General features: G+C 42.5%; 8 protein-coding genes and 2 pseudogenes across 26 annotated transcripts; 5 read left to right on the top strand and 5 right to left on the bottom strand.

Moving 5' to 3' along the window:
• Nucleotides 1-832: 832 nt before the first annotated feature.
• PPIL6 (peptidylprolyl isomerase like 6) lies at nucleotides 833-27,633 on the bottom strand. 8 transcript variants are annotated; one of them, XM_080666720.1, is made up of 9 exons: nucleotides 27,069-27,201; nucleotides 24,998-25,139; nucleotides 24,163-24,258; nucleotides 20,375-20,563; nucleotides 17,101-17,163; nucleotides 16,846-16,993; nucleotides 10,949-11,005; nucleotides 3,747-3,882; nucleotides 833-1,137 (listed from the first exon to the last, which is right to left on the bottom strand). In XM_080666720.1, exons 3-9 carry the CDS (start codon nucleotides 24,214-24,216, stop codon nucleotides 1,026-1,028), a joined length of 759 nt encoding a protein of 252 aa, XP_080522846.1. In that variant the 5' UTR covers nucleotides 24,217-24,258; nucleotides 24,998-25,139; nucleotides 27,069-27,201; the 3' UTR covers nucleotides 833-1,025. The 8 variants fall into 8 exon arrangements, with proteins under 8 accessions (XP_080522846.1, XP_080522849.1, XP_080522847.1 ...); XM_080666723.1 differs by having other exon boundaries at nucleotides 25,084-25,139; nucleotides 27,069-27,192; XM_080666721.1 differs by lacking the exon at nucleotides 27,069-27,201 and adding an exon at nucleotides 26,812-26,887.
• SMPD2 (sphingomyelin phosphodiesterase 2) lies at nucleotides 27,275-30,493 on the top strand. Of its 2 annotated transcripts, XM_080666716.1 has the most exons (10): nucleotides 27,281-27,812; nucleotides 27,950-28,046; nucleotides 28,139-28,215; nucleotides 28,568-28,661; nucleotides 28,791-28,880; nucleotides 29,124-29,206; nucleotides 29,332-29,464; nucleotides 29,555-29,659; nucleotides 29,835-29,988; nucleotides 30,086-30,493. In XM_080666716.1, exons 1-10 carry the CDS (start codon nucleotides 27,763-27,765, stop codon nucleotides 30,472-30,474), a joined length of 1,272 nt encoding a protein of 423 aa, XP_080522842.1. In that variant the 5' UTR covers nucleotides 27,281-27,762; the 3' UTR covers nucleotides 30,475-30,493. The 2 variants fall into 2 exon arrangements, with proteins under 2 accessions (XP_080522843.1, XP_080522842.1); XM_080666717.1 differs by lacking the exon at nucleotides 29,555-29,659 and having other exon boundaries at nucleotides 27,275-27,812; nucleotides 30,086-30,491.
• Nucleotides 30,494-30,625: 132 nt separating this feature from the next.
• MICAL1 (microtubule associated monooxygenase, calponin and LIM domain containing 1) lies at nucleotides 30,626-41,910 on the bottom strand. 2 transcript variants are annotated; one of them, XM_080666710.1, is made up of 25 exons: nucleotides 41,679-41,910; nucleotides 39,907-40,218; nucleotides 39,604-39,811; nucleotides 39,240-39,344; nucleotides 38,803-38,907; nucleotides 38,537-38,692; nucleotides 37,831-37,931; nucleotides 36,920-37,177; nucleotides 36,582-36,697; nucleotides 36,276-36,402; nucleotides 36,045-36,126; nucleotides 35,325-35,472; nucleotides 34,656-34,846; nucleotides 34,378-34,466; nucleotides 34,237-34,278; nucleotides 33,926-34,009; nucleotides 33,662-33,818; nucleotides 33,277-33,353; nucleotides 32,729-33,005; nucleotides 32,501-32,598; nucleotides 32,105-32,218; nucleotides 31,893-31,986; nucleotides 31,649-31,748; nucleotides 31,475-31,548; nucleotides 30,626-30,903 (listed from the first exon to the last, which is right to left on the bottom strand). In XM_080666710.1, exons 2-25 carry the CDS (start codon nucleotides 40,162-40,164, stop codon nucleotides 30,755-30,757), a joined length of 3,210 nt encoding a protein of 1,069 aa, XP_080522836.1. In that variant the 5' UTR covers nucleotides 40,165-40,218; nucleotides 41,679-41,910; the 3' UTR covers nucleotides 30,626-30,754. The 2 variants fall into 2 exon arrangements, with proteins under 2 accessions (XP_080522836.1, XP_080522837.1); XM_080666711.1 differs by lacking the exon at nucleotides 39,240-39,344 and having other exon boundaries at nucleotides 41,679-41,800.
• Nucleotides 41,911-47,921: 6,011 nt separating this feature from the next.
• Nucleotides 47,922-74,607, bottom strand: ZBTB24 (zinc finger and BTB domain containing 24). Of its 8 annotated transcripts, none has more exons than XM_080666712.1 (7): nucleotides 74,457-74,607; nucleotides 72,801-73,783; nucleotides 70,040-70,207; nucleotides 69,465-69,548; nucleotides 67,846-67,929; nucleotides 51,812-51,893; nucleotides 47,922-51,026 (listed from the first exon to the last, which is right to left on the bottom strand). In XM_080666712.1, the coding sequence occupies exons 2-7, from the start codon at nucleotides 73,753-73,755 to the stop codon at nucleotides 50,306-50,308; spliced, it is 2,094 nt and encodes a 697-aa protein (XP_080522838.1). In that variant the 5' UTR covers nucleotides 73,756-73,783; nucleotides 74,457-74,607; the 3' UTR covers nucleotides 47,922-50,305. The 8 variants fall into 8 exon arrangements, 4 of the variants coding, with proteins under 4 accessions (XP_080522838.1, XP_080522841.1, XP_080522840.1 ...); XR_013960511.1 differs by having other exon boundaries at nucleotides 48,719-51,026; nucleotides 67,846-67,990; nucleotides 74,457-74,606; XR_013960512.1 differs by having other exon boundaries at nucleotides 49,594-51,026; nucleotides 67,846-67,993; nucleotides 74,457-74,603.
• LOC308247508 (phosphoglycerate mutase 1-like) lies at nucleotides 56,953-57,689 on the top strand (annotated as a pseudogene). The gene has a single exon. The product of its transcript is annotated as a phosphoglycerate mutase 1-like (transcript).
• Nucleotides 74,608-80,149: 5,542 nt separating the features above from the next.
• AK9 (adenylate kinase 9) lies at nucleotides 80,150-192,296 on the bottom strand (the record flags this gene model as incomplete). The annotated part of the gene is made up of 40 exons (XM_080665093.1): nucleotides 80,150-80,352; nucleotides 80,767-80,881; nucleotides 82,209-82,311; nucleotides 84,503-84,601; nucleotides 84,812-84,981; nucleotides 85,999-86,195; nucleotides 88,198-88,418; nucleotides 88,525-88,671; nucleotides 90,933-91,134; nucleotides 99,338-99,551; nucleotides 106,101-106,319; nucleotides 106,684-106,887; nucleotides 113,782-113,847; nucleotides 116,041-116,260; nucleotides 117,819-117,943; nucleotides 119,934-120,194; nucleotides 121,956-122,168; nucleotides 130,417-130,538; nucleotides 130,927-131,127; nucleotides 131,607-131,687; nucleotides 135,143-135,292; nucleotides 138,724-138,800; nucleotides 143,899-144,013; nucleotides 145,159-145,315; nucleotides 147,028-147,164; nucleotides 148,778-148,858; nucleotides 152,721-152,819; nucleotides 152,910-152,993; nucleotides 159,528-159,672; nucleotides 167,553-167,733; nucleotides 167,815-167,954; nucleotides 172,917-173,015; nucleotides 175,207-175,281; nucleotides 177,262-177,390; nucleotides 178,247-178,435; nucleotides 183,817-183,929; nucleotides 188,076-188,172; nucleotides 188,267-188,319; nucleotides 190,195-190,258; nucleotides 192,180-192,296. The coding sequence occupies 40 exons, from the start codon at nucleotides 192,294-192,296 to the stop codon at nucleotides 80,150-80,152; spliced, it is 5,685 nt and encodes a 1,894-aa protein (XP_080521219.1).
• Nucleotides 93,410-98,099, bottom strand: LOC308245915 (dedicator of cytokinesis protein 8-like; the record flags this gene model as incomplete). Its single annotated transcript, XM_080663837.1, is given in 4 exon segments — nucleotides 93,410-95,965; nucleotides 95,969-96,058; nucleotides 96,299-97,982; nucleotides 98,077-98,099. Coding segments are annotated over 4 exon segments (4,353 nt in total).
• Nucleotides 192,297-198,008: 5,712 nt separating the features above from the next.
• Nucleotides 198,009-308,723, top strand: FIG4 (FIG4 phosphoinositide 5-phosphatase). The gene is made up of 23 exons (XM_080666320.1): nucleotides 198,009-198,313; nucleotides 211,272-211,370; nucleotides 212,887-213,010; nucleotides 217,049-217,205; nucleotides 219,224-219,274; nucleotides 223,266-223,414; nucleotides 226,197-226,325; nucleotides 228,059-228,159; nucleotides 229,627-229,789; nucleotides 230,177-230,274; nucleotides 234,592-234,725; nucleotides 236,245-236,361; nucleotides 238,549-238,594; nucleotides 246,418-246,566; nucleotides 247,541-247,707; nucleotides 254,854-254,992; nucleotides 260,546-260,604; nucleotides 261,847-261,994; nucleotides 264,671-264,754; nucleotides 266,531-266,726; nucleotides 267,805-267,887; nucleotides 271,371-271,457; nucleotides 307,905-308,723. Exons 1-23 carry the CDS (start codon nucleotides 198,248-198,250, stop codon nucleotides 308,080-308,082), a joined length of 2,724 nt encoding a protein of 907 aa, XP_080522446.1. The 5' UTR covers nucleotides 198,009-198,247; the 3' UTR covers nucleotides 308,083-308,723.
• Nucleotides 308,724-328,489: 19,766 nt separating this feature from the next.
• On the top strand, nucleotides 328,490-330,361 carry LOC308246678 (60 kDa heat shock protein, mitochondrial-like; annotated as a pseudogene). The gene is made up of 2 exons: nucleotides 328,490-329,302; nucleotides 329,534-330,361. The product of its transcript is annotated as a 60 kDa heat shock protein, mitochondrial-like (transcript).
• A 76,292-nt stretch (nucleotides 330,362-406,653) lies between these two features.
• Nucleotides 406,654-407,859, top strand: GPR6 (G protein-coupled receptor 6). Its single transcript, XM_080665475.1, has one exon. It carries the CDS (start codon nucleotides 406,657-406,659, stop codon nucleotides 407,761-407,763), a length of 1,107 nt encoding a protein of 368 aa, XP_080521601.1. The 5' UTR covers nucleotides 406,654-406,656; the 3' UTR covers nucleotides 407,764-407,859.
• Nucleotides 407,860-479,660: the final 71,801 nt, after the last annotated feature.

Below are 479,660 nucleotides of genomic sequence, written 5' to 3'. Positions count from 1 at the left end.
TAGTTTTGGGTATTGGTTCCACAGCTCAAGAGTTGGGACTGACATCTCTGCAGTTTTCTTGGCCTTTCATTTATGGCTCTAGCCTCTGCATTCAAGACTGATAAAGGGCAAGGGTCAGGACCACTGGCATTCTACTCCTGGCCAAAATGGTATCCCATGGCCACTCCTGATAGTAAAGGAGGCTGGGAAGTTGAGTTTTGTGCTTTTATAGTCTACTAGAGACCTGGTGCACGAAATTCGTGCATGGGGGTGTGTGTCCCTCAGCCCAGCCTGCACCCTCTCCAATCTGGGACCCCTCGAGGATGTCCGACTGCCCGTTTAGGTCTGATCCCGGTAGGATTGGGCTTAAACGGGCAGTCGGACATCCCTCTCACAATCCAGGACTGCTGGCTCCCAACTGCTCGCCTACCTGCCTTCCTGATTGCCCCTAACCGCTCTGCCTGCCAGCCTGACCACCCCCTAACCACTCCGCTGCCAGCCTGATTGATGCCTAACTGCTCCCCTGCCAGCCTGATTGCCCCTAACTGCCCTCTCCTGCAGGCCTGGTCCCCCCCAACTGCCCTCCCCTGCAGGCCTGGTCCCCCCAACTGCCCTCCCCTGCAGGCCTGGTCCCCCCAACTGCCCTCCCCTGCAGGCTTAATCACCCCAACTGCCCTCCCCTGCAGGCCTGGTCACCCCTAACTGCCCTCCCCTGCAGGCTTGATCGCCCCCAACTGCCCTCCCTTGCCAGCCTGGTCCCTCTCAACTGCCCTCCCCTACTGGCCATCTTGTGGCGGCCATCTTGTGTCCACATGGGGGCAGCCATCTTGTGTGTTGGGGTGATGGTCAATTTGCATATTACTCTTTTATTAGAAAGGATATGGCAGAGGCAAGAAAGGAAAAAGGGGAAATATTGGGTTTGGGGTGAACCAACTGCTACTGCATCTGCGACAGCTTTCAAATTAAATTTTATCAAGCATGGTTTAATTAAATCTAGAAACAGCTGATCAGATACATAATAAACTCGGAAAATATTGATTTGAAAATCAAGCATAAAAATTTCCACTGTTGGTAATTGTACATTGTTGTATTGGTCTTTCATTCTCTGTTGGAACCAATTCTAGTTGTTGAAGAACGTCTGTTCCTTCAATCAACTGCCTAATATAGGAGAAAAAGTGGAAAATTTATTCAGTCATACATTTCCACATTTAGCTTACATTCCTAAATTGAGTCCTACCCAGCTTAGCTAAGGATATTTCCTACAAATTAAAATAATATCAGTGATTAATAAATAGTTCTAAATGTGTCCAGATTGCCATGGTTCCCCCACATCTATCTTCCAATCTGTTATTCTCACTACCTTCAGGGTGAAGTTTGAAAAATGCAAATCTGATCTCACCTCCCTGCTTAAAACACTTCCACAATTTCCCATTATGCTTATGATAAAACCAAAAATCTCTACCATGGCTGGCCTCCCACGCCCCTCCAGGACTGTCTTGCAGAATACTCCCCTTGCTCCCTGCTCCAGACAGACTGGCTTACTTCAGTAGCACCTTGAGCCCTTCCTGTCACTGCTGTCTCCTTTGCTCTTGTCCCCACCACCAGCCCCTCTGTCTGGTCAATTCCTGGCCTTCCTTTAGGTCTTAGCTCAATCATTTCCTTGTGGAAGTTTCCCAGGTCCCTTTATAGGAATAATCAGGGGTAAATCTGATATTTACTTGAATACTTCTTTGATTCATTTCTGATTCTTTCATGACGGCAGAGATCATGCCTTTGCTTAGTGCTCAATGCCTAGCACAATACTTAGCACATAGTAGGCACCTAATCAACATCCATTGAATACATGAATAAAAGATAGCACAAAGCCACCATGCTGGTTTCAGTATCTGTAGACATTCACTGGCCACAAGCTAGAACTCTGAGTGGAGCTAATCTGATGGTTCTCTCAAAAAGAGAGACAGTCCTAAACGTGCTCTCTACCAATGCTTGCACTGAGGCATGGCTCAGGGGAAGGTCAATTTCCATTTTATGAACCTTTATAGGGACATGGTCAGTGCTGACACTGATCATGCTCTAGTCATCTTTGTCTGCCTCTGGGCTCTATTTTTGCCATCCCAATTAGAAACCATGACAGAGCAGGACACAAGGTACATTCTGAAGACGAAGAGCAGGGAAAAAGGGACAGATTCACCTCTGTCCAAAAAGAATGTGAAGCCTCTTCTTGAAACTGGTTTCACAAATACTGAAGGAGCACCTACTATGCTAACCTCTCCATTGTTACAGGTATTAGGGCACAAGATGAGTGAAACCCAGTCCCTACTTTGTGTTGTTCACAGTGTGCCAAAGAGGACAACCAGTTTCATTTTGGTAATCAGGGAGGTTTCTGACGTAAGCCTTGAACGGAATTTTGGCAAACTGAAGGGAGGCAGAATGAACAAATAAGCAAAGGCCCAGAGGTGGTTCTGGGAGTGATGGTACTGTGGTCGAGCTCATAGCTCAGCTGCCATGTCGACAGCTGCCAAATCCACATCTCTAGACCTTGCCCAGCTTGAATACCTATTCCTGGGATTCAGGAGTTACCACCTGTCTGTTGTATCTTAATCCAAATCATAACTTGCCCATCCTGAATTCATGATCTCTCCCATATCCTTTTTGTCTTCTCTAGCTTGGTGAATGGCACCAACCATTTCAATAAATTCCAAAATCCTAGGAGTTTCTCTAGACCAGTGGTTCTCAACCTTTCTAATGCTGCGACCCTTTAATACAGTTCCTCATGTTGTGGTGACACCCAACCATAAAATTATTTTCGTTGCTACTTCATAACTGTAATTTTGCTACTGTTATGAATCGTGATGTAAATATCTGTGTTTTCCGATGGTCTTAGGTTCTACAGCAGCGGTTCTCAACCTGTGGGGTCGCGATCCACAGGTTGAGAACCGCTAGCAGGGTCGCCTAAGACCATCGGAAAACACAGATATTTACATTACGATTCATAACAGTAGCAAAATTACAGTTACAGATTCACTGGGCCTCTAGTATTCTAATAATTACCAGAGATATCTCCATATTTTAAATTGTTCAGTAAAAAAAGGTTACTTGTGCCCTAGCCATTTTTCCTCAGTAGTTAGATCTCGGCGGCCCAAGATCGAAGGGTAGTGGGTTTGTATCCAGGTCAAGGGCACATACCTTGGTTGCAGGTTCCCCAGCCCCAGTAGGGGCATGTGCAGGAGGCAACCAATCGATGTGTCTCTCCCATGCCAAAGTGTCTCTCTCTCTCTCTCTCTTTCTCTTCCTCCTCCCTCTCTTCCACTCTCTAGAAATCAATGGGAAAAATATCCTCAAGTGAGGATTAAAAAAAAGTTACTTGCAATTTGGATAGTTTTTATCTATCTCTTCACAGTATTCACTGACAATTACTTAAATGGTTTCATCTCACTTCTGCATCTAAATATATCTACATTATTAAGTACTATGGTATTATTCAACATAATTTAGAATTGGTAATATCCTTTAGGCTGAACATAAATGGATGAATGGATGGATGGATAAACAGAATATTATAATGGCTGTGCTTCCTAAATGTTTTCTATGTTTTTTATGGATAACAAGTTTTTCACAAAATGTTTCTAAATGTTTGTATTTGTATTACTTTTGCTTTTAAATTCTATTTTAGTTACCCATATACTTCATACAATACTTAATCCAAATTTTTTAACCACATTTTTACATATATGAATATAATATACACAAACTTACAATACACGTACCCAAAAGCCACATATTTTTTATCTAGATAGGGAGCTGATTGTAGTGTGATGTAGAACTGTGAACCATTGCTGTGACGGCCTTTGTTGACCATTCCAAGAACTCCCTTTTTATTATGAGGAATTGAAAAGCTTTCATCTAGAAAAGACAATAAACAGTAGGTCATTAAAATATTTATCACATGTTCTCACTCATATATGGAATCTAATAAACAAAATAAACTGATGAACAAAATAGATCCAGAGACAGAGAAGCATGGAACAGACGGGAATCTCAGAGGGAAGGCGGGGTGGGTTAGGTCACATAACAGGCATGGACTTTCAATAAAGAGTAAAAGAAAGTTACGGAAATGTAAAGGCTATGGTAGAAACTCAGAACCCTTTCATTACCTTGTCTGACTCAGTTCTGCCTGCCTCTGCCACTTCCAGGAAGATAAGGAATAGCCCTTACTGCTCTGTGGTTAAAACTGACATCAGTTGTAACATACGATGTTAAGAGTGAAATGGAACTGCTTGTTTGAAATAGAAATCAGAATTTATGTGAAAAAATCAGTTTCTGAATTTATTTAAAATAAAGCTCATTGTGATAGAGATCAGAAGGTAGAGAGTGTGAGAGCTGAATGGTGTGATCCATACAAGCCTAGGACAAAGAGGGAGAAATGGTATGAAAGGATCCATGGAGAGCAGGCCGGAAGGAATATGGGGTTCTGAAATGTAAAGGTCAATTCAATTTCCAATAGAAACACCATAATTCAGAAAAATAAAGCTCATTCTGATACAACGGAAGCAACTACTTTAACTGTGGGAAACTGCATGGCATTCTCTGGTAAAAGTATAATCAGGCAGTTTGGGACATTTCCGTATCATTTTCTGAGGACTGTTATGTCAAGTAGACAATCTGACCTCAATCCTACAATATCAATTTTTAAAAACTGCTCTAATTTTACAATTAACATTTTAATAAGTTATTCACCAATTTCTTGTTATAGAAAAGTAAATGAAGTGTGATGCCTAGCAAGATGGGTATTTTTTCTATTGATTTTTAGAGACCGTGGAAGGGAAGGAGGGAGGGACAGAGGCAGGAAGGGATATGGAATTATTATTATTTTTTATTTATGGGAGATGGAGTTATTGAGGACAAATGGCAGTTTTTCTTGAAAAAGATGATGATATGAGGGTTTGCTTTATAATTATTTTTGAATATACATTTATACCTTCTATACATAGGATAAATCTCACCAAAAAAAGTTCTTAGATAGCTACCCAGATCATCAGTTCTTTTTATTTAAAATGTTTTTTCTTTATTGATTTTTTTTTTTTAGAGAGAGAGAAAGAGAGAGTCATCAATTTCTTGTTCCACTTATTTATGCATTTGTTGGTTGATTCTTGTATGTGCCCTGACCAGGGATCGAACCTGTAACCTTGGCATAACGGCATGATACTCTAACCAACTGAGCTACCCATCCAGGGCTTCTTCAGTTCTTCCTTCTAATTAAAAAAATACTTTTGTAGCCATAACCGGCTTTGCTCAGTGGATAGAGCACTGATCTGCGGACCAAAGGCTCCTGGATTCAATTCCGGTCAAGGGCATGTACCTTGGTTGCAGGCTCCTCCCCAGCCCAGGTCCTAGTCAGGGCTCATGCAGGAGGGAACCAATCAATGTGTTTCTCTCACATTGATGTTTCTCTCTTTCCCTCTCTCTTCCACACTCCCTAAAAATCAATGGGAAAAATATCCTCGGGTGAGGATTAACAAAAACAAAAACACCTTTTGTATAACTTTCAGTTGCATTATTGAGTAGACAGTACATCAGGCTCTGTGCTTTTTATTAATGTCCAATTTCATTTAAAGACAAGCAGATCTTGGGATTAGACAAATAGATTTTTAAAAATTTTAGAGAGAAATACTGATTTGTTGTTCCACTTATTTATGCATTCACTGGTTGATTCTTGCATGTGCCCTGACCAGGGATTGAACCTGAAACCTTGGTGTACTGGGATGCTGTTCTAACCAACTGAGCTACCCAGCCAGGTTAGATAATTAGATTTTAAGTGATGTGTCTATTAGGGCACAAGCTAATATTAAGAAACTCATCTATTTAATGTACCAAGGATAATTTAGTATTTAAAAATATATGCCTTTTTTTTGGCTTTTCATATAACTGACCATTTCTCTAGTCAACCCAAGCCAATCTAGTCACCAATTCTTCAAGGGTGGGAAGGACTAGGACTACTATACAAAGAATAGAAGAAGAAAAAAAGGGTTAATATTCATTATCTAACATTCAACCTAGGATTTGGGAAGACAAAAAAGCAAAATTCAAAGCAAAACAGATTTTCCTCAAGTTAAAAAAAACTAAAATATTAGCCAATTTATAAAATCATCAAATTAAATGATATGATTTATTCATTCTTTTGAATTCACTATGTTAAACTTAATAAAAGTAAGTTTTGTGGTTGTGGTCGTTTTTAACAAGCTCTGGGTTTTAATTCTGCATCTCATGGAAATAGGGTCCCATGAGAGAAATTGGGAGGAAGGACTGTCAGTCGGATGTATTCACAATCTACAGGGGTGAACGGAGGAAAACCCATGCTGTGGCTTCTCCGAGTACTAGTCCTGGTCTCTCTCCCACAGTCACCTGGAGCATCCCTCTCTTCACGTGATTGGTTACTGGATTTCTAATTCCGCCTTCCACACAAACAAAACAGTAACAGAAACTTCCCTAAACACACTGGGCCTCCCTGGGCACCAGAGGCCAGGCCTCCATCTGGAGACCAAATCCCCACAACGGTCTAAGCATGGGAACAAAAGATAATTGACAGAGGCACAGGGATGTCCAGAGGGGCAGGTGAGGAGATGAGCTAAGAGATCAGTCTCCTCCTGGACAGAAGGCCCGAGTTGTCTGAGACTGTGCCTCTAAGCAGAAAGGGTTTGGGTGATCTGATAACAGCTGTGGGGTGGAGTGGTAGGGTGGATTCTCATCGGGGATTAAGGATGCCAGGAGAGCTTCCAGGAACAGCCGGTCTGCACTAAACTCATAAGCTGCTCTGGGCCACTGCCCTCACTCCCAGGCAGTTAGTTGTTCTTTCTTGTCGCACAGCACTTAGTTCTTCCTTTGGAATAAAAGTCAGCAAAGCACCTGTAGTTTACCTGTTTGAACATCTGTCATCACAAAAACACTACAATCCTCGAGGGTGGAAACTTGGTCATATCATCTTTGTTTCCAAAGGCACTAACTAGCGCCATTGTAGGCACCAAACTAAGCGTTTCCTGATTTATGAGTAAATAAATGAATGGTGTCGCTTGCATGGTTTCATTTGATAAAGCTGTCTCACATGATTTTAAAAGGAAACTAGCTTTTACTTTTCCTTCGCACTTTGGCCACTGATTCAATATTATTTTTTAAAACCTTTTCAGCCTGGCTGATGTGGCTCAGTGGTTGAGCATCAAACTATGAACCAGGAAGTCACAATTCAATTCCCAGCCAGGGCACGTGCCCAGGTTGTGGGCTCAATTCCCAGTAGGGGGCGTGCAGGAGGCAGCCAATCAATGATTCTCTCTTATCATTGATGTTTGTATCTCTCTCTCCCTCTCTGAAATCAATAAATATGTCTTTTTTAAACATTAAAAAATAAAACCTTTTCATTATATTAAAATTCAGACACAAAAAAGCCACAGAAAACGAATATATAGTTATTTATTATTAATTATTATAAGGCAAACACCTTTTTAACCACCACTCAGGCCAAGAGAAAGAATTTTGCCAGCCTCCCCTGAAATCCCTAATTAAGTCCCTCTCCACACCTTCAAAGTCACTATTTCCCTGACTTTTACACAATCAAGTACTTCATGTTTCCTTGTAGTTTTACCATCTAAGTGTACATCCCTAGGTAGTATAGTTTAGTCATTCCCATTTTAAAAGACTTGTTATGCCTTTTAAATCTCTTTTAATCTACAGGTTCTGCCTCTATCCCTTTCTTTTCCTTATACTTTATCTGTTAATGAACCTAACTATTTAACTTCTAGAATTTCTCCCAGCCTAGAGCTTGCTCGTTGCACACACATGGTGCAGTTCAATATACTTACTTCTCTGTTCTCTGTCCTGTCAGTTTGGCTATATTACTTGTGTCAAAAATGCTTATTTGTTTCACTTTGATTGATAAGTTAGGGAAGGAGTTGAGCATAATAAATTTTACCCCACTCAAGTGTGGTTTCCTCCGAGTGTTTCATAACCATAATATATGTGTAAAACTGTTTCTGTTTTTATTAGGTTACTGTCTTATTTTTTTAATGTGTCGCTGAGAACGTTTTGTTTTTAATCTCATTTCTGCCATAAGTCCTGTGGTTTTTATTGCATGATTTTACATGGCACAGAGATCCTTAAGAACACATTATGGCAGAACTGGTCGTATTTCTTGCAAATTGGCAGCTGGATCCAGAAGCTCAATCAGACTCCTGTTCTATCCATTTGGTGGTGTGTTCTCTCAACCGAAGGCTCATAATGTCCTGTTGTCTATTCTGGTTTGGGTACGGTAGCAGAGACTGATGCAGCAAATGCCTAAATCCAAATGCCTACAATGGGGGCAGCAAAATGGTGATATTCTAATTCTATTATTTCCTTTTCACTAATAATTGGAATATTTTTATGATAAGATGGTTCCCCTTATCTACAGTTTAGTTCTCATAGAAAAGGCAAGATAAATGGTTGATTCTTTCTCTATATTTAGCAGTTTTCAAAATAATGAATTCATTACCTACCATTCCAGAGGGGTAGGTGAGGAGAGGAGCTGAGACATCAGTCTTCTATTAGACAGAAGGTCCAAGTTCTAAGCAATTAGGCTTTATTTATAAAATAATATTATGAACTCATGGATTTAATATATGTGTTGGGTTTCAAATCATTGCAACTATTATTCAAATTACTCCATCTTTGGCCAGTGAGAACCTCTTCAAATTGGCTCCTGAGGCCTTTGACGTGATCCTAGTAAATCTTTAATAGCGTTCTTGCTCTCTGACGATAGCTTGACTAAACATGAGGTTCCAGCCTCATTTTGTAATTTCCTGTTCCATAATTGGAGCCTACCATTTCTCCCAAAAGCCCTGGTTTCTTTTTTTTTAAATATATTTTATTGGTATTTTACAGAGAGGAAAGGAGAGGGATAGAAAGCTAGAAACATCAATGAGAGAGAAACATCGATCAGCTGCCTCCTGCACACCTCCCACTGGGGATGTGCCTGCAACCAAGGTACATGCCCTTGACTGGAATCGAACCCGGGACCCTTCAGTCCGCAGGCCGACGCTCCATCCACTGAGCCAAACCGGTTTCAGCAAAAGCCCTGGTTTCTTTAAGTGAGAAATGACATTTCAAAACAACAATCTAAATGCTAGGAATGTATATCATGACTGGATTGGTTGTTGTTTGTAGACCAATTCAGTAGACACAGCTATATACTAGTATATAGATGAGATACTTCTTAAGTTTAAAGTGAAATTTCCAATTCAAATTCAGGACTATGGAATATTTTACTTATTAGCCTCTATCATATTTCATTTGCCCCCATCAGGCCATGTTTGGGGGGTCAACCAATCAATGTTTCTCTCTCACATAAATTTCTCTCTCTCTCTCTCTCTCTCTCTCTCTCTCTCTCTCCCTCTCTCATCAATGAAAAACATGTCCTGGGGTGAGGATTAAAAAAAAACAACATAAACCCAACTTCCTCCTTCTACCTTCTACTTCTTTAAGGTACATATCTGTTGTGTTTATTTGGTCTTATGTTCTGTCTAGTTTGTTTCTGAAATTCTTTTATTATTCTTTCCTCAGTTTAATAACCTCATGCTGAGTTTTCCTAATTCTGATTTATGAGTTCTTTCCTGTCTTGTATCATTTTATTAATGTCTTTTAGCTCATTTTGAAATTGTCACAGTTTTGATCTTGTTGTGAGCATGTCTTTCTAATGTGGCTTTTGTTATCTGTAGTGCTATTACTCTGTTCCTTATTCCCTTTTTTCCTTCTAATAACCATGAAACTTTTTGCTGTTCATTTTTATGTAAAAGTAGTTTTCCTGAACATTTAGAAGCAGGTGTGGCTTTAGAAGGAAAGCAGCTTTTCTAACTTCACAAACCTCCTTTTTGTGCTGTTTTCAATTGGTGGTCAACGATATGCATCTTGCTTTCTGAGATTGCCTAACTGTGTTCCCATTCCCTCTTCCTCACTGTTGTCCCTATATCCTGCATAATCTGATTCCATCCCCAGCAATACCTCCTCAATGTGAGCCTGTCCTGGAAGAGGGCCATTTCAGATCAGGTTCCAGAGTCATAGAGGCTAAACTGAACCTTACCACGAGCCCCTGCACTCACCAGCAATTGGCTATTTTGGGGTTCAGCTGTTCTCAGGTCCCTCCGATGCCCTGCTTTCTCCCACACAGATTTATGGCTCTTGGTCGACAGGCTGTTGGCAGTCTGCCCTCACCTGTTTGTACATTGGAATTTATGTAACTTAGCTTATCAGTTTTGTTATAAATATTATCCATGGGTTTTCAGTTTTTCTATCTAATTCTTTTGCTGGTTTTCAATTTTTCTATCTAATTATGTTGTCTGTTTTTATTTTGGGATTTTAAAAAATTAAAAAACTACACTACCACCACCACTACCCATCTTTCCAGGATCCCAGACAGCCTAAACAGGAGGATAATCAAGGTGCCAATTCTGAGAATGGCAAATTACAAGCTTTAAAAATCAATTCCCTTTGACCCTACAATTGTAATTCTAGGAATTTATCCTAAAGAAATAATATACTTAGGAAAGTGAAAAAAATGTGTGTACAAAACTGTTCTGGACTAGCCTGGGTGCCATTTTTAAAAAAATATATTTTATTGATTTTTTACACAGAGGAAGGGAGAGGGATAGAGAGTTAGAAACATTGATGAGAGAGAAACATCGATCAGCTGCCTCCTGCACACCTCCTACTGGGGATGTGCCTGCAACCAAGGTACATGCCCTTGACCGGAATCGAACCGGGGACCTTTCAGTCCGCAGGCCGACGCTCTATCCACTGAGCCAAACCAGTTAGGGCGTGGGGTGCCATTTTTAACTCCCACTTTTAGTATGTTGCCCCAAACACAAGTATCTTAAGTTGTGAATTGTCCTGTCCTGTTAAATTTGAATAATCAACTAATATATGACTGATAAAATTTAAAGATATATACCTTCAAATGTTGGTCCATAAATTGACTCTCCACCATCTCCTTTCCCAGCCACTATATCTGCAAAATAACAATAAATAAATATTATAATTCTTGAAACTAAAAAGGAAAGCACAACATTGGCAGGGTGAAATATGCTTTAGGAGAAACCAAGATGGCAGCATAGGTAAACACCTAAACTGCTGCCTCGCACAATTTCAAAACTACAACTAAAAGACAAAATGGACATCATCCAGAACCACAGGAAGGCTGGCTGAGTGGAAATTCTACAACTAGAAGGAAAGAGAAAAGCACACTGAGACTCAGAGGAGCTGCAGGAGGCAGAGGTACTGAGACGCATGCATGGAAAGGACTGGCAACTGAGTGTGCCGCTGGCTTTCTCAAGCGGGAGAGAGACAAAAGCTCTGACTGTGCTGAACTCCAGTTCTGGGCGAGACTCTGGGGACCCAGACTCATTCGGGGAGAAACTGGACTGTCTGGCAGCGGGCGAAACTCGAGGGCGGCTTTCTCTCAGAGGTGCTTGCAACGATTACCACGGGACACTGAGACACAGGGGCCTATTAGGGCAGGGGTGACGGGAAACCAATGCTGTCTGCTCCGCCCTGACTCCGCCCCATCCAAGCTGAGCACAGAGGCTTTTGCAGGTCTTGTCTCATAAGGGGGTCTCCAGCACAGAAGTTCTCCCAGTGTAGACACAGCTGATCCTCACAGCCAATTGGCCTGGAGGTCAGTTCCTCCCAGTGATACCAACAACAATCAAGGCTTAACTACAACAAGACTGTGCACACAGCCCACAAAGGGGTGCACCAAGAGTGTCCACCTCAGGTAACTGGGGAGGCTGAGCCACTGGGCCCTATAGGACACCTAGCACACAAAGCCACTCTATTAACTCAGGGAAGCAGCCAAAATGCGGAGACAAAGAAACAGATCACAAATGAAAGAAATGGAGGAAAGCAAACAACTGGATATAGAGTTCAAAACGACGGTTATAAGGTTTTTCAAGAATTTTCTAGAAATGGCCAATAAATTTAGTGAGACCCTCGAGGATATGAAAAAGGACCAACTAGAAATTAAGCATACACTGACTGAAATAAAAAATATTATACAGAGATCTAACAGCAGACTAGAGGATCGCAAGAATCAAGTCAAAGATTTGAATTACAAAGAAGCAAAAAACACTCAACTGGAAAAGCAAAAAGAAAAAAGAATCCAAAAATATGAAGATAGTGTAAGGAGCCTCTGGGACAACTTCAAGCGTACCAACATCAGAATTATGGGGGTGCCAGAAGAAGACAGAGAGCAAGATACTGAAAACCTATTTGAAGAAATGACAGAAAACTTCCCCCACCTGGTGAAAGAAACAGACTTACAGCCGAAACCGGTTTGGCTCAGTGGATAGAGCGTCTGCCTGCAGACTGAAGGGTCCCAGGTTCAATTCCGGTCAAGGGCATGTACCTTGGTTGAAGGCACAACCCTAGTGGGGGGTGTGCAGGAGGCAGCTGATCGATGTTTCTCTCTCATCGATGTTTCTAACTCTCTCTCCCTCTCCCTTCCTCTCTGTAAAAAATCAATAAAATATATTAAAAAAAGAAAAAAGAAACAGACTTACAAGTCCAGGAAGCACTGAGAACCCCAAATAAAAGGAATCCAAAGAGGACCACACCAAGACACATCATAATTAAAATGCCAAGAGCAAAAGACAAAGAGAGGATATTAAAAGCAGCAAGAGAAAAACAGTTAATTACCTACAAGGGAGCACCCATACGACTGTCAGCGGATTTCTCAACAGAAACTATGCAGGCCAGACGGGAGTGCCAAGAAATATTCAAAGTGATTAATAGCAAGAACCTACAACCAAGATTACTCTACCCAGCAAAGCTATCATTCAGAATTGAAGGGCAGATAAAGAGCTTCACAGATAAGAAAAAGCTAAAGTTCATCACCACCAAACCAGTATTATATGAAATGCTGAAAGGTATTCTTTAAGAAGAGGAAGAAGAAGAAGAAGGTAAAGATAAAAATTATGAACAACAAATACATATCTATCAACAAGTGAATCTAAAAATCAAGTGAATAAAAAAATCTGATGAACAGAATAAACTGGTGAATATAATAGAATCAGGGGCATAGAAAGGGAGTGGACTGACAATTCTCGGGGGGAAAGGGGTGTGGGGGTTCAGGAAAAGACTAGACAAAAATCATACACCTATGGATGAGGACAGTGGGGGTTAGGGCAGAGGGTGGGGTGGGAACCAGGTAGAGGGGAGCTATGGGGGAAAAAAGAGAAACAATTGTAATAATCTGAACAATAAAGATTTATTAAATTTAAAAAAATGCTTTAAATTATGATTTCCCTTATACAAATGACTACAGTAAGTTTTATACCATGAAAATATTACTATAATGCATTTTATAAACAATTTTACATTCAAGACACTATTTTTTCCTAATAATTCTTGGAGGTAGGTTAAATTACAATGTTAACTTTAAAATGATGAAGTATCCTATCTAATAAAGAAAGAATATGCTAATTGACCCTCACACTGTCACAAGATGGCGGCGCCCACAGCCAATAAGGAGGGAATATGCTAATGGACTGCCCCGCCCTAAAAGATGGCAGCGCCCACAGCCAATAAGGAGGGAATATGCTAATGGACTGCCACGCCCTCAAAGATGGTGGCACCCACAACCACAAGATAGCGGCGCCCAGTCCCCTCAGCCCTGCTGGGGCAGCAGGCGCATGGCAAGGCCGGGCCCGCCCCATGCATCTGCCTCCAGAGTCCCCCAGTCCCCTCAGCCCTCCAGCCCCCCTGGGCCAGCCTGAGGCACAGGTAACCAGGGCTGGCAGTGGCAGCAGCAGAGGTGTGATCGCTGGGTCGCCGGATCGCCTCCCGCCGGAGGGCTCCCAGACTGTGAGAGGGGGCAGGCTGGGCTGAGGGACCCCTACCTCCAGTGCATGAATTTTCATGCACCAGGTCTCTAGTTATATTATAATTGTGATAATGATTTTTTAAAAGTGTGTTCATATAAATTTTGCTTACTTCACAAGTTATCACATAGTCCATCTTTTAAGAAAAATGGAAAGATTAAACAGAGGATAAAAAAAGAGAAACTGTAAGATATTTGTAGAGCAAGAATAAAAATAGGTGCTTTAAAAAGAATTAATGTTCAAATTTTCATTCCTTGGAACCTTATAGTGATAACTCATTATCTGGTATTTTGGAAATGGAGTTCATTTGTAATATTTTTTTTAAGTCAAAGATTTTTTTTAATATCAATGCAGCTGTAAAATATAATTCTTTACTTCTTTTATATTTTTGTTAATCCTCACCTGAGGATATTTTTTTTCATTGCTTTTCAGAGAGAGTGGGAGGGAGGGAGGAAGGGAGAGAGAAAGCAGAAGAGTGGGGAGGACACTCTCTCATCAGTCTGTTGTGAGAGAGACACATCAACTGGATGCCTTCTGCAAGCACATGCCCCAATAGGGGGCGGGGAGCAAATCGCAACCCAGGTACATGCCCTTGACCTGGAATCAAACCCTGACCCTTCAGTGTGCAAGCCAAGGCTCTAACCATTGAGCACACCAGCCAGGGCTAATTTTTTATATTTTTGATGGAGGAAGGGACACCCAAAGTCCTGGAACCCACAGAAGTGAGGCCTAGAACCCTGGACCCCTACAGAGTAGAAAGAGAAGAATCAACAGTGAGCTGGATGTGGACCATAGCACTGAAGGGAAGGGAAAGTCCAGAGCAAAGGTAAGGAGAGGAACAGCCAGTAAATCTTGAAAAGCAAGCCACCAAACTTGTGAACACTACAGAAAAGCAGCAGAACAGGGCGCTCCATGAAATTTTGAGTTAAATATTTTTAAATATATATTTACTGTGCCCTCTCACAATCCGGGACCCCTTGGGGGATTTCAGACTGCCAGTTTTGGCCCAATCCCCGCAGGCCAGGCTGAGGGACCCCACCAGTGCACAAATGCGTGGACCAGACCTCTAGTCCTATATTATAAAAGGCCTGTGGTCGTGATGCCCTAATGGAGTCACGACCAAACAACCGGTCAGAGCTGCGCAGCGGAGGCAGGGCCCACAGCTCCGTGCGGCAAGGCCTGGGGTCCCGCTGGTGTGGCGGGTCTGGGTCTCACACAATTTCACACGCTGGGCCTCTACTATGCATATAAGATCTTTGGTTAATCTCTTCCTGCCCTCCCCACTTCTCTCTGAGATTCATCAGTCTGTTCCATGTTTCCATGCCTGTGTGTTGAGCATCTGCCCCCTGGTGGTCATTGCGTGTCATAGCTACCGGTTGACCAGTCGGACGGTCACTTAGGCTGTTATATATATAGATTACTGACTAATTTATCCCTATCGGATATTTCCCCAAAAGCCTCCCAAATTTAATTTTGTGCTGTTAACCAGGCTACCTAGTCTGTAAAGCCAAAGGACTGACCTGAAAAGAACCAAAAAGGAAACCAAAATGCTCTAGATCTTACTTTTCAGTTGTAATAATGTAACATCTTTGGTGAAAAATAAGTTGTTTTCCATTTATTCTATTTTCTAATTCCCACCTTTAGTATGTTTCTTAAAAGCTTTGTATTTTCTAAGTATTCTTATTTATTTAGGTGAGCACTTAAAATTACATCTTGATTAAAAATGTTTTCCTTGCCGAAGCCGGTTTGGCTCAGTGGATAGAGCGTCGGCCTGTGGACTGAGGGGTCCCGGGTTTGATTCCGGTCAAGGGCATGTATCTTGGTTGCGGGCACATCCCCAGTGGGGGGTGTGCAGGAGGTGGCTGATCGATGTTTCTCTCTCATCGATGTTTCTCGCTCTCTATCCCTCTCCCTTCCTCTCTGTAAAAAAATCAATAAAATGTATTTTTAAAAAAATGTTTTCCTGCTTTCTTATATGGCTTGTTATTTTAGAATATTCCTGATAACATACTTTAGATTTACTTATTTTAATAATTAGAAAAATTTTAAAGAGTATAAATATCTGAACTCATCATTTGGCCATATGAAAAACATCCTTTAAATATATACAACATTGTTGGAGCACTTACTCCTTGATCCTGCTCAACTATGCCAACTGTGGGGTGTACAGGTCCTCAGATGCTGGGTATCAGAAGGCGAAGATATGAGAAGTCGTAGGCATATAAGAGAGACTTTATTGAAGACCAAGTAGCCATTGCTATTAAGGAGCCATCAGACAAAGCAGTTCTTCAAAGCAGCTGTGCAAAGCAGCCATGCACTGGCTGGTCAGTAACATCCCATATAATCCTATATAATAAAGGCCTAATATGCTAAGTGTCTGACTGTTTGACCATTCGCTATGACGCGCACTAACCACCAGGGGGCAGACGCTCTGACCAGTAGGTTAGCTTGCTGCTGGGGTCCAGCTGATTGGGACTGGGCGAGATGGGCCGGACACGCCCTGGAGCCCTTCTGTGGTCCCTTCCCGGCCCGATCGTGCACCGGTGGAGTCCCTCGGCCTGGCTTGCGCCCTCTCGCAATCCGGGACCCCTCGGGATGTCAGAGAGCCGGTTTTGGCCTGATCCCTGCAGGCCAGGCCAAGGGATCCCACCGGTGCACGAATCTGTGCACCGGGCCTCTAGTATCTTTATACCAACTCAAACGAAAGAGGCTTCTTGCCAAATAGTGACATCAGTGTGTGGGTTATAGAAAGGTACACCTGCGCAACACATACAGTAAAACTGCTGTGTCCTTGCTTCTGTACATGCGTATGGCAAATTGCCTTGAACATCTGGTGTACTCTGATTAGGATTCCCACAAACATCTAATATTAAATATATCTAATCCCATATGCACTTTACAAAAGTAAGTAAAATTTTGGACATTCTGATTTGATGTTGCAATTAAGTTGTACTTAAGTTTGAAAACTCACCACCTCCTTGTATCCAAGCATTCTTTACTATTCGGTGAAAAATCGAACCAACATAATGTAGCTTGATGCCACTTTGAGAAAACCCTGCTTTTCCTGTGCACAAGACCTGAAAATTTTTACATGTCTTGGGACATGTATCACAGTATAGCTACAAAATAAAATTAAAGATTTAAAAGATTAAATATTTAATATTTTGACAGTTACAGATTTCCACTCCTCCCCAACTTACTAAAAAACAACAAAAAAACCTCTTACCTCAAAAACCAATCTTCCAATTGGATAAAGATCAATAGAAACATCCAAGAACACAAAATCATGCTATTAAAATTCAGGAGAAAAAGATAATGCAGGTCAATATCTTGGAAGAAAATTCTAAAAATGACCAAAAACAAAACAATAATGTTTTTATTGATGTTAACAGCATTAACAGTGGAGAATGTAACAACAAAATTAAAAGAATGATTTAAGGAGTTTTGTTTCATTTTATTATATCAAGTCTTTACAACCTAAATAACACAGTTTAAAACTTTTCAGTAACATTAACCCATCACCAAAACCAAGAACACATGGCTTCGGTAGCCACTACATCACAAACTAACTGTGCAAAGGACAGCCAGTCCCTTTGAGAAACGAGACTGGTAATTCTTGTCTTTCCTCAGTAATTTTGGGGGGAAAGCCAATGTGAGCGCCATGGATTAGGTTACCATGCGTTCTGGATTTTCAGAGGCAGCTCAGATTAGCTAACCAAGGCCAGGCCAGCCTTTCTGAGGGGGAAAATAAGGCCCCTAAATCCATAGGAGATGTGATTCTAGGGACTGGACGAGGGGTGCTGTGCTTCTGATGCTGTGTAATCATGTCCTCAAGTTCCCAGAGGCCCCCAGCTCGTTTTCAATTGCCATCCTTTCCAGTAGAGACAACTACCATTTGTGAGCTGCCTAGTCCTACCAAAAGGCATCCAAAATGAAAGCACTAGTCTCCATCACAGTGGCATTCATCTAGGGAGCAGAGCACATCTAATGGAATACATTGTGAATATCAGACACCATTCTCATACATAAAATGCCACCTGATTTAAAAGGTACATAATTTGCCCTGCCCTATTTCTTAAGAATCTGGGAAACATAAATGAAATCACACTTTTAAATGTATCACTATCATTAATTTTATGTCACTCTAACTACTTTTTTAAAAAAATTATTGATTTAAGAAAGGGAGAGAAAGAGATAGAAACATCAATGATGTGAGAATCATTGATCGACCACCCCCCCACATGTCCCCCAGTGGGAATTGAGCCCACAACTGGGCACATGCCCTGACCGGGAATCGAACCAATACCTCCCAGTTCATAGGTCAAAGCTCAACTGCTGAGCCACACCAGCCTTTTAAAAAATATTTTTAATTGAAAGATTGAAATAATGTGTATTCTGGCATCCATACTAATTATAATTAACTAGAGACCTGATGCACAAAAGTCATGCAAGGCCGCTGCTGCCTCTTTCCTCGCAGCCCCGGCTTCGTCGGGATGTTCCTCCGGATGGTCATCCTGCTGATCGGTCTAATTAGCATATTAGCTCTTTATTATATAGGATTATATAGGATTTGTGCCTCTCAGCTTCTGTACTACAATTTCTTGATTATAAAATAATATTACCACTTTAGAATAAGAGGCATAAAAATAAAACAAATTTTAAAAAAAATAGAGTAAGAGGCATAAATAATCAACTTCACAGGCTTAGGAGAGAGAAAAAAGGATCTACTGAAAATCATGATTCCCTGTGCAATAATATCTTATTTTTCTGGGGTTGTCCAGAGCAGATAATTGTGAAAATTCTAATGAAAAGAGAGTAAAAGGAAGGCAATACAAGATAATGTCGCCTAGCAGCCAAACACACAAATATAATTATGCAGCATATCAATCCAACCCAAAGGTAAGCAAGTCCCTGGGTTTTACTCAGCAAGAAAAATCTACCATTTGGGCAAAAAAAACCCTAAGGATTTTCTCTGGAACGTAGGTCCCCTCCCCTCACTGCCACCAGTTAATGGAAACTGTCTTTACCTCTAGCCCCTGCTGCTGTAGCAGCTTTCCAGAAGGCTGCCCTGCCGCCAGGCTTCCTCCCTCACGCCAGCCTGTTTCTGCACAGCCCTAAAAGTTTTTCTAGAAAAGCAAAGGACTGTGTCATACTCTTTATGAAAAGTTTCTTCTTGATTCAGAATGGAGGGGAAGTTCAACCTTTCTTTAGTGGATCAGTTGGGTGTTTTTTGTTTCTTCCTGTTTAACAACTGAACACCTTTCCTATTTGGGGAATTCCCCACAGGGGTCCGGCCACCCTCTACAGACCCTGAAGGGGCCAGATTCTCCCTCTTCCCATCCTGTGAGAGCCAGAATGCAGGGATATCCCAGGGATGCAGGGATACTGGACCCAGGCCAGCGGGCACCCATGGCAGATCTTGGCTGCACATTCCTGAGGGAGAGGAGGGGAGTTGACTCTGGCCATTTTCTCCTGTGGCCAGGCTTCCTTTGGTCCCTACCTGCTTTCCAAAGCAGGTTCTCCAGCTTACCTGTCACTTGTGAGGTTACCAATATCCCTTAAATACATGCCCTTTTTCCTTAATCTAAATTAATCAGAGTAGCTTAGTACAGATGACATCAAGAATCATGACTGATACTCTCCTTCTCTCAGCCTCATTTCCCCAGTAATTCTGGTCTCCTTGCCGTCCCAGTTATTCCCAGAGCACACCATGTACTTCTAAACTCCTATCCCTTTGGGATTTAGCTGCTACAAACATTGAGTGCCGCCTTGCACCCCAGAGTTTCTAGCATTTTCCAAGTGCATTGTTTATTCAACCAAACATTCATGGAGCAGCTACTATGTTTCAGATTCCATTCCACAGGGATTAAACAGGGATGCAAGATACTGGTCTTTGCCTTTGCACAGCTCAGAAAGGCACTGGATCTTTCAGTAGGCCCAGGCCACCAGGAGCATGAAGTAATCTTCAGCATGTGGTATAGTTGTTGCTACAAACTTTGTGAGCAAGATTACAAAGTACTTTTATCTCTATTGCCATCCAATCCTGATGTCTGTCCCTCACTCTCTGGACCTCAGAGTTCATGACTGTCCTCTGCCACAGACACCCCAGTGACATTGCATCCTGCTCTCACCAACTGTGTGTCATGCTTTAAAATGTCACCTTTCTTCCCAAACTTTCCATTCTCTTGATGCAGTAACTGTCACTTAGGTGTTAGTGCTAATTAAAATATTCCACACTAAAGGTGAGTGATAGGTTTGACCTTCTTTGAGGGAGTCTTTATATTTTAACACAAATGATCATGTCTATAAACTTCTAAGGGGAGTGGGAATGTTTGAATGGAGATACTCCTGCCTGCCAAACCCTGCCACATTATAATCCTTTGCAAACCTGGTCTCCTAGTCTTTTATATCCCCTTCATTAGGATATCAGTAATTAATGCTGAGTCAACATAAATCATCAAAGATTCCACTATTTCTCTTTTAAAATCAGTGTAACTTGCCTTGGTGTTGCTTAAGAATTTAGTAGAAAAATCCACAGTAAGTGCCTCATAAAGTGCAGGGGGCTTAAAGTCAATCATATCCCACACCTTGTGGGCCCATTTCTGAAGTTCAAATGCATCACCCAGCAGCTGATCATTAATAAAACACATGACATTGGAAGAATATTCCCAGACTTCATTCTTAAGTTCCTGTAAAGGTAAAAAAATGTAACAAAGAAAGAAAACAATAAGCACGTGCTAAATCCACAAGCCACATCTTGAATTCAGCTCTAGGTCTAAGTCTTTAAAATATATATTTTTTGCCACCTCTCAGAACTTTGCTCTCAGCAAGAATTCAAGGACATTGTTCAAGACTCTGACATCACTTAAAGCAAAGAATGACCTAAAAATAATCTTAAAAATGATATAATCATAGAAAACAGATGGTGACCTGGTAATAAATATCTGTGTGTAGCAAACTTGTTACAGTAACTTGAAACAAAAGGCAATCTGTGGTGTCATTTCTTCTTTTTATTTTTAGTTAATTCTCACCTGAGGATATTTTTTCCATTGCTTTTCAGAGAGAGTGGAAGGGAGAAGGGGGCAACATTGACCACATACACCACGTTGGAAGTGGGGAGCGAACCCACAACCCAGGTGTGAGCCTGGAACCCCGTTGGGAGCCCTTAACCTGGAATGGAATCCGAGACCCTTCGGCCGATGCTCCAACCATTGAACCACCAGGGCTGTGGTGTCATTTCTGAAGCACATCTTACTGTGTATATACATGGAGTGTGCATATATGGGCAGGTCAGGGGTTCTGAGTGAGACATGGTTTTCAGTGCGAAGCATGGAAATAATGCTTTATTCAAGGAGGTGGGGTCAGGGTGAGGGCCAACAGGGACTTCTGGGCACCCGAGGGGCAGTGAGAAAGAGGACTCGCATGCATCAGCACTTTCAAGTACTAAGTCCTTCAAAATGAAGTGTGTTTTCATCCACACGACACTGCCAGTCAACCTTCTAAATCCCAGTGTGTGTCCCCTCCGAGAATACTGGTTTATTATTCCCAGTATTGTGTCACATGTCAAAACCATGGCTAAAAAAGATTAAAAAAAATAATAATAAAATAAATAAATAAATAAATAAATAAATAAAACCATGGCTAATTTGGGACAACTGTTCTCTAATTTTAGCAGTCAATCAAAATTACAACTTCCCGAGGCCCCACCTGAGTTTCTGATTCTGGGGTGGGGCTTGAGAATGTGCATTTCTAAGAACATCCCCGGAGATGCCAATGGGGCTGGTCTGGAGACCGCACTTAGAGAAATGCTGGTTTAGGGAACAGCCTGCCTTCAGTTTGCTAAGTTGCTCCATTTTCAGCTCCTCTCAAGAGATTTATTCAGTTGTCACTTCCCATGCCCTTATCAAAACCTGTTCAAGAAAGAGAATACAGCCCTAACCGGTTTGGCTCAGTGGATAGAGCGTTGGACTGCGGACTGAAGGGTCCCAAGTTCGATTCCAGTCAAGGGCATGTACCTTGGTTGTGGGCACATCCCCAGTGGGGGGTATGCAGGAGGCAGCTGATCGATGTTTCTAACTCTCTATCCCTCTCTAAAAAATCAATAAAATATATTTTTTTAAAAAAATAAAGAAAGAGAATACAGCCCAGCCAGCATGGCTCAGTGGTCGAGCATCAACCTATGAACCAGAAGGTCACTGTTCAACTCCTGGCCAGGGACATGCCCAGGTTTCGGGCTCAATCCCCAGTGTGGGACATGCAGGAGGCAGCCAATCAATGATTCTCTCTCATCACTGATGTTTCTCTCTCTCTCCCCCTCTCCCTTCCTCTCTGAAATCAATAAAAAAAATATTTTTGAAAAAAAGAAAGAGAATACACTGGTTCATGCTGAACTGTAAATCACTGATAGAGCTTACGGGTCAATACTTCCCAGACTGCTTACCTTGACCAATGTTATCACATTTCACAGGACACAAAACTTGGAAAAGGGGAGAAAAGTTTAACTTTGGATATTTTAGTTCGCTTTATGGGAGACATGCAGTAGGAGATACACTTTACTCAGAGGCTGGAGACGTAAGGTACATGAGGAGTCCTTGCCTACCTCAGGATAGTGACTGAACTTGATGGTTTCTGGGGCTTTCCAGTACTATGATGTATGACACTGCCTTTCTGGAGAGGAAAGGCATTTCAAAAGCCCTGAAGCCATCCCTCAGGTGTGCAACACATTCTGCTGAAGATCAGGCCAGCCTGGACCTAATCGCAAATGTGCTAAGCAGCACTACACCTGACACGTGACACAACGCTCACACTGAAGGACAAAATACTGGCCTGAAAAGGAAGAGAAGGTTACAGTGATAATTATCCAGGAGAGAAGGGTTAGAGAAGAAAGGAAGACTAAGGAATAAAGAATAGGAAAGAAGCAGCAATGATTATCTAGAAAGCCTCATTTAGGCCCCATGAGAAAAGCAGGAGGAAGAGAACACAAACATTTCAAGGTCAACAACCCAGGCTGAAAAGGGCAAGAAAATACTCTTTAAAGAGTAGAGTGGGAAAATATCAGAAGAGCAGGTGCAAGTAAAACCTAAGATCGTGGCTCCTGGAGGTGCAGAGTCTGATGATAAAAATTAAGACAAACATTGTTTTACGTTAGGGTGCCCAACGGTCCTGCTTTGCCCAAGACTGACCCAGCTTTGGCATTAAAATTTCTGTATCCCAGGAAACTCCTCTGTCCCAGGTAAACCGGGCCATTGGCCACCCTGGTTGTTGTCAGGATTAGAGTTAATATATGTAGAAGCTATTAGAATAGTGTCTGGCATATAATAAGCACCATTTGTAAATGTTTGCTATGATTCTATGTGAATGCCAATGAAAAGGTATTATGGCTATGAGAATGGCATGAGACTTAATGAGTGATACTCTTGACTCAGTTTTGTACCATTCCTGTGACTGGAGAGTGAAATGGTCTCCGGTAAAGCAACACTATCTGCATGATAATCACAGGGTCACAGGACTTCCTTGTGCAATCAAGCACAGAACAATCGAAACTGGTCTGGTCAGGGGACATGGGATTTCATCAGCCCCTGGCCAGATGGGGTGGGGCAGGGAAACCAGGACTGGGAGTCTCTACGGGACTGGGCCAAGGGTGTCAAGCAAGACGTATACACCATTCCAGCCCCCACCATCGCTCAAAATGAGACACTGCTGAGCTAGGATGCCACCTTAGAATCCCCATCACATCCTCCGGGCAGCACTACCAACACACCAGGGTTGGCACCCAAGAGAAACTATCTGCCCTCTGCTAGCCCTGGGACGCACCAAGGGTACTGTTGGGGAGGAGATGCGGAGAAGGACACTTCAATTAGAACAAGGCGGCCCTGTGGGAACATGGTGCCTGTCATCAGAGCTCCCCTAGGCAACATAAGCCCCTCATTATATCTGTGATCCAAAACCAAAACCTTCCAGAGTGAAGCGTGCCAGGCCATAACACCTGAGCATCAGGGTGTCAGAGGAAGTGTGAGTGAGTGATGTGCAGGGAAAGAGGGGTAAATAGACGCATTGAGAGTTTAAAACTTACCTTTATCACATGCCTTCCTAAAGAAAATCCTGTAAATATTTTACTTTTTCTTAAAATCAGCCTGGTAAAATGAATGAAATAATTTAGGAAAAGTGCATGATTTAGAGAAATAAAATTTAGTTGCACTAAAATTACTACTTCAGTTTTTCCAAAACAATGCATAAAAATACTTCAGGCAAAACTCTGCTCATTTCCCCCACCCCGAATATCCTTTACCCTTTTTTTCTTCTGTAGATATTGATCCCATGCAAATTCTTGAAGAGGAACCATTATAGGATCATCAAATTTGGATGGAAAATTACTCTTCAGACACTAGGTTTCAAAATAGAACAATTAGTTTAGAGTAAGTTCTTTTTTAAAGTAGTCATCATTTCCACAAATTTTTATGAGGTCTCCAAGAAATTTTATACCATGCATATCCAAGCTGCAGTCTGGTTAGATGCCCCTTGCCAGCCATCCAGAACCCTGTGTTTACTTCCATTAAGTCACTCCCTAGTCCATACTGGTGCTCCGTCTTATTTGTTTCTTTGAGGACAAAGACTATGTCTTAGTTTTCCTATATTTCCACTGGCCTCAACATCTGGCATAGAGTAGATCATTTATTTACACACAGCAACTGAATAAACAAACGAACAAATAAACAAGGTTGTGCCAATAGTTTTGTGATCTGCCACGTTCTTTTAGGACCAGTTTTCCTAAATTAAACTCTTACTAACCCTCAGCGGATCTATGGATACTTTTAACTAAAATAAATAGATGCTTATTTATTTAATTATTGCTTTAATACACTGATATATGGGAGAATGACCAAAAGGATATTGTTGTGGTTATACCTCTTGGGAAAAAAGGAAGTAAATACTAAATATGTTTAGGTTTAGATATTGAGCATGTTTTAGTTTAACATATTATTTTGTCTGCTTGATTCAGAGAAAATTCTTACTAGTTAACAATCCCTGTCAAAAATAAAAAGTTTTAGTTCCTAATATGTCATCCTTTCCCTCCTCCTAAAATGCAAGGGAAGGTAGTTGAGGTAATAACAATTCGGCCTCACCTTTCTGAGTGGGTCTGAGGCATAGATGGGCCAACAGGGAGAAGTGACAGCTGGTCTCTCCCACCGTGGTCTAACAGGACACTGACCTGGCACGTTTCACCAACCGTAGACAGCCAGGATGTGAGTGCATCTTGCCTTGGGGCTAGGGATAGCAGAAGAGGGCAACAGCAATCTGGCCATTTCCTTCCTAGACTACTGCCCCCAACCAACAGATGATACGTGCTTTTTTCTCAAGTCCAGTGTCTGCTGAGTCTGAGGCAATTGTGCAGGATGACTGTCTCGAAGTGAGGGACCCCCTGGAATAACTAATAAGTCCAATAGTTTTCAAATTAAGCTTACTTAACCACACTTTCTTCATAATTTAGTGTTTGTTCTAAAATGGACTCCGTCCAAATTAGTATATATGTAATACTTACTCTTTACAAATCTGAATCTTTGTCAGTTACTGAGGCATCTGGGATTGCTCACAAATTATCACATTGGACTTATTTTCACAGATCCTTTATTAAGATAGAACTGAATTTACATTGATGTCTTTATATTCAAATAGAGCTACAGTAGGCAAAAGCTTACGAAAGGGAAATTATCATTACTAACATAATAACGGCATTGTTTTCTTGACTTAGTGGGTGCTCTACAACAGGGAAAGGCATTTTTTTCTTGACTTAGTGTGCGCTCTACTGCAGGCCAAATCAAAAAATCAAAAGAAGAATCATATTTCATGTCATGTGAAATTATATGCAAGTCAAATTGTAGTGTGCACAATAGTTTTATTGGAAAACCACTACTCATTTACATACTGTGGGTGCTTTTGCACCACAAGGACAGAGTAGTAGCCATTGAGAATCTCTGGGCCCGAAGGCCTAATAATCTAATATCTGGACTTTACACAAAAACACTGCCAACACCTTATCTACAGTGTGGAGCAGGCACAGAAAACACGTGCTTTCATAAAAGGAGCTGAGAAAAACAAAGGGATAAAACCCCTCAAACACATGAATTGCAATTTAGGCCATAAAACTAGGTTGATTCCATCAGCCCAACTAACACAATTTCTCCTTGTTTTGATGATCCATATATTGCTACCACAGCCTTCTGATCACTTACTCTCTTCATTTTGATGTAAACTTTACCTATTTCACAAATTAGTTACTATTTCCTGACTTGATATAATTACAAACTTTTCTTTAACTCTGTGGACTTGGAATAGGCAAGATAGGAATTTAAGGTTTTTTTCTGTTTGGGAACATTTTGTGTCAAGTACCCAGCTGAGTACTTTGGAAGATATAAACATGAATAATGTATTGTCCTAGAGAGTCTAGTGGGAAGGAGAGAAGCTTGGCATAATTTTAAATCATCAGTTCTGGAGCAAACCCCAAAGACATGCTGAATTCTGCATTTTAACATTTCTGCATTTCCCCAGCATTGGGGTTATATGTGTGTTGCAACATCACTGACCTGGCCACATCATTCCAATTAAAGTGTTTTTCCATCTAGATCATTCTGTGTGTTTACAATTATCTGTATTCTCCAAAGCACCTGATGGTCTGTCATTTATTAAGAAATCCCCTTAAGCACCTAATTCAATTGGAATGTAGTGACTGCTATAAAAATTTTAAATAATAATAATAAAAAAGTTCCCAAATGGTTTTCAAAAATTACTTGGGAGTGGGAGTTTGTAAAAAATAAAAAAAATCAGCTAATTATATGGTAGCTTTTTCCTAAACATTTTTTCGTGAATTTTTAAAATCTGTAATTCCAGTTAAAAATTAATGTGGAATAAAATGTGTGGCTATGTAGAGGGGAGGAATTACCTTTATTCCCAGCAAGGTTCTGAAGGCTTCCTTCGCTCGGAAGGCCCTTTAAGGGTACCCCTTCTCGAAGTGGAATGCCCGCCCCCCAGAACCCGCACGTTTCCCCTACACGCTCAGATCCAACCAGACTGGCCCCGCTCAGCCGGGACATTCATTGCCTCCCCGGAACATCGACCCCCCCACCCCCGTCGGCCACCACGAGGGCGGGACGAGGACACGAGAAGGGCCGCCCGCACTCGTGGCTTCTTCGCCGTTACCTCTGCGGTGCTCTTCGCAATCTGAAAGCTGGAGCTCTTGAAGACCCCCACCACCTTCACCTGCAGTGGCGACTCGGGCGGCGACGGCGAGCGGCACTGGCGCGCCATCGCGGCGCTCGCGCCCGGCTTCGAGCACAAACACTGCGTGTCACCAGGGCAACCGCGCGGCCCCGCCCCCACGTCCGCAGGGAGGGTGAGGGAGGGGCGGGGCCAAGGGCGGGCGGCGGCGGCGCCCCGGCTAGTTTGCCTGTTGCTGGTGGGCCGGGTGAGAGGCGGGCGAGGGCGCGCGGGCCGCCGAGGCCAAGCACAGCTTCGGGGAAGAGCAACCGGGAGCCCCGCGCCCCTCGTGCCTCAGCCCGGCTCGCCGCCCATCGAGTCCCCCCGCGCGCGGGCCTCGCTCCCGGGTTTCGCCGCAGATCGCCTTTCCGGCTCGGTGGGCAGCCAGCTTGGGCCAGCAGCCCGGTTGCCCCGGTAACGCGGGCGTCTGTCTCGGATCCCGAGGGGGCCCTGGGCCGGAGCGGCAGCGGCTTAGGAGCCACCGCGGCTTCGGGGCCCCGGCCTTCCTGGGAGCGCGGGGGCGGGGCCGACCACCTGTGCGCGCCGCCCCGGGAGGAGGCGCCGTCCGCCCGCTCGGGTCTCGACCGCGCCTGTCGCGGAGGAAGCCGTGTGTCCCTTGTCCTTAGAGCGTCCCGCCATGAAGCCCAACTTCTCACTGAGACTGAGGGTTTTTAACCTCAACTGCTGGTGAGTGCTTTCTGTGGGATCTGGGGCCACAAAGGAGTCCATCCTCACATCCGGGCCACGCTCTACCCTGTCCTACATCTCCGGGGGCTGGGAGAACCCGCACCTCCAAAACCCTCACCTGGCCCTTCTGTCCTTAGGGGCATTCCCTACCTGAGCAAGCACCGAGCAGACCGCATGAAGCGCCTGGGGGACTTTCTGAATTTGGAGAGCTTCGACCTAGCTCTGCTGCAGGAGGTGGGCAGAGGGAAGCCCGGCTGGGAGGAGCGGTGGCTTCAGACTTTCCCCGAGGAAAGAGCCAGGCAGACTGCCTCTCCCCCTCCCCCCAGGTGTGGAGTGAGCAGGACTTCCAGTACCTGAGACAGAAGCTGTTGCCCACCTACCCATCTGCACACTACTTCAGGAGGTGAGAAGCCTACTGGCCTGGAAGCCTGTTCTCAGACTGGAGGCTCTTGGCCCTGCCAGCCCGACCCTGTCCTGCCTGCACCCTCCTTCCTCTTCCCCAGCAACTTCTGTCTGGGTGTGGAAGCAGGAGAGGGTGGAACCAGTAAGATCCTAGCTCTTCAGCTCATCTCAGCCTTATCATCAGGTCACCTTATCATTCATCCCACAAACGCTGGTGCTCTGAGCTGTGTTCTGGGGCTGGTCCCAGCAGGAGACAGAAAGAAGTAGCTGATAAGTGCTGAGGCAAGGGAAGGGAAGAGGACTGGTTTTTCTCTTCCTGCTTTTCTGGCTATTAATCAGGACTTGTCTTTCAGTGGTATCATTGGCAGTGGCCTCTGTGTCTTCTCCAAACACCCAATCCAGGAATTCACCCAGCATGTCTACACTCTCAATGGCTACCCTTACATGGTATGCCTGACCTCTGACCTCTTCCCCACCCCTCACTAACATGATAAAGGAGGCAGCCTTCCTAGGGCTGCAGGGATGGGCAGAAAGAGGGTAGCAGCGCCCTGAGTTCCTGCCCCCTCCTGCCTGCAGATCCATCATGGTGACTGGTTCTGTGGGAAGGCTGTGGGGCTGCTGGTACTCCATCTAAGTGGACTGGTACTCAATGCCTACGTGACCCATGTGAGTGAAGCGGGCTGGCAGTGCTTAGGGCTGGGACAGGTAGCCTGGTCCTGGGAAAGAGAGATGGGACTCCTCTAGCTGGACTGCCTGGGGGTGAGGTGTGAGGACAGGCTCTCCTACAGTCAGTAGGCAAGGTTCACCGGTTTTTACCAAGCACCATGCCAGTGACAGACACAAGCTTAATTTAGACCTTCCCTTGGGACACTCAGTCGGATCTGCTGTAATCTCATCTATCTTGCTCAGCTCCACGCAGAGTACAATCGACAGAAGGACATCTACCTAGCACATCGTGTGGTCCAAGCTTGGGAACTGGCCCATTTCATCCAGTGTGTGAGCCTGGGCTTGATAAGGGAAGTGGGATGGGGTCGGGGTGAGGGGTGGCCAAGGCCTCACCAACAGGGCAGAAGCTGGCTAGGGAAGAATTCTTGGCTTACTCACCTGGTTTCCCCAGCCATACATCCAAGAAGGCTGACGTGGTTCTGTTGTGTGGGGACCTCAACTTGCACCCAAAGGACCTGGGCTGCCGCCTCCTGAAGGAGTGGACAGGGCTGCATGATGCCTATCTTGAGACCCGGGACTTCAAGGTGAGGGACTTGCCTGATTATTTCCCCACCTGGATGCCCAGCTTCTTTCCCACTTCCCTGCATCCTGGCACAAGCCAACTATTCACCTAGGGCTCTGAAGAAGGTTGTACAATGGTACCTGAGAACTGCTACGTCAACCAGAAGGAACTGCAGCCATTTCCATGTGGCATCCGCATCGACTATGTGCTTTATAAGGTCAGGCCTCTCCCCACAATGTGTCTTCACCCACCGTGTCTCTTCTCACACCAACCTGTGTGGATCCTTTGTCCAGTTAGTCTAGTCTTGGTTCACTGATGACTGGAGAATGGGATAGCCAGGAGCTGGTTCTCTGGGAAAACAATGTTTTCTCTCTGGCCTTTGCTTTTCCCAGGCAGTTTCTGGGTTCTGCATCTCCTGTAAGACTCTCAAAACTACTACAGGCCTTGACCCTCACAGTGGCTCCCCACTCTCTGATCATGAGGCCCTGATGGCTACGCTGTGTGTGAGACACAGCCCACCCCAGCACAACCCGAGCTCTACCCACGGTGAGCCACCCCACCCTTTCTTGTGGTCCCTCCCCACCACAGGGCAGCCCTTCCACTCTGATCCTCTCTTCTGTCCCACCGCCCTGCCCCGTTCTAGGACCAGCAGAGAATTCACCATTGGTCATGGTGCTAAGGGAGGCTTTGACAGAGCTGGATCAGGCTGTGGCTCAAGCTCGTTGGTGGGCCACCTTTGCTGGCTACGTGATTGGTCTGGGGCTGCTTCTCTTGGCAGTGCTGTGCACCCTGGCAGCTGGAGGAGGGGTCAGGGAAGTTGCCATACTGCTGTGGACCCCCAGTGTAGGACTGCTGCTGGGGACAGGTGCCATCTACACCTTCCACATGCAGGAGGCCAAGGGCTTATGTAAGGCTCGGGCTGAGCTCCAGCATGTGCTGGGAAGGGCAAGGGAGGCCCAGGACCTGGGTCCAGAGTCTCAGCCAGCCTTGTTCCTGGGTCATCAGGAGGGGAGCAGGGCTGAGGACCAATAAAGCTTGGCACTTTGATGGCTCTGCCTTTTTTTCTTGTAGAGGCAGTGATTGGGGCCAATGGTCACAATCACTGTCACAATGTAGACTTCAGGCTCCTTCCTACACATCTGCTCCCTACACATCCCCCCTCCCCTCTGCAGGCAGCCTAAATCCTGTGGGTGGCAGAAACATTTTTATTGTAAACAGTGAGGCCCTCTCCCAGGCAGCCCAGATGAGCAGGGTGGCACTGTCCTTGGGTGGGATGGTCTTTTAGGGAGGAAGGCAGGTAGCCCACCCTCCTCTAGCCCTGGGCCTCTGGCCCTGATGCCAGCTCGCTGAGCCGGCACTCCTCCTGGAAGCGGATGAGGGCATCTCGCTGGTTCACCACACTCACTAGCTTCTTCAGGATCCACTCCTCAGCCTGCCGATCGGCAGCTGTCTTTAGGCTTTCTGGAGGGAAAAGATGAAGCTTAGAGAACTGGGCAGGGAGGCGAGAGAGGCCCGGCCTCATCCTGGCCTCTGTGATTTCTACAACCTGGCCTTTGTTTCCTAATCTGTAAAATTAGGTCAGCACCAGTGGTTTTCTAGCATTGTTTCACAGTGGCGCCATTTTCAAAGGAAATCCTACACGAAAGCCCAAACGTGCAGCTCTGATTGAACTGAAGGAAGGGTAGGGGCTTGCTGCCCCTTCCTCTGGCTTCCTCGAGTGGCCTTAGAGCAGTCGTGGGCAAACTACGGCCCGCGGGCCGGATCCGGCTGTTCTATCCGGTTCTCTTGCTCTCCCCTCCGCTCCTTTACTTTGAATTTATATTAGTTCACACAAACACTCCATCCATGCTTTTGTTCCGGCCCTCCGGTCCAGTTTAAGAACCCATTGTGGCCCTCGAGTCAAAAAGTTTGCCCACCCCTGCCTTAGAGGAACTCTGACTAGAGGACCATGTTGCTTGGTCAGTATCTGAGATCACAAGGCTCCTGCGAACTCCAGCCCCATGATGTCTGCCTCTCCCCACAGCCTGCATACCTTCCCGGTTCATGTAGCCTCGAAGCTCCTGGTCCAGCTGCCACTGTTTCTCTTCCAGGCTCAGCTCCTGTACCCTGTGGAGGGCAGGGATAGAAGGGACACGGCTGTCCATGGTGCCCAAGGACTTAGCTGGGGCCTGGCTCATAAGCCACTGCCACCTCCCATGTCCCTTACTTGATCATGAGCTCAGCCTCCTCAGCCACTAGGCTGTTCTTCTTCTCAACGAGGTGTAGCAGCTGTTTTAGCCATAGTGCCTTTTGCTCTTCTGGGGAACCTGATGAGAAAGAAGAAGGGGAATGGGTGGTCCGGAGGTCTGCAACCAGGGCCAGAGCCTAGTGGTTGGGGGGATTGCTGGGGGTTGTACACAGTGCCAGAGGCCAAGGGGTAGCCCAGGTTCTCCTTCCCCGGCTTCACTCACTGCTCTGGTTCCTCAAGGCCAGCTCCACCTTCATCCCCTCGGCCTCCAGCTCCCTCAGAGCGGCCTCAATCTCATTTAGGCGCCGCTGGATGCCCTGGGAGAGACGAGAGGAGACCCAGAAGTCTGGATTGTTCAAAAATGGGGCACTGGAGAAGCTCTGGCCCCCAGCCTCACACCTCAGCCCATCAGGACTGGGAAGCCCTAGGTCCCACCTGGGCCTTGCAGAATCTCTTCATCTCTTCCTCCTTAGCACGGCGCAACAGAGTCCGCCGCCAAGTGGGGTACTTGTCCATGGTGCCTGAGTTCTTGGCGAAGGTCAGCAGAGCCTATGGCAGGGTCAGACCAGTCAGGGGCAGGGCCCGGCCTCTTGGTGGATAGGGGTTGGGGAAGATTGGTTTGGAAGGGGCCAAAAGGAACCTGGGCTGGAAGTGGGGTGAGTTCTGGTAGAAAAGATGGAAACTTAGGGCTATGAAAGAGTCAGACTGGGGGGGAAGACCTCCCAAGAACAGGGTTCAGAGGCGTGAACAAGCTGTGGGTTTCTCCTGTGGCAGGGGGGGAGGGGGAGGAATGGCGTGAGCAGAATATGTGGCCAGGTTTCTTCCACTCACCTGTTCCATGTCTGAGTCCAAAGCCACGTCTTCCTCTTCCTCTTCTTCCTCTTCACTGGAGGAGGGGTTCCCTTCCTCCTTCTCCATGGCCATAAGAACTGAGCAGAGAAGTAGACATGAACTGGAGTCCCCAATCTCCCTTTCCATTCCCCAGCATTCCCCTCCAGGAATCCCAGCACCACCTGCCCATCCCCACCCTGGGTCAGCACCTCTGGGCAGAGCAGTTACCTTGAGGGCTCTGGATTGGCACTCCCCATCCCAGGAAGCTGCCCTCTAGGGCCTGGCGGGCCAAGGCAGAGCAGCTGCGGGGGGGCTTGGGTGGAGGCTCCATTTCCGGGTCAGGGGTCAGATTAAGGGAGGACAATCTCTCCCGTTCTGGGCTGGAGAGGCGGATCAGCCGACGGGTGGGCTGGTTGGGGCTTGGGACAGGACTGGCCCCCTCCTGGGGGGCCATGGGAGTCGAGGGGCCGGATGGCATGTTATTCTCACCTGGAATGGGGAGGTCCTAGAAAAGCCACCGTGTGGTCTGGTCAGTGACCTGTCCAGTGCAGGGTGGAGGCTACCCCTTTAGACAAACGTGGGCCCTGGAATTCATCATTTACTGGACAGTGTCAGACAGTGTTCTGGATACTTGGGCTGCAGCAGTAAGTGAAACAACACAGAAATCCCTACCTATATTCTAGTGGAGAACATTCGGTTACCCCCAGCAAAGTCCTCTGGGGTTGGCGAGACGCTGTTCCATGTTCCCGTCCCCAGCACACACTCACAGCTTTTACCTGACTCTTGGGGCCTCTGTCGTTGCCATCCTCTGTGTGACCTGGCTGGGGCAGGTGCTGGAGGCAGTAGAAATGTCCTGGGGAGGGTGGAGAGTGGGGAGAGACATCAGATGGAGGCAGCACAATGCCTAGAGACTCCATTTATTAGGGAAGGTGGAGTGACAGGACTTGATTTGCAGGTGAACTTCTGTTAGCCTCCTGGTTCCTTAGAACCCCACACGTGGGGCTTTGGAGGAGACAGATATGAGCTCAGGGGAAGCAAGGGCCATCTTGAGCCTGTTTCCACCTCATGCCCAGCTCTCCAATTCCCCTCCACCTTCCAACTCCTTGCCTCCGGGCAGGGCCATGCCCAATGTCCCTCTCGGGGCCTCCCGGGCCCACTCACCGTCTTCTGGGTGCTGTCCGTAGCTACCTGGCCACAATGTGGCCTCACAGACATGGCAGCAGAAGCAGCTCCGGTGGTAGAAACGGCCGTCGGCACACAGGCGTTCCAGGATATAGAGGCGTTCCCCACAAAGTGCACACAGATCCTCGCCACCAGCCTGCACCGATCCCCATGCGACAGGGTCAGCTGGAAAGTTCTCCCCTATTCCTGAAACACCCTCCCTGACCTCAAGCCTCTGCCTGCAGGCAGGGCCCCCATTCTCACCTCCTGGTTGTGTGATGGGGGTGTCAGGGGTACACCGGCCTCTGGGACAGGTGGCTCCTCAGTACTGGGGGACTCGGCCTCTACCTAAGGAGGTAAGTGCTCAGGCCCGGAGGTAGAGGTAGAGGCAGGATCAGCGGGGGAGTGGATGTGTGCAGATGAATAGGAAGGGCTGGAAGGGAAGTGAGACTAGGAAGGGAGACCACAGAGGGGTGGGTGGGGAGAGCAATACATGGGGACACAGAACATGGGGAAGTGTCCCGGGAAAGGGACGGGAACGTGGACAAGACTATCCAGCCCTTGCAGGTATTTACCTCCAGGCGTGGCTTCTTGCCACCTGCATCCTCCCCGTTTTCCTGTAACAAGTCCTACACTCAGCATGGGGCTCTGCACCACCAGTCTTCCCCTTCTCCCATCACCCCATGACCCCCACTAGGAACCACAGCCCAGACCACCTGGGCCCGGGTCCGTTGCAGGGTCCTCTGCAGTTTGCCAAGGAACAGTACAGCACTGGAGGTCCCCAGGGCACCTTGGCTGACAGGGCCTGCAGGGAGAGTCGGGGTATAAGGGTAGATGGGGCCATACTGTGCCCCCAGAATAGACCAACCACACTCCAGCCCAAAGGGACACCTCTCCCCAGGCTGTCCCTCAGAAGGCATCCTCTCCTCTCTGTTTCTCTCTCTCTCATACACACACACACACACACCCCTCCTCGTCCCACCCTACAGTTCACCTGGGCTGTGGCTTGTGCTTTTGAAGGCACTGTGAAAGTGGCTGAGGTAGGCGATGAGGCCCAGTGGGTCACTTCCTGCCACCACTGCCTGTGCGGACAACACGGGTGTGATGCCCAGTTCATGTTCTGCCATCTTCAGCGCCCAGCCAGTTGCTTCCAGAGCCCCAACTCCCTGCAGCTCTGAGGGTTCCCTGTGGGTATCAGGGAGAGAAGCCAATGGGAGACCAGAACCTGACCCCATCAGAGGGGGAGATGGTGGGTATAGGGACGGTGGGAAGGGCTGGTGGGAGTGCAAAGGCAGAAGATGGAAGGGTTATTCTTTTCTGTGCTATACCGCCCGCCGCCGCCACCACCACCACCACCACCACGATCCAAGGACAACCTCTGGCTTGGGGATCTCTACCACTCACAGAGCTGCCCCTGTTGAATGCATGAGATTCTTATAAGATTCTCAGGCAGGAAGGCAGGCAGATTCAGGCAGGAATTCTATCCCAAGGGAGGGGAAGTGGCTTGGGCAAGTGGCGGTGCTGGGACTCAGCTGGGTGTGCTAACTCCCACACAGTGATCTCCCCACCATTCCATACTGCCTGAAGTAGAGGGGGGCGGGGGCAGGGGTGTGAAAGAGAGGTGTGGTCTGCCAGGGACCCCTGAGCCTAATTTGCAACTCACAGTAGGCCAGGCCGCAGGCGGTTCACCAAGGCACACAGAGCCAGCCCATCAGCCCAGGAGGAAGAAAGGTTGGTGACATGGACGCCAGGGTAGCCAGCCGTCTGCTCCTGGCACCAGCGTAGCAGTTCCTCCTGTGTGCCCACTGACCCTGGGAGAGGAGGGTGTGCTGTGCCCAAGGCCCCTTGGCTTGCAGAGAGCCTGTTGCTAGGGTGTAGTTGGTAGGAAGATGGAGGCAGGGCCCCACCCCTATTAGGGCACCAACCTAACACCATCAGCAGTACCTTCTTCATCCCAATTTTCCCATTAAAAAAAAACACCCTTTTCTGGAATAAAGTGAGGGAATGCATAAGGGGAAATCACTGCTAGCCAGATGGACGGCAGCAGGCTATGAACTGAGGGGCAAGGGAGGCCCAGAGGCTCAAAAAAGAGGTGGGCTTGGAGTCTGCAAGGCTGGGAGCGGTCAGGCACAGGGCAGCATGGCGGCCATTCAGCTGCTGTGGAAGTGGTGGTCAAAGTTCTGAAATATTTCACACACTGGCCAACAGCTGCTGCTGAGAGCTGCCCTGCCCCCCTCCACTCTCCAGATGCCCCGAACTTGCCCACCATCAATAATGCTCCAGTGCCTGCTCCGGCCTCAAGTGGCAGCTGTTCTGAAAGTTGGTGCTTGAGCCTCGCTGGCTGGGCAAGATTTTGGACATGCCTGGAGGAAAGCCTGCTTACCATGGTCAGGCTTTCCCGAGTCAGGGGTGTCCTTCTTCCTCTGCACGGGCTCCTTGGCCATCACGTCATACAGGTCTCGCACCTAAGGCAGCCATTTCAGGTCTCGAGGCAGGCTGACCCTCCTGGGGTAGGGCTAACTCGAGGGGAGGACTGCGCAGGTCTGGGGGAAAGGCCTGCCTTGGAGGAGGGGGCCCACCTGGGAAGTCTGGTGAGGGTGCCAGGGATGCTGACCTGATGGGAGGATACAGCCCGGAGGTTCAGGTTGGGATAGCGCGTGGCTGGGTCCAGCCCATACTGGGCCAAATTGCGGTGCATGTTTTCCGGGGATGTCTGGGACAGGAGCTGGTACAGGCTCTCGCTGGGGTGGGAGGGGAAAAGGTGGGGGGCAGGAACAAGAGTCAGAGTGCCCCCATCAGCAAGCACCCCTCTCTTTTGTCCAGGCTCCCATCTGTTCACCCAGCACCCCCCTCCCTCCACCAACGCACCCCCATCCTATAGCTAGCCCTTTCTTGCCCCACCCCCTAACTCAGGCCTCACCGCTCTGCCAATACTTCTAGGGGCTCAGCCCCCTCTGCCCACCGCTTCACCATCCAGGCGGCATCAAAGGCTGCCAGGAAGCCCCGGGCCACTCCAGTGCCCAGGGGCCAGAAGGGCTGCAGGGTCAGAAGGATAGGAAGCAGCTCAGAGTCCCACAGGAGTGTCCAAGCCCAGATGCTCCCAAGGTCATAGCAGAGGGGGTTCCTCCCCACAACAGGCAAACTTTCCCCCCCTCCTACTTAACCATGGAACCCCTGTGCCTCCATTAAAGGAGCCCGTTTCTCTAAGCACCATTAAACCCCTCCTCCTCCCCCACTCAGGGACCTCTGACCCCTCACCTCCACCAGGCAGTCCCCCACCAGCCCCAGCAGCAGGCGGGCACCATGCTTCTCCTGCACACGAGCAGAGCTATCTGCCCGCATCATGCTTGTGAAGTCAAAAGCAGAGACATCAGGCCTCCCACGGGCGTCTCGGGCAAACTCCAGCTTCCCGAGCTTGCCATGAGTGGCGAACTCAGCAGCTGCCCGGGCAAAGCGCTGCAGAGCCTCAGGCACCACATTGGCATTGCTCAGCAGCCGCTCGGTCTCTGGCCAGTCCTGCAAGGCCAGCAGATCAGAACCAATGTCAACAGGGCAGCCCTGTCCCCTTGAGTGTAGAAGGTGTACATGCTCAGGGCCCAAGAAGGGGCTTCCCCAGACTGCACAGCAGCTGAAGGCTGAGCTGGGCCTGGAATTGGAGTGTCCTGCCTGCCAGGCGCAAGCCCTTCCTCAGCACTCACTCTGCTCCTGAGCCCAGAACCATGCTGCTGTCATACACTTACTTTGGACAAGTCACTGAATTTCTGAGAGCCTCAGTCTTCCCATCATTTAGAAATAATACGCCTAGCTTCTCCAGATCCTCGTGAGAATTAGGTGAGAAAATGCAATGCTATAAAGCTCTCAGGCACCCAGGCACCATTCTAGGTACTGGGAATAACCAGCAAACAAAAGAGAGAGAGGCAGAACCCCTGCGCTCGTGGCGCTTACTTCTGTAGGCCTGTGGCTGGTATCAGATGTTTAGCCCCGAGTATGGTTCAGACTACCAGCAATCCCAGGGGAGAGGAGCTCGTTAAGGGGGAGGAACGGTCAGGGCAGAGGCAGGGCAGGCTCTCTCCACACCAGGGGTGGAGGGTAGGGCAGACTATGTCCCGGCCTGGCCTCCATCTCCCAGGGCCCACACCTAGCCCCTTCCTACCTGGGCCTGGCCTCACCTGGCGTAGCACCCCCAGACGCAGCAGGCACTGCTTCTTGGCTGTCATCACAAAGTAGTGTGTGTCGTCCTTGTAGTATACGATGTTTTCCAGATCAATGCCTGGGGGGCGGGGCAGGGGGCAGGATATGTGTCTGCTCCTTTTATATGTTGCCTATCCGAACACTGGAGCCATGCCTGACCTCTGTGACTACAGTGGGTGCCCCACACACAGGAGCCCATGAGTTCTGATGGCACAATAGACCATCTGTTCCAGGCCCGGGAGGCCTGAGGGCATGGAGCAAAGAGAGGAACTTGGGTGGGGCAGCAGCTGGGAGACCTGCACCACCTGGCCACTTGCTTCTGGATGACAGCATGGCTTCTTGAACTAGGGTGTGCATGCCCCAAGGGTGTGGCAGTGCAAAACCAACGTAAACATAGGGCATCTTCTGCAAGTGCCAATTTCATTTTGAATTTATATCGCTTATATATTAGAGCATATATGAGACAGTGCAAAGCAAAATCCCACGCATTTTGTGAGAGATTTCCAAGACCGGTCATGCTGGATAGCAAAGTGGGGCTGTGCCTGCTGAATCTCCCAGGGGCACCGGTTCTTTGCTGCCAAGATTCCTTGGGACTGAGGACAAGTCTGGGCGGGCAGGAGAAGCGGGAGCCAGCCCACAGGCAGGCAGGGGGAGGGACCCCCCCATGACAGAGAGGGGCCCTACCTGTGGCTTTGAGTAGGCTCTGGAAGAAGCTCTGGTTGTAGATTCTGGCCACACCGCTGATCTCGGGCACCTGTGTCTCTTCCACGGTGCGCCTGTTCACAAAGTTGACCGTGATGCCAATAGCCAGTTTGCCACGCATTTCTCGTACTGTAAAGCCTAGAGGTGGGGACAGGCAAGCAGTGGTGGGACGATGAGGGGTATAACAGCCTAGAAAGGCCCACGAGAAGCTCAAGATGCTGACGACTTCTAGGAAAGGGCTCACTCACCTTCAGGAACGAATTTACCTCCAGCAGCAGAGATAAGGACATCAAATTCGTAGTTGGCCAGTTGAGCAGGGGGATTGGGCTGGAGCTGGGCACGCCAGCCACTCCCTGAGGCAAAGGGTGTGAGAGGCACAAAGGTGTGGGAGTCTGAAGGGGCCCCTATATTCCCAGGACAAGCCAGTGACATAATTAAATAAATGTGTTACAGGGCCTTATAGTTTAGATAGCAATGATACATTGTCAAATTATACCTGTGGAAAGTAGGGAAGGAAGGGAATATTACTTCCATTTTACAGATGCCCAAAATGAGGTTCCAAGTGGTTGGCACAAGGCCACGCTATTAGAAAGGGAGACTCAGCTGACTCCCCGCCCCACTTTTTCTTCCACATGCCAAGATGTCCTAGGCAGAAGGCGGTTCTCAGCAGCAGAGAAGTACTTACCCACTTTGGGAGGGGGCTGGAGGCCAGTGAAAGTGACACCCCAGTGAATTTCCACTCCCAGTAGCAATGCCACTTTCAACAAAAGCAGCTGAAGCTGCCGGATGCCTAGAAGGGAGAGGACATTAGGAACAGGGACCCAGGACCACAGGGCCTCCCCAAGCAGCAGTCTGCGCTGGTCAGAGCTGGAAGTCTTAGAGATCACTCCATCCGACTGCCCATTTTACAGATAAAGGACCTGAGTCCTGAAGGCCACCCAGATGAACTGAATCTTGCCCACTCTGCCTCTTGGCTGGCCCAGCAGACCCCTGCAGGGCTGTCTCTAACGCAGGCTCACAGCCCATGCAGGCCGCCAGGTGTTACTCACTGATGTGGTCCAGGGTGCCTGTGCAGAAACGCCCATAGAACTTCTTGGCACCGAGTGCCCGAAGGTCATGGATGGTGAACGGCCAGAGGTGGAGCACATTGTGGCGAGAGAACTTGGTGCGCTTTTCCACCAGTACCACACGGGCCCCCAGCAGCGCCAGCTCCACAGCAGCCCGCAGACCACAAGGACCAGCGCCCACCACCAGGCACTGTGAACACACAAGACAGTGTGGGCATGGCATCCCATCTCCCTCCTCTGACTGTCCCCACTCTCCAAGCCCCATCCCAGGCACCACGTATTCACCTTCGTTTTGGTGCAGGCCTGGCCCTGCTGGTAGACAGCCTGGCTTGCTCGCTTGTCCAGCTTGGCCCACAGTGACTTGGCACTCCAGTAGTTGAGCTGAGCCTTGATCTTGTGGTACTGGGGCAGCCCCCCACCAGGCTCCAGCTCCAGGGCCTGGCATAGCCCCTGGAAGCTGCTCAGCACATTCTGACACAGCTGGGCCTGCAGGAAGCTCTCAAAGTGGGCATGTGCTGGGTTGGTGGATGTGGGTGAGGCCATGGAGGCCCCTGGATCCCTCAGGGAAGGGAGGAGCTGGACAGAAGCACGAGGATGCTGGAGAGGAGGGAAGAGAAGGAGGGGAGGCTAGAAAAAGGAGGAAGGGAAAGGGAAGGGGAGGAGAGGAAAGGCCAGGTCCTCCCCTGATTGGCTCTGCTTCTCTCTCCCAGCCCACTCCCAATCTGCTCTATAGACAGCTGCTGTCCCTTCCAAGTGAAATCTGCCAAATTTGGAAATGAAAAACCAGCAGTCCTGTGCACAGACGGCACACAAGAGGCGAAGGAGCCACCAGCTCAGTTTTCCTGACCAGGGATCTCCAAGCCCTGCTCCATCTCTGGGGCCCACAGGGCAGAAAGCGGAGTGTGGGGTAATTTCTCAGACATGGACAGGGCATGGTAGCCAGGAGAGCTCTCCTTGTGGTGCAGACCACATACCTGCCACCCTAGCCACATACGTACTCCCCCTCTTAACCCAACCTCCCCCTGCCTGGTGACCCTGATGGCCTCAGTGCTACGTGGGTGTGGGGTGTGTCTTACACCAGGGGCAATGTTTTTCTCCTTAGCACTGGTGATTTCCTCCTGAGGGAGGGGAGAGACGGTCTGTAACGGTGAAGGTTCCACTTCCCACCACCCAAAATGCCTCAGCAAACAGCGGGAGGATGTTGCATGTTACATCTGACTGGGTGAGGGCGCACTGGGTCAATTTCTGACTCACTGTGGTCAAAAACACTTCCTCTGTGAGACTTGTCTTCTCCAGTGGGCCTCCAGGACGGTCTGGGGGCGACAGCCGCCTGGTTCCCCCTCCCAGCTTCCTCTCATCCCCATCCAAGACCCGCCCCATCCCCTGTGGGCTCAGACGTGCTCTCCTAGGAATTTCCCAAAACAAGGCCTCCCTTTGTCCCCCTCTCCCTAGCTCGGGCCCCCACGCAAATCGAGGAGAGCCGAGGGGCTTTCTCACGCTGGGACCTGGAGGAATGAGGGCACGGAGAACGGGGTTGCCGGGGGGGGGGGGGGGGGGGGGCGTAGGAGAGGTGCGGGGCCTCGATGGGCGCAGTTCCCTGGAATCGATACCCCTCTCACCCTGCCGGCCGCTCCACGGGTCCCAGCCGGAGACCAGCGGGCCGGGCCAGGCCGAGAGGGGGAAGGAGACTCAAGTTGTCCGCTGCAAATCACCAGGGCCAGGGCCCACGGAAGGTCAGGACAGCAAAGGTGTGTCGGGGGTGGGGGAGTGTAAGGCACCGGAGACAGAGTGGCGACCGAGCCCGGAAGCGCCAGGACTCGGGATGGGCGAGGGCTCAAGAAGTCTGGAAGGATGGAGAGGAGCTGGACCGCGGCGGCGGGGTGGAGGGGACTCTCACTCAGGACGGGAAAGTCTGGAGAGGGGCGGAGCGGGGCGGGGGCGACAGGAGGGGTGGTGTCCGAGCGCCCAAGATCCCATTTACCCAGAAGCCACCCCACCTCACACCCCCACCCCACCGGGGGCAGGGGGTGCACAGCTGGCTAAGCTGGACGACTTACCCCGGGGCTCCGGAGCCGGGTGGGGCCGCTTCCTGCCAGCCGGGTGGGAGGGCGGGGGCAGGGGCGGGGGAATGGGAGGTGGAGGAGGCGCGGCGGGGGAGCGCGAAGTGAGAGCGGGGCTGCGGGGCGGCGCGCGGGTCCTCCGGGCCGGGGAGTTCTGCGTGTGGGCTTCCACGGAAGCTTTGTTCGCGCTTCGTTAGCATCTCATTACCCCGCGATCGCCGGCTGGGGGCAGCCCGGGCCCGCCCAGTCTTCTGGGTGGTGCCCGAAGGCGTGGCACCTTAGGTGCGGGGTTCCGCTTGTGGGCCGGAGACCCGGGCCGGGCCTGGCGGGGGACGCGGAGCCCGAAATCCTGGCTTTCTGCCGGGGCCTGGGTCCGCAAAGCTGCTCTTCCCCGGCGGCGAGGCCACGCACCCTACCCGCGGGTCTCTCCGGGCGCTGGGCGGAAAGCGCGCGGGCGCTCGGGCTGGGCGAGAAGTTTGCCGGAGCTGGCGGGTCCCTGGGTGGCGCGGGAAAGGCTGCGCTGTTTCGCCTCTCTTACCGGGACATCCACGGCCCGGGCGCCCCACGTTGGATTCAAGCTCGTGGTCCGCCTCCCCTGCGGCAAGTCCGCGCCTGTGGGCAACCGGCACGAATTAAGCCCCGGGAACTCCGAAATCTGCAGCTTCCCCGGCGACATGAACAGTGAGAGCACAAAGCGGTCTTGGGAGTGGGGGAGGAGTGGTGGTGGTGGTCGCTACTGAGAAAGGAGCAAGTGAAGGGGTGTGGGAGAGAGACAGAGGCCCAGCATTCAAGAATGCCTTGGCGTGAGGACCCTCAGAACTGTCATTGCTGACAAGGGTTTGAGAGACCTATGGGATCAACTTCCTCATATTCCGGATGAAGAAACAGCCTTGCGCGTCAAGGCACTTGTCTAAGGTCATTCATTCAACTAGTTGATATTAATAAAACACCACTTCTCATTTCCTGGGCGCCTACTGTGAGCATTCCCCTAATCTCCATCATCACAACAATCCCATTTTACAGTAAAGGAAACTGAGGCTCATAGAGGTCCTGGGACCTGCAACAAGCTGCACGCAAGTGGCAGAGCTGGTATGGGGCCCAGGTCTATCTGACTCCACTGTATCAGTGTTGATAACAACATGACAAATGAAAGGCTGGCATTATAAGAAGCTGTTTCTTGTTTAGAGCAAGTGACACTGTTACACTAGAAACACCAACAAAACAGAGTTGTAAATGGGAGGTTTGCTCTCTTTGAGATCCAGGGATCAGAAAGAGCTGGGTGCCCTATGGCTCTTTCTCTTTATTCTCACTTTGTATTTCGTCTGGAAACCCTCTGAGACCCAGTCAGACTTGAATACTCACTGCTCCCAGCTTGAGCTTTAAGCCAGCAGGGGAAGGGAGGCTAGGGGCGCCTGCTCTGCCAGGAGAGGCAGGGAACTCAGCCAGGTCATGCTCAGGAAACTAGGGCAGCCTCCCAGCTGGGCCAATCCTAGCTCTTGAGTGTGACTTGTCATTTGGCTTGAAACGAATGTGCCAAACATCAGACACACAAATATTTAAGTACATATTATTAGAAGCATTCTAAAGTGCACTATAAATGAGTTACCAGGCTCTTACAGACACCCATTTCCCTTTCATTAGCTGAGGGTAACAACCAACTGCTTGGACTTAGAGCATTTGCAAAGCCCCAGCAGGGTCTGGCCCTTGACTCATTGGCTTTGGTTGCAGTAAAAAGCAGGGTATGTGGCTCTCTGAAGGGCAAATGGTAAGATTTGTCTTTAAAAAAGATCACAGAACAATAATGACTTCATCAATACTGAAAAACTGCTGACTTGAAGTTTCACTTTATGTTAAAGATACACACGGGAGCCTAAAGCAATGAGGAATATTTTGGTCTGTAATCCAGATTCCGGCTTTGCTTCACCAGGAGATCAGCTTATGACCTTAAGAAAGTCACCAACCACGATGCTTCTGTCTTATCATCTCTAAATGGAGAGTGTATAATTACTCAACCTCCTCAGCCCGTTTGATTCTAAAATCCTATTATTCAATGTTGGTGACTCTAAGAAATGTACAAACTAGAAGATCCAAAGCAAGTTCAATTTAAAGTTTCTTCAAAGAAAAAAAAATGACCTCTATTAAAACAAAAAGAATAAATTTATTATTAATCTATATGTCTCCTTAATTAGAATCTTGAGTCATGATCCGTATTATGTGTCGTATATAAACTAAAAATACTGGCACAATCACATCAGCCAGCAAACAAGTGGCTGATACATGAAAAATCAGTTTTAAAGGAACCTGATTTTAATGTTTTTGCAAATAATACTGCTGGCAATGGCCGTGGTTAAAAACCTAAGCTATTAAGACAGGACCTATTTCTTCCAATTCACACCATGTTCTATCTTCCTTCAATGCCATCCATACCTCACCTCCCAACCTCTCATTTCCTGAGCCTGGAGCCAGAAATTAGGTCCCTGGCAGGGCAGGTGGCATGTCTAAGACACCGTGCACCTATGGTCAGTTCATTCAAACAACACACCCCTATGCCTGGGCTGGGAGCTGTGGCTGCAGTGTGACCAGACAGGCATAGCTCCTGATGTAAAAATAGTTACAAACTAAGCCAAATGTGTAGAGTGCTGCTAACAGATATGACAGGGTGGCTTGACAGAGATTAGAAGGCCAGGGAGGGCCTCCCTGAGGAAGTGACACTTACACTGAATTCTGACAAATGAATAGACATTAATCAGAGAGTATGGGCAGAAACCTTTCAAGGCTGAGAAAATGCCTACCTTAAAGCCCCAAGGGAGGAAATTGTGTGTTTGTGTGTGTGTGTGTGGGTGTGTGTTGTAGGAGGTGGGGGGGTACGGAGGATGGGAGGGAGGGAACAGCAAGGAAGCCAGGGTGGCTAGAAGTTAAAATGGGAAAAGGGCCGCTCTAGCTAGTTTGGCTCAGTGGACAGAGCCTTGGCCTGCAGACTGAAGGGTCCCTGGGTTCAACTGTGGTCATGGGCACAAGTCCAGGTTGCAGGCTTGATCCCCAGTAGGGGGCGTGCAGAGGGCAGCCAATCAGTGATTCTCTCTCATCATTGATGTTTCCATCTCTTTCTCCCTCTCCCTTCCTCTCTGAAATCAATAAAAATGTATTTTTTTTTTAAATGGGAAAGGGGCCAAAGAGGAAGCCAGATTGGAGATTTTAAGTGCAATGGGAAACGGCAGAGAATTTAAAATAGAACAGAGACATGGTCATATTTGCCACTATAACACAATATCCAATCACTAGCTTGTTGCTAACTAAGGGCATAATGGTGAGCCCAAACCACCACTTCCAGTGGAGAAAGGGGATGGGGGAGGGGGAGAAAGGCCTTGGCAGGAGTCCAGGCAAGAGGACGAGGTGCAGCTGTGGGATGGGAGAAGTGGATGGATTCTAAACAGAGTTTGAGGTGCAAGTGATAATTTGGTGATGGATTGGGTGGGTAGGGGGCTGAGGAGGGTTCTATCAAGAATGACCACAGGTTTCTTTCTTGGCTAAGATAAATAAATCACAACAAAATTAAGTTCCTCTTCCTTTCACTCTTCCCTGAAACCTTATCCCTCTTTATGCTGCTTTTTATTCAAGTACCTTCTCCCCAAAGTCAAAGCATAGACTCCAAGATAACACAAGAGCCTCTACCCTCAGCAGCTGCTAAGATTAAAAATACAAATAGGGTCAATTTAAATACTTTTCTGCATGTTTGTCATGAGAATGCTTTTACACATCAAATACTACAATTATAGGAAAAATTTGTCCTCAAGCCACTTAAGCATACTAGAATTGAGATTAATTTTAAAAATGTAGGTTTATTTTTAACTCTACTTTAGCCTAAGGAAGCTATAAGGATAAAAGTATATAAAGGAACTAAAAACAAACAAACAAACAAAAAAAACCAAGAGCCAAACTTTTCTTTTGGAAAATCTCCAAATCCATACTTAAAAGAATCTAATATTATAGATATTAAGAATTCAAAAGAAATAATAAATCCATGCTCTGAAACCAAGGGAGTTCCCCGACTTAACTGCTGCTCAAAATTTCCCCCTTCTACACATCACATTGGACTTGGCAAATGTAGAAAAGTACTTTTCACTTAAAAAAAAAAAAAAAGGGTAAGATCTCTAGCAAATGTTACCTAAATGTGATCAAGTTCCTACATTTTGTACTAAAAATGTGATTGAATGAGCTTTAATTTTAAAGCTCTCTTAATGTTTTAAAAGTGAGAACAATTATACTGTGTGTGTATATATGTATATATATATTCGTCAACAAAAGTGCTGCCTGTATTACGTGTAAAGAACATGAAAGCAAGAAAATTATCACAGTGACATTGCGGCTTCTTTTGGAGGTCATTCTTTGGTATGTGCTGTTTACAAAAGGAAGGCCAGGGAGAATTTTAAAAAGGTTGTTCCTGCAACCCTATCTACAAAAGTAAGACTGTTCTTTCAATTCTTAAAAATTTAGGCTTAATTTGGAAATGGACGAAAATTTACCTTAATACTTACAAATGAGGGCAGCCAAAGTAAAAATCTGCCCTGAATGCAAAATATCCTCAGAAGTTTGACAAAATGGCTCACTTACGGAGGTTCAAGTTAGGTAAGACATTTTCTCTTTAGTAGTAACTTTCACTTAATTGATAAATTTTGATAAAGCTTTAAATTAATGGTAAAATACTAACAAATTAATATGGTAGTTATTGTGTTTTGTAGGAAAAGGACTATATAACTTTTACTAGTTTCATGTAAGAAGTTTGATTATAAGCTAACATTTCAGACAAAACCCCTAAATTTTAGTTAAAACGGTTCTATTACATTAAGCAAATCATATGTAAAGAGAAATCCAGCTGAATGTTTCAGAAGACTGGTGATAGTTGCTATTGGGTGGAAGCAGTGTAGTGGGGTCTCACAGCCCTGAGCCCCAGTTCTGGTTCTGCCACTTATTGTATTCCCTTGGGCACTGGACTTCTTCTGTTTGGGCTTCAGTGTTCTCGTCTGTAAAGCAGTCATAATATTACTTAGCTCACAGGAATGTCATGAAGATTAAGTAAAGTAAGATGTGCTTCTAATGGGTTCCAGGTGAATCCCGGACACTGCTTCCCAACACATTCCAAATGCCCGTGGTTATGTCCTGAATTGTGTCCCCCATACGTTCAATAATGTCCAAACCCCCAGGACCTTAGAATGTGACTATTTGGAGACAGGGTCTTTAAAAAAGTAATTTACTTAAAATGTGGTCACTAGGGTGGGCCTTACTCCAACGTGACTGGTACCCTTATAAGATTAAGACACACACACAGAAGACCATGTGAAGAGAGCGAGGAATGGATGGCCTCAGAAGAAGCCAATTCTGCCAACACCTTCATCTTGGACTTTTGGCCTCCAGAATTATGAGAAATAAATGTTTTTTAAAGTCACCCAGTCTGTAGTATTTGTTATGGTTGCTCTAGCAAGCTAATATGCCAGTCATGGCAAGGGGTGACTCAGTCCTCTAACTGCAGGGTACTGTACAAAGCCTACTTTTTGTGCACCATGGCATGGAAGAAATTTGAGAAGCACTAAGACAAGAGTTAGACTTAATGCAGCTGGTTTTGCTCCTGGCCTGCATATGTGGCAGAAATTATTATTCCAATTTATGAAAATCTAGATGTAAGCATCTAGAATGAGTCTCATATTCCTCAGCATTATTTAACTGGTTGCTCACAAAACTTACAAGAACCAATTGCAGAAATTAGAGGCAAGTAGAAGGTGTTTGGAGAAACACAGGCAAACACAAGAATAACTTGATGGTAAGAGCTCAAGTCTTTCCAGGGATAGCCTACTACTGAGAAAACCAGATTCGTGCACAGGTGGGGTCCCTAGGCCTGGCCGGCAATCAGGCTCTATCAGGGCCGGGCCAGCCAGGGCCTGCTGGCTGCCAAACGGGGCCTACTGGATGGGGCAAGGGACCGCAGGGGGTTTGCCGGCCAGGGGGAGGTTGGCTGTGGGAGCACACTGATCACCAGGGGGCAGCTCCTGTGTTGAGCATATGCCCCCTGGTGGTCAGTGCGCATCATAGCGACTGGTCGTTTGGTCGTAACGGTTGCTTAGGCTTCCATATATATATATATCTCCTAAGAAGTACAATTTGTATTTCTGTACTTGTTAAGTCAATTTAAAAAATTGCACATGTTTTAGTAAAAATGAGTTGTGGAACACTGAGCCAACAATTTCTCATGAATACAATAGCAATGTTTTAATGTACATGATATTTCCGTTGGATACAGTCATTGAACTTTAAAATACTGATTTCACCCTGGCTGGAAGGCTCAGTTGATTGGAGCATGGTCCCTTCCACCAAAAAGCTGCAGGTTCGATCTCCGCTTAGGGTGTCGTATGGGAGACAATTGGTTGATGTTTTTCTCACACATCAATGTTTTTCTCTCTGTCTCATTCCCTTCCCCTCTCTAAAATCAATAACAAAAGTAAAAACATATCCTCAGGTGAGGATTAAAAAAAAAATCAGAATTTAATTCAAAGGGGCAGAATATATATTTGGGACACAGAGGTGAGGCTAGATATATAAAGTTATCGTTTTCTCATTTCCCTTTCACAGATGGTCAAATAACCCAGAACTCTTCCTGAAGATATTTTTATGGCTGAGACTGGCTGTCCAGCTAGAAACAGATTGGCCTGTGCTGTACAAGACAGAGCCACTAGCCACAGGTGGCGAGTGTGACCATGGAACTAGGTTTGAATTTTAATTAATTTTACTATATTTAAAAAACTGATACTCATTCAATTATTGAAAAAATTGTCCACAACTACTTGAATATATATAGTTTCAACTGTAAAATGCATGAATTCTAAATATAGATCAAGCATGTCCAATGAACATTAGCATCCAAAATGAGTGTAAGTATACTATACACACTAGATTTTGAAGACTTAATACACAAGACAGGATATAAAATCTTATTAATCCATTTTTATATTGATTACATGTTGAAATGATACTATTTGGCAAATGTTGGATTAAATAAACTATTTTATTAAACTTGATTTCCCCTCTTTTTGTTTTAATTATGGCTACTAGAAATTTAAAATTACATATGTGGTTCACATTAAATTTCTCATAGCGTAGAGGTAGACTGTCAAATAGCTAGTTAAACATGACTTCACCATATTTCCTGAATAATTACCCAGCTACTGAGTGAGTAGTTAAAAATTCATTTACTTGAATACTATTTATATCCTGGAGAAAATGTGGGCCAGTAGGCTTTGAACAGCTGGGAAAGGCTTTGCATTTTAAGAATAAGGTTTAAGTAAATAGTTTAAATAACTAAGGTGAGAACCTGAAATAATATTTAAGGCATAACTATATTTGCAAAAATACTTTTGCTCTAGTCAGGTCTGAATTAACATTTCCTTTGGATATAGTCATTGAACTTTGATACTTTGGTTGATACATATAAATCATTTTGGAAATTTTGTCAATTATATATAATAAAACGTATTCTGGCAAATATGTTAGAAAAATGCTTTCATTTCCTCTCAAACCCGAACAATTCTGTATTACTTTAACCTCCAAACATAATTTGATTCAGGTGGAAATCACAGGTGTCTAAAATAAGAAAACAGGTAAGTGGCATGATGATCCTGTTAATTTTAGGGTAAATCACCCCTACTCTCCACTAGCATTAACTTACATATATCAGTGCCCACTTCATTTCTCAAAAATTCTCTACTAACTTACTTGAGAGAAAGCAGTCAAAGTATTCAATAAAATAAAATATGCTGGGTTGGGAAAATCTAACCCAGGCATAATTTAATCTTTTGACAATTATCTAAAGTCATATAATAATTACAGATATATGTTGGCTAATTCTCTGAGGCTCAAAGATTTTAAGATAAGAAAATATTTATTTTTAAAAATAATGTGCCCATTTTATGGAATTTAACCTAGTTTGCAATAAAAATAGCTTATAGGTACCTATCTCCAGAAAGTTATCAGACATAACACACAGGTCAACATCTTCGGAGGTCAATTAGAATTCAGTATATTTAACACAAATTATGTCGAATAAAATTATTCCAGGACAATTAAGAAAGCTCTAACTTCATCATGAAGATCAAATATCTTTGCAGGTCTGGGAGTTCGACTTGTCTTGTAGAGGCAATAGTGTTGCCTATGAGAAATAAGGAAGTGGAACCAGCCATTCCACCTAATTCAACACATGACTTATCCTTGTCCTAAAAAATAAAAAATGTAACTGGAAAGGTCAGCAAGACTACAACTTATGGCTGTGAACTTTTAGCACTTATGGAAGTCTAAATTGATACCCCAAAGAAAAATTACCCAAGTCTTAATGAGATGTAGTAGATAAATGAAAACCACTCATCAATAGTAAAATGCTAAATCCCTATCAGTACTAAATATGGGACATGATACACACATCTTGCTGTCTGGGTGGAAAGCATTGTAACTATCAGCTGGCTACCACATCTCTGTAAGGGTCTGTAAGTATGCATTTCAGGAAGCCTGACTTCAAGCCCACAATCCAGGTATAGCTGGCATATGGAGAAGAGAGCAGTAGAGCAGTCAAACGTGTTTCTAGGTCAGCTCTGCTCCTGGCTCAGCGGTGTGGGCTGTGGTGCATGGGGGCTGGGTGGTGGCGGAGCAGACTCCTGCGTCAGCTGCAGGTGCTGAGCCGGATGTGCAGCACTTGCTAAGTGGAGCTCCCCTGTTTGCTCTTGATGGGCGTGCAGATGCTCCAGGGTTTCCTTGGAAAGTGTGATTACGTGCACTGGCTCGCTCTGCGAGGGTTCCATCTGGCTTTCAATCACATTGAGGTTCTGAATGTGTTCTGTTTGCTCCTGTTGAGCTGAAAGTATTAAATTCTGTAATTGTTCTGGCTGCTGTGTGAGCAGCGTGAGATTAGCAGCCTGGTCTGCAGTCATGCTCTGGGAACTCTCTGCAGTGACGATGCTGATTCCTTGGCTAGGACCAGGCATGAAATTGATGTTATGTACAGAATCGGTTACAAGAAGCTGTATCTCCTGCTCTCCGGAGGTAGAGAGTTGATACGGCTGCAGCTGAAGAATATTCCTGACCTCTTCAGTATTATTATTGCCGGAAATGCTGCTGGCATCTGCTACATGTTTCTCTTTGCTATGGATTTTCAAGTGAGCCTTCAGGTTGTCTAAACGAGCAAACTGTAAGTTACACTCAGGGCAGGAGAAAGGCTTTTTGCCCGTGTGTAGAATGCAGTGTCTCCTCTTGGCACTGGAGTCAGAGAAGGATTTGCCACATATGCCACAGGAGTACGGCTTCTCGCCTCTATAAGGAAACACATGTGTTACATTAAAAACAGAAAGATCTATGTATTACTTCCTGATTACTGAGGAAGAAGCAGTCAAGAATAGAGGAAACCAGACTGGGAGCCATAAGTCATGGGTTCTCCTACTCACTTCAGGACCTGGAGTAACTCATAACTTCTATGGGCTTCCGTGTCTAATCTTATTAAAAAGGCGGGCGTGGTGTCTGAGGAAGGGGGGTGCATGGGGTTGGACTAGATGTGATAAAAATTTATGATTCCATAGTATTTATTTTAGATAAGAGAGTAAATATTTATATATTACATATTTAGTTTCTTTTTGTTTTGTTTTAGTTCTCACAGCCATTTTCTTTTTTACTCCGATGGCCAAATAAGTATATATAACTAATTTCAACATTAAAATGAGTAGCCCCTAGTTTTGAAGCTGTTAGAAGATACACTAAATCCAATTTAGAAGTCTTGTGAACAAAAACACTCACTCGGAAAACATTCAATTTAATATTTATTTTGATTGAAAATTTAAGCTTTGGACCAGCCCCCAGGCCAAATCAAAATTCAAGAAATGAAATTAATAGTGAAAACTTTTGCTGGCTAGCATCAGTTTTCCTGATTTTGCCTAAGTGAGGAATTCTTTATTGAAGAGATTTTTAAAAATTATAAAGTACAGAGAAAATTCTACCAGAGTAATAATTTGGGGAAAAGAACTATATATGTAATGAACATCATCCGACTGAACGCTGGGGTTGAATGAGGACTCCACACAAGAGACATATCTGCGTAACTTTACCGATGGATTCGGATGTGGGTCTGAAGAGAACTCTTTGCTGTGAAAGATTTGCCACAGATTTCACACGTAAATGGCCTCTCACCTACAAAAGAAAAAGCATTTAGAAATATACATTCAATGTAAAACAAAGGCAAACATCACCCCATAGTTTCACAATGTAAAAAAGAACCAAGGCAAAACCACTTGAATTCTCAATAAGCACCTACTATGTGCTAGGTGCCAGGAGGATGCAGAGAAAGCCTAGGTATGGTTCTTTCCCTTAAGCTTAAAAACTGAAACAAGGAGGAAAGCAACTATCCGTGGGAAACCCTTGGATAACTTAGACTCTCATACCTTACTGCTTGGTTAAGCAGCCCTCCTGACCTTCATAAGGACACCTGTCACCGGGGCGACTTTCGTATTGTTTACATTTGTATCTACTTTCTAAATCCATCCAGAATCTGACCACTCCTCACCATTTCTACTGCCCCCTCTGGTCCAGGCCACTGGCATCTCTGTTGCAGCAGCAGCCTCATCATGGGTCTCTCCTCCCCACTTCTGTCGCTGCTTCCCAGTCTTAACGCAGTCAGATCATTTCACAGTCCTGTGCAAACACTCTAATGGTGCCTGCTCATCCAGAGAGAAGCCACAGCCCTGGGCCTACAAGGAATCAGGTCTGTCTGACCACCTCCACTTCTCATCCCAAGCCTCCCTGACCTCATCCAGCACTCTCCCCTTGCTCACTGACTCATCCTCTCGGGAGTCCTGGAGAGTCCCTGAATTCACATCCCCTGGCCTGCATGTCTCCCCCAGGGGTCTCCCAGCATGAGCCACTCACCCCATCTCTGCTCAAATGTCACGTTACCCGAGGCTTCCTCACCACTGAAAGCACTGTCTCAGCCCAACACTCCTAGTCCACTTTTCCAAGTCAGTTTTCCCACAATGCTGTCATGTTATTTATTATCTAGTTCCCCCCACCCCCACCCCATTCTTAGGTAAGATAATTTATAGGCCGATTCACTCTTAGCGTCAGGCCTGGCACACTATTCCAGAAATCCTCATTGAGTGAATGAATTTCACAGGATGGTGACTAAGACTCTAAGACTCACACAAGATGAGACTGCTCCAGACTCCACTAAGAATCAATAAAGCGTCGGCAGTGTTGATTCAGCATTAGTTTGTATACTGCTCCTACAGTGACAGACTGTAATACCCTCTAGAAACGACTGAGACAGGTTTAATGAGATAGGATACCATCTATCAGCCCAACATCTGGAATGTGAAACTTGTCAGGAAGTGTCAAAGGTGGGACTGAAGGCGTTCAGAACATTTATAGCCAACCAAACTGCTGCTAACCCTACAAGAAATTATAGCCTAAAATTACAATAGCAATTATGAGGAATGCTTCAATTAGATTAGATCATTTAAAAGTGCACTTAAAAGCAAGGGCTTCCAAATCAAATACACAGAATAAGAGACAGTATTTTTCTTTGTATGCAAGAGCCACCAGAAGGCTTCAAAAATTTTAAAAAGCTTCATTAACACATTTGCTGTAAAAGATTTTTGTTTTAATAGGCTAATAAAAATGAAAGATATAAGAAGAACCTAAAATAAAGGACTGTAAGTCTGATGGTACCCCTTATAAGCGACTGTCCTTGGCTATCTTTCACTCCTTGGTCTAAGGGTCTAAGGCTAATCTGAGGACCATAATTAGAGAATTTCCTAAACCCAAGGAGGATCCCCAAAAGTTCTTGTAGGGTGGCAAACACACAATACAATATACAGATGATGTATTATAGAATTGAAACCTATATAATTTTATTAACCTAATGTCACCCAAATAAATTCAATTAAAAAAAAAAGTTTTTGTAAATAGATTACATGAGCACAGTGAGAAATCATTTCACATCGACCCTTCCTTCTTTCTCAAATCCAGGCCAAATGGCTACTGATCCTTTCCCCCAGGGTAACTATTACCTATGTCCTAAGAGCTGGCTTGGTTTTCTGCCTCACTGTGACATGCAGGCTGCCAGTTCTTTCTGTTGGCTATCACAGGGAATGGCTTGGGAAGGTTATTACCTTTGCACCCTCTTGAGTCCATGGAATACTTTAATACTGTCAGAAATAATTACTATTTATCCAAGCTGAAACATGACATTTGAAAGGATTTATTAACTACAATTAGAAATAAAACTACATAACCAGAGGGAAAAAGCAACTCAGGAATGATGTAGTTGGATGGGTAGCTAACCTATGATGTCATTTAAGTTACAGCCCAGCTCTTTGGGAATTGAGAGCAATTATCCTAATCTTACAAATCTTTGCAAAACCAGAAAGTCAGCTCTAGAGGCAGTTCAAAGCCCACCCAGTTTTATTATTCTCAATTCCTAAGACAGAAGAAAAAAACAAGGAAAAAGAAGTGTTTTATTTTGTTTGTTTGTTTTTTAATACAAATGACTATAGAAGCACCCTGGCCCCAAATCTAGCCTATAGCCTCTATAAGACTGTATTCTCCACAAATTCTAATAAGAAAAATCTTCAGTTTATCTCAGTTGATAAACTTAACTCATTACAAGTCTCCTGGCTAAAAATTTAAAACAAAGCCTAGGAGGCTTCTGTTCGCATCTGTCCATATGTTCATGTGTTCTGAGTATTGTTTTTTATCTCCAGATAGTATTGCTAATTTGTAAAATTATCCTTTAAATATGAAGAAGAAATAAAGACATCCCTAGACATAGAAGCTGAGGAATTTTATCACCAGAAAACCTCCATTGCAGGAAATACTCAAGGGAGTTATTCTACCTGAAACAAAGAACGTTATGGTCACAACCACCAAAAAACAGCACAAACAGGGATTGTTTGTGACAACAGAAACATAAAAGGGGCGGGGGGAAAGGTGTGAAGTGACAAAGGAAGATGAAGATCAGAAACACTCAAAAGGAAAAAATTACAGTATATGTGCAACTTCATTTTTTATAAACCTAATGGTAACCATACACAAAAATCCCCAAACCAGGTCAAATAGCTTAACAAAAGAGGAAACAGAGGAACGAGGTATGGAATACCACCAAACAAAAACAGACAGAAACATAAAGGAAAAGAACCGATGGAGGCACAGAGCTACCAAAAAAAAAAAAAAAAAAAAAAAAAAAAAAAAAAAAAAGATAAAATGACTATAGGAAATCCTCATACATTAAAAATAAACCTAAATGTAAATGGTCTGAATTCGTCAATAAAGAAGCAGAGTAGCACAGTGGATCAAAAAACAGAACCCAACCGTATGCTGCTTACAAGAAACACATCTAAGCTATAAAGACAGAGGTAGATTCAAAGTAAAAGGGTGAAAATGATTCTACAAGAAAATAACATGCATAAAAAAGGAGGTGTAGCCATACTTATATCTGACCAAATAGATTTAAAGATAACAAAGATAACAAGAGACAATGATGGACACTTTATAATGATAACACTTCTTGCCCAGCCGTCGTGCCTCCAGTGGTTGAGTGTTGATTTATGAACCAGGATTCAATTCCTGGTCAGGGCACATATCTGGGTTGCAGGCTCGATCCCCAGTGTGAGACATGCAGGAGGCAGCCAATCTATGATTCTCTCTCATCACTGATGTTTCTACTAGTATTTCTCTCTCTCTCTCCCTTCCTCTGCATATTACTCTTTTATTAGATAGGATAGAGGCCTGGTGCATGGGTGGGGGCCAGCTGGTTTGCCCTGAAGGGTGTCCCGGATCAGGGTGGGGGTTCCCTTGGGGTGTGGGGCGGCCTGGGAGAGGGGCCTTTGGTGGTTTGCAGGCCGGCCATGCCCCCCTCCCCCCCGACCCAAGCAGAGGCCCTGGGATCTGGGGTTTATTTATCTTCTACAATTGAAACTTTGTAGCCTGGAGTGGAGCCAAGCCTTCTGCTTGCTCTGTGGCAGCAGCCATTTCTGTTGGGATTTATGTATCTTCTATAATTGAAACTTTGTAGCCTTAAGTGGAGGCCAAAGCAGGCCAGGGCTGCAGAAGCTTGGCTTCCTTCATTGCCGTGGGCAACCCTAGTCTCCTGCTCTCTCCAGCTCTGTGGCTGCCGCCATTTCTGTTGGGCTTTATGTATCTTCTATAATTGAAACTTTGTAGCATTGAGTGGAGGCCTGGGCCGGCAAGGGCAGGTGGAAAGCTTGGCTTCCTCCATTGCCAGGGAAACCCAAGCCTCCCTCCTGCTCTCTGTGGCTGCAGCCATCTTGGTTGGATTTATTTGCATATTCCCTCCTGATTGGCTGGCGGGCGTGGCTGGTGGGTGTAGCAGAGGTACAGTCAATTTGCATATTATTCTTTTATTAGATAGGATATATATAAATATTGGCCTTACATGAAACACTAGATCAAATGGACAAAATTGACATTACAGAACCTTTCATCCCAGCACATTAGATTATACATTCTTTTCCAGTACACATGGAACATTCTCAAGGACAGACCATATGTTGGGTCACAAAACTAGCATCAACAAATTCAGGAAGATTGAAATTATACCAAGCATATTCTCTGACCACGATGCCTTAAAATTAGAAATCAACTGCAAAAAGGAAGTAAAGAAACTCAAAAATACGTGGAGATTAAACAACATACTACTAAAAAGTGATTGGGTAAAAGAAGAAATAAAAGAGGAAACCAAAAGATATATAGAGACAAATGAGAATGACAATACAACATTTCAAAACTTCTGGGATACAGCGAAAGCAGTAATACGAGGAAAATTTATAGCATTACAGACCTATCTCAAGAAACAAGAGAAATTCCAAGTAAACAACCTAACATCACATCTTAAAGTACTAAAAAAGAACAAAAGCACCCCAAAGTCAGCAGAAGAAAGGATAATAAAAATTAGAGCAAAATGAAATGAAATAGAGAACAAAAAGACTATACAAAAAATTAATAAAACAAAGAGCCAAACCCCTGGCTAGACTCACTAAGAAAAAAAAGGGAAAAGACCCATATAATCAAAATCAGAAATGAAAGAGAAGTAACCACAGACATCACAGATATTCAAGGAATCATACTAGAATATTATGGAAGTCTATAGGCCACCAAATTCAGTAACTAGAAGAAATGAATAAATTTCTAGAAATAGATAGCCTTGCCAGTCTGCACTGTACTCAGAACCACCACTATGGCCGCCTACAAGCTGGTGCTGATCTGGCATGGCGAGAGCGCATGGAACCTGGAGAACTGATTCGCGGTGCTGGTACACCACCACCCAGAGCACAGCAGGGCACGAAGAGGGAAAGCGTGGTGGGCAGGCACTGTGAGATGCGGGCTATGAGTTTGACATGTGCTTTACCCCAGTGCAGAAGACAGCAATTTGGACCCTCTGGACAAGCCTGTAGTGAGGCCTTGGTGTCTCAATGAGCAGCACTATGGGGATCTGACTGCTCTTAACAAAGCAGAAACTGCTGCCAAGCATGCTGAGGCCCAGGTAACAATCTGGAGGCGCTCCTATGTTATCTCCCCACTGCCGATGGAGCCCGACCATCCCTTCTTCAGCAACATCAGTAAGGATCTCAAGGTACGCAGACCTCCCTGAAGATCAGCTACCCTCCTGTGAGAGTCTGAAGACACTAGTGCCAGAGCTCTGCCCTCCGGAACGAAGAAATAGTTCCCCAGATTGAGGAGGGGAAGTGGGTACTGATTGCAGCCCATGGCAACAGCCTTCAGGGCATTGTCAAACATCTGGAGGGTCTTTCTGAAGAGACTATCCTGGAGCTGAATCTGCCAAAGGGTTTTCCCATCGTCTGTGAATTGTATAAGAACTTGAAGCCCATCAAGCCCGCGCAGTTCCTGGGAGATGAAGAGACCGTGTGTAAAGCTGTTGAGGCTGTGGCTGCCCAGGGTGAGGCCAGGAAGTGAAGACAAGCAGGCAGACGACTTTCCCCAGGACACCCTCCCTGCCCATCCCACTCCTCTGCATCTCTCCTGTGCACATGCCACACTGACGACACCTGTTGGCATCCTAGGTTGTAGCTGCAGAGGGGGACTGGTGGCTCCCAATTTTGTGTTAGCCACTTTGTCTCTTGCACTCACTCCCGTCATGCAATCTAGCCAGAACAGCACCTCTGGGGCACGGGTCCTCAGTCTAAGCTGAGGGAAGACTCTTATCTAAGGGAGTCCAGAGGTAGTAACTCTGCTTTTTTGCTAGTGCTTTGTTTATTACTAAGGACCTGTTTGAGTAGGGGGGTAGGGAGGAGCCATGCTAAAGTGTGTTAATGAGGGGAGGCAAGAGAGCCTATCTGTGTTCCCCCAGCAGTCCTGTGCTATTCGGTAGTCAGGTGACTGAGTGGGGGGCTCCAGTCATTCCAGTGGAAGATGAATGCATGGTGATTCAAACGAACATTTCCTTCCTAACCCCAGAAAAGCTGGCTCTAGAAGATTGGGATCAATACTGAATATTTACATGTTGCATTTACTTTTTTTTAAAAAAGCGTACCTATATAAAATAATACAAAACAAATACCCTACTGGGGTTTCTAGTGGCGGGTGAACCATTCCCACACGTGGTCATCACAAAATAAGCCCCTCTTCACACTAAGGTGGGATGAGCTCCTTGACTTGTAAGGAGTAGGAGTGACCCTGCTGTGTGTTTTAGAATCCCTCCCCTGCCTTGTTGTCTCATGGCAGTGAAATGTCTCTTGATCATGACCAGGGGTGTCTTTCACTGTGTCTAAGTTATGAATCGTGTTCCAGTTGCGTGGCCCTGCCACTTGAGCCCAGTAAGCATTTTAAAGCATAACTACTAAATCTTTTTTCCAGATCAGTATAATAAAGGAGTAATGTACAATAAAAAATAAACAAGGGGAGAACACCGGTCCCCAACTGGAGCAAGCACGCGGATTCAGAGGACCGCTACACTCCACCTCGGAAAGGTCAGATTTCGCCTAGGATAAGGTGAGGTCTCTGGTTCCGGCAGGAGAGAGAAACGCACGCAGAAGCTGGAGAACCTGGGGAAGTCTGCCCCTAGAAAAATCCGCGGCCGTTGGGGCTGGTGTGATCCGTGAATGTGGAAGGGGGTCTGCAGAGCTGCTAACAGAAGGGAACTCTAAAAAGCAACCCATTTTGATCTGATGCAAAAGGACAGCCTAAAAATTTTAAAAGTGTGCCGACTGCTTAGACCCAAGGGGAAAAAAAAGACTGCACAGACTTGCGCGCAGCCCTGGAGTTCGCACACTTACGCTGGCTCTCTCTCTCTTACTATTTTTTTCTTTTTTCTTTTTCCTCTTTAAATCCTTGCTTCTGATTATTAAGCCCAGTGGTCGGCAAACTCATTAGTCAACAGAGCCAAATATCAACAGTACAACAATTGAAATTTCTTTTGCGAGCCAAATTTTTTAAACTTAAACTTCTAATGCCACTTCTTCAAAATAAACTCGCCCAGGCCGTGGTATTTTGTGGAAGAGCCAGACTCAAGGGGCCAAAGAGCCACATGTGGCTCGCGAGCCGCAGTTTGCCGACCACTGACTAAGCCCAATACATAGGACCACCCAATTGGGGACACCCTAAGAGACTGCAGGGGAAAGTTGTTTTTCTGGAACCTGGGGATCAGAGCCGGGAATAACCATCAGAGAACCAGCTCTGGGGCAACCCACTCCCATAAACCCCACAAACTGGTATTGAATGCCACAGGGAAAGCAGCAGGATCTAAGCACTGGCTAGAGAGGACCTACAGACCCGGATGTCAATCCAGAAACACTGCCACCCAGTGGCTGAATCACAAATTGACTCTTGTGAAAACAATAAAGGAATACAAGAAATTAAGACGCACTGCCTGCTTAAAAATCAGGACTGGCTTACAACACTGAGAAGCAGTGGAACTCAGGGAACTTCAATACTGCCCTGACTAGGAAACAGGCGTGCCAAACAGAACAGTAGAGGAAGTGAATGATCTTCACTACTGCACATTTTTATTTTTATTTTTTTAATCTTTTACTTAAGAAAACTAATTTTTTTCTTTTTTCCTCACTTCATTTTACCTTTTTAATTATTACATTTTTATTTCCAATCAGTATTATTACTACTAGTATTTTACCTTTTTTTTAAAGTGTCATTTTATTTTCTCTTTATTTTAATTTGGGATTAGTGTTCTATATCTATTTTCATCTTTCCTTTAGCATCATTTTACTCTATCTCAACTTTACCTTTATGCCATCACTCTCTTCCTAACTTTTTCCCTTTTGTTGTCCTGTTTCTCTTACCCTATTCCTGCTTTAGATTTTCCCCATTCCTTCTTTTTACCTCCTGTTAAAATTTCACCCTACTTATATATCTGATTTCCAATCCCCTGCTCCAAGTCCATATACACCTCTCTCTTCTCTTTTTTCACTATTCAAAAAAACTTTTTTCTCTCTGTCCTTTTGTTGTTGTTTGCTTGATTGAGTATATAAATTTTATCTGCTTGTTTGTGAGATTGTTTTGCTTATTCTTTTTTGTTTTGTTTTTGTTTTTTGCTTCTGTTTTTCCTTGCCTTGCTTGATATTAGTTGTTGTTTGTAGTTTGCATTCATCTCCAGGTACTTGTTGCTGGCATTTGTTGGGATTAGTGGCTGTTCTATTGGAGTTTTCTACCCCTATATATAGTTTGTTCCCCTCTTCTTTCTTTTCTCTCTTACATTTTTTTTTCCTTTTCCTAATTTCATTTTTGCACTCCTTTCTTTTCTTTTCTTTTTTTTCTCTTCATCTTTCTCTCCTATCCTCTAATTCACCTTTCTCTGGTGGTCACCTTTATTTGGGGTTATTAATATTATGAATACATTTCTGTTCAGTGCCTTGTTGCGTTGTACCTGGTTGTGTTGTATTTTGTGCCTTTAAATCAATGCAGGAGAGAGAGAACTACATAAACAGACACCCGAAGAAGAGAGACCATGGGGAGACAAAGAAACAGCCTGCATATGAAAGAAAAGCAGGCATCACCAGAAAAGGAAGTAAACAAAATGGAGGCAAGCAACCTGTCAGAAAAAGAATTCAGAGAAATGATCATAAGGTGGATGAAAAGAATGGAAGACAAATTTGACAATATGAGCAAGAACCAAGAGGAAATCAAGAAGAACCAAGAAGAAATGAAAAATGACATCGCTATTGTAAAGAACTCAATAGAAAGCATCAACAGTAGACTAGAAGAAGCAGAGGACCACATCAGTGAGTTAGAAGACAAGGTAGGAAAAAATACCCAAGTAGATCAACTTCTAGAAAAAAAAATTAAAAAGCAGGAGGAGAGCCTAAGGGAACTTTGGGACAACACGAAACAAAACAACATCTGCATAATAGGGGTTCCAGAAGGAAAGGAAGCTGAGCAAGGAATAGAAAACCTCTTTGAAGAAATAATAACAGAAAACTTCCCTGATATAGGGAAGAAAAAACCCACACAAATCCAAGAAGCTCACAGACTCCCAAGCAAAATGAACCCCAAAAGACCGACACCAAGGCACATTATAATTAAATTGGCAAACACCAACAACAAAGTAAGAATCTTAAAAGCGGCCAGAAAGAGACAGAAAGTTACCTACACAAAGGAACCCCCATCAGACTAGCTACTGATTTCTCAACAGAAACTCATCAGGCCAGAAGGGAATGGAATGAAATATACTAAATCATGCAAAAGAAGGGTCTGAATCCAATACTGTACCCAGCAAGGCTATCAATCAAAATTGAAGGTGAAATCAGGTGCTTTACAGACAAAAAAAGACTAAGGGAGTTTATTACCACCAAACCAACAATTCAGGAAATGATAAAGAGTCTGCTGTAAAAAAAAAATAGGAAGGAAAGAAGGAACACGGGGGTAAAGAATAAAAATGGCAACAAATAAGTACCTATCAATAATAACTTTAAATGTAAATGGATTAAATGCCCTAATCAAAAGACATAGGGTAACGGATTGGATAAGAAAACATGACCCATATATCTGCTGTCTACAAGAAACCCACCTCAGAAAAAAAGACGCACACAGACTGAGGGTGAAGGGATGGAAAAAGGTTTTGCAGGCAAATGGAAATGAAAAAAAAGCTGGGGTAGCAATACTTATATCTGACAAATTAGATCTCAAAGTGAAGGACATAACAAGAGATAAGGAAGGCCACTTCATAATACTAAAGGGAGCAATCCAACAAGAAATAACTCTGGTAAACATATACGCACCCAATACAGGAGCACCCAAATACATAAAAAAAACTCCTGGAGGATATCAAGGGAGAGATTGACAGCAATACAATCATAGTAGGAGACTTTAATACCCCACTATCACCATTGGACAAATCCTCTCAACAAAAAATCAGCAAAGAAACATCAATCCTAAATGATTCACTGGACCAGATGGAATTAATTGACATCTTCAGAACATTTCACCCCAAAGCCACAGAATATACATTCTTCTCAAGTGCACATGGGTCATTTTCAAAGATAGACCAAATATTGGGACATAGGCAAAGTCTCTTCAAATTCAAGAAGATAGAAATCATATCAAGCGTCTTCTCAGATCACAGTGGCATAAAACTGGAAATCAACTACAATAAAAACAATCCAAAAAAATCAAACACATGGAGACTAAACTGCATGCTATTAAACAATGACTGGGTTACCAGAGAGATCAAAGAAGAAATAAAAAACATCATGGCAACAAACGACAATGAAAACACAACAACCCAAAATCTATGGGACACAGCGAAAGCAGTCTTGAGAGGGAAGTTCATAGCTCTACAAGCCTACTGCAAAAAACAAGAAACAATGGTAATAAATTACCTAACCCTACAACTCAAAGAGTTAGAAAGAGAGCAACAAGAAAAGCCCAGTGTAAGCAGAAGGAAGGAAATAATAAAGATCAGAGCGGAGATAAATGACATAGAGACAAAAAAACAACAACAACACAACAATACAAAAGATCAACAAAACCAAGAGCTGGTTCTTTGAAAGGATAAACAAGATTGATGAACCTCTAGCCAGGCTCACCAAGAAGCAAAGGGAGAGGACCCAAATAAACAAAATCAGAAATGAAAGAGGAGAAATACAACAGACCCCACCAAAATACAAAGGATTGTTAAAAAAATTCTATGAACAACTGTATTCCAACAAACTGGACAACCTGGAGGAAATGGACGTATTCCTAGAAAAATACAACCTTCCAAAACTCAATCAGGAAGAATCTAAACATCTCAATAGGCCAATAACTATGGAAGAAATTGAAGCAGTCATCAAAAAGCTTCCAGCAAACAAAAGCCCGAGGCCAGACGGCTTCACAGGGAGTTATACCAAACATTCAAGGAAGAACTAAAACCTATCCTCCTCAGACTCTTCCAAAAAATTCAAGAGGAAGGAACACTTCCAAGCTCCTTCTATGAAGCCAGCATCACCCTAATACCAAAACCAGATAAAGACAACACAATGAAAGAGAATTACAGGCCAATATCCCTCATGAACATAGATGCCAAAATCCTCAACAAAATTCTAGCAAATCGGATCCAGCAGTACATCAGAAAGATCACACACCATGACCAACTAGGATTTATCCCAGGAATGCAAGGATGGTACAATATCCGCAAATCAATAAATGTGATACATCACATAAACAAATTGAGAGATAAAAATCACATAGTCATATCAATTGATGCAGAAAAAAGCATTTGACAAAATCCAACACCCTTTCTTGATAAAAACTCTCAACATAGTGGGAATAGAAGGATCATACCTCAACATAATAAAAGCCATATATGATAAACCCACAGCTAACATCATACTCAATGGACAAAAACTAAAACCATTTCCCCTAAGAACAGGAACAAGACAGGGATGCCCACTCTCACCACTCCTATTCGACATAGTACTGGAAGTATTAGCCATTGCTATCAGACAAGAAGAAGAAATAAAAGGCATCCAAATTGGAAAAGAAGAAGTAAAGTTGTCCTTATTTGCAGATGATATGATACTGTACAAAAAATCCGAAAGACTCCATCAAAAAACTATTAGACTTAATAAACGAATTTGGCAATGTAGCAGGATAGAAAATTAATGCCAAGAAATCTATGGCATTTCTATACACCAATAGTGAACTTACAGAAAGAGAGACTAAAAAAGCAATCCCATTTACCATTGTACCAAAAAAAATTAAAATACCTAGGAATAAACTTAACTAAGGAGGTAAAAGACCTATGCGGAAAACTACAGGACACTGAAAAAAGAGATAGAGGAAGACATAAACAGATGGAAGAATATACCATGTTCATGGATTGGGAGAATCAACATCATTAAAATGTCCATACTACCCAAAGCAATCTATAGATTCAATGCACTCCTCATTAAAATACCAATGGCATATTTCACAGACCTATAAAGAAATCTCCAAAAATTCATCTGGAATAAAAAAAGACCCCAAATAGCCACAGCAATCCTGAGAAAGAAGAACAAAGTAGGTGGGATCTCAATACTAGATTTCAAGCTGTATTACAAAGCCACTGTCCTCAAAACAGCCTGGTACTGGCACAAGAACAGGCATATAGACCAATGGAATAGAACAGAGAACCCAGATATCGACCCAAAACACTATGCTCAATTAATATTTGACAAAGGAGGCATGAACATACAATGGAGTCAAGACAGTCTCTTCAATAAATGGTGTTGGGAAAATTGGACATATACATGCAACAAAATGAAACTAGACCACCAACTTACACCATACACAAAAATAAACTCAAAATGGATAAAGGACTTAAATATAAGACAGGAAACCATAAAAATACTAGAGGAATCCACAGGCAGAGAGATCTCAGACATATGCCGAAGCAATTTCTTCACCGATACCGCTCCTAGGGCAATGGAAACTAAAGAGAAAATAAACAAATGGGACTACATCAAAATAAAAAGCTTTTGCACAGCAAAAGAAACCATCAACAAAACAACAAGAAAGCCCACTGTATGGGAGAACATATTTGCAAATGGTATCACTGATAAAGGTTTAATTTCCAACATCTACAGGCAGCTTATACAACTTAATAAAAGGAAGATAAATGATCCAATAAAAAAATGGGCAACGGACCTAAATAGAATCTTTTCGAAAGAAGACAGAAGGAAGGCCAAGAGACACATGAAAACATGCTCAAAGTCACTAATTATCCGAGAGATGCAAATCAAAACGACAATGCGATACCATCTCACACCTGTCAGAATGGCTATCATCAACAAATCAACAAATGACAAGTGTTGGCGAGGATGCGGAGAAAAAGGAACCCTCGTGCACTGCTGGTGGGAATGCAGACTGGTGCAGCCACTGTGGAGAACAGTATGGAGTTTCCTCAAAAAACTGAAAATGGAACTCCCATTTGACCCAGTAATCCCACTCCTAGGAATATATCCTAAGAAACCAGAAACACCAATCAGAAAGGATATATGTACCCCTATGTTCATAGCAGCACAATTCAACATAGGTAAGATTTGGAAACAGCCCAAATGCCCATCAGCAGATGAACAGATTGGAAAACTATGGTACATCTACACAATGGAATACTACGCTGCTATAAAAAAGAAGGAATTCTTACCATTTGCAGCAGCATGGATGGACATGGAGAGCATTATGTTAAGTGAAATAAGCCAGGCAATGAAAGAAAAATACCACATGATCTCACTCATTTATGGAAAATAAAGAACATTATAATCTGGTGAACAAAAAGATAGATACAGAGGCAGTAAAGCACCGAAAAGACTATCAATTTACAGCGGGAAAGCAGGGGAGTGTTGGGGAGGGGGGAAAGAGATCAACCAAAGGACTTGTATGCATGCATATAAGCACAACAAATGGACACAAGACACTGAGGGGGTGGGATAAGGGCATGCGACAGGGGGTAGGGGAGGCTGGGGGAGGTCAATGGGGGAAAAAAAAGGAGATATATGTACTACTATGTGTAATACTTTAAACAATAAAAAATAAATAAATAAACAAGGAAAGACATATATAACCTTCCTACCTAGACTGAATCATGAAGAACTGGAAGATCTAAATATATCAATCAGGAGTAAGTACATTGAAACAACCATCAAAATCTTCCCCAAAAAACAAAAGTCCAGGACCAGATGGCTTCACCAGTGAATTCTACCAAACGGTCAAAGAAGATTTAGAACCTGTCATTGTCAAACTCTTCCAAAAAATTGAAGAATTGGCAATACTTCCTAACACATTCTATAAGGCCAATATAACCCTGATACCAAAACCTGGCAAAGATAAAGCAAAAAAAAAAAGAAAACTGCAGACCAATATCTCTAATGAATACAGATGCAAAAATCCTAAAAATACTGGCAAATCAAATACAATAGTACATCCAAAAAATAATACATCACGATCAAGTGGGGTTCATTCCAGGGTCTCAAGGATGGTTCAACATATGCAAAACAATCAACATAATACATATTAACAAAAGAAAGAATAAATATCATATGACCTTGTCAATAGATGCAGAAAAGTATTTGATAAGATACATCATTTATGATTAAAACATTCAATAAAAAAGGAGTCGAAGGAAAGTACCTCAACATAATAAAGGCCATATACGATAAAACCTCAGCTACTATCATACTCAATGGTGAAAAATTTAAAGCTTTTCCTCTAAGATCAGGAACAAGACAAGAATGTCCACTCTCACCACTCTTAGTCACCATAGTGCTGGAAGTCCTAGCCAGAGCAATAAAGCAAGAGAAAGAAATAAAAAGCATCCAAATAGCGAAGGAAGAAGTCAAACTGTCACTTTTTGACGACGACATGATTCTGTATATAGAAAACCCTAGAGACTCCAACCAAAAACTATTAGAAACAATAATCAAATACAGTCAAGTTGCAGGATACAAAAATCAACGTGCAAAAATCCACTGCCTTCCTGTATACTAACAACAAAACTTCAGAAAAAGAAATGAAAAAAAACAAACACACAAAAAAACCCCCCAACAAACCAATTCCTTTTATAATTGCAACCAAAAGAATAAAGTCCCTAGGAATAAACTTAACAAAGAATGTGAAAGACTTATATATTGAAAATTACAAGACATTATTAAAAGCAATTGAAAAAGACACAACAAAATAGAAAAATATTCTGTGTTCATGGATGGGAAGAATCAACATAAATGGCCATATTACCCAAAGCAATATGCAGATTTAATGCAATCCCCATCAAAATCCCAATGTCATTTTTTAAAGAAGTAGAATGAGAAATCATCAGATTTGTATGGAACCACAAAAGACCCCAAAGAGCCAAAGCAGTCCTGAGAAAAAAGAACAAAGCTGGAGGTAACACGCTACCTGACTTCAAATTATACTACAGAATTACGATAATCAAAACAGCATGGTATTGGCAGAGAAACAGACAGAAATCAATGGAACAGAATAGAGAGCCCAGCTATAAAACCACATGTACATGGACAGATAATTTTTGACAAAGGAGCCAGAAACACACAGTGGAGTAAAGATAGTCTCTTCAATAAATGGTGCTGGGAAAACTTGAGAAGGGCGTCCTAATACAAGGTGACAGGATATTTGACTGGGTGGTGAGCACACGGTGCAATATACAGATCTTGTAACATAGAAACCCACACCTGAAACCTGTATGTTCATGTTAACCAATGTCACCCCAATCAATTTAATAAAAAAAAAGTTATAAATACTGATTCTAGGAAAGTACAAAAAAATCCTCAGTGCCTATGTTACCTTGGTATATTTCATTTTACTTCCTTTTCTTAAAAAAGTATCTTAATAATCTTGAAAGATGAAGTAAATTAAGAGTGAAACATGGAACCAGACTCTGACTTGTACTCTTTTGTGGTATTAGATAAATTTCCCTAGAAAGTGCTCAGTAAGTAATCTGTTTTGCTAATTTACCGAAATGTTACTTCCTCACAAATGCTGACAGCATTCTGCTTGGGCTTATAAATTATAAAATTCCCACCCCATTTACAAAAAACAATCTGGGGAGGGAACTCCAAGTATTTTATTACTAACTGTCCTGAAAATATAAAGTATACTAGAAAGGAAGGATGAGATAGTGTCTTACCTGTGTGTGTTCGTAGATGTTTCTTTAGTTGAGACACATCCATGAATTTGCGATGGCAGTGGTTGCATTCCGGTAATGAGTGGCCTTGTCGCAACAATAAAAAAAGTGTCAGTGCGTCTTTCCGCCATCTTGGAGCCCTGGAGGCCTGCTGGGAACAGGACTTCTATAACAACAAATACGTCTGGAAGGCTGTGGGCCAAGGCCATTTTTGCCGGCTATAAGTGGGGTCTCCAGACCCAGAGGTAACACACAGCTCTTCTTAACACTGAAGGTGTTTGTGCTCCAGATGAAACTGAATTCTCTCTGGGCAAGAGATGTGCTTATGTGTGCAAAACAAAACCCAACAGTGACACCTGCTGGCAAACGGGACAAAACCAGAGTCGCCTGGGGAAGGAAACTCGTGCTCAAGGGGACAGACACATGGTTCGTGCTAAATTCCAAAGCAACCTTCCTGCTAAGGCCAATGGACACAGCATCCGTGTAAGGCTGTACCTCTCGGATTTAAACTTATTGGAAAGTAAATAAATAAAATGGATTTGTTCTCTTTGGAAAAAAAAAGTGTTAGTGCATATATGCTCTCCCTGCATTTCTTCAGAGATTTGTGCTACGACAATTTCCTGAAAAATAACCACTTTAAATATGGTACTTTAATAAAACCACAATAATTTTAAAATAAATTTTGTAACAGTTAATATTTCCTCTGCATTTCAATTTAATGTTTCCTAAGAAAGCTGGGACCCTTCTAATCTCCCTAAGTATAATCTCCTTTTTCCCTTGAAGCAGGGGTCCTCAAACTTTTTAAACAGGGGGCCAGTTCACTGTCCCTCAGACCGCTGGAGGGCCGGACTATAGTTTAAAAAAAAACAAACTATGAACAAATTCCTATGCACACTGCGGGCCCGGGACGAGTCGGCTGCTAAGCAGGACAGGCAGCGGCACCTGGCGGGCCGGATAAATGTCCTTGGCAGGCCGCATGTGGCCTGCGGGCCGTAGTTTGAGGACCCCTAGGAGCATTGGTACGACTGTGGCCAATTAATCTCAAATGACACTCCCAACCTCCCATTCTGTTTTCTGCAAGTTGCCTTTTTTCTTCTTGTTTGGCATCTGTTTCAACTACTGGAGGCCTTCTTTAAATGATGATTTTTTAAAAATCATAGTTTTGAAATAATGGTTTTCTAAATAATGGTTTTCTAAATAATAGTTTTGAAATAATAGTTTTCTAAATAATGGTTTTCATTTCTTACGTGTTGTCAGGAAAGAAAAAAGGCCAGGAGGTGGAGCCAGGTTGGAGAAAGTCTGAACAAGAGCTATGGGGTGGTGACATTTCTCTCCAGGCACCACTAACGATTAATCAATCCACTGGCACCTCATAGTCAAGCTACACTTTGGAAAGATACTAATTTGTAGGCTTTCTGTTTGTGGCACCAAAACTATGGAATAAAAATGAAACACAAACACAAGGTAGTGATAATAAACACAAGAACACATAATTTAGATGGCTTTTAAGGCTTTTTCCTAAATAGTCATTTCTCTTCTATAATATCAACCCAATGTTTCAGAAATAATTTTTATTTGCATTTCTCCCCCACCAATCCAAATTTTCTCTCACTTTATTGTACCTGTATGAACTCGGTAATGGCTCTTTAGTTGTCTTTTCTGGCTGAAATATTTTCCACACTGATCACAGGTAAAAGACTTCTGTCCTGCCAAATAAAACACAGAACACTAAAACATGCAAAAAAAACTATAAAGAACGAGGATGCTCATTAATATGGTAAATACCATAGTGGGCCCAGGTCCCCATTTTCTACAAATGGTACAAGTGACTTTTCTACAAACCCAAATGCCTTCAGAGTATACCACAGTAACATACATGTGCAAAGGCATGGAAGGCAATAGGGTATGGTGGAGACTGGGGTAGAACTGGAGAATTCAAGTGTCCCCCAAAGGCATCTGAAGTAAACTAATTCCAAGTTCTGGTGGTTAAACAAAACACATCTGCAGCCAGTTTACAATAAGTCCTAGCTAAGGCTCGATGCTGTGCAGAACTGGGAACTTCACTCTAACAAAAGCGTAATTGTTGTTCAATGACACCATGCAGGAAATGGCGCCAGCGTGAGAAGAGACTAGTTAGGTCACGGTAATGCCCACCCGGGGAGTGGGAGCTGGTGCCCTCCTGTGCATGCCCGGCTACCTGAGTGCAGGCTCATGTGCTCCAGCAGTGAGTGCTTGGTGGTGAGAGCCTTGCTGCACACAGTGCAGGTGTAGGGCCGCTCGCCTGTGTGAATCCGGCTGTGGACCTGCAGGGAGTGCTTCTGGGTAAAGCCTTTTCCACACTCATTACATTTGAAAGGTCGCTCCCCTAGAATAAGAGCCCCAGAAAATTGGTATAAGCAAGAATCTGCACATCTTTCTGTTCACTTGCAAATTAAATAACAATAAAGGGGTTTCTCTTAAAAGGCACATATCCAGAAGGCCAATGAACTGGAGAAACAATATCAGCAATACAATTTTGCAAGCTGAAACAGATAATCGGATGGCAGCAGTGAGGAATGCTGAGATACAACCTAATTTTTAAGACAGAGCCTCCATAAAACTCAGGAATTGGTGGCATCTGTTCTCTTTGAAAATGGGGTAAGGAGAATAAATGACAGTCTATTTCAAAGGTGGTTAGACCCCTCAGATTCAGTCTCCTATTCCACGGAGCCAGGAGACTGGCCCTCTCCACAAAAGAAGATGGAGACTATTCTCCGTAGAGGGTAAAGTAAAGGGTCTCTGGACTAGGGGAGGGGGTCTCTGGACTAGAGGTCTCCCAGTCCAGGGGAGTGGGATGACCACAAGGAGAGCAGGTCAAAGTTTATGTCTGAGATGATGAGACGCCCCCCAGCCTTCTTCTCCCTCCTGCTCTAGATCCTGGCAGCAAGGAGCCTAGAGCCTCCGGTGGGAAAGTGGAAAGTCTGCCTACAATGTAAGAGCCCAAGGTAAGAGAGCATCAGCAAGGAAGTGGGGGCCAGCCACACCACCCCCAGCAGGGCTGTTTTCTACAGGCCTTCTCCATATTTGCAGAGTTGCCAGTAGCTTTTAGAAAACCATTATTTCAAAACTATGATTTTTAAAAAATCATCATTTAAAGAAGGCCTCCAGTAGTTGAAACAGAGGCCAAACAAGAAGAAAAAAGGCAACTTGCAGAAAACAGAAACTGCCCAAGGTGAAGAAAATGTTAAAACCTAACAAATAAGTAAATGTTATTACTAACATGCTCAGAGGTAAGCTATTACATTGTGAAACAAACAGAAAGAACCCTAATACAAAAAAGCATTTAGAGAAAAATAAGCACCTAGAAGCAAAAAATGTAGCAGAAACACACACACACACACACACACACACACACACACACACACACTATAGGAAGTGGAAATCTCCTAGGTGGGAATAGGAGAAAAAAGATAAGGAAATTAGAGGATGGGTCCAGGAGGTTCAGGAGTTCCAAAAAGGGAGCAGAGACAATAGAGGAGAAATCATCTATGAAATAATTCCAGGCAACTTTAATACTTTAATAACTTTAATAATTCTGGAACTGAAAGATTTGAGTTTACGGAGAGACCCACTCTAACGTGATTCACTGTAAACTTCCTTAATACTGGGCAAAAGGGAAGGTCCTATGTGCTATTTTCCTTAAAAAGTCTTGTTGAACTACTTACTCTTTAAACTATGCTGTATTACAGTTCAACAAGTATTTCTCAAGTGTCGACTTTGTTCAAAGAACTAGAATTCAGAGTTCTCATCCATCTTAAAAACACCAGATCTCCTGCCGAAACCGGTTTGGCTCAGTGGATAGAGCGTCGGCCTGCGGACTGAAAGGTCCCGGGTTCGATTCCGGTCAAGGGCATGTACCTTGGTTGCGGGCACATCCTCAGTGGGAGGTGTGCAGGAGGCAGCTGATCGATGTTTCTCTCTCATCGATGTTTCTAGCTCTCTATCCCTCTCCCTTCCTCTCTGTGAAATATCAATAAAATATATTTAAAAAAAAAACAAAAAAAAAAAACAAAACACCAGATCTCCAGACAATTAAATCAGAATCTCTGGGGTCGGGGCCCAGGCACTGGTAGTTTTAGAAGTTCCCTACGTGATTCTAAGGTGTAGCCAGGTTCAGAACCACAGTGCTGGGTCCTATTGGGTCAGATGACAGCAAGCTGCTGGATGACAGAAGACTTAAGCATCAGTCCCTATACATAAGCTTACAATTAAGTTAAAGGGTATTTAAGTGGTAACTACAATCAAATCCAAAGCAGAAGTGAGTTAGGTGTATGTATAAGAGAGGGTTCAAATGAAGAAGGGATTTCTGGCTAGGGCTACAATGTCCAATACGATGACCATTTAAATTACTTAAAATAAAATTAAAAATTCAGTTCCTTAGTCACACCACATGTTAAGTGCTCAAAATCCACATGTGGCTAGTGGCCACCACTATATCTGATGACGATATTCCCATCATCACAGAAGGGTCTCTTGGCCAGTACTGGGCTAGAGGGACCAAAAAGAAGACATTTACAGCTAAATGGCTGAGTGAGAAAGCTGCCCACACAGACCAAAAGCATAGCTATGGTCGAGATGAGGAATGTTCAAGAGTCAGAAAGCAGGTAAATTTGGCTCGAGTTCAATACCTGAATATTATAGCCTGGAAGCAACAACTATAAATAAGAGTTCAAATCCCAGCTCTGTCACTACATGGATAACATGGGCAAGTTATTTAAGCTTTCTAAGACTTGGTCTTTTCATCTGTATAATGGGGATAATACAACTCTCTCACAGGACTGTTGTGAGAACTAAATGCAATTATACGTATAAAGGCTTTATTACAATGCCCATGACCTAGAAGTTGCACAATAAATGAAAGCTATTATTATCATTACTATTCCAAAACACATTCCAAGAAGCTGTGGAAGTATAATTACCCGTGTGGCTCCTCTGGTGGATTGCTAAAAAGTGATTGTACTTGAAGACTTTGCCACAGTCTTTACAACGGGCCTCGGGGCCAATAGGGCGCTTTCTCCTTCCACAGACCCTCTTGGCTGAACCCCCATCTTCTTCATCCCCAACAAGTTTGTAATCTTTCAGTTTGATGGATCTCTGAATCCTCCGCTTGCTGTACCGAGTCTGGTGGTCCTGCCCGTCTTGGGTCTTAGGATCACAGTTCTCATCTTTTTCAGTGGGTGTTCCCTCCCCTCTACCTGGCTCACAAGCAGGCTCAGAGTCTTCCACTTCTTTTGCTACAGTCTGTTCATTCAGTACACCACTGTCTCCCTCTTTCACCACAGAGTTTTGTCTGTTCTGAACGGAGTTGTTCACTCTCAGCTGTATTTCTTCCTCTGCAGCCAGTTCCGATTTCCCCTCTTGCAAACTGTTGACTTTTCTTGGTCTTCCCCGTTTCCGCTTTGGCGGATCATTTTTCTTATTAGAAATAACGACCACTGGAGCACCGGCTGTGTTCAATGTCGCTGGCTTTGGGGAGCTATGGTTATTTTGAAAGTCTGTGTAAGCCTTTACCAGGTCGTGGACTTTTAAGAACTGAGCAGTAGCCAGGATTTGTTCTGTACTTTTCTCACTGGCCTGGAGATATCCAGTGTAGATAAACTCCAGCAGGATACCGAATGTGTCCGCTACCATGCCTTCCAGCATATAAATGGACTGGCCGATCTCCCCTTCCTCAGCAAACATCATGGAGAAGTATTCACTACTGGCAGCCAGCAAGGCTTTGTGGGCCCGGAAATGCACATTCTCCACGATCAAAGTGATGTCACAGAGAAAGCCCTTCTTCCTCTGGTCCTCAAAACTGGCCAGGACAGTGTCACTGTGAGTGTCCGAGTGCACAACAAGCTGCCCAGGAGGCTCTGATGGTGTTTCTGCCATTTTCTTTGGAAACCAAGAAGAATTAAGCCTGAAATAAGAAAACGATGTTTAAAAAGGAGGAAGCACTAACAAGGTTAATCCCACACCAAATGAACCTACTATTCACTGCACCTTGTTAACTGAAACTTACTACTTACCATTTGTAAGTCTATTTAAAAACTTCGCTTTGGGTTCTCATTCCTGTTGTACCACTATCTAGCTGGGCGAATACATGTTACCTCTCGGGGGTCTGTTTTCTCCTTTGCAAAATGAAGGGATTGGGATCAATCATGCCTAAAAGTCCTTCCCAGCACCCACTTTCCATAGTTGCACAAATATCAGAATGAGAACTACAGTGTCTCGATTTCACATATCATGTGCCATTTTGTTTTGTGGAAACAAGTATGAAAAGGGCGAATAAAAGGTACATGTGCGAAGTGAATTTGGGGGGTAGTTGCAATTAAAGAATAACGTGGGGAGACGGGGCCTCGCTTCGGAAGACTGCGTGGGACGCCCGAGGCTGGCGCCAGGCGGCGCTCGGCGCAGAGGCGGGTGGACCATTCCAGAGTCCGGGGACTGCTGCGCTGCGAGCGGGCGCGGGAGGGGCCCCACCTCCGGGTCGAGCCCCTCGGGCTGGGCCGGGGAGCGGACGGCTGAAGAGGGAGGGGTGGACACGGCCGCGGGTCCCGCACCCACGGACCTTGGGTCCGGGGTGGACCTACCTCTAGGGGCGCCCGGCGAGGTGTGGATCGCGGCCGGCCAACCGGGCGGCCTGGCGGGCGCACCCGCGCCGGGCCCTTCGTGGCCTCCAGCTCCCCGGGCCTGCTCCTCCGGGCTTCAGCTCCAGCGCCGCCACCGCCTCAAATGCTGCCAACCCGGAAGCACCGGCGCCGGGAGCCAGCCGCGCGCCGACAGCGGACCACGTGGCCCGCGGAGACGCCCCCGGCGGGGCGGGGCGGGGCGGGGCCTGAGGTCCCAGGCGGCGCCTCCTGCAGAGCCCGGACAGGTCTAGTGTTTGCAGTGAATTGGGAGAGATGGGTAGGCATGACGTTGTCACTCTGCAAATGTGGAAGTTTTATATCTTATCAGACCGTTAGCTCCTCACCCCAGACGCCAAAGCTCACTTTAAGCTCTCGAATGTGTGACGAATGAATGAAATCGCCTTTATATCCTCGTCCTTCTTCCCTTCCTTTCCCTCTTCTTCCTTCCATCCCTTCCTCCTCCATTATTGGCCTCAAACAGGTTTTTCACATCTGCAACCTCTTCCCCCCTCCACACCCCTCTACTTTCAATGCCTTTGTCCAAGAGAGTGAAGCGAGCTCTCTAGTGAGAGTGATCTGGATACTGAGCGATCTTCAACTTCTTTTAACCTTACCTGTAAATTGGAGATGTTAACACTAGTGCCTACTAGGTTGGGTTGCTTGGGGCAAACAAGATTAAGTATGCAATGAGTTTAGTAAGTGTCTGGTTTAATTCTTGACTACTATGATTAAAATTATTCTTCAGACTTCCATAATTTTTCAATAGACCATTAAAGGTTTCTAACTAGTCTTAGTTGCAGTGTTGTTCCCTATAGTACACAAGAGCAGGGGAGAGCTCTCCAAGTACAAATCACATCCAGAGACTGGAGTCACTCCCCTGCTTAGAATCCATGGTGGCTTCCGTGTATTCTTCTGATAAATCCCAGCTTCTTGATATGGTCTCCAAGTCCCACCCAAGTCCAATCCCCTCCTACTTCTCTCTCCAGCCATTTTAGCATTTTCTCTCAATTTATGCTTCACCAACACCTAATTGCTTATCATTTTTCCACCCCCAACAGACACTTCCAGACCCCCACCATACTATCTATTGCCTCCAAGATCTTCAAACTAGAAGTATAATTACCGGCCTGGTTCCTTTAGAATTTTACTAGTTTTTATTAAAAGTAGCCCCTTCTCTGAGGTTTCCCCTTTGTCTTGAATAGTCTCTAAACACCAGGATTTGGGGGGATCCAAGTCAGAGGGGACTCTGCCTGACTTCTGCACACCAGCAGGAAGTCAGTCCGGGTAGTTGAGGGCCCCATGTGTCTCCCTGCCACAATAAGTCCTCCTCAAAGCCTCAGTCTAACAGCTAAAGATTACAATCCAGAGTTAAACCAGGTATTCCTACCCCCTCATTCCGTCATTGCTCACTAGAGCACAAGCTCTGCAAGGAGATCCCGGGTCTCAAGGATCTTCCAGCATCAGCCACTGACAATAGAAACCAGCCCTTTCTTCAAGGTAATTGTTTAGAAACCACGCTGACTTTTCTTGAAATGTTTGTTGCTGTTGTTTTTTGTTAAGGTCAGCTGGTCTACCTTCAACAGGCCTTCATAACTTCAAATCTTGCAGAGAACAGTTTGGGTTGCCTATCAGTCAGCCAACAAATATTTTACTCAGTGCCCACTAAGTGCCAGGCACTAGGGAACATTGCAACTAACAAGGCCATTATCCTCATGAATCGAATTATATTCTTCTATGGGGGAAAAAGAAAAAATACCAGTAAACAAATAAATAATTTCAGGGAGTGTTAAGTTTTATGAGTAGTGATGATAGAGAATGACAGGAAATAAAGTCAAGATTGGGTTACATTTGAGCTGAAATCTAATGAAGTCAGCTATCTGAAGATCTGGACTAATAATATTCCAGGAAAGGGAAAGGCAAGCATAAAGGCTCTAAGACTGGAAATGAGCTTGGGACTTTCGAGGGACAGAAAGACTGTGTGGCTGCAGCACACACACTGAATGAGAGGGAGAATGGCAGGAGATGGATTGGAGGTATGGTGGCCAGATTTTGAAAATAAAAACAGAGGACATCCAGTAAAATTTGAATTTCAAATAAATAATATCATGGAATATTCTTGTTAGAGAGTGGGAATTTTTGAGCATGCTTACTACTACCATTCCAGAGAGGCCGTGGACTATGCCACAGATGGAGTTGTCAGTGCTGACACCAGGCCAGGCCTTGAGATACGGTCTCATGGCCCCTTCCCAGCACGTAGGCCTTCTTTCATAGAACACTGTCAGCTTTCTGAAGAACAGGATGACCCTGTGAATAACATGGTCGTCAATTGCATGATCCTGACGTTGCTTAGGAAAAACTGTTTTGTCTTGAGTTACTTGCTCTGCAAAAACAGGATGTGGTTAATGTGCATAAAAGTGGTCCTGCACAAAGGGTAGGGGCTGCTCTCTGGACTCCCTGCATGGAGAAAGGTAGAGCAGTCGCCGGCCGGCTGGCCGGCCAGCCAGCTGGCCGGCTAATAAAGGCTCCCTAAATTTTAATTTGGTCTGGGCTCCAGTGGTCATTCACTCGCTCTCGCTCCACAACATTCTTATACTAAAAAAAAAAAAAAATCCATGTGGTTATCTGAAATTTGAATTTCACTCGGTACTGAGCGATCTTCAACATTTTTAAAAATATATTTTTTTTTATTGATTTCAGCGAGGAAGGGAGAGGGAGAAAGAGATAGAAACACCAGTGATGATGATGAGAGAGAATCATTGATTGGCTGCCTCTTGCACACCTCGCACTGGGGATAGAGCCTGCAACCTGGGCATGTGCCCTGACCGGGAACTCAACCGTGACCTCCTGGTTCATAGGTCGAGGTTCAACCACTGAGCCATGCCTGCTGGGCTTCAACTTTTTTTTTTTTTTTAAACCTTACCTGTAAATTGGAGATGTTAACACTAGTGCCTACTAAGTTGGGTTGCTGTGGGGCAAACAAGATTAAGTATGTAATGCGTTTAGTGTCTGGTTTAATTCTTGACTTCTTGACTACTATGATTAAAATTCTTCTTCTTCAGACTTTCAGAATTTTTCTTCAATAGACTATTAAAGGTTTCTAACTAGTCTTAGCTGCAGTGTTCCCTACAGTTCACAGGAGAAGGGAGGTCTCTCAAATTCACCTGAACATCATGTGTTTTATCTGACAACTCTCATTGGAAAAGATGCCTGATTCTGACCATATGGAAAGTTAATATTATGAAAAACCTTGCCACAAGATAGCTAGAAATGACAACAGAAAATGAATACCTGAGCTTCAAGGAAAATAAAGAAAATCCAAGTTAATGTCGAACTCTAAATATTTACTAGGGAAGGAAAATTCTGTTGTCTGGATGTATCACAATTTATTTATCCATTCATCTAATGAAAGACATCTTGGTTGCTTCCAAGTTTAATTATGACTAGACCTACTATAAGCATCTTTGTGTATGTTTTTGTGTAGACAAAAGTTTTCAACTCATTTGGGTAAATACCAAGGAGTGTTTTGATGGTAAGAATATGCTTAGTTTTGTAAGAAACTATCAAAGTCTCTTCCAAAGTGACTGTACCATTTTGCATTTCCACTAGCAGTGAATTAGAATTCCTCTTATTCCACATCCTTGCCAGTGTTTGGTGGTGTTTGTGTTCTGGATTTTGGCAATTCTTTTTTTTTAAGGTATATTTTTATTGATTTCAGAAAGGGAGAGGGAGAGAGAGATAGAAACATCAATGATGAGAGAGAATCATGGATTGGCTGCCTCCTGCACACCCCACACTGGGGATCGAGCTCCCAACCCAGGCATGTGCCCTGATGGGGAATCACACCCGTGACCTTCTAGTTCACAGGTCAAGGCTCAACCACTGAGCCACACCAGCTGGGCGATTTTGGCAATTCTAATAGGTGTGTAGTGGTATCTCATTGTTTTAATTTGCATTTCCCTAATGACATATTTGTATGGAGCATTTTTTTCATATGTTATTTTCCATCTGCATATGTTCTTTAGTGAAGTGTCTGTTCAGGTCTTTTGCCCATTTTTGACTGGATTATTTGACTGAGTTTTAAGAGTTCTTTGTATATTTTGAATAACAGTCCTTTATCAGATACCTTCTGCAAGAATTTTCTCCCAGTCTGTAGTTTGTCTCCTCATTATCTTGACAGTGTCTTTTGTAGACCAGAAGTTTTTCATTTTAATGAAGTCCCGCTTATCAATCATTTCTTTCATGCTTCATGCCTGAGATATCTAAAAAGTCATTGCCATAATCAAAGTTATCTAGATTTTCTCCTGTATTATCCTCCAGGAATTTTATAGTTTTGCATTTTATATTTTGATCTGTGACCCATTTTGAGTTAATTTTTGTGAAAGGTAAAATGTCTGTGTCTAGTTTCATTGTTTTGCATGTGGATGTTCAGTTTGCTCCTTTCTTAAAGATCAATTGACTATATTTACCTGAGTATATTTCTGGTGGCTTCTCTGTTAACATTGATTTGTCTATTTGTTCACCAACACCATACTGACTCAATTACAGTGTTGACTATAGTTAACAGTACTGTACTGCATACTTGAAATTTGGTTCTTAAGTGTACTAACTGCGTGCACGCGTGCACACACGCGTGCGCGCGCGCACACATACACACACACACCCACAAAGTAACTATGTGAGGTGATGGATGTGTTAATTAACTTGATTGTGGTAAATATTTCACAATGTATACCCACATCAAAATCACCACGTTGTACACTTTAAGTACATATGATTTTATTTGTCAATTATACCTTGATAAAGCTGAAAAGAGCTAAATCTGTAATTTTAGAGATTAAGAAACAAAGGCTCAGAGGAATTGATTTACCTAAGATTATACAGGTTGCTTTTTTTTATTTTTTAAAAAGCCAGCCTCGCTACTTCACACCTAGATTTCTTATGCTACTGCTGAAAAACTGATAATCTTATTTTTTAGAATCTTATTCAAATTCAATTTAGTAACTTTTCCTCTTGCATATACTTCTTGATAATGTCATATAAGACTCTAGATTTCATCCTTCTCAAAACTCCAGGTGATTTCAAATTATAAATAATGAATAAAGCATGCCTTCTTGAATACTTAAAAAGAAAAGAGGCAGCCATTTAGTTATCTCAAAATCCATTTATTTTTGTTGGGAAAATGATAAAGCATCTTAGGTTCATAAAATTTACAAACAACTTATTTCAAAAGTGTAACCAATATTTCTATTTTATTGATATCAATGTTAATTTTGTTTCTTGAAGCTTTCTAACATTTACTGAATAATTTTCTTTAACAGAGATTGACTTTTCAACTGCAGGTGTTAAAAGGAAAATGAACAACAGATTTATTAAGTAAAATGAATTACCAAAATATTCTAAATGGAATTCTACATGGAATAACCATTTTGTTAAAGCATCAAATTTCAGACCAAGAGCAATAAACTTTAAAATGATATTAAAACTTATGCTTACAGAAAAGCACCCCTTCCTGGGTGGCAGAGCTTTGAGGTCTGGCAGCCATGGTACCTCACTCAGGAGGGAGAAGTTCGTCAGAGAAGGCCAGATTTTCAATTTATTTCCCTCTATGCCTTTCAGATAACTCTTGAGATTCTTGTTGCAGTCACCCAACCAAACTATTCTTTAACTGGGTCTATATTTCTGAGAGAGAGAAAGGTCTGTAATTTATGATCAAAGTCAATGGCTCTAAACTGAGGTTCCTTGTATTTTCTGGTCATCTGGGCACTCAGGTATGTAATGAGTTCACATCTCTCTATAAACTGCTCCATCTTCTTCTTATACTTTTTTCTTGTATATTCAGAACCTTTGGGATTAAAGGCTGTAGAAAATTTCACAGACTTGTGAATATTTTCTGTTAGGTTTGGAAATCACTAAATTACAGAGGAAGAGAACTCTGTATGTGTGACTGAGCTGAGAGGATATCCCAATCCCAAGCAAACTTTGGGGATTATTCTATTTCAGATCACAATAGCCTTTTCACCTTCCTCTGGGGCATGAATTTTTGAGAGCTGACCGTATTACTCAGAGTCCTTGCTTTAAAAACTAGAAATTAAGCTTTGGGATTTCTGTAAAAATATTTGTACACACACACACACACACACACACACACACACACACACACACACACACACATCATTCAAGAGACCAACCCAGCTCAACAATCCTGTTTATCACATTTACTACAATTAGTGTTAAATTATTTCTGAGTAGTATATCATTAAAAAAGACGTACCTTTTAGATGAAATGCTATATAGAGTAGCGCAGATTTCTTTATACTTAAGAAAGGAAATTTGGGCTTTAAGCATCCTACTGCATTCATTGCTTTAATTAGAGAAGTTGCGATACCCTGCAGATAGGAAACAATTTAAATTACGTGTGTATTTGAGTTTGATTTCTTTTCTTAGTGGCAAATAGATAAATAGGCTATTCTTTGCCTCTAATAATCTCCTGGGGTTAGGAATGGAGCTTATAAAGATGGTTAGATGACCGCTTAGCCAACATAAAAGAAAGCCAAAATACGTTTGGTTAAGGAAAATGAAAATTATAAATTGGGTTAGTAGTGCCAGCGAGATGATAGCTACATGGGCTTCATTACACAATTCTCTCTATTTTTATATCTTTGACATTTTCCATAGCACAACATTGAAAAAGAAAGAAGGGGACACTGGGCTTTGAGTTATCTTGGCCCATCTCTGCTTCTATTACTCAGAACTGGCCAGATTGCCTCCACTATCTGGACCTTTGGCCACCTGACAAGGACTCTCAGAGACCACAGAGGTCACTGTAGTCAATATTCCAGAGCCTAGGGCAGGCAAATAAGGTTTGAGGTCTCCTGATAAAACTTGGCCTTTATGAGAAAGCCCTCTGTCGGTGAGCCTCATCTTACATTTTGATATTAAACCAGATTGAAAATGAAATATCTAGGAGAGTTGAAAAAAAACAAAGTGGTTAAGAATTTTTGTGACAGAGGTATGAAACAGTAGTTGGCTGCTGTTAAATTTTACTATGTTTAAAAAGACTCATATTTAGATAAATAAAGTGTGACTTCAGTAGATAGCTTCAAAGACACTATAACTCAACTCTGAAGCTGGAAATAAACCTCTCAGACACTGGATCTATACATTTCAAAATAAGAAAATGTTTTACAGACACTGAAAATTCAAAATACAAACCAAACCACATTTCAAATATAAATAATTTTATGACAATTTATTCTCTCTTCACTATAGTGCAGGTATTTGAAAAGTAGATATTGCATACATCTTTTCATAAGCACCCATAAACAACATGGGTTAAAGTGCATTTGCAGCTTGAAATCAGAAAACTCTGCCTTGAATTTCATCATTACTAAAATAAAAATTACAGTTAAAGAAGAGGTCGTTGTGTCCAGCCAGCATGGCTCAGTGGTCGAGCTTCGACCTATGAACCTGGAGGTCACTGTTCGATTCCTGGTCAGGGCATATGCCCAAGCTGCAGGCTTGATCCCCAGTGTGGGGCCTGCAGGAGGCGACCTATCAAAGATTTTCTCTCATCATTGATGTTTCTATCTCTCTATCCCTCTCCCTTCCTCTCTCTGAAATCAATAAAAATATATTTAAAAAAATGTACTCTTTCAATGTATATATATATATATAGAGAGAGAGAGAGAGAGAAAGAAAATCGTGTAACTGAACCTGTTCCAGATATCCAGGCAAAGGAAGACTAGTGAGATGTACTGGTTCCTTTAACGGGGGAAGTTTGTATGGAAGCTTCTGATTCCAGTATTTCAGTGGCATTCTGAAAACACAAGGTTCATTAGATGATGTTCACAGATAGACTCATTGTGTGTATACATGCATGTAGATATAGGAGAGACAATGAAAAGATATATTCACTACCCATTTTCTCAACTGGAGCTTTTAGAAATTCATGACCATCACATTTGCCTTAGTCCCTAGCTTACCTATTCTCAGTTTTTTCATTTTTTCACAGCAATTATATACAATTTTCTTTATTCTCGTCAAACTTCTAACTCCCGCAAATAACCCCCTACACAGATGCCATGCTCTATGAAGAGAAGATATCTAAACTGCTTATTACCAGCCAAGCCCCACACAGGCTCCTCTTTGCATGGTGAAACTTCCTTCCCATCTACCGTCCTTCTTCACCCACACTTTGGATCCCCACTCTCCCCTCACCCTAGGTATCTCACTATAGCATTCCTCTCTCCCTCTCACCTTTGGCATTTCTTTCCCATGCATCTGCCTTTAAGCATGCTCAAACCTCCCCGACTAGGGGAAAAAAAAAGAAATAAAAAAGAAAAACCACCTCAGTCCTTCAAGCTCATATTTCTTCCAGCAACTAATGTCTTTTCTTTTTTTACAGTTAAACTTCTTCAAACAGTGCACTTCACTAGAGATCACAGACTATTTTTTAAAATATATATTTTATTGATTTTTTACAGAGAGGAAGGGAGAGGGATAGTTAGAAACATCGATGAGAGAGAAACATTGATCAGCTGCCTCCTGCACATCTCCCACTGGGGATGTGCCCGCAACCAATGTACATGCCCTTGACCGGAACCGAACCCGGGACGCCTCAGTCTGCAGGCCGACGCTCTATTCACTGAGCCAAACCGGTTAGGGCAAGATCACAGACTATTGCACAGATTCCATCTGCAGATGTGATTTGATCCACATATAATTTTTTAAAAAATGTTGAATCAGTCACAAACATTTAAAAATCAGAAAAAAATATTAGAAATTTGGTTTCCAACTTCTTGTGAATAACAGAAATGTCTGTCAGTAGATGAGTAGCTGCTGCCCCTTTAATTGGGGCATCTGCGATTGAGTGGACAGCAGTCCCCACCATTTCCTATTGCTTCACCTCCAACCTGCTTCCCTCACTTACATCACCTTCTTGGCACTGTAGACATCTGTGCTTGTAAACTCTGGGCTACAGCCAAGGCCTTCATTTCATCACCTCGCACTCACTCCTTGACACTCTGTAATTGGCTACTACTCACCTTACTCAACTGAAGCCATTCTTGCCAAGGTCACTGAAGACCCGTTATAACCTGACACTCTCTCAAATGCTGTCTTGCTTCACCTCCAAGCAGCATTTACACCTGTTGGCCACACCTTCCCAGAAACTCTCTTGTCTTCACCTCCTGAGCCTCCCTTCCTGGCTCTCCTTTCACCTCTCTGTGGGTTCTTCCTTCTCATTCTCCCTTGTAGGCTCTGCTGACATTCGTTTGATGGTGTTTCTCTGGGCTTGATCTAAGCCTGCTGATTTTCCCACTTTACCCTTCATGAGTGACCTCAAACGTGCTATAGTATTTTGGACAGGGTTACTCCAACAGCCTCATAACTGGCATTCCTGCCTCCAATCCATTATCAATGTTCCAATGATGGTCTCTTTCCAAAGCAAATTTGATTATAGCACTCAAAACCAGTCAGTGTATTCGACTGCCCATTGAATCAAGTCTAAATGATTGATGGTGATTGTACTTGACCTTCCACACTTGGGCCCGGCTCACTATCTCCAGCCGCCCCTCCTGCTCCTTTCCCTCTCCACATCACATCTAGCCATGCTGAATTTCCTGCAGCTCTGTGATCGCCTGGGCCAGGTTTGTAGGTCCCTCTGGTTAAAGCCTGTCCCTTTTCTTTAGTCAAGTCCCACTCCTCATTCACAAAGAGACAATCTAGTCAGACTTTCAGGCTACACTTCCCCACAACTCCTGGTATTTCCCCACCCTAAACCCCACCACATTGTCTTCTTATCAGGTATTTATTGTCTCTTTTACCTCTGAGCCTCAGGCTTTGGAACAGCAGGGATCAGACCTTGTTCACTATCATATATGTACATGTATGTGTATGCATATGCATGTATATGTGTATGCATGTGTGCGCACACATATCTATCCCATCATGGTACATTGAACATAAGAAGATATTCAAGAAATATGTGACTTAGTGAATGGTCTCACCTCAAAAATTTCTCAAGTTTTTCACTACTCTCACAAATGTATATACGATCACGATATTCTAAGGCATACTTAATGTCCCCAGGTACTAGGGCTTCATATCTGAAAGACAAAAAAACTTATAGTATAATTAATATGCAGGACTATGTAAATAAAATATCAAATAGTTTTATTTCTCTAGCTATGCAACTCAAGAGAGAATATTTTCCAGTTAAACGGTAGTGACGTTTTGGCCACAAAGTTAAGACTGTTATATGAACCACTTATTCCGAGTAGAGATTTCACTCATCCTGTGCTTCCACGAGGACTTGCCTTTGGTTTCCATCCTGATAGGTCACAGGACAGTAGCCATGGAGCTCAGCACACTTAGGGAACCGCTTCTTTAGCTCTGACAGTGTCAGCCTCTTGGGGATCATGTCGGCAGGTGGGAGTGGATGAGGTGCTAATGGAGGTACATATAATTCTGGGTTCTCCAAAAATTTCTATAAAGACAGGATTACAGCAATAAGACCATTTAAACCAGGAATACCATGCCAACCAAAAACCCACTGAGCCTCTCCTGGTACTCTCTCCATTTTCAGAAGCAATGTTTAGTTCCTCAAACCATCTAAGAGTTGCTTTCAGCACTACCATAACTCCTTCCCTGGCTGGAAGTTCCTTACAGTAAGACTCCCAAGTGATCGCATGTAAGGTCTCTCCGAATCTACTCGCTTGCTCATCCATTCATACAAAAATATTTGCTAAGTTCCTACTATGTGCCAGGCACTGGGGAGCACACTGTCCCTGCCCACCTGTCTCCCTGTCCTGCATTATAATGAACTACGTGCATGCCCTTTGCTTCAGTTACCACTCTATAAAATGGAGGGGCAGAACAGATGCACGTTCTTCCGGTTTTTAAATTCTGTGATTATCATTTAAATAAGCAGAAAGAATGCCTCCTTAAGTGATCAAAAAACTCTAATTCTTCAGAGGCAAAGAAAATGTTCAGAGGCATCTGGTTAGTTTTCAACTACCAACCATTTATAATATTAGAATAAATCTGCATTCTGTCCCATTAAACAGAAAAATAAGGTATATTAGAGAATTCTAGTAACAGAAAAACAATTTAAAACACAGGAAACCTTGTTCATTTCTACTGACTTTGACTTCCCTTCTGCACTCTTGGAGCTGCATCCCATCCCCTGGGTGCTCTCTTTTGGGCTCAGCAAGTATCCCCTCCATTGGTGACACTCACTGTTGTGTCTCCCTACCTGTTAAGTTGGCCCAGACTGAAGGCCCATCACTGACCCTGAACATCTACTTTGTGCTAAAATATGTTTGGGATTCAGTCTCAGGACTGGCTTATGAACTGCCTCATTGGTCCCAAAGCCACAGGTAAAATGAGGCTCCTGGTGCCCAGCTCCGGGTGTTCATATCTGTGCCCACCCCTTCTAATCTGATGAATTCTGATACAGGAATTTTCTCTCCCTAGTGCATATTGGGAGTTAGGAATGACTTACATCCAGTTTTTCCTTAGAACCCATTTTATAATAATGCCCTCTGAATTCTGCCGCAAATTCCAAGGTCTCCATTTCAGAGCAATCAACTAGTTCATATGATTCTGCCATGCTGACAGGGCAGAACTGTCCAAACTCGCCCAGGCGAGAAATCAGTTCTTGAGGTGTGATGCATAACTTGTCAATACAGGCAGCTTTCCCTATTATCAAGAGATTAACTATGAGTATACATACATCTTTTCATAGAAAACACAATGATTTTTAAAATTAAAATCAATTACACAGCATTATACAAATACACACACATTCTATATTTCCGAAAAATAGAGTGAAAAGTAAAAGTTTCTCTTCACACCTCTGTCCTCACAGTTCCATCTAAGAGGTAATCACTGTTGTTTGCATCCTTTTCAGACCTTCTCTGCAAAGTACACAAGTTATTTTTTTTGCGTATAGTATGCTTATGCCACTATACTGTAAACCTTATTATCAGTTAGTTGTGGTCTTTGACATCTTTCCATATCAGTTATATGATTTACCTAATTTTTAAAATTGATGCATAGTATTCCCCATTGTATAAATATATATATAGTTTACTTAACCATTTATCTATTAATGGATATTTTGTTTTTAATTCTTAGCTATTATAAATTATATGTTATTAAAATATATACACACATATATGTACATGTGTGTATATGTACATATATACATCCACTCACATATATACATTTGCTTCATATCTTTTATTTTTCTACGGACAGATTTTAGGAAGTGCAAATAGTTTGTTGACATGATGTTACTAACACAAACTTCCCCCTACACCCAGATGCCACCCAAAAGAACTGAAGAAACATTTATCCAAAAGGGACTAGGTTTATCCTAAGGAGTCTATTTTAAAAGCCCAAGTTCCTTAAATGGACAAGTTTAAGAGTTTTCTTCCCAATACTTCACTAGAATGAGGACCTAATCCAAGGCAGGGAGGGGAAAATAAGGTAACAGAAAAATAAATGAGGCATGATTTTTGCTTTCAAAGTCTGTTGTGGAATGTATTACTAGGGTGATGCTATCTAAAACTTACTGGTAATAGGTTTCTAAAAACTCAATTCTTCCTTTGATTGCATTCTTATCTTCATGTCATATACTTTTTTTAAAATATATTTTTATTGATTTCAGAGAAGAAGGGAGAGAGAGATAGAAATGTCAATGATGAGATAGAATCAGTGATTGGCTGCCTTCTGCAAGCCCCCTACTGGGGATCAAACCTGCAACCCAGGCGTGTGTCCTTGACTGGAATCGAACCCAGGACTGTTCAGTCCGTAGGCTGATGCTCTATCTACTGAGCCAAACCAGCTAGGGCTTATCTTCATGTCTTATAATACTCAGGTGAAAACAATTCCCAATCTGCAGACCAACAGGAACCAGAGATACTGGTTATGCCCAAATAACAAAGTAAGTCAGATTCAGTGATACAATTATCATCAGCATCTCACTGCAGTTTTTCTTATATAAGATTCTCTTAGTCATGTTGCTCTCTCATACCTTTTTATATCTTCTCTATAGTTTCTAAAGTTAAATAAAGTCATTAAGCAGATGTTTCTGAGACCCCCTACAGATGAACTGTTTGGAGTCACTGTTTTTTAGAGGTAATCAGGCATAGATAACTTTTCTTCGATTTTGTGTCTTTTTGGAGAAAAATCAAGAAACATATAGGAATATATAATCATCCATTTTCTTTCATGGATTCCAAATATAGATAAAAAGACATTTTGTGCTTAACTAATTTTTTATAGACTCAACATTTGTATAATATCATAATGAATGTAAATAGTAAGGATAACTTTAATTCTTGATTCCTAAACAAAATTTTGACAAGTGTCACTCGACAGATTACTGCCCTCAATAACCGGCAATCTTGAAAATAACTTCTTACATAGCATCCCAAACACCATGAACTGTTCTAGTGGAAAACCATGCATTAATTTTATGTGCTAGGTTCACACAGGCACTCAAAGATGATAGTCATTTATTAAAACAAATATATATATGCCAATAAAAATTGGATATTACTATATATTTAAAATACTGATTAAAAATATGGGAACAAATGTTCAAATTGAATAAATTAGAGTAACATGAGCTGTGTGTGTAGACTTTAAATTTATATTTTATTCTATTTTAACAGTTATTTAACTGTTTTCTTACCTTCTTTTATTCTTTCCAGGTATATCTGCATGTATCCATTCACCATTTTAACATTCGTGATGACTTCATTCCATACCCACCATTTGCTGTGAAATCCATCAATAACATACCAGTTCTGATGTTGTTCTTGGTAATATTGCCTAATATCAACAATATTTTTGTGGTACTTGGAGTTTTTGACAGCTATAATCTGTGAGCTATTGTGTAATGGATAAGGCAAACTAATAGAGAAATAGAGAAGGAATGGAAAACGCTGTTTAAAACATACTTTTTTTCCTGGATGATTAAAGTTCATTCCTTAATCACGGTTTTCATCACATCCATTACCTTTGTTCCTTTTTTTTTTCCAGGAGCAATCTTTTGAAAATCTCCTTGGAAGGTACATCCAACTCAAAGATGATCAGGGGGATGATTGACCCGGCCTCCAAAAGACTCACTTGATAACTGGTTACAGGATATCCATCGATGACAACACTAACAAGGAGAAACATGAAAATAAAAATTTCAGATTTCTTTTCTCTCATACCTTCCTTTCTGTCTACCAGACCAGTCTATCTCTTTGAGTAGCTCTATGCTCTTCCTTATGTAACCTATCATCTTTGCACTCCACTCTTTTTATCTCTATTTTTTTTTAATTTTAAATATATGTTTTTTTGATTTCAGAGAGGAAGGGAGAGGGAGAGAGAGAGAAGAAATGTCAATGATGAGAGAGAATCATTGGTTGGCTGCTTCCTGCACGCCCCCAACCGGGGATTGAGCCCACAACCCAAGCATGTGCCACACCCGACTGGGCTATCTCTATATTTTTTATCTTAGCTCAAGGCTTAGGAGGAGGACAGCATACACAGGCACACCGCTCTGAACTCATACACTTAGCATCATAGAGCTAGGTTTTGGCAGGATTCGAGAGAGAACATATAATACCTTAAAAATTGTGTTATTCAATTGAGGAGGCTAGGGTGTATGGAAGGGGAGATGAGTTGTTGAGAGAAGCCCTGTATTTCTGGGAGAGAATCATTCGCAGGACCCATCATGCTGAAGCATCCATCTTATATAAAAACTGCTGTTTGAAATTTTAACCCTGATATTTTGGCTTCTGTAAACACTTGCTTGCTTAAATAATAAGGAAAATAAGACTACTCCCATTCCAGAGAGGCCGTGGACTATTCCCTGTCAGTGCTGGCACCAGGACAGGCCTTGAGATATGGTCTTATGGCCCCTTCTCAGCACGCAGGCCTTCTTTCTCAGAAGGCCTGGAAGTCTCATTCCAAATATGGGAGACAAAGAGCTAGAAAAAGTATAAATAGAAAAAGTTTCCTCCATGTTGGGGAGCTCAGAATTTGAAAGACACATTTTTCTCTGGGCCTGCACATAATTATAATAAAATGTAACTCCCCTTTCTCTAAGCGTTGCTTGGTTTTTCTCCAGTCTTCTGTAACAATGCCACTGGGCAGAAATGAAGGAGAATTTGTTAGTCCAACAGTTTGAAATAATGGGAGTGTTACTATCAAACTGGGAGGAGGAATAAAGGCTGTTCGTAAATTCTGGGAGGAGTGGCCCCCAAAGTCAGGGAGATGCTGGCTGATGGTCATCAGGAAGGGATAGTTTGGAGTAAGTCACAGGAGGCTTTCCTTCAATACTCCCCAGCCAACTCTCTAGCCACTAAATAGTTCCAAGTTTCATGGCCCAGCAGAATGTAAATTGACCTAGCCACACAAGCTTAACAGACAATGTATGGGGGTGTCCTTGTCGTTGTCTTTAATGGAGAGTAGCTCAATTTCTCTCTCCTGTGAAGGGTCACTTGAGGGGCCCTCAGGATTGGGAAAATTCAGGGAAAATAGGTAGTCACTCTCCTGGTATTAAGGTGAAATAGAAAAACTTTGGGACTCAAGCAAGATTGCTCTTACTGAGATTTCTTGTGTGCAAAGCTGACCTCAAGGGAGGAGTAACTCAATTTGCATAAAACCCCAGGATCTTCTCTGAGGAGAAAAAGACTCCTTTGATACATAGTTACAGGATATCCACATCCCAGAATCTGCTCCCTCATAACTGAAATTAGGAGAACTCTCCAAGGATTTGATTAAGCACCAGTTGCAGAGAAGGGTAAAGAGACTCCTGAACATAAAACAACTTTGAGTAAATCAGGGAATCTAGGTCAGTGACCTGGGCTCAAGAGCAGGGCCTTAGGCTTCCCCATCTTTTACTACTGGGTGTGACCAGTGCCTGCACTGAGGGAACAATGGTTGAGCAGAGGAGTGTAAACTGAAGGCATAACTCAGGCACAGACAGCCCTCCTGTCCAAACGTAGCATTAAGGGAAGGGGCACTGCTCCTGTGACAGGGGAGGGCCACTTCTCCATCACTCCAGGAAGTAGTACGATGCTCTATTGGGTTGTGGAGGTCACACTATGAAGCAGTGTGGTAATATCACTTCTCCCCCAGAGCTAGATCAGGACAGTTGTCACCAGTCAATGGGAATGTCAAAGCCCAGAGACTTTTGGATAACTCAGGGTTGCTGCAGAGTCAAGTGGCCAACTTGTTATTCTGGCATGTAAGTGTTCAAGCCAAGTTTTAGCTTCATAGAAAACTAAAATATGTGACCATATAGGTACCCAAAGTTTGACAAGCAGATCACACCTTTTACAAGAGCTTTAGACCCTATTTAAGACAAGTGTTTTAAATTCCAGTGAGTAATTTCTTGAACTAGTCCACCACCCCCTCCAGTTCCCTGCTTACCCTGCGGTATTACATGCACTGTGCATCAGAGATACTTCTAAGGCTTGAATAGCCAGTTTATCAGGTACTGTCATTCCTTTGTGAAGATGCCAGTTTAACATAAGTGCCAGCTCTGTGTCTGGTTGGTTGCTTAACACGGAACGCAAAGCGTCTCCTATTGACAAACGCTTTAAGCCATATTCACTTGAAATTTTTTTGGCAACTGGAAAACATTAAAACATTAAACTTACTCCATTTCACAAAGTCAACAGTTAGCCTTAGTGGCAGATTATGGGCAATTAATATTAACAGCAAAGTAATCTTCACATTCCTCAAAGAAATTTGGAAAATTAAAATTGTTACATTTTACTGAATACTGTCAAAGGTCAATTATTATTAATACTGCAGGTATGTGGCTGATGGATCTGGGTAATGAGCCAACTCTTGGTTTTTCTCATAACTCAACCAACACTTAAGTTTTCTTTGCCTTCTTTTGCATGAGGTAGCAAAATTATTGAGAGGTTTACATCCTATGCGTACTATTAATGTTTGGTATTATGTCCAAAATAACTCAGTTAATCCTCTAGGAAATAATTTTTATAAATTATAATGGCATACTAGACATATAAATAGTAATTTATAGTATATGAGGCAATTTTTCTTCTGTAACTCTGATATTTTCAACTATTCCACCTAATGGGTAAATGGATATTGAAATTCTAATTTTATACATGAGACAACTGAAGCCCAACTAAACAAAGTGATTTGTCCAAGGTCATGTAGAAGTTGCCATTGGTTGAAAGAAGACTCACCTTGGCCTATGCTTCTTCTGAATGAGACCAAGCAATGGCTTCCAGGAACTAGTATTAAAGGTGGGAGTGCTCTGCCGGGGTCCATATACCTTGCCCCTCTCTAGAGATAGTAGTGTGTAGAGGCCCATCTCATCCCACAGAATGCAGATTAGTTTATTACACTTAAGATCACCCAAAACAGAGACCGGCAGAACCCTTAGCCTTAGTTTTGCCACAAATGCTGGAATCAAACCTATTTTTTTAAAGTTCTGAAAATAATTAAGCTTTTACAATTTGACATTTTGTTAAAGAATTGACCTCTATTTCCACAAAGAAATGAGAAATCTGATGGTCTTGTCTCCATTTTCACTTTCTGCTGTGGTTGTGGGATCTTATTTTGAACTAGAGGCCCGTTGCATGAAGACTCAAGCAAGAATAGGCCTTCCTTCCCCTGGCTTCGCTCCCTGCTGCCCGGGAGCCTGCAAGTCCTCGCTCCGGGCCAGAGCGCTCTCCTGTGGCTCCCTCCACCCCCCGCCCTCCCTCTCATAGCAGGTGTCATGCCCAACCTGGCTGCTCCACGCCTGCATATGCAAATTAACATGCCATTGTTGTTGGGTTAATTTGCATACCCACCCCTGATGGGCTGATGGGCATCGTGGAGGTACGGTCAATTTGCATATTTCTCTTTTATTAGTGTAGATCCCCATGTTCTGCTCACTTTGGGAAATATTATCTTTGTAAAACATTAAGAATAGGACTATTAAAGGCTCTTGTCACATTCAGAAGTTTAAATGAGCAAAACAAACTTGTTGTAGGACACAGAACTCACCTTTATTTTTCCTGTTGACAGACTGATCTTTGCCCTAATCTCCTCCCTTCATTCTCTAGTCTACAAGTCATTAAGTCCATTGTTTTTCTTTTAAATACTGTTATCCCCTGTATCTTCCCTCATAGGTTGTACAGTCTGTTTGATGCTTCTATGTCTCTGGTTCTATTTTTGTTCATCATGTTGCTCATTATAGTCCACAAATGAGATCATGTGATATTTATCTTTCTCTGACTGGCTTATTTCACTTAGCCTAATGCTCTCTAGTTTCATCCATGCTGTTGCAAATGGTAAGAATTCCTTCTTTTTTACAGCAGTGTAGAATTCCATTATGTAGATTTACCACAGTTTTCTAATCCACTTGTTTGCTGATGGGCACTTAGGCTGTTTCCAAATCTTAAGCTATTGTAAATTGTGCTGCTATGAACATAGGGGTGCATATATCCTTTCTAATTGGTGTTTCTGTTTTCCTGGGATACATTCCTAGAAGTGGGATTACTGGGTCAAATGGAAGTTCCATTTTTAATTTTTTGAGGAGACACCATACTGTTCTCCACAATGGCTGCATCACTGTACATTCCATTCTTATTGACACAACCACTGTTGTTTTTTTTATATGTCTTGTTTTGTTCAACACTGTGGAAAACGATGCTTTAATAAATACACAGGCATTCTGATTAACCACCCTGGGCTACCCGCATCCCCCCTCCCAAATGGACAAAATACCCCATGGGGTCACTTGGATCCCAAATCTTCCAGAGAGCTGTCTGGCCAGGGAGCATGAGTCTGTCCTGTGTGACCAATGTCCAGTGGTTTAAGTACTGGTGAGTCCTTCTCTGGGGTTGCAGAGCCCCAGTCTCTGTGGCTGTAGACAGCTTTTCTTAGCTGCCTTGTGACAACTGGGTTTCACATTTCCTGAAACTAGATCTGTGGAAGGAGTCTCTCTTTTGACTTTCAACTCTGAATATCGGCTTGTAGAGATCTGGAATTTTCCGCTCAATCATGGGCCTGAGGTTCTCTTTCAGCTTGTTGTAATTCTTTTTGAGTTCCTGCTGATATTCCCTCTGGTCAGCTGTGATGTGACGCTTGTTTTTCTCCACGGCCTCACCACATCTCATGATGAATTCCTTAAAGCATAATCTCAACTTGTTGTGATGTCGATAGAGTTTTGGGTCAGCTGGAATTTCGGCCAAAAACACTTGGGCTACTTCCAGTGGTCCCTGATTCACAGTAGCTCCGACGGAGCCCTGCAGCACCATCTGAAGCATCTTGGCATCAGGAGGCTCTTGGTGGATGGCAACTGCCAACTGCAGGGTCTTCTTCAGATCTTCAATGGCAACTTCGATTGGTGTCAAAACAAACTCCTCCTCCTGGATGACGCTGATGCGGGTCTTGATGTAGGGGAAGGCGTGCATGGTGGTCAGCACGGTATTCCGCCGGTACTGCTCATGCAGTTCTCCCCGCGGCTGCCCCTCCAGGGTGAAGGGGGTAGTGTACATGAACCTCCGCAGATTGAAATTCTTCTCAAAGTAGGTTACCCTGTCTTTCATCTCATACTCATCAAAGTAAGGCTCCACGAAAGTGATTTGTATGTAGGCCTTGTTTGGATCCAGCTTGGTTTTGTCTATAGGAGCAGAGTCTTTTATTACTTCCACAGATTCTGCACCAAAACATTGACTATAAAATCCCTCTAGTCTATGAGAGATCTCAGGAAGCTTGGTAATTATAGGCTCTTTGTAAACAAATTCTTGCTCATCCAAATCCCCAAATTTGGATCCATAGAAACCAACCCAGAAGTAGGTTCCAAACATTCTCTTATGACCCTTGCTAATGATGTTGTCAAAGGCCTTCTGCAGCTTGTCATGAGTGGAGGTGAGCTTCCGGAAGTCTCGATGTGCTTCCAGGATGAGGATGACTAGTTTGTAGACCTCATTCACTGTCTCATACAATCCTCCCGTGCTGAACAGCTCAGCCGCCTGCTCCAGGAGGCCCACCAGGCCGCTCTCGGTGAAGTACCGGCCGGAGCACACGTCATCCTCATCCGGCGACAGGGTATCTTCAGAGACTGCAGATTCCTCCAGCACATTGGAAGAAATATTCTGAAAGCTGACACTGCCTACAGGCAGGTAGCTGTGGTCCTCTAGCATGCTCAGATATTCTGCCACCAAAGCAGCCGCGTGAACCAGGCACATGGCGGCCTCTGTGTAGCACCTCTTCTTGGAGTGTTTCTCTGCCATGTTCTGGAGCCAGGTCAGCCACAGGTCGGGAGATGTCCGGTAACTCTTGGCAATTCTGTACATGAGATCCATAAGCATCTCAGGATCTTCCTGAAATTCCCTCATTTTCACTGTGTCATATAGGATGCTATTCAGGTTGCAGAGAAGTTCCTCGACCTGGGTGGGGTAAGGAGTGGTCTGCATGGCTTTGTCCTCTTCTGCATAGGCCAAAATTGTCCTCAAGGATTTTCTCAGGTGCTCCTCATTAAAGTCTTGTGCTTTGTCCACCAAAGATGCCAGAGACATGGTTACTTGCATCTTTACTCTTGCGAAGTTACTGGTGGCTCCAAAACTGAATCTCATGAGGAGGTAGAGGGTGGCACAGGCTTGGCTCCGGGTAACGTCCATGCTGCTGCTGCAGTGATGCAGCACTCGCTGACACAGGTCTGCACACTGCTCCACCTCCTCCTCAAACAGCAAGTCGCCGAACTTGGCAATGAGAGCACGGAGTGTTGCAAAGCAGTGAGTCAGGTAGGTGGTGCTCTGATCACAGCTCAGAGAATTCACCACGACCCTGAGAACACCACCCAGCAGGCTATCTTTGCAATCCAGAGCTGAGCTTGCCTGGATAATGTTTTCCTGCATGTCCAGGATGATTAAATTTGCCTCTGTCACTAGATTGCCACTGATCAAGGCTTCTTGATCTAACTCTGCCTTTGTTTTATCTAGCTTCTCATTAGCTTGCCGCCAATGTGTCTGCTCCTTCTTCCATCTCAAATTTTCACTTAGGCATGAAAATCGGTCATTCCCTGGGACCCGGCGCCACATCATCTCCCCTCTGGCCCCTTCTCCGCGGACCAAAGCCTCTTCCAGCCTGGCCTTGACATCCCTCGACTTCTGCAGGACTTGGGTACTGACTTTGTCAGAACTCGGCTTTCCTTTGTACTCAAAACACGAAACACAGATGAAAAGGAGATCTAAAATCCTGTTGAGCTGCATGGAGGGCAGGTCAGCAATCCACTTCCTTATGAGGCTCTGGTCTGCATTTTTCATGATCCAGAGGAAGCAGATCATGAGGTTTCGGGTTGTGTCAGCATTTAGCACGTTGTACTGCTTGTAGGTCAAGGAAGACAGCATGGGTCCATTTATCTTCAAATTAAAGTGATTCCCAGCTATGGCCAGTGCCACATTCTGGTTAATTCCACTGGTCCCATCCTGTTCTTATTCCGAACCACTGGCACGGTTTTTTCCACTACGGGCATCTGCAGCTGTAAAGTCATAGAGCTGTGGCAAAGCATCCAAGATGATGCCAACCAGCCCTAACCGGTTTAGCTCAGTGGATAGAGCGTCGACATGCAGACTCAAGGGTCCCGGGTTCGATTCCGGTCAAGGGCATGTACCTTGGTTGCGGGCACATACCCAGTGGGGAGTGTGCAGGAGGCAGCTGATCGATGTTTCTCTCTCATCGATGTTTCTAACTCTCTATCCCTCTCCCTTCCTCTCTGTAAAAAATCAATAAAAAATATATTAAAAAAAAAAAAAGATGATGCCAACCAAAGGCAAGTAAAGGGCAGCGACTTTGACCTTCACTTCTGGTTTGACACAGCACAGGTCAAGGTCGTGAGAACTTAACAGGCCGTGAATGGCACTGACAGCTTTCCTTTGCACTTTGCTGATCCCTTCCCCTTCCGCATCCAGGGCAGCGGCCAGTTCTATGAAGAGAAGGCCGGTGAGGAAGTGCTGCTGGCGGAACTCAGGAGTCAGGTCGAACATGCTGGCAATCTTCTGGTCCTGGAAACTGGAGCAGGAGCTCGAGTTCTGGGAAGATATGGAGGGGCAGGGAGATGCTGGAGCAGTGTCGGTGCTCATAAAGAAGAGGTTCAGGTTGAGGTAATGTTCATGGCTGCAGAGGATTCTCAGGAACTCTAGCCTCATGGAGATGAGCGTCGCGAGGTTGTTCAGCTTGGCTGACAGCTGGTTGCAATAATGTTTGATGAGGTTAAACACAAAGCTACGATCCATAAGTGAGGGAAGGTCATACAAGAAGAAAGCCAGGCTGATGTTGATCTTCTCTGCCTGTTCAGTTTCCTTCTGAGGCTTTACTAAAAGGGCTGCAATCTCCGAGGTGACCACGTTAACAATGGTAGTTATGTCATCTTTGAAACGGTCGGAAAAACGAGTCCTCCGAAAATTGTCCTGTTTGTCCATGTTGTGTACATACTGGGCCATGCTTTTCACCAGGAGCTCGAAGAAGAACCAGGCGTACTTGAAGGCTGTTTCTCTCACCATTCCAGTGCTGACCACCATCTGCAGGGCAAGCTCCTCATGGAAATGCTTTTTGCTGGTTGGCCTTGGGGCTCCGGTTGCACTGGGAACATCATTATTGCCAGAGCTATAGTAAGACATCCGGTTGCAGTTGCGATCAGCAATCTTTGAGGACATGATGTTTTTCACTTCCTCGTCGGCGGCAGAGTGTGTCCCCGCGAGGTCCGGGTTACTGCTGCTCATCACCCGGGCCTGCAGCAGCTTCGAGCTCACGGCAGCCGCAGAGGTGCGTCCGTACGTGTGGTAGCGAGGATCCGGGAGGGCAGTGGAGTCGCCTGACTTGGGCAGGTCCTTCTGCAGCTCCGGCAGGTGGAAGACGTAGTGCATGTAGGAGGCCAGCAGGCAGTTCCTCCTGTGCTGGTCTTTGCTCAGGTCCTTGCTGTTGTGCAGACTGTTGGCGATGGCCACCACGGACTCGAAGGCAAACTGGGAGAAGTTGGCTGTCTGGCCGGTGATGACTATGGGCTGCACGGACAGCTGGAAGAGCTTGTCCAGCACCAGGTGCAGGAAGAGCACGAGGGGCTCCAGGCAGGAGGAGTTGAGCCAGATGATGCTGAGCTTCAGCTCATGCTCCAATGTCGTCTCACTGATCTTCTGGTCCAGCACGCAGATGGGGAAGGTCACCTGGCTCTCCAAGGAGTGGCAGAGAGTGAAGAACTTCTCCAGGTGGTTGTCCTGGGTGTGAACGGAAGAAACAGCTTGCACTTCAATATTAAATACTCCCTTATGTCCTTCAGCCCATTTAATGGGAGGATTCTGTAAAGGGACTTTCTCTGCAGAATGCATGGAGTAGTTGGGTGGCAGCTTTTCCAGGGCAACTGGGAGACAGTAGGATCCAGTTTGAAGACGTTCATTTAAGAGAACTGGAAGCCACTGTGGCTGAGGTGCAGAAGAAGGAGTGGGGTTGTGGAATCTGGGGAGAGTAGGCAGCGGACGGTCCAGGAGAGGTGGAAGCGAGTCTGGTGCTGAGTCATATCTAAGCCCCGGTCGCCATTTTTTCCTCTGACACAACCACTGTTTGTGTTACCATATCATTTTGAAATATTACAGGAACCTATTGTTAAACTACTTGCCTTTAAACACACACACACACACACACACACACACACAGAGTCCAAAGGTATACAAAATTCAAACATTATAGGAATATAGTTTACACAGTGCTTTATTCAATTCAGCAATAATTAATATAATGGATTTTTACTCTTTAAACTATTAATACAGTAGATTATAGTTATAAAATATTTTAATATACTTGTTATGCTAATATAATATTAATATACTGCTATTTGATTATGTTCATTTCATTTCTTTTTTTTAATTTAATCCTCACTGAGGATATTTTTTCCATTGATTTTTTTAGAGAAAGTGCAAGAGAGGGAGGAGGAGGAGATAGAGAAAGAAACATCAATGTGAGAGAGACACATTGACTGATTGCCTCCCATTCGCACACCATCCAGGGCCCGGGATAGAACCTGCAACCGAAGTACATGGCCTTGACTTGGAATTGAACCTGAGACCCGACGCTCTAATCACTGAGAAAAACTGATCAGGGCTGTGATTTCTTATATTATCTTTGTTAGGTTTTGATATCAGGATTATGCTAATGTAAAAAGTAATTTGTATTCTTTATACCTTTTAGATTACATGGACTATGTTCCTTAATAAAAAGAAATTGAAAATAAATCAGAAAGCTAACTGTCTTTTCCCTTGATCTGGAAAAGCTTATAAAAACACAGGAAGGCCCTGGCTGGTGTGGCTCAATTGGTTGAGCATCATCCTGTGCACTGAAAGGTTGCCAGTTTGATTCCTGTTCAGGGTACTTGCCCGGGTTGTGGCTCGATCCCCAGTAGGGGTGTCTGTAGGAGGTAACAGATTGATGTTTCACTCTTACATTCTCTCTCTCTCTCTTTCTCTCTCTCTCCCTTCCCTTCCTTTCCCTTGTATCTAAAATCAAGAAGTACATTTTTGGGTGACGATGAAAAAAAAAAAAAAAAAACAAACCCAAAAAAACAAAGCCAGAGGAAAGATCTCTTGAGTTTTTAGCCCTTTGAAAGTTTGCTATAATTTCCCTATAAAACTATTTGGCCCCAGGCTGTTTGGGAGTAGGAATATATTTTTGAAGGCCTTCTCTACAATGGTTATTGGCCTATTTAGGTTTTCTATCCCTTTTTGAGTTAATTCGGATAGTTGGTTTCTGGAGATGTGGCACTACTTTTCAGTGTATTCTTTTATGCTTATGGACAACAAAGACAAACACATCCTTACCTGTAGTTTTCCCAGATTTTGGAGGCCCCACAATTGCAATCTTAATGGGCATATTAGGCTTAGGTTTGGGTTGGCGAATATATTTGATTGGGTTCTTCATAAATTTTTCTTTAGTTTCCTTATTAGATAAAAAGTAAATATACTGACGATGGATTACAGGATAAAATGGATTATCTGGATTTTCAATTGACTTGATTGTCTCTCCTTCACTTAGCTGTAATATATACACAATTAAATTTGAAAGTTAGTTTTCATTTATATAGCTTTCCCCCCAAATATATTTAAAAATAAAATTTGTAGAATAAGAAAATCTTCCGGAAGTAGTACCAAGATGGCGGCATAGGTAAACACCTAAACTGCTGCCTTGCACAATTTCAAAACTACAACTAAAAGACAAAACATCTATCACCCAGAACCACGGGAAAGCTGGCTGAGTGGAAGTTCTACAACTAGAAGAGAAAACAGCATTGAGAGGTGCACAAGCGCTGAAAAGCTGAGGTACGGAGGCGCGCGAATCAGGCTGGCGGCGGGCGACTGGGTGCGCTGCTTTTTTCAACCCAAAGGGAAACAAGCTCCCGATTACTCTGAACTCCAGTTTCTGGGGAGATGCTGGGGACCCAAACTCCTATGGGGAGAAGATGGACTGTCTGCCATCGGGTCGGAAAGTGAGGGTGGCTTTCTTGCAGAGGTGTGCGCAGCAATCATTGTTTACTGTGCTGGGGCGCAGGACGCGGGGACTTGGAAATGCGGAGACGCAGAGACGGCTGACTGGCAGCCATCGCCGTTTGCCACGCCCTAGCCTAGTGACTCCCTGAGACCCCGCCCCGCACAATCTACAAACCCACCCAAGCTCCACGCAGCGGTTTTTGCATATAAATGGTCTGCCCTATAGCAGATTAACCTAACAAACTGCAGCTCTGGTCAGACAGCTCCAAAACCTGTAAACCCCAAGCAAAGAGGATAAAACTGCAGTTCTCGCTATAGCTCTTGCTGGGTGGCCTCAGACAGTAGCTGACCTGCACCCCATTGGAGATCCAGAAGATAGTGTATCTAGTGGTCAGTGTGAGACGACATGATTTCAACTACTCACATCCATAAGTGACACATTCAAGAGGCAGACTCAGTGAGCACCAAAGCCCCACTGAAGCAAGTCCTGCCCCATAAGCGTGTCTCCAGCACAGCAGTTCTTCCATTATAGACACAGCGGGTCCTCACAGCCAATTGGCCTGGAGGTCAATTCCTCCCAGTGTACCAACAGCAATCAAGGCTTATCTACACCAAGACTTCGCACTCAGCCCACAAAGGGGTGCACCAAGAGTGTCCACCTCAGGTGATAGGCTGAACCACTGGTCACCTACCACAGTAAACCACTCCATCAACACAGGGAAGCAGCAAAATGCAGAGACAAAGAAACATGTCACGAATGAAAGGGAGGAAAACAAACTACTGGACATAGAGTTCAAAACCACATTTATAAGGTTACTCAAGAATCTTCTAAAAACTGCCGAGAAACTTGATGAGACCTCTGAGGAGCTTAGTGAGACCTTCAAGGACCTTAATGAGAATGCCAAAAAAAATGGAAAAGGACCAGTCAGAAATTAAGCATACACTGTCTGAAATAAAGAATATACAGAAATTCAACTGTAGATCAAAGGACCCCAAGAATCAAACCAAAGAGCTGAAATATGAGGAAACAAAAAACACCCAACCAGAAAAACAAAAAGAAAAAAGAATCCAAAAATATGAAGATAGTATAAGGAGCCTCTGGGACAACTTCAAGCGTACCAACATCTGAATTATTGGGGTGCCAGAAGAAGAGAGAGAGCAAAATATTGAAAACTTATTAGAAGAAATAATGACAGAAAACTTTCTCTACCTGGTGAAAGAAATAGACTTACAAGTACAGGAAGCACAGAGAACCCCAAACAAAAGGAATCCAAAGAGGACCACACCAAGACACATCATAATTAAAATGCCAAGGGCAAAAGAAAAAGAGAGAATCTTGAAAGCAGCAAGAGAAAAACGTTACCTACCTACAAGGGAGTACCCATACGACTGTCAGCTGATTTCTCAACAGAAACTATGCAGGCCAGAAGGGAGTGGCAAGAAATATTCAAAGTGATGAACAGCAAGAACCTACAACCAAGATTACTCTACCCAGCAAAGCTATCATTCAGAATTGAAGGTCAGATAAAGAGCTTCACAGACAAGAAAAAGCTAAAGGAGTTCATCACCACCAAACCAGGATTAAATGAAATGCTGAAGGGTATTCTTTAAGAAGAGGAAGAAGAAGAAAAAGGTGAAGATAAAAATTATGAACAACAAAAGGACAACAAATACATACCTACCAACAAGTGAATCTAAAAATCAAGTGAATAAAAAATCTGATAAACAGAATGGACTGATGAATATAATAGAATCAGGGACATAGAAGGGAGTGGACTGACAATTCTCAGGGGGAAGGGGGTGTGAGGGGTGCGGGAAGAGATTGGACAAAAATCTTACACCTATGGATGAAGACAGTGGCGGGCGGGTAAGGGCATGGGGTGGGGTGGGGAATCAGGTGGAGGGGAGCTATGGGGGAAAAAAAAGAGGAACACCTGTAATAATCTGAACAATAAAGATTTATTTAAAAAAATAAAAATAAAGAAAGAAAGAAAGAAAATCTTCCTTATAGAATAAGAAAACTAATTATAATCAAATAGTAATATTAAAAATTGTGTACAAAGAACAAATTATTTTATACCCCATACATCAACGTTCTCAAGAGGCTTTCAGTTTATGAGTACTAGAGTTCTTTGACTTCCTTTATAATGTTTTTAGTGTGTATATTCAATGTTTCTGCCAAGGAGTATTAAGTTGTTGGAATATAATCATGGGCACATTTATCTTTACCAACAGGTCCATTCCTAAGGTAATGCGATGGAGAGAAACGTGTTACCCGCAAATGCAAAGTTCAAAAGCCTAACACCCAAAGTTATTGTCTTTGGAGATAGGCCTTTAAGGAAGTAATTAAGGTTAAATGAGTCCTACTAGTAAGAGTGGGGCCTTAATCCAATAGGACTGGTGTCCTTATAATAAGAGGAAGAGACACCAGGAATGCATGAGCAGAGGAAAGGCTGTGTGAGGACATAGCAACAAGTGGTCACCTGCAAGCCAGGAAGAGAGGCCTCACCAGAAAACCATCCCTGCTGGCACCTTGGTCTTAGACTTCCAGTCTCTAGAAGTGTGAGAAAATTAATTTCTGTTGTTGAAGCCACCAGTCAGCCTGAGTAGATAAGTGTGTGTGTGTGTGGGGGGGGGGGGGGGTGGGGGTGGGGGGGGAGAGGGGGGCTGAGTTATCTTTTAGGATATACTGGTAGGACAAATCCCACAGGCTTCTCTTTCATATTTTTATATAGACAAAATCCCACTCACATAATCAACAGAAGCCACAAAAGGAAAAATATCCATGTAAAAGGCAGCTTAGGGTGTAGGAAGGAATAGAGTAGGAGTGGTACCACATCTTTGCATTGTTGATGAGAACTGGGTAATTAATTGATACTAGGTTTGTATGTCTTTTTTTACAGCATCAGATGGCCAAGCATCAGCCATCCCTGGACTTGACAGAGTAGATGTGAAACAGTATGTTAACACTGTTCCTCCCCCAGAACTACGCCAGGGCAGTTGCCAGAAGTCCAGGGTATTATCAACGTTATCATTCTTGTGCTGGAATGATGTTCATGGCTGGGAGTAAATGCTATGGATAAGGAGAAACTCAGGAATCAGGTGGAAATGTCTGTTCTATGTTTTATATTTGGTAATAAAAGAAAAGCTAAACAATTCAATGGTTCCATTTCAAATTACCAAACTAAGTGTCAATCCTTACAGTAAGATGACACTAATACTCACAGTGTCATCAAATCAGAAATATCAAATTGTTGGGTGCCAAGAAAGATTCCTAACAGCCCTGACAAATGATTCCTTATATGCTTAAACCATTACTATGACCATGCACTCATTTCTCCACAAGGCATTTTTGTCCAATCTTAATTATGTCTGGACATGGGTTCCTTTTTTTCTCCCTAATTAGGCTTCTAACTTTGCCTGCTTCAGAGAACATTAGGGCATGTCAAGTTTTCTCAGGCTTTCCAGGTGATTCTAGTACCTGCTTAACTCTATCCAATTCTCTATGCAGGGAACTATCATAGTATTTTTACATATTAGCATGAAATTTGAAAAGGTTTCTCTTATGATTAAGATAAAGAAAATAGCAAAATTAAGTAGAATTGAAACTGACTGTGTCAATAACAATCAAGAAGGAGGTTTCAAGTAACATGAATATGGTTTTCATTTGGACCTATCCTCCAAAATAGTTTTTTATCAGCAACCAATAATAATAGTATATATTAATAACAATAACTAATACTAATTGAGCACATACAAAAAACCAAGTACTGTTGCAATCACTTTATAGTAATTAACTCATTCATCACTGTAACAATATTTCAAAGTAGAGACTATTTTTATTTCAATGGTATTAACACTAAAGACTCAGAGAGGTTAAGCAATGTGTTTAAGTTTACTCAGCTATTAACCAGTGGTTTTGAACTCAGTTTGGCTCCACAGGCCATGTCTTCTCCACTCTGCTACATCACTAATAGAAATTTGAAGGCAATCTGGTTGAGTGAGCAAATCACTACTAGATGACATTCTTTTCTAAAAAATATATTTTATTGATTTTAGAGAGGAAGGGAGAGGGAGAGAGAGATAGAAACATCAATGATGAGAGAGAATCATTGATTGGCTGCCTCCTGCATGCCCCCTACCGGGGATCAAGCCCGAAACCCAGGCATGTGCCCTTGGCCAGAATCGAACCTGGGACCATTCAGTCCGCAGGCTGACACTCTATCCATTGAGCTAAACCAACCAGGGCAAGATGACATTCTTTTATCGTCTTTATGCTTAATGCCATCTGATAAGAATCTGTTTGCTTACTTATTTATTGCCTATCCTTCCAGTTATTGAAATATAAGCTCTACAACAGCAAAAACCCTGTCTTTTTTGTTCATTACTTTATTCCCAGGGACTAGAACAGTAGCTGGCATGTTTTTGATTAATATATGTTGAAAACCATCCTGACTATAATCAATAAGTCATCAAATAACAAATGTTGGCAAGGATGTGGAGAAAAGGGAACTCATGTGCACTGTTGGTAGGATTGCAAACTGGTGCAGCCACTATGATAAACAGTATAGAGATTCCTCAAAAAATTAAAAATATAACTACCTATGACCCAGAAATTCCACTTCCTAACATTTATCAAAGTGCCTGTCAATAGATGACTGGATAAAGAAGATGTGGCACATATACACAGTGAAATATTATGTGGCCATTAAAAATAATGAAATCTTACCATTTGTGATTTAGAGGGTATTATGCTAAGTGAAATAAGTCAGACAGAGAAAGAAAATATGATTTCACTTATAATAGAATCTAAAAAACAAAATATTGAACAAACAAAAGAGAAACAAACATAGATACAGAGAACAAACTGATGGTTGCTAGATGGGATGGGAGTAGTTGGGGAGCTGGGTGAAAATGATGAAGGGGTTAAGAAATACAGATTGGCAGTTATAACGTAGTCACAGGGATGTAAATTACAGCATAGGGAATACAGTCAATAATACTGAAATAACTGTACGATGTCAAGTGGGAACCAGACTTATTGGGGGAATTACTTCATAAGTTACATAAATGTCTAACCATTATGCTGTACACCTGAAACTAATATTGAATGTCAACTGTAACTGAAAAAAAATTAAAATAAAAAAATCCCACAATTGAAGTTATTGAATTCTAATTGGATTAAATCTATTTGTACACACTGCATAAAAATAAAGTACTTAGCAATAATTTTGTTATGAGCACGAATGGCTCATTTTGTATTGTGTCCCACACTTTTTAGAGGTCTCTATACTCTTACAGTTGATCACAGTGGTTTGGTGACATTATTCTTCTATTTTACAGGCGAGGAAACAGAATCAAAGAGGTTAAATGACTTGCCTAAAATTAGATAGCAAATTAGTATCAGAATTCAACTCTAAATGTTTAGTTTGAAAATATTTCCACTACCATCTTATTCTGCTGCAAAGTTAAAACCAAGTTGGAATTGGGTTAGTTCAACAGAAATAAAAGAAATTTAAACCTTTCAACTATTTTTCATACTTTAGAAAGGCAAAATAACCACATATATTTATAATTAGTTAAGAATTCTGGCCCTGGCTGGTGTGGCTCAGTTGGCTGGAGCATAGTCCCTCCCATGCACTGAAAGGTCATGGGTTCAATTCTCAGTCAGGGCACATACTAAGGTTATGGGTTCAATCTCTGGTTGTCCTTGAGCCTTTATTTTGTTTATTTTTAAAAATTTATCTTTATTATTGAAACTATTACACATGTCCTTTCCCCCACCCCCCTTGACCCCTTCCACCTCGCATTCCCCCCCCTCCCAGGCCTTCACCATACTATTGTCTGTTTGATCCCCAGTTGATGTGTCTGCAGGAGGCAACCGATCAATGTTTCTCTCTCACATCAATGTTTCTCTCTCTCTCTCCCTCTCCCTTCATCTTTCTCTAAAATAAATAAAAATATATCATTGGGTGATGATTAAAAAGAAAAAGAATACTGTACAATGCTTATAATTTTTAAAAATTATCCAGTCTTCTTAGACATACTTTAAAAAATAAAAGAACATGGCTTTCAGATATCACATTCCTGACATTACCTTTACAGGGTCCCAGTAGCCGAATGTGCTAATATATTTATAGGTAAAGCTGAGCAGTTTCTGGGCAAGGCGTGGTGATATTGGATAACACTTTTCAAAAATGCTTTCTCGATTCTCCACCAGTGGTTTCAGTCTTTTATTCAATAAATATTGTACAATGTGGATTTTCCGAGTTCCATTAATGAGAATTAGTGGTATCAAAAACTTTTCAAATTCATCCTGATGAGAAAAAGCATAAAACCAAATATTTTTAGTGGGAAGAAGGTTGATAGTGTTCAGTGGCAGACAGACATTGCTGGTGGCTGTCTACATGAGTTGAGAGCACAAATACTTTTCAGCTTCTGTGTGACTGCATGTTGGCAGCTAGAGCCTTTGACCCCTGTGGCTCCCATGTTGCCCTTATTATGAAAATAAATTAATTTGTTTTCATAATTCTAAGTAGTGCTGACAAAAGGAAATATAGCCCTAAAATACACATTTATTTAGAAATGTTCAAAAGAAACCAAGGCATAAACCAAATTTCTTTTGTTTCATGCTCAAATATCACTTTACGAATTATGAAAAATGAAGAAAAATTAATAACCTGTATTCCTTGTAAATTACGTATATCTGTTTCAAATTTGTCTAACAGGTCATTTCTCAGGCGTTCAATTGCATCAGCTTCCTGTTCTTCTTCTTCCTCACTCATCACTTCCTCCTCTTTTGGAAATTCTTCTTCAAGGATATTGTCAATATCATCATCATCTTCTGTCTCTTCTTCACTCATTTCTTCATCTTCTCTAGCAAGCTAAGGAAGAAAATATTCCCTTTTACTATACACGTGTAAGAAATGATACTGCTAACTAGAATATTCTGTAATAACTGGATCTTAGTTGGTGTGGCATAGCAACATTCATCTAATAACAGTAAAAATTTAAATGTCTGGTACCCAGAAATTTAATACCTTAAAGACACTGACACCATAGTGATCCAGTAAATAAATACATTTGACAAGATATTAAGTGCTATTTTTGTGTGTGGTTGTTAGAATGTTATATTTTTGATGGTCTTTAGTAAAAATATTTAATTCGATCCAAAGAGTATAAAGCACCCACTATTTGTGTTAGTTTGGACAAGATTAGTTTCCTCAACTGTAAGATAGGAATAATAAAAGGACCCATTTCACGAGGCTGTTGTGGACATTAAAGTTAATACATGTAAAGCCCTTAGAAGAGTGTCTGGCACATAGTAGGCATGCAAATGATAGCTATTATTGCTGTTGTAGCTATGGTTGTTTACTTTCTATAAAGCACTGTACTAATAGAAGAGTATATGCCCTCTAAGAGATTACAGACTATCTGAGGAAACAAGATAATACATAAGTGATTATTAAAGACTGACAGAATATTGATACTAGGTGGTGTTGTACAGGCTTTAAGTGCTATAGTTCAGTTTGCATAATATTGAGCCTTATAATATTGAGCCTTTTGCACTGCCTCCAAACTCTTCTCCAAGAAGTATTCCCTGTCTCAATTAGAACACTGCCTCGCAGCTGAAAACTGAAAGTTATCCTGACGTCTTACACTCCATCTCTGCACATCCGGTTTCCAAGGACTATCATCTGAAATAATGCTCATCCTTTCTGCTCTCACTCTACTGTTTGCTCTCTCACCTCTTGCCTGCAGTCTTCTGATTAGCTTGATATTTCCTAGTCTTTCTAACTGATTAGACCAAACATGTCAAACTCAAAGGCTAACATGGGCCAAATAAACAAAGTCTAAATTTATGTGGGCCACAAAAAGCAAAAGCTTCAATTTTCATAGAAATGTAGGTTTATTTCGATAGAGACATGCTGAATACAAAGGGCTGAAATAAATGAGTAATCGTTAACATAAAATAATAGAAAAATTTAATAAAAATTAATATTTTTTCTTGAACATGAACTTACCAGACACTGAATAACTGCACAAATTAGTAAGCGTAACAAAAATAAACCTATTTTTCTTGTTCTCCGAAAGTGAAATATTTCCTGTTGTGCACACCAAACAAGTCAGTCCAAGACTAATTTCGTGGCAATTGGCTGCTAAAATATTCGCTGCTACTATTAGTGGAGAGAAATGGTGCGCCTGCATGTAAGGCGTGTAAGGGAAATGAATGTAACACGATTATAGTAATCAGTCATTAGCGAACGTTGTAGTTTGTTATTAATAATTATGTCTAACACGATATTGTAAAAATTAAGTTACGAAATTTTTAAAAATATTTTTTCATTGCTTTCAGAGAAGAAGAGTGAGGGAAAGAGAGATAGAAACATCAATGATGAGAGAGAATCATTGATCAGCTGCCTCATGCATGTCCCCCACTGGGGATCGAGTCCACAACCTGGGCATGTGCCCTTGACCGGAATCGAACTTGGGGAGCCAATGCTCTATCCACTGAGCCAAACCAGCTGGGGCAATTTACGAAATTTTTATTAAAATGTTTCTTACATACCGTTATGTTGTCTGGGCTGTAAAAATATTCATTGTGGGCCACATGCAGCCCGTGGGCTGCAAGTTTGACATGCTTGGATTAGACCCTAGTGCCTTTAAAAGGTGTCTGGAGCTGGGGTTTGAACTTTAAGGTGTCGGGAGGAAGATGAGAGGATAAGGGCCCATTCCTGTTCTGTCTACACTCCTTCCTCTCATTACAAAAGGAGCTTGGCAATGGGATAGTGTTTCTCAGTTCTGGTTTTTTATTAGAACTTTGAAACCATTTGGTCCCTTGCTATTTTTCTCTTTTTCTTATACTTTGACAATTTTTAATCCTGAGCTTCGATTTTCTAAGGCTCATTGGAAGTGGGGTGGGAGGAGCCCACACTACCATCTGGGGACATTTCAGTTGCAGATGAACTTGTGCTCACCTGAGTACTTGGGTATGTATCTCTATTAACTACTCACCTGGGCTTAGTGCCGCACAGTTCTGCTTACTTGCTGCCCAGCTCCCTGTCCTGGCTCTGCCTATCTTTCTTCTGCCTGTGACTGCTCTACATTTTATAGAAGGGACACAGGCACCAGAGAAGAGCCAGTGGGCAGGAAGAGAGACAAGATTATGCAGCAAGGAGTACGAGTAGAGGGAAAGCCTCTGAGGAGGTGGAAGATATGCAATGTAAATCTCAAGATGAAGGGGGTTGGCTTATAAAATATTCTGTAGTCACATTTGGAGACTAAAGTTCCACACGAAGACAACATTTTCCTATGAAATTAATGCCTATAATCACCTTGAGACTGAAGCGATTTCTAATGATAACATGTTTTATTTGCTGCTAAAAAGTCAGGCAGTAAAGGCAATGACTTTTGTTAAGGGTGAGAGGACAACATTGGGTAGGGATTCATTTGGTTAATTAGTTGCACATGGTTAACTAGTTGCAAAAAGATGAGTCATGGAGCTGCATATTCTGTTCATAGAGGCAAATGTTGAAAGGCTCCTGCTTCTCTCCATAAAAGCCAGCTCCAGGGTCTATGTAGTCAGGATGGATTCGACTCAGGGTATCACGTTAACTGATTATAGCAATCACACTAAGTGATCTTTTAGATGCTATATTTTGTTTAGTCTTTCTTTGTCTGAGGTAGTAGCAGGACATACAAAATTTCTATCAAAGGGATTGAAAAAAATCACACAGTTTTGATCTTTGATTCATTTAAAATCTCAGGAATTGTCTTTCAAAAGTCAGTTTGTATAAATTAATTGTGTGGGATACATAGCCAATTTTATAAAAGACTAGAGGCCTGGTGCACGAATTCGTGCACAGGTGGGGTTCCTTGGCCTGGCTGGCAATCAGGGCCGATTGGAGCCAGCGGTGCAGGGGGGTGAAGGGGGAGGGACCACAAGAGGTTGGCTTGCTGGGGGAGGTTGGCTGTGGAAGCGCACTGACCACCTGGGGGCAGCTCCTGCATTGAGCGTCTGCCCCTGGTGGTCAGTGCACGCCATAGTGACCTGTCGTTCAGTCACTTAGGCTTTTATATATATAGATTAAGTCTCAGGAGAGTTAATTTACAAAAACCTATTTAATTTATAAGATGGAATACTGAATCTTTGAATGAAAAATAATAAGAAACTTCATATTATAATATTAATAAATGGGAAAGTTATAAATTAAAAAAATTTGTAAGATTTATGAATTTATAAAATTTATCCTGAAAACTAATTCTCTTAGGGAAAAAAAAATATAACTGAAGACTAGCAAAGAAGGGAAATTAAAGTACCATTAATTAGGGAAACCAGGTATTATTAAATTTTCCCATTTTCTAATGAAAAATCCTAGGCTCAGAGAGATTAAGTAGTGCTCAATGTTATACAATAGCAACAAAACGACTGTAAGTTGAGTGCCTGCTATGTGTCAGCACTATGTTGGGCACTGGGTAGCCATCAATGAACAAATTCAGAAAGAACTGGAGAGATTATACCAGTTTAGGTCAATTCCATCCCAAATTCTATAATCCTTTAGTAGTTAATATGCCTGAGACATTTGAGGTGATTCTTAAGGGGACCACTAAGGACTCCCAAGGGCTAGAGGTAGTTAACTGTAGTTGGTCCAAGGTTAGGATGTCTGTTGTTTGTGTGTGTGTGTTTTAAGTATATATTTTAAAAATACATTTTTATTGATTTCAGAGAGGGAGAGAGAGATAGAAATATCAATGATGAGAGAGAATCATTGATTGGCTGCCTCCTGTACACCCCCTACTAAGCATCGAGCGCACAACCCAGGCATGTGCCCTTTACCAGAATCGAACCCGGGACCCTTCAGTCCTCAGGCTGACACTCTATCCACTGAGCCAAACCAGCTAGGGCTTACATATGTTTTTTTATTGATTTCAGAGAGGAAGGGAGAGGAAGAGGGGGATAGAAACATTAATGATGCATTGATCGGCTGCCTCCTTCCTATATGCCCCCAGTGGGGATAGAGCCTACAACCCAGACATGTACCCTGACCAGGAATCAACTGTGACCTCCTGGTTCATGGGTGGATGCTCAACCACTGAGCCATACCAGCTGGGCAGGGTGTTTGTCTTTTTCATCCTAAACATTAGCATGACTCATTTGACAGAGTAGAATTTCAGAACATGTTTGTTCAGGGAATGAACATTAGGCAAGAGACTTTGTAAATTCTGTTCAGGGTTGATTCTCCAGTGCTAAAATAGTATCAGGCATGTAGTAAGTGCTCCATTAAGGTTTCTGATGAACTGACTGCATGAATGAAGATGAAAAGAAAAGAAGAGGGCTCTTGTTCCTTAGATGGTGCCATAACTTTCTCAGTCTAATAGTTTAAGATCAACTTTTGGTTACAAATACTTTGGACAAATAAATAATTCTTCCAGCCCTTCTTCTGCAATGTTTTGACCCACAGTTACAGCTGGATTGTATCAGGAGTCTTCGAGCATGTCCATACCAGGGTGACATATGGTTGCATGTGTAGCCAGTCCTATTTTCTGTTATTCCTCTTTTGTTGCGTTAAATTTTTATATAGATGGAAATCAGATTACAGAAGAGTAGGCCTTGAAAAGATGTTACAAGGGTGCCTTTAACCAGAAAAAAATGGAAGGAGGCAGAGACTATCTTATTGTTTGCCTTGGTTACCAGGTTTATTTGTAAGTTGATTATATAAATACTAGTGGCCTGGAGCATGAAATTCTTGCACAGGGGGGCGGGGTGTCCCTCAGCCTGACCTGCACCCTCTCCAATCTGGGACCCCTCAAGGGATGTCCGACCGCCAGTTTAGGCACGATCCCATAGGCAATCCAGGATTGCTGGCTCCTAACCACTCACCTGCCTGCCTGCCTGATCGCCCCTAACCTCTCTGCCTGCCAGCCTGATCACCCCTAACTGCCCCCCCCTGCTGGCCTGATCACCACCAATGACCCCCCTGCTGACCTGATTGCCCCAACTGCCCCCCCTACTGGCCTGCTCACCGCCAAATACCCCCCCTGCCAGCCTGCTCGCCCCCAACTGCTCTCCCCTACTGGCCTGCTTGCCTCCAACTGCCCCACCCTGCTGGCCTGCTCACACCCAACTGCCCCCCCTGCCAGTCTGCTTGCCCCCAACTGCCACCCCAGCCGGCCTGCTCACCCCCTAATACCCCCCTGCCAGCCTGATTGCTCCCAACTGCCCTCCCCCTGCCAGCCTGCTCACCCCCAACTGCCCCCACCCTGCTGGCCTGCTTACCCCTAACTGCCACCCCTGCCGGCCTGTTCGCCCCCAACTGCCCCCTCCTGCTGGCCTGCTCGCCCCTAACTGCCTCTGCCTCAGCCCCACCACCATGGCTTTGTCCGGAAGGATGTCTGGAAGGTCTCCTGGAAGGTCTCCCAGTCTAATTAGCATATTACCCTTTTATTAGTATAGATGAGCTTCGGGTCCTTTACAGTTGGTCTAGTTACACCTCCTCTTTAACTCCCGTGCCCCTGAACAAGTTTAGCTGTAGCATTTGGGTCAGCAAGGTCAATTTGGGAATAGCTCCTCTCTAAACAAAAATATCCATAGTCTTCAAGGCTTATATTTTTTTAAAAAATCAGCAGATGGAGAGGAGCTGTACTGAGCATGCTGCATAGAACATGACCCAGGGTTCACTGGCTCTGCTCTGTTGCATCCTTAATCACAAGATAATCTATATTTTATTTATTTATTTATTTATTTATTTTTTTTTTAAAATATATTTTATTGATTTTTTACAGAGAGGAAGGGATAGGGAGAGAAAGTTAGAAACATTGATGAGAGAGAAACATCAATCAGCTGCCTCCTGCACACCTCCCACTGGGGATGTGCCCGCAGCCAACGTACATGCCCTTGACTGGAATCGAACCTGGGACCTTTGAGTCCGCAGGCTGATGCTCTATCCACTGAGCCAAACTGGTTAGGGCAAGATAATCTATATTTTAGTTGCAGCAGCTTCACAGCCTCCCTGTCTGGACCTTAATCCCAAACTCCAGCCCGTCTCCTATGGAAGTGGTCAGCAAACTCATTAGTCAACAGAGCCAAATATCAACAGTACAACGATTGAAATTTCTTTTGAGAGCCAAATTTTTTAAATGTCTTCAAAATAGACTCGCCCAGGCCGTGGTATTTTGTGGAAGAGCCATACTCAAGGGGACAAAGAGCCGCATGTGGCTCGCGAGCCACAGTTTGCCGACCACTGTCCTATGGCATGGCTGGAAGTGTGAAAGCAAAACTAAAACTCCAAAAGAAGCATAGTTTAATGCAGTATTATATTTTACATTAGATTATTCAAACATCTCTAGTGGTTTTCTTTCATTTTTTTCTGATTTCAAAAATAATAAGAGGTCATTGTAAACAGTCATGGAATAACAAAAGGTATAAAATAATAAAAATCAGGCCGGCTGGTGTGGCTCAGTGGTTGAGCATCCACCTATGAACCAGGAGGTCACGGTTTAATTCCTGGTCAGGGAACATGGCCGGTTGCAGGCTCAATCCCCCAGGTGAGGCATGCAGGAGGCAGCTGATCAATGATTCTCTCATTATTGATGTTTCTCTCTCTCTCTCCCTCTCCCTCTTTCTCTAAAAAATTAAGATAATATATAATCTCACTACTTGCACATAAACGCTATTTCCTTCAATACTTTCTTAATGCATCTTTTTATTTTATACTGTTGACACATACACACACACACAATGGTGTCCTGCTTTTTTTAAAAAAATATTTTTTACTTACCTCCTCTTTCCTTCTTTTCTCTTTCTCTGCTATAAGTTCAGCCCTTCTTTTAGCAATCATATCATCCTATAAAAAAACAGATATTAAAAAATTTTAATGAATAATGGAAACTAATCAGCCCACTTAGGTTTGGGGGCTCACTGGCTCAGGGCTTTCCAAATGCAATCCCTTTAAATCCTAAGAGATTAGAGTGGTGCCTGAAGACATGCTCTGGGGCTCAGGTCTGGGCCAGCTGGACCCTGCTGTTTTCATCTGGCAATTAGTGAGTAAACATTCTGAAGAATTCATGTTTTGTTGACACCCAAGAAAGATTTGTAGGTAGAATTATAAAACTCAATGGAATGGAATTCATTTAGTTTTTGAGCCCCCAGAGAGATTCTCTAGCTCTTTAGATTTAGAGGGTGAGAAGGTGTTTTAACTGTATAGTTGTGAGAACACAGTCTCCTTTGCGTTTTCATAACATACATAGAGAACACTGTCTGTACCACAGAGAAATGCGAAGTATGCACAATAACACACATGCATATTTTTAGTCTATTTTTTTTCTCTGATCCTTTCAGAGATAAGTTGTGGTTAGTGAAGTTTAACTAACCATTGTATGTCTGCTAGATGCCATCACTCTTAGAAGCACTGCAATAAATACTGTACATACTTATATTTTTCTGCTTAAAACATATCTGCAAAGCAGACAGTATTATCTACTCTACAGGTGAGTTAGCAAAGTCAGAGGATTTAACTCATGTAATGTCACAGGGCTAGTGGAGGATGACGTAAAAAACTTCCAGACAAGGAAATGGAAAAGCACATGGTATGTTGGGGGCGGCAGAGGAGGGTTTGTATTTGTTCTAACTAAGGAAAACGGTTAGAAAAAGGGTTTGGAACAAGATTGGTAGGCTTTCAATGACAGAACAATAAGTTCAGACCCTAAGAGGGTGGCTTGATCAGAGTTTTAGGAGGAGTATCCTGGAAATGACCAGAAGGATGACCTAGGGGGACCAGAGATGAAGCCGGAAGGACAGTTAGGAGATCTCTGTAGGAGTGCTAGGCATGGGCTGAGAAAGATCTGAACCAATGTGTAGAGGTAAAAGGTACAAGCTTTCTCAGCTAGTTTGTGTGTTTCCCTCAGAGGGAATTGCTTTGTATGTAAGAACTCAGGTATTCTATCTGGATGTCTATCACATTTCGTTTATCCATTCATCAGTCGAGGGCCATTGGGTTGTTTCTACTTTTTGGCTATTATGAATAACATTATTATGAGCATTCATATACATATTTTTATGTGGACATGTTTTCATTTCTGTTAGGTAGATTCCTAAGAGTGGAATTGTTGGGTTCCTATGACACTTTTGAACATTTTATGGAACACTCCTTACATTACAGTTTTAGAAAAGGTGTTCTAAGCTAATATCTGTATCTGTTTCACCACAGGCTTACATAGCCTTAATGGATGGTATCATAATTCCAGGAGCTAGTGAAAAAAAACACTGATAATTTTAATTTTTTGTGTTTTAAGGTTTGCTTCACTTGCTGCCTCTTCCATTATGTACCTGTGTCTGGTATAGGGATACTTTGGTGCTACCAAAATCTTTAATTTTATTTACCTTGGAGAGAGAAATATTAACATGTTGATAACCACACAGGCCTCTAATAAATCTTAACCCTTTAATTATAAGTATTCTTAATATTTGATGAAGAGTGTTTTCATATTGACTATGCTATTAAAATCAGAAAACTACATTTTTGTAAAGACCACTTTATACTTTAATTAGAGGCCTGGTACACGAAATTCATGCACGGGTACAGTCTCTAGGCCTGGCCTGCTATCAGGGCCATCTTCCCCAGCTGCCCGCAGCCGGACCCACCCCTCGCTGCCACCCACCCCTGGTTCCCCGTTTGTCATCAGGCGATCAGAGCCTGATGGCCAGGGGGAGGGACCGAGAGGTCAGCCGTTCCTGCCTGCTCACCAGCCCTACCCCCGCCCCTGCCTCGGGTCGCCCTCTGTGTGTGGGGCAACTGGTGGAGTGGGGGCCTTGGCCTGGAGCCACCTGCATCCCCCACCACCCATCCCTGGTTCCCTGTTTGCCATCGGGCAATCAGAGCCTGCTGGCCAGGGAATGGGACCAAGAGGTGATCAGTGCGCCTGATAGTGACTGGTTGAGTGGTCGTTCTGCTGTTAGGGTCAATTTGCATATTACCCTTTTATTATATAGGAGAGATGCAGAAAAAATTTACTCTCATACTATTTTACGAGATACATACCCTGATTTTTGCCTTCATTTCTTTAATGAGTATTTTCCTTTCTAATTTTTTCCTTTGTTTCAGTTTCCATTTTTCAATTTGGGGAGGCAGGAGCCGATCAGAAACATCTTGATCATCAACTTGTATTAAAACAACAGCATCTGGGAAAAATCCACGTTCCCCTAGAAACTGGGCCTCATCAGGATATCGTGGGAAACCATCTAATATAAAACCTGTGGAACTAGGCATGAATTGCATAATTTATTTTAAATATTATATTATAAATATTAGTTTAAAAATGAAAAAAGTATTGATAAATCTCAACTTTCTATAAGATGTGCAATGAGTAGTTTAAAAAGTAGTATCTCTTAGTCCTTTTAATATTTCTACTTGCATAAACATGATGTGTCTTCTCTCAAATGTATTGAATTAAATTAAAATTATATTTTATTCTTATATTTATAATGTAGATAAGTTCTCTTTAATTTAAAATAGTCTTAATATTTGATGAAAATTAAGAGAAAATAAATTCTCTGCCTGGGAGGAATGCCCAGCCTAATGAACTTATTACCCTTTATAAAAAGGTAGGTCTGACCAGCTGACCTTTAGTGGGAAGCCACCCTTCAGTAGTTTTTCTTTTAGTGATGCTTCCTCTCATGAGACAATTTGTACTTCCTCTCATGAGACAATTTGTACTTCCTTCCCTGGGTCTCCTTGTAACTCATGACAATTATGAATGTATGTATCCTGGCTCATATATATTAAGATGATTATAACCAAATAGTATGATGAAACTTGAAGAATCATGAAAATAACTAGAATGTTAACACATTTTCATTGTGAAGTAACTAACTATAAAACAATCAGATTTTGCCCTAGCCAGTTTGGCTCAGTGGATAGAGCGTTGTCCTGCGAACTGAAAGGTCCCGGGTTTGATTCCAGTTAAGGGCACATGCCTGGGTTGCCTACATTAGGCAGCCGGTCAATGATTTTCTCTCATCATTGGTGTCTCTATCTGTCTCCCTCTCCTTTCCTTTCTGAAATCAATGAACATATATTTAAACACACACACACACACACACACACACACACACACACACGCACACACACAAAAAGAAACAAATAATTAGGCTTTGAGAACTTGTCCTTGCTTAATTGAGAAAGTCAATATTGGTCCCCTTGTGAATGAAAGTTTATTATGATTATCTAAAATTTGTTTTGTTTAAATAGTTATATTTAGATATATGTTTTCTTAATATGAACAGGGCTTCCATGAACATTTGACAGTTTCAGACCTTAATTGGCATTTAAAATGTTTTCTATCTTATTAAATGGGCAAATTTCCATAAAAATGGCCACACTCCCAAAGATTTTGATTCAATTATTTTGGGTTGGGGCCTGGCATCAGTATTTTAAAAATAATTTCCCAGCCCTAGCTGGTTTGGCTCAGTGATAGAATGTCAGCCTGGGGACTGAAGGTTCCCGGGTTTGATTTCGGTCAAGGGCACATGCACAGGTTGCAGGTTCGACCCCCAGTAGTGGGCGTGCAAGAGGCAGCCAATCAATGATTCTCATCATTGATGTTTCTATCTCTTCATCCCACTCCCTTCCTCTTTGAAATCAATAAAAATAAATATATAAAAATAATAATTTCCCAGATATTTTTAATGCATAGAATCACTAATTTACATGAGAGTAAAGAAGAAAAATTTTAAACTTATGCTGTATTACATTTTAGAATTTTGAGAATAAGGCAAATAAAAGTCAATAAATATATAATCCTATATACATTAAGATACCGTATTGGTTCTTTATGCCACCACTCAGAAAGAATGTTGTCTAGAATTTCGGGAGGCAATGGTTCATTTTCCATTAAACATAATCTGATTGCTTCTTCTTCTTCTGTAAATTGCACTTCTGAAGGCTGAACACAAAAATCAGAAAACAAAACAAATTCAAAACTCTATATTAATAAACAATACTCTATTACATAGTTGATTAAGATGACACCCGTTTTTCTCAGGACATTTTTTTATACTGTTGCTTGTAAACCTTTTAATATTTGTGCTTTTTTCTTTAAACCAATATGTTATATGGTTTTAAATATTAAATAATATCTACTGTAGCTAAAAGGAGCTACTAGTGATGAGCATAACTGATTTTCATACATGACCTCAGGATATCTGTCTCATCAATAAATTAATATTTTGAGATTCCATTGGCACTGGGGCAGATTTTTATGATACATGATAACAAAAACAGAGCCCTGTCTGGTATGGCTCAGTTTGTTGGCCATCTTCCTGCACCCAACCCAGAAAGGTTGTCTGCCAGTTCTATTCCTGATCAGGGCACGAGCCCAGGTTTCAGGCCGATTCCCAGTGGGGGGTGTGCAGGAGGCGGATGATTGATATTTTGCTCTCACATTGTTGTTTCTCTCTCTTGTTTCCTCTCCCTTCCTCTCTCTCTCTCTCTCTCTCTCTCTCTCTCTCTCTCTCTATATATATATATATATATATATATATATATATACAAAACAAACACAGAGAACACAATAATAAAAAGCCGTAGAATCTAGTTCAGATATCCTATCTAATAAAAGGGTAATATGCAAATTGACCATCACTCCAACACACAAGATGGCCACCCCCATGTGGACAAAGATGGCTGCCACAAGATGGCCAGCAGGGGAGGGCAGTTGGGAGGTACCAGGCCTGCAAGGGAGGGCAGTTGGGGTGGGACCCAGGCTTGCAGGGGAGGGCAGTTGGGAGTGACCAGGCCAGCAGGGGAGAGCAGTTGGGGGGACCCAGGCCTTCAGGGGAGGGCAGTTGGGGGAGACCCAGGCCTGCAGGGGAGGGCAGTTGGGGTGGACCAGGCCTGCAGGGGAGGGCAGTTGGGGGGAACCAGGCCTGCAGTGGAGGGCAGTTGGGGGTGAACAGGCCGGCAGGAGAGGGCAGTTAGGGGCGACCGGGCTGGCAGGGGAGGGTAGTTGGGAGTGACCAGGCCAGCAGGGGAGGGCAGTTAGGGGCAATCGGGCTGGCAAGGGAGCAGTTAGGTGTCGATCAGGCTGGCAGGGGAGTGGTTAGGGGTGATCAGGCTGGTAGGCAGAAGCAGTTAGGGGCAGGCAGGTGAGCGGTTGGGAGCCAGCAGTCCTGGATTGTGAGAGGGAATGTCCGACTGCTCGTTTAACAGGCAGTCGGGCATCCCTTGAGGAGTCCCAGATTGGAGATGGTGCAGGCTGGCCTGAGGGACACCCCCACCCTGCACAAATTTCATGCACCAGGCCTCTAGTATCAAATAACATAGCCCCAAATTAATGCTATACAACAGTCTTGTTAGGGAAAGCCTTTCTGGTTTTTATTGGAGTCATGTGAAACAGTAATTTTATATTAAAGACTTGAGGCCTGGTGCATGAAAATTTGTGCACTGGTGGTGGGGTGGTCCCTCAGCCTGGCCTGCCCCCTCTCGCAGTCTGGGAGCTCTCAGGGCATGTCCTACTGATGCCTTAGACCCGCTCCCTGGGGGAGAACAGACCTAAGCCACAGTCTGGCCTCCCTCTGTGGGAGGCGACCAGGCCTATCGGGAAGGCGCTGCCCCTATCACCCTGCTGCCACCACTGCCACTGGCCGCAGCAGCTGCCTGCCCTTGGCCCTGCAGCCACTGCGGCTTTGTCTGGAAGGACATCCAGAGGGATATTTGGCTGTCTGGTCTAATTAGCATATTGTGCTCTTATTATTATAGATTAGCAGTAAGATTTGTATCTAACATGGGGAGGATGCCTCTTAAATGACTTTTATGGGCTAATTTTTTTTCTTTTTCTTGGAAACTTTATAGAGTTTTATACCCCTTATATTCTACTTTCCAAAAGTAATACCAGCAAACACAACTATCTGCAAAGGGAGTTTTAATATTACTACCGGCTTATTTGTATATTCTTTCTCAAGTGTGACATTGGCCTCAACTGCAAGCTCTTCAAGTTCTTGTTTTGCAAGTTGTTCTTCCTCAGCATCTTCTTCAAATTCAGGTCCAACTTTCTTTTCAGTTCTGAGCATCATTTTTTCTTGTAGAAATTCTTCAAACTGAATGTGAAAGATGCCCAAGTTTTCTGCTAACTTTCTTCCACAGACAGTTTTGCCAGAGCCATGGGGGCCCAGAATGCATATTCTTAATGGAGGAGCCTGCCACAAGGGGATGGGTCAGGGAGATGTGGGGTAAGGGGTAATAAAGGATAGAAAGTTTTGAGTTATTAAAAAAAATAAGGCTAATTAACTGCCTTCCCTAAGACTGAATTATCACTTAGCAAATTCAGGGATGTTTTGACATTAGGAGATCAATTAACATGATGCATTACATCAACAATAGTGTTTAGGGAGCACTAACAACCATAAGACTATTTTGATAACTTGTGCCAAAAGGCATTTAATAAAATAGAATTAGTTTAGTTTTTTTAAGTTTTAATTTAAAAAGAATGGAAAGATACATTTTTAGCATGATAAAAAGTCTAACAAATTATATTAAAATGGTATGTAAAAACCATTATGAGATCCATAGAAATACATAAACTTTCTATGATATAATATTAAGAGAAAAAATATTATAAATATTATATACACTAGAAACAATATATATCCATGTAGAAGAAGATGAGAAAGTAAAACATAAATATGAAGACTTGTTCAGAGCTGGTGTTACTATGTGTGTGCTTTGTTTTTAAAAATGAATAAAATATTGCCACAATGTGTTCTTTTATTATTGTGTTAAAATATACATAACATAAAACTGACCATTTTGACCATTTTAACTGTACAATTCAGTGGCATTATGTATATTCATAATGTTGTGCACCCATCACCACTATCTCTCTCCAGAACTTGTTTATTATCCCAAACTGGAACTCTGTACCGATCAAACAGCAACTTCTATTCTCCCCTTTCCCAGCCCCCGGCAACCACTCTTATTTTCTGTCCCTATAAATTTATTCTAGGTACCTTGTAAAAGTTGAATTATACAGTATTTGTTCTTTTGTGTTTGGCTTTAATAAATACTTTAAAATAGTTTTATTGATGTCAGAGAGGAAAGGAAAGGGAGAGAGTGACAGAAACATCAATGATGAGAAAGAATCATCAGTTGGCTGCCTCTCACACACCCCCCACTGGGGATAGAGCCCACAACCCCAGCATGTGCCCCAACCCAGAATCAAACCATGACCTACAGTTTCATAGGTCGATGCTCAACTACTGAGCCAAGCCAGCTGGGCACTTCAATAAAATACTTTTTAAAGAAGGTAGAAAACTGTTCCAAAGTGGGAAACAAGGATAAAAATGTCCCTACAAACCTAGGAAAAGATTGATACTTAAACTAGTTTAAAACAGTTTAATTGATAAGGACCACTCACTTTTGGGAACACTCTTCTGCAATCTTTTGAATCAGGGTCATCCCTGCTGTTGAGAGTCAAGCAATTGGGCATGAATTTGCCCCTATAATCATGCCTCTGGATGGAACCAGGTTAACGACAGTCTCACCTGAGTAATCACCCTTCCACAGAGGATGTCAACCCATTGAAGGCCACGAACCTCTGAATCCCATACTTGCCCCGAATCCTGTCTTATGATCAGCAGACTGCTCTGCTCAGAGAGACTAACTGGTTAAGGAATACAATCAATTCAATAGATTTACAAGCAATAAATTCAGCTGTGTCTTTTTGTTTCAGCTAAAGAGACAGCTATTAAGTACTGGTTTGACACAAGGCATTACCGTAGAAATCAAAACTGATAATTATTTTGGGTTATATTCCAAAAAGTTGTTCTTGGAACTTCGTTGTTTTCACTATATTACTATATCAGATTGGAGACTTCACTGTCAAATAAAATGTTGGATATAATAAGTCCATAAAAAGGTAATAGGAGCAATCATTAGGATAAGAATAGTATAGTTTTCACCTTTAATGGTTCATTGTGAGCCACAAAGTCCTGAGGATGTTCCAAAAATTTTTCTCTAGCCTCAGGAGTTGAAAAGTAGTAGACCTTTTCTCGATATTTAGCTGCTTCTTCTGTGGTGCCAGGTTGTAGGACGAAGTTTTCTTTGAGAACTACTGGACAAAAGTGCTTTGTGTCTCCCAAATGTCTTTTCTTCTCTTTTATTCTCTCTTCATTCTAGAAATATTATTTAACATTTGGAGAATATTTTTTAAAAGTATTTTGATGCAATACTAAACAGAAAATTTAAAAAAAATGTCTCTTGAATATTATTTAAACCATAACAATACATATTTAAAACAATTTGTATAGGCCAGTTCTTATACTGGCCATTTAATGAATTAATTAAAAAATCAGTTTCTCATATCCCTCTAAGCTCACATCTCAAGCTTCTTTATTTTCATAAAGAACATAAAGCAGCACTGAGAATCAAGATGTCCCCAGCTCTCTACAGACATAGGTAAAATAAAAAATTCCAGGTTGTGCTTGGTACAGAATCAGTTTCTAAAATAAAATTAAGAAGTAAAAGCTGAGCCAGGGTCACAAATTCTTACCTATTGAAAATGAGATGGGAGATGCTTCAGGATTTGCTGTTTTCTACTAAGTGAATATGTAATCACCTCAATAAATTCAATTAAAAAATAGAATAATTTGAAAATACTTTATTTCATTCCAATTAGAAATATGTAACATATTTTTATTTATAAAAAGTAAAGAAACCGTGTAAAGTTCTTCAGGAATTTTTGCAATTCATTTAAAGCAATGGAAGTACATTAAAGGTAATTTTCTGTTATAAAATATATCTTATTATAAAACCAGAGCCCCGGTGCACGAAATTCGTGTACGGGAAGGGGTGTGTCCCTCAGCCTGGCCTGCACCCTCTCCAATCTGGGACCCCTCTCACAATCCAGGACTGCTGCCTCCCAATGACTCGCTTGCCTGCCTGCCTGATTGCCCCTAACCACTTCTGCCTGCCAGCCTGATTGCCCCCTAACTGCTCCCCTGCCGACCTGATTGATGCCTAACCGCTAACCTGCCAGCCTGATTGCCCCCAACTGCCCTCCCCTGCTGGCCTGATCTCACCCCCAACTGCCCTCCCCTGCCAGCCTGATGGCCCCCAACTGCCCTCCCCTGCTGGCCTGGTTGCCCCAACTGCCCTCCCCTGCAGGCCTGGTCACTCCTAACTGCCTTCCCTTGCTGGCCTGGTCGCCCCCAACTACCCTCCCCTGCTGGCCTGATTTTGCCCCCAACTGTCCTACCCTGCAGGCCTGATTGCCCCTAACTGCCCTCCCCTGCTGGCCTGATCTCACCCCCAACTGCCCTCCCCTGAAGGCCTGGTTGCCCCCAACTGCCACCCCTTGCTGGCCTGATCACCACAACTGCCCTCCCCTGCCAGCCATCTTGTGGCGGCCATCTTATGACGATGTCACAGCAGCCATCTTGTGACAATGTCATGCGAGTGTGTTGCACAACGCCACCTAGGCTTTTATTATATAGGATTATTCAAAACACATCACAGTGCAGAAAGAATAAAAATTTTCTCTCACCTTTTTCCTTCTAATACGATATTAACACTCGTAATGCTTTTTTAAAAACTTAATTCATTTATCCCCTCTATGCCCTCTTACATCTCTATCATCACCACCCCATCACCAAACTGTTGTCCATGTCCATGAGTTCCCTCTCTTTAAAAAAAAAAAAAAAAAGAAATATATACATACACACACACACACACACACACACACACACACACACACACATATATATACTAGAGGCCCGGTGCACGAAATTCATGCACGGGGGAGGGGGGTGTCCCTCAGCCCAGTCTGCACCCTCTCTAATCTGGGACCCCCTGGAGGGATGTCCGACTGCCCGTTTAAGCCCAATCCCGGTGGGATTGGGCCTAAACGGGCAGTCGGACATCCCTCTCACAATCCAGGACTGCTGGCTCCCAACTGCTCGCCCGCCTGCCTTCCTGATTGCCCCTAACCACTTCTGCCTGCCAGCCTGATCACCCCCTAACCACTCCCCTGCCAGCCTGATTGATGCCTAACTGCCCTCCCCTGCAGGCCTGGTCACCCCTAACTGCCCTCCCCTGCAGGCCTGGTCCCCCCCAACTGCCCTCCCCTGCAGGCCTGGGTCCCTCCCAACTGCCTTTCCCTGCAGACCTGGTCGCCCCCAACTTCCCTCCTCTGCCGGCTTGGTCACCCCTAACTGCCCTCCCCTGCAGGCTTGATCGCCCCCAACAGCCCTCCCTTGCAGGCCTGGTCCCTCCCAACTCCCCTCCCTTGCTGGCCATCTTGTGTCCACATGGGGGCAGGATCTTTGACCACATGGGGGCAGCCATCTTGTGTGTTGGAGTGATGGTCAATCTGCATCTTACTCTTTTATTAGATAGGCTAGAGGCCTGGTGCACAGGTGGGGGCCAGCTGGTTTGCCCTGAAGGATGTCCCGGATCAGGGTGGGGGTTCCCTTGGGGCGTGGGGTGGCCTGGGCGAGGGGCCTGTGGTGGTTTGCAGGCCGGCCACGCCCCCTCGTGACCCAAGCAGAGGCCCTGGTATCTGGGGTTTATTTATCTTCTACAATTGAAACTTTGTAGCCTGGAGTGGAGCCAAGCCTTCTGCTTGCTCCCTGGCAGCAGCCATTTCTCTTGGGATTTATGTATCTTCTATAATTGAAACTTTGTAGCCTTAAGCGGAGGCCTGGGCTGGCCAGGGTGTGCAGAAAGCTTGGCTTCCTCCATCGCCAGGGGCAACCCTAGCCTCCTGCTCTTTCCAGCTCCGTGGCTGCCTCCATTTCTGTTTGGATTTATGTATCTTCTATCATTGAAACTTTGTAGCCTTGAGTGGAGGCCTAGGCCGGCAAGGGCAGGAGGAAAGCTTGGCTTCCTCCATTGCCGGGGAAACCCAAGCCTCCCTCCTGCTCTCTGTGGCCGTAGCCATCTTGGTTGGGTTTATTTGCATATTTACTCCTGATTGGCTGGTGGGCGTGGATTGTGGGCGTGGCTTATGGGTGTAGCAGAGTGATGGTTAATTTGCATATTACTCTTTTATTATATAGGATTTAGCCTTAGCCAGCTTGGCTCAGTGGATAGAGCATTGGCCTGTGGACTGAAGGGTCCCGGGTTGATTCTGGTCAAGGACACATGGCCGGGTTGTGGGCTCTCTTATCACTGATGTTTCTATCTCTCTCTCCCTCGTCCTTCCTCTATGAAATCAATAAAAATGTATTGAAAAATTATAAAAATATTTTTATTGATTTCAGAGAAATATGAGGAAAAATATAAGATATTTGGAGGATAGATCCAAGAGACCTAACCAATAAGAAGTATTGTGGAAGGAGAAAAAAGAAGAGATGGAGGAGAGGCAAGAATTAATTAATTTAAAAAATAAAAATTACTTATATGTCCATCATTCAGAGATAATGGTGGTTATAACCACCATTAATACTTTTAACAGCTTTGAGGTATAAATAACATTAAAACACTGTACATATTTAAAGTATGCTATTTGATAATTTTGACATAGTGTTTATCTCTGAAACCATCACCACATATTTATCAAGACCATAATTGTTCATGCCTCTTTTCTTTTTTTTAAAATATATATTTAATTGATTTTTTACAGAGAGGAAGGGAGAGGGACAGAGAGTCAGAAACATCGATGAGAGAGAAACATCTATCTGCTGCCTCCTGCACACCCTCCACTGGGGATGTGCCTGCAACCAAGGTACATGCCCTTGACCGGAATCGAACCCGGGACTCTTGAGTCCGCAGGCCGACACTCTCTCTACTGACCCAAACGGGTTAGGGCGCTCATGCCTCTTTTCTAACCCTATTTGCCTCCTACCTGCCCCACTCCCAGGCAAGCATTGCTGTGTTTTCTCTCACTATAATTAGTTTACAATTTCTATAATATTATACAAATGTAACCATATAGTATGTTTTCTCTTTTGTCTGGCATAATTATTTTGAGATTCATCCAGATTGTTACATGTATCAGTGGTTCCATTTTTAATTTTTATTTATTTTTTTGCTGTGCACTATTCCAGGTTTAATTATCCCCATCCCTGAGGCTTAGACCTTTTTTAGTACTACCCAATGGTGAGTGGGAACAGGCAGGTACTTCCTTTGCTCCCCCTCGACCCCCCCGCGAATAGTTTTCTAACTGGCAAAGGGCTGACCATACTCTGCTCTGCAGGTCTCTGGAGTTCTCCCTGTGTGCACGTCTTTTCTTTCTGGTCTTTTCCCTGTGATCTCTAACTGCTTTGTGTCCTGGGATTCTCTGCCCTCTCTCCTCCAATAAAGGAGTCTGGAAGGCTCTGCCTAGGTTGCTCCTCCCTGGACCATGGCCTGGAAAAGGTACATGACCTACAGACAATAAGGTGGGGAAACCGTGGGGAGTACCTCATTTGTTTCCCATCTCTGGGACCACTGTGTTGAAAACAGTTTCATATATTTTATCTTGTTTCTCAGTTGTTTTAGGCTAGAGGGTAAACTGAATGCCCTTTACTCCATCTTCTCCAGAATGACTGTTGAGATTTTAGTACGTATCTTCCCAGAATTTTTCTTATGATGTGGTGTATATCTTTTGCTTTTGTTTGTATAACAACTTTCCTCATTTTTCTAGTAACAGAACCTTTCTCCCTCTTCTCATGGAGAACTGCTACTTCCGCATTCGAAGGAACTCAAGTGGCCCAGATAATCACAGTAACTCCCCACTTCATAGTCACTGGGTGGGCATGTTACCAAGGCTGGTTTAATCACACACTACGTCCTCTAGTTACTATGATTAGTCAGGGCAACTGACTGAGATGGGAGAAGCAACATTCTTTTTTTTTTTTTTAAATAAATATTCAGATTATTACAATTGTTTATCCTTTTCCTACCATAGCTCCCCTCCACCCGGTTCCCACCACACCTTATGCCCTTACCTCCCCTCCACTGTCCTCATCCATGGGTGTATGATTTTTGTCCAGTCTCTTCCTGAACCCCCCCATACCCCTTTCCCCCTGAGAATTATCAGTCCACTCCCTTTCTATGCCCCTGATTCTATTATATTCACCAGATTATTCTGTTCCTCAGGTTTTTAATTCACTTGATTTTTAGGTTCACTTGTTGATAGATATGTATTTGTTGTTCATAATTTTTATCTTTACCCTTTTCTTCTTCTTCCTCTTCTTAAAGAATACCTTTCAGCATTTCATATAATACTGGTTTGGTAGTGATGAACTTTAGCTTTTTCTTATCTGTGAAGCTCTTTATCTGCCCTTCAATTCTGAATGATAGCTTTGCTGGTAGAGTAAGCTTGGTTGTAGGTTCTTGCTATTCATCACTTTGAATATTTCTTGCCACTCCCATCTGGCCTGCATAGTTTCTGTTGAGAAATCAGCTGACAATCGTATGGGTGCTCCCTTGTAGGTAATTAACTGTTTTTCTCTTTCTGCTTTTAATATTCTCTCTTTGTCTTTTGCTCTTGTCATTTTAATTATGATGTGTCTTGGTGTGGTCCTCTTTGGATTCCTTTTGTTTGGGGTTCTGTGCGCTTCCTGGACTTGTAAGTCTATTTCTTTCACCAGGTGGGGGAAGTTTTCGGTCATTATTTCTTCCAATAGGTTTTCAGTATCTTGCTCTCTTTCTTCTTCTGGCACCCCCATAATTCTGATGTTGGTACGCTTGAAGTTGTCCCAGAGTCTTCTTACACTATCTTCAACTTTTTGGATTTTTTTTCTTTTTGCTTTTTCGTTTGAGTGTTTTTTGCTTCTTTGTATTTCAATTCTTTGACTTGATTCTTGTGTTCCTTTAGTCTGTTGTTGGGTCTCTGTATAATATTTTTTATTTCAGTCAGTGTATGTTTAATTTCTAGTTGGTCCTTTTTCATATCTTCGAGGGTCTCATATTTATCGGCCTTTTCTAGGATATTCTTAAAAAGCCTTATAACCGTGGTTTTGAATTCTATATCCAGTCGTTTGTTTTCCTCCATTTCTTTTGTTTGTGATCTGTTTCTTTGATGCCGCATTTTCATTGCTTCCCTGAGTTGGTAGGGTAGATTTGTGTGCTAGGTTTCCTATATGGCCCAGTGGGTCGGCCTCCCCAGTTAACCTGAGGTGGACACTCTTGGTGCACCCCTTTGTGGACTGTGTATACAGCCTTGTTGTAGTTAAGTCTTGATTGTTGTTGGTATCACTGGGAGGAATTGACCTCCAGGCCAGTTGGCTGTAAGGATCAGCTGTGTCTATGCTGGGAGAAGTTCGGTGCTGGAGACAGCCTTATAGGATTAGACTTGCCAAATTGCAATAGCTTCTGTGCTCAGCTTGGATGGGGTGGAGTCTCAGGGCGGAGCAGACAGTCTTGGCTTCCAGTCAGCCTTGCCCTTGCGCGCGTGCGCGCCTGCAGACCTCTGCCTTCCCCGGCTCCCGAGTCTCCGCCCGAGAGTCCAGATTCCCCCCACAAGAGCATGGGTCCCCAGGGGCTCGCCTGGAACTGGGGTTCAGTGCAGTCAGAACTGGAGCTCAGTGCAGTCAGGAGCTTCTGACTCCCTTCCACTAGGGAAAGCCTGTGGCAACCTCCGCAGCCTTTGTGCACACTGGCGTGCGCGCCTCCAGAACCCTGCCTGCCGGGGCTCCCCCAGGTCTCCCCCGGGTCTCCGAGTCTCCGGGTGCCTTTCTCTCTACCTGACAGTCCAGACTCCCCCTGTATGCGCCTGGGTCCATGGGGTTTCGCCCGGGACTGGGGTTCAGTGCGGTCGGGGACTTCCTTCCCCCTTCCGCCAGAGAAAGTCAGCCAGGCTCTCAGCCACCCTTCCTCTCTGCACGCACAAAGACCCTTTGCCGTACCTCCAATTCTCTGTGAGTTTTTCTCTTTCCTTCTAGTTGTAGAATTTTCACTCAGCCAGCTTTCCTGTGGTTCTGGATGGTGTCCGTTCTGTCTTTCAGTTGTAGTTTTGAAATTGTTGTGCGAGGCAGCAGTTTAGGTGCTTACCTATGCCGCCATCTTGGTTTCTCCGCAACATTCTTTCTTGCTGTTTTCCAGGTGGATGTCAGGATAGAGTGTTCTTTTGCCTCTTATATAAAAATTTCTAAGAATTCCTGGCAGCCATATTGGCCTTGTTTGAAAAAAGCATCTTTGCAGATGTAATTAAGGGTCTCAAGATAATATTTACAATTTATTATCAGGTGGTCCCTAAATCCCATGACGAGTGTCCTTCTAAAAGAAGGAAAAGATGCAGAGGAGGAGAAGGCTATGCACAGACAGAGGCAGAGAGAGGAGTTAAGCAGCCATAAGCTATGGGTTTTCTGAAGCCACCAGAAGATGGAAGAGGAAAGGAAAGATTTTCCCTCGAGCCTTAGAGGGAGCATTCTGACACCTGGATTTCAGAATTCTCCCCAAAGACCATAAGAGAATTAATTTCTGTTATTTTAAGCCTCCAAGTTTGTGGCAGTTTCTTACGGCAGCCTGAGGAAACTGAAACAACAGGAAAAACTGATTTGTGTTGTGGTAAGTTAGGAAGAGTGGAAGTGAGGTAAGGACGCTGTTTTCAATGAAGACCTTACCTAAAAATACAAGTTTTGAATATTATAGATGGCTTGAGAATTGTCTGCAGACACAAGAAAGAGACATTCTCTTGCAAAACAAAACAGGATACAGAAGAATGGCAGGAGGATGACTGAAGAAGAGAACCTGAATATGGGCAGGACAAGCCCACACTTGTTAGCCACCCTGACCGAAGGGCTCAGCAGTTCCTTAGTGCTAAAGAACTGAAAGTTGTTACCAGAATTACACTACATGTCATTTGTTGTTTGACACACATATATTTGGGTTTAACTTAATTACAGCTGTATGATTATCTAACTTATATCATTTTGTTTCCTTAATAGAGCTCCAAATTAAAAAAAAATCACTTCCTATTTTACCATTGATAGATGCCTGAATTAGGTGGCTATCAATTGAGAATGGCTATCAAAATTCTCGTGACCAGGGAGTAGACTGGGGCCTAAAATGAGCTGTTCCTGTTTGAAAATACCATTCATTAGTATCATGCAAGCAGCCCCTCAAAGATGCCATTGCTATATTTTACGTTAAAGCACCCACTTCTGTTAAACTTATAGAATATTTCTCTCTCTAATATCTAAAGCTTTTCCATGGAAAAAATTGAAAAACTTTACCTTTTATTTTTTCATGGGTGTATCATACTGTCTAAGCAGCCCTGGCATTTCAGAGATCAAGGGAAGCTGGGGTGGAGGCCAAGTGTGTTGAAAGTCTATGTGTAAAATCGAGGAGGCCTGCTTGTTTTCCTGGGTCCAAGAGTGCTAACTACCAACCTGGACACGCACATTTTCAATGCTGTGACCCATGTGAAGGAGCTGGAAGAGGAAATGAAAGATTTTCCTTAGAGCCTCAGAGGGAGCATGGCCCACTGACTCATACCTCTTCCTCTTCTTCCTCTTCTTCTTCTAGCTCCTCATCAATCTCCGCTTCAGCCTGAAAGTCTTCTGTTTCTTCCTCATAATCTTCTATATTGAACTCCCATGCAGCATACTGAAAAGGTTCTGTAAAAAGAAAGGAAGAAAGAAAGAAAGAAAGAAAGAAAGAAAGAAAGAAAGAAAGAAAGAAAGATTTGAAAGAATAACATTAGCATATATTGCAGTAGTCAAAGATTAGGAAAATTAATTGTAGTGACTGATCTCTTAGTTTAAATGTGTAAAAATCAGAATTTTTAAAGGGACAACTGGCCAGTTTGGCCAGTGCTGTTTGTGCCCCTAAGCTGTTCTGATTGGCATGTGCCTGTGCTATGAGAATTGTTAAATATTTTAAACATCATCCCTAGATATGTTGAATATTCTCCTTTATGGACCATCAAGAAAGACTTTAAAGTTGCACAGTCTTTTAATAATATCGCCCGCTCTTGACAGTAAATGTTAGGATCACAGCCCTTACTTTCCATAGTCTCCACTGCTTTCTGAAGCAGCTCCTCTGGAGTTTGGCCAGCAATCTCCAACTTGAAAATTGGAAAGAAAGAGTCATTGATGACTGCTTCCAGATTTTTCCAGTTGGCGTCGAAAGATTTAATCTTGTCTTTAAGTAGTTCCATTTCAGGAACATCAGGATAAGTGTCTTCAGGAAACTCAGGTAGTACAACTTTTGAATAAAGGTTAAAGGAAAGAAAAAAAGAGGCTTCAAACATGGTATAATGATCCATATTGCCAAAATAATTTATACTTTATAATATTTTAAAAACATGAAAGAAATACACATATTGTCCTCAGCAATAATGTACATTTATAAATTCCTATTTTAATTATGCTCCATTCCTTGTATTGGCTGTAGATGAATTATTATCTATTAATAAAATTATTTGGATAATTACTATGTATTTCATTTGGCAATTTTAACTATAATAAAATGTATAAAATAAAATTTGATGAAAAACAGTGTTATAAGATGGCTAGATATACTTCTAATGTAATAAGCTAAATAAAACATAATATACCACAACTGGCATATAATGTAAAAAGAAATAAGTAGGAAGTTGGTACTATGCCTAAAATAAGGGAGACCCTTGTGGGAGAATACAGAAAGCACGTTTATCACTAACTACTTTTATTTTATAAGCTAACCTGTTTGAGATAATGTAGTTTCCAGACCCTCTTTGGATTCTTTTGGAATTTCTGTTCCAACTGTAGTTTCCTCAGTAGACTCTGAGGAAAGAAATATAATAGTTAGTGTTTGAATTTTAAAACATTGTTTCTTTATGAAAGTTTTGGCACAAAGAAAATTTCAAAACATAGTTTAAATTGTATATACTATGTCTAATTGAAAATATAGTTCTTGTTAGGTAAAGTAGGGCATATAATATGTAATAGTATAAGGCAGAAAATGAATATTCTTAAATATACTAAAGGACCATGACCAGGATAATTGACACATGGTACATACAGTTCTGACTGATAAGTCATGTCTATAGCACTGAGCTAGAACTAACCCTAAAAGGAGTGGGAGACTGGCTTTAGAACATCAAAAGGAAGTTCCCTGAGAGAAACAGTAAGGAGAGAAAAGGCAAAACAACTAAATTATCCCTTAGGCCAGTTAATTAGTAAATACTAATTATGAGATACTTGTGGATATTCGAACTCTAATATGTTTGATGTGTCATATTTAATGGATGTCTGTTTCTCTTATTCATTTTTGGCATTTTATGGCTTTTTAAAAAAAAATTTGTCTTTATTGTTGAAAGTATTACAGATGTCCTCCCTTTTTTCCCATTGACTCCCTCTACCCTGAACCTGCCCCTCCCAGGCCTTCCCAACGCTATTGTCTGTGTCTATAGGCTATGCATACATGCACCTAAGTTCCTGGTTAATTTCTTCCCATCCCATTCCCCTAACCCCGCCTTCCTTCTGAGATTCAATAGTCTGTTCAGTTCTCTCCTATGTCTCTGGATCTATTTTGCTTATTAGATTCCACATGAGTGAGATCATGTGATACTTGTCTGACTGGCTTATTTCACTGAGCATAATACTCTTCAGGTACATCCATGCTGTTGCAAATGGTAAGAGTTCTTTTTTTTTTTTTTTAACAGCTGCTTAGTATTCCATTGTGTAAATGTACCACAGCTTTTTTATCCACTCATCTGCTGATGGGCACTTGGGCTGTTTCCAAATCTTAGCTATTGTAAATTGGACTATGAACATAGGGGTGCATATATTCTTGCTGACTGGTTTTTCTGATTTCGTAGGATATATACCCAGAAGTGGCATTGCTGCATCAAATGACAGTTCCATATTTAATTTTTTGAGGAAACACTGTTTTCCATAGTGGCTGCACCAGTCTGCATTCCCACCAGCAGTGTACTAGCGTTCCCTTTTCTTCACATCCTCACCAACACTTGTCGTTTGTTGATTTGTTGATGATAGCCATTCTGACAGGTGTAAGGTGATACCTCATTGTCATTTTAATTTGCATCTCTCTGATAATTAGTGACTTTGAGCATTTTTTTTTCATATGTCTCTTGGCCTTCTGTATGTCCACTTTGGAGAACTGTCCACTTAGGTCCTATTTTTAATTAGATTGTTTGTCTTCCTTTTGTTAAGTTGTATGAGTTCCTTATATATTTTGGAAATTAACCCCTTATCAGATGTATCATTGGCAAATATGTTCTCCCATGCAGTGGGCTCCCTTTTCCTTTTATGGCCTGTCTTGTTGCAAAAGGTAGGAGGGTGTGCCCTAACCGGTTTGGCTCAGTGGATAGAGCGTTGGCCTGCGGACTGAAGGGTCCCAGGTTCGATTCAGGTCAAGGGCATGTACCTGGGTTGCAGGCACATCCCCAGTAGGGGGCGTGCAGGAGGCAGCTGATCGATGTCTCTCTCTCATCGATGTTTCTAACTCTCTATCCCTCTCTCTTCCTCTCTGTAAAAAAACAATAAAATATATTTTTTTAAAAAAAGGTAGGAGAGTGTGAGAATAGCCTAATTGGTTAGGTACTAAAGAAAATACTGAGGTTTCTGGGTGGGAACACAAGTAAATAGAGCTGTGGGACTCTTAAAAGGAAATTGAAGGATTTCATCCTGCTAGCTCCTCTGTTGGGCACAAGGGATATATGATTTTGCTAGTATACTTTTGCATCATAAAGCTAATGCCAATTCCTGTAGTAAAAATGATCTATGTTGAACTTGAGAATTCTCAGTGTGAAAATCCCCCTTAGTCCTGGTTCCTCTACCAGCTAACAGCAGATTCCCCTTAAGTGCCAGAGGATGGATTTGGCTGCAGGGATTTGAAGACCTTTAGTTTGTAGCATTAGTTTCAAATCCAATACTAACTGTACTTGGGAGCATTTGTGAGCCTCACTCCCACATGCTAGGTACTCTAACTTGCTGCTTTAAGCCCACTCTCCAGTTTTGAGAGTGACTTTCATTGCCCAAAGACTCCTTCTTGCCCTGCGCCAACCCACCAAACTGCCCCTCTGCAGCAGGGCCACTCCAAGGCTGTGTGGCCTGGGCAGCTGCACAGTCTCTCACTCAGAATGGCCTCACAGTTTAATGCTCGTTGGTAGCCAATTTGAAATTTTTAATAATTTTATCTTTGAACTTTGTTTTGTAAACAAAATCCAAAGGGGCTCCAATGGCACAATCGAGCATTTATATGGACAGAGATATGCACAATATGTGTTAGCCAGTCCTTGTCATCTCATTCTCAGGGGAGTTCCTGATGCCCCATCATGAGTACAGAATTCCAGGAGACCCATAATGTGGAGGAGTAAGTATGCCTGAGTGATGGGGGCAGGCAGGGGAAGATGTTGACACATCTGAGAGACCATGTTTTCCCTTTGAGCTAGAACTTGCTTCAGATGCAGAAAGAAGGTGATAGCATTCAGAGAGACATGAATGACCAAGGAACCCTTTCTTACTTGTGTCACTTTCCTGTATTAGCTAAACACTTAGGCTGAAAATGATGACATAGAAGGAAAGGAAAAGAGGGCAATCCAGTGCTCCTTTTTCTTTCCGTCTTTCCTTAATCATTAGAAAGCTAAAGGTAGAGAGTGTTGGTAGAATATGTGCATATTAAGAAGTGAAATAAAAAATTGAGTTAGTTTTGTACACAAAACTTAATAGTAATCTGGTAAGAACAAAATACATATGCATGTACGAGCTGCCAAATATGAATTGTGTTAATTTCAGTGGTTCTACATATGTGTTAAATGCTCTTGTATTTTCATTTAAAAATGGCCTTGCACAATATAAAGATGAATGGTAAAAATTCATGCTAATAATTTAAATTTTTAATTTTTCTTTACTTAGAATGACATTATATAGCAATAAATTCAATCCATGACAAATTGAGAAAGATTGTAGAAGGGAAAAGAGAGCTTTATATGTTAGTACCTTTAGTGGCACATCTTCCCTGCTTTTTGACAACATGCCCCACAAATGACGTAGGCAGCCCTGCTCCTGAGCACCAGGATGGGCAGGGCAGCATCAGCTTTCCTGTGGCACTTCAAACCATGGGATTGGAAATAAGTGGCTGTTCTCATCTCTCCATTTTTAGCCTGTTTCCTTTTTCTTAACATATACACAAGTATACACACACACACACACACACACACACACACCAATGGACACAAGTAGAACTAAGAACATGGCTGTCAATGAAGTCTAACCTGATTCAGGTTCTGGTTCAGGAACCTCAGAAGCTTCAGGCTCCTCAGGTAAGAGCCCCCCGGTCTCCTCAAGGGCCTCAGACACTTCAGGAATGTCACTCTCCTCACCTTCAATCTCCCCATAAACCTCAAGGTCAGCCTCGTCCACCTCTATAGAAAATGAGAAGAAATAAATTATCGTTCAGATTAGGTCAGAAATATTAATTGGGTGTGAGGTATTCTGATAAGTGCTAAGACCCACACAAAGAGTAAAGAGTGGCGCCCTGTCCCCCTGGAGCACGGGGTTTCATGAGGGAGAGACACATTTTCCATATATTTTACCTATTAAAAGGTTAATAGTCATATACTCAGCGTGCTATGGGAGCACCAGCCTAAGGGTTCATTTAAAACAAGAAATGTTCTCAGTAGCCCTAAATATTATAACAGTAAAAAGTTGGAAACGGCTCAAATGTCCATTCAATGAGGGAATGGCTAGAACTGCATGCACTGTCTGATATGTAGCCACTGCATGATGTAGCTATTGAGCCCTTAAAATGTGGCTAGTCCAAACTGAGATGCATCATAAGCATAACATACACAATGGATTTCAAAGATTTAGTATGAAATATAGAATGTAGTCCTGGCCAGTGTGGCTCAGTTTGGTTGGGTGTTGTCCTGTGCATCGAAAGGTTGCTGGTTAGATTCCCAGTCAGGGCACATATCTGGGTTGTGATGTTTCCCTCTCACATTGATGTTTCCTTCTTTCTTTTTTTAAAAAAATATTTTTATTGATTTCAGAGAGGAAGGAAGAGGGAGAGAGAGAAACAGCAACAATATGAGAGAATCACTGGTTGGCTGCCTCCTGCATGTCCCCTTCTGGGGATTGAGCCCGTAACCTGGGCATGTGCCCTGACCAGAAATGAACTGTGACCTCCTAGTTCATAGGTCAATGCTCAACCACTGAGCCACACCAGCAGGGCTCTTTTTTCTTTTTTAATTTTTTTTCCCCATCACCATTTATCTCCTCCATGCCCTCTTCCTCCTCCATCCCTCCCTCCGGCAATCACCACACTGTTGTCCATGTTCATCACATCAACGTTTCTTTCTCTCCCTCTCTCTTCCTCTTTAATAATCAATACAAAATCTTTTAAAGAAGGTATTAAAAAATTGAATGTAAACTATAGCAATAATTTTTGCATTCATGCCAAAATAGTATTTTGGATATAGCATATTAAATATAATATAATTCATTTCACCTGTTTTTCTTTTTTTTACTATTTATTTGGCTACTAGAAAATTTAAAGTTACATATGTGGCTTGCATTATGCAGCACTGGGATAGACTCTATATTTTCTTTTAACTAATAATGAATAATAGAGTATGTTATTCAATATGTTAAATGGAAATTTAGAAAGCATAACTTCAAATTTCCTGTAGTTGCTGATGACCATTATCAGAAATATATGCATGGAAATATTTCAAGAAAAAGATGGGGTGAATGGTGGAGTCAGAAAATCTATCTTCCAATTCCTTTACTATATTATGAGATTGACTGAAAAACATAGTAATTTCTATGCAAAGATGCTGTGAAAAAGTAAATGAACATGACTTCTACAGTCTTGTGGGAATTCCTTCCTCCCAGTGAGTGTCTTCCAAGAATAACATTGTAGTGGTGAGTGATACCTCTGGAATCGGAATTTTCATCTAAATTTGGGTGATGAAGTTCTCAGAGAAAAGCATCCTGAAGTGTCCTTAGATCTCAAGGTCTGACCAGGACTGCAGAGCTGGTGACTTCCAAATATGTGACTTAGAATGTGGTGAATCTTTTGTGTTATATGGAGAATTTTATGGTGATACACAAGAGGAAGAAGCAGAATTTGCTGAAACCTACCAGGGTTTGGGATGGAAGTTATGTACTCTGCACCAGAAACTCAAAATGTCTTTCAACTAGATTCCTTCTTTTGGTTAAAAAAAAAAAGTAAGCTAAAACCGGTTTGGCTCAGTGGTTAGAGTGTCAGCCTGCGGACTGAAAGGTCCCGGGTTCGATTCCGGTCAAGGGCATGTACCTTGGTTGCGGGCACATCCCCAGTAGGAGGTGTGCAAGAGGCAGCTGATCGATGTTTCTCTCTCATCGATGTTTCTGACTATCTATCCCTCTTCCTTCCTCTCTGTAAAAAATCAATAAAATATATTTAAAAAAAAAAAGTAAAAAGTTCTAATACTTTTTTTCTAGTACCATAGTGGATAATCTGTGTTCCTTCCTCTTTGAAATCAATAAAGTTACTGTACAGTAGTTAAAACAATAATCATATGTTACCCTAGTTTCTGGAGTCAGGGATTTGGGAGTGACTTATTGGTGGTTCTGACCCTGGGTCTCTCATGAAGTCATCATAAAGATGTTAATCAGGGCCACAGTCATCTGAAGGCTTGCGTGGGGCCAGAGGATCCACCTCCAAGGTGGCTCCTTAAGTCAGAACGAGGTCCTTTGGGAGCAGATAAGCCCTGCCTGAATTCCTGACCCACAGAATTTGTGTATAATAAAAATGGGGGTTGTTTTACAGTTTTGGGGTGGCTTTTTCATACCAATGGAAAACTGAAACAGATACTCCCCATGCTTTTTAGCCATGGACTCCTTTGGCAATCTGATAAAACTTATGGACACCTTTTTAGATTAATGCTTTCAATCTCATAAAACAAAATACATAAAAAGCCAACTACATTGAAATACAGTCATCAAGACTTCAAAAAACAAACAAAAAACTTGTGCTATAAGAAAATAGTGCAGCTTTACTAATTCATTAAACAACAAGAACCAGAAACTGGCTTAACTACTACCATAATTTGGGAATTGGGATAAGTATAAACAAGATATATAAATCTGTAATGTGATGTCTTCATTCCTATTGGTGACAAAGTTAAATTATCACTGATACTACTGTGGTCTGTTACCTATATGAATTACTAGTTGAAGGAAAAACTAAATTTTAGCTAAAGGTTAGTTAAAATAAAGTTGTAATTATTTTTCAATCAAATTCATAGACTCCTGAATTTTATCCATAGATTCCAGATTAAGAACTGTAGTCTTAAAAGAAACTCTTAATGTGCAGGAGTAGGCATCTGTGTCAGTCGTCTTTTTTCTATGATCCATTACTCCAGTGACCATATCATTTTTTTTTTTTTTAAAATATATTTTATTGATTTTTTACAGAGAGGAAGGGAGAGGGATAGAGAGCCAGAAACATCGATGAGAGAGAAACATCGATCAGCTGCCTCCTGCACACCCCCCACCGGGGATGTGCCCGCAACCAAGGTACATGCCCTTGACCAGAATCGAACCCGGGACCCTTCAGTCTGCAGGCCGACGCTCTATCCACTGAGCCAAACCGGTTAGGGCGACCATATCATTTTTATCCAAATTGGAATATATTGAGAATGAAAGCGGGTCAAATAAATACTTCAGGGCCACAGCATAAGTCTGGACTCGCATGGGCAAATAAAGAATTGTGGTCATCCTTTCCATAATTCACAGAAATACTGAGGTTGCTTGCAATAATAAAACAAAATTAAATGACACATTATTAGCCATATCAATTTGTGTTTGCCTTTTGTTTTCGCATTCAGTGCTGCCAACAGCCTTTGATTTTCTTCTTCCATTCTCATTGCCTCTTCTTTGATTTTTCTGAAATTAAAAAAAAGTTCAAAATTTACTTATCTTTGGAAATTCAGACATCTCACAAAATTACAGGATTTAAGGCTGAGTGGCAAAAATAAAGAGAAAACAATTCATAATTTCATTATATTTTTACTTTATAATGTAAATGTTTAATTTTTTCATATAGAGGTCAGTTCATTTTCAGGGTTGTTTTTTTTTTTTTTTTTAAGAAAATTTGGAATGTTGCACTTTGAAAAGCTGTAACTATTTATCAGGAAACATTTTTAAAAAATATATATTTTTTATTGATTTCAGAGAGGAAGGGAGAAACATCAATGATGAAAGAGAATCATTGATTGGCTGCCTCCTGCACGTCCCACACTAGGGATCAAGCCTGCAACCCAGGTATGTGCCCTGACCAGGAATCGAACTGTGACCTCCTCCTGGTTCATAGGTCGACGCTTAACCACTGAGCTATGCCAGTTGGGCATATTAGGAAACCTTTAAAAATTAATTAAGTACTGTCTAACTACAAGTTGAAAAAGCAAATATGAGAAATTGTACCATTTTTCCTTCTGATTAAATAAGAAATGTTCACAATATAATTTTAAGTGAAAAAGTATAATATAGAACTATGTATAATAGAATTTTAATTTTGTGTTTTAAATGTATATAAACAATGATGAAAAGTCTAGAAGAAAACTAATCAAATTGTTAATAGTAGTTATCTGAATGATGGCATTATTAGTTTTAAATATTATTTAATTTTTTTGCATTTAAATTTTTTTCTATATTAAATAAATAGAAAATTTGTAAATTTATCTTTGTAGTCAGAGCAATTATGTGAAATTTAGAATATGGAAACTTCAATATCTGGAGGGAATCTGTTTTTCATTATAGTTGAAGCACTAAACCTGCTTAATGGTGAAGACAGGTATAAAAAAAGTTAGTGAAATGGTGCAGAAAGGCAATATTTATTAAAAATGAAAATGTGTATACTTTTGATCTAGAAAGTTTATATCTAGGAATTTACCCTTCAGGAATCAGCTTGCTATTGCACAAGGAAACATGTATAAGAATGTTGCATTCAGCCGAAACCGGTTTGGCTCAGTGGATAGAGCGTCGGCCTGCAGACTGAAGGGTCCCGGGTTCGATTCTGGTCAAGGGCATGTACCTTGGTTGTGGGCACATCCCCAGTGGGAGGTGTGCAGGAGGCAGCTGATCGATGTTTCTCTCTCATCGATGTTTCTAGCTCTCTATCCCTCTCCCTTCCTCTCTGTAAAATATCAATAAAATATATTTAAAAAAAAAAAGAATGTTGCATTCTTCTAAAAATGATGGCATCTTTAAAAAATAATACTAAGAACAACTGTTCCAAGTATTCAATAGGGGACTAGGTAAGTAAAGTAGAGCCCATTCATATCAGCAACATACTCTGGGACAGTCTTTTGTTATTACTGTTGTTGCTAATCCTCACCTGAGGATATTTTTTCTATTGATTTTTATTTATTTTTTTTTTTATTTATTTTTTTAAAATATATTTTATTGATTTTTTTACAGAGAGGAAGAGAGGAAGGGAGAGGGATAGAGAGTTAGAAACATCGATCAGCTGCCTCCTGCACGCCCCCTACTGGGGATGTGCCCGCAACCAAGGTACATGCCCTTGACCGGAATCGAACCTGGGACCCTTGAGTCCGCAGGCCGACGCTCTATCCACTGAGCCAAACCGGTTTTGGCTCTATTGATTTTTAGAGAGAGTGGAGGGGAGGGAGGAGAGCGAGAGAGCGAGAGAGCATCAATGTGTGAGCCAGGTTGGGGATCGAGCCTGCTGCAACCTCGGTATGTGCTCTTGTCTGGAAATTGAACCTGCAACTCTTCAGTGCAAAGGCCGGTGCTCTGGGCCACAATGGCCAGGGCTGGGGCAGTCTTCTTAAGACTGTTCTATAGGCCTGTCATTCTCTTACATTCAGCATTCTTTGTATCCCTTTCCCCTTCCTTTGAAAATCTAGTCACATATATTCTCTTCAAAAAACATTACCACACAGCCTAGCCAGTGTGGTTCAGTGTTTGAGCGTCAACCTATGAACCAGGAGGTCATGGTTCTATTCTCCATCAGGGCACATGCTGAGGTTGGGGGCTCGATCCTCAGTTTGGGGTGTGCAGGAAGCTGCCGATCAATGATTCTCTCTCATCATTGATGTTTCTATCTCTCTCTCCTTCTCCCTTCCTCTCTGAAAGCAATAAAAACATGCTTAAAAAAACAACCTTAACACACCTCTCCCCCCACAGGTCTATTTCTTGTTGATAGGGGGTGTTCTCTGACTATATTCTAAATCCTGCCTCCGGCCTGAAGGCTTAGTGAAACTTGAGTTCTCTTTGTGTCCAGACCTCTGAGATGGCTGGGTCTTGTTGCCACACTCCTTTCCCATTTTAACTGTGTGAATGGGCAGTTCGAACAGTGCTCTTTTGTGAGACTCCCCTTATCCAAAACCTAGATAAAGAAAGTTGCGCTAAGAACCTGACACCTCACAAGAATGAAGAAGTTTGCTGCCCGTTATTAGACACTTCGATAATCCACATAGACGAGTCAAAAACTAATGGTGATGACAGACATTATCCTGCATTTGACGGGCACATTTGGAAACTGATGCTGGCAAAGCTGTAGAATTCTGCGTGTCTTTAGATATCTGGCTCAAGATGAAATTCTTTTTTTTTTTTTTTCTTTTTTTTTTTTTTTAAATATATTTTATTGATTTTTTACAGAGAGGAAGAGAGGAAGGGAGAGGGATAGAGAGTCAGAAACATCGATGAGAGAGAAACATCGATCAGCTGCCTCCTGCACTCCCCCTACTGGGGATGTGCCCGCAACCAAGGTACATGCCCTTGACCGGAATCGAACCTGGGACCCTTGAGTCCGCAGGCCGACGCTCTATCCACTGAGCCAAACCGGTTTTGGCTCAAGATGAAATTCTTAAGCCTGTTAAGTTTATTTGTTTCCTAACCAACTTGCAAGGCATTTATATGAGACTCTGACCATTTTTGTGTGTTCCATGTCAGATTTCATTTTCTCTTAATATGAAAAAGAAGTTGACTTTTGAAATACTTATGTTGAATTTTAAAAGGTGACATATAAAAACAGAAAAGTCTGCTTCAGTCTGGGTAAGTCTTTGATATCAAGAACTTTATAAAGATATAAAAATGTAGAATCAAAAGAAGTAAACATTGACTATAGAGATAGCTCAGAAAATTCCATATGGTAATAGGAAGGTGAAGGTAGATAGTTGTGAGAAAGTGGAGATCTCTTTTCCCTTTTAAAAAGTATAAATGTATATATTTTTTATCTCTTTAAAATGTAGCAGACCTCAGTCTAGAAATCACATAAACTCCGTTTTATTCTTATGTTGACATCTTCATCCCTTCTCAAATATTTGACTATTTCTCATACATTGGAAATGAATTAGGTAATCCCTTAAATCCTAAATATTGTAGCTCCATTTGTAACAAAAGTTTTAAATGCTATAAGTAAAGGTAAATCAGTTTGTAATTATTCTCTGAATTAATAATACTCTTTTTACTCCATATATCAAATAATTTCATTAATTACTCTAACTAAATTATACTTTGTATATTTTTGTGTTAAGTTCCTAAAGAAATGGTTAACTTAGATCAGTGATTTTCAACCAGTGTGCTGCAAGAATTTTTAAAAAATGCAATACCCAACTATTTAAGTCAGGGGCACTGACCTCTTTTCCCTTAGATTGTAAAATAAAAAATAACAATAGTCAACACAACAACAGCTGTCTGGTGTGAATGAATCAATATTTTACCTATTTTTTGTCAGATCAGCAAAAACATTTATTTTTTGGTGTGCTGCATAATTTTAGTAATTAATGTATGTGTGATATGAAATGAAAAAGGTTGAAAATTACTGACTTAGATGAAAAATGACACTGAAGAAAATCCTCTGACACACACTTATCAGTTACATGCCTCCTACCCCCCAGTAAGCTAGATAACAGCGTCATAATTTTAAGAGTTTAAAGAGCTCTCCTAAATCCCAACTCCAATTGCTAATATCTGAAAGGGGACAGGAAAAAGCATTTGAGAAAGCTCCTACAGGTGGATTAACATAAAGAAATTTAGTTCTTAAATGTCTTAGTTTTGCAACTGAGAAGTAAGAAACCCAGTGAAACGTATTTAACAGCATATTTCAGCAAGGAAGAACAATTAGCAAATTAAGTCACTGTTTCTAATTATACTTTATACTTCCCCATTCTGAAGAACTTATAGTTTATTAAAGTTTAGTCTTGACCCCAGTCATGAAGAGATAGATATGAGTTCACATTCCTAAACCTTTTTCATCGCAACCTGATTGGAGAATAAACTCAATGTTAAACCTGTGAGTATAGTAACTAGTCTTTTGTTTTCCTTATTAGAATTTAGTTGGGCTTTGGATTTTAGTCATATCACACAAGTGTATTTTCATCTACTTTTTAGCATGTTATTTCTTCAATTTATGGATTCTAGTTAGCAAAGTTTTTTAAATCAAAGATAAATATGGTAAAAAGGAAAAAAAATCCTATCTGTCATTTATTTATTTATTTATTTTTGCAATGTCTCTTGAAAGTAGATATTGGATTTAGGATAAATTTGATTTGGAACTGTGAAAACATCCACAACTCTGTACTTTATAGATTCTGGAAGTATTTGTGAAATCACTGTTTTTCTTGTAATTATTTATAGCTAGAGGCCTGGTGCACAAAATTCGTGCATGGGTAGGGTCCCTAGGCCTGGCCGGCGATCAGAGCCAATTAGGTTCCCGGCCTCCCCACCTCCTCCTTCCCTCACTCCCTCAGCACCCCACCGCCGCCACTTGTAGCTCGCCATGTTCCATGCCGCCCCCTGGTGGTCAGCGCATGTCATAGTGAGCAATCAAACTCCTGGTCTCCCGGTCAAACTCCCAAGGGAACAATTTGATATTAGCCTTTTATTATATAGGAAGGATTGGATGAGTTAGATCACCATTTTGATATTAAAGAAATTTCATAAATATAAATTGTGAGTAGATACTTAACAGCTTCATAGAAGATTCATTAACCTGTTTTACTATGCCAGGCAGATTTACCTTGCTGCTTCTTCCTCTGTTTTTTTCTTTTGTAGTTCATCTAGTAATCTCTCGAATATTTTAGAGTCAATTTCAGCTTTATTCTCTAAATACAGTCTATTAAGTAAACATTTTCCTAAAATATAAACAGAATAATATTAATTTTGAAAATCTATAAAGTATAGTGAGATACATTTTAAAAATTAACAATAAAAATTAATTCTGCCTATATCCAAATATATTTTCCTTTAGTCATTTATTTAAATAGAGCCCAGATTCTTGAAAATATTAAAAGACCATCTTAAATCATTTTTAAAAGACATATATTGGCATGTCATAAATAACAAAAACATGAAAAAATGTAATATATTTCCCTTCTAAAAGGCAAATGACAGAATATTCTTGGCCCCCTTATCAAAGATTAGTTGACCATATATATATGTGGGTTTATTGCTGGGCTCTTTATTCAGTTACCTTGGCCTATGCATCTGGTTTGATGCCAGTACCACACTGTTTTGATTATTATAGCTTTGTACAAAGTGACAGAATAATTAAAATTTAGTTCTTCTACCTTTGTGTACTTAATATGTCCCATTTGAGGTGAAGAAGGACTAATAAATGGTCTTTGGCCTCAGCTTAATATTATATCCCATATAATAAAAACCTAATATGCAAACTGACTGAACAACAGAACGACTTGTCGCTATGATGCGCACTGACCACCAGGGGGCAGACGCTCAACACAGGTGATTCCCCCTGGTGGTCAGTGCGCTCCAACAGGGGGAGCACCGCTCAGCCAGAAGCCAGGTTCATGGCTGGCGAGTGCAGTGGCAGTGGTGGGATCCTCTCCCGTCTCTGCGGTAGTGCTAAGGACCCTTTGGGGGATGTCCACCTGCTGGCTTAGGCCCGCTCCCCACGAGAGCATGCAGACCAGGCTGAGGGACCACCCCCCCCATGCGTGAATCTCGTGCACCGGGCCTCTAGTATATATATATTTCACTTAGAATTTATAGTGCTGACTGAGAGGAGGGTGTTAAAGTCTCAGCTCCAAAGCATAATTACAAGGGCCTGCTGGGATCTCCAGTGCCCCAATACTCTATCCTGGTCACCTACTCTGTGGATGGCTGCCTCATTTTGCGTACCCCTCAGGGCATAAAGGGATTGCTGGGGTGGTATTTATACCTAGTGAGGATGGAGAGTTTTCCATTTTGTATTTTAACTAAAAATATTACCAGCAATAAAAACTTCACTTTCAAATTTACATGATAAATATTTACCAACCATTGTCTTCTGTATCTGACAAATAGATTACTAAATCTGGTGTAATTCCTTTCTCCACTAAGGTTGTCCACAGTTCTTTCATAACAGGGCAGTTGTCCACTATCCATCCTCCATATTTTGGGGCACCAGAAAACCTGTCCTTGTTTTCTTCAGCTACCTGTAAAAAATTACACACTGATATTACCATCATAGCTGGACAAGCCAAGGATACTACCTTGATCTATCACTTTTTATGAACCTTAACTATCTTCTGAGTTCTTCTGATGTTCAGAAAAAAAGAGAGCTACTTAATTTTAAAAGAGAAACTATAAGCAAGTCTTTAGAAAAAAAATTTTAAACACTTTAAAATGTGTAACATATGAGAATGAGAAGGTAAAAAAGTGATACAGAAGAAATATAAGTGAAATAAATAAGACAAAGACAAATATTGTATGATTTCACTTATATGTGGAATTTAAAAGAACTAAACTCATTGGTGGTTGCCAGAGGTTAAGGTGAGGGTGGGGGGAAATTTGTGAAGAGTTAAAAAGTATAAACTACCAGTTATAAAATGAGTAAGTCCTGGGGATGTAATGTACAACAAGGTGACTATAGTTAACAATATTGTTCATTTGAAAGTTGCTAAGAGAGTGGGTCTTAAAAGTTATTATTACACATGGACAAAAAAAGTATATGAGGTAATGAATGTTAACTAAACTTATTGTGATAATCATTTTGCACATCCTATATAATAAAAGACTAATATGCAAATTTTCCCCTTGATTAGAAGTTCCACTGGGAGTTTGACCAGGGGGCAGGGCCAGCCAACAGCCTGCGGCCCCTCACCCAATTGGCTCACCCCCCCATCAGGGGTGGGCTGGCCGGACCCCACCCATGCACGAATTCGTGCACTGGACCTCTAGTATATATACTAGTATATATCAAACCATTATGTTGTACACCTTAAACTAATACATTATATGTCAATTATATATCAATAAATCTGGAAAAAATAGAAATGATTAATAAAAATTTTACTATCCAAGTTTCAAAGATATGAAAATTAAGCCAATATCAACATATAGTTTCCCCATCTCATTTTTTTGGAAAAAAAATGTAATGACTTTATTGTATTTTATCTAATGAGTAATGAGTAAGTCTTAATTTGTTTAATCATCTTCTTACTGTTAAACATTTATACAATTTGTAATTTTATTATAACATTGAGCTCATGTGATGAATATCTGTATATATAAATTTTTGTCCAAATATATATTTCTTTAGGTTAGATTCCTAGAAAAAGTGTTTTTAGGTCAAAGAGAATAAGGAATAAACTTAAAAAATTAAAAAAAAATCTTTATTATTGAGAGTGTTACAGATGTCCCCTCTTTTTCTCCCTCATTGCCCTCCTCCACCCGGATCCTGCCCCAGGCTTTCACCACCCTATTGTCTGCATTCATAGGTTATGCATATGGACACAGGCAATAGGGTAGTGAAGATCTGGAGCGGTGGGTGGGTGCTGGGAAGAAGGGGGGGCCAAAGAGGGAATGGGAGACATCTGTAATACTATTAACAATAAAAATATATTAAAAAAGAAAGGAGACATGTTATACTTATAACAATAAAGAATTTAAAATAAAAAAATTAATTTCAAAGCTATGAAATTATATAGCATAATTGTTGATAAATAAAAATTACCAAAGAACCTAAGCAATTATTCACTGAGGTACATTACACATAACAATGTTGACTATAAAATGCACATGAATTTGAAAGCTACAGATTTTAGTACTGTCAAATGAGACTAAATTAATTATACATATTCTAGGTTGACATTTTTCTCCATTTCTGTTAAATTAAAGATAAAAATGAATAGCTTAGATTTCTTACCTCTTCTAGGACTTCCTCTAAGATTTCAGCATATTTTTCATATGGATGTTCAAAGTTCATATCCTTTGTCATTTTCAACGACTCATTTATTATAGAAAGAACCTCTGGATGATCTGCAGTTACCTCTTCTATTGAGCCTAACATAAAACAAGTTAATAAACTAACGCTATTAATACTTTTAGCAGATAATTCTATTTGCAATAGAGCATGATTGCTAATACCTGACCCAACAAAGTGCTATCATTGTGTTATTGTTCACATGCTAGAAGAAAGGGGAAATAGACTTGGAAGGAAATGTCAGGTCAGGAATCACAAAATATCAGAGCAGTGGCTCAGAACCAATACATCAGAATAAAAGTGAATGAGGCAAGAAGTCACAGGAGTCAAAACCAGCAAGCCAGGGAGAAGGGGTAGGCACCAAACGACTCCAGAAAACAGAAGTATCTAGGGAATGCGTCAGAAAACAGGATGAATACTTCCAATTTCCAGCATGAGAATACACAGGCCAGTAAAAGGACAGGAAATAGGCAAGTTCGAGGGACAGAAGAAAGGGTGACATAGGCTGGTTTCTCAGGTGTTACACTTGATTCTTGCCCTTGTGGCACCCTGAGTGTCTCCTTACACGGCTGAGTTGGCTCACAGGCAGCATCATGATGTAAATGAGACAGGTGGTTGGCAGCTCCACCTGACTCCTCTCCCTCTGTCTTTCCAGAGGTGCTTCCTAAGCTGCTGCCACAAGGCTCCCTCCATCAGAGTCTCCTGCCAGAGCCCAGCTGATCCTAGACCAGAAAACCTCCAAAGGGCCTTCGAAGAGCAGCTTCCTGCTGCCCGCCCTGCCATGAAGTGAGATGTCTGTTCTCAATGATGGAGAAGCAAGAACCTGTGGTCTTGGGAAGGGGAGCTGGTGAGGCAGATATAGCCAGTAGAGATACTAAATGTGCTAGAAACTGCTAGTATCCATTCAATATCCATCCATTCTCCCCTTCCTTAGTAACTTCTCTGATTTTGTTGGGGTCAGCAATGTGCCCAGCTAAAAACGCTGCATCGTCCAACTTCCCTTATAACTTGGATGGCCCATAATTAAGACGCAAGCAGAATTTTTTTTGGTGAGCCTTTCTGTCATCTCTTTATTTTTTTTTTTTTAAAAATATATTTTATTGATTTTTTACAGAGAGGAAGAGAGAGGGATAGAGAGTTAGAAATATCTATGAGAGAGAGACATCGATCAGCTGCCTCCTGCACGCCCCCTACTGGGGATGTGCCCGCAACCCAGGTACATGCCCTTGACCAGAATCGAACCTGGGACCCTTCAGTCCGCAGGCCGACGCTCTATCCACTGAGCCAAACCGGTTAGGGCCTGTCATCTCTTTAAAGAGGAATAACTCAGCTGGGGGGAGTGCCAGTTTGTGCTCCTGGCCTTTCTCTCTTCCTGTGAGGCACTCTGATGTGATGGCTGGAGCACCAGCAGCCATACTGTGAATTGTATGGTAGCCACATGGCAGGGATGGCAGAACAGACAGAAACATCTCCTGTCTTCCCAAGGTTCTTTTTCACCAAAACAATATAGCGCATAATATTTTTCTGTGTTCCTGCATATGTATTTACAATAGCCTTTAAGATATAGTAAGTTGCATATTAATATAATGATTTTTACAAAAATGACATATTTCTGCTTCCAAATTCTGAAGGAATTATTGTAATTTTTAGATCCACAATCTAAAAGAACCAAATCACCCAAATATTAATTTACCTCTTTTAGAATCCAACTTTAGATCTTGACTGTCTTGTAAACTTCTTTTAATTACAGATGGTTCACTGGGTTCTTTTTCATCTGTGAATAAAATATTGTTAACACCTAAAGAACATTATTAAATTGTAGGTGATTTCCAAAGATCATGGGTCCTGGTATCCAGGATTCATGTTCCTAATTTTTGTTGTTGTTGTTAATCCTCACCAGAGGATATTTTTCCACTGATTTTTTTAGAGAGAGCGGAAGAGAGAGAGGGAAAGACAGAGAGAAACATTGATGAGAGAGAAATATATCAATTGGTTGCCTCCTGCACAAGCCCAGATCAGGACCCAGGTTGGGGAGGAGCCTGCAACCGGGGGATGTGCTCTTGACCTGGATTGAACTAGGGAACCTTTGGTCCACAGGCTGACACTCTATCCATTGATCCAAACTGGCTAAGGCTATGTTCCTAATTTTTTAATGATTAAAATAATAACCATAATAATAAAACAGGTAAAAATATCTATCAGCAGTAGAAAATAAAGATGATTTAATTAACCAATAATAAAATCAAGAGGAATTTCAGTTTCAGATCAAGTCAGTGAATCTAAATTGAAATAAATATATATCAAATTTTCCCTTCCAGAGATCAAGGCTGTGTTTATCTCAGATGCATGGGGCAGAGAGGGTGCGTTTTTACAAGGGACCACTGGCAGTGTTGACATCCCTCCAGCAGTGGGTAGAGGCACTGATGTCTGCTTCTACCTCGGACTGCCTCCTCCAAGGCAGGAACGGCCAGTATGGGGGTGGGACTCTCTTAGTGTATTAGCTGGCAACTAACTCCCAGAAGTCACTTGGCCAAAATTTTAAGATGTATGTGTATGTGTGTGTGGCGCTGTGTATATGTTAGGGAAGGAAGAGGGCCATACCTAAGTTTCTGACAGTACCCAGTTCAATTCCTACTAAACTTGAAATATACACCAGGCAAGCACATGTCTGTCTGATTCAGGAAAAGGAACCAAACAAAAGCTATCAGCTCTACATTATAGAACAAAATAAATTATAGATGTGCTTAAGAACTACACACCAAAGGTTGGATAAATGTAAGAAAAAAAAGTGTATGTATATATTACACCTCTGATTGAGAGGAAGACTTTTTAAACCTGAAAGTAAATGGAATTAATCAACAAAAGGAAAGTGATGATTTGACCACGAAAATATAAAAATTTCCTCTACTTCAAAAACTGCAAGGTGATTTAAAAGACAAACCAACCAATTCTGAAAAAGAATATGAAAAATAAGTGACTAATGAAGTTTATATAGAAACCATATAACTGATATAACTTATAAAAATGGGCAAAAGAGAAAATGGTCACCTCAGAAAAGAAGAAATATAAATGGTTAACAAATATTAAACTTCAGAAACAATTAAAAATTAAAATAGTATCTAAAAAGAGAAAATACTGAGGTAACAAATGACATGTACTTTGTATATTACTGAGGGGAACATAATTTGAAACAACTTTTATGCAAAGCAATTTGACTCTGGTTCATACTTATTGAACCAGTTACTTCACTTACGTCAACTTGCAGACAAAACTTTATGTAAAAAAATTAATTGCACATTACTTTTAGTAGCAAAAGAATCAGAAAAATTACCAGTTTCCAACATATAAAACTATTACCTATAAATAGGGAAATCATGCAGCAATTGAAAATGAGGGTTAAAATATCTCCTAATGAAATAATGTAATTAAATGTTATATTATAAATCAAAAAAGGCAAAAATAGTTTACTCTGTATGCTTTCAATTATGTTAAGATATTCATGGAGCCTGGCTGTGGCGGCTCAGTGGATTGAGTGTTGTCCCATGGACCAAGAAGTCCCAGGTTCGATTCCCTGACAGGGCACAGACCCAGGTTGCGGGCTCAACCCCCAGTAGGGGGCAATGATGAGAGATGATTCTCTCTCATCATTGATGTTTCTATCTCTCTCTCCCTTCCTCGTTGAAATCAATTTAAAAAAATATTTTTTTAAAAAAAGATATGCATGGAAAAATTTTATAAGGGTAAATAGCACCAAATGATAACACTTCACAGCTAAAACTCTGTGTTTATGATGGTTATATTTGAACACAATAAAGGAAGTAGAAAGCTTTTACAAAATAATTTATTATCTACACCAATAAAAGAGAAACATGCAAATTACCGTCACTTTGCTACACTACCAGCCAATCAGAGTATGCAAATTAACCTGATAACATGGCGGCAGCCCCGCCCCCCCGCCACTCTGGGCCTTTCGGGGTTGTAGAAGTCAGGCACCAGCGCCTGAGGCTGGCTGCAGCCCAGGAGACAAAGAAGCTGCCTGCCCCGTGATCCCAGGCCGCAGACAGCACCAGAAGCCTCATGTCTGCCTGCCTCACGTCTGCCTGCCCCACGTCCTGGGGGAGACAGAGAAACCGGGTCCCAGCGCTTGACGCTGGCTGCAGCCTGGGAGATGAAGAAGCCGCCTGCCCTGTGATCCCAGGCCGCAGCCAACTGGAGAAGTCGCCCACACTGCATCCCAGGGAAGACGGAGAAGCCGCCTGCCTGCGGTCCAGGCACCAGCACCTGTGGCTGGCTACGGCCTGGTAGACGGAGAAGCCGCCCACCCTGCAGTCCTGGGCACCGGCACTTGCGGCTGAAGCCCAGGCGAAGCCACCTGCCCACCATCCCCTGCGGCTACAGCCAGCCTGGGTGCCTATGGCTGACCAGAGGGAGGGAAGCCCAGATCCTGGGTGCCTGTGGTCACCTGGAGGAGGGAATCCTGGGTCCTGGATGCGGGGCTGAGGCAGAGGCGGTTAGGGGCAATCAAGCCAGCAGGGCAGCAGTTAGGGACAATCAGGCTGGCAGGCAGAAGAAGTTAGGGGCAATCAGGCAGGCAGGCGAGTGGTTAGGAGCCAGCAGTTCTGGACTGTGAGATGTCTGACTGCTGGTTATCCCCTGAGGGGTCCCAGATTGGAGAGGGTGCAAGTCAGGCTGAGGGACACCCTTCCCACTCTCTCTCCCTCCATGCATGAATTTCATGCACTGGGCCACTAGTCTACAGTAATAAAAGAGAAATATGCAAATTGACCGTACCTCATGACACCCACCAGCCAATCAGGAGCGACTATGCAAATTAACCCAACAAAGATGGCGGGTTAATTTGTATATGCAGGCCCCAAGTGGCCAGGTGGCTTCTGCACCGCACCAGCTGCTCCGGGCTTCTGAGCAGCGTGGGAAGGTGGAAAGATGGCTCTGGGCCTGAGCGAAGGCAGTGCCGGCAACCAGGGGAAGGAAGGCCCATTCTTGCACGAATCTTTGTGAATGGGTCCTCTAGTCTATATATAAAAGGCAAAGTGTCCCCTCGGGAGTTCCACCGGAACAACAGGAGTTCGATCAGGACAATGGGAGTTCGATCGCTTGCTATGACATGCGCTGACCACAGCGTGGAACATGGCAGACAACCAGAGGTGGTGGGGTACTGAGGGAGCAAGGGGAGGAGGAGGTGGGAAGGTGGGGAGGTAGGGGGTGTGGGGGAGGAGGGAACCATGCGGTGGTGGTGTGCGGGTGGTGAGGGAAGGAGGAGATGTGGAGGCAGGGAGGTGGGGAACTTGATTGCCGGCCAGACCTAAGGACCCTACCCATGCACGAATTTTGTGTACCGGGCCTCTAGTTACATAATAATACTTGTGTTACATTTAGGAGCATTTTGAAAAATTTGGGGAGGTTCTAATCATATTAGACTCCTCAGTTTCTATATTTTCTTCTTCATTCCAGTAAATCTAGTTTGGTTCTGTAGCTTAAATCTGTAACAGAGAAGCTAACTCTTTTTTCCTGAATGTTCCAATTTTGGGGGTATTCTAACCTTCAATCTAAAGATGACAAAATATGAAATAAAATGAAAGACCCATAAGCATGGCATTAACAGTTCATTTTGTTACCATCTTGATCAGTTTTAACAGTTGGATCACTATCTGACTTCATTTTGGCTTCTTCATTGTCCTCTAAAGAGCTCTCTATTTGGGATTCCTGAATGAGCCCTGCAGTGGAAGAATAATATGCTTTAGCAGCTAACCTGTTTATATTAGAAACATTTTGGCTAATATAGCAGTAGCAATATATTTCTTTACCATCGTCATCAAGTGAAGAGCGTGCCTCTTCGAAGCTTTTACCATACTCCTTCATTTTAAGTTCTCTTTCCTGGTCTTTTAAAGCTGAAAGATAGTAATTGGCTGTTAGCAGAAGGTAGTTGGGGGTAAGGAGACAGGTATAATGATTCACTTCTCTGCTTTAAAGTCAGACAGACTTGCGTGTGAGTTATGACTCAGTCAGCGTGGCTTTGATCTCGTCTCAATTTCTACTATGCACAATGAACACCATCAAACCCAAGGCACTGTTGTGAGGATTAAATACAAGAATGGATGATGACAACTTAGAAAATGCTTGGCTTTCAGGAAGCCTGCTCCATGCTAGCTGCCATCTTCTGTATTAGTCTATAATTTTCTAAGTCTGAAAACCTCAATACTCTCCACTCATGAATTTTTCTAAAAAATATATTGGAGTAAAATTCACTAGCAAAAATATTGCAATTTTTTAAATTTTAAGAAAGGTTAACCCTATTTTTAGATTTAGAATAATTAGTGAATTTCAAAAGAAGCTTTTAAGTTTGTAGCATATGAGAGATAGCATCTATTTTTATATTCTGGTGAAAATAAAGGCAATTTGTGGAATGCTTTAAAATCTATGATTTTATGCCATAATGTGAAAGGAATCACTATAGACTTCAAGAGACATTATATCACTGTTCTTCCTCCAGGACCCTGGCTTCCTCTTTTGATCTAGATTTCTGTTAAATGTCTCCTCTTCAATGAGGTCTTCCTTAGTCACCCTAAAACCCCAGCACTCCTTCCCCAATCACCACCCACCCCATTACTGTGTTATATATTTTTTTCTACCAGTTTGTGTGTTTCCCTCCCCCCCCAACCCTCCTTCAGTGTGTAACCACCATGAAGACAGGAGCTTCATGTGTCTTGTTCACCTCTGTAGGTCGGTGCCCAACACAAAGTAGGTACTCTAGAATTTGTTGAAGGATTTAATGAATTCATTTTGTCCAGCCTTAAATAGGTTGAATAGTAAGCCATTTTAGTAGTCTGGGTAAATATTCTCAAGCTTTGTTTTGTGACTTGTCTATGAGTATATTTTTTAGAAATTTTGGTTTTCATTTTTAGGATGGTATACTAAAAATATAAATTCATTCTGCGTCATCTGGATGATCATCTGGATGGCATGCAATTTCAATGCTGGTCTTTTTGTTGTTTTTTATAATCCCTTAGGCATCATGTTGGACACTCATTTGATTATAGGCTAATGAAAAAGAAGACAGGAAGATTTATTATGCAATGCTGTGTTCTTGTGTAGCAAAAGCTCAGCACTGCCATGTAAGAAGAGGTATTTTCCTTGCTCCTTAAATCGTTTCAAGAGTAAAAATGATGGGAAATTTCTCAATTTATGTAAAAAGCTAGTGAAAACCTGATAGCAAAATCTGACAAATAGAGCACACAAAAAAGAAAATGTTACATACAACCACACTTGTAAGTGTAGAAAAAAATATCCTAGATTAAAAATCAAAAGAAAAATATGTTATAAGAATAATAAACAATGACCAAGTAAGGTTTATTTCAGAACTATCAGAATGGTTTAATGTTGGAAAATACATTAGCATAACTGAGAAATCAATAGGTCAAAGGATTAAAAACTTCATGATTAGCTTGATAGATGCCAAGAAGGCATTTGGTAATCAACATCCATTCCAGATAAAAATACTTAATAACCTTATAACTAAACATTGGAAAGAATCCATTTAAAGAGACCCTCTATCACTCCCACTGTTTAATAACATCATTCTAGAATTCCTAGCCCATAATTAGTAAAGAAAGGAAATAAGCTCAAATAATGGGAAAAGAGGAGTTGAAACTATACTTCTTCTCTAAATGATATGACTGATTATCTGCAAAACTCAAGAGACTCAACTAAAAAAACTATAAGAACTAGTAAGTAAATTTAATAAGGTGGACAGTTACAAACAAATATATAAATATTAAACATTTTTCTAATATACTGGTAATAATGAATTAGAAAATATAATAGAAAAATTATCTCACTCAATAGTAACAAAATGACAAAATATCTAGTAATAAAATTTAAAGAAGTGTATATTTTGTTAAGGAAGGATATGAATATTAGACAAAAAAAGAGAGATTTCATCTGTCTCTATGAGAAGATTTAATAATAAAGATGCTGCCCTAACCGGTTTGGCTCAGTGGATAGAGCATCGGCCTGCGGACTGAGAGGTCCCAGGTTTGATTCCGGTCAAGGGCATGTACCTGGGTTGTGGGCACATCCCCAGTAGGAGGTGTGCAGGAGGCAGCTGATGGATGTTTCTCTCTCATTGATGTTTCTAACTATCTATCCCACTCCCTTCCTCTCTGTAAAAAAATCAATAAAATATATTTAAAAAAAATAATAAAGATGCTAATTATTGGAGAAACCAAGACGGCGGCATAGGTAAACACCTGAACTTGCTGCCTCGTACAACTACTTCAAAACTACAACTAAAAGACAAAATGGACATCATCTAGAACCACAGGAAGGATGGCTAAGTGGAAATTCTACAACTAGAAGGAAAGAGAAAAGCACACTGAGACTCAGAGGAGCTGCAGAAGTAAAGTGCAAAGGTACGGAGGCGCGCGCACAAAGAGGGCTGGCAACTGAGTACACGGCTGGCTTTTTCAACCCGCAGGGAGACACAAGCTCCCAACTGCTCTGAACTCCAGTTACAGGCGAGACTCTGGGGACCCAGACTCATACGGGGAGAAACTGGACTGTCTGGCAGTGGGCAGAACACGAGGGCGGCTTTCTCTCAGAGGTGCTTTCAGCGATTACCAAGGGACACTGAAACCTGGGGGCCTTTTAGGGCAGCGCTGACAGGAAGCCATTGCTGTTTTCTCTGCACTGAGACTCCGCCCCATCCAAGCTGTGCACAGAGGCTTTTGCATATGAATGGCCTAGTCCTTTGAAATCTAAACTTACTTTAGAAACTGCAGTTGAGTCAGAGAGACCCAGAACATCCAAAAGAAGGCCCAAAGCCCCATAGCAGCTTGCATTGCTTCATAGCTGGGCCTCATCTGGGCACCTCCAAAACCCAAACAAAGAAGAAGAATCTGCAGATCTCTCCATAGCTCCTGCTGGGTGGCCTCAGGCAGAGGCTAAATTAGCACCTCCTTGGAGATCCAAGAGCCAGTGTACCCAGGGGTCAGAGTGGGACCATCTAGATTACAACTCCTCATATACATAAGGGACACACTCAGGGAGCAGACTCAGTGAGCACCAAAGCCCCACTGAAGCAAGTCTTGCCTCATAAGGGTGTCTCCAGCACAGAAGTTCTCCCAGCGTAGACACAGCTGATCCTCACAGCCAATTGGCCTGGAGGTCAATTCCTCCCAGTGATACCAACTACAATCAAGGCTTAGCTACAACAAGACTGTGCACACAGCCCACAAAGGGGTGCACCAAGAGTGTCCACCTCAGATAATTGGGGAGGCTGAGCCACTGGGCCCTATAGGACACCCAGCACACAAAGCCACTCTATCAACTCAGGGAAGCAGCTAAAATGCGGAGACAAAGAAACAGATCACAAATGAAAGAAATGGAGGAAAGCAAAAAACTGGATATAGTGTTCAAAACCACAGTTATAAGGTTTTTCAAGAATTTTCTAGAAAAGGCTGATAAATTTAGTGACCCTCAAGGATATGAAAAAGGACCAACTAGAAATTAAGCATACACTGACTGAAATTAAAAATAATATACAGAGATCCAACAGCAGACTAGAGGATCGCAAGAATCAAGTCAAAGATTTGAAATACAACGAAGCAAAAAACACTCAACCGAAAAAGCAAAAAGCAAAAAGAATCCAAAAATATGAGGATAGTGTAAGGAGCCTCTGGGACAACTTCAAGCGTACCAACTTCAGAATTATGGAGGTGCCAGAAGAAGAGAGAGAGCAAGACACTGAAAACCTATTTGAAGAAATAATGACCGAAAACTTCCCCCACCTGCTGAAAGAAATAGACTTACAAGTCCAGGAAGCGCACAGAACCCCAAACAAAAGGAATCCAAAGAGGACCACACCAAGACACATCATAATTAAAATGACAAGAGCAAAAGACAAAGAGAGAATATTAAAAGCAGCAAGAGAAAAACAGTTAGTTACCTACAAGGGAGCACCCATACGATTGTCAGCTGATTTCTCAACAGAAACTATGCAGGCCAGATGGGAGTGGCAAGAAATATTCAAAGTGATGAATAGCAAGAACCTACAACCAAGATTACTCTACCAGCAAAGCTATCATTCAGAATTGAAGGGCAGATAAAGAGCTTCACAGATAAGAAAAAGCTAAAGTTCATCACCACCAAACCAGTATTATATGAAATGCTGAAAGGTATTCTTTAAGAAGAGGAAGAAGAAGAAAAAGGTAAAGATAAAAATTATGAACAACAAATACATATCTATCAACAACTGAATCTAAAAATCAAGTGAATAAAAAATCTGATGAACAGAATAATCTGGTGAATATAATAGAATCAGGGGCATAGAAAGGGAATGGACTGACAATCCTCGGGGGGAAAGGGGTGTGGGGAGTGCAGGAAAAGACTGGACAAAAATCATACACCTATATCCAGTGTGGGGGGGTGGTGGTAAGGGCAGGGGTGGGGTGGGAACCAGGTGGTGGGGAGCTATGGGGGGAAAAAAGAGGAACAACTGTAATAATCTGAACAATAAATATTTAATTTAAAAAAGATGCTAATTATTGTCAGATTATTGTTTAATGGAACACAATTCTCCCATTGGGATTTGTTGTAGAACTTGACAAAATTCTACATGTATCCCAAAGCCTGGTACACAGTAAGCACTCATTTTATGGAATAAGTGAAAGAATATCAGGAATAATTTAAAAACAAAATGTTTTGAGGAGAAACTTGTATTACTAGATTAAAATGCATCATAAAATTTTAATAATTACAGCCTATATTAAAGGTTGTAATAGAAAGAGGAAAAGAATAGAAAATTCAGAAGCTTACAATGAGCTTAATAAGATGGCATTTCAAATCTGTAATAAAACTATGTATAATTTAGTAAATGCTATTTATAAACTTGGCCCACCATCTGGAAATAATCAACTTAAATCTTCATCTAACATACAATTTATTACAATAATTACATATTAATTAGAAAGAATTATTTTAAGAGAATGCAATTTTACATATACCATTGAATCACAATTAATTATTACCAATATGAATAGAAAAAAGAGAGGGCTAAAGAATGCATCCAATTCTTAGCAGGATAGCTCTGGGGTATCACTGCTCTTTCCAGTTTTCTGTGAGCACTTGAGAGACATAGAGGATAGGAGCACAAATTTGACTTGAATCCCAGTAGATCTGAATCCCAATCACTTGCTGCCTATCAACTATGGGCAAATACCTTAACCCCCTAAGCCTTAGGTTCTTCATGTACTAAAAGTGGAGATAAAAATACCTACCTCATAGGCCTGTTATGAGAATTAAGTAGGGGAATGCATGCAATGCATTGAGCATAGCCTCAATGTACAGTAAATGCCCAATAAATAGGATCTGATATAACTTTTGTAATGAGAAAAACTTTATTAGGAAAAGAATATTTGGAATCGAGGCAGTGATGGCTCTATTAGAGTACAATACATTGCCATAGTTTCTGGAAATCCAAACAATGATGGCTGAATTTAGTCTAAAACACTGGAGCTAATCTCAAATTTTGTTTCCACATATTTGAAAGTGAGAAATATCCCATGTAGTATATTGCAAGTGCTGCATTGTGGGTATTCCACTAAGAGGAGATGTTTAGATATTAAGCGACTTCCATGTGTTCCAATGTGAATAGTTACAAGCGTGCCAACTATAGACATAAATTCTACCAAAACCAATCAATGAATTTCAAAAATAGTCATGAAATGAAAAATCTCATTCTTCCTTAAGAAAAACGGAAAATAAAAAACCCCAAATCCTTGTGTCTATTCTTAAATATATAATAAGAAGTGAGGTATAGGAAGAGGCAGATGGTCAGGAGAAAGAACACTGGAATTTTGGGAACCAGGGTTCAAGTCTCAGCTATGCTACTAGCTGGGTAAGTTTCAGGAAGCCATTTAACCTTCAACCGTCTCAGTTTTCTCATCTGTAAAGTTACGTTAATTGATCTTAAGGCTTCTTTCAGTTTCACTGCTTTATGGCTTTTGGAATTTAAAATTAATAGTTCCCAAATAGAACAATCTGATTTATAATTAGAGTTAACATACAAGCCAAAAACAGCAACAATAGCAGCAGCAACTCAAACCCCATGAGTCAGGTGGAGGGGTGGTGTCATGACTGGTGGAGATAAAGGTATAAATCATGCTCAGTCTCTGGCCAGCAAGCAAACTCATAAAAGTAATGCAATCTAAATCTGGAAGCTCTTTCTGTTTCCTTTCCTTAGAAGTCTAGAATTGAAATCTTTTCTGTTTATGAATCAGGTTGATGTAGACTCATTTATTCAACCACTTATTTAAGGTGTAAGGTGCCAGAGATATCAAGATGAGCAAACGAAGTTCTTGCATGCAGGTAGCCAGGCTTAATTGTTAACCCAACCTTAAAAAACACATTTAAAAAAGACAGATCACCTTGTTTTTTAGTTTCTGCTTCTGAGAGAAGCCGTTCTCTCACAGTCTTAATAGCTTTTTCAGTGGCCTCAGCTATATTATTTTTTATTAACGTATCAAGGGCTTTATCAAAACGTGGCTGAACAAGTTTGGCATAGTCAACTACCTGCAAAGAATATTTGAGAAAACCAACATAAGCACAGTTACACATTGTTAATCTATATCTACATATCTATATATCTATATATCTATATATCTATATATCTATATATCTATATATCTATATATCTATATATCTATATCTATGTATCTGTATCTGTAAATGTATCTGTATCTGTGTCTGTTTCTGTATCTTTACCTATCTATCCTAAAAATCTTTTTCTTAATATTATTTTTTGAAATATCTTTTTTGATTATTTTTAGAGAGAGAGAATTAGGGAGAGGGAGAGAGAAATACTGATGTGAGAGAGAAACATTGATCAGTTATCTCTGTATGCACCCTGACAGGGGATCGAACCAGCAACCTGGGCATGTGCCCTGACTGGGAATCAAATTGGCCACCTTCTGGTGCTTGGGACGACACTCACCAGCAAACTACACCGGCCAGGGCTAGCTTACAAATCTTTAATGCGACTTGAGTTTTGTTATTTTCAGAATTCATTGATTTTTCAACACTTGCTTTCATAGACATTCAGTCATATTTTTCATGTAGGACTATATATCTATTTATGAATGCATCATGTAATATATCTTCAAGTTACATATATTTTAAAAATCAACTTTGTATGCCAAAACCAGTTTGGCTCAGTGGATAGAGCGTTGGCCTGCGGACTCAAGGGTCCCAGGTTCGATTCCGGTCAGGGGCATGTGCCTTGGTTGCGGGCACATCCCCAGTGGGGGGCGTGCAGGAGGCAGCTGATCGATGTTTCTCTCTCATCGATGTTTCTAACTCTCTATCCCTCCTCTCCCTTCCACTCTGTAAAAAATCAATAAAATATATTTAAAAAAAAAATCAACTTTGTATAATTTACATATAATAAAAGGTAACCATTTAAAGTATGCAACTTGATGAGTTTACATAACAACCACAATTAAGATATAGAACATTTATATTGCCTCCAAAGTGCCCTCATGCTGCTTCCTTTTAAAAAAATATATATTTTATTGATTTTTTAAAGAGAGGAAGGGAGTGGGATAGAGAGCTAGAAACATTGATGAGAGAGAAACATCGATCACCTGCCTTCTGCACACCTCCTACTGGGGATGTGCCCGCAACCAAGGTACATGCCCTTGACCGGAATCGAACCCGGGACTTTTCAGTCTGCAGGCCGATGCTCTACCCACTGAGCCAAATTGGCCAGGGCAACCCTCATGCTTCTTTATAGTTACTACTAGAGGCCCAGCGCAGGAAATCGTGCGTGGGTATGGTGCTCAGGCCTAGCCTGAGATCAGAGCCATTTTCCCCGGCGGCCGGCAAACAGCCCCACCCCCTGCCACCACTCATCCCGGTTCCCCATTCTCCATCCAGTGATGGGAGCCTGACAGCCGGGGGAGGGACTGAGAGGTCAGCCGTTCCCGCCCGCTCGCCAGACCCACCCCTGCCGCCAGTCATCCTCTGTGTGTGGGGCGACCAGCAGGATGGGGGCCTTGGCCTGGCGCTGCTCACATCCTCTGCCACCCGCCCCAGTTCCCCATTCTCCATGGGCAGCAATAGGAGCCTGCGGGCTGGGAGGAGGGACCAAGGGGTTGGCCCGTTCCGCCCGCTCGCCAATCCTGTCCCCCGCTGTCACCCACCCCGGTTCCCCATTCCCCATCCGGCAATGGGAGCCTGACTGCCAGTGGAGGGACCGAGAGGTCGGCCATTCCCGCCCACTTGCCGGCCCCACCCCCGCCGCCTGTCGTCCTGTGTGTGTGGGGTGACTGGCAGGGTGAGGGCCTTGGCTGGCGCCACCCGCATCCCCTACCACCCACCCCGGGTCCCTGTTTGTCATTGGCGATCAGAGCCTGCCAGCCAGGGAAAGGAACCGAGAGGTGGTCAGTGCACCTCATAGTGACTGGTCGAGTAGTTGTTCTGGCCGTTCTGCCATTATGGTCGCTAGACTTTTATTATATAGGATGTAATCTTTTCCAAGCTTTTCCCCTTTATCATAATGTTTTTGAGATACATCAGTATAACTGTATATGTCAGTAATCTGTCAGTTTTATTGTTGAGTGGTATCATTGTAAGAATATATATATATATTTTTTTTAGTTCATTCATCTATTGATGGACATTTGGGTTGTTTCCACTTTTTGGCTATTATCAGTAAAATTGTAATGAACATTTCTGAAGAAATCTTTTTGTGAACACATGTTTTCATTTCCTTTGGGTAAATATCTAGGAGTGGAATTACTGGGTCATATGGTAAGTGTATTTGACTTTATAATTAACTATTACACTGTTTCCAGAGTGGCTGAACTAGTTTGCATTCCTATCAGCAATGTATGAAAGTTGCAATTACTCTACATCCTCACTAACACTTGGTTTGTGAATCTTTTAAATTTTAACCATTCTAATGGGTCTGAAGAAGTGCTTCATTGTAGTTTAAATTTATATTGCCTCACTCATTAGTAATTTTGAGCTTCTTTTTAGCACTTCTTGGTAACTCACTTACCCTCTCTTTTTAAGCATGTGTCAACTTTTGCCCATTTAAAAAATTGGATTAAAATTTTATATATGTTCTGAATGTAAGTCTTTTGTCAGGTAGGTAATATTCTACATATTTAACTGTTACAAGTAGATTTCTATATGCCTTTTAAATTTAAATAATATTTTCATACCTCTAGATTCCATTTTGTTTTTCCTTCAATATGATTATATTATTCTATTCCGTGCCAATAAATATACATTCATACGATTACTTTTAGTGGATGTACAGTATTGTATTAGCTGAATATATTACAAGTTATTTAACTAAAATACCAATAATATATACTTAAGTATACATGTTTTTTTATATTATAAACTAGGGCTATGACGAATATACTTATGTATATCTCTTTGATAGTTTCTATAAAATAGAATTGAGAGTCCAAAAGATATGCATGGATTTTAGGCTTTTATAAATATTTCCAATCACCATCCCTAATGGTTATACTCTTAGCAGCAGTGTATGAGAAGGTACTTTTCCCCATCCTAGTCACACATGGGTCGTTAATAGTGATCTTTCAATTCTAACAGCTGACATGACATATCTCGTTTTTTTGTCATCTCTCTGCTTAATGGCTATTTGTATCTATTTTGTAAATTGCCTGTTGGCTATATATTTTTTTCCATTGCGGCTTCCTCTGTATATTGATTTTTAAGAACTCTTTATGTTTTAAAATTATAATTTCTTTGTCTGATACACACTGTGATGGTTTTAAAACATGTCCACAAATCCTTTAATACTCCTCCCCTCAGAAGGTAGAATCTAACTCCCCTCTCCTTCAGTGTAGGCAGGACTTAGTGACTAGCTTTAAATGAAAGAGTATGATGCATTTTTCATTAAAAAAGTGAAAGGCCAAACCACAGAGTGATAGTAAACATCCATAATGCTTATAATAAAAAAAGAACTTGTAGCCAAGCAGATTTAGCGTCGTCTTATGCACTGAAAGGTTGCTGGTTTGATTCCCGGTCAGGGCACATTCCTGGGTTGCAAGTTTGATCCCCAGTGGGGGCATGTACAAAGGGCAACCAATTGGATGTTTTTCTCTCTCTTCCTTCCTTCCTCCCTTCCTCCTTCACTCCCTCCCTCCCTCTCTCTCTGACCATGTCCTTGGGTGAGGATTAAGAAAAAAAAATTGTATGATGAACAAACAATACCAAATACAGATGATGTATTATGAAATTGTACACCTTAAACCTATGTAATTTTATTAACTGATGTAACCCCAATACATTCAATAAAAAAGAAAAAGAACTTGTATGTAGACAATATAAGGAACTCCTGATAATATGCAAAAAAAAATTTTAAATGAGCAAGAGACTTGAACAAATACTTTTATAAAGAATATATGAATGGTCAATAAACATGAAAGAAGTCATTAAAGAAGTGCAAATTAAAACCACAGTGAGAAACACTTATTAAAATGCCTGAAGTTAGAAAGACTGCCCCTAACAAAAGTTGGCAGGAATGTGGACTAACAGAATTCTCATACACTGCCGAAAGGATTATAAACTGGTAAAACTAGTTTGGAAAACAGTTGGCATTACCTATACAAAGTGAACATATCCATACATCCTCATGTCCCAGAAATGTTACCTCTAGATAAAGCTCCAAAATAAAAATATGCATGTGTGCACTGACAGACAAGTACAAGAATGTTTAGAGCGATATTATTCCTAATAGCCCAAACTGGAGTTAACCCAAGTTTTATTAACACTGAACTGCATAAACAAATTGTAATATAATTCAATCAATATAATACAATAAAATAATAAAAATAAAAAAATATAGCTATATGCAATATCATGCATAAATAACATGTATTACATATCACAATCATAATATTAAGTAAAAGAAACCAGGCACAAAGAACATAAACTGTTTAAGTCCATAAGGCTAAAAGAAAAACATGCAAAACTAACCTATGGTATGTGGATATATAGTTACATGGTAAAACCATAAAAGAAAAGCACAGAAGTGAATACTATAAAGTTCTGGGCAGTGGTTCCCTTTGTGGAGGAGTAAGAGGACTGGTATTGGGAAGAGGCATGGGGGCCTTCTGGGATGCTGGAAACATTCTATATTTGACCTGGGTGGTGGTTATATAGGGGTTTGTTTTGTGATAGTTCAGTGAGTTTCAACTTTTCTGTATGCTTGTCATATTTTACAATAAAAAAGTTAAAAGCAGGGAGGAAAACCAAGATGGCGGCATAGGTAAACACCTAAACTGCTGCCTCGCACAACAATTTCAAAACTACAACTAAAAGACAGAACGGACACCATCCAGAACCGCAGGAAAGCTGACTGAGTGAAAATTCTACAACTAGAAGGATAGAGAAAAGCTCACAGAGAATTGGAGGTACGGCAAAGGGTCTTTGTGCGCGCAGAGAGGAAGGGCGGCTGAGAGCCTGGCTGACTTTCTCTGGCGGAAGGGGGAAGGGAGCCCCCGACCGAACTGAACCCCGGTTCTGACTGCACTGAAACCCTGTTCCGGGCGAGCCCCTGGGGACCCACGCTCTTGTGGGGGGAGTCTGGACTCTCGGGCTGAGACTCAGGAGCCGGGGAAGGCGGAGGACTGAAAGTCCGCTCGCGCCAGTGCGCACAAAGGCTGCGGAGGCTGCCACAGGCATTCCCTAGCGGAAGGGAGTGAGAGGCTCCTGACGGCACTGAACCTCAGTTCTGACTGAAGTGAGCCCCAGTTCTGACTGCAGTGAACCCCAGTTCCAGGTGAGCCCCTGGGGACCCACGCTCTTGTGGGGGGAGTCTGGACTCTCGGGCGGAGACTCAGGAGCCGGGGAAGGCGGAGGACTGAAAGTCCGTGCGCGCGCGCCAGTGCGCACAAAGGCTGCGGAGGCTGCCACAGGCTTTCCCTAGCGGAAGGGAGTGAGAGGCTCCTGACGGCACTGAACCTCAGTTCTGACTGTAGTGAGCCCCAGTTCTGACTGCAGTGAACCCCAGTTCCAGGCGAGCCCCTGGGGACCCACGCTCTTGTGGGGGGAGTCTGGACTCTCGGGCGGAGAATCGGGAGCCGGGAAGGCAGAGGACTGAAGGCACACACGTGCGCGCAAGGGCAAGGCTGACTGGAAGCCAAGACTGAGACTCCACCCCATCCAAGCTGAGCACAGAGGCTATTGCAATTTGGCAAGTCTAATCCTATAAGGCTGTCTCCAGCACCGGACTTCTCCCAGCATAGACACAGCTGATCCTTACAGCCAACTGGCCTGGAGGTCAATTCTTCCCAGTTACACCAACAACAATCAAGACTTAATTACAACAAGGCTGTACACACAGTCCACAAAGGGGTGCACCAAGAGTGTCCACCTCAGGTTAACTGGGGAGGCAGACCCACTAGGCCAAATTGGAAACCTAGCACACAAATCTACCAACCCAGGGAAGCAGTGAAAATGCGGCATCTAAGAATCAGATCACAAACAAAAGAAATGGAGGAAAACAAACGACTGGACATAGAATTCAAAACCACAGTTATAAGGCTTTTTAAGAATATCCTAGAAAAGGCCGATAAATATAACGAGACCCTCGAAGAGATGAAAAAGGACCAACTAGAAATTAAACATACACTGACTGAAATAAAAAATATTATACAGAGACCCAAAAACAGACAAGAGGAACACAAAAATCAAGTCAAAGAATTGAAATACAAAGAAGCAAAAAACACTCAACCGAAAAAGCAAAAAGCAAAAAAAAAAATCCAAAAAATTGAAGATAATGTAAGAAGACTCTGGGACAACTTCAAGCGTACCAACATCAGAATTATGGGGGTGCCAGAAGAAGAGAGAGAGCAAGATACTGAAAACCTATTTGAAGAAATAATGACCGAAAACTTCCCCCACCTGGTGAAAGAAATAGACTTACAAGTCCAGGAAGCCCACAGAACCCCAAACAAAAGGAATCCAAAGAGGACCACACCAAGACACATCATAATTAAAATGCCAAGAGCAAAAGACAAAGAGAGAATATTAAAAGCAGCAAGAGAAAAACAGTTAATTACCTACAAGGGAGCACCCATACGACTGTCAGCTGACTTCTCAACAGAAACTATGCAGGCCAGACGGGAGTGGCAAGAAATTTTCAATGTGATGAGTAGCAAGAACCTACAACCAAGATTACTCTACCCAGCAAAGCTATCATTCAGAATTGAAGGGCAGATAAAGAGTTTCACAGACAAGAAAAAGCTAAAGGAGTTCATCACCACCAAACCAGTATTATATGAAATGCTGAAAGGTATTCTTAAAGAAGAGGAAGAAGAAAAAAGGAAAGATAAAAATTATGAACAACAAATACATATCTATCAACAAGTGAACCTAAAAATCAAGTAAATTAAAAACCTGAGGAACAGAATAATCTGGTGAATATAATAGAATCAGGGGCATAGAAAGGGAGTGGACTGATAATTCTCAGGGGGAAAGGGGTATGGGGGGGTTCATAAAGAGACTGGACAAAAATCATACACCTATGGATGAGGACAGTGGGGGGTAGGTAAGGGCAGAAGGTGGGGTGGGAAATGGGTGGAGGGGAGCTATGGGGGAAAAAAGGAGAAATAATTGTAATAATCTGAATAAAGATTTATTTAATAAAAAAAAAAAAAAGTTAAAAGCAAATAGAAAAAGTTACCCTTGTGTTTAAAAGAACTCAATAGGACTCGAAGTAAATTCAGAATCCCTCCGAGGACCTGCATAGCTCTGACTACATCTTCAGCCACCTTCATCTTGTGCCAGTCCTCCTTTCACGCCCTCCACTCTAGCCATGCTGGCTTTCATATCATTCCTCTACGCACCAATCCCTCCTCAAATGCTTTGGCTCTGTCTTCAAATTACATCCCAAATCTGCTCACGTCTTGCTACCTCTACTGCTATCTCTCTGGTCCAAGCTAAACGCAACTTCTCTTCAGTTACTGAGTGTGGAGAACAAGATCACTGAGGGGAGAGGTCAGGGCCTTGGGAGGGTCATCCTAGTAATTACTGAAACCACCAAGAACGATGACAGGAGTGAGTACGTTATAGAGAACTCTTCACATATTCACTCCACGGTGAGCAGGAGGGGTATAACCCAGGATACAGGAGACCTGTGGAACCAGGAGAGGTAATGGGTGGTGTCACCTGTACGACATAACAGTCAAATCTGGGGGCTTTGAGGAAGCAGGGAGGAGCTAAGGTCTGGAAGCCTCAATAAACAGCAAGCGGGATGCCTTTCCCACTCCAAGCCCAGAAGAAAAATGACCTAATTGACAGCATAAAATTAAGGTAAGTCAGTACAAATCCTACAAATCCCCAAATCCTACAAATTATAATTAAGTTTAAATAGGTAAAAAGCTAGCCAGCTAGCTAGATTAAGTAGTTACCTTTCCTTTGTAATGTTCTGCAAGCAAATTGCAAAGTGTTGTTTTCCCTGAAGATGGAGGTCCAAATACGAATACTTTGAATGGTGGTGCAGGCATTGGTGGAAGAAGATAGGGACGTGGGTTCAATAAAAATGCTTTTAATGTTTCTTCTGATGACAGACAGTACATTTTACCTAGAAAACTTAAAATATACCACGATCATAAACAACTGAAAAGAGATATGGGGAAGTTTTGAAATTAAGTTCTGAAAATGATTACTTACCTTACGGAAAGGTCAGCCATTCCTGGATAAATGTTACCTTCTTTTAAAGTCACAGGACATGAGCGTCCCCATCTGCTTCTCTGCCATCTATATCTTGGTGCAATAAGTTTATAAGATGCAAGAGTACGAAACAGCTCATCCTATTAAAAACAAATATTAAAAACATTACATATGTGGGCATAAGTTTTGCTGAAATTAATGGTATTTCATTTCTTATTTGATAGTGCTGTAACTTTCTAAGAAATAATTTAGAAAACAAATTTTGGCTTTTTTTCTTAATTGCAACCATTCTGTACTTGTCCAAAATTTAATAGGCATATAGTTTTCATTTCTGTTATAAGACCTTGTTTGAATTTTACTGAGCACTTTCTCTTATAAGGTAGAATGAGCATAAGCTAGCTAGAGCGTTTTCTATGATCTATCTCAGAAAAAAATTATTGAAAAGATTTGAAAATGTACCAAATTCTTAGTCAATTTACCTAAGTTTTAAAATAGTAAGATATATACAAATTATTTTTGCATTTATTTAGCTTTTCCTAGAATGTAAAGTTGTCCTCAGCAATTCTTTCTGCTGATGATCTCCAGAGAAGTTAACAACCACTCTCTATAGCAGGGGTCCTCAAACTTTTTAAACAGGGGGCCAGTTCACTGTCCCTCAGACCGTTGGAGGGCTGGACTATAGTTTAAAAAAACAAACTATGAACAAATTCCTATGCGCACTGCGGGCCCGGGACAAGTTGGCTGCTAAGCAGGACAGGCAGCGGCACCCGGCGGGCCGGATAAATGTCCTCAGCGGGCTGCATGTGGCCCGCGGGCCGTAGTTTGAGGACGCCTGCTCTACAGGCTGCAGATTGCTGAATCCTTGGGCTACCCTAGCAGGGACAAGAGAACTGGGGAGAGATGGCATGGTGGGCAACTGCCAAGGGTGATAGGGTCCACATTGGCTCCCTCCCACCTTCAGATATGGGTCTTACATTAGTTGCTTGCTCCAGAGTTGACTGTGGAGGACAGATGAGGGTGGGAGCTATGGTCTTGCCTGGACCACTGCAGCATCCCAGAGCCAAGAGGCATGCATAGTACAGAGATGCTGCATGAGTGTCCCCAGCTGAAGGCTGGGAGAAGTAGCTAAGTACAAAGGAAACTGTCAATGTGTAGGGGAGCTACATGAGACTGAGAACCTTGTTGGTGGGGCTCTCTTCCCCCCCACCCCACCGCTGCCCCTCTTCTCCATGGAATCCACGGATGATGAGCTAGGGACTGAAATGTACTCAGACCAGCCAGGAGGCAGTCACTCTTTCCTTATCATCCTTATTTCCTGTCCCAACTTGGGAAAAACATTTTAATAGCAGACCATGTTTCTGAAGCCACATGTTTACAGGTGCTGAGGGGCTACCAGAAGACGAGCTTTCAAATAAGTTGGATGTTAGAGTCTTAAAAACTATCAGACTACCTCTGCTTAACAAGGCAGATAACACATGCATTTGTGCTTGCTGCTTCCCTAAAACCTCATGAAAATGACAGCAGGGGAATGAAAACAGGAATAAACTCACGAGGACACAGACTGGGAAAAGAGACCAGAGGAAGTGATAGCTGACCCTCCACTGCTACACATTTTTGTAGCTAGAAAGCAGATGGATGAGTGGTAGCTGACTTAGATCAGAAAAAGCTAAAGGCTCAGTGTGGCGACAGGGATGGGTGCGTGTGGGAGGGGTGGGGGTGGGGACAATAAGGATCAAATTCATTCACTCTTCAAAATCCTTGAGAAGTTCATGACCTGTTGACATCAGGCACCTCTGAAGATGGGGAATGGAGAGCAGAAGACAGGGAGACTGGTTGAAAATCTTTAAAAAGAGGTGCTAGTGGCCAAAGTCACTCTCCATCTCATTCACTCAGCCAACTCTGTCCCTCAGCCTCACCACCACCTCTCCTCCAACCAGAAAACTGGAGGCTTCATATATGGAGAGACTAGACCAGAGGATCTTGTAAGAGGGACCCCAGACACAGCCACGGTGAGAGGGAGGCACAGGAAAGTCAGCAATTATAGCCACTACACTCAAGCTCGCCTCCCACCGAGCCTCTAGCTGAGGAACCTCTGGACCCGTCCACGATCCAGCAGCTACCCGGTTAATGCCTGGCACAGTCGAGGCTCTTCAGCACTGATGCCAGCTCTGTTGTGATTGAGTGAATGACCCTGCACAGCTCAGCTAACTTGCTGGGTCCAGTACAAAATAAAAATGCAGAGCCTTTGTTCTAAAGTGATTAAACATTTCACGACTGACAGCACAGCATTAAACAAATTGTGGGGCCCTTCTAAGCATGGGGCTCTGTGTGACTGCACAGGTCGCTAGCCCATGAAGCCAGCCTTGCCCCTTCAATATAGATGTTAGCTATTTTGAATATTACCAGTGGTTTTAGGCATTTTACAAGCATCATTTCATATAATACTTATAATGACACTATGTGGTAGGGGATATCATCCCTTTTTCAAACAATTGAACAAAAGGTAAGGTTAAGCAAAGTCACAGGGCTGGTAGGCTGTAGATCTGGAATTCAAATCTGTCTAATTTGAAAACTGATCCTGTCACTATCTTCTGTGCTGGATGCCAGCCTGACCTGTCCTTCCTCCCACCACAAACTCTCACACCCATCCCCACCCCCACTCCCACTCCTCTCTCACAGCACATCAAATGTTACAGCTCTCATACTCTGTCAGCAGGTTCCAGTTCACATTAAGGTCGTGTGCCTCTCACCCCTTTATAACAGTGGTTCTCATCCCTGGCTGCATAGTAGAATCTGCAAGGATGTTTTTGGTTTTCTATTTTTTTTTAACTGTGGTAAATCATATATAACCTAAAATTTACCATTTTAATGATATTAAGTGTACAATGCAGTGGCATTAAATACACTCAAAATGTTGTGCAACTATCACCACTCCCCATTTCTAGAGCTTTTCCAAAAACCCAAACAGAAACTCTGCACCTATTAAACAGTAATTTCCCCTTTTCTGTCTCCCCGCAGCCCCTGGTAATCTCTGTTCTACTTTCTGCCCCTTTGAATTTGCCTATTCTAGGTGCCTAAGTGTAATTACACAGTATCTGTCTTCTGTTTCTGGCTCATTTCACCAGCACAAATGTTTTCAAGGTTCATCCATGTTTTAGCATGTATCAGACTTCAATTTCCTTTTAAGACTGAATAATATTCCATTGTGTCTACATACCACACTTTGTTTATCCACATATCCACTGATAGACATTTGGATTGTTTCACCTCCATGCTATTCGCTATGAATACTGGTGTACAAATACCTGCTTGAGTCCTTGCTTTCACTTCTTTTGGGTATACCCATACGAGTAAAATTTCTGGATCTTATGGTAAATTTGTGTTTAACATTTTGAGAAAATACCAAACTGTTTTACACAGGAGCTGCACCATCCTCCACAATACTTGATATTTTCCATTTCTTGGATACACATACATATATGTACTTTTTAATACTTAATGGTGGCAATCTTGTAGTTTTGATTTGTATTTCCCTAATGACTAGTGATTTGAGATTCTATTCATGTGTTTATTAGCCATTTATAAATCTTCTTTGGAGATTTAAGTCCTTTATATCCAACTCCTTTATATTGATTTTCTTAAGTTCACCTGCCTTTAGCTGAAGGGCATTCATCTAAAGTCCTTCAAAACATGCAGAAACTTCAAGATTTATCAAGCATGACAAGCCAGGGTTCTTCAGTGTCCCAAACTTTAAAGTGGGGTTCCTCAAACTTAAGTGGGGATAGACATCTTCTCTGGATGTTGTAAAAATACATTTCCAGGTCCCACCTACAGACAGACATTCTGGTTCAGTCATTCTTGGATGTTGGCCTCCAAAATCTGTACTTGTAGTAAGCATCCCAGGTGACTCTTTTGGAGGTGGTCTGGACTGCCAGGGAGAAACACTGCTTGAGGCATATAAATAGTGACTCCATTGTACACAGTCACAATTTCTGCCCTTTTATGAAAGAGAGGGCAGGCATCCTTAGTCATAGATCTTAAGAACTATAAACATAGGCAATCATTTCTAAGGACAACCTTTCCAGCTGGGAAATTCCCCCAGGTTTTACGGGTCCTTTAAATTTTTCCTTCATTGATGACCTCAAAGAGGAGGCTCAAAACACAGCCTCTGTGTTCCCCAGGCCCACCTGTCTTCCCTTTTAGCACCAGTTTGTGTTACTGAAGTCCCAGCACATATTCCAGCTATGTTCACCCATTAAGATCTAGGGATTACACCTCACAGGATAACATAAGGACCTTCCTTCAAAGATTACTTTATTTGAATTACAGCATCTATTTAAAATTCTGGTGTTCGTTTTTTAATTTCTATTCATATAGGGGAAACTGAACTTTCCAGTATAGATTAAATCTCCAGTTAAAGCCATGTGGCCCCCTTAGCACTTAGCATTTATAATTTGATCACCATCACATCCACAATACATCAGTGCCAGGAACACAGCAATCATTCCAAAACGCTGGTTGAATGATTGAAGAAGTGAATGAGTGCTTATAGAGTTCAGGGCTTTTGTGTCTCTGCTTTCTTTGGTGCTGCAAAGTTTTTTTTAAAAATTTTTTTTAAATATATTTTATTGATATTTTTACAGAGAGGAAGGGAGAGGGATAGAGAGCTAGAAACATCGATGAGAGAAACATTGATCAGCTGCCTCCTGCACACCTCCCACCGGGGATGTGCCCGCAACCAAAGTACATGCCCTTGACCGGAATCGAACCTGGGACCCTTCAGTCCGCAGGCCGACGCTCTATCCACTGAGCCAAACCGGTTTCGGCGGTGCTGCAAAGTTTTAAAAGTGTACTTGGTTTCTTCTTTCTCATTATTCCTGTGATTTGATTGTTCTGCTTTTGTTGTTTTTCTTTGTTTCATAACTTTTGTTTTGTTGTGTTTGGTGTCTATATAAATATTGTGATAATATTACAGCTTCTTCCCAGAAATCAAATTCATTTTTATAAGAGGCATTCTGAAACTCCTTTTAAACCTTGGATACAAATTAAGGTAACAACATATACTATGTAGGTTCACTCTCAAACAGTTAAAAATAACTTACATTGTCCATTGCATCATTCATTTCTTCCTCTGCACTCTGAAGTTTAGTTAAAACAGCTGCTCTTCTTAGGTTCAGATACTTAAGTCGCTCTATAACCGTCTAAATTGAAGGAACAAATCTTTAAATACATTGTTTAAACTGGCATTGGAAGATTTCAAATATTCTGAAAAAGTGACGAGCTCATGAGTGGAATACATCCTTGCTTCTTCCTAGCTTCTGGTTGCTTGCTGGTAATCTATGGTGTCCTTGGCTTATAGATGCATCACTCCAATCCCCGCCTTTGTTGTCACATAGCCAACTTCTCCCTGTGTGTCTGAACCTCTTCTCTTCTAAGGACACAGTCACATTGCAATAGGGCTCATTGCACTTCAGTATGACCTCATCTTAACTTGATTATATCTGAAAAGATCCTATTTCCAAATAAAGTCACATTCATAGGTATGAGGTTAAGACCTCAACATATCTTTTGGGGGGGGACACAATTCAACCCATAACAGTCCTCCCTCTGGTCCTCAAATATTCATGTCCTTAGAGGTCTAGCTCTATAGGATCTCTTCGGGCGGAGGGAAAACAGCCATGTGAAGACAGAGGCAGATGTTGGAGTTATGCTGCCACAGCCAAGGGAGGCCTGGGGCTACCAGAAGCCAGAAGAGGCAAGGATGGATCCTCCACTAGAGGCTTTGGAGGGAGCATGACCCTGCCAATAGGTTGATTTTGGACTTCTAGCCTCCAGAACTATGAGAGAATAAATTCCTGTCATTTTAAACCACCTAGTTTATGGTACTTTGTTATGGTAGCACTAAGAAAATAATACAGACACTCTGTGGAAGAATTTGAAACACAGAGTCTGAGATGAGAGAGGGTGAGATAGACAAAATCCTGATGGTACATGGCAATCTGTGGTAGATTGTATTATGAGTTCACAATTCACCCTCCCCCCTACCTTCCCTTGCTAGTTCCCTAGTTCATGTTGGATAAAGTACACTCCCTATCCCATTGGTGTTGAGCTTCTCCATGTAATTTGTTTTGGCCAGTAGAATGTGGGCAGAAGGGCTAGGGTACCATGCCAAATGGGGCCTTAACAGGCTTGGCAAGTTTCAACCAGACCTATTGAATTTCTGCCTTCGCCTTGAGGAAAGTGTGTTGCAAAAAGTACTCAAATTTTGAATACATTTTGAAGCAGAAGCCTGCTGTGTATGCTTGATGAATTGAATGTAGGATGTGAGAGAAAGATAAGAGCAGCTTGGAATTTTCAGCTCATCCCTTATCCTCCAGAGAAGGGAGATGGGCTAAAACAGAGTTATTAATTAGTCATGCCTATGCAAAAAAGTCTCCATAAAATCCCAACAGTATGAGGTTTGGAGAGCTTCCAGGTTGGCGAACATGTCTACACCAGGAGGTTGACATACCCCAACTCTATGGGGACAGAAGCTCCTGAGCCTGGGATCCTCTCAGACCCCACCCTATATATCGTTTCATTGGCTGTTCCTCTGTATCCTTTATCATGTCCTTTAACAAGCTGGTCCTTTTGGTGCCCACCCACCATCCAGGGGCCATCTAGGAGCCTACCCAGAGTCACTTCAAAAGAACCAAAGATGCTTCTAGCGCTCTTATCTCTTAGGAAACTACAAGGGGTTGGGAGCTCTGTGCCAGGAACCAGGTGCAGAGACCCACATATATTTTCTCACAGATATCTAATAGTCACCTCAGTTTTAAACATGCAAGATAAAACTCATGACCCACCATCACATCCACTCCAACTTAAACGCACTCCTCCCAGTCTTCCCTTCTCAGTAATGTCAAATACATCCTTCCAGCTGCTCATCCTTAGACTTCCAATTTTCAAATAATTTCAGATTATCACCAGACTAGCTTTTGCCCTTCTGCCACACCACTTTACAACCCCATCAGCAATGTGCGAGGATTCCAACTTTTCCACAACCTTGCCAACACTTGTTAGTGCCTATTTTTTTTTTTTTTTTAAATTTCAGCCGTCTTAGTGGGTGTGACGTGGTCTTTCATTATGGCTTTGTTTTGCATGTCTCTTTAACTTTTCTTTGAAGCACTTTTTGCCATACAGAGATTTTAGATTTAAGTGTAGTTTTGATTTTAATATAAACAAAATGAATAAATACAACACCAAAATTTTAAGTGTCAAAATAAATGTTTCAAACAATAAATGGTTAAAAATGTAAATATCTTTCTGATGTTCATTAAAATAAGTACAAGCCAGTCAACAACTTTTTGATTTTCTAAACTGTGGGATATTTTTGTTGAAAATTGCACTCACATTAAAGAGGTCTTCTGGGGGCTTATTTCCATCTAGCTCAATGAAATACTGGGGATTGTGTTCAGCCATTATTTCCTATAGATAACAGAAAAGAAACCTTATAATCTAGGATCATTGGAAAAACTGAATACAAGATCAGCATCTTAATATACTATGAGGAAATCTTGAAGTCTAAATTGCGTTACACATGATATAATGTATGTTATTTTCAGTGCTCGAGCTATTCAAAATGACCATATTGACTTCTATTCCTTTTAGCAGGGTATAGGTGTTTGCTTTACCATATTCTTGATACAATAGGAGGTCTTATTTCTTGCTCATCTTTTAAAATTTGATAATGGAAATGATATTTCAATATTCAGATTAGCATTTCTTTATAATCAGAGAAGCTGAAATTTTTTCAAGAGGCCTGTTACTCTTTTATCTTTCATTTTTGTGAACTGTCTGCTCATATTTGTGGTCTATATCAGAAGGGTAAGAACTTACAGGTTTAAAAAAATCATTTCTATGACTTTTTTATAATTGATGTGGGTATATTTCCAGGTTATCTTTTGAATAAGGTTTTTAATTTTTTTATTTCTAGAAGTCTTACATGTAATGAAACTGAAGCTATCATTTTTTCCCCTTTGTGATCTCATCACTTATTCAGCTGAACATCTGTTAAGCATTTACCACTTGCCATTCTTTGGGCACTACACTGGGCATCAGTGATGCTAGTATGTAAGATCTTGTCCCTAACCTTGAAGACACTAGCTCTGCTTATTTCCCCCTGTAAATAGTTTTCTAATTTTCTGAGTCTGATTTTAATTATGCTTTATTTAATACCTAGTGCCAGCCACTTAACACATTGCGCACCAGTAGTTTTATTGCTAGCTTTACCCAGTGGCCCGATAAGTTTCTACTGAACAAGTACAAAAAGCGTTTCACAAAGCATCATACTTTAAAAAGATATTAACTTGTAATAACATGTAATAAATAACTTCAAATTGCAATGGGTATTTAATTTTAAGGCGTGCCTTTAACATTTATGTAAAACACTGTGTAATATGAAAACACGAGAATGCTTGTGATCCGCCTGCTATGTGTTAAGGACTATGCAGAATATTTTTGTTGCAGGAGGAAAAAATGTTATACATAGACATGTAAATGACTGTTAAGAAGCTATGTTTAAAGGCCATGGACAGAGAGGAAGAAGAGAGGAATAAAAGATATATGGGAGAAAACAATTAAATTTGGTTCTCATTTTGGGGGGTAGATAATGAGAATTAAAATGATCCACTTATTTGTCTTTAAAATATATAAACATTAAACAGCATAAAACAAATCATTTTAATTTCTCTATCTGATGGGAAGAGGCAACTTGAAGACTTGTTTTTTAATTATCTTTGTTATTGCTTAGCATGATGTCTAGCCAAATACTCAAGTTCAATAAATGCTTGTTGAATAAATTTTCAATACAAATTTGGCTATCTTCTCCGGATTTTTGGCCATATAAAATATGTTTTTCACATAATTATAATCTTAGTGATCATATTTTTAAAAGCTAAATAATTAAAAGTTTCTTATTACAATAAATAATGGCTTTATCATGTTTACATATAACCCACTTTGAATAGGATACTCAAAGAAACCAATCTGGGGATAATAATTCTTTAGATTGCAATTTAAATAAACTTTAGAATAAAAGATGTACCTTAAGTGTACATTTGTTTTGATAAACCCACAAATTACAGATTGAAAATGATTTCACAAAAATAGTCTGTTAACATGGGTTTTCCAATCTCTAACCATAAATGAATTCCCCTAGTAACTTTTGAAAAAACGCGGTTCATTTATCATGTTTCAGCAACACTGATGCTTTGTAAGAGTAAAATAATATTGTTTTGTGAAACAGCCTTTGGGACGGAAGCCTTATTCTAATAGCATTCTACCAAATTCAAGCAGAGGAGAACCAGAAAGATGATATATGGGGGTGAATAAATGTGAGAGCTATTTAACTAGTGATAGAACACAAATATCTATATTCCCATTTTTAGCAATATATCTTATTCTTACTTCTAAAGCATGAAGAATCATATCCTTATAAAGTTTAATGATGTACTCAATATTTTCCAAATAATCCTCTGGCCTCTGAACTAAATGTTGAAGAATTTCAGCCACCACCTGCATTTCGGCAATAAATGCCTAAATGAAAAATAAAAGACTTTAAATATCTTTATGTTAATGATTATTTAATTTATAAGCCACATCCCTCCCTCCTTACACCTAGATGCCATTTTGGTGTGAGAAGCAGACAGAAGGGAAAATTAAAATCTGAGGATTTTTATTTAAGAGAGATTAAACACCGTAAGGGGCCCTTATCAGATGGAATAAAACTTGAGATTGACTTTGGATTTAGTAATTTCTTTGTACTTCTCAATGAGTATGGAACAGCAGGGAAAGAACATCATATTTTTAGAGACAAAATAAAGAAATTAGATTTCCTCTGAAAGCCTGAGCTACTGGTTCGTTCATTCACTCATTCAGTAAAGATTGATCAGGTGCCCACTACGTGCAAGCAGTTCTAGGAACTTGAAATACTACAGTGAATACAACCAACTAAGTCGCGGGGGATAATGGATCATGCATTCCAGTTGGGGCATAAAGAGCATAAACAAGTAAACAAATTAACATATAACAGGTTAGGTGGTGGTAAGTATGAGGAAGAAAGATAATGCAGGATAGAGGGAATGGAGACTAATGGGAGAAGGGGCTATTTTAATCAGTGGTCATGGAAGGGTTCCCTGAAGAAATAATAGTTGAGTAGAACCCAGAAGGAAATGAAGGAGCGAGCCACACATTTCTGGAAAATAATATTTCAAGGCAGTGGGAGTAATGCGTGTAAAAGTTCTCAGCCCAAGGCCTGAAAAGTGTTCAATATCATACTTATTATCCTATTATTATTTTATGTAGTATCTGCTATTTTCTATTATCCATGCTATCTATCATTAATGTAATTCTCATAATGTTAAAAGTACAGTATATGGTACTGGGATATTACCTCTTCTTCTTCTTGCTCTTCTTCCTCTTCCCCTTCCTCCTCTCCTCTTCCTTCTTTATGGGCTTCTCTCCTTTTTTTCCTTCGATTCTCAATGACTTCCGGATCCCACTGCTCTCTTGTGTATATGTACCCTGTAGTACTGTGCTGCCTTTGCCCAGAAACTTTTTGGCATAAATCATAGTCAGGGCACTAAGGAACATTAGTAATCATTTAAAACATGTTGAATATGCTTTTACTTCCTATTCACATATTACGCAATACATAAACCAAAAAATTCTTTAAAGCCCCAAGTAAATGTAATATTTTAAGTGTTATTTTGTGTCAGGTTTCATTATATAAACAGCCTTTATAGTATGTCAACATTTTTTGTTGTTTTTTAAAATTTTTGTTCTTTTTAAAAAATTTTTTATTGTTGAAAGTATTACATGTCTCCTTTCTTATCCATTGACCTCTCCCAACCCCCCTGCCCCATCAACACTTTTCTTTATCCAAAATTAATATATGTAGTAAACATCAGAAGTTTTAAGATAAAAAAGAGGGTTATATAAACAGTAAAAAGAGTTAGAGAAATACAGTAGAAAGTCAGTTTAGCCTGCACAGGGAGATTCTGTCAAATTAATTTCAAAAGGAAAAGAAGATGTGGTACATATATACAATGGAATATTACTCAGCCATAAAAAGGAATGAAATCTTACCATTTGCAACAACATGGAAGAACTTAGAGGGCATTATGCTGAGTGAAAGAAGTAACAGAGAATGACAAATACCATATGATTTCACTTATATGTGAAATCAAAAGATCAAAACAAACAAACAAAACAGACTTATAGATACAGAGAACTGATGAATGCTAGAAGGGAGAGGAGTTGGGAGAGCTGGGTGAAAAAGATGAAGGGATTAAGAAGTGCAACTTGGTAGTTACAAGCCAGTCACAGGGATGCAAGGTATAGCATAGCAAATCCTATATAATAAAAGCCTAATATGCAAATCGACCAAACGGCGGAACGAATGGTCACTATGATGCGCACTGACCACCAGGGGGCAGACCCTCAATGCAGGAGCCATGGCGGGTGCCAGCGGGGGTCTCCCAATCGCCCTGCTGGTCACCCTGCAGAGGGAGGCGACTGGCAGCAGCAGGGTGATCGGGAGGCGGGGCCAGCGATTGGGCTGTGCCAGGCTGGCCAAGGCAGGTGCCAGTGGGAGCCCCCCGATCACCCTGCCAGTAGCCTCATAGATGGGCCCTGATCTCCGGCCAGGTCTAGGGACCCTACCCATGCACGAATTTCATGTTTCGGGTCTCTAGTATAGTTAATAATATTGTAATAACTATGTAGGACGTCAGGTGGGTACTAGACTTATTGGAGAGATCATTTAATAAATTGTATAAATGTCTAACCACTATGCTGGACACCTGAAACTAATCTATATATATAAAAGGCTAATATGCTAAGTGTCGGATCATTCGACTGGTTGCTATGATGCTCACTGACCACCAGGGGGCAGATGCTCAATGAAGGAGCTGACATGATACACACTGGGCATTTACAGAGAAATGGGAACATGGACCTAGTGCCCACAAAGCAACACTTGGCTTCCCCCAAGTGGGACACTGGCCCTGCCACCACCCCAGAGTGACACCCCACCAAATCACAGCCAACGCTGCCAAGACCCCATGGTACAAAATGTGGTCCCCAGCCCAGCCCAGCCCAGAAATAGTCACTGTGGGTGCTGGGAAATGACATCACGTAGCAACGCCCAGCTTCCTCTCCCTAGTGACTATCCTCCTTGGAGTTTCTTCAGCCCAAGAACCCGACTTGCTTTATAGCCAGGTGCAAACATTTTACAATTTAACCAAATGTTTATGAAGCATTTTTCCGTGCTTCATCTCATTTGATCCTTACAGAAGTCCTGGAGTAGGTAGATAGGAGACTCAGTAGAATCGTATTTTCTTTTCATTAGCCGGAAAATGGAGATTTAGAAAGCTTAGAAACTTGACCCGAATGAAAAGTAAGAAATGGTGGACCTTGAAAATGACTTCAGGTTTTCTCACTGAGTAGAATATAATCAAACACTGCTAAGGTTAAATATTTTACCCTTTGTTCTCCCTGCATGATCTACAATAATAATCTGCTTCGTGTTGATATTTACTGCTGTGTTGCTGATAATTACCTGAAAGAGAAGTTGGGGTGCTTCACTGGGCTGAAAAAAGTTTAGCTAAATCAGAAAGCAGGTCTAATTAAGCAAGTTTATCTATATATTTAAAGTTCTTGCTGGTGCCAATCGCATGCGTGTTTCAATCTGTCATTGTTGATTGTGAATTTGGTTGACACTTCTATTATACAGAAAGGGTGAATAGCGATAATAAAATATTTCTCCTAATTTATTTCCTTTCAATGTGCACGAATTCATGCACCGGGCCACTAGTATAAAATAATATTAAATGTCAAATTGAAAAAAGTTAAGAAAAGGATGAGAATAGAGAAAAATGGGGGAATATCCACATATTTTCAACCAAAAAATATACTGTGCATTGACAATATTTATAGTTTTATGGGTCAAGTATTTTACAAAATGTCAATCATGAATGGGACCTGAAAGGTCATTTATTCTAGTCTAAACTTTTCATTTTGTAAATGAGAAAACTGAGTCTGCGTATTAAAAAGAAACAAACCAAAACCAAAGTCTATGAGTAATTTCCTTCTTTCAAAGAGCTTTCACATGTGTAATATTTGACTCAATTCTCAAACTAATTGTGTAAGAGAAATAATCCCATATTATGATTAAAGCCATTCTGCCTATCAGAGAAGAAATGCACTGGCAGGTTGACTTTGGTCTCAGATCACAATGTCATGAGGGCAAACCACAACTTGGAGTCAGGCTTCTGGTCCATAGCCCATGTTCTGTGGCACATTAGTAATGATAATAGGGTTTAGGGCTACAAATCCTGCTCCAAATAATTTTTAGGATAAAAAACTCTGGATGATGGTTTATCGTTGTGGTCTCAAACATTATGGTGTAACTTTATATAGGGAATTGTAAATAGAAATTCCTGCTCCCCCATGTGATTTATTAAGTCTGGAGTGAGGCTTAGACATTTTAACAAGCATTTGCAGTGACTCTCATGTGACAGTTCATGTACCACAACTTTGAGAAACAAAGAAAGCAAGAAACTTTAGGACCTTCCTTGCTCACTTTCTGATTTCTTCAGGCCCCCTCTTTGTGGCAATGGGAGGGCTATTTATAGAGTCAAGACTTCTATTTAGGCTTCCAAATCTTTCACCAAAAAATCTCAACCCATTCAGGTAATTTTTAAAATGTTTATGCTCCTATTCAACAACTCAGAATACCCACATTGTGGGTCCTTGACAAAGACTATTGCCTTGAGTTGTCTCCTGTTTTCCCTTGTAGAAACTGATTAACAAGGGGGGTGAGTCTGAAGGACATGCCTCTGAGCAGTGGTTCTCAAACTTCAGTGGTCACCTAAAGGGCTTTTCAACAGATAGCTGGACGCCATCCCCAGAGTTTTTGACTCGTAGTTTGAAGGTGGGGCCATAAAATTTGCATTTCTTTCTTTTTAAAAAAATTTTCAATTACAGTTGACATTCAATATTATTTTATATTAGTTTCAGGTATGCAACAGGAATATGCACTTCTAACAAGCTTCTGAGTGCTGCTGATGCAGTTGGTTTGGAAACCATACTGCGAGAACCACTGCTGCAGTAGATCACTGGCCCTTAACCATTTTTTTTTCTTTTTTCTTTTTTGCAGTATAGACCCTTTAGAATATGATGAAAGACATAGGCTTTTATTTCAGAAAAACGCACATACACATAAAATTTTGTACATAATTTCAAGAGGTTCATAGATGCTGAAGGATTCATGGATCCCAGGCTAAGAACTTCTGCTCTAGAAATTCCAGGTTTTGTCCCCAAATAAAACTAAGCCATCAGAGAAGTGTGTGTAGTACTGAGTTTGGTCTCACATTAGGCTCTCTGATTACACTGCAGAAACTGCTAGGGGCACTCACTATCACACTTACAAATGGGGTTCAGGATTTCATTCTCTGCATTAACAATCCCTTACATTAAGATCCATGTAAGATATTTCTCTCCTTTTTAATGGGACTGGTTTTTCCTGAGGAATGACTTGCTGGTCTTTTCATGGGCAATGTGAATTTTATGTACCTTTCCACACTTCCCTTTCTATTCTGGCTCATCAAACTTAAAACCAAATTAATGCCCGAAATTTAGTAAGCATTTGGCACTATAGCCTGTGTGCTCTTGTTCCACCAAATTTTAAAATTCCTGTACAATCTGCCTTTTCCATAGCTTAGACATTATATTTGGCTTCAGTTAATTGTTTGAGATCTTTGCTTCTCTCCATTACATACATGTTCACATCTGTGACATTCTCAAGATCACAGGGATTTTGATTGGCCTCTGACCATGACCTGTGGCTGGGGCTGTGTGCTCAGCACTGCAATGCCACCTCTCTCTCTCGCTGACCTCCACACACCACTGGGTCCCAACACCTGAACTGAGAACCATCTAATTTATTTTGAGCTGTCAAGCCTTTTGGAAAATCAGGCAGGGTATGAATACAAAAGCTTATCATTCATTTTCTTTTCTTTCTTTTTTTAAAAAAATATATTTTTATTGATTTCAGAGAGGAAGGGAGAGGAAGAGACAGAAACATCAATGATGAGAGAGAGTCATTGACTGGCTGCCTCCTGCACGCCCCACGCTGGGGACCAAGTCCGAAACCCAGGCATGTGCCCTTGACTGGTATCAAGCCTTGGACCCTTCAGTCCGCAGGCCAATGCTCTATCCACTGAGCCAAACCAGCTAGGGCATCATTCATTTTTATATAAACAAGTAGTCCTCACCTCACTGTATTCTTATCAAAACCTCATGAGGCAGTTATCATCATCTTTGTAAAGAGAAAATTGAGGCTCCTAAATGTGTTTACCAATGAGAAAGGAGAGAATTGGGAACAGGATCCAGCCTTGATTCTTAATCAATCTAGTTCCTTAACATTCATATGTCCAAACCATTTGTTTGTTCTTTTATTTAACTGGAAAACGTATCAGGTGTCAACTAGGTGCCAGATATTGAGCTAGTTTATGTAAGACATGGTTCCTGCCTTCAAGTAAGGCCGAGTCCAGCAGGAAAAATAGTCAATAACAATAGAGTGAGGTAATGTGATAGAGAGATGAGATTAATGTGAATGGTCATCAGAGATGTATTAAACTTTCCTGTATTAATGTGTTGGGGAAGCAGGGAGAGAGAATGAATTAGTTAATGGGTGTGTTGGTGTACAGGGGGTCACCCTGGGGGAAAGTTCTGAAGAGATGATGCCTGACTGACTTTCAAAGGATGACAAGAGGCAAGGAGGTGTCCGCTGTGGATAGAGATGCGGGTGCAAAAGCACAGAGGTATAAGAAAGTATAGCTCCCTATGACTGATGCATAAATTAGCATTTCCCTAACTACTTAAAATTTTTATAAACAGTCCTTTAATTTCACTTCCATCAAAAAGAATGGTTAACTATATTAGAAAACAACTTCTTACCTTAATATTGATTATAATATCAGGTTTCAAATCTAGATTTTTAATTAAGGCTATTTGCTGCAAAGTAGTCATGGCATCCTGGGAAAGTGTTGGTATTTCAGTGATAATATAACCTGTAGAGTAAAATATAATTTTTAAAGTTTTATATTACCCATGTGAAATCATGGAATTATTAATGCTTTATAAAATATCATCTAATTACTGATGAACACTAATGCAGGGGATGGAACCTGCAACAGAGGTACATGCCCTTGACAGGGAATCAAATCTGAGACCCTTCCGGTCCACAGGCCAATACTCTAACCATTGAGAAACTGGCCAGGGCTCCTTATCAAGTTTTGGTGTAGGATAAGAAATAATTATCCTAAACACTATTAAAATACCTTTCCTTTTCCAATTACCATTGTGTGAAGCTGGATTTTCTTCATGTACTTCAACAAAAACAATATATTGCAACAAACTAAGCAAAAACAGATGTGAGAATTCGGCTAGGTCTTCTCTTAAGCCAGACATTAAAGAAATTTGCAAAAATAAAATACCACTTTTAACACTAAATATTTTGCTTTGAATAATGATTATTTTTATGAAGTATGATATTTATGTTAACATGGAACTGTTGTTAAAATAAATATTTTAAACATTTTCTAGTTTTAATTTCTAATATGGTAAATACTGATAGATATAACCCATAAGTAAAAGCTCCTTTGGAGCCTCAACAATTCTTATAAGTGTAATGGAGTCTTGAGAACTTCTATCCCATGCAATGCCTAGAGTAGTATAATAAAAAAAGCTACTAAGCATCTGTTGGTAGATGTGTCTCATAAGCCAGCCTCAAAACCCTCACTTAAGAAGATATCGATCACAATCTTTTATTTAAAAAAAAAAATCAGATCAACAACTCTCATGGTAATCCAAAACCTCATTAAGTGTGTCAATTTCTCCTAAGCTTTCTCACTTTACTTTTTGCCTCTATGCATTGGACGCTATCCAGAGAAGCAACCTTAAGCAAAAAGGGAGATCTGTTATCTTGGGTTTGGATATGTGAGTTATATCATGATTCCTGTTTTACTATAATCCTAAGTTTCCAACTTGGCTTTTGCTTCCTTTTTTGTTCCTGCTGTTGTCTTTAAAACACTTTGAAAGAGTGGTGGCATCCTGAGGCATTCATTCTATTTGAGGATCTTTATTATTTTTATTTTTTCATTTTACCACAGGGATAATTCCCTGTTGTTCTTTTTTTTTTTTAATAAATCTTTATTGTTCAGATTATTACAATTGTTCCTCTTTTTTCCCCCATAACTCCCCTCCACCCGGTTCCCACCCCACCCTCTGCTCTTACTCCCCTCCCCCACTGTCCTCATCCATAGGTGTACAATTTTTGTCCAGTCTCTTCCCTCACCCCCCACACCCCTTTTCCCCCAAGAATTGTCAGTCCACTCCCTTTCTATGACCCTGATTCTATTATATTCACCAGTTTATTCTGTTCATCAGATTTTTTTATTCACTTGATTTTTAGATTCACTTGTTGATAGATATGTATTTGTTGTTCATAATTTTTATCTTTACCTTTTTCTTCTTCTTCCTCTTCTTAAAGAATACCTTTCAGCATTTCATATAATACTGGTTTGGCGGTGATGAACTCCTTTAGCTTTTTCTTATCTGTGAAGCTCTTTATCTGCCCTTCAATTCTGAATGATAGCTTTGCTGGGTAATCTTGGTTGTAGGTTCTTGGTATTCATCACTTTGAATATTTCTTGCCTGCATAGTTTCTGTTGAGAAATCAGCTGACAGTCATATGGGTGCTCCCTTGTAGGTAACTAACTGTTTTTCTCTTGCTGCTTTTAATATTCTTTGTCTTTTGCTCTTGGCATTTTAATTATGATGTGTCTTGGTGTGGTCCTCTTTGGATTCCTTTTGTTTGGGGTTCTCTGTGCTTCCTGGACTTGTAAGTCTATTTCTTTCACCAGGTGGGGGAAGTTTTCTGTCATTATTTCTTCAAATAGGTTTTCAGTGTCTTGCTCTCTCTCTTCTTCTGGCACCCCCATAATTCTGAAGTTGGTACACTTGAAGTTGTCCCAGAGGCTCCTTTCACTATCCTCATATTTTTGGATTCTTTTTTCTTTTTGCTTTTCTGGTTGAGTGTTTTTTGCTTTTTTGTATTTCAATCTTTTACTTGATTCTTGCAATCCTCTAGTCTGCTGTTAGATCTCTGTATAATATTTTTTTATTTCAGTCAGTGTATGCTTAATTTCTAGTTGGTCCTTTTTCATATCCTCGAGGGTCTTGCTAAATTTATCTGCCTTTTCTAGAAAATTCTTAAAAAAATCTTATAACCGTGGTTTTGAACTCTATATCCAGTCATTTGCTTTCCTCCATTTCTTTCATTTGTGATCTGTTTCTTTGTCTCTGCATTTTGGCTGCTTCCCTGAGTTGACAGAGTGGCTTTGTGTGCTTGGTGTCCTATAGGGCCAAGTGGCTCAGCTTCCCCAGTTATCTGAGGTGGACACTCTTGGTGCACCCCTTTGTGGGCTGTGTGCACAGTCTTGTTGTAGCTAAGCCTTGATTGTTGTTGGTATCACCGGGAGGAACTGACCTCCAGGCCAATTGGCTGTGAGGATCAGCTGTGTCTATGCTTGGAGAACTTCTGTGCTGGAGACACCCTTATGAGACAAGACCTGCAAAAGCCTCTGTGCTCAGCTTGGATGGGGCGGAGTCTCAAGGTGGAGCAGACAGCATTGGTTTCCCGTCACCCCTGCCCTAATAGGCCCCTGTGTCTCAATGTCCCACGGTAATTGAGAGAAAGCTGTCCTCGAGTTCCGCCCGCTGCCAGACAGTCCAGTTTCTCCCCGAATGAGTCTGGGTCCCCAGAGTCTCGCCCAGAACTGGAGTTCAGTGCAGTTGGGAGCTTTTGTCTCCCTCCCGCTTGAGAAAGCCAGCTGTGTACTCAGTTGCCAGTCCTATCCGCGCGCGCGTCTCAGTACCTCTGCCTCCTGCAGCTCCTGAGTCTCAGTGTGCTTTTCTCTTTCCTTCTGGTTGTAGAATTTCCACTCAGCCAGCCTTCCTGTGGTTCTGGATGATGTCCATTTTGTCTTTTAGTTATAGTTTTGAAATTGTTATGCGAGGCAGCAGTTTAGGTGTTTACCTATGCTGCCATCTTGGTTTCTCCTCTATTTGAGGACCTTTAAATGAGCCCAAGGTACCACTGTAAAAATACAGCCATGCATGCAGCCGTTCCTGTCTCAGGAATGGAGCCATGTCTTCTCTGCTTGCCTCCTCCGGCTTTTCTTGCTTTCCTGTCTCAGCACTCCCCTAGTTTGGTTTGGCTCCTGTCATTATCTAGTCCTCACTTGATTAACAACTTCTTTTGAACTTGCTTTCAAGACTTTGACCAGTGCCTCCTCTGGGAGCTGATGGCTGGTGTTAACATCCAGGTCTGACACATCACAAAGGTGGGTGCTGCGGTGAATGGGGCAGCTTGCCCAACCCTAGATTGAATTCAAGCCTGGCCCAGCTCATCCCTCCCATCAGATAATTCCAAAGCCCCTGTTCATCATCTGTTGAAATGCAGGGAGACTTCTCAGGCCCACAGTCAGGGGTAAGCTGGGTGAACAGACTGAAGCCTGCCAATAACTAGAGCCAGAGTGTAAGCTGGGGCTATTCTTGTTTCCATTCCTGCCTGAGAAGTGTGGATTAATACAGAGAAACCCAAATAACCCATTGGTAGGACTCAGTAATCAAACTCAGGGTGAATGGGAAAGCAGTCAGCAGAAGCTATCAGCACTGCAAGAAGGATCAGCAGATTTTTGAAGCTTTTGCTGAAAAACACAATGCTAAAAGAAAATTGGATCATATAAAGTTAATTTGTTTTTTTATAAAAGTATAGTATACAAAATAAACACAGGTAAATAAGCAAAACTATCTGAGGTGCTGAACTGAATTCAGGCTCTGGGACCTGTGCCAGGGCAAAAGAAAGAGCAACTCCAGACATTACTTCTGCCTCAGACAAAGCGCAACTTTTTTTTGTTTTTTTTAAAATATATTTTTATTGATTTTAGAGAGAGGAAAGGAGAAGGATAGAGGTAGAAATATTGATAAGAGAGAAACATCGATGGGCTGCCTCCTGCATGCCCCCTACTGGGGATGAAGCCAGCAGACCTCCTGGTTCATGGGCCCATGCTCAACCATTGAGCCACACTGGCTGGGAAAAGTACAGTTTTAAGGCTGCTCTGATAACCACGGATGTACAGTAATAAACATACCAAAGTGAGAGATTTCTAGGGAGTTGAGCTTCTCCAACATTAGCTTTATGACAAGTTCATCTGGAATGCTTTGGCCACTGATGAGCATCGATTGCAACTAAGAAAAGCATAGATATTTTACATTACTGTATAATATACTTGTGATACAGAGCTTTAAAAAAATAATAACTTTGAAATTTAGATTTGTTTACCATAACTCCTGTTTCGGTTTCATTGGCAATATGTTCTTCCAAAATTGTTAGAGCTGAAATATGAATTCAAAATATTAGCACAAACTGGTATTAGAATTGTCAAATTAAGAAACACATTTGTGTGTTTTGTAACTGGTAACAAAGATTAACATTTGTATATCACTTTAGAGTGTATAGGCATGATTATACACATTACGTCATTTAAGCCTAACCTAAGTGTCGAGGCAGCAGAGTATTTTCCACAGAGAACCCGTCTCCACCATCCTGGGGAAGCTAACTTCCTAAACACCTCCATGCCTCGGGCACTTATGCCCTGTATAATATGCAAGAGAATATGAGGATGAAATGAGGTTGTGTATATAATGATTTGGAAATTGTGAAGTACTGCACAAAAGTATCTGGACTATATTATTTATAACCATACTGTTATATCCAGAGCCCATTAATTTTGTATGCTGGTTATATAAAAGAAAAATATGCATCAAGAAATGATGAAATAGCCCTGACTGGTTTGGCTCAGTGGATAGAGCGTCGTCCTGTGGACTGAAGGGTCCCAGGTTCAATTCCAGTCAAGGGCATGTACCATGGTTGTCGGCACATCCCCAGTAGGGGGTGTTCAGGAGGCAGCTGATTGATGTTTCTCTCTCATCGATGTTTCTAACTCTCTATCCCTCTCGCTTCCTCTCTGTAAAAAATCAATTATATATATATATATATATATATATGAAATGATGAAATAGATAAAAACGGATAGAAAAGGGGTCCTAAAGCTAAAATTTGAATAATGTGTTTCCTTTTTTTAAAAAAAATATATTTTTATTGATTGTAGAGAGAGGAAGGGAGAAGGATAAAGAGATAGAAACTTCGATCAGCTGCCTCCTGTACACCACCTACTTGGGATTGAGCCTACAGCCCAGGCATGTGACCTGACCAAGAATTGAACCTGTGACCTCTTGGTTTATTAATCGATGCTTAACCACTGAGCAACAACAGCTGGGCAAGTGTTTTCTTTTTAAGAGGAAATATTCCATTCCTTGCTGGAAGATGTCCTGGGATAGAAATGACAGAGGAGGACCCAGGAGCTATATTATGTCCCTAGCTGCTAATAATCTATGGAACATTTGATATTCTTTAAGATTTCCTACAAATGAATTTTTTGATCAAACAGGAAAGTTTTAAAGTTTTTTGTGTGTATGTTTATTGAATTGTTCCTCCCCAAAAGTGTATTCAATTTCACTAACAGCCCATGGAATGTTCATTTCATAAATTCTTGCAAACAACGATTATAGAAAAGTTTAAAAATTTACTGCTAGCTTGATAGGCAAATATGGATCAGTGTTATTTAAATTAGCATTTCTTTGAATAACAATAAGGTTAAACTCATTTTTTATTTTATTTGTCTACTGTTGTTCCTACTTTTGTGAATTGTTTTTCTATGAGGGCATAAGTAGTTGTATTAATTAACAGAATATTTATATATAAAAACATCAATCCTTGTCTTATATATTGCAAAGAATGTAAGTCAATTTATAAATAATAAAAAATAAATTTATCACTGAAGATAATTAAGTCCTGGAAAATATTCCCAAGAGCAGTTGTGAGAGTTTCTTCTCTTTTCATTTTTCATAGGAAGACACTCCAAAGACACATATCCTCAACAGTTCTAAATTATGAAATCAGAGAATTGGAAGCAATAGAATGGAGTCAAAGACCTTTCATAAACCCTCCTAAATTCTATGAATAAAAACTAGGACTAACCAAAGGGAAAAACATGTTTGACGCTATTATAAAGATAATTCACTGGGTTGATAGTGATGTGTGATAAAGCAAAATGTTAGTCACAGACTATAGATAGGTTATATGAGTGTTCATTGTATAATATTTGAAAGTTATTATACTAAAATATGGGGGGGGGGAGTAAAATTTACCTTCTACACGAATACATTTCCATTCTTGTGCTATTTGACGGGCTAATGTTGTCTTCCCAACGCCCTTAAAAAGAAAGATTACTTATAACCCAGTAAAATAGCTATTTGCCAGTGGAACAGATATTCTCATTTTAAAAGATTCTATTGACAGTTACTATTATCAAGTAAACTATTTTCCAAAATAAATGAAGAGTATACCCGAAAAATCAGGAAGCTGTACCAAAGTGATATTTCCATGCATTAAACACTTTTGAATGTCAAATTTTGTAATTTTGAATATAAATCATTTTGATTATATTGAGATTCATCATTTTATTTCCTTCTTAAAGTTCATAATCATGAATGTTTTGAGACTTTTATTTAGTAACTTCCAATAGAAAAAAGTCCTTCTTAATGAACATCTTAAAGTATCATACTCTGAAGATAAAAAATTACTTTAATGAAGTAACAGTTGCATCTGATTACTTTCACTGTTGATTTTTTAAACTCTGTTATGTTTTTAGAAACATAATAAAATTATTGGCAGGATCCAGCCTTTGGTCTCTGCTGTTCTGAAGCGGCTCTTTAACCAGCTCTGGTCCCCTAATGGTAACTACCAACTAGCTCTGTGGCTGAAAATAGCTCTCATCTAGAGGGCCTTACTAGAGCTGCCTAGAAAGGCAAGCTGTCTTACAACAACCATTTTTGGTTTCTTCCTGTTTTGTGGAAAGACAATGCATAAGTCCACTGACACACTTGGGCAAAGGTGAGGCACCTTGCCTCCCAGTAACTTCAGATATTAATGGGAGAACTTACCATTTGTCCTAATATTGTCCCCCCTTCAAATAGTAAGTTATGTAATGTCTAATCACTGGAGTGTATACGTGAAACTAATATAATAATGTATGTCAAATGTAATTGAAAAATAATAATGATTTAAACATGGGAAAAAAAACACATGGAAAAAACAACAACAGACATGCCCCAAGGGGTCCCAGATTGGAGAGGGTGCAGGCCGGGCTGAGGGACACCCCCACCCCGTGCATGAATTTCTTGCACCAGGCCTCTAGTCTATCTATATTAAAGCCTAAGCAACCATCGCTACCGAACGGATGACCAAACAGGCTGCGTGGGGCGACCAGGCCAGCAGGGGGGTTAGTGAGGGGTGACCAAACAACTGAGCAGCAGGCTGCATGGGGCGACTAGGCCGGCTAGGGGGACAGTTGGGGGCAACCAGGCTGGTGGTGGGGGGCAGTTGGGGGCAATCAGGCCAGCAGGCAGAGGCAGTTAGGGGTGATCAGGCTGGCAGGGGGGCAGTATGGGGCAACCAGGCTGGTGGAGGGGCAGTGTGGGGTGATCAGGCCAGTAGGCAGAGGCGGTTAGGGGTGATCAGGCTGGCAGGGGGGGCAGTTAGGGGTGATCAGGCAGGCATGCAGGCAGGTGAGCGATTAGGAGCCAGTGGTCCAGGATTGTGAGAGGGATGTCCGACTGCCGGTTTAGGCCCGATCCCTGGGATAGGGTCTAAACCGGCAGTCGAACATCCCCTGAGGGCTCCCAGATTGGAGAGGTTGCAGGCTGGGCTGAGGGGACCATATTTCGTGCACTGGGCCTCTAGTATTCTAATAACTATGTATGGTGTGAGATGGGTACTAGATTTATCGGGATGATCACTTATAAGTTATGTAATGTCTAATCACTGGAGTGTATACATGAAACTAATATAATAATGTATGTCAACTGTAATTGAAAAATAAAAATGATTTAAACATGGAAAAGAAAACAGAACAAAAACTGGCCAAATTAAGTTGTTAGATACTCTAGGGTGGTGTTTAGGAAGAGAGTGTGAGGGTCTGGAGTGCTGTCATGTTCAGTGTCTCTATCTGAGTGTGTGCAGTCCATGCAAATCTACCCAGGTGTACATCTATGAGTCATTTTCTGTATGCTTATTATCCTTTAATAAAATATTTTTAAAAATTATACTAAATAAGTTAGAAGAGATAACTTACTGGTTTCCCAAATACAACAAAGCAAACAGGTTTAGATAACATAAAGTTTTTTTCAGCTTCATCTTCATTAAATATATCCACAAAAGAATGTTCTTCTATCTTCTCTTGAGAAGTCATAATACAAAATACTGCAATAAGAAAGAGTAAGATTGTTAAAGTGCCTAATTTAGTTGGACTAGGTAGGTAGGCTAGGAAGAACTAGAATATCCTATAAATTTACTTAGCCCAGAAGCCATTGCATACCACTAAATACATGGCTTTTGCTAATAATTGCAAATAAGTTAAACTCATGTATTAAAATAATAATAGGCTCTCAGTTTGAGATAAATAGCAAAATCCAGTTATATGCTGTAAAAAAGCTAAAATAAGGTTTTCTGAAAGACTAAAGGGAAAAATACATATATGTATACATACACATATATGTTATGATGTACATATTTTATTAAAGATCAAATTGAAGCCCTAACCAGTTTGGCTCAGTGGATAGAGTGTTGGCCTGTGGACTCAAGGGTCCCAGGTTTGATTCCAGTCAAGGGCATGTACCTTGGTTGTGGGCACATACCCAGTAGGGAGTGTGCAGGAGGCAGGTGATAGATGTTTCTCTCTCATCGATGTTTCTAACTCTCTATCCCTCTCCCTTCCTCTCTGTAAAAAATCAATAAAATATATTTAAAAAAAAGATCAAATTGAATATGTTATACATATACACACATCTATTTTTTTATATCTATGTATGTAGGGACTATCCATGGCTCTAAAATAAATCCCAATTAAAATGAGAAAATACATAGAACTGAAAAATGAGCATAATATATACCAAAACTCATAAGATATAGCTAAAGTAGTATTTAGAAGCCTTACTTACATTAGAATCAAAGAAAGTTTGGACAATAAGTGCACAACTTAAGAAGTTTGAAAAAGAAAAACAAAAAATTAAAAAATTTTTAAAAAACAAAATAAAATACAAATGTTTTATAAAGAGGGTCAACAAAACTAAATTGTGGTATTTAAAAACATCTCATAGAAAAATAACTGTCAAAACTGATTAAGAAAAGAAGATTGAAGGTATAATTAAATAATATTAAACATTAGTTTTTTAGAAGTGTTTTCTTACATCTCAAAACTAAGATTTTTCTATGTTTTGCTGTTGGTGTTTTTTTCCCAGCCTTACAAAGGGTTCAGCATTCTGGAGAAAGGGGCTTCGCGTGTATGATTAAAAAGTCCAAGGATGAAAGATAGTTTTGAAAGGCACTGGGGGTCAGAGGAGCTTCAGCTAAAAGGAACTGAAGACTCTCCTTGTCTAAGGACCCCGTGCTTTTATTAAACACAATTTGTCCTAAGGCAAGGTGGAAATATACACTTCAAAGGGTAAGGTATCAAAGGGTAGAATACAGAAGCTTTATCAGTTTGGGGAATAGCCACAGCTATTCAGGTGTTTGGCCAACAGGAGGCAATAAAATGCCAAGAGCTGTCTGGCAGCTAACAATCCTATTCAGGTTTGGGGGAAGTGCCGTTTAGCTGTTTCCAACAGGTAAACTACATTTGACTCAACCCTGTTGAGCTCCTCAAGCTTCAACAACCTTTTGGTGAAACTCTTGTAATTATTACATGCTGGAATTGGTTCTCGGCATTTTGCTGTTATTTATTTCTAACTCATTTTATCAGAGAATGGTCTTCATTTTAGATTAATTCTTTGAAATTTGTTGAGGCTTGCTTTGTGTCTATCACAGGGCAATTTCCAAAAACATTCCCTGTATCCTTGAAAAGAATATGCAATTTACATTTATTTGATGTCATGTTGTTTAAACGTTGTTTACATCATGTTTGTTAATTTTATTGGTTGAATCTTCCATGACACACTGATTTACTGCTTGCTTGATCAAACAATACTAGATACAGAAAAGTGGAAGGGCTATAGAGATAATTATGCTGTAGATATAGATAATAAAAGGATATCATAGTTATCCAAAATATATTTTAAAACAAACAAAATGGATAAATTCTTAAAAAAATCAGTTTCTTAAGGAAAAAGAAGGAAAACCTAAGTGGTTCTTTAATCATTAAGGAAATGGGGTCAGTAATTAAAAATCTTCCCAAAAGAAACCAGATGGTTTTATTGAAGAGCTCCATGTCTTACAATCTTATAGACTCTCTTTCAGAAAAAAGGTAAAGTGTAGACTTCCTACATAAATTTATGGGTTTCATATAACCTCCATACCTAAACAAGAGAACAGTGTGAAAAAGCATAATTATGTGCCAATTTCATTCATGAACAAGATTTTTATTTCAGAGGGTAAGGGAGAGGGAGAAACATTAGAGATGAGAATCATTAATTAGCTGCCTCCTGCATGCTCCCTGTTGGGGGATCGAGCCTGCAACTCAGGCATATGTCCTGACCAGGAATTGAACCCTGACCTCCTGGTTCATAGATTGATGCTCAACTACTGAGTCATGTCAGCTGGCAAGTGCATGTTTTAAAATGCTTAATTTGTGGTAATTTGTTATACTGCATAAAAAACTAAAGAAACGAACACAAAATATGTGGAGCTTTCTCACAAAGCATCCATCTCAGAAGAGGCACTCACCAACCAGGATGATTATCCAGTAAATGCCAACTAGTCTTTGTCCTTGGTCACCTCAGTGCTTGCCTCATGGGCTCAGACATGGAGTAAGCATGTGGCAAGGATGGAGGCAATGGAGGCTACGCATGGGCTCAACAACAAGGCGCCCTCTCAGGCCACTCTAGTACTTCTGTGGAATGTCTTTCCTATCTGCAGCAGAGACCGAGGCTGAGCCCCAATATGAAACATCCATTCAGTGACAAACTGTTGATTACACAGGACCCCTTCACCTTGGAGAGGGCAGCAAGTGACATGTGTTCCTGGTATGGGTTTGCCTTCCCTACCTGCAGTGCCTTGGCCAGCATCACTTTCTGTGGATTGCATTTGTAACACTTATCCTGGGATCCCCTGTAATACTGCTTTGGATCAAAGGAGCCTCTTTATAGTAACCCACTGATCCTCCTACATACCACCTCACCTAGAAGCTGCTGATCTGACAGACTGTTAAAATGGCCTCTTAAAGGTACAGCTAAAGCACCAGTATGGGATTGTGTGGTACTGAGACACTGTGCTTCAAGATGAGGAACATGCTTTGAACCAAGGATTTGGTAAGAGTGACTCCCCCCATTATCACCCCGTGATTAACATTTGCACCAACCTTCTTCACCATGTGGGGCTCTGCTGGATTGGAAGCCCTGGTTTTGACTGAGGAGAGATGCTTCTTCCAAGGGACCCAGTTAGTTAGGTTTCAGTAAACCTAAAATTGCTGCTGCCACCTGATTATCTTTGGCTCCACATACCTGTTGAGGAGTTATTACACTGGTGGAGGTAGAGCTGCTGCTACATAATTAGGACAGGGACGTGTATGTCTTGAATGCAGGGGATTCTCTGGACTCCTCTTGATGCTGTCACAGCCAGTGAATGGATAACTTTAGCAACCACAACCTGACAAGGACATAATAACCAGGGGTTTATACTCTTCAGCGATGAAGACTGGTTACTCTACTGGTAAAACAATTTAAACCGGCAGACATAGTGGCCAAGGGTAAGTAAAATGTAGAAGGAGTGGTAGAAGAGGGAAGTGATAAATTATCGGTCATAGACTTAGGGTTAATTTCAGTAGTGGTTTCTGTAGTTTGTCCTGCTAATCATATTTTTGTGAGTCCATTTCTTTTAGAAATTGGGACCAGACACCATATTGAAGAATCAGTGACAGATGGTGTGAACTTAATATGGGGAGAAGTGGATATGAGTGGTGCAAAGGTTGGAATAGAGCAGATATTATTGCCCTGCTCATATCTACTTGACATACACCTTTTCCATGCCTGGCCAGCCCAACTTCCAACTGCTGGCTGGCATGTGTGACTGCCTAATGGCTCTTTTTGGCTGCCAAAACCTATTCTGCCTGAGCACAGGGCAGACTGGAAGTTCCAGGGGATTAACAATCAGCCAATGACTGGTGGGGGTTGATGAACAAATACACCAGCTCCTTTGCCCCTTAAGAGGAAATAACTGAGACACCCATTCAAATTCCCCAGTGAATTCAGCCCATAGAGAAATTTGTTTGATAATATTCCCTTTATTAGCTTCCTTCACTTCCCTGTTGTTTTTGGGAGTATTCCCCATAGGAACTATTTGTATTCAAATTTTTGTCTCAGGATCTGTTTTTGGCTGAACCAAACTAAGACAAAGTTCAAATGGAAATGCTTAATTATAATACAATAATTGATAACTAAATATTGGAAAAGCAGAATTCAACAGATATTTTAAGAGTTTTTATCCTAAATAAAAACATTGTGCAAATATTTAACTCCTTTTCAGAAGAGCTGGTTTCCATTATAAATGGAACAGAACTAAATGTTTTTCCCCAGTTAAAAGATCCAAGTCAATGCAAAATACCAAAACTGACATGGTCACCTATCTAGTTCTTAATAAAAGGAGCACCAAACTGTGAAAGAAAATTTAAAATGATTATTTTAAAAGTTTTGTAATTTTTCAACTTTGAATTTATATTATCTCTAATGTCACATTATATCATATAATTTCTAATATCACATTATGTGTTTACACTATAATTTAATATACATGTTTAAAGTGTCCTTACAATTTTAGCAGTTGAAAAACCCTGGGTCCCGAGAGTTTCATGGGGGCCCCACTCCTGGAATATCTTGCACTCTGCCTAGGCTAGATTAGCAGCCACTCCAATATTCATCTTATGCTCTCATAGTAGGTGCTCAGTAAATGTCTGTTGAATGAAAACATTAGTCGTTGAAAGGGGAAACATTTTTAAAAAGCGGAATTTGTGGAGATTTCGAAGTTTACTTTTGCAAGAAAAGGAACTGGTCTGGGGTCCCCGCAGGAGGTGGGATTCCATTCAATCTGTACCAAAATGCATTGGGTCAATGAACTACCAACCCTACTTACCTGGCCGCAAGGGACCCCAGCGGACCGCACAGGTGGGCTACAGCCACCTCCGGGAACTCTTGGATCTGTTGAGCGGTTGCCCAGGGAACCCCGGCGGCGCAGCGCGCAAGGACGCTTGGGCGGGGCTCAGGGCTTGGAGGCGGGGCATTGGCGGTGGGGCTGTAATTTATTTAAAATATTCACTTTGTACCTAAATTTGTATTCATAATTACAGTACACTGCTTTTCGCAAACATAGAAGGCGATAACCAGAGAGGGTACATGCGTTGCCCATTTATGTTCACACACACCAGGTGGAAGAAACCTTACTTTAACGCAGAGCGGCCGGGCTCCGAGGGCGGGGCTGCACTGCACGGCGCCGCTCGACCCTCCCAGCCCATTTGTAGAATTTACAAATGGTTAGCCTCCGGCACAGATAGATGGCAAAGCTCAACCTTGCCAACAAAGAGATGTGAGGGGAAAACACCGACATCAGCGAAGCACCATCACAAAGCAGAAGTAGACAGGGAAAAAATAAAGGCAGAAGTAGACAGGGGAAAAAAAAAACAGACCAACTTGGGAATGGGTCTGTCTGCAACTCGGAGAAGAGCTTCAAAAAAAGCAATCCAGTCCCAATCCTTCCCTTTTTCCAAAGAGAAGGTCAGACAAACAAGGGACTCAAGGAACGTGGCACCGTTTCCGCCCATTTTTTCTTCCGCCCGCACCAAAGACGGCGCCCTTCGCTCCCTCTCCCGGCAGCTCGCAGGCCTGGGAACCGCTACCCGGCCTCTCTATGGTACGGCCTCTCTATGTTACGGCCTCTCTATGGTACAGCCTCTCTATGGTACAGCCTCCGACCCCGCCCCGCTGGCCCTGGGGCGGGGCTTGCCTGGAGGTGGGGCGTCGGGGTCCGGAACTCTGAGCTGAAGCCAGTCAAATGCATATTTATCTTTATCTTTAGTGCCCAGGAGGTGATCTTCCCGGCTGGACCTGGTGTCTAGGGTCCGAGGTGTCTTCTTTCTGGTCTTCTGGGGCGATCCGGAGGCTGCCGCAATCTGGGCTGCGGCCTGGTGCCTTGTCCTGGGGGCTCCTATCTGCTGGGGCCATGCCCGTGGCCGCCGCCCCCATCATCAGCTCCGTCCAGAAGCTGGTTCTGTATGAGACCAGAGCTGTGAGTACCCGGCGCTCGGGGTGCGGGCGGGAGGATGGAGGGCAAGTGGGAGTGGACCGGTAGGGCGGAGGCAGCATCCCCCTACCCCCAGTTCCCTAATCCCAGCCTTGGGAATGGGCTTTGCCCAGTTAGAGCACCCAAGACACTGGTGCTTTTGCTGGTACGTGTTTCCACTTAAAAGATGCGGTTGGAACACATTGGAAACAGGTGCTTGTAGCATCTCAGACACTGTTCATGATGTTTTGTAGGAGTTACTGGATTCTTCTCAACTTTCAAAAAGTTTATTCGAGTTCAATGGTTCACTAGTTACAGTACAGGCATGGGTATTGTGTGGTTGGAAAATAAAGTATAGCTTTTCTAAATTGGGTTTTAGGGTCTATGTTTAAAATTACACTTCATGATAACAAGATTGAATATAACAAGATTTCTTACGCTATGGAATGTCTTATAAAGCACATTAAATGGAACTTGGGTTGTCTTCATTAGATAGAGTATAAGAAGGTACTTAACAGTTGCTCAGTTTTAACATGGTCCTAATAGCATGTCTGCCTAAGGTCATCATTAGTGTAGAAGCACTGTTGACCCCAAATTAGCTTTGCTTGGATCCAGACCAGAAGATGAAATTATCTAATATAGGGCATTTGCAAATATTTCGTTCTTTGAGTAGAGTCATACAGAAGTATCATTTTGACATTGAAGCAAAACCTTCTGCTTTCTGTACAATGGGCTGGTTAATGGAGACATACGATAGATTAGTTAAAAAACATAAATACTATACCGAAAACCCAGAAATTTCAGCCCATTAATAAGCTGAGCATTCACGAGCACTGGCTGAGATGTTAGTGTTCTTTCTAAAGAACAATTAGTACTAGAGAGCTCATACTAATTGTACTCCGAACCTTCAGTAGTCCCCATTCTGAGGAGAGTAAACGCTGGATTCCTTAGTTTGTCATAAAAAGCCATATATGATCGGTCCTCAACTTGTCTGTCCAGTCTTATATCTAATTTATTATCAATTCAGCAAACATTTACTGAGGATTGGATATGTTCTTTGCTGTGCCTTATTCTGCAGTAAAATTGTATTTCAATTCCCTTTCTCTGTGTTTGCTGTTCTCTCATCTTGTAATGTCCCACCCCTTCTCCTCTTGTCAAAACTGCTGGTCCTCATAGCGGCTACAGTTTAAAAAAAATATATAGTATATATTTATTGATTTCAGAGAGGATGGGAGAGGGAGATAGAAATATCAATGATGAGAGAATCATTGATTGGCTGCCTCCTGCACATTCCCTATTGGGGATCGAGCCCCAAACGCAGGCATGTGCAAATCCAAATGTGACTTCCTGGTTCATGGGTTGACCCTCAATATTGAGCTACACTGGCTGGGCTTACAGTTTGTTTTTTTTAACTCCTAGGATCTACTTAGTTGCCATTAATTTTATGCCTTTTTCTAAGTTACTGACATCCCTTAACCTTTGAGCTTATTACTCAAAAAAACCTTTCTGCTTATATCTTTGTAAAGTTTTCTTTCAGTCAGTGGCTTGCCTATTCATTTTCTTAATGACAGTTTTCTTCAGCTTCTTGGAGGTATAATCGACAATAATGTAAAATATTTAAAGTATACAGTGAGATGATTTGATCTATGTATACATTATATTAATGACCTTTCGATGTGCAGGCGTTTTAAATTTCAATAAAGTCTAATTTATCTATTTTTCTTTTTTTCTTTATTGATTAAGGTATTGCATATGTGTCCTTATCGCCCCATTTCCCCCACACCCCCCTGACGCATGCCCTCACTCCCCTGTTGTCTGTGTCCATTGGTTAGGCTTATATGCACGCATACAAGTCCTTTGGTTGATCTCTTCCCCCTTACCCCCACCCTCCCCTACCTTCTCTCTGAGGTTTGACGGTCTGCTCGATAGTGGGGGAGGGGGATGGGGGGTAATGGGGGGATAAGGACACATATGTAATACCTTAATAAAGAAAAAAAAGAAGAAAAAGAATCAACTTTTAACTTGGTTAATTTTTTCTGTTGTTTGTTTTTTATTTCATCAATTTCTGTTCTTAAGCTTATTACTTTCTTTCTCTTACCAGTTTTGGATTAACCGGTTCATTTTTTTCTAGCTTCATAAGGTAGACATTTAGATCATTGACTTAATTTTTTTCTTTTATAATAAAAACATTTAGCCCTAGCTGGTCTGGCTCAGTGGATAGAGTGTTGGCCTGTGGACCAAAGGGTCCTGGGTCCAATTCCGGCTAAGGGCACATTTCTCCCCGGCCTGGCCCCTGCTCAGGGTGCATGCAAGAGGCAACCAATCGATGTGTTTTTCTCATATCGATGTTTCTCTCTGTCTTTCCCTCTCTCTTCCACTCTCTCTAAAAGATCAATGGAAAAATATCCTCGGGTGAGGATTAACAAACAAACAAGCAGAAAAACATTTAAAACCATACATGTAAATAGGAGAATAGTCAAAAAAGACTATGGAGAAAGTATTAGTAGCCTGAACAACAGATAAAGTACTGTATTCTTATATGCAAAAACTCTTGTAAATTCGTCTAAAAAAGAACACCTGACAAAAAAGGACAAGGGCATGAATAGGTAATTTGCCAAAAGGAAGTATGTTTATGAAAAGATATTCAACTTGCTATTAATTAAGGCAATAAAATGAAAAAAAAATTCTATTTTTTATGTGTTAGAATGGCAGAGGTTTGAAAGATTGACTGAAGACATTGTCAGTCAGTATGTGAAAGAAATGGCATTCTTGTTTTGGCTGGTGAGAGTGTATTAATTGGCTATGAAGGAATTAGGGTGCACATTGGAAAACAAAAGAGACAGTGCCAAGATGGGCTGTCTCTTGTCTTTTTTTTTTTTTTTAATTGATTTTTTACACAGAGGAAGGGAGAGGGATAGAGAGCTAGAAACATCGATGGGAGAGAAACATCGATCAGCTGCCTCCTGCACACCTCCCACTGGTCCCACTGGGGATATGCCCGCAACCAAGGTACGTGCCCTTGACCGGAATCGAACCCGGGACCCTTCAGTCCGCAGGCCGATGCTCTATCCACTGAGCCAAACTGGTTTCGGCACTGTCTCTTGTCTTAAGCCTTCACTTAGAAGGCTAATTGGGTGAAGTTCAGGCGGTCATTGTTATCTGTGTTTAGAGGTGGAGTTTGAGGAGTGTTTGCGGTGGGAGGGGATGTAGGTTGGTAGATAGCATGCAGGAGGTGTAGTTATCACCTTGTGAAGGGTCTGCTCCCTCCCAGACTTACCTGTTTGCTCTGGCACCCAGCACCTTCATGCTGCCCTTTGGCTCCTGTGACCCCTCTCTGGCCTTTATCTGTCCTGTGATCCAAGCCTACAGATAAATAAACTCAGGCCAGATCCAGACTTAACACTCGTGCAGCTCACTGCAACTAGGAGTTGTCCATAGGAGATTGAACAACCTGAAGTTATCATGCGTGAAACAGCAGCTTGCTTTAGATGTTTTCCAATTTATAGCCGTTGGTTAATGTCTGATGCCCTAGGGGTCTTACCATTGCAATAAGTGACCATTTCATAACAAAGAAATATAGCGGTTGACTTAAAAATTGGTAGCTGAACAGAACGGTGGCAGATTTTTGTGTCTGCATGTGTATTTTGTAGGGATGAGATTTTAGGACAGTCTTTACTCATGCTAGTTCAAAATTGTTTGTAGTTATATATGCACATAGGTATGTAGGTATGCATTTATTTAATTCCTGCCTTGTTCCAAAGAAAGCTTCTCCTTCCTCCTCACCCCATCATACAAAATAGAATAGAGCAAGTAAGAACCACATCATAAAGAATGCAGCTTGCTTAAGCAGCCTTGAAATTAGCCTTGATCTGTGTAATCAGGGAATGGAATAGAACAATATAGACTGTGGTTGACTAAGGGTTTGGTGCAGGGGACTAAATCATATAAGTGGAAGAGAGAAACATAGTTGATTTGGAAGGTGTGGTTGGAGGTGCCAAAGTTTCACACTTGTTTCTGTAGGGGATTGGAAGCCTCCCCATCAGTAAAGCTCTGAATCTATAAAGAGTGAATTTGCAGACATCCCATTTGACTATCAAGGGCCCATTTCCCTTTCTGGGCTGCATTTCTGGTTGTGGGATTGCTGGAATAAGTGAAGAGGCAGGCCTGAAATACTGTTAGATTGTGAGAAGTAACTTCATGGTGATCTTTAAAAATATCATCTTTATTCTGAAAGTTCAAGTGAAGGTTAACATTAATTGAAGCTGTCAGACAACCTAAAATTTCTTCTTTTTCAAGAAGGCTGATTTTCTTCCCTCAGATAAAAAGTGGGTGATTAATTAGTCTATTGTTACAAAAGGAGATAATAATGTTAGTAGATACTGAGTTTCCTATTAAATGGGTTACCTATTGTATTCCATTTGGAGTTCATGTACATATTTTTGAAACACATTCATCTTATATTAAGTCACCACTGTTAAAGTTATATATTGAATTTTTAAGCATTTTCTTGAACATTGTTGCTCTGTGTTTGAATGCTCAGATCATTTTCTGTCTTAAAGGGCATTTTAATATAGCTTTTTTTGGTATACTAATTCTCCACCCCAACTCCTGCCAGCCCCTTCCCCCCAACACATCTGCAAACACATCCTCAGAGGTGTCCCCCCAGAGGTGTTTCATCCACACCTTCATGTATGAATGCATTCAGGCTGTCCAGCTGATGCAAGCCTGATTTATGGAAATCCTGCATACTTCAATTACTGCTCTCTTTTTATGTTGCTTTTGGGCATTTTGTTTACCTCCCTTTCCACCTTCATTAGTTGAACTTCAAACTGCTAGTATTTGATATGACTTTTCCTTCTTTCTATAATCCATAGTTCTTACTAAAAACTTATAATGAACTAGAGGCCTGGTGCACGAAATTCTTGCATTGGGGGCGGGTGTCCCTCAGCCCAGCCTGCACCCTCTCCAATCTGGGACCTCTCTCACAATCCAGGACTGCTGGCTCCCAACCACTTGCCTGCCTGCCTGCCTGATTGCCCCTAACCACTTCTGCCTGCCAGCCTGATCACCCCCTAACGACACCCATGCCAGCCTGATTGACGCCTAACTGCTCCCCCGCTGACCCAATTGTCCCTAACTGCCCTCCCCTGCTGGCCTGGTCACCCCTAACTGCCCTCCCCTACAGGCCTGGTTGCCCCTAACTGCACTCCCCTGCAGGCCTGGTTGCCCCTAACTGCCCTTCCCTGCAGGCCTGGTCCCCTCCTCAACTGCCCTTCCCTGTAGGCCTTGTCCCTCCCAGCTAATTCTCTACCCTCCCCTGTAAACCTGGTTGCCCCCAATTGCCCTACCCTGCAGGCCTGGTCCCCCCCACCCCCCAACTGCCCTCCTCTGCAGGCCTGGTTCCCCCCAACTGCCCTCCCCTGCAGGCCTGGTTGCCCCCAACTGCCCTCCCCTGCAGGCCTGATTTCCCCCTCAACAGCCCTCCCCTGCAGCCTGTCCCTCCCAACTACCTTCCCCGGTGGCCTGGTTGCCCCGAACTGCCCTACCCTGCAGACCTGGTCCCCCCAACTGCCCTCCCCTGCAGGCCTTGTCCCCCCCAACTGTCCTCCCCTGCAGGCCTTATCCCTCCCAACTGCCCTCCCCTGCAGGCCTGGTTGCCCCTAACTGCCCTCCCCTACAGGCCTGGTTTCCCCCTCAACTGCCCTCCCCTGCAGGCCTTGTCCCTCCCAACTGCCCTCCTCTGCAGGCCTGGTTGCCCCTAGCTGCCCTTCCCTGCATTCCTGGTTCCTCCCAACTGCCCTCCCCTGCAGGCCTGGTCGCTCCCAACTGCCCTCCCGTGCAGGCCTGGTCCCCCCCAACTGCCCTCCCCTACAGGCCTGGTCGCCCCCAACTGCCCTCCCCTGCAGGCTTGGTTGTCGCTAACTGCCCTCCCCTGCAGGCCTGGTCCCCCCCAACCGCCCTCCCCTACAGGCCTTGTCCCCTCCAACTGCCCTCCCCTGCAGGCTTGGTTGTCGCTAACTGCCCTCCCCTGCAGGCCTGGTCCCCCCCCCCCCCCCCGCAACTGCCCTCCTCTGCAGGCCTGGTTGCCCCTAGCTGCCCTTCCCTGCATTCCTGGTCCCTCCCAACTGCCCTTCCCTGCAGGCCTGTTCCCTCCCAATTTCTCTCCCCTGCTGACCTGATTGGCCACAACTGCCCTTCTCTGCTGGCCTGATTGCCCACAACTGACCTCACCTGCTGGCCATCTTGTGGCAGCCATCTTGTGTCCACATGGGGGTGGCCATCTTGTGTGTTGGTGTGATGGTCAATTTGCATATTACTCTTTATTAGATAGGATTCAGCCTCAGCTTTCCCAGATATGGAAGCTTCCTCTCAGCACATTGGTTCACATTGGGTATTCTTATCCGTTTCATCTTCTGGAAGCCATGGCTCATGCCTGGACTGGTTGCTCCCGAGGCCTGCAGCAGAGCTGGTATCCTGCTCCCTTCACCACCATCCTACAGTCTCTCATGATGGTGTCCTTATTTTCCCAGATCCTCTGTTTCTCTCTTTCTTGATTTTTGCCCTCATTTTGGTGGAGCACCTCTTTCAATGGCTTCATGAGAAAGGGTTCATGGATGGTAATTTTTTTGAGCCCATTCATGTGTGAAAATGTCCTCATCCTATCCTCATGTTTGAGTCATAGATTTAATGTTTCATTAAAGTTTGAAATGAATTGTCCCTTATAATTTTGAAGGTATTATGTCTCTGTCTTTCACCTTCCAGTGTTGCTGTTGAGAATTTCTAATGTTATTTTAACTTGATCTTTAGTTTGAAGTCAGTGTTTTCTTTTTAGAAACTTGTGTTATCTTCTTTTTTTTTCTTTAGTTTTCTGAAATTTTACATTTCTACCTTCAGTGATAACAGATTCCACAACCCAGCCAGTGTGGCTCAGTGGTTCGGCGTTGACCAGGAGGTCATCTTTTCATTCTCGGTCAGGTCGGTCGGTTGGTCGGTCAGGCACATGCCTGGGTTTTGGGCTACATCCCCAGTAGGGGGGATGCGAGAGGCAGCCAATCAATGATTGCCTCTCATCATTGATGTTTCTATCTCTCTCTCCCCCTTTCTTCCTCTCTGAAATCAATATAAATATATATTTTTTAAAAAAGAGATGCCACAAATTTCCACATTTTTGGATGTTGTGTGGTGTAAATTGGATTGCTACTTGGCTTCTCCACTGCCAACTTAGGTATGTTTTTTAGTTTTATTTTTTGTTAAGATTTTTTATTGATATTTAGAGAGAAAGGAAGGAAGAAGGAGAGAGAGAAACATTGCTATGAGAGTGAAACATTGATTGGCGGCCTCCCACATACTTGTTTTTGAGGACTGAGCCCACCACCTGTGTGCCCTAAGAATCTAACCAGCAACCTTTTGGTGCATGGGGTGATGCCCAACCAACTGAGCCACACCAGCCAGGGCTGTTTTTCAGTTTTAAATAATTATTGTTTTGTCCCTAACTCCTTCACGCTTCCTTCTGTCCTTCAGGCTGTGTTTAAAAAACAAACATAAAAAACTTTACTATAGTTTTTGTGAGGTGTTTGGGAGGATCAGAGGTGTTTACTCTTCCATCTTTACCCAGAAGACTATCCATTTGCTCTTCAACCAGCTCTGTCACGGCTTTTGCCTCCCTGTCACTGAGACTGCCCACGGACAGGCCACTCACACGTTCCTACCAGCAGATCCTTTGGGCTCTTCTCTCTCCTCAGCTGCCTTGATCTCTCAGCTGCATTTGATGTGGTCTTGACTACTCCTTCCTTTTCCAAATGATTTCCTCCCTTTGCTTTGATGACTCTGCGTCGTCCTGGGTTTTTCCAGGACATCACTGGCCCTTCCTTTCAATCTTCTCAGCTCGTTCCATTCCATATCCAGCCTCTAAATAATGCAGTATCTCAGCGTAGTTTTGGGGGCTCTATCTCTACTTCCACCCTCCCTAGTAGGTTTAAGCCAGTCCCATGACTTTAAATGTCATATGTATGCTGATAACACCCACTAAGATCTGTCCTTTGAGCTCCAGATTTATACAAAGTTCTCATTTGGTCTCTTTGGGCATGTTGTAAATAGAACTCTTGGCTTACCCTCAAACCTGTTTCTTCTCTAATCATCCCTACCTCAGTAATTGGGACCAGTTCTAGCTAGTTGCTCAAACAAAGGTAATTGGATCAGTTAGTCCCTTTTTTGATTTAATCCATCAGCAAGTTATATCTCCAAAATCTGTCTTCAATTTCCCTTTCCCTTCAGGTGTCTAGCCCAGTGCCTGGCACACATGAGACATTGACTGGTAAACAGTCAAATGAATGATGTCAATAGAAAACCAGGGAAATCGGTGTAAAAATATGTAGACTCTTTAAACATGCTGAGGTCATGAAAGACAAAGACAGGGAGACTATTCTCGATTAAAATGTTATTTTATTTATTATTTTTTAAATTGATTTCAGAGAGGAAGGGAGAGGGAGAGATAGATAGAAACATCAATGATGAGAGAGAATCATTGATTGGCTGCCTCCTGCACACCCCACACTGGGGATCAAGCCTGCAACCCAGGCATGTGCCCTTGGTTGAAATCGAACCCGGGACCCTTCAATCCACAGGCTGACGCTCTATCCACTGAGCCAAACCAACTGGGGCTTAATTAAAATATTTTTAAAAGACATGGTAAATAAATGCAATGCATTGTATTCTGGTTTTTTAAACACCAGGTATTACAGATATTATAGGGACACTTGGGAAAATTTGAATATAGATTGTATATAGATAATATTGTATCAGGTTTATGATTATGTTGGAGGAGGTCCTTATTTCTAGGAAATACAAGTTGAGCTTTTTAGGGGTGATGTGTTATGATACCTGCAACTCATTTTCAAATGGTTCAGAAGAAAAAAGCTTATCTCAAGAGGGAGGGAGGGAGGGAGGGAGTAAACAAATGTAGCAAAATGTTAACCATTGGTGAATCTAGGTGAAGGGTATATGGGTTTTCATTGCATATTCTGTTCATCTTACTGTATGTCAGAAAAATTTGCAAAATAAAAAATTAGAAAAAATCAACAGTGGAGAAGAATTTAAGGAAAAGATATTTTAGGACAATTTTTAGCCCCCCCCCCCCCAAATGCTGAAATCCATTTTGCAACAAAATATTAAATGCAACAACATCCAAGAATACATATAGTTCTAGAGTTGATATAGTTAACAGGAAGGAAATAAAGTCGAGTAGAAATAAAGCCTTTCTGGAAAAGTTACCTCTTTTTTTTAAAAATTGGGTGTGAAAGTTGATGGTCAACTGCCCACTAGAGGGCAGTGTGTGAGAATGATTCTGTCCACAGTAGCCCCTGGACTCTGGTTTTCTTACACACGAGGTCGCTCTTCTCTGCACAAAACATCTTTAGGATTCTTAGACCACTTTAGAGAGAAAATGTAGATGGTTAGCTTGCTTCCTGTTTCTTTCTCCCCACTTAGATCTGCTTCTAAATTGGGTTGATTTTAGCTTTGGTTTCTTTGCTTCCTGGAGGCTTTGGAGGGGTCTGGATATGGGAGATGTTGATCTGCCCTCCTGTGTGTCTGCTTCAAAAGCCAGTAATATATTTGCCCACTAGGATCTCAGGAATTATATCCATTTATTACAAACTGGCAAATCATAATCCTATTGCAATTAATCTTTAGGGTTCCCAGGATCTATTAAAATTCTAGGAATTCCATTCAGGGATTTTATCTCCCTTAGAGCTGTGATGTGCCTTGCTGAGTGGTTGACTAAAAAGGGCCGTCTTTCAGTGTGCTTACGCAAAAAAAGATGGGTTCGTGTAAATGTTGTAGAAAGTTACCCAGCAAATTAAATGATCAGCCTGTGGCAGGCAGTTGTTCTTTCACCTAACCCGTGGAACCAGATTGTGCGACTGGGCTAGAATTAAAAATCACAGAGCTTATGGTGTTAGCCCCAGTCTCCTGAGCTGCATATCATTAGGTGGGGGAAGCGGACATGCCCCAAGCAAATTTGGACAATGCCCTCAGGAGTAAGCATTACATTGAGATATAAATAAAAGTGCCTTGGTGGGGTAGGTGATGAGAGGATTGTTGTAGGTGGAGATGGTGGTATCTATCACTGGTCCTATTTTGGCTCAATATATTAAGTCCTGCAATATCAATATTAGGACAGCATCACCCTCTCTGCATAGCTTGCTCTGACCTTCCCCAAATGAATTAAGTGCCCCTCCTGTGTTGTCTAGTCCATACCTCTATTATAGCGCACTACTCATGGTTGTTGATTTGCAAGTTCTTCTCTCCTGAGGAGAAAGACCGATTACTAATAGATTTGTACATTCTTCCATTTTCTGGTTGCATTCTGGTTCTGCATATGCTTTTCTTCCTCTGGGGTACTCTCCTTCCCGGGTTCAGGGTTTGCTTCTTTGTTTGTGTGTTTGCTTAGTTTGGTTCCTTTCTCCAGTACAATGGCACAGACTTGCTGATGTCTTACACACAAAGGAGAGAAAGGAACTAACCCTCTTCTGGTGCTTTCTTTGTATTGAACACTGTTCACTGTTAGGTGTTTTATGAGCGTTTTGTCACTTACTGTTGTTCTTCTAACAAACACACTAGCTTTCCCCCATTATATCTTTGCCCTTGCTATTTCCTCTTCCAGGAACTGTTTTCCTGAAGTCCTCAAGAAGGAGGCTCCTTTTTCTGCTAACAAACATGTATAGTTGACAAACCATTCTTCTGAAGTTAATTTTATTACGTTGATTATTCCTCTCCTCTCATTGGTGGGCAGAATGTCAGGGAAGGAATTAGCTGAGGCCAGCTGAGAATCTTTGACCTCCTCCCTCCCCTTCTAGCTGCTCCCCAGTGTCTCAAGTCCTGGTCACTTGATAGTCCGGGATGTCTCAAGGTAGTTTACTAATTTTTATTATAATTGCTTTTTTCCTATCTCATTCTAACTGGCATTGTCATCTAGACTCTGCCTCTCCTAGGGGAGGAGGGATTGATTCAGTTCTTTGGTTAGCCTTCTTCTTGAGATGGGTGAACCCAGCATCTTTTAACATATAGTTTTGTTCTTTATAACCTGGAAGTCTAGATCAGACCTTTATAAACAGATATATACTTAGTAAGAAAAAAAATCTATTTCTACAGATTAGTGTTAAAACAATAAAACCAAGTGCTCATATTCTGATATACAGTAAAAGCATACTTTAAAAAATCTTATTGATCCTTTAAGGCTCAGTTCAGGTCCTGACGCCACTGACATTCTCCACATCTGTAGTAACCAACATTAATCTTTCTTGTTTTGAATTGCTATGGTCTACAACAGGGGTCCTCAAACTTTTTAAACAGGGGGCCAGTTCACTGTCCCTCAGACCGTTGGAGGGCTGGACTATAGTTTTAAAAAAAAACTATGAACAATTTCCTATGCGTACTGCAGGCCCGGGACGCGTCGGCTGCTAAGCAGGACAGGCAGCGGCACCCGGCGGGCCGGATAAATGTCCTCGGCGGGCCACAGTTGGCCCGCGGGCCGTAGTTTGAGGACGCCTAGTACAAACTTTAGTTTGGTCATTTATCTGGAGAATTTTATTTAATTGCTTTGTGTATCTAATCTCAGCTGACCAATGCGATAGTAAGATGCCAGTTGATTGTGGCTGTGTTTTGTCCATTTTTGCAATGTTGAAAATGTACCACATTTTAAAGGACATTTTTGAAGCACAATGTCTTTAAATAATTTATCTTTGCTATTGGAGTTTTATTTACTTTCTTAAATGCAACTTTAAAATTATTCATCTTGTTTAGGTTTTCTTAAATGAATTCTTATTTAAATATAAGATTATTATTTTTCCACAGTTTTATTATTCATTTTGTTCTCAGTATTCATATAAGAAGACTAATGTGTTCAGGTATAATGCTCCAAGGAAGTGTTTCAGAAAAGAAAGAATATTAATTATTTCTTGTAGCTTATCTATAAAAAGCCATTTAGGAAAGTACACTCATTTTAATGTTTTATAGAACTTTGTGGTGGATTTCTAGAGTTGCTATACTAAAGTAATTTTCAGTTTTCTGTAGAATATTTGTAAAGACTTACTTGATAAAATATCAATATTTTAATAGTGATAATTGTGTCAGCATTCCTAATTATATGTGGAGCTTTCTAATTTTTATCAGAGCTGCTCCTTCCTGGCAGAGTTCAATCATCAGTCTCCCATCAGTAAGGTTAATCCTAATATATAAAAAGCCAGGGGTTGTCATGACCAAAACAACAGGACGGACGACCAAACAGCAAGCTGCATGGGGAGATAAGGCCGGCGAGGGGGTTAGTGAGGGACGACCAAATAACAGAACAGCAGGCTGCATGGGGCGACCAGGTCGACAGGGAGGTTAGTGAGGGACGACCGAACGACTGAACAGCAGGCTGCGTGGGGAGACCAGACTGGCGGAGGGGAGGGTAGTGGGGTTGACCAGGCCGGCAGGCAGAGGCAGTTAGGGGTGATCAGGCTGGCAGTGGGGGAAGTTAGGGGCGATCAGGCAGGCAGGAAGGTGAGCAGTTAGGAGCCAGCAGTCCCGGATTGTGAGAGGGACGTCAGCTGCTCCCCCGAGGGGTCCCAGATTCGAGAGGGTTCAGGCTGGGCTGAGGAAACCCCCTCCCCCATGCAAGAATTTCGTGTACCAGGCCTCTAGTCCTCTAGTCTCTATATAATATAATTAAATTCATCTGACCTGGTTACTGGGTACCTCTCAGATATCAGACTGATGCTTGCACCACTAAGAATATTTCATTGTTAAAATTAACCTTTTGAATCAGCCTTTTTTAATCTGCCAGTTATACTTAATAGAAATATTTCTTTTAAAAAGTAACCTTACTTTATTAATGTATTTAATTTCAAAAACTGATGTGGTTATTAAATGTGTGCAAAGCAGAATGCCTTAAAAAACTAATGACATTCCTTTTTATTTATAGAGATACTTTCTAGTTGGGAGCAACCATGCAGAAACAAAATATCGTGTTTTGAAAATTGATAGAACAGAACCAAAGGATTTGGTCATAATTGATGATAGGGTAAGTATCTGCAAACCTGAATCCAAACAGAAACTTTGGTACTTGTTTAAAGGATATCAAATATCCTTACACCTTCTAGTGATATATAATTTTTTTATTATGTATCTAAAAATTACAAGTATTTTTCATGGTTGGCTAGAATTTGAATCTCTTATGTGGTTTCTAGAAATTACTGATGTCAAGTCGTATAGCAAGTTTGTTTTTCATTTTAAAAAATATTTTTTATTGATTTCAGAGAGGAAGGGAGAGGGATAGAGAGTAAGAAACATCAATGATGAGAGAGAATCATTGATCAGTTGTCTCCTACATGCCCCACACTGGGGATCAAGCCCGCAACCTGGGCACGTGCCCTGACTGGGAACTGAACTGTGACCTCCTGGTTCATAAATCGAGGTTCAAACACTGAGCCACACAGCCTTTGGCCAGACCTTTATTTCTCATTTTGATTTGTTTTACAAAGCAAACTCTTTGGATAAGGTAAGAATATATTTTCTTAAAGGGATGACATGACATTTTAATAATTCAAATAACTTAATAAATCCATCTACCAAAGAGATTATTTCTTATTATGCTTTAATATGAAGGTACTTGAAGTCAGAGAGGACTTCTATACTGCAGACTTTATGATGCTGCTAAAAATCACCTGTAGGGCCTCTTCTGATGACTTGCTGTGCACTAGAGAAATGTTAAACTGTTCTTTGCAGATGTTACATTATCCAGAGTCAGGAATACGAGACTCAGTTCAGGCGGCACAAAAACATGAGGCTGTTAGTCAGAAGAGAAATGCAGTATGGTGGTGTTGAACAGTCAATTTTAGCTCTTTCAAATGAGAGAGCCTAACTCACTTTTGTATTAAAGTTCCTGTCTGTGAATTTTTCTGAATCCATGTAATTTCCTGTTTTTATTCAAATATATTAATAGCTTTATTTTTCATGAATTATAAAATTGGAACCCATTTTCACTAAGCTCTTGCAAAATTATTTTCTGTGTATAATAATTTTAAATACATTCTATTTTGTGATTTCCTGCACTCCTGGTGTTGTGGTCTCTCCCACCCTTAAATATGGGAGTTTTTTAGTAATATAATGTAATAATTCTTGACTTTATTTGGAGATAGGAGTGGTTGATCGGAATCTCTTTGAAAAATCTAAGAAAAGTTATGGGCCCTCTTATAAAAATGCATATCTACACATATAACCAAAACTTGACATATAATTTTAAGGGGTTTATAGATTTCTTGAAATTTGTCTGGGGATCCTTTAAATTTCTGGTTCAGAAGATAAGGTTTTAATAGTTTTTAGTATAGCAACATGATCCAGTAACTACTCTTAATTGCTAATATTAAAGAATGTGTTTGCTTTTAAAAATTGTAGCTTAGTCCTGCAGTTATTACATATACTTCTCTGTGAAGTAGCTAATGATTCATATAGGAAACTTTTAATTTTCAGGGGTAAAGAATAAATACTCAATTGAAAAAGTAAGCACAACCTTACAGATTAAGTTTGCTTATTTTCAGCATGTATATACTCCACAAGAAGTGAGGGAGCTTCTTGGCCGCTTGGATCTAGGAAACAGAACAAAGATGGGCCAGAAAGGGTCCTCCGGGTTATTTCGAGCTGTTTCAGCTTTTGGTGTTGTAGGTAAGAAATGTACCTCCCTCTTCTACCTCTTTTTTTTTTTTTTTTTTAAATCTACATAGATTACTTATGGTATGCAAGCTTATGTAGCTTTATAATATAACCCATCATCTGTGGCACCGGTTGTTTAAATCTTTATTATCCACCAACAGATATGAAACAGCCTTTATATAGTATACTAGAGGCCCGGTGCACGAAATTCGTGCATGGGGGAGGGGTGCCTCAGCCCAGCCTGCACCCTCTCCAATCTGAGACCCCTTGAAGGATGTCCGACCTCTCGTTTAGGCCCGAGAGGTCAGGCCTAAACAGGCAGTCAGACATCCCTCTCACAATCCAGGACTGCTGGCTCCCAACCACTCGCCTGCCTCTGCCTCATTGTCCCTAACCGCTTCTGCCTGCCAGCCTGATCACCCCCTAACCACTCCCCTGCCAGCCTGATCGACGCCTAACTGCTCCCTGGCCATCCCGATTGCCCCTAACTTCCCTCCCCTGCCATCCTGGTCACCCCTAACTGCCCTCCCCTGCCAGTCTGGTTGCCCCTAACTGTCCACTGCAGGCCTGGTTCCCCCCATCTGCCCTCCCCTGCAGGCCTGGATCCCCCCCAACTGTCCTCCCCTGCAGGTCTGGTCCCCCCCCAACTGCCCTCCCTTGCAGGCCTGGTCCCCCCGCAACTGCCATCCCATGCAGGCCTGGTCTTCCCAACTGCTCTCCCCTGTAGGCCTGGTCCTCCGCCCAACTGCCCTCCCCTGCTGACCTGGTCTCCCCCAACTGCCCTCCCCTGCTACCTGGTCTCCCCCAACTGCCCTATTCCGCTGGCTCGGTCACTCCTAACTGCCCTCCCTGCTTGCCTGATTGCCCACAACTACCCTCCCCTGCAGGCCTGGTTCCCCCTCAACTGCCCTCCCCTGCAGGCCTGGGTCCCCCCCAACTGCCCTCCCCTGCAGGCCTGGTCTCCCCCAATTGCCCTCCTCTGCTGGCCTGGTCACCCCCAACTTCCCTCCTCTGCTGGCCTGGTCACCCCTACCTGCCCTCCCTTGCAGGCCATCTTGTGGTGGCCATCTTGTGTCCACATGGGGGTGGACATCTTGTGTCTTGGAGTGACGGTCAATTTGCATATTACTCTTTTATTAGATAGGATGCTATATGATCAGCACTGTACTCAGTTTTATATAAGATACGAACAAATAATATAGAAATGGTTTGGGCTTTTAAAGAGTCTGCTGTCTGGCTTGTTGAGGAATGGAAAAGTAAAAATGAGCTTGCACTGTGAACATCTGCCCTGTCATTTATCAGCAGGAAAACACAGATACAGGTAAAACCAGCTTTAAAATGGACAGGAATTTCTCCCCAGGGCCTGCTGCAGCATCAAGTGTCATAACTCCGTCTTTGAATGACTACTGCTTTCTTATTCACTGAGAAACTTTGTCCTCTAGAATCACAGACTATCCGAAACGTTGCCGTTTGAAATTATGTCAGTGAGACAAAGCATTCCCTTCTTGCCTGGATGGTGTAAGTCACTTTGACACCGAGAAGCAGCCATGATTTGCAGCTCAGATACAGAGCTTCGGATAAGGGGTTTCTGGGGACAATCGTCCACAGCTGTGCTGTTTTTTCAAGGAAATGGTACCCTAAGTTGGCTTCACAGTCCAGACTTGTTGATCTCTTTACATACAGTCCTGCTTTGGTTGGGGCCTCTTCATTTAAATGTTACCTGACCTCTTCCCTTACACCCTATAATAACTCCTTTATTTATTCATGAATAGATATAGATATGGGTTTGGCCTTTAAGGAGTCTGTGCTCTGGCTTGTGGGGCATTTATGAGTGCCCACAGGTCCTCTGGTGTGCATTGTTTCTCATTGCAGTGAATTAATAAATCTGTGTCTGCTGTACTGTGGATTTGTCCCTGGGGGTGGGGTCTTAGGATAATTGGACTGGGATGAGGGACAAAAACCAATGCAGATGAAACACCTCCAAGAATGTAATTAAGAGCCAAGCTATGTAGTAAAAGTTAAATGGTGTTGGAGACTATCACATAGGAAGTAGGTTACTTGATCTGGAATGACCAGGAAAGATTTCCTGGAAAAGTTGAGACTCTGGCTGGATGCTAGAGGAGGAACAAGATTTGGGTGGACCCAGGGAAGAGAGGAGAGAACTCTAGTAGGGGTGACAGCAGAGGCATAGACATGAAGATGCCCACGAATCCTGGAATGTTGGCGAGTTGTTGGATGACGCCAGATGGCTTGGAGCCCCGACCACCACCAACAGCTAGAGAGTTAGTTTTAACTCTGAAAGCAAAATGTTGGGGGTGGGGGGGCAAAATTTTTTTGACCAAGACTAAATTGTAACTAGTGTATTGCTGAGAATTTAGTCCTACTAAGCATTAGTACATAAAGTCTTTCTCACCAATATAGAACATGCATTCCAATAATTTGACATAAAATATAACTTTATAATGCTCCAACATTCATAAAAAGTTTACTTATCAGAAGTGGTATTTGTGGAAGATTGCATGAAGGCTATGCAATTACTAGGTATATTGTTTTGTTTGCTCAATGCCTCCACTTTTCTGGGACCACCCCCCTACCCCATCTAAGTCACGTAGTTATTATATAAATAAATGACTTCCAATGAAATGTGACTTTATTCCTTGCCCCCAGTTGCTTGTCGAGGATTGGCACCCAACCCATATTGGGCCAATCCAAGTCCTTCCCTAGGAATTCTGGAATTGAACTTGATAAAAAAGTTGTTTCTTCCCAGTGAAGTTTTAGACATAAAGCCTAGAGTTATTTGCAGTTGTGTTTCCCAGTACCTGATCCAGAGAAGTGGAGGAGCCTGGTCTATGGAGAGAGAGAAGAATAGAGCACATGTTCAGAAATGCATCTTGACTGAATTTTTTGCTGAGGCTCAATCATATTAATTGCCCATTGGTGTCATGGATCACCTCAGTATTCTAGATATTAATTCCTTTTTAAAAAGCTGGCTCAAGTTATATTTTGCCTGTAGTAATAAAAAATCAATGAAGTTTGTTCATACTTTTGAGCAACATATTTCAAAGAATGTTTCTCAGAACATTTATCCATTGTCTAACTTCCTTTTAAAAAAAGGGGATGAGGTTCCATGATTAAACAAATCTTGGGGAGTGCTTAATTTTTATCCCCCATGGAGATTCACAGTGTATGTCAGCACAGTACTATAAGTTTCTAAGAACTTATGTAGATTTTGTTTTTAAATATTTTTACTATTATATACTGATTTATTTTATATCTATATGTAGAAAACATCATATAATATTTACAATATTAGCCATGTTTAAGTGTACAGAACAGTGGTGTTATCTAATTGTACCTTGTTGTGCAACAGATTTCTAGAACTTTTCATCTTGCAAAACTGAAACTCTATACCCATTGAACAAATCCTCTTAATCTTATATATATAATAGAGGACTGGTGCACAAATTCGTGCACGGGTGGGGTTTCTCGGCCTGGCCGGCAATCAGGGCCGAAGTGGGGGCCGGCCAGCTGGAGGGAGGGGCTGCGGGAGGTTGGCTGGCCAGCCGGGGGAGGTACCAATGGAGGTTGGCCAGCTGGGGGGAGGGATTGCGGGAGATTGGCCGGCTGTGTGAGGTTGGCCGGCCTCAGGAGATTGGCTGTGGGAGCACATTGACCAGCAGGGGGCAGCTCATGAGTTGAGTGTCTTCCCCCTGGTGGTCAGTGCGCATCATAGCAACTGGTCGACTGGTCATTTGGTCGCTTAGGCTTTCATATATACAGATTTGCTCATAGCACCTCAGTCCCATTTGAAATGATACTAAATATAAAAGAGTAAATGAATGTAATAAAATTGTTTAGAGTAAGATTTTAAGTGTGATAAATGTTAATATAGATTTTTCTAGAGAATAATTCTAAGACGACTAAAAATTTGTATGGTTACAAATCAAAGAGTGAAATAAAGTTGGAAATATGTCAAAATTATTTTGCCTTTTAAATGTGTGTATAAAAGCATTACTAAGTTTAGGAAACATTTATTTTGTTTGTTTGTAGGTTTTGTCAGGTTTTTAGAAGGCTATTATATTGTGTTAATAACTAAAAGGAGGAAGATGGCAGATATTGGAGGTCATGCAATATATAAGATTGAAGATACAAATATGATCTATATACCCAATGATTCTGTACGAATTACTCATCCTGATGAAGCTAGGTATGTGCTGATGGTAATTACTATTTTTTAAAATGTGGTAGATCTAATAGAAAGCAAAATATAGTCAACAGATTATAAGTGTTACGTTAAAAATATAAAATATTGGCTTATAATTCTACAATTTTTGTTCAAGAACTATTAAAAACCTCCATTATAACAGTTGATTCAGGTGAGGATCAACAATGGCTGCTGAAAGCATTAGGTGGGAAGTTATTATTGATAAATAGAATATTCATTAAGTCTCAACATATACTATATTAATCTATTTATTATTTACAAAGAGGAACAAAATGGCAAACATACTTAACCAAATGATCAAACTTAGCTTTACCAAGAATGAGGCAAAAATGACATTATTTGCCTCTTAATGTGAAACAATGGGAAGGACACGTATTACCTGTATAGTTTTCTTGCTTAAAATATTTCACTTGAAACTAAGCATGAGGAAAAATCAGACAAATCCATATTGTGGGACATTTGGTAAGACAACTGGTTGGGGCTCTTCAAAAATGTCAATGTCAATGAAGACAGAAAAAGCCAGAGGACTATTCTAGAATTTAGAACAGACATGACAACCAAATGTAATACTTGAATTTCTGTTGAATTCTGGATTAAAATGTGTGCATGCATAGATACACACAGAGCTATTAAGGAATTTATTGGAATAGTTTGTATATGGATTGTTATAGACAAGGTAAAATTGAATCAATATAAAAATTTGGTTGTAATAACGATATTGTGATTATTTACAAGATTGTTTTTATCATAATAGATATAGGGTGTCCCAAAAAATATAAACACACTTTAACAGCTGATAACTCACTTAATATTCACTCCTTTTCAGGTTTAAGTGATTTGAAATAATGGGTGAAGCCAGACTAAGCTTTGAACAATGAAAATTTATCCTAAAGTGCCACTAGACATTTTTTATATGGGAATACATAAAATATAAAGTTTACGGTACAAAACTGGCAATAGTTGATGAATTAAGGGCACACAAATACCGAATGAAATGATTTTTGATGTTTGTGATTCCATTGCTTCACATTATCAGCAGTTCCTGGACCAGAATGGTCATCAGTTTGGAAACAGGCATTGACAAAAAAAAATTATTCATTTCTGTAGATTCTTTTAAATTTTGAAAATAAACTGTATGTTAATAAACACTGACTTTGTAATCATTCAAAATGTGTATACATTTTTGGGGACACCCTGTATGTACTAAAATATTTAGGAGTGAGGTGTCATCATGTCTGCCACTTACTAAAAATGTTTTAGAAAAATTTGTGATAAAAAAATCTTTAAAAAGTTAAAATGAATATGGAAAAAATTTAACATTTATCATGAGTGGTAGATATGTGGATATTTTTTCTATATACATTTTTTTCAATTTAAAACACTTTCCAATTTAAAATTATGGTGGTTCAGAAACATTTTGGTTATTTATTTTAGTTACGCTCCTGTCTCCAACTTCAAAGCATTTGCAAAGCACATTGTAAAAACAAGTCCAAGTGCCCCATGCAAGTACATGATTTTCCTTCTGTGGCATAATCAGTCATGAGGGAAATGTCTAATGTAAGGTTAAGGTTCTCTGAAGGGATGATCAACAAACTTAGAAATTGCTTCAGCCCCAGCCTTTTGGCCCAGTGGATAGAGCATTGGCCTGAAGACTGAAGGGTCCCGGGTTTGATTCTGGTCAAAGGCATATACCTTGGTTGTAGGCTTGATCCCCAGTCAGGGTGCATGCGGGAGGCAGCCAGTTAATGTTTCTCTCTCACATAGATGTTTCTCTCTCTCTATCTCTCCCCCTCCCTTCCACTCTCTCTAAAAATCAATAGAAAAATATCCTTGAGTAAGGATTAACTCACACACACAGAAATTGCTTCAGATGAAATCTTTAGTCCAGTTATGGATTGAATTCCTCAGTTTTAATGAGCATATTTACAAACATAAATGTACATTTGAGTATATGTTAAGCTATGAAAAAATAATAGTAATATGCTTTTTTTTTTTTTTAGGTACCTACGAATATTTCAAAATGTGGATCTATCTAGCAATTTTTACTTTAGGTAAGCTTGAGCTTAGTTTTTCTCCTTTCAGCCAATTAAACGTTTAGGAGGTAAAAACAGAATCAGAGGACACATCAGTACTTTTTGTATTTTTTTTTTTAAGTGGCCAACAGTAAAACAATACTAAGTTATGGTAGAGCATCACGATAGGGTATTATACTTCCACTGGTGTGACCAATATGTAGGCCTAATAGATACAGAGTTGTGCTAAGTGGAAAAATCTATCAGAATACTGTCAGAACTAAAAAGTAGAACACAAAATAGCATGCACCAGTACGGACTTGAGTCACAGGGACCAAAAGAGGACATAGAGTGTTGTAGCTATTGGTGTCATATACTGAATGGGGTACTTTGCATTGTTTTAAAATTGTTAATGTAATTAACCATTTACCCATGAAATAACTAAAACATATCTACTAGGTAAGAGTGGTTTTGTCTTCATTGATGTAAAACCCTGAAGGAAGTTCATTATTTGAATAGTAGGACTGTGTCGTGAAGGGCTCCTAAAGAAATAATTTTCACTTCCACAAATGTCTATTGGGTGTATATTTCATTGTATTTGTCTCAATCATCTGTTTTTAGTCTTTATTGCTTAATTTTATGTTTATAGCATCTGTGAGTTAATTCTGAAGTTTGGTGGTCTTCTCTTCATGTTTTTCAACTTTGTCTGCATCCCCATTTTGACTTGTGATCGAGTCATTCCATTAGTAAAAATATGTAGTAAAATTTGTGTGTCTCATAAGTAAGCTTTAAAAAGCACTATACTAAGAGCGTCAGCCTGTGGACTGAAGAGTCCCGGGTTCGATTTCAGTCAAGGGCATGTTCCTCGGTTGCAGGCTCCTTCCCGGCCTGGGCCCTGGTCAGGGCTCATGCAGGAGGTAACCAATCGATGTGTTTCTCTCACAGCGATATTTCTCTGTCTTTTCCTCTCTCTTACACTCTTTCTAAAAATCAATGAAAAAATATCCTTGGGTGAGGATTAAAAATAAATAAACAAACAAACAAACAAACAAACAAACAAACTATACTACATTCTTAAGATTTAGCTAGCATAAAGCAATTGTTTTAAATAGGAAGAATTGATTGTTTCAAGTAAAAAACTTCTTCCACCCTCCAGCTTCATTGAGATATTGACGTATAACATATGTAAGTTTAAAGTATGCAATGTGATGATCACATACATGTATATACTGAAAAATGGCTACCACAATAAAGTTAGTTAACACATATTACCCCTCACATAATTTTGATTTTGTGCGGTAATATTTAAGATTACTCTTAACAAATTTCAAGTATATAATTCAATATCATTAATTATAGTTACCGTGCAGTGCATTTAATCCCCAGAATTTATTTGTCTTACAGTTGGAAATTTTTACCCTTTGACCAACATCTCCCATTCCCACTCCCTCAACCCCCACCCCTGTTAACTACAACTCTACTATCTATAGCTCAGTTCTTTTATATTCTGCATATAAGTGAGAACATACAGTATTTGTCTTTCTCTGACTTATTTCACTTAGCATAATGCTGTCAAGATCCATTCATGTTGCTACAAAAGGCAAGATTTTCTTTTTATAGCTGAACTAGAGGCCCGGTGCATGAAATTCGTGCACGGGGTGTGTGTCCCTCATCCCAGCCTGCACCCTCTCCAATCTCGGACCCCTTGAGGGATGTCTGACTGCCCAGTAGGATCGGGCCTAAATGGGCAGTCGGACATCCCTCTCACAATCCAGGACTGCTGGCTCCCAACTACTCGCCTGCCTGCCTTCCTGATTGCCCCTAACTGTTTCTGCCTGCCAGCCTGATCACCCCCTAACCACTCCCCTGCCAGCCTGATTGATGTCTAACTGCTCCCCTGCCAGTCTGATTGCCCCTAACTGCCCTCCCCTGCAGGCCTGGTCATCCCTAACTGCTCTTCCCTGCAGGCCTGGTCCCCCCCAACTGCTCTCCCCTGCAGGCCTGGGTCTCTCCCAACTGCCCTTCCCTGCAGGCCCGGTCGCCCCCAACTTCCCTCCTCTGCCAGCCTGGTCACCCCTAACTGCCTTCCCCTGCAGGCTTGATCACCCCCAACTGCCCTCCCTTGCAGGCCTGGTCCCTCCCAACTGCCCTTCCCTGCTGGCCATCTTGTGGCGGCCATCTTGTGTCCACATAGGGGCAGCCATCTTGTGTGTTGGAGTGATGGTCAATTTGCATATTACTCTTTTATTAGATAGGATAATATTTCATTATGCATGCATGCACATGTGCCTGTGTGTGTGTGTGTGTTCACATCTTTATATATTCATTCGTTAACGGGCTCTTAGGTTGTTTACACATCTTGGCTATTGCAAATAATCCTGCAGTGAATATGGAGGTGCAGATGTCTCTTTGAGATAGTGATTTCATTTTCTTTGTATATATACCCAGATATGAGCTTGCTGGATCATATGGTAGCTCTACTTTTAATTTTTTTGAGGAATCTCCATACTGTTTCCCATAGCAGCTATACCAATTTACATTCCCACCAACAGTGCAAAGGGTTCCTTTAACATCCTCGCCAACACTTGTTTCTTGTCTTTTTGACATTCTAACAGGTGCGAGGTGGTTATAATTTGCACTTCCCTGATGTGATGTTGAGCATGTTTTCTTGATTTTGTGGGCTATGTGTATTCTTTGTCTATTCAAGTCTATTCAAATCCTTTGCCCACTTTTAATTGGATTGTTTATTTTTTGCTATTGAGTTGTATGAGTTCCCTGTGTATTTTAGATATTAATCCTTTATCAAATAGATGGTTTGCAGATATTTTTTTTCCTATTCCATGGTTGCATTTTTATTTTGCTGACTGTTTCTTCTGTGCAGAGCTTTTTAGTTTAATATTTCTGTGAAAAATGTCATTGGAATTTTGATAGGGATTGCACTGAATCTATAGATGTCTTTGAGTAATATGGGCATTTAAACAGTTTTAATTCTTCTGTTTCATGAGCACAAGGTATCTTTCCTTTTACTTAAGTCTTCTTTAATTTCTCTCATCTATGTCATAATTTTTTAGCATACAGAATTTTCACTTCTTTGGTTAAATGTACTCCTAAGTATTTTATTTTTTTTTCTGAGATTGAAAAACCAACAGTTTTTATCCATGTGAGATTAGATGCTAGTAAAACTAGAATTGTGGTATCATCAGATAATTATGGTAAAATTGAATTTCACAGATGAAACAAAATCAATTTCAACAAATTACATGAAAAATTAAAGATGAAGTAGTGATTGAAATAATGTGTCTTAAAATATGACTAAAATATTTTACAAATTTGTATAAACATAAAGAAGTCTTGATACCTTTTGAAATTCTGTGCTAAAATACATATAACTAGAGATACTCATAAAAGTTGTTACTTATGTCAAATAAGTATTTAAAGGGTTTCTTTTGGCTTAAAAGCCAAATTTTATTTACACAGACTGTTCTATTATAATTACTTGGGTGGCTGTTACTTTCTAAAACATGTTTCACTATAATGGCTTATGCTATATTCTTACTCCTTTTTAATAAAAAAGTTAGTTATAATACCATCATTAATAATGAATAGAATTATTTTTGTTCACAGTTAAACTGGAATACAGACCATGTACTGTTATAGTGGATATTGTAGCATCTATAGAGCTCCATTCAGATATACATGAGAGTGTGATACCTTTGCATAAGGCCATGTAGTTAGATAGATTTCAGTGTGAAGCAAAAAATGCACATTGCAAATCAGTGAGTGTAGGTTACTCATGTTGTATTGTATGTTTCTAGTCATGCACATGCCTAAGTCATGCAATGATTTTTAAATTTCCAATTATATTTATGGTTCACTATATTTTACAGTGCTTATTTGGACAGCATTGCTTTTAGGTATAGTAACAGTTGCTAAGTAATTTAGTTCACAGTTTTTAATTCCATATGGGAGCCAAGGCTGTGAAATATCTTTTGCTTTTGTAATTCTTATTAAGTTCCAATTCTGTTCTCAGTTACAGCTATGATTTGTCCCACTCACTTCAATATAATCTTACTGTCTTGCGAATGCCCCTGGAGATGTTAAAGTCAGAAACGACCCAGACTCGCTCGGAGAGTTTTGACATCTTTGAAGATGAAGGATTAATTACACAGGGTGGAAGTGGTAGGTGGTTTTCAGCACATCTAATGTATGTTAATGTGGGCCTCCATGAAATGGCCTCTCATTAAATTCACTCACATTTTCCTCATATATCTCCATCCCTCGTTGCTCTTTGTCCTTACACGAGGTTGTCTCGGATATATGAACTTGACCAATTCATTTTCATAGAGATCATTAATCACCAGGTGATTTTGTGAGCCAGCCAGAAAATTTTATGCTGACATTTCATAGCAAAATTTTAAGTACTTTTTATGGAATGCATTCAGGTCTATACTTTGATGAAGTTAAAATAAGGAATTTTGTTTTTAAATATTGGAATATACTCACTACCACTCCCCCCGCCCCCGCCCCAATAGTGACCAGTTAAATATAGGCTGAATTTTTGGGGAAAAAATCACCATGGGTTGTCTATCGTGTCCTAGACATTTATATACAAAGTCCCTAATCCTCATAAAAACTGCTTAGTTGGTAAAATGCACTTTTAAAGAAATAAAGACTAAGTAGGAAACTGAGGCCTGAGATTAACATCACATGACCAGTGTCCAGAGGAGCCAGTGCAGCAGGTCAGAAGCTATTCTTCCTGTGGTCCCAGCCTGACCCACGGGTCCCTCCTAGGCCTTGCTTCTGTCAGGACCACTGCAGGACCACTGTGTGACCAGCCTAGGATGACCCTGGAGATCCTGGACTAATCAGTCACACAACAGAATCCGTAGCTTTACCCCTAGATTTTTGGGTTGGTCCAGAACTCTAAAGCCAGAGGCATTGCTAAAGTGAATGTTGTGAGGGAATCGTTTCAGACCTAAAGCTAAGGCAGTTTAGCTGAATTGGATTTACTATGGGATACGTAGTAAGTAAGGAGTGTCTTGGGGGCCCTGTTCTATGCAGAGTAAGTGAGAGTGATGAAGATGTGGGTGTAGGAGGTAGAATGTAATGTAAAGTTCCAGAAGGTTTGTCCTTGCAGGACCCTCAAGAAGAGGCTGTGCTCTATTTGCATTTTGCCAAAGGTTCTGGTTCACTCTGAGAAGACTTAGACTGTTACTAACACTGAATGTCATTTCTGTCATTGCCCTTAACTGTTGTTAGTTTATTAGATTGACTATCACTTGAGCTAAGATCAAACCCAGTGCACCCTCCCTACCTCAGAACATCCAGATCACATAAATTTGCCCTGATTCAGATACGTGAATTGTAACCTACACTACTAGAGACAGGTGGAGAGTAAAATAATGGGTGCCTGAATATTTGCTTGTATTATTTCTTCTAAATATCACCCTTAGTAATAGAAAATCTAAAAGTAGTAGTAAATTTGCACTACATGTCATCCTAAATAAAAATTGAATATCTGTCTGGGACCTGAATTAAGCCTCTGAAGCCACTTCATTTTTTACTATCTCTAGAGCAATTGTACTCGATAGATATGAGTAACAGTGTGTATTAGATTTTTATAGCTGCTGTAACAAATTACCGAAAACTTAATGGCTTAAAACTATACCGATTTACTATCTTATGGAAGTCAGAAGTCCAAAGTAGTTCTCAGTGGACTAAAAGTTGGGTGTGGGCAGAGCTGCATTCTTTTCTTGAAAATGTAGGGGAAAGTTTGTTTTCTTGTCCTTTCCATCTTCTAGAAGCTTCCTGCATTTCCTGGCTCATGGCCCTGTTCTGTCCTCAAAGCCATCAATGGGCAGCCAAGGTTTTTTTCATGTTACATCGCGATAACACTCCTGTTTTCCTCTTTCATTTATAAGGACCCTGATTTCAGTGGACCTACCTGGGTAATTCAAAATAATCTCCCCATCCCAGGCTCATCCGATTAGCATATATTATTTTATTTAATCTGAACAGTATCTCAGAGGTGAATAGTAGTAGTATTATCATTTTGCAGTTTGGCAAATTGAGTTTTAGAGATGTTAAGTAACTTGCCATAGGTCACAGAGCTGATAAGTGGCAAAGACAGAACTCCAATCCATGTCTGTGTTATACATGCTCTGTGTAATGCCTTAAAAGGTCAGAGAAGAGTTAATTTTTATGAATCAAAACAAGTGTATTTGTCATAGTGTATAAACACTCTTGGTGTATCCTGTTTTGAGAAGAAAAATAGTATTGATTACCTGCTATCTAGAACTGTTGCAATCTTTTAAACCATTATCTTATAAATATATTTATTTCTTATTTTGCATTTCATAGAACTTTTGATGTTTAATAAATGCATCTAGATATGCTGAAATTGTGTTTGGTGAAATTAAACATTATATAGAAAAAGCCTCGTATAATGACTATCACTATGAAAGTATCACTAAGGCACCAGGCGTGTTCTCAGGCCTTTATGTGCATTATCAACTTAGTTCATCTTTACAACAACCACATGATATAGGTACAAGTGAGGAATTGGGCACTGAGATAGCAAGTAACACTCTTGGTCACACCTGTCACCTGCTGACGAGAGGCTGAGCCAGGATTGGGACTCTGACCCCAGAGCGGTGCTCCCAAACCCTGCTCTGAGCTACCTCAGTCTTATTCATGTATTGGTTTGTGTCCTTAATTTTTCTATCATTGTCTTTTCTCTTAGGTTAAAAACTCTCACAAATCAGAAAATGTGTTTATTCTTTGACTTTGTGTAGTATGAGCACAGTGTTCCAGACAATTATATGAATTATATCCACTGAAAATGGCAATGCTATTAATCAGCCATGTTTTTTGAAGTTAAAAACAGAAGTTTAAGATCTTAAAAATGAGCTGAATGTCAACCAATTTCCTCATCTTTCTGATACCAACTTTTATTTTTCAGGTGTATTTGGGATCTGTGGTGAGCCTTATATGAAGTATGTGTGGAATGGTGAACTTCTGGATATAATTAAGAATACTGTGCATCGTGACTGGCTATTGTATATTATTCATGGGTTCTGTGGGCAGTCAAGTATCCTTTTTTTTTAAAAAAAATTAGGACATGCAATATTAACCTCATGCTGTACCAATTTGTAGAAAGCTATCTATGAATTATAAGATTATAATTATCATGCTGTGTGCCCAGCTGGCAAACTTACCCACAATGCCATGTAGTAAAAATACAAAGAGGAATACAGATCACTTGAACAGATCTATTATGTACACAGAAAGATAAAAAATAAGGAAGTAAATGCCATGTACATTCTAAGTTATGTGGTGATAAGTATCATTCTTATCTGAGAAAGGGAGCAGAAGCACTTACAGGTGGGGAGGATGGGGCAGGTTCACAGGAGAAGTTGAACTTGGCCTGGGCCCCAAACAAAGTCAGGCCTTAGCAGTGAGTGGGAGTGAGAGCGTGGGTTGAGGGAGCACTGTGAGTGTAGAGGGGGAAAAGTTCATGGGCGTGTTCCTGCGGCTTGTGTTTAAAACCCCTGGGAGATACAATGTAGTGGGAAGGGCTTGGTAGGAGGGACTCAAATAGTCAGTCACCAGATTGCTTTGGTGGTCAGACTAAGGACTTTGGTGCTAGAACTTTTGTAAGTTTTTTTCCAGGAAGGTGATGTACAAAGGATTACTTAGGAAGCTTGAGTTGACAGCCATTTTCAAGCTATTAAGTGAAATTCGACTAGAAAAAGGGACATGAGTTAGGAAAAATTGCAGTGGTTCAGGCATAAGGTAATGAAAGCCTGACTGGAAAGGGTATGATAATAGAGGTAGCCTTGGGTTAGGCTGGTGAGTTCAATTTATAAATACTTTTCCCCCATTTATTTAATTTTCTAGTTATGTTGAAACCTTTTCTTTCCTGTGCTTCATAGGGGATCTCAAATGGATCCTCCCCACGGTCTGACTATAACTAGAGATTAACTAGAGGTTTAGAAAGGCAATGTGTACACTTTCTAGAAGTGGTGTTTAGGTTTTCCCCACACCCTTTTGAAATCACGTAGGGCATTTGTGCACCTAGCATGTTGTCTAGTTGACATTCTTCCTTGTGTCTTAGATTTTTAAAGACCTATTTTAAAGACGCAAATAGCATAATAGATTATAATTTTAAAACTCATTACTTTAAATGATGAATCTAATCTAGTTACCAAGCATTTAATGAATTCTGGAAGTCTGTGTGATGATAAAAGTACTTACTACTTATTAAACATTTACTACAGGCCACACATTACTTTTATATACATTACCTGACCTAGTCCTCCCAACTTAATAAAATTAGTTACTTTATTAGTACTTATACCATTTCACAGAAAATGAAACAGAGGCTGAGAAAGTTTAATGAGGTGACACAGCAATACTAGAAAGCTGTACGTTGGTTAAACAGTTCACAGCGTTCAGTTTTTGCAGTTAGGTGACAAATTTGAATCACTTTCATACTCCATTCCCTGAGCATGATATATTGCTTCATAGTTTAAATAGCTTGGTAGGTGACATGTGCTCTCTTTGAGGGTTGTGTGATCTCTGAAGACTAAGGAAGGATTCGTTGTACCTGTTTACATCCTTTAGTTGGTACAAGGACAAACCAGGGCTTTCCTTGAGCAGTATTCCTATACCTGGTGACCATTTCCTCTGAAATTCTTAGAAACCACTTCTTAGGGAGGTCTGTTTTTGCCTTAAATACCTGCACCATTCAGAAGATATAATGATTCTCTTGGTTTGGTGTGACTGTCATGAATGCTGAAGAGCTTTAACTTGATTTCTAAGAGCTGTTGATCTATGGGCGACCAGTGTATGTCACTCTAATAGCTAGAAGATCCAGTAAGTTTGCGGGGACCCGTTTTCTCAAAAGAGGTGCAAACTGTGAGGTAAGATGGAAAAAACAATAGCGCCGCTGGCATTTTAACCTTTTACATCAACTTTCCTGACAGATGAAGCAAAGCAGAATTTTAGAAAGTAGAATGTCTTAGTTTGGGACATTATCAAGAGAATAGTTTTCCAGGTTATCTGAAATTTGTGAGAAATATGCTATATGCAGATATGCTGAGGAATCAGCTGTCTTAGAGCGAGTTATGCAACACTTCAGGGAGTTACGAAATGTCTAATGCTTTGGAAGATGAACCATTTCTGTCATATATGAAAACTGTAGTGCATATTTAGTATAGAGACTAAAATAGCAAAGCACCTCCACCTAAGGAGTAAGTGGAGGTAGCACTTGTTGGAAGTGCATCCTGGATAAGAAGAATAAGGAGAGGAAAGCATGGGAAACTTTTCACCCTATTCTCCCTGCTTTAGCTTGGCTCAAGGCAGACTCCTTATTCTGTTCATGCTAGAAAAACAACAGAAATTCATCTATCCTGCCATCAATCATGGAATCCCCATTGAGTGTGCCATCTCTATTTTCAATAGACAGCTTGTCTTAGACAGATGTATGATGATTAATTAGACAGAGTGAGTGAGACATTGGTTTTGATCCTGATTTAAAATGGCAACATTGTTTTTAAAATTATATTAACAATGAAAATAGTTTTAAAAAATCAGAATTTTGTAGCTACAATATTTACTTTTGAATAGTCATAAGGTAACCCAGCAGACATGTTTTTAATGCCTTCGAAATTATTTTTTGTCTTATCCTTATATACCTTTTATAGATAAAGCCACCTCAGGACCCCTTTTTTATTTCTTCTGTCCATCACATGCTATGTGACTCTCACTCTTGTCCTTTCATTCCTCCTTGGTTCTCAGAATTGAATTTTTATATTCCACTGGTCTTCCTAACCTCCTATATAATTCCATGTAATTGTTTTTCTTTTCTCTTTCTGCCTTTTGTATCACTCAAGATGTTCTCTACTATTTGTATTACTGGCTATTTCATTTCATTTTTCCTAGCCTATTCTCTGTTATTTTTAATTGCCTTCCTTTATTGCCTTCCTTTATTGTAATATAATGGTTTTTCTTTTCTAATATACACAATGAAAATTTATCAACATTTATCTCTCTCAAAACATTCTAAGAATAGGAATTATAATTTGTGTACTTGAAATTTTTTTTATTAAAAATGTCTGAGCTGAAACCAGTTTGGCTCAGTGGATAGAGCGTCGGCCTGCGGACTGAAAGGTCCCGGGTTCGATTCCGGTCAAGGACACGTACCTTGGTTGTGGGCACATCCCCAGTAGGAGGTGTGCAGGAGGCAGCTGATCGATGTTTCTCTCTCATCGATGTTTCTAGCTCTCTATCCCTCTCCTCTCTCTTCCTCTCTGTAAAAAATTAATAAAATATATTTTTAAAAAAATGTCTGAGAACATAAAATATCTTTCATGTGCCTTTCTTTACAGGGTGATGTTGCAAATGAAGTGGAGACTGAACAAATACTCTGCGATGCTTCTGTGATGTCTTTTACTGCAGGAAGTTACTCTTCTTATGTACAAGTTAGAGGATCAGTTCCTTTGTACTGGTCTCAGGACATTTCAACTATGATGCCTAAACCACCTATTACATGTGCGTGGAACAATATTTTTAATAGTAACTCTTCTTTATACACATTTAGAGATAATTGACTATTATCAGAGAAATCTCATAAATGCTTCCGTTTTGACAAAGTTTTAGTACTAGAAAGAAGATAATTCTATTATTTCATACATAAATTTATATTTTTCTTTTATTTTGGCTGCTAGTAAATTGCTTCAGAAATGTAAAAAATCATTCAAATTCAATAAATGAAGAGTGAGTGTGTTGATAAGCTTGAGAGGAATTTGGGAATGGAACTAGTGGATTAGTTGAATTGCATTTCTGTAAACATTAAGTAACAAAACAAAACCCTATACTTTTTTCTTGTTTTATAGTTTCCATTCTGGTATTTATTCTTTTTCCCCTTTTTCTCCCCAGTGGATCAGGCAGATCCATTTGCACATGTGGCTGCCCTTCATTTTGACCAGATGCTTCAGAGGTTTGGCTCCCCCATCATCATCTTGAATTTAGTGAAGGTATGATGTGCTCACCTTTGTGGTTATGAAATTAGTCACACTGAGCAACCTTTTCCCCAGCACCAAGGGGTTTGACAGGCTGGCGTTACCTTTCCCCGGATGAGAGACTTGTAGACTTAGCACGCTCTGATGGCTTACTGTGTCTGAGCTGTCTGAGCTGCTGTCCTTTGACTTTAGATCATGTAGCCTCTTCTGTGGGTGCCGAGAATCAGTGATATGTTTCCAAGGGAAGAGTGTGATGTGGTGTGTCAGTCTCCTGATTTCCTCGAGTGAACTAGATATGGGTGACAGTTTGCCTTAGTTTCTGGGATAGCTTGGAGAAAGAAGTATGGAGATCAAACAGCCACAGCCCAGCCTTGATACAGCCAGTTCCCTTGACAATCCAGAAGATCTCCTGGGCAAATTAATACATAGTAATAGGACCTAAAGGCTAGATTCAGAAATTGGGGTGCTGTTGTGGCTCGAGAGTAGGTGGATAAAGTGGTGGCATAGTCCGCCCCGTAGTTCTCTGCTTCCTTGTCAGAGTACACTGTGTGTGCTCACTGTATCTTGTGTATGAGTAGGTAGGCAGGTCAAAGGTCTAGGATGGAGGACAGGGAGACCAGATAATAAATTGTCTCTGTATTTGTTGCAATGAAGTGAGTTGAAAGAATCTCAGTCTGCAGCCAAGAGAGCATGGAAACAAGGGTTTTGTTATTGTGGCAGCAGCCAACAGCCTAATAGCATCTGAGATTATCTTGAGAGGTTGGTTAATAAATATAACTCATTTTAATCAAACCCAAGGAATCCTGTGTTCATTTAGTCCATTGTTTAACAAGTATTTTTGAACGTCTCTTTTGTGCTGGGGCAACCATAGAAACCATGCCTGCCTTCACAGAGCTAACAGTGTGTTGGAAAAGACGATGAAGTAATGCGGAAATGTTGAAGTAATGTTGGAAAGACGATGAAGTAATGGGGTAGATGGTGTTGTGAGAGCTTACAGTGGCAGAGACGGCTTCCCTGAGGAAGTGATGAGTCAGTGCATCCCGAAGGAAGAGGCATTAACTAGTCCAAAAAACCAGAGAATAGTATTCAACTCAGAACAGTAGGTACAGAGCCCCTTAAATAGGAGGGGATATGGTGTGTTTGAGGAAGAAAAGGCCTGTGTGACTGGGGCCCAGAGAATGAGGGCAGGAGAGCCTGTTGTGAACTGAGGCTGAAGAGAGAGTTCTTGTAGGGTGCCTTAAGGCTGGTCTTTATCCTGAGAGCAATAGAAAGCCATTGAAGATTCTGCATGGTAGAGAGGATCGTGATTAGATTTATGTTTTGAAAAGATTGTTCTGACCTCCACAGAACAAGGCTGAAGTCAATGCTGGAAGACCACATAGGAGGCTATTATAATTATCCAGAAAAGGGGTGACTCTGGTTTCTCCTAGAGTTGGTGTGGTAGAAATGAGAGAAGTGGATGGAGGAGGTGGATTTGGTGAAGGGCAGGATTTAAGGTGAGGGAGAGAGAGATGTCAGGCTTGATTCTCAGGTTTTTTACTCGGGTGAGTGGGGACGCCGGCTTAGTCTGTGGGGCAAGATGGTGAGCATGGTTTGGACATGCTGAGGTTTATGTGGATCGGAGTCCTCTAAAAGGAGGTGGCAAATAGGTGTTTGGTTTGCGAGTTGGAAGCTCAGAGGAGAGAGGTCTGGCCGAGATGTGACTTTTGTGAATCATCTGTTACAGGTGCTGAGGCGTGGTTACAGATGGGATGCCCATAAGGAGGCTACAGAGTGGGAAGAGGAAAGAGCCTTTGGTCCAGTCTTGAGGACCTCCAGCTCTTACCGTCCAGTTAGAGCTGTCTGAGTCTATTGAATAAGAGGAAAAACAGATAAAAGTAGGCGGAAAACCAAATGAGTGCTATGTCATGAAAAGCCAGAGAAGACATGTTTCATGATGAAGAAACTAAGTGGTCAACAGTGGGAAATGTTGACGGGTCAAGTCAGATGAAAAGGCCAGAAATGCTCATTGGTGTTAGCAGGGTACTGACCGGAGCAGACTGAGGCGAGGGGTGAAGGTGAGCAGCGGTGGCAGTGAGTACAGTACCCCCGCCCCTGCTGGGGGAGCACTTCCTGCAGGGGGAGTACCTAGTGAAAGATGAAGACAGTTGGTGTTTTTATCAATTTTAAAAAAGAGATCATGATGATGTGTTTAAAAGACTGTGGGGAGGATCCATTTGAGATCCCCTATGAAGCACAGGAAAGAAAAGGGATGATCAGGTATGGAGGAAAGGAGGAAATCTGAAATACTGAGGGAGGAATTATGTTCACGGGATTTCAGAGAATAGTAGGGCGCAGGGTTGAGTGTGTGTGTGTGTGTGTGTGTGTGTGTGTGTGTGTGTGTGTGTGTTTTAAATCAAGGGTTTGGAGGAACATGGCCTAAAGGTGGGGAGGATGGTAGGGAGGGGAAGCATTGGACAGTGAGGCAGTCAGCTTCATTTCTCCCTTTGTTGCTCTTTGGTTTATGTAATTATTGCATCCTACCGGGGGTTGACTTTGAAAAATAAATCATTCAGATAGTAGATGCATCATTTTCTAGACTTTTGTTCACATTAATTCAGAAATTTCATTTTCACGTCTCTCCCCCTATCAACTCAGAACAATTAAGGCAATAGCTGGATGATCTCTAACTTCAGCCTAGTATTGAATAGTAGCTATCATATACATAATTGAAAAATTAAAGTAAGACAGCTCTAATAATAAAGACCGTCATGAACACTTTTCTAGCAAATGTATAGAAAATAAAATGTTGATAGTATAAAAATAAATTATTGCTAAAACATTAAATTACAAGGTATTATTGGAATATAAATATTCACCTAAATTGTAGATATTCTTCATTTTATAGAGTACTGATAGTTGGTTAGAAGCTATAGTTAAATGGAGATTCAGTCTATGACCTTTGAAATAATTTTCTATTAAATATACAGATTCAGGAAATGATATCTGATACATGTGATTTGTAAAGTGTTCTCTTGCCCAGATTTCTCAGAAGTACATTTGGTTTTTGTTTTTGTTTTAATATTTAAAGGCCAGTCTATTTTTCTATTGTTATAAAAATCCTGACAATAACTAGAGATTAACTAAAAATAGTTTGGAGATTAAGTGACTGACTTGTGGAATAGAAATAAAATTTTGTTGTTTTTGTCATTATTTTATTCATAGGATAAAAGAGGATATTTATTCAGTTCACTGTCAAGACAGCCTTATTAACTTGTGATTAGGGAATCAAAGAATGTGTGTGTGTAGAATGATACCAAGGATATTTACTCTTTATTCTGCCTCTATATGAAGTTCTAAAGTGAAATACTTTCCTTAATTTCTTTTCTCTTTTACCCTGTGTTGTGGGCTCCCCACCCCTAACCCCCATATCTTGATTGTGGAAATTTGAGGCACTGGTTGACAGACATTTTGCAGCAATCCATACGCCTTCAATGCTGCTGTGGGGGTCCATAGAAAGTCAACCTGAGATCAAGCATAACTGTACAGCAGAGGTTTTTAATCTGGGGCCCTGGGATGGCCATTATAGGGGCTCTGAATCCTTTGAAATGTTATGCAAAATCACTTACATATGTGAAGTTTTCATTTGGTCGTTAAAGGGGTCTGTGACCCTAAGGAGGTTGACTAGCCCATCCACTACCACCGTGGGCAGACAGTGCATAAAGCAGATTCTTTGCATAGAGATGATCAAAGGTTGATTAAATAATCTTTTCTCTCCATCTCATAAAATGTCAGATTTGACATTAGAATGTTAAAAAAGTTTTTGTTTCCCTGGTTGATTTAAGTGCTTTTGAGAAAAATTCCAGATATATAATTTAATTTTCTCAGATGCAAAAATAAGCTAAATATATCTATCCTGAACTGATATAACACTGTTTTAAAGCAGCTCTTTTTAATTTCTCCATTTGATTTATTTAGCTGTACAAAATAGATACTCTTTTTTGTTTCCACAGTGGTTATCTAATTAATTTCATGACAACTAAAAAGTAATCACACGTGAGTGAGAGCATGTGATACTTGTCTTTCTCTGACTGGCTTATTTTGCTTTTCATAATAATCTCCAGGTCCATCCATGCTATCACAAAGGGTGAGAGCTCCTTCCTTTTTACAGCCACATAGGATTCCATGGTGTAGATGTACCACAGCCTTTTAATTTTCATAGGCAGGTTTCATGTCAGCATCTTTAAGACTTAGGCTTTTTGTCTTGTCTTGTGTGAAAAGTAAAAATGTTAAAACTCTGTTCCTCTGATTTAAAGTAATTAGAACACTGAAAATGTTTAATATTTGACAAAGGAACGAGAGAAAAGAAAGCATGAGAGAATTCTGAGTGAAGAACTTGTAGCTGCTGTGACGTACCTCAACCAGTTTCTGCCTCCCGAGCACACCATTATTTACATTCCTTGGGATATGGCCAAGTACACCAAAAGGTGAGTAGATATTAACCTGTCTGGTTTGATAGTTTTCTTTTCTTGTGACATCAAAGAGCAGAAAGCGGATCTCTATGGTAAAGTAAATGTTACACTTTCAATTCCTTTTATGAACCTGCTGAAGGGCTGTTGAGAACTTAAATTAATAGACCAATTCTTTTTTTGGTTCACTTTAAAAAATATATATTTTTATTGATTTCACAGAGGAAGGGAGAGGGAGAGAGAGAGAGAAACATCAGTGATGAGAGAGAATCATTGATTGGCTGCCTCCTACATCTCTCGCCCCCCCCCCCCCCGCCCAATGGGGACTGAGCCTGCAACTCGGACATGTACCCCTGACCAGGCTTAGAACCCAGGACCCCCCAGTCCACAGGCCTACACTCTATCCACTGAGCCAAACCAGCTAGGGCTTCTGGTCCAATTTTTAGACCATTCATAAATTCTCTTTCAACTAGCTAGTCATTTCAGAAGATCTCTACTCCACTCCCTTTCCATAAAGGCACTCATTTCACTTTGTTCTCTTTTATTCTCTGGCCCTGTTTAGTCGCTTTCTCTGTCACCTTTCAGATGATCTCACTCATGGATGAACCTGCAGTAGCTCCCCAGTGTTTATAGTAAATCCACACTCCTAGATGGAATGTTAAAACCATTACCGGGTTGGTTCCAGAATGTAATAATGTTTTTATTCCCTGGGCTGTTCTGTTTCTGAAAAACTGAAATTCATGCTCTGCTCCCGATGTGGCAGCCAGGGTCCCATTCCCGAGTCTTTGGTCTTGTTATTCCCCTCATCCCCCCATTTCCTCCACTTCTACCAAGGGTGCGTTCCCACTTTTTTTACTTGTCATGATCCGATTCAGAACATCTCCAAGGAACTTTCTTTCATTAACTTTGCATTGTCTTTTTACTCATTTACTAGGCATCATACAAGCAGTGGGTTTATTTTGAGGTCTTTAAAAAATGTTACTTTATTGTTTTGCACTTAACTCACTATACCTTTTTCTAAATAATACCTTTTCCTAAATAACACCTTTTTCTAAATGTAGTTAGATACACCCACAACACACTTTCCCTAAGTATAATAAGCCTGATTACAGGGTGGTGCCATTCATGTTAATTAATCTTCCAGTCTTTTCTTCACCCGCCACCCACACTATGCATTGTGCTGTCTTCAGAGTCATTTTAGTCATTTTATGAACAGGCATTGATGTGACTGATATGAGGAGTGCAAGGCTTTGGGGAAGCTCTTACAGTGATGTAATATGCCAAGAGGAAGGTTTGCCAATAGTTTATATTAATTTACAGGCCCTTTGTGTCCCTTTGCACCAAATCTTATTAGTTATTGAATATACTTTATATTCTAGAAATTGCTACAATGTCCCTATTGAGTACACACCAGAGATTTTTAAGATGAAATCCCTGAAAATCATTACTATCGACTTTATTTGCTTTAGATGTGAGGATAAATAGGTATTAAAACTTGGGTTCTTCTCACTCTTCTTATTCTTCCTCCTGTCCGCAGCAAGCTGTGTAATGTTCTTGATCGACTGAATGTGATCGCAGAGAATGTGGTGAAGAAAACAGGTTTCTTTGTAAACCGCCCTGATTCTTACTGTAGCATTTTGCGGCCAGATGAAAAGTATGTATGGTGTTTAAAACCTTAAAATAAATTAAAGCATTTTGCTCCATGGGTTAAAAATATTCTAAATATGAGCAGTTTGTACTACTTGGAAGATGGGTGAATTTATTCCTTTGGGGAGACGAGACAAGCTGCTCGTGTGACTGTGTAAGGAACACTCATGTGGGTACCAGATTTCCTCAAGGGTTCTATGCCTTGACATGGGAGCCATGGAGTCTTTGTATCTTGCTTCATAGAATAAACATGATATGAAATATTTCTGTAAAGTAAAATTTTCTACAGTGAATTCTATTTTTCAGTATTAAATAGGAGCAGGGAAATTTTTTTCTTTTAGATGAAGTACTAATATTTTTATGAAAATAGTATTTATCATTGTACTATAGTTGGTCATTTGCTCACAAATATTTCTTCATTACCATTATGTACTAAAATACTTTGTGAGCGTCTCAGATCAAGGATCTATGTTTTATTTACCTTTTAAAGAACCCATGTTAGATATTTTCAGTTAACAAAGTTAATTATAATGGTAAAAAAAAAGTGCAAAAAAAAACCAACTAACTGCCTGGCTGGTGTGGTTCAGTGGTTGAGCATCGACCTATGAACCAGGAGGTCACGGTTTGATTCCTGGTCAGGTCACATGCCTGGGTCACGGGCTCGATCCCCAGTGGGGGGCATGCAGGAGGCGTCCGATTAGTGATTCTCTTTCATCATTGATGTTTCTATCTCTCTCCCTCTCCCTTCCTCTCTGAAATCAATAAAAAAATATTAAAAAAGAAAAATACAACAAACTACTAGTGTGTATGTCTTTAGGGGCAATCCTTTTTATAGTTTGAATTCTATGACACCGGTAATAGAGGTTTCCCAGACCACTGCCTGGCACAGTGATTCACTAGAAGAACTCAAAGGACTCAGCCAATTACACTCATGACTATGACTTATCACAGAGAGAGGATACAAAGCAAAATCAGCAAAGGGAAAAGGCATCTGGGCAAAGTCCAGAGGAAACCAGATGCAAGCTTCCAGCGTCCTCTCCTAGGGGAGTCACACAGAACATGCTTAATTCCCCAAGCAACTTATTGTGACAGCACCTGTTGTCAGTGAGGACAGATTATTGGAGACTCAGTGCCAGGTTTTTGTTTGTTTGTTTGTTTTTTTAATATATTTTTATTTCAGAGCAGAAGGGATGGGGGGAGAGAGAGATAGAAACATCAGTCATGAGAGAAGCATTGATAGGCTGCCTCCTGCACACTGGGGATCAGGCCTGCAACCCGGGCATGTGCCCTTGCCAGGTATCGAACCATGACCTCCTGGTTCATAGATCGACCCTCAACCACTGAGCCACACCGACCAAGCAGTGCCAGGTTTTTTGTTTGTCTGTTTGTTTGTATTGGAGGCTGGTCCTGTAGGCAGTCTGCTTTGCTTGTACCAACATTCCAGACTCCCAGAAGGAAAGGGGATATTCAGCAAAACCATATTGTTTCTACAAACAGTTTAGATGCAGTGAGTCACTCATGTCTGTTTTGGGATGGTGAGAACTCAAGTTCTCTGAAGCCAGCCAACGGCCAACCTTGTAAGCAGGCCTTTCTGAGGATAGCAGTCAGGCCTGCTATGCTAACTCTTTTCTGCATTGTCTTCTTTTAAATAATTAAAATATAATATCATGATAGCATACTTAGAACATATCCCCATACAGTCACTAGCATGTGGAGAACGTAAGTGGGAAGGAAAATAATAAGGAAGTCTGCAAAAACCACCAAAGGAATGTAACGAAGCTCCATGAAGAAAAGCTGGAGGAGGTAGAGAATCCTCACATTGAGGGGAGAAGATAGGCTTGGAAGATTTTATTCTTATTTTATTAGAAAGATGCCCTGCAATTATTACTCATCTCTGGATTCAAGCAAGAAATCCGCTTAAGTTAAAGCAAGAGAAGTTTTGGTTGAAGATGGGTGACAGAACGCCGGAGTGTGGGGCTGTGGGACAAGCCCAGATGCTCCTTTCTTTGAGGGGAGCCTTCCATCTCAGTTATTTACATACTAACTTTCCCAAAAGAATGAAAGTAAGCGGAATAGCTGATTATGTTGGCTCTTTTAGCTCTATTGGTTTGATTCTCAATAACGATCTAGTAACAAAAATGAATACAGGTTATATTATTAAAATTTTTTTAAAAGCATATATTTTTTTAAACAGGTGGAATGATCTAGGAGGATGTGTGATTCCCACTGGTCGCCTGCAGGTATAGACAACATTATATAAATAATGAATAGAATCTGTATCATAGTATATGACGTTTTCTGAAAGCAACCATTGAGAGACATACTTCTTATTTAATGCAGAATTATTAATTATTTGGGAGTAATTTTTAAAAGCCTTACTGCTGGTGCTTAACTCCTACAAAGGATATACAGCTAAAATAATAATGGCCCACAGATTTTTTTCTATATATTATAAATTTTATTATTGGAAATAGAAACATAAGCTGAAATGTGAAAAGAATAAGTTAGAATGACTTTGGAAAATGAGCCAGGTATGATCACTACATACACTAATTATGCTTTAAGGGTAATATGGCTTCAACCAATGAATATTTTGATTTGTACAGTAAAGGAAACATATCAGGAAAAAAGCATGTATTTTACTAATTGGTACATGTAGAAAATGTTAGTTATGTGTTTTATCTTGTTAAACTAAGGAAGAAAATTCAAATATAGACTAAAAGGTGTAATGATGCTGTTGCAACAATAAGTGAGCAGCAACTGTGACCTTTCATAATTTATTTTTTTAAATTTTTTTAATTAAGGTATTATATGTGTACATATCTTACCATTGCCCCCCCCCCACTCCCATACATGCCCTCACCCCCCAATGTTTTGCATCCGTTGGTTACTCTTATATGCATGCATATAAGTCCTTTAGTTGATCTCTTATTTCCCCCACCTCTCCCTAACCTTACCGCTGTAATTTGACAGTCTGTTTGATGCTTTACTGCCTCTGTATCTATCTTTTTGTTCATCAGTTTATAATGTTTTTCATTATCCCCAAATGAGTGAGATCATGTGGTATTTTTCTTTCATTGACTGGCTTATTTCACTTAGCATAATGTTCTCTAATTCCATCCAGGTGCCTACAAATGGTAGTAATTCCTTCTTTTTTATGGCAGCATAGTATTCCATTGTGTAGATGTACCATAGTTTTCTGATCCAGTCATCTGCTGATGGACACCTAGGCTGTTTCCAAATCTTAGCTATTGTAAATTGTGCTGCTATGAACATAGGGGTGCATATATCCTTTCTGATTGGTGTTTCTAGTTTCTTAGGATATATTCCTAGGAGTGGGATTACTGGGTCAAATGGGAGTTCCATTTTCAGTTTTTTGAGGAAACTCCATACTGTTCTCCACAGTGGCTGCACTAGTCTGCATTCCCACCAGCAGTGCACGAGGGTTCCTTTTTCTCCGCATCCTCACCAACACTTGTTGTTTGTTGATTTGTTGATGATAGCCATTCTGACAGGTGTGAGATGGTATCGCATTGTCGTTTTGATTTGCATCTCTCGGATAATTAGTGACTTTGAGCATGTTTTCATATGTCTCTTGGCCTTCCTTCTGTCTTCTTTCGAAAAGATTCTATTTAGGTCCGTTGCCCATTTTTTTATTGGATCATTTATCTTTCTTTTATTAAGTTGTATAAGCTGCCTGTAGATGTTGGAGATTAAACCTATATCAGTGATAACATTTGCAAATATGTTCTCCCATACAGTGGAGTTTCTTGTTGTTTTGTTGATGGTTTCTTTTGCTGTGCAAAAGCTTTTTATTTTGATGTAGTCCCGTTTGTTTATTTTCTCTTTGGCTTCCATTGCCCTAGGGACAGTATCAGTGAAAAAGTTCTTTTGGCATATGTCTGAGATTTTGCTGCCTGTGGATTCCTCTAGTATTTTTATGGTTTCCCGTCTTATATTTAAGTCCTGTATCCATTTTGAGTTTATTTTTGTGTATGGTGTAAGTTGGTGATCTAGTTTCATTTTTTTGCATGTATCTGTCCAATTTTCCCAACACCACTTATTGAAGAGACTGTCTTGACTCCATTGTATGCTCATGCCTCCTTTGTCAAATATTAATTGTGCATATTGGTTTGGGTCGATATCTGGATTCTCTATTCTATTCCATTGATCTATATGTCTGTTCTTGTGCCAGTACCAGGCTGTTTTGAGGACAGTGGCTTTGTAATACAGCTTGAAATCTGGTATTGAGATCCCTCCTACTTTATTCTTCTTTCTCAGGATTGCTGTGGCTATTCGGGGTCTTTTTTTATTCCAGATGAATTTTTGGAGAGTTCTTTCTAGGTCTGTGAAATATGCCGTTGGTATTTTAATGGGGAGTGCATTGAATCTATAGATTGCTTTGGGTAGTATGGACATTTTAATGATGTTGATTCTACCAATCCATGAACATGGTATGTTCTTCCATCTGTTTACATCTTCCTCTATCTCTTTTTTCAGTGTCCTGTAGTTTTCTGCATATAGGTCTTTTACCTCCTTGGTTAGGTTTATTCCTAAGTATCTTAATTTTTTTGGTGCGATGGAAAATGGGATTGCTTTTTTAGTCTCTCTTTCTGTAAGTTCACTGTTGGTGTATAGAAATGCCATAGATTTCTTGGCGTTAATTTTGTATCCTGCTACATTGCCGAATTCATTTATTAAGTCTCTTAGTTTTTTGATGGAGTCTTTCGGGTTTTTTATGTACAATATCATGTCATCTGCAAATAAGGACAGCTTTACTTCTTTTCCAATTTGGATGCCTTTTATTTCTTCTTCTTGTCTATTTGCAATGGCTAATACTTCCAGTACTATGTCAAACAGGAGTGGTGAGAGTGGGCATCCCTGTCTTGTTCCTGTTCTTAGGGGAAATGGTTTTAGTTTTTGCCCATTGAGTATGATGTTAGCTGTGGGTTTATCATATATAGCTTTTATTATGTTGAGGTATGATCCTTCTATTCCCACCTTGTTGAGAGTTTTTATCAAGAAAGGGTGTTGGATTTTGTCAAATGCTTTTTCTGCATCAATTGACATGACTATGTGATTTTTATCTCTCAATTTGTTTATGTGATGTATCACATTTATTGATTTGCTGATATTGTACCATCCTTGCATTCCTGGGATAAACCCTACTTGGTCATGGTGTATGATCTTTCTGATGTACTGCTGGATCCGATTTGCTAGAATTTTGTTGAGGATTTTGGCATCTACATTCATGAGGGATATTGGCCTGTAATTCTCCTTCATTGTGTTGTCTTTATCTGGTTTTGGTATTAGGGTGATGCTGGCTTCATAGAAGGAGCTTGGAAGTGTTCCTTCCTCTTGAATTTTTTGGAATAGTCTGAGGAGGATAGGTTTTAGTTCTTCCTTGAATGTTTGGTAAAACTCTCCTGTGAAGCCATCTGGTCCCTGGCTTTTGTTTGCTGGAAGCTTTTTGATGACTGCTTCAATTTCTTCCATAGTTACTGGCATATTGAGCTGTTTAGATTCTTCCTGATTGAGTTTTGGAAGGTTATATTTTTCTAGGAATATGTCCATTTCCTCCAGGTTGTCCAGTTTGTTGGAATAGAGTTGTTTGTAGTATTTTTTAACAATCCTTTGTATTTCGGCGGGATCTGTTGTTATTTCACCTCTTTCATTTCTGATCTTGTTTATTTGGGTCCTCTCTCTTTGCTTCTTGGTGAGCCTGGCTAGAGGTTCATCAATCTTGTTTATCCTTTCAAAGAACCAGCTCTTGGTTTTGTTGATTTTTTGTATTGTTTCTTTGGTCTCTATGTTGTTTATCTCCACTCTGATCTTTATTATTTCCTTCCTTCTGCTTACACTGGGCTTTTCTTGTTGCTCTTTTTCTAACTCTTTGAGTTGTTGGGTTAGGTAATTTATTACTATTGTTTCTTGTTTTTTGCAGTAGGCTTGTAGAGCTATGAACTTCCCTCTCAAGACTGCTTTCGCTGTGTCCCATAGATTTTGGATTGTAGTGTTTTCATTGTCATTTGTTGCCATGATGTTTTTTATTTCTTCTTTGATCTCTCTGGTAACCCAGTCATGGTTTAATAGCATGCTGTTTAGTCTCCATGTGTTTGATTTCTTTGGATTGTTTTATTGTAGTTGATTTTCAGTTTTATGCCACTGTGGTCTGACAAGATGCTTGATATGATTTCTATCTTCTTGAATTTGAAGAGACTTTGCCTATGTCCCAACATATGGTCTATCTTTGAAAATGACCCATGTGCACTTGAGAAGAATGTATATTCTGTGGCTTTGGGGTGAAATGTTCTGAAGATGTCAATTAATTCCATCTGGTCTAGTGAGTCATTTAGGATTGATGTTTCTTTGCTGATTTTTTGTTGAGAGGATTTGTCCAATGGTGATAGTGGGGTATTAAAGTCTCCTACTATGATTGTATTGCTGTCAATCTCTCCCTTGATATCCTCCAGGAGTTTTTTTTATGTATTTGGGTGCTCCTGTATTGGGTGCATATATGTTTACCAGAGTTATTTCTTCTTGTTGGATTGCTCCCTTTAGTATTATGAAGTGGCCTTCCTTATCTCTTGTTATGTCCTTCAGTTTGAGATCTAATTTGTCAGATATAAGTATTGCTACCCCAGCTTTTTTTTCAGTTCCATTTGCCTGGAAAACCTTTTTCCATCCCTTCACCCTCAGTCTGTGTGTGTCTTTTTTTCTGAGGTGGGTTTCTTGTAGACAGCAGATATATGGGTCGTGTTTTCTTATCCAATCCATTACCCTATGTCTTTTGATTGGGGCATTTAATCCATTTACATTTAAAGTTATTATTGATAGGTACTTATTTGTCGCCATTCCTATTCTTTACCCCTGTGTTCCTTCTTCACTTCCTATTTATTTTTTTTTACAGCAGACTCTTTAGCATTTCTTGCATTGCTGGTTTGGTGGTAATAAATTCCCTTAGTCCTTTATTTTGTATGAAGCTCCCGATTTCACCTTCAATTTTGATTGACAGCCTTGCTGGGTACAGTATTCTTGGATTCAGACCCTTCCTTTGCATGACTTTGTATATTTCATTCCATTCCCTTCTGGCCTGATGAGTTTCTGTTGAGAAATCAGTTGCTAGTCTGATGGGGGTTCCTTTGTATGTAACTTTCTGTCTCTCTCTGGCCGCTTTTAAGATTCTTACTTTGTTGTTGGTGTTTGCCAATTTAATTATAATGTGCCTTGGCGTCGGTCTTTTGGGGTTAATTTTGCTTTGGACTCTGTGAGCTTCTTGGATTTGTGTGGGTTTTTTCTTCCGTATATCAGGGAAATTTTCTGTCATTATTTCTTCAAAGAGGTTTTCTATTCCTTGCTCAGCTTCCTTTCCTTCTGGAACCCCTATTATGCAGATGTTGTTTTGTTTCGTGTTGTCCCAAAGTTCCCTTAGGCTCTCCTCCTGCCTTTTAATTTTTTTTTTCTAGAAGTTGCTCTACTTGGGTATTTTTTCCCATCTTGTCTTCTAGCTCACTGATGCGGTCCTCTGCTTCTTCTAGTCTACTCTTGATGCTTTCTATTGAGTTCTTTACAGCAGCGATGTCATTTTTCATTTCTTCTTGGTTCTTCTTCATTTCCTCTTGGTTCTTGCTCATATTGTCGAATTTGTCTTCCATTCTTTTCAGCCACCTTATGACCATTTCTCTGAATTCTTTTTCTGGAAGGTTGCTTGCCTCCATTTCGTTTACTTCCTTTTCTGGTGATGCCTGCTTTTCTTTAATATGCGGGCTGTTTCTTTGTCTCCCCATGGTCTCTCTTCTCTGGATGTCTGGTTATGTAGTTCTCTCTCTCCTGCGTTGATTTAAAGGCACAAAATACAGCACTACCAGGTACAACACACAAGGCACTGAACAGAAATGTATTCACGATATTAATAACCTCCAATAAAGGTGACCACCAGAGAAAGGCAAATTAGGGGATAGGAGAGAGAGAAGAAGAGGAAAAAGAAAGAAAGAAGAAAAAAAAAGGAGTGTAAAAATGAAATTGGGAAAAGGGGAAAAAAAAAGTAAGAGAGACAAAAAAGAGACTAAGAGAGAAAGGGGAACAGACTATATATATTGGGGTTAAAACTCCAATAGAACAATCACTAATCCCAGCAAATGCCAGCAACAATACCTGGGGATTAATACAAACTACAACATCAACTAATATTGAGTGAGACAAGGGAAAACAGAAGCACAAAACAAATAAAAACATAAACAAAAGAAGAATAAGCAAAACAATCTCACAAAAAAGCATAAAAATTCAATATAATCTACATTCAAGGGAACAACAACAAAAGGACAGAGAGAAAAACAATTTTTGGATAGTTAAGACAGCGAAGAGAGAGGTGTGTATGGACTTGGAGCAGGGGATTGGAGATTAGATATGTAAGTAGGGTGAAATTTTAACAAGGGCTAAACAGAAAGAATAGGGAAAATCTAAATCAGGAAAGGGGTAAGATAAACAGGACACCGAAAAGGGGAAGGTTAGGAAGAGAGTGATGGCATAAAGATAGAGTTGAGATAGAGTAAAACGATGCTAAAGGAAAGATAAAAATAGAATGTAGAACACTAATTCCAAAATAAAATGAAGAGAAAATAAAATGACACTTAAAAAAAAAAAAAGATAAAATAGCAGTAGTAATAATAAGGATTGAAAATAAAAATGTAATAATTAAAAAGGTAAAATCAAGTGAGGAAAAAAGAAAAAAATGAGTTTCTTGAGTAAAAGATGCAAAAAATGAAAATAAAGAAATAAAAAAATAAAAATATAATGTGGAGTAGTGAAGGTCATTCACTTCCTCTGTTGTTCTGTTTGGCACGCCTGTTTCTCAGTCCGGACAGTATTGCAGTTCCCTGCGTTCCACTGCTCTTCAGTGTTGTAAGCCAGTCCTGATTTTAAGCAGGCGGTGTGTCTTAATTTCTCGTATTCCTTTATTTTTGATTACACAAGAGTCAATTTGTGATTCAGCCCCTGGATGGCAGTGTTTCTGGATTGACTTCCGGGTCTATCTATGGCCTCTCTAGGCAGTGTTAGAGCCTTCTTCCCTGTGGCACTCAATACCATTTTGTGGGAGTGGGCTGCCTCAGAGCTGGCTCTCCAATGGTCACTCCCCGCTCCGATCCCCAGGTTCCAGAAAAACAACTTTCCCCTGCAGTCTCCCAGGGTGTCCCCAACTGGGTGATCCTATGTATTGGGCTTAGTAATCAGAAGCAAGGATTTGAAGAGGAAAAAGCCCAAGTGTGCGAACTCCAGGGCTGCGCGTAAGTCTAGGCAGCCGGCACACCCCTGTAATTCTTAGGGTGTCCCTGCACGTCAGATCAAAATGGGTTGCTTTTTAGAGAGCCCTTCTGTTAGCAGGTCTGAGGACCCCCTTCCACATTCACAGATCACTCCAGCCCCAACAGCCACGGATTTTTCTAGTCACAGACTTCCCTGGACCCCCTACTCCCGCAAAACGCGCGTTCCTCTCTCGCTGGGACCAGAGACCTCACCTTATCCCAGGCGAAATCTGACCTTTCCGTGGTGGAGTATAGAGCTCCTCTGAACCCGTGTGTTTGCGCCAATTGGGGAGCGTTGTTCTGGGGCTTGCAGCTGTTCCGTGGGTGCCGCAGTTGTGGATTCTCAGGCTTCCGATAAGCTCCACTTTCCGGTTCAAGATGGCGCAGACTCTGGGTCCAAGCCTGCAGTTCCGGGAGGGGACCCAGCCACAGTGGGGGCTGCCAGGTCAGGGGAACCCCATCTAGCAGTCCCCCAACTTCTTCTGGAGTTCAGCTGTCCCCCAACTTGCCAACAAACACTCCCCGTGCGACCCTCAGCTGTTCTTTCTTTCTGCTCCGGGACAAGGCTCGGAACACGTCTGTCTATTCCGCCGCCATTTTTCTGTGACCTTTCATAATTTAAGACGTGTTCATTATTTGTTCAGGAATAATACCCTGCCTACAGATTTCTTCTCCTCCTTAAAGAAAAGAGATCTAAGTAGGATGGAAGACATTTTGTTGACTGAATAATGACTAAAAGTCTTAAGGTATTTCTCTTTTAGACTGGTGTTCTTCGAACCAACTGTGTGGACTGTTTAGATCGCACCAACACAGCGCAGTTTATGGTAGGAAAATGTGCTTTGGCTTATCAGCTGTATTCCTTGGGATTGATTGACAAACCTAATCTGCAGTTTGATACAGATGCAGTCAGGTAAGCCTTAGTTTCTGCCTTTTGAATGCTGGTAATGACAGAAAGCAAACCTGATTAAGAATAAGGACTTTTATGAACTCGTTTGTACTTTTAGCTTCTCAAAAATTATGTTGCTAATTATTCAAGTTAATTCTGTAATAAATATTTCTATTAAATACTTGTGTATTGTTGCTATGTTTTTTTTTTGTTAATTATCAATAAACACTGTGTTCTTTAGACAAATCCAAAATAAATAAATCTTAACTAGTGGGTTTTTAAAAAAAACAAATCCAGATTACATTAGGAAAAAATAATAATGTGCCTTCATACATTTTGAACTTAAAATAGAAAACATATAAATAATTGATTCCTCATTAAGGATTGTTCTCTTCACTGTGCATTGGATCCATGGCATTGCATGAAGTATTGTTTCTTGAAAATACAGTGAGAGCTGTTATTGGTCATCTGCAAGAGTCAGAAAGGCTGTCAAGGGAAGTGATCAGCTTACAAGTAGCCAGTTCCACAGTTATCACTGCACTGAAAGTCTTTAAGAGGCACTAGAAGAAACATAAGTTTCAAACATGTATTTTCATGAAAGAATATGGCCTATCTGTGTGTGATCAGAGCATGTCCTTTTTCTCAAAAGGCAATTCAGAGAGAACAGAAAATTCCGCCGTGGGCGGTAAATTGATCTGACAGGCTGCAGATAGTTAGACATCTTTTAATAAGGGAGAACTGTCTGGCTTTAGTGGGCTGTTTTTGGTGTCCCTGCTTCCTTTTTAGTGTTTTCTGTGACTTTGTTGCTCATTAGACTATTACTGTAAAATATAAAATATTTTGCATTTGTATTTCTCTTCAAACTGTTGAAGGGTCTACTTGAAAGGAATGGTTCAGAGAATTTATACAGTAAAAGCCTTGTTTTGAGTCTGTGACTAAGTGAATAATGCATAATACTTTTTCTAAAATTCTTTAATGTCTGTATTTCTTTTGCTTAGGTTATTTGAGGAACTCTATGAAGATCATGGGGATACCCTGTCCCTTCAGTATGGTGGCTCTCAACTTGTTCATCGTGTAAAAACCTACAGAAAAATAGCACCATGGACCCAGCACTCAAAAGATATCATGCAGACCCTGTCTAGGTATTACAGCAATGCTTTTTCAGGTAATTCTGGAGCATTAGGCACTTCTAAGACATATCCCAATGGGCATTTTATATATATATATACTGGTTGTTTTTTTTCAGCTATCTGGTTAAGTAAAATTCAAATTAAATGTTTAAAACGTTTAAATAAAATAGAATCTGTCACTTAGAAGGTGCTCAATAATCATTCGTTCAACAAATGCATGAATAAACTTTGTATTTTAAATGGGGCATGTTTGCATTTTGCCACCCATAATTGGAACTTTTACATAATGCAAAAGTTATTTACAACATATATTGATTCCCTGGTTCTGTCTCTGTATTTCTGCTTACTATCTATTTATATATATATTTACATATACATATACATATACATATACATATACATATATATATATATATATATATATATATATATATATATATGCCAAGCGACTGGAACGACCGGTCACTATGACGCGCACTGTGGCTGTCCAACCGGCCTGAAGGGGCAGAGCTGGCCAGACCCCACCCATGCACGAATTTGTGCACCGGGCCTCTAGTCTATATATATAAAAAGCCAGCTCTAACAATCAGAACAACTGGTCGCTATGATGCCCACTGCAGCCAGGGAACTGGCCCAATCTGGGGTGGGGCTGGCCAGCCAACCTCCTGCAGCCCCTCCCCCTACCTGCCCCCACCCCAAATCGGCCCCCCACCCCGATTAGGGGCAGGGCCAGCTGGCCAACTGCCTGTGGCCCCTCCCCCTGGCTGGCCCTGCCCCTGATCAGCCCCCCACCAATTCGGCTCATGGCCCCTCCCCCTTGCTGGCCCCACCCCCAATCGACCCCCCCCACCAATCGGGGGTGGAGCTGGCCAGCCAACCACCCACAGTCCCTCACCCTGGCCAGCTCCACCTCCAATCAGCCCCCACCACCCCAATCAGCCCACAGCCCCTACCCACTCTGGCCCTGATTGGGCCCCGATTGGGGTGGGCCGGCTCGCCAACCTTCCGCTGTCTCCTCCTCTCGATAGGCCTGGCTCAGATCTGCCCCGATTGGGGCTGGTCCAGTTGGACCCCACCCATGCAGGAATTCATGCACTGGGCCTCTAGTGTGTAGATAAAAATGTTTGAGGGCATTGAATCATTATTATTATTTTTAAAAGATTTTTAGCCCTAACTAGTTTGGCTCAGTGAATAGAGTGTTGGCCTGCAGACTGAAGGGTCCCAGGTTCGATTCCAGTCAAGGGCATGTACCTTGGTTGCGAGCACATCCCCAGTAGGGGGTATGAAGGAGGCAGCTGATTGATCTTTCTAACTCTCTATCCCTCTCCCTTCCTCTCTGTAAAAAATCATTAAAAAATACATTAAAAAAAAGATTTTAAAATAGATTTTTAGAGAGAGAGGGAGGATGAGGGGAGAGAGAGAGAAAGAGAGAGAGAAAGATATCAATATGATACCGAAATATCAATCTACTGCCTCCTGCACACTCTCATTTGGGGATTGAGCCCACAACCTGGGCATGTGCCCTGACTGGGAATCAAACTGACACCCAACCAACTGAGCCATGCCAACCAGGGTAAATCATTATTTTTTTAAATAGGATTCATGTCTTGACAATTGCCTAAGAATGTAAATATCACAGATTTTAAAAAAATAGCTAGAAATGAACGGTAACATTAACACTAAGTTATTTTCTTATTTATGACTTGCAAATACTAACAGCAACAAGTTGTTAAAGTGGCACTTTTCCTGCCTCCATGCTGATGGAATTTCCAATACAATAGATTTCACAGACTAAAGTGATTGTGAGGCAAATCCCCAGGCGCAGAATTTTTTTTTTAATTTAATAAATCTTTATTGTTCAGATTATTACAATTGCTCCTCTTTTTCCGCCCCCATAGCTCCCCTCCACCCGGGTCCCACCCCACCCTCTGCCGTTACCTTCCCACCACTGTCCTCATCCATAGGTGTACGCTTTTTGTCCAGTCTCTTCACTCACCCCCACACCCCTTTCCCCCCAAGAATTGTCAGTGCACTCCCTTTCTGTGCCCCTGATTCTATTATATTCACCAGTTTATTCTGTTCATCAGAGATTTTATTCACTTGATTTTTAGATTCACTTGTTGATAGACATGTATTTGTTCATAATTTTTATCTTTACCTTTTTCTTCTTCTTCCTCTTCTTACAGAATACCTTTCAGCATTTCATATAATACCGGTTTGGTGGTGATGAACTCCTTTAGCTTTTTCTTATCTGTGAACCTCTTTATCTGCCCTTTAATTCTGAATGATAGCTTTTCTGGGTAGAGTAATCTTGGTTGTAGGTTCTTGCTATTCATCACTTTGAATATTTCTTGCCACTCCCATCTGGCCTGCATAGTTTCTGTTGAGAAATCAGCTGACAATCGTATGGGTGCTCCCTTGTAGGTAACTAACTGTTTTTCTCTTGCTGCTTTTAATATTCTCTCTTTGTCTTTTGCTCTTGGCATTTTAATTATGATGTGTCCTGGTGTGGTCTTCTTTGGATTCCTTTTGTTTGGGGTTCTGTGCGCTTCCTGGACTTGTAAGTCTATTTCTTTCAGCAGGTGGGGGAAGTTTTCTGTCATTATTTCTTCAAATAGGTTTTCAGTATCTTGCTCTCTCTCTTCTTCTGGCACCCCCATAATTCAGATGTTGGTACGCTTAAGGTTGTCCCAGAGGCTCCTTACACTATCTTCAAATTTTTGGATTCTTTTTTCTTTTTGCTTTTCTGGCTGTTTTTTGCTTCTTTATATTTCAACTCTTTGACTTGATTCTTGCGGTCCTCTAGTCTGCTGTTAGGTCTCTGTATAATATTTTTTATTTCAGTCAGTGTATGTTTAATTTCCAGTTGGTCCTTTTTCATATCTTCGAGGGTCTCACTAAATTTATCGGCCTTTTCTAGAAATTTCTTGAAAAACCTTATAACCGTGGTTTTGAACTCTATATCCAGTCATTTGCTTTCCTCCATTTCTTTCATTTGTGATCTGTTCTTTGTCTCCGCATTTGTGCTGCTTCCCTGAGTTGGTAGAGTAGCTTTGTGTGATAGGTGTCCTCTAGGGCACAGTGACTCAGCCTTCCCAGTTACCTGACGTGGACACTCTTGGTGCACCCCTTTGTGGGCTATGTGCACAGCCTTGTTGTAGTTAAGTCTTGATTGTTGTTGGTATCACTGGGAGGAATTGACCTCCAAGCCAACTGGCTGTGAGGATCAGCTGTGTCTACGCTGGGAGAACTTCTGTGCTGGAGACACTCTTATGAGACAAGACTTGCAAAATTGCAAAAGCCTCTGTGCTCAGCTTGGATGGGGCAGAGTTTCAGGGCGGAGCAGACAGCCTTGGTTTCCCATCAGCCCTGCTCTATGAGTCCCCTGGGTCTCAGTGTCCCTCAGTAATCGCTGCAAGCACCTCTGAGAGAAAGCTGCCCTTGAGTTTCGCCCGCTGCCAGACAGTCCAGTTTCTCCCCGAATGAGTCGGGGTTCCCAGAAACTTGCCCGGAACTGGAGTTCAGCTCAGTCAGGAGCTTCCATCTCCCTCCTGCTTTAGAAAGCCAGCTGCACACTCAGCCTCCCGTGCATTCAGCAGTCAGTCCTCTCTGTCGCACATGCCTCTGGACCCTTGCCTTCTGCAGCCCCCGAGTCTCAATGTGCTTTCTCTTTTCCTGACAGTCCAGTTTTCCCCCAAATGAGTCTGCTTTCCCAGTGTCTCGCCCGGGACTGGAGTTCAGTGCAGTCGGGAGCTTCCTTCTCCCTCTCGCTTTAGAAAGCCAGCCGTGCACTCAGCCGCCCGTGCATTCAGCAGTCAGTCCTCTCTGCGCACACGTGCCTCCTGACCTCTGCCTTCCGCAGCTCCCGAGTCTCTTTTCTGTCCCTGACAGTCCAGATTCTCCCCGAATGACTCTGGTTTCCCAGCGTCTCGCCCAGGACAAGTTCAGTGCAGTTGGGAGCTTCCTTCTCCCTCCTGCTTTAGAAAGCCAGCTACACACTCAGCTGCCCGTGCACACAGCCGCCTGTCCTCTCCGTGTGCGAATCTCCATACCTCAGCCTTTTGCATCTCCTCTGAGCCTCAACGTGCTTTCCTCTTTTCTTCTAGTTGTAGAATTTCCACTCATCCAGCTTTCCTGTGGTTCTGGATGATGTCCGTTCTGTCTTTTAGTTGTAGTTTTGATATTGTTGTGTGAGGCAGCAGTTTAGGTGTTTACCTATGCCGCCATTTTGGTTTCTCCCCCCAGGTGCAGAATTTACAGAAGCATGTGCAGTGACTGATTCTGTGAGTCAGGCTCATGAACCAGGTCAGGGATAAAAAAGTGTACAGGATGTGGAGAAGAAAGATTGGTAAAGAGATTCTTTGAAGTGAACTGTTGCCTTGTAGTGACTGTTACTGCTGACTCCTTTAGTGCAGCCTAGAGAGAGCAGGCTTCAGCAGGACTCTGGCAAGCTTGGGGCAGTGTCCTGCTATTGGAGGGACCCCATGGAGCTGCTGGTTTTGGACTGCTGTGCAGCGAAGCTGAAGCAGAGGGACAGGCTGAGGAGAGGGCTGCCGCATTGGAAATGCCTACCCTTGTAAAGTTGGTTGGACCAAAGGGTCCTTGAATGTTTACTGGTGGCCATGGGGCAGGGTGTTGGCATGGGGTTGGCCTAAGTCCTGGTCAGAGGGACCTAGCAGCAAGAACCAGCGGGTGATCACTGAATTCGTAAGGGAGGAGTTGCAAGCAACTGACTGATATGAAAAGATGCGTGTGCCCACACCACGGGAACTGTAAGAGAGTCCCTGGAGATGGGAACTTTTGAAGTGGGCATGGAAGCATCCACAAAAGAGTCATCTTCCAGTATTTTTTATGACCAGAGAAAATGCAAAGCCAGTTTGCTGTACAACTGTTCAAGTGTATTAGTTTTCTATTCTGTATAACAAATTACTAAAAACTTAGCAGCTTAAAATACATGGCTTTTATTGATTTTAGAGAGAGAGCAAAGGAGAGGGCGAGAGAGAGAGAGATATCAATGAAAGAGAAACATTATTGTCTGCCTCCTGCATGCCCCTGCTGGGGATGGAGCCTGCAACCCGGGCATATGCCCCCACCTGGAATTGAGGCACATTGACTGGTTGCCTCCCGCATTCGCCCTGACCAGGAGCAGGGTGTGAACCCACAACCCAGGTAGGTGCCTTGAACTGGAGACCCTTCGGTACGTAGGCCAACGCTCTAGCCACTGCCACACCAAGTCATGGCAAGCCTGATCTATTTAGATACAGTGTATAATAAAACTGGTTAATGTTTAGCTGTTTTAACGGAGTTTAAATGGCACATATTTTTCTTTCCCTTTAAAGCATGATTGAGTACAAAAATAATCATTTTCTTCACTCTGATTTGGAAATTATTCCCGGAGTCCACTAGTGTTAAAAACTGGTCCCTCCCTTTCTCTAAAAAAATAAATAAATAAAAATAAATCATTTTGTCCTACCGAGAATCTATCTGTTTTAAGCTCTTGTCTATATCCAAAGTACCACTGTCTTCCTGAGGGTGAATGTCTTGTTTGCAGTTGAAAGTAGCCAGGAAAACATCCTCAGGTTCGTGAGGCTTAGTAAGTAACCATAAACTCCATAGTAAAAACCAAACAAACCAGCAGTGCATTCAAGAAATCTTCATTATGCATCTTTGAAAGAATACCCTTTATTTAGTTAATTTTCTCACATCCTGCATTTTATCATATTTGCTTCAAATGAAAGGAAGCTACTATTAGTTTTAAAGGATGAAAGACACTCCTTGAAAACATGACTGAAAAATGGAAAGCTTCTCTAGATAAGATATTTTGAGTTAATAAGAGCCATTAAAGCTATTCTAGAAGCATAAAGAACGTAATTACTGTGAGAGCAGTATGTTTACTTTTGTATTGTGTAAAGAGGATGTGAGAATGCCTGCATCATTTAATATTTGATGTTTTCTCCCAACAAATGACAAAAATCCCCCAGATATATTCAGCATATAAACACATGCCTTTTACATATTAGTGTTAGCTTGACAGGTAAGTGGTGTTTTAATGGGATGCTTCCTGTGAAAATACTAACAACTCGAAAACATGCTTGATGTACTGTATTTCATTTATTGCTGTTACTGAAACGACCAAATAGCCCAATGAGAACAGTGTTGCTAATTTCAGATATATCTGTGTTCACAACTGCTGTTGGAAGAAAGTTGATTTCATGATAATGTTACGTTATTTCAAAAGCAGTCATTACTGCTGTGCTATCTTTTGAGTTGCGTACTCATTTTTAGAAAGAGGTCATTATTTACACTGTGGATGTCTGCCCCAAACTTGAATACACAGGGCTCTGAGACAAGAATGGAAAGAAGGAAATGAGGGGAAGAATGAAGGATGCTAGGAGAAAAAAGTGCAGAATGGGAAGGGTGGTTCATGAGATCACCTCAGTGCTTATCATCATTTTTACCAAGACTTAATTAGAAAAGGAAGGGGAAATACTATATACATATTTTTTTCCAGTAATTTTGGAGTGGTTGAATAGTTAGAACGAGGCTTTTATGTGTATGCCCACTCTGCCTTCATTATCAAACACGAAAGGTATGGCCCAGGTCAACAGCTGGGGGTGGCTGAGAAACAGACAATGTAAACATATCTCTGCTAAAGAAATGGAGAATACCTTTCCAAGGTTTAAAAGTGGAAACTATGCAAAACCAACTTGTTCAAGGTTGTGCAACAGAATATGGGTAGTAATTGGGTTATTTTATTTGTTTCTGCTGTCTCTGCTTGTCTTTGCAATAAAGTGCAGATGTATTTGTTTCAAGAAAACTAACAAATGATGAGAATATGCTTTATCCTAAAAATAAAATCACTATGGTGTTATGGCAGTGTTTAAAGCTTTTTAAGACTCTCTCAAAATTAAAAAAGCAGTTTATATGCACCATCCTCTATATTATGAGAGGTATGGAGGAAAAGGATACATTTTGAAGCAGATTTTGAATTCTGCTCAAAAACTTGGTGACTGTTTACATTTTGTTTGTGTGTGTGACTTTTGAAGTAAAAATAGTATTATTTTCAAAGGTATATTCTGTGAAATCACAGTTGTTCCCATATCCTCCTGAGAAAACATTCTCTGAGTTGTATACAGTATGTCGGCAGTGAAATTTCTGAAATACGTATTTTTGCTTTTTAGATGCTGATAGACAGGATTCCATTAATCTCTTCCTGGGAGTTTTCCATCCCACTGAAGGAAAACCTCATCTCTGGGAACTTCCAACAGATTTTTATCTGCATCATAAAAACACCATGAGACTTTTACCAACAAGAAGAAGGTAATTTTCTTCCTATCTCAGAGATTTGATATTATTTTGAAAATGAGATACTTTTTTTTTTGAGAAGTAATCACATAGGCTAAGTAGTAAGCGATCCTACATGTTTTCCATGAGAAATTTGGCACCTTTGAGGTCCTCATAGTAGCTTGGGAAATTGTCGTTAACAGTTGGTGTTTTGCATTTTCCATAAGAAAAAAAGTTTCAGAACTTCTTCAGTGAACGTAAGTTATGGCTCCACTACAGCAAACCATCAACGTCATCTCTGAGTGCTTCCTGCAAACTCGGAACTCTACACAATTCTGACATCTAGGGAGTCAGTCTTTGGCTTTCCAAGTGTGGGGTCTCAGTAGCATCACTTTGGTGCTCTTTCCTCCAGGAAGCACAGGAGGCAAGAGCAGTGACTTTTGTGGCAGATGCCACGCCCGTCACCCCTACCACTCAATTTGGGCTTTCTGGAGTCATCCACCAGTACAGGTTATTTTGATGACACTTAAATTGGGGTTAATATTCTCAAAACAAACGAATGGATTACCTGAAGCATTTTAACAGCACACCCTGTAGTGTGGGCCTCAAGGTCGAGTAGACTAGAGTTGGAGCCTTTGCATTTGTGTGATCTTGGACTGGTTACTTAACCTTTCTCCTGGTCTGCAAAATATGATGGGACATACAGAGTCATTGTGAGGATTTAATGAGAAGACTTGTTCATGTTTTTAATTGAGTTGCCATGTACTCATGTAATCCATTTTGCCACAGGAGCAGCATTTTCACATATATGAGGTTGGAGCCTGGTCCATTCTGCTTACATGTCAATTTCTCTTTCATAATGCTCTTCTCTCCTAGCATCAGTATGATATAGCCCTTATTTTGTGCACCGATGCCTCCTAAACACTAGAGGGGTCATTGATAGTCTGTGCTAATTATGTGCTGATGTTACAGCTATTATCAAATTCTGTTACTTCAGGAATCTTTAAAATATTAAGGAAGTGTCCGAATTTATATGTTTCTCAAATTTGTTATTGGAATAACCAACTTAATATTTAAGCTTACTTTCTCTATAAATGAAGCACAGCTGGTTCTTACATTAAATATAATATTAATAAATGCTTGTCTATATGAATTTTTGCTGATAGAAAATTTAGAACTAATTATGTTTATTTCATGAGAGATGAGTGTAAATACCTGTATTTAGCTTTGGTGATGCAATTGACTATTAGCAAATGTGGTTGATTTTCTGAACTTTCTATTACCTTAAAGCAGCGATTTTCAACTTTTTCCATCTCATGGCACACCTAAACTAATTACTAAAAATCTGTGGCACACCAAAAAATATGTTATATCTTTTGCCAATCTGACAAAAAAATAATTTTGATTCATTCACACCAGACAGTTATTGTTGTATTGGCTATTGTCATTTTTTTAAACTGGACAATCTAAAAGAAAATAAAGCAGTGCCCCTGACTTACATAGTCAGGTATTGCATGTTTTAAAAATTCTTGTGGCTTCAAAAAAAAAAAAAAAAGAAAAATTTCTGTGGCTCATCAGTTGAAAATTACTGCCTTAAAATATTGAAGCTATTACTACACAACTTGGGAACAATCAAAACTCCATTTTCTACTGCAAAAATTAGCCAGAATATTATTTTGAGTTACACACCTGAGGTAGGCAGTATTGCAGCTTATTTGTGGGAATAACAAGAAGCTGGTGTTACATCCATTTTATTTAAAACAAGGGAAACTGAGGCACAGAGAGAATGTGCCTCGAGTGAGATTATTCAGCGAGTTAGATGATTCAGTAAGCATTAGCGATAAGCCTGCTACTGAAAATGAAATTTTATCTAAGCAGATAATATGGCTTTCAGTTGATTTGGTTTCCTGTTTTTGCTTTTTTGTCCAGAATGTTAGTAACCAAAAACTGGTTAATGGTATCAACAATTGATGTTACCCATAAGCAGTACTTATAAATACTATAAGATAAATTTCAGTGTTTTATTTTGGACTTGCTAGTGTTACCCACCTATACTGGTTATTTTAGTGACAGTTGTTAAGTGAGTATTATAATTCTCAGATGAAATGAACAATTTACCAAAGGCAGTAACAAGAGCGTGAACTTAAGCGTTTTGTAGAGCTGAGTTGGAATTTCTGTAAGTGTGTGACCTTAGACCTGTTATTAACCCCTGGAAATGTTGTTTGAAGAAAAGTTCACACATTGTCAAAATCTCATCTTCTCTAACTTATATAGCCTCTTTAGCATTGAGAATGCCCTTTCCTGTATGTATTTTAGTCAATGCCATGTTCTTTGTAAACTGTGGTCCCCAGATCTGTGTCTGATAGTAGAGTTTGGTCTGATTTGTGCCAACTATTGTGGGCCATTGGGACCATTTCTCCCTTTGTCCTGGATGTTCTATTTTTATCACTAAGTGTTAGATTTCCATTAGCTGCTTTCAGTGGTGCCGTCACATTGTTAACTCTCTGAGCATCCTGTCCATTAAAACTCCCAAGTCTTTTTTAACATGTCCTGCTGCCATACCTTCTCTCTATACCATTTTTGTCATGCTCATATACGCTCTGCTTGCTTCCAAACAAAAGTATTTAAATGTGTATCCTTTTTATTAGTTGTTCATCTCTAGATTTGTAGCTTCTTCAGATTTAATTAGCCGGGCCATCTTGATGCTAATGCAAGTCTCTGATGGAAAGTGTTGAATAGAATAGGGTAGCTGGCAGGGCCCTGTGAGATAGCACCAGACACCTTCTTCCACTTGAAAATTGTTTTGTAATTGTTGGTTGTAATCATTTAAACAGCTGTAACTTATCATATTGTCATCACTTAACCATGCTGTCATTCTGCCCACATGTCTCAATCTTGTTCACAGATACCGATTGCTTTGCTAAAGTCCATACACATTATTTCAGAGGACTCTCAAGTTAGCGAGGGGAATTAAATAATCGTTTCAATCTCCGTGATCTTCCTATGTGTGCCGGAGACACTGAGCACTCTTAGGACTAAGGAATGAAAAAGAGAAAAAAACGCTTACTCATTGGTATGCAAAGGAAGAAGCAGCACCAACTTGGGTCTCAGTCCTCTGGTCCCTGGTCCCAAAGCAGATTTCTGTCCTGGTGCAGTGCTCCTCCTCTGAATAAATGCACCCGATGGTGGAGGTAATGAAGAGTCCCTGTCCCAGGTGTAGTCCTCTCAGGCATTCTCATCCTCCACCCAACGCAGCTAGTGTTCCCCAGGGCAGGCATTTCTCCTGGGCTTCTTTCTTCTGAGACCCACTCAGAGTAGTTGGACTTTTAAAAAGTATTGTCAAGTTGCATTGTGTTGCTTAGGGAAACACAGTTTAGCAATATTTTTAAAAAATGTGTGGCCTGGTCTCAAATCGCTAATACAATTCGCTTAATTATTTTTCTCCACATGGTGCATTCTGAGTTAAAACACATTTTTATATGATGTTTCTTTTTTTTGTAAGTAAGACAATTGTGAGCAAAATTCTTTAGGAAATTCCTCATATACTAGCTGGTACTTTCTGTGCTTTCCTCATCTGCCACGGTTAGCTCATTGCAAAATAGAACTTACCTCTCTCTCTCTCTCTCTCTCTCTCTCTCTCTCTCTCACACACACACACACACACACACACACACACACACACACACACACACCTCTTAAACAGTTAGCCCATGTCTTTTTCATTCCCCTGATCTGATAGTCTGATTCTCCTACCAGAAAAGAAATGAGATTAGTCTGGTGTGGCTTGTTTGAGTAAATATATGTGGATTCATAGAAGTCACTGGTCATCTTTTTAGGTTACTCACAAAATATCTCTAGTGGATACTTGATTCTATTATCTTTTGGAATGTATCACCCTCTTGCCTCGAACATCAAGACTACATTTGCCCATTTCCAGTTAAATTCCATTCTTTACTATTCCTTAGAAGAGTATTGATCTCAACTGTACCAAGACTTGAATGCTGTTAGAGATGCTCTGTTGCTTCCTTCTGTCCCTTGGGCTGTGTATGGTTCCCTCTTATCTTGTGTTTTTCTCTTTCCAGCATGAAACTCATCATGGCTGGTAAAGATAGAAACAATACTGGAATTGAGTAACTCTACTTTCTCTGTCATTATTTTTAACATGGCATTGCTAACACACCGAGCGGTGCTTGACACACAGCAGGTGCTTAATAAATGTTGAAAGACTAATAAGTCTGCAAGCAGCAGACTTATCCCTTTTCTGTTTTCATGCCCCAAAGCCTTGCTATTCAAAAAGCAGTCTGAGGACCAGCCCCTTTGACATCACCCGGGAGCTGTCATAAATGCAGAGTCTCAGGCCCCACCTACTGAATCAGAATCTGCCTTTTGACAGGATCTCCAAATGATTTGTGTGTGCATTGAATTTTGAGAAGTACTGCTCTAAAGCACAACTTCAGTCTCAGCAAAACTCTGGGAGCCTTTCCTGCTATTGTAACACTTTCCTCCCTCACAGTTCATTAGGCTTCAGGTTCCTTTTTTCATCATCCTTGGTTATGTATTCCACTTGCCATCTCTAGGGGAGTTCTCTGTGTTGCCTATTTCATTTAAATACTTCTCCATTCTTCATTATTAGAATTATTCAAAATTTTGATGTCAGCATTTTATTTTTAGAAAGCCTTTCATTTATTTTAAAATTACATTTTTAGCAGTTTAGGCTATAGGCTCTTTTTTCTGAACCTTTTGAAAATTTTGATATGCCATTTTGTATCATTCCCCTGCCTAGCTCTTAAGAACTTGGATATAGCATTTACCCCTTAAATATCCATTTCATAAGAATTTGATTTAGAATTAAATTCATTGGTCAGAGAGAAGGCAGTTCAGGATTCTTTCAGATTCTCTACTCATATTGGATGAGTGTTTTAGCAAAAATCTATGTGATGGAAATTCCCAATCTCACTCTGTGATCATGTAATGAATACTTAACAATTAGAGATTAACACAGCTTATACCAGTTCCTGAGGAAACTTCTTGTTTAGGGCTATCCATTCACTTAATGACTTTGCTTAACTCTTTTAATGAGCTGTACACACAGACCCATACACATAGAGCAGAATAGAAAAAGTAATCTAACTCTCAGATAACTACGTGCAAGAGAATCCTGGTTGTGGGACTTGGGTCAAGGCCCCGCTCCTCACCCGGTGGCAAAGTAATTCAGTATCATATGTTGCTGTTAGAATGCAGCACAGGCCCTGGGGAGGGTAAACAGCAGCTCATAGAGTCTGGTGGAGTAACCCTAATCTTTTCATCTAAAAGTAAGTACATCAGAGCATCTTAACTCTCAGATATCTTTATGGATTTTCATAGATCTGTGACACATTTGAAACAAGAAAGGGGTTGGGACAAGAATTGGCATGTTGAAGACTCACTGTGCCAAAAGCTTCACAAACATATTTTTAAAATGAAAAAGAAATTAATTTGGACATATGAGACAGCATCTTACTATAGGCTGTTCAGTTCCTTTTATCCAGTGAATTGTAGAAAACCATCATTTACATCTGGGTCCATCTTGTCTTGTTTTTTATTTTGTAGTTATACTCACTGGTGGACACCAGAGGTAATAAAACATTTGCCACTGCCTTATGATGAAGGTAGGTACACTGTTTCTCTTTTAGTTTTTATACTAATGTATTTTGGAATTATTCCTAAATGAGCTCAAAGCATTAAATTCTTTGCATATAATTTCTTATTAGAAAGCAATGAATGCCTATTCAGTATGATATGTTGCTGTTAGAATAGATAAGCTAAGATATCCTGAGATCACAGCTTTTTAAAGGACAGGGATTGTGTTATATTTCTTGTATCTAAGTTGGTCAAAGTCTTGTATTGTGTCTTTCAATTATTAGGTATGTCCCTCAAATATTTACAAGATATATTAGTTTGTCGTTTTAAATGACTATATTTCTAGGTATTTGGGGAGAATGAGGAGGAAGTGAAGACCATTCATAAGGAGAAATAAAAACTTTTTCTATATCTAAGCAGTGAAAAAAGTTACAAGTATGTGTATAAAAGTACATTTTAGTCACTAAAGTTTACGTTTTATTAATTTGTCAGAAAGGCAGGAATATTTTTGTGTTAAAAGAATACCCTCAAATGTACAGTACATTAGGGTAATGTTTCCAAATTTAAATAATTGCCCAGTTTTAAATAGAATTTAATCCTGACTCTGACTGAGTTCCCTGAGTTTGGGTAAGCCCATTTTCTTACTAAGTAGGATCTATTGCCAACCTGGAACACTCTAGTTAAGGACTCCGTCTAGTCACGGTCAACCATTCCAATTTTGGGTGGTGAAGGCCATGAAGTAAGAAGATTGAAAATGATTTTTAGTTCTTAATACATTATTCATTGATTTTAAAATTATTTGTAACCCTGACATTCTGGGTAAAATCATAACTCATTGCTATGAAGGCTTGGTTGTTCTAGAACAATGGAAAGGACTTTAAAAGTCTAACATTGGTCATAAACATTCCTTTTCTGTACGACAGGATTTGAAATGTAAAGGAAAATTAAGTGAAAGGACTACATGATTTTTACGTAGAAGGCAGAGGGTATTTATTTAAGAACAAAAACTAATTTAAAAAGCTGAGTAACTTAGCTTCTAAAATAACTGCCTCCTCCCACCCTGCCTCCCAAAAGCCCTCCTGCCTCCTTGTCCCACTCAGCTTTGCATTGTCTATTCTGTGCCCACATCACTTCTCTTCCCAGTGGGTGCGTGCCAGAGGCTGGAGCTGAGCTTTGTTCAGTGCACTCTCTGTGAACACTGTTGATATTACAGAAATGTTTGCTACGTGTAATCTAAGGGCTTCAGGAGTAACAGGCAGTATCTCTCCTAGTTATCTGTGCTGCAAACTTTAAGAAGTTGATAGTGAAGAAATTTCACAAATACGAAGAAGAGATTGACATCCACAATGAGTTCTTCCGACCATATGAACTGAGTAGCTTTGATGATACCTTTTGCTTGGCTATGACAAGTTCAGCACGGTATGTTGTGAGTACTCTGACACTGTAAGGATTTGGGGAGTATACTTTCCCTAGTTTATATAGATGTGCCTTATTTTGCCAAAAATCTATTTTGAAAGCCTGCTAGCAGGTGGCTGTTCAGCCTCTGAATACCCCCCGTGATTGGGAGCCAACTACTTCAGGAGGCAGTCCCTTCTATTATAAGAAAACTGGGTTAACTTCTTCCCTTTGATAAGTTGAAATCTTTCTCCCATTGGTCCTACTTCATCATTTGAAATAAACTCAATTTTTAAACGTGAACATCGAAATTGAGAGCAAACATAATTAGTGGAAAAGCATAGTCTCTGGTACTAGAAAGGGCAGTATATGAATCTAGACCAGCCACTGCCTACCTGTGTTACTTTAAGAAAATTGTTCAATGTATCTAAGTCTCAGTTCCTTCATTTCACATCAATAGGGATGCGTGTGACACCACACATGTATATTCACACATATACCAAGTGCCTAACATAGTACCTGACACAGGCGGATGACTGAGAAATGGTGGCTACCATTATAGTACAGCTTTTATTAGGCACAGGACAAGTCTAGTTCCTCTTCTGTCTGACAGTTCTCCAAAACTTGAGGAAGCAATTTTTTTTTTTTCAGGTAAATAGTCTTCATTCTTTCTTTCGTAACTCATGGGACATATTTTCAGACTTTCCATCCTGGTCTGTCACCTTTAAACATACTTAGTTTTCTGTGCTTCTTTTAGGCTGCGGGGCGGGGGAGGAGGGCGCTTTTAGAAAAAGTGATGAGACTACAATAAGAAAATCAGACAAAGCAAATTATTTCCTGATTATTATGTTTAATACTAAAGTTTACATTTTTGTATTTAAATTCTCTTCAGATGTGACATATAGTATGTACTTAAGCCTCACATGGTACATGTAGAAACATAATTTATGTGTGTTTTTTTCCCCTAGAAATTATTACATTTTGCTTCAGTTTTAGATGGAAAATTTGGAATTCTTACTTGCTTGATTTTCAATTAAACATGTTAAAGTTTCGCAGTTTTAACTGTAAGGTCATTGTCATTTCTAGAAGTTTTCAAGTTCAAGAAAGTATGAATGATGTTGCATGCATGTGTACATACAGATATACAATTGACTTTTTTTTATTTGCAGGAATTATGTTCTGTAAAGTTTCTGCAGACACTAAATTAGAGAACAATGAACTTTTGCTCCTAGAAATAATAGGGTTAGGTTCCTGTAAGCCTCTGGTCACAACATTTCATCAGCCGTTCAATACATAACCGTGTTTTGTGTGTATCTGTTTAAAGATACCTTATTTAATATATACTCGTATATTGTCAATTCATTAACATTGAACACGCAGCCAATAGCACTACAGCTCATGCCTGAGTGATGCTACTCTAATACACTGTTTTCTCTATAACAACTTGCTTATGCTTAGAAACACAAGACTGCTTTAGCACTAAGTTTGGGGTCCATTTTAGCCAGTAAGATCACACACACACACAAAAAGAGCACAAAAATATGAAAAACATGGCACCAAGTAGACTATGAAAAGGATGCGTGTTTACAGTATGAGAGCTAAAACAAGAAGGCAGGGTGTCACCTTGCTCTGCCTCAGCTGGGAGCATGAGTGTTGAGTTACTCTAATTTTTCACTGTTCTGTGCATGCGTATGTCTGGGAGGGTCATGAAAGCTCTGAGTGTTGATTTGGGGGTTACAAACCAGTTTCAGTAAGCAAATTCTCAGATATGGAGTCGACAAATGAGGATCAACTGTATATGTTCAAAAGAAATAAATATTAAACCACTTAAAATTTTAAAAACATAAACTGTTTAAGAGACATTTTGAGTCAGATTCAAGATTACTTTCTTTCAAAAAATGTAATACTGAGTCACACTTGGTGCAGCATCCTTGCCAATAACTGTTGCCTTTTTGGCATGTAGTGAGGAATGGGGTCTGGCTTCAGCAGTAATAGGTAGGCCTTGCATACACACTGAGGAACCAGCTTTAGCTTCTTAGTAGGTGGTAAATTAAAAGTTTCTATTTAAAGTGTTCCAACGGTGTTTTAATGAATTAACCTTAGCCTAATGAGGTAGATGTTGATATTTAATTCATACCACTGTGTTTTTTATCATTATGTCAGTCTCCTTATATGGGATAGTGTAATAAAAACATTGTCCATAAAACTGAGTGGCTTAGTGTTTTATCATTGGTTTTTATGAGTTTAATTTTACCTGAAAACTAATCATGATCCATAACCAGAAGGTATACATCTTAGCAGTAATTCAGATATCAACTCTGTCCCAGTAAACAAAATCTTAAATTCAGAACCACTGGGCCTCATAATCATAAGGAAAATTCACAGTGAAGATTGATACCATTGAAGTTACCAAGTGCCATTAGTTCATGGGGTTTTATGACCCAGATCACCTAAGCTCCCTTGAACATTTGGCTCAGAATATATAGGGGTGGGCAAAAGTAGGTTTACATACCATAATTAATAAATAATAGCACAAGAATAAACTGTTTTGTGTACTCACAACTGTAAACCTACTTTTGCCCTACCCCTGTATGTGGCTCCAAGGGCTAAGAAGGAATAATATAAAAATGTGAATTGAATGGAAGCCATCCTTCTCTGGATGTATAGTGATTTGTATGGAATTTCTTCCCTTTTCTTCAGGGACTTTATGCCTAAGACTGTTGGCATTGATCCAAGTCCATTTACTGTGCGTAAACCGGATGAAACTGGAAAATCAGTATTGGGGTAAGATTTGCATATAGAATGAAAATTTAAAGATTCATGTAAAATAATATAGCACTTGCAATATAATTTCCACAAAACTAATAACTTCACATAGTTTGGGACACAGTCCATTTATTGCATCTATACAGGTAGTTTATTTATAGCACTGGGATCACTAAAGTGTTCAACATGGAAAGTAGAATTTATGGAAATTTTAGCAACATGGTGCACTTTATTATTTTAAATTAGGAATATCACAGATGGCATAAAGACAAGTAGCAGATATTGTGTGTTATGTCCTATAAGTAACTCAGCATCCTCTATTTCCCTCAACATAAAATACTTAGGTAAAATTTTATAGTCATAGTATTTGTTTTTGTTTTACTCATAGTATTTATTTTTGTTTGCATCCTGAAGAAGCATTAAAACAAATATGCTCAGAGATTAATAGATTTTCTGTGTATTACTGTAGCATTGTTTTGGGGAAGACAAGTTGTTTTTTTATATCCAGTTACACAGGGAAGAAGACAAATCATGTTTACATCTTCATGATTAGAGACGGGAGTGAAATGTGTGTGTTCTAGCATAAGAATCTCTATTACTGCCACAGACCTGAATAATCCCGGTGATAAGGTTTTCTCATGACCCTGACCAGAAACCCTGGCCAGACTGTAGATACTGAGTCCTAATTGTATTCAGGCGTGTGCATGGGGTCCTAATTGGATTTTAGCTGCATGTGATTTACAAAATTGGAGATATATTAGTATTTTCCAGACACACCATTTCTGTGGCTTAAAGTAAGTGACTTTAAATAGCTACATGTTAAACCCTGGGCCAGATGCTAAGGCATTTTAAAGAAAGGATGTCCTCAGGAGTTTAGAATTCAAGGACTTCCTGGCACAAATACATAAATGACCAGCTCTATTAGTGTATGGCACAGAAGTGCTAGCAACTTTAACTTTTAATTACAGAAAGTCAGAAACTAATTTTTCTATAATATCTAACCCATGGCCTTTCCTAGAACATTTCAGAATATTATGGTATTTTAAGTCCCTTGTGTATAATTTTTTCAAAGAGTGAAATATTAAGCATTTTTCATAACAGCCAAGATATTATTATAAAACATTTTTTGAATTAAAACAATATTCTTACAATTCTCAAATTTGGAAGTAAAATAAAAGTAAATACTTTTATGTGTCAGTTTTTCTGTCCCCCCCCCACCACCCAATCTATTCTCTACTATTAGAAGGGACGTTCAGCAAATATAAGTATTTACTAATAACACAATAAACTTTAAAATTTCGTTCATGTTCATCAGTTATTCATATTCTCAAATAATTAGCTGATACTGTGATTGAGAAAAATCATAGGAGGAAAGAAAATATACATGAATTTGGCTTTTGACCTCTTCTTGAAGCTTTTACAAATCATAGGCAATTTTGCTAATATCTCAAAACATATAGCCTATTATTGTACCATAAACTTCGAATATATTGATTTCAGTTACCGAAGGAAGGCACAATAACCAAGTGGCCAGGAGACTTTTCTGCACAGGTTTACACGCACGTACTGGTTTTCTTCCAGAATTTATAACAGGATTGAAATTCATGGAGGGCCTGTACTTGCACATGGTAAAATATTAAGGTTTTCCCTTCAGCACAACTTGAACTCAGAAACTAGTTTCTCACAGTCATTTTCTTATGCTTCACCAGGACCAAGTTTTGGGACAGAGTGATGCACAGTGAATGTTGAGGGTTCTGTTTAGAGATGCTCATCTTCTTATTTATCATTTCAAAGAAACAAAAGCAATAGAGAAGAAGCTGTATTACAGCGGAAGACAGCGGCGAGCGCCCCGCCTCCCCCCAGCGAGGAGGCTGTGTCCAGCAGCTCTGATGACGACTCTGGGACCGACCGGGAGGAGGAGGGCTCTGTGTCTCAGCGCTCCACTCCAGTGAAGATGTCTGACACGGGGGACAGTGCCAAAGTGACCGAGGTGTGGGGAGAGGAGTGCGTGTGGTCCAGCTTGAGGCACTGGGGAATGATTTCTAAGTTCCACTCTCAGTAAAAAGGCTGAGAGCGGGAAAAGGTCACATTATCTCACTCACACCATTGAAATGAGATCATGTGTAATATGTGGTGTTGGAGGCACTGCGGAGATAAAGACATCCAGCATAGACAGACAAAATGAAAATGGCTTCATTTTGCAATAAAATCAGTGCTTTTGCTCCCAGATGTAACAGTGAAATTCTTATTACTTCAGATTTTAAGTGAATCCTGTGCCTCTTTGGGCAGCCCACCCACTTGCGGTTCATTCACTCCCTTGCTCAGCACACTGTTGGAATGCAGGGTTTGGACCTGGGCCTCACCATCTCTGCATAGCCCCAGTGGGCAGTTCATCCTGCTCAATTTGATATTACCAATATAGTAAGGGAAAATAAAAGTAAACAACAAAAAAACCTAAATCTAGTTTTGGGGGAAATTTGATTTCTAGACATAGCCAGAAGTCATTGGAGGTCGATATGACAAAGTGTGATAATACCAGGACTGAATCTGTTATCCTAGTAGTTGGCAAACTACAAATGACTGGGCAATTTCAGCCCACTGTCTGTTTTTGTAAATAAAGTTTTACTGGAGTTGGCAAACTACAAACAATTGGTCAAGTTCAGCCCACTGTCTATTTTTGTAAATAAAGTTTTACTGGCACTGAGCCATGCCTACTTGCTTATATGTTATCTGTAACAGCAGAGGTGAGGGGTAGCTGTAGAAATGGTATGACCCAAAGAACATAAAATATTTACTATCTGGCCCTTTGCAGAAATTTTTGTAACTCCTGTATTATAAAAACACCACTAATAATTATTTAGCAGTTTTTTTTAACCCTAAAACAAACTATTTTTAGTGGAAATAAAATCAGATTAGAAAAATTAACTGAGAAGTTTAATGAATAGATTGAAGAAACATTGTGATTCCTTTAGTGGGAAAATTCACAGGTTTTTTTTCTTCATCTTTGGAAATAATTTATATTCTAGATGCCTAAAATTTTTCCTGGTCCCTTTTTTTTTTAACCCCAGAATGTGGTCCAGCCCATGAAAGAGGTATATGGGATTAACCTCTTCGATGGTATCTCAGAGGAAGATCTCTCCATTTATTCAAGGTAAACTACTTCCATGTAGAGATTGAGAAAAAATGCAAATGTATTGCTACAATAACATATCTAGTATAACTTTAAAAAATTAAAATAGTACAGAAGGAAATTAATTCCATCTGTAATATAGTAATAGCATTTAGAAGGTCAAATTCAGAAACACTGATTTATACTTGAGATAGGGGGCCTACTGCCTGAGATAAAAATTTATGATGAGTACATGTATTTTCACTGCCCACATATAAGCTGTAAACTGAAGTACAAACACAGTTCTACAGTAAAAATTCCTCAAGATCAGGTACAAAATAAACCTGGGATATTGCCGATTGAGGACATTGCAGTCACTTTAGCTCCTGGCTGCTGGTGGGGAGGGTGTCTGAGGAGGAAAAAGGAAGCAACGATATAAGGGTGCCGATTCGGGATGTTATAGCCCTTTGGTAGGCAGGTCTGGCTGAAGGGAGAGGATCCCCCAAAAGGCATTCCGTGAAATCACGTACATAATTTTGCACGTAAGTGTGTTTTTCTGAGAAGATTCATAGTTAGGAGATTCTCAAAAGAATCCCTCACCTGGAAATCCTTAGGAAGCTGATGGGTCCATTGTAAACACCCCTCAGCCTAATACATGCATTGAGAAGACTTGTTTTTTTCACTGTTTCAGTGAAATTTTGTTAGTAGTTATTATGTCAAAATTCACATGTACAGGATCCAAAAGGTCTTAGAAAATTCTAAAGCATATGTAATTAGATTTTAACAGTAAGATAGAACATATATCTCATTAGAGTACAGCCCTTAAAAAGTGAAGGATAATAGAGAATTAAGTAAAGTTCTGTCAAACTAGAAATGAACTCTGCATGCACAGTGCCTCTTAAAGTTCTGTGAAAGTATAACATATTTCTATGGATGTGAATTTCAGTGGCAAATAATACTAGCTTCTAAACATCTGACACTAAAGGAATTTCCAATCAAAACACAAGCGCAGTGGCTTTCTTTAAATATAGAGCTATGATACCTCTGTAAAGAGGTCATTCATTCATATAAGTTGGACATATGTAAACTCTGTAATATATATGAGCACTGACCTTCCATTCTTTTTTAAGGAGGGTATTGCATTTATAGAATCCGTCGTACCCGATATTGTCAGCTTTTTCCTTCAGGCTAGTAAGACCTGCTATATAACATGTCAAGTACAAAAATGCACAGCATTTCTTGACTGCAAAGGCACTGGTGTGACTGCATTGTTGTCTTACCAGAGGCAAGTTGAGTCACTCAGGACTCAGCCACACCCTCCTCACCCCGACACAGACATGCAGTCACTTATTCCTCACTTTGTCAGCAGTGCAGCTGAACTGGTTGAAGTGGGCCTTTGTCAGGAGTACGGCTGGAAGGATGCATTGTCTGGGGTTAGTGATGAATATGACTTTGCCTAGTGCAGAGAGCGTGAGTGTACATGTCAAGGACTGAAATGTTGGCTCATGTGAATTAAGCAAAAAGTGTCTCTTGCTTCAGGCATGACTTTCACCTGCAGCCTTTGTAGCTCAGATTGCCCCTGAGGCCCACTTCTAGTTCTCCCTGCTGGGGAATGAGATCCAGCCTTGCTCAGCCACAACACCCCTGGGAAACAGTCTCAGAAGGTGCCAGGGCAGGCCTGCGGGGAAGGGGTTACTGCAGGAAGGAAGGAGCCCATGAAGTCCAACACCTCCTCCTTTTTGTACTTCACAGTGTTTTACTTGTTCTTTAGACAGCTCTGTAGCAGACTGAAAAGATGTTATTATCCCTTTAAAGGCTGAGGGCACAGGAAGAGCTGTTCATTGGCTTCTCCAGGAGACCTGGCCTGTGCTTCTAGGGTGTCTGTGATCTTAGACTGTGCCGTTCTCTTCATTCTCGTGATCTTATCAGCTGCCTCTGCTTATGATGCGGGGTCCTGGGGCTCTTCCTGCCTCCTCTGACCCAGAGAGCAGCGCTTCCGGGCAGGGTGAGAGCCCATGGATTCTGCCCTGAATTGTGAGGAGCCCTCCCCACTGCTGTTCTGCACCCAGTCAGCTTGACTCACCAGAGTTTATGCAGGTAGAGATGGTGCGGTCGCCTGGCTTACCTGTCACAGCCGCCACCTGGGCTACCACAGGACATTGTGGGGAGGGAGGCGATGCAGCCAGAACTGGCTTGTGTGGCCTGTCTTCCTGCTTCCTGCTCTCCTGCCTCTTTTTCTCATGTTGACCCTCAACCATCTTCAGACTCCTAAAGATCTCTTGGTTTTATAGTTTTGTTCTAATTACTGAGCCCTATTCTTTGTACCTCCCTTTGCCCGCATCTTTTCTGATATCTTTGGTTTGCTATTTTGACCAGACTCAGCAGTTTACTGACTTCCTCAAAGCCTCAGACCCTTGCCAAATCTTTTTTTTTAAAATTCTGACCATGATCGTACACATGATTTGCTAAGTGTAAAGTTCTGTACAAATATTAAATGCTATGTGGCATTCTTTTTTAAAAAACGCATCCAAAATGTTCACTTGGTAAAACTATAAAGTTGGATAAAAGTAAGCTATTTAAAAGTTTTTCAGTAGCCCGTGATTTAATGATTTAGTAATTGCTAGTTTTTACAGCACTTTGCTTGACCTTTGAAAAAGCTACTTAAAAAATAAATTATAAAAGTATCCTTGGTCATCAAAAGAAAATATTTCAAATAGTAGAAAAATGAAAGGGAAATCAGCCCTGTAATCCTGCCCTGTAACCTCCTCGAGGCACATGGGGCAAAACCACAGGCCACACTAATGACAGGTCTGCTCTTGAGAAACAGCTGGCGGCCCTCTGCCATCAGAGGTGTCCTCTTCCCCGGCCGAGACCCCGGCGATTCCCGGTGGCTCTCAGCTTTAAGACTGGCTGAGTGCTGCCCTAGTCTTCTCTCAGGAGGGGTGGTATGCAGTGGCGGGCAGTCGCTGGTCTCCTCAGTCCTCTCCAGCTGTGTTAAAAGTACTCTTCGCAGTGACTGGGGTATGCTTGGTGATTCTTGTGGTCCTGAGGAAACTGAGTCCAGATCCTGGGTTCTCAACAGCGTCTCTGCTGCAGGAGATGGGTCCCCAGCCTGATCCCGCCCTGTCCTTGTCATTTGTCTCCCCCCGTTTCCCCATGTTTCCTGCCACAGTCACCCGTAGGTATGTGAGGCCCTGAGAGATCAGCTGTTTAGCTTCAGGAACAATTGGTTCCGTTTTTTTTAAAATCATGTTTAAATAAATAGAAATGCAATGTAGTACACGTTTCTTATCATTCTTACATCCATGGTTCTGATATATTTTAAGCAGAATTTCTCTTCCTTCTCACAGACCCACTCTAAAATCAGGCAATCATTTATGAGTCGTCTTGTGTTACATGGGGTGCTCTTGTGGGCTTTTCTGAAATAAGCACACTATTGTCATTTGAAAGCTCATCCCTTGATTTACTGAATGTATTGCCAATAGTTTCTTCTCTAGCTCACTTCTTACCCATTGTAATTTGTAGATTCGTTCAGCTGGGTCAGAGTCAACATCAGCAGGACAAGAACAGCCAGCAGCTCTGTTCCAGGTGCCCAGATGGAGTTATAAAATTGTGAGTACTAGATTAGACCTTTAAAAAATACTTATATTAATGCCATTCACAGTGCTTTTCTTCTAAGATTTTGTAAGAAAAACATTATCTTGTCACCATATTAGTATAAGCATAAACATATTCTCCTGGTACTTTATCCGTGGAAAACTGGGTAGCTATGGGGGTGGAGAAGAGATGGCAGCCTTGACTTAAAGGGCACCCTTTGGAGGTGAGATTGGAGTTGAAGGGGGCGTCTCTCCATGAACTCTGCTCTCCACTGGGGAGAGGTGAGATGACAAAGCAGCTCTGACCCTGAAGACAGGGTCTTCACGTTCGATGCAAGACCCTTGAAGGCAGGGGTGCCTGTCTCTTCTAACTGTAGGTCCTCACCAGTTCTGATAACTTACTGTAAGTTAAACAGGTGTTTAGTAAATTCTTAAACAGAACTAGTTTCATATCCTGAATCACAGCATCACAGATCTACCACTTGTTGTTTTGTTGTTGTGTTTTCTTTTACCTTGAGCAAATAAGTCGTGTGTAGGTCAGTTTCCTCATCAGCAAAGTGGGGTAATAATCACACCTGCTTTGTAGATGGGCTTAATGAAAGAATACCAAGCACTTAGACCAGTATCTGGAAAAATGTTCTCAGTAAGTGCTGATCATCCCATCATCATTCCCTGCCTGTTGGTACCAGACAAAGCAAAGGTTGTGGCCGGAGAGTCTCCCTGATGTCACATGCTCAGTTGAGGTCTCCCAGAAAATGGGTCCGTATGGGGATTAGTATGTGCGAGGTGTTCAGATTGGTGCCTGGCATATAGTTGACATTTAGTAAAGACGATCTTCCCTTTCTTCGTCATTTCACTAAATTATGTCACAGATAGGAACTACTTAACTTCACTGTGTCCTACATCCGTGTGTTTCTGATTGAGAGTGGAGAGGCTGTTATGGTCATCCAGGCAGAGGCTGGTGCTTGAGAGAGCAGTGGCTGGGAGGAGTTCGGAGATTTGAGGGGTTTGAGGAATGTTTAGGAGGTGAAATGGACAGGATTTGGATACTGACTCATCATGGAGGAAGAGGGCCGTATCAAGGATGCCCCTTAGGTGGTTTGGTTTGTGTAACAGGTTTCATTGATTGATTGATTCATTCATTTATTCGTTTAGCAGATAAGTATTGAGTATACCTGTGTTAGGACCATTCAAAGCTGCCATTTACCAAGGTAAGGAGCACAACAGAAGGATCCAGTCTGTCTTTAAAGTAACATCAAAGTGGACTGTGTGGGAAGCCGTTGACTCTGCTGACCTGGAACTCAGAGAGAGCCTTCTGGGTGTAAATGCCTGGGTGACCATTGAAGCCACTGGCTAAGGAAGAGACCACCTCGGGAACGAGAGTAGAGTGAGCAAAGAACTACAGCTGAGTCTTGAGGGATCTGGGTCTACCTGCTGAGATAGAGACCTGAAAGGGAGGCAGAGCTGGAGGGGAGGGGAAGGGGAGGAGAACCACGGCGGTGTTTTATCACGATTTTCAAAACGGCTGCTTATCCCTTCTTTCTCTCCCTGTCACTATTTATTTATTTATTTATTTATTTATTTATTTATTTTTAATTGAAATTCTGTATTATTTAAAGTATTACATATGTCTCCTCTTTCCCCCATTGACCTCTCCCTGGCCACTCCCATCCGCCAGCACATGCCCTCACCCCCCTAGTGTCTGTGTTCATTGGTTATGCTCATATGCATGCACACAAGTCCTTTGGTTGATCTCTTACCCCCTACCTTCCCCTGCCTTCCCTCTGAGGTTTGATAGTCTGTTCGACACTAATTTTTTTCCTCTTTTTTTAAACATACAGACTCCAGTTAATTTAGAGACAGTTTTTCTTTCTTGTTTCTAACTAGCATGTGGAAGTGTGGGCTCCCATATGAATTGAAATATATGTGGCCAAAGAAGGAAAGTATTTAAATGTGTTAGTAAAATACGAGACTCTGTTAACCAAATTGTATTATACAAATTGATTATTCCATTAAAATAATATGGCACAATTTAGGAGGAGGAGATGATGAAATGGATATAGCATACAAAATAAAAGAAAAGCCTTTTCCCCCATTCTCTTTAACATAGGGGCTACTTTGATCTGCAATTGAGCTTGCAGTTATTAATTTTAAATTCTTTTAAAACATTTAGTACTTGCTTTTCTGAGTTCTAACACATGTGAAAACCATGTACTAGTAGATGTAGATTTTCTTAACTTCTTCCAATTACTTGGTAAAGAATCTAACATGAGTGTGTTTTTGCATCAGCAACAGGATAATTGAGAGCCTGGTAGGCACGGCATTATGTTGTCATGGCAACTGCTCAAGAGTGTTGTTGTTGTGTGTGCATGGATGTACACTTTAAATTGAAACTGTAACTTAGTTCTTAAAATGTCAACTAATAATTCTTAGATTTCTAAAGCTATAACAAAGCCCAGAGAATGTAGATTTATGAGATAATCGAAATTCTCATCTTGTTATGTGTTAAGTTCTAGTAGAGTTTAAAATGGTAATAATTTTATTTTAAGTTTATATACTTACTAGAGGCTCGGTGCATGAGATTCATGCATGGGGGTGTGTGTGGAAAGTCCCTCAGCCTGGCCTATGCCCTCTCGCAGTCTGGGAGCCCTCAGGGGATGTCCGACTGATGGCTTAGGCCCACTTCCCATGTCAGTCGGACATCTTAGCACTGCTGCCACTGCACTTGCCAGCCTTGTGCCCGGCTTCTGGGCTTCAGGCTGAGTGGCGCTCCCTCTGTGGGAGCGCACTGACCACCAGGGGGCAGCTCCTGTGTTGAGCATCTGTCCCCTGATGGTCAGGTGCATCATAGCGAACGGTTGTTCTGCTGTCGGTCGATTTGCTTATTACCCTTTTATTACATAGGATGTATCTACTCATTTCTGGGTAATTCATAATATAACAAGTTTTTCTTGAAATTACGAGGCAGCCAATATTTCTTTTCTAAATATGAGATAAATACAACAGAGATCCAGAAACCTGGATGGGGGAGCTGGGCACTGTCACCCACGGTGTTGCAGGACATTTTTTAGAAGTGGATGTTAAACCCAAACCTGTCACTGTCTGCACTGTCAGCTGCTCAGACCTGTATTTTGTTTGAGTGTGACCCATCCCTGTGATCCATACCACTTCCTAAGTGTATGGGTGGTGATCAGGGAGAAGTGACATCAGCCAGCATTTACTGGGCACTCAGTGTTATGGGCACTGTTCTACATACCTTCACCTGTATTAACTCCATCCTCACAATAATCCCTCAGTAGGTCTTACTATTATTCCTTCATTTTGCATATGGGAAACTGAAGCACAGAGAAGTGTGTGACTTGCCCAAGGTCAAACAGCTAGCAAGTGAAGGAACCCACATTTAAATTCAGGCAGGCTGGCTCTTCATCACTAAGCTATAAATGCCTAGGGTTAGCAGTTACTTTTAAAACCAAAATTGTAAAAACACTTTATCGCTAGTGTGAACATTCCTCCCTTTGATTCTCTGACATGATCTATATGCAGACACAATATTTTTGCTCTGTTGATCTTGACTTTTAAAAAATAATTTAAGGTAATATATACCTTTATTCTTTTCCCAGTCCCCAGCATACTGTCCCTAATGTGGACACACTTCCTGGGCAAGTATACTTTGCTTGATTTGGGACATGGTGTAGAGCTGGCTTAGCCATCATCAGAACAGTGCTTCTGCTCTTTAGGGCTCTTGCCATCCTAGTTATAGGTTATAAGTTCCTAGAAGGTAGCCCATCTTTGTATCCCCTGCTGCCCCCAGAAGAGTACCTGAAACTGAGGGCTTAGTAAATATTTATTGAAATGGGCTGAATCTCTCCTCTCTCCGCCATCCCTTCCTTTACTGTCAGAGTCTGTAGGAGGCCCCCTGAGCATCCCTAGAAAGCAACCTCACTCAGTGTCTCCCTCTTTTCAGCCATCCTCCCAGGGGTTCCTTCCTCCCACCCTCAACCCTGAACATTTTTAGTTCTTCCCCTATTCTGTTTTCTGTTCAGAAGCCCTCTCTGCCCTCTTCTGTTTTTAGGTTCCCCTATTGTCTTCCGATAAAAGAGAGACAAAAAAGCACACCAAGTTTTCAGCTTTCCCCCCCTCCCCACTTTTTATTTATTTATTTTTCTTTATTTATTAAGGTATTACATATGTGTTCTTATCCCCCCATTGCCCCCTCATCCTTCTGGTGTCTGTGTCCTTTGGTTAGGCTTATATGCATGCATACAAGTCCGTTGGTTGATCTCAGCTTTTTTTCTTTCTCTATTCTGCTTCCACTTGTACCTACGAGCGAGTGTAGCGTGAGAAGGCCCGAGTGGACGGGCTTGCTGTGCAGGGGCAGGCGGGACCAGCCTGTGCTCATTCTACACGCCTACCAGCTTCTCGGGGAGTTTATGACCAAGCAACACAGCCAATCATTGTAGGTTAAAAAGAACATGAGCACATATACTATTAGTGCCTGCTATTCTGGTGGCTCACCTTTTCCATGAATATGTCTCACTCATTTATAAATTATCTCCAAGAAATGGTTCAAAATGTGACACGTAGAGTTTGGATAAATGCTGTCTAACAGGATTTTTCCAATGCAGGCTGAGGTGAATGTAATATAAGGTAAATAAGTATGTTTTAGGACTGAACATTGAATTTATTCCCTAAGTTCTACCCCTTACAGAGTGAATGCCCCTGGGGATGGGCTCTGGCAGGGAAGTGTGTCATGAGTCAGTTACTGTGTGTTAACTCCAGGCAGAGTTAGCACACACGGCTGAGATGAGTGTGACACCATGATGAGCTCCACTTTGCTTACTTGTCATGAAAGCATTTCCAACAATGTGCCCCCTAAATCCAAGTCACTGTGGGTCCCCCCCATTGATTTCATCTAGTCCCTCTGCAGACAATGCTGTGGTCTCTGTGCTGCAGGCGAAATCATTTCTACCCTAATGGGTAAATCTCGTTATCTTGTCTTTCCCAGACACCAGGGGGTACAGTCTTTAAAGGCTTAAGGATTAGAGCAGTTGGGAGGCCATGCTCAGTGATTAATCTGCTAATTCCCCCCACAGGCGGGAGCAGTCCTCAGCCCAAGGAGGTGGTGACCCCTGCCCTCACCCCGGAAATTACCTCAACAGTCATTGTCTCTCTTTTCATTCTGGCCTTTACTTTTCTTCCCTTTCTCTGTAACCCTCTCTGGCTTTTCCCTGTTATCTTTTCTTTTTCTAAATTAGCTTGTTCTGTCTCATCCCTGCTCCCCCACCCATTTCTTTTACTTTTACTTCTCTTTCCTTCCTTCTCCTCACCATCCTCCCTCCAGTCCCTCCAGGAAGTTTTTTTCTTTTGTTTTTTTAAATATAGTAAACACAAGTTTCCTTCCTATGTCCTAGGACATTGCTTTTCAGGCTGTAATTCTTGACTCATTAGTGGGTCATGAAATTAACTGAGTGGGCCTCCACACAGTGCAACGAGGTAAAACAGGCTAAATCCAGTGGAAAGTTCCAGTGCGTGACATGCAGTACGGTTAAGCCTTATTTCATGAAATTTTGTTTCTGTGCATAAAGGTAACTTCATCAGTACATGCAAATAACTACCGTGTTTCCCCGAAAATAAGACATCCTCTGAAAATAAGACCTACTTACAGGTTTCCTTCTGAGTGAAATGTAAGGCATCCCCCGAAAATAAGGCCCCCAGGCTCTGTCTCAGAATGAAAATTAATTTACTGTAAACTGGTCGCTAGGGCCGCCCTGACTGGCGTCTAGCAACCAGTGACGTTACACGAAGTCCTGACGTCACTGCTGTGTGGAGGCGGAGCGGAGGTCGGAGTGAGCAGTGAGCGCGGGGCGGGAGAGAGGAGGAGACTTTCGCAGATGCGTGTAGAAGAACAGGAGGATTAGAGCGGACGGGACGCGGCGAAGGTGGTGAGTGCTGGTCTGTCTCTGGTGACACTACCTGATGCTCGCGGCTGCCTTCATGATGACTGAAGGTTCTCAGTCAGTGGCAGACCCTGCTCCAGCCCAGATCCAGGCCCCAGCAAGCCCAGTGACAGTCCCCAGGCAGGCCCCAGGGGGTAAATGTTTAATAAAGGGGGAGGGGGGATGTCTGGTGAAGGTGTTCAGTGGCACAGGGGTGGGGGGAGGGGGATCACTTAAAGTGACACAGGAGGATCAGAGGGGGCAATCAAAATGACACAGGAGGATCAAAAGAGGTTACTAAAATGGTAATCCCCCCTCTGATTCTCCTGTGCCATTTTGATTCCCCCCTCTGATCCCCTGTGTCATTTTGAGTGATCCCCCTCCCCCCACCTTGATACCCCAATTCCTTTTTTTTTTTACCCCTACGGTAGAAATGAGCGCAAAAAGAAAAAGCTACTCCGTGGAGTACAAGAAAGGAATCGTGGAAGACTCTTGGGGCCAAAATCTTACTGCTTTCTGCAAAGAGAAGATGTTGAGTATCCGATTGGTCCGAAAATGGCGAGCAGAGTATGGTAACCTCATTGAACAAGAGGACAAGGGAAATGCTAAAAAGCGCAAGTGTGGATCAGGTCATCAACCATTATTTTCCGAGCTGGAAGACCTGATCTGTGAATGGGTTGTTGACAGGAGAGCAAAGGCTTTGGTTGTGAATAGGGCTCAGATTCAAGAATTTGCCCTTGCAGTGGCACCACAGTTTGACATAGCCCCCGAAGACTTCAAAGCATCACAACACTGGCTGGATAATTTCCTTCAGCGAAGTGAACTGTCTTTAAGAAGATCTACAACATTGTTTAGGTTGGAAGATACTCAAGTTATTAAGCGAGCACTTGCATTCAAGTCCTTTATTGATGATGCTGACTTCTCTAAAGACAGTCTTTCCAACATGATTGCTATGGATGAAACTGCAGTGTTTATGGGCCAATCATCTCAAACAACAGTTGAACAGCAGGGTGCCTCCTTAGCGTACATTCCCTCCACTGCTTATGAAAGTGCACGTGTTTCCTGTATTTTGGCAATTCGTCTGGAGGGCACTAAAATCCCACCTTTAATCATTTCTAAGGGCAAGAAGGAAAAGATTGAACGTGTTTTGGGCGTTTTTATTCTTGAAACTGAAAAAGCCTGGGCCACACAAGCAGTTATAAGGAAGTGGGTCGATTTAATGCTGCCGCTTGTTATGTGAGGGAGCCAGAGAGGTCTGCTAGTCTGGGATGCAGCCAGCACTCACCGCGCTAAAGACATGAAGACATTTCTTCACGAAAGAAAAATAGATCAGATAATGATTCCCGCAGGAATGACGGCCTATCTCCAGACTCTTGATATTGCAATAAACAAGCCATTCAAAGACAATTTGCGCATGGAAATTAATGACTACACTGAAGATAGAATGGAGAGAAATCAGTGTGGAAACTTTGTGAAACCTAAACTGCAAGAAGTTGTGACTTGGGTGAAGAATTCATGGGAGAAAATCACTGACAGTTGCATTGCAAATGCACTGCGAGCAGGCTACCTTGACAAGAAGTACTCATTTAAAGACAGTGCTATTGCTAAACATGAGAGATTTGGTCCACTGATTCTGAAAGAAATGGAGTCACAAGAAATTCACCAGGAAATTCAGGAATTGGATTGTTATGATGATGTTCCAGAAGATGATGACATGATTGCCATTGAATAAATGAGTAAATTCTTGATACTGTAGGATTCACAGTTTGTCTGGTTTGTGTTGACAACTACAGTACTACCGTACCGTATACAGGTAATAAATTTCCTTTATTTTCATTTAACAATAAATGTGTACTGTATTCTTCTTCATGGAAAAATAAGACATCCCCTGAAAATAAGACCTAGCGTGTCTTTGGGGGCAAAAATTAATATAAGACACTGTCTTATTTTTGGGAAAACACAGTAGGTGCGTGCCGATTTGCCAGGGGAAGTACACTTCTTACTTTGGGTGGCAGTCACAGGTTGGATTTATATGAATGCATCTTTTCTGGAACCACACGAATTTAAAAACGTAGGGTCTGTTCCTGGCATCTAGGCACTTCATACATGTTTGTTGATTGAATGAAAGTATGTGTGAGTGATTCCTATGGGGGATAATTAGAAAAGGAGAAGATAGGTCAGGAAGGGGGACAGAAAGAGACGAGCGAGGTCTCTATGGTATATCCTCAGTGGGTGAAATAAATGTAGGCCTTAGAAAATACACTCGTTACTTAGAATGAACTGAGAGCTGGGATGAGCATGCACAGGATGTAGGTAGCAGGAAGCTACAGCTGAAAGTCAAAACGAAAAAGCTATTCTGTAAAGTGAATGCTGCTTTGTTTGAATATTATCTACAATAGCATCTGCGTACTATGTTAAACAAGGTAAGTTTAGTGAACCCGTGAATTCATTGAAACTTTTAGGGAGAGCTATCCTGAAAGGCTTCTAGCCTATAAGAAATAATAAATGTATATTTAATTGTAGGTACTTGTGTTAGTAATTTAAGGCATGTAAAATGACTTTCATATATATATATATATATATTTAAATTTGTGTATTGCCTGTTTTATTTTGGTGACTACAAAGCATACCATTTATGGAAGCTGTCACAGGCTCACAGAAGGTCTTAGGTTCCCCCTCCCCCAACCCTTAACATGGGTCTTTGTTGTTGTTGTTTCAGGAACATAGATCTCTGTAAGGTAAGATGTACTGGTAAGACACTAAAAGCATTAAGTGACAGATAGCTATTGAGTGCTCCTCACTCCGTGCCAGGCTAAGTGCTCTGATACATGGTTAGATGAGATAAAACTCCTGCCTCTGAGGGTATCCATTGTTGGGTTTCCATTGGCATTATTCCAGATGGTGGGGAGGTGTGAAGGTGTCAGCAGAGCAGGCCGTGGGACTGCAGAAAGAATACAAATCAGACAGAGACTCCTGGGCAGGGGTGAATCCTAAGGGGAAGATGAAGTTATCTGGTTGAAGAAGGCCAGGAGGGCACCACTTGGAGACCCATACATAATCCTGTATGTCTAACACCAGAGGTAATCAAGGAGGAGGCAAGAGACGCAGGCAGGTAGAACAGGATCAGGAAGAGGTGCTAAGTGAGAGAGAGAGTGACCCTTATTTTATTAAAAGCTTGTTTTAATCAGGGGAGTAAGAGGCTTATATTTGCATTTTAGAAAGGTCACTCTGGAAATAGCATGGAGAATGGATTGGAGGCAGGGAGGTAAACAACATATCTGTAGGAAATGGGGCAAAGTGATTGAAGTACTATTGGCAGTTGACATAAAGAAGGGGGCTATTTTGTAAATGTAGACTCTGTAGGGCTTGGTGAAACTTGGTGATAGATTGTGTGTGAAGAAATGTGAGAGGCAGGAGTTTTTTAGCTTGCTTAACTAGATATGATGATGGGTCACCAGGATTGGAAATACATGACAAACCAAATTTGGAAGCTTGTGTGTTTTTTTTTTGTGTGTTTTTGTGTGTGTGTGTGTGTGTGTGTGACGATTATAGGACATCCAGCATGACTTTCTGGAGTTAAAGAGATTTTAGATTAAGCAAATTCAATAATTTAGTTTTATTCTGCTCTTGATTTAAAAAGCAAGTAAGTGGAATTTCTTAACTTTCTCTGAAGGGGTTCGAGGTTAAATAGATTATTATAGGTGCTTTGAAATTTCCTGGAGATTCATGGCCAGTTTAAAGAGGAAAACAATCCTGTAATTACTGATAAGAGGAATTTATTATGGTTTTAAGTGTATTTTTAGCCCATAGAACACTCTTATTTTTTGTATGAGCAAGCCGGTTAAGCCTGTGGGAACAGATTTGGATAGCTGATATGGCATGTGAGGGGTATTACTCACTGGTTTTCTTAGCTCTGTATACAAGAAACACATTTTGTAACTGTTTAACCTTTTGATATTTTGTTACTTTACCAAACGATCATCCATTTATGTATGGAAGGTGAGTGGGAAGATTTGGGGCAGATAGAATGATTATCGAGGCTGTGCTATGTCACCGTGGCTTCCTGACAAGCATTGCCTTTGCACAATGAAGATGTGTGCCCAGGTATATATTCTTTGCCCTTGTTTTCTTTGACCATATACGAGAAGTCTTACAGTTAAGATAAATTTTGGTGGAAATAAAGAAAAAAAAATTTCAATTTTATATTTAGATGTAGCTTTCCCATCTATGTGTGACTCAGAACCCTTGGGGCTTATAAACATGGTTTCGAAAATAAAATAAAAATCCCATTAAGTCCTAATTATGTTTAAAATTCACCAGTCATCTTTTGCCCTAGCCGGTTTGGCTCAGTGGATAGAGCATTGACCTGTGGACTGAAGGGTCCTAGGTTCGATTCCAGTCAAAAACACATGCCTGGGTTGTGGGCTCGATCCCCAATAGGGGGCATGCAGGAGGCAGCCGATCAAGGATTCTCTCTCATCATTGTTGTTTCTATTTCTCTTTCCCTCTCCCTTCTTCTCTGAAATCAATAAAAATATATTTTAAATAAATAAATAAAATTCACTAATAGTCTTTTAATGTTGTATAAGTAATTTTTCATGTTTAATATTATAATATTGCTATTTCCTTTCCATATGGTCTTATGAAAAAAATTGAGAAATACTACTGTGGAAATTAATTGCATTGTCTTCATAATTAAAAGACTGCTCATATTCTATAAACATCTTTCTGTCATCCCTCCCAATTTTATAGGAATGGAAAATGCTTGATTAGAACACACTATGTGGTATTTTAAATTTAAAACAAATAGGAAAAGACTATGAGTTACTTAAGGCCAGGGCTTGGTATCCCTAGGCCAAAGCACAATACCAGGTAGATAGTAAGCATTAAATAAATTACAAATGAGTAATATTTGGAGAAACCAAGATGGCGGCATAGGTAAACACCTAAACTGCTGCCTCGCACAACAATTTCAAAACTACAACTAAAAGACAAAACAGACATCATCCAGAACCACAGGAATGCTGGCTGAGTGGAAATTCTACAACTAGAAGGAAAGAGAAGCACACTGAGGCTCAGAGGAGCTGCAGGAGGCAGAGGTACAGAGACGCGTGTGCGGAGAGGACTGGCAACTGGTGCGCTGCTGGCTTTCTTGGGCGGGAAGGAGACAAAAGCTCCCGGCTGCGCTGGACTCCAGTTCGGTGCCAGACTCTGGGGACCCGGACTCATACGGGGTGAAACTGGACGGTCAGGAAAGAGAAAAGCACACTGAGACTCAGAGGAACTGCAGAAGGCAGAGGTACCGAGGCACGCGCACGCGGAGAGGACGGGCAGCTGGGTGCACAGCTGGCTTTCTCAAGCGGGAGGGAGATGGAGGCTGCCACTGCACTGAACTCGTTCCAGGCGAGACTCTGGGGGCCCGGGCTCATTTGGGGAGAAACTGGACTGTCTGGCAGTGGGCAGAACTCGAGGGCAGCTTTCTCTCAGAGGTGCTTGCAGCGATTACTGTGGGACACTGAGACACAGGGGCCTATTAGGGCAGGGCTGACGGGAAACTAATGCTGTCTGCTCCGCCCTGAGACTCCGCCCCATCCAAGCTGAGCACAGAGGCTTTTGCAAGTCTTGTCTCATAAGGGTGTCTCCAGCACAGAAGTTCTCCCAGTGTAGACACAGCTGATCCTCACAGCCAATTCCTCCCAGTGATACCAACAACAATCAAGGCTTGACTACAACAAGACTCTTGCATACAGCCCACAAAGGGGTGCACCAAGAGTGTCCACCTCAGGTAACTGGGGAGGCTGAGCCACTGGGCCCTATAGGACACCTAGCACACAAAGCCACTCTATCAACTCAGGGAAGCAGCCAAAATGTGGAGACAAAGAAACAGATCACAAATGAAAGAAATGGAGGAAAGCAAACGACTAGATATAGAGTTCAAAACCACGGTTATAAGGTTTTTCAAGAATTTTCTAGAAAAGGCCGATAAATTTAGCGAGACCCTCAAGGATATGAAAAAGGACCAACTAGAAATTAAGCATACGCTGACTGAAATAAAAAATATGATACAGAGATCTAACAGCAGACTAGAGGATCGCAAGAATCAAGTCAAAGATTTAAAATACAAAAAGCAAAAAACACTGAACTGGAAAAGCAAAAAGCAAAAAGAATCCAAAAATATGAGGATAGTGTAAGGAGCCTCTGGGACAACTTCAAGTCCAGGAAGCACACAGAACCCCAAACAAAAGAAATCCAAAGAGGACCAAATCAAGACACATCATAATTAAAATGCCAAGAGCAAAAGACAAAGAGAGAATATTAAAAGCAGCAAGAGAAAAACAGTTAGTTACCCACAAGGGAGCACCCATACAACTGTCAGCTAATTTCTCAAGAGAAACTATGCAGGCCAGAAGGGAGTGGCAAGAAATATTCAAAGTGATGAATAGCAAGAACCTACAACCAAGATTACTCTACCCAGCAAAGCCATCATTCATAATTGAAGGTCAGATGAAGAGCTTCACAGATAAGAAAAAGCTAAAGGAGTTCATCACCACCAAACCAGTATTATATGAAATGCTGAAATATATTCTGTAAGAAGAGGAAGAAGAAGGTAAAGATAAAAATTATGAACAACAAATACTTATCTATCAACAAGTGAATCTAAAAATCAAGTGAATTAAAATATCTGATGAACAGAATAAACTGGTGAATATAATAGAATCAGGGGCATAGAAAGGGAGTGCACTGACAATTCTCGGGGGGAAAGGGGTGTGGGGGGTGTGGGAAGAGACTGGACAAAAATCATAGACCTATGGATGAGGACAGTTGAGGGGGTTAAGGGCAGAGGGTGGGGTGAGAACCAGGTGGAGGGGAGCTATGGGGGGAAAAAAGGAATAATTGTAATAATCTGAACAATAAAGATTTATTAAATTTAAAAAAAACACAGGTAAATTTACACTAATAAAAGAAAAAGATGCAAATTGACCATAGCTCAAAAAAACAAAAACAAATGAGTAATATTTGATATTCAATATTTTTACCTCTTTGGAGGAATGTGCAAAATTAAGTATGAAGGAGAAAGAGAGAAATGCCAGAGTTAACAAACTGAAGCAAATGGCAAGGCAAATGATAAATGTTTATAAGTTTTTATTTCACTGTAGTTTATTTTCAATTGTAGATGTGATAACTCAGAGTTCTTGGCAGGTATCTCAGGATTTTTTAATTGACTATTGCTGTCCTTATTAGTTAACTAGAGGCCTGGTGCATGGATTCGTGTACTGGTGGGGTCTTTCACCCTGGCCTGCAGACATCCCCTGAAGGGTTCCCGATTGTGAGAGGGCGCAGTCCAGGTTGAGAGACCCCACTGGTGCATGATCGGGGCTGAGGAGGGATTATGGGAGGGCTCCAGGGCATGTCCGGCCTATCTCGCCCAGTCCTGATCAGCCGGACCCCAGTAGCAAGCTAACCTTCCGGTCAGAGCATCTGCCCCCAGTGGTCAGTGCACATCATAGCAACTGGTCCAAAGATTGAATGAATGGTCAGACACTTACTGTTAGGCTTTTATTATACTAGAGGCCTGTTGCATGAAGATTTGTGCAATAGGCCTTCTTTCCCCTGGCTGCCGGCACCGGTTTTCCTATAGCACCCGGGACCCAGGCCTTCGCTCTGGCCACCGCCTTCAGTCTTTGCTCCGGCCGGAGCCTTCAGTCTTCGCTTTGGCCGGAGCCTCCAGTCTTCTCCGCTCCGGCTGGAGCGCCACTCCTGTAGCTCCCTCCACCCCCCGTCCTCCCCCTCATAGCAGGCATCCTGCCCCGCTTGGCCGCTCCGCGCCTGTGTATGCAAATTAAGCCGACATCTTTGTTGGGTTAATTTGCATCCTCACTCCTGATTGGCTGGTGGGCATCATGGAGGTATGGTCAATTTGCATACTTCTCCTTCATTAGTGTAGATTAGGCTTTTATTATATAGGATTATACATTACGTTAGTAGAACAGGCTAAAATATGATCATGTTTTTTAAAGTTAAATATAATTTTTCCTGCTTTTTTTGAGATATAATTGACATAACGTGTAAGTTTAAGGTGTACAATGTAATGATTTGATATCCTATATAATAAAAGGGTAATGTGCAAATTGACCATAAAGGAGGAACGACCAATCACTATGACGCACACTGACCACCAAGGGGCAGACACTCAACGCAGGCGCTGCCCCCTGGTGGTCAGTGCACTCCCACAGGGGGAGCTCCACTTAGCCACAAGCCGGGCTGATGGCTGTGAGTGCAGCAGCAGTGGCAGGAGCCTCTCCCGCCTCCTCCGCAGCGCTAAGGATGTCCAACTGTGGCTTAGGCCCACAGTCGGACATCCCCCAAGGGCTTCCAGGCTGCTGGAGGGATGTCTGACTGCCAGCTTAGGCCCGATCCCTCGGGGAGCAGGCCTAAGCTGGCAGGTGAACATCCCCGGAGGGGTCCTGGACTGTGAGAGGGTACTGGCCGGGCTGAGGGACACCCTTCCTCCCCCGAGTGCACGAATTTTCATGCACCGGGCCTCTAGTATGTATATACTGCCAAATGATTACCATAAGAAGGTTGATCAACATCTCCATCCCCTCACATAGTGCGTGTGTGTGTGTGTGTGTGTGTGTGTGTGTGTGTGTGGTGAGAACTTTTAAAATCTACTCGCTTAGCAACTTTCTATGATTAACTAGTCACAATGCTGGATGTTACATCCTCAGAACTTATTTATCTTACTAGAGGCCCAATGTACAAAATTCATGCAATGGGCTTGGCCCTCGCAGCCCTGGCCAGCCCTTGCAGCCCCAGCTGCCTCAGCCAGCCCTCCCAGCCTCAGCCGGCTCATACAGCCCCTCACAGCCTCGGCCAGAACCTCGCAGCCTCGGCCAACCTTTGCAGCCCCTCACAGCCCCGGCTGGGCCTCACAGCCCCTTGCAGCCTCGGCCGGCCCTCACAGCCCCAGCTTTGTCCAGAAGGTCGTCCGGAATGTCATCCGGACGGTCCTTCTGCTGTTCGGTCTAATTAGCATATTAGCTCTTCATTATACAGGATAACTGGAAGTTTGTACCCTTTGACCACCTCACCTTCACCCATTTTCCCTGTCTCCTACCCCTGCCTCTGGCAGTCAACAACCTGTTCTCTGTTTCTGTTTGGGTTTTTGTTTTGTTTTATTTCCACATATTAGTGAGATCATACAGTATTTGTCTTTCTCTGTCTGACTTATTTCATTTAGCACAATGCTTTCAAGGTCCATCCAGGTTCTTGTAAATGGCAAGGTTTCCTTCTTTTTTATGGCTGAGTAATACATATATCACATCTTCTTTATCCATTTATTCATCTGTATACACTTAGATTGCTTCCATGTCTTGGCTACTGTAAATAATGCTGCAATGAACATGGGATGCATATATCTTTTCAAGTTAGTGTTTTTGTTTCTTTGGGTAAATACCCAGAATTGGGATTGCTGAATCATATAATTCTATTTTTAATTTCTTGAGGAATCTTTATACTGTTTTCCATAGTGGCTGAACCAGTTTACATTCCCACCAACAGTGTACAGGGTTTCCTTTTCTCTATATCCTGGTCAGCACTTGTTCTCTCTCTCTCTCTCTCTCTCTCTCTCTCTCTCTCTCTCTCTCTCTCTCTCTAATAAAAGCTATTCTGATAATTGTTAGATGATATCTCATGGTGGTTTTGATTTGTGTTTCCCTGATGATTAGTGATGTTGAGCACTTTTTCATGTTTCTATTAACCATTTATATGTCTTATTTAGAAAAATTTCTATTCAAGTTCTTTTCAATTTTAAATTGGATTATTTGTTGTTTTGCTATTGAGTTTTTTTGTGCATTCTCTAGGTTGCCTTTTCATTTTTTTAAAAAAATATATTTTATTGATATTTTACAGAGAGGAAGGGAGAGGGATAGAGAGCTAGAAACATCGATGAGAGAGAAACATCGATCAGCTGCCTCCTGCACACCTCCCACTGGGGATGTGCCCGTAACCAAGGTACATGCCCTTGACCGGAATCGAACCTGGGACCTTTCAGTCCGCAGGCCGATGCTCTATCCACTGAGCCAAACCGGTTTTGGCTGCCTTTTCATTTTGTTGATCATTTCTTTTGCTGCATGGAAGCTTTTTAATTTGATGTTGTCTCATTTGTTTATTTTTGCTTTTGTTGCTGGTGCTTTTGGTATTATATCCATAAATTTATTGCCAAGACCAGTTTCCAGGAGCTTTTTCCCTATGTTTTCTTTAAGGAGTTTATGGTTTCACATCTTACATTTAAGTCTTTAGTCTATTTTAGTTTAATTTTTGTGTGTGGTGTAAGTTTAGGGTCTGTTTTCATTCTTTTACATGTGATTATCTAGTTTCCCCAGTAATGTAACTAGCTCTTGGAGTCCCTTGAACAACATACCTGGAATTAAAACCTTGATTTCCTGATTTTCATTTGCAAATACAAGAAGCTCTAAAAATTTTGCTTTATTTTTATATGTAATTTACTCTTGAAATCTTACAATAAAAAAATTATGGCAGTTTGAACTCAGTTGCAAAGAATGAAAATTTTTACATTTTTAAAAATCTTCCCTCTCAAGCCCACTTCTCATTAGCTTGCAAAACACTCTTTGTAAGGTGGTTTACATCCATTAGTGAAGGGTCACAGTGTCTATTCTGTGTGCATGATGTCACCAAAACACAATTAAGCCCCAAAATACCTGAATAAAATGTATCTTGTTCTGATCTAGAAAAAAAGAGGGATTGAGACTATCCTGATATTTTTAACCTTTTTATTTTGTTACTTATAATTATTAGAATTCATTACTTAATGTCAAAATAAAGTCAGTTAGTGCTTTTTAAGCATTGTACATCAAAGGAATACTTTTTGAAAATAAAACTCTTTTATGTTTGTTTCAAAAGATGAATAGCTAAATTGGTAGTTTTTTTATCATGTGGTTAGAAAACAGGTGAGTAGATGGACTAAAACAGTTAGTGTGTTTGGATACATTTAATTTTAATAATAGAATAGACTAGGAAAAACATTTTGATAATCTCAGAAGCATCAGTAAATATTTAGCAGATAGAAAAAGTTATTTAGCAGGTAGCTAAAATGTTATTTTAGGTATCTTTTGGTGAACTCTAGAAAGAATTACATTTGAAGTTTCTCAGACTAGTAACTTTGTCCCACACACATGTTTTCAACTCATTATTATTATTATTATTGGCCCAAATATTTTGTGTTTACTTGTCTTGAACAGCTTTAACACAGTAGATAATACTCTTCTCATTTTTCTCCTGCTGAAACAAAATGAGTTATTTGTTTGTTTATAGATCATGTTGATGATATAATTAAATTGAATGTATTGTTTACTAGTTTACATTTATTATTTCATTTTAGCCTTTAATTTTTTATTTTATTTTTTACATCTGGAATCTTGGGTGTTTCTCAACAGTCTCATAATAAGTACATCAATTGGTATCATCTGGATTTTTCATATACATCTTTCTTCCCAAAGCCTGCCTATAATGGCTTTAGAGATAACAAAGATATAACCTGACTTGTGTAGAGAGGGGCTGGATGCTGTTCTGAGAATATCCTATTAGCATGCATTAGCACCTGTCAGGACCATGAACTCCGAGAACTGGAAAATGCCTAGAGATCTTTGGATTCAGCCCTCTGATTTTTCTAAGAAAATAAAGCCTGGAATAGGCCAGCAGCTCCATCAGAGTTATAAAACCTTTACATGATAAAGCTAGGACTCAAATTCATTTCTTTGAGTCTTAAACACTAAGTCCAATAATATGTGATCCCTGAGCCAGACAGCTGGGATTTCCCCAACCCATACTGCTATTGGGTGCAGCTAAAACTGGGGGAGCCTCCCACAGGGGCATGGATAGTAACAAACAGTGACAGCGAGCAGATTGTCACCAAAGAAAGAAAAAAGGGGAAAGATAAGCATAAAGCAGTGAGTTTGAAAGTATGGTCTGCAAACTCCTGGGGGTTTTGAGACCATTTCAGTGGGCGATCATTATCTTCACTACTACACACTTATAGAAGAGAGAGAGAGAGAGAGAGAGAGAGAGAGAGAGAGAGAGAGAGAGAGAGAGAGAGAGAAGGGAGGGAGGCAGGCTAGCCACTTACACTTAAGTCTTTGATGAAGCAGCAAAAATTAAGTACCAACTCTGGAATGCATGTCTTTTTAGTATTCATTGTGACAAAACAGGAAACATACATAAAATGCTCTCATTGACTATCAAAATATGATGGTTGTCTCAAGGAAAAGACTTGTAAGCTTGTCGAAGTTGTGAGCTGGACTCGCTGCTTTTTTCATGGAACACCAATTGAAGTAATGGTGACAGACAAGCTGTGGCTCTTCAGACTTCGGTATTTGGCAGACACTTTCTTAAAAAATGAACAAAATAAGCCTTTTACTTTAAGAAAACCAATTGAGTTTTTGTCAAAAATGATAAGCCAAAATCAAAATTTTATAAAACTTGTATCCATCATCATGAACACTGCTTGAAGGTTTTTCTGATGTGATTGGTGGCAATCTTAATAAGTATGATTTTTAAAATCCTATATAAAAAAGCCTAATATGCTAAGTGTCCAGTCATCTGGTCAGCTGTTCAACCAATCAAAGTATAATATGCTAATGATATTCTAAGGCCACTCAACTGCTTGCTATGATGTGCACTGACCACCAGGGGGCAGCGGTCCGACTGGTAAGTTGGCTTGCTGCTGGGGTCTGGCCGATTGGGACTGAGCGAGATGGGCCGGACACACCCTGGTGCCCTCCCGCAGCCCCTCCCTGACTGGTCAACCTCCCGCGTCCCACCCTGGCCCCCATTGTGCACCATTGGGGTTCCTCAGCCTGTCCTGCACCCTCTTGCAATCCGGGACCCCTCAGTGGATGTTGACAAGCCAGTTTCGGCCTGACAGTAGAACAACTGGTCGATATGATGCTCACTGACCACCAGGGGGCAGACGCTCAATGCAGGAGCTGCCCCCTGGTGGTCATTGCACACCTACAGGGGAGCACTGCTCAGCCAGAAGCCCGGCTCACAGCTGATGAGCACAGTGGTGGTGGTGGGAGCCTCTCCCACCCCCGCAGCAGCACTATCCTCCCCTACCCCCAGTGCACAAATGTTGTGCACCGGGCCTCTAGTATTGTATAATGAAATTGTTACCATTTGGAAGATCTTCAAAACTCCATGAACCAATATTGTCCAAATGACCAATGCATGCTATTTTAAAATCATCCATGGGTAAGAAAACCCATTCCAAGTGCAAGATAGACCAGTGGATTTTAAGATAAAAGCAATGAAAAGTTTATTGGTATGGTTTCAGATTCCACATTGCAACTAACCTTTCAGAAACATGTCAAATTTTGGTGTAGTATCAAAGAAAGGTATCCACAATCATTTGGAAGGGCTACTACATACTTCCTTTTCCAACTATATACCTCTAAGATCAGATTTAATTTATATACTTTAACCAAAACAACATGTCATGACCATTTTAGAGCAGATTTGAGAATTTGGTTGTTTTCTATTAAATCAGACATTGAAGAGATTTGCAAACATGTAAAACATTGCTATCCCTCTCACTAATTTTCTTTTGTTTTAGAAAATATGGTTATTTTTCTTTAATATATATTACATTATATCCATATTGGGCTTATTGTTACTTTTAAATAATTTAATATTTTTAAATTCCTAATACAGCAAATTTCAGTAGATACAACATCATGTAAACCAAAGCTTACTGAGGTCCTTGGTAATTTTTTTTAAGAGATAAAGTGTCCTGACACTACAAAGGCATAGAGTATGTGACCATTTATGTCAGTATGCAGCATTACCACATTATAGCCTGTCTCAGTCCTTGCCAGCAAAATTATGTTATGACTGGTTGAATCAATGTTTATTTTTAATGCTTCTTTAGAGGAATTATGGAAGCAAATATTATCTTAAAAGGCTTCTATCAAAAAATTGTTTGGACCTCGTAAGATATTTTCTGCTCCAAATAACAGAACATCTAACTCAGCTGGTTTCAACTCTAAGATAATGTACAGCTTTGACTTCACTGAAAGATTACACATAGGGCAGGTTCCAGAGTTGGGTGATTCAGGAACTTCAGAGGATCCTAAAGTGCCCAGTGTCTTTGCATCTCTTTGCCCTCCCATCCTCAGACTGCTAGCAGGATGGCTAGGGCAGGTCCAAGTACCACAGTCAGACATGGTAGTGCCTAAGGGAGAAAGGGACATTTTCCTTGTGTCTCCTCCTTGGGAGCAAGGAGTTCCACACTCTGCCCAACAGACTTCTCATGTCTCAATGGCCAGGATTGGGTCACGTGCGAATCCCTAAGCTTGTCATTGCCAAGGGCCATGGGCTGTGATTGGCTTGAAATAATCATTTTTGGGGGACCCAGATATGAAGAAGTCATTCACAATGACTTAGTTATTGAAAAACAAACGAAAAACCAATTTATACTTCTCCAGTTAACTGTTAATTCATTCGCACAGGTGCCCAATAAGGGAGGCAGCACGAACCTGTGGAAAGAACCCTGAACTTGAAAATTGGGAGCCCTTGGGTCTGATCTCACAGCTGATATTGTTGAGCTATGGTCCTTCCCTGTCCTTCCCATGCTCCCTCTGTAAAATGAGGGCTTGGACCAGAGCACTCGTTCTGACATCTTCTGGTTCATTGCTTCCTTTGTTCACCCACTAATTCCTTCATTCAATAATATTTAGAGTGCTTACTCTATTGTGGAAGTCACAGGAAGGATACAGATCTGCCCTAGAATGCCTAACCACAGCAGGCGTTCTGCCTCCTGCACTACCACACATTGAAAGCCCAAACTTTCTTGTAGAATAAACTATTTAATGCCCTCAGCAAAGCTCATCAGCAAACAGTTACATTGGGGAGGGTTCTCTCTCATCTTATTAAAATGTAAAATTTATTCAGAGGTGAGAACCACGTCCCACAATTTATATTCTGGAAAAAAATATGTCTTTGTCCTCAGGAAAAATGCTTGTGGGCCTGGCTGTGTGATTTTTACACTTCTAAAGAGTGTGACATGGAGAAGCCAGCCATCAAGAGAACAGAAAAACAGTCAAGAGCAATGAGACCATGTTCTCCGAATATCCAAAGGCACTCTTACACTATATTATTTAGATAAAATGCTTAGAAAATTTTTATTTTTTTAGAATTAAGCCACTAAAATTTTGGAGACCTTTCTCATGTGCATTGAAGGTTCATTTTTCATGTCACATGAAGTGCTGAGATAGCTGGCAGTATTTACCTCAGAAAAGAGAATTAGAAGTCATGTGATCAGTCCCTCAAGTAATAGGTGAAGGCAGGGCCTTTTTAAGTTACCTTGGGGACCAGTATGTGGAGCATACAGGGAGGACGGTTTAAGGCCACTGAAGAGAAAATCTTTTAAATAAGTAGAGCTATCAACAATGATGTGTAAACATTCCATTAGGTAAACGTCATGAGTTGTCCCTTAGCCAAGAGTCCTAAAGCAGAGGCCGATGGCCCGTCAGCACTGTTGTGGAGAGTTTCTTCATTTGATCTAAGGTTGGACAAGATCATTCGGAAGGAAGGCCATCTCTAAGATTCTGCAATTATCAGTATCACAACCATGGGACGTCAGTGGTTGGGATCATTAGCAGTTTGAAACAAAAAAATAGGTGATTCATTTATTCACCAAATATTTATTAAATACCTACTATGTGTTAGGCACTCTTTGAGACACTGGAGATACGATAAAGAACAAGCCTGACAAGATGCCTCAGGGGATATATGTTCTAGGGTATGCAGACAAACATTGAACTAATAAATTAAGACAACTGCATGTTAGATAAATGCCCTGAACAACCCAAACCAGGGTGATGGGAGAGAGTGATCTGTTTTAGATTAGGATGTGAGGGAAAGTCTCTTGGAGGGGTTAACATTCAAGCTGAGACCTGAATGAAAAGGAGACCAGAGATGACTGGGAAGAGTGTTCGATGCAGAGAGAACATGCACAAAAGACCAGGGCAGGGACCAGCGTGGCATGTTTGAGAAGCAAGCAGAAGGCTGAGTGAGAGGTCTAGAGGAGTGTGCATGGATGGAGTAAGGTAGAGGTAGGGGCCAGATCCCTCAGGAGCTTGGCCGTTATTCTGTCCAGTGGGAAGACGCTGAAGGATTTTCGGTAAAGAGTGGAATGCTCTGATTCACATCTCTAAAAGATAACGATGGGTACTTTATGGAGGGTAACTTATAGGGGGCAAGGAAGTAAACAAAGAGGGAAATAAGAAATTCAAGTGAAGTGTGGTTTTACAGAAGCCAGAGAAGAAAATGTTTCAAGGAGGAAGGAGTGGTGGCTCAGTTGGTTGGAGCGTCATCTTAGACACCAAAAAGGTTGCAGGTTTGATTCCTGGTCAGGGAACATACCCATATTTCAGGATTCAATCCCATCAGGGCAAGCATGGGAGTTAACCAATCTCTCTATCCCCCATCCCTTCCTCTCTCTTTAAAATCAATTTAAAAAACACACATCCTCAGGTGAGCATTTAAAAAAAAAAGAAGGAAGGAGTGGGCAGCAGTGTTGAATACAGGAAAATTAACAGGAAGGCTGTTGATGTCCTTTATGAGAAAATGTTTATGGGCAGTAACTTTGCAAGCCCACTTAGAGTGAATTTAGGAAAAAATGGGAAGTGATTGAGAGGACATGGGGAGCAGAAACCATTCTTTTAAAAAATGCTGTAAAGGGGTACAAAGAAATAGGACCTGAAGGGGAATATGAAATTAAGATATTGTTTCTAAGATCTGAGTTACTACAGCAGCTTCTCTGTGCTGATGGAACAGAGGCTGCAGAGATGCAGATGCTGGGGATTCTGGACAAAGCATTGTTTTGAAATCCATAATTTCATTATCTTTGATGTTGATTAGTTTGTTGGGAGTTTCTGTATTAAGTTGAACCATATGAAATTACCAATATGCACACATTTTGACCTAGAAACATCAATGTTACATAATTCTACCTAATAGAAGTAGGATTTTCTACTTTAACTTAACAATTTTAAATTTCTCTCATAAGTCTTTATCATTTATATACATTTTAAATTTGGAAACAATCTCAAACTTATCTAAAAGTTGTAATTACAGAACAAAGAACATTCTTCCCCCGCCCCCCACCCCCAAACAATTTGAGAGTAAGTTGTAGACCTCATATCCTATCTCTCCCTAACATTTGAGTAGGTATTACGGTATTACCTGTAAATAAGAACATTATTCTACAAAATCACAATACAATCTAGTAAAATCAGAAAATTAACATCAAAACATTGCTACCAGCTAATCCTCTGATGAAGCTATTGAAACCCCATTCAAGTTTATGCCAGTTGTTTCATTAATATCATTAATCCCCAAAAGCTCTAGTCTAACATCTCTTGTTGCATTTAAATGGCATGTCTCTGTAGTCTCCTTCCTTCTGGAACAGTCCCCCAGTCTTCCCTGATTTTCATGACCATGACACTTATCTTAATTAAATTTATTAGGGTTACATTGGCTAACAGGGTCATATAGGCTTCAAGTGTACATTACTATGACACACAATCTATTCATTGCATTGTGTACCCACCATCCAAAGTCAAATCTTCTTCCGTAAGAAGATTTGTCACCCTTTACCATCTACCACCCTCTCACCCGCTTCCCTCTGGTAAGCATCACACTGTTGTCTATCTGTATCTCTGAGTTTCAGTTTTATATGCAACATATGACTGAAATCATGTAGTTCTTAGCTTTTTCTGACTGACTTACTTTGCTTAGCATAATATTCTCAAGGTCTATCCATGTTGTTGCAAATGGCAGTATTTCACTTTTTCTTATGGCTGAGTAATATTCCATAGTATATGTGTACCATATTTTATTTATCCAATCCACTATCAAAGGACACTTTAGTTGTTTCCATATCTTGGCCACTGTGAATAATGCTGCAGTGAATAGAAGTACACATATCTTTGCAAATAAGTGTTTTTGAGTGTTTTGGGTAGATACCCAGAAGAAGAATTGCTGGGTCATATAGTAACTCTATTTGTAGTTTTTTTGAGGAACCTCCATACTGTTCTGCATAGTGGCTGTACCAGTTTACATTCCCACCAGCATGAATGAGGGTTCCTTTTTCTCCACAACCTCTCCAACTTGTTATTACCCATATTGTTGATAATAGCCATTCTAACAGGTGTGAGGTGGTATCTCATTGTAGTTTTGATTTGCATTTCCCTAGTTATGGGAAACTCTTGCCATGATTATCTTCAGGTTATGTATCTTTGGCAGTGTTCCCTAGTTATTAGGGAAATGCAAATCAAAACTGTTGTCCAGCCAGTGTGCTACCTCCAGTTCTTGCCTGATTGCTCTGGCTAGGACTTCCAGAATTATGTTGAATAAGAATGGTGAGAGTGAATATCCTTGTCTTTTTCCTGATTTTAGAGGAAAAGATTTCAGTTTTTCACCATTGAGTATGATATTGGCTAAGGGTTTGTCATATATGACCTTATTATGTTGAGATACTGTAACCGGACAAACAGTGGGTCCATGCTGCCTGTCACTACTTGAGCCAATTTAGCAGAGACAGGGTTGAATCATATATGAGCGTTTATTCCAATATTGCTAGCAGTATGGGAGAGCAGCAGGTCATCCACAAAAATCTGCTCTGCTGCCCACCATTAGCCAGTTGCTTATATAGGTAGAAGTTCAAAGGAAAAGTAGGCAAAAGGGCAGTTTACAGTTGTGCAAAAGGCCTAGGGATCTTCAAAGGGCTGAGTGACATTGCTAGGGCTGGGGTTACACAGGGAAATAGCCAAAGGGAGTGCCAGATGGGCAGTTAAGCAGGGTGGAGGTCTGCAAAGGCCTGAAGGTATGCAAAAAGGGCTGGGGACCTTCAAAGGGCTGGCAATTCTGGTTTCTGCAGCAAATCTTTGTTAAGTTTTCCATGATAATAGACGGCTCCAAATGGGGAAGAAGGGCTGCATCTCCAGGTCAGCTCCAGCCAGGGTAGAATGTGTCTTCTTTAATCAGCATAAAACAATTATGATTGTTTTAAAACAGAGCATGATTAATATTTCTTACAATACCAGCTGGTTCACCAATGTTCTATTTCTGCCCCCTTTCAATACTTTCCTTCTATACCCATTTTATTGAGTGTTTTTGTCATAAATGATGTTGTATCTTGTCAAATGCTTTTTCTGCATCTATTGTTAAATCATATGGTTTTTATCCTTTGTTTTGTTAGTGTGGAGTATTACATTGATCAATTGGCATATGTTGAATCATCCTTGTGCCCCTGGAATGACCCCCCCTTGATCATGACATATGATGTTTTAATATATTGTTGTATTCTATTTGTTAGTATTTTGTTTAGGATTTTTTACATACATATTCATCAGAGATATTGGTTTGTAGTTTTCTTTTTTGTTATCCTTGTCAGGTTTTGGTATCAGGGGTATGTTGACTTACTAAAATGTGTTAGGAAGTATTGCCTCTTCTTCAGTTTTTTGGAAGAGTTTGAGAAAAATCTTCTTTGAATGTTTGGTAGAATTCACTAGTGAAGCCATCTGGTCTGACCATGACACTTTGAAAAACACAGGCCAATTGTGTTGTAGAATAGCCCTCAATTTGGGTTTGCCATGATTATCTTCAGGTTATGTATCTCTGGCAGTGTGTTAGCCAGCCTTCAGATGGGCCCTGCCTCCTGTTACCACACCCTTAGTGTCTTCCCACGTTGTACCAGAGTTAATTTTTGTACCAAGAGCATATAGCAGAAGTGATTAGGTTACAAAAGTGATCTCTAGTGGAGAGGGATGGGTGAGGTGGAAGAGGGCATAAAGGGGACAAAAGGTGATGGAAAAAATAAAATAAATTTTTTTTAAAAAGTGATCTCTTGGATCACTTGCTCTTGGGGAAGCAAGCTTCATCTTGTGAGCAGCCCTCTGGATAGGCCCAAATGGCAAGAAACTGAGGTGTCTAGCCAACAGCCAGTGAGAAATTGAGGCCTTGCCGACCATGTTGAGTGAGCTTAGAAGTGGATTCTTCAGCCCCAGTTAAACCTTGAGTTGACTGTTGCCCTGGCAGATAGCTTAACTTTGACCTTGTGAGACCTTGAACCAGAACCACCCAACTAAGCCACTCCCAGATTCCTGACCCCCAGAAACTGTGATGTGTTCGTTGGCTTGTGGTACATAATGAATACAGGCAGGAATAGCACAGAAGTGATTGTGGACTCTTTTTTTTCATTTTTATTTTTTATATACATATATTTTTATTTATTTCAGAGAGGAAGGGGGGGAGAGAGAGAGATAGAAATGTCAATGATGAGAGCGAATCATTGATTGGCTGCCTCCTGCACGCCCCACACTAGGGATTGAGCCCACAACCCGGCATGTGCCCTGACCGAAAATTGAACTGTGACCTCCTGGTTCATGGGTTGATGCTCAACCACTGATCCACACCAGTTGGGCATCATGGGCTCTTTTCATTGCATCCTATCAGGTGACACACAATTTCAATTCATCCCATTATTAATGGTCTTTATTTCAATCCCTTGATTAAAATGATATCTCCTGGGCTTTTCCACTTTTTATTTTTTTTTAATTTGTGAATATTTTATGGTAGTTAATTTGAAACTATGTAAATATCCCTTCATCGATCTTTCAATTTATTTATTTATTTATATTTCTCATTGTGAGATCTTGGTCTCCTGTGTTATTCAATGGGGGATAATTTGTTGCTATCATTATATATTTTGATGTTTAAATTGTCCCAAATTTCACAGGATGCCTTAAACTTGGCTCCTGTGTTCTTAGAACGTGTCCTCAGCATTTTTTGAGCACATCCTTGATTTCTGGCACAAGTTGTTCTAAACTCATTATGTCCTTTACTTGTTCTAACTCTGAAATCAGTAATTTTTTTAAGGATCTCTGGTTCCTTTTAGTGGAAAATGGTAATAAAGCCAAGATCTGGGCATTAGGTGTGCCTATTGCATTGCGGTGTTGCTGCTCCCAGGACCATTCGTAGAACATACACACATTTACATATATGTGTAAGTATATGCAGATCTGAATATGTAAATGTGTACATATATATATGTATATACCATATATATATGTATTATATAATACTAGAGGCCCGGTGCACGAGATTCGTGCACTTGGGGGAGGGATCCCTCAGCCTGGCCTGCACCCTCTCGCAGTCCGGGAGCCATCAGTTAGACATCCTTTGTGCTGCCACGGAGGCAGGAGAGGCTCCCACCACCGCCGCTGTGCTTGCCAGCCAACAGCCTGGCTTGTGGCTGAGAGGAGCTCCCCCTGTGGGAGCGCACTGACCACCGGGGGTGGGGGCAGCTCCTGCGTTGAGCATCTGTCCCCTGGTGGTCAGTGCACATCATAGCGACCCATCGTTCTGCTGTTTGTTTGATTTGCATATTACTGTGTTCTTATATAGGAGGATATTTAAATCCATAAGTTCATACTGACACCTCTAATTATAGGTATTCAGCATTTTTTCTATCTTTTTCCCTTCCCATATTAGTGCTTTCTTCTCCAGTGAGAAATTGAGCTCCTGTTATCCATATTATATTTATTTTATTTGATTCATTCCTCCGTACATACCCAGTCTCCCATCACCACTGCATCCACCCTTTCCCAAATGTGGATGCCCTCCATTCGGGCTTTTGACTCGATTGCCAGGCACCCACCCTCATGAATGCCTGCTTAATCCCCTTGGGCTGCAGACCACTTCCCTATATGGATACCCACACCTGCCTCTTCTTGCTCAGGCTCCAACATACCTCTTCAGGCTACCCTTACACACGGAGCCCTCTGACCCCTCAGCCTTTAACTTCCTACCTGGATCTGTAGGATGCCCTCCTCATTCTTTGTCCTTTGAAAACAGCTGTTATGCCTGTGATGTGCAACCTGTCCTTATTGGCAGAAAAGACCCAGAATGTGTAGGATAACCAGTCCCTGTGGCCAGTGGCTGCCGGATACTGTTGGCCACTACCCCGGTCTTTGTCATCAAAACACAGAACAGAGGAAAACTGCATTTCATTTTATAACTAGAAAGATAATATGCTCTGCAGATAGAGGGAAACCATGCATTTTATAAATTGCACTCTAAATTGACAACATTTTACCTGTTTCAAGTCCAAAAGTCATTCTGCTTTATTTCCCTAAAACCAAAACTTCTTTTAGAAACGCAAATAACATTTTCATTCTCAAAGAGAATATAAAACCACTGTCATTCTGTTGTACCTGGACCGATAACAATATAAATGACTGTGGCCACAACATTAAACATTGAAGTGTTACCATTGCCATTCATATATGTGCTGTGGTAGACTGTCCCTTCAGCTGCTGGAAGTAGCCCCTTCCCACTAGAAACTGGGAGCCTGGCTGCCTGCTCCCGGGTAAAGCAAGAGAGAGCTGGAGCTGGATGCGCTTTGCTCTTTGGCTGGCTGTGGTGATCAGAATTCACTTGCGGAAATAAATAATCCACTCTAGGTAGTTTACTATACAGAAAGTGATTTATTATAGGGTTTTAGGTGGTTTTCAGAATCACAGGAGGGCCAGAGAAACCGACTGTAGACCAACTTCTGGAACAACTCCCAAAACCATATGGCAAACTGTTGGAGTGGCTGCTGCATCTGCCCTGATCAGGATGCTATCACCGTGGCTGCTGGCTGCAACATCAGCCGTAACCACGAAGCTGCCACTGCAGTGGCCAACTCAGGACCTGGCCACATTTGCCACAGTCTGCAAAATGGACACTGTACATCTTGCTTCTCTACATAAGACTCAGTTCCAAATCTCAGCCTTCTGTGGTAGGTAGAATGTAAATCCCATTTTGAACCTGAATTGCAGGGAACAAAATTATTTTTTGCTTTAGAGCCTCTGCATGCTAGAAGGGGAGTTCAAGTGACTATTAAGAAATCTAACCTGTTTAATGCAATCCCCATTAAAATACCTACAGCATAGTTCACAGACCTATTACAAACTCTCCAAAAATTCATATGGAATAAAAAAAGACCCAGAATGGCCACAGCAATCTTGAGAAAGATGAATAAAGTTGGAGGGATAACAATACCAAATATCAAGCTATATTACCAAGCCAAGGTTCTCAAAACTGCCTGGTACTGGCACAAGAACAGACATATAAACCAATGGAACCGAACAGAGAACCCAGAAATTGACCCAAGCCATTATGCTCAATTAATATTTGACAAAGGAGGCAAGAGCATACAATAGAGTCAAGACAATCTCTTTAATAAATGGTTTTGGGAAAATTGGACAGATACATGCAAAAAAATGAAACTAGACCACCAATTTACATCATACACAAAAATAAACTCAAAATGGATAAAGAACTTAAATGTAAGATGGGAAACCATAAAAATCCTACAAGACTCCATAGGCAGCAAAATTGCAGACATATGTCATAGCGATATCTTTACAAATACAGATCCTAGGGCGAGAGAAACTAAGGAGAAAATAAACAAATGGGGCTACATCAAAATAAAAAGCTTCTGCACAGCAAAAGAAACCATCAACAAAACAAGAAAGCCCATTGAATGGGAGAACATATTTGCCAATGTTATATTCAATAAGGACCTAATCTCCAAAATTTATAGGGAACTCATACATCTTAAAAAAAGAAGATAAACAATCCAATCAAAAAATGGGCAAAAGACTTAAATAGACACTTTTCGAAAGTGGACATACAGAAGGCCAAGAGACATATGAAAATACTAGAGGCCCGGTACATGAAATTGTGTTCCTGGGGGGGGGGGGCGGTGCCTCAGCCCGGCCTGCGCCCTCTCGCAGTCTGGGAGCCCTCAGGCGATGTCTGACTGACAGCTTAGGCCCGCTCCTCACTCAGTCCCCATCGGCCGGACCCCAGCAGCAAGCTAACCTACCAGTTGGAGTGTCTGCCCCCTGGTGGTCAGTGCACATCATAGCGAGCGGTTGAGCAGCCTTAGCATATCATTAGCATATTACGCTTTGATTGGTTGAATGGATGACCAGATGACCGGACATTTAGCATATTAGGCTTTTATTATATAGGATGCTCAAAGTCACTAATCATCCGAGAGATACAAATCAAAACCCATCAGAATGGCTATCATCAACAAATCAACAAACAACAAGTGCTGGCGAGGATGTGGAGAAAAAGAAACCCTAGTGCACTGCTGGTGGGAATGCAGACTGGTGCAGCCACTGTGGAGAACAGTATGGAATTTCCTCAAAAAATTAAAAATGGAATTCCCATTTGACCCAGTAATCCTACTTCTAGGAATATATCCCAAGAAATCAGAAACACCAGTCAGAAAGGACATATGCACCCCTATGTTCATAGCAGCACAATTTATAATAGCTAAGATCTGGAAACAGTGTAAGTGCCCATCAGCAGATAAGTGGATTAAAAAATAGTGGTACATCTACACAGTGGACTGGTATGCTGCTGTAAGAAAGAAAGAATTTTTACCATTTACAACAGCGTGGATGGACCTGGAGAGCATTATGCTACTTGAAATAAGCCCGTTGGAGAAAGATAAATATCACATGATCTCACTCATATGTGGAATATAATGACCAACATAAACTGATAAACAAAAACAGATCCAGAGACAGAGAAGCATCAAACAGACCATCAACCTTTAGAGGGAAGGCAGGGGAGGTGGGTGGGTAAGAGATCAACCAAAGGACTTGTATGCATGCATATAAGGATAACCAATGGACACAGACACTAGGGGTTTGAGGGCATGTGCTGGCGGGTAGGGGTGGCCAGGAAGAGGTCAATGGAGCGGGGAGGAATACTATATGTAATACTATATGAAATACTTTAAACAGTAAAGAATTAAAAAAAAGAAATACAATCTGTTATCTGTCACAGTCTGCTTCTCTAGCTATCCAATTATCCATGCATATGTTCTTGCTATAAGTAGAACCCCTGCTCCCTCCCACTAAGATATTACATCCCACTCAGAGTCCAGGATCTCTGGGGTTAATGCAGCTGTCTTTACCAGGCCCAGATGAGGGCTTCTAATCTAGTGACCTATAAACAAAAAGATTGCCTGTCTGCTCCCAACATACAATGGCAAAGGGAAAGAAAAACCCTGGATAGTGGGGTAAGGGCCTTAGTATACTAGCCATCTGCCGTTGGCTGCAGTAACAGTATGGCTGCTGGGCAGTCATGTTTTAATGTCCCTACGGCTAGTTGTACTTCTGCTGCCCCACAAGCACCACCTGATTAGCCAGATGCAGATGAACTACGTAATTAAGGGTTCTGCCACTTTCTTCCCACTTCCTCCTCTGACAAGCTTGTAGCAGCCTCTAAGCACATTAGCTTGATTTTTTTTTTTTTTAACATGAAAAAGCAACTATCTCTCCTTGGTAGAATAGATTCATGACTAGACTTCAGTATATGAGTAACTTGTGAAGATACAAGCATCTTAACAAGGGGACTCAAAAGAAGCAAAAATAAACTGTTAGAATGGCATCCACTAACTAAGGGCTCAAGGGCCTGAGAAATATTAAAGGCTAGAAAGAGAGGAAACCATTTCATGGCAATGTGTACCATAGGCCCCTCTGCCCGTTTGATGATAGGGTTATTATTTCTTTTTTTTTTTAATATATTTTATTGATTTTTTATAGAGAGGAAAGGAGAGGGATAGAGAGTTAGAAACATCGATGGGAGAGAAACATCGATCAGCTGCCTCTTGCACACCTCCTCCTGGGGATGTGCCCACAACCAAAGTACATGCCCTTGACTGGAATCGAACCTGGGACCCTTCAGTCCTCAGGTCGACGCTCTGTCCACTGAGCCAAACCAGTCAGGACTATTTCTTAATAGAAATTACAAAACTGGCAGAAAGACAAATAGACTCATGATCAAGGGCTTGTATTAGTCAAGCATTTGCTGAGGTTTTGTTCCACTGAGCCCACAGCATCTGATCGACATGAACATGCCCTAATTATAGTTTTCTCTTAGAAAGTAATGAGAGAGATGACCTAACGATGACCACCATCTGCAAATAAAGGAGTTGGCTGAGATCTTTTGTAAGGTCTTCTTCAGCTATGATATTCTTTCGATTCTGTGACTTAGTCATGACCAACAAAGAATGATTTGGTGAGGTGAAAACCGCCATGTTGGGAGAAAACTTGGTGTTTGTGATAGCAACAGAAGGGACCACTAGAAGGGAAATATATTGTATTTATAGAACCATTACTCAATTTTCTGGAAATGCCACATGGGATTTGATGTATGCCAAAATGCTAATGATAGGAAAAGCACAAGATTTTAACATATGGAAAAGTATCACATACCGTATATAAAATTATTGAAATTATACAAATATTATCTAGTTCTTCTGTTACCAACTGCAAATCATTATGACATTACTAAATTCAGAAGACATTTCAATCTGACCAATTAAATATTTTCTCGTGAAACCAATATGTGTTTACTGGGTATAAGTCAGAAAAAAAAAATGTTACTTCAACAGGAATTGAACTTTAAAAGGGACTCAACTCTTAGTTCTGCATCCAAGTGTGAGATATGGTTGTTATCAGACATGGTCAGATTTTAACCAGGTGAGTAATACCACATTTAAGAAAGAGCATGAAAGGGCACCAATAAGATTTTCTTTAAAAACATGTGGTGTGTCTAATGGATTTCTGTCTGAAGTGCTGCCCCTCTGCGAATGGGGACTGCAGTTAAGGCTAAGTGCCAGCCTCGCTGTCTGAGTGCACCCAGCAGTGTGGGGTAAGCAGCCCACAAATGAGCTGGCAAATACATTATTCTAAACAAGACTGTCACATTCCTTGAGGGGAAATGCAGAGCTCTCCTCAAAGATGGACCTAGGTATTGTAGGTAAAAAGAAATGAGCCTGCAAATTTTCACATCATTTAGTGTTTAAATGCTGTTGGTTTTTTCTTTTCCACACAGAAACAGATGCCATGTAAGCTAATAAAAAGACAATTCCATGTAGTATTGGGAATGCTAGTGCCCAGTGCCTTCAGAGACAAAATGCCTACCAGCAGGCCCTGTGAGGGTCTTGGATGTTTTGTATTTCTTCCCCACCTTGGATATGTGTAAGCCAACAAGGAAATCATTTGCAAATGTGTGGAGAATCTAATATTGCGGCTTCTCTTTACAGTTGTTACAGTTGTTATGTTTACAAATGCTAAATGATGCTTTCTCAGTGGAGTTAGTGATAGTACATCATTCAAAAAGAAAGCCCTGGCTTTAAAATATTCAGTTTTGCTCATTGTCCACAAAAAGATTTTTTTGTGTCATTTTAGATAACTTTGGTCTCCTTAGATCAAAGATGCTTAAACTTTACCAAGCGTCAAAATCACCTGGAGGACTTGCTACACCTTTGCTGCTCCCCATCCTCAGGGTTTCCGATTCAGTGGGTCTGGAGTGAACCTGAGAACCTGCTTTTCTAACAAGATTCTAGGCGTTGCTGCTGGTTTGGGGACCACACTTGGAAAACCACTGCCTTAAGACGGAGGAACACGCCCAGCTGGTGTGGCTCAGTGGTTGAGTGTCAACCCATGCACCAGGAGGTCACCTGTTTGATTCTTGGTCAGGGCACATACCCTGGTTGCGGGCTCGATCCCCAGTAGGGGGCATGTAGGAGGCAGCTGATCTATGTTTCTCTCATGGATATTTCTGTCTCTCTCCCTCTCCTGTCCTCTCTCTGAAAAAATAAATAAATAAAAATGACTGAGGAACTCATTCTCATTATAGATATGCCTTAAGCTTCTTTCTGGCCCAAATCCATTAATAAACATTTTAACATTACAGTTTTGTTATTTAATATAGACTTTGAATCTAGAAGAATAAAAAGGACGGGGGCGGGGCAAGTTGATACATTTGCTGACTCCCTACACTGTTGAAACCTTGGTGAGGTAGTGTTGGAGCCCTGAAACACACCCCCCCGCCCCCCGCCCCCCCACACACACCACCAGCACTCAGTCTGGTGCCATTTAAGGCCCATGCTCGGCATTGCGTATTTAGGGTGTTTGTAATGGTTTGACTCCACGCCGCTGTGAAGCAGTTTACTGAGAACTAGGGTGAGGACTCCTGGGTGGTTTACTGAAAGCCCAGGCACTGGGTGGAAGGGGCTGGGCCGTGGCCCTGCTGGCCGAATGTGGTCAGACAGTTGCTGGGCTCCGGGCTGTTACCTCCCGCAGCCTGCCTGCCTGTGTCTTCAGCGGAGGCCTTTGGTGACCTGGCATTTTCCCTTCTCGGCTACATTAAGGTTCAGTTCGCAGACCGTGTCTTGCTCCATTCATTGGACCTCTGGTGTGATTTCACCCAGAGAGGTCTTCATTGATGCACAGAGGGTTCCTGGCAAAGGCCTGGCTTCAAAGACAGGACAGAAACCATTCGTCCTCTGTAAAAATTAACTTTAAATGTCCCATCTGTAAAATGGGAGAGTATAATCCCAGTGCTTCCTGCTTCCAGGATGGGTGCGAAAATCAAAATAATATATGTGAGAGGGATGTGAGAGGGAGGAGACAGACAGGTGGAGAGGGTGTGGTGCAGGAGGCGTTGCTATGGCTGGCGCTCGGATGACAATCTCTCAAAAGGCTCGTGGAGCCTCCTTTTTAAAGGTCAGGTTAAAATGGTTTGACTCTGAATATTATCAGTTGTTGAAGGATTCTAGCATCTCACTTTGAATTATGTAAATAATGGTAGAGTTGCTGTGTTTTTTTGAGGAAAACTGAGAAGAGTTCATATATTACTCATCCTAATTATTCACCATTATAATGTGTCAGCCACAGAAATTACAATAACGGTGACTTTTGTTATTTGAAGAAGAGCAGTAGTGCCAGGCTGGTGTACAGATTGAGGTTCAGAATCTCAGGGCACTTCTACCTTAGCCATTGATTTTTTTTTTTTAACTGTGAGTAAACCATTTTATCCTTTGGTTTTTGTTTAATTAAATGAGGATCCAGTCTAAGATTACGTGACATTACCAAGAGTGCTTTGAAAAAATGGAGTATTTCATAAACTATAAATCAAATTTGAGTTTAAATATGTGACCAAGGAGCAGACAATTGAGGTTAGCTGCAGGGACCCCAGCCCAGCCGAACAGGTTCTGCTGGACTTTGCCTTTGTGTCATCGTGGTGCCCTGATGGGGAGAGCTGCCCTCCCCCTGGAGGCCCAGCCTGGGCCGAGTGGGCCAGGGCGTTGCAGTTGCACTCCCAGCGCCTCACAGCGTCCTTTTAGATTACATCCTCCCCCAAAGGTGGCCTCTCCTTCACCTTCCGCCCACACTCTGCACACACTCACTCCGCATCCCACCTGACTTGGTTGACTCATCCCTTGAGGACTTGCCTCCAGTTAAGAATGTAATAACTAGGGGGTGCCCAACCTTCTCTGAGTGGAGGGTGTGTCAGACTCCAGGCTGCATTATGACAAGGCCTTTCTGGAGACAGCGCCTTCCCCAAGGGGTGGTTGCCAATTTCATGCACTACAGCAGGCTAGGTGGGTGGGAATGGAGGAGTGTTTTTGAATAGAGATTCTTGGGTGCTTTTCAAATCACCTCAGAAAGGAAGGAAGCTGCCTATGACAGACCCACAATCCCTCATCCTAAAGCCTGAGGCCAGATGTGTTTCAGAATTCAGCATTTGGGGGATGTTCGCATACCAAGAGGGTACATAGGCCTTATAATAATATCCCCAGGGTGATTCGAGGCCTTGTCTGATCATCAAACACCGTAACAGTCCCATGAAGAAGTGGGATGAGTGTTGTCCGTTCAGGTTAGGATGTGCCTCCAAATGAGTTTCAATTGGGTCAGGTTCTACCAGCAAAGTAACATTAGGTCTTTAAAGCTTTTAGGATTTCAGAACTGCAGATAAGGAATTATGCACCTATAGTTATTAACAATGGCTCACATTTTCTGAGCACTTATTGTGTGCCAGGCACTGTGCTAATTGAGCACTTCACACACATAAACTCATTTATCCCTCTTATCAGCCTGTGAGGTAGGAATTACTAGTATCTTCTACTTCACAGATTCCTACTAAACCTTCCTTTAAAAAACTATTGATACCTGTTAGAACTAATAAAAGAATTCAATAAAGTTGCAGAATAAAAAATCAATGTACACATACAAAAAATGATTGAGTACCTACTATGTGGCCAAGGAGCAAATAGTCCCTACAGCCCCCGCCCTCTCCAGTCATGTGAGGGGGAGACAGATGCAGAGACATGGGTGTGCTGTGGGGACAGAGGAGGGTGCCTGCCCAGCCTGTGCTTCAGGGAAGGCTCCCTGGGCAGGTGCTGGCTCAACTCTGTCCTCTATGCAGAGGAGGAAGCCAGCCCAGAGGGACAGAGGTCACTATAGCCCCTTGTTACTGCTAAGTCCGCATGTTCAAGGTCAGCAGCTCTAAGACGCATTGAGACCCCCGCTCCCTGTGGTCCTTCCTTTATATTCTATAATGTAGCCCTCTTCTCTTCTCTGTTGTAGAACACCCATCTCAGCTTTCTCACAAGATAATATCTATGAAGTTCAGCCACCAAGAGTAGACAGAAAATCTACTGAGATCTTCCAGGCCCACATCCAGGCCAGTCAAGGTATCATGCAGCCCCTCGGGAAAGAAGACTCCTTCGTGTACCGGGAGTACATCCGAAACCGCTACCTGTGAGGAGAGAGAGGTCCTCGTGGCCCTAGGGGCCAACCAAGTCAGTTTGCTTATGTTGTCATCTGCTTTGTCTCATTTTAAAAGTGTGATTTCCTGGCAGTCCTTTATATATAAAGGGTTTTCCTTTTTTTGAAACTGGTGAATTATAAAGTATAGGTTATAAGGAAATGACTATTTTTGCTGTCATTGTCTTTGCTTTATTTTTAAAATACTTTGCTTAGAAATGCCTTCAATATAGTATCACATCATCACATGAAGAAATTAATTTAATAGGTACTTATTGAGCACCTGCTGTGTGCCAGGCACTGCAGTAGGGTCTGGGAGTAACCACATTAAAAAAAGAGAGACCAATAAATTAATGCAAAATGAAGTCAGATTATTTTTCTTTGTAGTTAACATATTTTTAAAATTTATTCTGATGGTTTTTATGTTAACTTTGTGTTTTGATAAAAAATGTATTACTTTGAAGCCCTTAAATATTTATGGATAAAGATGTCAGCAAAGTGCTCTCTAATGAGCCAAATACTAGTCATTGTAAATCTGGAAAAAGTAAACAGGAGGTCTTTGAACTATTCCTACCAACTTTCTGTAGATATGAAATTATGTAAAATTAAACATTAAATATCATTACCTGCATAACTTTTATAGTGTGTCATTGTGTTACGTGATTTGACATTGGGGGTCCAGTCAGGGTTGACTCATCATGGGCACATACAGTCTGTTCTCTGTTCAGTCCAACATCACATGGACAACGTTCAGCATTTTCTAGCAGCTTAACACAAATGGTTTGATCTAATTAAGTCTATGCTTTTTTCCCCAAGTTGTCTCAATTCTCCCTCCTCATAAATAAAATAGAGAAGAAAACCAAGCATCTAATGTGAGAAGGAAACTGATCATCCGAAGTAACCTTGACGGTATCTGCAAACCTGCGATTCCAGGGTTCTGTGGAAGATTCTGCATTGCAGATAACGGTTAAACCCTAAGAATAGACATCTTTGGTTGATGCCATCATAAAACCAGGATGAAAGAATGGCAGAGTAATAGGCAAGAGGAATTTGGTGGTGTCTGCTCAGAATAAAATTGCTTAGAGTGGCCAGAGAAGGAGAAACTGGCCCAATGTCCCAAACATGCTTTTCTTGAAGTCACGTTTTGCTCATTTAAAATACATTCATGTTTTAAAACATACTCTCTTTTCCTAGTTTGCCCCCTGGCATTTTTTGTTTGTCTTCTCAATCTCTCCTGCCTCACAAACAATAGAGCTAACTGATGATTGGTACGGTTAAACGGATCCTTTATTGAAGGGAAAATTATCTATTTTACTTCCTTATTGAGACTGAATTTGCCTTCTTTGGAAGAGGCGACAGGTTATTTTGGAAATGGCACGTGTGCTGATGAGCTCCGAGCGTAGGTCAGGCTCTTCTCTCCGCACACGAGCAGCTTCCTTTACTGGACACTTGAGACCCCTTTTCATTTTCAGAAGCTGGAGGACCATCCTACCTAATAAAGAGGGAATATGCTAATTAACCATCACTCCATCACAAAGATGGCTGCACCCAGAGCTGAGGCCAAGTTCCCATAAGGAGCCTTAACAAGCAATCAGCAGGGACCTGAGGCTACACCCTCCCCTGCCCCCATGGGGCTTGACAGGGCACCTCAGGCCATGTCCCCCACCCGGCAGGTCTTGACAGGGGACCTCAGGCCACCTTCCACACCCGGCGGGGCTTGACAGGGGACCTCAAGGTGCACTTCCCATCCTGGTGCTGGGCTAGGGGACCTCAGGCTGCTCCCCCTGCCCCAGTGCCCCGCCAGGGGACTTCAGGCCGCACCCCCACTAGGTGGGGCTTGACAGGGGACCTCAGGCCGCACCCCCCACCTGGCGGGGCTTGACAGGGGACCTCAAGGCATGCGCCCCCCCTCCTCCCGGTCTGGGCTGGGGGACCTCAGGCCACGCCCCCCGTCCTGGCGCCAGGCCAGGGGACCTGAGGCTATGTTCCCTGCCCGGCGGGGCTTGACAAGGGTGGGACTAGCCAGGTCTGGATCTATCCCAATGAGGGTTGGGGGGCCGGCCGGGTCTGGGTCTCATGCGATTTTGAGGTGCATGTGGGTGGGCAGGGACTTGACTCTGGGTCCCATGGTGTGCCCCAGACTCTGACAGGAGGAAGGTTTTCATATACATTTTACTAATTTTCTTTCATCTCTGACACTTCTATTATAGAGAAAGGGAAAATAGCAATATTAAATTATTTCCTCTAATCCCCTTTTAATGTGCACGAATTTCGTGCACCAGGCCACTTGTTTACTAATAAAGAACAGTCAGCTATCACTTAACTCTGCTACCCCCACACAAAATACTTGTATGGGTTCATTTCTTCAGTACAGTTACCTGAGCTAATTGCCATCCAATTGGTAAATAAGAACTGTGGTCTGAAATTCATCCTCAGCAGTTGAAGAAGACTTTTTCCTAAAGAAAATCACAAACCCAAACCACCTGCACTAGCTTATAGAGAAAGAGGACTGGGAAACGGGTTTTGCTAAGCGAGGCAGCAGCTAGGATGCTGATGGAAAGCAAGAGAAACCTGGCCTGGATGGTGGGGGAGGGTCACAAACACTAAGGCCTCCAGGTTAGCTATAGAAACAAGGAAAGTGCCTTGTCTCCATTTTTTTCCTGCTAAAAAGCAAATTATTCCAGCGCTCCCCTACCATCATTTTTTTCCTTTAAAAAATGGGAATTATAATTTCAATACAAAGTTTTTTTTTCCCCTTGTCCCCTGCCTCCCCCAGCCCCCGCCACACAATGATTGTACTTTAGAGGTGGTTGGGCGGGTGATAGAATTTACCATCTGGTCCCAAGGTGGCAGATTAGATAGCGAAGACAGGTGCATTCCAAAGATCCTGCACTCGGGGAGCAGTGGCCTCCTGGTGCCACCTGGGGCTACACCAGCTGGATTCTGAGTGATTTCCTGTGGGGAGGGGGAGGGAGTGCATGCTCACGTGTATGGGAGGGGATCTCTGGTCATGTTAGAAGACATTTCTGGAAGTGTTTGGGGGAAAGAAGAAGGTTTGTGTGTCTGCTGGGCAGCTAGGGTTTCAGTGTGCACCTGCTGTTTTGTCTAGTACATCTCATCTTCTGTGGAGTGCCTCCCTTGCACACCACCCACTGTGAGCCCTCCTCCTGACCCAGGTCAGTAGGTTAGGGCAGGAGAGAGTTGAAATTCCTCTCTGCTTCTCCTTTTCTTGTATTTGTTGAGCACCAGCATGTGCTGGGAGCCAAGCTGGCTGTTGGAGTTTAGTTAAGGGTGAGGAAGACTGCTCCTTGCCCTGAGGACTCTGCAGCATAGACATAAAGCAGTTTTGTGGACAATCTCATATAAAATAATTTCTCAAGATCACTGCTCTGCACCAAGCCCCAAGGAGGGTGTAACAACTTTCCAGGGGCATTTTTCCTGAACTTGGTTTTAAGAGAAGGCCCAGAAACTTGCAATAGGGTAGCAGAGGAGGCATGAAAAAGAACAATGGAAACAAGCAGACTATTTGGGGCCTGGAAGTCGTTAGTCATTGCTGGGCATGGGGATAGTGGAGGGAAGAGGGGAAGACAGATGAGAAGGGAGAGGCTGGGAAATACAGTTGGAAAGATAAGTCAGGTGAGATTAAGAAGGGCCTGACAGGCTCACGCAGCAGTTCTCAAACATTTGCTCTTAGAACCCCATTACAATCTTAAAAATTATTGACGATCCCCAAGAGCTCTTGTTTATATGGGTCCTAGCTATCAATATTTATCACATATAAAAACTGAAAGTGAAACTTTGAAATATGTATAAATTCATTAAGATAATAATAAACCCAACCCATATTAATATAAACAGCATATTTTTATAAAAAACAACTTCTCCATAACAAAACATAATAATAAACCCATCACATGCCAAATAGCATTTTTTTGGTGAAAAGTAACTTCAAAAAAAATAACAACAATAATAATGATTGGCATTCTTTTATGTTTCAAACTAGAGGCCTGGTGCGCTAAATATGTAACGGGTGCAGTCCCTAGGCCTGGCGGTGATCAGAGCCGAGTGTCTGGCGTGGAAGGGCAGGTCCTAGCTGGTCTCTGGGCCCTGGGCAGCACTGGGCCCGTGAGCTTGCGCACCCGCCTCCACCTGAGTCACGGCACCTGAGTCCCCACGCACAGATGCGGTGAGCACAGCCGGATGCCACGAGCCGGGGCGCAGCGTGAGCCCCTGAGCTGCTCAGCAGCGCCACATGGAAGCCGGGCGGACAGCACACTCTCTCCCGGCCGGCCTCGCAGACCAGCTCCCGTGAGCCCACAGGGAGCCTGACCAGCCCCTGCGGTCCTGGCAGCTGCAGCCCGGTTCACCCAGAAGAGGCCACGCGGGTGCCTTGCTGGTGCCTGGCACCTAAGCATGGGGTCTTCCCTGGTGTGTGAGCCCTGGCACCCGGGGGGCGGGGGGTAGCAGGGGAGTGAGAGTGAGCTTGGTGGACACCCCACATTCCCACCTGCACCTCCATCCCTGTCACCCCCGCCCCCAGATAGCTGGCAAGAGGTCACAGCGCCCCCCTTCCTGGGCACCATCCACCCCCAGTTTCCTGTCCTGGCTCCCGTCTGGCGATCAGGGCCTGCTGGCCCCTGGTCACCATTTGCAGGGCGATCGGTTGGGGCCGCCCCCCCCCCAACCCCTGCCCCCGGCTCCCTCAGCGCCTGGGATCCGGGTGGCTGCCCCCCCCCCCCCCCCCCCACCGCTGCTGGTTGCCTGGTGATCATCAGGGCAATCAGGCCCCTGCTCACACCTGCCTTGGCCTGGCACCGCCCACTCATCTGCTCCACCATCCCGCTGCCATCCCGCTCTCATCAGGGCCCATTAGAACCAGCAGTGCCTCCACTGCTGCCCTCTGCCAGCGCTGCCTCTCCAACACCCGCCATGTTCCACGCCGCCCCTGGTGATCAGCGCATGTCATAGTGAGTGGTCGAACAACCACCCGGGACAATTTGTATATTAGGCTTTTATGATATAGGAATCTTTTAAACATCTGGCTTAATGGCAAACAGCTGGACTCTTGTATCTTCTGTATTCAATCTGTTTTGACATATTGCTTTGGTTAAAATGTATAAAGAAAATCCATCATTACACAGATAAGTTGGAAAAAGGAGTAATTTTAGATTATTAAGGATATTCTTTCTTAATACACAAGCACTCAATTGGTAGTTTCTTAAAGGTTAGTTGCATTGTGGAATCTGAAACTGTCAATGAACTTTTCACAGTGTGGGACATTAAAATCCCTTGGTCTTTCTTGTTCTTAGAATGGATCTGTTATCCATGCCCGATTTTGCAGCACCATGCATTGGTCATTTGGAAAGTTCACTGAGGCAAGGCGGTCATCCAAATGTTGACAAGCTCATTTATAGCCAACTTTAAGCATTGGGAAGCTGCCAAACTCATAGTGGTGGATACAAGTTTTCCAAAATTCTAATGTTTGCTTGAAAGCGCAAATTTATCGTTGGCAACAAAATACTGCCAATTTTCCCTGTAAAGACAGGCAGCCTCACTTTATTCATTTTCAAGAATAAAGGCTGTCAAAGAACCAAGCCTGATAACTGCAGTTTGTCTGATGGTCTTTCTTTCAAGTACAAATGGTCTTTCTTGGAAAGAGTGGCTAGTTTAGCTCACAACTCAAACAATTACGATATTCCTCAAGGTAACCATTATATTTGGGTGGTTTGGGTGCACTTCCCATATCGCCACACAGAATATTTCAAAAGACTGTGCTCAAGGGTGGAGATTTAATAAAATTAACCACTTCTTCTGCTTTATGGGGGACATTCTTACGTGCAGCTGGTGGCTTATCTACCGAGAGAGCACGGTGGAGACGCCTGCTATGCCACCAGTACAGCTGGTGTCCCACCTTGATTCCTGTTCAGGCTCCAACAGTTGCACCCACATGGCTTTTGCACAGTCAGTGCCAACGTCGATACAGAGAGAAAGGCAAATAATGCGTTAGTATCATTATGAAAATGGGGTGTGTGAGCCACATTTCGAGAACTACTCTGCTAAGAGACTACAGGCTTTGAGTGCTAACTTGTGGACAGGTGGGACCACTGAGGGTCTTGAAGGGAGTGCCTCGGTTGGACACATTCTCCTCTGAGTGCTTCCAGCATCCTGGCTTCTTACAGCACTTAGCATACGGTTCTGTAGGGTGTGTTAGGCATCTGTCTCCTCAAGAAGGCTGAGTATTGTGAGAGCAGAGCCACGCTGAGCTCATCTGCACCTCGCACGCCCAGAGGCCCTCAGGAAGTGCTGCTGAGAGAATGCTCCAAGGGTGACACTGGAGACTCTGGACCAGCAGGAGACTTCAACCATCCTGTTGCCTTTGAGTGTCTAACCAGCCGTGGGCAAACTACGGCCCGCGGGCCGGATCCGGCTGTTCTATCCGGTTCTCTTGCTCTCCCCTCTGCTCCTTTACTTTGAATTTATATTAGTTCACACAAACACTCCATCCATGCTTTTGTTCCGGCCCTCCGGTCCAGTTTAAGAACCCATTGTGGCCCTTGAGTCAAAAAGTTTGCCCACCCCTGCCCCATTTAGAAAAATGTTAACTCGTGCCTGTTTTAAAAGACATCTGGGGCACACGGTGCAGTATACAGATCTTGTAACATAGAAACCCACACCCAAAACCCATATGTTCATGTTGACCAATGTCACCCCAATAAACTTGTTTAAAAAATGAAAGACATTTGAGGGAGATTTGGCTTTAACCCCTCACTCCCAAACCTGTTGCATGGTTCTGCTACCAGCAGGGGTGTTCTGAGTCCAGTACCATGTGCCTTGTCTTTCGGGAGGAGAAGCGTTTATGTGAATATAGGTTTTGCTTTTATGTATCACATCCAAAAAATCAGCTAGTGCAGAACCTTAATATTGTTGGATTTGGTCTTTGAAACATACTAAAAATTATATTGACCATGTTGAAAATTCTTAACTGTGTACTTTTTAAAATCCCTATTTATTTATTTTTGATGGCTTTTTTAGAAGGAGAATATAAGCTAGAGATTATATTAATGTGCTGTTTTTTATTATTTACTTAACTGGGGAGAATTATAGTGTAACTTTCTATTTCCAGATGAACTAGCTATAGAGGTCTGTTTTTTCCCAAGAGATATGGATAACAAGTTTGTTACATTTGGCTTTGCCTGTGTAAAATCTAATGCCTCTGAAAACTCAATTTGAGAAAAGATACCACATGTTGGCAAGTCACGTGTGATAAAAAGCCTTTATGAATCTCTCTTCCCTGATTATGAAGTCATCTTTAATTCAGTTCAATAAAACATTTAATTTTGTCTGTATCTTCAGAGAGAGAGAATTCACAGGTCAGCTTGTTCACAGAAAACATTTAGTAAATGGAAGTATATGACCTTTTAAATCATCATTTCAGGCCAATTAAGCTTGTGTAAAAAATCTATTTTATATTTTCCTCATGAAATCTTTGGGACAAATATCGAAATCTTTGGAATAATAAAATTAAATGTCTCTATAAACCTTTTGAGAGTCTTCTACATTAAAAAAAATTTATTCAAGAAACTCAATTTACTACCTGCATTAAGGACTCCTATTTTACATACTAGGGTAAATTTATTACTATTTTTAAATTAAATCAACTTTGGGAGGGTTGGCAGCCACAGTGAACGGGCACCTCAGGATCTGAGTCAGAACCGGCTGCTTGTGGCGATGTCCCACACCTACATTAACTCAGGGGACCTAATGTACTCAGGGGACCTAATGTACTGGGGGGCCTAGGAAGGACCCATCCAGGACCACATGAAATTATTCTTTCCTTTAATAGTGGCACTAATCTCCATTTTATGCCGCGGGGGTGATATTGATGATGCACGATCTTGGCCCATGAGGAGGGAGCCCTTTGAAAGTTTTCCACTTGGCCAACCCCACTCTGAGAACTCTTCACCCACAGCCCAAGGATCCAATGTGGACAAATAGGTCCAGTTATACAGCAGGATCTGTGGAAATGACCACAGGGGGTCCACAGGGAGCTGGACTATAGCCTCGTCTCCATTTATCACCTGGCCCCGTGAGCCCTCACTCTGACGGGGCGGGGGGATGTCATGAGGACACCTGGCCTCTCCAGGTGTCAGTGCCATCTCAGGTCTGTGATTGAAATGTCTAGGTGGTTCCCTTTCCCCATGGCCCAGTCACTCAGGTCAATGGCCTCCGGTCACTTTGAGGAAAGGCAGGAGGATATACTTGCCATGCACGGCAGCATCCTTCCTCCTCCTCCGGCTGCAGCCACTTGTTCGGTCAGTGGGTTACTAAGTCGGAAAATTGCTCAGGCCTGGAAACTGAGCAAGGGACTGGCGTTTTATTCTTCCCCTGGTTGTTAAGCAGTGTTCCTGTGGGTTGCCATCTATGTTTTTCCCCTGGGACATCATGCTTTCCCATCTTCACCTTGTGGGTCGGGCCTTGGCTGACTGTCCCATTTTCTGGTCATTACAGCAAGAGCAGCCTCCCAGCTCTGGCAGGTGAGTGCGGCCCCCTGGCCTCTATGGTTTCAGGACCCCACGGTCCCCATGAATATCACTTTGTTTCACTTCAGAAAGTCATCCTGTTAAGGTTGCTGATAAGCTCAGAATGCGATATGTAAAATCCGTAGGTCTCTTTTAATATATATTATAGACTTCCTTTCCAGCAGTTGGAATCTGATTGCACGGAGAAAAGATACCACATGTTGGCAAGTCACGTGTGATAGAAAGCCTTTATGAATCTTTAAGGACCTTTGTGATTTTGAGTACATAGGGCTGTCAGGCACACTGAGTTGCAGAACTTGAAACACAATGTGAGGCTGGGCTCCGCATGAGAAGAAGCAGGGCAGGAGCGCGGGCCCTGTCCCCTGCTGCCGGTGCTGGAGGAGGCCAGCACAGCCCCATCTGCCGCATATGCCCCTGGGGCCTCTAGCGGAGTGGAGTCAGGGCTCTTGAGGGCCCTGGTTTTGTGAGGATCCCATTAATAGATGTCAGCTCCATGAAACCTGGTTATGAGGCGTTACCTTGCATGTGATAATGCACAGAGGTCAGTTTCACGTTAGAAAGTGCCAACAAGGTGAGCTGTTCCTTTTTTGGGGAAATTTGTTCCTGAAATAGCATGTTGAAATTGTAATGGGCGACTATTTCCCACGAAGGAATGCACAGCCGGGTTCCTTCCTCTCGGAGAAAGCAGTGTTCTTGGGCCCACGCAGGATGTAGAATTCCGCCCAGCCTTGACAGTGGGGATGGCAGGGTCGAGATCAGGAAGGAAGGAACCCAGCAGGAAGCCCGTAGGAAGGTGGAGCCCTAGGGCCTGCATCTGGCCGATGGGAGCCCTGGAACATGGGAGGTAGAAGTCCTGAAGAAGTCCTCAGCCTTAGGAGTGAGCCACAAATCTCGACACTTCCAGAGGCGAGTGTCCGGGGCTTTCTGAACCAAACACTCTCTGCCTGGATATCCTCCCTCCAGCACTTTGACTTGTCCCACAAGCACATCTTCCGGACATTGACCCCTTCGGTTCCCCACCACACAACCATCAGTCGCCTAAATCCCTATCTTAAGAGGTCCCCAGTCTCCTCCAAAGGTAAGACAGTGGCTACCTAACTAACATGAATGCATCCATTCACTCTTCGGCTTAAGCACACCTCCAGAGAATTCATTCAGCGAAGTCTTTTTTTTTTTTTTTCTTTTTTTTTTGTGGTGCATTGGCTATGAGTAGACTGGGTGGACACAGAGAGACTGTAGAATTAGGGACCGGTCTCCCCAAGTGTGCCTGCCAGTTACAAAAAGGAAAAGGCAGCTCTTGCCATGTGGCAAAGTTGAACCATTATAGGATAAGACCTGAACCCCTACTATGTGCTAGGCTCTTTGCTAGAGATTGAGGATACACTGGCAAGAGTTCCTTTTCTCAAGGAGTTGAAAAGGGCACTTGGGATCCATAATGGTAAGCGTGGTGACAGGTGGTAAGTACAGGGCATCTGGCGAGAGCACACAGGAGGGCACCCAGGCAGCAGGACTCGGCTGGTTAGGTAGAGAGAAGACTGAAAACAAGGCTTTATGTGGACACATTATCCAGAGGCTCTTCATTGGTGCCGGAACCCCTTCACACATGTGCCGTCGATCTTCCATCGGTGTACGTAACTCGTTTAGAGACCACGGAGTGTCCCGGAAGGTGAGCGGGGCTGGTTGGGCAGGTGGTGAGGAGCAGGCAAGAGGGGAGACGTGGCGCACAGTCAAGGGCCTCCAGAGAGAGGCCCTCCACCCATGGGGCTGTAAGGGGAACTGGGCCGCAGAGCACTCGAGAGGTGTCCAGGCAACAACTGGCTGTCCAAACCACCGAACTGCGGGAGGCGCTGAGAGGAACCGACGATCACCGTGCTGCCTCGCACTGAGGATTGTGTTGCAAAGGCTGTTGGAGGGTTTTGCACTGTCTCATCTTTCAGCACTTGCACACACATCACCAAGCCTTGCAGTATTAGAACAAATGCTATGAGCACACACAAAAGTTGAGACTTGCTGCGTTACCGTCTAACCCACAAGAAGCAAAGGGGGCACATTTTCTGCTTCCAACGTCGGTAGCGATAAACAACCCCGTCCGAGCCCACTGCCAGCCTCCTCCCTGCTCTGAGAGGGGAAAAACTCATCAGTAAAAGGCTTAGGTAAACGTTTCCTTTCTCCTTTCGCTGTAAATGACAAAGCAATTTCTCTACACGTTTTTGAAAGGTTGTTTTCATTCTGGGAGTTTGACTTTAGTCCCGCTTTCTGAAGAAAGGGCGGGGGAGATGTTAACAGTTTTTTTTGGTGCTGCAGGCAACAAATTATCCACAAAAATGTTCGAGGCAGGAGCCATGTGTGAACGCGACGACTGGCCACAGACTTTTTGTGGGTTGGCCACTCAGGAGGGGGAAGGTGACTCCTTGCCGGCAGGGGCTGCCTATATTCCTGCCCGCATCGCCCCCAGCTGTGGCATTTAGCTGTAGCCTCCGAGGCTGGATGCTTTGAAGACTCCACTCTTCAGGGAGACACAGTGTGAAAAATCACCCCTCCCTCTGCACTGAGGCCAGCCAAATGCCCCCCGAAGCTGCCCTCCCCACCAGCTCACACGGACACGGATGGCCTGGTCTGAAATGAGGAGACGCTGGCATGACTCTCTGACTTCAGGGCACCGGGACGCGGTGAGTGGATTGGACTCTCTGAGAGGCTGCGAGGCAGTTCAGAGCCATAACGGGCTTGGAAATAGCATTTCTCACTCCAGATGCTCTTACAGGACGACTTATGTATCCCCACCATCAAGCCCAAGTTTTGATTAACTCACTCTCTTCAGGTCAATTCTGCTCAGCAACAGCAACTCCGCTGCTGGGCCATGCCCTGCAAGGTGCAGCAAGATGGGCCGGACACACCCTGCAGCCCTCCCGTGGTCCCTTCCTGGCTGGCCAACCTTCCGCATCCCTCCCAGCCCCAATTGTGCACCGGTAGGGTTCCTTGGCCTGGCCTGCACCCTCTTATAAGTTCAAGCTCCATTTTCAGGGCTTTGCATATGTTCTCACTTTATTCTCACAAGTCTCTGAGATGCATGTTATTTTCCTTGTGGTGAGATAATATATGGAGAGAGTGATCTTTCCTCTGACAGTTAATTCTTTTACTCCTTCTCCCCCCTCAGCGGGCCATTGCCAAGGAAACAAGGCGAGCATTTCTGTGTTGGTTTCCATGAGCCAGGGGCATGGGCGGTTATTGGAACCGCTGAATTGTTTGAAGATTTTTAAAAAAAAGAGAGAGAAAGAGGAACAGTGTTTTGCCTTTTCCCTACCCACCACGCACACACTAGGAAAAGATGGTGGGGAAATAAGAAAACACTTTGGAGGGTCCTAGAGAGATGGGCTGTGGTCACAACCACGTCCCTCGCTCCGCATGCTCTCCTTACAAAGTGAACGTTATGGGGGTCTCAAAGCGAGGTGGGTCTGTGTCCCCTCCCCTTGAGTCTGGGTAGCTGGGAGCCAAGGCAGCAGCAGCAGCACTGTGTGGGTTCTGAGAGAAGTTCTTAAAAGGCCATGCAGCTCTGCTTGGGAGCTGAGGCACTTGCCTGTGAGCCCCGAGCAGCCATGCCGTGAGGAAGCCGGTCACTGGGAGGGTCTCAGGGAAGTGTTCTGGCCAGCAGCCCAGCTGAGGTGCTCGCTGATGGCTGCCATCCACAGCCACACATGTGAGGGAAGAAGCCTCCATGTGATTCCAGATGTCAGAGCAGAGAGAGGGAAGGTGTACCATGTGCTCTCTGTGAATTCCTGACCCATAGATTCCATGAACATTAAAAAAAAAAAAAAAAAAGGTTGTTTTGCCCAGGCACTAAAAGGTTGCTGGTTCAATTCCCCGTCAGGGCATATGCCTAGGTTGTGGTCTCTATCCCCACTAGGGAGTGTGCTAGGGTGTATGCAGAAGGCAGCCAATGATGTTGCTCTACCTCTCCTTCTTCTCTCTCAGATATATATATATATATATATATATATATATATACACACACACACACACACACACACACACACACACACACACACACACTAGTCGACCAGTCAGCTGTTCAACCAATCAAAGTGTAATATGCTAATGATTTGCTAAGGCCACTCAACCACTTGCTATGGCGTGCACTGATCACCAGGGGGCAGACACTCCAGCTGGTAGGTTAGCTTGCTACTGGCGTCTGATGGATTGGGACTGAGCAAGATGGGCTGGACACACCCTGCAGCCCTCCCGTGGTCCCTTCCTGGCTGGCCAACCTCCCGCGTCCCTCCCCAGCCCCAGTTGTGCACCGGTGGGGTTCCTTGGCCTGGCCTGCACCCTCTTGCAATCCGGGACCCCTCAGGGGATGTCGGAGAGCTGGTTTTGGCCCAATACCATAGGCCAGGCCAAGGGACCCCACTGGTACATGAATTCGTGCACCAGCCCTCTAATATGTATTTAATTTTTTTTTAAATGGTTGTTTTAAGGCAGTAAATTTTGGGCTAATTTGTTATGCAGAAACAAATAACTAAAACAGGGCCCAGCCTTCTTTTTCCAGGGCTGGGAGAAGTGGTAAATTCTAATGGTGGGTCTGAGGATTCCAGAGCTCGGGGCGGGGGGGGGGCGGGCGGGGGGTAAGACCTCAGAAACAGAATGGCTACATGGTGGCAGACAGGGCCTTGGGCAGCCTCTCAGGTTCTAGAAACCTAGCATGCTCCAGACAGAGCAGGACAATTCCTTTACCCATGAGCATGGCATAGATGGAAATAGACAGGAACGGAGTGGTCACCTGTGAGGACAGGTGGCCAAGGTCAGACAGGGTGGTTCAGAACAAGCCCATGTGGGCAGACAGCACTGAGGAGCAAATGCTGCAGCCCCAGCCAATGCTTGGCAATACGGAAGCCCCAAACTGAGACACAGCTAAGAATCCTTGGGCAGTGCAGCGAATGGGCCCAGGCCCCTTCTGGATCCTCAGGATTACAGACCAGGAACAAAAGCTTGATTCCAGGAGGCTCAGAGGAGGTGGAGACCCTTCGTATGCACGTATTCCAGGCACATGTCCCACGTGGCCGGTCTCAGCTGGGAGCAGTGCAGCGTGCTCCTCTGGCTTTGCTTGTCAGAAAACCAAGAATCTTGGACGTCAGAGGAATAACAGGTCAGAGGACCCTCAGTCCCTTCCCTTGGCGCCTCAACAGCTTGAACAGCTATAATTCAACCAAGGGGTCCCTACTCAATGCACAAACACAGCTGAGAGATCCACTCACTAAAACACCTGAAAGGGACCACGAGATTTTTCTCTTTTGCTATGTTAATGTGATCAACTAAATGATTTTTTAAGGTAATGGAAAATCTTTCTTATATTCCTGAAATAAAGTCTACTTGGTCATGGAAAAAAAAGAAAACAGAAAACCAAGAATCTCATGGTAAACCATACCTATACAGAGCCCACAGTCAGCACAGAGGAGGCCGGGTGGGCTTGGTGGAGTCATCCTGGACACCACAAGGAACAGGGGTGGGACTGCTGAGTCCTGCAGAGTGTGGGCTCAGCCCAGCACTCACCTCCTTTCCTGCATTAAGCTGCCAGGACCGGGGTGGAAAAGGCTGAGGAGGTGAGCGCAGGGTGTCCTTGAGGCCCAACCTAGAAGGGGAGTGGCTACATGCTCTGCTCAGGCAGGTTGACCCTTGAACTTCCCCAATGAGACCCCTGAACTCTGTTCTAGCAAGTCCCAGGAAGTGAGGCTCAGAAGTCACTGATGGGTGCGGACAGCCTGCAGAAGGGAACAGGAGGTTCTTAGTGGTGGCCGGTGCCAACCAAAGGCTGATTACAGTGGGGGTGACGGATGTTCTAGCAGAGTGTTCCAGTGCCCCACAGGCTCCCCAGTAACGGGTGGGACAAGGACGCAGTCCTGGAAAACATGCACAAGCAAGGACACTGGAGGGGTTCAGAACGTGCCATCCCCAAATATGCCACTTTTGCATCTTGATTACTTTGAGGTGAAGACAGTTGAGAAATACCAGACGCAGGAAGGGCTCTCTGACCTCCTTCTTTCTACCGAAAAGCAGGGCATAAATTTCCTGTGAAAAGGTGCCCTCCCTATACCTGGAAAAGAAGAACATTCTTATCCCTGGAAATGGGGAGTCGACCCACAGATGACTGTGTACAAGCAAACCTTCCAAAACAACCTTTGCCTTCCACTCATTCCCCTCACGTATTTCCCAGTCACTTTCCCACAATTTACTGCCCCGCCCAAGCCCCTTTTCCTTTGTTTTGTCATCGCCACAATTCATCATTTTTGTTGAGATGGCATAGACGCTCTAAGGCCCATTACTTCTCTGGGTCTCCATTCCTTATATATGAAGGCCTCTGTGTACACATAAAACTTATACCCTTTTCTTCTGTAAGGAGACATAGGAAGAGAACTCTGCTCAGTTCCCCCCACCCCCGTCCCCCATACAGTACATTGCCCTAGTAATGCAACCAACGGTGATGCCAACTTGGAGAAAACACGAATTCGGCTGTACTCTGATTGGCTCCCATCCTCCGGCAGCCCTGTTCTCAAACGGTGGAATCAAGTCCTCTTCCTGGGGAAGAGAAACAGGAAGAAGGGCCGAGGCTGGGCATGGGGGCCTTGGAAAGAGGTGCCCTCAGTCCTGTGGGACTTGGAATTTCTTCTGTAGTCATTTGTGTGCAAGTCCCACTCTATTTCTGTGCTGTATGTGGCTCTACAGGCTGAAAAGGTTGTCTATTGACCTAGCATTTGGACGGTTGACGTTTGCAGACCCCACCTGCACGAGTGGAGAATTTCACTGCACAGACGGTTTATGTTCCCACCCAGCAGCGTGTCCACTGGCATGTTCAGAGCTAAGTGATCTCGGCGACAAGTTGTGGCTCCTGAGAATGTCAGCATTAGGCCGCTCTCCACAAGACCCCTGCTCCTCTCTTTCCTCTCCCCGCTCTTGCCTTTTTCTCCCACCACAACCACCAGCTCTAATTGTATACCTTTTATTTCCCCACCTCCCCTGCGGGGAGGCCAGGGCTGGATCACCCATCCTGGGAACACTGCCCTCGATCTAGGGAGCAAAGGTGTGCTCCATGGGGAGAAGTGGCAGGTGGCTGGGACCCTCAGGCAAAGCAGGCAGCAGTGACCCCGTGCAGATTCCCTGATTCACACACTGCCTCATTCATTGTCAAACACTTACACTCATCATCTTACCCAGAAGGAGGCTACAGACTGTAATTACAAGACTCGGGAAGGGCAATGACATTTAACTCTACAGCAATAGTTTTTCCTAAGGGAGTTTTACCTTGTTGGGTCCAGGGCTGTAAAGCAACATCTGAAGTTTTCTTCTCCAGAGTTTGAAAGTCATTGCAGTCAAACGCCCAGGGAACAGTTTGATGTCAGAATCAAACACCAGCTTTTTGTGTAACCTCCTACGCTGGTTGTTTTGCTTTGTTTTCTCTTGTTAATAGCTTGGATCAAATAAAACATTTCCCCTGGCTTTGTCCTAAACAGAACTAGAAAAGCTCCCCAAGTTCATCTCAAAACTAATTCACCCACAATTCCTCTGACCAGCGGCAGGCAGAATATGATCTTCAAATGAAAGATGAAGAGAATCAGACCTGAAGGCTAAGCATGGTGGGCCTTGGTCAGGAACACCCTATACAAATTCCACCCCCCCCCCACAATTTCCACCTCTTACTGGTGGGGGTGGGGGTGGGGGTAGCCCTGTGGTCTGAGAGTCCATAGGATGAAGAGATAAGCAGGGTGTCTGCTTCTCAGCCCTGGCAAGGAAACATTCCATTTGAAATGTGAAATTCTCTCATAAGTAATTGGTTAAATAATTACAGTATATTCTCTATGAAGGAATAAAATGTAGCCATTCAAAATGTGAAAACTACTCAATAAGAAATATTTATAGATATGCATCATTTATTGACAGATATTTAATGAGCTACTGCTAAATAAAGAACTTAATCTTCAAAACCACGTAATTCCATATTTGTAAAATACATAGTGTGTATTTATAGATATATTAGAACATTCACCACACCACTGTGTCCCAGAGGGATGGAATTAATAGGTAATTATCTTTTCTTCTCGCCGGGGGGTGAGCAGGCTGGCACAGGGGGCAGTTGGGGGTGATATGTGCTTTCTGGGAGTTTTCACATTTCCTAAAGCACATGCAACTTTGATAAGTACAATTACTTTTTTCTGAAAAATAAAATGAAACGTTAATCTCTCTCTTATCCACATCCCCCTGCAAGTGTTCTTTTTCTTATTACATTTTGAGTTTTCTGTACCGATGACTGTTCTTCAAAGCCAATGAAAGAGCAGAAATAAAAGCCAGGCGCTGGAGCCTAGCTCTCAGCAGTCAGCAAGAGCGCACATGTGCAGGGCCTGCTTCAACAGAGATTAGCAGAGTCTCGGAGGCAGCCACGGTGTGAGGAAGAGGGGGCCCGGGGCAGAGGTATGCGTTTGGGTTGCACATTGGAACCACCTGGGATGCTTTTAGCACAGAAGTCCAAAATCATTCTGCAACGACTTTCAAACTCTGGCTTCTCTGGAGAAGAAAATTTCAGATGTTGCTTTACAGCCCTGGACCCAACAAGGTTAACTCCTGCCGGGACAGCAGGAGTTAACATCCGAGTGTTTCCGACATGCAGCCAAGGTCAAGAACCCCTGCCCAAGGCTGGGGCCTCTCCTGAGAGCCTGTCTTCCTCATCATGCAGGCAGCTTCTCTGGGAGTTTCTTACATCTTCTCCTGTATCAGTTGTTGGAAAGAATTTGATTATAAATGTAGCCTCCAAAATTATAACTGAAATAGGAGGCAGGAAGATAAAGGCCATGTCTGGAAATGAATGGTGTCCCCACAAGATTGATGTCAACCCAGAACCTTAGAATGTGACCCTACTTGGAAATAGGGTCTTTGCAGATATAATCAAGTTAAGACGAGGTCATAGTGGATTAAGATGGGCCCTAAAGCCAATGATTGGTGTCCTTTAAAAAAAGGGAGGTTTAGTGACGTATAATAGGAAGAGGTCGATGTGAGGACAGAGGCAGAAATTGGAATGATGCAGCTACAAAGAATGCCAAGGATTGCCGGTCATCCCCAAAAGCTAGGAGAGAGGCAAGGAATGGATTCTCCCGCACCGCCTCCGGAAAGAGCCAGCCCAGCTGACACCTTGATTTTGGACTTCTGGCCTCCTGAACTGTGAGAGACTAAGACTAAGCCTGTTGTAGTAAGCCACCCACATTGCAGTCATCTGTTTCAACAACCCTAGGAAACCAATACAGGCTGCTTCAGAAGCTTCCCCATTACATTGCTACAAGACAAATGCTCTCCTCGGCACAGCTGTTTTCTGGACCTCAGAGGTCTCTCCCTAACCTGCCCAGTTTTCTCTGCGCACGTGGGGCAAAAATTGCTTCTTCAATAATGTATGTCAATTTTCTTTCAATTATGTGTAGCACAGGAGCTATTTGGTTTGTAAGGTGGAAAAAAAATCCCCACTCTATATTTTGTTCTGTTGTTTTTCCCAGCTCAATCAGGAGACTTTTCTTATTAGATTCACTGACTTGGTAACTAATGAGAATTGCCAGCCTTTGAAAAGCAATTACTTCTGAGTAAAACAAGCACTTCTCTGAAAGAGTCAGAAAAGGGCTGAACGTACTGTAAACAAGGTACTGTAGAGAGGGGTTCTGCTGTTTCTGCTTCTATCTTGCAAAACTGCTTCATCAAAACCATCTGTACGAGAGATGGCTGAAAGGTAAGGCCTTAAGTGGTCATTGACTCTATTTTCCAGCTTTCCAATGGGGTACCACCAACTATGTAAATTAAGTTCCATTCAAAAATAATTATTGCCCTAGCTGGTTTGGCTCAGTGGATTGAGCGTCGGACTGAAGGGTCCCAGGTTCGATTCCGGTCAAGGGCACATGCCCAGGTTGTGGGCTCGATCTCCAGAGGGGGGAGGGAGGGTGTGCAGGAGGCAACCAATTAATGATTCTCTGTCATCATTGATGTTTCTATCTCTCTCTCCCTCTCCCTTCCTCTCTGAAGTCAATAAAAAAATATATTAAAAAAAGAAAAGGAAAAGAAAAGAAAAAATAATTATTGCATGCCTCTATGCTAGGGGCTGGAGATGCAAAGACACCTCCACCCTCAGGAAAACCACAGTTCACAGAAGGTGGAGAAGGAAGAATGGATTAGGGCTGAAGTGCGATGCAGAGGCATCTACCAGCTAAAGTGCTGGCCTGAGATGACTTTCCAATTAAACACCCTGAATTGAACATGAATGTTTCTCTCTGCTCCGTCCTGAAAATACACTAAAATGAAAGTAGTAGGGAAAAGGCATAAACTGAAAAAGGCAAAGAGAATTGGGGAAGAGACAGCAACAAATGAGAAACATCATCGGATTTGGTGGAGTGGGAAACAGAGGAAGAAGAGGAGCAGAGAAATCTGACTACCAAGTGCCTGCAGGAGACCTGGAGACACCTGAACTATGGGAAGTGGTGGGGGTAGGAGGTGAAAAATAAGGGGTTTTATTGAAATTCTGTTTAAGAAGAAATAATATCCCAAGTCCCTTGAAGCTAAGGGGCCACTTCCCCACCCAAGGAGGAGAGTCATGGTTGGAGAGCAGGACCAGGGGGGATGCAGTCCCAGCAGGGAGGGGCAAAGTGCTGTTCTGAGAGAGAATGCTGACATCTACACCTCTGCCTCCAGCCCCACTCCTAGGAGGCTGACACTGGGTACACAGCCCTCACACAGGAGCTTAGTGGATTCTCTCTGGAGAAAATAAATGACCCCAAAGACAGAATATACAGATAATGACAGTTAGGGTTTCTGGGGGAAAAAAAAAAAAGGAAAAAAAATCCAAGTCCTTGATGAATTATCCTATAGATCCCCACGATAAGCTCCCCCGTCCATGGACACTCAGAGCTTCAGTCAACCTTCTAGTGTTTAATGAACAGCTCAAGTTTCCTCAGATTCTTGAGGAAAGTTTTTCACATGGAAAATATAAATCAAAATAAGTGAGCAGCAAAAAGCTCAGCAGAAAGATAAAAACAAGAAAACCGAAAACACGGAAAATGCATTTCCAAACCAAGAAGAGCCTGCTATTGAAAAGGAATGTCGTTACAATAGCCAGGAAATAGAAACAACTTAGACGTCCACAGACAGATAAATGGTAAAGGAAACATGATGTACCACATAAAATGGAATATTAACCAGCCTTAAAAAAAGAAGGAAATCCTGTCACACGTGGACCGTGGATGAATCTCGAGGACCTAATGCTAAGTAAAATAAACCAGTCCCAGAGGGACACACACTGCATGGCTCCGCTTTCATGAAGTGTCCACGTAGTCAAACTCATGGAGGCAGAAAACAGAATGGTGGTTGCCAGAGCCTGGAGGGAAGAGGAAGTGGGAGAAGCTGTTCAGTGAACATAGAGATTGTCATGCAAGATGAAAAAATTTGTAGAGATTTTCTGTAAAATGCACATACAATGAACAATACTGTATAGTGCACTTACAATTTTTTTAAGGGTAGATTTCATAATATGTGTTCTTTACCATTATTTAAAAAAAAACAAACCTACAAATTTCAGCTCTGGCCCATATGGGCTGTGTGATCTTAAGTTACTTACTTTGCCCTTTTATAAGGTGTAGGTAAATAACTACCTTGCTGAAGTGTTGTGGGGATTCAAGTACATACTGCACATAAAGCACTAAAGCCCGCAGGAGAGAAAACAACAACAAAAAAGAACATTAAGAGAATGATATAAAATTCACGGGCCTTAAAAATATGACAGCAGAGCCCTCACTGCTGACAGCCTGCCTCGCTGCTTGCATGCCCAGCTGCTGGCCCACAGCAAGGCTTTGATTACATGAAGTCCTTTGCCAGATTAGGTCAGTGTCCAGGGCAGAGGCTCATCTCACTAGGGCTTATGGGAAAGATGTAAAATTTGGTGCAGATGCCCATGCCTTAATGCTTCAACTGTGTAGACCTTTTGGCCAAAGCTGTAGTCGTTACTATGTGGCCAAAGGCAAGAACAGTGATTATTAAGTAGAGTTGGGGAAATCTTAAAGTAGCAAAAAGTTGGTATGACTGTTGCAAAGTCCATTGACTTAAAAGATAACAATATTGGCACTGAACTTGTTCAAGAAATTGCCAATAATACAAATGAAGAGGCTGGAGATGGCACCATTATTGCTACTTTATTGGCACACTCCGTGGTCAAGGAAGGCTTTGGGAAGATTAGCAAAGTTGCTGATGCAGTGGAACTTAGGAGAGGTGTGATGTTAGCTATTGATGCTGTAATTGCTGAATTTAAGAAGCAGTCTAAACCTGAAAAAATTGCTCAGGTTGCTACAATTTCTGCAAGTGGAGACAAAGAAATTGGCAACATCCTTTCTGATGCAATGAAAAAGTTTGGAAGAAAGGGCGTCATCACAGTAAAGGATGAAAAAACACTGAATGATGAATTAGAAATTATTGAAGGCATGAAGTTTGATCGTTTGTATTTCTCCATAATTTACACAGCAAAAGGTCAGAAATGTGAATTCAAACATGCCTATGTTCTATGGGGTGAAAAGGAAATTTCTACTGTCCCGTCCATTGTACCTGCTCTTGAAATTGCCAGTGCTCACTTTAAGCCCTTGGTCATAATTGCTGAAGGTGTTGAGGAAGAAGTTCCAAGTACACTTATTTTTTAAAAATCCTCACCCAAGAATATGTTTTTATTGATTTTGAGAGAGAGAGAGAGAGAGAGAGAGAGAGAGAGAGAGAGAGAGAGAGAGAAAGAGAGAGAGAAAAACATCATGTGAGACAAACATTGATCAGCTGCCTCTGGTACATGTCTCAACTGGAGATTCATCCCACAACCTAGATATGTGACCTCTTGAGCCACCAACTGAGCAACCTGGCCAGGGTTACGTGCACTTGTTTTGAATAGGCTAAAAGGTGGTCTTCAGATTGTAATAGTCAAAGCTCCAGGTTTTGGTGACAATAGAAAGAACCATATCAAAGACATGGCTATTGCTACTGGTGATGCAGTGTTTGGAGAAGAAAAATTTGCTCTGTAAATCTTGAAGATGTTCATCTTCATGACTTAGCAAAAGTTGGAAAGTCATTGTGACGAAAGATGATGCTATGCTCTTGAAAGGAAAAGATGACAAGGCTCAAATTGAAATGATTAAGAAATCATTGAGCAGTTAGATATCACAACTAGTGAATATGAAAAAGAAACACTGAATGAACATCTGGCAAAACTCTCAGATGGAGTAGCTGTGCTGCAGGTTGGTGGGACAAGTGATGTTGAAGTGAGTGAAAAGACAGAGTGAATGAAGAAGGCAATATTTGGGGAGGGGGCTGTGCCCTGCTTTGGTGCATTCCAGCCTTGGACTCATTAACGCCAGCTAATGAACGTAAAAAAAATTGATATAGAAACTTTTTAAAAACACTCAAAATTCCTGCAGTGTCCATTGCTAAGAATGCAGGTGTTGAGGGACCAGTGATAGTCGAGAAAATTATGCAAAGTTCCTCAGAAGTTGTTTATGACTCTGTGCTTGGAGATTTTGTGAATATGGTGGAAAAGGAATCACTGCTCCGACGAAGGTTGTAAGAACTGCTTTATTGCATGCTGCGGGAGGGGCCTCTCTGTTAACAACAGCAGATGTTGTAGTCACAGAAATCCCTGAGGATGAGAAAGAGCCTGGAATGGTCGGAATAGGTGGGATGGGAGGTGGTGTGTTCTAATCCTGGAATAGTGCTTCACCGTTATCAGTGAGAACTGTGAGAGGAAGAAGCTCAAGGGAGTGCTCATCACCTATAACTTCAGAGAAGTCAGTTGAAGGCAACGACTAAAGAAAACGCTGGCTGCCCTAACCGGTTTGGTTCAGTGGATAGAGCGTCGGCCTGCAGACTGAAGGGTCCCAGGTTCGATTCCGGTCAAGGGCATGTACCTTGGTTGTGGGCACATCCCCAGTAGAGGATGTGCAGGAGGCAGCTGATTGATGTTTCTCTCTCATCGATGTTTCTAACTCTCTATCCCTCTCCCTTCTTCTCTGTAAAAAATCAATAAAATATAAGAAAAGGCTGGCTGATGTTTAAGAAAATCACTATAACCATCAGTTACTGGCTTCAATCGACAGCATCCAATGGTTTACTGTCGTCGTTTTGTATTTTTTAATAAAATGACATTTGTACATTCCTGATAACTTAGTACAAGAGCCATGTACTAATGTACTGCTTTGAACTTAAAAAAATGGAGGCATTTTTCCTGCTTTTCTGTTAAGTCAGGATTTTAGTGCTTGCCATCACCTGGTGAGACGTGAAGAAGCAGTCTTTCTGTGCACAAAGTAGAAAAATGTCCAGTTATGTTACAACTTTTGTGTAATAAAAAATTTGTTTTAAAGTTAAAAAATATGATAGAAATAAATATTGAACTAAGTGATGATTTAGTCACGTGGAAAATGGTATTCAGAGAAGTTTTACCATTCTGTTGGAAAATTTATAAAGAATTTGTGATAATGACATAAAAAAGTAATCTAAACACAGAAGTTTATTAATATCTATGGGAAAATAAAGTTGTACAAGAAAAATATGGAATTTTATTATAGTATTTGGCGAGGCAGTGGATGACAATTAAGTGATCAAAATAATGTCAACATTAAGCACTAACTGAAAATGTGGGCATTGTGCTAAGTGAAACCAGTCAGATAGAGAAAGACACAGAGCATATGATCTCACTTATATGTGGAATCTAAAAGAACAGACAAAACAAAATGAAACCAAAAAAATAAGCTCATAGATACAGATTGGTGGTGCCAGAGGGAAGGAGGTTAGGGATTGGGTAAATTAGGTGAACAGGGTCAAAAGGTACAAAACTTCCAGTTATAAAAATAAGTCAAAAAGCAATCCCATTTACCATTGCACCAAAAAAATTAAAATACCTAGGAATAAACTTAACTAAGGAGGTAAAAGACTTTAGGCGAAAAACTATAGGACACTGAAAAAAGAGATAGAGGAAGACATAAACAGATGGAAGAACATACCGTGTTCATGGATTGGTAGAATCAACATCATCAAAATGTCCATACTACCTAAAGCAATCTACAGATTCAATGCAATCCCCATTAAAATACCAACAGCATATTTCACAGACCTAGAACGAACTCTCCAAAAATTCATCTGGAATAAAAAAAGACCCCGAATAGCTGCAGCAATCCTGAGAAAGAAGAACAAAGTAGGAGGGATCTCAATACCAGATATCAATCTGTATTACAAAGCCACTGTTCTCAAAACAGCCTGGTACTGGCACAAGAACAGACATATAGATCAATGGAATAGAATAGAGAATCCAGAAATCGACCCAAACCAATATGCGCAATTAATATTTGACAAAGGAGGTATGAGCATACAATGGAGTCAAGACAGTCTCTTCAATAAATGGTGTTTGGAAAATTGGACAGATACATGCAAAAAATGAAACTAGATCACCAACTTACACCATACACAAAAATAAACTCTAAATGGATAAAGGACTTAAACATAAGACAGGAAACTATAAAAATACTAGAGGAATACACAGGCAGCAAAATCTCAGACATATGCCGAAGCAATTTCTTCACTGATACTGCTCCTAGGGCAATGGAAACTAGGGAGAAAATAAACAAATGGGACTACATCAAAATAAAAAGCTTTTGCACAGCAAAAGAAACCATCAACAAAACCACAAGAAAGCCCACTGCGTGGGAGAACATATTTGCAAATGTTATCACTGATAAGGGTTTAATCTCCAGCATTTACAGGGAGTTCATACAGCTTAACAAAAGGAAGATAAACAATCCAATCAAAAAATGGACAATGGACCTAAATAGAAACTTTTCTAAAAAAGACAGAAGGAAGGCCAAGAAACATATGAAAACATGCTCAAAGTCACTACTTATCCAAGAGATGCAAATGAAAACGACAATGTGGTACCATCTCACACCTGTCAGAATGGCTATCATCAACAAATCAATAAACAAGTGTTGGCGAGGATGCAGAGAAAAAGGAACCCTTGTGCACTGCTGGTGGGAATGCAGACTGGTGCAGCCACTGTGGAGAACAGTATTGAGTTTCCTCAAAAAACTAAAAATGGAACTTTCATTTGACCCAGTGATCCCACTTCTAGGAATATATCCCAAGAAGCTAGAAACACGAATCAGAAAGAATATATGCACCCCTATGTTCATAGCAGCACAATTCACCATAGCCAAGATTTGGAAACAGCCTAGGTGCCCGTCAGCAGATGAGTGGATTAAAAGACTGTGGTACATCTACACAATGGAATACTACGCTGCGGTAAAAAAGAAGGAACTCCTACCATTTGCAACAGGATAGATGGAACTGGTGAGCATTATGCTAAGTGAAATAAGCCAGTCAGAGAAAGATAAATATCACTTGATCTCACTCATCTATGGGAAATAATGAACAACATAAACTGATGAACAAAAACAGATCCAGAGACAGAGAAGCATCAATCAGACTGTGAAACCTCAGAGGGAAGGTTGGGGAGGGTGGAGGGAAGGGGGAGAGATCAACCAAAGGACTTGTATGGATGCATATAAGCATAACCAATGGACACAGACAACAGGGGAGTGAGGGCATGAGTGGGGGAGAGGTTGGGAAGGTAATGGGGGGATGAGGACACATATGTAATACCTTAATCAATAAAGAAATTAAAATGCAATAAATAAATAAATAAGTCATGAGGATGTAATGTACAGCATGGTGACTATAGTTAATACTGTATTGTATATTGGAACATTGTTAGGAGAGTAAATCTTAAAAGTTATCATCATAAGAAAAAAAACCACCAATTTTTGTAACTGTATGTGGTGACAGATGGTGACTGAACTTATTGGGGTGATCATGTCACAATGTATATAAATATTGAATCATTATGTTATACACTCGAAACTGATATAATGTTTTATGTCAAGTATTCCTCAGCTAAAAAAATAAAATTAAAAATAATGCAAACACTCAACACTAACTGAAAATGTGCTATCATTAAACTGTGAGGTTGGAAGGAGGGGAAGTGGAGTATAAGAGTGTTAAGTCCTCATAATCCAAAGTCAGTAACTAATGCATAAAGTTGATAAATCAGGGAATAATGGTTTAAGAACGACTTAGCACTGCATGGCTCCCCAATTCATAAGAAATAACTGGAAGAGTTGAGAATGCTTTTTCCTGGGGAGCTGGACTCAAGCTGGGATTGGGGAACATCCGGATTATAAGCCCTGTAGTATCATCTGACTTTCTAAATTATGTAAAAGTCTGACTTTGGTAAAAAGAAATAAAAAGGAAAGCTTAATAAAAGCAGGTCATACTGAGAAAGACATGATCAACTTTATTTGAAATGTGCTCAGTGTATTAGCTCAGGCTGCATAACAACATACTCTGGACTCAGTGGCTTGAACAACCGACTCTGATTTTCTTGCAGTTCTGCAGGCTGGAAGTTAGAGATCAGGATGTCAGCGTGGCTGGTGTCTGGTGAGGCCTCTCTTCCTGGCTTGTAGATGGCTGCCTTCTCACTGTATCCTCACATGACCTCTTCTCGGTGTATGCTCAGGGAGCAAAAGAAAGAACAAGACAGCAAGCTCTCTGGTTTCTCCTGTCACTAATCCCATCACGAGGGTCCCACCTTTGTGACCTCTTCTAACCCTAAGGCCCTCCCAAAGTCTCATCTCCAAATATCATCATTTCAGCATTAGGGCTTAAACAGGAATTCTGTGTGTGGGGTGGAGGGTGAGGGGCACAATTCAGTCCATTGTGCTCAGTAAATCTTCTTAGAGGAGGTGACATTTCAACTGGTACTAAGAATGGACAAGCAGAAAAGGGGAGTTTTTCAGAGAGGGAAGGAGGAAAAAAGGTATAGTGGCATGGGATGGCCTGGGGTGTGCCTCTTTCCACTCATGGCTTTCATCCTGTGAGAGGGATTTCCTGAAGCAGAAACCTAGACATTCTATGCCTCTTGTATTCACGACCCCTGGGGAGGTGGAGTCTCCCTTCCCCATCTTACCTCTGAGGGGAGCCGTGCTTCCTGTGAGCTGAGCTGTGCCGGTGGAGACAGCCTGCCCCTGTCCATCCAATGAGCGCTGAGCTCACTGGATGACCCACTGCTGGCTAACAGACCTGAAACCACATCCTCCAGCTTAGCCTCACTCAGCAATAGGTATCTGTACCTTGATCTGCCACTTTTTTATTTCTTCATTCTTTTATAGAGTTGTAACTTGTCTTGGTCATTAGAGAAACAAAGGCTCCTCTGGGCATCCAGTGATCATTTATGCCCATTTACAAATCTTTGACAATTTTTCCTAATAGTCTTTACTAATCCTTTGTCCCCAAAATTCTGCACAGGAGAATAAACTCCTGGTAGAGATTACACATTTTAGTTTACTTATTGGCTCAAAGATGGAGAATTGAATAAGGCAAGAGCAAACAATTTCTTAAAATTTTTATTGAATTTATTGGGGTGATATTGGTTAATAAAATTATATAGGTTTCTGGTGTACAATTCTATAATACATCATTTGTATTTTGCATTGTGTGTTCACCAGCCCCAGTCAAGTCTCCTTCCATCACTATTTATCTCCCCTTTACTCTCTTCTATCCCCTCACCCCTTCTTTCCTCTGGCAATCACCATACTGTTGTGTGTGTCCATGTGTCTTTTTTTTTCACCTTTGCTTAATCTCTTCACCCTTCTCACCCAGGCGCACCCCTGACATCTGTCAGTCTTTTTTCTCTACTTCGGTAGTTTATTTTATTCATTAGCTTTCACACATACGTGAAATCATATGGTACTGTATTTTTCTGTGTATAAGATGCTATTTTTTTTCTAAAATGGTTAGACTGAAAATCTAGGGGTGACTTACACATGAAAGTCAGCCAAGGAGGGAGCCCCGAAGGTGCATAGTTGCCCATACCTTATCAAACAGGCTTCCTCCAGTCACGAGCATTATTGTTACTGATGTCAGCTGATGCCATAACTGGAGGTGGAGGTGGAGAGTGTGCCAATGCAACAGGGACTGGAGCATTCTGAGCCCATAAAGATGTCAAAAAATAAAAAGATAAACACAGGCACGTGATTGTCTTACTCTGCAAAATTCAAACTGAATGTAATCAACTATGCAAAAGAGCATGGAAATAGAACTTCAGAGAGACAATTTGGACCTCCTCCCACTGAGTGTATGATCAGACAGTGGAGAAAACAGGAAGAACAACTCCTTAAGATGCCTAAAAAGAGGAAGCCCCTAAGAGGAAAACCAGCAAAATGTTTAAGATGTTCATTTCTTAATTTTGAGTTGGAAAAGTGTGGGGTGTCTTATACATGCGGGCGTCTTATACACTGAAAAATACAGTATCTGTTTGTCTCTGACTGGCTTAATTTATTTAAAAAACAATAGTTGTGTTGTCTCCAGTTTCTCCTCTGATATTTATTAAAATGTCTCCAAACTTGGTAACAAACCACTAATGAGACAGTGGCTTCTAATCATATGGAAATTTCAATTCATTTTCTAATAGCAACTTTTAAAAAAATTTCAGAAATGATCACTTAACAAAGAAGAAACTATTACCTTGAGAGGAACTACCTGTAATTCTATGTACTTAGAAGAGCTTTTTTGTCTGAGCTTAAAAACAGGAATAATAATAATAAAATAAAACAGTTAATAGACAAAATCTTTGGGGAAAATATTTTAAATCAAAGTGTTTACTCAATCAGAAAGGCAGCAGCTAAACATGGCAGATTGCCATAGATAAGTTTTGTGAAGAATCTCCAAATTAAACTTTTTTTGCACGAGAGGAATCACATTTTGAAAAAGTGGTAAAATATGCAGTCTAGTCTTTCTTCCATCAGCAGGTCACCCAGAATTGACTGTCTGCTGGTCTCGCAGAGCAATGAGCAAGACAATCTTTTTTAGGTATTAGTTACTTTACATAATAACTGGGTGGCCAGTACTGTAATCTGTAGGGAGCAGCTATAGGGTTAAGCCTCCGATTGACCTGTGGCAGAGCTACCAACAAGTCCCAGCTTAGAGGGCACAGCCCTCTTAGCATAATTAAGCTTGACCTTATGGCCACCCTCCAGATCCTTCCTGGGTAGCTAATGGGCTGTGGGAGGTGCAGCAAGTGCTGCCAAAACAAGTGAAACTCACAAGAACATTGTAACTCTGTTGACCAGTACCTTATTTATCTCTGACCATAAAATAAAGCCTCAGCTTGCTGGCTGGATCCTTCTCTGTGGCCTCATCCAGGCACAGGAGATCCAACGAGCCCCAGCTATATTCTCATTGTCTGTCTTTTCTTTAATCCTTCACCACCCCTCCTCAGGCTCATGGAACCATTGGCTGTGCTGGCACGGCACAGTGATCTTCCATGTAATGGTGAGAATAAAAGTGGCAAAACATAACATAAAACTTAGCATTTTAACCATTTTTAAGTGTACAATTCAGTGGCATTAAGTACATTCCCAATGTTGCGCAGCCATCACTGCTGTCTGTTTCCAGAACTTTGTCACCATCTCAAACTGAAGCTCAGCATCTATTCAACAATAGCTTTTCATTCCCCCTATGCTGGCCCTGGTCATTTCTGTTCTTTCTGTCTCTGTGAATGTGTCTAGTCTAGGTACCTCATAAAAGTGGAAGCAGACATTTGTCTTTTTGTGTCTGGCTTATTTCACTTGGCTAGATGTCTTCAACGCTCATCCATGTTATAGCATGAAGAGTCACATTTTATAAAAACAAGCCCAAGTCCCAAAGAAGACGAGGCAAGAAAAGGAAATCCTTCCCACCTACTTTAGTGGCTCAGCCCTCCACCTGCTCCTTGGGGACCAATCTTACCAAAGTTTACTCCTCACCTTCAGATGCAGGGGCACCGTGATTTCCTTTGTGTCACTTTAATTTCCCACGTCATCAAACAGTGTTGAGAGAGACCCTTCCTTTCACCTTTGGCTAAGCTCCCATATAACCTCATATACTTTGGGGTCAGGAAGAGAGTCTTGGACTTGATGTGACCTTGGGTGATTCAGTTAACCTCTATGACCTTTAGCTGTCAGTGAAATGGAGAGAAGAAAAGCCATGGTCTGACAGAGTTGTTGAGAGAATTGAAAGATAAATCAAAGTGCTTTGCAAACTGCAAACTATTATACAAATATCAAATCAGGCTGATAGAGCAGGCCCTTGTGGGCACGTGAATAAACTGCAGTCCTTTCACACAAAGCTGCCCTAACTGTTTTCAAACATGAACCTTACCCTTTAGGTAAGAACAGTACCTAACAGGGCCTTCATAACAGCGAGACAACAACCAGGGTGGCGGCGGTATCCATTATACATGAGACAGTTTTCCTCCTGCAGTCTCACTGTTACATTGAGGATCACAACACCAGCCACTCAGTTATTATATAAAGTAACTAATACCTTAAAAAATACTGTCTTACTCACTGATCTGTGAGACCAGCAGACAGTCAACTCTGGATGACCCGCTGATGGCGAAAGGACTAGAATGGATAACTGTGCCCCCAGAGAAGCAGACTCTCATTTTGCCAATTGGTTCAATCTGCCCACCACTATCTGTCCAGAGTCGCTAATGAGTGGCAAAATTGACTGCTCTCACCTCTTCTCCCAGCAAGGGCTGGCTTCTAGTGGAAGTGCTAATGAGCCCTGTCACTGTTCTCAGCAGGAGGTCAAGGAGAAGTAAGAGTCCTGAATAATCCACTCTCTATGGCAGAATATTCCAGAACCAGCTATCAAATGGGAACAACCATCCTCTCCCCAGCTTCTCCTGCTTGGTCAGAAGCCTCCAGATTCTGCTTTTTCACCGGGGTCAACACAAGTATCTCAGTGTGTCAACCTTCATACCGTCAACACGTTTAGACCAGAGAGGGACTCAGTGACTCGATTTATTTGACCACTGGCCCCTCAGAAAGCAGAGAGGGAGCCCACCCCCTGGACTATGTCTCCTCCACCATTCTTCAGCCTCTTTCCCCAGCGGATAAGGTAATAGCCACTCTAGAAATGCTGAAAACAATGGACGTGCACAGGGTAAAAGAATTGCTAATAACCCAATTTTAAATGGAAAAGGTTGGAGAGTCCCACAAAACAGGTCAGAACTCGAGCTTTGCTGCAAGTATGCTGGAATGTGTGTGGACGAGCTGCCAGAAAAGGCATGAAAGGATGCAGGCCAGGCTGGGACAGCCTTCACCATGGGGCGGTGGGTGATGGGGAGTGGAGATGCAACTGTCAAATGTCATGTCAGCTTCCTCCCTGACTGATCTGTAATAACAAGCATGGATAACTTTTTATTAAAAAAAAAATTCAATAACGTGAAAGAGAATAAACGGTCTAGGCTTTTTCTTGTTGAACAACAGTATTTCATATCCTGTAAAACTCCTCATTTTATAGCAGAGATGAATCGCTCCCAGTCTCCTGAGAGCCTAGACCAGTGGTCGGCAAACGCATTAGTCAACAGAGCGGCAAACCGTGGCTCGCGAGCCACATGTGGCTTGTGAGCCACAGTTTGCCGACCACTGGCCTAGACCATGAGGGTGGCTGGGTTTGCCTCTTTCTAGGTAAAAGAAAGAATGTATTTCAAAATAAAATTGGTTCTTTTATGACACCCCAAGGCCCCAGTTATCTAAAAAGAGGGTACTAGAGATTGGAAGCCTGGTTAGGGTTAGACAGTGAGGAGCTGTGTAGCCTGTGGTCACAGTTCCCGGTTGGCGTTGGCCTGGCCTGTCAGCCGCCAGGCATTGTAAGGACACTGAGCTATTGGTGCAACATCCAGGCAGTTATTGATGCAGTTAAGTTGCTGTGGCCTTTTGCAGCAGCTTTACAGCTGGAAGGCACGTTGGGAGCCAGCAATGACAAACTTGGTTCATTCTGCGGAAGCAAAGGGCCCATTAAGAAGTTCCTCCTGCCCCAGGTTTCCTCTACCTGCGAGATGCAGCCTCGGGACTCGCTATAAATTCAGCTATAAACCAAGCATGTGCACATATCCGTTGCCTCAGAGCCCATCTTCTGTGGGAATCTCATAGCCCATCTTACAATCCTTTCTATTAGATGAGCTTCATGCAATTCTGCAGGGAGCAGTAATAGAAAAGTAATATTCATAATAGACATTTTTATAATTCAGGGAAGGAACTCATGAATATCATTGGATGACGCATCCTTCCCACCAAAGGTGACAGCAAACAGATTAAAACAAAACCTACACTGCTCTTCTGTCGCATGGCTCTGAGAATGCTGGGCCAAACCACGCCTCCTGGAGCAGGACGGCAACATCAGTGATGTGGTACAACCATCAGCCCAGTCTTCCAACAGCAACACCAAAGGAGTCCTGACATAGATGACAGACCAAGAACATAAAGGATGAGGCAAGAAAAAGTAGGGACTCCAAGGACAGTGCAGGTGTTTAAACTGTATGTAAAGGGATTAAGTTGAAAACAAAGACCCTTCCTAATGGCAAATGTTAAACTGTGGTCTAGACCAGGAATCACTGGAGATAACCTCCTTTTTTTTTCTCCTCTGTGTTGCTGTAGGTCACTCCTTGCCTGCAGGGATTGGAAGCACTGGAGCTTTAAGGACGCTTCTTGTTTTGGTCCCTAAGACTTTCTCCCTTTCTGGCTTCCCAGCATTCATCTTCCATTTGTTGTCAGTGATTCATGTATGGCCTTGGCTTCCTACACAGGGCAATGCATGCTCTGTTCTGCTCTGAAGAATTAGAAAGGACACAAATGCCTCAGGGTTCTAAGAAGGTCCCTTATGATTTCTTTTACCTCCATCCACAGGCATGAGTTACCAAGATGTGGCATTTTCAAATTTATCATCCCTTTTCCAACTTTTCCCCAAAATACATTTTTGCCCCTTACAGTCCGCTTGGCCTGACATCACATGTTGAATGAGTCAGAGCTGTCTGACTTAAATGCAGCTAACACTAAAATTGTGTTATCGATTTCTGATGCTCTCTTTGCTTTCCCTTGCTGTTGGTTTGTGAAAGTTGGTTCAACTAATATTACTCTAAAGATGTAACGCTGGCATTGGCTCTGTCTCTTCTCCTACTTTGCCTGGCTTACTATAATTTATTGGAGTTACTTACGTCAAAATTTTTTTTAAGATTTCAAATAATGGATTTTTTCATTCTAAAATAGTTCTAAATGTTCTCCAGTCTCCTGTCTACCATAGAACACATCCATGCTGATCTGATGTATTCCTGCTGAAATTCATAGGGTATTAGCAAACTGGTATTGATAGTATACAGGTTTGAGCACCAGGAGGCCCAGGAGAAATCCTGGCTCCATTACCACTATGTTCCTGATTCCAGGCAAGTTGTTCATTTTCTTTGGACCTCAGTTTCCTCATTTATAAATTGAGCTCTTTGCATTTATCTCACAGGGGTTTTGTGAGGCTCAAATGAGATTATGTAGGTAGGGGTGGTTTGTTAATATTATTACTATTATTCTCTGACACCCCCCCCCCCCCATTCAACTCTCTCTTTAATTGGAAACTCACCCAGATAAGGGCAGAATGGTCTTACAGAGGCCATGGGAAGGCTCTGGGCATGGAAAAGGCTCTGATGTCTCCTTCTTAGTGTCCTAGCTAATGTCATCTCATCTTTCAGGACCCTGTCTAAAAAATCACCTCCTTGAGAAGACACCCTTGAATTCCCCAGGTCAGCAAAGGCTTCCCTTTCTTTGTTTTCCAACTGTGTTTACCATACATTTCTTTCCAACTGTGTAATGCAGGAACCAGAAAACCCCTAGTGAATTCAATAGTTAGGAGTTTAATGCCTTAAATGACAATATAGACTGGGGAGTAGAGGTTATAAGTGACTCTATTACACTAGTTATTACATTCACTAAAATAAACTAATAAAGATGGCATCTTAGACAAATAGACTAATAATACTATTTATACATCCTGCATTAGTAGTGAAGTATATTGTATGATTAACAACCGTTTTGTTAAGATAAAACTCTTTAGACTCTTCCATCTTTGGCTGTTTCAATGGAACACTTTAAAATGAAAACTTTACATTCTTATAGATAGTATGCCCAATAAAAAGAACTCACTTTCCCATCTACTTTGCCCCTCAAATATGCAATGTTTTTCCTTTCCTTTTTTTTTTTTTTTTTTTGTTGTTGTTGTTAATCCTCACCTGAGGATATTTTTTCCATTGATTTTTAGAAAGAGTGGAAGGGAGGGAAGGGGGGAGAGAGAGAGAAAATCATCCATGCAAGAGAGATGTATCAATTGGTTGTCTTCTGCACGTGCCCCAAATGGGGTCAGGGGATGGAACTTGTAACCCAGGTACATGCTCTTGATCAGGAATTGAACCTGAGACCCTTCAGTGCACAGGCCGACACTCTAACCAATGAGCCCTGAGCCTCACTGGCCAAGGCTCAATGCTTTTCTGATGTTATTATATCTTGAAGTAGTTGGCTCCTGACTTCCAGCTCTGACTAATTTAAAATCACCTGGAAAACTAAGAAGCTTAGCTGCCCAGAAGGTCTCAACTCCCTCCCCTCTTGTACAAGGTCATTTAGCTGTGGCTAACTTGATGCATATCCCTTCTTTAGCCTTTCTGGTAAACATTTTTACTTCTCTCCCTCCTGAGGGAGCTCCTGATATCCCTGCTGTCTCCCCCAACATGGCAATGAAAATGTGTTCATTTTGACTTTGCCAATTCATAATATCTCCCTTGTTCAGTCTCTGTCCCAAATTCTATCCCCTCGCACTGTCCCAATCAAATGACCTCAAATGGGAACGATTCAACGCATAGATACTAGAACTGGAATTCCTAAGATATATTCTAGAATGTCATGGAAGGGGACTGAGATTCTGGAGAATTATCATGGCAATCACCTCACCCACATTCTGTGAGCTTATGCACCAAAAGTTTTACACACCCTGACACATAAAGAGGCCCTTGATCCATATTGGTTGAGGGGGCGCATGCTTGCCAAGAGACCACTTTCACGCCTGGTCTACTTGTCCATTTCAGTAAGGTAAAACGAACTTTCTTGGATGTCCTCTTCTCAATGATAATTTCAACTACTAAATTAGAAAGCTGTACATTGAGCTACAGAAGGGCAGAGGAGGGAAGAAAGTGAAGGAGCTAAATAAAGATAAAGTCCTAACAGTAGGAGGGGCAGGAGGAGAACCAGGCTGGCCAGGGAGTCTTTGGAGTGTAGACCAGGATGTCAGGAGAGGGTGGTGCCTTCCAGTGGAACTTCAAAAACGTACCACCCCTCTCTTGCTGTCTGTTGTCACAGTGAGGACTGCAGGGATTTGGACCATCCTTCCAGCTGACCAAGCCGTATCAGATGCCTGGGTGTGGCCTGTGTATGGGGTTGGAAGCCCAGGACCAATGTGTCTGCATGGATTGTACTGCCACATCCCTCTCCAACTCTTCCCCAAGGTCCAGTCTGACAGCTTCTTGTGAAGCCATTAGTACAAATGTTCACTCTGAGTTCTGAGTTACCTCAGCTACCCAGTGCCAAGGCATGCACAATTACAACCTCTCTACCCAGCGTGAATGCCCTCTGGGGGCAGGAGCAGACTATTTTTATGGGAACTAGCGATACTGTCCTACTTTTTCTCTTACACATGAAACAGAGGGAAAAGCTCCAAGAAGCCAAGTTTCAGGACAATGCTATTCTGTCAGTAAGAGCAGACTGTGCCAGAGTTGGGTGGTATACAGGGAGAGGGCCAAAGATGGTAAGACTCTTGGCACTGGGACAATGGGAATCAAATATTCATAGAGAAGCTACTTATCTTCTCTACTGCAGGTCTTGAAAACCCCCAGTTAACCACAGCAAATTTGTGGGTATTTTCACAACAGAATTAATGCATTGAGTCATGTTAGTCAAAGGTCATAGAGAAAAAATAATGTCCCACAGAGTCTAGGTACTCCAAGGCCACATCAAAATACCAGACCTACTTTTATCAGGTGTCAACTCAGTGAAACAATTGACTTGACTTATTTAAAAAAAAATAATAGACTTTATTTTTTAGAAAAGTTTTATGTTTGCAGAAAAATTGAGCAGAAAGTAGAGTTCCTATAGTCCCCATCCCTCACCACCCCCTCCACAGTTTCCTTTCTTAACTAACATCCTGCATTAGTGCAGTACATTTGTTACAATTGATGAGCCAATTTTGATATTATACACTGAGTAGCCAGATTATTATGATCTCTGAACGCATAATAATCTGGCCACTCAATGTATATCCTATATAATAAAAGGCTAATATGCAAATTGTCCCCTCGACCAGGAGTTTGACCAGCAGGTAGGCCGGCCGACCAACCACCCATGTCCCCTCCCCCTGGCTAGGCTGGCTGGACCCCACCCACACATGAATTCATGCACCGGGCCTCTAAGTGGCCAGATTATTATGTGTTCAGAGATTATAATAATCTGGCCACTCAGTGTATATTATTAGATATTTATGTTTATTATAGATTTATATAAATCCTGTTTATTATATATTACTCTAGAGGCCCGGTGCACAAAATTCATGCACTTGTTGGGGGTGGGGGCAGGTCCCTCAGCCTGGATTGCGAGAGGGCACAGGCTAGGCTGAGGGACCCCACCAGTGCAAAGGACCAGGGAAGGACACGGGAGGTTGGCCAGCCGGTGAGGGACTGCAGGAGGGCTCCAGGGCGTGTCCAGCCTGTCTCGCTCAGTCCTGATTGGCCCGACCCCAGCAGCAAGCTAACCTACCAGTTGGAGTGTCTGCCCCCTGGTGGTCAGTGCACATCATAGTGAGTGGTTGAGCAGCCTTAGCATATCATTGGCATATTACGCTTTGATTGGTTGAATGGACAACTGAACACTTAACATATTAGGCTTTTATTATATAAGCTATTTCAATTATTACATTAATTAAGGCCCACAGTTTACATTAAGATTCACTCTTTGATTTTGCCTGAGGATGAATGGCCTAACCGTGTGGGTATGGAAAGGCAGTAGAGGAAAGAAAATAAAGTTGGTCTCTGCTTATACCCAACAGAATCCACGTGTGTGTTTCTTTAGGCTGCCATAGCGTAGACATCCAAAATCAAGGTGCTGGTAGGACTATGCTCCCTAAAGAGAGCATAGATCCTCTAGGGGAGGATCTTTCCTCGCCTCTTCCAGCTCTGGTAGCCCCAGGTGTCCCTTGGTCCATTCCCTGTCTCCATCTTCACTACCTCTGTGTCTGTATGTTCCTGTGTCCTTACATGGTGTTTCCCTGTGTCCACCTCCCCTCTTAGAAGAACACCAGTTATACTGGATTAAAGCCCACCCTAATCACCTTATCTTAACTGCAAAGGTCCTATTTCCAAAGAAGGTCACATTGACAGGGGAGGACTTCAGTGTGTTGGTGGGGAGGACACAGTGAACCCATAACAGTCTCCTTGTCAATATACTGGCTCCGTGTGTGCTGACTTCTGAGCTGACCTCCATGACATGGCACCTTGTGATTTACTCATGAATGGGCTCAATGCTTCATTCTTCTTTCCTCTCATCCTCTCAGGCGTCTTCTGCCTCACTGTTCTCTTAGAGCAGTGGTCGGCAAACCATGGCTCGCGAGCCACATGCGGCTCTTTGGCCCCTTGAGTGTGGCTCTTCCACAAAATACCATGGCCTGGGCGAGTCTATTTTGAAGAAGTGGCGTTAGAAGAAGTTTAAGTTTAAAAAATTTGGCTCTCAAAAGAAATTTCAATCGTTGTACTGTTGATACTTGGCTCTGTTGACTAATGAGTTTGCCGACCACTGTCTTAGAGAGCAGATAGGGCAGAGACCACTCTGAATAACTTTCAGGATCAAGCCAATTGCAGTATTTCATGTACACGAGTTCTACTGAATACCTTTGGTATGCACTGTGTGATACAGTGTATTTTATACATTTCTCTGTAAAACACCCGTAGTTAATCAGGTAAGTGAGAATGGAAATGTCAGCAAAGGCAGGATTAGGCACGATGAAAAAGTCTGACAACCCCACATATTAAAAAGATTTTGGAGCAATAGGATCTTTATACACTGCTTGTGGGAGTGTAAATTGGTACAGCTACTGTGAAAAACCCTTGTGATACGTCACAAACTCCCACATACATGTGGGTATGTTTCTGGACTCAAATCAACCCTATTTCTGTGTCGTTGGTGTGTAGAAATGCAATGGACTCTCATCTGTATTTTGTGGATGCGGAAACCAAGGCTGCAAGAGCTTGATCATATGTCCCAGTCACCAAGCCGCGAGTTCAGGACAGTAGCAGCAGCACAGGCGTTAAAGGAGGAGCTCCGAGCTCGGTGTCTGAGACAAGGTGATGCTCAGTAGCTGCTCCCTGGCACGCTTCCTGAGACACATTCTCTGCCAGGCTCTGGACAGGTGCTGAACGGATGTGGGCCACTATTTCTCAACCTTCGGCTGTAATACTCTCCGAGCGGTGTCTATAGGGCGAAGGTAGCCTTGGGGCAGCATTTCCATCCCTCCTCTGACCCCCATCATGGCCCTGTTCTCCAGGCTAGAAACTCCTCCTCACCAATGGCTCCCGGTAACTGAGTTCCCAGAAGCTCCACAGATCTGCCTGGTGGGAAGGTTTTCCTGCTGCATCTCCCACTGCTGACAAGCTGGGAAGCCATCAGTTGGAGCAGGGGGCAAATGACTGTGGGCATGTGTATAGGGTTGTCTTCAGCCAGGATACCCTTCCTCTATCCTGCCCCATGGAGGACTTAACACAGTAGGACTGAGGCTAGGTCCTTGAGGAAAATTGTGCTCTTGTTTTCTTCCTTCCACACAGATTTGCTTTGATCTCTTTGGTTTTTCTCTTGGGATCAAATCAAACGTGGGTGAGAAGAGGCTTTCGTAGCCCACAGTGAAAAAGTCTGACAATCCCACAGATTAAAAAGACTTTGGAGCAATGGGATGTTTATACACTGCTTGTGGTAGTGTAAATTGGTACAGCTACTGTGAAAAATCATTGTGGTACGTCATAAAGTCCCACATACATGTGGGCCTGTTTCTGGACTCAAGTCAATTCTATTTTTGTGTTGTTGGTGTGTGGAAATGCAGTGGATTTTTATCTGTATTTTGTGGATTCGGAAACCAAGGCTGCAAGATCATATATTCAAGTCACCAAACCATGAGTTCTGGCTGCCCCTCTCCTCCCTCCACTACTTGTCTAAAGTCCAGCTGCCGCAGGTAGAGGTCAAAGCTATTCTGTGCAAGAAGAAGGTGAAAGCAGCAGGGAGTTTTGTGGACACAGGGTGTTGGGAGTCTGCCATCCTTTCATTCGGAGTCACCGAGACAGTGCAGGAATTGGGGAGCCCACCTACTTAACCCTGAGGACATGTGCCAGGCTGGGGGGGCCCTGAAGGATTTCTGCATTTACCTGAAGAATTTCAGAGGAAACGTTACCATTTTACATGTGAACAACACTCAGATATTAATTAGGTAAAAATAGACCTTTCACTTGAGTGGAATAATTTTCAGAAGCCCTGCTTCATTTCCAGTAAAACCCGGAGGGTTTGGATGCTTTCTATTCTCATGGTAGCCTCCAACAGGGACCACACCAGGCTGGCCCCCCTCCAGTCACGCACACAGCCAGTCTCCTGCATGAGCGGCAGGGAGCCAAGGAGATGGTGGCAGCAAATCTAACGGGGGGAAAAGAGGGAACTCAGTCTGAGGGGATTGCTTTGTCTTGTAATTCCTTGTGAAACTTGTTGTGTAAAAAATATTGGGTTGTTTCAAAATTAGAAAATGAGCCCAGCCGGGTGTAGCTCAGCGGTTAAGCATCAACCCACGAACCAGGAGGTCACTGGTTTGATTCCCATTCAGGGCACATGCCCAGGTTGTGGGCTCGATCCCTGGTGGGAGGTGTGCAGGAGGCAGCCGATCAGTGATTCTCTCTCATCATTGATGTTTCTATTTCTCTTTCCCTCTCCCTTCCTCTCTGAAATCAATAAAAATATATTTTTTAAAAAATTAGAAAATGAATTAAATAGAAATCTGCTGAAATTTCTCCACTCTGAAAAAAAACCACTGGTGGTTTAGCCTTCCAAAAATTTCTCCAGTGTCTTTTTTTTTTTTTACATTAAAAAAATATTTTTATTCATTTCAGAGAGGAAGAGAGAGAGAGAGAGAGAAACATCAATGATGAGAGAGAACAACTGATTGGCTGCCTCCTGCACACACACCCTCATCCCCCAGGGCAGTGGTTGGCAAACTCATTAGTCAACAGAGCCAAATATCAATACTACAACGACTGAAATTTCTTTTGAGAGCCAAATTTTTTAAACTTAAACTTCTTCTAATGCCACTTCTTCAAAATAGACTCGCGCAGGCCATGGTATTTTGTGGAAGAGCCACACTCAAGGGGCCAAAGAGCCGCATGTGGCTCTCGAGCCCTAGTTTGCCGACCACTGCCCCAGGGGATCAAGCCTGCAACCCAGGCATGCGCCCTGACCTAGAATCGAACCATAACCTCCTGGTTCACCGGTCAACGTTCAACCACTGAGCCATGCTGGCCGGGCTCCAGTGCCTTAGTTATTTTGCTAAGGCTGCCATAGCAAGGTGTCACCGACCGGGGCTTAAACCACAGAGATTTCTTTTCTCGCAGTCCTGGAGGCTGGAAGTCCAAGGTCAGTTTGGTTTCTTCTGAAGCCTTTTTATCTTTCAGATGGCTGCTTTCTCTGTGTCCTCAGATGGTCTTTCCTCTGTGTGGGTGTCTGTCTACCTCTGAATTTCCTCTTCTTATAAGGACACCAGTCATATTGGACTAGGACCCAACCTAAAGACCTAACTTTAACTTAATTACCACTTGAAATTACTTCCAAACACATTGAATTTGGGGGCTATGCAATCCAGCCCATAACATCTACTAATCTTTATGTAAAAATATACATTTCCTCCCAAATGGGAATCACAATGCAATTATTTTGTAACCTGCTTAACATTTTTTTTAAAAAATGTGCCATTTCTATACCACAGAATAGGTTTTGGTGTAAGACTGACGGACTGAGTAGATGCATTTGCCTCCCACTCTCTCCTAAGTCTGAATTAATAAGAATTGCTCCCATGTACGGGGTGCTTATTATGTGCCAGACACTGTTCTGACTACTTTGCATGTATTCAATTATTTGTTTCTCACAACTCTGTGAGCTGGGCATTATCTCCGTTTTTCAGAGGCTGAGGGGTGAGGCACTAGGAGGCATTTTCTTTCCCACAGGGGGAGCCTGGAGTGTGTTTATAGTTGTGGGGAAGGACTGGGAGCAGGAGGTGTGGGTCTATCCACTGCAGGGAGCTGCAGGTCTTGACTCCTACCTAACCCCTGGGTGCCCGTCTTCCCAGCACCCAGCAGTGCTTCATGAATAATAAGCTTGTATAAATATCGGTTGAAAGAAATATGCATTCATATGAGCACCGGGAAAGGCTCTCCTATAGAATCATTCTTACACTTTTAAAGATTTTTAAAGCATTTTGAAACTTCCCAGAGGTAGGGGGCAAACATTCTCAGTCCAGTGAGTTCCATTTCTGGCCATAGCTGAATGTAATGCATTTTTCTTGTTAAGTGGAAGAAAGAAACCGAAGAAATCCAGAAAATCCCCCTGTTCTTGTTCTGAAAAAAACAAAACAAAACAAAAAAATTGGCTAATGGCAACAGCATTAATGAAATTTCACATTACCATTTACAAAGTATTTCAAGTGGTAGAGGTTCTGGGCCTAAAATGGAAATAATTGCTCACCCAGTATGAATATCAGTGCTCTCACCATCCCCCATCCCCACCCAATTCCATTTACGACACCTCGTTTCCCCCATGATCGTTATCAGCCTGGGTCACACTCCAGTCCAACCAGCCTTGCATATTCCTTCCCTCCTCCTGTGATGCGTGCCCAGCCTGAGCATAAGCCCAGTCTGTCTTTTCTATTCCACCTCTCTGTCTTCTTTACACAGCCTCTCTCCACTAAAACCTTATAGAAAAGTCACTTCCTCCATGAAGCCCTCCCAGGCTCACTCTCCCAGATTATCTTGCTCAGCCCTTTTTTTACCCCCTGAGTCCACAGGTACCTGGATCCCTGGATGAAGAAGTTGGCCATTAATTCTCCTGCTTCCCTTAGTGATGAGGAAAATAAGACATTTGGGGTGGGAGGGAGTGCTAGCAGCCTGACTCTGTATCCCTAATTCTGTATCCCTAATGCACATTCCTGTTAGCCTATAGTCTAATCACTGCCCCTTCCTTAATTATCTGGTCTTGCAAGACCTGTTTACCTAAATACTCCCATTTTACAGAGGCCATAAACCATGAACAATACAAAACCCCTAGAGGGGGTTATCAGCGCTGGTGCCAGGCCAGGCCTTGAGGTGTGGTCTCATGGCCCCCATCCCAACACACGGGGATTTTTGCAAAGCCCGCAAAAGTTCCAGAAGTATGATCCATATTTGGGGGACAGAAACCAAAGGGTATAAAGAGAAAGCTTCCTCCATATTGGCTTACTCGGGATTTGGAATCAGGCTCCCTTGAGTCATGGTACTAGTACATCTGGAAATAAATGGGTTTCTCCTGTATCTCCGGGGACTCCTGTGTATTTTTCAGTCGCCCGGTAAATTCTGTTACGTTAGCACAGATACACGTAAGTCCCATGCCTGCGTTACTGGCCCCGATGAGTCCACACCACTAGAAACGTGACGCCCATTGCAGCTGAGGTGCAGGCCCTGTGCTACCTTTACCTGCTGGAAGGATGCTTTGTCCTGAGGACTGACGCGCTGTCGGGGTTGGTCAGTCATTGTCCCTGTCCTTGCTTCCTTGCTAAGAGTGCTGAATCACAGCAGTGCCTTTTCAAGGGGAACATCACAAACCTTCACCTCCCTCTTCTTGGTGACCAGCATATCTTGGTGCTTAGTTAATGTTTAAAAGCCATGATGTTGCTTTCTTTTGTGTCTCTCTCCTCGCTGCATGGACTAAGAAGAAATCAGGATGTGGAGAAGGAGCAAATGACTGTGGCCTCCTGCCGCCCTTCCCTCCTATTTCCCTATAGTTGCTCAGGCTGAATAAATTGATCTCAGTCATACCTGTGAAAAGACAATCCTAATCACACCACTAGCCATTTCCCATTTATCTTACCAAAAAGAAAATTCCCAGATTCTGAGGGATCTGTCCTCACACACACACACACCAAAAAAACGTGTAATGTGCACAGTCCTCATTAGCATGGTTTCTCTGTGTCCCCTGAAGAGGATGGACTGTACAGGAAACACGGAGTACTACACGTACAGGAGTATAAACAGGCAATTCTGGAGACATTATTTTAAACAAATAATTGCTGAAATAACAGAGCTTGGAAGGAAGTTCTTTAAAAAAAAGGAAGAAACCCACAAGACAACTGATTGCCTATTGTCGTATGTGCTTGTCCTTCAAGGAGGAAGCAAGGCTCAAGCTTCCCTTTTGTTGCCATCCAGTGTGTGCAAAATGGCCATAAGCCACTCTTCTCTCTCTGCTGCTCATCCTTCTTCCCCAGCACCCCGCAGGTTCTTACAGGGAGGGAGCATCCTGGGCATCCACGGCCTGTAAGACACTGCAATGCTGGACAAGGGGTTTTCCATCTTTGTGTTAACTGTGCTCTGAACCGGTTACCAGCCATGTGTGTGGGACCAGGCAGCTCCCCTAGCCTTTAGGAGGAAGATGATCTCTGGACCCTCTAAAGATGGGGATGGAGAGGTGTGGGGCGTGGGGTGGAGAGGGAGCAGTGAGCCATAAACAAGAATTACTATGAGCAACCCCTGAGACAGAGGAGGGCAGTGGGGTTCACTGAACCCACCATCTAGGAATCCTGACTAACCACAGTCCAAGAGGCATGTGAGAGAGGGAGCCAGCTTAGAGGGTAGGCTGAATGGGGCCAAGAATTGCCAGGGGCTGCGATTCAGTAGCAACGATGAACTTCTCATCCCATGGAGACGTGTGGTTCAGTCACGTCACCTGTTGGAGTCTTGGTTTGCTAAACTGTAAAATCTGAGGTTCACCCCAGTGACATTAGAGCTTTACTCTAAAGATAAAACTTGATCATGTGTATTAACTACACACTAGGCTAAACACACTCTCACCAAATGACCCATCAATCACACTCCTTGGTATTTACCCAAAGGAGTTGAAAACAAGTCCACACAAAACCCCTCACCTGGATGTTTATAGCATCTTTAGTCATAACTATCAAAACGTAGAAGCAAGCAAGATGTCCTTCAGTAGGTAGGTGAGTAAATGGTGATACATCCAGACAATGTTAAATATACATTAATATATTTATGTTATGGCCACCACTTCTCATGTTCAAGAAAGCTTGAGACCTTTTCTTGCTCATGGCTGCCTTAAGCCACACAATTGTCCCTCACTACCGCCTATGGGTGAGGCCTGCATGCTGCAGCTCCTGTCTGTTTAAGGCCACATCTCAAATGTATTCCACAATATTATTCAGTGCTAAAAAGAAATGAGCCTTCAAGTCACGAAAAGATATGGAGGCATCTTAAATGTATATTACTAAGTGAAAGAAGCAAATCTTAAAAAGCTACATTTGATATGATTCCGAGTGTATGACATTCTGGAAAAGGCAAAGCTATAAAGAATGTAAAAAGATCAATGGTTGCCAGGGATTTGAAGAGAGGAGGGGTGAATAGATGAAGCACTGGGGAGTTTTAAGGTAGCAAAATTATTCCATATGATAGCATAATGGTGGATACATGTCATTATATATTTATCCAAACCCATCTCTCTCTCTCTCTCTCTGTTGATATCTATCTATCTATCTATCTATCTATCCATCTATCTATGTCTATGTCTATGTCTATGTCTATGTCTATGTCTATGTCTATGTCTATGTCTATATCTATATCTATATCTATATCTCCCCGGTGTCCCAGTTAATTATCATATTTCTCTATTTTATATATATGCTAATTAACCGGGACACCGTAATGGGTCGACCGAACAGGAGGAGGTTGCGCGCGCAGCATTGGGGGCGGGGCAGCAGGGGCCTCTGTGCGCCTGTGCTGGGGAAGGTCCTGGTCAGATGCTGAGGCTGCTTCAAGGGCCAGAGAGGGAGGCAGGGCCAGACCCACAGCGGCCGCGGCTGCTGCGGGGCCCAGGGAGCCAGGCAGGGCCAGACCGGCGACTCCAGGGTAGGTGGGTCCGGCTGCACAGCTTAACAGCAGACAGCAGGGCCTGCTTGGCCATCGCTGTGGTGTGGAGCAGGCAGGCCCCGCAGGGAGCAGAGAACCATGAGGAGCAGGCCTAAGCCATCAGTAGGACATCCCCTGAGGGCTCCTGGATTGGAGAGGGTGCAGGTCGGGCTGAGGGGACCCCACCCCCGTGCACGAATTTTGTGCACCAGGCCTCTAGTAGAATATAAAACACCAAGAGTGACCCCTTAGTAAACCATGGACTTTGGGTGAGTATGATGTGTCCATGTACATTCATCAGTTGAAACAGATGTAATACTCTGGTGGGGGATGTTGATAATGGGGGAGACTCTGGGGGTGGAGTATGTGGGAGCACTGTACTTTCCACTTAATTTTGCTGTGAACCTAAGACTTCTGTAAAAAAAAATAAGGTGTAAACTATAAAGTCTAAAATTATTCCTCGTAGCATTATATATTTTTTTAAAATATGTTTTTATTGATTTTGAGAGAGAGAGAAATGTCAGTTGAGTGGGAATTGAACTTGTGACCTTTTGGTACATGGGACAAAGCCCAACCAACTGAGCCACACCAGCCAGGGTTTGGTAGTGTTATTTTTTTTTATTATTACTCCTGTTGGTGACCTCAGTTGTAGAGTCATACTGGTATTGTTTGACTGAATCTTAAACACAGTCGTATTGTCAAACTAATTTTCCCTGTACTGAAAACTTTATAATTAATAGTAACACCTACAGGAATAATGACTATTACTCACAGCTTGAACTAAAGATAGCAACATTTGGAAACTACTTTAAAAGTGAGCTCCCCATTGTAGCTCTTGAATCTCACATTCCAATAGGACTATCATGGCTGGAGGAGTGGGGGTGCAGGGTCCCTCAGGAGAACCCCAGGTTTGAGGGAGTGCAAGCTCAGGAGGCCACAGGCCAGTGTAGGACACCACATTTGTGGCCACTCTGGTTGGGCTCAAATGAGGCCCTCCACCTGACACACCTGTGAAAATGCCAAGGGGTCATCCAAAGGCTAGGAAAGACAGGTGAAAGCTTGAAGTCAGGTTTTGATGGGGGAGGAGGATTGGCTATAGCCTAAGGCAGGTTTCTTCAACCCCCGGGGCAGGAGAAATGCTTGCTGTAGCTAATTCCTGGGGCAGAGGGGGAGAGGCGAGAATGGGGAGGATTCTATGGAGGCTGTAGCAGGGCCTGGACAGGTGTGGGGAGACAGCCTGAGCTCTAAATGTACTGTTACTCACTGACCTCCCAGGCCTGACCTTCCCCATGCACACCTCAATGTGGGCTTCTGCTGAGCGTGCGAATAAATGGGCTTTTTTCCAGCACCACAAATAGAGTTGCTGGCCACCACATCTCATGTTCAAGAAAGCTTGAGGGTTTTTCTCATTCGTGGCTGCCTCAAGCAACACTCTTGTCTCTCACTCCAGCCTATAGTTGAGGCCTATATGCTACAGCCCTGTTGTTTCTGTTATAAGGGACAGAAGCACAGCTCAAATCCACTTATGCCTTGAGGAAATGATAGAATGAAGGAACAGAGATATCCCTGGGGGCCTCAGGAACCCCTGGATGGAGGGACCCAGAAGACAGGGAGACCTTTTCCACCTGCTGTTTCTATTTCTCCTGCCACGTGCTTATGTCTTGCTGCAGATTGGCTTATCTTCATGTCAAAACAATAAACAGTGGTTTCAATAAAACTGATGAAAAAACATGATTTCAATTAAAAAAAAATTCTAAGTTTTACATTCGATAGTTCCAGCTTCCGAAGATTTTCTTGGTCCTAAGTCCAAGGATCCCCATGAAAGCCCTTGGTGGACGGCTGGGTTAAGTGCCCACTCTAGGTCAGTCAGTGGTGGCCCAGGGCACAGTCATGTCATATATTTCCTGGGGCCAAGATTTAGTAACCTGTTGGTTATTCTGTTTTTCTGTCTTTTCCACTTGCCCACTAAAGAGAATGTTGCCTTTATCCACTCAATTGAATTAAAGGTGAAGAGATAATACATGTTAAGGTGCTACATACATGTCCAGTGACTAGAAAACCCCCCAAATTGCTGCCTGAGGAGAATTTCTTCTTTGCCAACCAGCTCTGGTCTACATCTTTTATGAAGGAGAACAGGGTTCAGAGACTGCACGAGAGAGAGGTTGAAAAAGAGGTAGGGATGGCGGAGAAGGATGAGGGAGGACTAACCTATGGGGGAGATGTAGGGAGCTGCTATAGGGTTAAGCCTCGGACTGACCTGTGGCAGGGCCACAAATAAGTCCCTTGGAGGGCAGAGCCCTCTTAGCATAATTAAGCTTAACATTATAGCCCTCCCTAGTTCCTTCCTAGGAAGCTAATGGGCTGTGGGAGGTGCAGCAAGTGCTGCCAAAACAAGTGAAACTCACAAGAACATTGTAACTCTGTTGACCACTACCTTGTTTATCTCTGATCATAAAATAAAGCCTCAGCTTGCTGGCTGGATCTTTTTCTGTGTCCTCATCCAGGCATGGGAGATCCACCAAGCCTCAGCTATATTCCCTTTTCTGTCATTTCTTTAATCCTTCTCCGCCCCTCCTCAGGCTCACTGAACCCTTGGCTGTGCTGGCACAGCACAGGGAGAGAGTTGGGGCCCTGAGCTGCTTGGATGAGGCTCTGGAGAAGCTGGGGCTGAGAGGGAACTGGTAGGACAGGAAGTGGGGTTTGTGAAGGACTGGGGTAGGACATGGACTGGATCTCAGTAATGTTCTTTAGGAAATGTGACTAAATATTGAAATACCTTTATATTTAATGTTGAAGAGAATAGACCGTGTGGGGTTTTATTACTGTCAGATACGAAAAAGTATAGAATTCTGGGGGTAATCAACTGTTGTTGGTGGTGGTGGTGGTGACGATACAAGGCATTTATTGAACAGTTACCATGTTCCAGGCTCTGTGGCAAATGCATTATATCAGCCGATGTCCCAAACAATTCTATAGGGAAAGTACACTTATTATCCTTTTTAAAAAATGACAACGCAGAAGAGGCAATTGAGGTCTAAAGAGGTTAAATGGCAAGTTCCAGGACATACCTGTAAGTGGCAGAGCTGGGATTAGAATTTGGGTAGTGTGATTTTGGCTATGAATTGATGGGTGTGTGAAGTCCTGATGGGTGGGTAGGTGAGGTTGTTGCAAGGTGAGATATTAGGCCATTCCTAGAAAATGGGTGCTGGGCTGACAACCTTGCTAAGCCAGGTAACTGGAACCCCAGCAAGGCTAAAGCTTCGGCTGGGCTTCTCACTGCAGAGGATGGCTCCTTGACGTTTGGGTCAGATTAAGACGTCCTCATATTGTTTTGAAGTCCTTTGTCAGTCCCCATTGACCTCTCTCCTTGAAACTCAAGCCCTAAGCTGACCTCACCAATCAACACTGGTCAATGTGGCCCTGTGGTTCCTGGACCTTGCCATCCATCATCTTACCTACATGTCTTTCTCAAAGCAATAACAGCCAGGAACATCACCCTTCACCTGACTTATTACTGACTTTTTTGCTTCAGGATGGGCTGCATTTACCAATGTCACAAAGTCCTCATGCAGGTCACATTTCTGAGTCCACATTCATTGTTTGGGCATCCCCAAGCCCTAAGTGACCACTCATAGGGCAATTCATTGAGGACATGTTATCTGGAGACTTACGGTCTGCAGCCATGGTCAAGGGAATAATTTGAAACACACAGAAAACTCCTCTCTAGCAAAACTGGCAGACTTCCTAGGGTGTTGGTTAGCCCAGGCTCTTCTCTGAGAACTTCTCAGTGTATATTAGTAAAGGGCTTGTGTCTCTATCCTTGATTAGTACTGGCTGCAGTGAGGATCAGACTTCCCTTGGAGCAGCAGAATGAGGCTGGAGGGAGGACCCCATGGGGCCATCGATTCCCTCATCATTATGGGTCTAGGCAATTGTTAACTATGAGAGCCAAAGACCCATGCGCGAAAATGCAGTCAAAATGGAAACTCAAAATGGCTCAAGCCCAAGATAAGAGTAAAATCTGTGAATTAAGAGGTTGAGTCATCCTTTCTACGCCTAGGAAAAATACATCAATTTATAGATTGTCACCTCTGTACCTGAGAGGTAGTTCAGAGAAACCGAAAAAGGAGGAACTTGTAGAAGTTGAAGTTGGCTTGTATTCTACTAGTTCATTTATAATAGTAGTAGTAACAATAATAACAATAATAATAAAAATAACAATGCTTATTTAATGTTGACATAAACCAGGCACTATTCTAAGCATTTTACATATATTAATGCATTTAATCTGACCACTATTTTAACTACCTCACTGATATGACCAGTGCGGAACTGCCCATTTCTGTAAGTCTCTCCTTGATGTCTGCCTTTTATAGGTAACCTGGGCTCTTGTGATGTAAGGAATAACTTTACTCATTAGCCCATAGTGAATGCTTGAAAGTCTATCATGACACTAGATAAAAATTTTCATATTGGTTAAATGAAAATCTATCTGTAAGAGATAACTCTTGACAATAAAAAAAAAAAAAAAGGTATGTTAGCCCTGGCCTGTTTGGTTTACTGGTTAGAGCATCAGCCCTCAGACTGAAGGGTCATGGTTCAATTCTGGTCAAGGGCACATACCTCGAATGCAGGCTCGATCCCCAGCCGCGGTCGGGGTGTGCAGCAGGGGACAACTGATGGATGTGTCTCTCTCACATTGATGTTTCTCTCTTTCTCATTCCCTCCCTTCCACTCTCTCTAAAAAAATACCAATGGAAAAAAATATCCTCAGGTGAAGATTAATTTTTTAAAAAGTATGTTAAACATCAATTATGTGTTAGGCACTAACATAAACATTATTTCATTTAATTATCACAGTCCTACAAAACAGATGGTATGTGTAAAATGAAGTTAAGAGAGTATAAGAAACTCACTCCAGTTAAAAAGTGGAGGGACCAGAATTTGAGCCCAAACACTAGCTCTAATAAGTCACACCCAGCATGTCCCATCTCCTGTACCTTATGGCTTTAGCTCTATGTTAATGTTTTCATTTATTACAACTTTATTATGTATTTTTAATAAATAATGACTTTAACATAATCACAATACAATCATCAGACTCAACAAAGTTAACAAGAACTCACAATAAAGCCCATGTTCCATCTTCCCTGGTTGTCTCAAATACAGCTTTTTAACTTGGTTTGTTTAAACCAGCATCCAAACAAGAGCCACACAGAACATTTGGCTCAGATGTCTTTTTCTCCCTTTGATTTATAAATAAAAATGGAAAACATGTTAAAACTACAGAAAAGTTGAAAGAAGAGTATAATTAACATATGTATATCATTCAACAAGAGTCACTAAAATTGGTCTGGTCTTAAACCTCATTTCACCTACAGTTGTTCCACTTCTCTTTTAAAGAGTCATTTCTGGATTAAACTGGGTCATTTGATCTGTAGAATTCCCACGTACTTAATATTTCTGACTAAATTACTTGTGGTGTCATTGAACGTGTTCCTCTATGTCCTGAGAATGGAGAGTTAGATCTAGAGTTTTATTACGTTCAGATTTTTGTTTCTGTGGGGAGGGGTAGGATATACTGCATTAGTGATGTTGTGCACATCCAGTTGTAGCTCATCAGGATACTAATTATGCTTCCTTTGTTTAGCCTTGATCTTTGGGTTCCGATGGTATCAAACTGATCCGTACCTTATAGAATTCAGATGGTATAAACCTGATCTGTTCCCTATAGAATTCCCCATCAACCTTTAACCTAATGGCTTTAGCAGCCCTTGGTGACTGTTGCCTTAAACCAGTGGTCGGCAAACTCATTAGTCAACAGAGCCAAATATCAACAGTACAATGATTGAAATTTCTTTTGAGAGCCACATTTTTTAAACTTAAACTTCTTCTAACGCCACTTCTTCAAAATAGACTTGCCCAGGCCGTGGTAGAGCCACACTCAAGGGGCCAAAGAGCCGCATGTGGCTCGCGAGCCGTAGTTTGCCGACCATGGCCTTAAACCATTATTTTGTTAAGGTTTGCAAACTGGAGAGTTCCCAATTTTATCAGCCCTACTGGACTTACTAGTTTCTTCCATAAAGAACTTCCCCACAGCAACTATTTGGTTGCCACGAGGTACAGTTTGTTTAAGAAAAAGATAGAATAACTACTTGATTCTTTCACTCTACTTGTCAATTTTCAGAATAATGAGTTGGTACTCTGGCAACTTCCAAAGGTGACTAAGGAGGTTTTACCCATTGTGGTAGTTGGGGTGGGGTATTATCATTATGAACCCAGAGACTTTTACATATTTGATGTATTTCAATCCATTGCAGTATGTTTTGTTCTTCTGATGATCTCACTGTCTCATTCTTGGGAGATGAGGGCCCCTTCACATTGGCTACTGTGTCATTTTAATGTGATCACAATGATCTTTGATAGCTTCCTTGCTTTCAGGCATGACAAGATGCTCTAGCTTTTAGTGGAAATGGCATCTAGAAACGGCAACCTGGGAACTAGGGTGTTCACATTATTGAGTTATCATTTGCTTCTAAATCTTTTCAGCAGACATCACTAGGAAATATATTTGTAGAAAAAGAAGAATAAATCATGAGTTTATACTGATATTTTCAATCTGAAGTAAGAATAATGTGGTAGATATGACCAAGTTCCTGTTCCTAGTAGTACCATTTTGAACTGCTCTGAGCCCATGTGTCTGAGTGCCTGCTGTGTGCTCCTCACTGTGCTGGGCTGTTTGTGAATATTAATTTCTGGGAGACTGAGCTACACTGGATCTTGGGTCCTTGACTAAGGTTTCCAAAACCTTGCTAATCAGGGAGGTTCAGCTAGCTTGGCCTCCTGCTTTCTTGCTCCTCTTTGAAACTGTAGTTCAATTTGGTGTTACAAGCTTGTAAGCACACATCAGGGGCTATCAATATGAGCAGAAATATTCCCCTCAGAGATCTTGTGAAGTTGCATGAACTGTTATGAGATCTTGTTCTGTAGACAGAGATAATATTTATATTGTGTTGAGCCTGGTGGGCTGATGATTCTAAGTATAAAATCCATCACAGACATGGGGCTTATTCATAGCAACCGAGAATGAAAGAAAACCCCAGCAAGTCAGTATTTCTTGTGCCAATTCTGACAAAGCTTATGCTAAAGATTTGTAGTTGGGAGATTAGAGGTGCAAAGACCTTACAATCCAAGTCCATGACCACCAGTTCCTTCCTGCGTTTGCTTTCCAAGTTCCTCTTCTATCATTATAAATTGTCCTAGCTGGGGCTCCTGTCCTCCATATTTAAGTCACCTTGCCATACTTGAAGTTGTGGGAGTGGAGATCTCCCCGCTATAACTTATGTATCTTATTTAATCTTCACAATAATAATTCTATGACGAAGGTCTTGTCTGCAATTTAGGTGAAAAACACAAAGTTCCAAGAGGGTAAGTGACAGGCCTATTTCAAACATTATGCAAATAGTGAAGTCAACCTGTGCTCTTAACTGCAGCACTGAGGCCCAGAGTGTGTGGGGGGATGGAGCACAAGAAGGCCAGCTCCAAGAGCCTGCTGGTCCTCGCATCTTCCAGTTGCCATCTAGTTCTTATTCTGAGGAAGGGGCCCTAGGAAAGGTGTTGGGCTGGATAATTAGTTTGCACTATGGCTTTGTTTTTCTCATTGAGGTCCCAGAGGTCATCATTTGTCCCCACTCACCCTGTCCTGCTTGGCCACAGATACTAATGTCCAGCCACCTATAGTCTTAGGCCTCTTCTACTGACAAACCTGGAGGAGACAGGCCAAGTCGGCCAATGCTCTTGGTGAGCAGAGGCTGGAGTGCAGCTTCGTGGCTCATGGCAGCCATATGGCACTTGTGTGGGCACCAAGTGCACCTTTTCTCCCTTACTTCTTATCCCGCTCCCCATGCACCTGTTTCTGACTGGATTCTTTATCTTCATGTCATTCTTAGCTAGAAATAGCCAGTCCTCCATTCCCTATGCAACCCCCAGAGCATCTGATGTGAGGCCTGTGCTAATTGAGACAGCCAGTTCTAGGACTAGAATGTACCCACCTATAAGTACAGAAGTCAACTACAGAGCCCAGGTACTGGTGCCTCTATATGTTGGGTCAATATTCAAAGAATGTTCATTATTACTATTATTGACAGCAGTATCCAGATGCTTGGGTTTGGTATATGATTTTCCCAGTGACAACCAGGACCTCCCAACTTAGCCGTAAGATTCCAAAAGCCTATGGGGATGGTGGAGAGGGGTGGGTGATCCAGTAACACCTGCACAAACAACTACCTCATGGCTTTAGATGGTCATTAGGTTCTAAATCACTGGCCAGGAGGTTCCTCTCCCCATGACAATTATGGGTGGCTCTGTTGGGCTTAAGATCACACCTGACTCACCTTCTCCTGATATATGGTGCCTTCCAAGGTATTGTAGTATAACTGGGTCTGTCATTACTATTTGCTGTTCCTAGTAATATGACTTTACCAGAAGCCACAACTGTGCTGGGAGAAGGTTGGGTAGACCCTGATTCCATAGCTCATTTCTCTGGAGGGATAGCTCAACAGTTTTCTCCATCAGTGGTTCGATAGGACCGTAAAAGACTCATTACGCCCTGACCATCGTGGGTTCAATTTCTGGTCAGAGCACGTACCTAGGTTGCAGGTACAATCCCCAGTTGGGTTCATAAGGGAGGAAACTAATCGATATTCCTCTCTCATGTTGATGTTTCTCTCTCTCTCCATCTATCTCTCTCTCTCTCAAAATCAATAAAAACATATTCTTGAAAGGATTTATAAAAAAAAGACTCATTAGGACATTAGGAATAATTCTAGTTGTGGTGCTGGGCCCAAGCTATGGTTGGGAAACATTGTGAAGCAAGCATGTCAAACTTTGACATGCTTGTTGTAGAGGAAGAACCTGGAAGCTAGAAACATTTACTGGGTATAGCACTAGGTTCTTTGGAAATTGACAGGGAAAAATGTTAAATAATCTCTCACCCAAACGTCAATCATCCTGAATCCTGGTTAATGATGAAATTATCCATACAGCCACCCAAGCCAACAATCAAAGTCATTCTAAATTCATTCCTCCTTCTCTTTTTCTCCATTCATCTAAGCCTGTGTTTGGCAAACTGTGGCTCGTGAGCCACATGCAGCTTTTTGGCCCCTTGAGTGTGGCTCTTCCACAAAATACCACGGCCTGGGCGAGTCTATTTTGAAGAAGTGGTATTAGAATAAGTTTAAGTTTAAAAAATTAGAAATTTCAATCGTTGTACTGTTGATATTTGGCTCTGTTGACTAATGAGTTTGCCAACCACTGATCTAAGCCATTAAGTCCTCCTAGTTTTCCCCATCTCACTGCCATGGTCTCAGTTCAAGCCTTTAGTTACTCAGCTGCTTCAATCATCTCCTAACTGGTCTCTGCCCTCAGTCACACCCTTCCATCCAACCACCAAACCTGATCATGTCTCCCATGTTTAAAGCACCTTTCACATCTTTCCAGGGCCCAGAGTACCCAAATTCCTTAGCACAGAGAGAAACTGCTCCCAAACCCCCTGCCTGGGGCTCTGTCTCTCAATACAGATTCTCTAAGCAGAGGAGAAGAGAGGCTGGAGACTCTCAGGAGGATTCCCCTGCCTCAGCATGGTGATGGCATCTGTCACTTCCACTTAAATTTCATTGGCCAGGCCTAAGCTGTGGCTCCACATCCTCACAAAGGAGGTGGGAAGTGTAGTCTCTCACAGGTCAGGAAAGAAAGGAGAATCAGATACCATTGAACACTAGTGATGTCTGCTTTGTGCCCCTTATGCTCCAGGTATTACAAAATCCTGTGGGAAAACCAAGATGGCGGCATAGGTAAGCACCTAAACTGCTGCCTCGCACAACAATTTCAAAACTACAACTAAAAGACAGAATGGACACCATCCAGAACCACAGGAAAGCTGGCTGAGTGAAAATTCTACAACTAGAAGGAAAGAGAAAAGCTCACAGAGAATTGGAGGTACGGCAAAGGGTCTTTGTGCACGCAGAGAGGAAGGGCGGCTGAGAGCCTGGCTGACTTTCTCTGGCAGAAGGGGGAAGGAAGCCCCCGACCGCACTGAACCCCAGTTCCGACTGCACTAAACCCCAGTGCCGGGCGAAACCCCATGGACCCAGGCTCATACAGGGGGAGTCTGGACTGTCAGGTAGAGAGAAAGGCACCCGGAGACTCGGAGACCCGGGGGAGACCCGGGGGAGCCCCGGCAGGCAGGGTTCTGGAGGCGTGCGCACCAGTGTGCACAAAGACTGCGGAGGTTGCCACAGGCTTTCCCTAGCAGAAGGGAGTCCGAAGCTCCTGACTGCACTGAACCCCAATTCTGACTGCACTGAACCCCAGTTCCAGGCAAGCCCCTGGGGACCCATGCTCTTACGGGTGTGGGGGGAAATCTGGACTCTCAGGCAGAGGCTCGGGAGCCAGAGAAGGCAGAGGTCTGGAGGCGCACGCGCCAGTGCGCACAAAGGCTGCAGAGGTTGCCACAGGCTTTCCCTAGTGGAAGGGAGTCAAAAGCTCCTGACTGCACTGAGCCCCAGTTCTGACTGCACTGAACCCCAGTTCTAGGTAAGCCCCTGGGACCCACGCTCTTGTACGGGGAATCTAGACTCTCGGGTGGAGACTCGGGAGCTGGGGAAGGCAGAGGTCTGCAGGCACGCACGCGCAAGGGCAAGGCTGCCGGGAAGCCAAGACTGTCTGCTCTGCCCTGAGACTCCACCCCGTCCAAGCTGAGCACAGAGGCTTTTGCAATTTGGCAAGTCTAATCCTATAAGGCTGTCTCCAGCACCGAACTTCTCCCAGCATAGACACAGCTGATCCTCACAGCCAACTGGCCTTGAGGTCATTCCTCCCAGTGATACCAACAACAATCAAGACTTAACTACAACAAGGCTGTACACACAGTCCACAAAAAGGTGCACCAAGAGTATCCACATCAGGTTAACTGGGGAGGCTGACCCACTGGGCCATATAGGAAACCTAGCACACAAAGCTACCCTACCAACTCAGGGAAGCAGTGAAAATGCGGCGACAAAGAAACAGATCACAAATGAAAGAAATGGAGGAAAACAAACAACTGGATATAGAATTCAAAACCATGGTTATAAGGCTTTTCAAGAATATCCTAGAAAAGGCCAATAAATATAACGAGACCCTCGAAGATATGAAAAAGGACCAACTAGAAATTAAACATACACTGACTGAAATAAAAAATATTATACAGAGACCCAACAACAGACTAGAGGAACACAAGAATCAAGTCAAAGAATTGAAATACAAAGAAGCAAAAAACACTCAACTGAAAAAGCAAAAAGCAAAAAAAAATCCAAAAAGTTGAAGATAGTGTAAGAAGCCTCTGGGACAACTTCAAGCACACAGAACCCCAAACAAAAGGAATCCAAAGAGGACCACACCAAGACACATCATAATTAAAATGACAAGAGCAAAAGACAAAGAGAGAATATTAAAAGCAGCAAGAGAAAAACAGTTAATTACCTACAAGGGAACACCCATACGATTGTCAGCTGATTTCTCAACAGAAACTATGCAGGCCAGAAGGGAGTGGCAAGAAATTTTCAAAGTGACAAATAGCAAGAACCTACAACGAAGATTACTCTACCCAGCAAAGCTATCATTCAGAATTGAAGGGCAGATAAAGAGCTTCACAGATAAGAAAAAGCTAAAGGAGTTCATCACCACCAAACCAGAATTATATGAAATGCTGAAAGGTATTCTTAAAGAAGAGGAAGAAGAAAAAAGTAAAGATAAAAATTATGAACAACAAATACATATCTATCAACAAATGAACCTAAAAATCAAGTGAATTAAAAATCTGAGGAACAGAATAATCTGGTGAATATAATAGAATCAGGGCCATAGAAAGGGAGTGGACTGATAATTCTCAGGGGGAATGGAGTGTGGGGGGTTCAGGAAGAGACTGGACAAAAATCATACACCTATGGATGAGGACAGTGTGGGGGGGGAGGTAAGGGGAGAAGGTGGGGTGGGAACTGGGTGGAGGGGAGCTATGGGGAGAAAAAGGAGAAACAATTGTAATAATCTGAATAAAGATTTATTTTTTAAAAAATCCTGTGGCTCTCTTAGCATTCCTGACCATGAGATGCCTCTGTGCCTTTGCACATGCTGTTCCCACTCTCTGGAGCACCTTTTTCCTCCCTCTTTTCCCATATCTTCCAGCCTTCCTTTCTCTGCCAACTCATGTCCTGGAAAACTCTCCTATTTGGATTTCAGAACCAAATGTAGTGTCTCCTCTATGAACCATCTCTGGCAGCCCTCAGGCCTCAATGATGAATATTGTGCACCCTCCTTAGTGCCATAACACCCTTAGGATATAAACAAGTTATTGAGATTACCTTCCCATGTTGACATGGTTTGTTGATGTATCTGTCCTTCCTTATGTTCCAAGATTTTGACACAGACCCTGGCAGTAGCAGTTGTTCAATACATGTGTATAAAATTACATTGAGTGAAGGCTCCTTTCTCATAGGTCCCACTCCCAGGTCTGAAGAGGTTGACCACAGTGGTCCACATCAGAGTGGGTGTCCTCATCTTTCCAACCCTCTGCCTATACATCAGATGGGCCTGTTGTCTCCTTGGACCTATCAGGCACTGCTAGGAGCAGACAAGAGATTAATTTGGGGGGTTCCTGTGAATGTTCTTCACATTTACTCTTGAGATCAGGCCCAACGCTAACAGGAAAAAGGAATAATACTAAAGGAGCAGCAACTTTGGGAAAAGGAGGGAAAGTGGCTGACATCACCAAGTGGCTGACATTTCTGGCCTTTCTATCTTGGGCATAATCACTGTGTATTAATGTCAACCTCTGCTCAACAAGACTCCCATTGACCGCTTATCTCCAGCACCCTTAAGGAAAGAGATCCCTACATCAGTTTTCCTTTTCCTTTGCCCCTTAGCTTCTCCCACTAAGGCAGGCTGCTTCAACTGGCCTCTATTTTTTCTAGTAGGAGCCAGCCAACTAGACCCCAACCACTTTCATTCTGTAAACATGGTCTCAAACCACCTGTCTTCCTCTTTCCTGTCCTTGAAAACTAATTTTTCAACTAATATTCCAGTCTTCTATGAAGATCTAATTTGTGGGCAGGGCCATGCTAACTCAGTGTTCTTGGTGATATGGTGATCATTGGTATTGCCTTCTTCCTATGATCCTTCCAATAATCTGTGAATCTAGGATTTTTTCTTTCATTTCCATTTTCTATTGTCAAAACTCATTTTGTTGTTCTTATTCTACATACTTGAAAGCTCAGAGTGAGTTCGTGTGTCATCTTTGCTGCCTTCTGACTAGCTGTGCCTTCTAGCTAATTATCCACAGTAGATTTAATTACCACAATATTTACCTCTGCTTCTTGCTCATTAATACAGATATCACAGTGGAACAGTCTCCTGTGACAGCCCTCCTGAGCCATATCCAGGTGTATGAGGGTGAGAAGGAGGTAATTTGATAATTGACATAATGATGTGTTCATAATCATTTCTCCAGATGCTCAGCAGACTCCTCAGAAGCAATTGTCATGCAATTATTAGTTACTTTCAAAATTATATTTTTAAATCAATAAAGCATTTCCTGGCCTCATCTTCTCATTTATCCAGAGCCTCTAAAATAGAAGAATATGGAACAAAGTCAAAGGTCACAGAACTAGAGGAAGGGAAGAAGGACAATGAGCATGCTTTCTGCAAGGTCACTAGTGGCTACCTGCCACTGTTTGCTGTGCCTTGAAAGGTGACTGTTGGGGCATTTTTTTGTTAACTACTAATTTAATCATCTAAACCAACTGGAACTCATGTTTGAGGGGGCAAATTTCACAAACCAATTCAGAGACCTCTCTCTGCAACACTTAACTGTGAATTCTTCAGTTGTTAGTTCCAGAGCTCCTAGGATATTTGGACAATGCCGAGAACTCTTGGATGTAAAATAAGACATATGTAATACTTTCAACAATGAGGAATTATTACAAAACTAGAGGCCTGGTGCACGAAATTCGTGCACAATGGGGGTGTGTCCCTCAGCCCAGCCTGCACCCTCTTCAATCTGGGACCCCTCGAGGAATGTCCAACTGCACGTTTAGGCCTGATCCCAGGATCAGTCGGACATCCCTCTCACAATCCAGGACTGCTGGCTCCCAACTGTTCGCCTGCCTGCCTTCCTGATTGCCCCTAACCACTTCTGCCTGCCAGCCTGATCACCCCCTAACCACTCCCCTGCCATCCTGAATGATGCCTAACTGCTCCCCTGCCAGCATGATTGCCCCTAACTGCCCTCCCCTGTAGGCCTGGTCCCCCCAACTGCTCTCCCCTGCAGGCCTGGGTCCCCCAAAACTGCCCTTTCCTATAGGCTTGATTGCTTCCAACTGCCCTCCCTTGCAGGCCTGGTCCCTCCCAAATGCCCTCCCCTGCTGGCCATCTTGTGGTGGCCATCTTTGTGTCCACATGGGGTCAGCCATCTTTGATTACATGGGGGCAGCCATCTTGTGTGTTGGAGTTATGGTCAATTTGCATATTACTCTTTTATTAGATAGGATAGAGGCCTGGTGCATGGGTGGGGTCCAGTTGGTTTGCCCTGAAGGGTGTCCTGGATCAGGGTGGGGGTTCCCTTGGGGCATGGGGGGGCCTGTGCAAGGGGCCTGTGGTGGTTTGCAGGCCGGCCATGCCCCCCATCAACCCAAGCAGAGGCCCTGGTATCTGGGATTTATTTATCTTCTATAATTGAAACTTCGTAGCCTTGAGCAGAGGCCAGGGCAGGCCAGGCTGGGCGGGAAGCTTGGCTTCCTCCATCGCTGGGGGCAACCCAAGCCTCCTGCTCGCTCCGTGGCCACAGCCATCTTGGTTGGGTTAATTTGCATACTCACCCCCGATTGGCTGGTGCATGTGGTTTGTGGGCGTAGCGGAGGTATGGTCAATTTGCATGTTTCTCTTTTATTAGTATAGGCTATAGGCCCAGTGCATGAGATTCGTGCACTGGGGAGGGGGTGTCCCTCAGCCCAACCTGCACCCTCTCCAATCTGGGACCCCTCGGGGGATGTCCGACTGCCACAGGGATCGGGCCTAAACAGGCAGTCGGACAACCCTTTCACAATCTAGGACTGCTGGCTCCCAACTGCTCACCTGCCTGCCTGATTGCCCCTAAATGCTTCTGCCTGCCAGCCTGATCACCCCCTAACCACTCCCATGCCAGCCTGATCGATGCCTAACTGCTCCCCTGCCAGCCCGATCATCCCCAACTGCCCTCCCCTGCATATTCCCTCTTTATTAGATAGGATTTTTTCTTTAACATATTGGACAGCCCTAACTGGTTTGGCTCAGTGGATGGAGCGTCAGCCTGCAGACTCATTGGTCCCAGGTTCAATTCCGGTCAAGGGCATGTACCTTGGTTGGGGGCACATACCCAGTAGGGAGTGTTTAGGAGGCAGCTGATCGATGTTTCTCTCTCATAGATGTTTCTAGCTTTCTATCCCTTTCCCTTCCTCTCTGTAAAAAATCAATAAAATAAATTTTTTAAAAAACATATTGGACACTGTACCTGCCGTGGTCTTGACAAACCAGTAAAAATGTAAACCCAAACTAAAAGTGTCATAAAATAAACTCCTTAAACAGGAATTTCATGAAACCTTGGAAAGGTGATATCATGTGGTTGTTCCTTCCTTTTTTTCCTTCTCTTTCTTTTTCTTGATGTTTCATCTTTTGTCCTTTCTTCCTTTTCTCCTTTTATTCCTTTTCTGTCCTCTCTTCCTCTTAACTTTTCCGTTGGTAGAATCGTCAGTACTTGAATCTGTCTTGCTTCCAGAAGATGAAGAAGAGGGAAACACACTGTCATCTGAAGAAAAAGATGATCTATGTTGGGATCGGTGGTGTTTCTGGTTTTGCTCTTTTCCCGGTTTGTTTGTCATTTCTGCCGCCCCAACATCTTCAGGACTTGTGCATGGGCACTTCTTATTCATGTCTACAAAACCTCCCTGCCTTGGTGAAAACTGTAGGGGAAAAGGCCTTCCTGGGTGGGCTCAAGCCCTGCCCAAGGTGCTGAGGAACCAGGGCAAGGAGCACCCACCACCGCCATTGCAGAGCCAACCTCCGGACCTCCCAGTACTCTCCAGTAATGTAATTGCAATGTCGCCATTTGCCTTCAGAAATTAGTTGTAAGTTACTTCCGATGTGAAACCCTACCTCAGACATTTCCTTTGCGGTTTGTAAAGATTTTAAACAAAACCCATTTAATCTCCCTAACCTGGTCAGAAGTTTCTACCTAATGGGAGAGGTTTGCTGGGCAGCATCGCCCAGAAAGCTCCCCACCCCATCTCCAATCTCTCAGCTGGGGTCAAGGGAAGTTCCAAGGCGGAATCCCCTAGGCTGCCAATGGGGCAGGATCACTCACCCTGTCACAGGCGCTTCTGAGGCTGAGACCCTGAGGCTACAGGTGTGTTGGGGGGGATCACTCCATGGGGGCGTAGGCGCTTTTGAGGCTGACACCTCAGGCTGCCACTGGGAGGGGATCGCTCCTTGGGAGTGCGGGCGCCTCCCAGGCTGACACCCCAGGCTGCCGCTGGGAGGGGATCGCTCCGTGGGGGTGCGGGCATCTCCAAGGCCAAGACCCGAGGCTGCAGGTGTGTGTGGGGGGTATCACTCTATGGGGAGTGAATTTGTTTTTTATAAAGGGTCAGGAAGGTCTCTGGGCAGCATTCCACCAGGCCGCTTATGTTGCCGGCTCTCAGTGGCAGCCCTCCCTGGGCCTGGGGGACTCTGGCGGGCATGAGAGGACTGGGCGCTGCCACCTTGTGACTATGGGTGCTGCCATTTTGTCATGGAGTGACAGTTAATTTGCATATTACTCTTTTATTAGATAGGACTAGAGGCCCAGTGCACAAAATTCATGCACTGGGGAGGGTGTCCCTCAGCCTAGCCTGCACCCTCTCCAATCTGGGACCCCTCGGGCCTAAACCTGCAGTCGGACATCCCTCTCACAATCTGGGACCACTGGCTCCTAACCACTCGCCTGCCTGCCTGATTGCCCCCTAACTGCTCCCTTGCTGGCCTGATTGACACCTAACTGCTCCTCTGCTGGCCTGATTGCCCCCAACTACACTCCCCTGCTGGCCTGATCACCCCCAAGGCTTTTATTAGTATAGATATGACCCTTCACAGAAAATTTTACTAAACCTGCTTTATAATAAGGGCTTGATGATTGAATCATTGGGACCAGACCCCAAGATTTCCTTTCTTTGAATAGTGGAGGGAATAATTATCTTGTCTTTAAGTTGCCCTGAAATTAAAATGAGATAATGACTTAGAAAAGTATAAAAGCACCATATAAAGACAATTGTCTTTTTCATGTACTGAAAAGACAATAAAGTGGTAAAATGAAAAACACTATTTTTATTCTCCCCCTTCCTTCCTTTACAGCCTTTATTTAAACTTTGAAATTTATAAAAATTTCACTCCAATTTTCATTTATTTACATTCAATATTATTTTGTATTGGTTTCAGGTTTTATATTAGTTACAGAATAGTGGTTAGACAATCATATACTTTACAAAGTGTTCCCCGATGTTTCCAGTACCCACCTGGCATCATACCATCATTACAACACTACTGACTATATTCCCTATTTAAGTGACAATGGGTTTACAGGTTCCTTCCAGTCTTTCTTTTGTGTTGTTCACCTTTCCTTTTCTTTCTCACTTCTTCCCTCATTTTCCTTATATAGTATCTCAATTGGCCATCAAAGCTCAGTGAAGGCACTGGGACACGCCGGTTAGCACTGGGAGCTTCTCTGAATCACGTCAGTCAGTCCTGTACTCTGCAGTGCGGCACCCCTCCACTGAGGTGGCACCGCCCCTCAACCCCCGCCTCAGGGCTGTGGGTCCTTGCCCCTCCGCCCCGGTGTCCTTCCATGCCCCTTGATCCCTGGCCGGGCCCACCCGCATCTTGGGGTCACTGCAGAACCTCTCTCTCTGCAGGTGAGGCAGATCCCGGCCTGCCGGTTCCCTGCCCCAGCCCCAGCCCCCTCTGGTGCACCCCGCCTCGCCAGGTTTTTGCCTTTGATCTGTGGCATTGGTGACAGCACACTCCTAGCAAGCCTGGTACCCAGAGGGGCACAGGGTCAGTTCTTTGCCCAGAATGTTAGAGCTTGCAATAGCATTTGCAGATGTCGCCCAGAGCCTGCTGGTGAAGGCAGCGCCTGTGTGGGGTGTCCTCATAGAGGGATGGTGAGGTGCTGCTCGGCGCCCCTTGGAACGCCCGCCTCCTGGCCAGCCGCTTTGCCAAAGCTGTGGCACTGGCACTGGAGATGCCCCTCAGGCAGCCCCGCAGTCATGCCTCACGCCTCTTCTTCCATATTCGGCCTTCATCCATCCCTCTCTCCTGCAGTGCTTGGGCTCCAGGCTGGAAAGAAAAGAACCAAGACCAAGAAGAACAAAGCCCAAAGAAAGTGAGTCTTGAACCCCCACATCCCATTCTCTGGATTTCCTCCCGCACCTCCTTCTGTGTCACATCTTGAATGGGCACCCTGTGGCCCAGCCACATGGCCACCGGGCAGCCTGGTAGAGTCCGTCTCCACAAAGCTGTGAATCTGTGGCCAGAGGCCTGGTCTGGGTCTCAGCAACCCCATGCCTGAGATGTTCACGGGCCCCACGGGAGTGGCTAAGCAGGCCTAGTGGTGCCTCCCTGGGACAGCAATGTTCCCGGGGCCCGTGGGCGTGAATAGGCTGGCCGGCCGCACCTCCCTGGGGCGGTGATGTTCATGGGGCCCCACGGGAGTGGCTAGGCAGGCCCCTGCCCTTCCCAGGGCCTGCAATGGACCCGGACCCCACGGGTGGCGTCTGGCGCTGCCCACCCTGCCTCCCAGGACCCGGATGGACTGGTACCTTGCCAGCGGTGTCTAGCGATGCCCATCAGGCCTCCCCCGGCCCCAATGGAGCTGGACCCCCAGGGGTGGGCCATGGCGCTGCCCGCCCCCCTGTGTATGCAAATTTACCTGCCATCTTTGATGGTTTAATTTGCATACTTGCTCTGATTGGCTGGTGGGCGTGGCTTGGTGTAGCAGAGTGATGGTTAATTTGCATGTTTCTCTTTTATTGGTGTAGATATGACAGTGGGGTTACTGAACATGATTGTTGCATATTTTCAGTGTGTCTGCTGAGAAGAACATAAACTGCCTGCCCACGGTGATGTTCATACGACATCTGTGAGAAGGATGAAAGTGACATAGTAGAAACTTGGGAGTGGGACATAGAGATAACAGTAACAATAACTTACAACTGGATAACATGGTGGCACTTAGTTAGGCTGCACAAGAGGCTTTACAAACACCCCAAAGATATGGATTCAGTTGACTAGGGGCTGAGGTCCAGAAATGTACTTGGTAAAAGCTCTCCCTGGGTACCACCTCTGCACAAATGCTCTTTTCGAGAATCACTGACCGCACTATGTGGTTTTAAAAGTACCTTTCCATTCCACACAACTACTTGATGAGACTGTCTGTGTTGTCAAATTCAGAGTCACTTTTCTTAACGTATTACTTGGCCTCTTAGTTGGCCACTCACTCTTCCTGGTCAAACACTCTCTTCTTTTCTTGCCTTCTGCTTTTCTTCTGACCAAGCTGACTGCTGTTTCACATCTCTTTTGCTGGATCCTCTTACTCAACATTATCTACATGTTGGCAAGCTCCAGGGCTCAGTCCTGCATATCCTCTCTCCCTTTCATCCATGGTCACTTTCATCTAGTCCCATGGCTTCAAATACCTCCTCTATACTGACTAATTTCCTCATTTCTATCTCTAGCTCCGACTTGCCTCCTGAACTCATATATCCAACTGCCTAGATAACATCTATTCTTGGATATTTGAGACATTATAAACCTAATATGTCTAAAGTAAAATAGAATTATTAATTCCTGTAAACCTCTACCTTCCCTAGGCTTGCTTCCCCATTTCACTCAACCACCTACTCAATTAAAAAATCTGACCTATCCTCATAATCAATCCTCAGCAAGACTCTTGACACTATCTGCAAGATGTAGTCTAGAAGTATCCATTTCTCTCCTATCAACTTAGACTTATGTACCATCATTTTTGGCTTGGACTAGTGCAATAGCCTCCTATAAATAATGTTCTTGTTTCAAATCCACTTTCCTTAGAGTGACTAAGGAAATCTTTTGTTCTTTTTTAAGAAATCTTTTTAAAACAAAAAATCAAATCATGACCTCTCACTCCTTCTCAAAACATTCCCAAGTTTTCCTCTCTCTCTTAAAATAAAATCCCAATTCACCACCTAAATTTAAAAAGGGCTACAGGATCTGGTCCCTGCCTCCCTCTCCCTTCACCCATCATGTTCCAGGCATGTTGCCTGTTTTTAATGCCTAGAATACTTCAAGTTTGTTCCTATAACAGAGACTTTGCACTACAGGTCTCTTCTACTAGTTGCCCTTATCTCATATTTTTGCATGGCTGGTTCCTTCTTGTCATTCAGATCTCAGCTTAAATGTCACTTCTACATATATACCTGCCCTGACCTCACCAATAACCCACCCCCATTCCAAAGGCATTGTCTGGCCCCTCTCTTTCACACCCACCCTGTTTATATGTATACTATTTATTCCCTATTTATTATTTTTGCTACTTATTTACTCACATTTGAATGAAAGTAAGAACCTTGTCTTGTGTTTATTTGAAATATCCCCAGCCCTAGATAACTATTGAATCAATCAATCAATCAATCAATCAATTACTTAGGTGACTCAAGTTGGCTGTGAAGAAGGCTTGATCATCCTTTATTATAGGTGAGAAAAATGTTATCCAGTTGGGCCAGATGACTTTCTCAAGCTCCCATAGCTAAATCAGTGGCAGGGCAAGTCTTCTGAGTCTTACTCAGCCCCTTTCCACTTATGTTGAGGCTTCCTCCACACAAAGAATTCCACCTTAGTCTGACTGGCATGGCTCAGTGGGTGAGCATCGACCTATGAACCAGGAGGTGACCGTTTGATTCCTGGTGGGGGCATATGCCTGAGTTGTGGGCTCAATCCCCAGTGTGGGCATGTAGGGGCAGCCAATCAATGATTCTCTCTCACCACTGATGTTCTATCTTTCTTCTCTAACTCTCCCTTCCTCTCTGAAATCAATAAAAAAATATATTTTTTTAAAAAGAATTCCATCTTTAAAAATGTCCTCATCTTTTTTTTTTTTTTGAGAAAGAGAGGAGAATGCAGAGGGAGAGAGAGAAACATTGACCCAGTGTCCCCGACTAGTGATTGAGCCCGCAACCCTGGCACATGCCCTGACTGGGATTGGAACCGGTGACCTACCATTGCATGAGATGACGTTCAACCAACTGAGCTACACTGGCCAGGGCACCAATGCAAAATAAGAATGGTGTACAGACTGGGTCTCAAGGCAGAGAGAAACAACCTTTGCCTGAGTTCTAGGTTCAGTGAATTTCTACTGACCTCCAGGCAGGGAATGCAGTGGAGCACAACAACAATCAAATAGGGGCTGTGTGTGTGTGTGTGTGTGTGTGTGTGTGTGTGTGTGTGTGTGTGTGTGAGTATGTACACACACCCTCTTCATCTGCAGCTCCCTTGTGCTTGTACTGAACCTAAGGCCTCTAGGGTGAGTCACAGTCACTAGTATACTTGCTTGAACTAAATCACCAACATTCCCTTCACCAATCATTGTTCACCTAGGAAACAAGCCTGAGGGGAAAGTTTGAATGCCCCTCAGGACAGAGTTTGCAGGCACCCCTATGATTGGAAATGGGATTGAAGGAGGTCTTTAGTTTCTGTCTTTGGTAGGTGACCACCTAACCATTTTTTTCTATTTGAACCAGTGGAAGTACAAGCATTAACAATGGCAGAATTTACCCAGGCTTGAGTGTTTCAGAACATGTGTAGGAAATTGTTCCTATAGCAACAGGGAGATGGCAGTTCAGCTGGATCACTGAGTACAGCAGGTGAATTCTTCCTTTTCAGACTAAAGTTCTCCTTGAAAGGAAATGATAATGTCCTTAACCTTAACCTCCACTTAGGGTTCAGATCTGCAGTTCAGAAAATATAGCCAGCGTCTTCAAGGCTGCATTTCCACACTCTCTCAAGGACAGACATCCAAGGAATGGAAGTGGCTTGAAATCTGCTCACCTCCTGCTGGCTTGTCTTATGCCTCTGGTTTATTCTGGGCTCTCTGGTCAGTTCTGTTTCGTTTTTTTGTTTTTGTTTTTTTGTGTGTGTGTTGTTGTTTTCTTGCCAGCCAATTTGGAAGTCTTAGCACCTGGGCTTGAAACTCTAGCTGCCACCCTCCATTTCCCTTCATTCCCATGCTTTTGAGCCACAGAGATTGTCATGGATAGTGAGGATTAGTAAGCCTCTATAGCTCTGGGGACTCTACCCTCAGTGGAAAGAATTGGCTGAGGAACAGAGGAAATCAGTATTACCAGATGTATGACAATGTACAAACCCCTAACCTCTGCCTTTTAGCTTCGACATTTCTAAAACGGGATTTCTATCTTATAGGACTATTGTAAGGATTTAGTGCTAAAAGTAGAGAAAGTACCTAGTGCAGGGCCTGGACATAATGCTGGTTCTCTTTCCCTTGATTCCCCATTTCTCAGACCACGCCTCCTTCAGAACAGACTTTTTAGGTAGAGACAAAGAATATTGGGAGGAGAGAGCTTCCTGGATGGGCCGGGAGGGAAAGTAGTGGTGGACACCAAAAGATGTTGTTTTTTGGGGTGGAGTCATGGGGCATGTGTTAGGTGGAACCCAGCCAGAAAAAAAAATGCATGAATATGTTTTGGGATATTTCACAGAAATCTTCCCGTTGGTTTTTAAAAGGCTGCTGAACAGCACTTTACTGGTTAATTGGCATTTTCTTCAGTCTTGTGTTCCTTACGAGTTTCAACAGAGCTGTGCAAACAAGGTTTGAAATCCAGACGGACAGAAGGACAGAAGGACACTGAGTAAAGCAGACCGAAGAGGAACAAAGCAGCACTGGGAAATCCTTGCAGGGCCTCCTGATGGAATAGTTCACACCTCCTTTTCTTAAAGAGTGAAAAGACTGGGGTGGGGGTCACTGTGGGTTATTTAATAATTTACTTCTTCATTCTGCCACCTCTTCATCTTTGACCACAGAATTGAGAAAGCTTTGTTTACTTAATTGTTAATGGCGGGAAGAGGTCCTCGTCCCCACCTGTTGCTTGTAGGAGTGGAATTCTTGCTATGTCCCAAGAAAAAGAATTTTCCAAGACTCTCATGGAAGAATGAGTGAGTTTCCAAGGTCCCAATTCTGCTTATATCACCAATGAAGCAGTGTAGCTGTGGCTTTAACAGGGCTAGAATCAGAGTCAGTGTCCAGAGTTTCCGTTCCCTATTGGAGCAGTGTCCATTCCAACATCAGGCTAGCTTAGCTTGTGTTCCCTGCTGCCGTCCGTCAGTCCCTTGCATGTGGGCTCTGCAGGGCCACATGGCTATGGAGGAAACACGGGTGACTGCACGGAAGCAGGGACAAGAGAGCCCCATAAACCAAAAGCCAAGAGCCAGGAGAAGGACTTTCTCTGTTTAGGGGATTATGTCTTCCCAAATTTTTGTGGGTTTGCAGTGGCCACACCCATTCTGGCCAATGATCTCTGTTCCCAGGTGCTACTGACAGTCACCTTCCCTAGTCACCCCAAGTTCATGGTGCATGCATCTGTCTCCCCTTTGTTGGACCTGTTCCCCCAGTAATCTGTGGGAAATGCGCTGGTGGTTCCCTGGAGTGTGAAATTGCAGCTTCCTGGTGAAGCTGCCCAAGTGACATGACTGTAATGTCTGGCTTTCCCCTTTGCTCCTTTCCTGTTATTAATAACTATCTCATCACAATGGTGTCACAATGACACATTGCCTCCTGTAGGGAAGGAAAAAATATTTTTTCTTTGCCCTCCTGGATTCTCTTCTGCGGCCCTTGAAATTAAACTGACAAAAGACATATTAACGAGAAAAGGAAACGTCTTTAATTATATACAGAAACAGAATTTAGCAGCTCATACACCACCCCAAAGCGCAACAAAAAGTGGAGTCAAGGCTAGACAAATGAAAAGGGGTTGGGGCTTTTTTTTTTTTTTTTAAACCAAAGCTATACCTATTTCACTTGTGATTCAAAATCAAAACCAATAAATCTTTTTATTGCTTACCCATGGACACAAGAGTCCGCCCCAAAGACAATGTAAAGATGTGGCCCTCATGACCGAGTCACTCCCAAAGAGCCAAAACTGAGAAAGACAAACCTTCTGAGGGCTGGCCTGAGGACAGCAGAATGGGGTACAACTCACATTTCTGTAAGTCATCTACAGATTCTCAGCCTCCACCCTGATGGCTGGCCATCTATAGACACAGGTCAACCATCCTGTGCTGCCTGGCAGGCAGAAGCCGACCAAGCTCTCAGGACACAAAGCAAGACAACCAGGAAAGCAGGGACCACCCTGGGAAGGAAAGGGCCAGTAACCAATGAGCACTCAAAACCAAACTCACAAGAGTCACAATGCAGATAACGAATTCTTTCCGATGTTCTTCTCCGGTTCATCGGAATTTTGGGAAGAAAAAGACAAAGAGACTCTTAACTGCCCTCTGTGGACCTGTCAGGCAGAAATCTGGGAGGCTGACAAAGTTAGAGTTTTTACCTTTGTCAGACATCCCAGGATTTCAGCTGCAGCCTCGAGAGCAAGTGGGGTGCCCCAGCGGTTCCTTCATGGTTGCCAAAACTGTGTAGGAGGAAAAATCTCTTACTTTACCCTTGTAGGTCCAATGGCTGGGGCCTGCAAATCAAACTGGTAGATTAATAAGAGAAAAGACAGATTTAATTATGAACACAAGAAAATGAGACTTAAGGAGGCATTTAGAATTTGGGCGCTTATATATACCACCCCAAAGGACAACAAAGTGTGGAAAAGAGTTGGGACAAAGGAAGAGGGATTTGGGGCTTCTGGGTAGGGGGAGGCAATTTATGAGAAGGTGACCAAGAAAAGTAAATAAGGGCTGTTTAGTAAGGTTGCTATGCAGATTTAAGTCAGCACCTTCTCCATTGATAAGAAGTGCCTTCTCCTATTCCTGCTGTGGGAGAGAGGGAGATCTTTAAACACTGAAATTTCCCTTCCAAATGTAAATTTCCTTTATAAAAGGGAAATTTATGCTCCACTTTTACTACCTCTGCTGCTCCTCAGTTGCCTTCAGCTCAAAATAATCCTTATGCCAAAGAGGCATATTTTAGAGTGCCATGTTCTGGTCCCCTTCACTTCCAAACCAGTAGCAACAAAATCTTGGCATGCAGGTTATTCTTCTGTACTAGAGACCTCTGACCCCTAGCAGAAAATGGCCAGAAAGTAACACCATGAGAGAGAAGAAGAAGACTTCCAGATAACCCATGCATGAACTGATAAATCTTTCCATAAAGAATTGCCTCTGAAACACACATTTTTAATGTTATAAAATGGAAACACTAGCAACATTGGAAGATGGAGGCCCCCAAAGGGCAGTGACTGGCTCTTCTTGGAGAGAGAACCCAGGTGCCCCATAGGAAAACCTCAGAATCTCTGATCCAGGCCTGGCCAAATCTCCTGCAGGGAAGATGGAGGTAGACACAGGGATTCAAGTGGAGAGGTCTAGAAACCAGAGGGAGGACGTCAAGATGGCTCATTGTCTAGCAACCACCCTGGGTTCCTGTGACTACTGCTGGGGAGGAGAGCAGAAAGAGAAAGTCAGGGAGGACCTGGGCCCATTTCTGAGGGAACTCAGGACACTGAGATAAGCAAAGTTCTGCCTGTTCTACACAGACACACAGTGATGGAGCACTGACGATTCACCTTTAACACACAGTGATGGAGCACTGACGATTCACCTTTAACACAGAGTGAAGGAGCACTGGTGATCACCTTTAACACACAGTGATGGAGCACTGACGATTCACCTTTAGCACACAGTGATGGAGCACTGGTGATCACCTTTAGCACACAGTGATGGAGCACTGACGATTCACCTTTAACACACAGTGATGGAGCACTGATGATTCACCTTTAGCACACAGTGATGGAGCACTGACGATTCACCTTTAACACACAGTGATGGAGCACTGACGATTCACCTTTAATACACAGTGATGGAGCACTGGTGATCACCTTTAACACACAGTGATGGAGCACTGACGATTCACCTTTAGCACACAGTGATGGAGCACTGGTGATCACCTTTAACACACAGTGATGGAGCACTGACGATTCACCTTTAACACACAGTGATGGAGCACTGACGATTCACCTTTAACACACAGTGATGGAGCACTGACGAATCACCTTTAACACACAGTGATGGAGCACTGACGATTCACCTTTAACACACAGTGATGGAGCACTGACGATTCACCTTTAACACAAAGTGATGGAGCACTGACGATTCACCTTTAACACACAGTGATGGAGCACTGACGATTCACCTTTAACACACAGTGATGGAGCACTGACGATTCACCTTTAACACACAGTGATGGAGCACTGACGATTCACCTTTAACACAGAGTGAAGGAGCACTGGTGATCACCTTTAACACACAGTGATGGAGCACTGACGATTCACCTTTAGCACACAGTGATGGAGCACTGGTGATCACCTTTAACACACAGTGATGGAACACTGACGATTCACCTTTAGCACACAGTGATGGAGCACTGGTGATCACCTTTAACACACAGTGATGGAGCACTGACGATTCACCTTTAACACACAGTGATGGAGCACTGACGATTCACCTTTAGCACACAGTGATGGAGCACTGGTGATCACCTTTAACACACAGTGATGGAACACTGACGATTCACCTTTAGCACACAGTGATGGAGCACTGGTGATCACCTTTAACACACAGTGATGGAGCACTGACGATTCACCTTTAACACACAGTGATGGAGCACTGACGAATCACCTTTAACACACAGTGATGGAGCACTGACGATTCACCTTTAACACACAGTGATGGAGCACTGACGATTCACCTTTAACACAAAGTGATGGAGCACTGACGATTCACCTTTAACACACAGTGATGGAGCACTGACGATTCACCTTTAACACACAGTGATGGAGCACTGACGATTCACCTTTAACACACAGTGATGGAGCACTGACGATTCACCTTTAACACACAGTGATGGAGCACTGGTGATCACCTTTAACACAGTGATGGAGCACTGGTGATCACCTTTAGTACACAGTGATGGAGCACTGATGATCACCTTTAACACACAGTGATGGAGCACTGACGATTCACCTTTAACACACAGTGATGGAGCACTGGTGATCACCTTTAACACACAGTGATGGAGCACTGACAATTCACCTTTAACACACAGTGATGGAGCACTGGTGATCACCTTTAGCACACATTGATGGAGCACTGACGATTCACCTTTAACACACAGTGATGGAGCACTGACGATTCACCTTTAACACACAGTGATGGAGCACTGATGATCACCTTTAACACACAGTGATGGAGCACTGGTGATCACCTTTAATACACAACATGCCTGGTGTAATGGAAAGAACAGCTGCTTTGGTCTGTAGTCCTGGGTTCAAATTCTGGTTCTGTTGTTTATTAATGGCACAAACTTAGACAAATTACTTAGCCTCAGTTAGCCTCAATTTCCTCATCCGGAAAAAGGGGATCAAAGACCTCCCAAGGGTGCAGTCAGCTCCAAGGGAAGCCACACAACGAAAGCCTCCAGCTGTGCTTGGCAACAAAAGATGCTCCTTAATCATCTGCTAAAGTTCTTTCATGTCCTCACAACCAGCTGAAATACTGCTCTTCAAGGTCTTCCAGACCCCATAGAAACAATGATTCTTTCCCTTACATTTTCATACTTCTTATTTTTATAGTCAAGTGCTGCATTCATTTTTCAGGGCTGCCATAACAAAGTACCACAGACTAAGTGACTTAAACAGCAGAAATGTTTTCTCACAGGTCTGGAGGCAGGGAATCCAAGATTGAGGTGTCAGCAGAATTAGTTTCTCCTGAGGCCAATCTCCTTGCCTTGTAAATGGCCACCTTCTCACTGAATCCTCACATGGCCTTTCTAGTCCTATTAGATTAGGACCTCATTCAACTCATTTAGGTCATAGAACCTTAGTTAACTTTAATTACCTCTTTAAGGACCCTATCCCCAAATACAGTTACATCGTCTTTAACCTATGATAGTTGAGGGGACACAATTCAGCTCTGACCAATTCCCTGCCACAGTGCCTGACACTGTCCACAGCAAAGATGGGGAAACTGACCTTGACTGGGCATGTGAGTATCAATGTCAACTACCTCCACTCCTGGACAACCAGCTCAGAAGTAGCCTTGTCTCAATTAGTGCCATGCTGATGAAAGAGGGACAATACATCACGATTTAAAAAATTCATAAAACCCTTCCTCTTCCAGGGGCTGCCAAGTGCAGCTCAACAACATTCATTCATTCATTCATTCATTCATTCATCCATCTATCCATTCATTCAACAAATGTTATGTGTCAGGCACTGGGCTGGGATCTGGATACAACAAATACATCCTTTCCTTGGAAGCTCACGGTTCAGTGTAGGAGGTAACCATTAAGAGAATCCTTCAAATATATCTTGCAAACTCTGGTAGTTCTGTGAAGGAAAAGTACAGGATGCGAGGGGTAGTGTAATGGTGTACCTGACCCAGGCTGGAACAGTCAGAGGGATCTGGAGCTTCCTGGTAGGACCACAGGACAGGCTGGCTTCCCTCTGCAGGAAGCACCTTGACAGCCCAGCTTTAATCAAATTGGTCTGGGCAAGCCCTGGTTAAGGCTCCTGCCCCAACACTGGTCATTGGGGTTGATCTGTGATTCCTCCTCCTATCTCCCCAACGTTGCATATTTGTCACTTCTCAAAATCTTGGTAAAAATTATTTAAAGAGGAAAACTTTTTAAGCAGCGAAAACAAAAGCTATCCTTCTGACACAGTTTTCTGGCAAGGTCGAGTGGGAAGGTGGGTAGCTGGCCCAGCTGCACCTCCATTAGCAAAGCTTCCTTTCTATTCACTGGTGCTCTGTGGGCAAAGGGAGGAGATGAGTACAGGGTGCTGGGGTTACTGCTCCTCCGCTCATACACATCTGGGCCAAGGAGTTCCCTCCCCCCAACCCAGGAAGTATTGAAGAACTCTTTGTGCTTAGTTATGTCTTGTGAACTCTCCCTTCTGAGGAAAAAACAATGCCAGGGAAAAGCAATTATGCAAAGGAGGCAGGCAGAGAGCAATAAAACCCTTGAGTAGAATCTCAGCTTTATCTAAGAACAAAAAAGAGAAATCTCTCCTTCTTGTGAGGCTGCTAGTCCAGGGACCTGGCTGTTGGCCTTCTGCTAAAATATATCTATCTCTATCTCTATCTCTATCTCTATCTCTATCTCTATCTCTATCTCTATCTCTATCTCTATCTATACCTATACCTATATCTATACCCATACCTATATCTATATATCTATCTATACCTATATCTATACCTATACCTATATCTATATATCTATATCTATATCTATATCTATATCTATATCTATATCTATATCTATATCTATATCTATATCTATATCTATATCTATATCTATATCTATATATCTATATCTATATCTATACCTATACCTATATCTATACCTATACCTATATCTATATATCTATCTATACCTATATCTATATCTATATCTATATCTATATCTATCTATATCTATAGTTATATCTGTATCTATATCTATATCTATATCTATATCTATATCTATGTAGATAGATAGATGTATATATATGATCACATTGTACACTTAAAATATATTACATTTTTATTTGTCAATTATACCTCATTAAAGCTGAAAAAGAATAAGAAACAAAAAGAAAGTGGACTAAAGAAAGTTCTGGGGAAAACTCTAGGTAGAAAGATGGACACCATATCATAACAGATCTTAGGTGCTGTCATTAAAGAATTTTGAGCAGAAGAAAAGATTTTATATGATCAGGTTTGCAATTTAGAAATATCTCTGTGATTAAATAGGGAGACAGGGAAATCTATAAAAGATCATTTTAAAAATCTAGGCAAGGGATGAAGAGAGTCTAAGCAAAAATCATGGCTACAGGAAGTGAAGAGAAGGGGAACAGACAATGATTTTTCAGCCTGTAAGGAAAAAACCTAGGGAAAAGTGAAGTAATGAAGGTTGTGGTTAAGAATGTGGACCTTGGAGTCAGTTCACATGAGTTCAAGTCCCAACTCTGCTACTTATAAACTGTGTAGCATTGGACAAGTTGCTTAATCTTTTAGTATCTCAGTTTCCACATCTGTGAAAAGGAGTTAAAAAATACTACTTGCTTCACAGGATTGCTGGAATGATAAATCAAATCAACGAAAATAAAACACTCAGAACAGCTTACCTACCTGGCACCTAGTAAGTACCCCATACCTAAGTCTCGGAGAACAGCTGAGTGTGGGAAATCGCCGTGCCTCTTCCAGGCTTGTACTTTGTCTTAGGGCAGGTCCCTTACCCCTGGGTATGGTCCTTTCTCTTAAGATGCAGCCTTTCTTAGGTCTCATTTGAATGTTTGTGGTTAATAGGAAGTTTTCTCTGTTTTGACCAGGCCCAAACTCCTAGGTCTCCTGGCACTGTGCAATCTTTGATATCCCCACTCAGCTCTCAGCCAGAAAGCACCTGCATCTTCGCGATGTCTCACCCTTCACACTGTGCCCTTCACCCTTCTACACCCAGTGGCCAGGACCCAAGGGGAAGTCCCCTCCTGTGAATCTTCCCACATATTAGAGCCCCCTCGGCAGCCCCCAACTCTGATCTCTGCATCCCCACCCAATAAAATTGTAGCTTTCCACAGACACTTCACAAAAGAAAATGTATAAAAGGCTCAATAAGCACATGAAAGGATGTTGCACTTCATTAGTCATTAGAGAAATGCAAATTAAAACCACTATGGATATCACTTCAGCCTCATCAGAATGACTGAAGTTAATAAGACTGAAAATGCTAAGTGTTAACAGGATGCAGAGAAACTGAAGCTCTCACACATGGGTCTAACAACATTTTATAAAGTTTAACATACACTTACCATATGACTCAGTCATTCTATCCTTAAGTACTTACCAACAAAAATGAAAACATGTCTGCAAAAACTTATCCATAAGTATTTATAGTAGTTTTATCCATAATTGCCTCAAACTGCAAACAATCCAAATATCTATCAAAGGTGAATAGATAAATAAATGGTAAAATATCCAGTTATTCATCAATAAAAAGGTAAAAATTACTGATTCAAACAATGGCATAACTGAATCTCAAACACATGAAGCCAAGTGAAAGAAGCCAGACACAGGCAAGTATCTAATGATTCTATTGATACTAGAGGCCCGATGCACGAAATGCGTGCAATAGGAGGCTTTCGCAGCTGCGGCAGCTGCCTCGATCCCGCCGCTGCAGCCCTGGCTTCATCCAGAAGTTTGTCTGGAAAAACGTCCAGCCTAATTAGCATATTACTCTTTTATTATTACAGATAAAGCTTAAAGAAGCAAAACTTATCTATGATGGTAGAAGTCAGGGGGTGGTTGCGTTTGAAGGCAGGGAAGGCCCATAAAGAGGGAATTTTCCTGAGGTGATGGAAATCTTCTATGTCTGATTAGAATTTTGATTACAAGAGTGTGTTAATTTGTCAGTCAGTGCATCATACACTTAGTATTTGTGCATTCCCCTTTATGCAAATATTACTTTAGTTTTTTTGAATGAAAAAGTAAGAAAAATAAATTGTCAAAACAAAACAAACCAGCAAGCAATTATCTCTGACTTAAATTTTTTTAAAAATTTACCCAAAGGAATTGAAAACTATGTCCACACAAAAACCTGCACACAGATGTTTATAGCAGCTTTATTCATAACTACCAAAACTGGGAAGCATTCAGGCTGTCCTTCAGTAGGTGAATGGATAAACAAACTGTGGAGTATTACTCATTGCTTAAATAAAGGTCTTTCAAGCCAAAAAAGCCATGGATGAACCTTAATGGCATATTGCTAAGTGAAAGAAGCCAATCTGGAAAAAGCAAAATAACTATTTTTCATTAAAAAAAGTAACAGGGGTTTCCCTGGCCGGGGTAGCTCAGTTGGTTGGGTGTTGTACCATGCACTGAAAGGTCACCCGTTCAATTCCCTATCGGGTCACATGCCTGTTGCAGGCTCCATCCCCAATGTTTCACTCTGATTGATGTTTCTTTCTCTCTCTCTCTCTCTCTCTCTCTCTCTCTCTCTCTCTCTCTCCAAAAAAGAAAAAAAAGCAGTGGTTGCCAGAAGTTTGGAGAGAGGAAGGGATAAATAGATGGAGCACAGGAGATTTTCAGGACAGAGAGACTATTCCATATGATACTATATGGGCAAATACATGTCATTTACATTTGTTTAAACCCATCGAATGCACAACCCCAAGCATGAACCCTAATATAAACTATAGACTCTGGGTGATAATGATGTGTCAATGTAGGTTCATCAACAATGTAGGTACAGTTGCAACAAATGTACCACTCTAGTGGAGTTGTTGATAGTGGGAGAGACTGTGCCTGTGGGGTGAGGGGGCTTATGGGAAATCGCTGTACCTTCCCCTCAGTTTTGCTGTGAACTTAAAACTGCTCTAAAGTGATGAAGTCTTAAAAAATGAGGAAAGCAAAGGTGGAACAATATAATGTAACGCACAGTAACTCAGCTTTCTGTCTGTTATGTTAGGGGCAGGAGATACCAATGAACAACACAGCACAGACTCTGTTTTGACCAGGCCCGAACTCTTAGGTCTCCTAGTGGAGAAAGAACAAAACTGATTATGCAACTAGAGGTGGGCAAGGCAGACAATGTTATAAAGGAGAAGCTCAGGAGGCTGTGGGATTAGAAGTGGAGCATCTCATCTAGTGTGAGGACCATGGGAAAAGGCCCTGAGGAGGAGACAGTTAAGCTGAGTCCCAGTAGCTGTGTTAGCAACCAACAGGAGCTGGTACACAGGACTCCAGCCAGAGACGGGCATTTGAGCAGACCCCTGGCGGCAAGGGATGCGACCACACTGCCCTGAGTACAGACAAGAAAGAAGGGAGTGCCTGGAGGGGAGGCGGGTCACAGGACTCAGCACCCAGAGCCTTATGGTAAAGATGTGGCGTTTTATCTTAAAAGCAGTGGGAAGTTAATGAAGATGACCCTGGGTGGACAGTGAAAAACAATTTACCCCAGCACTGTCCATTAGAAATATTACGCAAGCCACAAACTCAATGTTAAAGTTTCTAGTAACCACATTTAAAAAGTGTAATTAAAAACCCAGGTATGATTAATAAAAGTTTCATTTAAGTCAAAATTCCCAAAATATCATTTTTACATTGATCAGTATAAAAAGGTAATTAATAAGAGATTTTTACATTCCTCGTTTTTGTAAGTCTTTAAAATGCAGTGTGTACTTTCAGCACATCTCAGTTCAGACTGGCCGCATTTCCAAGTGCTCACTAGCTACACGTGACCAATGGCTACTGTACCGCAAAGTGCAGTCTAGGCTGAGGCAGAGCTGATTAAGGGGCTGCGGCCATTTCAGGACAAGAGAGGATGGTGTCCTGAAACAACGGCCTGAGCAGCAGGGGCTGACTTGAGAGATAATTTGAAGAAGGAATCACCAGCACTTGGTGGCTGGTTGTCAAAGCCTCAAATGAACTCCTTTCTGCTAGTAGTCAGTTCCCAGTCCTTGTCTTGCTTCATACATTTCCTGTACAGTTGCTGACCATTTCCTCCTTGAAACATCTCCTCTGCTTGACCTCAAGCACATGGCAGTCTCTCACTATCTATCTCGCTAGCTCTTTCTTCTCAGTCTCCCTTGCTCTTTTCTTTTTCACGTCTCTATTTTTTATTTTATTTATTTAGTTACTAGAGGCCTGGTGCATGCAATTCGTGCACTCAGGGCGGAGGGTCCCTCAGCCTGGCCTGCACCCTCTCACAGTCCAGGGACCTTCCAGGGGGTTGTCCGACTGATGTGGTGGCAGGAGAGACACCTGCCACTGCCGATGTGCTCACCAGCCATGAGCCCCGCTTCTGGCTGAGCCGCACTCCCCCTGTGGGAGTGCACTGACCACCAGGGGGCAGCACCTTCATTGAGTGTCTGCCCCCTGGGGGTCAGTGCTCGTCATAACGACCCGTCGTTCGATTTGCATATTAGCCTTTTATTATATAGGATTTATTTTGTTTGTTAAACATTTCATTTGTCATGTGTGTGGGGCCATACATGGTCGAACTCTCTGTGTGCGCATGCACACCTCATTAGCTGACCTCCGCTCATCATGCTAACCTTAAAAATGCTGCGATTGGAATAACAGATATCTAAAAACTAATTAAAACATAGCATTTACATCGTAATAACTGCACTTGGTGAAAGAATACCAGAAGCATCGCAGTAAGTGAAAAAGTCCACCCTACAAATTATTCCCTGTGCACATCATTGCTCTCATGGTAGAGGCGAGTTAGATGAGTTCTTTAGGTGGTGAAGGCATTCATCTCCATCTGGCCTTGTATGAGGGCTTTATCTGTTGTGAAGGAAGCGCAGCATAAAAGGGGAGGTTGTAAAGGAGAGTAGAGTGTCAGCCCAATAGTTCTCAGGATGCTTGGGGGGCGGGGGCAGGATAGGGGAGAGGGTGGTTAAATCTCTCATAACCCATATTCAGTTTTGTTGGCACTTCCGTCCTTCAAATTGTGTCCCTAGGGTTCCCTGATCCACTATTATCAGCCCACTCTGGGCACTCATCCTTCAGCTGCATTATTACAATAGTCTGCTAGCTCCTCTTTCTGCTTCTGTTCCTTACTCCTCAATACAGAAGCCAGAATGACCGTGTTACGAGGAAGTCCATCCCTTCTCTTTCAAAACCTTCCAAAGGCTCCCCACTCTCTGAGAAAGTCTTCACAATGGCCCACAAGTCCAGTGCTATCTGCCCTTACTTCTCTGACCTTTCCACTTACCTCCCTCTATTCTCTAGCCACGCTGGCTTCTTTGCTTTTTTCCTCAACATACCGGGAATTGCCCTGACTCCAGGCTTTTGAAATTTCTATTCTCTGGAATGCTCCTCTTTAAAATAGTTGCTCCTTTCCTCATCTCTGAAGTTTTTGTTAAAATATCACCTTCTCAATAAGGCCACTTGATCACCCCACTTAAAATTGTAACTTGAAAAATCCTTCTTCCATTATTTTTTTCTTCATAGAATTTTCACTCTCCAATATACTGTGTAATTTACCTATTGATTTTTGTTTATTGTCTATCTTCCCTCTCTAGAATATAAACTCCAGAAAGGGGGGATTTTTGCTATTTTTATATATCCACAGAATTGTACCTGGCACACTGTAGACACTCAAAATTGAATGAATGAATGAATGAATGAATGAAATAGGATAAGATGAAATAAGTTTAAATGAGATGAGGGGAGAGGACAAAATCAAGGTTAATGACCAGATTTTTACCATCCAATGCATGGCAAGCTCTGTAGCTTGAGAATATCTTCAAATATGTTAGAGAGTCCTTCAGGGGTCGTAATATGTTGCCGGCTTCAGCAGCCACACTTGTGTAAGTCCTCGGCTCACTTCCACTTCCCGCAGAACAGCACATGTTGCCCCTCAGGTGCTCTCAGGAAATGTGTCATTCTAGGTAGCAGAGTTTCTCAGAAGCTTTCAGTACTAAAATATTTTTATACTGATCATATTTACTGAAGAGTTCTAACACACATAATACAGCCCTGGCTGGTGTGGCTCAGTTGGTTGGAGCGTTGTCCTGTACACCAAAAGATGGGGGTTCAATTCCCAGTCAGGGCACATACCCAGGTTGGTGGGTTCGATGCCTGATTGGGGCACAGGCAGGAGGCAGCTGATGGATGTTTCTCTCCCACATTGATGTTTCTCTCTCTTTCTCCCTTTCTCTCTCTAAAATCAATAAAAATGTAAAAATAAATAAATTTTAGATAAATAAATAAAACACATAACACTGCCTCTGTATGAAGCAAGCGCTTTATTTAAGTTGACCTTTGTTATGAGTTTGGGTCATATAAGCAAGTGTGACTGTGCTGAACTGAGGACAGGAAACCCTCCAGAGATCCTGAGAGCAGAGGGAATTTGCTCCTACACTGAAGTCCCAGCCTTTGCTACTCTCAGAGTTGGAGTTTATGTTTCTGATAGTTTATTCATCCTTGCTGTCAGGAGGCCAGCTGTCCTTTCTGAACATGGTCACAGTCCCTTTCTTTGCTTTATAAAATGCAGCTTCAAAAATCAGATCTAAGCTTAGTGTCAATGTAATGAAACTAAAAGTAGGTTCTAGTAAGGGACTCCCCTACTGGTTAAATGTGCCCTACTGGTTATGCACAAAATGTGGGGCATCAGTGGGCTGGATTCCTGATAGATGACTTTGCCAGAGAGCTGGTGTGTGGTTGTACAACTCGTAATTGAAATCAACTTTTGAGAAAGGCAGTGCCACCTTCTGAAATTGAGGTGGGAGGAAGATGCTCAGAATTCTCATGGCCCCATTTTTCCAAAGTTCCAAAAGTAGGGGAATGGGGCTTTCAGGACTCCCCAGAGAGCTTCCAATTTTACAGCAGACTCTGTGCTTCACAGAGACCAACTCAATCATTACTAGTGCTTTTCACTGATTCCTACATCCATACAGGGATTGCCAGCTTCAGCCCTGCCCTTCCTTCTTTCCCCTTCTGCATCCATGCTCCTGAACTTCTTTGTTTATCATCTGCTCTCACTCAAGGCAGCAAATGAACTAGTTATGTTTCTGAGCCATTTGGGCACTTGGGGGACAAACTCCCTCCTCAGATCTTCCACAAGTTTCTCCAGATATGTCTCTGGAAAGATCCATTAAACATTACCCACCTTACTAGTCAGACACTTATCAGTCCTTTTTCTCCATGTCTGTTCAGCACCAAGGTAGATTTTGCTTTTCCCTCATTTAGATTTGCTGTTTATTAGGTGGGCCACCTGCAAGACACTCATTCCAGACAACAGGCCATGGAGGTGACTGGATACCATGTCCCCGACCCCACTGCTGCTTCTAATTGATATAATATCTTGCCCATCACTCAGGCCTGGCTGATGCCTCTCACCCTTGCATTTAAAGAAAACTGTTTGTGAATCCCAGCAACACTAAGTTGAGGAAAGATGTCACGTTCTCCTTAGTAGAAGATGCCAGAGTTGTCAGAATAGGAGGATTCTATACAAAATCAATTAGCAAAGTCGTCTAAAAAATATCAAGAGGTAACAAAAAAAGGCTACATTTGGAGAAAAAGAGTTGAAATTGGGGCAGGTAGTCTTCCATGCACATCAATATATTGTCTTTTATAACCAAAAGACAATCTTAATGGCGTGGTAGGCAAAATAAGAAACCCCAAAGATACCCATGTCAAAATCCTTGAAACATGGAAATATGACACCTGACATGGCAAAAGGCACTTTGAAGATGTAATCTGGGTTAAGTTCTTTGAGAAAGGAGAAGTATTCTGGGTTATCTAGGTGTGCCCCTTCTAGTCACATGCATTCTTAAAAGCAAAGAACCTTTCCTGATTATAGTCAGTGGGAGATGTGACTGCAGAAGAAAAGTCAGAGGGATGAGTCATTGCTGGTCTTGAAGATGGATGGAGGGTCCAGGAGTCAGAACGTGGGAGAGGCTCTAGAAGCTGAGAAAGCAAGGAAACCATCTTCTCTGGAACTTTAGGAAAAAGTGCAGCCCTGCTGACACTTGGACTCTAGCCCAGTGAGACCGTGTGGCACATCTAACCTACAGACCTGCAAGAGAATAATGTGTCTTGTTTTCAGCCAAAAAATAAAATAAAATAATAAAAGCAACAGGAAACATCATGGAAATGGAGCCCTCTGCTATTCCCCATTACCCCAGAGCTGAACCTGTGCCAGTGTATGAAGCAGGCAGCTAGGAAAAGTTAAGTTGAATGGGCTATCAAGGTGTTTGGTCTGATATCTAGAGATGGTCTGGAGCTAGGGATATTTTTAAGTGGTGGAATTTATGGATGCTGAAGAAATTGGCTCACTTTACTTTCAGTCCATCAAGCTGAAGGCCACTGAACCAGAGAGTGATTACTCAATGATCCCTTGGGCTCGGAGAGGTGATGTGCTTCCCCAGTCTTGCCTCCTGGGCCTACATACTGAGGTCTCCCTCCACGGGACCAAACATCCTCAGCAGACAGATACATTTGCATATGTGCAGCTCAGCTTCAGTCACTTCCTAGAGAGCACTTGGGTGCTGAGCCCAAGCATAGCTCCGAAGTCAGGCAGAGAGGGAGCTGCTGAGGAGAAACAGGGCGCAAACCTCACAGCAGTGAGTAGGCTTCCCTTATTTATAGGCAGATGACTACCATGAGAACAACCGACCTTTATGAAACACTTAAAATGTGCCAAGCACTGTGCTATGTTTGACATATCTTCCCTTGTTTCAGGCAGTCTGCAATGAGTAAGACAAAATGACATTTGCCAAATGTCCTGTTTTTAGTACATTTATTCCAAAAAAGTGTCTACATGCAGTGTGAGGCTGTGGCTAGAGCCCTTCGCTTCTGCACAGCGATGGTTCAGCCAACCCCCACCCTCACCATGCAGAGACACACGGCCTCCCACCGGAGCCCAGGATGCTTTGTCAGCTCTCCCTGTCACTGGCCCCGGACCATTGCTCATGTGGCCTGTGACAGGCTTCCTGAGATCTCCACAGAGGCCAGTGTTTGCAGCCTGCAGATTCCCTCCTTATTCACTCAGTAAATATTCAGCACATGTCTGACCCGGCATTAGGTGCTTGGAATGCGTTAGTGAACAATACAAAGAACTTATATTCCTGTGTGGGGATAGACAATAAACAGTAACATAATAAATAATTAAATTATATAATATGTGAAGAGCTGATAAGGACCATGGGAAAAGATAGAGCAGGCAAAAGTAGAAAAGGGGAAAACTAGGGGTGGGGGTGCAAGTTGCAATTTTAGAGTAGACACAGTGAATCCGAATGAAGATGGGATTGAGCAAAGGCTTGAAGTGAATGAGGTAGTCATGATATCTACAGGAAGAGTATTCCAGGCAGAGGGAATGGCTAATGCAAAGGTCCTGGGTTGGGAGTATGTCTGGTGTGTTGGAGGAAGAACAAGACCAGTGGAACTGGAGTAGAGTTAGGGAAAGGGAAAGCTGTAGCTGCATTCAGAGAGGGCAGAGTGGGGAGGCAAGCCATTTCGGGCCACAGGATGAGAAAGTAGAGGAGGAGCAGAATCTAACTTTTACCCTATGAAAGCTTCACTCTGTCTGCAGTAGAATTGCATTCCGTTCTGTCTGAGAAAAGAATGCAAGTGGTCAAGGGCTAGCCATGGAAGAGGTGAAAAGTGGTCAGTTTCTGGTTTTCCGTTGAAAGTAGTGCCCAAAGGATGTCCTGATGGATTCTCTCATTGCCTGTGAGGGCTGAGAGAAATCCTCACAGAGGATCATGTTTCTCCCTATAACACAGTCAACATTTTAAAGAGAGAGAATTTTCTTTACTTCATGAGATTATTTCTATTGAAATGAACAACAACATCACACCAAGATGCTGGGCTGTTGGCCAAGCTCACTCCTGAGCCAAGCCTCTCAGAACAGGTGTGAAGTCTGTGGCAGTCACCTCTCTCTCTCTCTCTCTCTCTCTCTCTCTCTCTCTCTCTCTCTCACACACACACACACACACACACACACACACACACACACCTGGCTCCTACATGATTTGTGTTGCAAGTGTGCAGAAGAGTTAAGAGCAGAGTTCTGAAACCAAACTGCCTGGATTCAAATCCCAATACTTACACTTGAACAAGGGACTTTCAACCTCAGTCTCCCAGGGGTCCTCAAACTTTTTAAACAGGGGGCCAGTTCACTGTCCCTCAGACCGTTGGAGGGCCGGACTATAGTTTAAAAAAAAAACTATGAACAAATTCCTATGCGCACTGCGGGCCTGGGACAAGTCGGCTGCTAAGCAGGACAGGCAGCGGCACCTGGTGGGCTGGATAAATGTCCTCGGTGGGCCGCATGTGGCCCGCGGGCCGTAGTTTGAGGACGCCTGGTAGAATATGCATAAGAGTCTATTCCTCCTAGGGTTGTGTGCACAATGGCCATACCAATGATCCCTGCTTACAGTCTGGGCATTTTTAGATATGACCAATAGTAGTCAGGGGGGACAGAAGGCTTTAGAAACTCCCCAAGTGCCTACATGCCTGCCTGCCCCTGCATCCACCTCATCCCAAAGTATAGCAAGTGCATCTCCCAGCAAGTGCTCAACAGCACCACCTAGAGGCCACCCGATCCTCCCCCAACGCAGCATAGAAACAGGGGCATTTTCTCCACAGGGAACCCCAAGGCCAGGAGCACCTTCATTTCTGAGAAAAACTTCACAAGGGCATTATGATCCCGTGGAATCAGGAATCTCTACTTGTATAGAAATGTAATCTTTAAATACTCCCACAGGAGTGGTGTGGGTTTTTCCCCTTTTAGAGGGTCCCTGTGAACCGAGATCTGCTCAGGAATGCCGGCCACAGTAGCAAGTGAACGCAGAAGCAAAAGGTGATGAGTTCTGTGTGGGAATATAGTGGTGATGTGTGGGATGCTGAAGAATATTTTTCACACTAAATGTGTGAGAATAGCTGAAATGTCAACACTATGTTTCATTAACATCAATATTTCTTCATCTGATAGCTCCCTTTTATTTTGTTAATTTAAATATTCCTTATGTTTCAGGATAATTCTCTCTTCATAGTGTAAGCAAATGCTTGGCGGGGGGGGAAATAACTTGAAAAATTACTTTTAGTCATTTGGAGCAGTGAAAGCAGAAAGTACCAGCTGAATTGAAGCCAAGTTAAAATTAAATTGCCTGCAGTTTAGATAAGCAAACGTAATGTAAACACTGCATGATTGTTAGAAATGAATGGGGACGCCTGTGATCTAGAAATATATGAGGAGAAGCGGCAGGGGTAGGGTTCTTCAACTGATCATCCTGGCATGACTCCTAAATCAACTGCAGCCTTCTTTAGGACCCAGCAACATGAGGCGTCTCCTCTGTCACAGTTACATAACACTGATACACACGTGTGTGTGCAAGCACGTGCTCAAACACCCGGACACTGCAAACACACACCTACACAATGAGCAAGCGCACACACCACACCATTATGGCACAGGAGCACAATACACATCTCCCACACCCCCCACCCCGATGCAACATATAGGTTCAACAAGCACATGCCCACAAAACACACATGAACACACGAACACCTCACGAATATGTGTGTATCACCCACATACTGACACCACACACCACTAAAGCTTGTGTAACACACAGCTGCAACACACACACACGCTACTCACACACTGACTTTTCTCTTGGTCCTCACAGGCCTCAGTCTCAATGATGGAAGCAGCTCACTTGGGCAAGGAAAGGGCTGCGTAGACCATTTCATCTTTGGTTTGGCCTCAAACTTACAGGCCTCTCATAACCTAAAGTGCTATTACAAATATTCTGAAATCTTTACATCAATATCTTATTCCCAGGAGCTTTGTGAAGCCTTTTGAATTAAAATTGAGACAGCCCATGGACTAGGGATGGGATAGTGTATCCTTGATATAAAAACTGAACAGTGTTAAGTGCTGGTTTGATGCAGTTTGTTTGAACAGAGTATGGGAGCAGATATTAGTGAAACTGGGGACAAGTGGTTTCAATGAAAAATTTTGCAGCCAGAAAAAATTATCCCCTGAACAGGACTTGGACTGGAATTCTCAATATACCCCTATCTATTTTATGGCTTTAAAAATATACCAATGTGTTATCTAGGATTTGGTTCAGCTGGCAAGTGACAGAAAACTCAAAATAGTAGTGACTTAAATAAAACAGAAGAGGAAAAATGATTCTCATGTATCAGTAGATATAGGGGGTCCAGGACTGGTCTGGTGGTCCACAATCATCAGGGACCCAGGCTTCTTCTCTCTTGTGGCTCCAACACCTTCAGCACGTGGCTTCCACTTCAGGGTCCAAGATGGCCGCTGCAGCTCCAGCCAATATGCTCACTTTCCAACCAGCAAGAAGGAGTAGAAAGAAGCGGGGCATGCCCCTTCCTTCCAAGAACAGTTTCTGGAAGGTGCTGCACAACACGTCCACTCACGTCACACTGGTCAGAACATTTACATGACCACAACTAGCTGTAAGAAAGGCCTAGAATTATGCTATTTACTGTAGGTAGCCATGGGCCCAGCTAATACTAGAGGTTCTATTCCTATAGAGTAAAGGAAGAATGGATATTGGAAGATAGCTATTGGCTCCTGTCACATATCTTTTTGAAAAGGATAAAGATAGCCTCCACTCAGAGGTCATCACTGTTAACATTTTGATATGCTGCATATAATTTCTTTTCCAAAACTGAGTTCATATTGTATACAGTGGTCTTGGCTTTCATTTCGTGAATATCTTTTTATGACTATACTAGGAGCCCAGCATGCAATTCGAAAGCATGCGCTGCCGCCCACCCTGGAGTCGCCGGTCCAGCCCTGCTTCACTCTCCGGCCCTTGAAGCAGCCGCAGCCACTGTTGATCAAGCTCTCCCCCAGCGCAGGTGCATGGAGGCCCCTCTTGTCCAGTCGACCCATTATGGCATCCCGGTTAATTAGCATATTTCTCTATTTTTTATATAGATATAGATATAGATAGATATAGATATAGATATAGATATAGATATAGATAGATAGATATCTTTTTTTAAGTTCAAAAAAATTGAATCCACCTCCACCTAATAGAATATGTATGTTATACAAGTCACTCAAATCAATTATTCTTGTTTGAAGCATCATTCAGTTTGGGGTTCAGGGCAGGGATATAAGTCTACATCAAGTGAAAAGCTGGGATGGTTTGAGAGGGTGGGGTCCCAGGCTGAAGGAACACAAGGGGCTGCAGACACCTGAGAATGCCGTGTGAAGAGGACTCTTGGTGGGGACTCACTTCTGTGTACTCGGGAAGGAAGTGTGGAGGGAGGAGGAGAGGGCAGATCCACACTGGCTTCCTCCTGGGCTCCAGCCAAACCCCCAATGCCGCTGGCTGGATAATGGAGCTCATGATATTTTGGGGAAATTATTTTATGGATTCTGCTGTTTATGATACTTAGGGCTTTATTGCCTTAGCAACCTCTCCTAGGTTTTAGAATCCTTCTCAAAAGATAGGGGATTACATTTCAGATAAACATTCAGAGTGGTGACTTATCTTAGCAGCAACTCCAAAATACCAGTTCTGGCTGGCTATCATTTAATAGGCCTGCTGTATTTACTTGGTGCCCACAAGTGTGTCACAGAAAAATAGCCTGCTTTCTGCTCTCCACTCCCTGCTCTCTTCCCAGAGCATCGATTCAAATCAACTGTCTGCTCAGAATCCTCCCTTGGGTTCCTGTTTCCTCCTGCACCAAAGCGGCACCCTCCAAAATCTGCTCACTGCCCCCCACTGCTCCCCTGCTCCCCAGGCCACACATCGCATTGAAGCCTCAGGTCCCATTTCCAGAGCCGAGACCTTTTTTAAGGAAGTGAGACTGTGAGACCCGAATGGACTCCATCTCTTATAAACTGCCTAACAGTGAATGTTATTGAACCCCTATGAGCCTCTGTTTCCTCCGGTGTTAAATGGGAATAATAGAAATAATTCCACAGGGACCAGTGTGAGTAAGATGACATCATGCATGTAAATGTGTATTCATTGTGTCTGGCCCATGGCGAGGGACTATGTGAATGTGACTTTTCTTTCTCTATCCCCTTCCGCTGTAATTATTTCCCTCAGTTTAGGGCTTCTTTCCTGGTCAGACTTGGCAGTGGGTTGTGTTCCAACTGGGTGCCCTTTGTTCAGGTCTGATGGGTACCTTGCTCCTGTTGAGCTCATCTGTTCCAGTGCCCAGAATCTATTGGCCTCCCTAATTTCTGCCCTCCCTGCGGAGCTCTGTGCTAGGACTTGAGATCCACAGTCTCCCAGCCCTGCCCAAAGGCTCTGCTGGGTTCATGTGCCAACACCCTCCATGGGTAAATCGTACAGGCCCAGGCCAGACAGTTGGGCTTTTGACGCTCAGAGGAGACTACAGCCTGCCTCAGGGGCCAGCCCCCTCCCAAAATCTCTTGTCTCCCTAGATCTCTGTCCTCTCTTCTCTAATAAACTCGCTACTCTAAAGTCACGCATGTGCCATACTCAGGCTAGAAGCTGAGGTGTATGTTATCCTTTAAAAGGCAACTTTATAAAAAGGCAATACTTCTGAACAATCAAAACTAAAGTTAAAAAAGGAAGAAAGGGGAAATTTCACCTCAAGTTTGACATGCAAAGTATGAATGTCTACAGTAGACTTCATCAGCTATATAAAAACAGCCTTAAGTCCTAACAGATAAGAGAAAATTCAGTGTTTTAAAAAAGAGAGACAAATGGTCAGCCTTAGTGGTAATCAAATAAATATGATTTAAATCATTAATGAGGTACCTCTTATACCCACTGAATTGAAAGAACATTTTAAAATAATAAAACCCAGTGCTATGAAAGCTGCAGAGAAACTGGTACGCACACAGAGTGCTGCTGCATTGTAAGTCATCACAGTCGTTCCGAAACCAATTTAGCAGTGCATTTCAAGAGCCATGAAAATGTTTTTGCCATTGGCTGACAATTTCCATGTCAAGATAATTATCTATAATAATAAAAGCGTAATATGCAAATAGACCGAACGACTGAATAGCAGAATGACTGTCCGGACGACCTTCAGGATGACCATGCTATGACACACACTGGTGCCAGGTCAGCCAAGGTGGGTGCCATGCAATTGGTCAGGGGGGCCCTGCCATTGCCCCACAATCGCCCCAAAGAGGGAGGCCCAGGCCACCCTCTTCGGGGCAATTGATCAGGGCGCTCTGCAGAACCAGGGAACTGGGTGGGGGGGGTGGCAGCGGACACGGGCAGCACCATGCCAAGGCGGGTATGGGTGGGGGGCGGAGGTCGGGGGCAGGGCCAAGGCTGTGAGAGCTGGGGTTGCGAAGCCAGCAGCGGGGGAAGGAAGGCCTACCCTTGTACGAATTTTATGCACAGGGCTTTTAGTACAAAATAAAAATAATCATGTGCATGAAATTAATCTTTGTAGAGTTATCTATAATAGCAAACATATAAACAACCTAAATGTCTAACAGCAGGAGAATGGTAAATTAGATGTTACTCTATATTCTCAATGCAATATGGTGCAGTCATCAAAATGATAACTGGAGAGACGCTACCATTTGTCATCTCACTATTAGTTGATTTCCTCATCCCCAAAATTTCATAAAGAATTGGAAGGCAGTCCTTTGATTTCCTGGTTCCCCACTTAAAATTTACATATATGGCCCCATGTGCACACCTCATTCTCCTTGCTGCTATCCGTTTCTCAGGTTAATCTCTCTACCTATTATCTTCCAGACCTCTCTATCTTTGCTCCCCATCATCTTACTCCCTCAAATATGTATGGTCTCTGAAGTCAATCTTGGCCTCACAGCCATCTCTTTTCCCTTCAAATCTCTTCTAGTTTTCAGGAAAAGCTCTCCCTTGAACCTACATCTCTATCTAACTACTGCCCTATTGCCTTCTTCTGCTTCAAGCCAACTTCTTGATAGAAACGTCTGCACTCTCCTTTCTCATCCCTGAGTTAAAGCACATTCACTTCAGCCTGGCTGCTGCCATTCCTGCACTTTGCAAAGTCACCAATAAGTTGATGAACCTAGCTGAGTTCAGTTAATTTTTTTTCCTTGATCTAACCTTATTTGACCTATCAGGATATAATTTGACTCTCTTCCTCCTGAAACTCACCCCTTCTTTGATTTCCACACCCCCTCTCCTCTCTGACTGAGACTGGGTTTCTATGATATATCCTGCCTCTCTGACGGCTCTTTCCAACTTCCTCTGCGGCTGCCTCTTCCTCCACCCCTCCTGCAAGGACTATAATCCCCCAGGGACTGGCCCCAGCCCTCTTCACTTAGATTCATCAGCTCCTTTCACCTGGAGTCTGACAAATGGGGTTCAAGTTCTGACTCTCTCACTTTCCAACCATGTGGCAAAGTTATTTCATCCCCTAATCTTTATTTTCTCTTCTGTAAAATGAGGGTAATAATAGTTCCACCCCAAAGGGTACCTTAGTAAATGGCACACCTTATTAGGAGGAGGAGGAGGAAGTAAAAGATGAGAAGGAGGAGATGGAGGAGAAAGAGGAGTTTTTTAATATCCTAATGTCAATCTAGACTCTATGCTGAGTTCAGAGCAACCCCTTTATTCAATGTCCCCCTGAAGCTCTGCACCTGGATGTCCTACTTCAAACTCAAATGTGCACAATTGCATTAACCATTCTGCCCCTCTCCAATATTACTTCTGTTCACACCTGAAAATCATCCTTGATACCGTCTCTCCTTTTATCTGTGTCTATCTACCTCCGCATTTCCAGGCATGTCCCATAAAATACTCCAAATGGAATTCCCCAATCATTTCCCAGTCACCAAAGTGGTGAAATGCTGAGATGCTGAATGCTGAGAACTCCAAGGTCAGATGGAAGGAGCTGGATCCCTGGATTATCATGTGAAAGGCTGTCTGCCAGTCCAACAACCTGTTTTTAATTTCACGTGAATAAGGAACAGTTCTCTAGTATGTTGTGCCACCAAGATTTGAATAACTATCTTACAGAAACTAGAGTGCTTTAACTAATATAATGTCCAAAACATCTGAAGGATCCACCAACTTCTTCAATTCATACCATCACTACTCCTGTGAAGCCTTCAAAATCCCCTGTATAGATCATTATAACAGCCTCCTAAGAGGTCTGTCTTCACTCTTGCCCTTCTCTAATCATTCCATATCATTGCTAATGGGGCTTCCATAAATTGATTCAGTAAGTATTGACTGAGCACCAATGTCTAGAATGTAATAGGTGCTCAGTAAATACTTACTGAATCAGGGACACAAGCCTGATTCTATCAACCACTCTTGCTTTAAAAAATCTGTCACCAGCGCCCCATTACCCTCATGATAAAATTCACCTCCTGCCCTGGCATAAGAGATCCTTCATGAATTGGCCCCACCTACCTGGTGTATCTCTGCTCTGCCCTTTTATCTGACATGCTAGCTTCAATTACCTACCCACAGTCCAATGATCTGGGCCAAGCTCCCTTGACTTCATGCCTTTTTTCATGCTTCCTCGGCCTGGAACACTTTCATGTCTTCCTTACCTTGGTGAGTGTTACTCATCCTTCAAGATTCCGGTTAGGCATCGTTCCTTGACTCAGGTTGGATGAGAGTCTTTTTCTGAGAGTCCCCGTTATTCCCAGGATCACCTCTTTTATAACATGTACTACACTGTTCTCATAGAATCTCTTTATTTGCTCCCGAGGACAGGCACATACTTTGGCATCTTTATTTTCTAGCACAATGTCTAGCATGTAGTAGGTGCTCAGTAAATACTTACTGAATGCATGGGTGACTAGGCAAAAGTATCCTATATAATAAAAGGCTAATATGCAAATAGACCGAATGGCGGAACGATTGGCGGAACCACCGGTTGCTATGACGTGCACTAACCACCAGGGGGCAGACGCTAAACGCAAGAGCTGCCCCCAGCCCACAGGCCCCAACCAGCAGTGGCGGCCAGGGGCAGGGCCGGCCAAGGCAAGTGCCAGTAGGGCCCCCCCCCCCCCAATAGCTCCTCCAGTCGCCCTGCAGATCAGTCCTGATCGCCGGCCAGGCCTAGGGACCCTACCCGTGCATGAATTTCGTGCACCGGGCCTGTAGTAAAAAATAATTACAATGCAACACATTAAAATATTGACAACATACACTTTATTATGAAGTGAAAACTTAAATTGTACACTGTATATATGGTAAATGCATGCTGCACAATCTACCCATATAAAATATATATATACATGAAGATAAATTCTGGAAATAGTCATTCAATAGACATTTATTGAGCGCCTACTCTGTGTCAGATCATACTGATGAAAAGATTAATTAGAACTGGCTCATCCCCTCAGTAGGTTTACAATCCGGGGGCAGGAGAGGAGCAATTCTAGTTAGCTTATAAGAATATGAGTGAGGTTTTTGTTTTTTCCCCCAAAATGCTCTTTAATATATTTACACTACATTTACAAGGAGGCTTACAAAACAGAAAAAGGTCATCTATAAACTGCTGCTCATAATAATATTAAAGTTTTAAAATTCAACCTACACCATTTCTGGCATAACTATCCAAAACCTCTGTTTTTGAAATCTACGTAGCTTTGCACACGTTGACTCGATGCTGGCTTTGCTTTCCCATGGAACTGTCAATAACTTGTACACAGTGTACCTGCTGGAGTCCTGTGTGCCCTTGGACAACTCGCTTCACCTCGCTAAACTTCAGTGGCCCCATCTGCAAAGGAAATAACTCTAAACTCCATGTAATTGTTTCGGAGAACAAAATGAGACAATGAGTATAAACCCGCTGCGTGAGATTCAGAGCACTTTGAAAATGCAGGGCATGATAGATTAGAAGATTGCCTCTGTGTTAGCTTTCCAGTATGCCAATAGAATCAGTCTTATCATTCTGTTACTCAATAAATCTATAATTTAAGTTCTACATTTATACTTTTACCCATGAAACTCAATAAAGTTATTGTTGTTCTTTATGGAAAAGGACATATGTCTTAAAATGTTATTATTTTTCCTGATTTGTTTATCACGCAAAAAAAAAAAAAATGTTGCTCACCAACAATTCAGTTAAATGAAACATGTCCACTGCCCTGCACAGTGTTCTGTATCTTGCGGACATGTGACGGTCATAATGGTGTTCTGCTGTTTTTCTAAATTTGGTGGAAACATCAGGTGATACTGACCTTCCAGAATAACAGCCCTTTGGAATGAAGACAGCTAAACTGGCATGAAGACAGCTAACCTGGCATGAAGCAGGAACATCCCTGATGTGTTTGAATGTGCTGAGGAAATAAGTGCCTTGGACATTGTGACACACCACCGATGCCTGAGGGTGAGAAGAGAACCTGGGGACAGGCAATGGCAGGAAAAAAAGAGGATATTTTGAATATAATTTATCTCTCTCCGCAGGTGTCTCAAAAAGATTATACTCCATCCAGCACCCTGGATCTGGACAAACAATGTAGAGAATTCAATGGCCCTTTGTGATTCCTGCCTCTTTCAGCAACAATCTTTCTTAATAACAGCTTTATACATCTCACTAAGCACCTGCCCTCTTCCTGAGCTGTCAGCTCAAGTTTCTGTGTATCACCAAATAGACTTATAATTCCCAGTAGGAAACGGAACTGCTTGTCTCTAAGAACCAAGTTGAGGGAGTGTGTGTGTGTGTGTGTGTGTGTGTGTGTGTGCGCGCGCGTGCGCCTGCAGATCCTCAGAGAGAGACCAGACTTGCTAGGATGGGTCTTTCTGGTCTAGTTTTACAAGGTCTAGACTGCTTGGCTAACTGCAGCTCTGATTTTGTAAAACAGAATTGATTTGCAAATATCTGGGCCAGGAGAGGGCACACATGGGAAGTGGCCTTGAACTCAGAACAAGAAAGGGGGCAGAAACTGAGGTCTTCAGCAAAATAGAGGGTTGAGGGCAACCAGAATTTAGAGCTCCTGATGGGGCCACTGAGTTAATCAGAGCCAAAAGGGAACCAAGTATCAGCCATGAGTGCTCCACATATAGGTGGTTCTGTGTGAGTGAAAAATAAAAAGTCTGCTGAAGGGTCTAGTTAGCACTGTAAATCTGAAACTACAGTGTGACTTGAAAATGGATTGTTGTTAAAGTTCCTTTGATGCAACTATTTCAAACTCCAACCCACTATTTCACTGCATGTTAAACTGATAAGGAGATTGTATGATTGCTTAGACCAGTGTTCTCTACCCTGGCTTTTCATTAGAGCCTTTAGAAAACTCGATGTCTGGTCCTCACTCCAGACCAAATGAATCAGCATCTCTGGTAAGTGATCCAGGAGGAGGTAGTTTTTAAAAGCTTTCTAGGTGATTCTAAAGGGCGGCCAGGGTTGGGAACCACTGGCTTAGGCTGAGACGGGCAAGAGATACACACAGGAAACAGAGAAAGAGTTGTAGTTGAGAGGTTGTGATTCTGCAGCAAACCTCAAACAAGGAAAGTTTCTTTTGTGTTCATGCTTGGATAGTGCTGGAGTATAAAAGTACCAGATGATATGTTAGTATGTTGCAGAATTGGCAATAGTGAGTTTAACCTGTGATTACAAGCCAGAAACCAAATTTTGTACACCTCAAAGCATAACCTGGACCAGACAAGCTGATGGATGAATAATATATTTACTTGTGTGTTTCAGTCAATTATATATTTACTTGTATGTTTCAGTCAATTATCAAGTATTCCCAGAATAGAAATGCACTCAAGGTAGCTCAAGATTATAAAGGTTTGTGGTAGAGACACAAATAGCAATTTCAAGGCATCCACGGATCTGAACTTCCAGAGCCAGGAACCGGATGTTCAGATACTGAGGTCATTCCCTCCACCTCTCAGTCATTTAATCTCCTTCATCTCTGGTCCTCTCTCCACGCCTGCTTCTTTCTTTCATCACAATGGGCTTCTTCTGATTACTTATTTCACACAAGGCTCAATATGAGTGCTCCAGTCCTAATTTATCATAATCTTGCAGGTCCAGAACCCAACACTGACTGACCATTGTCACAATGTCTCTTAGTTCAAATTTTCAAGGGGAATTTGATCACCAGCAAAGGATGATTGATCTTGTCTAGCTTTGGGTTAGGGGTCAATCTCCTCCCAAGTTCTAGGCTTGAGGTAGAAAATGTCATATAATTCACAGGCTGAACCACAGTAGAACTGGAGACCACCAGAAGGGTAGGTACTTGTGAGGAGCTGTGGGCAGAGCAGGCAATGCAGTTCATCTAATATTCATCCATAACCAATGAACCACACACCTTTCTTCTTTCCCATCTTCTGCCTCCCGAGATGGGGGGGCATGGGCAGGGGGTAAGGATCCATTCTAGCATTTGAGAGAGGTAATGATGTAAAGACAGTCAAAAAATCCTCAGCCAACATGATTCTGCATGGGTTGTTCTCCTCCTGAACCCACTGAAAAGTCCATTCTTGCCAATGGTGAAAGCATAAGGATGTCTAAAACACAAGATCTCTGTTTGCTTAGTTTAATCCCATACTTTCTGCTGCATTGTGGCATATAAAAATGTAACACACTTAGACATTAAGGAGGATTCTCCTCCCTGTGGGCCGCTATTTGATCATTTGGAAAATTTGAGATTAACATGTTATTATAGTGGTTTGACAGTTCACTTGAGAGCTCTGAAAATAACATTCTTAGCTTTTAAATGACAACCTTTTACTGAAATTCAAGTGACTCTTTTAACTTAGAACTTCAGCCAATTTGGGGGCTCATGAAAATGGCGGTGTGAGAATTTTATAAACTCTCCAAATGGAGATATTGTGTGTAAACTTAATTTATGGTCCAACACTGACTATTGCAGCAAAGAATTGAATAGTTCTACAGTTTCCTTCATTTCTTCCAGTTACGTCCAGCTGCATTGAGGCGGGGTTGGGGGAGGGTGGGCGGCAAGAATAGTCTGGACTTGGGGACCATACTTATAGGGAATAGGCCAGGGTAAAAATCCACACACACCCCCATGTGAGTCTGTAGACAGTCTGAGTACTAGTATATCGTTTTGTGTGGTTCTTTTTTCTTCATTTTTGGACCTCTTGAGCTAGAGGCAAAATGAAGCCAGGGGGTGAGGGGTGGGGAGGAGATTCAGGGATAAGTGGGGAAAGGACCAATAACAAATATTATCTATTTTCACTTTGCCTAGAGCATGTCACCCTGAAAATCATGGCTGTGGCCTCAATATAATGTCATCATGCCAATGTGCAATCATTTTATTTTAGAGCCTTAGATGGAACTAACTATTTTAGCTTTTGCCCAAGTACAGCTATCAGAGATTCTGGATGATTTAAAAAGAAGAAGAAGTCTACTATTTGTATTTTACTAACAAAATACCTTTAAACTAAAAAGGGTAATTTATCTGAGCTGAAAAGAAAACTCCTGCCTACTGAAGTCTGGTGCAGCTGAGTTATCACTATTTTTGTCCTGCAATTTGTTTTATAGAGTACTAACTAATAGGGCAAAGTCTTTTGCCAGGAAAGTAAATCACGTTTTTCTGTTTTCTTGTATTCTAACAAGACATAAACCTGGTCTTTAATTAAAGAGCACTATCAGCTTCCGGAATTGGGAAACATTGGGCTGAGAAGATCGTGGTGAAGGATAGTGGAAGAGAGTGAAAGGAATGGAGGGAGAAAGAGAGGCATTGCACAGGTAACCTTTAAAAGAAGACATTGTTTTCCTCAAATGTCCCATCTTCTCTTGGTTCCCCACAACTCTGCATATGTCCTCTGACTCTACTCAACACACTGTTCTGCAGATACCCTTTAAAAAGAAAGCTGACCCCTCTGCACATACACCACCCAATTCATTCCTTTCCCCAAAGAAGTATTGTTTTTTTCAAGGTAGTAACTCTGCCTTCAGACCTTCCTGCCCCAATGTCCCCCTTCCCCAGGGCTTCTTATTCGCCTGGCCCCCTTGGTGACCTTTGACTCTTAATTTTGCTGCCTGGTCAATGCAACTCCTGTTTTAACCCTTCCCTCCCGCCTCACCCTCTTTCCCAGCCTCAAAGTCTTCTTCACTCCTTTCTATTTCTCCTTCTTTTCCCCCCATCTCATTCCTGGAGGCTCTGGACTAGAGGCAGCCAGCCGCTCCTGCATCTCCTCCCTTCTTGAAACCTCTGAGTCCTCCTCATTTGGGGAGACAAGGAAGGGGTTGTGATGGGCAGTGAGGAAAGCGAATGCGGAGCTAGGAGCCTGACGTCACCGCACCCTGCCTGTCAATCTCCAACGGGGCGCGCTGCTCGTAACCGCCTGTTCTGCCACTGACTGTGTCCCTCACTCTCCCTGGCTTCCGCGCAACCAGTGGAGCCCAGCGCTCCTCTCTGGCCGCTTCGCAGGCATCGACTCTGGCCGCTCCGGGGACGCAGCCTGGCGCCCCACCACAGCGCTCATGATCACAGACTTTCTGAAGCCCTGACTCTCCAGGTGAGCAAGCAGCCCGGCTCCCTAGAGGAACTTTGAGGGTGTGGGGAGGGGAAAAAGTGAAGGATAGCCGGGGGATGAGTCCTTCCTAATACGGAGAAATGGAGGCAAACTTGACCCCACACGTTTCCCCTGCATAGACACCCCAACTTCTCTTTCCCCAAGCCTCCTTTTCAGGGGTCTCTGTAGCTTCCAGGACCGCTGGGCTCTGCATGCAGAAACTTAGCTTTCAGCACCGCGGACAGCGACCCTGCTTCCCAGCTTAAGCGAACACCCTGAACCCGCTGACCCAGAGCCTGAGCGGGACTTGCCCAGGCCCCACACCCTTAGCTCGGCGCTTATGGATGCGTATGCAGATGCAGTCACCCTTACGGGATTAATCTGTGTGCGTGTGAGTGCGTGTTATCCGTGTGTGTATCTATGCAAGAACTCAGATATCTGTGAGAGCACCCGTGTACGTTCCACTCACCCATTCAATAGGTATTTGTGGCTCTCAATCACTGCTTCCTCCCTCAGCTATGGGGTCCGGGGTGGGATGGGCAATATGAGCGGGACACCTGCGCCCGGGGAAATGCCCTGGAAGCTTGAACCGCACACCTGATGCTCACTGTCCCTCTCCATGCAGGGTGCAGTGTCCAGCCGCAATGAACGCGAGCGCCTCTTCGCTCAACGAGTCCCAGGTAGTGGCAGTGGCGGTCGAGGGAGCGGCGGCGGCTGTGGCCACGGCGGCAGGAGCGCGGGACAACGGTGATTGGGGGCAGCCCGCAGCTGCAGCGGCAGCGGCAGCAGCGCTTGGAGGCGGGGGCGTGGCTAACGGGTCGCTGGAGCTGTCTTCGCAGATGTCCGCGGGACCGCCTGGGCTGCCGCTGTCGGCGGTGAATCCATGGGATGTGTTGCTGTGCGTGTCGGGGACGGTGATTGCGGGAGAAAATGCGCTGGTAGTGGCGCTCATCGCCTCCTCCCCGGCGCTGCGCACGCCCATGTTTGTGCTGGTGGGCAGCTTGGCCACTGCCGACCTGCTGGCCGGCTGCGGACTCATCCTGCACTTCGTGTTCCAGTACGTGGTGCCCTCGGAGACGGTGAGCCTGCTCACCGTGGGCTTCCTCGTGTCCTCCTTTGCTGCCTCGGTCAGCAGCCTGCTGGCCATAACCGTGGACCGCTACCTGTCCCTCTACAACGCGCTCACCTACTACTCGCGGCGGACCCTCTTGGGCGTGCACCTTCTGCTCGCTGTCACCTGGACCGTCTCCCTAGGCCTCGGGTTGTTGCCAGTGCTTGGCTGGAACTGCCTAGCAGAGCGTGCCACCTGTAGCGTGGTGAGCCCTCTGACGCGCAGCCACGTGGCGCTACTCTCCGCGACCTTCTTTGTGGTCTTCGGCATCATGTTGCACCTGTATGTGCGCATCTGCCAGGTGGTCTGGCGCCACGCACACCAGATCGCCCTGCAGCAGCACTGCCTCGCGCCACCCCACCTGGCCGCCACCAGAAAGGGCGTGGGTACGCTGGCCGTGGTGCTGGGTACTTTCGGCCTCAGCTGGCTGCCCTTCGCCATATACTGCGTGGTGGGCAGCCGCGAGGACCCCGCTGTCTACACCTACGCCACTCTGCTGCCTGCCACCTACAACTCCATGATCAATCCTATCATCTATGCCTTCCGCAACCAGGAGATCCAGCGTGCCTTGTGGCTCCTGTTCTGTGGCTGTTTCCAGTCCAAAGTGCCCTTCCGCTCCAGGTCTCCCAGTGAGGTCTGAAGGCCCCCTCTGTCCTCTCACCAACACCACACCCCCAACAAGCCAGCCTATGGTGAGCTTCTCGGTGCCTGCTGATGAACTCTGAGATCCCAATAGTGTGACCCTGACTTTGGAAAGAAAGAGAGAATAAACATACACACAACAAATTCACGAGGATAAAGAAGTTTGGTGGCACTTTACATATACAGTGTATACATGTGTACATATATATACAAATTATTTGTATCTTCTGGAGGTGTTCAGGATGTGGACTTTTCTGGCCTGTGAGAAAACTAACAAAGATGTGGTTGTATACTCAAATTGTACATCACATTTGTCAAGTGAACACATTCCAATACTGCTTAATTATAGCACTTCATTTTTAGCTGCTGAGCTGCCAAAACAGTGTTGCCATTTACAAGGGCAGGGGAAGGAGGGTAAAGGGTGTATTTTTGTTGTATGTGATAATATTTTGCTGCATATGCATCAGTAAATTACAACATATTTTGTACACAAATAAACACATTATAAAAATGTAATTTTGTGCATGTGACTGACTATAGAACTACATCTGCCAGGTGGTCTACTGTCTGAGAGCTGAAGTAGTAACACATTTACTTTAAAAGTTTATTATGTACCATCTCTCTCCTGTGAAAATCTTAATGTAAAAAATCATATGTATTTGCACACCGTTCATACATTGTCACTGAAATACCTAATGCAGATAATGGTGGGAAGAAGGGAGTAATATATTCAGGTACCAGCATTCACAGGACACTAAAGGATTACTGGTGTTGTCAGTGCAGATCAATCTACTCCCTTAGTTACTGGGTTTGGAAGACAAGCTGCAGCAGTTGTCTGAAATCATTCCTTCTTCTTACCTATGTGCACTTGTGAATCCTGAAGCCACAACTTTTAGTTGTAGTTTTTCCAGTCTAGAAAGAATTTTAAATGTAGAAAATTTATATTGACTAAGTATATCATTGCTGGCCAGCCCTTGTAGCAAAATGCACAGCCTTAAAAAAATAAATTCTTTCAAGACAGGATTCTAAGGTATATTGTGTTCATGAGGCAAGTGAAGGTGTGCCCAGGAGACCCTCTTGAGGCACTCTTATTTTCAAAACACAGGGCATTAAGATCCTCAAAGACTAAGCATCCCATTCCACCAGTGGGTGTGAGTCATAGTTGAATGGTTCCTCTCCTTCCCTTCTCACAGGATGGAATAAGATATGTGTGCTATGAACACCCATGAAGAAATATGCACACAAGCACAATTGACTACTAGTCTTAGGCTTTAGAAAAATACATGCAACACATTTCTTCATACAGCCTCAAATATTTATTGAGTTCCTACTATCTACTAGACACAATTCCAGGACCCAGAATACTCGTGCTCATAGTGTTACATTCCAGTGGGGGAGATGGCCTACAAGCAAGTAAATAAATATAAAAATGTTTATTATAATGAATTGACTCATTTATGAAGGCTGAGAAGTTTCAAAATCTGTAGTCAGCAAGTTGGAGATTCAGGAGAGCTGATGGTGTAGCTGTAGTCTAAGTTCAAAGGTCTAAGAACCAGGGGTTCAAGACCCAAGAAGAGCTGATGTTTCCATTTGAGACCAAAGGCAGGAAAAAAAAATAATGTTTCAGTTCAAACCATTGAGACAGCAGGAGTTCTGTCTTACTCAGCCCTTTTGTTTTCTTTTATGCTTTTTAATAGATCAGATGAGTTCCACCTACGTTAGATAAGGTAATCTGCTTTAGTCAGTCTACTGAGTCAAATGTTAATCCCATCTAGAAGCACCCGCACAGACTCTGCAGAACAAGGTTTGACCAAAAGTCTGGGTACTGTGTGGTCTAGTCAAGTTGACATATAAAATGAACTAGCTGGTGTGGCTCAGTGGTTGGGTGTTGTCTTGTGCACTGAAAGGTTCCCAAGTTGGATTCCTGGTCAGTGCACATGCCTGGCTTGTGGACTCTATCCCCAGTGTGGGGCATGCAGGAGGCAGCCAATCACTGTTTCCCTCTCGCCTCTCCCTCTCCCCTCCTCTCTCTCTAAAAATCAATTTAAAAAATCTTTTTAAAACATTAACCATCACATCAAGAAAGCACAATGAGCCCTGGTTGGGTGGCTCAGTTGGTTGGAGCATCATCCCATTCGCCAAAATGGTTGCAGGTTTGATTCCCCATCAGGGCACATACCTAGGTTACAGGTTAGATCCCAGTTGGGCATGCAAGAGAGGCAACCAGTCAATTGATGTTTCTCTCATATTGATGTTTCTTTTCTTCCTTCCTTCCTTCCTTCCTTCCTTCCTTCCTTCCTTCCTTCCTTCCTTTCTTCCTTCCTTTCTCTCTCTCCTTTCCTCTCTCTAAAAATCAATAAACATATCCTTGGGTGAGGATTTAAAAAAAAAATAAAAAGCACAGTGATCCAAAATACATGAGAAGTGTTTAAGGAGGGATTAGACAACTGGGTCAAATGCTGGTGAGAGAATAAGTAAAATGAGAATGAAAAACAATGACTACAGATTTATTTTATTTTATTTTATTTTTTCTATCACCACTTATCCCTTCTATGGCCTCTTCTAACTCCACCCATTCCCCCGCCCCTCCCACAAACACCACACTGTTGTCCATGTTCATGAATTCTCTCTCTCTTTTTTTCCTCTTTTGCTCAATCCCTCCATTCCCCACCCCGCCCAATCCTGCTCCACCCCACCCCACCTTCCCCACTCCCAGCTGTTTGCCTGCTCTCTACCTATAAGTCTGTTCTGATTTTGCTTGGTAGTTTTTGTGAGTGAAATCGTATGGTACTTGTCTTTCTTGGACTGGCTTATTTCACTTTGGCATAATGTTCTCCGGTCCATCCATGCTGTCACAAGGGTAAAATTTTCTTCCTTTTTACAGCAGAGTAGTATTCCATTGTGTAAATGTATTTTTATTCATTTTTTATGGATAAAGTTATCAGCATTTTTATCCATTCACTACTGATGGACACTTGGGCTGCTTTCAGATCTTGGCTATTGTAAATAATGCTGCAATCAACATAGGGGTACGTATATTCTTTCTAATTAGTATTTTTTGTTTCTTCAGATACATTCACAGAAGTGGAACCTCTGGATCATAAGGCAGGTGCATTTTTAATTTTTTGAGGTAATTCCGTACTGCTTTCCACAGTGGCTGCACAAATCTGCATTCCTACTAATGAGGGTTCCTTTTTCTCCACATCCTTACCAACACTTTCTGTTTGTTGATTTATTAATGATAGCCATTCTGAAAGGGGTGAGGTGGTATCTCATTGTGTTTTTAATTTCATTTCTCTGGTTAGTGATGTTGAGCATCTTTTCATATGTCTATGGGCCATCTGTATGTCCTCTTTGGAGAAGTGTCTATTCAGGTCTTTTGCCCATTTTTTAACTGAATTGTTTGGGTTTTTTTTTTTTTTTTGGTGTTGTTTTATAAGTGCTTTATAAATTTTGGATATTAACTTCTTATCAATGTATCATTGGCAAATATGTTCTCCCAATCAGTGGGTTGTCTTTTCACTTTGCTGATGGTTTCCTTTGCTATACAAAAACTCTTTAGTTTAATGTAATCCCATTTGTTTATTTTTTTTTTCATTTCCCTTGCCTATGGAGATATATCAGAAAATATTGTTATGAGAAATATCCAAGATTTTACTGCCTATCTTTTCTTCTAGTATTTTTATGGTTTTAAGTCTAACACTTAAGTCCTTAATCCACTTTGAGTTTATTCTTGTGTGTGGTGTAAGAAGATGGTCTAGTTTCATTTTTTTTTTTTTGCACGTACCTGTCCAATTTTCCCAACACCATTTATTGAATAGACTATCTTTAGTCCATTGCATGCTCTTTTCTCCTTTGTCAAATATTAATTGACTATAAAGGTGTGGCTTTATTTCTAGGTTCTCTACTCTGTTCCATTGATCTATATGTCTGTTTGTATGCCAGTACCATGCTGTTTTGATTACTATGACCTTAGGCTACAGATTGTCAAATATACATGCCATTGGTGAACTTGACAAGAGAAACTTCAGGAAAGTGAGGGGAAGAAAAGCTTGACTATACAAGATACAAGAGAAAATGAATTAGCAATGTAGTCTCCAACATCTTTCAACGGAGCTGTGACCTTTAAATAATATAAACACACTAAGTTTTATAAACATATAGTTCTATAGTGTCTGTAAATTTAGAGCCAGAAAGATCAGCATTATTGCTCATTTATCAAATTAACATTTTCTAAATAAGTAATCTTTATAGACTATTCAGCATCATCAGACACTGTCTCGGGCTCTATTAGTATCCAGAATGCATTCAAGCAGGCTGATAACAAAAGCTCTGGCTACAGGTTTTTCCAAACATGTGGCAGGTGGGAAACAACACAATTTCAGAGATGGAACGAAAAAGACAATGTTGCTATACATTTCCTAATTATAAAGAAAAATTTCTTGCAATCAGTAAATTAAGAAAGTTCAACACTAGGTTAATAGGACAGGGACCATGGATCTGACTTCAATCCACTTGGTATTAATATTCAATGTAAGCCCTAGTCGTATTCAAAATGTTTGAGAGAACCAAGAACAAGAAGATACTAAACAATCAGGTTGTTAATACCTCTGACTTACACAATTGGCCAGGCTGTATAATGTCAGTAGGCTTGATATTACCAAACCGATGATGTAAGGATATAAAACTGTGCATAGATCTTGACACATGTCTATGGAGGAATGTTACATATTCATTTGACCCATCAAATATTAAGAATCTCTTATTTCAAGACCCTATTCTAGTTGCTGGAAGCATACAATCTTTGGAAAGACAAACGTCCAACTGCCTACCCACTTTGCTATCTAATGGGCATCCCAAATGTAACACATTTAAAATTGGGCCACTTATTTTTACCCCAAAACTTGACTTTTCTCTCTTCATTAACATCTAAGTTAATGGCAATGTCATTTTTCTGTGGTTCAGGCCAGAAACCTTGCAATCATACTAACCATTCTCTTTTTCACATACTTCCCATCAAAATTGTCAGCAAAACCCATTGTCTTTACTTTCAAAATAGACCCAGAGTCCAGCCACTTCTCACCATCTCCATCACTATCATCACCTCTTGCCTGAATTACTGTAATAGTCTTCCCTCTGATCTCCTGGCTTTAGTTTCTTATGCCTGTCAATCTATTATCTATGCAGCTCACCCCCACCAACAGCTGCTTCCTTCACTACCCTTCATATCCAGGCACGAACAGTGCAGTCTGTCTCAAAAGGATAGACTTGGTCCCAACAGTGTTTATATTATTCTATGATTGTGCTGAGGCTAAAAGCAAATTTTGCTACAGATAAACCATAATGGAAGCAATTCATTCACAGAAAATGGAACAATCAATGGCATTCAATACATTTTTAGTACCTGTGCGTCCTAACACATATTTTATAGCTAAAGCACAGTAGGAAATTTAGCCATAGTAAAGGTAAAAAGATTTTTGGAATGAAGAAAAAAAAAGAAAGACAGACATAAGGGAGAGATATTTAGGCTCTGGAAATTGGCCTTGAGTAATAATTTCTGAGGGATGCCAGAGTCCTGGGTACCTGGTGCCTGGTGTAGCAGTGAGGACATAGACTCTTCACCTAAGAGAAGGAGCACAGCTGGAAGAGGCCCAGGTAGGGCCTTGCTTCGCCCACAGTATTAGTTTCCTATTGCATCCAGGGAGAGCTTTGGGAAGCCAAGAGGAAAAAAGTTTTAAGAAGGCAGTCATCAAGTATGTAAAGGCTGCCCAGAGGTCAAGTCAAAGAGGTTTTGGAAAGTGTTAGATTTAGGAACATGGTGATCAGTGGAGACCTAAGTGGGAGCTGCCCCCGCCCCCGCACCCCCCCCCCCCAAAAAATAAAGCAGAATGAAAGCTACATGGCAGTGGATTGAGAAGAAAATGGAAAATTTCCAATCCCCCCCACCCACACTCAATAAATATAACTTTAAATGGAAGGAGGGAGATAGAGTAGTAGCTTAAGGGAAATACAGGATCACAAGATAGGCTTAATTTTGATTTGTTTTTTAAGGATGGGCAAGAATTGAATATATTATTAGACTGAGGAACAAGTACCATGTAATCTGAGCCCTAGCTGGTTTGGCTCAGTGGATAGAGCGTCAGCCTGTGGACTGAAGGGTCCTGGGTTTGATTCCAGTCAAGGGCATATGCCTGGTTATGGGCTCAATCCCCAGGTCAGGGCATGCAGGAGGCAGCCGATCAATGATTCTCTCTCATCATTGATGTTTCTACATCTCTCTCCCTCACCCTTCCTCTCTGAAATTAATAAAAAAATATTTAAGAAAAGAAAGAAAAAGTTGCCTGACAGAGTGAGGCTTCACTGGATGAGAACAGGGTCAGGGCACAGAGTTAGGGAGAGAGGGGGACTTAGACAGGAGGAAATGGAGACAGCTCCCCTGCTCTGCAAGGAGGCAAGGTGGGAATGATTGGCACTGAGAGAGCTAAGTGTATAGGAGGTGGGAGGAAGTTCACAGAGTTCCTGACTGACAACCTCAATTTATGTGAAGGAGGTCTGCCAGTTAAGAAATTACTGCAAAAAGTATCAAGAACCTAGGTTGATGACATTGGGAACAAAACTGTGAACTTGGGATAGTGTAATCATTTAATCAAAATTAAAGGTCAGACCATACCAAGCACTGCAAGAATATAAAGCGATTGGAATCCTCATACATTGATGGTAGGAATATAAAATGGTACAAACATTTCAGAAAATAGTTTGGTGGTTTCTTAAGCAGGTAAACACACTCCGGCCACATTCCACTCCTAAATATTTACCCAAGAGCAATGAAAGCATTTGTCCATATAAAGCCTTGCACATGAATGTTCATAGCAGCTTTACTTGTAAATAGTCCCAAACTGGGAACAACTCAGATGTTCATCAGCAAGTAAATGAATAAATGAATTGTGATACATCCATACAATAGAATGCTGCTCAGAAATTGGAAAGAATGAACTATTAATACATGCAAACAACCTGAATGAATCTCCAAATAATTATATCGCATGAAAGAAGCCAGGCAAAAAAGAATATATATTGTAAGATTCATTTATATAAGATTCTTGAAAATATAGAGTAGGGGTGGAAAAGAGAGAGAGGCAGGGATTATAAAGGGACGCAAGGAAACTTTTTGGGGTGGTGAAGAAGCTCATTATCTTAATTGTGATGATTCATCGGTGCATAAATATGAATGGGTCAAAACTCATTAAATTATATACTTTAAATATGTATAACTTATTATATGTCAACTATACCTCAATAAAATTGTAGCAAATAAGGGTTAGAGAAAGAATTATAGTAAAATAACAGTTACTTACAAATAATACTACATGGAATTAAAATGCAAAGTTCCAATATGATATGGCTTATTAGTTAAAATAGGCTAAGTTATGCTTCAGTAACAAACAATCCCCCAAAATCATAGAGGCTTCACACAACAAAGATTTTTCACTTGTACAGTGTTAACTGCACTTCCTGGGCAACTTCCCAAGGCAACTGTTCTCTCTACAGCAATATAGGCATCCACCTTCTCTATAATCACTGGGGTCGGGGAGAGGAGCCCTGGCAGGTCTACCACCAGCAATGAAATGCTTTGGCCCACAAATGACACTTCCATTTCTAGCCCCATGGGCAGAGGTAGTCACACAGCCCCACCTAACAAAGGGGTGGGGAATGTCATATTCCTGAGTGCTCAGACAGAACAATAAACCAGAAATGGACGAATTTGAGGAGGTTTTCTTTTACCACTCATGGCTTCTGGAACAAATACACTGTCTTTGCCATCTCAAACTGAACATCCAGTTACAGACAGAGAAGAGATTCGCAGGATTCAAACTCAAATTTTCAATTATTTAACACTAAACAGAGGTTTGTGGTCCTTTAATAAAACATGTTATGGGCTGTTGCATTCATTAGGCAGAAGACTTGAGGTAAGCAGAAAGGAGGTACAGTTCCAGAAAGGAACGTGATTTTCCAACCTCAGTCAGACATTGCCCCTGGTTGCACAAACCCTTCTCCACGGACAGACGAACAATCCCAAGTCCGTGTTGTTGGGTATGTTGTTGAAATTATGTGGGAAATGTTGAGGAAAAGCGTGCTAAGTGATCATGGTCAGAGGATCCAGAAATATCTGAATTCTACCCACAACCTTACTAAGTCCCTTAAGAAAATAGTGAGGGACAACATCGAGTCAAAGTTAACAGTTGTGGAAGGGAGGGAAACAGAGTGGGAATTTGCTGTGGCTTTGGCACATAACCAAAATGCAGAGCATCCTTGGAAGCTGGGCTGTGTCAGACAAACTGTCCTTTTCCCTTAAGCCAGGCAGGTATGAAGAGCCTCCGTCCAAAGCTTGACTTGCTTTGCCCAGTTAAAGCCCTCAATACTCCAACTCAGGTCTCATAGCTTGCCATTAGTGGTTGTAAAACAAGCCAGACCAACATCAGACCTGGGGAGAAGAGAATCCGAATGAAAGAGAGAGTCCCAGGGGCCAGTTAACCTGAACCTGGTTGCCTCCTTGGATAACCAGGAGCTGGCCAGGCCTCCAGCTAGAGAGCCGTGCTGTCCCCTCCACTCAAACAAGAAGGAAGGGAGTGTGTAGTCGGCCACTTAATAGATGACCAATTGGATCAGTGCTCCTGCATTTCAGGGTGGAGTGAGAAAGAAGATGGAAAGAGAGGACAGTATCTTACAGCATACTGTAACTTACAGTATCTTCTAACTTTTAACTACCCGTGTTTCTCCTAAAATAAAACATCCTCTGAAAATAAGACCTACTTACAGGTTTCCTTCTGAGTGAAATATAAGGCATCCCCCTAAAATAAGGCCCCAGGCTCTGTCTCAGAATGAAAATTAATTTACCGTAAACTGGTCGCTAGGGCCGCCCTGACTGGCGTCTAGCAACCAGTGACGTTACGCGGAGTCCTGATGTCACTGCTGTGTGGAGGCGGAGCGGAGGTCAGAGTGAGCAGTAAGCGCGAGCAGGAGAGAGGAGGAGACTTTCTCAGATGCGTGTAGAAGAACAGGAGGATTAGAGCGGACGGGATGCGGCGAAGGTGGTGAGTGCTGGTCTGTCTCTGGTGACACTACCTGATGCTCGCGGCCGCCTTCATGATGACTGAAGGTTCTCAGTCAGTGGCAGACCCGGCTCCAGCCCAGATCCATGCCCCAGCAAGCCCAGTGACAGTCCCCAGGCAGGCCCCAGGGGGTAAATGTCTGATAAAGGGGTAGGGGAGATGTCTGGTGAAGGTGTTCAGTGGCACAGGGGTGGGGGAGGGGGATCACTTAAAATGACACAGGAGAATCAGAGGGGGCAATCAAAATGACACAGGAGGATCAGAGGGGACAATCAAAATGACACAGGAGGATCAGAGGAGACAATCAAAATGACACAGGAGGATCAAAAGGGGTTACTAAAATGGTAATCCACCCTCTGAATCTCCTGTGCCATTTTGATCCCCCCCTCTGATCCCCGCTGTGTCGTTTTGAGTGATCCCCCTCCCCCCACCTTGATACCCCAATTCCTTTTTTTTTACCCCTAGAAATGAGCGCAAAAAGAAAAAGCTACTCCGTGGAGTACAAGAAAGGAATCGTGGAAGACTCTTGGGGCCAAAATCTTATTGCTTTCTGCAAAGAGAAGATGTTGAGTATCCGATTGGTCCGAAAATGGCGAGCAGAGTATGGTAACCTCATTGAACAAGTGGACAAGGGAAATGCTAAAAAGCGCAAGTGTGGATCAGGTCTGCAACCATTATTTTCCGAGCTGGAAGACCTGATCTGTGAATGGGTTGTTGACAGGAGAGCAAAGGCTTTGGTTGTGAATAGGGCTCAGATTCAAGAATTTGCCCTTGCAATGGCACCACAGTTTGACATAGCCCCGAAGACTTCAAAGCATCACAACACTGGCTGGATAATTTCCTTCAGCGAAGTGAACTGTCTTTAAGAAGATCTACAACATTGTTTAGGTTGGAAGATACTCAAGTTATTAAGTGAGCACTTGCATTCAAGTCCTTTATTGATGATGCTGACTTCTCTAAAGACAATCTTTCCAACATGATTGCTATGGATGAAACTGCAGTTTTTATGGGCCAATCATCTCAAACAACAATTGAACAGTGGGGTACCTCCTTAGCGTACATTCCCTCCACTGCTTACGAAAGTGCACGTGTTTCCTGTATTTTGGCAATTCGTCTGGATGGCACTAAAATCCCACCTTTAATCATTTCTAAGGGCAAGAAGGAAAAGATTGAACGTGTTTTGGGCGTTTTTATTCTTGAAACTGAAAAAGCCTGGGCCACACAAGCAGTTATAAGGAAGTGGGTCAATTTAATGCTGCCGCTTGTTATGCGAGGGAGCCAAAGAGGTCTGCTAGTCTGGGATGCAGCCAGCACTCACCGCGCTAAAGACATGAAGACATTTCTTCACGAAAGAAAAATAGATCAGATAATGATTCCCGCAGGAATGACGGCCTATCTCCAGACTCTTGATATTGCAATAAACAAGCCATTCAAAGACAATTTGCGCATGGAAATTAATGACTACATTGAAAATAGAATGGAGAGAAATCAGCATGGAAACTTTGTGAAACCTAAACTGCAAGAAGTTGTGACTTGGGTGAAGAATTCATGGGAGAAAATCACTGACAGTTGCATTGCAAATGCACTGCGAGCAGGCTACCTTGACAAGAAGTACTCATTTAAAGACAGTACTATTGCTAAACATGAGATATTTGGTCCACTGATTCTGAAAGAAGTGGAGTCACAAGAAATTCACCAGGAAATTCAGGAATTGGATTGTTATGATGATGTTCCAGAAGATGATGACATGATTGTCATTGAATAAATGAGTAAATTCTTGATACTGTAGGATTCACAGTTTGTCTGGTTTGTGTTGACAACTACCATACTACCGTACCGTATACAGGTAATAAATTTCCTTTATTTTCATTTAACAATAAGTGTGTACCGTATTCTTCTTCATGGAAAAATAAGACATCCCCTGAAAATAAGACCTAGCGTGTCTTTGGGGGCAAAAATTAATATAAGACACTGTCTTATTTTCGGGAAAACAGGGTAGCTGTGAGACCTTGGGCAAATTCTCACCTGTACAGTGGGGAATCATACTAGTAACTACCTTCCAGGTTGGAAGGAGTGGAGGAGAAGGACCTATAGTCACTAAGAGAATTCTCTGAGTACAGTTACTTATCAGTCGGGCGCTTGTTGTTTTGGGGGGAAAGGGGTCTATGTAATACAGGCTCTTTGAGTGTGCAAGTAACAGCCATGTCCTAGAAGCCTGTATGTGACAGATTAAGTCACAGTGTAACCAAATCCAAGATTAATCACAGTGCCTGTAGTGGAGTGTTACTGTAATATTCAGGCGAGCCTTGTACTAAAAGAATAATTGCCCCTGAGATGTTTTTATTACTATTATTAATGGGAACACACAGCAAATAATCATGAGACAGCATTCTTTCTTTCACTGGAAGTGTGTTAAATTTCTGTTTTGCAAATATTTTACACAAAGGTGCTTATGAAAATGATGGCAGAAGGTAAAGACGGTTAAATAATTATGTTTCGTAACATGTTGATAAATCACATTTCCACCACTGCGAATGCACATCCACTTTATTACTGAAATGGCTGACAACAGATAACATTATCTTCTGGTGCTGAGTCATTTAATCAGTGTGTGACAGGTGTCACTGAACTGGCTGGTACCAAAACAGCAGAACTGTCCACACCGTGTGATGTGCACGTGAAAACCAACCTGCATGGGCTTTGCAAATTGCACTTAACTCCAGGAGCCTGTGACCATTTGTGATTCCCTTCCTCTCCACATGGAAGCCCCCTTCTTTGTCCAGGGAGCTGGGGGTTTGGTTTGTTGCAGCATCAGAGAAAGTCAGGACTGGAAGGGACCTTAGAGGCCTTCTTGTCCAACCCGCTTTAGTTTCAGACAGTAATATTGGGCCTCAGAGAAAGTGGGTCACTTACCCAAGATTGCACACCTTGTACATGGGGAAGACAGAGCCGGAGCTCAGCTGATCCAGGGCTCCTGGTTTTTCTTCCCTATCGCATGAGGTGTTCAGGGTACTGTCAGCCATACAGACTCAGATCCGCTCTTGCCTGTCTTCACAGCCTCTCTCTGGCCCTCCCTCTGTTCTCAGAGATGTCTCCCCTTACATCCTAGGAAAGTAGCTGGGCCAGGACTCCACACCAACCCCAGTGCCTGCACTGAGCTCTGAGCATTGTTGGGGGGTGGGCAGGCTTGACCTTTGTCAAGAGGGGTGTTGATGCAGCTGTTTGCAAAGTTTGATATTCTCTTCTGACTGCAAACCCAGGACTCAGCGTGATGATGGTCCCACCACTCCAGAGTCCGGCTCTTTGGATTGGGAGAGAAGGGAGTTAGGACCCCAGGCACTGCTTATCATTCTGTCAAAGCTCAGAGTTTGGTTGTCTTTCCCTCCAACCCCCCATCAGAGCCCATGGGACAGAATGATGCCACCCAGAAAGTAGAGCCTGGTTGCCGCTTCTAGCTCCATTGCTGTGAATGACAATCTTGGGCTAAAGATAAGTAATTGTTCAATTATTTTACCCAAGAAATGTGAATTAAAACAACAACATGCCTATTTTTCATCTAGCAAGTCAGGTAATTTCTTAAGTGAAAGCATCAAATACCGACAAAATAATAATCATAATGTCTTGTTGGATTTAAAATATATGTAGAACTAAAATGTAAAATAATAACATTTTATTGTTTAAGGGTGGAAATTTATGAGTTAGGAAAAAACCCTGTATGATAGAGGAAATTAGCAAAGTTTTGGCACTGTTTAGGAGATTCTGTATTGGTTTCCTAAGGCTCCCTAACAAATTAGGTGGCTTAAAACAACAGAAATGTATTCTCTCATGGCTCTGGAGGCCAATAGTCTGAAATGAAGTTCTCTGCAGGGCCAAACTCCCTTTGAAATCTCTAGGGGAGAATCCTTCCTTGCCTCTTCCAGCTCCTGCTGGCCCCAGGCATTCCTTGACTCGTGGCAGCATCCCTTCAGTCTCTGCTTCCACATTCACATGGCCTTCTCCTCTCCCTGTCTTGTCCTCCCCTGTATTTTATGACTTTTGTCACTGGATTAAGGGCCCACCCAGGTGACTCGAGATGATTTTATCTACTGAGGTCCTTAATTACATCGACAAAGACCCTTTTTCTAAATAAAGTCATGTTTAAATTCATTCAAAATTTATGGTTGTTCTTGGTGGCAAGATTGGTTTATTACTCCATCACAGTCAGGAGTTCCTAATATGTTTTTAATGGACATCATTTTGTTTGAATATATCCCTGCAGAATGTATGTTTTCTATGCATATATTTTAAGTTTGCATTAGGGTGTGTGTTTTGTGAGATCACACTGTGTTTCTTTTCTCCCAGCACCAGACTTAAGCTATCCATGTGGCTATGTGGGTTTTAATTTTGCTTCTCACCTCTGAATCTTACAGTGTGTTTCCACCACAGTCCAGTCTTACAGTCATGACACTCAGATTGCTTCCAACTCCCTAGCACCACAGTTAGTATTGAAATGAACACTCCCAGGTATGTTCCCTTATTGACCAGTCTGAGAATTTTCTTGAACTATATATACCCAGGAGCAGAATTATTGTGTCATTTAACCAAGAATGTGTGACTCAATTGCTAAATCTGACAAGGTAGCCCCATATTGCTCTCCAAAATGGCTTTATCTCTGCATTAATTGTCTGGAAGTGTGAGTATTTGGAATTTTCCATAGAGCAGAATGGATACAGCAGTGATACCAATCACTGTGGTCTCATCCCTACACTCTCTTCCTGCTCTGGCCTCCTTAGTTTTAACACATAAACTTGTCCCCTCAGGTCACAGCTGATGGGACAAAAATGAACTTTTAGATCCTGAGCCAATTAGATACTTTCCACCAAAAATGTGAAATAAGTATCCTAGCTGGTTTGGCTCAGTCGGTGTGGCATTGGCCTGTGGACTGAAGGGAACCAGGTTGGATTGTGATCAAAGGCACGGTTGCAGGCTTGATCCCTAGCCTTGGTTGGGACTTGTGTGGGAGGGAACCAATTGATGTGTCTCTCTCACACCAATATCTCTCTCCCCACCCCCTTTCTTTCCACTCTCTCTCTAAAAAAAAAAAAAAAAAAAAAAAATCAATGGAAAATGTCCTATCATGGCTCCTTGATTCCCATGGTGTCCTGCCCTCTCTTGCCCAGAAGTTGGGCACAGAACCCAAGCTGAGCCAACCAGATTCCCTCCCCCAAGATCTGAATCTTGAGCACATTGCCTCAAGGACCAAAGAAGACTCTCCACCAAGGACAGTGTCCAAGAAAGAAAGACTGAGTGTTTTCTGCTGCCTTGATGCCTAGAGCTGCCCTGATTCCTGTTCTTATCTCTCTCCTGGTTCTCTATCTTCCTGTTCATTATGTGAGCTCCTCATTATCCCTTCAATGCATTACCTTTGTGTTTAAGGTGGCTAAACTTAGTCTCTGTTGCTTACAACCAAAGAATCATGGTGCATCTTCAGATCCTTATTTGAAGATATTTTAAAGTTTAAAGCTATCATTATTTCAGGCTTATGACAATGTTATGTTTAAAAAGAAAGATGCAAACTGTGGGTACATTGGTACATAGGTACATTTGGTTGAAACAAAGCAAAACTGTGTTTTCAGAGGGTAAAAGATTGCAAGAAAATACACCAAATTCTGAGAGGCTGTGTTAAGATAGGTGAATGTTTGATTTTCTTTATCCTCTCTGTATTCCACATTTTTTATGATGTGTACATTACTTTATTAATAGAAATATAGATTTATAGTGAAGAAGGTATAAAATGGGGGTATATTATCTAGTATTAAAGACAATATAGTACTATGACTTTCTTAAGAAAGTTACAAATATACTACTTGACTTCTTGTTCCAAATTTCTAGTTTAATTTCCTGCCAGGATTCTCAATACACAGTAAGTAGCAAGGTCAACTCTTAATCAAATCATCATAGTGAGAGCTGGCATGGCCCGGGCTCACAGCAATCATCTCTCTGTAAGAACCACCACACATTTTAGGACTAAGGATGAGTCACTCAAAAATATCCGTGCTGGTGGAGTTTTACAGAAAGTCATACAAGTAAATGATGGAAACCATACCACATGGAAGCCCACGAAACAGAAAAACCAGCTTTTTCCATGGAGGTTCTAAAAGGCTTAAGAGGAACATTTCCTTCTTTTAGGTTAATAAATTCTAAATTAAGAATTCATTTGGATATTGAAAAAGACAAGAAAGCTCATATTTGCCGTTATATGAAGAATAAACAGGATGAGGAAGGTAAATCTGATCTGACTACCTTGTTTTCATGTTTAGTTAATCTGTTTATTTTTAAGCCGGAGGTCTTTATAGTACCTTTAAGTTTATTTCCTATGTGTATTCATTTTCTAATGTTGCTGTAACAAATCATCACAAACTAGTGGCTTTAAACAATCCCAATGTATTCTCTCACAATTCAGAAGTCCACGTTCAATGTCACTGAGCTCAAGTCAGGACTGGATTCTTCCTCAGGCTCTAGGGGAGAATCCATTCCTTCCTTTCCCCATCTCGTCCCGTCCTCAGACTTTGGCTCACTGGTCCACGTTACATCACCTTTTCTCCCTCTGCTTCCAGCTTACATGGCCTTCTTTGTCTGGCTCTGACCCTCCTGCCTACTTCTTAAAAGAACCTTTGTGACTACATTGTGTCTATGAGATAACTCATAATAATCTCCCCATCTCAAGATCTTTAACTTAAGCACGTCTGTAAAGCCCTTTTTGTCAAGTAAAATAACACTCACAGGTTCCAGGAACTAGGACATGCTCAACTTTGGGAGGCAGAAGGCATTATTCTACCTACGATACTATGTGTACCAAAACTCTCTGAACTTGGCTATGAGCACCATTTTTGAAAATGTAGAGAATGCATACATTTTTAGTTGATAATAATATTTTAGTATCTGTTATATGTGGTGATTATACTACGGGGCAAAAAAAAGTGCCCCCAATTAGAGACCTCCATCTATTTTAATAGCGTCATCAATTTTTCTGACAGAGATGAAAATTTAAAATAAAATCAGCATTTGTCTCATAGCTATGAAGTCCAACAATTTTTTAAAATGATAAAATATATGTTTTAAAATTAAAATGAGGATTAAATTGGGCCTTCTTGATTTGATTAGTAATGAATCTAATCTATTCCAAGGACTCAGAATTTTTAACCATCCCTACATGTCTTCTAACTTGTGTGATAAATGAAAGATTCTAATCAGCAGCTTTTCTGTTAGTCTAAAGAGGAACCGCAAGGTGGCAAATGTGAAGATACCCCTCTGGCTTGGAACACTTCTGCCTCAGCTCTTACCTATCTGGGACCCAGTTAAGCACTAGGAAAGACACAGGGCATGCCCCTAAGCATCCAAAGCAGGAGGCATTAAAGACCCCCATTTAACACCCTGTGCTCCATTCACAGGAGAGCCCATTAGACCCTAACACAGAGCCACACTGCTGTACTGCCCTTTCTAATAAATATGATCTGATTTTCCAAGGAGAAGGGAGAAGATGCTAGAAAAAGTATCAAGTTAGAAGTTGGGTGTGTGGTGCAGTAATTTATAGGTGGACCAATGACTGCAGCTCTGGTGAGGGCCTGGAGAGGAGGAACATGCAGGAATCTCAAGGAGCAAGCGCAGTTGCCTGCACACCTGGGGATTGATTGGAGTCCATAAAAACACCGCAGGACCCTTCACAGTCCCCTGAACAACCATGAATAACTGCTGTTCAAAAAGCTAGCTTTGAATCACTTAGAAAAGGACAAACGATGTTTGGTCAGCTCAGCTTAAGAAAACAACAGGGAAGTATATGGATTATTTTTAGAAATGTTTCATAATAATAAAGACTTCTCCCTTGTAATTTGCTTGAAAGGATAAAGCTTCAGCCACCCAGAAAACATGGCTCCTCTAATACTCTCTGGTATCCCAGTAGCTACAATTTTTTTGTAAATTACATTTTCATTAATTTGTATTCTACTCATTCAGAATTTTTGATAATTCTATCCCAGCTGGAATGATTAAAATTTTGCCTTTGTATAATCTACAAAGGAAAGGTTTCCAAGCAAACTAATAACATAAATAAGACTTCAGAGAAAGATATTTAGTCTGCTTATCAAAAAAAATGTAAATAAAGTCCTTTGAAATGCTTCTATGCAAAGAGAAGCTACTCAAATATGTATTTTCTGTTCATTACTCTTAATGTGGAAATATCTCCATGGCAGTTTCATTTTATGTACCTGAAAAGAGATTTTTAAAATGCATTTTTTAAAACATTTAAAATTCAGACTCACCACCTCAGTTTGTCCAAGTTAATGAGAATTTTTTCTTTGTGCATTATATTACAATTAAATGATGATGACGGAACAGTTTAAAAACTACTTAAATAAAATGAAAAAGATTTTTAAGACACCATCACCATTTATGATATTTCAAGATATGAATTATATTTACAAGCCTTTCTTTGTTAAATTGAGAAGATCAAACACCATCTTAAATTGAGAAATGCTCTCTAATATATTCAACACTCAACAAAACTTACAAAAGCTTCGTGAATATTTGCCAATTTTCCTCCTATAGTCTTATTTTAAAACACTGGGTAAACAATTTTCACATTCTGTAAATCACATACCAACAGATGAAAAACTGAACTTGGAGACATAGGAGAAGTTTGCATCTGTCTCATAAGACAACCAAAGACCTGGAGTTGCCCACATAGACATAGATAGATACTCATCTCCCAGGAGATGTATCCAGAAGGTTAGGGCTAGTTTTAACATTCTCTAATTTCAATCTGGTTTAGCATCTTGATGACTTTATGTTCAGAAGAGTTTATAAACAGAACTTGTATCTGACTACACAAACTATTTAGGAAAAATATGTATTAAATCCAGCCAAATAATTATTTTGTTTTCTCTAGCAACTAGGTTTGGTCAGTCCAATCGTTTGTGACTAGATAGTAATTGGTTAGTTGATTTCTAAATTATTGGTAAATATTGGTTTACAGAAACAAAAAGCTTAGACTAAGTAATATATCTGGGATTTCCTTTGAATTGATCTGGAGTGGAGATGGATTGTTATGGATGAAAAAGGTGGGCCATGAGTTGATAACTGCTGAAGCTAGGTGATGAGGACATAGGTACTCATGAGTATGCAACTGCATTGTATTCTTCTCTCTACCTTTGACATTTTCTACAATAAAAAGGGAAAGAAAAAACTATGTTGAAGACAGCTGAAGGAAAACAAGATAAATTACTAGTTTAGCATCAGAAAAGGAAAAGTGAAACTGAATTGTGGCTAGTTAGTCTTGTTTTCTAAAAGATATCTCCATTGTCTAACTGTAGACATCTACTGATGGCTTATATAGTTCAGTCCAGTACTGAGTCTTTAGGCCTGCTGGACTCGCCATACAAGTGTGATGAGTCAGTCCTCAGAATGCTGGTGACTTGGGGTCCCCTTTCCACAGCCTCTGGGTGGTCCCCGGGTAAACTCAGCCCTCCTGTCATCTGGATGTAATTAGGCCCAAGGAATTCATGGGTGAACACTATGAGATTTCCATATAACAATGCTTCTGTGAGTTTCCAAGCCATCAGGTCCCTAACTGAATGAGAGCTGACAATGATCCAATACCTGATTCTCACTGAAAACAGGCACATATGTACAAGCACACCTCCACTTGAACATTTAAGAATGTATAATTATACCTCTACCTTGTCCCCCTGAAAATTTAAGATATTTGTGCACATATGAATTAAACTTAAATTAGTTTTTGCCATTTAAAATTTATCTTCCAAAAATAAAGCTCCATGAATATTTATCTTATATTTGCATAAAAAAAGGCAAACATCTTTTCATGGGACCCTTTGTTCAGTTGGCTCACATCACTCAAGCTCCTGATGAGAAACTTTCCTATTTATAGACAGAATGTTGGATTTGCTTTTGATTAAAATGTGATTAAGATCAGAAAAGTTGCCCTGCTAAGATTTTGCTTCTCTTAGTGGCATCCACTTCAAATTCTCATTTCATGACTCCTCGGATTGTGTTTAATATGTAAGTAGGGGTCCATACCTTGTAAGTGTACACATATAAGTAGAGTTGTTCTAATACCTCTGGCGTAGAAATACACTCTCTCCTGGAGAGCAGTCTTCATGTTCCCTTTGTCATTACCCATCATCAATAAAAGTCACAGGGTCAAAAAGTAAAAAGTGATTTCCTTGCAAAACTAGAGCAAAAGGAACCAAATCTCCAAACATGACTTTGACCACTGAAAGATGAAAAAGTTGGAGAAAAAATGTTGTGCTTGAACACCACAATCAGGGATATTACCCCATTAATGTACCCAATTAGTACGTAGATTGGCCAAAATTCTCTGTTAGTTTGGAGGCAGATGGAGCTTGACCTGCCTGGGTAACAACAGGGTGCTCCAGGCATAGCCATTCCAACCCGAGGGGCTCGGGGACCAAGAAAACAGTGGGAATTATTTTCAAACCAAGTTAACCTACATTAAGGAATTACGGTCACTTTGTTTTTCATTCAGCTTTACCTAACAGTTATCAGTGCAAGGCACTAACTGTGTGTTGAGAATTCAAGGATGCAAAGTCCTGGTCCCCACCCTCACTGTGCCTCTGAGACCTGCAATTTCTCCTATGACTACAGTAATTCTCATTACCGAAGCTTGGGAACATTTAATAGATTAACCACTGGGAGCAATGAAAAGTAGTAAATGTGGTCACTGATGAACAAATTTCCCTCAAGAGCCATACAGAATAGCCTAGAAAATGAGTTTTAAGCATGCAGGCCAGAGATATTATTTGTAATACTCCAAATGAGCTATGAGGCATTAACTATCAGTCTTACCCCCAAGCCCATCCTAACCCAGTCAAACCCCAGACCAATTAACTCGGAATCTCTAGGGGTGAAATCCAGGCATCAGTAGTTGTTTTTTAAACTCCCCAGATGATTCCATGCACCCAAGTGGAAAAGTCAGTGCTTTTGACATGTAATCTCATTTAATCTTCAAAGCAACCTCATGAGGTGGGTGTGTTCCATGCCTGTCATACACAGGAAGAAATAGGCTCAGAGAGGTTTGAAATTTACAGGTAGTTCTAATCTACATTTGTCTGGTTCCAAAACTAAGGTTTGAACAAGAGCTTTTGTTTTGATACTACCTAGGAAAAACAGCTACTCAAATGCTGATTCCCATGTATCAGAATCCAGTGACACATAACAGACTGGTTTACTAGCCTCAGAAGCAAAAAGCAACACTCCTACTGAGTAGAATCTGGAAGGCAGTTTTTCTAAGGGGAGGAGGTTGGGCGGTCTGAACTTTGGAAACTATGATGCCTTGGTCCCATGCCGTGGAGTATGTCTCTTGTCTGAATGTTGGGTTGATGAGTTGTAATGAAAGCTAATGGCCTGACAGATGGGTGCTGCTTCCCTTGAAGAAGAAATTGCCCTTAGCAACGCACAGGATGTCTGTGAAAGAAGGAGCTCTTTTCTCTCTTGAGGTGGGTGTTCTGGGAGTCCATAGCTGTCCAAGAATGGTCTGAGCAGTAGAGGAAAACTGGCATACACCTTAGTGAGCCTGGAGGCCAAGCAGCAAGGCACTTTGTATCCTTAAACCTACAAATCCTAGTCCTGGGCCAGAGCTTTTTAAATATGCAAATCCCCAGTCCCATGCCCAGTCCTACAAAGCAAGCTCTAAGGGTCGGATGGAAATATGTCTTTTTATAATGTTCTCTGAGGTGGAAATCACTTAGATAGCCTCCCCTTTCCTTTTCTGTTAATCTCTCCTCAATCCCTTGCTGGCTTCCTTCACAGTGATACCTCTCATCGTTTATCATTTTTTTAAATGTATTTGTCTGTTAACTGAGGTCTTATTTTTCTCCCTCACAAGAATGCAAAGCCCATTATGATATTCTCAGGGCCTATCACTGTGTTTGGAACATGGTTGCTGCCCAATAAATACCCAATAAATAAATGAATGATTAACAAGTCAGAGCAAAGCAAGAGGGACGATTCAAAATTATAGAAATTAAAAAGATAGGCATTCAGAGGAAAAAGAGGGAGCCCCCTGGTACAGAGGGAAGATGTTTGGGGTCTCTTTCTGATTGGCAACAGGTCAACAGTCTCACCAGACTTGTGGGGCTGGGTGTTGGCCACATCCCTAGTGGCAGGCAGCCACAGGGGTAATCATCCAAGAAGCCACTGGATATTGGGCCAGAAAATGGTACAGTATTTGCACATTACCTGGGCCCCACTTTATCAATGTGAACTTGACTCTGAGTGGCCCAGGCTGAGTAATCCTGAAAAGCCATTCCTTAGAGCATGACCAAGACCTTTTTTGTGTGTCTACAGCATCCTTGCTCTCACGTTGAACATTAAAAATTCACATTTATTGAGCCCCTACATATGTGTTAGGCACTAGCTTTATTGTGGAATGCTTATATCAACCCTACAAAATAAGGTGTTACTCAGAAACTGAGGCAGAAAGTAAAAAATGATTTACCAAGGTCACCCAAGTTAGGAAGTGGTCACACTGGGGCTCTATCCCAGGCACTGTTCATTGAAACCCACCATCTCCAAAACTGTTCACACACTGACAGTGAGTTTTACTCCTCACCACTGTGGCCCAAATGGATCTTACTAAATATTTAAAAGCAATTCTTTAGTTTTACAACTTGTTTTGGGGAACTCTATTAACCTTCTCTTTTGAGAATGTGGGTGCTCAATTAATTTACCGATGACAGTGGTGTGATCTTCACATACACTAGGATGTTTTGAACAACCTGACTATTCAGCATCTTCCCAGAACCAGGAAAGATCCTGTCCTGGTCTTACCGAGCTTTGGGCTACATGGTTGACACACTGATTTGTTGAAAGCCTTCGCAGGTGTCCTTGCACCACTTGACAAATCCTCCTCCCCCTCCTCCTCTTTCTCCACAAGCTGCCTTTGGATTCTTTCCCCACCTTGGCTGGTATACAGTCTCAAATTAATATGCCAGCTGGAAGACTGGAATACAGCCACGTGCCAAAAGCTCACATGGAAGTTCTAAGTGCTGCTATTACTGAGAGATTGCTGGTAGCATACAATGGTACCAAAGCACAAATCCTCGATCTTTCTTGTTCAAAATAATGCAGAGGCAAACAGCATAACTCCCCTGAAAACTCAGAAGTGGTATTGGCTTTTTATTGTTGTTCAATGTTTCCATATAGCTGTTGGAACTGTCCATACTGTTGGGACTGTGCATGTAAAGGTGGAATGAACCTTTCTGGCTTCCTGCACAAGAACTGCTGTGTAAGCTCATCTATGCCAGGATCAACATCTGCATCTGCTAGGAAACAGTATGGGGGAGATGAGAGCCCCCTCTTGTCTTTTCCACAAGGGAGTGACAGCTCTCACAGGGACCAGGTATGTCCAAGGCTCTACTGCTTTTTATCTCAAAAACTTTGTTCTGATAAAATGCACACAAAGTTTTAAAACAGGCCATGTGTAGTGTCCCCCACAGTGTTACAAAATACCATGTTTCCAGAAATGTGTGTTTGTTTTTTCTACCCTAGATGTGTTGCAACTCAAAAAGAATTTAAAAAAATCAGTCTGGCCATGTGGCTCAGTTAGTTGGAGCATCATCCCGTACACCAAAGGATTGTGGGTATGATTCCTGGTCAGGACACATACCAAGGTTGTGGGTTCGATCCCAGTTGGGGTGAGAATGGGAGGTAATCGATTGATATATATCTCTCTCTCTCATTAATGTTTCTCTCTTTCTTCCCTTCCTTCCTCTCTAAAAATATCAATAAAATCATATCCTCATGTGAGGACTAAAGAAGAAAAAAATCAGCCTATAGAAAAATATAAATTTGCTTATAGCCAAATTCTATAAAACCACATAAAGACATTTGTAGTACTAGGTGGAACATCAAATTATATCTCTTTCTGTGTCTGCTTATTGTAACAAAGCCATTGCAACAAGTTCTTCTAGAGACATTCCTAAAGGCCTATAAATGGAAGCAGACAGCGATGAGTATTCTTACTAAGCAAGAATGTTCAAATACACCTTGAGATTTGTTACCAGTGACCACCTGGGATGGTGATCCTAAAATGGCATGACTAGTGATGAAAGACATCAGATTCTGAATACAACTATCTCATTCATTGGGTGATTGATTGTTACAATTTCTTCGGAAAATATTTTTGTATCATTTACTAGAGTTGGATATATGCACACCCTGGACTTCAGCCATTTTTATTACCATAGAATTGGAATTTTCTAAGGAAGAACCCAGGCATTGTAGTTCTATCAAATGCTTCAAATATGCAGACCTGTGCAAGAATGTTTATAGCACCACTGTTTGTAATAGTCAAGAAGTGGAAACCACCATGATGTCTATTAATAGTAGAATGAATAAATTGGGGCCTGGTCGCAGAAAACACTGAAAGTGAAAAACTATTGCTACGTGCAGCAACCTGGATGAATCTGAAAAGCACAGTTGCATGAGAGGCCAGACACAAGAGAATGCATATTGTCTGAATCCACTTCTATAACAAAGTTCAAAAGTCTCTACCAATGGTGGATACACTGGTGTTCACACTGCAATCATTAACCTGGCTACATACTTTGTGTTTGGTGTACTTTTGCACATGTGTTATACCTTACAATAAAAGATAATTTTATTTATTCCAGAAACAGAGAAGCGTTGTTCAGACCATCAAACCTCAGAGGGAAGGTAGGGGAGGGTGGGGGTAAGGGGGAGAGATCAACCAAAGGACTTGTATGCATGCATATAAGCCTAACCAATGGACACAGACACCAGGGGGGTGAGGGCATGAGTGGGAGGCAATGGGGGGATAAAGACACATATGTAATACCTTAATCAATAAAGAAAAAACATTTTTAAAAATAAAAATAAATAAATAAATGTTGATTGAAAGAAAAGTAATAATTTTTTTAAGAAAATAAAAAGGACTAAAACCAATAAATATGGTCCACATTCTCAAACAATTTTGGGGAGTCGGGGGGGGAAATCTGACTTGATTTTCATCCTGTTTCCCATTCAAACCTGGTTCTATGAGGCCAGAAGCCAAAGGCAAAAGGGGGTCTTTTGGGGAACCTTTAGGATTGCTTTAAATTGGATCAGCTTCGGAATTACCAGTTTGACTTATGAAAGATACCTAGTCTTGAACTCCGGAGTTCCAAATTCCATGTGACCAACTTCCTAAAGTCTTTTTGCTTGATGAACAAATTACACTGCCAAGAAAGCGTCAAAATTTTATCAAGCTTAATTATGCAATTTCTGTCTGTAACTGACATACCTCCTGTCCCCGGTAAGGCGCACCCATGCACTAATAGGATGTGACAGCTGCATCACCAACAAAGCCTCCCCCGCCTCCAGTTCTCTTCAAAGGTAAATGCCTCCTGCTTGGGAGGCGCTGACAGGCCCTTTGAGAAATGTGAGCCCAGTGAAGACTCAAGTCAGAGACAGTGTGACTGCCCAGGCTCACCCAAAGGACATCCGTGCCACCAATGGGGTGTATGTGGGGGAAAAGAAGGGGAGTCATCACATTTTCACCTTTTCAGACCAAAATATATTCCTGTTGGAAGCTGCGGCATTCTATTTATGATTTTTAAAATAGGGATAAAACATTTATTTTTCATCAAGATCATATACAGAGTATTTTTGTCCAGAAGCTAGGGAACTAAAAGGCACCCCCTCCATGAGCCTGGACTCATCTGCGACTTCATACTGTTGTCACCCTGAAGGCAGAAGGGAAATACCTTCTCTATCAAGGTTTTCCTTGCCTCTTTGCCCCTCTTTGAATGAATAAACACATGACTCCAAGCTACCTTTTCTGAGTCTTAACAGAAATAAAAGTTCTTTTAATTCTGGCTACAAATACATTATTTCCCAATATACTTGGGTTAGGGCAGTGGTCGGCAAACTGCGGCTCACGAGCCACATACGTCTCTTTGGCTCCTTGAGTGTGGCTCTTCCACAAAATACCACATGCCGGTGCACACATACATTGTGATTGAAACTTCGTGGCCCAGGCGCAGAAGTTGGTTTTCGGCTCTCAAAAGAAATTTCAATCATTGTACTGTTGATATTTGGCTCTGTTGACTAATGAGTTTGCCGACCGTTAGGGGAAAGGAACCATCCAGTGAACTGGAAAGAAAAAAAGAATGGTCGCCTCCCCAACTCCCTGAACCACACCCTCACCCCCACCCGCACCCTCAATTCCCACTTGCTTGGAGTTCAAAGGAAGATGCCAGGAAAGCGCCAGCGTGGAGATCAGCCAGCACGCGCAGCCCCTGCTCTGGAAGAACTTGCGTAGAAATAAGGAGGGTCTGACCAAACAGAAGCAGGAACTGCATAAGGTAACAGGACTGGGATGTTCATTCATACTTACTAGTGTTGTCCAAACAACCTCCATACCTGAAGGTCACCTTATAGCAGAGGCTGCAACTGTATTCCACCGGTGCTGTTCTTACCACAGACAGTTTGGGTGCCAGTTCTCGTGAAATTGTTTTTGCATGCAGTGAAGCCCTTCTGCAAGCTAAGTACTGGGGAAGTGTGTGGATGATTTTACGGAGCCAAGTCAAAGAGAGAGACAGGTTCTTTGCTTTCCCTAGCATATTGTTCTCAGGAAGGAAAGGGAGAAAGGTCAGGAAATTTCTGAAAGGGCTGGAGAATTTTCTAAACCGGTGGGTGGTTCTCAAAGTGTGGTCCCCGACTGGCCACCCAGGAACTTGGAGAAATACAACCTCTCCACCCCACTTCAGACCTACTTAATCAGAATTTCTAAATGTTCCCATGGTTTTTTAAAGCCTAATTTCATCCTCACTTTCTTTCTTCATGTAAAAATAACTACTAACACCTTTGGATTTCTTTTTAGTCATCATTTGGGGGCACCTGTGTGAATGGATCCTGTCCTCTTCGTTCGAAGCCGTGTGATTTCACATGAATACAGAATAACCCGGTCCTGGCTTCCTGTGTGTCATTAGGCTGCGCAGTGTGAACTGGGTCACTTCTGTGGCTCACTGATCTGGTTTGCCCATAGAAGAGAAAGGAAAATTACCCGATGCAATTTCCCCTCAAGAAACAGCTTGTTTCTCATCTTTAATTAATTGTTCCTCTCAGAAACTCTATTACAGTTAAACTGGGATTCATTTCTCTGTGGGAGAAAAGGAGGTAGTTTCCTATCTCAGAACAGTTGAGCTATCTGGGAGTGGGGGTGGGCCTGTTGGAACAGACGGTGAGGGGCACGAGGGTGGGCATGAGGGTGAGGGGAGGTGGCAGTGAAGTACGGAGTGAATCAGGGGACAGGACCATGAGAGGTACCCTTGTAGGAACGGATCTGGAAGTCATAGTAAGAGGAGCCCTGTCTGACTCTATTCAAGATGTAACTCGTCTTCATAAAGCCATTTGGGAGTTTTTAACAGTAAATTGGAATAAATGAAGAGGCATTACATGACAGTGGATGCTCTCTCTGCAGAAGCGCTTCTGTCCTTCCATTTCATCACAGAACTATTAGTTATTGGACAGATGTTTGTGGGTTTAATATGGAGGACGACAAGGTCAAGAAACAATACACAAAAATTGTAACTTCGTCAACCATTTCTGATGATTGTTGAAAGGTGGGAAAATTCAGAACATTTATAAAACCAAGAGCTGCTTTGAGAAACACTGAATAATTTTTCAAATTTCTCTAACAGATTTGTTTCCACAGAAAGGGGCTGTGCACTAACTAGAAGTGAAATGGTGGGGGTCCATTTCCAGCCCTGTCAGGGAATCATGGAGTTGAACTTGGACAAAGTCTTGTCCTCCCAGGGCCCTTGGCTCCGTGTCTATAAAATAAAGGGTTGTGATTCTCAATCTCAAAAACACACTTCAGTTCCAGCTTCCTAAAATCTTAATGGGTGAAAACAAACCAAATGTCCATCAACTCCATGCCTGGGTTTCTGGCTCAGTCTATAGTGGGGGCATGTGGGAGGCAGCCAATTGATGGTCCACTCTCACATTAATGTTTCTCTCTTTTTCTCTCCCCACCCTTCTTCTCTCTCTAAGAAAATCAGTGAAAATATTTAAATAAATAAAAGTGATTGTGGTAATTGTTATATAGGGATTTGAATACACTAAAAACCATTGAATTGTATACTTTCATGGGGTGAATTGTATGGTATGCGAATTATATCTCAATAAAGCTATTAGAAAGAAAGTCTGTAAAAACGACACTTGCATAAGTTGCTAAGTTTTTGATAAGCAACAGACACATGGAGTTAGGACCAAGAACACCTTTATGAGATGGTCAGAATTATTATTTCATATGAAGCAAGTTTCACAGGGCTTGACATCATTCCCCATATAATAAAATCTGGAGGAAACATTGACCCCCAGCCTTTGGACATGGAAAGGGAATGAGTAGAACAGTGGAGAAATGAGGTGAGGAAGAGTTACATGAGAATCAGCATAAGGAGCTGACTCTGCATATGGAGCGGTCAGTGATGTGAAAACGATGCCTGGATGTGAACAGCAGCTGCGCAGTGACCCTGGAGGGGTGGGAGCCAAGCCGGCCACAGTGGGGACCCATGGTGAGAAAGCAAGCACTGGCAGGTAACTTGGCAACACGAGTATTGAGGGGCCAAGGGCAGATTGGGGGTGGGGGCCGGAAGCAATTACTAGATCACCAGCTGTAACCACCACCGCACAGGAGCCCATCTGCCAGCTGAAGGGCTTTTTTCGGTCACAAGACCACAGCTGGCACTCAGCAAAATGCCCTCAGCCCACAAAAACAAGACCTGAAATTTGACCAAGCCACAAAGCAGCGCCCTAAGTCAAACCTTGACTTATGTTCCAAAATGAAAACGGATGCCCGCATCTGCTTTCTCCTTGGAGATAAAGTACACAATGCAGTGCCTGTGTACTGCACTATCACAATTTCTCACACAAGTGGGCTGGAGACTGTGGGCTGAACAAGCAAGACCCTCAGCCATCCTCACATAAGGCACAGTGGACATCCAGAGGCCACTGATCCATTAGCTCTAGCAGACATGTAGAGTCTGGGATTTTCAGAGAAGTGGCTATAGAAGGAGGCCCAAGCCTAGCAGACAGCTTGAATTTTAAACCCTCAAGTGAAGGCTCCTTAGACTCTCCAATCAGGTCAGCCCAAGGCAATGGAAAGCATAGTTTGGGACCAACAGAATGAGTATGGCCTGGGAACTTATTATAAATGCAAATTTCACCTGGATCAGAAATTCTGGGGTGGACCCAACAATCTGTTTTAGCAGGAGGCCCTGAAGTTGCAGAACCATTAAGTCACCCCAGACGCCAGTGACCCTAGTCTTGAGCACCTGGGAGCTGAATCCTGTGGTTGTTGAGTTGGAGGGTCAGCTGGGACTGTGCCTGAGGGAGAGAAATATCCAATGATATGCACCAAGGACAGAAAACCTCCAAGCTTCACCTGGACTCTACTCGCCTATGTCAGCCCAGGGTGTCTCACTCTTGGGAGCACCACCCAAACGGTGAGGCGAGTTCTGATGCAAACACATCCATTGTCCCACTCTTCTCTGTCCTTCACACACTTCCTTGTACCAGTCCAACACTCCAATAATAATTTTCAGTTAATGAAGTCCACTTACAGAGGTGCGTGATTGATATATTTCACCCTGAACCTTGCCAGGAAGTGCCCTCCCTCCAGAGTTGAGGAAGTAGAGGTTTCTGAAGATCACCCAGCTGGAGAGAGAGGTACCAGGACTCCGCCCCGTTTTCTCTCTGTCAGGTCAGAGCACCCCACCTTCATGTACTGCCTGCCTTCCTGGGAAAGAGTTCCAAACAGGTTACTCAACTGACTCAAAAGACTGGTGGCCTACAAAATGAAAAAAAGATGTGGTAGCTTTCTTCACTCTTTCCCTTCAGGGTTCTTAATTCCTTCCAGAATCTGTTACCAGCCTGGGCCATGAGGCACTTCTACTCATTAACACCCCCTGGCTCTGTGTGTGGTTGAGTCAGTGTGCACGTGCCCATTAGCACCTACCATGTATGCACCCTTGTTTCAGGCCTGCTGGCCTCCAGACAGCCCTTGCTCCCAGCTTTGGGCCATTTGACTAGCTGCATGGGGACTTTATCTTATGTTCTTCACCACTTCCCAGGCACTCCCTAGTCTGGATTGCAGTAAATCCTCCCCCATGTTCTTATCGGATAGTAGTGGAGGTGGTAGTGTGCCATAATAGCTAGTTATTGGAGAAATTGTTCCATAAGATTCTAGCATTCCACAGCCGTGTGTGTGTGTGTGTGTGTGTGTGTGTGTGTGTGTGTGTGAGAGAGAGAGAGAGAGAGAGAGAGAGAGAGAGAGAGAGAGAGAGAGAGAGAGGAAACACTGTGGACTGTGCTCCTTTTTCAATGCACATTAACTTGTTAAAGGCTCTGAGAATTTCTGCAATCAAGAAACCTACTGAACTTCAATTTGCTTATTTCCCCAAAAATGTATTTGATTACAGAACTATTTTTCCATGGGAGAACTATTTCTTTCTCACGGGACATGAGTATTCCACGGAGCTCATTAAGGCTGACGGGATCCAGCATGGTGCCCCATCCTGTACTTATGTCTGTGGTCTGAAGTATGCTCACTGCAGCCTTCAGAGGACCTCAGCTCTGCTTCTTGGATTCTTTCCTAGCCCAGCTTTCTAGACGTGGAATCACCCTCTCCCTGGAGCCTAGCTGCTGCTCATTAGCCTCTCCACATTATGAGGAAGGACAGAATAGTCTCCCCTCTTGTTTCAAAACCCCTCTCAGGCTCCCCACTGAGTTCCTGGTTTCCTGTCTGAAGGGTGTTTCTGGTATTTCCTTAATTCTAGGACAGTTTTGAGCTTGGTGAATGGCCAGACCTTTCCTGGCGCAGGACCGCAGCCCCGCTTCTTCTACCCTGGAGTGTCTTTGATGAAGGATAGGTCAGAGGTAGCTTCCCACTTGTTAAAGATTTACAATCACTCCCTGGCCAGTGTGGCTCCATTGATTGAGCATTGTCCTGTGCACCAAAAGGTTGCTGGTTCAATTCCCAGTCAGGGTACATACCTGGGTTACAGGTTTGATCCCTGGGGCATGTACAGAGGGCAAAAACCTATCAATGTTTCTCTCTCTTTTTCTCTCTTTTCCTCTCTCTAAGCATGTCCTCTGGTGAGGATTTTAAAAAGAAAGAAAAAATATTAGACTTTAAAAACAAAAATATAGATTAAAATTGTATTCACTCAATATCAACTCAAAATGATTTAAAAGATGGGGTAGAAGGAAGAAGAGAGGGGAAATCATAAACTTGGTGATCTTAAACAATCCCCATCCAGAATAGAACAGATGTTTTTTCCTTGCATTGAACAAGAAGTCCTAATCTCCCTCTTCGAGGCTTTCGCAAAGATTACTTCTGAGACAACAGCACCACGCCTAATGTACTCATTGTCACAAAAGCCTGAATTTCCTGATAGTTCTCCTAAATTGGTCACCTAATGAGATTGGCTCCAGGTAAAAAAATCAAAGTGTGTCCTCCTGCTATCTTTAGCTCTTGTTAAAAAAGAGTTTGTGTCTTGCCTGTCAGTTGCTATAGAATTATACACAGCTTTTCTCCAACACTTTCTCAAATTTAGCACTTGCATTATAACATCAACAAAGATAACAAGGGGTCTGGCTGGGTCCGCGTGCAGCACACTCCAATGGGAGCCTCATTTATATCTGTGGCCCACAGAGATAACTGCTCTTGCGGCCGGCCCTGAGACTGGCTGTCTTTGTTGGTAAGGTTCTCTCATCCACAGAGCTTGTGAAGACAAAAATCAAACCAAGTGTTAGCAATGAAACACGCAGTCCCTTCCCTCTTCCATAGGCACCTTGTTTTAAAATGTATCTGGGATTTGTCTAACCAGGTGTGGTAAGACATGCAGACACAGAAATGATGGTTATGAAGAAGTTTTTACTCACAAATCCCTAGAAACAGGAGGCATGGCACGCCGCACAGGGCCACACAGGGAAGCACCAGGTTGGTCAGGAGGCAGAAGGAGTGAGGAGGCAGCATAGGCAAACGTCTTTACTACGGCTTTTGCAGGAAGGCGTGGACAGGCAAGGTAAGCAGTTTAGGAACGGCTAGTTTAAATCATGTTGGCAGGCCCTGGGCTATTGGGATGGTCCCTAGTTGTCCAGTTCCTGGCCGTGGAGTGATTCAGGGCAGAGGGGGTACAGGCTTGCTGTATGAGGGTTAGATAGAGGAGGTGGTTGGGGGTAGGGACTTTGGATTGGTTGGTTTCCATATAAAAGGCATGCTCATAGGCAAGTTGTTTACGATCTCTAGGAACTAGCTGGCTCTGGATGGGGAAATCTCTCAGGATTAGCAAAACCCTAAGATGTTAAAGCATCACCAAATACAGAAAATTTAAAAATGATTAATACACACCTCATGTTCCTTCCCGACATTCTCATTTCTTCCTCTATCCTCTCCAACAAGGGACCCGTCCAGTCAGTGTGAGCTCATTAGCCACCAGATGTGCAGTGCCACCCTCTCCCTGTGCAGGAACCCTTCCCACAGTGCTGCCTTATCACATTGCTTAAGCATCCTGGTTAAGAACCCAAGTTAAAGACACCTGCATGTCAAAGTCACGTAGGGGGAATTTATTAAAAATATTGTTCCTTGGTCCCATTCCAGACTCATAGAATCAGAAGTTTCCAAGGTGGAGGCCTGCATGGTGGATCCATCCATAAGTATGGTATATACGGTATCTTCCATCATTTAGGTATCCTTTAATTTCTCTTTCATTTCTGTGACGGTAATTTTATGTGTCAAAATGACTGGGCCCCAGGGTGCCCAGATATCTAGTTAAACATTATTTGGGTTGTGTCCATGGGGGTGCTTCTCGATGAGATTAACATTTGAAGCAGTGGATTGAGTAAAGAACATTGCTCTCTCCAATACAAGTGGGGCTCATTCAATCCTTTGAAGGGTTGAATAGAACACAAAAGGTAAAGAGAGAACTCGCTATCTTTGAGCTGTCTTCTGCCTTTGGACTCACACTAAAATTTACACCATCAGCTCTTCTGGTTCTCAAGCCTTCAGACGCAGACTGGAACTACACCATCAGCTCCCCTGGGTTTCCAGCTTGCCGACAATATATCCTATTGGTTCTGTTTCTCTGAAGAACACAGGCCAATACACCTGGCATTTAGACCTTCCAAACCCAAGCCTTGGATGTTCCAATGGTCAACCTGTGAAGAACCTAAGATTTAATTTCAACTTTTCCCCTGTTTGCCTTGGGAGAATAAATTGTCTTTTAGAAAATAGCTTTAGGTGGCTTATACTCTGATAAAACTCAACTATTCTGTTGACACCCATCTCAACTGTGTAGTTTTATCTTTGGCCATATTTAAATCTAGAATTTAATGAGTTTAGTGAAAAAAATAGTGGGAAGCATAAATATAAAAAGAAAAATTTAAGGGGAAAGGAAAAGTTTAAATGAAACTATTTAAAACATAGTTTTATTATATTCCTAACATTCAGAATTTGTTAGTTGCTTACAAATATATGTGACTGTGTAGTTTATAAATGTCCTTGTGCTACATTAATTAGAAGACCACAGCTATAATAACAGATTGGCTAATGTTAATGGTATTGTTGTTTTTTACCACAGTTGTTATTGTAGAAGAAATTATTTGTTAGGTTAATTCCAATGCATTTGATTGGAAATGCATTGAATCTACAGATTAATTTGAGGAGATTTGACATTTTAATAACTTTGAGTCTTTCTATCCATCAGCATGGTGTATATCTCCAATATTTAGGTCATCTTTAATTTCTATAATCAATGTTTTACATTTTTCATTGTAAAGGTCTTGCACATTTTTTGCTAAATTTATCTCTGAATATTTCATAATTTCAATGCCACTATAAATAGTATTATTAAATTTCAGATACTAATTATTCATTGATTCCATATAAAAACTCAATGACTTTTGTATACTGGCCTTGCATCCTGCCACCTTCCAAATTCATTTATTAGTTCTAGATTTCTTGTAGGCTTCTTAGAATTTCTTTACATAGATAATCATGTCATCTGTAAATAAATATGGTTTTATTTCTTCCTTTCTGGTCTGTATGTCTTTTATTTCTTACTAGAGGCCCGATGCACGAAATTCGTGCAAGAAAAGGCCTTCCTTCCCCCAGCTGCCGGCACCAGCTTCCCCCTGGCACCCCAGGTCCTCGGCTTCCCTCCGGCCACCGGCATCCGAGACCTGGGCCTCCCTCCTTGGGGTGATCATGGGGCAATGGCTGGGCCTCTGAACAATCGCATTGCACCCGCCTTGGCTGGCCTGGCACCAGTGGGTGTCATAGTGTGGTCCCGGAGGGTCATTCTGCTGTTCAGCCGTTCGGTTGATTTGCATATTATGCTTTTATTATTAGGATTAGACTGACTAGGATTAATACAATGTTGAATAGAAGTAATGAGAGTAGACATCCTTCTTTTGTTCCCAATCTTAGAAGGAATGCATTCAGTCCTTCTCCATTTAGTATGATGTTCACTGTAGGTTTTATTGTTGATCTTCTTTATCTAGGTGAGAATATTTCCTTCTATTTCTAGTATGCTAAGAAGTGTTGTTCTAACAGGTCAGTATTGAACATTATCTAATGCTTTTTAAGAATTGGATCTGTTGAGATGATCATACCATTTTTCCATTTTTAGTCTGTTTAATATTGAGATGATCATATTATTTTTTCCATTTTTAGTCTGTTTAATGTTATGGATTATATTGATTGATTTTTGTACATTAAACCAACTTTGCATTCCTGGGGTAAACTGTACTTGGTGCTGATGGTCCTCTATATATTGTTGGACTCATTGTGGTAATATTTTAAAAGAATTGTTGTGTCTCTGTTTAAGAGAGCAATTGTTCTTGAGCAATTCTTATGTCATTAACATCTGCATTATTTTATTTTGATTTTCACAAAAATCTTGTAAAGATAATGTCTGCATATCTTAAAGTGGATATAGACTTTTAAAATCCCTGTCAGTCAGGCATGTATGCTGACTTTTTTTTCTTTCTATTACTTGTATTGGTAGTTTTTAGATGAGAAAACTGAGCTCAAGAAATGAATGACTTGTCTAGCTGTTAGGTCTGGGATTCAAACCAGATCTGTCTCTATGTTCATCATGCCTTTATTAGAGGGAAGTGATTTCTTTTTATCCTGTGTAAGGATTCTCTATGAATTAGAAATGCACTTGGCTGCGTAGATCAGAAAACCCAACATACCATGGCTTATTCAAATGCATATTTCATTTTTTTATTTTAGAAAGTCCAAATTTATGAAGTTCAAAATTGGCATGATGGCTCCTATTACCACCAGGGACTCAGGCTCTTTGTCTTTCCACTCATACCTCTTTAGTGTTTGGTGCCTCATGTTTGGTCCACCTCCAGCATCGGGACAAATTCTAGGCTGGCAAGAGAGGATGGGCAAAAAGCAAAAGGGGAGTGGATTGGTGTCCAAGTCTGCCCCCTTTTAAAGAATGTCCCAGAAACAATAATTCATTACTTCTGTTTATAACACATGGGTCAGAACTGCATTACATGGCCATCCCTAGCTGCAGGGAAGACTGGGAAATGCAGTGTTTTCCCCTAAGCACACTAAGCACCCCCCCTCAGGGCACAGTGTGCCCTGTACAAAGCTAAGTATGAACAGAAAGAAAGGGAGGGAAAATGATATTAAGTGAATACCTAGCAACATTGGCCACAGTATCTCTCAGGGGAGAACTGATTATTCAACAATCACCAGCCATAATACAATGATTAGAAATGAGAGTGGAATTGTGCTTGGACTATTTCCCACAGTCCAGCAGATGACAGTATAATCCTAGGGTTATACACGAGTTTGACTGAATGTTCATCAAGCTGGCTCTCCTTAGAGGTGTGGCTTATCTCTCTAGCTCAAGCATTCCATAAATGAAGATTCTGTGAGACCATTTGCATTGTAAGAAGGCTGAGCTAGAGGTTGCAAAAGACTTGAGTCTAAAGTTCACCAGGTCTTTAAAGCAGGGATTGGCCTTCTGCCAGTTTTTTAAAATAGAATTTTATTGAAAAACAGCCATGCCCATTTGTTTAAATATTGTCTATGGCTGTTTTTGTCAGCAGTATTAAATATTTGAAACTAAGACCACAAAACTGAATATATTACTATTTGGCTCTTTGCAGAAAAAGTCTGCCAACTGCTGCTCTTAAGTAATACTGCTCAATAGAACTTACTTTGATGTTAGAAATGTTTTATATCTCTGCAGTCCAGTAGCAACTAGCCACTGTTGAGTAGTTAAAATGTGGCTAGTGGGACTGTAAATTTTATTTAATTTTAATTAATTTAAATAGCTTCATATATCTGGTGGCTACTGTATTGGACAGTGCAGATATAAAATTGTCAACATCTCCTATTTGTAAAGGTATATATGATAAAGGGTTAATATTTAAAATATATAAAGAACTCTTACAACTCAATGTCCCAAAAAAACAATCTGATTAAAAATGGACAGTGGATCTGAATAGTCAAAGACATATAGATCAGACTCATGAAAAGATGCTAGTCATCAGAGAAATACAAATCAAAACCACAATGAGACATCACCTCACACCTGTTAGAATGGCTGCTATAAAAAAGACAACAAAGAACAAGTGTTGGCGAGGATGCGGAGAAAAAGGAAACCTAGTGTGCTGTTGGTGGGGATGTAAACTGATGCAGCCAGTATAGACTGTCCTGAAAAAAAAAAAAAATAGAACTAACATATGACCCAGCAATCTCACTTTCTAGTATTTATTTAAAGGAAACAAAAACACTAATTCAAAAATATATATGCACTCCTATGTTCATTATAGCATTATTTACAATAGCCAAGCTATATAAATGGATAAGGAAGATGTAATACATATATATAATGGCATATTACTCAGCCTTAAAAAAAAAAGAGTGAAATCTTAACATTTTCTCTAACATGGATGGGCCTAGAGGGTATTATGCTTAGTAAAATAAGTCAGGCAGAAAAAGGCAAATACTGTATGACTTCACTCATAAGCAGAATCTAAAAAACAGAAACAGATAGTCAATAATATCCTAATAACTATGGTTACTAGGCTTACTGTGATGATTGCTTGATAAGTATATTAATGTTGAATTACTATGTTGTGCACCTGAAACTAATAGCATTGTGTGTGTCCACTATAATTCAACCAGAAGTGGGGAATGTCCAGCCCACAGGCCAGCCCAATAAGGCCCATGAAACCATTTGGTCTGGCCCTGCCAAGGCAACCTCAGGCAGGACTGAAATTCAATAGATCTAGGAGCTTTTTTCATAGTGACATAAATTTATATTAAGTGAATTATATTAAGTGAATGATGTTATAAATATTCAAATGGCCCTTGGCAGAAAAAGGTTCCCCATTCCTGAAAACAAATGAATGAAGGGATGAATGAAGGTATAAATAAATAAACAAACAAACAAATAAATAAATAAATAAATAAATAAATAAATAAATAAATAAAATGTCAGTGTATTTTAAAATGGATATAAGTCTTCAAATTCCCTGTCAGTCAGGCACCTGGGCTGATTTTTGCTGTTATCACTTCTTATATGAACAAACCCCTATAGCTTTGCAGCTGAAGAAATAGAGACTCATCCAAATTAACAAACTTGCCCACGCTTAGAGTGTTAGTGAATGATAGAGCCCAGAGTCAACCAGGGTCTCCACACAGCCAGTATGTGGTGCTTGCCAAGAGGTGTGGGGAATCTGTGTTTGGTTCTGTTGGAGTTTGGAGTAATGTGGGCAGCCATGCCCCTTTAGTGCTGGCCTGGGTAAAGGGCATGTGATTAATGTCCTGTCCATCCTCAGCTCCCTGTTTTCATTCTTGTCTATATTAATAAAAGGGTAATATGCTAATTAGGTCCAGAGACCTTCCAGATGTCCTTCTGGGCAAAGCCATGGTGGCGGGGCCGAGGCAGAGGTGGCTAGGGGCGAGCAGGCTGGCAGGGGGAGGCAGTGGGAGCAAGCAGGCCAGTGAAGGGTGGCAGTTGGGAATGAGCAGGTTGGCGGGGGTGGGGGGTGGGGGGGGAGCAGTTGGGACTATCAGGCCAGCAGGGGGGGTAGTTGGGGGCGAGCAGGCCAGCAGGGGGGGAAGTTGGGGGTGATCAGGCCGGCAGGCAGAGTGGTTAGGGGCAATCAGGCAAGCAGGCAGGTGAGTGGTTAGGAACCAGAGGTCCCGGATTGCGAGAGCAATGTCTGACTGCCAGTTTAGGCCTGTGGGATCGGGCCTTAACTGGCAATCAGACATCCCCTGAGGGGTTCCAGATTGGAGAGGGTGCAGGCCAGGCTGAGGGACACCCCCCACCCCACCCCCCATGCACAAATTTCGTGCACCTGGCCACTAGTATACAATAATAGAAGGATTTCTGCTATAAAAGATACAAAGTATTTTATCCTGAATAGCTTTCTTGGGAAATGTTCAAAGAGCAGTTTATGGTTTAGACCATTCATTAAGATTTATTCTGTCCCTGGAGAGAGAAAACAAAGGGTCCCTAATGACTTCTGTGCCTTTAGTGGGGGAGAGGGGTGGAGCGGAGCAGTATGTGCACTTATGCTGTGGCTCCAAGAGGTACCAGAATGGGGGTCCTTAAGTGTGACTGAATGAATGACTCTTCCAGCCAAATATAAGTGCTTGTACCCTGAATGCTGGCCAGGAATTAGCCCAGTGCAGGTACAAAATACAGTGTTCCTTCTCTGTGGTGTGGGTCCATAATCCCACACTGTTTTTCCTTAGTGAAGCAGGAGGTCCCCTTAGCCATTTTAAGATTGGTTGTAAATACCATTCCTCTCTCCCCCCTCCCTCAAGTCCCCCTGCCTGCCCTTCCCAGTTCTCCGTTCACACTGTCCTGGAAACCTGCTTTTCCTATAAAATGAGGTCACGGGAAAGAAACATAATTTGAGTTCATATCCATGTGGGCAGAAAGGAAAGGGTGCCTTGGCTGTGGCCTGCGTCAAGCAGGGGCAGGCTCTAGCCCTGGCATGGGCCTGCAATCTGTGGAAGTTAAAACAGATTTTAATGCGCTGGAGGTGCCCATTACCAAAGGAACCCTGTGGTGTGGCCTCAGCAGGAAGGGCGCCGTTAATAATGGCAACAAAACACGGAATGTACTTAGAAACAAGCCTCACATTCCGTGTGTGAGACCTATGTAAAGACAACAAACAGCTATATGAGAGACATTAATGCGCCAGGGCATGTGAGCCCCGACTACGGAAATGGGGCCTAAGAGGACTGCTAGATAATGAACAAAATGCTACTGTTCTCTCATCACAAGGAATAACGGGTAATGACAATTCTACCTGATAGATTTGTGGCCAAGATTACATGGAATAGTGCAAATGAAGAGCTTAGCACTGTACCTGACCCAAGGGAAGTAGGGCTCAATATATGTCAACTATTATGGTTATTAGCTCATTTCAACTAAACTAGACATATTTTTAAAGGGAGGCTAAGAAAAGCAGTTCTACGGATATTTTAAACAATGAATAAAAGCAACAGGTCACTGACCAAATGTACAGCTGGAGACAGGTGCCTCAGCCATCCCGGGGCTCCTGACATGCTCCATGCTCTCCAGTAAGAAATGCTCTAAGAAATTCAACTGTAGGATCAGAGCTGTTGCTGATTTGCACCCTAAAATCACACCCGCAAAATTAATGAATTCTCTCTCTCTCTCTCTCTCTCTCTCTCTCTCTCTCTCTCTCTCTCTCTCTCTCTCTCTCTCTTTCTCTCTCTCTCTCTCCTTTCACTTCCCTCATGTACCAAGGAAAGGCCAGGTCAGGAGAGAAGGCAGATCTACAACCCCAGGAGAAAACTCTCATCTGACACCAACCATGCTGGCACCCCGCACATTTTGATATGTTGTATTTTCATTATAATTCAGTTAAAAATGTTTTCTAATTTCCCTTATGATGTGTTCTTTGACCCAAGGTAAGTAGAGCTCAATATATGTCACGCGGGGGCAGGCTGTTCAGAAAAGTGTCATTTAATTCCAAATACTTGGATATCCTCCAGATTTATTTGTGTTAGTGCTTCCTAATTTAATTTTGTTGTGGTCACAGAATATACTCTGTATGAATGTAATCATTTTAATTTATTGAGACTCGATTTATGGCCAGCTTATGGCCTACCTTGGTGAATGATCCATGTGCGCTTGAAAAGAAGAGAATTCTGCTGTAATTGGGTGGAGTGCTCTATAAATGGTGGCAGCTTTAGACTGAGTGGCCAGAGGCCTTTTCTGGGAAGGTGATAGTTACCAAGTATAAATGCCAAAAGAAACCAACCAGGTAGAGACCCCTGGAAGGGCAGCTGGACACAGGGAGTGGCCGGTCTGCTCTGGAGACCCCTGACCCACAGGATCCAGGCCTAGCGCCTCCAGGGCTGTCCTGTCTCTCCATGGACTGACTTGCCACCTTCTCTACCTCAGCCCAGACCTCTACCTCTGTCAGGCAGCTCACCCACCATCCTCCACCCCCTCCCACCCCCACCCCCGTGCCCACAGCCCAACACATGCTTCGGAGTGAGAACAACCTGGAATTAACTGCCGACTGTCACTTACCAGCTGTGTGACTATGGCCTCAGTTCTCACCCAAAAAGTCAGGACAAAAGCACCAACTCTTCAGAGTGGTTATGAGGACAGAAGAGGAAACATCTAGAAGGAAGTCTGGCCTGGAGAGGGTGGTCAGTGAATGGTGACTATCGCCCTCATTTTCCAGGGGGACTCCCTCCTGCCTCCTGCCCCAATTCATGTGGCTCCATCGGCCCTGCTGAGGACCCCTCACCTACTAGTGCAAGGACGCCTTTCCTGACCACCCCAGCTCACATGAGCTCCCCGCTACCCTCCCTCCTCTGGGACCCTCTGACTTCCTGCACGTGGGCCTGGGCAGCCCCAGATTGCCAGTTAGTCACTTCCTCCTATTCTCACTTCCCCAACTAGCTTCCATGCTCCTGCGAGACAGGGGCCACATAGGTCCTGCTGATTTGGTGCCCACTGCAGGTGGCACGCAGGAAAGCAGTTGGGGTGGACATGGGCCCCCAACCACATGAACCTGAAGTCTTCCCGAGCCTCCACCTCCTGGCATTTTACCACCTCTGCCCACTTGCTGAAATCACAGGTGTGTTGGCCTGTGAAATCCTACCGGCTGTCACAGAAGAGGCCACTCCAGCCTGACACTCCAGCAAGTTCTGCCAAGCTGGGATCAGCATCTAATCACGTTTCCATCACAACACCATGAGGAACGTGTCACCGGCCCTTAGCAACAGTCTCTCAAGAAAGCTACCCCTATAGCGAGTTCATTAAGTTAGCTGAGCACACGTGAGGCAGCATCTAAAAACAGCCTGTGCCGTCTGAAGCCTCACGCCGCACGTGGCAGGAGCTGGGGAGGGCAGGATGAGCCTCGCTCTCAGCAAGGCTGGGGAGGAAAGAAAATCTGCTGGGCCCCGGAGCAGCTGCCCATCTCTGAGCAAGAGATGAAGAACCTGAGGCGAGGCCAGCCCACTACCCCTACCACCTACCCCACCCCCCACATATAGATGGTCGTTCCCAGGTATCAGGGAGCTCTCCTCCACCGCGTAAATCCCTGCATCATTTGAAACCCAGGGCAGGGCACCACCCGGGAACTAGCTGTGAAAAGCATTTGAATTCGTGAGAATTTAAAATTCATCTCAACTCAGCAAACCTCAGGCACCTACCATCCTGCAAACCTTCGCCCTGGGTGACACATTCCTCACCTTTAAGAGGTTTTTACAGATAGACAGGACAAGTAACAAATACCCACAACTCAGGGTAACACACAGCAAACACTCTAATGGAGAAAGAGGCAACGTGTCCTGGGAGCAGAGGAGAAAGGAGAAATAACGCCAAAAGGGGAAGGGGCAATCAGGGAGGGCTGCATGGCAGAGACAGCACTTGCCCTGGGCATGGGCTGCTGACTCCTGCTACTTGTCTTCCTCGGGGCTCAATTGAATTCAGCAAGTGCTGGGTGAGTGGTTAGGTAAGAAGGTGTGTCAGGAGCTTGGTGTTGTCTGTTCCCAGGTTTCAGAGAGGAGCCTTGAAGTGCTGCAGCTTCTTTAGTCTTTGGGGAACCAACTGGAAGAGGTGAGAGAGACTCAGATCTCAGCAGACACCAGGGCCCTGCAGCTTTGCATCCTTGCTGGTTTCCGCCTTCACCACGTCTTTATGGAGACCAGGAGGGTGAAAGGGGCTCTCTGGCTCACTGTGATGTAAAAATAGGGAAGCAAACTGGAACAGCACATATCGGCGAGTTAATGCTTTTTAAATGGTTTTGAGATGCAAAACAGTCTCAGACACCGTTCACTGAATGTTTTTGCCTTCAAGCAAAACCAGCACAAAGGGTTAATACATGTGCAATTTTCTGCTTTAAAGGGACAGCAGACCTTGAAAAAGAATTAAAAGGAGATATGTGTTCAGCCCCGGACAGTGTGTTCGTTTGAAAAGAACACAGGAGAACAGGGCAAGGAGTCGGTATCTTTAACCTGGAGGTCTTACTTCGCAGGCTATCAGGACAATAGGACGCAGGCCAGAAAAATAACAAACCACACACACACACACACACACACACACACACACACACACACTCCTACCCAGGCGTGCTTGTGCACACATGTGAACAGTGAGTATCCAGTGTTTAAACATAGGACATCAGACTTACAGGCCCCTGGAGCTTGCGTCAGAATCTCTGGGTTCATGGCAGCGGGTGGGGGAAGCGTGGGAGCCGTTGTGGTGGCAGCTGTGAGTTCAGCTCTCACCTTCCAAGTCACCAGGAGGCTCCATCCCCAGGAGGGAGAAGCTTGCAGGAAGGAGGAGCTCACACCTGCTTCAGAGCTCGAGCAGCCATGCTCATCTTCCAGACCGCCTTCCAGGTAAGAGGGGGCCGAGGGGCCTGAGACCTGGCGATGGGACAGGCTCTTCCGGGAGAAAGCGCTTTGTACACTTGGAAGCACTTTCCCCATGTTAGGTATTTTGTTTTTGAGGAAATTAACACCAACATTAACTTCAGTTGGAACAAGTGTTCATGATTCCCAGCCTTTAGCTGTTCGTCTCCCTCCCACCGCCCCACTGAAAATTAATCAGTGTCTTTATTTATTCCTTTCCTCAATCCATTCTGCACATGCATATTGAACACCTAACCTGTGCCAGGTCCACCAAAATGGACAAGACACGGCCGATGCCCTCCAGAAATTCACAGCCCACCTCTTCTAAAGGCACAAGATAAGCCAAATGCAAGGAAAGAAAACGGGCCAGACATGGCTTCCTCTGGGGATGGGGGAAGGATGGGGAATTATTGAATTCTTTGCCAGTGAAAGACTCAGTGATAGCACCCAAGTGTACCTCTGCTTTTTAAAAGATGACTCCACTGTGAGCTGGTTTTTCATATGCAACCAAATGCAAGTGTTTTTTGGTTTGCTTTATTTTGGAATAAGCTGCTCTTTAAATTAGTCAGAATTTTATGAAATGGACATGACCACTTCCAGCAGCTATTCGCAGCTGGCTCCTGAGCGAATGGCCCACCCCTGCAGGTTGCACATGCACCAAACACCATTTAATTATTTCCTATTTCACACTGTCCACCCGGAGGCCGAGTGAGTTCTGCCTCACGTGAGTGAAGCTCCTCGGGCTCATTTTACTTCCCATTGACCCAAATCCCTCTCTGGCCTCGGGGCTTAAGACACTGTGTTCCAGTTACATAAATTCTAGGCCGCAGAAGAGCCCTGAGTGCTGACAGCCGTTTACCCTGCCCTTTGGCCCCCAGGTTCTGCTATTCTGCCCTGCACACTCCCATCAACCCACTCTGGAGGGCAGGGCCAGGAGGGCTGGGAAGGTCCCCAAAGCGGGCCAAGACTGCCCTGCATGCTCCCTGACTCCAAGTGCACACTCCCCATTACATGATGGGGAAGAAGCCTTCCTAAGTGTCCTCCTAGAAGTTTTAAACAAGCAGAAGCCACGTAAAAGGTGAATGGGAGAATTCAACTATCATTTATTGGTTCTCAAAGAATGGTCCCAAGACAAGCTGCATCACCGGAAACTTGTTAGAATGCAGATTCTCCGACCCCACCCCAGACCCACTGAATCAGAAACTCGGAGGTCCGGCCTCCACTGTCTCAGAGTTATCAAGCCCCCCCCCCCGCCCCACCCCCCACCCCCCGGGGATTCTGATGAGACTAAAGTATGAGCAATGCCCATGTAGTCATGGGAAGCTGGGATGAGAAATGATTGGTCCCCAGTGCTGAGACTTACAGAAATTGTGTGGCCTAACAGCCTGCCTCAAAAGAATGTGAGTGGTCATTTCCTTGGGCATTTAATTCTACAGATAAGCTAAGCATTTTGAGGGTCTGAGAAGAAGGGTCATATTCATTTGCCAGGCTTGCCCTTACAAAATACCACAGACTGAGCGGCTTAAACAACGGATTTATTTGCTCTCAGTTCTACAGGCTGGAAGTCCAAAATCACTATGTGGGCAGCTTTAGTTTCTCCTGAGGCCTCTCTCCTTGGCTTGCAGAGGGCTGCCCTCATGCTGCTTCTACAGAATGGTCATCTCTCTGTACATGTGTGGGTTCAGAATGAGCCACCCCAAGATGTGCCTGAGTGGTATGCAATTTTAGCTTCAGGCTCAAAAGAAACTCCTGTCCCTCCCTTTAACTACCTAGAAGAACGTGAATCAGGGACTTTGCCCATAATAAGAGATTATCAGTGAAAACCTTTTCTATGGCCGGGCAAACTATTTACTAAACATCTGTTCTTCGTATCATCCTGCAATGACCCTTTGAAGCCCCCCCCACCCCGCCCCGCCCCGCTCAGGCACATTACCCAGTTTGGAAAACCAAGCAGAGTGCAGGTTTGCAGCCAAACCAAGGCTATATTACTTATGAGCTATATGGCCTGAGGTCAGCCACTGAACTCCTTGGTCCTCTGTTCATTTACTTGTTTGCTCATTCATTCATTCATTCATTCATTCTACAAAATAGTACAGACTTCAGACACCACCCTAGGTATTATTTCCTTGTTGGTAAAATGTGAATAACAAACCCCATTTGCAGAGCTATTAGGGAAATTCAAGGTAAACACCTAGTATAGTGTCTGACCTGTTAGATAGTGATTGATTTGTGAATCTCACTTCACTAGAATGTAGGCTCTTGAGAATAGGAATCTGTTCTGTGTTGATTCACTTCTGTCTCCTAGCACTCAGAGCATGGCTGGTCCTCCTGGGCATTTGAGGAAGGAGAGAAAGATGGGACATGGGGGAGGGGGGGCAGAAAAAGATGCCAGCGTGGCATACTGAGTGCCCATTGCATTGCTGCTACCACCTGGGATAGCCCAAATCCAGGGAGTCCTGAGAACATAGTCATATTAGCACCGGATCTTGGAGCCACATCACTGCCTTTCTTCCTCAGGAGGGTTCTGGGAAAGAAGACTATGCTATTCTAGAGATTCCAGGTCAGCTCTAGACCAGTCCATGGGGCAACTGAACTTCCTTTTTGACACTCTTCCACCTTCACCACCCACCACTCCCCCTTTAGTTCACTTCTCATTCCTGATGCCAGGAGGCTTAGGGCCCTTCATGCTGAAGATAAAGGAGAGAACAGAGCTCTGAACGCTCCACATATCCCTCCAGCACTTCACATGGCTGAACTTCTTGAAAATCCCGGACATCAAGTCTGTGGAATCATCTGATGAGCAAATTCTCACTGTGGTGAATAAACACAGTTGCATGGTGTGCTGGCCCTTCCAGAGGTGTCTGCCCTATCGCAGGGCTTGTGCTTAAAGCCAAAGACAATAATTATAAAAAAAATGAATCCTAGACCTGCCAGCCTTGACCCTTAACCTCCAATGACAAGTTTGTAACCCCACAAAAACACATAAAAACTAAACTGAAGCTCCAATCAGAATGTCTCCTTGTAACTAACTGAACCCCAATGTCCCTATAAACCATGCTCTCTGTACTGACCTACATTTTTGGGTTGGCAGAGACAAGGGAAGAAATTCTCTCTTCTGCCTCACTGCTTACTCATGAACCTCAAGCATTTCCAGGTATTGTCCTATTATCACCTCTAGTTTGACAAGAAGTAATTTCCTGACACATGGAACTCTCCCAAGGAGCCACTCAACTGGAACCCCATAACACCAGCCCACACAGGACATTAGACCCAGCTCCCCTCCTCCCACATACTCTTACTTTGGACCATAAGAGAAACAAAGTCTGCCTTCTCCTTGGGGCAAAAATCAGCAGAATGGAAAAGCAACCACTCCCAAGGCTGTTTTCGTCATTAGAAAATTGAAGACGTGCATTTCCTGTATCCTAGCAAAGGAGGTAGGTAGTTAAAGGCAAGTGGGGCCAAAACCGGTTTGGCTCCGTGGATAGAGCGTCGGCCTGCGGACTGAAGGGTCCCGGGTTCGATTCCGGTCAAGGGCATGTACCTTGGTTGCGGGCACATCCCCAGTGGGAGGTGTGCAGGAGGCAGCTGATCGATGTTTCTCTCTCATCGATGTTTCTAACTCTCTATCCCTCTCCCTTCCTCTCTGTAAAATACCAATAAAATATATTTAAAAAAAAAAAAAAAAGGCAAGTGGGCCTTCTCTGCTCCATCCCTGAGGCTGAACAGAGAGCTGTCTCCTTAGCAGGCTATCAAGATGCTATAAGGCAGGTAAGTACTGCCACCTGTCGGTCATCCAGGATGCTTGTCTGAACACAAATTTCCATGTCTGTACAAATTAATCTAGCTTTTCACTAGTGCTGAATACTTAAAATTTTCAATATCTTATATTTGTACTCAAGTGCCATTTTTACACAAATAACTAGTATATAGATTTAAAAATCACCTTTCAAACCCAGTTCCATATTCTCAAAGTCACCTCTGAAAAACCAGATGCTGAATAAACATTTCAGGTGCTTAGATGAAAGTTATACAGGATCCGTGGAATAAAGGAGTCTTGAACTGGGACTTCAAGACTTGCAAGGCCCTGTTTTACCAGGTGTAAGAGGTCAGGAAGGAGTTCTGGGCTCTGTTCTTGCACATCCACGAATTAGCTGTGGGACTGGGCAAGTCCCTTCACATCACAGGTCCTTTGGTAGTTGAGAAAGTGGGGACTTTCAGCTCCAAAATACTATGTGTTTCTGGGTACCTAAAACATTACAAGTAAATTTTCTGAGCTAAGTATAACATCAAAAATTAAATTGCAAAAGTCCTACGTAGGGAAAATGCGTAGAAAGAGCTCTCTTGGAGGCCTTCCCCAGTGTCATTGCCACACTACTACAGGTCACTGGGCCTTCTGAAAAGAGGTGCCTCAGAGCGAGAGAGTGACTGGGAAAACGGCTTCCTATGCGCCCACTCCGCGTTTTTCAGAATGGGTCACCTCTCATCCTTTCAAACAGAGGGCAGAGTGTGCTTATCACCCTTGGCTGCTGCTGCCTCTAGGAGCCCAGATCCTGCCCCCAGCATGCAGACATGGGGCTTCCCACATAAGAAACCCCTGGGGCACCAGCTAGAGACCCCACGGGAGCTTGCAACAACTGACTGGCAGCAAGCAGGATCCTCCTTACTACCCAAGACACCTGTGTACCTGGCCCTGGAGCTTTGAGGGTTTCTGGTACCAGTGAGGACTTTTTCTCACACCAGGTAAACAGGGCTTTGCAAGTTGAACAGTCAGCCACAGAAATGGAAGAACTAAGGGAGATCACAGATACAGGTACAGTCCTGGTTTGTTACATCCTATATAATAAAAGCCTAATATGCTAAGTGTCCGGTCATCCAGACATCCATTCAACCAATCAAAGCATGATATGCTAATGATATGCTAAGGCTGCTCAACCACTCACTATAATGTGCACTGACCACCAGGGGGCAGATGCTGCAACTGGTAGGTTAGCTTGCTGCTTCGGTCTGGCTGATAGGGACTGAATGAGACGGGCTGGACACGCCCTGGAGCCCTCCCAGGATCCCTCCCCGCCCCAGTCGTGCACCAGTGGGGTTCCTTGGCCTGGCCTACGCCCTCTCACAATCTAAGGCTTCTCGGGGAATGTCGGAGAGCTGGTTTCGGCCCAATTCCTGCAGGCCAGGCTGAGGGACCCCACTGGTGCACTAATCCATGCACCGGACCTCTAGTTATTAATAACAAACTACAAAGTTCACTAATGACTGTTTACTATAATCATGTTGCATTCATTTCCCTCATGTGCCTTACATGCAGGCGCACCATTTCTCTCCACTAATACTAGCAGCGAATATTTTAGCAGCCGGTTGCCACATCATTAGTCTTGGACTGGCTTGTTTGGTGTGCACAACAGAAAATATTTTGCTTTTGGAGAACAAGAAAAATAGGTTTATTTGCATTACGCTTATTAATTTGTGCAATTATTCGATGTCTGGTAAGTTAATGTTCAAGAAAAAATATTAATTTTTATTAAAATGTTCTATTATTTTATGCTAATGATTACTCATTTATTTCAGCCCTTTGTATGCAGCATGTCTCTATCAAAATAAACCTACATTTCTATGAAAATTGAAGGTTTTGTTTGTTTGTGGCCCACATAGACTAAACCTTGTTTATTTGGCCCGTGTTAGCCTTTGAGTTTGACATGCTTACAGTGGACTATTCAGCAGCTTTCCGGGTGTGTCCTTTCAGGGTTGTGGTCTCCATGATTGAACGGTGGATGCCAGGGCAGGGGGTCATTATTCAAGGCAGCTGGTCCTGAGGTCAGCCTTGGCATCCTTGTCTGGTTTTGCTGCTGTTCTGGACCTGGAGCTGAAATACAGCTGAGGCCTAGATGTTATGTCTAGGAAGGAAAGGTCAGGGGGTTCAAACCAAGTGACCAGTGATATGCTAGGGGAGGAAAGGTCACCCTGGGGGTGAGGTCCCACCCTATAACTGTCTATTGCCAGGCACCTGGGGCTTTCTACCCTGGTGACCTTCTGTACCTGGCCCATCGTCCTTGCTCTGCTCATGTCTTTTGAACCGCCTACTACACTCCTACTCTTTTTAAATACATCAGTTATTTTTTTTAATGTGCTTAGATACTTCATGGAATGTATTCTCAGGTGTACAATCTCAGAATGGGACTTAGTTATTCTATGCCTCAGACTCCAGTGTTCATAGTCAGTTAGAATGACTTGCCAACCACACTCACCAATAGCAAATCTCTTTTCTCAGTTAAGGCCAACTCGGTGATTTCAGAATCTAAGCCATATTCTCTCTGAAGGAGAATCTCTTTTTCATAGTTTCAGTCTTGTTTCTCCAAGTCTCTGTTAAGCCCCTCCTGCAGCCCCCAAAGCAGTAGCATGCTGGTAAATATGTTGCAACCCCTTCTGGGGGGCAGGAAGCCCTGATGTGTACTGTTTGCCCATTTCCATGGTGTAAATACTCCTACCAAGGCCAATTTCAAGCTACCTTTATGTGACTGAGCACAGAGTTGGATGTGCCTAATTGGCAAGAGCCAGCCCCAGCACACTTCTGTAAAGTGAACTCACATTCAAAATTCCTACCCATTTTTACAGAGCATAAAATATTATTCATAACATAAAACATTTTAATCAACTGAAATCAGATCCTCAAACAAATCCCTGTTAGGGCCAAGCGCTTGCAATGCCTGAATAACAGCACAATTGTAGCCAGGGAGGCTCTCAGCACCCAAAAACCTCCAGGAAATAGAGCTGAAGGAGCTGAAGGAGAGTCCCAGGGAATCTGTGAAAAGATTAACGTCACCTTCATTCAGATCCGACCAAGGGCCCCCCACAGCCCACTGGGTGTTTGCTCCAGTCTTTCACATGCCACTGAAGCTTCCTGGGAGACAAAGAAGAAGAAGAAACTGTGAGGAGGCAAGAGTGTGTTTTCACTGGCCTGGCCAGTTAGTTTCCTTCTCCCATCTAATCCTCCCTCTTTTGCTACCTGTTTGCCCACCTGCTGGCTGCCTTCCAACTAGCCCGCACATCCAGAGGAAGGCCAGTCTGCCCCCACCAAGAATTCCCTTCAGACAGCCATTTGCATTTTATTAATGGACCCGGAGAAACAGAAAAGCATTGAAGAAATCAGCAGTCAGTGCAGGTAGGTGGGGGTGCTTGGTCCCAAACACCAGTCTTCAGAGAGACAGACCGGAGTGATCAAATCCAGGAGTCCCACACGTTCGCGTTCATAGAGAGGGAGAGCACTTTCTCCTGAGGGCAAAATAAGAGTAAATGAGTTATATTTCCGCGCAAAATATGTAATGGGAATGATTACTTTAAATGCCTTACATCACTGGAATGAGCTGTCGTATCGTTTGTAGTTTGTCTGACTTGGTGTGTTTTCTTTCGTTGGTTTTCAATTCTTCTGTCCACTGGTGATGTGGTGTTGGGTAGGATCCAGTTTTATTTTTCTCTACATAGTGAACCAGATTTCCCAACACATTTTTTACTAAAGAATGAGTCTTTTCCCTGCTGATGTGTGGTGTCACCTCTGTCCTTTGTTACCATGTACACTTGGATTTCTCTGAGCTCTCCATTCTGCCCATTGATCTATTTGTCTGTTCTTACTCCAAAATTACACTCTAAAATATTAATAATGGTTTTGTAGTATGTCAATATCTAGTATGATTAGACCTCTCCCTTATCTTTAATCTTCTTTTTAAAGGTTGATTAGTCATGAATCTTTAATCTTTTATAATAAATGTTAGAGTAAGTTAACCAAGTTCCTCAGAAATATTCAGCTGGAATATTGATTGAAATTGCATTTGATTTATAGCTTACTTTGAGGAATAATTGACTTCCTTATAATTTCACATCACACCATTTAGGAGCATGGACTAATCCATTTACTGACATGTTCTATGGTGTTTATAACAGTTGTTAAGTTCCCACCATAGAGGTATCCTATCAGTAAAGTGAATTCCTGGATACTTTATAGTTTTTTGTTTCTATTATGAATGGTATCTTAATTTTTATTATTAGTATAAGTTAGGTTGATCTTTATTCAGTAATATTGCTAAATTTTTATTTTATTATTATTAATAATTTCTTTTTCATGCTTATTTTTTTCTGGAAAGATGATTATACCTACTGAAAATCAGTAATGAGCATTTCAAAAGCTTTTTCTACAAAGATTGAAATAATTATATAATTATCCCTAATATGTGTGGAATGTGGGAAATTATACAATTTTCTGACATTGAATAAACGTCACTTGGTTTTGCTGTATTATGTTTTAAATAAACTGATGTATTCAGTGAATAGTTTACTCTCTGCTTAGATATCTATGTTCATAAGTGAAATGAGTCTATAATTTTCTTTATCTTCTGTCTTTGGAATTAAGATTATACTAAATTCATAAAATAAAGTAGGCAGCTTTCATTTTTCCCATTTTCTGGCACAACTTGTATGAGATGGGAATATCTGTTACTTCAGAGTTTGGTGAAATTCACCTGTGAGGCTGTCTGAGCTCTTTTGAAAGGTACCTTTTCTTTTTTTTTTTTTTTTATATATTTTATTGATTTTTTACAGAGAGGAAGGAAGAGGGATAGATAGTCAGAAACATCAATGAGAGAGAAACATCGATCAGCTGCCTCTTGCACACCTCCTACTGGGGATGTGCCCGCAACCAAGTTACATGCCCTTGACCGGAATCGAACCTGGGACCTTTCAGTCCGCAGGCCGACGCTCTATCCACTGAGCCAAACCGGTTTTGGCGCTTTGATATCCTTTTCAAGTTGTTTAATACTTACTGGTCCAGTTCAAGCTATTTCTTTCCTTACTAATTTTAACATTTCATATTTTTCTATGAATTCATCTCTTTCATCTAGGCTTTCAATCTCTTTTGATCTTTCTATTGTTATTTTTCTCTTTTTTCCTGTATTTTAAAATTTACATCTTCTATTTTGAAATCAAAACTTGCTAAATATTTGTCTTGTTAAAACTTTAAAAAAAATTGTTAATCCTGTCAATCATTTTTTGCGTTCACTATTTTACTGATTTCTGCCTTTATAATTATTTCATATTTTTCTCTTTTTCAAATTCTCTGTATTGATTGCTCATATCATTTATTATTAACATTGTAGATTCTTGATAAATATATTTAAATCTGAATTTTTCTTAAATTTTCAGTTGGATCTCACGATTTTGATGTATATTGTTCACTATAGTTCTGGTATTCTGCAAATTTCTTTATGATTTTTTTCTTTAACTCAAAAGTCCTTTAGTAGTATGTTATTAGGTTTCCTAGGATAAGAAATTATTTAGCTCTAGTTCTCTTATTATTTCCTGAATATATTTATTATTAATTTGTTGTCTATTTTTGTAAGTGTTCTATATATACTTGAAAAGAAATCTCCGTTTAATTTTATTGTTAGGTCTTGGGTATCTCTGTCCTTTTGGGGGGCGGGGTGGGATCAACTTGATCAACTGTTTCTTCCGTCAACTTTAGGATTATATATTTCTCTCTGCAATTCTTTCATTTGTTTGAAATATTTTGAGGCTTTCTATAAGGGTATATCTTTTCCTGTTTTGCTCTCCCTACCCCTCATTCTTCCTTTTATGCACATATAATGTCTATCATATTGAAGCTTTATATGTCTGAGAATACTTTATTATGCTCTTACATTTGATTAACAAATGTAAATTATTATATCAAATTATTACTATATTTGATATAATAATTTAATACCGGAAACTTTACTTTTTCTTTAAATATTGCCATTTCTTGTTTTTATTTTTCTCTTTTTGGGTTCTAATTATGTGGATGTGGACCTTCCTCTATCTTCCATTTCTTTTGGTTTTATCTTTTAAAATATCTATTTTCTTTCTCATCCCACCCTTTCCTGTGCATTCTGGGAGAACTTCTCAATCTGATCTTCCAGCTCACTAATTGTTCTTTAGCTGTTTCACTCCCACTAGTTATCCCATCTATAGTGTTCTTTATTTTATTACTTACCTTTTCCACACCTAACATCCTACTTGGTTCTTTTTGGTGACTTTTTATTCTTGCTAGCATCTTCCCTATTTCCTTAGTGTGTGTATTTATAGTGCTTATTTTAAGTTCTTGGCTCATCTGTTCAAATACTTCTGCCCAGTGGCATATGTTGTGCTGTTTAGTGGTGGCATTGCTCCAGTCACTTGGTTTGTGAGCTTCTGTTCCTCTCCTCTCCTTTTAGTCCCTGTTCATTTTCTCTATGCTCGGTTTTGTAATAGGCACTAAGAAAGGGCCAAAGACACCAGACTGGGTCAGCTCCAGTGAGTTTAAGGAGGAGAGAGGGGCCGCAGCCTGGGATGGAGAGTCCCAGGCACCATGGAATCGCTAGTGATTCCACTGGGCCATTGGCTTTCCAGCGGGCGACTCCTTTGGTCAAGATTTCATCTTTCAGTCTTTCAGCAGGATTGGGAGAAGGTAGTCCCTGTCATGCAATCCCCCAACCCTGGGGAGTGGAGGCGGAGGGGGTGAGGGATGCCTCAGAGGTTAGCTGTTTAGTCCACATCCATGTCCATCACTTCCTCGGAGCAGGACTTTTGTGCTGCCAGGAATCTCCCTGAAGACATCTGCACCAATAGTCCAGGTTACTGCCCAGAGCTCTCCCCAGGAGAGGCAGGCAATGATGGTTATAGGCTACTCGAGGGAGATGCAAGGATGGCCTTTAAAAGACTTTTCTCCAACCGGTCTCTTAATGCTGCCTCTGGGTCCCCCGACAAGCTGCAGTCACGCCTTCACTTATAAGAGTTCAGAACAACCTTCTCCATGCTTACTGGAAGGGGGGTGGAGGGTGTTTCTTTTGCTTTTACTTGTTTGTGTCCCTAAATGCACATTTCCCTCTTGCTTCTATGTTTCTTCAGTATTGATTAGCAAGCAGCCTGATTTAGTTTGCCATCTTAGAGGAAACTAACATAGTAAATATTTAATAAATGTATGTAATTGATTAGAGAATGTAACAAAGAAGCATGTCTCTCTCTCTCTCTCTTTTAAACAGGAAAAGGTTTTCAACTGGTTGCAACATTTAGGTATACCTCTGACAGGACAGGAAAGAGAAAGTGATTTCTCAATGTGCGCCCACTGGGTGCTGGGCACTTGGTTGGTGCCAAATTTCACGGTGGGTATTACATTTACTCCACAAAATGTTTCATTTCTCTAAATCAGATAACCACTCTAGGCCCCAACCCACCTGGCTAGTGAAAAATATCAATCTCGGTGATGGATGGAGGGAGCTTTCCCTCCCTAGGGTCATGAAAAATCCCAGGAGAATGGACCTTATGTAGCCTAGAATGTTCTGGAAAGGGCATCACTTTTCAATTCCTACTGGCCTCTCAGGGGACTCCATGCAGTCCAACGACATAGGCAGATCTGCTGCTTTTCTGCCAGGCACCAGCCCAGTGGCTTTTCTCTGTGATTTTCAAAAGAACAATGGGAAGTGTCACCCCCCACCCCCCCCACCCCAGTGCACACCCATCTTCTGGGGGGCTAAACAGAAGTGGTATGAGACCAGCCCTCAGTAATCAGAATCCATGCCCTCTGATCTTCTCTCCGTTACAGAGACTCCCTCCCTCCCCTTTAACTCAGCACCATTCCACCTCCAGGTGTTTCTCCATCCGCTCTGGGCTGCACCCATCCAGCCTGCTCCCCCTAAACAGTTTGAAACACAAAAGCTCCCTCTCCCCTGTGGGGTGCTGAGTTTAAGGAGGACAGCTCAGACCTTTAGTAGCACAATGCCACTTTTTCCAAGAATGAGGCTGGGAAAAGATGAACCTGTTAGGTTTTATTCGTTTATTTTTAATTCTTACCATATTATGTAGATGTTTTTCCATTTAATCTCCTTCAACACCTGTAGTAGCTGTTCAGTTTGATGCCCAGGTCCTCCTCAGATGGTGGGGAGGAGGAGCAAGTGTTTGAGTCACTTTCCTTACTCAAGGTCACGCCCTCTCCCGGGGGCAGCCAGTGTCCAGCAGCTGGTTCATTCAGGATTGTGGGTGGGGCACACAGGTCTGGCCCCTTCACTCAGGGTGGTGCAACGCTCAAAGGCCACCCATTGAGCTCCCGGTGAAACTGGCCTTGTGACTGATTGTCCCCAATTCAGCCCCTTTGCCCGTCCTGCTTCCATCCTTTCCCTTCCCTTCCCTACACGTGCTGTCCCCATGGACATTCTCCACGGACCTTCCTGCACACAGAACCTCTGCCTCAGTCTGTTGCCTCGGACAAGCCCAGAGGTAAATATCATAGTCGCGCTTTACAGACGTGGAAACAGAGGCTCTGGGAGCTGAAGTAACTTGGTCAAATGGGGAATGATATTCAATGACAAAACCTGCCTGCCTCCCAAACCTTTGGATGCCTTCTTGTTCTCAGGGATTCTGGTCCTCACGGGGGCAGGAATGGGGAGTAGTCTTACCTGTTGGCTCCCAGGTAAGCACCATGCCCCGAACCTGTATTACATCACACACACACACTCACACACACACACTCACACACACTCACACACACACTCATACACATATTCACACACACACACTCACACCCATACACACACACACACACACTCACATTCACACTCACACACACACACACTCACACACACACACACTCACACACACTCACACTCACACACTCACACACACTCACACACTCACACACACACACTCACACACACACACACTCACACTCACACACTCACACACACACACACACTCACACACACACTCACACTCACACACACACACTCACACACACACTCACACACACACTCACACACACACACACTCACACACACACTCATACACATATTCACACACACACACTCACACTCACACACACACTCATACACACACTCACACACACACACTCATACACACACTCACACACACTCACACACACACTCACACTCACACACACACACTCACACACACACTCACACACACACACTCACAATCACACACACACACACACACACTCACACTCACACACTCACACACTCACACACACACACACACACACACACTCACACTCACACACACACACTCACACTCACACTCACACACACACACTCACACTCACACACACACTCATACACACACTCACACACACTCACACACACACACTCATACACATATTCACACACACACACCCATACACATTCTCTCTCTCTCTCTCTCTCTCTCTCTCTCTCTCTCTCTCTCTCTCTCCTTTGCACCAGGGTTACCATCTCTTTTATGTCAAAATTCCCAGGGGAGTGGGAACCACAGGCCTGAGGCTGGGAAGAGGCTCTGGTGGGCTGGGCACGCCCCTCAGGCTGAAGCTGTGCTGAGGAGAGACCACCAGCCAGGCTCCAGGGCCGGCTGCCCCCACCTCTTGCCCTCCACCCCCATCCTGGGAAGCTCAGAGCTGGGGGAGGGCTGGCTGTTTCCAAGGCAGAGTCAGGCGTGGATCCCTCTCTCAGAGCCAAGGCCCTCTGCTGAGAGCTCTCCTGGGCCTCACTCTACCCCGCCCTCCCCCCCCCCCCCCCCCGCGTCCCCCTCCTGCCCACACTGCAGTGCTGCACGCTGAGATGTTTTCTAAGTGTGAACCTGTTTGGTGCTGCCTCAGGCCTTTCAAAGAGGTGATCCTGTTTGTGTTGTAGCAGAAACGCCTGAGCCCACCTGATGCCAAAAAGGCGCCGAGCTGTGAGCGCCACCCCACCTGGCACAGAGGGCTGCTGCTCTCCAACAGCAAGACCCTCCTGGGCTAGAACGCCCGCCGGGTTTCATGTGCATGCACCATGTCGCTCTTTCATCCGAAGTTACTGTGTGGCTTTGTCCCCTGAGACCTCCGCCCTCTGCTTTCCTGGTGCTTCTCTCTCCCCTAGAAAATGAGAGGGCAGGGGCCTGGGGTGGCTGTCCTGACCAGTCCTGGCCAGAGACGCTCTGGGGCCGTTGGGGACCCTGGGCAGAGGCTCAGGGTCAGGCTCTCAGCGCTCACAGCCAGTTAAGTGCCCACGGCTCAGAGGAGGTGATGGCTCCAAGTTGTCTTGCTTGGCTTTCCCCCTAAAAGTTGTACTAAAACATGGGAAGAACAAAAAAGTTGAGTGGATCACTTTAAAAACTTAGAAGAGTCCTGCCATTTTGTTAGCGAGAGGAATTATCAACGTCAGATGCACAGCAGGTTGTGGGTACCCCAGCAGCTGTGGTCCCTGCACCCCTCACCCATGCTCTCACCCCGCAGGGCCCCTCCTGCTGCTTCCTGGACACTCACACTGCACTGGAGCCCCCGCCGGGAGCCAGTCCCCGCGTCAGAGCTGAGAGCATGATGGGGAGGGGGGAGATCCATTCGAAAACCATCGAGAGCTTACCACGTCTAGAGAGAAAAACTAACACTAATCACAGGATTAGACCAATAGGAGTCAATCTATCACTGTATCAGGGGCCAAGAAAAGGAGGCACACGGTGCCGTGAGAGTGTCACAGGGGCCCTGGCCCACTCGGGCTTCCACCGGGAGTGCAGACGGGGCTGGCTGCAGGCGGAGCTGGGGGAGCAGGCACTGGCCAGTCTAGGCAGCGGGGACAGCGGAGGCCAGGAGCGCAGCGTGTGAGGACTGAAAGGCCAGTGAGGTGGGAAGGGAGACGGAAGCGGTGTGCTGCGAGCAGAGGCCAGAGAGGGGCCAAATGGAGCAGAACAATGGAAAGTCTTTGAAGTATTTGAAGTGGTTACATGAAATAATCAGATGTACACTTCTAAAAAATTACTATTGGCTGCAACACAGAACAAAATGGGAAGAGATGATGGAGACCAGTGAGGAGTCAGCGCTTGGATCAGGGTGATGGTGGTGCAGGGGGAGAGGAGGGACTAGGCATCAGAGATCTTTCTGAAGAATCAGCAGGACTTGGCAGTGGGTTTGACGTGGAGTGGGAGAGGGAGGTGTCAAGGAAGATACATGGGTTTTGGCTTCATACTGGTTATGGAGTACGAAGAGGATCAAACTGGAGGCAGGTAATGAGTATCTCTCAGGCATGTTTAGTGTGAGGTGCTTAGAGACATTCAAGAGTGCAGTCAAAGGGCAGATGGATACCTGTCACGGAGCTCTGGGCTAGGAATCCCATTTGTGAGGGCGGTGGTGACCAACGTCCTGGGCCTGGACGAGCTCCCCAGAAAGCAGAGTGGGAGAAGGCAGTGGTGAGGGCCTCCACAGGGACTGGCTGCTGCAAAGGAGACTCAGCGGAGCTTCTGGGGTGGGAGACACGGCAGGGGAGTTGGGTCCTGGGATCTAGCAGAGAAGGACATGTTTTGCCAAGAAGAGGACTTTGCTTCTAGCCACAGTGGGACCAGATTGACCCCACGCCGTAAACTCCTTCAAACAGCCCACAGAGGCCTTGGCACCAGGCCCGGACACCCACCCCTGCAGCAGAGGGAGACCCCGCTGCTATTTCTTTCTCCAAGTCACTTGAGCATGCTGCAGTTTATGCAGTCCCCACGCGGACCCTCCCTGCGGGCAGCCCAGTCTGGCATACCTCGGAGGCAGAGGCAGGGGAAAGCTTGCTTTTTTGGGCTTCAGTCAGCTTTGGGGACTAACCCCATACAGAGGACGCGATCCCCAAATCAATCAGCCAAAGGGCATGGGTGATAGGGGTCCAAGAGCCGGGGGCTGCCCTCAACGTCCCCCAGCAGCCCCGAGAGCAATGCAGAGCAGAGTCTCCAGCCAGGGAGTCAGCTCCGAGAGGGGCCTGCGCAGCCCAGCCCGGTGAGACCGCGGGGAGCACACGGAAGGGGGGCGGGTGGGTAGGAGCCGGGAAGGGAGGTTGGGGTCACACGGGCCTCTGTCACCACACTGCCCTGTGACCCGGAACTAACTGCAACCCTGGCTTGTGGTCTCTGAGTGTGTTTCCTCCAGAGCTGGGTGAAGAGAAAGGCTGTGTAACATGCATCAGCCAGGGCACTCGTTTTCCTAATTTCTGCTTAGAACATTGTGCCTGGCAGATAAGAAAGGAGCTCGATTAGGCTCCAAATGTCACAATTTGTAGTAATTACCGGCAGGCACAAACAATGCACAACGCTCAACAATGGGTCTGATTTGAAACATTAACTTTCAAAAATGCTCACAGATGAATCATTTCATCTACAGTCAACCTTTTTCTTTGCTCCTAGAGATATGAACTAGATAATTACTGAGAAAAGATTTGGGGAAAATTTCCATGCACATAATGTGTGTTCAGAAACATTGAAGCAAGCATTTCTCTGGCATGTACAAGATAATTCCACATACAACCTATTATTGTAGAAACCTTCTAAAATGGATTCAGCGCAAGAAATCCTAGTTGAAAAACATCTGTGATTTAAGGCATGTCACGCTTGAAACAGGCATGCATGGCGTGCGGGTGTACACCTGCTCACCATAATGGAGTCCCTGTGCTCCTCACTTGGGGTAGCCCACGCAGGAGTGGGCACGAAAATGATTAATAACCAACCCCCAAGCTGCCGCACCCAAGGCGAGCGTCTGGCAGAGCAGCGCCAAAAAGAGCAATGTCAGTGGCTGCTGTGCAGTGGGGAAGACTTGGTAACTATAGCAACTTGCTTTGGAAGCTGTTCCCTCTGTGCCCCAAACCAGGTGGACCCTGTTAGCCCTCCCACTGTCACGCCGCAGGGAGAGAGGAGCCATTCAGGAGAGACCACAGGCCCTCCCTGCACGCAAAGGGCACGCGAAGGGAAGAAAACCTCCTGAAGTTCTACCTGGGACTATGAAGTGAGGAACGAGAATGAGCAGGGCAATTGAGGGAGAACGCATCTGGAACTCTTGCAAACAGAATGAGAATGCTTTGCAATGGATACCTCAGCCCAGGTGTGGCCAGTCTGATGTAAGCTGGCAGCTGGCATGGGACACAGGAAAAGATCAGCACGCTCTCGGGACCAGGACACTAACAGGGCTCAGGCAGGCTCAGGGTGCCTCCTTCAGGCTCCCGGATGAGGCTCCACTCATTCCACAGGGAGGAGGCACTCAACACCAGAACCCCCCCCTCAGATTAGATGGATTTTTGTAGTTGCGACAATTTTTTTTTAAAATGTTTGTGTTACTCAACTGCAGATAGTTGAAATCACAGGGTGAGCTCATGTCTTCTTCTTATCAAATTCTTTATAGTTGTCGTGAAAAAAAAAAAAACTGGAGCAAAAGGAGCCCCTCAAATATGGTTTCCCATGCCACCAGTTTCCAGTTCTTGGGGTGTCTCTGCAGAGATGGTTTATGCATAGACAAGCAAGTATTATGTATATGGATGATCAGTAACTTACTTTTTTACCTTTTTCTTTCATTCCCAATATCAAGCATGCAGACTCTTCTTCTTCTTGGTATTTTTTAAGGGGAATGAAAAGGGCTCCTACAGAGGATCCAGAACCTCAGAAGTTGTCATACTCGTATTTCTCAGTGGTGCCTACAGCATCCTCTCTCTTCCTTTCTCTTCTGTACCTGGGGTAGAGCTCTTCACAAATTAGTGTCCTTCCCCTCCTGAGTCCCTGACCCCATAAAGCCTCTCGAATCCTGACCTCATTCAGCCTCTTGAGTCCCTTGACCCCATTCAGGATCCCCCCCCCCCCCCGTCCTTTCTCAGTGAAAGTGCCTCTCACTGGGAAGTGGTCCTGAATTTGCAGTTAAGGTGAAACAGTGCTTATGAACAGCAGACTATTGAGACTCCTAACCTCACTTGGGAATTATACATCTCAGAGGAGTTTATGACCCACCGCCTTTCACTTAGTAATCTGGGCAGATGACCAGGGTCTGAGCTGTGGTGTTAAAAGCTGGAATCCAAAGGAAGGGGTAAAAAGAAGAAACAATGCAGAGAAATGGGATGCGACCGATAACTGACGGGGTTCAGGGAATGGAGAGAAAGGCGTGGACAACCACCCCGTCTTAGAATCTAAGATTTTAAGCTCAAGCAACCAGAAGAATGGGGGGACCACTGGTAAACAAGACATTCTTTGTAAAGGGCTTTCAAAAGCCTTATCTTTTTCTAGGTTGAATACTGTACCATCAGATTTCGGAGCTGGACCAGGCATGGGAAAATCTGTGAGGTAATGGAGTTCGTCTCCGAGCCTTCTCGGCACCTTTTCTCCTTACTCCTCTGCCTGATTCCGTGGCTATTCTTCCACGCGGCTGCATGTCATCTAACCCCTGCTGGAGTGATGAACAGTATCAGGTGTGGGCTGATAAAGGCAAAAGCTCTGCCCTCTCCCAGCGGTAGCTACGTTTTGAAAGGAGACTCAGGAAGAAATAAAGCCTAAAGACAAAAAACAATGCACCTACAAGAGTGGAATGAATGGGTTCTAGGGTTAATTTTTTAGATGAGCTGGTAGTCCTCAAAGCACACTGTTGGTTAATCACAAGGTTAATTCTGTTTTATTGGGAACACTTAATTCCAAAGCTCTTCTCACCTGAATAGGCTATTGCCTAATGATGGAGCTTCAGGCCTGTTATCATGTGAGGTACAAAGTTACGTTCTAGCCACCCATTTACTTCTTTTAAGAGATAACAACAGAGGTTAAGTACGTTTTTTCCATATTTCCTGACAGTCTGTTTTGGTGAGATTTTCTGTGGTCCATAGTAAGTCTTCCCTAACTGGGATTATATAATATTTAATAATGTTGAAGAAGAATGAAAACTCCATCACCACATCCAAAGATCTGATGGAAGCACATGGCTCTTCTAAAGAAACAATCCCTTTCCCACATCCCCAGTACAGTTGAATGCAACTGAAACGACTGATCTGTTATCACGAGCAAGCACACTCAGACCAGAGCCAGGAACTCAATAATGCATGCACACAATAGTCACCAGTTCTAATCCAGCGAGGTTTGCCAGAGGTCCAGCTAAAGACACACATGGCTTCACCTCCTCCAGGCATCCGACACTGAGAGTGTCCCCACTGGGTAAGTAGAACAGGATAGTGGTGAAGAGCATGGACTCTGGAGCCAGGATATTTGGGTTCACACTAGCTCTGCCTCAAGTGACCTCCAGACATTTGTTAAACCTTGGGTTAATTAGCGCTGCCTTGGATTCTAGGACCACATTAATACCCACCCTAAAGAGTGGTTGTGAAGATGAAATGACATAATGCGTGTAAAGCACTTAGAACAGTGCATGGCATATAGCTAAAGCCATATGAGGGTTAGCTGTCAGTATTTTTACTAATTGAAACATTTCATTTTACTTCAGATTTTTCAGGTATTCAGTTTTGCAAGTCATTTTAGTTGGTTAAAATTTGACCAAAGGGCTTAGAAAGCAGTATCTAGCTTCTTTTAAAAACAAAACAAAACAAAACAAAACAAAAAACACATTTTGAGATTCCCTCTGGTATCCCAGGGTCTAGTGATGGCATCCACATGTGGCAACAGACGATAGCAGTTAAGCCACACACTGAGTGGCAGAGACGTCAGGAAACCTTCAGAGTTATCTTTAAATTGTCATTGCCCATCAGGGCAACATAAACCCTTTTATACATAACCCTTCATTGTCTCACTGTCCACTGGCAGGAGATCCAATTTCAACTGAACTCAGCCAACAACTTCTCACTTCTGCTTCAAGCAAGCAACCCTGACAATGGAGATAAGGCAGTTAAAAGACACTACATAGAAATATATTCCACATCCATGTCTTTTAAAAAAATAATGTATATGCCAAAGTAAGATTTTTAAAGCGGTGACATGCAAATAATAGTTTCTTCAGTTAAAGGAGAAACAAGGTCCATCTGAATATATCGTCTCAATGAAAGGCAGATCTGTGACACGTCAGGGTTTGGAGAAACTGATACCATTGAGGACGTAAGAACATCTGAAAAGACATTGAATGAATGGGTCTTTTTCATCATGATTTTTATTATTATTGCACTGTGGAGCTAACAAGTATTTGTTGAATATTCTCGCTGCGTGCTTTCTCTGTATATAAAATGCCTGTCACATAAATGTTAATTCGTATTTGTTGATCTACTTAAAAGTAACAGTAATCTTAAGCATTTAAATTGGGTGGTTGAAAATATTTTATTTAGAAGTATTATCATTTAGAAACTACATCCTCTGTGCTTGGGCATTTAACTAGGGTAGCTTTTTCTAAAATACCACAAGAGGAAAAATTTCTATTCCATATTGTTTTGAATAATCTCTCTCTTTTTTGTGAATTTCAACAGGATCCCAATAAAGAAATATAGTGAGTTTGGTGCTTTTACCGGTTAGTTTGGTTAACAAACATCAAATTAAAGCCACATATAACATTAAGACAGTTTACACTGTATTAATTAAAATTTCAATTTGATAGCATTATTTTTAGGTATGGAAATGGAGCATATTTGAAAGGACTCCACATTTTGTTTGAGAAGACATGTCATTTCCTGCTGAAAATATAAGGCTGAATCAAATAGCGATGTTAGAGGTCTAATAAATCTTGTTGATGAATCACAGAAGCACATAAAAATGTCTGAATGGGAGCTCATGCTAGGAGAATATATTAAATTTACAAGATAATATGTATTTTCTTATTTCAATCAACTTCCCGAGAAACTGAATGAAGTATATTAACTTTACGCCAGCCCAGAGATGGCTCTGTTTCATATCCCATTCTGTTACCTAATCTTTAGTTCTTTTATCTTATTTCCAGACAGACTAGATCTCATGCTGGATAATGGAATGCCTGGCACAATTTAACTCATCCCAAGATATCAAGAGGCCACATTTACGAAAATGTGAGTTTTACCGAAGAAAAACAGGGCTCTTCAGGGTCACATAACATGCACCAGTAGGGCTGGAAGAGCTGAGCTGGCCACAGCTGGATTAAGAACGATATTCCTTTCTCTACAGCTGTGTTTGTTGAGGTGTCTCTTATAGGCTTTCTCATGGTATCAAAATCACAAGATAACGAAGACACCTAAAGCCATACAATCAATTCACAACCTCAGGTCTTGGGCATAGTTAAAAGGCATCCAGAAAACACTGGCCCAAACTTCCCAAACAGCTGCCCCAAACCACCTGTTACGGTTCTTTTTATTTAAGCCTTGCTGGTCTTTACTATCTTTCGTTAAAGGTCCTATAGGTAATAAAATAAATCATTAGTGATAAACCTTTGTGGTGATTAGCTTGTTAGCTTACTGATAATGTATAATAAAAAATTGCCAGCACAGTGGACAGAGGTGGCAGCACCGAGGTCAGTAGGAAAGGATGCGTGGGGTGGATGAGATGGAGAGGGCCTTGGGCATGAGGAGGAAATTATATTGGAAGGAGAACATGCAAGGTACCAAAAGTAAACACACACACACACACTCTCTCTCTCTCTGCATATATGTACATACGCATGTGGTGTGTGTGTCTTTATTTTATTTTATTTTGTTAATCCTTACCTGAGGATACTTTTCCATTGATATTTAGAGAGTGGAAGGGAGGGGGAGAGACAGAGAGACACACTGATGTGAGAGAGACACATCAATTGGCTGCCTTCCCGCTCACCCCCTGACCAAGGACTGGGATCAAGCATGCCACCAAGGTACATGCCCTTGACCGGCATCAAACCTAGGACCCTGCAGTCTGTGGGCTGACCTCTATCCACTGAGCCACACTGCTAGGGTGTTGTATCTTCCTTTAGCTCCTAACCCAGGCTGGTCCTGGCTAGTGATTCTAATCTAGCATCAATGTGGTCTTCTGTAGATTTTTCTTAAACTTCAATATATGGTTTTTTAAGATAAATCTTACTTTTGAAATATGTAGAAAATGCATATTATCCATAGAAAAATTGACAATCTTATGATCTAGAGAAGTTTTGGCATATTTTATCCATGTGTTCTATGTGTTCATGATATTTGCATAATTGGGATTATGCCTAAAATATTTTTAAGAATCTGAATATGTTTCTTCAACAAAAAAAGAGAAAGCCGTCAGTGTTTGCTTCCTAAGGAAGGAAATTATGATTATCCTGAATGTTGTTTTTTCCTTGTGATGACACCTAAGTCCCAGGCATACGCTCCCCTTTCCCAAACTTCTCAAGACCTAATCATTTGCTTTGGTTTACTTTTAGCTACTACTCAGAAGTCCTTCTCCCCACACTCCCCACAAACAGGGACAAGGTCAATCTCACCTGAACCGTCTGCTCCCTGTGTTCATGGTTTTCTTCACTCTCTTCTTTCCTAGTTGAACCCTTCCCCCTTTCTTCCCCCTTCCTTGTAACACAACATAATTGCAGTCGCTGTAACCTTACTGTATTGCAAGGCAAATCTCAAATAACTCAAATGGCTGACAGATTAAACTGTCTGGTTCGAACTACCCTGTGAATCCCTTTTCTAGTGTTCAGCCCTTGGGGTTAGAAGGGGACAAGGGAGGGGGCTTTTAACCCCCATGCTAGGAAGAGTTCTCCTTCCTTTGGGACAGCTGTCCTTGTTTCTGGAGAAGCAGAATATTTACCTGTTGGAGTCTGCTTTCCTAACTCTCCAGACAACCTGCCTGCTGCCTTCTGGGCGCTGTTAGGAAATCGCCATCATGCCTTTCTCTCCCGGCTCTTGGCCACCAGCTCCTTACCCAAAGTGCTTACTCATCCAACGCCAACCATCTGTCAGCAGGTTCCAGCCTCCGAGTTTACCCTTCCCTGTCTTTGGTGTCAGGGTTGTTACAGCACTGAGCTGAGTGCCCCTTAGCCTTTCCCTTGATTCAGAATTACCTCACTCGGGTTCCGGGGGTGTATTTCTCCACCCACATCTTCTCTGAAAACCCTCCTTGTGACTGCTTACCCTGCCCTGTCCTTGGACTATCTAAGTCATATCGGGATCTCATCCTTTATGGGTCACATCATTCATATGCACATTAACACCTTAGAAAGTTATCCCTTTTCCTGGGAAAACAAATTTCACATGGCTCAACCTAATAACTAAGTAAATAAATCAGTTATAATCTATTCCCACCTTGAAATACTCTAGCAATGAAAGGAAACTCACAAATATACTGTTGAATAAAAAAGAAAGCTGCAGAAGAATATATAATATATAGATATAGATAGGTGTATCTATATCTATATATCTATATATACAGTATATAGTACTAGAGGCCCAGTGCACGAATTCATGCACCAGTGGGGCCCCTCGGCCCAGCCTGTGGGATGGGGCTGAAACTGGCTCTCTGACATCCCCTGAGGGGTCCCAGATTGCAAGAGGGCGCAGGCCAGGCCAAGAGACCCCAATGGTGCACAATTGGGGCCAGGGAGGGATGCGGGAGGTTGGCCAGCTGGGGAGGGACCATGGAAGGGGTTCAGGACATGTCCAGCCTGTCTCACTCAGTCCCAATAGGCCATACTCCAGCAGCAAGCAAACCTATCAGTTGGAGTGTCTGCCCCCTGGTGGTCAGTGCATGTCATAGTGAGCAGTTGAGCAGTCTTAGCATATCATTAGCATATTATACTTTGATTGGTTGAATGGCTGACCGGATGACCAGACACTTAGAATATTAGGCTTTTATTATATAGGATATCATGAATACAAAGTTCGAAAGCTATGCATAACAATGCTATACTTCTTAGGGGTTTACACTCTTCCTACACATATATTCATACTTAGGTTTCTTAGGAAGATATACATATATTCCACACATACACACATCCTTACATATACATATATATCCCCCCAAATAACTATGAATACATGTGTGTGTATATATCTCTATATATACACATATGTAATAAAAATATAAATAAATGCATGGAAATAATAAATACACCGATTTCATGGTGGAAAAACACAAATAGCTCCAGCTGTATTGGTTAGTGTATAGTTCTTAAGATGGGTAGAGGATATGTAGGTGTCCATTATGTATTTTATAAAATTTACGTATTACATAACAAACAAAAATGCCTTCCAGCTTTTGTTATAATAAGGTTGTTCAGGTGTTTATTAAAGTTAGCTGAAATGTTGATAGATTCATTTATTATTTGCCTTCCTACATGTAAAAATCTACTAAGAAGTTGCTGGCTCGCCCTAACTGGTTTAGCTCAGTGGATAGAGCGTTGGCCTGTGGACTGAAGAGTCCCAGGTTCGATTCTGGTCAAGGGCATGTACCTTGGTTGTGGGCACATCCTTAGTAGGGGGTGTGCAGGAGGCAGCTGATCGATGTTTCTCTCTCATCAGTGTTTCTAACTCTCTATCCTTCTCCCTTCCTCTCTGTAAAAACATCAATAAAATATATATTTTAAAAAAAGAAGTTGCTGGCTCTACTTTCATAGGAAGATAGACTCTGTCATTTTAAGTTAATGTGACACTCGCTTGTGTTCCAAGACAAGTCACAGTAGGAAACCTCAACCCTCATTAAAACTAGCTCCCCTCTTTCCTAAAACTAACTGTGGAGTTAATATGGACCTGGCACTAACTTTCTAAAACTGGCTATGATTTCTGCTTGTCTCTAGTCAGGTTTCTGAGTTATAAATTACCATGAGCCAATAATAAAATCATATTTTAATGAAGTATAACCATCATTAATATTATTCCTGAATTATTTTAAATTTTCATTAAAATATTCAGAGAATATCTTCTGCCTTATTTACCTGAGGTCAGAGCTGTGCCAAGACCAGGCATATGGAATCCCAGATAATAAAAAATTAATCTGTTATGAACTGGTTCACTTGTACCTTTTCTTTAAGCTACTTTCCTTTTTTCCACACACAAAACTGGTACCATGTGCAGTCACAAGAAGCCATAATTAATAATACTTGTGTAGTGTTAGCATTTGCAAAGTGTTTTCAATATGAGATGATCAGTTAGAATTCCTTTGTTGTAGTTTTCTAATACAAAACATATGTCACAAACATATAGAAAATCCTCAAGAAAATTAAGTAAATATTTTAAAATCATACATTCCAAGTCACAGTAGAAACCATGAAACTTTAAATTATATCCTATCCTAAAGAAGGAATTAAATTTTAAACATTTAATGGCACCTCTAAAATCATGCTTTGAGACAATAACATATTATATATACATGTGGAAACTATGATATACAATATCATAATATTATGTGAGGTGAAAACAATCATCTTATTGGAGAAATACTAGGGTACCCAAACTCTCAATCACTAAGTTCCTTATTAAGTTCTCAAGATAATAAAAGACATGAGCAAGAAATGAAAGACTTTATCCAAGTGCATAGCAACTTCAGGCTAACATTATTCACGATTCAATGGATTTATGAAAAAGTGAATCTCAAGTATAAGCTTATCCACAAAAATTAATAGTTTGAATGTATATGTTACTCTCAAATGGTTCATTAAGAATATATACACATGTACAATCTATATATATAAAAGGCTAAGTGACCAACCATATGTCTGTCTAACCATCTGACCAACCGACTGGCCATTACATATGACGTGCACTGGCAATCTATATATATAAAAGCCTAAGTGACTGTCGCAACCAAAACAACCTAATGGATGACCAAACAGGCTGCATGGAGCGACCAGGCCAGCAGGGGGGTTAATGAGGGATGACCAAACGACTGAACAGCAGGCTGCGTGGGGTGACCAGGCCAGCAGGGGGGGCAGTTAGGTGTGACCAGGCCAGCAGAGGGGGTGGGCAGTGAAGGCCGGCAGAGGGTGGCAGTGAGGAGTGACCAGGCTGGTTGGGGGGGGGGCAGTTGGTGGCGACCAGGCCACTGGGGGGGGCGGCAATTAGGGGTGATCAGGCAGGAAGGCAGGTGAGCAGTTAGGAGCCAGTGGTCCCAGATTGTGAGAGGGATGTCTGACTGCCAGTTTAGGCCCCATCCCGAGGGGTCCTGAATTGGAGAGGGTGCAGGCTGGGCTGAGAGGACCCCCCCCATGCATGAATTTCATGCACCAGGCCTCTAGTCCTATATAATAAAAGCCTAATATGCAAATTGTCCCCTCGACCAGGAGTTCAACTGCTCGCTATGATGTGTACTGACCACCAGGGGGCAGCGAGGAATGAAGGAAGGCCCTGGCCAGTAGCCGGGGAAGGAAGGCCCTGATAGGCCCTGATCACTGGCCAGGCCTAGGGACCCTACCCATTCACAAATTTTGTGCACCAGGCCTCTAGTTGAAAAATAAACATTGATTCGCACATCCGCAATACATATAAAGCTCTCGCTGGTGCCAATCTAGACAGACTAGGAATATTCCTACCTGAACCTGTTTTTGGACATGCTTAGTTATATGATGCTTTCTCTCAAGTTCGAAGAGCATGTGACGTTAAAATTAAAGTTGTAAATACTTCATCACAAGGGAAATTAGTCAAGCACTCTGAAAGCATTTTTACTCATAATGTGGTATACAGGGAGATATTAGAATAAGTTTAATCAATTTATCAGTTTTTATCAATGTTGTTTTTATGTCATATTTTTGTTGTTTTGATATCATGTCTTTTTTGTTATATCATGTTGTTATTGTTTATTTATTAATCAATTTATATATCATTTTCATATACATTTTACTAATTTTCTTTCATGTCTGACACTTCTATTATAGAGAAAGGACGAATAGCGATATTAAATATTTTTTAACTAATTTCCTTTCAACATGCATGAATCCATGCACCAGGCCACTAGTAAATAATAAATAAGATTAGGTAAAATGTTAATAACAAGTAAATCTGGGTAAGATGTGTCTAGAATGGGTTTTCTTTGCACTATTCTTGCAAGTTTTTTTGTCAGTCTGAAATTACTTCCAAATAAAACATTTAAAAATATATAATTGCCCTATTTTGGGGTTTAGGGGAGAAGGACGGGGGAGGATGAAGGAAAAGCAATGGGGCAGGTGTTAAGTTTCTAGCCAAACTCACATCAGTCCCCTGAGGCCTAGACCATAGAAGTTCTGATACTGACTGTCATCTTTCATTAATTACAGGAAGGAAGAATTTATTTGGCCATGTTTCCAGAGAAGCAAGTGTTCTTTTCTAGCCTTGGTTCAGAGCCCAAACCTTGGTTCTGAGAAAGATCCTCCTCTAAAATATGCCCATTTCCCTGAATATTCCTGGAATGATGTAGAGAGGCTGAGAGCAAAGAGGAAAACTTCACTCATCTCTGATGGTTCCAGTTGCAGGCAAGACCCAATCTGACTGGCTGCATAGTTAGTCTGTCAAGACTGGCGAGGCTCAGAGATTTCATCCTACTTGCAAGCTCCCTTCCTGGATGCTGGCAGAAGACATGAGCAAGTAATGAAAGACTTCATTACTCTAGTAAAGTGTCCGGTGCTCTCCGTGGTTCCCCGAGCTCCGGTCCCCACAGGGGTGATGTGAATGGGCTTAGTGTAGATAGGCTTGTTTACACAGTGGTTTGCCTCACAGGAGAGCAACAAGGAGTTTGGGCTGCCTGTTGTTGTGGTTTTTTTAATTAATAAATCTTTATTGTTCAGATTATTACAATTGTTCCTCTTTTTTCCCCCATAGCTCCCCTCCACCCGGTTCCCACCTCACCCTCTGCCCTTACCTCCCCCCCACACTGTCCTCATCCATAGGTGTACACTTTTTGTCCAGTCTGTTCCCGTACCTCCCACACCCCTTTCTCCCCGAGAATTATCAGTCCACTCCTTTTCTATGCCCCTGATTCTATTATATTCACCAGTTTATTTTGTTCATCAGATTTTTTATTCACTTGATTTTTAGATTCACTTGTTGATAGATTTGTATTTGTTGTTCATAATTTTTATCTTTACCTTTTTCTTCTTCTTCCTCTTCTTAAAGAATACCTTTCAGCATTTCATATAATACTGGTTTGGTGGTGATGAACTCCTTTAGCTTTTTCTTATCTGTGAAGCTCTTTATCTGACCTTCAATTCTGAATGATAGCTTTGCTGGGTAGAGTAATCTTGGTTGTAGGTTCTTGCTATTCATCACTTTGAATATTTCTTGCCACTCCCGTCTGGCCTGCATAGTTTCTGTTGAGAAATCAGCTGACAGTCGTATGGGTACTCCCTTGTAGGTAACTAACTGTTTTTCTCTTGCCGCTTTTAATATTCTCTCTTTTTCTTTTGCCCTTGGCATTTTAATTATGATGTGTCTTGGTGTGGTCCTCTTTGGATTCCTTTTGTTTGGGGTTCTGTGTGCTTCCTGGACTTGTAAGTCTATTTCTTTCACCAGGTGAGGGAAGTTTTCTGTCATTATTTCTTCAAATAGGTTTTCAGTATCTTGCTCTCTCTCTTCTTCCGGCACCCCCATAATTCTGATGTTGGTAGGCTTGAGGTTGTCCCAGAGGCTCCTTACACTACCTTCAAATTTTTGGATTCTTTTTTCTTTTTGCTTTTCCGGCTGAGTGTTTTTTGCTTCTTTGTATTTCAAATCTTTGACTTGATTCTTGCGGTCCTCTAGTCTGCTGTTAGGTCTCTGTATAATATTTTTTATTTCAGTCAGTGTATGTTTAATTTCTAGTTGGTCCTTTGTCATATCCTCGAGGGTCTCGCTAAATTTATCAGCCTTTTCTAGGAAATTCTTGAAAAGGCTTATGACTGTGGTTTTGAACTCTATATCCAGTCATTTGTTTTACTCCATTTCTTTCATATGTGATCTGTTTCTTTGTCTCCACATTTTCACTGCTTCCCTGAGTTGGTAGAGTAGCTTTGTGTGGTAGGTGTCCTCTAGGGCCCAGTGGCTCAGCCTCCCCAGTTACCTGAGGTGGACACTCTTGGTGCACCCCTTTGTGGACTGTGTGCTCAGCCTTGTTGTAGTTAAGTCTTGATTGTTGTTGGTATCACTGGGAGGAATTGACCTCCAGGCTAATTGGCTGTGAGGATCAGCTGTGTCTACGCTGGGAGAACTTCTGTGCTGGAGACACTTTTATGAGACAAGACTTGCAAAATTGCAAAAGCCTCCGTGCTCAGCTTGGATGGGGCAGAGTTTCAGGGTGGAGCAGACAGCCTTGGTTTCCTGTAAGCCCTGTCCTAAGAGGCCCCTGGGTCTCAGTGTCCCTTGGTAAATGCTGCAAGAACCTCTGAGAGAAAGCCACCCTCGAGTTTCGCCCGCTGCCAGACAGTCCAGTTTCTCCCCGAATGAGTCAGGGTTCCCAGAAACTTGCCTGGAACTGGAGTTCAGCATAGTCGAGAGCTTCCTTCTCCCTCCCACTTTAGAAAGCCAGCCGCGCACTCAGCCACCCGTGCATTCAGCAGTCAGTCCTCTCTGCGCGCGCGCATGCCTCCTGACCTCTGCCTTCCGCAGCTCCCAAGTCTCAGTGTGCTTTCTCTTTTCCTGACAGTCCAGATTCCCCCCAGATGAGTCTGGTTTCCCAGCATCTTGCCCGGGACTGGAGTTCAGTGCAGTCGGGAGCTTCCTTCTCCCTCCCGCTTTAGAAAGCCAGCCGCACACTCAGCCGCCGGTGCACACAGCCGCCTGTCCTCTTCGCGTGCGAGTCTCTGTACCTCAGCCTTTTGCAGCTCCTCTGAGTCTCAATGTGCTTTCCTCTTTTCTTCTAGTTGTAGAATTTCCACTCAGCCAGCTTTCCTGTGGTTCTGGATGGTGTCCGTTTTGTCTTTTAGTTGTAGTTTTGATATTGTTGTGCGAGGCAGCAGTTTAGGTGTTTACCTATGCCGCCATCTTGGTTTCTCCTGCCTGCTGTTTTAAAACAGGAAGCCAGCAAGTTTGATCTTGGTTGGGAGGGAGACATTATCTCATTCCTCAAGGTTGTTCACTACACAAACAACTCCGAGAAATGGCCCAGATAAAGAGCGGTCAGGGGCTTGCTGGAGTATGAGAGTCATGGAGGACTGCCTCTCCGCAGAGTCGCTTCTCGGTCAGATACGTTGCTAGTGAGTAGCACAGTGCAGTCTTATCCGACACG

Source organism: Plecotus auritus, assembly GCF_963455305.1.
Source record: "Plecotus auritus genome assembly, chromosome: 4".
In the NCBI taxonomy this organism is placed as follows: domain Eukaryota; kingdom Metazoa; phylum Chordata; class Mammalia; order Chiroptera; family Vespertilionidae; genus Plecotus; species Plecotus auritus.
The sequence above is the reverse complement of the archived record's forward strand: the minus strand, read 5'-3'. Positions and strand labels throughout refer to the sequence as shown.

Excerpts from the sequence above, each read along its gene's own strand:
- MICAL1 (XM_080666710.1), bottom strand. The coding sequence starts at position 40,164 with ATGGCCTCACCCACATCCACCAACCCAGCACATGCCCACTTTGAGAGC. Across the intron at positions 33,006-33,276 it reads ACAGAGGCCCCAAGAGTCAG|GACCTCCCCATTCCAGGTGA; the intron begins GTAAAAGCTGTG and ends TGGCTTTTCTAG. Across the intron at positions 31,549-31,648 it reads GAGGCTGAGCTCATGATCAA|GGTACAGGAGCTGAGCCTGG; the intron begins GTAAGGGACATG and ends TGCCCTCCACAG.
- ZBTB24 (XM_080666712.1), bottom strand. The coding sequence starts at position 73,755 with ATGGCAGAAACACCATCAGAGCCTCCTGGGCAGCTTGTTGTGCACTCG. Across the intron at positions 70,208-72,800 it reads CCACCAGAGGAGCCACACGG|GGGAGCGACCTTTCAAATGT; the intron begins GTAATTATACTT and ends CTCTTATTCTAG. Across the intron at positions 67,930-69,464 it reads CCATTACCGAGTTCATACAG|GCCACTCATTACCGGAATGC; the intron begins GTACAATAAAGT and ends TGTTGCGACAAG.
- SMPD2 (XM_080666716.1), top strand. The coding sequence starts at position 27,763 with ATGAAGCCCAACTTCTCACTGAGACTGAGGGTTTTTAACCTCAACTGC. Across the intron at positions 27,813-27,949 it reads GTTTTTAACCTCAACTGCTG|GGGCATTCCCTACCTGAGCA; the intron begins GTGAGTGCTTTC and ends TTCTGTCCTTAG. Across the intron at positions 29,465-29,554 it reads TTGAGACCCGGGACTTCAAG|GGCTCTGAAGAAGGTTGTAC; the intron begins GTGAGGGACTTG and ends CTATTCACCTAG.
- FIG4 (XM_080666320.1), top strand. The coding sequence starts at position 198,248 with ATGCCCGTGGCCGCCGCCCCCATCATCAGCTCCGTCCAGAAGCTGGTT. Across the intron at positions 223,415-226,196 it reads AATTACACAGGGTGGAAGTG|GTGTATTTGGGATCTGTGGT; the intron begins GTAGGTGGTTTT and ends TTTATTTTTCAG. Across the intron at positions 229,790-230,176 it reads GCCTAAACCACCTATTACAT|TGGATCAGGCAGATCCATTT; the intron begins GTGCGTGGAACA and ends TTTTCTCCCCAG.
- PPIL6 (XM_080666718.1), bottom strand. The coding sequence starts at position 27,176 with ATGGCGCGCCAGTGCCGCTCGCCGTCGCCGCCCGAGTCGCCACTGCAG. Across the intron at positions 24,259-27,068 it reads TTGCGAAGAGCACCGCAGAG|TGTCTGAAGAGTAATTTTCC; the intron begins GTAACGGCGAAG and ends TTTGAAACCTAG. Across the intron at positions 3,883-10,948 it reads TTATGGACCAACATTTGAAG|ATGAAAGCTTTTCAATTCCT; the intron begins GTATATATCTTT and ends TGTCTTTTCTAG.
- GPR6 (XM_080665475.1), top strand. The coding sequence starts at position 406,657 with ATGAACGCGAGCGCCTCTTCGCTCAACGAGTCCCAGGTAGTGGCAGTG.